Source organism: Ovis canadensis, chromosome 23 (genome assembly GCF_042477335.2).
Source record: "Ovis canadensis isolate MfBH-ARS-UI-01 breed Bighorn chromosome 23, ARS-UI_OviCan_v2, whole genome shotgun sequence".
Taxonomy (NCBI): domain Eukaryota; kingdom Metazoa; phylum Chordata; class Mammalia; order Artiodactyla; family Bovidae; genus Ovis; species Ovis canadensis.
The window spans coordinates 55,787,110-56,363,825 of NC_091267.1; the positions used below are offsets into that span (position 1 = coordinate 55,787,110).

Below are 576,716 nucleotides of genomic sequence, written 5' to 3' on the forward strand. Positions count from 1 at the left end.
TTTCTTCCTGCCAGCTATTTCCAACATGACTCCAAAAATAGAGATGATGTAAGTGTGGAGGTTTTGGAAGCTTGAACCATCTGTCCGGACTTTGAAAACATCCTTGTTCATGGATGGAGAATCATAAACACAATTTCAAAACAGGACTTTTTTTCCCTCTCCCATGTCTCCTTTACCAGTATGTGAGGTAAAGGAGAAAAAGCAAGAGAGTTCCAGAAAAACATCTACTTGTGCTTTATTGACTATGCCAAAGCCTTTGACTGTGTGGATCACAACAAACTGTAGAAAATTCAAGAGGTGGGAATACCAGACCACCTGACCTGCCTCCTGAGAAATCTGTATGCAGGTCAAGAAGCAACAGTTAGAACTGGACAAGGAACAACAGACTAGTTCCAAACTGGGAAAGGAGTACATCAAGACTGTATATTGTCACCCTGCTTATTTAACTTATATGCAGAGTATATCATATGAAATGCTGGGCTGGATGAAGCACAAACTGGAATCAAGATTGCTGGGAGAAATATCAATAACTTCAGATATGCAGATTATACTACCTTATGGCAGAAACTGAAGAAGAACTAAAGAGCCTCTTAAAGAAAATTAAGAGAGTGAAAAAGCTGGCTTAAAACTCAACATTCAGAAAACTAAAATCGTGGCATCTGGTCCCATCTTCATGGCAAATAGATGGGGAAACAATGCAAATAGTGAGAGGCTTTATTTTTGGGGCTCCAAAATCACTGCAGATGGTGACTGCAGCCATGTAATTAAAAGATGCTCACTCCAACCTAGACAGTGTATTAAAAAGCAGAGACATTACTGCCAACATAGGTCTGTCTAGTCAAAGCTATAGTTTTTCCAGTAGTCATGTATGGATGTGAGAGCTGGTCTATAAAGAAAGCTGAGCGCCGAAGAATTGATACTTTTGAACTGTGGTGTTGGAGAAGACTCTTGAGAGTCCCTTGGACTGCAAGGAGATCCAACTAATCCATCCTAAAGGAAATCAGTCCTGAATATTCATTGGAAGGACTGATGCTGAAGCTGAAACTCCAATACTTTGGCCACCTAATGCGAAGAACTGACTCATTGGAAAAGACCCTGATGTTGGGAAAGATTGAAGGCAGGAGAAGAAGGGGATCATCGAGGATGAGATAGCATCACTGACTTGATGAACATGAGTTTGAGTAAGCTCTGGGAGTTAGTGATAGACAGGGAAGCCTGGCATGTTGCAATCTCTGGGGTCACAAAGAATCAGACATGACTGAGTGACTGAACTGAACTGAAGGGAGATGGTGCTAAGAGAGGAAAAAATGAATTAAAACATATATAAAAATCCACCAGAACATTTTAAATGCAGTGTTTGTTTTCTCTCTTCAGCTCCTGTGGAGTCAAAAGGCAAGGCCAGTGGCCGACATTCCAGCCAGGAGCTAGGATCATATGGGGCCCAGTGGTCTGCTTTAGAGTAACCACAGGACAGCTGGGGGTGGGGGAGGGGAGCCAGGGCCAGGGCTGGGGGCCTCCTTCTCTTGGTAGTTGAGGGGGTTTCTGATCTCACCTGCCCAGGGAATGCAAAGTGTTATTGGGTACATGCATGCTAAGTTTCTTCAATTATGCCTTTGTGACCCTATAGACTGTAGCCCATCAGGCTCCTCTGTCCATGGGATTCTCCAGGCAAGAATACTGGAGTAGACAGCCATGCCCTCCTCCAGGGGATCTTCCCCCCCCAGGCATTGAATCTTTGTCTCTTGGATTGTCTCCTGCATTGAAGGCAGATTCTTTACCACAGAGCCTCCAGGGAAGCCTGGAAAGTGTTATTAGATTTGGGCAAACCCCACCAGAAAGTTCTTCTTTTCTGGGCATTGTGCTTCTTCCACTTGCATCCCCTTGGACTGAAATGCCCTCCCATGAGCCTTTGTTTGCAGGAGGGAAGGTCATCCCTGACGGTGAAGACAGTCTCTGATGATGCTCTCATCTTAATGAAACAGAGGAAGCACTTGGGCACCGGCAGTGAAGGTGGGTGGGGGCAGGAAGTAGAGCCAGTCCCTTGGTGTTTCAGGCCAGACTTGGGGGTCTGTCTTCTGGCACCGCCTCTTTAAGCGTCTTGCGCAGGGAAGCTGGTGTCCTCCCCAGCACTCAGGGCTCCATGGCCATGAGCTGGATTTTGTGCGGCTGCCTGAAGGGCTCTGGAGCCAGCAGAGTCCTGAAAGCTCACTGCAGCCTCTTAGGCAGAATCCCGTGACCTTGCATATCGCTCAACAGCCCTCTGCTTCCCCAAAGGCTCCCCAGCCTTCCTTGCAGCCTCGCCGTGGCCAGCAGCTGGTTAAGTCACTTTTCCTCTCCTCCCATCATGATGGCCGATCTAAAGTCTGGGCAGGCTGGGGAAGCAGGGAGCGCCCAGCAGATACGAAATTTCTGCTTCTTCCTGTAGGTTCTCCCACTGTCTACTGCTGCCGACAGCAGCTGCTGCCAAGCCACTCTCTGGCTCCTGCAGAATTTCTGTGGATGTCCACCCCCTCATCCAGGAGGTCCAACCCTGCCTGTGAGACACTGAGGGGTTAGTGGGACGCTGCCATGTCCACGAGATAAAGTGAGCAGGTTACACACGCAAGTTCTACCCACAGTGAGCACTGTGGCAGTGTCTTTGTGAAGAACCTTTGAGGGGAGCGCCTTCTACTAGGAAGCTCGTTCTGGATAACGCCACAGAAAGGCTTACCTCGGTGCACATGCCAAATCCTTCATCAAATAGCGACGTACAGTGGGAGCTGCCAAGACTCACTGGATGAAAGCCAGCATGACTTCTCCCTCCAGGGCTATAAGCAGATGGAATTCAGTGTATTCCACACAGTATGAATGAATGAGGCAGGGAAGAAAGTGCCTCAGAGAATCTGCTGCAAATACCTTAGACGATAAAAAGACTGTTTCTCCGTATTAATATTTTATTGTAGAGGGTCATTGCCAGTTGGCTGGGCTTCCTGCTTGAATGAGCAGAGCTGTCACTCTGACTCCAAATGCTGCTGCTTTTGAGAAACCCCACGCAGGCACGCTGTCAACCAACCACAGACCAGTCCTAACTGGTGCCAAGCAGGCGATGCCTCTAACCTGAAAAAGCCAGGCAAAGTGTCCAAGATCATGCCAGAGGGGAGGGAAAAATGAAAAAAATTGTACCTTCCACGAAAATATTATCTCAGACTGAAAATGCAGATGAAACCTAACCAAACTAAATTTCAAATTAGACTTTTCAAAATTTCTAAATGAAAAAGATCAATGTTGCATGAGATCATTCATTATTTGATCTTTTCCCCTGATAGTTCCATATTTATGAGAAAGTGGTGTGTATGGTTTAGCTTGTGCCCGGTAACATACATTTCTCAATGGGGTTCCTTGTCATGTTGGTTGGGAAGCACAGTTGACCATTTGGAGAGACAACTGGTCTTAACTCTAAACTCCTGAGGCATAGCCTCTAGAGGCCCACAAAGATTCTGAGATTTCTAGCGTTCTGTTGTATAGAGGTAGAGGCTACTGAAGACCAGCATCCACCTATCCTCCCATCTATCCATCCATCCATCTACTCATCCATTTTTCCATCCATCCACTCATTTACCCATCTACTACCCATCTTTCCATCCATCCACCCACCCATCCATTTACCCATCTACCCATCCACCCATCCATCCATCCAATTACTTACTTACTCATCAGGAAAGGGTTTTGCAGAATGTCTTTGACTTTCTGGCCGTAGAAAAGTGAGCTCTACAGGAAGTTAGAAGTGACCCCTTTACTGTCAGGAAGTACAGCGTGACATGTTTATGAAAGAGCTGTACTTCAAGGGATCAGGACAAAGGCTCCCAAACCCAGCAGGAGGGCTCAGCATATGACTCACATGTACAACATTAGAACATAAGCTGACTTGAAGCTGAAAAAGGCCCATGATGTAAAAGCTGCTTGGTCATCAACGGGATGATCACTGTGGGTTTCCTGAGGGGCTGCCATGTGATTATGGAGAAGGAACCAAAGGGGATTGTTCTCCCATCTTCTGTCCTTGTCTGAGAGATGAGGATGCTCCAATGATGGGGAATTTGGCAGCTAGTGAACAGGCTTAATACACCAACTTCTTTGTCAACGCTGATGTATATTGTTTCATGTTAATTAAATAATATCCTGTGCCAAAAGATTTTTATAAGAAATGGTGCACAGAGAAAGAAATACTATCTTATTCAATTTAGTGTTTAATACAAGTAAAACAGGTAGCAAACAAGGTAGATTATTCATAAAATAATGAATTATGGCCTTTCACGTCTGCAGAGTTGGCACGAAGGTCATTCATTCACTCAGCAAATATTTACTTCCAATAGAGCTTTTTCTGTGCTGCTCAGGGTAACTCATGCTCCTTCAGCAAGGCTGATGCCATGTGAAAAACGGCCAGTGGTTTCGGTGTTCACTCTGGGAAGAAACACCAGTTTGTGCCAAACAGAAGAAGCCAATGGCTGCACATTCCCATCCTTATAACCCTCTGAGCAGTTATGCTGAACCCAGCCACCGTGACCTGCATTGCTGAGACGCCCACAGCCAGTGGATTGAAGTCTGCTCATCTCTTGTGCCAAAGTCCCAAACAGGTGATCCTGACCAGTGACCAGCTCTTCTCCAAGCAGTGGTTCAAACTGTAGCTCTTTTCCTTGTACGGTGCTGTCATCCTCATCGCCTGGCTCATCTTCATCTCGTCCATGCAGAAGAAGAGGGGCAGGAAGTCTTAAAGGGCCAGGCCCACTGTCACACATCCACCCCACCCCCTTCCCACTGGTCAGAACTCAGCTCATTCAACCTCCAGGCCTCGGGAGACACTAAGACAGTCTAGCTGTGGGCCAACAGGGAAACTGGTACAAATGCATTTCTGGAAAGTTTACAGGGTGCTGGGCGATGTGCCAGGGTAGCACGTTTCCATGGTGTCCAGGCGTGCACAGGGCTCTGGTCACCTGTTGAGTTCACAGGCAACAGGTTCACGGGCAGGGCTGGGAGTAGGACCAGGGGGCCTGGACCAGCACGCAGCCCACTGTATCCCAACCTCCGACCTCGGCCTTGTCAGAGACCAATGGGAGCTGCTTCGAGCTCACACCCCCAGCACCATGGACTGAAGGAGGACCTGGCCTCGGCAGCCAGCACATGGGGGACACGGGCACAGCCATGTCTTAGCTGAACTTCTCCTAAATTGTGTGGATGTGTCAAGTGACATGTACTGGGAAGAGCTGCAGAAGAGAAAGACACCTCTCTAAAGACCCGCACGAGGCATCACCACCACCTACCATGACGGCATGTTTCTCTGCATCCAGATGTACAATTTCCTCCTTTCCCCTCCTGCCTTGTGCAGGGACCTCGATTCTAGTTTGCTCTTCACTAAGGACAGAGACCAGCTGCTCCTTTTCCAGCTTCTTAGACATGACGTAAGGTTCGCTTAGGTTGAATTTCACCTTTTTACCTCTCCAGGCTGAAGCCATGTTGGTTCCTTGCCTTGTTCCCTGTCCAGGGGCCCCAGGCCAGAGCTGGTAGTGCTTCCTGGTGGTCTCAGAGGACACGGCCACCTTGCCAGGGGAACTGAGGGACACAGAATGCTGGCCGAGGGCCTGGATCCGCCTCTGCCTCTGACTGTGGGCCCTGACTCTGGGACCAAGTCTTCTGAACTTGAGTGCCTTGAAGGACAGGGCCATTTATTTCTAAATTTCTTCAACACCTAAGCTTCTTAGGACTCCTAATAATTCTATTTCTTTTTAAAAAATCTTGACTTAGAGTGCACCAACCCCAAAAGAAAATCTTTGTTAAAAGTGAAGGGACACTAGTTGTATTTCTGGGCTGCGCTTGTCAAGTAAGATTCACCAGTTCTGATACCTGCATTTGATCACCGTGTGTGTGTGTGTGTGTGTGTGTGTGTGTGTGTGTGAACTCAGGACTTTCTTTCAATTAAATTCTTATGGAAGGATCACTATAGGTATGTGATTCAAAAGTATAAAAACTATGTGTGTGCATGTTCTTAGTCGCTCAGTCGTGTCCGACTCTTGGATCCCATAGACTGTAGCCTGCCAGGCTCCTCTGTCCATGGGATTCTCCAAGCAAGAATACTGGAGTGGGTGGCCATTTCCTTCTCCAGTAAAAACTATAATAAAGTGTAAAAAAATCACAGCCTGAGGGTCTGACTCCCACATTTCTCTCCTCCCACTCTATTCTCTATTACCTCTTTTTTTTCCTATTTGCTTCTTGTCTATTATTCCAGTATTTCTTTATGTGAATACTAATAAATACATTCCTGCCCTCTCCCCAGTTCTTATTCTGTCATCTGCTTCTTTGCTTTTTCAAGATTTATTTTAATTTTTGTAGTGAGATAGACTTGACAAATAACATTAGATCAGTTTAGGTGTGCAGCATAATTTGAAATCTGTATCTGTTGTGAAATGATCACCAAAGTGTCTAGTTAACATCACCTCACATAGTTATAATTTATTTTCTTACAATGTGAACTTTTAAAATCTGCTCTCTTAGTAACTTTTAAGTGTGCAGCACAATATTATAACTACAGTCCCCGTGCTGTACATTACAGCCCCAGGACTCCCTACATTATAAGTGAAGTCTGAGCCCCCTGCACCCACTTGCCTCCCCCCGCCACACCTCCCCGTCTCCTTCTGTCTCTGGCTTCTTCCCACACCTCTCTTCAGACCATGTCCCCATCGTTTTTCACAGCCACATAGTATTTCAGTGTGTAGAGCATCATAGTTCATTTACCTCGCCTCATGTGGATGGATACGGGGGGTGTTTCCAGTGTCTCTGGATCACTGCAAATAGTGCTGCAATGACTAGCTTTGTAAACATGCCATTCTGTATGTGTGCAACTTGTTCTGAAGTGTAGATTCCCAGAGACAGAATTGCTGGGTCAAAGAGTGTGTGCACTGGAAATTTTGCCAGTTGTTTCCAAACTGCCCAGCGTGGGGTTGTGTCATCCTTACACTTTCACCTTCAGTATATGAGCATTCCACTTTTTCCCAAATCTTAGGATATTTGCCAAACTGGTGTGGAATGGCAATTCAGGACAGTCTGGGTTTTGTTTTTCTTGTATTAACAATGAGGAGCTAAGGGCCCTTTGAAGGTAGCAAAAGGGTTTGTTAAGAGTGACTGAGCCTCTCCAGGGCAGGAAGTCTGTTTAATTCACCACTTTTCTCTAGAAACCCCTGGTAGTTCAGATGGTAAGGAATCTGCCTGCAATGCAGGAGACCTGGGTTTGATCCCTGGATGGGGAAGATCCCCTGGAGAAGGGAATGGGAACCCACTCCAGTATTCTTGCCTAGAGAATTCCATGGACAGAGAAGCCTGGAGGGCTACAGTTCATGGGGTCGAAAAAGGTTGGACATAACTGAGCAACACCCACTTTCTCTAAACCAGCAGTTCTCAACCAGGCTGCACACAGGAATCATCTGGGCAGATTTTAACAGGTGCAGAGCCTGGGTCGGCCCAGACCATGAAGACAGAACCCTGGGGACATCGCTTCCGCTTGTCGCTCCACACCGAAGTCCTCTAGGTTGTGTGCCAATCTTTTTCCCGTGGTGCCCCTGTGGCTTCTGAGGCCAGTTTCTGTCTTCTGCTTTGCCTTAGCCACATGGGACATTCTAGGTCTTGTTTGCAGTGAGCAGTGCTTCCTGCTTGGGAGCAAAGCTGCAAACAGACTCTCTGTCATGCGACAGGTCACGACAAGCCCCACAAAGCATACTGAAGCCCTGGCCTTGGAGGCGGGCAGCTCCGCCCCCCTGACCAGTGTCTGCAGGCTCTGCGGCCCTACAACAACAAGGTCAGGCTCAAGTTCACGAGCATGCTATTGCCCTCTAAGAATGTGTCCAGCTTTCCTAGGGTAGAACTGCTCTGGCTTTTCGGAGACTAAAGCATGTTCCAACTGCAAATAATCTATACTGAGAGCGTGTACATATTAATAAATGTAAACAGATATTTCAATAGAGTGTAGAAATACGATGGTGAAACTCTTCTGCACCAGTTTCAAAACCGTCTCCTCTCACTGACAACTATAGCTGAAGAATTTGGCAGAGGGATGAAATCTTGGCTGCACCTCTGATTTGTCTTTCAAAAACCACGCAGGCTGCAGGGGAATCACGTGGCGTGAGGGCTGTCAATGGTGGAGTGTTCCCACCACTCTGCTGACACCCCAGAGAGAGAGCGGCTCACTTCTTTCTCTTTCAAGCTAGAAGATTGACTGGCTTGAGTGTGGGAGGTTCTCAAGGGGTCGTGGGGATGGGCTGGGGGTGTGTGCCTTCAGTGTGGGAGGCAGCTGCCCTTGAGGTTAGAGGTGACCACCAGGGGCTTGCAAGGATGCCCTCAGTCAGCCGCAGAGGTGCCTGGAGAGAGAGCGGATGGAGTTTGCAGAGGCCGCTTCCTGACCGCATGGGCCTGACTTGGTCCAGCTGCAGTCACCGGACAGAGCGCCCTTTGATGGTGGGGCCAGTGCTGACCTGCTGGCCTAGTGCGTGGGCAAGTCAAGGAAAAACAGTGCATTTATCAGTGGACTTGAAGAGAGTGAAGGAGAACTAAATTTGCAGACAACTGATCATTTTCTGTTCTTTTTCTAATGTATTAATAATGCCAGCGTTTTGTTTCTGACCATCCGTATGGCTTGGAAAGGTGGTATTAAGAGTTTGAAAATGGGCAGGACTCTCTGTCTTCAAGGTCACAGACATAACTCCTGCTCTTCTTGTTCTCACCTAGAAGGAGTGGTTCCCTCCCTCAGGATGAAACTCGGGGGAGTCCGATAAACGGGGAGCTTAGCAAGTGAGCGGGACTCCTGCTGCTCAGTGGCCATCCTCTCGCCCAGAGCCGAGACCCTGGGCTTCTCCGCCAGCTAGTTTCCTTTCGACCCAAAACACCCATGAATGAAGACCACAGGTTTCAATCGGCCGCACTGTGAATTCAGAAATTTCTTTAAAAACAGGGAATATGGAAAGTTGTATCTGGGCATCATACCAAGAAAAAAAAAGAGAGAGAGAAGTTTTAAAATCAGCATTTTTGAAGTAATGGAGCACAGTTTACTTCCTCCATGAAAGTCCCCCAGAAGATCCTACTGAAGACAATTTCCAACGTGTCTGCACAAGTGTGGAGATAAGACTTTGTTCTCTATGAGGTTTCAGGGGAAAGCATCAGACAAGCTGGCTGTCCAGTATCACAAATTAAAAGCAGTTACACAGCGTGGATTTTAAACGTCTCACCTGGTTGTCTGGGTTCCCACAACGCCCCAAACTAACACTTGTCTGGTTTTCTTTTGGTGACATCTAGGAAAATCGCGGCTTGCTCTTCCTGGCCTCTTTCCCCCAGTGCTACTTATCTGACGGCAAACTTTTCATTCCAGGCAGTGACTTCGTGGCACCAGAAGTCACTGCTCCCCTCACAGCCTTTCTCCCTGTCTCCACGATTCTGAGACTCAGAGGCAAATGGCACTTCTCAGAAAAGACGAGAAAAATAGAATCCAAATACATGTGCCTCGCAGTGGCCCGGGCTGTTTCAGAAAGTCCCACATCCTCTGGGGCTCGCCTCTCCTGGTCTCCAGGGAGTGATCCCACCAGTGCCTTTCCTGCATCTCATCCCAGAGTCATGAAGGTTCTCATTATCTTTCCGATGTGAAACCTCAGCTTTCAGAACCAGTCGTTTCAGGAGGAAAATGAAAAGACGCGGGTGCCTCAGTCAACTGGAATAATTAGAGGAACAGAATTTCAAACTGGATGGTCAACAGTCCTCCCCTACAGAGTGAGGATGGTGCCTGGGTGGGTTGAGAATGCAGAACCTTCACTGGCTCTTGGCAGGCCATGCCCGTCCATCCTCTGCCCAGAAAGAAGCCTCTTTCCTCAGCAGTCCCGCCAGAGAAACCAGAGTCCAGAAACCTCCGCTGGAGACTGGCCAATGCCGATGACACATTTCAAGACCCTGCGTCTCCCTAGCACCCCCAGGAGCAAGCAGGGGGATGGTGCCCTTGAACTTGGTCCAAAGGCTCAGTGCGTCCTACTCTGGGACTCACGCTTACCCAGGTTCTCCCTTGTAGGTCACAAACCACTTGTGGGTCAGGAAGCTCTGAGAGCATGGTGACCAGCATTTACCAAAATAAGTCCCTAGAATAGAGAATAACCACGTGGCTCAGGTGGTCTGGCTGAGTTTTATTTCAGGGAACTTGCATTTCAGTTATGTGTATGAGTGTCTATGTGTGTCCTGGGTGTTGACATAAAGTGTGGTTCATGGTGTGGGTCAAGCTCAAACGAGATTGAAAGTTCATTGGGTTGGCAACAGATTCTTCAGCAGAGGCGGCTGGAGGGGTCTGTAATTGCACAAAGGTCACGAGCACTGGGTTTTAAAAAGATCAGAAAAATGGAATGCTGACCCTGTACTACATTTCTCCAACCGCCTTGAGCAAAATCAAGGAGGAAGACTGGGATGGTCAGAAGTCTGCTGGCCACGGAGACAGAAGCCACTAACAACTGAGAGCGGGGCACGCGGGCAGGTGTCCCCTCCCCCAGGGAAGCCTTCTCTGTGGGGGAAGGGAGGGCACGTCTTTTGATTTCTCGAGGTGGGTACTTCCACTCTTCATCTCAGTCCTCAGTCATCTGCTTCCTGACGTGTCCCTGAACACGGCGCTCCAAATGCTAGACACCCAAACATCCTTCAAACTGTAAACGCAGATGCTCTCTTTGAATGTTAATATTTTCAATAAAATCCTGGAATAAAATAGCTTTCATCCCAGATATCAAGGTCCACCACCCTTTATCCCACATTCAAACAAGCTAATCGTCAAAGTGTGAACATGGTTTAGTGCCAGACCAGATGGGAGTCCCGGGGGCTGGCCTGGCCTTCACCTCTGCACCCCTTGCTGCGTGTCCTCCTGGGTCATCATCCCTCCTGGGACCTCTTGTCCAAGCCACTAAGTGTCTGAACCACTCCAGACCGTTGAAAGGACACTCTGCTGTCTCCAGTCGAGGGAACGCTGCTCTTTGTGGCTGAGGACAGCGTTGCTCGCTTGCATTTCTGCTTGCTGTGTGCTTTAGCTGCCCAGTCATGTCCGACTCTGTGTGACCCCATGGACTGTATTCTGCCAGGCTCCTCTGTCCATGGGATTCTCTAGGCAAGAACACTGGAGTGGGTTGCCATGCCCTCCTCCCATGGACTGTATTCCGCCAGGCTCCTCTGTCCATGGGATTCTCTAGGCAAGAACACTGGAGTGGGCTGCCATGCCCTCCTCCAGGGCATCTTCCTGACCCAGGGATCGAACCCAGATCTCCTGTGTCTCCTGCATGGCAGGCAGATTCTCTACCACCCAGTCACTTGGGAAGCATTTCTGCTTGAGGGGGTTTAAATCACAGCCCTCCTCCTGTCTCTGGGGCAAGATCAGCTGATAGTAGCTGGTGCTAATACATGTCTAATGGGCACAAGTCGGGGCCATATGTACTAATTTAAGGTTGAATAGATGCCAGGATTGATTTAACTGGGTTGTCTGAATGGGAGAGGTCATCTGCATTCACTAATTATTTAGTATTGTTAAAGCCACTTTTCTCCCAGAAACATCAACCATTTTCTGACCAATACTTCCATTGCCTCCTAAATTCACTTAATCTCATTCAGTGTAGACACACCCCAAGGCTTTTGACTCCAAGATATTAAAAGATAAGGATCTAATAAATGCCGTGGAATGTCAGGTCAGTGATCCCCCACACCCAAGCTTGTCTCTGACCCAGGTGAGGCGCAACGTGTGTTGCTTGAGTGTTATAGTTCTAATCTCGCCATTTTCCTATTCTTTTTCATTGGTCTGAAAGGAGTCATGAGCCCAACAGAATCTGCCCTCAAGATCTTCTAATAAGGTCTATTATGCACAAATGCACCTAAATCCATTCTGAATCTATTTACAAGTTCCCCTGACATCCTCAGTATAATTTGCCCCGTATGTTTATAACCTATTGTAGTAAACAATATTTCTTCTATTTGTCACCAGGATGACCTCCCTCAAACTCTAAGGGGTCTGTCCTCCAGCTTAGCGTTCTGAGATTCTGTAACAAAGCCGTGCCCTTCCTAGCTACCTCCATCCTGTGGTCTTGAAGCTTCTTTCCAGGCAGAGGGATCCATCCCCTGGTGGATACAGCTCTCTTTCTGAGACCGGGGACTTTTGAGCACTCATCTCTCTCGGAACTTTTTGTTCAATGTCCTCCTTGATACTTGTGGGCAGAATTATCCACAGAATTCCAGAGACAAGCTGTGGTTTTGTTGAGAGTGACTCTTTCAGAAGAATAATTTCCTGTGACCCAGGGTTATGTCTGGGTTATCAGTGAAAAATTCATCCCAATTATGGTGGTGGTGGTGGTGGTTTAGTTAAGTTGTGTCCAACTCTGCAACCCCATGGACTATTGCCTGCCAGGCTCCTCTGTCCATGGAATTTTCCAGGCAAGAATACTGGAGTGGGTTGCCATTCCCTTCTCCAGGAGGTCTTCCTGACCCAGAGATCAAGCCTGCATCTCCTGCTTTGCAGGTGGATTCTTTGCAACTGAGTCACCTGGGAAGCCCTATCCCAATTATACACAGACCAAAACAGGCCTCCTACAGCACCAGGGGGTGATCCAAGTCCATCCAATCAGCAGAATGACTCATGGAGGATCTACTATAAATCTGCTCTGAGAGGCCCCTGCTTATCACGATCTTACTCTAGTTAGAGGGACGATATACACACATACTCCAGAAAACAGTCGTGAGCAAAACAATACATATCTACACAGTGATATAAGTGTGGGAGAATTGGAAAACTGGGCTGTAATTTTATGAATTCAAAATAATTTGAAAATTTTTTCAGAATTTTTAGAGGAGAAAATGTCATGAGCTTCATGAAGGGGGCAGAGGTTTAACAGGGTCTTAAAAGATGGGGTAGAAAATAAATCAACAATAAGACTCGGATGGTAAAGCGTCTGCCTGCAATGCAGTGCACCCGGGTTCAATCTCTGGGCTGGAAAGATACCCTGGAGAAGGAAATAGCAACCCACTCTAGTATTCTTGCCTGAAAAATCCCATGGACAGAGGAGCTTGGCAGGCTACAGTCCACGTGGTCACAAAGAGTCGGACATGACTGAGTAACTAACACACACACACACACACAAGAGAACAAAGAGTTTGTGAGGTGTTTCCTAGTCTGCATGGGACTTGGACTTGGGAGAGGTCCGTTCCATGGGTCAAGTTGGGAATGCGTCCAAAGCCTGGTCCTGGCCCGGCCTTCTGGCTGGTGTCCCAGGAGCCTGCTGTCCAAGGCCCAACTGTGCAGGGCCTTGCTGTCTAAGACAATGGCACAGAAATCAGTGTGAACCTTCTGCCCTGACCTGCCCCACATGGAGCTACTCTCCTCCTGCCCTGAACTTCCCAGACTTCACCTGCATCTACTCTGGGATAATCTGGATTAAGCATCCTCAGTGAGCCTAGAATTTGGGGATAAAAAAAAGCCCATTTTGGTTTTTATTTTCCTAGGCCATGCCTAGCAACTTCTATTTTTTGTTTTTAGTTCTATTCTTCCCTAATGGGTCTGCCACCATGAGAAGCAAAGTACAAAATTTCTCAAGAAGTACCATACTGCATTAAATTGTTAATAAATCATTGCGTTTTAACTACAGTGGCAGAGTTCTGGGAGTGGAGATAAGGGAAGAAACCATTTTCCTTTATTCAAGCCAAGTTGGCACTTCTGTCAAAGGCCTGGCATGGGAAGTACCATCGAAACAATTTGTTTAAGAGCAGAACCCAGCTGGGGCAGGCCACAGGAAAGTCGGCTCTCACCCCACACCAACCAGGGTCCAAAGCCACCATCCTGCAGAGCCTGAGGAAGAAATGCATATTTTCCTGAACTTTCAGGAAAGTTTCTTGGATAGGGGCAAAGGAAAAGTCACAGTCCACCACTTGGAGTAGCTGAAACTCCCCACTGACATCTCTTTGATCCCAAAGCTTCTCTCCCAACCAGCTGTTTCTCCTCTTACTGGGCCCTGGCCTGGCCCTGAAACCTGCCCCACTCCCCAACATCCTCTGCTTTCTGTCTCAACTTCATCCCTCACTCAACAAAACAAAGTCTTCTGAGTCAGTCCAACATGTGTCGCTGGGGACAAAGGGCTCTCCACCACGTGTGTGCGACTCTATGGACTGTAGCCTGACAGGCTCCTCTGTCCATGGGATTTTCCAGGCAAGAATACTGGAGTGGGTTGCTATGTCCTCCTCCAGGGGACCTTCCCAACCCAGGGACTGACCCCATGTCTCTTAGGTCTCCAGCATACCTGCCGCCCCCAAAACAGATGCTCTCATCGCCCTATTGTGAGGGAGGGCGGGACTTTTGCAGCACAGCCACCACCTGCTTCCTTCTTCCCTTTGGGGACTATCTTGTTGCCACTCATGTGGAGAAGGGGCACCTGTCCCTGGGAGCAGCCACCCTGGGGTCCTCCAAGCCCTAAGGGGGTCTGATTTCTTGACTTGCGCTGGTGGTCCTCCTGCAGCCCCAGAACAGCTCTGACCCCAACCCAGGCCTGGGGGGAGGGAGGCTGGCTGAGCCCATGTCTCCACCCCCGAGTTCCTGGTCCCAGGGCTGTCCCCCAGCAGGTTCCCAGCAATAATCCTCCTTTGCTCCCATTTTGGAGTCCTATTGCCTCCCTGTCTGTCCCTATTATCCTGAGCACCTCATTTTCCTCTGATCCAAACCAAACAGGAGTTTATCAGCCCTGGGAGGAATTTTTCAGGCTCCTGCCTGAGAGATACCAGGGGCTTCCTGTGAGCCCAGCCCAGCGTGGTGGATGGGCTCGGGCAGGTCAGGGTCATGGCTGGGCATCTGAACGGGCCCAGGGGACCCTGTTTTTTCCCTGTCCATGCCACCGGGGTCAGGAGAGCCTCAGACACAAACTCCAAAGCCTGGGGGCCAGACCTTTCCTGGGGGCCCAGGTTGAACTGAGGGAGATGCAGTAAAGAACACAGGAAGCCTGCAGCGGTGGGTCTGGGGGTGCTCTTCCTCCAGAGCTGATGGGATATGGGGATGTCCGCTCCCCCATTTTGGTGCACAGGTGCCTGGGACAGGGGTGGGGTCTCCTCCAGCTCTGCCCTTTGGATGCAGCACCGATGTGGACAGACTCCTTCCACCTCCTGGATGCTGGGGGAGGCTTCCATCCCCCTCCAGGCCCGGGACCTGGTCAGGCTCCCTCCCCACCCATGCATCAGGTTCCCCATCTGTCCATCAGGGAGGCTGGGACTTGGTGTCCAGAACCCCTGTGGACTCACTTGTGGTGACAAACTGGGCAGAAGGCTGGACTCACAGGTCAACGGCAGGTAGCACTGAGTCTTGCCCATGCTGTAGAGGTGAGCTGGGCCCTGGGGACACAGGATGGGTGAGCTGCAGTCTGCCCTGGAGAAGCTTTGGCCCAGAGAGGAGGTGCCGGTCACCCAGGCAGTCATGGTCCTCATGTCGTCACCCTGAGGATGCAGCTCTGGCAGGTGCCATGTTTGAGGGACACACAGGTGACCTGGGTGTCAGGTGTGACCCCAGAGTAAAGCACTGTGCTCACTCCAGCCCTGCCTGGGGATGCATCCCTTGGAGTCAGAGTTGGGGCTCTGAGCACCCCAGGCAGATCCTGGGCTCTGTGTCCACTGGGAGGGTGGCCAGCCTCTGGTGGCTCTTCCAGGCCCAGGGGCAGGACTCTGTCCCCCTTTTCTCAGCCCTTTAAGAACTGAGGCAGGAGCTTCATGCAGGCAGGTTCCACTTCTCTCATAGGCTGGTTCTCCCGACCCCACGCCTGTCTTGCAGGAGGGAGAGCCCTGGAAACTTCTGGGTGGGCACCCCTGGTTCATCTCTTACTGACTGCTCTGAATCTGAGCCTCTCATTCCTGGGACCTAGGGATTCTTCCCTTAGTATTAAACATGTATATAGACCAAACCCGCTATTTTATTACATTTCCCTAGATTCAAGACTGGGGGACCAGAAGGAGGGAAGTGGGTTGGAGTCTGCTTAGGCCTGGACACAGTCCAAGGTCATTGCCAGCCCAAGAGCTGTTGGCATCCCTGCCGAAACGCCCCTTCTCAAAGCTGGCTTAAGTCTCTGGACTTTTCACCTCACAAACTCTGAGCAGGATGGGTAGGATGTGGTCAGGGGAAGGTGGGATGTCGGGGCTGGGGCCACCGCAATAACCCAGGTGAGAGGTGACGAAGTCCTGAGCCGAGGCAGCGGGAATGTGGGTTTTTAGGGAAAACACGAAACTGAAACTTGTATCTGGTCTGCCTCCCACTAGACATTTTCTACATGTTTTCTCATTTACTGTTTGCAACACTCATGAGAAATTTACACTAATTATTATCCCTGTTTTACAGATAAAAGTTTCAGAGAGATTAAGTAAATCGATGCAAGGCTTCCCTGGTAGCTCAGACAGTAAAGAATCTGCCTGTGATGTGGGGGACCCCGGTTAGATCCCTGGGCCAAGAAGATCCCCTGAAGGAGGAAATGACAACCCACTCCAGTATTCTTGCCTGGGCTCTCTCAGGGACAGAGGAGCCTGGTGGGCTATAGTCCATGGGGTCAGCAAAGAGTCGGACCCAACTGAGCGACTAACAGACTAACAGTGGGTGAGCCAACATGTGGGCTGTTCTTTTCCTGACACCATGGAAATTCTAGTGGGAGCCAGTGGTAACTTGTATGTGGAAGATGAAGAAGGGGAGGGGAAGAACAGGAACCTGGAGGACCTTGGCTTGGGCAGCTCTCAGATGGGGATGGTGCTGCTGTACCAAAAGTGGCAGGAGGCCAAGGGGGCCAGGGAGGAAGGAGACTGGGCTGTGTGTGCAGCACCAGGAGGTCGAGGTCGAGCTTCCTAGTGGACGATCGGAAATAGGGCCCAGGGGAGAGGTCAGCTGGAGACCCAGCCTAGTCATGGGCTTGCTGCTCTTTATGGAAACTAAGGGGAACGATGAGTCTTCAGTGAGTTGGTAAAGCGAGAAGAGATGATCCTGAAAACATTAACATCTATGAGGGGCATGGGTGGAGCCAGGCAAGGGGCTGAGAAGGATGGCGAAAAGGTACCCAGCATATCAAAAGGAGAAGGGACTCTCACATAAAGGAGTGATCTTTTCTTTTTTGAATAAAGAGGGAATTTTCAGTACTAACAAACAGAAAAAAGACTGGTAAGAAGACCTGGCTGGTTGGGAAGTCACAGACAAGCTTCACCACGACAGAGTGGAGGAGGACGAACCTTGAGAGGGGCCCAGAGACACAGCAGAGAAAGCTGGACACTTGAGCGGGACCTGGAGTGTGTGGGTTGTGCCCGGCAGAGGGAGGGAAAAGGCATTCGGGCAAAGGGAACAACATGAGGGGAAATCAGTTCCAAACCAAGACACTTGGAATCCAGTTAGAGCTCTTTGGGTTTTCACAGACAACATGAAGTTGGCAACACAAGTGTGTCAGGCCATGTGTTGTTTGCAACATTGTAGAGAATCTTACAATTTTTCTTTTCACTGCAGATGTAAGAACTGAGATTGGGAAAGCGAATTAGTGTTGTCCAAAGGGACATAGAGTTTATTTCTTTATGAAAACAGAGTTGGGGCTTCACTGGTGGTCCAGTGGTTAAGACTCCACATTTCTGCAGGGAGCATGAGTTCAATCCTGATTGGGGAACTAAGATCCCACATGCTACACAGAGTGGCTAAAAGAAAAGAAAAGAAAATAGACTCGAGATCAGACTGTAAGTGGGGAGACTCTCCAGACAGATCTAGAGTTGTCATGATTTAGAAGGGTGACAAGTGTTGGCCACTGTGACGAATAACCCCAAAGATGGTATTAGCACCATCAGATCTCAGTTCTCTCCTAGATCCTGGGGCGAGGGGGGGGGGGTCCAGCAGCCCTCCTCCACAAGGAGACTTGGGGATCTATGTCCCTCATCCCTCAACCTCGTCTTCCTTCACTTCCAGCCACATGGACGGGACAAGAGACCACAGAGAAGTCATACTGGGCACATGAAGAATGAGATCCCGCCTTTGTGACATGTCTAAACCTAGAGAGGATCACACTAAGTGGAGTAAGTCAGACAGAAAAAGCAAACACCACATGCTATCATTCATACGTGGACTCTTAAAAAATAAAAACTGGACTCATACATATGGGAACAGATTGGGGGCAGCAGTCAGAGGTGGGGGGAGGGAGAGGGTGAAATGGGTGATGGGGTCAAAGGGCACAGCTTCCAGTTAGAGGATGAGTGAGTCCTGGGGACTTAATGCACAGTGGGTTGCTACAAGGTAAATCTTACAAGTTTTCATCACAAGAAAAACACTTTCTGTGAATTGTGTGTGGTGATGGATGCTAACTAAATGTACTATGGCGACCAATTCACAGTGAATACAGATATCAAGCCATTATGTCATACAGCTGAAACTAATATAATATTTGTCAATTGTATCTCAGTGAAATAAATAAAAATAAAACAAAGCCCCCAAATTTCTGTTCCTAGAACTCTTCCCTTAGACTGTGAGCACCTTGCCTACAGGGTTAAAGACAACAGGAGAGTGTTGAGAGGTGAGCAGAAGTGAAGCCCAAGTGAAGTGGGTTTTTGGAGTAAACGCAATTCAGGGGATGCCAGGGAAACCATTGCTGTGGCTGATGCTGTGGGGACACCACACGGAGGGACCCTGAGTCAACCCTGGAGCTGAGTGCACAGGGAATTATTTCATGTCACAACAGTGCTGTGTCAAGACCCTATTTTGGCATATTCAACCAAGGACTCCTTATTTTTTTGTAGGAATAATATTATAAACATATTAACAACAATTCTAAGAACAAAAACGATACCTGCACATCATTCTGCTCTAGTTTCCTTATTTCCTTGCAGTTTGTTTTAATCTGTGTGTAAATTCTTCATAGAGTGGCCCATAAGTGGCCTGACTGCCACAGCCAAGGCTTTTCTCAGCTGAATGTCATGCAGACGAGGCCGTAGGAGATTTCTGTTCATTTTGAGGTCATTGGGCTGAGTGGATAGACAGGCGATCAGCTTGCTAATCCTATGATATGGCAGCAGGCAGCCACATAGTAGGGATTCAAATTTGGCTGCTAATATTTTCATTTCCTTGAGTTAATGAAGAGGCTGGGTTGAGAAATTTAAAGTAATTCGAAACAGCTTAAAAATTCTCCTACATGCTCCGACTGATGTTACTGAGTTTCCCAGAAAGAGAGAGAGAGAGAGAAAAAAAAAAATGGAGCTCCACCATCTATTGAAACGTTCAGTAACTTTCTCAGCTGTGACTGTGGCCTCTGGTCAGTCACAGGCCAGGCTGGTTCTCCTCTACCTTCAGGCAACTGACCTTGAATACCGGGGACAGAAACTTGACCCTGGTTCCGCTCCTCTCAGGACCCAGCAGTGAGGCTTGGATGATGCACTTGTGTTTGGGGGAAGGATGGAACCCCCGAAACGGGAGCCTGCTCAAAACTTGAAAGCAGAGCTGGGTTTTCATGTCGCCTTTATGTTTTATGAGTGTTGGGAACATGCTGGCTGTTTACTAATTATCAAAGCGGGTTTTATGACTTCCCTAAAGGAAAACAAAAAAGGAAAGGATCCAAGTGCATATTCTTCTCGGCCTGGGATGAAAGCTTGACCTTTTGTGCCCTTAGGGACGGGGTGGTTTGCAGCCCTGGAAAATAAAACTCGGGATGCATGTTCAGGAAGGCGGGAGCCTTTGAAGTGAGAAGCCAAACAGGAACAGCTGTCTTGATGGCGCTGCCACGCTGGCCTGGCGTGACAGACCGGTCCACGCACCGCTGCTGGCTTCCCACGGAGCTTTGCAGATGTCCCGTGGACACTCAGTGCCGATTAACAAAGGACACATTCAACAAGCCCCAGACCCCAAGGGCATCTCCTTGTCTCTCCCAGAGAAAATAACACGGCCTCATTCTCCCCACAACCAGAACCAGACTTGCATGGAAGCCTCAGAAACAAGGAAAATAGAAGCAGAGAACACGCTGTTACCGCTGAAAATCTCATTATGATGATTTAAGACTCAATCAAGTTTGACTGGAACAAAAACACTTCTGCCTCTTTAAGCTTCTGAGGCCTTGGAACTGGCATAGAGTGGAAAAATATCTTCTGTGAGGAAATTTTTATTTTCTCATTGGGATCTACGTATTAGGTTAAGTGCCATCAATCACCATCGAAAAATTAGCATAAAACATTCTTTTCCCTGGAGAGGATGTGGAAACCCTTGGAGCTCGTCACTTACCATAACCACTGGGCCGCAGTATTTATTTGCATTCTTACTTTGGTCTCTTTTCAATGGACAGGCCCTTTACGGCTTCCTTCCTGTTTCTATCAGCGGAAATTGAACAGTCGAAAAATGGTAAATAACTTAGCTCTCTCGGTTCCCAAGGCTGAGGTCCTTTCTTTTATTTTCTCTTAAAAATTAGTTCGGCTATATGGCTTTCTAAAAATAAAGTTTAGGGTTGCCTTTATTGTTCTAGCTTTGTGTTATCCTGTTTGAAGTCTTTATGACAATATGCTATTTCCAGTGAAAAATACGATCTATGGGAAGTGAGTTCTATAAATGGACTCACAGGAGTCGTGACACATGAAGTTCAAGGTGGCCTCTTATCACTGTGATGGCAGGTAACATGTGGCAGTCCCTCGCCTCTGGCCCCTGCTGCACCTGTATGGAGCCGCTAGTCTCAGGCAGACATGTCACCTCCGTCAGGTCTCCCTGTCTGGGGCTGGAGTTAGAGCCCCTCCTCCTTTCCTCTCCCGCTTCGCTTCACTCTGGGTTACAAGCCTTTCAAATTTGCTTGTGGTTTTCTCAACGTGCCAGATTCCCACCTGCCTCCATGACCCCACACACCACAATCCTCCTCCTGAGAAAAGTCCTTCCCTCGCTGTTTCCTTGCGAACATTCAAGTTCCCAAATCTGTTCTCTCAAAAGTGCTTCTTGCAAAGCGGATGTTTAAGGACATCCTCCCAGTTGGCTGCAGACGTGTGAGTGGCAGTCGTGTAAGTGACGCAGAGAGTTTGGTCTTGGGGTTATCACCAGCTTTAACTCCAGTTGTTTGTGTGGATGCATTGTCCTGAACCGTGAGCTCCTCCAGCGCCAAGACTGTGTCTTAATCACCCCCTCCCAGCTCTGGTGGACACCAGGTAGTCAACAGGTGCCTCGTAAATGTCCAATGAGCAGATGGGTCATGTCCACCAATTATACCTCTTGAGGTTGGTTCCCAGTGGCAGGTTTTGCAGAATCGCACTGGAGCAGACTCTGCATGGACAGCCTCAGGGGATGTTTATTTTAACAAGCACAGTGATCCAGGGATTAGAAGACACCAGATCAGGGAGATAGCCACCTCCTCCCCCCAGGGATTCTGGGCATAGCTGGTACGAAGGAGGCTCAGAACTACACCCTCCTTCCGTGACCACACCCAGGAGGGAACCAGAATTCAAATCATTGGCATTGCCGAGAGAGGTGAGTTCAACCAGCAAAGTGGATGTTTAAGGACATCCTCCCAGCACCTCCCAGTCACCAGCACCTGGGTGACCTGGCTGCAGACGTGTGAGCGGCAGTCGTGTAAGTGACACAGAGGGTTTGGTCTTGGGGTTATCACCTTGCAGAGCAGGGACCAGTGGGGGCGCTGTGCTGTGCTGCTAAGTCACTCAGTCCTGTCTGACTCTTTGAGAGCCCATGGACTCTAGCCTGCCAGGCTCCTCTGTGCATGGGGTTTCCCAGGCAAGGATACTGGAGTGGGTTGCCATGCTCTCCTCCAGTGGATCTTTCTGACCCAGGGATTGAACCCAAGTCTCTTACATTTCCTGCAGGTTATTTACCACTAGTGCCACCTAAGCTGTCAGAAGACAGGATCCTGGAGATTTTTACTTCCCACAAATGATATCGACCCCCCACCCCTCCTAATTCTAACCTTTGCTTTGTTGCTGTTGATAGAAATGATCTGTGGATAAGACTTTGCCATAAAATGGGCTTTCTGCATCCTAAGCTTCTTTGTGCCCAACCCCCAGTCTGGGAGATGGCTGCTCATTGTATCTTTTCTTATTACTTGGTGGAGTCGCCAGAATTAGCCATGGGGAAGGATCCCTTTCTGATTCGTTTTCAATTATCAGAAGATTTGCCAGGCTTTCGGGAGGGGACCTTGCTCATCCCTGACGCCCTGGGAAATCCCCGGAGTGAGCCTCTTTTATCTCTTTCTGGATATCCTGCTTCCCCGCATGCCACACTGCGCTGGCTAAATAAACGGGTAAGTCCAGCTTTTGTGTCCTGCTAATCCTTTTATTTCCTAAATCTTATTTAATCTGAGCAGCTTCCTTTTATCTCTTTAACTGTCCCCAGGGTCACCCTCGCATCTCATCAGCCATCCTTGAAAATGCTGGGTAGAGTTGAAAGGGTTCCTGTAGTGTCCCTGAGTCTCGATGGATTCCAGGCAGGCCAGGCCACACTGGCCAAGGGGCAGAGTGGGGACAGACCCCTCCTGGGCGCCCATGGCCCTGGGTGATGCCCACCGGTGGTGGAACCAGCCACTGAGCTCTAGGCTATGAGAGAAAGAGGCTGTTTCTGACCTCGGAGACATGAGGACGTGGCCAATGACAATATTAAGTTGGGCTCGAAGAAACACAGTAGGGCTAGTTCATGCTAATGAATTTTATTTTTGTCTAACAAAGTTTGGGTTTGAAGGAAATAGAATAGTGATTAATATAATGCCACTGCTTAAAGACACCCAACAAGCAACTCCACATAGATCCAGAATGAACATTTCTGTTCCGGGCCTACTAAATGCTTGTTCGGACGAAGGATGATATAGAATCAGTGAAACACCTGCCCCATTGCGTTTATGATGTTTATCATCACAGTCTTTTTGCTGAACTTTGTTTTGGTTTGACCCTCGGGTACACGGGCCGTCTTCCCGGTTCTGAGCCTCTGCCTCGTGGCCTGTTCCTGGGTTGCTGGATTTATTAGTTCTGCCTTCGGGAGAGTAGCTGGAAATTTCTGAACTAGGAGGTGGAAGTGTTGAGGTTTCACTGAACTTTGACTTGGTCTGTCAGCACCTGTCTGGCTTTAGCTAAGCCTTGGTGACTCCCAGCACTTTTGTAACGTAAACCAGGAAAATTATTTGGCCCTTGCAGGACTGAGTGAGGATTAGAGGGGATGAAAACTGGAGCAGCTGAAGCGAGTGACACACAGGAGGGGAAAACAAATGTCAGTTCCCACTGCCTACAAGGTTCTCTTGAGGGAGGATTCATGAGAGATGTATGTGTAAGAGACCCATACTCCGCACGGACAGTAGGGACACCAGTGGTGTTTGCACATGCCTTGTGTACAAACGGGGTTATAAACTGCGTGAATTTTAAGGATATTGGTGAGGGTGTCCTCGCCTTGCCAAGAACCTGGAAATAATCATACCAATACAAATGTGGAGGAAAGGTGTATCTCCAAGGCTAATGTGATGAGCGGTTGGATTCTAGTTTAATTAACTCATATTGGGGTCAATCAAGAGAGAGACTTTCTTCCCAGATGAGTCAGTGCAGTAGAGAACGTGAGGGAGGTGGAGAGGCAGATTGGCATGGCAGCTGACTCCCCGGGAAGCAAGATGCTCTCTGTGAAGGGCATACGCTCTCTGCCCTGCAGCATCAAGGCTCCATCCTGCTCCACTGTGTCGCCAAGCACCTTTGCTTCCAGAGAGAGAAGGGAGATGCCGCTGGTGGAAATGACACATTTACCCAAATTCTCTGGGTTCTTAAGCTATGGAAACATTCCCCAGGAGAATGGTTCTATTCTGTGAGAAGTTTTCAGAAGTCTACTTTAATCTCAGTGTAAATCCAGAAAAATCACTTGTTTTAGAGAATTTTAAAACATCTGAATTGCCCTATGACAAGGCTTAGTCGGTAAAGAATCTGCCTGCAATGCAGGAGATCTGGGTTCGATCCCTAGGTCAGGAATATCCCCTGGAGGAGGGAATGGCCACCCACTCCAGTCTTTTTGTCTGGAGAATCCCATGGACAGAGGAGCCTGCTGGGCTACAGTCCACGGAGTCACAAAGAGTCGGACATGCCTGAAGTGACTTAGCACACACGCCCGTGGGAAAACACATGACATTGGGCCGAGGTCTGGGGACCTAGTTCCGTGGCAGCATCTGCCAGCCCAGTGCTGGACCAGCCTTTAGAAACGGCCCTGCATTATCCGGGATGGGAACCAGGTATAAGGAGGGCAGGAGTGTGGTCTGGAAAAGGTCTTCCCTTACAGCTGGCCTCCGGGATGGGCCCTTCGTTCCTGACCTGGAACTGAGCCTCTGTCTCCTGCTCAGGTCTTGGGGCGGCAGCCATGTGGGTGCCAGGGAGCCCAGCCCAGCTCCCACCTTCCCATGGGAACGGGAGGAAGAAACAACAAAGAAAATGCCAAGAAAATCAGCCCATCAGCCAGGAAGCCCCGGGGCCTTTGCTCAGCCACACAGGCCACCACGGATGCGTCAGGTGTTCAGAGGACCCAGGAAGGGGAGGCCATTGCTCCACCTGGCGGCCCAGGGGAGGAGGCAGGAGAGGGGGCTGAGAAGTCACTCAGAGGCTGTCCTCAGGTGGAGGTTTACCGGGACCACTTGGTGTGTAGGGCAGGTTCATGGAGGCCCAAACAGCGACCCCCACCCATCTGGGGATGCTGTCTGCAGACCAGGGGGCCCTGGGCATGTGGTCCTCTCCGAGACCGAGGACCACTGTCCACACCTGCCCTGCCACACAGAAAGGACCCTGCCAGCTCTGTGACAACACACAAGTGCCCAGTGACTCTCCACCTGGATGGGGGATGAAGGGGGACAGCCAGACAGTGGACTGTTATGGAGACACCCCGGAGCAGAGGTGCCTGGCAAGGAGCGCTGGTGGTATTGGGCTCCCCTTCCCTCTGTGCGGCACGTCAGGGAGACTGACTACAGAAGAGAACCTGCTCAGCTGGCTCTCAGAAAAGGAAAATGCTGGGATGAGGTGGATGGTGGGGAAGAGACAAAGAGGCTGTCACTCCCGGCTGGGGGTCGGGGGGTGTCCTCCGGGGAGCCGCAGGCCCCTCCTCTTACCCTCATTACCGCTGTGGCCACATCCCCAGCGGGGTGCCCACATCACTGGGGTCTCTCGGGAGCCCAGCCTCCACTCCCCTCTCTGTCTTGCCTTGTGTGCCCGCCTGGCCGGACAAGGGCCTTCAGTGAGGGACTTGGCCACCAGCCCCCTGTGGCAGAGAGTCCGAGAGGGAGGCGGGATCATTTCCAGTAAGAGAAGGAAGTGGTGAAGCAGCTCATGACGGTGCCCGCCCTCTCGGAAGTGTCTGAGGGTGGAGGGCAGCCTGGCCTGGCCGCCTTCAGGTGCCCTTTGGAGATCCCGGTGCAGATGTCTGTGGCGGAGACTCTGAGCAAGACCCGTCCCAGGGCACTGGCTCACGAAATTTCAGGCTGGCTCTGCACCCACACTGTTGGGAATTTGCACCCTGAGTTCAAGGATGCTGAGATGTTAGAAGAAAGTGAATCAAGGATAGAAGGTGCTGGGTCACTTTGGCTGGGCTGCATCCCTCTCGTGGTACATGTCATCAGAGTGGCTGGCAAACTAGTTTTGAAAATGGATCAAACAGGATTAATCCTTCCAATAAACCCTTCTGTGAATGTGAGAACTTATACTCTATGAAGTTTTATCCAAAGTGGTGGGAGCAGCGCCATCCATGGGAACACACAGAATTTCTCCTGGGAATGAACAATCTGGGTTCCAGGTGACCCCATTATGTAGTCTTGGGCTCGAGGCCAGGTTGCCAGAAACAACAGTGAGGTTGGAACTTCAGGGGTGATGCAGGGCTTGCAGCTCCAAAGGGGCCTGCCAGTCGGGGATCCGTCAGCGCCAGCTGTGGGGGGCTGGCCAGGGACCCAATTTCTAGGCACTAGGCTCGTGACTAGACCCTCGTCCATTTCTTCCAGCTCCCTAGGCTGCCAGCACCCAAGAGTGGATTAGAAAGACTAAATCTTGGTGCATTGGATAAGCAACCAGCACCTGAAAGACCCAGGATACCTTGGTCTCCTAGACCTTATGAATTTTAGGATGCTGACAGAACACTCACACACATTCATATATATATGCACAAATATTCACACACACTCTCACCCATGTACTTACACACACCCCACAAAGACACACACGTGACAGCCACAGACACGCAGCTCACTCACATACCCACAGCCTGCCACCAATGCTGCAATCAGAACAAAATGGTCTGCTTGCGGGGAGGGGACAAGGGTGTTTGTGGAGATGGGAGGATGCCAACAGAGCAAAGAGATTCTGAAGCCTCTTTGTTTTCCACATCCCAAGAAGGATAAATCATATCTGCCTGGCAGAAAACTTATTTTCCATGAAAAAAGAGGGAAACCCTGTTGATAATCTAAGTCATTGATGGGTTGTGGAAAGTATGAAAGCAGGAAAGAATCTTTGGAATCACACAGGCATGCACACATGCACAGACACACGCACACACACACACACACACACACACACATATCCCTCACTCATGCATTTGCAATCTGAGACTACCCTCAGATTTCTTTCTCTTGATAAAGAAGCTCTTTTATTTTCTACAGAAACCTAAGAGCAGGGTGGAAGTTAGCAAACTATCTGGTCCAGTTCAAATTATTTTCCCCTTGAACCATAATTTTACAAAAACATCTTCACTTTCCTATATTAAATATAGGGCAGATTGTAAGGAATGTCCAACCCCATACTTCACACTTTTCCAAACAGCTTATGTTTACCTGTGTTCTGTGTTTGCCCCTTTGGAAAGAAATATTTCTCTCCAAGACCAAGCCTGAGATGAGGGAAGGCCTTGAAGCGGGGTTCCTGGTGAGACCTTAAATGTGGGCAGAAAAACCCCAGAGTGACCCCGGTTAGATGCAAGCTGGTGCAGAGGATGGTGGTCCTTGGAAGTGAACCTCAGAGAAAAAGTGGTTCTGGCCTCGGGGTAGCCCTGCCAGGGGCCTGGGCCATGAACAGGAGCATGAATCATACCCTCGATTCACTTTCCTCCATCTCAGCATCCTTGAACTCAGGGAGCAGGTTTGCAGTCTCTTGGTGAGACCACTGGGCTTTTGCACAAAAACGCTGATCATCTACTTTGGGAAAACCCTGTCACTTGGGTCCCCGAATCTTTGGACTTTGAGCTCGTGGTGGCGGGGTCCTGGCCGAGGGACAGGCAGCCTCTCCAGGAACCATTCAGGTTGTAGTGACCAGGCCCACATGTGCCTCTGCCTGAGGAAAGTGGCCGGAGGGGTCCTGTGTCCATCAGACTGTGAGGCCCTTGCTCTCCACTCGACTTCCATTCTGGGGCCCCGAGCTTCTGTGTCTACTCAAGGTACCACGGAGCAGTGGTGGATAAACTCCCCCTCCTCCTGAGGCAAGTGGACAGCAAACTCTGTGTCCATCAGACTGTGAGGCCCTCACTCTCCCTTCAGCTTCCACCCTATAAATCTATTGGATTTCTGAGCTTCTGTGTCCACTCAGAGTACCCAGGGAGCAGTGATGGATAAATTCCCAGACGTGGCCCCTAGAGCTCTGAACCCAGTAAGCCTTGAATTTTTAATAAACACTGTGCACGTTTCTGAAATAGTCTGTCGAGTTCCCAAATCTGACACGTTCCCTTACACATAAGGAGCATCCTGAGGAAGCGAGAAAAGACATAGATTCCAAACTGGTGTGCATTTCCCCTGTTGGCGAATCTGAAAAGGCAAGTGACTGTACCTCACTACGGATTTCAGTTCCTAAGGGTTTTCCTCTCCTGTCCATCTCTAACTAACACATTGGCATTAAATTCATCAGTCTTTGTGTTTTAGCCCATATGTTTATCTTGGGCTTCATTCCAGAGAGAATTTCAAAGCCTCTCACAAACTACATCGTATATAAGCTGAAGTAAAATAGATAATAAAAGACTGGGGGAAATACAGACTAAAAGTCAACACTGCTCAGTTTGAAAAGAGAAGTGTCCATCATTAAGTAGAAATGTCTCTGTCTAATTCTCACACTTCCTTCCCTCAGAAAAACAGGATCCTATGAACCCTTTACAATCATTCATAGCATCATTAATGTGACTTCAATGTTCTAAAAACTTTAAAAATTCAGAAAAACAAATTTTTGATGGAAAACTAACACATTATCAGGAAAATGAAGACTAGCATAAATGATCGAAGACCATCAACTTTAATATTTAGGTGAGCTTCCTTCAGTATGGAGATATATGTGAATATCCATGTAAGAAATTGGATGTATCATAACTGAGGTTATGCCCTTAAACTTTTTCAATTCTGCTTCATATGAAATGTTCAGAATAGGCAAATTTATAGAGAAAGAAAGTAGATTAGCCATTGTCTACAATGGGGAGTTGGGAGGGGAAGTGAGGAGGGAAGACAGGTGACTGCTGATGAGTAAAAGTTTATTAGAATGAAAAAAAATGTTCTAAAATTATTGTGATGGTTGGGCCACCCTATAAATCTATTGAAGATCATTGAATTGTGCACTTTAATTGGGTGAACTTTACAGTGTGTGAATTATATATCAGCAAAGCTGTTTAAAATGTTTCAGTTTCACAAAATAAATTCTATATTTTCTTTGCAATTTTCTTTCACCACCTTATGTTGAAATGAATAACAGTATATGTTAGTTTGTTGCATAAATTGTGAGATTGTAAGGGTGATTACTTTGATATAGTTTGAAAACTTTACAAAATATTTTAATAAAATGATATGTTCTTCCAGAAAAGAAAAGCCATTTCCTGAATGAACATATATAATAATAGATATGGACACATCCATCCATACACCTACCCATCCATCTATTCTCCCACCCACCCATCCATCTATCCTCCCATTCATGCATCCACCCATCCACCCTGCATCCATCCAACTATCCATCCACTCATCTATCCATGCTTCCATCCACATATACATCCATCCATCATTCCTTCCATCCTTCCATCCATCCATCCTTTCATCCATGCATCCACCCATCCACCCACATATCTATTTATCCATCTATCACTCCATCCATTCATCCATCCATCTACCTGTACATCTAACCACCTATCCACCATTTATCCATTGATCCATCCATCGTCTATTCATTCACCCGCCTATTCATCTATCCAACCATCCATTCATCCACCTATCCATCCATCCAGCATTTACCCATCCACCCACCTATCCATCCATCCATCCCTCCATCCATTCATCTATTCATCCATCCATCTATCCATTCAATAGTCATCCCCCGTCTAGCCACCCAGAACCCAGCAGTGAACACAAGGCATGTGGCCTTGCCTTCACCAGATGACGTTCTCAGGGGCCACAGCAAGTGAAGCTGTGAACACCTGTCCCTCCAGTCATTCTACCATTCACTAAACCAATTTGTTAATAAAACATGACAAGTATCTTTGAAAGGAAATGCTTGAGGCAGGTATAGAGTCATAGAATTTCAAAAGGTCCATAGCAATTTCTGTAATTCTATCATTTTATGGACATGAGAATTGACCCAGAGTTGTTCAATGATTTGATCAAGGGAGTAAGTATGAAGCCAAAATGGAAACTTCTAAATTGCACAAACTCGTGTACACGACCCAGTGAACAAGAGTCATTTTTCTCTCTGGAGGCATATTTATAAGGCAGATTTTCTGGGAGAGTCCCAAACTTAGGTACTTTTATTCTTTTCCAAAGGCCATTTAAAATGTATAAGTATATAGATTTATTTCTTTCCTTTGTTAAGACTTATAAAAAATAAATTCCAAAGTCAAGAGTGGTGTTTTTCTACAGCATGGTTTTGATTCCTTCGTCAGGCCGTATTTTTGGTTTATAAAATACAGTCACTATAACCACATTCTTCTCAAAAAGAGTAGGTGGCTGAGGCTTTGGAGTGTCCTGCCAATGTCATTAACTTGCTAAACCTGAACTTCTGCTTTCTCCAAATCTTTAATTACTCCCTGCCTCTCGCAACCCCGTCAATATTACAAGCAATTAAATTGCAGAGGTAACGTCATCTTGTTGTCATCTGGAAGGCATTACCACTTGCCGTTTTCCTCCCAAGCAGACCCCAGGCTGAGGCTGAGCAGGACCCCAACACCAGTGTCTGTGAGGGACGGATGTCCAGCCTTGGGTCTCTGGGTCACTCCAGGACTGAAGATGGTGGTGTCTGGGGAGGTTGTCAACACCGTGGGTCTCCAAGAAATAGCAGGGTGATTCATCAGTGATGGTGGCCAAGACTTCAGGCAGTAAGAAGTACCAGCAACTCACACGGAGCCTGGCCATTATGCTCTAACACAAGATCCAGGCACCAAGGAAGGATTTGTTCAATGAAAGGATGGATAAATAAATGATTCTTTAGTGGTAAACTTTCCAGCATTTTGTTGGGCTGGCCAGGAAGCCACCTAAGGGTAACATCTTGGATGACATTAATAGGGGCACATATGTAGCCTGAGGTTAGACACCCGGTGACGTATGGGGGCCATGAGAGAAACAGGGGTCTTGTGACAGAGTCCCCGGAACTCTCCACTTTCCTCTGGCCTTTATTTGGTACGCTGGCAGCTAAGCCTTGTTGCACATGTGTTTATCAGGTGCCCATAGATCCTGAGCTGAAAACCCATCGTGAAGATGCTGGAGCCTCTAGCTTGCCCCCTGCTTCTGGGATTTCTCCTCTGATGCTCTTCCAATCCTGAGCCTGTCTTCTTCAATGGGAATCACTGTCATTTAGAAGAACCACTTCTTTCTTAAAAAATAAAAAGGGTCAAACTGTGTTGTTCTCAATGCCAATTGTCTTAAACACGAGCCACAGCTGGGAAATAGAAGAGGAGCCCTGTCCAAACCTTTCTGGCATGTTTTCCTTCGAGGACCCACACTTTTCATGGGTCCCATGTGAGACTACATGCACAGACAAGGAAACAGGCTGGCGGACAGCTCGGGGAAAAGCCCACTAAAAATAAACACAGCTCATCCTGCTCTGTATTTTTAAAGACTCCTCCATGTAATTCAAGAACCATCATTTAGACGCAGCCCTGATGGAGGCCACAGAGCAGGAGCACACGGCCGCTCCTCCTCCTGGGTGAGTCAGCCCTAAGAGCAGGTTAGACTAAGGCTGGGTCAGGAGGTGCATTTCTCTCCCAAATCTGTTCTCTTTCGATAATAAGGGGGTGAAGAGTTTAAAGCCACCACTTATGATGTTCTGAAATGTTCTCTTAAAAGAGAAAAGCCCCTTGGAGAAAGTTCCCAGGGCTTCAGAGATGGCAGGGTGGGGCTGGGAGGGCTGGGCAAGAGCCTCCTCTGGGTAATGGGGTTGGGGATCTTCTCCTCGACTTGGGAACCTAACCGAAGAGGAAAAGAAGCAAAGGAAATCTTTGCTTCAGCGTTAGGCATGTGGTTGGCATTCGCCAAGTGTTTGTTAATAATAATGACTGCTTGATGCCAAACCCCCTTTAGAGCAAATTGTCCCAGATCCAAATTCCACAACTAGCCTGAGGATCCACGGCCCTGGCAGGAAGCTCGGAGGGTTTGGAACGGTTCACACATCGCACAGCCGCCCGCCCGGCAGTGCGTCTCCTCCCAACTCCCGGCTCCACTTCCAGCACCTCCAGATCCAGTGGGGTGCCAACTGGAAGCCATCTCCCATCTCCTTAGATAATAAAGGGGTGTCACTTTTCACCCAACTGTACCAGGCTTTCTGCAGCGCCTTCACAAGATAAACCAGGTTCTACTAGGTTCCTCCTCTGGAGAGCATGAATCAAGACAGACTTCATGAAAGCAAAGGACCCCCGGTGAGTGGGAAAGGGTTGGGAGTCTGGGGTTAGCAGATGCAAACTCTTACATATAGGATGAATAAACAACAAGGTCCTACTGTATAGTGCAGTGAACTATATTCAATATGCTATGATAAACCACAATGTAAAGAAATATGGAAAGAATATATATATGTAACTGAGTCACTTTGTTGTATGACAGAAAGTAACACCACACTGTAAATCAACTATATTTCAATAAAACTTCTTTAAAAAAGAAAAGACAGTAAAGGAGTTGGCAGCTGCTCCAGTGACCAGGTGATGGGGTTAAGGCTGGTCACTTCTCCAAGTCCCTTCTCCTCTGCTTCTCTGCAACTAACAGGATACTCTCCTGCTTCCGGCCCTGGTCACCTCAGGAAGTGTCCAGCGCTTGGGATAATGTCATCACCAAACACATTTCCCCCACATTTGCAGGGAGCAAAGAAGTCACACTTTCAAGTCTCTCAAAGACAAGGTCATGAGCCCCTGGCTTAATGAGGCCACAGCATGATCCTGACCACTCAGCCCAGGGAGCCTGCACCCCAGCTGCCCCCAAGCGGCCTCATCCAAGAGGAATGGAATCAGATTCTCATTGTGGCTCAGCTTGCCAGAGTCATGGGGTTTGCCAACTTTGGTGTCTTTTCTGCCAACACACAGAGGTATTCACACCATCCTGACTGCCAGGATGGGAGGGTCCAGGTGGCTCAGCTCACAGGTACAGTGCAGAGAAAGAGGCTGAGTTGTCCGTTATTTGAATTCACTCTCAATAATAGTAATTTTACTGAGCTCTGTTGTGTATTAACATACATGGGAGAAGGAGATTCGTAACAGCAAAGGGGAAAGGGATTTCATGTTTTACAGATGGGGCTCAATTTCTTTCCAATAAGAGCATAGCTCCACTTCCTCCACGGCAGTCAGCAAATGTACTCAGCAAGCTAGGCCCCTCATGTGGGGTGGGCGCTCTGATGGGAACCTAGAAACTCAGAGGAGAGGCGCAAGACACAGTCCTGTCCTCAGGGAGCTTCTGACAGCTTAGAACACAGAACCCCAAGCAAAATATGATGAAAATGAAATTTCAGCGTTGTTTCTTGATTTTGGTGTTGGCTGTATCAATTCAGTTCAGTTCATTTCAGCCGCTCAGTCGTGTCCGACTCTTTGCGACCCCATGAATCGCAGCACACCAGGCCTCCCTGTCCATCACCATCTCCCAGAGTTCACTCAGACTCATGTCCATCGAGTCCGTGATACCATCCAACCATCTCATCCTCGGTCATCCCCTTCTCCTCCTGCCCCCAATCCCTCCCATCATCAGAGTCTTTTCCAATGAGTCAAGTCTTCGCATGAGGTGGCCAAAGTACTGGAGCTTCAGCTTTAGCATCATTCCTTCCAAAGAAATCCCAGGGTTGATCTCCTTCAGAATGGACTGGTTGGATCTCCTTGAACTCCAAGGAACCTTCAAGAGTCTTCTCCAACACCACAGTTCAAAAGCATCAATTCTTCGGCGCTCAGCCTTCTTCACAGTCCAACTCTCACATCCATACATGACCACAGGAAAAACCATAGCCTTGACTAGGCAGACCTTAGTCGGCAAAGTAATGTCTCTGCTTTTGAATATACTGTCTAGGTTGGTCATAACTTTTCTTCCAAGGAGTAAGCGTCTTTTAATTTCATGGCTGCAGTCACCATCTGCAGTGATTTTGAAGCCCCCCAAAATAAAGTCTGACACTGTTTCTACTGTTTCCCCATCTATTTCCCATGAAGTGATGGGACCAGATGCCATGATCTTCGTTTTCTGAATGTTGAGCTTTAAGCCAACTTTTTCGCTCTCCTCTTTCACTTTCATCAAGAGGCTTTTTAGCTCCTCTTCACTTTCTGCCATAAGGGTGGTGTCATCTGCATATCTGAGGTGATTGATATTTCTCCCGGCAATCTTGATTCCAGCTTGTGTTTCTTCCAGTCCAGTGTTTCTCATGATGTACTCTGCATAGAAGTTAAAAAGCAGGGTGACAATATACAGCCTTGACGTACTCCTTTTCCTATTTGGAACCAGTCTGTTGTTCCATGTCCAGTTCTAACTGTTGCTTCCTGACCTGCATACAGATTTCTCAAGAGGCAGGTTAGGTGGTCTGATATTCCCATCTCTTTCAGAATTTTCCACAGTTTATTGTGATCCACACAGTCAAAGGCTTTGGCATAGTCAATAAAGCAGAAATAGATGTTTTTCTGGAACTCTCTTGCTTTTTCCATGATCCAGCAGATGTTGGCAATTTGATCTCTGGTTCCTCTGCCTTGAACATCAGCTTGAACCAGCTTGAACATCAGGGAGTTCACGGTTCACGTATTGCTGAAGGCTGTATAGGTGTGTTCCATTAGTGAAAATTCAATGAATTGTACACTCACCTCTGTGTGTATACCTTGGAGTGTGTACACATATATGTATCATCGGTCTCAGATGGTAAAGAATCCACCTGCAATGCAGGAGACTGGGGTTCAATCCCTGGGTTGGGAAGATCCCTTGGAAAAGGAAATGGCAACCCACTCTTGCCATTCTTGCCTGGAGAATTCCATGGATGGAGGAGCCTGGAAGGCTACAGTCCAAAGGGTTGCAAAGAGTCAGACGCAACTGAGCAACTAACAGTTTAAACAAGCTAAAGACATGTTTGAAATCTAAAGACTGGTTCCAACATGTGATCGTGTGCAAGGGGAATAGACTTTTCCCCCAATTCCGAGGATCTTTCCCCTAAGAGACCCTGTCCTTTGGGGAGGGGGTGTCTGAGCCTAGGCAGAGGTCTGCTCACCAAGGGTTGGAGCATCTCATCTGGTGAGAAGCTGCCCTGGGCAGATGCCCAGGTGAGTCCAAGTGCAGCCCCAGGAGTCCTGCCATGGCTCAGGGCTGGATCGGCCCCTAAGGGTTGGGGTGATGGCCAGATGGTGGTGAGATGTTCGCGGTGGGGCTGGTGGAGAGGGCGCTGCCATGTCATCTACACTCCCCATGCCCGCAGCTCTCACATGGGCGGGGCATCTGCTCGTGTCCCTTTGGTGGTTCTCACTGACTTCCGTAAAGGGGGTGGTGAAGGAGGGGCCGTGACCACCCCAGCTCACTGCCTGCTCAGGTTTCCAGCTGCAGCTCCAGGCAGGACCACGGTGGAGGCCTGATGTCTCTGGAACAGAGCAGACAGAATGAGACAGGCTGGCTGGACTTGATGGAGCAGGATCTTGGGGAGAAAAGAGCTGCATGGACAGAGACCAGCTCCCGGTGCAAGGTCAGCTGGTCAGCTGAGGCTCAGGGCCCTGGGGAATCTGAGAGATGTGGGGGCCTATCCCTCATTTTCCTGTTCAGAGGGGCAAGGAATCTGGAGTATTTACCACCACCACCCCCCTCACTCATCAGCAGGGGTGAAGGCTGTGTCGTAAACATCAGCCCTACAGCATTTCTGACTTACTGTTTTCCCAGGGTAGAAAAAACCCTAGAGGGAGGGTCACAGCTGGGATGAGGGCAAAGCACTGACAATGCCACATTGCTTTTCCATTCCTGCTTTGCACGGAGTTGTTTGTTTTTCCATGAATTGGTAATGAACTTTTGAAAATGTATTTTATACATCTACCTTACGCGATCCTGATTTTTTTCTCTTTTATTCTCCTGACATAGTGAATGACATTGATTCATTTTCAAGTGTGAAACCGACCTTGCTTCCCAGAACAAACCCAGTTGTTTATGATGGCTGGTCATTTTTATACACTGCTGATATTCATCTGTGTACCATAAGCATATATGATTTAAAGTAACCACTAGCACTTTGTTTAAGACTTTTGGATCTTTGCTTATGAAGATGACTGGCCTACAATTTTCTTTCTTTCTAGAGTCCTTGTCACTGGATTTTGTTATAAGTTCTTCTGGGTTCATAAAATGAGCAAGGAAGTAGGCTCTTTTTTATATTTTCTGGAAAAGTTTATGTAAGACTGATGAGAAGAATCTTCCAGTAATCCTCCTGGGTCTGGAGATTTTGGGGAATGTGTTTAATTACAAATTCAAGTTCTTTACTAAAAATAGTACTATTCTGGTTTTCTACTTCTTTTAGAATCTGGTTTTGGCAATTCATATTTTTCAAGTCATATTATCTAAATTGAAAAATAAGTGCAAAGTGAAGATAATTGAATTTAATTATTACTATAAATGTCTGAGTGATCCATTGATAGGCTGGTGATGACTCATGTATTTAATAAGTCATTTATGTCATTTATTGTGTATTTATTTCCTGAAATTTATTTTCTTGCCTTCCTTCCTTCCAATGGAGTTACTAGTTTTGTTTTCGTAATTGAAATTTTTATGTAATTTGTGTTCTGCTGTCATTAATGCTTAATGAAGCAGACTTTCTCGAGTCATTGCAGTTATTACACTGACTTTAATTTCAATTTTGAGAAATTCTTCTGCCAAGAGAACAGCAACTGGAATGTCAACAAAAGTGTTAAAGAAATTTTTAGATTCAGATGAACTGAAAATGTGACATCATAATATATACACAATGGGTTATTTGCGAAAAATTGTCTCTATCACAGAAAATTTTATGAAATATCTTAACTTTATTATATAAATTGTTATCATTTATACGATGACTTTTCACCACTGATATCCACACAGTATGTTAGTTTTTCCTCTTCCAAATTTTAAAATTCTGGGTTACGATGAAGAAAGTTGAAAATAGCAGTTTTAATGCTCAAATTTTCAATTTCTTGAAATCTCTAATTAAGATTACACTGTAACTTGATCTTTAATGGCCAGAATATTGTCTCTATAGAAATTGGGTTTGGCATTCTTTGTATGTGAATCTTTTCAGTCATGTGAACATTTTCATTTTAAAAACTCTCCTATAGTTTATTGGAATGCCACTCATTGCAGATTTCATATACCATTTCTCTTTTTCCCAACACTTTATCATGAATAACTTTAAAGATAGCGAAGTCAAAAGAATTTTCAGTAGGCACTTTGTGCCTACCACCTGTTCTCTGCCTTTGACATTGCTCTATCAATTTCTTCATTCCATATCTACCCATCTCTTCATTTCTTATACGTATAAAAGTATACATTAATACCCTCACAGCTGAGACCATATCTTCTTGATTCAGATTCATGCTGTACATCTTTACTGACACAAGAATCCTTTGGGATTTCTGGTCGGAATTCTGCTGACACCTCTTTCTTTACCATCCTATGGTTATTCACCCTCACAGGCTCTCTGAGAAAGGCTTTTGAATCGCTGCTTAATGTTAAAAGTTACTTTTTCAGCTCCTAAGTCAAACCTGTACTTCCTATAGCAGGTGTGAAAGCAGTGAGCTGCTCACAAATCCCAGCTTCCTTGTTTTCGTTCTGAAGGCAGATCAACAGTATAATAAATATTAGTTGCTCAAAGTGCCTTTCTTATCAAGTATGACCTAGTCGAAGTAAGTAACACTCAATTTTGTCATTGTTATACATTTTTTTTCTTTCACTTTGTTATTGTTGTTATTTAGTCACTAAGTCGTGTCCAACTCTTTGCCACCCCATGGACAGCAGCACGCCAGTCCTCTCTGTCCCTCTCTGTCTCCCAGAGTTTGCTCAAACTCATGTCCATTGAGTCAGTGATGCTATCCAACCATCTCCTCTGTCACCCTTTTCTCCTCCTGCCTTCAGTCTTTCCTAGCATCAGGGTCTTTTCCAGTGAGTCAGCTCTTTACAACAAGTGGCCAAAGTATTGGAGCTTCAGCTTCAGCATCAGTCCTTCCATTCAGGGTTGATCTCCTTTAGGATTCACTGGTTTGATCTCCTTGATCTTTTTCACTTTATCATTCCTCAAACTATTAATCTTATTTTGAATTCTCCCTCCTACAGATCCATCATTTGTTTAATCGTTTTTATCTGTCTTTCATGTTTACCATTCTAGAATCAAATTCTGAACATGTTCCTAAAAATACCTTATTATGGTCTTTACATATTGTGCTGTGAATGCCTTAAAAAGCAATTTAACGCTCAGTTAAATACTGGGCATGTAACTTTCTCAGAATACCACACCAGTGTTCTCTGTTAGTGTTTTCTTGCCATTGTTGAATAGTGTTGTTTACTCCTTAATCAGCTTTATTAAAAATCATACTTGGATGGCATGTACAGGCTTTCCTGGTGGCTCAGATGGTGAAGAATCTTCCTGCAATGTGGGAGACCCAAGTTTGATCCCTGGGTCAGGAAGATCCCCTAGAGAAGGAAATGGCAACTCACTCCAATGTTCTTACCTGGAGAATCCCATGGACAGAGAAGCCTGGCGGGTTACAGTCCATGGGGCTGAAAAAAGGCAGATAACGACTGAAGCGACTGAGCACACCATCTAGCTGCGATTTGGGGGTAAGGGGGTACAGCATTTTGTGCAGGTTTTATAAATCTTATCTGTAGGAGTGCTCAACCAGCCAAATTTCCAGCCATTAACTAGAAGAGAAAGCTAACTTCTAATGTGCCATGTTTACCCAGGCTGTCTAGAATCAAATCTCTTTTTCAATAGAAAAAGAGTCCTTACTGAAAAGAAGGTAAAACTAATGTCTTTTTTTAAGCTTACTGACCTTGAGGCTGTAAGAGAATTGGAGGTCCCATAGACGTCCCTCAGAAAGGGACACAGAGACTGCTAACTTGACCCACATCCTACTGCCGCCCGGACTCTGACCCTGGAATTTGATTTGGCCGCAGGAGAATGAACAGTTAACTGTGGTGAGCATTGCAATCTGCTCAACAAAGACTTCCCTCCTTATTATTTTTCTCCTACTTCTCATAAACCTTCCCTCGAGGACCATTTCAGCAGGAATACGATCAGAGCGTCCTATGAAATGGCTGTACTTTGGTTACTGAAGCACTTAGGAAATATGGTTTCCCAACCACATCTTGGGAACAAAGAGGTCAGATGCAGTTTTCATGTGTGATGTTCTATTGTTTCGTAGGAGAGGAATCCTGAGTTTGCCAATGTTTTCAATGGCTAAAAGAACAAATAAGACCAGTCCACATAAACCCGCCTTACGGGTTTCACAAGCACACAGATGCACCATGGGGTGAGGGCCTGGAGCAGACGTGCCCTGGGAGGAGAGGGTCCCAGTCCAGAGACGTGCCGGGTTTGACTTCCTGCAGTTACTTGTGTGAGGACACAATGCTCTGGGACTCTGCTGAGAGGCTTCTCCCCACCCTGATCTCTTCCGATCACGCAGAATGTAATGAGCCCTCAAAGAGAAAACAACTTCCATTTCGGCCTGTGGAGCGTTTGTTTATAGCTGGGCTTGCAAAGAAGTATCTGGAATTATTTATTGGTAATTTGCACATTACTGAATAACAGATGGTCTGCAGAAGGGAGTCTCTTTTGCAACTTAAAAAATGGTTGGATTTCACATGCCTTCTGTGGAAGGCGACTCGTGTTTCACGAAAAGTCCTTCCAGGGCCGCCGAGGCCAGGCGAGCACCCTGAAGACGGCAGACGTGTTCAGAACCGGGGAGCCTCTGGGTTGGCATGGTCCCGCACTGGTCTGAGTGATCGTTGAGACTCCTAGTGACGCGTGAGGACAATGACGCACCAGAGAGGGTCAGCATGGAGCTTGTGACCACGTTTCCCCAAAACAACTGAGTAATAAAAACAACAACAGTTTCTTGTTATTTCTGAGGATCTGCTGCACTCAGTGTCTTGGCGCAAAAAAGAGAAGAGAAGATGGGAGAGGATGAGATGGGGTGGGGGAGGGGAGGATCAGAATTAGGGGAGGGGAGACTGCAGGACCTAAATCCAGGCAGCTGCCTACACTCCCTGTTGCTGTTACCAACACCAACGTCCTGTGCAGACACATGTGATGTTCGGCGTCCTCTGAGGCCCAGAGACAGCAAGGCCTTGGGAAGCCCCAGCGCTGTGTCCTCCCAGGGTGTCGCTTCCCCCTTAGGAGCAGCTGGGTGAGTCCAGGCCTCAGGCTATGTACCCTGGGCCCTGGAGCCTGGGGCTCTGAAAGGGGGCTGGAAAGGTGACAGGCCGTGCTGGAGGAGGTCCCCAAGCTGGCGGGGATGTGGAGGGGGTGCCAGGACATGCCACTGCCCAAGACGTGGGACCCCTTTGCTCTTGGATGAGGAGCCAGTCCTGCTGCTCACTCTTGGGGCTCCGGGCCTGGCAGGTGGGGGCTGGACTCGGGGGGTGTGGAAGGATGAGGAAGGGCCGGGCCCATTTTCTGTACTCAAACTGAAGATGACAGAGGAGGGTGAGCTGCCTCTCAACCAGGAATGCTTAGGGGCTCAGCAGTGAACCAAGCCGGTTTGTTCTGTTCTCAGAAGGAAGACATGCGATGCTTCCCTGAGAGTGTGAACTACTGACAGCTGGCAAAAGGCCCCTGGGTTCCCCGTCTACACTGAAGCCCTTCAGACCCCAGGAGGGGGAGTGCCTGAGGTGGTCATAAACACACAACACACTTCCGGAGCTTCCACTTTCCAGACGGAATGTGGATGGAATTCGCCCTGTTGAAGTGAGGTGGACTGACTCTAAGGCCCGATCTGACCTTAGTGTGTCCTGCACCCCCAGAAGACCAGTTCTTCAATAATATTGTGACAGCTTCTGTTGGTAGAATATTCATAGTGTCCAAAAGACTTCTCTGTCCTCTGTTTCACTGATTTCTATAAGTAAATTAAAACATTTTTTTCCAGAACACATTTATGAAGTTATTGCCAAATGGAGTGGTGCTAGCAGTAAACCCACCTGCTGATGCAGGATACATGAGATGCGGGTTGGACCCCTGGGTTGCAAAGATCCCCTGGAGAAGGAAATAGTAGCCCGCTCCAGTATTTTTGCCTGAAGTATTCCATGGACAGAGGAGCCTGGTGGGCTAAAGTCCATGGGGTTGCACAAAGCTGGACACGAATGAAATGAATTAGCACGCACACATACCAAATGGAAAAGGGCTAAAAAACACCAGAAGATCAGCAGAGGATGCTGGACTTTCTTTCAGAGGTACATCTAAAATGAGGAATAGGAAAGTGTATAGGAAGGAGGGAAGGGCGGAGGAAAAGACCCTGAGATGAGTTCTTTTCTGTAATCACTTGGGAAGCAAGTCCCTCTGGAGGCATCAGCCCCGTGAGCTGAGGCCAGCCAGAGAAAGTGACAGAGAGGAAAGGGGACTTGCCCGAGAGACCACGTTCCTTGGTGACACAGCCATTGAGAGGGCTCTGCAGCTGCTCAACAGAGGAGACGCCCCAAGGAGGCCTGAGGAAGCAGGAGTTGCCATCTCACTAGGTGGCTCCCCGAGAAACCCTCACTGGCTCTGTGTCTGAAGACTTGAAGAAAGCACCCTCCGTGTGCCTGGATGTGGGGCTTACAGCCTCAGCCCCGCAGCAGATGCCGTGACAGGCCAGTTGGCTTTAGTCTGGGCCGGTGTCATGCCCCTCGGTGCCGTGGGTTTAATTGAGGGGGAGTCCACGAGAGGGAGAGTGAGACCCCAGCCTCATGCCATCTGGCTGCCTATGGCTCACTTCCGCAGCACCCTGCCTTATCTTGTCTCTCTCTCTGGCTGGGTTCAAGGGCTCCTGACTGTGTGGCTCCCTGGCTGGGTTCTCTGTCACCAACTCTCACCCCCTCCCACCAGCATGTCCCTCCATGTCCACCCCAGCACAACCCTCATCCTCTTCTGCTCCTCACCCTGCAGCCGGGGCCCCCTTCTCCAGCCCCTGCAGGCTGTAGCTCTAGATTTGTGCAAATCGGGGGTTCCCCTTCCTTCCCCATTTCCCGTGTGCTCGCACAGGACAGAGTTCATAAGAGGGCCGGTTAATCTTGTCCCTCTTTATCAGCCCCGGTCAACAGAAGGGAGACCTGACTTGGCACAGGGGGGAATTTAAACTGGGAGGGCAGAGGGAGGTTTGGGGATTATCTGTGGATTTCCTTTATTTGTTCTCTTTCCTCCTTTGCGGTGGCTAATCCAAATTTGATGGGAAGTGAGGCATCAGCTGTCTCAGGGGCCTCGCGGGACCCTTTGTGATGTGACTTCTGTCACTTCTCGCCTTTGTGTCCCAAACCTACATTTCTCCCACCCTCCAGCCCCACACATTGTGCTGCTGTGTTTCCTGAAGTTCCAAGTGGTTTTTGACCCAAAGTTGGTGCTGCAGGCCCATCTGCAGGACCTCAGCTGGTCTTTTCAGGCTCAGAGAGCAGGTTGTAGGTGTACCCCTGGCCTCGGGCCGGATGCCTTCTGTGTTTGGGGGTGCTCTGGGGACCAAGCACCTTCATTCTACAGATTCTGTTCCCCGCCTGTTAGCACCCCAGTCCCGCAGGGCCCCTGAGGAGAAAGGGACCCCAGTGCTCACATTCTCCTGGGACTTGGGAGGCTGGGCTGGAGGCCCTTGGGAAGCAAAGCCTCATCCCCCAGCCACCCGGGCGCTGCATCGGGAATGTGCCAGCCCCGCCACCTGCTCTCTCAGGAGTTCCACACCCGCTGCATGAAACAACAACCTGAAGAACGGTGTTTGATCAGAGGCAGAAGGCAAAACCCATTGACGGATTTTTCTTAAACTTTAAAATCCCCAGGGTTGGTCTTTTCTGAGCCTGATTCTGACAATTCTGACAAGGTTTTAATCAGTACCACCATCAACTCATTTACAGCAAACATTTTCCTTTAGGACTGGGTCTTGCGGTCCTCTGGGCCTCCCCTGTTGGCTCAGTGGTAAAGAATCTGCCTGCAATGCAAGAGACGTGGGCTTGATCCCTGGATCAGGAAGATCCCCTGGAGAAGGAAGTGGCAATCTGCTCCAGCGTTCTTGCCTGGAGAATTCCGTGGACAGAGGAGCCTGGTGGGCTATAGTCAATGGAGTCACAAAGAGTCAGACACGACTGAGTGACTAATACTTTATAGTCCTTTAAGCTCTGTGTGAATACTATGATTTACAATATCTGAATTTTTCTTTCAATTATCAGGAAGTCAAAGGCAAGTTTCATTAAAAAAAAAAGACATTTTATTAGAAATTAGGAAGTTGGATTTACATCATTTAAGAATAAAAGCTATATGACCTCACTAATCCCATGGTATATTTGAGGGCCGATTTAATTGAATTAGTCAAGAGAAGACAGAGATAAAAGGAATTATTCCTCTGCTAACAAATGAAAATGAATTGTGGGTAAAACAAACCAGACCATCAGTTAACTTCAGAGTCTGCTAGTTCAAGTTTAGGGGGAGTGAGTCAGCAGGGCCTGTGCCCAAAACGGGTGCAACCCCAGGCAGGAGCAGGAGGGCTCTAGACTCTGAATTAACTGTGTCCTCCCACCCCTGCCTCCCTCCAGGAAATTGGGCTTTCAAATTCTAAGAGTGAAAGTTAAGTTACACAACTGATTTTTGAAACCAACTTTTCTAGAACTTCAAACAAACAAAAAAAAAGTTAAGGAGAGTCATGAGATTTTTTTACTTCTAGTTACAAATTTGTCCTCAAACCTTTTTGACTTACAATTGCATCGATGGATTTAAAGTAATTGCAGCCTGTTTGAGTGTGTCGTAAAAACCTAAGCCGGTCTCCCCAGCTGACCTCTGAAGTAAACAAATGCACTTGGAGAGATCTTTGACCACAGAACTTTTCTTTCGCTTCGGAACAAAATAAAGTGGACTTCTTTGAGAAATAATTTAAGCAGCAGGAAAGAGTCTAGTAGTCAGTGAAGGATTCGCAATAGAAATATCCTCGTAACGCATTACTTATTCCAGCTCACGAAGTTCCAGTCTCCCCAGCACTGGGAATGTCAGCTAACAGTTTTGATTCTCAGGCTGTGTGTGCTTACTTTACCATGTTCGCTAATAACTCCCACTCCTTCCCCAGGGGCCATTCTGAGCGGCACCTTAAAGAAAGAACGTAATGAAGTTTTACATTTTGACCTATTAAGACCCCTCTGTGTGCACACATTTCGGGGATTTGTTCATTCCACACATTACGCCGACTGCCAAGGGCAACTGGATGGGAAGAGCCGCACCTGTTAAAGCTGGGGCCCCACCTCTGACACAAGACTCAAGACCCCCAGGAAGGGCCGGGAACGGTTTCTGTAACTTGGAGAAACATATGAAATCACTACTTCCTCTTTTCCTGTCTTTCTGCCCCCAAATCCAAGGACTTGGGACATCTAGAAGTGGGAGACCCGCGGGTTTGCTGGAGGGACGGGTTATTGAAGCAGCTTTCTCACTGACCTTCTTTTCTCTTTCTCAAACCACCATATACTCCACTGCCTGAGCAATTTTCTGAAATGCAAACAAGTTCACATTAACCCAGTGTGTGAAGCTTTCAGTAACCCTCTGTGGCTTAAAATCGTTTCCAAAGATACAATCTTTCATGATCTGGTTCCATTCCAGCTGACCCACCTGGACACCTAGGATGCTAAGAATGTACCGTCAAGTTCACTCAGTAGACCAAGGCTATTTTATGGTACCTACAGTGCTCTTTTTGCAAAGGTAGTGCTGAATTACAGACGGTGTGTAGCGTGGATAAACCGGGTGGCTGCCAGAAACTTCAGAGAAAGAGGCCGCAAAGAAAGGCTAACTACACATTTCATTATTACTTCATTAGCTGAGTCATATCATGTCTGACTCTTTTCGACCCCATGGACTGCAGTCCACCAGGCTCCTCTGTCCATGGAATTCTCCAGGCAAGAATACTGGAGTGGGTTGCCATTCCCATCTCCAGGGGAATCTTCTCAACCCGGGGATTGAAGCAAGGTCTCCTGCAATGCAGACAGATTCTTTACCATCTGAGCCACTAGGGAAGCCCTCATATCTGTGTTACGACTACTCAAACATTTTTGAAAGACAAAGAGCAGAAATGCATGCCCTCTTAAATCTCATGTGTTGATTGCACATTATATTTTAGGACTCCTTTTGCTTTTGGTTTTCAGTGGATTAGGCAGAGTCAGTGATACTGTGGATGCGGTGAAGAGGTGGCTGCTGAAGTTTTGAGGAAATTTCCTGTGCCACCGTTGGAGGAGTTAGGGGGCAGGAGAGGTAGAAGCAGAGGGACTTCTCGTCAGATGTCCCACTGCAAAGTTCTCTCTTACTCTCTCCACTTCGCTGGCCAGTTCCCTTCACCACGTCTTCAGAGAGGATGAAAATTTCACCCATATGTCCAAACTCAGCCGGAGTTCCACCCAGTGCAGCGAGGGAGCTGTCCCTGTGCTGGCTGCTGGGTCTAGAAGCACGGGACCCGGTCTTTATGTCACAGAGACCAGAATCAATGGTGGCACCAGGTATGCAGACAAGTTACAGGGCTGGGCATGCATGTAAGTCCTGTAAGGATGCAGATGGGGAGGAACTGGGAGGAGATGAAGGAGGCCCCCAAACGCCTCTGGAACCAGCTCTGGCTGTTTCCTTTAGCTAAATTAGCCCAAACATGCACACATTTCTATAAACAGCAGTGTTTCTCTCAGTGATTCTGTGGGATTTCTAAAATGTGCATCTATTTAGTCTAAGATGAAATACTGGTTATAGGATGAAAAAAAAAAAACAAAACTAAACATGCATTCCTCAGGGCCCCGAGCCCCAACCACAGACTGAACTCCCAAAAAGAGTCATTAAATCACAATGTGTGCTTAAAATAACCGATTTGAAAGAAAAAATGTTCCAAGACATTAAACTTCAAAATGATCTCTGACTGTAATCCCTTCTGCTTTTTGGGTCTGGACAGCATTTACCCCCCTCCCCCTGAAACATCAAGGGGGAGACTGGCCGGGCTCCTGGGAGGGGATGCACTTGGCCTGCTGAGTGAGAACACGGCATCTGGGCTCTGGGTGTCCCAGGGGATGCGATGTCCCAAACTAATGGCGTGTGTGTGGACATCAGTTCGGAATCAGCTTCAAAGCCCTTGGTGGTTTAGTTGCTCAGTTGTGTCCGACTCTTTGTGACCCCATGGACTGTAGCCCACCAATCTCCTCTGTCCATGGGATTCTTCAGGCAAGAATACTGGAGTGGTTTGCCATTTCCTTCTCCAGGGGATCTTCCTGATTCAGGGATCGAACCCCAGTCTCCTGCATTGGAGGCAAATTCTTTACCAACTGAGCTACCAGGGAAGCTCATAGATAACTTTTTTCTCCTGAAGATTCTGAGAAAGTGGAGAGGTGGATATAAGCAGGCTCCCTTGGGCTGGTGAGTAGGAAATCCTCTGAGGAATCAGGAGGGAAATCACAGGTGTCTTTCTTCAAGGGGCAGCCTGATCCTTGAGGCAGGGTTCTCAGATATGGGAAGGGACACGAGCTTCCTGTCAAAGTCCCTGGGAGGCTTTGCCTCCATCCCTTGGAGAGATGGGGGCGCCTGACCTTCACCATCTGCTCCCCAAGAACCTCTGCCCCAGAGAAAGGCAAACTGGGGCAGCCACACTAGCCATGCAGGAGCAGAGAGGTGTGGGCACAGAAAGTGTGCCCAACTCCAGAATCCACGTCTCTATCCCACCCGCTGATGGAGCAGACCCAGAAGGTCAGATACGTTTCCACTACCTTACAGTAAAAGCACGATGTTCGAGAACAGTTGCTTTCTGACTTTCATCAGCAGCCGGGTTCTTACAGTCTATCAGAGGAAGTCCACAGCCAGGGTGGGAGCGAGTGTGAACGAGATACCAGGGGAGGGGGCATCGTCCCCTCTGTTCCAGGTCAAGCCCAAGGGCAGGGCGGGACCCTGGATGGGGAAAGAACTAGAAGCCATGTCTTAAAAGGAATGTTTCAAGCACTAAATGTTTACTGGAGACAAAACACAGAGCATAGATGACAGGGTTTCCTCCACTTGTTTGAAGCACCATTGTCTGGAGGAGGAAGGAGCTTTGTTTTGTTTGGCTCCAGAGGATAGAATTAGAACAGATAGGAAGAGGTTGTAAGGATCCAGACTTCGCATCAATAGCAAAGAACATTCCAACAGAGCTGTTTAGACAGAGAGTGGTCGTTCTTGGGGGAGTGAGGGGCTCTGTCTTTGAACCTGTTCAGGAAGGGCTGTGAAAGCACCTGTCAGGGATGCTGGTGGAGGTGCCTCTGATTTGGGAGGGGTGACCGGGCGACTAGGGGGTTCCTTGTAAGAAGGGAGTTCTCCAATGCAGAGCCCTGGCTGCTTTCCCTGCTGGTGCTCCAGGGGAGGACGGGGGCTTGATGCTTCATTGCATCTGCAGGATGAGCTGTTTCTGAGTTGGCAAGTGGGGATACTGTAAACATTCTCCTACTCTGCTCCATGTTTGTACAAACAAATGTGTTTTTGCTGAAACTAATGTAAATACGTGCTAACTAATGAATGTACTCACCCAAGCACTGATGAGCCAACAGACCTCTCTTTTCAACCCAAATAGCTCAGCCCAGTTTTATACATTAACCAATTAAAAAAACAGAGTCCACATTTGTCTTCTTTCTTAGCTACAGAAATTACTGGTAACAAATCTAAAGTCGCAGAAGCTTCCAGGGAAGCAGGGAGGTAGAAGTGGGTGGAAGTGGAAACATGAGGGCACACAGCAGAGATGGAGCCCCAGTGTTTTGTGGGAAACCCCCACAGGGTCCAGCCCCATTGCAGGAACGTGACCGCTGGTCACCCATCCCTCTGAGAAGCACAAGAACAAGCAGAAGGCTGGGTCCTTGTTAAGCTAATGGACACTCTAGTCATTGTGGAGCCAAGAGTGGTTTACCCAATGATACCCCAGTCTACAAAAGAAAACAGAGTAGAAGACTAATACACCAGAAGTATCCACACCTCAGGGCCATCCCACAGGGATTTAAAAATGAGCAGTAATTTAAACTTTGCATCACCAACAGCAGCAGAAGGATACGGGCCGTGGTTTGCGGTCCATGGTGATGGCATAATCCACAGGCTACAAGTGACCATCTCAGTGCAGCCACAGAGACCGCTCAACGAGGGATACACAGTGGCCATGGTGACTCCATCAGAGACCTTGTTGCGTGAGCATTTCAGGATTTCATTCAACAATCACTTCCTACTGAACTGAGTCTCATTCCTGAGTCATTCCTACAGAATGAGACTCCAGAGTCCTAGAGAAAAGCAGAAATTTGAAATGGGAAGTTGTAGCAAAAACAGGCTGATGATCCTGGCAGATCTTTTCTAAAGAGAAGTTCAGTCATTTTCCTCAGACATTTTACAGCAGTTCCTGATGACATGGTCTTGCCAAAACCATCACTGCTCATTGCAAGAGTTTCCCGGTAAATCACATTTCATGCATCCTCTATCACTGCAGGGTGTTTGGGGGCCATGTTTCAGGAGGTGAGTGAGAATGGCATAGTATGATGTTCAGATAGAAATCGACAGAGCAGGCTTGCTTGTGGACTTGGTGTGGGAGAGGGCATGTATTACATACACTGGTTTAGAAAGAACTCTTGCCTGTAAGTCAGTGAACGTGGATGCAAGCTCAGGTTCCCCAATTCACTGGGCAATGGGCACCTAATTAAATTCCCCATCTGTGCACCAGAGGGGAACCCCCGGCTGCCCACACCTGCAGACCAACGTAGACCTATCCAATGTGAACTCGGAAGCACAGGTGAGATTTTGTGGTAGTAGGGAGAGTGTGGACCCACGTAACCTGGGTCGGAATCCTGCCACTCTCCACTTACTCACTCAGGCTTTATTAGTTAAAGTCCCCAAGACTCAATTTTCTCAGTTCAAAAATCCCTAATTTTAGGGCGGGATTCAGCTTTCAATAAAGTTCTGTTTAACTGCTCCCAGGGGAGGGACTTGAGAAGGGGAAGTTCTAAACAACCATCTCTCTTGGCCAACCTTCACGAAGCACTTCGTGCTTTGCAGACACGGTGCTGAGTAACTTTCCGTGTTCTGTCATTTCAGCTTCAGGACAACCTCGTGAGCAGTATTAACCCCACATCCAATAGGGCAGGTGACCATTAAAAGAGCTCCATAACTTGCTGAATGCCACATTTTTTCCATTTTTAAGGAAACACCAGAAATTCATTCACTTTAGTTACTCAAGGAGCTGGCTGGTGTCTGACAGTTTCCCTGGCTCTTTTTTGGGAAATAGCATCACAGCTAGCATATTAACCATCAAAGATAAGAGCGTCTTATGACTGTAGACTTTTTCATCGCTTTTTTTTTTTTCTCAAAATACTATTATCCAGACCGATCACCTACATTTGTTACTAGACCCAGCTCAGAATGATTTTATTTTATACACAGATCTCAACACCATTAACACTTGCCAGTATTTTGGGCCTTTGACAGAACCCGCTTTAGAGTCTGAAGACTTCTCCACATGGAAAGTCTGGCTGATGAAGTCCAGCTGGACGAGCAGAAGGCTTCGCCCTTTGTCCATCCTCTCAGATCCCACGTTGAGTGTTTCCTTTGTGAGATACTCTCAGTGGCTCCTCCCTGGAGGGCATCCTGTCCACGCTTCCGGACCTGTGGCTCTCTGCAAACCTCAAAGTCAGACAGCGAGACGCTCCTGGTCGGGGTGAGGCGGGGCTCACCCTCGCCTGCGTCCCCCGCATGCGTTACATCTCTGGGTGTGTCTCCCTGAGAGTCTGACACAGGCCTCGTGTATCTGTCTTCCTGGTGCATGTTCTCGGCACCAAATGTTGCAGCATTTGTCTCTGTGTGCCATGCCCCTCAGACTACCGTTTATCATCTCATCTCTTTCCTACGGTCGACTTCTCGTCCTTTCCACGTTAAGTGGCATTTTACCATGATTCCAAGTGAGGTTGGATGTCGGCTTCAGAAACACGCATTGCTGAGGGTGAGTATGGTCCCTTCATTTTCCAGCTGGAGACTTGAGTCTCAGAGAGGTTAAGTGATCACTCCGGGTCACACATCTTCTAAATTGCAGAGCCAGAGTAAGCCCTTGTTGGGGAATAAGGAAGACCTGAGCAAGTTGAAACTCACCATCTTGTATCCTGTTCCTTCAGAAGGCTCCCCAAGCTCAAGTGGAGCCTCAACGGATCACCAGTTTTCCTCTGCCTCTGCTTCCCAGACCTGAGGGCTGCCAGCTGCTGGGAAGGGATACGGATTCATCATTAGCTGTGGGGCCGTTCCTACACATTGCTCTACATGTGGGTGGTGGTCCATGTTCTTGGTCTGCCTTCCTTGTTGCACGGAGGGTCTGCTCTCTCTTCTAGCTGCTTGATGAGACCTGTAGCACCTGCCACCTGCCCCCACCCCCCGCCGCATTTCTCTTGTGTGTGTTCATTCTAAGTCACTTCAGTTGCATCCAACTCTTTGAGACCCTGTGGACTGTAGCCTGCCAGGCTCCTCTGTCCATGGAATTCTCCAGACAAGAATACTGGAGTGGGTTGACATTCCCTTCTCCAGGGGATCTTCCCAACCTAAGGATCAAACCCGGGTCTCTTACATCTCTTGTTTTGGCAAGCAGGTTCTTTACCACTAGCACCACCTGGGAAAACCCTTGTTTCTCGAAGGGGGACATATTGTGCTTTGGCTGCTGTAAGAAAAACCACAGGCTGGGCAGCTTAAACAGCAACCAATTACTTCTCAGGGTTTTGAAGGCTGGGAGTCCAAGATCAAGGTGCCAGCAGATTGCGTATCATAGGCAGGAGGGGAAAGCTCCCCTGTCTATTCTCTCAAGGTCACCAGTCCCATCATGAGACCTCCACCCACCAAAATCTAACTACTTCCCAAAGGTAATCACCTCTTAATCACTTTTAATTACCCCCAAAAAACCACCCCATGGGGTCAGAGTTCCAGCGTTTGAATTTGGGAGACACAAGCCCGTGGTCAAAGTGGATCCCAAGGCTGCACAGTGCCCTGGGCAGGGGCAGCTCCAAGCAGGCATGTCTGCTGAGTGCTGGAGGGTTTGAGGTTGGCTGTGATGGAGTATTTAAACAATGGAGACCAGCAATTCCATAAAGCAGGCCTTTCTTCTCTTAGAGAGATGGTCACCAGTAGACCCTTAATTGGGCGACTTAATCATCTTTTCTCCCATGACCTGTTCTGCTACTTTGTCATATATTAAGTTCCCCAAATACAAGGATCTGTGTCTGAGCTCTCTATGCCATTCTGTTGGCCTATTTATGTTCTTATGATGAGTGACATCCAGTTTTTAAAATGTGCCTGTGTAGCATATCTTAATAGCTCATGGAACATAATTCCACTCTTCTTTTTCAGAGTTGACTTAACTTTTCATAGACAATAGACATTAGAATATTATGCCACATATACCTCAGAGCCAGTTCACCAACATCTCTGACATTTGATTGAGATTGTTTCAAAATTGTAGAACAGTGTTGGGAGAATTAATTTGTCAAAAATTTGTCATTCTATCCAAGAACATGATTAATTCTCCATTTACATAAAGTCTATTTTACAAAATTTAATTAAATTGTGACATTTTCTAAGGAGATTTTATTCAAAATTTGTTAGTTTCCGATGCTGCACAGATATTGTTACAATTGTGAATGGCAGCTTATTAATTTTTTTTTTTTCTGTTTTCTAGCTCAAAGAGTGCCGTTGAGTTTTAAAATTTGATTTTTGGTAAACTCACTCTCATTGCTTCTGTTGGATATTTTGAATTTTCTATGATCACAGGGTCTGAAAATAATGATATATTTATCTCTCCCCTTTTAACTGTTACACTGCTTTTCTTTCTCTCTCTTTCTTTCTAATGACTACCACCTATAGTACCAGGTTCAGCTGTAGCAATAATAATAAACAGTTAACAGATCTTGATCTAGAAATGACCTCAATATTGGAACTATCGACGAGATGCTAAATATGTAAAATATTTCAATAAAGACATCAAATGTGTTAAAGAATCCAGTGCAACAGATGGACAACATGCATGAACAGATGGAGAATTTTGGCAGAGAGATAGAAACTATAAAAAGAATCAAATGGCAATGCCAGTAATTAGAAAAAAAAAAACATACTGTCAGAGAAGAACTCCTTCAATGAACTTATCAGCAAACTGGCCACATCAGAATAAAAAAAAATTAGTGAACACAGATAGGTCAATAGAAATTAAACCAACTGAAACTCAAAGAACAAAGAGACCAGATCAACCAAGCAAAACATGTAAGAGCTGTAGGACAATTTGGAATCCATGTGATTGGAGAGGACAGGGAGAGAGGACGGGCAAAGGAAATACGTGAAGAAAATTGTTTTAAATTTGAGAATCAACAAACTACAGATGCAAGACACTCAGGAAAATGGAAATCAGAAAAACAAACAAACCTAGATACATCATGATCAAACCCCTGGAGACCAAAGAGAAAAGAGAAAAATCTTGAAGGCAGCAGCAAAAGAAAACTTACATAGAGGGGAAAAATATTATAGCCAATTTCTCATCAGAAATTTATCAAGCCTGAGGAAAATCAAGAGATGTCTTTAGAGTACTGGAAGAAAAAAATCAATAAACCCAACGTTCTGTGTCCAGGGAAAATATCTTACAGAAATGAAGACAGAACAAAGACTTTTTAACAAAAGCTGAAAGAATTCACTGCCAAGAAATATTGAAGAAAGTTTTTCAGGAAGAAAGAACAGGCTAGCAGATGGAAATGTGGTTGAACACAAAGAAAAGCAGGATGATGGAAATAATAAAAATAATGTTCCATATAATAGGCACTTTTCTTACTTTTAATATCTTTGAAAGATCATTGAATACTCAAAGGAAAAATATTAACAGTGTGGGGCTTATGACATCCACAGAAATAAACTGAATGACAACAATAGCATTACACACACACACACACACACACTTGCTATAATAAAAGACTTAAATAGATCCAGAATCTTCCAACGTAATAACCAAATATCCAAGACATAATTGAAAACTGCTCATCATGCCATGAACGAGGGAAATCTCAACTTGAATGAGAAAAGACAATTTAATGCAGGCTAGCCCTGAGGTGACACAGAGGTTGAAACTATCTAACAAAGATTTCACAGCAGCGATCACAAAAATGCTTCCACAGGCAATTTTGAACATGTTTGAAACAAATGGAAAATATAGTCTCAGCAAAGACATAAAAGAAGTACAAAGAAAGAAGAGGCAAATGGCAATTTTGTTATGCGTGTGTGTGCTCAGTCGTGTCTGACTCTTTGCAGCCCCGTGGACTGTAGTCCACCACGTTCCTCTTGTCCATGGGATTTCCCAGGCAAGAATACTAGAGAGCATTGTCATTTCCCACTCCAGGGGATCGTCCCAACCCAGGAATCAAACCCAAGCCTTCTGCATCTCCTGCACTGGCAGGCAGATTCTTTACCACATGCCATCTGAAAATGTAAAATATATAAACTGGAGGGCCACTCACTGAGTCTGCGATGGTGGTTCTCTGAGGAGGGGCAAGCGAGTTTTAGTTGGGGGTCAGGGTTTAAGTTTGTCATCTTCTACATATTTCATTTTAATAAAACCCAGAAAGAAAAACTAAATACTAACTTTCTTGTCTTTTATAGGGAGCATTTGGATGCTTGTACATGCTTCTGTTTTAAATAAAAAAAGAAGAAAGAATATCTTTAGAATAAAGGCTGGTGAGAACTTATGCCCTGCAGGTGAAAGGTGCCAGGTCCACTGGGAGGACAATCTCAGTGATGCTAAGAACTGAGAAGATGGCCTTTTAGATTCTTACATAAAAATGGTCATAAATCTGTCCTTTGATTGCTCTAAATATTAATAAAACCGTGTACTCTATACAAAAAAAGCTCTGTGCTTACAAAGAATAAAGTATGTGCAAGAAAAATGTTGAGTCTGGATCCTGTCTAGATTAAAAATTTGTACTTACTGGAGTGGGTTACCTACCATCCCCTTCTCCAGGGAATCTTCCTCACCTGGGGATCGAACCCACTTCACCTGCATTGCAGGCAGATCCTCTACCACGGAGCCACCAGGGAGGCCCTAGAGCACTCACCACAGCAAAGGTTGTGTGATTCAGGTAAGAGGCGCTTGTTGCTATGGAAACTTTGAAGACTCAGTAATGACTTTGGGATTATTTTATCATCTGGTTGGTAGGGTTATAGGAGGACCAAGTGATGTATTTGTAGAATCTACTGCATTCTTTTAACTAATATGAGGGTAGGCCACTATTTTCAGTGTACTTACTAAGAGGTAAGAAGTTCGCGGTGATGCAATAGCCACGTCCCTGGTTTTGTTTTCATCTGGTAGTTTTATATCATGGCCTGAAGATAAGTATAAAGCACAGGAAGACTAGTGTCTGTTTGGGGCAGAATATCTGACTAGTTTTTAATCAGTTAGTGGGAGAGCCACTGGCATCTCTGGGCTCCTAAGAAAATGCAATTGGAAGTTGGGATGTAAATGAGACGGGAACCGCTCCACACATCTGCGCCAACTTTTCCTGGTTGAATGGTTTTCTAGAATCACATTAGAGCCTATTCATTATTTGGAGATTGAAGGCCAGCTTCTCACAGACTCCTCCACCCAGGGAGCCCTCACCCTTGAGAGCTCTGAGAGGCTCTCCTGGCAAAACACGGGCTGCTCACCATCTGTCTCTTGGTGTTGAGAGGGGGCAGCCGAGTGGAGACGGGTGTCACCATGGATGGATCTGTGGGCATCAAGCAAGAGTGGGACCACCTCCCCTCCCCCATGCCCTGCCCATGGGAGGTGTTAGGGCCCCTTCTTGGCTTGGGCTACTCCTGCTGAGAAGGGGGCACAAGGCTGAAATCACTCAGAGCAACAGCCGATAGAAAATCAATTTATACTTAGGTTTAAAGTCCTATATATACTAAAGGACACCTGTGCCATTTCTTCCTGTGCAGGCTCTGCACATCTGTGAGGACAGAAGATGCCAACATCGTCTAAGTAAGGATGAGGAGGAGGTGAAAATCTGGAGACTTGAATCCGGAATCGGGGTCTGGTTGAGGGAGGGAGGGGAGTGGGGGAAGGGGTGATCAAGAATTTGCTTTTCTGATAAAAGTTAGGCTGAAAATGCTCTTGGCATAATGAGTTAGATAAATTTATTATCATCTCTTTTTCCTTTTATTTGAACAAAAATGGCCCATTTCTTAGGGCCCTTTTCTTGGAATTGTTTAATCACAGGCATCTGTGATTTGAGAAACCAATGCCCACCCATCCGTTTAGTTCATGGTTTTAGCTACGAGGCCCAGAGAACTGAAGTGAGAACTCTGGGTTCCCAGCCCAGGGACCTCCATTATGGGGGAAGTCACTCAGACCACCAAGTTCTCGGTCCTTTGATGAAAACTGGAGTCAGCCTCCTGGGATGACATTGGATTCCAGCGTAGAGCAGCCGGAGACAGCTGAGGGGAAGGACCTGCATCCTGCGTCACCTCCCCAGCCTCAGGTGTCCTGAGTGGCTGCCTGTCCTGTGCCCTCCTCACCCCTCGGGGCCCCTCAGACCCTCAGGTGCGGCAGGAAGGGGCTCAGGCAGACACAGCTCCACCTGAGTGTGCAGCCCGAGCCTCCTGCTCTTTGTCACGACATCAGCCTTCAGTGGGTCTTCCAGGGCATTGAGGGACAGCAGAGCAAGAGTGCTGACTCTGGGGACATGTCCACAGCAATTCCTGGGGTGGGAGCTCAGAGACATCATCTGAGAACAAAGTCTGTTCTCTGGGGGCGCATCTCAGGGGTCAGTGGGGTACCCAGGTCCGCCTCGCCCTGCTGTTCACAAAGCAGGAGCAGCCACTCCTTGGACTTTAAAACCTAACTTCTAAAGACCCACAAGTTTCTCTCCATGTGGCTAAAACTCAGTCATACCCAGTGATCGTCCTGGAGCCGTCTGGTCCTCACGGGTACAGAGGGGTGCAGCCTTGTATCCTGGTCGCCTAAAGGCACAGCATTAAGCAGGTCAGCTCTAGAACAAGGCTCACTGTCGCTGTCTCCCTTGGGTGAATGTTGGTAAGATTTAACATCTTCCTAACATGCAAAACCATGTTCATCCACACACACAGAAGGGCAAGTGCATGTGCGGTCAGTTGCTCAGTCATATCCGACTCTTTGAGACCCCACGGACTGTCGCCCACCAGGCTTCTCCATCCATGGGATTTCTCAGGCAAGAATACTGGAGTGGGTAGCCATTTCCTCCTCGAGGGCATCTCCTGACCTAGGGATTGGACCCACATCTCCTGGGAAGAACAGAGAGCGCAGGAAGGCCTAAATCCTAGCCAAGCACCCAGCAAGAATTTGCACATCTTGTAGATATATTAAAATAGTTACTGTTCTTCAGGCTGTACTCTGATGGGTTGTCTTCCCCAGGGGATAAGCACCTTGAGATGAAAGAAACAAAACAGGACAGAAGAGGACAGATGAATAAACTGAATGTCCACACATCTCTCGAGTGAGCCAGTGTGTCTGGGGAGGATGGGTGGTCCCCCATGGCCCACCCACATCCTTCCTCCTTCTGAGATGATCCTGCCCCACCTCTCCTGGCATCCCAGGCCAGGGGTGGATGGACTGCAGTGTCCACAACCCCCTGATGATACGACCTACACTCACAGGCTCCTGAGAGGTGCAGTTATGCAGCCGGGGTTCTGAAAAGGCTGGTAAAACATTAGAAGCTTCACAGCAATATTTCCACACTAAGAGAGATTTGCCATCGTGAAAAAAAAGAGGTTTCTTCATGTGGTATGGCGCCCTCCTTGGTGGTGGGGTCACTGAATGCATAAATTTGATTTTCATACTCAAAGGTCCTGATGCCTTTTGTAACTGGCTGGGTAATCCTCGGCCACCCGGCTCCACTGTCCACTCAGACTCCCCATCACTGGAGGGCAAGCCCCTTTCCAGGAGTTCTTAAATTTCCGCAGAGGCTGAAAAAGCTCCCTAGCAACTCGGACAGCTTCACATCCATGCTGGGTGGCGGGGTGTGGGGGGTATTTGCTCGGCCGGTCCCCACCCCCACCCCAGCCCCGGCACACAAAAAGGCTTCTATTTTTTCCAGGGATTACATGCAGGGCAGAGAAAGGAGCAGCGAGGGCACGTGATATGTGTGTGTGTGGGGGGGTGATGGTGTGAATGGCTGGCTGAGCGGGGCTTTGAGCCTGCAGCTAATTTACTGCCTGGGTTTCCTTTCCTGCGGCTTTGAAGGGGCCGTTGTACTCCACCCACCAGAGTCATAATCGCCCTGCCTATCCGCCCAACCGCCCAAGGAACTCCAAAGCACTCTGATTTATTTGCAATAAAATTGAATAAAAGGGGTGCTCGAGAAATCCTTATCCTTAAAGCCCGTTGCTTCAATGCCAAGTTTCTGATAAGGCCTGCAAAAACACCTTATTCCAGCCTGAGAGGGGCTTCTGAGCTCAGCCCCCAGACTGGCCTGGCTCTGCAGGGAGTGTGAGGGCCCAGCCCCAAGTCTCTACCCTCCTATCTTACGCCTGAAAGACCCCCAGTGTCTCTCCTCCAGCCTTTTCTCTGATTGTGGAGTCCGAGCAGGACAAGCCGGGGTTGGTCTTTCTGCCGATCGGTCTGATCAGAGCCAACGCCTTCCTCTGTTCCTGGAGGTTCGGGGCAGCCCAAGAGAATGGGGCCCTAAGAGGATTAAACACCCGTTGAGGAGAGAAGCTGTGAGCAAATGGCAGGAGTGGAAGAGGCGGAAATGGCACAGGGGATCACAGAGTCTGAAAGCCATGAGTACGTGTTCCTTTCATCCCCAATTCTAGTGGCAAATTAGGAGCAATGAAGTTGCTAAGTTTTGACTCTAGTTTTAAATGGTGCAGGGTCACCAGTCTGCCAGTTTCTCTGTGCACTCACAGACCTGATAACTAGAAAAAATGGCTTAAAAACACATCAGGATTCAAATGTGCCTTCAAATATGATTTTAAGAACCATCAATTTTCAAACTGGCGCTTTTATGACTCTGAACAAAGTTAAGCTTCATAACATTGCAGTATGAGAATCAGTTAAACAAAGATTGCGTATACCTGAGATGTGGGGTTCTTCCACACCATCCCTGTCTCAGAAACAAATTTTAAATACAAGACGATTTATCATTTATTAAGGAAAAGTGAATCTGGAAGTTAAAGATGGCTGCATTTGTGTGATGTTAGTGGTATAGAGTAATCAGGCGTGCTCTTTGATTCCATTCTTCTTGTCTGTAATCACTCACCCTATGTCTCAGTTCTATGACTATAATTTGGACCCAAATGGACCATTCAGCCTGATGACAAACGGTGCACAGTGTCATTTATAGCTAGGAGGTTTGAATAAAATTTGGCAACATCATTGTGGACCCTCACAAATGCTCCCGACCCTCCGCCTCATCTCAACCCTGTCCCATGATGTGAAAATGGATTCTGGAAATCAGAGCAGGACCCAGGGCCCTGGTCACGGGGTTGGGGGAGATGAGGGTGGGGTTGCAGGGCCCTCAGCCTTGCATGGTTCCCCTGACAACTGCCTGCATCTGGAGCACATTAAATAATCTCATCCTTTATGTGGGCCCATTATGTTCCATCAAAGTCATTATCAAAGATCAACAGAGGGCAGAAGATGTTTGAAATAAAAATTTAGAGGAAATATTAATACTTAACAACGAAGAAACGGATTTACATGAAACAGTGTGGCCGGTGACAGTGACAAGGAAACAGCTGCTGGGCCTGCTGTGCGTCCCGTAAACTCACTGGTTTGGGCGATACTTTTTGAATCAGGTGAAGATGGGAACTTTAGCTCTCACACATTAGAGAAGAGGCACAGCCCATGTGTAAGCTGGTGTGTATCTTCCACGACCCTCAGAATGTCACAGCCACGAAGCCAAGTTTTTGGCATATTGTTATCGATGAAGGGAAAACGTTCACAAGAACACCTCTCTGAGAAAGAGGCCCCAAAACAGTGTGGATCTAAAGGAAAATCTTTCCCACAGGACCCAGCCCCCCAAAAATCACTGAGAGAGGGGCCACAATGATCCCACCGTTCATAGAGGGCTGCCTGCCAACCTGGGACAGGCTCCACAGGACAGTGACTCCTCTGGGGACCCGCCCCGGGTTTCTGGAAATTAAGCCTTAGACACTGAGGCTCCAAGTGTGTTTCTACCTCAGACAGAGAAGGTAAGGGATAGGTGCTTCTATGCTGCAGGGATGGCCCCTGCCCTGATGTGACTCCCAGACACAGAGGCTGAGTCCATCAAACCATGCTGGCCTCTACCTGCGTGTAGCAGACAGGTGTGCATGTGCTCGCTTGTGGGCACTGGAGTGGGGAAGGGAGCCAGCATGCCCCCTCCTCAGCCGGTCAGGAGGGAAGATGAAGGCACTGCCACCCTTCCTGCCAAAAAATGCAAACTCCGATCACGTGCATGCGTGAGAGAGGACGCTGGGCTCAGGATCCAGGTCTTGCTTCCCGCTAGCACCAGAGCAGAGATGTGGCCAGAAATGCTGGCCTGGAGCGAGCTCCACAGAGGAGAGGCCACCTGGCACCTGTGTAAATGTCTGCCCCAGTGAGAGTGACCCCACCGTCACCTCCACGTGGTTCTAGCTCGAGCTCCCCCTCAACCTGAGCCTGTTTCTTGGCACATCTGCTGGCCTCTACCTGGCTGAGCCCCCTCTTCACTGCAGGAAACTTCCCCTGAGGTGGGGTTACCCCTCACCCAGACATCAAGGGCTCGGCTTGGAAATAGCCCAGCTGGGCGCCTTCTCCAGCCAGGATACTAGCCAGCCCACGTCCATTGTTTGTAGAGTAGACGCAGAGTCCACGGTCAACATCCAGAGGAAAGGAGGGGCTTTCCCAGCAGGCAACTCTGGCAGCTCTCAAACACCCCGGCACCTTCCCATCTGCCCCCACTTTCTCACTTGCCCCCTACCTTTTCACCTACCCCTCACCTTCTCATCTGCCCCCCACTTTCCCACCCTCCCCCTACCTATTCACCTGGCTCCCCCCTTCTCACCCATCTCCTACCTTCCCACCTACTCCTCTCTGTCTCACCTACCCCTCCACCTTCTCACCTGCCCCCCACCTTTCCATGCTTTCCCACCTGTTCACCTGGCCCCCACCTTCTCACACATCCCCCACTTTCCTACCTGCCCCCACCTTCCCACCCTCCCATCTTCCCACCTGCCCTCACCTTCTCACCTGTCCCCCCATCCCCACTCTCCAGCCTCCCCAGCCCCGGGGAGGCAGTGGGTGCTTTTGGCAGGTATGACCAGATGTTGTCATGCCCCCAAACTGATGCAAGAAAGCACTCTCGTTAGGTTGATTGATGAACAAGTGGCGTGAGCACTCACAGAAAGCACACTCGCATGTTATCCCCAAGGCTTTAGCTTTCCTGAAACCCAAGCCCACATCCAGCTCTATGGACCGTATCACAGAACTGACTTAGACATAAGATGGATAAATTATCCATAGATCTTTATAAAGTTCCATAATGTTGTTTAAATAAGTACATGAAGAAATGAACTTGGAAAGTAAACACGTCATCCCACCTGTGGTGCACACTCACAGCATCACCAAGAAGTGTCAGCCCTCCCAAAGGTACCATGATCAGCATCAAAAACGACAAAAACCATCTCTGAGTGACAAAGCCCGGTCCAGGTAGGCCTGTGGGGAGACTGTTCCATTTCCCGTGGCGAGGTGAATTATTTCAGTATTTCTGATGCTGTGCATATTAAGAGTAAGCTCGCTGTTCAGATTTAGCCTTTCCCATTCCAAATCATACCCCCCAGAAATAACCTAAAAAAAAACTTTAATGATTTGTGCAAAACAGGGGGAAATTGAAATAAACTCAAATACCCTCAGAATAATTTGCACGAAAGGGTTGTCTTAGATCTGTCAAAGTCATGAGAGTGTGGGGTTCAAGGTGATGAGAAGGGATTTGGGGGGTCTTTCCAGGTGTAAAAGCCCCTCTGTGTCCTGATTCTCATTTGTAGAAAAAAAGGCTTTTGTCTCCCAGGCCTTCCCCAAATTCCAGAGAGCAGGCTCCAGAAGTTCATGATTAGGATAAGCAAGTCACCTTATGTCTGAGCTCCTCCTGAAGGAATACAGGTTGTTAGACCCTGATGCATACGTAAGATGTTCTGTAGAAACTAAGACCCCCACCCAGGGGGAGGATGGTGACCACTCGCTGACCGCAGCATGCAAAACCCAGACTGATTGGAACATCACCCCATTACCTCACAACAACCCATCAGAAGGTCCACCAGCCACTCGTGCTGCCTTCAACCCTCTCCCCTCACACCATCTTTAAAAACCCTGAAAGCCATCGGGGAGCGTGGGTCTCTGGAGTATGAGCTGCCTGCTCTCCTTGCCTGGCGCCGGCAAATAAACACTTTGCTGTGAACACCCACTGTCAGAGTCTGGCTTTCTGAGCCATGAGTGCTTGCCATGGGGCTGGCTGCACTCTGAGCTCGTCCACACGGGCTCGTTCGCTCCTGAGGAGACATTTCAGAGACAGAGCAGTAGCCGCTGGGGCTGTAGAGTAGGTGGGGGGCCGGCGCTTCAGTGGGGAGCGGGGCAGGAAGGGGCGGGTGTTCCCTGTTCACTGAGCGTTGAGGGCTTCAGATGCCTGTTTTCTCATCCAGTCCTAAAACCTTAGGAGGCAGAGACTCTCACCACCAACATCCGCACATCCAAACCCACACGGCCTCCTTCTGCCCGTCCTCTGCCTCACCTTTCTCTCGAAACTTATCACCACCTGGCGCAGTGGGCGTGTCACCTAGTTCTCCGCTCTTTCGTCCTCCTTAGGGCTTCCCTGGGGGCTCAGATGGGAAAGCATCTGCCTACAATGCAGGAGACCCGAGTTTGATCCCTGGGTCAGGAAGATCCCCTGGAGAAGGAAATGGCAACCCACTCCATTATTCTTGCTTGGAAAATCCCATGGACAGAGGAACCTGGTAGGCTACAGTCCATGGGGTCACAAAGAGTTGGACACAACTAAGCGACTTGACTTTCACTTTCTTTTGTCCTCTCTAGAATGCAAACTGGGGTTTTATTTTTTCCTCTTTTCTCTACTCTCTGGCTGCCCATTCCTAGATCATGGCATGTGATGGGTGCTCAAGAAGAAACGATTGAATCAATTTGGGAAATCAAACAGAGCTGTCATCCTAACTTGCCCAAGGCAGTGGAGCTGGTCCATCATCGCCCTGGAGTTTGAACTCTGGGTGTCCCTACCTGGAACCCATAGAAAACATGCATGGATGCTGAGTGGAACTTTTTTTTGGAACTTTTTTTTTTTTTGCAGTCTCCCCACTTCTCATCCTAGTGACTAATGATTCTCCTCAACTATTGTCAACGTTTGAAATAGTTCTCCTTCCGTCTGCGTGTCCAGTCCTCACAGGAAGCAGCTGCCCCATCTCTCCCCTGAGCCCACCTTAGTTTCTCTTTCTAAAGACGTGATGTTCATCTCCTCACTTGGGTCCTTGGATGTAGAGGGACAGGTTAACAGAAGACCCTGTGGCTGCTCCCCCATCACTGTCCCCACCTTTGCCCTAACCTTTCCCCATCTTGTCAACTGACACAGCAGATTCAAAATCACAAATTTTGTCTGTGTGTCCGTTGCAAAGATGGTGTTATGTGGGCAGAGGGTGAAAAACTGCCTGCAGCCCTGCAGCCCCCTTGGTGAGGCAGGAAGCCTGCCAGGCTGTTTCAGCTCCTCTGGGGCTGGAATCAAGACCCAGCAGGTCTGAGCCAAGGTCCCAGCCTCTCTGTTCAGACTTGGTGATGGCACATTCCTCATGTGCCCTCCCGTCTGAGTGCCCATGGGGCGCTGCTGACCTTGGATGACCCAGCATCTCTTTTCTGGGGATCCCTTTCTGCCCCCAATACAACGTGAAAGGTGCTGATGGAAAGAGAGCATCACAAGCAGGGGATGAAAAGTGCTCACTCACACCCCAGCTCCAGCAAGTTCCACCCCCAAGAGTCTGTCTTTCTCACACATAAGAAAGGCTGAGAAAGCTTCCTGCGCTTTCCTCTTGGGAGGCACCGTTGGAGTTGGCTGGTGATGGGATCCCTTCTTATGACTTGAAAGGAGCAAGTTGCCCACACCCAGCTCCTGAAAGCTGGCGATCCTCCTGGTTCAGAATGCCCTCCCTGCGAGTGTCATCCTGCAGGGCTCCCCCGTCCTGCCGCAAACACCAGCCCCCTACCCCTTCTGTTCCCAGTGACAGCTCTGCAGGGGCATCTCTGTGATGCTGGCTTTCAACTCCGAGCCCTGAGACTGCACACCTTCAGTGAGTTCTGATCCTTGGAGACCTTTCAACTGGAAATCTCTAGAACATTCTGTGCCTGACGGAGTTGTAGCTTGGCAGACATCAATTACCCACTTTTCCAACGGGGATATAGGTTCTTTGAAGTTTAACAGTGTTCAGAAGCGTCTTGGAAATGGCACCAAGGTGATTATTTCGGTACAAACTGCTGCCGTGACCTGGGCGTCACCCAAGCAGGCTGGTTTAAGACATTCAGAGAGGAATCTGAGCCAGCTTGTCTGATACTTTTTCTAGGTTTAAGGGAAGGAACAAGAAATGCCAGGTTTTCCACATACAATCTCGTTGGGTGGTTTGGAAGAGCCGCCAGGCCCCTGGGGGATCAGTGTCACTCCTGACTTAGAAAGTGAGTCCTGAGACATGTGAGAACCTTGCACGCAGTGTATGAAGGGCAAATTAAAACGTCCAAGCAGCTGGGAATCAAAGTCTTCCCAGAGGAAAGTGAGCAGGACAGACAGGCAGCATGAAAACCCTAAACCAAGGAAGGGCTGGAACCCATCTGGACGGCAGTGGCGGCCGGTCCCCCTGGGTCACATGGAGGTGTGCCTTTCTCCTTGGCTCCCCTGGGTCCTCGACAAGCAGCCTTGGTGTTGAGGGACTCCGAGCCTGCTTGCCTGACTTAGAATGCGTGCCCTATCTCCACCCCTGTCTTTCAGCCTGTGAGCAAGTCACTCACATTGGGAGCCTCCCTCCCACGCGGCAGGCCCCGGAGCGCTGCACCTGAGCGGGGGCGGAGGGGCTGCGCGCCAAGACCAGGTGTGGTGGCATCAGCAGGGCTTGCCCCTGGGCTCTGACTCTGAACAGGCAGGAGAACACTTCAGTGGAACCGAGTGTGGGAAGTCCTTGCACGAGGGCTGGGGGAGGAACGGAGGGGAGCCCAGACTGCGGGCAGTCAGCCAATTGAGTGGAGAGCAGGTGGACTTGGAGGAACCCCTTGAGCCATCAGGGCACATCCAAGGCCAGGATGGAAAGGTAGGATGCACTAGAACAGGGCAGAAATGGTAGAATGGGATCAACAGGGCAGCATGGAGCAGGAGAACGTCCCATGGAGCTAGGGTATGGATGGTCCTGTGATGTATGTTGGAGGACCAGGCAATGACGTAACGTGTGGCACCATTTGGAGGGGGTCTTGGTTAAGGGAAATGGGCCGAGGGCTTGTGAAAACTGCCTGGGTTTGCAGTAACCAGCCCTTAACCCATCTTACGCAGCTCCACTTTTTGAGGGCTGAGTAGCAGCCTACACTCAGAGCTCTATGTGCATCCTCAGTCAGCCTTTGGAACAAACTTACTGAAGAGGAACTGCTGATTGCTACATTTTAGAGACAAGAAAACTGAGGGGTAGATGCTAGTTAATTTGCCCTTGACCACATGAGCAGCAACAGGCACAGGCAGGATTCAAAACCAGATCCGTCTCACATCAGAGCTAAGTGGTGATATAGGCTGTCCTTTCTCTGTGGCCTCGCATGTCCTATAACAAGGGGTCACTCTCCTCTTGGGGTCAAGAAGAGGCTTTCAGGGCTTAGAGGGTAAGGGTGTGACTCCTTCTCAAAGATGCTTCAGATAACAATAAACCTCCCCAAATGGGACCCTCAAAACCACTCCAGAGCGCCCTCTGCCCAGCACTCATACAATCTGAGGGACTGCAAAGCTGCCACAGCCCTTGTCTAAGGAATACACACAACCTAACTCTGCAGTAATTTGCTGTGGAATTTTGCCATTAGCCTGTTTCCCCTCTTTTGAAAGTTGAGACGATTTTCTTCCCATCTCCAGCCTGTGACACTTCTCCCTTGTTTTTGTAGGATATTGTCAGTAACGTTACCAGGAGTGATGTCAAAATCCTACCTTCAATTCTTGGGTTTTATGAATCAAGTTGTTGAAATCATGGGGGGAAAGGCTCAAAGGAGGACTTCCTCCCCATTCAGACACTTCAAGCATTTCTAGTAGACTTCAGTAGACTTCCTATCATGTCAATCAACAAAGCAGATGAGCGATACTTATGCACGAACTATTTCTTCTCAGTTAAATATTTTAACATATACTTTACTACAATTTCCACTCAAGAAACATGTTGTAGACCAACTGTAGTTTTGTCACTTTAGTCTTACCAGGACTACCAGCTGCTGGCAGTTACGTGGGGACCGTGGTAAAGGAACCCACAGTTTTCATCTGGGGACAATTGCTCCATCTGCACTGGTTGGCCCCTTCTTATCAACAGCATCAGACAGAGAGGTTGGTATTTGGAGGTTTTGTTAATCCTCAGGAGTCAGGTCTTGTCCACAGTGTGTGGTACAAACGGGACCTCCGAGAACATCTGATGAATCAGCGGGGCCCTGGGCCTGGTGCAGACGATCAGGCTTCCTCTGACGAATGGGAGGGCCAAGAAGCTCTTCTCTGGGACACTGTAGAGGTGGTCCCACGTCAGTCTACGTTTGTCAAAAGCCCATCTGATGTGCAACACAAAGCGTGAACCCTACCGCAAACTGTGGCTTAGTTCAGTAGTAATGTGTGAAGATGGCTCATCAGGTGTAACAAACGGACCACACCAACACAAGATGTCAGTCACAGGGGAGATGTCGGGGGGAGGGGTCCGAGGGTTTACTGGGGCTCTCTGCACTTTTCCCTCAATTTTCTGTAATCCTAAACAACTAAAAAAGTGTTTTACATAAGAACAAAAGCCTCCTCTTAGCCAGTACACAGATCTGCTGCAACAAAATTAAAAACAAAGAGCGGGGGTTAGGAGTGGGGAGAGAGAGAAAGAGAGAAGGAAGGAAAAAGAAGATAAAAAAGAAGGCATTAAATGACAAAGGACACAATTAGGAAGAACACATAACCTAAGAAATGGAAGAAGTTCAAACATAACTTGAGGGAAAGAAGAAATTTCCCAAGTGCTTCACACTATAGGATTTTGAAAATGCAAGTTAATAAATGATCATGGGATGTGGCTGCGATCTAGCCAAGAGAAACGTAAAGTAATGCCATATCCGCCGCAGCAGGAGCAAGGTTAACTAAATGTACCAATATCGCGTCGCAGAGTAAACCGGCAGTAACACAAGCACCCGCAGAATGCCGGTGTCCCGGTCAGGGATTAACACCTACGGGACAGCGCTTCCAGAAGCCGGGCCGTGCGCTCAGGAGGGGCTGACTGTGAAACCAAGCCCCCTCCTACCACCACCTCCAGAAGGGAGGGTGGGTGTGGGTTCTCCACTGCCCTAACCCTGACTGACAGAAAGGTGAGCATGTTTGTCCGGGGCTCGGGGCCACTGCTAGCACTTGGGACACATTAGAAAAAGGCGCCAGCTCCAGTTAGAATATGTTGAAGGATAAAAAGACACCATCTGGCTGGACCAGTCAGAGAAGGTACCACCTCTGGGCAGAGACGCTGTTCAGTGTCCTTCCCTCCCTACCCTGTCTGGGGCCACAGCTCCGCAGACAGCAGGCTGAATGTCACTCCCCTCCCGCCCCAGTGCCTGGTGCAGGGCACAGCCTGCACCCCCGTTTCTGGTTCTTCACTCTGAAGGACTCGCACACTGGAGTGCAAATCCAGTTCCCGAGCCCTGGGTGCCAATCCCCCTTTGATGCAAAAATGCACTGATGCTCTAGGAGTTTTTGTCCAGGAGACCCCAGTCCACCTAAGGAGGCAAAACCATTCCTTCCTGTTCAATATGGAAATGTACAATACACGCATATGTGCTGAGTCACTTCAGTTGTGTCCACCTCTTTGTGACCCGATGGACTATAGTCCACCAGGCTGCTCTGTCCACAGGATTCTCCAGGCAAGACTACTAGAATGGGTTACCTTGTCCTCTTCCAAGGGATGTTCTGGACCCAGGGATCGAATGTGCGTCTTTTATGTCTCCTGCGTTGGCAGGTGGGTTCTTTACCACTAGTGACACATGGAAAGCACCAGCACATGGGCTTCTAAAACTATTAATAAATATAGAGATAGACTAATCAGATTAAACTTATTAGATTAATTACTTGTATTAATTTACATGTACAAACAGAACAATAATATTTGTGGGTTACACCTGAAGTCTTAAAATAAGATGTTAATATTTACCATTTTAATCAGTTGGATATTCATTTGAAGCCGAATAGCTCATAGATCATCTTTTCTGCACATAAAATCACTGCTCTAACATTGGAAAGCACCCCATAAAGCAATAGGCAAAATAAGATTAGAAAAAAAAAATATAGAGGATTATGGAATTGTACAGTTGCAAAAATAAATTGAGCATGGAAATAATACCATCACATGATCAACCAGTAGATTAGAAACAGCAAGAAACACAATAGCTAAGGTCAGAAATCAATGACCAATGTAAAAGGGTGCTTTCATACGATCGCAGTCAAGGTAAAAAAAAAAGACAAGTCGCTGACAACAAAGACAATGTAACACGTAAAAGCTAATGTCCTCAAGAAAAAAGTCAGCCAAAGAAAAACTAACAGTGCTCAAAAATATTCATCATAAAAAGAATTTTCCTTAAGTTCAGAGAGAAGGAAAACTCCGGATCACAAGGCACATTTTCCAGAAAATTGATACCTAAATTATGATTCTGGTTGTTATTTAATTCTCCAGAATAAAATCAGGAATTCTTCAGTTGTCTAAGTTAAGAATCTTTTAGGGAGTATTTGGCCAAAATCAGGCTTGTCCACAGCAACATTTGAAGCCAAGAAACAGTGGAGCAAAGCTGTAAGGGAGAGAACGTGACCCAAAGATGTTACACCCAACCAAGATGCGTTCAAGTACAAACATCCCTAGCTTGAAAGTTCTTGAGAAATACAGCACCTTGGAGTCCTTCCTAAAGAACTACTTGCTGGTGTGACCAAGGAATAAATGGAGAAACTGAAGTGTAATGTTCAATGCCAGAAGATAGTGAAGCAGCTTACAGGGCTCTAAGCAGAATCAGGAGTCTCCCTTTTCAGCATTTGAGAATGAAATCTAGCCAACCAAGCAATAAATCAAAAGAAACAGGGCATAGAATAGCCTCGTGAAAGAACGGGGAGAAAGAAATCGTTCTAAAAGGGAGCTATGCTACAACGTGAAATAGAAATGTTCTAGAACTCTGGCTCACATCACAGGCTCAACTCATGGGTCTCTGTCCCTGAGGAGTGTAGCGATAAGGTTGGAATATGAGGCATGTCCGAGGTGGAATAGCTTGGGTGGGGTTGCCTTGTAACCTGGGAAACCAAGAAGGTTTCCGTCTCCACCAGGAGTGGGCACAGCACAGCCTTGAAGGGGGAGGGTGTGTGGACAGGCAAAGTAGGTAATCAAGCCCCGAAGACCCACCCGCCCATCCTCACCCTGCCCCTGGTCTCCGGCAGCCTTGCAGGACACACCTCTTCTGATGAGCCAGGCAGGAACCCCTGGAGGGATCTGTCCAGGGAGCGAGCGGCTGGTCTCCTCTGGTTGAGGGAAGGGACTATCTCTGTGATGGTCACCCCACACACCACCATTTCAAATACCTTCACCTGTTCCTGAATTTTGAAGCAGTTACCCCTAGAGACTCTGATGCTGGGAAAGACAGAGGGCAGGAGGAGAGGGGGATGACAGAGGATGAGATGGTTGGCTGGCATCACCAACTCAATGGACACGAGCTTGAACAAACTCTGGAAGATAGTGTGAAAGACAGGGAAGCCTGCTGTGCTGCAGTCCAAGGGGTTTGTAAACAGTTGGATGTGACTGAGCGATTGAACAACAACAGCAACCCCTAGAGAAAAGCCAAAAGCCTGATTGGTCCATTTGCAAAGCAGTCGTTCACAAGTGGCACTGAACTCCTGTCCGGCTGACTGACTCACACTGTCCAGTTAGCAGGAACGTCCAGGAGGAGATGCTCAGGCCACCAGGAAACACCCCTGGGTCAGCATCGTTCACAGAGACCATGTTTGGAGGGGCTGATGCTCAGTGGGCCAAAAATGAGAAGGGATTCATTTCAAGCAAAGGATATTCATTTAAAAATTATAATTAGTCCCTGTAGGGTACACCTGAAAACAGGCAGAGGCCAGGAATGTACCCAGCCTCACTGATGTGGAGCCCAGAGCAAAGACCAGAGAAACCGGGCATGCTAGGGCCAGGGCAGGGAAAAGCCACGAGTGAAACAGAGCGGATGGCATTTGCCTCTGACTCAGGCAAGACGCCTCCCTGAAGGAAACCGGGGACCAAAGAGATGCTTGGAGCACAGCTGTTACAAACAGGTTCTCATCAAGGCTGGTCCCCACGGCCCTGCAGAGACCACAACATGCATGCTGCTTCTCACCAGCCAGGAAGAGGTTTAGAACACCATGTTATTGGTGAGTAAGGAGTTAGAAGAGTAGGAATGTAGACTCACAGCCTCTCTGCTGGCTGACCCTCAGGACTCAGCCAGTCATATAAGCTGTCACTGTCTCGGCTCCCTCATCTGTGAGAGGCTGGTCCACTTGTTCAACCCCTCAGGCACACCAGGCATCACCCTGAGCCCTCAACCCTGCGTACTTTAGGGCCAGCAAGCCCAGTGGATTCCACCTCTTAGCATACGAGCATCTTTTCCATCCACGTGTCACACAGCAACCACTTTGCCTTTCTCCCTGAATTCAGCAAGTTCCCCAGGCAGCTCCCTCTTCTTCTAATCTATCATCCACACACCTTCCGGAATGATTGTCCCAACACACAACCTTACTGTGCTTCTCCTCTGCTGAAGCCCCTTTGATGGCTGCTGGCGGCTTCCTAGTCAGAGTCACAGCCTCTTGACCAGATGTGAGCGATGCCCACCTGTCTGGTCACATCCCCAGTGTTTTCCAGGTGAACAACCTTCCAGGTTCCCACAGGACAGTCCTGTTTCAGTCATGCATCCTGGGAAACTTCCAGTCCCTGGCAAACCAGGACAATGGGATGGGTCTCGCTACCCGGCCTCTTCTCTGCAGCCCTCTGCTCACCCAAGGCTCCCTCTGGGCCATCATTCCTCATATTCTGTGGTTTGAGAATGGTCTTCTTATCTCCTTCCATAAAATCCAGCCTACATCTCATCCTCCAGGATGGTGGGTGGGCACCATCTCAAAGGGTCGCCGCCAACCAGAAGCTCCGGAGACCTTTGTGACCTTGTCAGAAATGCATATCTATGGGCCCCACCTTAGACCTACTGACCCAGAAACTCTGAGGTGGCCCCAAGTGCTCTGGGCTTTGGCAAGCCCTCCAGGGATGCTGTTGTACCTGGAGGGTGAGAATCAGTTCCCCAGAAACCTCTCCTGAGCAGGGACCACTCCCCTGCTAGTTCATGAGCCCCCAGCCGTGTCCACATCACCATGAGCCTGGTGGTGTTTCTCCTGTTGATACTTGAGTGCATTTATTGGCTGACAATCCATCTCCTGTCCAGCAAGTTCTCTGAAGACAGCATTGGCACTTTCTGCTGCTCTCCAGATAACATCGGTCTATCTTTATAAATCCTTGGCAGTTTTATTAACTCTTTTATTAACAGAACAGACTTACTAAGTTCTATTTTGTTCCCCAGGTCAAACCATGTTACAGAGAAGTGTGTGATCCCAGGGGAAAGGATGTGGGGAAATGACAAAGGCGCAGGTGTCCACATGTTGCCCGGAAGCATCTGTAAGAGTGAGTTTTGCCCTAATTCTCACTAAAAGCCACAGGTCTTGGTTTCCCTCATTTTGTCATAATGATAGACATTCTTTTCCTGATCAAAGGATCATCACTACTTTTCATAATATGTTACTCTTGAGCTCTAAGGCTATGCACTGAAGTTTTAGACATTAAAAAAAAAAAACCCTCTGGGGAACTAAAATTTGATTTTGAATATTTTACAGCCTCTGAGCCTGCACTGTCTTTGTACACTTTTGGTCTCAATTAAAACCCCCGCCACATGCCTGCTATTAATAATGACAGCAATTTACTTCTGTTGAAATTGAAAGCCTTCAGGTCCCTTTGAAAAACCTAAATGCAATTCACATGGTTTACAGACATGTTTCAAAGCTTTCTTCTCTTTTATAGCTTTTTTCCTTTGTGTTTTTTGAAATAGACTTAATCTTCAAAGTCTGTGATTGCCATTGGGTGCCTGAAGACAGAGATCTGAGCACACACAGCTGCACACGTGTGTGAGTGCATTTACATGGATGCCAGTATGTATATGCTGTGGTCAAATCGTTCTGCCTTCCAGGACAACTTGTTATTGTTCATGTAAATGTGATTTAATTGATTTTTTTTCCCTAGCATTTTTCCTTGACATTTTAAAAGTCAGTGAAACTATGGAAAAAAGAAAAGAAAAAAAAACTTTCAATGAAGAAACATAATTGTTTTCAGCAAGCCACATGTGACATTTCAGATGTCTGTATTATACGATATTGTCTTGAAAGAGTAAGCATTTGGGAAGATTTCTTGAAGTAAATCACTAGAAGGAAACCTAAAACAAATCATTAAGTTTCATCATATACACGAGAAGAAGAGATGGGCTTTGGACCACATCAAATGCCCGAGTTTTCATAGTCTAGTTCCATATCCTGAACACTGAAAAAAAAGATTCTGGTACAAAAAGATTACGCCCCTGTCCAAAAGAAGTGCACATGTTGGTGAGTAGCTGGTGTGGGTGAGGGGAGATGTCTGGAAGCAATTGGGGCAAGACGTTCCCAACACTCAGTAGGAAGCAGACCCTGTACCAGGGCCTTTGGTTTCTGAAGGACTTGGAAAAGTTAGGGTCAAAATTAAATAGAAGGTTTTTAAGTCAACAAGTAAGAAAATGCATTTTTAAATTATCTCCAAGCTATTAATGGCAATGTCTGAGATTTTGCTTGGAATCTGCTTATGTGACCCATCTTCGTTGATTAATTTTGTTGAAATAGCTTATCTGTGCCATTTTGCTGAATAGACACACAAAAAAACCCAAATACAATCATGCAGCTATCTACACTATAATTCATGCAGAAAATGTCTATATTTACAGTGCATCAAATGAGCAATTTCACTTATTTATGTGTTTGTTCATTACTGAAACAGCGGTGAGTTCATTATAGATAGTTGAAATATTTTAGTAATTGTTCAGTAACACTGTAAATTACTGTATTATCTCACATTATGCTCATTTCCTTTTAACTTAACTTTGTGCTTAGGAGTTGAACAGACCAGAAATTTCATGCCTCTCCAATTCAGCTATATTCAGCCGCAATGTGAAGAGTATATTGATATGGGTGGTGACTAATGAAAAACTTGCTGGAGGTGACAATATGTTGATGGATCAAGAGTGAGCAGGTAAATAGACCAAAGACACACACACTGCTGTATCAGAAGCTCCATGCTGCTGCTGCTGCTGCTAAGTCACTTCAGTCATGTCCGACTCTGTGCAATCCCATAGATGGCAGCCCACCAGGTTCCCCCATCCCTGGGATTCTCCAGGCAAGAACACTGGAGTGGGTTGCCATTTCCTTCTCCAATGCATGAAAATGAAAAGTGAAAGTGAAGTCGCTCAGCTGTGTCCGACTCTTAGCGACCCCATGGACTGCAGCCTACCAGGCTCCTGTGTGGAGTGGAGTGGGGTGCCATCGCCTTCTCCCATTAGCTCCACTCTAATTAAAGTCAAGTATGAGGGTTGGGAAGGAGGTTCAAGAGGGAGGGGGCATAGGTATACTTATAGCTGATTCATGTTGTACAACAAAAACCAACACAACATTGTAAAGCAATTATCTTCCACTTAAAAATAGATTTTAAAAGAGAAAATAATTTTAAAGAAAATCTAAAGAAATCACGTAAAACAGTACTCATAGAGCATTAAATTAAATTAACTAGATTTCACTGAACATGCAGAATATGTAAATCTTTGTGATAGAGCTAACGTGGCATAAACATTCCCCACACTTCCATTTTTGTTGTTGTTGTTGCTGTTTAGTTACTAATTCGTGTCCTACTCTTTTGCAACCCCACCAGGCTCCTCTGTCCATGAGATTTCCCAGGCAAGAACACTGGAGTGGGTTGCCATTTCCTTCTCTAGGGATTTTCCCCACCCAGGGATCAAACCTAGGTCTCCTGAATTGACAGACAGATTCTTTACCACTGAGCCACCTAAGAAGCCAAAACTTCCACTTTAGAACATACCAATAAGAATCCTTTTTTTAAAAAAAAGCTCCAATATTCTTTAGTTAACCTTTTTGTTAGAAAGCATCACTATGAACAAAGCTAGTGGAGGTGATGGAATTCCAGTTGAGCTGTTTCAAATCCTGAAAGATGATGCTGTGAAAGTGCTGCACTCAATATGCCAGCAAATTTGGAAAACTCAGCAGTGGCCACAGGACTGGAAAAGGTCAGTTTTCATTCCAATCCCAAAGAAAGGCAATGCCAAAGAATGCTCAAACTACTGCACAATTGCACTCATCTCACATGCTAGTAAAGTGATGCTCAAAATTCTCCAAGCCAGACTTCAGCAATACGTGAACCGTGAACTCCCTGATGTTCAAGCTGGTTTTAGAAAAGGCAGAGGAACCAGAGATCAAATTGCCAACACTCACTGGATCATGGAAAAAGCAAGAGAGTTCCAGAAAAACATCTATTTCTGCTTTATTGACTATGCCAAAGCCTTTGACTGTGTGGATCACAATAAACTGTGGAAAATTCTGAAAGAGATGGGAATACCAGACCACCTGACCTGCCTCTTGAGAAATCTGTATGCAGGTCAGGAAGCAACAGTTAGAACTGGACATGGAACAACAGACTGGTTCCAAATAGGAAAAGGAGTACGTCAAGGCTGTATATTGTCACCCTGCTTTTTAACTTCTATGAGTACATCATGAGAAACGCTGGACTCGAAGAAACACAAGCTGGAATCAAGATTGCCAGGAGAAATATCAATCACCTCAGATATGCAGATGACACCACCCTTATGGCAGAAAGTGAAGAGGAGCTAAAAAGCCTCTTGATGAAAGTGAAAGAGGAGAGCGAAAAAGTTGGCTTAAAGCTCAACATTCAGAAAACGAAGATCATGGCATCTGGTCCCATCACTTCATGGGAAATAGATGGGGAAACAGTAGAAACAGTGTCAGACTTTATTTTGGGGGGCTTCAAAATCACTGCAGATGGTGACTGCAGCCATGAAATTAAAAGACGCTTACTCCTTGGAAGAAAAGTTATGACCAACCTAGACAGTATATTCAAAAGCAGAGACATTACTTTGCCGACTAAGGTCTGCCTAGTCAAGGCTATGGTTTTTCCTGTGGTCATGTATGGATGTGAGAGTTGGACTGTGAAGAAGGCTGAGCGCCAAAGAATTGATGCGTTTGAACTGTGGTGTTGGAGAAGACTCTTGAAGGTTCCCTGGAGCGCAAGGAGATCCAACCAGTCCATTCTGAAGGAGATCAGCCCTGGGATTTCTTTGGAAGGAATGATGCTAAAGCTGAAGCTCCAGTACTTTGGACGCCTCATGCGAAGACTTGACTCATTAGAAAAGACTCTGATGCTGGGAGGGATTGGGGGCAGAAGGAGAAGGGGATGACCCAGGATGAGATGGCTGGATGGCATCACGGACTGGATGGACATGAGTCTGAGTGAACTCTGGGAGATGGTGATGGACAGGGAGGCCTGGTGTGCTGTGATTCATGGGGTCGCAAAGAGTCGGACACGACTGAGCGACTGAACTGAACTGAAACTTTTTGAAAATGTGTCCAAATTAGAAGTTGAAAATGAGTCTTTTAAGAGATACAGAAATTAAATGAAACAGGCTAGAATTCCTTTTACTATATTTAATTGGTCAGCAGTTTTTGCTTTATAATTTTTAATTGACCACTAGCAGCTCTATTTGATCATTACTTTTTCAGGTAATGTTTTTTAAAAATGTAATAGTCAATATGTTTATGAAGAGTTCAACAGGGGAAATTATACACACTTTCTCAGGTTAATACTCTAACCTTTGTCCTTAATATTTTATTTTGAGACCAAATGAGCAGAGTTCAGTAATCCCCTTGAGGTTTTAAATTTAGCTTTATATGGTGTGAAGAAAGCATCCTCTGACCAATGGCGACAAGATCATCTTCCATTTTCCTTGCCTGAAGGAAGGGTTCCAATTTCCTCCAACTTTAAGAAAAATCTAAAGCTGATGGCTCAACATTTTTGATTACATACCCCTGAGTTTTTTTTTTAATCACTCTACTATATCCTTAAAAATAATACACAAAGACTATGATTTCTAAAAGGATAAAAAGAGGATAAACTGAATAGACTCTTGAACACTATTAATGGCATTAAATGATATCTTTTTGCAACACGCTGGACTATGCTTCTTTGAACATCTAACATAAGAATAAAGTAAGCAAAATGCCACTGTTTTCTTTCCATCCCCCGCAGGCATGGGGTGGACATGCGCCCTCTGAATGGCTTTCCCAACCGTGTTTGTGTCCATCTTCCTGTCTCCGATCTCAGGTTTGGGAAGAGGCGTCACCATGAGTTGGGATGTAAAACCCACAGGTGCCAATTATACTTGAGACAGACTTTCCTCTCTGTGTCTTGGGCCTGGGGACAGGAGGGTGCCTGGCCTTGCTAGACCACTCTGGGCTTCAGCAGGAGTACCGGGGGCATGAGGGGCTTCTTCAACCCTCCACAGCCACCAAGGTGGAGGCCCCAGGATGCTGGAGCCATGGGGCTCGGACCACATGCTCTGGGCTGACCTCCCAGTGACCAGACACCCAGCTCCTCTCGGAAGGAAGCCCCCAGGGCTGAGGGTTTCCAGCCAGTTCTTCCGGGGCCTCTGCCCCCCACACTTGGGGGTGTTTTCCCTGTTCAGACTTATGTGGGTTTCTATTCCCAATGCATGTTCCTTCATCTAACCCTCAGCAAGGTGGAGGCCACCCCAGGTAGACTGGCCAGAATATTCAGAGCCCAGCCACCCACAGTCCTCAAACACTCCTGCTCCCTGGGCCCCACCAAGAGACACTCAGTTTGTTCCTGAGTGTCTGATCCACAGCACCTAGCCAGTTCAGCCCAGCCAGGGGCCACCTGATGAAGCACGTCCTTTGTCACCTGCTTGAGGCTGGGCAATGCCACCATGGAGTTGGGACACAGAGGATCAGGACACAGGAAGCTTACTCAGTGCAGACATGAAATCCAACCCTGCCTCCCTGCCCTGGGCTTGTTCAGCACGTGGTTTGGTTTGGTTTCACAGAACCATGTTGTCCAAGCTACTGACACCATCCACCCTTCATGAATTTCATAGGACAAGCTGGTTCTCCCTGATATGGTTTCAATATTTTCCTTCTTTGTATAAATGTGTCAAAATGCTCCCAGGAGATTGTCAACCGGCTGGCAGTGTTCACTTGGCCCAGTTCTGGTTTGTTTTTTCTCCAGTTTATTCATTTTACCATGGGTATCCTGGGAATGTGGGAAGCAGGCACCCCCCACACCCCTGCAAACACACACACACAGACCCACACACACAGGGCGTGGTTGTTTAGCAGCTGCCTGAAAGATGGCTCCATTGTGTAGTAAGAATAATGTTATTTAATACAGCTATTTTTCTTTGTGTGTGTAATTTTAGGCTGGTTTCTAGCCATTTGGTATATTTTATGAGCTGTAAGTAAAACTACACCCCTCAAAAAGCAAAGGAGCTAAACTATTTCATTTTTCCTTTGTAACAACTTCTGTCTCCACTTGAAATGAAATTAACGGAATAACTTGAAGACCATGCATCTTCATATTATGAGAAGTTGTTCTTTGTGCTCAGTTGCTTCAGTCATGTCCGACTCTATGACCCCCATGGACTGTAGCCCGCCAGTCTCCTCTGTCCATGGGGATCCTCCGGGCAAGAATACTGGAGTGGGTTGCCATTTCCTCCTCTAGATCTTCCCAACCCAAGGATGGAACCCAGGTTTCCTGTATTGGCAGATAGATTCTTTATCGTCTGAGTCAAAAGAGTAAACTTCTCAGCAATGAAAGAAGGGATCTTAAGGCATCAATTAGGCTCTGCCCTACTGGTTTGTTTATTTGAGCCAGGTACACTGCTTTTCATAACGAGCTCTAAATAAGTCTGTGATAGCTGACATTTATGTTCAAGTCCCAGGTGTAAAAATAGCCTCTGTTTTCCTTAGGTAGTACGGAACTAGAACAATTTTCTTGAGTCCTGGGACAGCCATACCCTCATGCAGTGTAGTTGACTTGCCAGGTCCATCATGACACAAAGTACCATTGCTGGGTGACATCAGCATTTTCCCATGTCATGAAGCATCCTTGGACAACACAAAGGCCGTGTGTCAGTGTGTTCAGTAACCGAATCACAGTCCAGTTCTTGAAATGCATCAACTGCCCACCTATCATGGGAGGACTTATGGGTGAAGCCACTGACTAACAGAGAAGAGGGACCAGGAGTCCCAGGTCCCTGGCTTGCTGATGATGGAGAAACTGCCACCAGAAAATGGTGATCCGGGGCAAAGCGTAGAATGAAAAGCAGACAGAGCTTTTGGTGACTGTCCTGTCTATCAAGTCTCTTCCCCAGGGGTGGCAACAGGCCAGGGGGAGCCATGGGTGGGAGGGGGGGCCCAAAATGTAGGGAGGAGAGGAGAAGCCACCAACCCACAGACCTAGAGATCTGAGCCACATCTTCCCTGATCTTCCTTTCACGTGGGAACGGGGAGGGTTTTGCAACCTGATTCACAGTTCGGATAATTCAGGTGCTGAGTTTATGTTACATAAGGTGGAAAACAGAACAGAACTAGATAACACTGATGAGTCAGAACAGAACCTGAATACAACGCTCCCAGTGGTATTACCAAATTCTCCACCCCCAGCTAAACATCATAAATAAAACCACCAGAGCCACCACATAAATCAAAGAGAAATCTGGCTTTGCAGAGTTCAAAATAAACACAGTGAAGCCAAGTCCTGCTGCCCCCTCACCCCCACCGCCACAAGAAGCTGGGGCCCCATCCACACAAGCACAGAGGCTCCCAGGTGCCCAGGCTTGGGTGGCTGCTCCAGACCGTGCTGGGGGAGCTATGCTTCCACCGTGCCCTGGAAATCCTGCGTCTCTCACTCACCTCTGGGCTTCCGTATAGTAGAACATCTTGTATCCATGCATCGACTGGGGGTCCATAAAGAGTTACTAACTTGGGCACTGGGCTAAAGCTGATGAGAAAGCTAGACAAAATCTGAGAAAACAAACTAGAGATGCATATAGCTTTCTGAGGTGTATAGGGTTAACTTATTTTCAGCTGAATTCTTGTGCTTTTTGAATGATTGTGTGTGTTTAGAAAAGGTTCCCCCCTGGTGTCTTTGTAAGGAGAGAGGCAGCAAAGGCATCGAAATCTGTATACGAAAATAAAGAGGTGCTAGGTTAGGACGTGATGTGATCTGAGATGAATGAAATACACAACGTCTATGTGCAGAGAGGCACCACCTCAGAGTGCCATGTGTCAGCCAGAGATATTAGCACAGAAACAATAAACCTCTCCAATGTCAGGCTTACGTGTCCAAGTCAGGGCCACCCTGGCTGTCCTCCGGCCCACACAAAACCTCACAAGATCAAGAGGGACCACGCATCTAAAAGCCTTTTGAGGATTATAGCATGTTACACAAGTGTTGAGATTAAGCATGACTGTGGACTTGGCACTGTTCAACTTGGTGGCCCAGAGCACTGTTTTGTTTCGGCTCACCTGCTCTGGAGACCTGAACTTCAGGTTGCTGGAAGGTGGTGTGTGCGGCCAAGCCTGCACAGCTCGTCACTCTGACACGTACACCCGAAGCCATGACAACAAAGACATGCACTCTACAGCTGGAAATTCACAGCCACAGGGCAGCACGGCAGTGGCTATCTGGTCAAACCGCCAGTTTCACTGATTGGAGTGATCTGTTCTAAAAACTAGGCTGTTTGGATATTTTACACATAAAACGAACAAAGCTAGTGGAGGTGATGGAATTCCAGTTGAGCTGTTTCAAATCTTCAAAGGTGATGCTGTGAAAGTGCTGTATTCAATATGCCAACCAATCTGGAAAACTCAGCAGTGGCCACAGGACTGGAAAAGGTCAATTTTCCTTCCAATCCCAAAGAAAGGCAATGCCAAAGAATGCACTTGTTCACATGCTACTGCACAATTGCACTTGTCTCATGCTAGCAGAGTAATGCTCAAAATTCTGCAAGCCAGGCTTCAAGAGTACCTGAACTGTGAACTTCCAGATGTTCAAGCTGGATTTAGAAAAGGCAGAGGAACCAGAGATCAAATTGCCAACATCTGCTGGATCATTAAAAAAGCAAGAGAGTTCCAGAAAAACATCTACTTTTGCTTTATTGACTACAGCAAAGCCTTTGACTGTGGATCACAACAAACTGTGGATAATTCTGAAAGAGATGGGAATACCAGACCACCTGACCTGCCTCCTGAGAAATTTGTATGCAGGTCAAGAAGCAACAGTTAGAACTGGACATGGAACAACAGACTGGTTCCAAATCGGAAAAGGAGTACGTCAAGGCTGTATATTGTCACCCTGCTTATTTAACTTATATGCAGAGTACATCATGTGAAATGCCAGGCTGGATGAAGCACAAGCTGGAATCAAGATTGCCAGGAGAAATATCAATAACCTCAGATATGCAGATGATACCAACCTTATGGCAGAAAGCAAAGAAGAACTAAAGAGTCTCTTGATGAAAATGAAAGAGGAGAGTGAAAAAGCTGGCTTAAAGCTCAACATTCAGAAAACTAAGATCATCGTGTCTGGTCCCATCACTTCATGGTAAACAGATGGGGAAACAATGGAAACAGTGACAGACTTTATTTTCTTGAGGGCTCCAAAATCACTGCAGATGGTGACTACAGCCATGAAATTAAAAGACGTTTGCTCCTTGGAAGAAAAGCTATGACCAACCTAGACAGCATATTAAAAAGCATAGATATTACTTTACCAACAAAGGTCCATCTAGTCAAAGCTATGGTTTTCCCAGTAGTCATGTATGGATGTGAGAGTTGGACTATAAAGAAAGCTGAGCACCGAAGAATTGATGCTTTTGAACTCTGGTGTTGGAGAAGACTCTTGAGAGTCCCTTGGACTGCAACGAGATCCAACCAATCCATCCTAAAGGAAATCAGTCCTGAATATTTATTGGAAAGACTGATGCTGAAGCTGAAACTCCAACACTTTGGCCACCTGATAGGAAGAACCGACTCATTGGAAAAGACCCTGATGCTGGGAAAGGTTGAAGGAAGCAAGAGAAGGGGACAACAGAGGATGAGCTGGTTGGATGGCATCACCAACGGGATGGACATGAGTTTAAGTAGGCTCTGGAAGTTGGTGAAGGACAGGGAAGCCCGGCATGCTGAAGTCCATGGGGTCACAAAGAGTCAGACATGACTGAGGGACTGAACTGACGCATAAAACAGTGAGCTGCAGACCCAAGTACCCAGATATTAACTGCAATAAATGTCCAGATAACCTGTCTAGCAGCCCCTTTGAATTTGAATATCTCGGAACAACAATGGAAATCAATTTTCTACTTCTGAGAGATAAACAACATTTATTTATTTATAGTACAGCCTTAGAGCACTGTTGACCCAGATGGTAAAGAATCTGCCTGCAATACAGGAGACCCGGGTTCCATTCCTGGGTAGGGAAGATCCCCTGGAGAAGGGAATGGCTACCCACACCAGTATTCTTGCCTGGAGACTCCCACGGACAGAGGAGCCTGGAGGGCTACAGTCCATGGGTCGTAAAGAATTGGACATAACTGAGCAACTAACACTTTAGAGCTGAAAACAGGACCTTGCTGGGAGTTAGAAAACCTACTGCTTCTACCCTCCAAAAGTTGTCTGATTCTAGGCAAACTGTTGAATCTCTCTGGCCTTCATTTTCCCCTCTGTAAAAAGAGATTAGTAATAGCTGAAGTATTTAAATCAAAGATAAACAATATTAAATGTGATGTTACGATGATGTAACCAGATGGGAGAAGGCCATCCAGATGTCCGGTTGAAGTGAAACATAATTTGGTTTCATATAATCAAAACGTACCCAGTGAAATAAAGAAGTTACTGTACAAGTTTAGTATATCCTTAATTATAATAGCAGTCATCTTATAGTTTATTCTTTTAACACAGTGTTTCTCAAGTTGCCCCTGAGAACTGCTTTGGAGAAGGCAATGACAACCTACTCTAGTACTCTTGCTTGGAAAACCCCATTGACGGAGGAGCCTGGTAGGCTGCAGTCCATGGGGTTGCTAAGAGTCAGACATGACTGAGCGACTTCATTTTCACTTTTCACTTTCATGCATTGGAGAAGGCAATGGCAACTCACTCCTGTGTTCTTGGCTGGAGAATCCCAGGGATGGGGGAGCCTGGTGGGCTGCCGTCTCTGGGGTCACACAGAGTTGGATACGACTGAAGTGACCTAGCAGCAGCAGCAGGGAACCGCTTTAGACAATTCTTAATTTCTCCCCCATTAAGTTGTAGGTAACGTGGGTACATATTTCACACTTTGGAGGGCCACAAATTATTGCAGTAGCTGCATCTTTTTCACACCCTCCCTCACCAAATGCAATCTGGGATGGGGGGTTGCGGTGCGGTTACACCAGGTGGTCCAGCGGCAGGGCTCAGTGTCAGCAGGTTATTTTTAGGGCATGCTTACAGAGTGCTGGACCATGTGCAGGCCCATAACCTTATTCCTCCCATCTCACAGCTGTGTTAAACAGCTTGCCTGAGGCCCCAGAGCCGAGGGATCTGAGCCTCGTGACTCTGGCCCCCTAAACGGAGCGCCATCCCGCCTCTCATTTGTCAAGCGTGTCTGAGTGTTGCTATGAGCGCACTAACAACCTAGGGCACGCTGAGGTTGACTGCCAGAGCTTCTGTGTTCTCCTCCTGCTTCTGTCGCCTTGTCCTGCGGTGGCCAAGGGTCGTGTCAGCCTCATAAAGACTCTTTCTTGATGCTCTGATCTTATCCAGCCTCATCAACCAGCACAACAAACGCCCATTATGGAAAGTCTTACGAAGGAGCCAGGGGAGGAGATGTAACATAATACCCAATTTTCTTCCTTTCCTCAAAGAGCCAGATGATCGAGTGGAGCAGATAAAGCAATTCGCGGCCAGCCAGCCCTACAGGAAAGCATGTTATAAGAGGATGTGAAAGTACAGACAGAAATGCTACTCAAGTCCTGTATTGCCTCCTGCCCCTGGAGGATCTCTATTTTCTTTCAGTGGGTAGGGCTTTAGTTTGTCAGCAGCTCCCCAAACAAATTTGTGACACAGGGTGAAGAGACTGTTAGACTGAATCAGCCTTATCCACATCTGCCCCTGTTTTCAGATGCACGCATGCCTCGCTTCAGTCATTTTGGACTCCTTGCGGCTGTATGGACTCTAGCCCACCAGGCTCCTCTGTCCATGGGATTCTTCAGGCAAGAACGCTGGAGTTGCTTGCCATTTCCTCCTCCAGGGGAGCTTCCTGACTCAGGGATCTTAACTGCATCCTCTTATGTCTCCTGCATTGGCAGGCGGGTTCTTTATGGCTAGCACCACCACTTGGCAACTGATTAACACATGCTAACGGATGGGTGGGTGCGTGGATGAAGGAACGGTTGCTAAGCTCACAAACATTTGAATGCTTTTTCTGATAACTATGAATGTAAAATGGAAAGTAAACTTTAATTTCTCAAGCTCGGAAGACTGCTGTTCAGAGATGCATCTAAATGGCATGTTATTTTCAAAATAGAGTTTACTCTAATTAACATGACTTAAAGATATAACCCAGAAGGCCATTCCTTTCTAAGGACTCTTCGGAATAATTTTATTAGCTCTGCCTCTGAGGAAGATGTGTAGGATTTTTCAATTTTATTGTCTTTACCAGTGAAGCTCTGCTGTGGGTGAAATACTGGAAACACTGGCTCAGATGATCAAAGGGGTAGGGAGGTGACCCGGCTCCGTTTCTGTCCTCTGGGCTCTTATGTACAGAGGAATCACTGTGGTGTCATGGGCTTGGCATTGATATCTAATAGCAAATTATGAGGGAAGTCTATTCCTGGAGACCTTGCCCGTCCTCTGAGGATGTGGGATGATGCTTTCAACCACATTCACGGTCAAACAGGTTCTGGAATTGCTGCTTTAATTTCTCTGACTTTTCTTTTTGTTAAAAAAAATTTTTTTTCTTATTTGGCTGCAGCAGATCTCAGTTGGGACACGTGGGGTCTTATTGTAGTGCAGGCTCTCTAGTTGTGATGCACAGGCTTAGCTGCCCTCTGGCCTGTGGGATCTTAGCTCCAATGGAACACTGGAGAAGTCCCCCTCTGATCCTTCTTAAAACTGTCATTTTCTTCAAGAACTGAAAGGCCTGGGATCTCTGAAATTCCAAATGATTTGCAGGATCGCATGCCTTTAGATCAATTTCACAGACATTAGGAAACCAAATTGCGGCCAAAGCTTTAAAGGATTTTGGTCCTTCCGTTTCCCAATATAACACAAGTGACACTGAGCTGCTCTGTGCTCCCTGAGATATGAGACACCTTCTGTGAAAATCCAGCCAAGGTGACCATCCAAGCTCTGTGCCCAGCACAGTCCATCCCTGAAAACCTGCTCATGATCCAGGGTTACTGGGGGAGAGCAAAGGACTGGTTTTCAAAGACTGAGCCAGCTACAGAGGCTCCGAGGATCTTCAATGCTCGTGGGAAAAGACCTCTTGGTAAACATGTGAGCGGCCATGTGAGCGGCCTTGTGAGTGGGTGACTGAACAGTCCTGGACTCCAAGTGTGCCTCTGAATTGGAGCAGCCGCTTTGTGTTTCTTCTTCCCCATCAACTTGACAAAAGTTATTTATGAGTAGCTCCAAATAGTCTAACATGCTTGCTTATTGACGCTGCTAAGGGCATCTTGTCTAGCTGTGCTTGCCTGGAACTCTACCAACACACCCCAGGACCTGCTCAAGACTTGGTCCTTACAAATGTCCCAGGGAAGTTCCTTGTGCTGGTTTCAGGGGGCCAGCTTCTGAGGTGCAGCCTATAGTCACCTTATTACCTGCCTGGAAATGCCTCCCTTCCAATTCTGCAACTCTAATCATCTATCCAAAGAATTGATGCTTTTGAACTGTGGTGTTGGAGAAGACTCTTGAGAGTCCCTTGGACTGCAAGGAGATCCAACCAGTCCATTCTAAAGATCCAACCAGCCCTGGGTGTTCTTTGGAAGGAATGATGCTAAAGCTAAAACTCCAGTACTTTGGCCACCTCATGTGAAGAGTTGACTCATTGGAAAAGACTCTGATGCTGGGAGGGATTGAGGGCAGGAGGAGAAGGGGACGACAGAGGAGGAGAAGGGGACGACAGAGGATGAGATGGCTGGATGGCATCACCGACTCGATGGACGTGAGTCTGAGTGAACTCCGGGAGTTGGTGATGGACAGGGAGGCCTGGTGTGCTGCAATTCATGGGGTCACAAAGATTCAGACACGACTGAGTGACTGAGCTGAACTGAATCATCTATCCACATGTAATCACTCTAAGACAAACTTAAACCATTTGTTTGTTTGTTTGTTTATCACTGTTCTCTTCGAGAAGTGAGTACGCTAATATCAACTGCAAAAAATATTATAGAAAATGAGCCCTATACGGAGAACACTCTATCTTTCTAGACCAGCGCAAGGTGGTGAGGGAATTTCTGGGAGCAGCAACTCTGGCTGGATGTTGAGGGTAGAGCATTTTAAGCGATGACATCACATGTGGAAAATAAACTGGCAAAACAGATTTGACTGGTGACATCATTCTGGCTCTGTTTCTACCACACTAGTAAGACCAGTTGGAAAGACAAAAATGGTCTCAATTTGATGGTTATGATGGCTGACCTGTTGGTTTTCTTCTCCTTTTAAATGACAGGATCAAATAATCATTTAAGAAAATTATCACCTAATTGTTTTGCTAACATGCGATGAATGACCTTCACATTTCAATGACCAGTTGCTTGTACATAAACACACCATCCTAACACTCTCTCATGTCATTCGCTTGCTTCAAATATCTCCTGATAGACTAAAAGGCATCCAATGACAAAAGGCATAGAGAAGCTAGACACCTCCCAGTGTGTGTTGTTGGTGACAAGGCTAAGTCCTGTTTAAGCAGTCAAATATGCTGTTTATATCATTCCCAACTGGCCAACATTCACGAAGAAATCAAGTTCCTGCTTTAAACCCGGTTGACCCATGGGCAGCATTCAAATCCCACAGGTCATAATTGACTGCCCAAACCTAGAAACAGACACAAGCAAGGGATGAAGAGTTGGTCCAGAGAGAGATGCTGCAATGCAAGCTCAACTCAGCTATGTTCCAGCTCCGTGGTTTTATGACACAACTGTCCCTTCTTTCACACATGAGAGTCTTTCATCCTCTCGATTTACAAACATAGTCACATAACCCTCACCACGTCCTCGTGAGGTAGGCAGGTGGTGCATATTATGATCCCTCAAACTAAAGATGAAAGGTGATAGTGATGGTGATAAAAATTAAAGTACATCAAACAGTATCAGCACCATCACATCAAAAGACCTGTGGCTTTCTCAGAAAAAAAAAAAAAAAGAAAGAAACCGGCACACATGCCCTCATCTCTTTTACCAAGTTTTACGAAGATGCTAAAGTCCAACTAGTGCTGAGAGTCTATAACACAAACAGTTGAATTATTGATGCTACTTTGTTCAAAGGGGCAGAAAACTCATGGAAATCACTCCTTCTGTTTTAAGTGTTTTATTTATGAAAAACACCACCAGAGTCCAGAATGTCCTCCCGATTCCATGTGGTCCCTGCTTTTCCTCAGCCAGTGTGAGGTGACATTCAGTCTCCTTTACTGACAAACCTCCTCCTGAGCACCCAGAAGCCTTGGAGGAGCTCAGAAGAGAGAACTCCAGGCCCACCAGAATGAGCCCCCAAGTCAGCAAGCAAGGCAGCCGCCTTGACCAAAAGCAGCTCCTGTCTGTCCCTGCCTTTGTATATTCAAAGCCCAGGAAAAAACTGAACAAACTCCCAAGACCCACAGACCTTAAACAGAACCAAGCTTTGGGCTGGGAGGCAGGAGAGATAGGGGGAGACCGACAGGGAGTGTGCCCCTGAAATTTTCCCCAGTCCCCACAGGTCCTCCTCTCCTGGAAGGAGACTGGAAGAGGGGTCTGCATCCCTCGCAGCGCTTGCTCGTGAACCCCCCAGGGGGAGGCTCTCAGCATCCTCACCGGGGTGGGAGGAGCCTTTTCTCCCTTGTGCCACCTCTCCTCTCCTCTCCCTCAGTCGCACAAACACCTCAAGCTTGGAATGCGGACCTCTCTTGGAACCCACTGGAGACCCCGGCCTTGCAGCGCCCCACTCTTTGTCCCCGACTTGCACAAGTGGGGAACCCTTCCCGGTGAAAGGAGGGAAGACACCAGTCCAGAGCTGCCCGGAGTGGGGCGGGCAGGGACGGGGAGGAACATGTGTTCCCCCTTTCGGGAGGGGGTCCCGGGCCTAGAGCTGTGAAACCCTTGCAGGAGAACCTGTCCTAGAGTGGGAGTCGAGGAGGAGGGAAGGGGGACAGGCCTGGGGGAGGAGAGGGGATGAGGTTTGAGAGGAGGAGCGCGGCAGGGCCGCGGGATAAGAGGAGGGAGACGATGAGGGGAGATCCGAAGGGACAGGGGAGGGGAAGGGAGCGAAGGGGCGGCGATGGGGCGGAGCAGGGCCTGCGGAGCCCAGCGCCCTTCTAGTCCCCAAGGGATCGGGAGGCTCCCCGGCCCCCAGGCCCCGCCCATCTCCCCGCCCATCGCCCCGCCCCATTCAGCCCCCGTTCTCGCTCCGCCCTCCAGGACCCGCCCCATCCAGCCCCTTCCAATCGCCCCTCCCCGTTCAGGCCCCGCCCCAGCTCCGTCCCGCCCCTGGCCCTTTCCAGGCCCGCCCCGGCCCCGCCCCGTTCCCGCCCCGCCCCCGCCAGGCCCCGCCTTGCCTCTTCCCGCGGCGGCGCCCTGGAAATATGAAGAGGCAAAGCGGCGGCGGCCAGTGCAGCTCGGAGCGGCGGCGGCGGCGGCCGGGCGGGCGCGGGGCGGCCGGGCGCGCAGGGCCGGTCGCGGGGCGGGAGGCCGGGAGCGGAGGGGCCAGGCCGGGCATGAGGCGCGCGGCGGCCGCCTGAAACGTGCCTGGCCCTGTCCCCGCGCCGCCGGGCCGCGCCGCCCGGGCTGCGGGCGGGTCCCGGGGAGCTGGGTCCCCGGACGGCGGGCGGTGCGGCGCGCGCGGGCGGTCCCGGAGGAGGCCCGGAGATGTCCTGTGTGCGCCGCCTCCTGCTCACATCCCTGTTCCCGGCCCTCCTGCTTCACGGTGAGTCTGGGGTGGGGGTGGGGGGACGGCAGCCGAGCGTGTCCCCGCGGGGACTCCCTAGAATCGAGATGACCCCACGGCCAGGCACAGCCCCATCCTGGGCGCCCTGGAAGAGGCTCGCGTTCCCGGCCGTCGGCCGCGCTCTCTGGGAGGGCGCGCGCTCGGACTTTCCGTCCAGGTCCCACGACACTTGCGACCACTTCGCGGGGCTTCGGACTACAGGCCGTCAAGGACCCGCTGGCTGTGCGCCCTTCACAGAGTGTCAGAGCGCAGGGGGCTCGCGCTGAGCTCCAGGCTTTGGGGGGACCGTACAGAGGACTGTGATCAATTCAGGGGAAAAGCAGCTTGGGTGTTCTTGCGCGCCCCTCGGAGAACGAGTGTCTTAAGGGGCTGAGGAGGGGTCTGTCCCAGGTGGACCGGTAGGTTCTCTGGAGGCACTTTCAGGGAGTGGGGTCCTCGCAGCAACAGAGGGGCAGTAATTAAAACTAGTCCCTTAAGTTCTCCGGAACCTGAGCTTGCTTCTCTCCTGCTCTCGTGGGTTTTGTTTCTGCTTCGTGTGTCACATGTTCTCAGCGGACCCAGTAAACCCCCAGCTAGAGAGCAGCAGGCTTTACAAGTGCTCCAGAAATTGCACTAAAGAAAGTAAGACAGCATTGCTCCTGGCTGGGAAGGCGGACTTGTGGGGCTGGGTGGTGGCAAGCACGTGTGCTGATCCAGATGTCTTGGGTCAGCTTTCCCTACAGGTGAACGCCTGGCCCTTTAGTTGAGTGTCCACCAGGAGCAGAGCTCTCCTGTCTCCACACCCACCATGACCTCTGCACGTCAGATCAGCAGGTCAGCACCCTCGCGGCCTCTAGGTTTCTGATCCAGCTTCAGAAGGCGGTCAGGCAGTGACCCCTCAGACCATCTAGCAGAGGGAGGGGCAGCACCCTGGGAGCCCTAAGCGGCTGTTTTCTCTGTCGTCCTGCTCAGACAGGCGGCGTGGGCAACACAGCTCAAAGGACCCTGTGAACCAGTTGGGCTGGGCCAGACCTGCCAGATGGCCAAGGTGTACCCAGAACCCCAGCAATCCAAGACTTTCAAAGTCAGGTTGGAAGACTCGCAGTTCGAGGGCCAGAGAAAGAGAGGTGTAATTACAGGGTTGCGCTCCTCGGCCCATCTGCTTGGAATTACAGAGCAGTCTTCATCTTTGGCTGAAACATGAAACAAATCAGAGCCCACGGGCAGATCAAACAGCAGCTGCCACCCACACCAGAAACGAGAGGCAGAGAGAGACGATGAAGGGGAGAGTGTCCCCTAAAAAACCTCTTATTGTAGTTGAAGGAAATTGGGCATATGGGTGAATGCCTTTAAAGTGAAAAAAGTACTTGAAGTTGGCATGAACATAATTTTTTTTTTTTTGCACAAGGCCATTTGCCTTTTGGACTACAAAAGCCATCCTCAGAGACACAGCCTAGGCCAACCTGTCGTGAATTTTCCCTCCTTGTTTTGAGGGGTGGAAGTTATAACCATACTTCCTGCACCACAGTGCAAGCTATGATAGTGCCAACGGGTAAAGGGAGCCCAAATGCAGCCTCAGTGTGGCTCGAATCTAGCCCCAGATCTCTGGACTCCTTGGGGTCGGGTTTATCCAGACCCACAGTGTGCCAGGAGGGAGTCAGGAAGGGGGAGTAAGCCAGTGGGGCCAGCCTCTGTGCATGTGTGCACGTGAGTGCATGTGTGTGTGCACGTGTATGTGTAGGCATACATATGATGAAAGGATGTAAGATTAAAAAAACAAGGTTTGCCAAGTTTAAGGGGATGACGAGGATAATCCTACAAAAAGTCGTCCCGTTTCAAAGTGAACCTCATGTGGCAAAATTATGTGCACTGATATTGCCCACAGACCAGCTGTGCTCATGGGGGCTCCAGCACAGAGGAGAAAGTGAGGGAGTGGTCCTTTTGGGTATAAATCTCTGTGATCTGAGAGAGGCTTGCTTGTTACAATGCCTTAGGGTAGTGTAGAGCAAAGAATTGAGTATTCTCCCTTTCCCCTTTTTCTGACCTATTTTTACTTACTTGAAGTACTTTTAACAAAATATGGGCATTAATCCATCTAACCCAAGGGAGTGGCTTCAGAGTGTGTCCTACTCTGTAGTTAGGGGTCTTGCAAGTATTTAAAGATTCTGTAGTAACAGATGGAGCTTGATCGTTTATCTTAAGAGAAGTCATCAGTCTGAAGGAAACTGCCTGCACTCTTTTAGAATGGCTTAATGATTTTTCTCCTGGTATTGGAAAAGATCCTGATGCTGGGAAATATTGAAGGCAAGAGAAGAAGGGGGTGGCAGAGGATGAGATGGTTAAATAGCATCACTGACTCAATGGATATGAGTTTGAGCAAACTCTGGGAGATAGTGGAGGACAGGGAAGCCTGGTGTGCTGCAGTCTGTGGGGTCACAAAGAGCTGGATATGACTGAGTGACTGAATAGCAAAAACAACCTTAGGATGCCATTTGTTTATTTATTAATATGGTAGCAATTAGTAGATTAAAATGTATTTTCTATGGTGATGTATGTACTTGGGGCCAACTTTAATTAATTTAGTTCCTGACATCATTTATAGATTATTTGTTCCACCAAGAAGTCTCATTAGTAAGATTACAGAGTGTACAAGACCTTCAGGAAGATTCCAGGTGAAGACACTGGAGAAACTATTGTGTTTGGCATCTGATCTTTGTTCAGTTTGGGGGTTACTTTTATTTCAACTCAGGCAAGTCATAAATCACCCCTAGATCCTATTGGTGAGTAAATTAGGGTCTGGCAAGACAGGAGCCTTTTGTTTATTTTAGCTTTTTTTTTTAAAAAACTGTATATGTGGTGAGAGACCCAAGTTCAAAATGTGACGATGTGAAAGCATGAGTGTCAGTTTTACTTTCCCCTCCTTCACCTCCTGAGAACAATTGCATTTCTTAGTCCAGATAACGCTGGTTGAATGTCGTGAAGGTCTGCAGCTGAGGGATGTCCCTTGTTGCTGTTTTCTTTGTTTTTATGAAAAGTCACAAAAGTCATCTGGCTCCAGAACACAGATTAACACAAGGTATTTCAGAATAAGTGGTGCTGTCACGGGCCCCGAGTGCTGATTCTCTCTGCTGATGGAAACAAAAGGTTTGGGATAAGTTTTGGAGCCGATGTTGGGGAGATGGTCTTCTCAACACCGTTTACTTTGTAGCATTCGTTGACTTTTCTGAAATGGGAAGACACTTTTGAGCTATTCTTTTTCACTGGAATGTAGTCTCTTAAAGTTAAAACAAAAACAACCAAAACTGTGGATTACCAAAAGATTGTTTAACCAACAGAATGCAAGGAAACATTGCAATAGGGTAAAATAGAATCTTTGAAATATGATTTTTACTGAAGGCAGTTCTTGTGACCAAAAAAACATTGCCTTTCCTGTACCTTTTCCCCCTTAGTCATAAAATATAATCTTGAAAAGAAATAGGACTCAGCTGCTCATAGCAGGGAGCAAGGGTCATAGGCAGATGGTAAATATTCTTTTGTGGAAGAAACCGACCGGCCTCAAACATGTGGCTGAGCTGACTCGTTGTAGCTGTGTTCCTTCTTTTTCTCCCTAAGTGAGTAAAGAGCTCAACACCAGTGGGAGACAGGGCTGTGCAAATGGACATCGTTAAGGGACTGATGACAGCCTGATAGAATCGACTGAAGGGAAGCACAAAACATTTGGGACTAGAAATGTGAAAAGGTACGTTGGTGATTGTGAGCATCTGCTGGAAGCTTGCGTGGCGTGAGTGTCTTTAGGAGCCTCTGCGTGGGGTGGAAGTGATCCCAGGGAAAAGCTCAGGAGAGTCTGTCACCATCCCAGGAGGAGCGCCTGCTGTGTCCTGATGGTGTGTGCACAGGCCGTTTAGTTCTTCTCACTTTGGGAATATTGGAAAGTCGTGTAATCGGAGGAACCTAGGTCAGAGAAAGGATGTGAAGTCACCCTGCAGTGACTGAGGGTCTCCTGTTCTCGAAGGGTTTTCTAGCCTCCTTCCTTCAGCCATTCAGTCACCAGGTCTGTCTACCAGGGCCTCCTGGTGCCTGTGTCCTTGCCAGCTGGAGACAAGGCTGGGAGGAGGGGCAGCCCCTTCCTGAAGATTCCTGAGAACACCTGGGGAAGGGGAGAGCTTATGGAGAGTCCAGAGCCAGGAGGTTGGCGCGCTGCCCTGACTGCAGTGTTTCTCCCTTCTGGGAGTCCCACACTCCACACACTCACACACCATGCACATAGACACACCATCCACACACACACACACCATAACATATACACTCACACCATAACACACACACACACCACATACACACACTATACACATATACGTACACACACCATACATACACCACATATACACACGCCACACACACACCATACACACACACACATCACACATACACATACTATAACATATATACACACACCACATACACAGTAACACACCATACATATAGACACACACACCATGAACACACCATACACATATACATAGCATGTATACACACACCATACACCACACACACACACATACCATACATACACCATGTACACACACACCATACACACATACACCATACACATATATACACGTGCCACAGACACGTTCACACACACACAGACACACACCACGTATACACCATGCACATATACACACACTATACACAAACACATACATACCACACACACACCATACACATAGGTACCACACACATACACCATGTACACACCATGTACATACATACTGTGAAGACCCCACACGCATACACACACAATGCCCAAACACCACACACACACACCATGCACACACATACACACAGACACACACCATATACATAGTCACACACACCTCACACACACACATGACTGTGGCGAGCAGTCTGTGGTGGCAGCCATCAGCTCCAGGCCCAGCAGGCAGGACTGCCATCTGTGGTTCAACCCCAGCGTCTGGCCCGGACACCGAGGCCTTAGAAGAAAACGACTTAGAGAATTACCTCGTTTTCATCTGAAGTTAAATGAAAGCAGGAGTTTGAAATCTTGACTTTATTGTGTTTCTCATAAAGGGAAAATGCTTTCAGATAAGAAAGTTTAAAGACTGGCAAAAGCAACTCTCTCAGCTTTGAACTCCAGAGACATGGAAATAAAAACAAGAGCATGGTGAGTGTAGGTGCCTGTCTGGAGTGAACTCCAGCTTTTGTTCCAAAACATGGCAGCCATGTGGGTGGTGGAGCAGCCTGCCGACCTCACGGCCCACTCACCATCTCGAGGGCCCCCTTCATGGGCTGGGCAATGTCTTGGTGGAGTGATCACTTGCATGTTTCCCGTTGTCCCGTCGTCTCTCCATGGATTTGTCTGCATCACAACACTCCACCCAGAGAGGCATCCTTGCTCTTGTGCAGAGGGATGCAGGTCACATTGCATCCAGGACACAAAGGTGCATGGTGAGCGGGGATGGGCTTTCAGAGACCCGCTGCCCTCCAAAACCATCATTGTGCATGTCTTGATGTTATACTTACTTGGCTGTTTTGATATAATTTTTTTAAGCATTAAAGCACCTTTGCAGTGACTACCCAGGTCAGAGGTGACTTCAGTCCCAAGTGTCCAAGTGTGCCTGGAAGTGTTTCCTTCCCAACTGATTCTCACTTTATTGTGTGGATGGTGGTTTGGAGTGTTGGGTCCTCAGTCTAGATGGGCAGGTGAGAAGCTGCAGAGTATATCGAGGAGACTCAAATGTTTTAAATGTTACTGAGAACTTGGGGACGTGGCCACACACCATATTTCCCCCCATGCTTCTCTTCACATGTCAGTGATAGGGCCAGCCTCGTATAATACAACCTTGCACCCAGTAGGCCTGCAGCCACCTGCTGAGGGGTGAAGGTTGGCTCTGAGTCACTACTCTGTCCCCCACCACGCCCGTCCTTCACCTTCTGTCTGATCCTGTCAGTGGCCTCGCTCACTCTTCAAGAACACCATGGGTTCAGGGATCAGTGTGGGTGATGGAGAAATACTGCATTTGTCCTTGTTGAAGCCAGTGTTCAGGGGTGCTTACTGTGAGCAGAGCCTGGCAACTTGGAGGCTGTAAACAGTCACCTGGCCCCATGGGCCTTGAACTTAGTGCACAGATCCCTGGGTAAATGGTTAATCCTGTGTCTCCTCTCATTTGGAGAAATTCGGTCATCTATTTGCTATCTCTGGTAGGTTTCACTGTCTGAACAGTAGACTGTCAATCATGGTAGAATAAAGGTCATTCTGGAGTCATTTAGGATCTCTGTTGTGAGTGATTTTGCCTGTGGGAATGAGTCGTTCTCACACACACACATGCAGGAACACACATGCACGCACACACCCAGGCATGTGAACACACCCTCCAGAGCCCAAGGAACTCATGTAGTTCTCTGCAAGAGGTCATCTATGAAGTTGTCCCCTGAGCCTTCAGGAATTAATTTGTTTTCAGCAAGAGAACAGTCTCCTTTCAGGGTCCATGTTTTCCTCCCTCCTGTACTTGAAAGAAGCTGCCCCGTTGTCATAACCATTTGATCTGGGCCCAGGCCTGAGACTTTTCTTCCAAGGAGTAAGCATCTTAATTTCATGGCTGCAATCACCATCTGCAGTGATTTTGGAGCCCCCAAAAATAAAGTCTGACACTGTTTCCACTGTTTCCCCATCTATTTCCCATGAAGTGATGGGACTGGATGCCATGATCTTCGTTTTCTGAATGTTGAGCTTTAAGCCAACTTTTTCACTCTCCACTTTCACTTTCATCAAGAGGCTCTTTAGTTCTTCTTCACTTTCTGCCATAAGGGTGGTGTCATCTGCATATCTGAGGTTATTGATATTTCTCCCGGCAATCTTGATTCCAGCTTGTGCTTCTTCCAGCCCAGCATTTCTCATGATGTACTCTGCATATAAGTTAAATAAGCAAGGTGACAATATACAGCCTTGACGTACTCCTTTTCCTATTTGGAACCAGTCTGTTGTTCCATGCCCAGTTCTAACTGTTGCTTCCTGACCTGCATATAGGTTTCTCAAGAGGCAGGTCATTACCATTCCCATTCTTCTAATTTTTAATTTGTGCTGGGGCACAAAGGCACCTGTTCAATGACTGGCCAGAGTCACCTTGAAGCCTAGAAACAGCCCCTTTCTACCTGTGCTGGTGCTGTTTAACCCTTGAGATGCTCTTTTCCTTGTAGTCATTTGCAACAAAACTTAACAAATGAGACCCGATGAGCTAGTCTTCTCAACTGACCAAAACATCTAGACTCCTTAGTTCACCAAAACCTTGATGTTACTTGTGTGTGCATCATACATGTGTGTTTCCTCGCTCATATGGGAAACACAGAGAGGGGGACCCTCTCATGGCCTAAATAGGACTGTCACCTGCTCACCCATGACAGCTACATCCAGAGCACCACCCACAGGCACTGTTGTTCCTGACAGTGACCTCACCGTGCACCGCCTTAAGAACCTGAGAGACCGTCATGTCAACTGCACTCAATGTTCAATGGCAGAATTGTCAACAACCAAACATGGTGATGGGGCTTCCCAGGTGGTGCTAGTGGTAAAGAACCCACCTGCCAATACAGGAGACTTATGAGACTCAGGTTCGAATTGGGTTGGGAAGATCCCCTGGAGGAGGGAATGGAAACCCACTCCCAGCATTCTTGTCTGGGAAATCCCATGGACAGAGGAGCCTGGAGAGCTACAGTCCATAAGGGCCCAAATAGTTGGACACAGTTGAAGCGACTTAGCACAGCACAACACACAGCACAGCAGATGTGGTGATTAGCCAATGCACTTCTGATTATACCGATGATCTAATAAAATGGAGGGTTTTAAAGTTATTATGTATGCTAAGACATTCACTATTATAAATAATTAGTACACTCAGGTAGGAACTGCTATCACAATCACCACCTTGGAGCTGGATGTTGATTTAAGCTGTTGAAGATGGGTGAAAGTGGACCCTTAAGTATTTTGCAAGAGTTTGTTTCCAGACTTAGTGCTGCGTTAGTAACACTCCTGGTTTCCTCTCTCTGTCTTTCCCTCCCTCTTTTCCTTTTTAAATACCTTCTTGGTGAGACCTCTCCCTACCACATGCCAGAGATGGTCTGTGCCTCTCTAGAACCACAGAGAAGGTTTACTGCTTGTTGAAAGCAATTCCCTTCTCTCATCTTACTCACGTATTCAGGCAAAAATGATACACTGAGCCATGGCAGAAGCTTCATAATTGATCCTCCTGCTGCTCATCCCTCCAAAAAAGGGAAAAGCAGTCTTTCCCAAATGGAATCTTTATCCTGTGTTAGTTTGCTTAAAAGCTTTGGGTTCCTCTTCCCTGGGCCAGCCCACTCCATGCTCAAGGTGACATACATACACAGGGCTCCGTCCTTGGCCACACCAGGGTCTCTCCTCCATGAGGCCTCTCCACCCTTCCTCGTTGTGTTGGGCTTGGGCTGCAAACTGCCTGGACCACGTCCACTGTCTTCAGGACACAGCGGCCCCTCCAGGAACCCCCAAGGCTAAACTCAGAGCCTATTCCCCCTCACGAGCCCCTCCATAAGCCCTGGGGTCTGGTTTCTCCCCACAACTGTAAGATGTGCCTACAGAGTGAATGCCTGGCCCTCCGGAGCCTTTCTGATGGTGTGAATGAGTGAGTTGCTAGTTTCAGTCCCAGGTTTGGAGCTGACACAGTCCTGGCAATGCAAGAAAATGGGGGCCTGGGTTGGCCAGAAGTCTAAGACTGGTCTTGGAGGGTACCCCATGGCTGATCCTGGGAAGGGAGTCCTGGGGTATAAGGAGTGGGGAGGGGGGTCCACATGGCCTCCCCTACAGCTGAACTAGGTGCCTCACATGGCCTTTTCACTCCCAGCTGTTGATTGAATATTAGACGGAGCCTGGCTCAGATGCTAAAGAATCCACCTGCAATGCAGGAGACCTGGGTTTGATCCCTGCATTGGGAAGATCCCCTGGAGAAGGAAATGGCTACTCACTTCTGTATTCTTTTTTTTAAATTAAAGGATAATTGCTTTACAGAATTTTGTTGTTTTCTGTCAAACTGCAACATGAATTAGCCATAGGTATACATATATCTCCTCCCTCTTGAACCTCCCTCCCATCTCCCACCCCATTCCGCCCCTCTAGGTTGATACAGAGCCCCTGTTTGAGTTTCCTGAGACATTCAGCAAATTCCCGTTGGCTATTTATTTTACAAGTGGTAATGTAAGTTTCCATGTTACTCTCTTCATACATCTCACCTTCTCCACCCCTCTCCCCATGAGTCAGTTCTCCATGTCTGTTTCTTCATTGTGACACTCCAGTATTCTTGCCTGGAGAATCCCACCAACAGAGGAGCCCAATGGGCTACAGTCCATGGGGTCACAGAGTTGGACACAACTGACTAACACTTTTCACTTTCACATGGGGCAGGTGTCCACGACTCACACCAGGCAAGCTGGGTGAGTGTTGGCAACCCCCATCCAGAGTTGACCCTTAGAGACAGCTTCTCCTGCCTGCTCCCACTTGACCCCTTCGGTTTTGCTTCCTAAGAACCATCAAGGTGATAGGTACTTTGAAGGAAAAAGATAAAAAGAGAATAAATTTCAGTCCCATTTCCCACCCTAAAGATTCATCCCCACCTGGTGAGTAGCCCTGTGTCCCAGGGAGGGGTTGTCTATTGAGTCCTCAATCCTGCTGGCCTCCTGGGCAACACCTCACCTGGCCCCCAGTGTGGCTCGTTGTCCAACAGGAGCAGCAGCAAGATGGAGACTGGTCTCTAGAAGTCCTTTGCCTGCTCTCTAATGATGTGCAATTGGTAGTTTGGGGGTTTTCTTTCTTCATTCCCTGGTTATAAAGCTGCCTGTGGGCACCCTCCCTGGGTGGCCCCTGCCTCCTGCACAACCACACAGTCCTGAGCACCATGCCCTCTTCCCCTGCCTCTGAACCGACCTCCTCCCCAGACCTGGCCACCATCCACACTGGTCCTCGGACGTCCAGCCCAGTGAGACCTTGAGAGTCTCCATGTTGGAAAAACTCAGCTTCATTCTTCTTTGTGCTTCCAGCCCCTATGCTGCACAGACTGGCAGCACGTGGGCACTTGCTATGGTGAGTAGTGCTTGTCACCGGCCTTGGGCCCCCACGCTCCTCTCCATCTGGGTCACCAGTGAGTCGGCTGCTGGGAGCCCAGACCTCTGGGCACTCTGTCCATGCAGAGCTCAGAGCGCACCAGGCTCAGGGGGACTCTCTCCATTATGGTAGCCATTCTGTTAGTTAGGAAGGGCTTTCTCAGGGCCTCTAAGAGCCTGATCATCATTTAAAATAAAAGCATGCATGCATGCTAAGTCGTTTCAGCCTTGTCCGACTCTTGGCAACCCCATGGACTGTAGCCCATCAGCATCCTTGGGATTCTCCAGGCAAGAATACTGCAGTGGGTTACCATGCCCTCCTTCAAGGGATCTTCCTGACCCAGGGATCAAACCCACGTTTCCTGCGGCCCCTGAATTGCAGGTGGATTTTTTACCACTGAGTCACTGGGGAAGCCCTAAAATAATAGCAACTAATATCTAATAAGAACCATGTGCTACAGGAAACGCTCTTGGTGAGTCCTAAGACTGACTCCAGGACCCCACAGTACTGTCACCTCCTCCTTACAGGTGAGCGCACGGGAGCTTGTGGGGTCGAGTGATGGGTTTGTAGTCACGGTGCCGTCGTGTATTTCATCGGTTGTAGGACTGATATCTTTTCATAAATAAGGTCTTTACAGTGGGTGTGCATCTTCCAGTCGCCGTGAGCCTGTGGGTGGCAGTCATGCTGGGGACGTGGGTCTTCACCTGCATGAGCCTAGACCCAGCTGCCTGTACTGTCCTCACCTCACTTCCTCTCTGTGCGCTCTTGTTACTCTCCATCTGTGGCATAGTTGCCAATAGCTGGGTCCTGAAAATAGAGTGAAAGTTTGAGCCAGGTGTTAGAATTCACTTGTAAATTCCACTCTCAGTGCTGAGAACAAAAGTGAAAGTAAGTGAAAGTGAAGTCGCTCAGACTCTTTAAGACCCCATGGACTGTAGCCCACCAGGCTTCTCCAACCATGGAATTTTCCAGCATGAGTACTGGAGGGGGTTGCCATTTCCTTCTCCAGGGGATCTTCCCGACCCAGGGATCGACCCAGGGATTGAACCCAGGTCTCCCGCATTGCAGGCCGACACTTTACCATCTGAGCCACCAGGGAAATCCACTCAGCACTGAGAACAAAACCAGGGTGGAAATCAGGCAGACCAGTAGTGTGGGTCAAGTGTTTATCTCAGAGTGAGGGTGGGAAGTAACTGCCCTTACATGTTTCCTCACTGAGAAACAGTTATGTGGAAGGGAAGATGCCCATGAAAAGACGAGGCTGTGTTTGAGCTTTGTTGTCAAGATCCTTGTAGAGCAGAGCCATCACTGTCCCGAGTGAAGCTTTGCAGCTGAAGGCTGGATCTCTCTGCAGAGATGAAGCCGTCAGAGGCCGTGCTCTGAGGGTGTCTGGGCACTGCTGCTAAGGCCTGTGTCTTCGTTTAAATGCAAGTGCTTTTTGTCACTGGTAATAAAATAATGATGTATCTTAACAATCACTGAAGTCTTGGGTTTGATGAGATCTGTTAAGTGGCTGATTTGGTTTCAAACCCAAGCAGCCCAGCTCCGGCATTTCACCCATATCCACTCCCTTCCAGCTTTCCTTAGCTTTACGGGAACACATTTGCAGAGTGTAAAGGGGTTTATATAAATCAGTTTTAGAACAGAGCTTGGCTTGGTTGATCTGAGAGTATGGCATCTTGACGGAATGCTGAGTGTCACATTTAAAAGAGAATCTTCCCCAGTTTCCAGTGTCTCGTGACTTGAAGACTTGAAGTCTTTTTTTTTAAGCCACGTAACAATTGCTCACACAATTGACTGCTCAACAGATGGCAAGTTATACTGTATTATTTCTTTGTTTCATTCCCACCAGGGGACTCAGGAAGTGCTTCCTATTGTCTGTATGATCACGGCTTTTGGGGCTGGTGGAGGCACCCCCCTCCAGCCTCAAGTTCAGAGCCAACTGAGAGAGGTCCACACAGGTACCAGACAAATGGGGACTAAAACCCTGGAATTGGGATAGATACCCCACCAGAAGACACAGTGCGGGTGGGTGTCCATGTAGGATTGCTAACAGGTCACCCCTGACTTTTCCAGACTTTCCTCCTTCTCAGAGCCACAGCTTACCTATTGAAGGGGCCTAACTGTGGGGCTGGCAGAGGGGCTAATCAAAGTGCATGTGTTTTGAAAACAGGCTGGCTTTGCAAAGAGAAATAGCCAGGTTAACAGGCTTGTGTCCTGCCTGTTTCCTTCTCCTCTCTGGGGAGGGTTGGGAATGGAGTACCCAGGACCATCGCTACAGCAGAAGGGCCTTCACTGGGATGGAGTTCAAGGCCACAGGAAAGGGCTCCTTACTTAACAGCCCTAACCACTGGTGTCTACACCACCTGATGCAGATTTCTGAGTTTTTAGCGTCACCACATTCCCAGGTGGCACTACTGGTAAAGAACCCCCCTGCTGATGCAGGAGACATAAGAGACATGGGTTCGATCCCTGGGTCGGGAAGATCCCCTGGAGGAGGGCATGGCAACCCACTCCAGTATTTTTGCCTGGAGAATCCCATGGATAGAGGAGCCTGGTGGGCTACAGTCCATGGGGTCGCAGAGTTGTGCACAGGTGAGCACACATACATGCACACACTCTAACTCAGGTGTGATTCACATGGTTTGGCCAAACAGAGTTGGTGGTGACATAGCATTTAGCATTTATTATGAAACGATTACCACAATCAGTTTTGTTAACACCCATCTTTTATTATTGTATGTTTGTCTAATAGTGGTTTTTTGGTTTTGTTTTTTGCTAACACAGCGCTAGTGGGTCCACAATAAAGACCCATAAGATCATGAATTACTTCAGGAGTGACTCTCAGAAGGAACAGCAGGCTTTCAGAAAGACAGCTCCATCTGTTTTCATTGCCTTTTCCTGAACACACGGTGGTATGCACATTTTGGCCAACCTGGTCCACCTGTATTAAAGAGACGTTTTGTCCGAGGTCCCCTCTACCCTGGAAAACATTTACAAGTGTTCAGTCTTCTTGCAGTCACTCTTATTTTAAACCATGTAACATATGTTTGTTTGTCACCAACTTTGAGCGGCAGCTTTGGAAAATCACTGGGGGAAGTGTCACCCCTGCCCCCTTGGAGGGCGAGTGGAGGACTAGCATCACCTTTAGAGGGTATCCACTTGGAGACCGATGAGCCCCAGATGCATGAGGTAGCGTGAGCAGAAGGGAGCCCCTATGGCATGGTGTCTCCTGAGCTCCATGGGCCTCTCCCATCATCTCCTTTCACCCTTTTGCTGAGGCCACTGCTGTCTGTGTGTCACTGGCCTGTCCACCTTCCCAACCTCCCTTCCCGCCATCCTTCCAGCCTTGTCTCCAGCCTCGGTGGCCCTGCGGCACGGGCTTCTCTCCCCTGCAGCCCTGCACAGCTGCTCCCAGAGGTATGGCCTTGTTGACTGGTTCAGGAAACTGGCTTTGGGCTCTGGCTTTGCTAGGGACTCTTCAAGTGACATCATGGAAGTCACATTCATTGTCTCCCCAGCTCCCATATTCTCAGCTAGGCAAGGATCTCCTGAGACCCTTTCCTATTGAGGCGTGTGAATTCCAGGAGAGCAAGAACAGCCACAGACCCGGCGTTTCCCACCTGGGGGACATCCCTGCCTCGGGAAGTTCCTCCGCCAGCCTCACATCTCTAGGGCTCCACTGACACCTGCTTCCACGTTTCTGTTTCAGGGCTGGGAGAGGGCTCTGCTCTCCTTCATCTGGACAGCAGGACCCATCCCAGGTCCTTGGAGAAAAGCGCCTGGCGGGCCTTCAAGGAATCCCAGTGTCATCACATGCTCAAACACCTCCACAATGGAGCCAGGATCACCGTGCAGATGCCACCTGCCATCGAGGGCCACTGGGTGTCCACTGGGTAAGCGGCTGGGGGCGAGGGCCCAGCAAGTGCACTTCTTAGGGTTTCTCAGGCTCACAGAGACTTTCTAGAACCCACAGTGATCCTGGGGTTGTCTGAGTTCTCACTCAGAGCCAAGTGACTCTTGGAAGCCTGGGTTGATGAAGAAACAGAGCTCGGTCCTGCAGAAATCTTAGCCTGGGCAGTGGGGATATGGTGCCACTGTGAAGCCACCTGGGAGTGAAAGCGTCCTTGTTTACTGAACCTGAGGACCACTCGTGTATGAAAAGAAACCATTAGCAAGTGAAATTAGCAAGGAGTCTGTTTCACCCACCCTGAAACATGACGTGCAAGCTTCTGATGGTCTAAATAGTCTAGCGGTATTCTGGTAAGTTGATATCCAGCTTCAGAGTCTGAGAATACGTTAAAAGGGATCCACACCGCCTGGACCAGCCAGGGCACAGCTCTTGGCTTCTTTTCCAGGCTGTGGAGCTAAGATTTATCCCGGTTTGAGCTCTGGCTTATCTTCCATTAGAGCATTTAAAAATAGCCCAGAGGCAGACCTGTAGTCTTCACCCTACCCATTAAATTGTTGCAAATTCACATGGCTAACTAGGCTAAGGAATAGTGGGATCTGACGCCTTCTGTGCAGACCCTGCCCAGGTGCCTCAGGGAGGGTTCACAGGCATCCGGAGAAGAGAGAAAAAAACGAATAAGACAAGGAAGACCCAGAGGTTTTTTTTTTCCTCCTAAAAATGGGGTTTCTCAGAATAACCTCCTCATCAGTATTGGCACAATCTTAACGCAGTGTACTTTTAAATAATTTATCATTTTGTTCAACAAATACTTCTGAAGTGCACAAATGTTTACTGCGCCTGAGCACAGTTCTAGATTTTGTGTGTGTAGCAGGGAGCCAAACAGACACGTCTTCAGGAATTTCACAAATAAACACACAAAGAAGTGTTAGGAGGAGGGAAAAAAAACAACAGGTGCTCCAGGAGAATTTCAGGGCCCCTATTTTAGGACAGGCTGGGGTGGGAAGGCCTACCAAGATGAGGACACTTGAGCTGAGATGTCCTTGGCTGTGCAAGACTGGGAACAGCTCTTGCTCTGGGTCAAGCAGAGGCTGGACTGAAGAAGCACCATGGTAGCCCTTGTGCCTGGGGTGAGGGCGGGACAGCCCCCAACAGGCCAAGGAGGAGGCTAAGCTGGCTCCCAGGGCCCCTGCAGGCCAAGTCTCTGTGAGTTTGGCTTTTAATGTAAGAGAACTGGGGATGCCATTGAAGAGATTTCAGCAAGGGCCCTGCTAACAGCCTGATGCAGTATGACTGAAGGATGCTCTGGCTCAAGGGGATGGTGGAGTGACTGGGGATAGTAGGGTTTTCGACCTCCTTAATCAATAGAAATCAATCAGAGACCGGACAAGAAATTCAGGCCAGGCTTTACTAGGGCCCCTGCTGCAGCAGAGGGGAGCAAAAAGAAGTAATAGGTTGCCTTGCTCGCCCAGGTGGCTCAGTGGTAAAGCATCCGCCGGCCAATGCAGGACACTCGGGTTCGATCCCTGGGTTGGGAAGATCCCCTGGAGGAGGAAATGGCAACCCATCCCAGTACTCTTGCCTGGGGCATCCCATGGACATCCCATGGCAGGCTACACCCCATGGAGTCACAAGAGTCAGACACGACTTAGCGGCTAAACAAGGATAACAGCAACCCCCCAAGGGAAGGGCGAGCTTGTTCCTTACTTGGGATGAGGGTAGGGGGTGTGTCCAGGGGTTGGCAGATGGGATGGCTTAGGTGGTCTGCCCACCCCTTAAGTGGTGTTCAGTGCAGGGGGTATACACAGTCCCCTGCTTTTGCTCCCGGCTCTTCAGAAGGCAGTGGGATTTCTGGCCTTTCTGTATCTTGTTGTCCATAATTTGCCCAACTGCACATGCACACAGTTATTTTTAGTCTCATAGTTTCTGTGTATCCATTGCTGGAGGAGAGGTGTGTCCAGGTGCAGGCACAGCAGCCAAGGGTCCTGGGTCCCAGCCCGTCTCAACTTGGGGATGACCAGTTAAAAAGCTGGAACTAGTTCCAGCTGGAGATGGCTGAGGGCTGGGTGAGGGGAGTCAGAGTTGGGGGGCTGATGCAGAAGCAAGTGGATACGAACTCAGAACTGGATCAGCAGATTCTCAAGTGAGATGAGATGTGAGAAGTCAGTGGCTGCTAAGTCGCTTCAGTCATGTCTGACTCTGTGTGACCCCATAGACAGCAGCCCACCAAGCTCCCCCATCCCTGGGATTCTCCAGGCAAGAATACTGGAGTGGGTTGCCATTTCCTTCTCCAAAACATGAAAGTGAAAAGTGAAAGTGAAGTCGCTCAGTCGTGTCTGACGCTCAGCGAGAAGTCAGTGGTGCTCTTGTCTAAACCACGGCAGCAGACATGAATGCCTGCTTACACGGAAGGACTCCTCTCTCCCTGGGGGATGGGGGGAATGTGGGTTTCCTCTCCCTCTGTCACAGAGACAGATGCTCAGAGGACCACTGGGTGCCGTATGTCCACTCAGCACCTGCTGGCAGGTGAAGGTCTCTCCCCAGCGAATGGTACCCGCTTCCAGTAATGCTCAGTTGTGTCTGACTTTTTGTGGACTGCAGCCCCCAGTCGGTGGGATTTTCCAGGCAAGAATACTGGAGTGGGTTGCCATTTCCTCCTCCTCTTCCTGACCCAGGGATCAGTCTCACATCTCCTGCATCTCTTGCACTGCAGGTGGATTCTTTCCAACTGAGCCATGGGGGAAGCCCTGATGCCCACCCACCAGTTTGTAAACAGTTATCTTGAGAACCACTGGCCTTTGGGATGTCGGCTTCACAGCTTGATTTAGCCACACACGGCTCAAACCAGATTTACCATACCTACTAGTTTATATATAAATAATAGACACAAGCAGGTTAAAGGCCAAGACTGGTGAGAGGAATGTCCCAAGGTCACCAAGACTAGGATCTGACTAGAGGTGATGAGTGGACAGATTCTCTGGCCAACCCACTGACTGCCAGCTGTGAGATGTGGGGTTGGACCCCTGTGATGACACCACCCCCACCCCCACCCCCTGCTGTGCTCACAGGATCCCTCCATTTCTCTGTAGCTGTGAGGTGAGGGGTTGGGCCCCTGTGATGCCCCCCTCCTGTGGCTCCGGGCTCACTGGGTCTCTGCCCCACTTTCCTGCAGCTGTGAGGTGCGGTCGGGCCCCGAGTTCATCACCAGGTCCTACCGATTCTACCACAACAACACGTTCAAGGCCTACCAGTTCTACTATGGTGGCAACCGCTGCACCAGCCCCACCTACACGTTGGTGGTCCGCGGCAAGATTCGCCTGCGCCAGGCCTCCTGGATCATCCGCGGCGGCACCGAGGCCGACTACCAGCTGCACCGCGTGCAGGTCGTGTGCCACTCAGAGGCAGTGGCCGAGCGGCTGGGGCAGCTGGTCAACCGCACGTGCCCTGGCTTCGTGCCTGCCGGGGCCGCCTGGGTGCAGGACGTGCCCTACGACCTGTGGCGGGAGGAGGGCGGGCGCGAGTGCACGCGGGCCGTGAACTTCGCCATGCACGAGCTGCAGCTGGTGCGCGTGGAGAAGCAGCACCTGCCGCACAGCCTGGACCGCCTGGTAGAGGAGCTCTTCCTCGGGGACGTGCACACCGACACCACCCAGAGGATGTTCTACCGGCCGTCCAGTTATCAGCCACCGCTGCAGAACGCCAAGGTACTGCGCCGCCGGCTGGATGTGGGGGGCGGAGCTAGGGGTCACAGCAACACCGATGGGCTGGGCGGTTCAGTGATCAGCCGCTGCTGCAAAAGGCCAATCCCTGGATAGGGGATGGAGGGAGGGGAGTGGCGGGCTGCATCATGGAGGGACTGGGGGGGTGCCAGCTACCAGCCGCCCCAGAAGAACACCAAGGAACCCTGACCCTCACTGTGCCCCAGATGTTGGGGGGGCTCTGTCACAGAGGGACCACTGGGGGTGATGGGACAGGAGGGCCGCAGGCCAGGGGACACGAACCTGGGTCAGGGCATCTGGTGATGGGGCCTGGTTTTCCCATCTGATGAGGGTGATTGTCCTGGGTTGGTGGCTCAGAAGGGCCTTGGTGGCCATCCTTGAAAATTTCTAAGTCTTCTTTCTGTCCTGACCCTCTGGGAGCTTCTTCTATGAGTCCGAGAGGAAAGCTTGCAGGAAATGGAGAGGCGTTATGATCTTAGCACCTGGGAAGACAGAGGGGCAGCCAGGTGGGGATCCCCTGGCCCTGGAGGTGGGCGTAGGGGTGGGGGCTGTGGACCCTTAGAGCCTCCTGCTCTGTCTTCACAACCCTGTGAGGCCTCCACGACCACCTTCTTAGCAGAAGAGCAAGCAGCTGAGGTGTGAGGGGTGGTCTCCTGCCCAGGGTCACTGGTTAGTGACTTTCAGAGTCAGAGCTTGAACTCAGATCTTTCCCGAGACTCCACCCTCTCCTGGTTGGACTGAGTGAGACCTAAGTCACTGTGACGCTGGGGAGGATGTGATGGGGACAATGAAAATCTTGATTGCTGACCCCGTAATTACACTTGGATTCACCAGGCACTTCCTTCCCGCAGGCTCAGAGTCTGTGTCTTTAGTAACAGGATGGTTTCTGCCACAGAATCTGGGGAGGCAGGCAAGGGGCCTGGGTTGGAGGGGTGGGGCAGAGAACCCCTCCCCCCCCCCCCCCCCCGGATCAGACCAGCTTTTCTGGAATCCTCTTTAGAACAGCAGCTCTTCAATCTCAGGGCTTGTCTGACTTTTGCTTGGTGGTTTATTTGTTGGATTTTTATTTTTCTGTTTTTTTTTTTTTTTTTTTTAATTAAACTGGGGAAAAATTGGGCTTCCCTGGTGGCTCAGCTGGTAAATAATCCACCTGCAATGTGGGAGACCAGGGTTCAATCCCTGGATTGGGAAGATCCCCTGGAGACGGGAATGGCTACCCACTCCAGTATTCTGGCCTGGAGAATTCCGTAGACTGTATAGTCCACGGGGTTGCAAAGAGTCGGACACGACTGAGTGACTTTCATTTTCTTGCTTTACAGTGTTGTGTTGGTTTCTCATCCGGTTTGTTCTCTACCCTCTGAGGGCGCTTATGCCTGGTGAGGGTACCGCATGGTATTGCCCCCCACCAGACTGCAGTTGTTTGCTTTCTGTGACTGAGAGCTTGTCCCATGAAAGTTGGGAAAGTCACCTTTGTGACGACTGTGGGACATCTGCGAGGAGGCCAGCCTAGAGATGCTGCTTCCTCTGGGTGTGTGTCTTGAGGACATCCCCTCCTTGGGCTCCAAGCAGACCCAGCTCAGGTCCGTGTGCTGTGCCCTGCAAGTTCCTGGGCTATCTGGAGCAAAGATGGGACAGAGTCATGTGGGAGAGGGTGGCCCACCTGCCCCCAGGACCCCAGGCGCCCTCACAGAGAGAGGGCAGGAAGGGGCTCCGCAGCTGATGGAGGGGCCCCAGGCCCGGCTCCTGGGAAATGAAAGGACGTCGTAGGACCTCTGCGGGAGGCTGCCACATCCAGACACTGTGGCTCCTCTCCAGACTCCTGGTGTTGAGACGCTGTGGGAAGGGGGTTTGCAGACGTGCACTTGGCGTCCTCTGAGCCCAGTCGAGCTGACATTCACATTGTCTCTGGGAGTGAGTGTGTCACTGGCGAGGATGGCAGCTCGTCTGGAAACTCAGCAGGAGCCAGAGTCCCGACCCGGCCTGGCTGAGCCTATGAGAGGATCGCCTGGGAGCAGAGCCTTTATTCCTGCTTATGGTCCAGCGAGGATGCTAGTGAGCAGGATGGTTAGGGGCCAGGAAGGAGAGGGAGGCCACAGATAGCCTGGACCTGACCTGGGCTGTGTGTGCACATCGTGGGGTCCAGGCCCTGCTTCCTCACCTGAGGATGCCCATATGGGCTCTTTGATCTCCTGTGCTCTCCTTATACCTGGAAAAGCAGGGAATGCCTGCACCCAGCTCTCTCTTCCCACCTCTGTCTCTGCCGCTTCTCAATGCTCTGTGGCTCCTAGAACAAAGTTAAAGGGTAAATCCTTGCTCCTGAGCTGGTGGCTCCAGAGAGGCACCCCCATTCCTGTGCTCACTGGGCTGACTTCCCTCACCCAGCCCCGCCGTCTGTTGGGAGAGCCAGGCTCATACCCCAGCTCCTGGAGCACACACATCTCGGAAGTGAGTCATGACATGTCAGTGTGGGGACGGAGGGTGGCAGCTATGAGGCTGACCTTCTTAGGATTTTCATAAAAAAGTCGAGGCTTTGTTTTCTGACAATGTTGGACAGACTGCAGAATATGTGGACCTTGGAGATGGAGCCAGTCCCAGGGTCCAGGCCTCCCGGGGTCACCAGCTGTGGGCTTGACAGTGTTTTTCTGACCTCTGGAACTAAATCTTTTCTGTAAAAGAAGCAGAATTGATGGGGTTGACATGCAGAGCACTGTCAGACACTGGGAGAGGCTGCCCACCTGGCCTGCAGCAAGGAGCCCTCGGGGCAGGTGGCTTCTGCAGGGACGGTGGCCAAGGAGGGCCACCAAGCGATGACGAGGCTATAAGGTGACTCCTCCTGTTTTCTCTTCCCTTCTCTGCAGGGAATGTTTCCCCAAATGCTTAAGAAGGTAAGGTGAAGTCGCTCAGTCGTGTCCGACTCTTTGCGATCCCGTGGACTGTAACCTACTAGGCTTCTCCGTCCATGGGAGTCTCCAGGCAAGAATACTGGAGTGGATTTCCATTTCCTTCTCCAGGGGATCTTCCCGACCCAGGGATCGAACCCGGGTCTCCCGCATTGGAGGCAGACGCTTTAACCTCTGAGCCACCAGGGAAGAAAACCCCAGGCTACGATCCCTCTCCTCCTTAAAGAAACGCTAAGGGTGGAGAAAGCCTTGGACCATAGAGATTACCTAGGACACACTGTTTTGTTGTTTGTTTTGTTTCAAAGGAAGGTATTTAACAATGTGAAGAGTGTGATATCGTGTGTAAAACTAGCAACAGAAGAAGAAGGTAGGCTGACCAGGGACCTGGTGTTTCTGCAATGTAGGAGCAAGGAGGAGGGGACAGTATGGCCAGGGACAGACGTGCTGAGATCTTACGCTATCCAAACTCATTACCACACTCAAAACAAATTCTAAAAAGGCAGGACTCCGAGGCTCGGAGGAGCGCGGTGGCCGCAGATGAAGTGGTGGCGGGGCTGGGCGGACGCGGGCCAGTGTCCAGGGCCTGGGCTGTGCTCTCTGCGGAGGCCGGCCCGGCCCCGTGGCTCGGGGAGCTGAAAAGGCCCGTTCTTCTCCCGTTGTCCCTGGCGCGTGCGTCTGGGCCCGCTGCTAGCGAGTGGTCAGGAAGTTTTGCTATCCCTCCCCAGGCGGGCCAGGAGAGCAGGTCAATGGGCTCAGCCTCCAGGGCCTCTCCAGAGCCCTAGGTGCTGCCTGCCCACTGGCTCCCGCAGGCCTGCCCTCCCACTGCCTGGGAAAGGAGGAGCTAGGGGTGCTTCCGGACAGACCACAGGCCCAGCCGCCCCCCATCTGAACCCTTCACCTCCCTTAATCGCCAGTCCTTAGAGACCTGGCTGAAAATTAGCTTAAATGCTAAATTGAGTTTAAAACCACTCGTTTCAGCTCCTCTGGAAACAGGACACCGTGTAAAAATAGAAAATTTAAATCAGCTTGTTTTTCTTAGCTTTATACAACTTTGCTGTGAGGTTCAGAGCCCTCGGCAAATACGCGATGTTTGAAGAGACTCAGGTGAGCCTCCTGGGAGGATTCTTCCGGATGAAGTTGGCTACTTTTCATTAAAAAGAAAAACAGGACCCCCTAAAGTAACCCTGAAAGAAGAGGCTCAGCCTGAGTCGAGTTCAGCTTCAGGGCACGTTCCCCTCTGCCTGGATTCCTGGGCCGCGGAGGGTTAGCCAGGCGCCTTCTTTCCTCGGCAGAATCAAAAGTGATTAGAGCAAAGACTGCTGGGGTCGCTGGAAACACCAGGGCCTCAGGATCAAGCTTGCAAGCAAACGGAATTGGGCTTTTTCCAAAACCCTAGGCCGGTGAGGCCACAGCATCGTAAATCAGAGAGGTGTCTACAAACCAGACCACTCTCCCCAGCCACGTGCCTGAGGTATTTGACCTGGAATGTGATGGCAGGGCTGCCTGGCAAGGAAGAAGCCCAGCAGCATGTTTTGGGGCTGCCTGAGCCCTGGGAGGAAGCAGGAGTTCCCATGTACTTTTTGTCCTGCATTCTCTGAAGACCTCTGGGCTTGAACAGCCATTTGTCTGGAGGGAGCTTATCTTTCCAAGGCTCTTCAGGGCATGTGAGAAATACAGGTTTACTGTGACATCTGTGACATCCCAGGGACCTTGGACCATGTGGCCGTGGACAGCAGGTGTTCTGCCCAGCTCGGGGAGGTGGGTCTGCGGCAGGAAGGGTCTCTCCTTAGGCCTGTGGTTGGTGTGACTCTCGGTGGGGCGTGAGTGGGTGTCACAGGTGCACTGGTAAAAGGATCCAGAAGCTCACAGAGGAATCTGAGTCCCTGCTCTTTTCTGCCAGTGCAGGGAAAGGAGAGGGGTTTGCGGAGGTGATGGGAGTTGGAAGAGGTAGTCGAGGACGGGGCATTCAAGGAGTAAAGACTGAGACAGTGTCAGAAGCCGGCTTACCTTCAGGATGCTGCTGTAAAGAACCGTGACCCTGCCCCTGGGGCTGGGTTCTGCCCAGTGGTGATGGGATCAGCTGATGGGCTCTGGACTCTGGAGGGCTTGCTCAGGTGGACACCCCGGGGCCAAGAAATGCGTTATCACACAACGGCCACGACGCATGGCTGCTGGCCTCCACTGTGTCTGCAGAAACGTGTTTTCTTTTTCTTTTTTTTTCTTGATTCCTGAGTGCAAGATTGCTTTATTCAGGGAGTCAGCAGACCAGCAAGTTGTTGTTGTCAGGGACCATGCACGCAGTAAGCATTTCATCCCTTAAAAGGCCAGGAGGCTGGGAGGACAGCATGAGCTCCCGGGTGCAGGAAGTCAACTGTTGGGAAGTCCGGGGCGAGTCCTGGCATTCAGGGTGTTGGCCAAGCTGCGGGGAGAGGACGGAGCAGGGGTCAGACGTGGGGTCTGCTGCCTTCATGGCAAACTCGACAATGAAGATGAGTCGCCTTCAGCTCTTTAAATGCTCTAGGACACAACCAAGTAAACGTTAATTCAGGGTTCCTTCTGAAACCTCCCCTACAGTCATCTGTATTGAAGAACCAGCCATCTTCTCAAGGATCTCTCTATCTGGCTGTTGGGTCTGGGCGCAGTGTGTCTGCAATGGCAAGCTGGAGGCAGGATTCTCTCTTGTGTGATTTACAGGAAAGGTCCTTGGGAGCTCACTGCTCAGACTCTAAACCTCCTAGAAAATTGTTTCTAGGAAATTCAGTGTTGTTCCCCAGGGGACACACCCAATGCCCCATCCTACCTCCAGGACGCAGTGTTCCCTCGACTCTGCTCCAGAAGCGTCCAGCAGCCACACACAAGACTGAGGAGCAGCCGAGCCTCTCTCGCCATCTCCCATTGTCCTTCCAGCTGGGCACCTCCATGGTGCCTGCATCACGGCTACGGGGTTGCCAGGCAGCATCTTTGTGCGGCTGAGTCCTCTTCCGTCAGCACCCGTGTCAGCTCCTGCCCGGCAGTAACCAGGCTAAGCAGGGTCTGAGCGCTGCTCCGGCCTGGCCAGACAGACTGCCAGCCTCCAGGGGTGGGGAGTGGGGCCTAAGGCTTCAGTTACAGACACCCAACCCATTTCTTGCTGCAGGTCACTCCTCATGTTGAAACGCTCTTCCCCCTTAGTCGTTGTGAAAGCCTGCTATTTAAGAAAAGCATCTGGGGGACTTCCCTGATAGTCCAATAGTTAAGAATCCACCGTGCAATGCAGGAGACACACGTTTGATCCCTGGTTGGGGAACTAAGATCCTACACGGCACAGAGTAGCTAAGCCTGCCTGCCGCAACTAGAGAGTCCTGTGCTGCAAGGAAGGATCCCAAGTGCCGTAACTAAGACCCGACTCAGCCAAATAAATAAATATTTTTTTTAAGAAAGAAAAGCATCTTGGAAAAGAGAAATTTCACACCTGGGGCAGTATCTCAGCCTTAATTTCTGCTTCCCCATGGTTGTTGCAATAGGTCTTTTGAGTTTTATTCAAGTGAAAGTGAAAGTCGCTCAGCCATGTCCAACTCTTTGCAGTCCCATGGACTTCCCACCAGGCTTCTCTTTTCCATGAAATTCTCCAGGCAAGAATACTGGAGTGGGTTGCCACTCCTTTCTTCAGGGGATCTACCTGACCCAGGGATCGAACTTCGAACCTGGATCTCCTGCATTGCAGGCAGATTCTTTACCATCTGAGCCACCAGGGAAGTCCAATATTCAAGCCAAGGATGGTGGTAAAAAAAATTAAGAGCACACTTAACAGTGCAAATCAGAACTTTTTAAAAAATCCTGTCCACAAGACAGAAAGTTGTTCCCCTTATCCAACCATGACTGAAACTGTCCCCTTGTTGACAGTGTCCATCGAGAAGCCAGAAATCCCACACTCATTTGTGACATTTGGTTTCTTAATACCAACTGCAAGAGTTGTTTAAAATAGTGACTAGTCAGCTCAACAACAACAATAATAAAAGAAACCCAATTAAAAAATGAGTAAGGGGAGTTCCCTGGGAGTCCAGTGGTTAGGATTTCAGGCTTCCACTGCCAGGGCCCGGGTTCAGTCCCTGGCTGGGGAGCTGAGGTTCCGCAAGCCATGTGGCACAGCCACAGAAGATGTGCAAACTAGCCCATAAGCGCATGAAAGATGCTCAGCATTTCTAATCCTTAGGGAAATGCAGATCGGAACTGCAGTGGGTTACCACCTTCTCACCTATTAGGATGGCTGTTACCAAGAAAGGAGAAAGTAGCAGTTGGTGAGGATATAGAGAAATGCGGACCTTTGTGAGAAGGTATGATGTGCAGCTGCTGTGGAAAACAGTATGGCAGGTCCTCAAAACGTTAAACACAGAGTTATTGTTGTTGTTCAGTCGCTCAGTCATGTCCGACTCTGCGACCCCATGACTGTAGCCCACCAGACTCCTCTGTCCATGGGATTCTACAGGCAAGGATACTAGGGTGGGTTGCGATGTCCTCCTCCAGAGGATCTTCCCAACCCAGGGATCAAACCGGTGTCTCCTGCATTGGCAGGCAGATTCTTTACCACTGAGTCACCAGGGAAGCCCAAAGACAGAATTACAATCCAGCAATCCCATGTATTGACCCTAAAGAATTGAAAGCAAGGTCTGAGGTATACTGGACAGCCACGTTCACAGCAGAATCGTTCACTGAATAAGGGAAAGCAGTGCAGATGTCCACCAGCGGATGATGGCTCAATCAAATGTGCACACACACAGTGGAGTACGACTCAGCCTTACGAAGGAGATTCTGACACAGGCTGACATGTGAATGAACCTTGAAGACATTGTGTTAAATAAGCCACTTTCGAGAAGGACTATATGATCCCACATATATGAGGGACCTCAAGTTGTCGTACGTATTCTTAGAGACAGACAGTAGGATGCTGGTTGTCAGGGGTTCAAATGAGGGGGGACAGAGTTTCAGTTTGGGAAGATGACGTCTGGAGACAGCTGGTGGTGATGATTGGACCACTATGTGAATGCACTTTGATGGCAAATTTTATGTTATGTATATTTTACTACTACAGGGGCTTCCCAGGTGGCACTAGTGGTAAAGAACCTTCCTTCCAATGGAGACGTAAGAGACATGGGTTTAATCCCTGAATTTGGAAGATCCCCTGGAGGAGGGCATGGCAACCCACTCCAGTATTCTTGCCTGGAGAATCCCATGGACAGAAGAACCTGGCGGGTTACAATCCATAGGGTCGCACAGAGTCAGGCATGACTGAAGCGACTTAGGATGCATGAAGTCAAGTAACTAGTTTACAAATTTGGCAAGATCAATACCCAAGGGCCAGCTTCCTCCCACTCCCTCCCAGCTGATGGATGACCAGCTTCTCCAAAACTACCTAGCCTGCCTTTCTCTGCTGCCAACCAGAAATGGTTCAGTCAGGACCCTCACTCACATGTAGGGACCAGAGTTTAGCCAGGTCCTCATCTCAGAGTTTAGGACTGTCGTCCTTAAAGAAAAACACCGGACACCACTGTGCTGGGCATGGACCAGCCTGGGCCCCACAGTAGTGCCCCCTCCTCTGAGCTGGTTCCTTTTCTGAAGAGCAGTTGATCCCTTGCGTCATCAGAGCAGTGCTTATAAGAATGAAGACCCCTTGTTCCCACCCCATCCGCCCAGTCTAGGAATTCTGGGCACTTCCTGAATGGTATTGGTGTTTGAGGAAACAAACAGATCTTTTCAGGGATTGAGGCTCATGTCTTCCTAGAATGGCAAGAAATGAAGTGGTCACAAGTGATGTTTTTAAATTCCCAGATAGCAAACCAAATGGTGGAAGCAGGAGCAAGCAAGTGGAGGCTGGGTCAGCCTATCGGGACCTGCAGTGCACGTGGGCTGCGTAGGATCTGGCTCTTAGGCAGGAGTGGGGGAGCAGTCAGCAGGCTGCCAGCTGGTGAGCTCCCAGGGGAGTAGCCAAGCGGTCGCTCCCGCGTGTGTTTTGGAAGCAGCCTAGTGTGTGCTCTCAGAGGTTCTCTCTCTTTCCAGGGTGTCTCCTGCACTACTTGGCATGGTTGCTAATAGGCACCAGCATCAGAACATTTATGAAATCTTAGAGACTTGAGTCTGAATACTGGGCTGGTTTCACTCAGATATTGTGGACTGGAGTCGGGGAGCAGGGACAGCAGGTATAGTTTGATCAAGGTGCTGCTCACAATAACGCTTACTAGCCACTAGAGGGCTAACTTCCTGGATGCGGGAGCTCATATGATGTTACAGGCATTATATTAGCTTTCCATCCCAGACTGTGTATCAGAACCCCCTTTGGGGGTTAAAGAAATTTGAAATCTTCACTTCCTAGTAACTTACAAGAAAATACATCGTGGCAAAATTACTGAATTCAGTGATGCTTTCTTTCAACTAAATTTATCTTTTTCATCCTATCATGCATTTGAAAGATCGTAGCACATATAGCAGGAGACATGCTATTTGTTTGGTCTTCCTACCAAGGGCCATGCACGCACACAGCCCCAACTCGCCGAAACTCCTCTATGCAGCCATTCTCAGCGTACAGAGTGGGACCTGCCTTAATCTGTGCTCATTTCCTACAGCATGTATGCAGGTATAACAGTCCTCATTTTATGTGTGGGGATGTTGACATGGAGATTGGTAACTTTCCTACAGTCCCCAGCTGCAGTCGCTGGCCCTTGGATCTCCTGCCATGGTTGGAATCATCATTTTTTGTGCAAAGAAGCCCTCGTGGGCTGTGTGCACGTGTCCTTCCGGTCCGTGTCCTTGTGGTGGCTTGCAGACAGCCCCCTGCTGACCCCGGGCTGTAGGGCACCTTCTTGTGTGTCTCAGAGGTCTGGGCAGGAAACCATACGTGCACACACACGTGGAGCCTGGGACAGAGAAGCCTCTGTGCTGCCTGTTGGATCTCCTCAAGCCCCAAACAAACCTCTTCTCCCGAAAACAATGCCTGGCTCCACTGATGAGCACAAGGACTGCCAGTGGGCATCATGCTGTCCCGGAAGGAGAGTGTGGAGGGGGTGACTGGAATGCCCTGGTCCCCTCCTTTGCCCGCCCGCTCTCAGGGGCAGCCCCTCTCAGAGTCAGTGTGAGGGATGGAAAGGCCTGGAGGTTGGATTTCTGCCCAGAGAACAAGTGCCTGCCTGCCGAGTGACCGACCACCTGTCAGTCCTGCCTGCAGGCTAGGAGCTGTGCCTGGTGGGCCCCAGGTGGGAGCCGGGCCAGGGTCACCCTCCCGCCACAGGGCAGTCACGTGGGCGTGGGCGTCTAGCGTGGCTGGCACCTGGCAGCCCAGGTGGGTTTATAGACCCGTGTGGTGGGAAGAGGGGCAGAGAGGATGCCCATTTTGGGGGGGCAGCCCTGGCCACGGGCCTCCTGTGCCTTGGGTCCTGCAGCCGGCGATGGCCATCTGTCTGGTCACGGAGCTGCCCTCCCAACTCCCAGACCTCAGCTTTTTCTATGAACCCCGAGCCTTGCTCCAGGCAGACAGCATCCACATGGCTGACAGTCTTGGGGCCCCTACTCGGAGGGGGTTTTCTCAGCTGCAGCCCTAGACAGCACTCGTGCAGGATCCATGTTGGTGCCCCAAGGCAGGCCCAGGCAAAGAGGCACTCCCCACAGACAAGTGGCTGCTCTCACACTAATTACATGGCTTAAAGCCATAAAGCAGGAATCACGAAGAGCTGGCACACTGTCCAGACCTCGGGCCAGCGGATACAGGTGGGTACAGGAGTGCCCACAACCTCCCTGGCCTCTGCTCTTGCCTCCTTGAGGCCAAGCCCTCATGCCCTCCTTCTCGGAGACTCCTCCCCTCATGACACAGCACCCTGAGTCACCCACGGCAACTGGAGTGCTTTTTTCCTTTTGTGTGTATGTTCATGCTAAGTCTCTTCAGTCATGTCTGACTCTTTGCAGCCCCATGGATTATAGCCTGCCAGGTTCCTCTGTCCATGGGATTCTCCAGGCAGGAATTCTGGAGTGGGTTGCCATTCCCTTCTTCAGATCTCCCCCACCTAGGGATCGAACCTGCGGTTCTTATGTCTCCTGCATTTACAGGTGGAGTCTTTACCACTAGCGCCACCTCGGAAGCCTTTTTCCTTCTAGTGTCTCATAATTATTTTCAGTGGAAAAATCTAACTGTGGTAAAATAGAGGTAACAAAGTGTACCATCTTAGCCACGTCTAGGCATCCAGTTCCTTGATGTCAAGGACATTCAGGTTGTTGTATGACCTTCCTCTCCATCCATCCAAGCCCCCAGTAACTTCTGTTCTGTTTTTGGTCTCCATGGATTTGTCCACTTGAGGTCCCTCTATGTGGGATCATACGGGGTTTGTCCTCTGTGACCAGCCCATTTCACTTGGTATAATGTCCTCCAGGTTTATCCATGTAAAAACCTGCATGTGTCAGAATCCCCTTCCTTTTTCAAGGCTGCATCCTATTCCTTTGCATGTCTGGACCACATTTTCTTTATTCAGCCACTGATACACAATGTTGCTTCCGCCTTTGGATTATTGTGAATCGTGCTGACATGAATATGGGTGAACAGATTCCTCTTTGAGGTCCTGATTTCAGTTCTTTAGGGTATAAACCAGAAGCAGGGTGCCAGGTCCGAAGTGAATTCTTTTCTGAAGCAACTACATCATTTTACATTCCCACCAGCAGTGCACTGGGGTTCCAGTTTCTCTGCGTCCTCACCAAGGCTCATTTTCCGCTAGTCTTGATAGTGCGTGCTAAATTGCTTCAGCCCTGACCCTATGGACTGTAGCCCAGCATCCTCCTCTGTCCATGGGATTCTCCAGGCAAGAATACTGAGTTGCCATGCCTTCCTCCAGGGGATCTTCCCCACCCAGGAATCGAACCTGGGTCTCTCATGTCTCCTGCATTGCAGGTGGGGTTCTTTACGGCTGAGTCACTGGGGAAGCCGGGTCTTGATAGCACCCATCCTAATTGAGCAAGGTGATGCCAGCCTTTCTTTTTGACATTAAGTGTCCAGGACAGGTGGTATGGAATAAGATGTAAGAGGATTTTCAAAGGGCTTTCATATCACAGCTGAAATATTTAGGCCTGGCTCTACCATCAGCCAACACAAGCGTGCACTGGTGAGAACAGGCGGGCACACACGCCCCCAGGCGCCCTGGGGTACCCTGGTTACAGGGCACGGGGCCCCAGGGGAGGCAAAGGCTGTGCGTTTGCGCTGCCCTCTTGGAGACCGTCTCTTCCCACCCTTTGTCTGGGCTGCAGAACCACGACCACGCCTGCGTCGCCTGCCGCATCATCCACCGCTCGGACGAGCACCGGCCGCCCCTGCTGCCCCCCAAGGCGGACCTAACTGTGGGGCTGCACGGCGAGTGGGTGAGCCAGCGCTGCGAGGTGCGGCCCGAGGTCCTCTTCCTGACGCGCCACTTCATCTTCCACGACAACAACCATAGCTGGGAGGGGCACTACTATCACTACTCGGACCCCGTGTGCAAGCACCCCACCTTCACCCTCTACGCCAGGGGTCGCTACAGCCGCGGCGTGCACTCCGCCAGGGTCCTGGGCGGCACGGAGTTCGTGTTCAAAGGTAGGGCCCGCCCCGCCCCGCCCCGCCCCGCCCCGCCCCGCCCCGCCCCGCCCCGCCCCGCCCCGCCCCTGGTGGTGCCTGCAGGGTGCCTGGGGTGGCCACTGGTCACGTCCATACGTGGCACCCTTTCCATCTGAGGGTCCCTTCTGTGGACCATGGTCTGCGGGGTGGGCTGACAGCAGGGGCCTGTGAGGCGTGGTGCCGCCAGCAGCCGCGTGTCATGCCGTCTTGTCTCCTTGGCAGTGAACCACATGAAGGTCACCCCCATGGACGCAGCCACGGCCTCGCTCCTCAACGTCTTCAGCGGGAATGAGTGTGGGGCCGAGGGCTCCTGGCAGGTGGGCGTCCAGCAGGATGTGACCCACACCAACGGCTGCGTGGCCCTGGGCATCAGGCTGCCTCACACAGAGTATGAGATCTTCAAGATGGAGCGGGACACCCGCGGCCGCTACCTACTGTTCAATGGCCAGAGACCCAGCGACGGCTCCAGCCCAGACCGGCCGGAGAAGAGAGCAACATCCTACCAGATGCCCCTGGTGCAGTGCGCCTCATCGGCGCCCAGGCCTGAGGACTTCTCTGAGGATCCCGGGGGGCACGGGCACCGCAGCCGGGCCCCCGGGAGCAGCCCAGGTCCCCTGCTGCTGGCTGGGCTCACCGGCCTCTGGACTCTGTTACCCTGGCTCGGCCTCGGCTAGCAGTGCTGAGGGTGTGATTTTTTTTTTTTCCCCGCACCAGGATGCCTTACAATTTACAGACTTTCTTTATGAAAAGAAGAGACACTTCTTCCTCAGATGCACTTGAGCAGCTGAGAACGGTGCTCCTACCCGCCTGCCACCCCAGCCCCCAAGCCCGCCCAGCCTGAGTCATGAGCTGTTTGAAGATTCAGCTTTGAACTCCATCCAGTAGGGTCTCGGGCCTGGGTGTCCTCACTATATAATTGCACTTTAAGACCGCAGAGGGTTTCAGGCGAGCATGTTGGCAGAGGCAGCGGGGCAAGGGCTCCACTGTCTTCTCTTCTTCCTTTCCATCGTTGTGCGTTTTGGGGTGGAGCTCCGGCTTCAGCTTTTCCTGCTGCTTCTCTGCGGCTGTTTCCTGCTCCCGTGAACCTGCTTTGCTCTCTGAGTTCCCAGCCAGGGATGCAGAGCAGAATTGGTTGGGACTGTGATCCAGACATTTTTTTTACATAAAGAAGAGAGAGGGGAGCAGGAGAAGACATGGGTGTAAGGGAACAACTGTGCCAGCCTTTCCGAAGAAAGAGAACAAATCCACACTTTCAGATGTTGAAAAGTATCTGTAATTAAAGCTTCAGAGTCATTTAAACAATGGTCATTTTAGCTTGTTGGGAAAGGAGGTGCTGGTCTGTGCTGGTCCCTGGTTGGCTACCGGATGCTCATCACTCTTACCGCCCAGGCATGGGGTGGGGCGGTGTGGATCAGCACCCTTCCCACTGCAGACAGACAGGAGCCACAGTTCAGGGAGGATGACCCGGGTGACACAGTGCCCGTTTGGTCTGGCCTCCTCTCTGGGGGACCCTGTCCTGGCTCACTGGTGCCTGGAGCTTTACTCTGTCATCTCTGCTGCTTCAAAGACCAAGACTCAGAGACCACATGTGGGTGCCATGGCCCTGTCTGTCCAGAGGAGGCAGTGGGGGCGTCCTAGCCGGGTCCCCAGAAACCATTCACCCTGCTCAGGGTTCAGGCTGGGCTGACCCAGCTCTGTCACTGCAGAGAGTCTCAGGGCACTGTTGACAGAGTCTGTGAGGGTGCACGAGTTGCACCCTCGTGCTAAGTTGTGGCTTATTAGGAAATGTGCCCTCTGAACACTGAAGGTGGTGGCCAGGAGAGACCCATGGAGGGAAGCACGAGTCACCGAGAGAAAGCCTGGACATAACTAGAAGCTGGCGTGCAAACCATGATTGAGGTCAAGAGTCCCACCTGCACTTAAGATCTGCCTTATGAGACGCTGTGGTGATGTTATAAGCGGGCATGGGGGACCACAGTGCTGTGTCTTTAGATGATATTTTACATTGTGGTTGAGGGGGGTTATTCCAATGAAAGTACTAACTTAATGTCTGCCCAGTTTAATAAACAGAGATGTCAGAGATACTCCCACAATAGACATTTTACCTGTGGATCTATTTAATTAACACTAATGCTGTCTTTAAAGGATATAATAAAATTATGTAAAAACAACAAACAAAACCAAACTACGTTCACTACAGAATACCTCTGTGATTTACTGTAAAAATGTTGGCTTTCTAGTCACTCAGCTGGACTCAGCTGTTCACACTGTTTAAAAGTACACTCTATGTGTACACACACACCCATATGCACATATACACCAATACACAGGTTTTAATGTGTGTATAGTGTGTGATATGTATGTGTCTTAGGGACGAGATGACATTCATGTGGTCTTGTCACTTTCTGACCCACTACAAATCATGACAGAGAATGACTAGTATAATTTATTCACAAATTGTCATCAGTTGGATTTGTGCCTGTCACTCACTGTCTCACCCACATACTTCACGTCCTAAAACTAAGCTGCCTGGGTAGCCTACGAAGATTGTCTTATTTTAGGAGATTCTCCATCACCCTGAAGAAACACAATGGCCTATCCTTTAACAGTCATTCTGTTTCAAAAACTGGAAATTTTAACTTAAGGCCAAGGTGCTGTTTCTGAGGAAGGAATGGCTGACTTTAGAATATTCCATAAAAGCTGGAAATACTCCATAATCTGCACTCAGGCGCTGGCCAGTCTGCCCGGAAGTTAAAAGCTGGTCATATTTGTAACTCCGAGATTGGGGCAGGCAGGGCATGAACACTGGGTGGCTCTCCTCAGCGTCGCTGGCCTCTGGGAGTGGACATCTCATCCTGGGCAGCAGGCTGGTCACAGGCAGCTCGGAGAGCTGCTTCTTGGACAGCAGTACAATATGAGTGTGACTTGGGCTTCAGACTGTATAAAATCCGAGTTGACCCAGGACTCAAGAAGGAGCTTTTAGGGTCCCAGTGTCCCCAATACAGAGCAAAGGGGGTTCGTTCAGACATGACAAGCACCACTGTCCGTCCCAGAGGCGCAGGGTCCAGCACTGCTGGGATCGTCCACCCTGAATGGTCCATCTCAGGGTTCCCATGCCTAGCCGCCCATCGGGGTGACCCCACGCTTCCCGACACGGAGGAGCTCTGTTCAAAGGGCGGGCAGCCCAGGACCTCTCTGATGGGGCCTCGCACACACACACCAGGTGGAAACAGCCTGAGTGCAGGCCTTGAGGCTCCCGGCTGAAGGAAAATTTTATGGCAGTAGAAGTGTGGTTCTCTAGTTATCAACTCTAAACATCCTGCTGAAAACAGCGATGATGTTCACAGCCATCCACACAAACCCTGTGATGTTCTGTTGTAAATGGTACATCCCACCCCTGTAACAGCGATGATGTTCACAGCCATCCACACAAACCCTGTGATGTTCTGTTGTAAATGGTATGTCCCATCCCTGTAACACATACTAGATCCCTGGTATTTATTTTGGAAAATAGGAAAACCAATCCTTAAATGTATGTGGAAACCATAAGGGACCCCGAGTAGCCAGAGCTATCTTGAGAAAGAGCAAAACTAAAGGAATCACATTTCCTGATTTCAGAGTATATTGCAAAGCCACAGTTCAGCGTGGCACTGACACAAAGCCAGATACACAGAGCAGAGACTGGAGATAAACCCACACTTCTGCAGTCAGCTGATCTTCTGTTAACACGAGGGTGCCAGGAAGATGCAAGAAGAGTCTCTTCAACAAATGACATTGGAAAGACTGAATATTCACACACACTAGACTGAAATTGGACCCTTACACCAGAGACAAAACAAACAAACACCAAGTCAAAATGGATTCAAGGCTTGAACATAAGGCCTAAAACGGTAAAATTCTTAAGAAGGAAATATGGGGGTAATGTATCATGACATTGGCTTTGGCAGTGATTTCATGGATATAATTCCAAAAGCACAGGCAACAAAAGCAAAAATTTAAAAATAGACTACATCAAACCAAAAAGCGTCTACACAACAAAGGGAAAAAAATCAATAGAGGGAAAAAGCAACCCATGGAATGAAAGAACATATAGCAAACCTTTTATCTGATAAGGGGTTAATCTCCAAAAGGAACTCCTACAACCCAACAGCAGCAGGAAAAAAAAAAAAAAGGCAAGAAACTCTCTTTATAAAAATGGTCAAATGGAGACTCCCCTGGTGGTCCAACGGTTAACACTCTGCACTTTCAATGCATGGGTACAGGTTCAATTCCTGACTGGGGAGAAAGATCCCACATTTCTGGGGGCAAAAAAACACCCAAAACATAAAACAGAAGCAATATTCAATAAAGACGTTAAAATGGTCCACATTAAAAAAAATGGGCAAAGGATTTGAATAGACATTTCTCCAAAAAATATTCTATTTTATATTTTCTTTTCTTTGAGTAATTTTGCCATGGAAACAAGTGGATGATGTCAGAAATGGATGGCATAAACATGGAAGGGCAGGCTTCACAAAAGAGCTGGTCAAAGATGAGAAATAGCTCTGATTTCCAAACAAAATTCATTTCGGTAGCCAAGAAAACAGAGTCCCTGGTGCGATAAAGCGCGTTCTCTGAAGAACCCCCTTTGAGTGTGCTCCAGCACGAATGTCTACCCACAGCATTCACAGCAACCTAGCCAACCTCTGCATTTCCTTATTAGCTTGAAACTAAATAGCAGGAAATAGCCAGGGGCACCAATAACACTGCAGAATCTTGTGCCAACTTCCAGCTGGGTAGACGGCCCTGTGGAGCTAGTTTCTTAATACTTTGAAAAATTCCACTGAAATGAGAGATAACAAACTTGAAAGGCAAGTCCTTTGTGCATCAATAAATCAGACATCAAAGTGATGATTGGGCCAGAGATCTGAAGAAGTCGTGTGTCATTTTCAGCATAATAAAGCCGTGAATATGAATTCAGATGAGCGGCCTGGCTGGAAATACAGCAAACCATGTGCTCTATTTCTGGAGTAGCCCTTCTCCCCAGGGGGTGATACAGATTTCGATTCCATGGTATCTTGCACACTTCTTCACTCGTCTCATCACATTTCCAGACCACAGAGAGCCGTAAGTTACCTGTTCCGTTGCAATTCACTCCAAAAGCATTGGAATATTGAAGAAAATGGTGATGATTAAAACAACTAAAAACTCATAGGAGCTCTGTGCAAAATTCTGCCACACAGGCAAACAACTATGAACAAACAAGTTTAAAAACAGTTAATTCATGCTGTCCACCTGAAAGTAACACAACATTGTTAATTAACTATGCTCCAGTATAAAATAAAGAAATGAAATGAAACAGGTATTCAACCTGTTCTTGTTAGGTCCATGAGGTCCCAGCGCCCTCCTCAGGCTGACTGCATACCCAACTGCTCCTCTCTGGGGGTCCTGCCACAGCCCCGGGCAGGGCTATGACTTACATCAGTTACTCTAAGCTTCAGACACTTATTTTGATTATTCTTCACTTATTTTCGCATGACCAACATTAAGTAAACTGATCATTAGACTATGCCCTGCCACCACTTAGGAATAACAGTTATGTTGCTATAAATAGAGGATTTTATACTCAAAGAAAGTTTTGAATCTGTCTCATTCCATCATATACTCAATGTGGTGACCCTTCCCTGCCCCTAGCCAGTGCGGTAACTCATGAGGACATCCGGGGTCAGCCTGAAAGTTTCCAGAGTCATTGCTGAAACTGTCAGGGCATGTCATTCCATTTCTCAACACTTATAATTCTTTAAAGATTCTAACATTGGGATGAATATTAGATACTAGTTCCACCCATGATCCTAAGTCTCTCAGAAGGAATTACTCTTTCTCCACTTGACAGGCTTCCAAACAACTCTTCTCCCCAGGTCTCTTCTTTGGTAGAGTTTTGTTCACATTTTCCTAATATGATTTGGACCCTGTGCTGCAAATCATTGCTTCGTTCTTGCTTATTTAGTTAAGTTTCAGTTTCTATAATTAACAATTCTCTAAAAATACTGAATAAAATATCATAGATACAGATGGACCAATGAGAATAGTCTTAGCACCAGTACTTCCCCTAGTCTAGACCAACTCTGAAAACAGCTGAAAGTGTTAACAGCTCAGTCATGTCTGACTCTTTTGCGACCCCATGGACTGTAGCTCACCAGGCTCCTCTATCCGTGGAATTCTCCAGGCAAGAAAACTGGAGTGGGTTGCCATTCCCTTCTCCAGGGGATCTTCCTGACCAGGGATCAAACTCGGGTCTCCTGCATTGCAGGCAATTCTTTACCATTTGAGCCACCAAGGAACACCAACGCTGGTGGAACCAATATGTTAGTTGTTTTTTTTTTAAGACATTCATTTTTGTCACTGAGATCCTTAAATATTTAGAAGCTGAAACTGTCTCTTTTATGCTGCATGGTGTAGAAATGTCAGGACTCAACAAACCATTTGGAGAAAGAAGTGGCAACCCACTCCGGTACTCTTGCCTGGAACATCCTATGGACGGAGAAGCCTGGTAGGCTATAGTCCGTGGGGTTGTGAAGAGTCAGACACGACTGAGTGACTTCAGTTTTGCTTTTCACTTTCATGCATTGGAGAAGGAAATGCAACCCACTCCAGTATTCTTGCCTGGAGAATCCCAGGGACGGGGGAGCCTGGTGGGCTGCCGTCTATGGGGTCACACAGTCCGACACGACTGAAGCAACTTAGCAGCAGCAGCAAACCATTGCTATAAGAACCTCGACAGAAATCACAAGTTTTTTAAAAAGAAATAATTTGTCTACATATTGGTTGTGTGTGTCTAGAAGCTATTCCAATGTCTGCTTTACCCCCCCTCGCTTCTGGCATCTACGGCCGTCATCAAATGTAACCCACAAAATAACAGATGCTGCATGAAGATACTTGTTAAAATATTTTACCATTGACAGATTCCTTGCTCATCACAAGCTCACAGAAGACACTTAATTGCAAGGCCTGTTTGGGAATCACTGGAGTCACCTCCACTGGATTTCCTTTCCATGTGGAACCAGAAGCTTCAAGAATTTAACATCTTTCTGGGGAAAGATAAAAGAGGGAACATCACCTGGGTCTGATAGCAAGTGATTGTACTTAGCATAGAGGAGTGGTTATAAACTTAGATTTTGCTTATCTTAGTGCTTCGTTGTTTATGCTTTTGAAAATCTGTATTCTTGGCTTTGCTCTTACTGCCTTAGCTTAGATTTTACTGCATTAGGTTAGCACGGTTAAATCGTTTGAGTTCTTTAACTTGCAATCAATGTTTCTTTATTTACTTATTTTTATCCCACTTTATTCCAAAAATGAGTCAAGGCAGTTTACGGAAATACCTACAATTCAAGGGGACCGAATAGAATATAAAAATAGCTGAGTACATCTGGGCAAACAAAATCGAAGGCTACAAAAATAAGAACAATCCAGATGTGACCTGGTTGTTCTCAGGATGTGCTCGCAAATCTTAGCCCCTCACTAGAGGGGAGCTACAGTTAATGTCAGGCTTTCTAGAAGCCAAAGAGGTAATGTGACAAAATTTCATGTGACTCGAACAAATTAATTACTCAGGAAAAAGAACAACCTTTTCTGGAAGCAGAGAAAGAGAGAGAGATTCTCCTCATGACACTTGTTCAATGAAGAAGAACCACACACTCATCCCCCAGTTTATCTAGCACATTATTCTGACTCAGGGCTTAAGAAGCTCCACAATCTTTGCATGCTACCTGCTGAGCTGGGTGCCCCTTTGTGCACTGTTTAGAAGATACTCCAGGTCTGCCCCACATCTAGTCCCAGCATGGAAGTCTCTTAAATTTAAACCCCTGAGTCCATCTGAAATTACCCTCATGGGCCCAGGGATCTTTAGAAAACCTCATTTTCTTATTTGTGTACCTTTGAAGTCTATGGCTTTCATGTTCGATTACTGTGTTAAACACAGGGGTCTTCCTTTCCTGGGCTCTGTGTAGCAAAATTGGACTTTCATCCTTCAGTTAAATCTAAGGAAGAAAAAGGAGTGAAGAAACCTCTCATAAAAGTGAGATGTTATTATGTGCTAATGAAAACCAGACTGTCTCCTGGTAACAAAAAGTCCAGTTTTGCTACACAAGGCTGCGTTCCCATCAAGGACCCCTAATACTCGGTCCTCAGAGGGGACCCATAATCATGGGATCCTGTTACTAGGTGTGTCAATAAATGCCCAAGCATGCAGTCCTCTCTGCTAAGCTTATCCAAGTTCAAATCCCAGTTCTTGAGAGCAAAACCATTTAGTGTGCAACCTCAATGAGAAAGTGTCCCTTTTTTTTTTTTTTAATATCCAAGGATGTTCTTGCTTAAACTGCTGTAGGGGGGGGGGCGATCAGGGGGTCTTCACAGTCCCCACCACAAGGGGGTCTTGATGTGGTCAACCCCAAGGGTCTCCCCTCTCCAGTCCAGTCAGGCACATCCTTCACCCCAGTTCTCACACAAGGTGGTTGGCAGTGGAGAATCTTTTCTTTTTTTTTTTTATCTTCAGGATGCTTCCTGCCCAGACAGTCCCCCCCCTTTCCCGTCAATATATCAACCCTGGGCTTCCCTGGTGGCTCAGATGGTAAAGAACCTGCCTGCCAATGCAGGAGACCTGGGTCTGGAAGATCTCCTGAAGAAAAGAATGACAACCTACTCCAGTATTCGTGCCTGGAGAATTCCATGGAATGTAGCCCACCAGGCTCCCCTACAGGTGGGCTACATTCCATGGGGTCGCAAAGAGTTGGACATAACTGAGAGGCTAACACTCACTGGGTGGTGTTTCTTTCTGAAGAGTCAGCTGACTCTCAGATCAGAAACACCAAAGAGAGAATTTTTAGTTTATGTGGGCACCAGGCACGCCCCTGAGCCACCCTGTCACCGATGGGCCTCCTGGCTCTGACCCGAGGATTCCCCTCTCTCTCCCACTTCTCCCTCTTCCTGCAGCTCTTCCTTGTTTTCTTGCAGAGAGTTTTTTTTAAGTCTTTCAGTGCAAGCCACTTCTTCTCTGGGAAATCCTTGTTCTTCCTAAGAGGTGTGTGTGTGCACGTTTGTGTTTTGCATCTCAAAGTTTTCCCTTTGCCTTACAAGATACTGGCCCAGGCTTTCCTGGGAGGTAAAGTTCCTTCTTGGCTGGATTCCAGCTGATTTCCAGACTGGAGGAGAAGGCAGTGGCCCCTAAATGAGTTCAAAGTGAATTTGAAGGAGCGTCTACATAGCCTCCTCGCACTCTGCTCCCGTGTGAGCTGGGATGGAGGTCATCACTAGCAGCAAGCCCAGGACTGCAGGGTGGGTCTGCTTGTTTTTCTGCAAACTCTGAGAAGCAGTCGGCCCTCCCCGGAACTGGCTACAATCTGCGAGTTAACCCAAATTAGACTGTTTCTCTATTTGCAGCCATCCCCCTTTCTCCATTTCCTTCTCCCAATAAATGTGTTTCCTCGCTGCATCATACTTGCAGAGCCAGTCCCTCTGTGCACACACCGCTCACCCATTGTGCAAACACCGGTCATTCTGAAGAGCAAACTTCACATGGGAAAAACACCAAAGTTACCCAGATGCTTCTTTCCTCCTAATTATGACATTATTATTATTATTTCTCCATCTTTTCCGCTAACTTTGAGGATTCAGACGGAGCCTGCACCATCTTGAAAGCACCACTGCTGAGTGCCCGGGCCACGCCCACACCTGAGCACAGGCGGAGCACACAGCCCTCTGGCTGCTTTGGAGGCTGCCTTACCCATCATTTATCCTTGTCCTTAGGATCTCGTCTCCCTAACACTTTCCTGAGCTGTTTGAGATTACGTCCACGCCCAACCCACCTCCTGGCAAGTTCTGTCTCCCCAGTAAAAGTGAAAGTGTTAGTCACTTGGTCATGTCCATGTCCCACTCTTTGCGATCCCATGGACTCCTTTGTGACCCGCCAGCTCCTCTGTCCATGGGATTCTCCAGGCAAGAATCTGGAGTGGGTAGCCATTCCCTTTTCCAGGGGATCTTCCTGACCCAGGGATCGAACCCAGGTGGCATTGCAGGCAGATTCTTTACAGTCTGAGCCACTAGGCTCAGTAGCACTTTCCATATTTGTCATTTTTTCTAATGTTATTTAACAGCTGTCACTTCTGCTACTGAAGGAGGCCCTTGGCAGAAGGGGCTGGGCTGATTGGCCCACACTGTCCACACCTGGATCCCCAGTATTTTGCAAACATTGCTGGATTAGAGAGTAAACAGTGAATGTGCCGTCTGGTTCCCCCCACCCACCTTAGAGCCTGGTTTGATTCAAAACTGCCCCAGATGGAATTCAAAGTTACAGAATATTACAGAATTTGAACATTGTGTAAACAGATTTCATCATGGCCTTGGCAATCGGCAGAACCCTGGCTTTAGAAAGCTGTCTTTTGTTTGAGTTCAGAATGTTTGGTTCTGTGTAAAACATCCAGACATTATTTCTAAGACAAATGTTACCCTCATTCTCGGTCTAAAGCTATCGTCAGGAGCAAAGACGGTAACTGTAAGTGCCCCTCGGCACAGGGAAACCCAGTGCTAGCCTGAGAAACAGAGGGGACCCCTCACCCAGGAGGCAGAAGGGGGATCTCATCTTGCAACTGTGTACAGATCATCATAGCAACACGGTGAAGATCTGTGTCTTTTCTGGTCAGTGCCTGGACAGCAGGGTGACCAACGCTGGGCCCCGAGGGCCAAGAGCACGGACTCAGTCCCACTTGACCACAAGGCAGTCCTTGTGGGGTGGGGCGGGAGAAGAGGGACAGGGCAGAAAGGGGGCTGTGCTTCCGATGAGGGCTTCTGTCTACAGCCCAAGAGTCTTGGTAAACTGAAAAAGGGAAAGCTTAAGTTGCTATCTCTTTAAAATAAATAAGACATAGAAGATTGTAAGTCAGTAAGAGGGCTGATTTGAGAGTCTATTTGGAATATCAAAGATGCAGCCTGTTGTTTCAACTACACACTGCTGGCTGGTTGATGCTTATCTAAATTATAGGTCCCGTCTTGGACTTAAGATTCAAAACCACAGAATTTCAATTCTACAGCAATAAATGCTACAGCTTCTGAAGACAGGCTCTAGAACTGGAGCGTCAAGGCTGCTCCAAGGGGCCTCTGTGTTCAGGCGGGTCCCTGGGGGCTCTTCACACACCCCCGCCTTGGGCATGGGATCGTGCTGGGTTCACCAAGGGTCAGCACCGACCCCTGGAAACAGGGGAGTCAGAGTCAGTCGATCATTGCTAATGTGAAACTCTTCCTAGAATCATCCACAGACCCACTCAGTTCTCACCAGGGTCACAGCTGACCTGCAGGCTCTGAGCAGGGCCAGCTTACTTGTCCTTCTGTCCCCAGGACGACACCTGGTGGGTGGTAGAAAGCCCACCAAGTCTGTAAGAGGCTGCCCCGGAGCATCCTTCCAGAGGTAACAAGGCCGGGGGAGAGGACCAAGGGGAGCCGGTCCAGAAGCAGGTCAACACGGAGGGCAGGGCTGGGCCTGTGGGGACACTATGGGCATGCTGTGGCCCCCAGGGAGGTGGGGAGCTGGAAACAGGGAAACCAGAATCGTGGAAAGCAAGAAAAGGGTGCAGATGTAGCTGGCAGGAGCCTGCTGTCTGAGTGGTGGCACACCAGCACAGGAACTAAAGCCCAGGTCCTGGCTCTGCAGAGGGTCCTGGAGGCTTGGCTGACAGTCTTTCCCCTCCACCTTTTTGCTTTTTTGCTTTTGTTTTTTCCTCCCTTTTTCCAAGCAGCTGCAAACCACGGGAAAAGCATGTCACTCAAAATTATTTGTCCCAGTTGTGGTGACTTTAACTGCTCTGGAGACTCCAGGTCAGGATCCAGAGGCAGATTGTGAGAAGCTCAAGTCCTCAAGCAAAGACCCTTGCCTGCCCTCCAGGCCTGGCTCCTCTGTTTCTGCTGCCCCTGGGCTGAGCCATCCTCACCTTCATCCCCTTCCTCCTCCCTACATCCCCCTACTGCCCCATGTTCCCCTCTCTGGGTGGCACAGCATCAGCAGAGCAGATGGAGGGGGAGGGAAGGTGGGTACCCAGCCCCTGGAGTTGCTACATTCTCCTCTGCCCACGGGCATGTGCTGGAGCCTGGTAACTGCAGTACTTACAGAGGATTTGCAGCCCCAAAGCCCTTGGCTGCCCACAAGGTTCAGCTGCGAGGAATTTCCATGTCCTATCATTACTTTGCCAACAAAGGTCCATCTAGTCAAAGCTATGGTTTTTCCAGTGGTCATGTATGGATGTGAGAGTTGGACTGTGAAGAAAGCTGAACATCGAAGAATTGATGCTTTTGAACTGTAGTGTTGGAAAAGACTCTTGAGAGTCCCTTGGACTGCAAGGAGATCCAACCAGTCCATTCTAAAGGAGATCAGTCCTAGGTGTTCATTGGAAGGACTGATGCTAAAGCTGAAACTCCAGTACTTTGGCCTCCTCATGTCAAGAGTTGACTTATTGGAAAAGACTCTGATGCTGGGAGGGATTGGGGGCAGGAGGAGAAGGGGACGACAGAGGATGAGATGGCTGGATGGCATCTCCGACTCGATGGACATGGGTTTGGGTGAACTCCGGAAGTTGGTGATGGACAGGGAGGCCTGGCGTGCTGCAATTCATGGAGTCACAAAAAATCGGACACAACTGAGTGACTGAACTGAACTGAAATGATGTGCTCTGGGCGGAGAGTCTCAGCTGATGGTTCTGAAAAGCTGTGCGTGGAAAAAGCATGGGAATGACAGGAATGACAAAGGCTGCTATGGACAGAGCACACAGCGTGTCAGCCCCAAGTCACAAGCTTTGGACCATCAGCTGTAAAACTGACTGTGGCTCACAGGCCAGGCTGTTGGTGGGCTTGTCCACCGCGGCTCAGCAAATGGTCTGGAAGCTCAGGGGCTGAGAACGAAAGGCTATGGATGTCTTTCTCCATGGTGCAGACTGGATCCTGGGTGGGGCACATGGGGGGCCCCCTCTCTCTGCTTCATGACATCTGGGATCTGCCCTGCAGTGACTGCCAATGGGCAGGAAGAGCTCCATGGGCCCCTCACCATGAGCTCAGGCTTAGACTGCCCGGGGCTCCCGGGACCACAGCAGGTGGGTGCTGGAACCGCCCCTCCTCCAAGCTCTACTGTCCACGCAGTCACAGGTGGTCGGGACCACCTGGGGGCAGCCCAGGGACAGACCCCACCTCTCATTGGGACAAGTGTCCAAGATTTGGTTGCTACTTTCAATCCACCACCAGTATTATTCCCATTTTATAGATGAGGAAACAAACGCTCAAGAAGCCAAACGATTTCTGTCTTATAAGAAACAGAGCCAAGGCCGGAAGGGATGATGAACCCCAAGCCTGCTCTTCCCTCATCCTGCAGACCTGATTCAAGATGGGACTTGGTGAGTGGCTGGCAGCTCTCCACAGGGTTTGCAATAAAGCAGAGCAAATCATTCTGCTACGATCCTTTATACTGTGTATTACTCCCCTAAGAAGCCCCTTCTGTCTGATAAACAGCTGCAGAATCTACAATTTCCATTCCGTTTGAGAGGTTGTTCAAGGTAAAAGAGGTGGAAAAAATACCGAGAGGTAAAATCACCAATTTAGATGAGCGCTACCTGGCCCAGGGTAGGTTTCTATCCTCAGAGGAGGGAAATGTATTTACATTTAGGAGAGGAGCCGGGTCCAATGGGAACCTCGTGTTATTATTAGACTTCCTCTTGAGAAGGATTTGTAAATGAAAACGTAACTTGCTATTTTAGTATTTTGTTTTTCAGGGAAGAAAAACCCTTTGCAAAAACAAATTTAAAAGGAAAAACTTATCCATTTAGAGCACTTGTTTATTTTCTTATTTGCCAGGCTAAATCCATCTTCTTTCATCTCTGATTTCACTAGGGACTGGGGAGGATGAGAGCTTTTCTTCCTTTTTTCTGAATCTGAAAGGACTCTTCAAATACTAGCAGGATTGAATCCTTTGGCATCCACGGCCCTTCTGCTTGCCTGGCAGCAAGCAGCGCCGCTCAGCGGGCAGCAGCGCCGCTCAGCGGGCAGACAGGGAAGGGCAGCAGCGCCGCTCAGCGGGCAGACAGGGAAGGGCAGCAGCGCCGCTCAGCGGGCAGACAGGGAAAGGCAGGCCGGGGGGGTTGGGGGACCTGGTGGGGTGGATGTGGCCACGGCCCCTCTGTGAACCTTTTCTCATTTTTTAGTGAGCGCCCTACCGTAGTGCTGCTATTCTATCTCCTTAGCTACCGAAAATCTCGAGAAAACAGGTCTTTCAGCTGCTTTTGCAATCCCAGTGCAACTGTGGGCTTGACATCTCCACCTTTGAGTGAAATCTCCTATGGTACATATTTTATGAGTACTTTCTTAGCTTCTCTGTTAACATGTATTAACTGTTCATCAGGCAAGTAGCTGGAAGTTGTATTTAAGAGAGAGATGTGTTCCTGAAGATTTTCAAACACAGTTCAAACTTTGGCTAGTTGTAGGCAGATCTCAGGAAGTTGTGTGGGCTCACTGGTGCCCTCTGTTCCTGGAAGGGCCAGGCGGCTTCTCCCTCTCCACGGGCTGCCAGCTTCCTAGCTTTACCAGCAGTGCTGCTGGGCCGGACTGACCCTGGCTCAGGTCTTCACTGGGCAGGTCACCTGCCTGAGAAGGTAACCATGCCCACCTGGACAGGTGCGCTTTTCCAGGTCCCTCCTTCTATTCTGTTCCTCCCCCGTGGCCGCTCCGACCACCACCCCCGCTGCATGTAGCGTCCCCTCCACATTGGTTTATTTAGCGTGTCTCTGCTCCCGGATCACACCTGCCCCCTCCCCGGGGGTGGGGTACAACCTGGAGCATCCACTCCACAAAGATTTGTTGAGTGAATGCCTCAAGAGCAAACAGGATAAACCCAAGTGGCATCTGCTTCTTCCCAACACCATCACGTTGAGGGCTTCTGGAGGAATTTTTCACTTGGAAGATGCATGTTATTTTTTTTTTTTAAACTTCATAGAAAAAAGTCGTGTTAATATTTTAAATTATATTATTTCAAATTTCTTAATTGACATTTGCACAAAATATAGCCACATGAATATATTCTCCTTGCAAGAGAGTTAAACTATTATAATTTAAGGCTAAAGTCCTTTTTACAAATACACCTATGGGATGTGGTATTAAAAAGAGACTTTTCACAGGGTGGAACTAGTTCATCTCCAAGCAGTCCAACAAAATACAGAGTAGGACTCCACGAAGCCAAGTCAGTAGGTGGTTTTATTCCCTTTTATTCAAAGGGAACAAGGGACTTCCCTGGTGGTCAGTGGTTAAGACACCGAGCTTCCAGTGCAGGGGGAACAGGTGCAATCTCTGATTAGGGAACTAAGATACTTCATGCCACGCTGTGCAGCAGTTTCTTCTCCGTCTTGAGTGATGCTCATCAAGAGGACTGTGCTGGTTCAAGCACCTGCGAAAGTGGCTTATGTTGGACATCAATACTGTAGATCGTCCCAGCTCTACTGCACTCAGAGCTCTTGGGCAGCACTGCATAACTTACCTACAACATAGTGAGAGCATCGCTTTTATGTGAAAAGTTCAGTAAGAAAGCAAAACCGAATTTGACCCTGTCATCTAATGTCATCATCTCTTTTGTTTGGGTACTTCCAGGTTGTAAAAGCACGTGCACGTAGTGCCACCTGGTGTTCCTAGGCGGAACTGCAGGACACAGAGCCCACAGGCCTCTGACCGCAGAACCTGAGAGAGGGGGGAGAAAGCCACTTGACAGCCCGCTTCAATCAAACCTAGTAAACTCTCAAGCCCAACTTTCAAATTATTAGTGAAATTTCAAAAAAGCCCCATATGCAGTAAAGTTCACTGTGATTTTTTCTTTAAAAACATTTGGAAATCTATAATCCGTCCATGCACCTAAATGGGCGTAATGTGAGTTATTATTAATACAATACACTTGACCCTTAAACAACATGGGATGAATTGTGTGGGTCCACTTATATGCTGGAACCACCGTGAGTCGTGGGTCGGCAGCTGGTTTGCTAGTATTTCTGCGAATCCCTTGCCCCCGACCTTCAACCGCCGCGCACTGATGAGCATCAGCCCGTGGTTACCCAGCAGTGACCCGGACGCACAGTCGAGTTTGCAGATTGACTGACAGACGTTTGGCCCAGATGTAGGATGAATGATCCAGACTGTTCCGGCCGAAGAAGGAAAGGAACAGATCGCAACGCCCACGCGCATTCTTGGGAGAGGGAGGTGAGGTCCATCGGCGTGGGGTCCGGCCTGTTGCACTCCCTGCAGACCTGCCGTGGTTAGAACCGCACCTGATACATAACAGGTGCTCAACACACCTGAGCTCAACCCCGGCAATAGATGCACGAACCTCCTTCTCTACCCACCGCGCCTGCGCAGGAGCCACGCGTGCGACCATTCCGCGCGCTCTGCGCCTGCACAACGTCTGCCTGCATAACGTCTGTCTGCATAGCGCCTACGCGGCTTCCGGGCCGCTTCGCTGCGCTAGGTTTGAGCCCTGTGAGCCCCGGTAGTACGGCGGCGGCGCCGTCCCGGCCTCCTCTTCGGCGTTCCCACGCCCACTCGGCGGGCTCTCGGCCTCCACGTCAGGGCCGCGCCGCGGAGATGGCGGCTCAGAAGATAAACGAGGGGCTGGAACACCTGGCCAAAGCAGAGAAATAGTGAGTGAGGGGCCCAGCGCGGCCTTGGGCGAGCGCCGGGGTCGGCGCCTCCTAGGCCAGTCTGAGTCAGCACCAGGTGGGGGGCTCTGCCGCGGGGGCGGAGCCGGGCGGACGGGGTGGGGGCCGCCGCGCCCCGGAAGCGCTGCCTTCCGCCGCCGGAAGTGGGCGTGCCTTGGGCGGTGGGGGCGCTGCCGGCTCCGAGCGCATCTCTCTGTATCTTCGCGCAGGTGCTCCTGGTTCCTGGCTCTTTGGGCAGTTACCTGGCCCAACTATGTTTTAAAATCTCTAGCTTTTCCCAAGTGTAGCAACAAGATGACTTAACGGATGTGTCTTGTCTTTGGTGGAATTTTAAAAGTTCTGGTAGACAATGGGGCTTCCCAGGTGACTCAGTGGTAAAGAATCCATCTGACAGAGCTGGAGACGCGGTTTCCACCCCTGGGTCAGGAACCCTGGAGAAGGGAATGGCAACCCACTCCGGTATTCTTGCCTGGAGAATCCCAACGACAGAGGAGCCTGGCCGGCTACAGTCCATGGGGTCACAGAGAGTCGGACACGACTGAGTGCGCGCGAGCGCACACACACACACACACACGGTGGAAAATATAATGAGGACTTCGGGGTAGGGATGGGGATTAGAATTTTGCTTTATTGCGATGCTTTCTCAATTTTGTGGATTAGAGTAGACAAGCTGCATTTTAACCGTTTTGTTTTTCTTAGCTTGAGAGTTGTTTACAAATTTGAACCTTACAGTAGAGTTACACAAATATAAACTTTAATTGGCAAATTAAAAGGAACACAAGAAAGGCTGAACGTCTGCAGGCTATAGGGGCTTCCCCCTCTCTCAGTTAAGGTGCCCCCCTGATTCCTTGGCTTTCACTAACTGAATTCAGAATTTAAGATGGTGTTTTATTTAGCAATTCTTATGCACACCCAGTGTTCTTGCCTGGAGAATCCCAGGGACGGGGGAGCCTGGTGGGCTGCCATCTATGGGGTCGCACAGAATCGGACACGACTGAAGTGACTTAGCAGCAGCAGCAGCAGCAGCAGCATGCATACCTAAGTTTGACAGTCACAGGGTTAGTTTAAGCTGTAAGTCTGAAGTTACAGAAAGCATCAACGGAAAGGACACGGAGATGTGGGCTCAGGATCGATTGGCCTGTGGTCCTGGAGAGCAGCTGCTCTTGTTCTCCAGTCCTGCTCTCCTCCCCATGTTGCCCTGCCCTCTGGTTGCCCTTGCTGTCCACTGCAGCTCATTGCAGACTTCCTGCTGCCGCCCTCTGTCCCTCTGAGGGTTTGTCTTTCTGGCCTCGCTCTGCAGTCTCCTTGGAGGATCTTAACTGGGCGCTGGTGTGGCCTGTGTTGATGGCTCAGGTTATCTGTGCCTCTCCTGAGCTGCAGTCTCAGGAATCCAGCTGCTCACTGCGGTACCTCGACTGTCCCAGGCTTTAGTGCACCTCAGGGCTTGTTACACCCTGGATGCTGCTGATGCTACCCTGTTTCCGGTTCAGCAGGGCTGGGGGAGGCTTAACAATTCATACATTTCTAGCGAGCTAGCAGCAAATACTGGCACTGCTCGTCTGGGGACCAGGCAGTGATTACCTCAACTCTCCTTGGATGTTATGTAGACATTTCAGAAGGGGGAGACCATGTCTGTGACAGTGGGAGGGAAAGTGATGAAGTGTGTCCAGGAACTTTGGATGGAGGTAGACTAATGGGGACTTTCCAGTTGATGGTTCCCCTCTCTCCCTATTTACAGACCTACAAAGTCCTTACAAGCAGGGTTCTGACTTAAGAATGTGGTTGATAACTTCTGTTAACTGTATCTTCCTTTCATTTAGCCTGAAAACTGGTTTTTTGAAATGGAAGCCGGATTATGACAGCGCTGCTTCTGAGTATGGAAAAGCAGGTATCTGTGACAGTTGTCCTGCCTCCTGCAGTGTGTTATGTTGGTCTCAGCATAATTCTCACTCTTAGTGCTTCCTGTAGCATCTTAGTTGTTAGAAAAAACAACCAAAGACCTGCCCAGACCCTGTGCTTTTCTAGGTTCTGTTTGCAGGTGTCTTGAGTGCCGAGTTGCAAACCCGGCTGCGTCCCTCTCCCATGAGGGCAGACTGTGGGGTGGGCGCAGCTGTGGGCTTTTAGCATCATTAGCGTGTTCTTGAAGTGCAGTCAGTTCATACTATATACTTCCAGGAGTTGTCATACTTTTCTCCCAGCTGTTTCTGAATAAAGACTTTTTTGGTTCACTTTGTAAAGCGCGTAAGCCTCATTCTCAGCAGTTGTTTGTGCACAGCGCGTGTTAGCCTCTTGTTCTTTACAGCCTTGGTCAGAGATGTGCTGATAGTTTTTCATCCAACGTTAAGTTTATAGGCATATTTTAATATCTTGGTTTGCATATAAGATAAAAGCAGTCTGAAATTTCCAACAGAAAGAGAACTTATTACAAATTCAGCATTTTCAGTTATGGAATGACAGCTTTCAGCGTATCTGTGATGATTTTGGACATAAAGCATAGTATGATTTTGAAATAGGCTGAACACGTTTTATTGTGTGCTTCTGCGGTGGTTGTGATCACATGTGTTAGCCTTGGGTAGAAATCACCTAAGAAATCTGCTTTTAGCAGACTTTAGTTTTAGTATATCACCAGGAATAAAGAAGTCAGAAAAAATTAAAACTAATTGGCACAATGTAGGATATAGTTTCTAGAGAATAATTATTAAAATAATTACAGGTTCACATTTTACATGGGTTTTATGGACGCTTCATACAAGAATGTTTTTGTAACTGGAGAGCATGACATTTTGCAGATCTCCTCCATAAGGGAAATTTAACATGAAACTGTTCTATATGCATCTGAGACCATTTCTGCTTTCAGAAATAAGTACTTCCAAGTCAGATTTTCCTGTTAAAACATTGTTTGTTTTCTTTAAGGGATTATGCAAGATACATTTCATCAGTAAAGTTTTATGACAGCAAAATGTAGAAATTCAGGGATAAAATAGTTTATTGTTTGTTTATTTTCAGCATTTTAAGATAATTTTAAGAGTGTTTTTAGCAAGTAATATTTTCTTAAAGCAGTATACTTTTCACTTATTTGTAAGCAACACTTCATGAACTTTCCAAAGTCTATAAAATAGTAATTAAAGATTGTGCTAAAAAAGATTATAAAAATATTGAGTGTGCTTATTGGACTTCAGTTTCAAAATAATTTAAATAGAATAAACTATAACTGAGTACCGTTTCTGTTGTAAACTGTGAAACTGGTGAGGAAAGGAGCTGTCTTTGTGATGACGCCTGTTTGCATTGTTGCTCGATTGATGTGATCTAAGTTCTTCAAAGTGTACGTGCTGGTGTTAGAAAGAGTTAAAAAAAAAAACTTTTGAAAATACTTGTAGATTATTGATAACCAAAAAAGTTACAAGCAAATGGTGTAGAAAAAAGTAGTATTTATAATTTTATGAAATTTCCTAAGTATTTGATTGTTAAGTTTATTTTCTAATACCTTACATATCATGCAGATTTCAGTAGTGATTCATTTGAGGTTTTTTTTTAAATGATGGAAATAGAAAATCTGTTTTTATTTTCCTCTGTTTCAGCTGTTGCTTTTAAGAATGCCAAACAGTTTGAGCAAGCAAAAGACGCCTGCCTGAAGGAAGCTGTGGCCCATGAGAACAACAGGGCGTATCTTTTCAACCTTTGGAAATGGTTATGAGTTTGCTGCCTGTGGGGTACAGTGCTGTTAGCTTAGAAGCCTCTTAGAACAACTCTGCATGTCTAAACTCTGAAGGTGGTTTATGGAGACTTGATCGTGATCCACACTGCTTTGCAGAGCTGCCTTGGAGAGTTCATTGATTCTGGATTTGCTCGATGATGGTTTTACTTGGGATGAAATGAGGGAGATGCAAGAGACAGGTGCTGAAAAGCGAAGAGGTGGTGCAGGTCGACAGAGAGGCCGCTGTGTAACTATTTTCAGAGGATAGTCTTCCTAAAAAAAAATTTGAAAGAAAGTTTTTAAGTAGTTGAAAACAAATTTTCCTGAGGTATTTTATAATCTTCTTGACTAAAAAATGTTTGCTTTACTTCACGTGCAGATTACGGTTATAGTAATCTTGCATTTTTAGTAAAACATCAGATTAATGCATAATAGGAGTAGCTTAAAGACCTGTGTGGTGTTTTGTCAGTGTTTTTGTCAATTGCGTAGGTTTTAGTAGACATCCTCAGGCATTAAATGATCTCTTTACCTGGTTGACTCTGGGAGATGGTGATGGACAGGGAGGCCTGGCGTGCTGCGATTTATAGGGCCGCAGAGAGTTGGACACGACTGAGCTACTGAACTGACTGAAACTGACTTACCTGGTTTGTGGAGTTTGCCTTTTTGAACAGATTGGGGCAGTGATTTAGTTAGCCTTGCTTTTTAAAATAATGGATCTTTAGAAACTGTTTTTTTTTTTTCCCCTTAATTGTGACTTTATTACATCTATTCAGCCTTTTTCACGCTGCCAAGTAAGTAAATTTCTTTTATGTGTTCATGTATTTGTAGGTTATTATGTTTTAAGTGTTGCTCCGTTCCCTTAGGTCAGTAAATTTTTCCTAGTTATAAGCCCAGAAATAGTGAATTCATGTGTACTGCTGTAAATAAAATAGTGCTTTACATTTGTTTCAGTCTTCACCTGAACCTTAAAAATGAAGTCACTCCTCACTAAGATATTCAGTGTTTAAATCACCATCATATTTTTAGGACCATTTTGTTTACTAACCTGTGAAAAAACAAGTGAGTTAGAAACCCTGTTTTTCCCCTCTTTCTTAATATAGCTACTGGTGCCTGTTCAGAGAAGCAGAAAATTTTCTTTCGCTTCTGAGGAGAAAAAAATATCTGTTTCAAAACTTGGATTTAGGTTTGTCAGGTAGAAAGTCAGTTAGCTTCTGTGAGCTTTACTTAATTTTGCATTGGCAAAGAGAAGTCTCTTTACCTTAGATGCCTGCTGTTTCTAAGGTATTGTTGCCCACATAGATAAATGGAAGAAAAATTTCGTTGTGTTGTAACAAGGGCCTAAAGTAAGTATGTATTGCCTGAGCCAGTTTGAACTGACGCAACTTCTCGTGTCTGGTAGGAGGTTTCTCCTCCCATCAGGATCTCATCTGAGAACTTGTATTCTCTCTGCAGAGCATACGAGCAAGCCGGCATGATGCTGAAGGTCAGTGATGTTGGGGCACATCTGCCCTGTAGGTAAAATGAGTTATGGTTTGTAGTCTTAAGGACGAGACCAGCAAGTGTGATATCCTCAAGGATTTGTCAGCTTAGTCAAAGATGAATGGGCAGGTTTGAAAACAAGCCCTGCAAGGTCAGCATGGAGACGCAGTGCGTCAGCCTAGAGTAGATAACACCTGTAAACTTTACACTTCACTTTTTCATGATTTTTTCCAGTTTTTAAAAAAGGTTTGGATTGGGGATGCTAGATGTATGGCTCACGTGATGCTGAGACTCAGTTTACTAGTAAGATACATAGAGTTACTCTGTTGACGGCACTCAGAGTAAGAGGGTTGCAAGCGCAAGTGCACACAGGGGTATGGCTGAAATGGAGGAGGCAGGCCTGGACGTGGTGGGGGTGGGGAGAAATGCAGCTACCAGGAGTGGGTAGGTCCCCACAGCTGCCACTCTGCCCTGCTCGCCAGTGCCGTGTGGGGGCATGAGCCTGCTGATGCTTTTGGTATTTTAATATATGAAGCCACCAAAAGACCTTCTATGGGCGTGTCTGATTATGAGATGCAGATGGTTAAAGCACAGTGACCTTGGAAATGAGACCCAGCCCTTGGGCTCCTGGTTTGCGGCCTGGTTCGCACAGGCCTTGTGTGTAGCAGTCACTCCTGAGTATTCCAGGAACTGTAGCTGCTCAGGAAACACTGAAGAGCAAGTGGGCTTCTCCTGTTTGTGTAGTTTCTCTGAAACCCCGTGAAGGACTGGGCTCTGCAGGATCAATTGGTGTGTTTCTGGTTTGGCAGAAGGCAGCCTGATGGGGAGAGTGACCTTGCAAAGGCGTTTCATTTTCAGTATGTGTATTGTGTCATGTTTTGGGTCTTTTGCCTTCTCCAGTTTCAGATTGTTAATTCTGTATTTTTTAATTTATGCATTTACTGCTTTGTGCCCTATTGTTTGCCTAAAGGAGATGCAGAAACTCCCAGAGGCTGTTCACCTGATCGAGAAGGCCAGCATGATGTACCTGGAGAACGGCACCCCAGACACGGCCGCCATGGCCCTGGAGCGGGCCGGGAAGTGAGTGTGGACAGGGGCTCCGCCTGGGAGTCTTTTTGTTTTGATGAAAGTCCAGTGAAAACAAGTTTTCTGTTTCGTGTATAAGTCAGGTATTCTTGTTTCATTTAGGCTGATAGAGAATGTAGATCCAGAAAAGGCTGTGCAGTTATATCAGCAGACAGCCAATGTGTTTGAAGTAAGTGAATTTGTTTTCTCTAAGTAGACTTAGACTGTTTAGTTTCGTGAGAAACACAGCGGCTACTTTGAAAGCTCACAAGTGAACTCTTCTTCTGTGAGCAGTGAGATGGGTTCTAGTGGCTTTGGTGTCACTGCCCCCACTTCTCCCAACCCTGTCCCTCCCCCATCCCCTCCCCCCATCCAGTGCGGTTACTTTTTAATCAGATGATTGTTGGGGGAGGAGAAAAATTCCTGCCTTAAAGCCGCCCACGCACTCTTCTCTTGGATCGACAGAATGAAGAGCGCCTGCGGCAGGCTGTCGAACTCCTGGGGAAAGCCTCCCGGCTGCTGGTGCGCGGGCGCAGGTACGTCTCACACCACTGTGCTCCTGTGACCTGTGACCTCAAGGCCATGTTTAGGCAAGGGCTTGTTGATCGTTCGGGTGCAACCCGGGGCGCACCAGGCCCATAATACAGCAGCACCTTGGGTTAAACATGGAAAGGCCTGCTGCTGCTCTAAGACCTGGCTCGGCTGCTCTAGAGACGGCTGTCTGGTCTGTTACCTGGGTTGGGGGGAACGTCGTGATGTCTCTGGGGAACAAGTATCTGTAGCGCTCACCCAGGAACGTGGACGGATTCCCGACAGCCAGACAGTGTCATCACACAGGTTGTTTACCATTTTATCCTTCAGACTTAGTACCCACACACAGCATGAGTAGCTGGATCCCAGATAACTAGGATCCTGTAGAATTTCCTTGTTTTTACTTCACTGCAGTTTAAGCTTAGTAACCTATCTCCATTATTAATAAAGCTATGCAGAGGAGAATGTGTGCGAGTGGACAGGAGAAGGTGACTGTTGACGATCGTGGTGTCGAGGAGGACGTTTGCTCACCGCTCCCTGGCTGCCCACTCTGTTCCCCCTCCCCCATCACTGCTTGTTTTGGGCCCCAGGAGCTGTCAGGGCCTGACGAGGCTGGCGTGGGCGCTTGAGGATGCGGACACGGTGGGGGTCGTTCTTGCAGCAGCCAGTGCTCCTGGGGCATCTGCATGGACTTCCAAGGAAGGAGAGGGCTCTGTGATGGTGGAGTCAGGCCTGGTCTCTCCAGGGCTTCTCACAGCCGCTCGCAGAGCAGTTAGTTGAATCTGATAGATGCTCATTATTGGATGGTCCTTACCAGACCCGACTCCCATATGAAGCAGCCTGTCCTGAAGTCCTCTTGCTCTGTCTGCTGGGGGTCGGGGAGGGCAAGTCAGATGCAGTAGTCACACCGACTTCGTGGAGCTCTCGGAGGGCGCGGGGCGGTGGCTAACAGAGCCCGATGCCACCTTCATTTCTCTAGAACCTGTGACGTCAGACACGTCACACCATGGTCTCTGCTGTGGGGCACTTAGACCTGCCTTGTTCAGCATTTCTTGTTTTGTCTTCAGGTTTGATGAGGCGGCACTCTCTATTCAGAAAGAGAAAAACATTTATAAGGAAATTGAGAATTATCCAACTTGTTATAAGGTATGCTTTCAAAGTGCTTAGTTTTGGCTTTTCTTTGGACCATATTGGTATAACTGTGCCTGAGACCGTGTTCTATGAACATTTGTTAATTTTTTAAAGTAATACCTTCTGGACCTCTGTTTTTGGCTGAGATGGAGTAATCCTGTTGCCTCTCTCCTGCTGGTCAACAGCCAGCACTGCTGGGCAGGGCACAGGAGACAGTGCCCTGAGGACTCTGAGCATTGAGCGGGTGGGAAGACTTCTGACTTCATGTCCCCTCTGCCTCTTAGCTTCGAGAGAGGCACCCCCCATCTTCTAACCAGAGGGTCTGGGGAAGAGGCCCCCGTAGAAACCCTGTCTCTACAGCGGGAGGAGCTAGGAAAAGGGGCCCAGAGAGGAGGGCTGCAGGAGGGGGCTCCCGAGTGTGTGTGCATGTGTGTTTCGGGGGGTCGCCAGGCCCAGAGCAGAGGGGCTGAACTAAGACCAGAGCCACTGCCCAGGAAGCAGACCTAATGTGTGGCCTGAGCCTGGGATGGTGGGCGGGTTGGTGCAGGTGCCACAGGCCAGTGACTGGACAGAGGGAGTCAGGAAGATGTGGCGGTTGTCAGAGAAGAGACCCAGGTGTTGGCTCAGCAGATCTAGACCGTAAAGTGGCTGTGACAGCTGCTCCACGCGACCAAGGGCAGCACTGGTGGAGCTGTAGATAGAGGGACTTTTTTTTTTTTTAATAGAAACTATAAATGAACGAAATGAGAGTTTTAGAGCTGAAACAGCGAGGTCCGAAACCCAGTAGCGGGTGGGCCTCATCTGAAAATGGAGATGAACGTCAGATGCAAACCAAGTCACATTGCAGGTGTCGTGGAATCGGCTTTGGCATGGATGTGAACCTGCCCTAACCCTCCCTTTTGTTTCAGAAAACAATCGCCCAGGTCTTGGTGCACCTGCACAGAAACGACTACGTGGCGGCTGAGCGCTGTGTCCGCGAGAGCTACAGGTGAGGCCCGGCCGTGCGCCCTGCTGCCCAGCTCTGCTGGCGCGGGTGGCCCTGCCCTCAGAGGCGGGGCTTTTGTTTTCCGTGAAGTTCAGCACAGGGCGAGGACATGGCGAGCCTTTCAGCTTTTGCAGCAGGGTTTTTATGAGTTGGGTTCTTTGCTGTTTTTCTCCTGGTGCTTCTGTGGAAGTGAGTGACTTGAGTAATTTTGTGATGTTTGCCATATAAGAAAAGAGAAAGTCCTCAGGTATATGTTTCAGGAAGGTCAGGATAAGGGGTTTTCTCACAGGTGATGTGAGCAGCCTGAGGCTAGGCCCCCCGACACCTGGGCCCCAGGTCCTCTGCTGGTAACCGTCCTGGGCGTGACCTGTGCTCGTATGTGATCAGACCTGTGCGCAGGGGTAGGTGTGTGGGGCCCACACCCATGTGTATGTCCCGGCAGCATCCCCGGCTTCAATGGCAGCGAGGACTGCGCTGCCCTGGAGCAGCTCCTGGAGGGCTATGACCAGCAAGACCAGGACCAGGTGGCCGAGGTGTGCAACTCGCCGCTGTTCAAGTACATGGACAATGATGTGAGTGCCCACCCCGCCCCCTGCCCTGGCCTCCGCCCCCTCCCCTGAGGCCGACACTTAGAAAGGAAGCTCACAGGGAGCACGTGGAGCAGGTATCCTGTGGTGGCACCCCCCGCTCCGTCTGCGGGTCCCTCTCCAGGTCACTGAGTTTCTGTCAGGCTCATGGGGTCTTGGGGCCCCTCAGGCAGTGGCCACACTGGTCAGGGCCCCACCCTGCAGCCCAGCGGTGTTGGGTTTTATGGCGGTGTTTCCCTCCGAGTGGTGTCCAGGTTTTCAGGGGGCAGAGACCAGGCCTTGGCACACAGGTGAGAGCCGTGGTATCGAAGGTCAGGCCCGGATGTCTAGTCTGAGCTGCACTTTGTCATTGACAGTATGCAAAGCTGGGCCTGAGCCTGGTGGTCCCAGGAGGCGGTGTCAAGAAGAAGGCAGCAGCTCCCCCACAGGCCAAGCCCGAAGGCACCGCTGCCCCCGCCGCCGAGGATGAGGAGGACGAGTACGCAGGGGGGCTGTGCTAGGCTCGGCCCTGCCGGCATGACTCACCCCCAGACTCCGCGGAGGGCGGCCGGACTCACGGTGTCCTGGCTCTGATGCTGTAAGACAAGTCTCGTTCCTGGTTCCCGGACCACTGCTCTGCCCCGTGCCTGGAAGCATTTCCTTTCTTTCCCTGACAAGAGCTCTTCTCAGACACCAGCAGGAATTAACAGAGAAACATCCCATCACGTCATACGATAGCTGATTTTAAAATTGGCAAACCCATTTCTCGACAGACTTGTTCTAAACAAAAGGGGTAACACGCATGGGCAGTTTTTTCTCTTGGGCTCGTGTCATTTGTTAGAAAAGTTGTTTGCATTTTATTTCATAATTGCTGCTAAAAGTGAAGTTTACTGGTTAAACAAAGTAATATTGTAAACATTTGTTTTCATAAGGAGATTTATGCCCCGTAATAATTAGAGACATTTAAGTTATTAAACCTTCAGATGGAGTGTGGGCCAGGAGGCTGTTCTGAGCCTTACGACGTTACTTCTCCCAGAACAAGACGCACCTGGAGTGTCGTGTGGGTGCCTGAACATTTTGACGGTGGCCTGTCCCAGGGGCCCTGTGCACATCTGCAGCTCTCCCTGGACCGTGGGCATTCCCTCCTAGAGCTCAGCGACAGGTCTCCTCACCCGCCAGCCTGTTGGCCGGCCTTAGTCCCGCAGACCTGTCCTCCCCCTGAGGGCCTCAGCTCAACGTGGAGGCGCTCTCCGTAAATCTCCCGCATGTGGCTGAGAGCAGGACTGCCTTCACAGGCGGGGTGCTGGTGTGCGGTTCCTTCCTGGCCTCTCCTGATGGGTTGTCTTCAAGGTGTTCTCTGCCTGAGCTCAGCCTTCTCTCCTGGTGGGAAGAAGCCCAGACCCTGCAGTGCAGCTGATGCCATCCACCTGGCCTCCTGGGCTCAGGTCTGCTGGCTTCCCGGGGACACAGAGGCAGTGTCACGGGAGGACAAGGTCACCCTGAGCTCTGGGAGAGTCCACGGAGTGTCCTTGCAGGGCAGGTGGGCAGTAGATGAACTCTTTCTGGAAGGTCCGGGTCAGAACACTAACGAACATCCTCCTCGAGTGCTCCCCTACCCCCCAACCTGGCACCCACGTGGTCTGTGGGCAGTGGCTCCTTCCAGCCCTTGTTTGGGGACGCTGGTCTCAGTAGCATTTGTGCTCGGTGATGTGTTAATAGTGCACACTTGTCCTTGCTGCTGTGCCCTCCACATCCAGCCACCCTCCAGGAGTCACCTTAATGTGCATTTGAGCTCGTTCACAGCCATCTCAGCAGATTCGGCCGCACCTAGAAGATGCTCTCAACTGCATTGTGTAGACTGTTATCCAGTGCAGCCTTGGAAGAAAGGCTTCACTTCTCTTTTCCTTCATATTAATAGAACAAAAATGCGTACTGAGCCGGGGGGTCCTGCAGGGCTTGGGGAGTGGGCCTCCCAGTGCAGGGGGCTGGAACCTGGGCATCCCTGACTACCGCCACCCCACCCCCACGGGTTATGGTACATGCGGGGCAGGTGGCTGTTCCCGACATCAGGGTTTCCTGCCTGGGGTCTGGCGAGAAGTGTCTCCTCTTCCTGCTCACAGGAGCTGTTCTCCTTGGGGGTGCTCAGGAGCAGGGAGTGGTGGTCACAGCAGGGAAAGGTGTCTGAGCTCATGTGGTCCCTTTCCCGGAGAGGGTCCACATGCGCGTTCTCAGAGCCCAGCAGTCCCTGTACTGTCCTGTGTGAGTGAATCAGTCTGCAGAGTCTAATATATTGAACTTAACTGTACATATGCAGAGTGTGGTATTTGTGTATGAAACTGTGCTTTATTCCTGTTTTTTTCCAGCTTTGATGAATAATATTAAATGTTATGGAAATGCTGATTATTGCTTCTATGGGAAGATAATTACAAAAATAAAATCTGAAACCATGCAGGTGTGGTGGTTCTTTTTATTATATTTTATGCTTGACTTGTTTCCTTTTTCCAAAGATACATTGTCAGCTACTGCCAGGCGCCCAGCTGTCCCAGACAGCACATTGCTAGACAGCAGTGTGTGTTCTGGTAAGTCGTGCTCTTGGGGGTCCTGAGGCCCCACCTGGGGGTTACTGTGACCTCGGGGAGCTTTTCAGGGTGCCCGTCACCAGTGACTGTCAGACCGTGCTCTCTGGCCTCAGGGAGGTGGGAGCCTTCAGCACACTTCAGTATATCAGGAGAGTAGTTGTTCCATTAAGTGAGGAGGTAAGGAAGCCAAAGTGACAAGGTTGGCATTTAATACCTGGTGTGCACCCTGGTTACCTGTGGACTCACATGACATCACTCAGATGTTTCCTGAGTGCGACTATGGAAGACCCCTATGTAATGCGCGCCCTGCCCTCCTGAGGGTGGGGGTCGGTGGGAGGATTTGGCCCCAGGACGGAAGTTGGGGCAAGATCCTGCAGGACACCTTGGGGGCGGGGGTAGCCACAGGTGAGTGAGCAGGGCAGGGAAAGTCCAGGGGAGATTGAGAGGTGGGGCCCCTCAGAGCTGAGGCTCCGAGGCCCAATGCCTCCGCCAGGGCCCCATCACACTTCCACTTCGATTACAAAATACGAAGATGAAACTTAAAGAATTCCGGGTGACCCAGGGATGCCCTTCAGAGCATAGGCACCTCTGGACGCTGGCCCTGTGCCGCCACGAAGACCCCACCACGGGGCAGCGCGCACACCTGGGCTCAGGTGTGAACGGTGCCTCCTGCAGCAGCAGTTCTCCTGTTTGGACTTGCGACCTACCCCCGCCCCCTCCGTCCTGGGGCAACTCCCCGGGGGCCTGGGGTCTAGTTCTGGGTTCACGGATGGGGGCCGGAGTTGATCCTTCTGCTCCGACGCCCCGGTGCCAGCCGGCCTCTCGGCTCTGGCCTGCCACTGCCCAGAAAACCGCATTTCTCCTGAGGGTGCTGATCTAGCTTCTCACTGAGCTGGCGGGGTTGGGGGGTGGTCCCCTTGGGGGCGGGGATGGACACAGAGTGGGAGGGGAGCAGAGAGTTGAGAGAAACCAGACTCAGTTAACAGCCGGAAGGCTGCTGCGGTGGGAGGGGCAGTAAGCAAGTGGCCATCGGCCCCTACAGCGCCCCCACCCGTCCCAGACAGTGTGAGCCCTGAGGGGACACGTCGGACGGATGGTCTCTGAGCCCGGGATCTCGAATCTTCCCACACACAAGGAAGCAGAGGTCTGGTCCTCTGGGTGTGTGTGAGTCACTCAGTTGTGTCCAACTCTGCCACCCCATGGACTGTAGCCCACCAGGCTCCTCTGTCCGTGGGGATTTTTCCAGGCAAGAATACTGGAGTGGGTTGCCAGTTCCTTCTCCAGGGAATCTTCCTGACCCAGGGATCGAACCCAGCGACCGAACCCAGGTCTCCTGCTGCTCCCGCACGGCAGGCGGGTCCTTTACCACTGAGCCACCTGGGAAACCCCCTGGTTTTCTTAACAGCAATCATTTGCTGTTCTGACTACCTGGTCTTTGTGGCAAACACCTCCCCAGCCCCAGCTAGCTATAACCTGGCTCCCCCACTCACTCCTCAGAGCAGACCCTCAAAGCTGCCTGAGGAGCTGCCTCTGGACTTGAAGTCCTCAGAAACTCAGCTGAATAAAATGTAATTCTCAGCTTTCAGGTTGTTCTTTTTTTTTTTTTTTTTCAGGGAACAGCCTTTATTTGTGGGCTGTCCCCTCTCTCTTTCCTTTCTGGCTTAATAACTTAGGTTCGTGAATCTGCCTGAAATACCTAGTTTCCTACGAGGACCTTGAGCATTTTTTGTCAGTGTCTTATGAACAGTGTCTTTTAAAATTAAAAAAAATTTAAATCAGTCATAGAGCTGTGCAGGTCATGCAAGATTACAAGTCTAGCAGATCATCACTTTATGATTCCTGCACTTTTCACCTGAATTTGTGTGCTCTTCAGAATACGAGTGTATCGAATTCTTTATCTCATTTACTATATGTCACTTATAGACCTTACAATAATGACTACTTTTCAAATATGTTCTACCCTATTCTTATTTGCACTCTAAAATGAAAATGTGAATAAGCCTTCAGAGAAGTGAAGTAAAGATGCTGATTTTAATAATAATAATGAAGGTTTGTTAAGGAAGGTCTCCGCTCAAGGGCTCAGCACCCGAGTTCCCAGGCCACCAGGTGGCGCTGTGGAGCGGGTTCAGGACCGCCTCACCAGGACCAGCTGCAGGGTCACTGCTGATGGACACAGAACGGACCGCAGGATGGGCGACACTTGTCTAAACAGCTGATTGGACAAACACATGAGTGCACTCACTCACAGACACAGGCTTTATTAACCTTGTTTGTTGTGTCTGTCTGCTCTTATTCTTCCTGCCCCATGTCACACCTGACGCTGACTGGTGGACAAGGACCAGCTGGGCCTCCGGGGTCTCCGCTCAGCTTTGACCTGGCCCACCTGCCACATCTCGGGGGGGATTGGGGAATGTTACTGGCATTGCAGTTCAGCCAGCTGCCTGTACGTGCTGGTAGCGCCCCAGCACTGGGATGAATACGCAATGTCCCCACTAGCGTGGGCACAGAGTGCTGTCCCTTGTCAGGAACCAAGACTGTCCCTCTGCCCCCACCCCCCAGCACCTCATGATGTCAGAGTAGCAGCAGTCCCGCCTCCAAGCCTGCTGCCCCACGGTAGCCACATGGAACTGTTAAAGTGGACACAAAGGAAATAAAATTCATTTATTTCATTCATTATCACACTGTCACGTCTGAGATGCTGGGTGGCCCTGGGTGGCCCTGTGTGTCCCTGGCCACAGAAAGCCCCTTGGACAGCGCTGGTCTGGGTGCCTGGCGGGTGTCGGTGAGTTGGATGGGGTGGGGGAGACTCAGGCAGGAATCATACCCGGAGGACATTTCCACACCAGTTTGGCGGGTACCAGGCGGCAGAGTCCAGGAGGTTCACGAAGAGGCTAGGCTGAGCTTTTAATTCCATGGCTCAGATCCCTCACTTCCAAAAGAAAACAGTGGTGCCTCCAGGAAACAGCAGAGGAGCCGCTGGTGTCATCCAGCCAGTGGCAGGTGGGATGGGAGGCGTGACTGTGTGCACTTCTGGTGTTTCCTCTGGACCGGCTCAGCACCCGGGGCTGAAATGCCCAAATGTCTGCTGCCCACTGGCCCCCAGGTGCCCAGCCTGGCTACAGAGGGTGAGGGCATTTCCACCCTGGATGCAGCTCTGCTTCCCTCCTTGGGGTTTTGTTTCATAGAAATTATGTAATTTTCTGTTTTATGAAAATTATGTAATTTTCAGTGCTAAAAAAAAGCACAGCGAGAAACCCCAAAAGTACAAAGAATAAAATAATTCTCTTCAGTCTCATCTTCAGAAACAAGCATTTCCTCCATGACCATCACTCCAGGCCTCTGGACAAACTGGGAAAGGGACCAGCAGGTACGAATTCACTTCAGGACAGGCTCCTAGTTACTATTTGTAAATAAAAGTGTGACACTTAATCTTCATGGAATTTAGTGAGAGAGAAGGAAGGCTAAAAAAAATTTTGAAATTTAGATGTGTTTCTTAATAAGATATGTATTTCTAAAAGATCTCACATTTAAAATACATTGGATTGTGTATGCTTTCACATGTAACTATTTCAGCTTTTGATATTTTCTGTCAGTTCCTTGCTCTGAAATATGGGAAAATTAGCACCACCCGGACCCTTATTTCTTAATATTTTTCTGATTCTATTATTAATTTTCCATGTTTGAGGTTGTAACATTGACATCTTCTTCTTTAACCACAATCCCTGTTCTTTTTTTTGTCTGAAAAACTTACTCTTAAATTTATATTTAAATGCTTCAGAACTTATCACTACTAATTTTAAACCATCATTTTTCCTTTTTTTAAAAAAAATGATTTTGACTTATCCCTTATTAACTAAATTTCTCTTTTTCCAAGAAAGGCTCATGGATTTCTTGAATTATTGCCTACATAGTGGCATTTGTGTCTTTTTACTTTATGTACAACTTGGCTAAGGCTGACACTTCAGGGTGACCCTTCCCCTGGGTACCTAGTGGATGGACCTGAACTTCTGCTAATGTGATGAATTACCATGACTTTTTCTGATGTTAAGCCCACTTGATCATGAATTTTTTTAGTGCACTGCTGAATTGGATTTGCTAAATTGTGTTAAAGATTTCTGTGTCTGAGCTTGTGAGGGCTGTCTTTCTCCCTTTCTTGAAGCATCTGTGATGATGTTGGAATCAGGGTAACATGGGCCTTGAATTGAGGATTCTTCTCTCCTCTACTTTCTAAGAGACTTTATGTAGGGATTGGCATTTCTTTTTAAATTTTTTGCCACAATCCACAAGTGAATTCATCTTGCCTGGAGTTTTCTCTGGGAGAGTTTTCAATTATGAATTCAATTTATTAATTGGCATAGAACATTTCTGGGGAGGTTTGAAAATTTTATTTGAAGTCAGTTTTTGCAATCCTTATCTTAAAAGGATTTTTCCCATTTTGCGTAAGTTGTAAAATGACCTACATTTGTTCATAATATGTAACCTCTTTATCCTTTCAATGTCTGGAAAAGCTGGACCGATATCCCTTTTTGTGGTTCACTTCCTGGATCATTCTCATCAGGAGCCCACAGAGCAGTGCCAAGCCCACGCACCTTCCCTGTGGCCCTTGTGCCCCACCCCTGCCCCCAGCCTCAGTGTCTCTGCAGAGCCTTCCTGAGCCTGGCGCTCACTCTGGCTGGACCCCAGTGTGGGCAGCAGCCCAGGCAGACTCCCACATGACTGCTGTCTGCAGGGCCCCCCTGCCCCTTCTGCATGGGGGTTTTGTTTTCAGGACACTCGCTGACACCACAGGGTCTCTCCTCATTTTTCTGGCTGTTTGATATTTTCTGATTCTTTGTTTTATTTGGCGGGGGGGGGGGGGGGTAGTTGATATGCTTTCTGGGTTTCTTGCCCCAAGGGCGATACAGGGCAGAGGCTGCTTGTCATCAGTTGCTTCAGACACAGGGTGGTGCTGAGCAATGAACCATCTGCAAGGCTCATTAATATTTCACCGCTTTGCATCAGCCTGGTGCCCCAGCAGCATCGCTCGTGACTGAGTAGAGCTCTGTGTGGCTCCCTGATGCATCCTTAGTGTTTCAGGAAGGCCTGGCCCTGGCTCACTCAGTGTATGTGCTGGCGGCCTCTGAGGGCAGGCTCCGGGCAGCCCCTCCGGGGTGGGGAGGGGCAGGCATGCAGCCTGGCCAAGCCGTCAGCCAGCCAGTCAAAGGCACTGGAATCCAGAGAGTTATCCCAGAACTTTCCACAGCTCAACCCGCCTCTGTTCTCATAAAGTCTTCCTACGCGGAGATGGAACAACATGATGGATGTAGAATTTTCCCTGAAAGAAGCTTGCCGTGATGGAGGTGGTACCAACAATCTAAACAGATGAACACATCAGAGAAAACAGCTAGGAGATGGAAACCAGTTTTATTTGGTGGGATCTTGAGTGTCTACACTTGCACACCTGGAGGTCTGTGTCCTGGGAAGGAGTGAGGGCCTGGGTTCCGCGGGCACATTGGGGCAGGCCCAGCAGTCCAGGCATCGGGTCAGTCCAGGTGTTCCAGGCTCTGTACCAGATGGTGTCTGTCCCTGGTGGCCCAAGCACCCCCCAGGCCCTCCCTTCTCCTCTTGCACCTCCAGATGCCATCCACTCTTCACAGAAGTTCAAGGCAACACACCCCCTCCCTTAGGGCTGCTCCTTTTAGGCTTCTCTCTAATGCAATTGTAGGTTTTTTTTGCAAAATAATTTCCAGTCTAATCCAGTGGGGGTGAGACAGAGGGGGTGTGATTTTGCCTGAGGTCTGAGAACCTCCTTGATGTTACTGAGCCCAGACCAAGTGAGGACTCACTGCCCCCTCTAGGGTAGAGCCCAGGCTGAGGGCCCCCAGCCACACTGCACTTAATATCATTTACTAGTGAGGCTGTGCAGATATTTCCAGTGGTAGGTTATGACTTGGTTCCCAGCCTAGAGACGTCCCTTGTCAGCCATCAATTTTATAAGGCTGCACAAATTCTTCAGTTTTCCCCATAGGCTTGACCTAGTTTTCCCATCAGGCATTTGACCAACACCTGAGAAAGTTAAGTGCTCAGGAAGCTGAGGGATGCGATGCGGGTATGGATCTTCCTTCTCAGGGCTTTCATCTCTCAGTTGCTTTTGACGCCTAGGGACAGGCATCCTGTCGTGGGGGTGGGGAGATGAAACGTTGGATCCAGGGTAGATGCCGGCTCGGCCGGAGGGCCAGCAGGGTTCACATTTACGCAGAATCTTCCGCCTGGAATCAGGACCGCTCAGCTCTGCGGGCATCTCCAGAGCACCTCTAAGGACCAGGATGGGGAGGCTAAGTCCTCCAATCTGGCTGATGTCAGCATCACCCAGGTTTACACTTGATAGATCTTCGTCCGCTGCCCCCGAGTCTGACTTGCGGCATCGTGTGAGGTCCAGAAGTCTGTCTTTTTTAAAGGGAACTGGAGGCAATTCTGAAGATTACTCCACATCCGTGGCTTGGATGCCCTGTCCCCAAGTAGAGCTCCATGACATGAGCTGGGATGCCTCTCCCATCAGGCTGCAGCTCTTCGCTGAGTGAAGGTCACGGTCAGGGGCTGGGACTTTGCTCACCTGGCTGGATGGACAGGCTTCCCAGCCAGTCTGGGACCTGTGTGACTTCTCCAGCTTTACTCGAGCTTCTGCTCTGGGTTTTGGGGACACCCTTCATGCTTCTGAGACATGTGTTAGCTGTGCACAGCCAGACTGGCTGGGACTTGTGTGAAATGCTTTTGAAATTCGATCATTATGGGCACCCCTGTGGGTCTTACTGATTTTTGGACTATTAAAAAAAATGAGGCCCAATCGGAACCTTGGTGTAGAGTGGAATTCACACCTGAAGGAGCAGAAGTTCCTGAGAAGACGCCTTGAGCCGCTTCCCTGAAGTGGCCTCTGTTCCTCCTGGGCAAAGAGTTGGGGACAGGTGAGAACACAGTTCTCTCTGTTACTTAGAAGGTGAGAGGATTTAATCCATGCTCTTTCATTCCTGGACTTTAAATTGATGTACTATTTTAACTTTCGTTTCTCCCTGGAAAAAATTGTGAAAGGAGGCTGGCATTTAAAGCTGGGGTATTTCCATGTTAGTGTTTTGCTTTGATATCTCAATGTTGTCATCTTATTTCTCTGCAGAGCCTCACAGACGTAACACGGGACAAAGTGCTGGGACCACAGTGTGTGATGGAAACAGAATAAGGGCTGGAAGTTTGGACTTAGGTGTGGTGTAGCGTAAAAACCACTGAACTGATGGAGTTTCAGAGCCACTTCAGAGTCTTCTGGGGACAAAGTCTAGACTGACCAGTGGAGTCCCATGGGGATGCTGGTGTTGGAGGATGGGCTCAGGGCAGTTGGGGGTCTCCAGGCTGGCTTCCCCCGATCTAGTGGAACAGACACAGTATGAAATACAGTGAAAGTCGCTCAGTCGTGTCCGACTCTTTGCGACCCCATGGACTATACGGTCCATGGAATTCTCCAGGCCAGAATACTGGAGCGGGCAGCCTTTCCCTTCTCCAGGGGATCTTTCCAACCCAGGGATTGAACCCAGGTCTCCCGCATTGCAGACTCTTTACTAGCTGAGCCACAAGAGGAAGCCACATGCTGGGCTAATCAGGGACTAATGACTGAACTAAGGGGTTTAAAGAAGAAGGACTGGGAGGCTCTTCTCTCCGCTTTCCTGCGTGGGTTTTTCCACAGGGAGGAACAGCATCACCGGAACATTCCAGGTCTCTCTCCACTTTCATATTCATGCCCCTCACTGAGCTTTTATCAACATTACAGGTGCCTTTTTATTGAAATCATTCTATAGAGCAGTTTGGGGTTCATAGCAGAGGTACGAGGAAGATACAGAGATTCCCAATAACCCTTGGCCCCACACATGCCATTACCAACATCCCCCACCAAATGGGACACTTGTTATAAGTGAGGGCCCGACATAGACATCATTGTCACCCAAAGGCCACACGTAGTTCACATTACAGTTCGCTCCCAGCGTGGGACGTTCTATGGGTCTGGACAAATTTCTAACAACAGGTATCCATCTGCCTGGTATCATACAGTATATTCACTCTCCTACAAATCCTCTGTGCTCCGCCTGTTCACCCCTCCCTCCTCCTCAACCCCTGACAACCACCAATTGTCTTACTGTCCCTACAGTTCTGCCTTTTCCAGAACATCATACAGTTGGAAGCACATGGTATGTAGCCTTTTTTAAGACATCATATAGTTGGAAGCCCACAGTGTGTAGCCTTTTCAGATTGTCTTCTTTCACTGAGTAAAATGCGTGTACATTCCCTTCATGTCTTTTCATGTCCCGAGAGCTCATTTCTTTTTAGTGCTGAATAACAATATTCTATCATCTAGGTTCTAACCTAGTGTATTTATCTGATCATCTACCAAAGGGCACCTTGGCTGCTTCTGAGATTTTGGCAATTGTGAATAAAGCATCCAGATGCTGGACCTTCACTGGGCACCAGCTCACCAGCGCCCCCAGGGGCGAGGCCAGCCTCACGGGCTCTCTGCCTAGTTCTCCCTCTTCACTGGCCAGGAGGGCCACCGCCCAGGTCCTTGGGGACACCCCTCTCCAAGATGTCTCCAGAGGACTCATTCTAAGGGACATGCGTCCATCATTCTCCGGGCAGGTCCTGGTGCTTATTTGTGGCTGGTTACAGCCTGCTGACGCCTTCTTGTTATCAGAGAATCTGGCTGAATGGGGTGGTGACAGGCTGGGCTGGGGTCCCAGGCAGCCACCTCCTTCTTTGGGTGAGTCCCCCTCCAACACAGGCAGGACGGGGCCTTCTACATCTCTGTGTCCTTCTGTGTCCTCCCTCCTCCACACCCGAGGCTCTTTCTTGAACAATGGGACTTGTCTTCCATCCTGTTGTTCTTGACCTCTGTGCCTGTGAGAGGGAGTCCCTCTCCCCTCCTCCCTAAATGTGCTGTATGCTCTCTCTCCAGATCCCCCGCCGATGTCTTTAAAAGAAAGAATTCACCAACTGGAACGTGCAGGAAGGCTGCTGAGGTCCCTGAGTGCTTGGCATTTATTGCTATGATGACAAGCATTTACCCTAAGTGGGGGGCTGGGGCGGCAGGTTCCGGGCGTTCACAGCGGAGGTACAGGTCTGCACTGATTCTCTAGAAGACACTGGGCATCATTTGAACTCTGATATGTTTTAAAAGCTCTGTATTCACTGTAATGGTTTCCTCATGGGAAGTTTATTTTTTTACCAGTCGTTTCTGCTTTTATTAATCCCCTTGAGCACCCACATGAGAAAACCGACAATACAACCGACCCACCAGAAGTGGGTTCTTAGCTCTGGGCACACAGCACAGAAAGGTCGCTTCTCCTATTTCATGCAACAAGGCAGAAGGAAGAGTATTCTTAAAGTGTCTTTGCAGGATGTGCTTTATTCTAAGTCAGTCCCAAACCCAAACTACAGAGGGTCAATTATTTGGGACATATTCTAGTCCATTCAATGATTCTTCTCAGAAACTGTCCTTTAATATGGAATGAAAACTACATGTCAATCATCAATTTTTCATGCTACATTGTTATTTCATGAAGACGTTGTATGACCCATAATAATAATTTAAGAAAAGGCCGTTTGTTTATTTCCCCAAGCTCAATATACATATTTCTTTCATAATTATGAACTTAAAAAAACCCGTCTCAGATGTAAAAATGTGAATTGGAATATGTAAACTTGTTGAGAGACCTGAAAAATAGGGAAAAAAATGTCACATACTGGAAAAACCACTGCTGTGAGTCATGGAAACGGGAGGAAGCAAGGGTGAGGGGGGCAGAGGGGAGCTCAGACCTCAGTCAGCAAAGGTGACAGCGTCCAAGGACCCCACTTCCACCGGGTGGCATCTCTGTCTGTCTCCCGGGTCGGGGTTTTACAGGAAGCAGGAACTCTCTGAAACCAGAAGAGCCACGGGGCCTCGGCAACACTGCATCCATGTCTTTATTTTGCTGCTTTTTTTTTTTCCTGAGAAGTCACTGGTGTTGAATGGAAAGATTTCGTATTCAGTTAAGGTAAGGCAGTAAGTGTCACTAAGGTTATCTTTTTGCTTAGAATGAGGCTTATCCTTCCACTGGCGTCACCGTGGGTCACCGGCCCCTCCCTCCTTCCCTCTAGAAACATGTGTAGGGGCTTCAGCCCTGACTCTGCTGCATATTCGGAGTGCAGGCCCCTGGCCCCTCCCCACAGCAGTGTCCCCTTTGCAGCCGAGCACCAGGCGTGGCGTTGCAATGACCTGGTATCTCCAGGAGGGCACCGTCCACCCAGGAGGTCTCTCCTTCCTCCTCCTGCTGTCCTGTGTCTCTAGGATGAGACCTGTCAGCGACTCCTCCACACAGTCAATCAGGACGCGAGACACCATGGACTGACAGGCGAGCAGCCCCGACTTCAGAGGAACGGAATTAACACGAAGGATGTTTCAACAGCGCCTTGGCTCACAGCTCTGGGGGCAAAAGGGAGCCCAGCCCTTCTGCTCCCGTCAGCACAGAGACTGTTTCTGCCGAACTGGAAACGCTTAGCTCGCAGGACAAGATTGTGCTTTTCTTTTTTTCTTTGGAAAATCCCCACGTTAACTCGGCTCGCGGTCTGTGGCCAGGGTGTCAGTTTGTTTTCTCCCTGGTCCATTTGATCATGGTTTCTGGCGACCGGTACAGGAATATTAATTTGGCATAGAGATCCTCCTCGAGCTCCAGCTCTCCGGTCTCCCGGACTAAAAAAATGTCTGTGCACAATTTCAGAATCCGATCCACATTGGGAAGTTCTTCAAACATGATGGAGTGAGAAATCCCGCTGAAGAATTCCCGGACAAACTTCCCAATCACCAGCACCACGGAAGCGTAGAGGCCCATGATACTAGGGAAAAAAAGATGAAGAAAAAGAGGTAGAAATAGTATTTGGCAGTTAAATATGGTTAACAGAAACACACACACACATACACACACACACACATGAGAAAACATAACAACACTTTCCCTCAAATGCCACAGAGGATGTGATAGACTTACCAAAGCTTAAATTATTCCACTTTGGTGAAAACATTGACTTTTTGGCTAATGAAAAAGGTAATGCATGCTCTCTTTCTTTTTTTAAATTACACAGTACAGAACTGTAGGACTTGAAAAATCAAAGTCCTTTGAAATCTCACCTTCTGGAGACAAGCAGTGTTAACAGTTTCATGTATGAACTTCTGGTGGTTTTACTGCATACGTCATATCCATGAGCTATGCAGTGTGCATGCATGCTCAGTTGTATCCAACTCATTGAGACCCCATGGACTACAGCCCTCCAGGCTCCTCTGTCCATGGGATTCCCCAGGCAAGAATACTGGAGAGGGTTGCCATTTCCTCCTCCAGGGGATCTTCCCCACCAAGGGATCGAACCAGTGTCTCTTGGTAGGCAGATTTTTTACCACTGAGCCAGCTGGGGAAGCTACATGATATATGTGGTAGAAATGCAATTGTTATTATACACACTTTCTGTATCGAGAACTTTTCCCTGCCTTTCTCAGAGATTCGTGTTTATAATAAAATTCCGAAGAGACAATGATTTCTTAAGAGGCTCTTTCTAGGAAGTGGAAAACCTCAGTGTCCTGTGGGGGGTGCCTGTTAAGAGGACTGAAGCATCAGAAGGCGGAGAAGTGCATCAGGCACGTCCCAAATTGATTTCTGACTGACTCTCATCTGCTAAGGTCAGAAGGCAACATTAGCAGAAAAGAGAGAACTTGACCCCAATTTCTAGATTAAACCCCAAATTGCACCAAACTGTGTGGTAGCAGGAAGCAATAGTAAAAAAGCTGGAAATACAGCAAATATGGCTTTGGGTCCTGTGTTTGGTGGAAGGACCACCCAAAGCATTTTTTTACTTCTCTGGGACTCTGGTTCCTCATCTTTTAAAACTAAGTTCCCTGTGACAAACCATAATGGAAAAGAATATGAAAAAGAAATGCATATATCTGTATAACAGTCACCTTGCTGTAAAGCAGCTATTAATACAACACTGTAAATTAACTATACTTCAATAAAATTTTAAAAATATAATATGAAGAGCCAAGGATCTGCGAATTCTAATAACACAGCTATAGAATCTGAGAATTCTAGGAAGATAAAAGACTTCTGTCCTCAGCCTGGTGGGGTGCAGAGGGGGCCTCTCATGACCGTCGATTGCAAAACGGCTCCTTACCCGTAGCCGGCCAGGAACCCCAGGCTGGGGGGGCTGACCTTGTCGTTGAAGACCACCAGCTCCAGGGCCTGCGCTTCCTGGTTGTAGATTCTGTTCCCAGTCAAGTTGAGAACCCACCACTCACTGTTCGAGTTAGTCGCATTGTCTCTGGACAAAATGATGGTGATGTTCATGAAATTATTTTCTGGAGAAAGAGAAACATGAAATCTGATTAGCAGGAGAGTTTAAGGATTTAATGCACTTAGCAGTTCCGGGATGGCACAAGCTGGTTGGTACCCATGGCACTGGGTTCCAGGATGAGGGCACAGGGGCATGTCAACTCTGTGAGGAAAAGGAGTGGTGGGCCTGGGTGACAGGGGGTCTCTCTTTCTCTCCAAGAGGCCAGTCCTGCTGCTATAGGGAGAAGGGAACCCCATCACTGGAGGATCTTTGCTGACAAGTCCCAACAACTAACTAGACATTTAAAAACCGCAATAACTGACTTGTGATGGAATCGACGGGCTCCTTCCTGTTAGCCCTGTTTATTGAGCATCTTCCAGGAAGAAGGTGCTGCAGGAGGGGCTCAGGGGTCACCCAATTGCACGCAGCCTGGTCCAGTGGGAAAGGCCACCTCTACAAGCCCAGTTTATGGGCACGTGGCAACCACCACAGCACCTGTACCAACAAGGTCTGTGAGCCTGGGGAGACCGCTTCTGGTCAGCTTCCCAGAGGAGGTGACCTCTGAGCTGAGTTTTGCTGGGTGAGAACTGTAATAGATGGAGCCTGACTACCAGCACTCAGTCACCCTTGGGCTGAATCACATCCATTTCTTGCCCTCCTTTTTTTTGTTGTTTGTTTTTATCATGGGGCCTTTGGCATTAACACTGTAGGAGGCAATTTTCTGCCAAAGATGTGGTTGCTAATAGAAGCAAGTAAATAGGTTCTAATAAATCTGTTAACCTGTCACTCAATATAGATTTCAGTCAATCACGTTCTATACTGATGAAGAAAGGAAGATGACGAACTTGCCCTGGGTGAGTAAGTGATCCCCTCTTGCTGGTGGATATAGCCTGGAGCCCTAGGCTTCTTGTCAACCGTGTCACATGAGAAAGAAACCTGGCAAGGAGCTTGAGAGAGGCTGCAAGGGCAAACTGTAGATGCTGATTGAAAGAAAGAATAAGAACTGTTCCGAAGCGATTCCTTCTCATTCTTACCAGATAAAAGCTGCTTTATGGGTTTGGAGTTAGAGTCACTGGGTGCTTTCACATAGTACGGGTAAATCCTTTCTATGGTCCTGGGAATTAAGAAAAAAAAAGAGGTAATTAAGTTCTAGCTGTTTTGCATACTCAGTTGCTTAGTCGTGTTCGACTCTTTTTGACCCCATGGACCATAATCCACCAGGCTCCTCTGTCCATGGGATTTCCCAGGCAAGAATACTGGAGTGAGTTGCCATTTCCTCCTCCAGGGAATCTTCCCAACCCAGGAATCAAACCTACATCTCCTGAGTCTTCTGCACTGACAGGCAGATTCTTTACCACTGCATCACCATGCAACAATGATTTTTTTTTTTTTGCTACTTTTGACCTAATTTCAAACAAATAATGGTGAAAGTCTTCCTATAATTATGCAGTGTGCAGTCATCATAGTGTATTAAAATACACTATGTATATTTTACATAATGTAAATACACGTAGTGTCCCTTAAAATCGGAAGTCTCCAAAGCTGAATAAATTCACCAGGTTCTAACCAAATGTTCAGGCCACCTCTGTACCAAGCTAATTAATGGCTTAAAGATGGCTATACAGATTTTTCCACACCTGTGACTTTTCTGAAGCAAGGGGCTATCTTTCTTGCTAAGATCTGCCCACGCTTCCAATTTTAATTTTCAGGATTTCAAAATTCTCTCTAGTGGAATGGGCTGCTCCAGCTGATATGAGGATGCGGGTGTAGGGAAGAGAGGACTGGCACCTGAGCCCTCAGCCCATGGCTGCTCCATCTCTTTAGGTTGCTTTCTCATCAGAAAGCGATGGGGAGAGCCTGACGGGTCTCAGGGGGCCCTTGGTGGTGAGTGCCTGACATGGGGTACTTTCAGAACCATGTCTGAGGGTTGCATGGTGCTGGTTCTCACCCTCAGTGCTTTGACCTGGGTTGGGGCAGATGGGGACAGAGCTGGGCACTGGGCAGTTTGGGATTAGCAGCAGTTGTTTGCTCCTGCTGGTTCTCACATGAGACTCTAACATCACAGCTTAGATGTCTGGAGTGCAGTGTCGTGTGGCAGGGAATATATAAGATACAGCTTATATATAAGATCTTAATATAAAAGATACAGATTTCCCTCCTCAAATTTCCATCTGCCCCTTTGCCTTCTCACCCCTCTCCATTAGCCAGGGATTCAGTGCCCCAGAAGCAGGGGTGATGGTAGAAAAGGGTCTCCCAGGGACTCTTCTTGGTTTTTGGTGATTATGCCAGGTGGGAGCAAAGTCTGTCACCTGGAGACGAGTTCAGTCCTCCCCAGACATGCTGGGCGGAGGGAGTGGGTGGAGAACAGGTGGGGCTTTGATGCAGCCCACCTGGGGCTCTAAGCACAGGCTCACTCAAGTCACCCAAGTGAGTAGGTTGAGTTTCTTGCCCACCCATGTTTGTAGAGGAGACTCTGTACCAGATACACACGCCTGCTGTCATTGTGTTAACAACGATAACCAACTCACACGGGCGTCCTGGAACTTTCCGTGTCACCGCCAGCTATCATTTTAGCAATATTCTCTCGTGTCTTGTTTTTAAGAGGGAAAGAAAGCTTATCTGTTGCTATTTCTGCTTTTGCACCCAGACTCATGTTTCTGTGAAAGAAGAAAGAAGAGGCCAAGGTCAGTGGTTATTCACAGATCTGCAGGTGAGATTAAAACTCCTGAAATACTCATCTCACCAAGTTTCACTGGGTCCACGATTGTCAACCCCAACCTCTCTGTCCACCTCACCTGGACGTCCAGCCTCTCAGATATCCAAGGAGGCTGCAAGCACCTTCAACACCGATCACAGGTGAGGAGGAAGAGTGTGGGGACCCAAAGAGACGTGGACCTGAGCATCTAATAGGGCCCTGAGGCACGTTAGGTTAGCCCAGCGATGTTAGTCTCCACGAGGACTCACAGAATCCATATTTTGAACAGAATATTTGCAATAAGATGTCACCTCACATCTCTCAGAATGGCCATGATGGCCATCACTAAAGAGGCAAGAGACAGCAAGTTTCGGTGAGGATGTGGGGAGAGGGGAGCCCTGTGCACTGTTTCACTGGGATGGATTTGGTGAGGATGTGGGGAGAAGGGAGCCCTGTGCACTGTTGGTGGGAATGGAGACTGGTGTAGCCACTGTGGGAAACAGGTTGGTGATTCCTCAAAAAATTAAAAATAGAACTACTATAGGAGCAATCCCACTTTGGGGTATTTTTCTAAAGAAAATGAAAACACTAACTTGAAAACAAATCTGCCCCACCACATTCACGGCAGCATCTGTAATAGCCAAGATACAGAAGCAATGTGTGCACTCAGATACATGAATAAAGAAGGTATAACACATACACACGATGGAATATTATTCAGGAATAAAAAGAAGGAAATCTTACTCTTTGGGCCAACATGGATGAACCTTGATGGCATTAGGCTAAGCGAAATAAGTCAGATAAAGACAAATACTGTATAATCTCATTTGTGTGTGAAATCTAGAAATAAGAACACAAAACCTGAATTCATAGATACAGAGAACGAATTGGTGGTTCCCAGAGGTGGTGGTGGTGGTGGTGGTAAATGAAATGGATTATTTCATTTCAGGAATGAAAGGAAGTTAAAGGGAATGAATTTTCAGTTATAACATAATTAAGTCCTGGTTACATAATGAACAGCATGGTGACTAGTTTTAATAAAACTCCATTGCATACTTGAAAGTTGCTAAGAGTAGATCTTAAAGGTTCTCATCACAGGAGAAAATGGTTGGTAACCACGTGGTGAGTGTTCGCTAGACACTGTGGTGCCCATTTTGAAAAGTACATAAATATCAAATCACCAAGTTGCTCCCTTGCAACTAGAACAATGCCACATGTCCATTATCTCGATTAAAAACAGAATGTTCAATCAAAAATTGGTTTTTAATTTTGCGGGGTGGCTGTTCAAAGGAAGGGCATTTTTGCCAACACTGAATTCCATGTGGGGAGTTTGGGACATTTAAAAGGAGAAAATAAGATTAAAGAAGGAGGTCTTTAAAGTCTCAGCAGCCCTCTCCCTCTCCAAAATCCTTCTTTACTATGTCCCTGTGAATTCAGATTCCAGAAGGCTTTCTTCCTTCCCTATCATGGTTCTCTCTTAATTCCAGCCAAGAAGCTGGTATTGTGCACCCAACAAGCCTACCCCACACCTGCCTGGAATCCTGAGAGAAACAAAGCTCATCAGCCAAGGTGCTGGGTCAGGCCCCCAAACAGCCCCACAGACACGTCGGGCTTTTGGATGCGAGAACTTTTCCCGATAAGCGATGTGGTGGCCACAGGCTGGCCAGAGGCTCATGTTGGGGGTGGGGGGAGGGTAGGAATATCCCTGCTCTCCCCCTCTGGGCCTGCCCAAGGGGCTCCCCCAGCTCAGGCTTGGAGAAAAGAGCCACAGGGGCTGCCCAGTGCTCGGGCCGGCAAGGGAGACTCGGGGTTCCAGGGGCTACAGGTCCTGTGTTATAAGACCAAACCCCAAGCTCAGGGAAATCTCAAGCTTCACCCGACTCAGTTTCATTCTATGAGTCATGACTCTATTTATTTTCTCTCCACCTCTCTCTTTTACTCACTGACCTCACTGTCAGAGGCTTTAGAGCTAAAGTTAGTAGAAAAAGGAAAATTGAGACGTTCTCGCTGGGCCAATAAGTCTCAGGCAAATCATTGTTTAATAACACACAAAAACATTAGCTGTGGCATTGAATGGATATTACTTGAGAACTAACATAAACCCAGATCCACGTTAATCTGAGGTTTCTAAACTCCCATGCCCCCCACCCCCACCCCAAGTTCAGGTTGGGGAAAAGGGGGATATTATGCACGGAAATCCAGTAACTACCTCTGAATACTCCATGAAAAAACAACAGAGAAGCTACTATTGGGGTCCTTGAGTTCGTGTATCATTTTCTGCTTACTGGGAGGGCTGATGGTCCATAAAGAATTTGAGTTTCCTTCCAGTTCTGCGACTGTTATGTCTTCTTTTTCATAATTTTCCAGAAATTGCATAGCACCCTGTGTGCACACAAACACAGCTGCATAAATAGACCACACCCCTGAGGACATGCAAGAAGGTGACTACCCTTCCCTCTCTCTGGCTGTGCAGAGGGATTTTCATCCCAACGCGCTGTCTGGGCTGTTCTGGCGCTAAGAGCTCCAGTCACATCACCAGACCCCAGTGGCGGTGCTGCTACTCCCACGCGCACGGGTGCTGGGTCGAGTCAGTCGTGCCCAGCTCTTTGCGACCCTATGGGCTGTAGCCCGCCAGCCCCTCTGGCCATGGGTTCTCCAGGCAAGAATACTGGAGTGGGTTGCCATGCCCTCCTCCAGGGGACCTTCCTGATCCAGTGATTGAACCCACGTCTCTTACATGTCCTGCACTGTTGTGGCGGGGGCGGGGGAGGGAGGTTCTTTACCACTAGCGCCATCTGGGAAGGCCCCCTCCCCACAAGGCCATGGAATCACTCCAATCAAACAGTACAGAAAAATCAGATGATTTAGTGTCATCTTTTCCTTCCCACTAAAAATAAGAAATGTATCAACTATTGGTGAACATTCCTCTCATAAGAGAGACAAGTTTAATCCACCCTGGACATCTGGGCCCTTCCTCACAGCTGTGTATTCCTCAAGACTAGCGTGGACAGCGGGCATTACAGGCCGATCATTCCACAATGGGGAAAAGCATCTGTTTGCCTAATCACTGTACTTAAATTAAAAGTATCATTTGTAAAGCCGATTTCAACCATGAAGAGTCATGCTGTCATAGTATTAAAAGCATGGAATGCAGAGAGAAGGATGACATCAGCCTCAATTCCACCATCAGAACTTGATTCCCATTCTATACAGTTGAGGATGCATGTCTTAATTTTTAAAATCAATTTTAAAATAATGGCATCCTTTTAAATCTCTTTCATTTTGAGAAATTTTCATGCCATGAAATCACCTTCATAATTATCATCTTATTAGAAAGGAAGTTGCTTGGAAAATCTGCCATAATTGATTCATTCAGTCCTACTTGTTGAATCCCCAAGCTGCCTAGTTCTTATGAATGGGGAGGATGCTGTCACAAGCAGGCACCTGCCTGGGGCTTCTCCCATATTCTGAACGACTTCTTTAGGATAGACTCCTGCAGGAGACCTCCCAGTCAAAGGGATAAATATCTACCACGATTTAAAAACTTTAGAGATTTGAAAAGGATCAGCACCTGTTGTGTTCAACATGAAGATTCTCTTAATCAGAATTATGTTCATTATCACTTATGTCCAATAATACAGACACCACATCTTAGATGATCAAAGTGGCCAGTGGCCAGGAACCTGCAGTGTAACAACTGATCATCCCCGGGAAGTCCTGCCCTCCAGCTCAGGTCGTGGCCAAGTGGTGAGTAAGGTGACGACAGTCAGCTGGCCAAGGTGACAGCTGTTCACAGAGACCAGCTCCACGCATCTACTTACAGTGTCCTTAGAAAAAGCTTTAATGAATTTATTAAACATTGGCTGGTCCATAACTTTCAGCTGGCTTTGCTGGGCACTCATTGTGAAAATAGGCTGGAAAACAAAGACACACGGGGCGGTTAATATTTGAAATTCCTTCTGTGCATCCTGGGTTCTGAGAACAATATTAGACTATGTATTACCCACAGCCAGTGCAGGGCTCTCTCTTCCCTGTCTCCTGTACCTTAACTCACATATTTGCAGAACTGTCAATATTCAGACAGGAGATGCGGATCCACAGAACCTCAGTAAGTCATCCGGTGGTCAGGGAGAGGGCTGCGCTCGACCAGGACCCACAGAGGGGAGGGGGATTGGAGACCCGGAGGCATGGTTACCTGGTACCCGCCCAGGGTGATTGTGACTGAGACGTCCAGGGGTTGGTTGATAACCCCAGCGACGGATTTGACCAGAGACATGAAGAGTAGCGGGAACCAGACGATGCAGATGAGCAGCACGATGATCATGCCCCCCATCCCGTACTTGACCACCTTCTTCTTCTTCTGCCCCCGGGGCTGCGGGTACCTCTGCAACGGGAGGGTGGCACGCTCAGGTGGTGTCCCCAGGAGGGGCAGGCACTATGACCACAAAGTCTGCCCGGGACTGCGTCCTGAATCTGTTCAGAAAGCACCCAGTCCCAGCCCGGGAACAAGGGAGGCAGTAATGCTGGGCTGTGAGGAGCCTGCTCTGTGACCCCCACAGGGTCCACTGGGGCCTGAGTGGTTTTTTCCTTAAAAGGACTCTGTGGGTTTGCTGGGGGCAGACCTGTGGACCAAGGGACCAAAGCGTCTGCTGAATAAACCCCTGGTTTTAAGGGATCAAGTGGGAGAAAGACATTTTACTTTAAATTCCTGAATATTTGAAACTGTGCCTTTCAAGGGGCTCCTCCCCACCTTGGCGGGTGGAAAACATTTTAACTTCTTTTGTGACACATGTTGTCAGGACCACACTGTCCAAGCTGGAATCACCTCCATTTGCTGCATCACACGGGCTCCCCAGCCCGGAGCTCAGCCTGCAGGCGAGTGGAGGGCTCAGCTCCGCCATGTGTCCTGGAGGCTGCTTGGGTCTACACACCTGTTCCATACTTAGATGCTGCTTCTGTGGGACCTGTCTCCTTTCAGGGGTACTCTGGAGGCTGGACTACACATGTACGGTAAACTTTTGAAAAATCCCTTGAATAATCATGTTGTTGTTGTTCAGTCGCTAAGTCATGTCCGATTCTTTGCGACCCCCATGGACTGCAACACACCAGGCTTCCCTGTCCTTCATCATCTCCCAGAGTCTGCCCAAGTTCATGTCCATTGGGTTGATGATGCCATTCAACCATCTCATCCTCTGTTGCCCTCTTCACTTTCTGCCTTCCGTCTTTCCCAGCATCAGGGTCTTTTCCAGTGAGTCAGCTGTTCGCATCAAGTGGCCAAAGTATTGGAGCTTCGGCTTCAGCATCAGTCCTTCCAGTGAATAGTCAGGGTTGATGTCCTTTCGGATTGATGGAATCATAATTCCATCCACATCTAAACCTTAAAATCCAGCCTAGCAGAATGAGCAGATATTTTCACTTTGATTTCCTTTGCACTCCTCTGTCCCTCATCGAAGAGTGACTCAGAGGGTAAACCTGAGTCTCAGACACCTGGACCACTTTCCCTCCAGCACATCTCACCCCCTCCTGCTCCCAGATGAGCCATTTCAGAATGACTGTGTGGTCCAGCACTGTGTCACCTCTTCTCACAACACAATAAGCATCTGCCAGAAGAAGAATCATCTGGAGGCTCTTCTTGCTATGGCAGCGGCAGGTCCAGATTCCTAACTCCAGCAGGATGAAGTCAATGGGGTGTTCATAGGTCCCGGTGGGTTCTGCCTCATTTATTGGGCCACAAAACTTGCAGAAGTTCTTATCAATCTTATAATCGGCCTGTATCTAAAAGACACAAATACGGCTGAGGCACTGCTATTGGCTTACTTTTTCCGACTCCCGCCAACACTTGAGGATGAAGATGTGAGCATAGATGTCCTCCACGCAGATCCAGCTGGACAGGCTCAGGGTCGTGTCTGTCCACACCCAGTCCATCACAGCCCTCAGCTCCGTCAGGAAAGGGACAAGGCGGAACCTGTAGAAACCAAGTCTTGTTAGAAGGACAGCTGTGGGCTGGCCCGATCGCTGGACAATTTTGCAGGCTCATGAAGGTCCTGACTGTCAGCCCTGACAACTCAGAAAAATTCTCAAGGTCACTGTTACTGTAAAAACTCAACATGGAATACAACTGCTTTTCATTATCAGTCAGTCTGTTAAGGAATGGTATTTGCCCTTTCTTTCTTTTTTGGCTGATGGTCTTAAAAAACTGGAATTCCTTTTATAAATACATTTGAAAGTGTCTTCAATTTCTTTCATTAAGTCTTATAGTTTTCTTCGTACAAATCTTACACTTCTTTGGCTAAAGTTATCTTGGAGTATCTTATTATTTTTGATGCTCTTGTGAATGGGAGTGTGCTGTGTGCTCAGCTGCTCAGTCGTGTCTGACTTGTTGCAATCCTATGGACTGAAGCTCGCCAGGTTCCTCTGTCCATGGGATTCTCCAGGTACGAATACTGGAGTGGGTTGCCCTGCACTCCTCCAGGGGATCTTCCCAACCCAGGGATCGAACCCATGTCTCTTACATCTCACACTGGGGGGCGAGTTCTTTACCACTAGTGCCACCTGGGAAGGCTCCCCTCCTGCCACGGCCACAGAATCACTCCCATCCCTGGCGGCTCAGATGGTAAGCAATCTGCCTTCTGCCGCCCCCATACTCCTACTGCCTCCTGGCCCCCCACACTCTGCGCGTGGCCAGGATGGCATCGAGCACCCTCACCCCTGGAACAGGAAGAGGTTGACGTAGTTGTAACTCTTGGTGAGGAAGTTGCCGAGGACCCGAGTTGGGTAGCCGCAGCGGATCTGGTAGGCGGACAGCCCGAAGTACACACACTTGACGAAGTACCACAGCTGCGCGACCAGGTTCTGGCTGAACTTCCTGGGTGAGAAAACAGAAAAGTACAGGGTGGGATGCTCTTCCGGTACAGAAGGACACAAGTTTAGGCTGAGAGAGAAAAGCCTCATCTTCCCTCTGGCTTCTAAAGGCAGGTCCTTATCACAGACGTCTCAGCCGCATTCGGTTGGCAGGAGTCATTCCTAAGCTAATGACATCCTCCACAGCTGGGAGGGCAGTGTGGTCACCCGAAGAATGCCCCCAGACCCCACCCGAAGATGGGCACGTCCTCACCCCCGGAACCTGGGAATGCATCATCTTCCCCGGCCAAGAGGACTTGACAGACATGCTAGGCTTGGGGACCTGGAGGTCGGGAAGAAGTGTAGCTGCCCAGGGGGCCCCACAAACAGGCCTTAGACGGACAACCTCGCTCCACTGTGGGCAGGAGAAGACGCGGCAGGGAAGAGATGCAGGGTTTGGAGAAGGAGGAGGAGACCCTGGGCATCTCTGGAAGCTAGAAGAGGTCAAAAGATGGATTCTCCAGGGACTCTCCAGAAAGGACCGTCACCCCACCCACATCGTAATTTCAGTCCAGTGAGGCCTGGGTCTGCCCCCTGGCCTGCAGAGCTGTAAGACAATGCACTTGCATTGTGTTAAACCCTGACTTTGCAGTGGTACTGATTAACCCCTATCCTCTCCTTCCCTACGGGCTTATCCTTACAAAACATTTCCTTCCCCTATGGGTTGCAGGAAAGTGGCCCCACAGCTCCAGTTCCCAAGGCCTCACCTCTCGGTCACGCCAGGCAGGATGAAGAACATCCAGAAGTGAATCCCAAACACCAGGATGACCTGGAAGATGACCTTTCCCAGGACAGTCTTCCTGAGGTAGAGCGCCCGGTCCACCACCATAGTCCCGAACTGAATGAGCACCATCACCAGGAAGGGCCCTGGCACCTGGTCCTCGGACAGTGAGGACGTGATGTCGGCTGCAGCCGAGTGTTTCTGGGGAGGAGACCGCAGGCTCAGGCCTGGACGCACCCGCAGGACAACATCGCTCATCCCCGCGGTGCGGTGGCCTTAGTTCCCCACCTACCCCGAAGGCCCAGAAGCCGAAGACAATGATGACGAAGTCCACAGTGTCCGCCAGGAACATAAGCACGTACACGTCGGTGACGGCGCTGTAGTCGGGGTGGATGAGGTCGTAGAAGAACTGCCTGATGGGCACGTAGAGCTGCAGGGTCCTATGGGACAGACGCCCAGTGTGGGGTGGGTGGAAATGCAGGACCTGCCAGAGATCCCATCACTGTGCCCTCTGCTGCCCTCCCGCACAGCTCGCCCTCCCCTGCTCTGGTCTCAGGACACTTCGCTGGGGCAGGGCCCCCTGCTCTGACACAGACTCTGTGCAAGTTCAAGGCTTCTCTCCTGAAGCATAACGGAGTGGTAGCCTGGGAAACGAGTGGCTGGTTTGTGCCCTGATTCAGTTACTCTCCACCTGTGAGACTTGGATCCTGTTACTGAGCCCTGTGTGCTTTCATCTCCTCTTCTGCAAAAGGTGTAACGAGACCCGAGGGCCTGGGCTGCGGTGAGAGTGACAGGACCCCCTGGTCCTGCTGGGCCCCGGTAGAAGCTGGGAGCCCAGCTCCTCCCCTTTCCGCCCTCATCCCCGGGGCTAGGCATCATCCTGGGCTCTGGGGCTCAGCTTCCTTCATCCCTGTGCTTCCACTCCGGCTGTGTGCCAAGCCTCTGCCCCTTCTCTTCATGGTTCGCAACTCAAGACCATGTCCAGGTGAGCACAGCCCTTGGTCTCAGAGCTCAGGCTCAGGGCCAGCCTTGAGGCACCGGCCCTGTTTTCACTCCCATCTGCTGCTGGTCTGCCTCCCTGATACCTGGGAGGGGGGCCCTGTGACCTTGGCTGGTGACCTTGGGCTGCATGAAGGACAAACCACTTCTTGAGTGCACCTCAGTTTCCCTCTAGAGGGTGAGCATATCTCCAAGAACCTTCCAATTTGACTTCACTGCCTGTCTGGTTGGACTCATTCGTGTGCCTGGAATTATATACCGTCAGCTAGTGTGTTTAGAAGTGCAATGGATATAAAAACGAATCATCCTGTTGGAAAGTGAATCTTGAAAGCAATATCACAGTGGGGCATTTTGCTCTGCCTGAAGCTGATGACACTTTTGATGGGAGAGGTCACTTCTCAAGCAGGTTGCCTTTGGCTGATGCTGAGGAGGTGCCCCCAGCCCCCAGGTATCCTCACGCACTCACTCACTTCTTTATGGTAAAGGCCTTTGCTTTGATTAAGTGTTCCTGCAGCTTCTCCATGTAAAGTTCCCGTCTGCTCTTCTGCTTGACGCTCACGACGCTGCTTCCTTTCTGGCTGCTGTTCCGGGTGCTCGTGCTGCCTGGAGACAAGAAGGAACTGAGATGCGCCCTGAGTTGTGCGTCAGAAGACTGCCACCTCCACGGCAGAGGGACAGTTGGAGGCTGGTTAGAGGGCAAGATGCACAGATGCCTGTAAGAACAGCGGCGGAGAACTTGGGATCTGTAGCCCCTACTCTGGTTCCACAGCCAAAGGCGTCCGTGGGCTTTCACACCCACCTGGCTCCTTAGGGTGGCTGTGGGACCTCTGTCCCAGGAAGAATTAGACTGGGGAGCAGTTTTTCTCCTGCTCAATGGGGTCCCAGGTTCTGGTTGTGGGTTTTCTAGCCTAGGTCCAGGACCATGCCTTTTTTCAGGACCAAATTTCTCTAACTATAAAACCAATATGAGATGGCCTGCCAGTGTTGGCCAGAAAAAAGATGAATACAGAGGGTCTGGAGAGCTGCAGACAGGAGCACTGTCAATACAACAGCGCAGTTACCCCAAGAGGGGCGACGTAACGCACATGTACTTTCCTGTCACTGGCTATTCAGTAAGAGAGTAGTAACTAACATAGGAAATAACTAGGTGGTTTGGCATAGTTCCTTTGATAGTTCCATCAAAGTTCCTATTGATCAAATAGAAGTGTACTTTCAAAATAAATCGTGATGTACAGCACTCTGGGCACACCCGGCAGAATCTCTGGGTATGACTGCCAACTACCCTGTGTCCGACACTCACTAGGTATGAGGCAGCGTGCTGGTCACTTTTCACCAACATGTGAAATCTCTGTGCTAGGCGGGAGTTGGGGAATTCAGACAGACATCCTAGACAGGGATGTGAGCGCCCCAGGCTATACACACAGCTCAGCCAGAATTTGAACTTGGTCTGGTTACAAAGTACATTCATTTCACATCACAGTATCTGCTGCCTTGACAGCACCCAGCTCCCTTGCCCCTGATCCCTGGCACCAGGGAGTAACTCTACTCAGGGGTCCTTACAGTGACACTGTGCGGCAATACCTCTCTTGGACCTATTCGAGGAAAAGCTGGACTCCTGTGATGTCTGGGAGCCGCTGCTGGAGCGCTTCCTCCGGACGGCAGCCGGCTGCTCTGGGAAGGTCACATGTACCGACTCCACGGATGCAGCCAGGTTGATGGACTTGAGCGAGTCGGAGGAGGCCCTCCTACCATGGCCGAGGGACAGCTCGTCGTCCGAGTCCCCCTTGTCCGAGCCGCTGTCCACGATGTCGTCTTCATCCCAGAGGCCGTGACACTGAGGAGGCAGGAAAGGGACAGCTCAGCCCGCTGTCCAGACAGAGGCTGGGACTCGGCCCCGTGACATCCAGGCCACCAGCATGTCCCTCAGGATAGGAAACCACACGTCAAACAGGGCGACTGCAGCCAATGACACTGCTGGACAGTGGAGACTGCTAGGAGAGCATGACCTAAGTGTTCCCACCAAACACCGACCAACAGGCAGGCGAGGAAGTGGTGGATGTGCCAACGAACCAGACGGGGGTCCTCTCACCATATATACGCTTATCAAATCACCACATATACACTTCTGATACCTTACAATTTCACTGGCCAATTATACATCAACAAAGGATCCTTCAGTTAAAGCTATGGTTTTTCCAGTAGTCATGTATGGATATAAGAAGGCTGAGTGTCAAAGAATTGACACTTTGAAACTGCGTTGCTGGAAAAGATTCTTGAGGGTTCCTTGGACAACAAGGAGATCAAACCAGTCAATCCTAAAGGAAATCAACTCTGAATATTCATCAGAAGGGTTGATGCTGAAGCTGAAACTCCAATACTCTGGCCACCTGATGGGAAGAGCCAATTCATTAGAAAAGACCCTGATGCTGGGAAAGATTGAGGGCAAGAAGAGAAGAAGGTGACAGATGAGATGGTTTGATGGCATCACTGACTCAATGGACATGAATCTGAGCAAACTCCAGGAGATAGTGAAGGACAGGGGAGCCTGGTGTGCTGTAGTCCACGGGGTCACAAAGGGTTGGACATGACTTAGCAACTGAACAACACTACATCAACAATGCTGAAATTTAAAAAAAAGATTAGAAAACCAAAGCAAGGTCAGCTTTCTTAGGAAAGCTTATTATCTACCTATATGTACTTTTGCAAACTCATCACACCCCAATGACTCAGGAAAGACCCCCCTCCCCCAAATGGAGGGTTAGGGACTGGCAGTTTGCAAGGTGACAGAAGGCAGAGGGAAGATCTTGGTCACAGTCCACATAGATAAAAGCCTGTGTGAAACAGCCCAGCAAGTAGGATAGAGGTCAAACACACATGTACATGTATGTGAGTGTGCATGTATGTGTGTGTTGCAGCCTGGCGGAGCAGAGACCAGAACCTGTCCCATGTCTCGAGGGTGCGGCAAACTGTGCCCTCGTGATTGTCCTGGTAAGCATGCTGAATGGACGGTCTTGAGGCGGGACATGCTCTCTGCTCCACTTCACTGCATACCCCTGCATCCATCCCCGTGAAAATAAAGCAAGATGTTCCTGATCAACAGCAGAGCCTTCGCTAATCAAACTCCCCAGTATAGCTATTCCCTAATGATCTCATGTGACTTTTGCCAATAAAAGTGCGGGCTGAAAGAAGCCATTTTGTCTTTCTGTCATGGAGAGCAAGAGGGCCCCCCAACTCCTCGCTTGCCAAATTATATGTGTCTGTCTTTTCATTACACGCTCACCGCTGTTTCAGGTCTTTCTCACCCGCTGTGCTGGGCGTGGCATGTGTGTGCCTTAACTTAGGTCCAGCTTGTTCTGAAAAGGGACTAACGAAGATACTACTTGATAAAATGAATGTAAGATATGTTATATCAGTACAAGGAGACACAGTTAAAACAAGAGAGGGAAAGTGAGATTCTGACCATAGGCACATCAATACATCCAAGGCATGCTGTATGACAATCTCTAACGTGTAGACTTGAGTGGCATATCACAAGTTCAGCTTATATTTCACAGTGTCTGAGACAAGGAACCCCACAGGTGCTCAGCAGGATGACAGGAGGTGCAGATCCCAAGAAGGTTACCCTACAGGCCCGTCTTCCCAGAGCAATGCCGGTATGGCTTTCTCAGAAGCAGCCTCTCTGGGAGCACAGCCTAGGATCCCCAGGCCCATGGATTGGGCAGCCTCTCACTAAACCAGTGGTTTCAGAGCAAAAACTATGAGAAAAGCAATGCTTCTAAAAGGGCATGGGCCAAGGTCAGGCTGGAGAGGAGACCCCCAAATTCTAGCTCCCCAGTGATCTGTCTTCAACTCAGGCAAGACTTGATTTAGTGGTAAGAACCACACATCCTTCAGGCAATTTCCACAAACATGGGATAATCAGGGTGCCTTCATCCCAGGGTGGGCTTCACAGGTGGCGCTATTGGTAAAGAACCTGCCTGCCAATATAGGAGACATAAGAGGTGTGGGTTAGATCCTTGGGTCAGGAAGGAGAGATTGGCAACCTACTGCAGTATTCTTGACTGGAGAATCCCATGGACAGAGAAGCCTGGCGGGTTATAGGCCATAGGGTCGCAGAAGAGTCAGACATGACTAAAGCAACTTAGCATGCACGCATGCATCCCAGAGTAGAAATAGGCGGAAATTTCCCCCGATTGATCACAAACTCCATTATTGAGTACACAGTGTTGAGAAAAGAAATGAAATGAACAAAACTGTTAACAAAGAAAACAAGAGCACACAGACAGACCTCGCCCGTGGCCCCCCAGCCCCTCGTGATCCCAGCGCCGGGTTCTTGGAAACATCCCGGGGTGATGGGCGGGCAGTACCTTTAGGATGGAGCGGTGGAAGAAGAGTGCGAGCAGCTGGATGAGGTCGTAGAGCACGTAGGCGTCCTTCTTCTCCACCCCGATGATGTTGGGTGGGTGGTAAGGCTTGTCCTTGTTCAGTTCCACATTCTTGTTCCAGGGGAAGAACCCAAATTGGAAGAAGTACTTGACCACAATGGCCACCTGCACAGATGTGAGAAATTAGAATAAATGACGCCCTTTAAGAATAGTTCTAGATGAAGAACAGTGATACAAAAATTAAGGGAAAAAGTCTCAGTTTTGGTGCTGGGAATGCACACAGCATGTGGAATAACGAATTCTCCTTCCACAGACACTGACTTCAGGACAAGGCCAGAACCACACCTCCAGGGCCTGTGACTACAGACACATCGGGGCCATGGAGGTTATTCCTGACTTGGCTCAAATGACTTCTGCTATTGTCAGGGAGTGGGCTAGATTCTGGGCTTCCCAGGTGGCACCAGTGATAAAGAACCCACTTGCCAATGCAGGAGAAATAAGAGACGTGGGTTTGATCCCTGGGTCGGGAAGGTCCCCTGGAGAAGGGATTGGCAACCCATTTCAGTATTCTTGCCTGGAGAATTCCATGGACAGAGGAGCCTGGAAGGTTACAGTCTATAACGTCGCAGAGTTAGACATGACTGAAGTGACTTAGCACGCATGCAGGGGCTAGTTGGTGCTGATTCAATTAGATACTTATACAAATATTCAGCTATTAAATGAGGTCATTAGAACAAATGTGAACAGCAGGATCTTTATTCTGCAAGTATGGCTTTAGTTTGTAATCTTTAGGAGAAAACTGCACAGGCATTATAGACAATTTCCACTTTATTCTGCTCTCTTTCCTCTCAGCATTTTATTGCTCACTGTAAGTTCTCCTCAAGAAGAAATAAAAGCAAATGAAACAAAACCTTGCCAGCCCAGGGTATACATGTGGAGATGCTTGTAGAGACTGACGCTGAAACACCCCTCCAACGTCTACATCATCAGGGTTAATTGCATCCAACTGTGTTTCAAGTGCTTACTGAATTGTTTGATCCAATGTCCACTCACTGACCATGCACTGGCCCTGGCACCGTGCTTGTGTCTGCCTTGTACTTACTGTCTTGCTGGTCAATATCACAGGGCAGACACCAGACCTCCAAGGCCTCCCCCACCACTCACCAGCTGGGTAAAGTGAAAGTGAAAGTGTTAGTCACTCAGTTGTGTCTGACTCTTGGCAACCCCATGGGCGGTGGCCCCCCAGTCTCCTCTGTCCATGAGATTCTCCAGGCAGGAATACTGGAGTGGGTAGCCATTTCCTTCTCCAGGCAATCTTCCCAAGCCAGGGATCAAACCTGGGTCTCGTGCATTGCAGGCAGACTCTTGACCGTCTGAGCCATCAGGGAAGCCCACTTTGGGCCAATTATTTAATCTCATAAAGGCTGTTCCTTATCCCTTTTTTAAGGAATGATATCAGCTCCTATGTTGTGTGAGGTATGAGATATGAAAAGACAACTATAGTTCTCAGCACCAACAACTGCCGGTTATAATCACATGCTGACCTAAGATGATCCCTCTAACTGACTATGTATTTATGTGAAGCAGGGGTCAGGCAGGTCCACTGGAGGGACGCCTACCTCCGTGTAGACGATGGCCATCATCCAGAAGCGCCTGCTGGGCCGGGGGACGGACAGCATGGCCCAGAGGAAGATGAGGATGGGCAGCACAAGGGTGATCATGGAGGCGGAGACCATGTGGTTGAGGATGATCACAAAGTAGCACACCATCTCGGAGCGGGCCACCAGCGTGTTGTACAGCGCGTAAAAGAGCAGCAGGAAGCGAGGCTGCCCCACGTAGAACTTCTCTGACTCCTCCAGCTCGTCGTCATGGAACATCCTGCCAGACCACTGGCCTCAGTCCCTCCTGGGCACTGATTCCAGGCGGTGAGACCCTGCCCACCCCTCCCTGCTGCCTGGGTCCCCAGGCGTCCTGTGCTGTCAACCTCCTATCATGTTACAGAGACAGAGGTGAGCACACATGTGGTTCTAAATGTCTGGGGAGACCTTTTCTACATGGTGTCTGCACCCAGCAGCTCAGTGGACACTAAGGGTCACTCCCAGCTCCATTGCTGTGGCCCCAGCTCTTACTTGTTCAGCAGCAGCTCGCTGGCTGTCAGCTCGTGGGTCAGGGGTGGCAGGATGCTGGCCTCCAGCCGATCTGAGCGGCTGTCATCCGGGCTGACTTCCATGTGGGTCTGGCCAGCTGAGTCATCCCGGGAATCGAAGGACAGGCGTTCAAAGCTGACAGCCTTGCTGTAGGACGGCGGGGCCTCCACGTCACCATCCTCCGTGGGGTCCTGTGGGGACTCGGCCTGCCGGGCCCCCTCGGATGTCTCCTCGTCCTGCTCAGCCTCCACTTCCTCGATGGTCTCCGTGGTCCCCTGGCGCGAGTACAGCATCGTGCACTGCGTGGGCTCGCTGTCAGGAGACACGGAGGGCACCGCCTGGCCTCAGCAACCCCTACAGCCTCCCGCGGCACCCATGGCCACGCACCCAGGCATGTGGCGGGGGGGGAATGCCTCCTCATTCCCCACGTTCCATCTGCTTTGCTCCTTCTGGATAATCATGTCTGGGTGCAGAGACAGGGGAAGGGTGCTGGGTGGCAGGCCCCGGGGCACCAAACCCTCTCGTGCGTAGCTTTTCAGTCCCACCGATGGTCCTAGGCAGCAGGCCCACTGTTTATTTCCAGTCAAGACACAGTGAGCCCAGTGCACCCCCCAGAGCACAGATTGTAAAGAAAGGTACCCAGGGAAAGGCGATGTCTCAACTGGCTGGGTCCACAGAGATGCACTCTACTCTCAACAGACCCCAGACCTTAAGGGGAGGCCCGGAATGGTGGACCATTGGCAAGATAGAGCCTGCTTCATTGTTTATGCTGGCTCCTGCCTGCACTTCCATCCTGTGCCTTTTCTCACTGGTGCCTCTGACACCTGACTGGACGCTCACCATCGTCCTTTTCCTGGCTCCCCACCACCTGGCAGTGGAAGCCCCGCCCACCACTTTCTGCCCCAGGGTCTCTCCTGGGGCTGCACCCACCCTCCCCTCTGAATGCCCTCCCACTTTCTCCTCCCACTGGCTTTGCGCTGCCAGCTCCTCTTCCAGCTTCATTTTCCAGGAGCCCCTCTGCCTCTGTTTTCACTCTACTTCTGTGTCATGTCTTCCCTTTTGCATCTCTCCTCTCCTTCTTAACTCTCCCTGAGCTCGTGCAAAAAACACTGGAGACAAAAGTACAGCAGCCATAGCAGCAAGATCAAGGTCTGCCTGCTATGCTGTGTACCTCATACACCCAGCCCTGAAGAGAGGGGGGAAAGTCACCTGAAGATGCCAAGTATACAGGGTGTGCAGTGATCAGCTGTTAGGCTGCTCCCTGAATGGCATCTGTGAGCAGCTGGGGTCATATCACTGAGATGCTCAAAGGTGCAGACTGTACCCATTTCTCTTGTCATGGACACTGGTGCACACACATGAATGAATGAATGCATCTGGCTGAGCCTTGAGACTGAAGAGTCAGAATTGCATGAGCTCTTGATCCTAATTCAGGGGTGTTCAGGGCCCCAGGACTTTGGCCCTATATGTGCCTATAGCACAGTAATTAGGTTCTCAGAATGCCAAGACAATGCTTTTGGCTAAGACTTACCTTGATTAGAAATGACGGTAAAACTGACTGGTCACCCAGTTTTCAGACCACTGGAGCCAGCCCCACACCAGGTTCTAAGTTCCAGAGGGACCGTAACCTATCACAGGCATGCTCTTTATGGTTTTTGATGAGGTCTGACCCCAAAGGGATTCAGGTAAATCCTGGTACATTCAGCAATCAGCAGATTGGAATGGCATAGCATGTGCCCACCAGAGGACAGCTTAAATGGCCATGGCAGTCCCTGAAACGCCGGGTGCCAGCCTCCTGCAGCTCTGAATGTACTTACATGCGTACTCTGAATGTACGTACATAGCTGCTGGAGACAAGGACCTAACACTGGCTGACTTGCCGACTCTGCCCTTAGTTTCGGAGTGGGTTATTTGGGTGGTTGTTTGGTGTCAGGATAAGCACAATACAGCTTGTGCTTCTGTGCTCCTGTTGACTTTTCAAAGAAGAGCTTTTGGATTTTAAGCAAGTGATTTCATTTCTATGCATGATTATAGTTTTTATCGTGAGATTTAATGAGAAAGCCTAAGCCCAAAGTAATCTTTCCCAAACCAAACAAGTTAAGGTCTCCCAAGGTAATATATTCTACTGCATAATAATATTATTTTAAAAACAATGGTTGAATATATTCTAACTTGCATGTCAGTTGGGCATGTAGCATGTGGACAGATTCATTCTGTGTTGACCAAATGTGACTACATACAGGATTTGGGATTAACTCCTACTGTGTGGAACTTTGGACAAAATTATGAGAAAGTTTCCTACTCTTCCTGACCCATTTTTCCCCATGAGGACTGCCTACTGGTACCCTGAACCAAGGAGGAAACATGCTTGCTCCTTTGGAAATAGAAAGTGTGAAATACTTACAAAATGGAGGACAATGTTTATGGTAGGATTTTTAAGAAACTCCTAACAGACAAAAAGCAAAGAGCGGTTAGTTGAACAGAACGCTATCCTGGTAACAACCAGTTATGTCCCAGGAAGGATGCTGGTTACGCTTTCATTAGTCATGCACCTTCTTAAGACAAAAGTGAACGAAAACACACAGGTCACAATAACTCATCTGTGCAATGACACGGGCAGGGGCTGACACGGTCACGGACAAAGCATGCACGGGTGAGCACCTGGAGCCTAAGCTGGTGCTCTCGGCTGACGAGGAGGACACATCCATGCTGAGCATTTTACGGAGCCCGGGCCGAGCGCGCTCACTCGTTTTAGGCACAGTTTCTGGTCCATCTAAATCATCAAGGGTGGACTGCCTTGAGAACAGCATGGTTGCTTCCGTGTAGCAGCTAGCAGCGCAAACAGTTACAGAGACACAGTGTTAAAACAGCGCCGGAAACAGGAGTCACACACGTCAGAGACCCAGACACCGCCATGCAGCAGACCACACGCCACTCCAGCACCACGGACAGCGGCCACCGCAGCGGGGCTCCGGGACAGAGAAGGGAAGATGAGACAGGATAGCACTGGGCTGAGAACAGAACTGCTGATAAAGGATGAAGTGTTGCTCTCTGGGTGGGACAGGGAACTAGAATAATGACAAGTCCTGACCTGTCTCTCACAGAGCAAAATTCATCTTTACAATTGTACAGCTGAGGGTTGGTTTGTTTGTTTTTTCCAAAGACAGAAAATATATTTTATTCAGAGCCCCCCTTCCCCAATCCTGAGTTCAGTTCTTAAGCAGAAATACCTGCTCAAGTAAAATTTATATAAAAATGCCATTTAAAAAACATGGTTTCCAAAAGAAAAGAAGGAAGCTCAGGATTCACTGCAACAAACTGAATTTTCCACCCCATTTTCTGAGTGATATTCAGTCGAGCCAAACTGGATGGCTTGGAGAAGAGATGCTGGTTTGATATGCAACTGGATATAAACCAACATCGAAAAGAAAAGAAAAGAAAAGGTACAAAGGCAACATAGGAAGTCCAGCAGTGGCAGGGCCATTTGGTCTGTTAACTGTTTATTGAGCCTAATGAGTGGTTTTCTCTGTGATCACATTCTAGGTCTCGGCGGATGTCAGCAGGGTGAGATCCCATTGGCTGAACCCTCAGCACCTGTCACTCGACAGTCAGGGAGGAAACTGAGGCAGATTCAGGGCTGAGTTGCTACTGGGTGATCCCAGTAGCAGCCAACAGCTCAGATGGAGGCATGATTGCAGTTCACATGTGGAGTTTAACCCCAGAGAGGAACACCCCCTGAAGCTGTTGACATGGAGGCTCCTGGGGCACTGACTTCCAGCCTGAGAGCGAGTGACTCAGCCTACCCTTTGTGTTACAGACAGCTGATTTTGAACATCAGCCTCTAGTGATTGCACCAGGGGACCTATTGTGTGCCAGCCACACAGTAGGTGCCCTTAATCAGTGACCATGGGGGCAGAAATGGGAACCATTCAAGATGATGGAGTGACCTCTGGGGTCCCCTTTGGGGGTGGGGAATTTGAGGCACTCATGGAACTGTTAAAGGGCTTTCAGGTTCTCAGAGCCATAGCAGCTCCCACCCCCGAGTGCTCTGCGGGAGAACACCCTGACTGCATGTCACAGCCACATGGCCAAGACAGGACCCAGTAATGGGAGAGGGAGGGGACGAGGCGAGCAACCAAATGGTCTCTAATAAGGATTTTAAAGAACAACCCTAACTCCTTTTGATGTCAACTCATCCTGAACAAAAAGAGGAGATGACGGTCAGATGAACTAGAAACACAGTGGACACTGACTACCTGCCGGGCTTTAGATAAATCCCTTCCCCCTCTTCTGGGTCTCAGTCTCATCATTTATGAGATGAGGAACTGGATCTCTGAGCTTCCGTATTGTTTCGTATTTTCAGAGGTGGATCCCCCAGCCTTTGGGGAGTTTGCAGCAGAAAGAGGCTGTGCACCCTGACCTGCCCGATTTTCTGTGCGGAATCAATGCTCTGACCACAAAGTCCTCTTTACCTTGTTAATTCTTGGGTGATTTCTGCGACCACGCAGCCCGCCCTCAGACCCCACATTACTGGGTTATTTGTGGTGGATTAACTTGTTGTCCAAGCCAGGACAGTTTTAAAACTGAAAGGGAAGAGCAGGAGCTTTACAAAAACAGGTGACAAATCTAATTGATGTCCTCGGGTCATTGGAGCCATCCCAGGGGCACACAGCACACACTTCCAATAATAGACACTCTGCATGTATCTAGGAATGTTCCTTGGAATGTCACCAATGTTTCCTGAAGGAACTTGAATTTATTTTCTGGGAAGGTAGAGGATATCTGATTTTACACATCTGGATTTGAAAGACAGAGGATATCTGATTTCATACATCTGGATTTGAAAGAAATCGTGACTGTTTCAATAAGTCAAACGGAACATGAGCACATTTGTTAGGTTCCTACCCCAACCCCCTCTATTGTCAGCTGAAGGGAAAAGTGGGTGAGATGGGGTGGGTAGGACCACTCCTTGCAGGCTGGGTCCTTAAGGGGCTGGGCCACAGAGAGCATGTGGGTCCCTGCATCCCTGTTGGGGGTGATGCTACCTGCCTCAGGGCATAGGCGTGCTGATGGCAAATGTCCACACTGGGGTCCCTCCCAGAGAAGACCACTGCTGCATCAGAAACCAGCGTGGCTTCCTATGGACTCTATTGCAGACACACAATTGTTTGGAGATTTGAAAGTTTTCTAAACAAAAAAAAAAAAAAACAAAAAAAAAAAGGAAGTTTTCCTTGGCCTTTAAGAAGAAGGCAAATATGTTCACTCCCTTACTGAGGGCATAAATGACCAATAGTGTGTCTCCCTTTTCTTCACATTACAAATAATGAGTAAAAGGACATTAAAAATAATTTTAAAGGTGTTGGTTTTCTATTAGTAAATTTATTGATGGTTGACCATTTAAAAATGTTGGAATACTTTGACAGTCTTTGTTAAAATGCAATCAATGAATTTTAATATCTCCCACCTCACAGGTTTTGACTATGGGTGCAGATTTGTCATCTTGGATCAGATTTAAAGGCAGTTATTTGATTTTATTTTAGCCAGTCTTTGTTTTCTTTTTCTTCTTCTCCCTCCTAAAGTTGTGGTTTATAATATTTACTTACTTTCTTAACTGACCATATTATCTGTTGTTACATAGCTGAAAGTTACTAATACAGGAATCATGTATGTTTATTTTATGAACAACTGATTTTCAGTTCACGTTCTAATTTTCTGTTTGATTCACTGGGTTCAGAGTTTGGTTCTGGAGCCACTATTCTTAAGCCAGGCTCATGCATAAAATTCAGGAAGCCTGTGAAACGCCTGAGGTTCTATGGAAAAAAATGTGAAATTATGTGTGATTTTCCCCTTTGCAAACTAGTCTGCAGCCTCACGAACTTTCATAAGAAGTTCATGTCCCTGTCAAATGGGGATGATAACAGTACATCTCAAGGGGTCTGTTAAGGAAAAAGTGAGGAAACCCACACACAGTGCAGCCCCGGGGAAGGGTCAGTGCAGGGGCCCATGTGAAGCAGGGGTGTGACCACAGCTCGGAAGGTGGGGCCCACAGAACCACTTCTCAAATGTTTATGATTCCGAATCATAAAGTAAAATTTCTGAAAGAAGAAGATGGAGAGCAACAGGTGGCAGAAGACTCTAGAACAGAAGATACTTTGTGGAACAGCATTTTAAAGGCATTGAAGATGCAGTTCTTGATACAGTTACTCATTTTGTGTCAGGAGGCTCATCTGACTTAATTCGAGCTTGGAAATCCCAGTCGTGGGCCCGTGGGTCATATGGGCCTTTCTAATACTTCATTACTGATATCTGCTTCTCTCTGCTCGGACCAGGGGCAGCAATGCTCTGCTGGGCCATGCCCATGGAGTCAGCCCAGAGCAGCTGGGCACCCCAAGGTTCTGATTAGCCTGCACCTCTCCCCTCACCTCTCACCTCTGTCATCCCTGCGGGAAGAGCACCGCTGTGGAGCACGTGACATACCTGGAGATGCTGTCGTGGGAATCCAAGCTGTCCATCCTGTGGGCGGCCTGTGCGCCCGCAGCAGCGCCAGCATGGTCGTCGATGGTGTCCAGCCCCGACTCCCTGGACAGGTTCATGATATGGTTCTGGTAGTACATGTGGATGCTCTCCCGGGTTGGGACGTTGCCCTGCGGAGAGGGAGACACTGTCACAGCCCTGCACAGACGTCAGTGCTTCTCAGTATGGACAACCCTCTGCCATCACACACACCTTGAGCAGGATGAAAAGCCAAGTTAGTCAAGCTGAGGATTGACATCAGCTCACTGAATTAATGGTGCCAGATGCTACTGGGTCATGCTGAGCAGGAAACCCTTCCTAGTTTAAGGCTGAAGATGGTCAAATGTACAAACTTGCAGTTATGAAATAAATAAATAAATCATGGGGAGGCAATGGTGACTAGAGTTAACGATACTGTATTGCGTGTTGAAAAGTTATTAAGAGAATAGATCTTCAAAGTCTTCTTCACAATAAAACATTTATAACAGGTGCAGTGATGGAGGTTAACCAGATTTCCTGTGGTTATCATTTTACAATATACATAAATACCGTTATTATACTGCAAGCTTGAAATGAATAAAATGGTATATGCCACCCACACCTCAAAAAATAAAATTAAAAAGAAATCCCTTTTCACATGTTGATAATTTTGCTAAGTGAGAGTAACCTTTCCAGCCATGAACTATTTTTTTTCAAATGTAATCTATAAACCACCTATGGCTATGTTTTGTCTTAGGCACTCAGTCACGTCCAACTCTTCACCACCCCATGGACTGTAGCCTGTCAGGCTCTTCTATCCATGGGATTTCCCAGGCGAGAATATTGGAGTGGGTTGCCATTCCCTTCTCCAGGGGATCTTCCGGACCCAGGGGTTGAACCTGGGTCTCCTGCATTGCAGGCAGGTTCTTTACCTTCTGAGCCTCCACATGTGTATATTCCTAATTTTCCCTATGAGAAGTTTCAGGCCAAACTTCCCAGACTAAAGCACAGGATCCTTTATGAGATACAACAGAACCAGTGCAGCTGGGAATCGTGGTGATGAGAGGTGACAGAATGAACACACTGGCCAAGATCCTAGGACTGTGAGAGTGTGTGTGAGTGTGTGAGTGTGTGTGTGTGTGTGTGTGTAGTGTGTGTATTATCATTCTGAGCATGGAAAAGACTGAAATATGCCAACAAGCAGAGGGGTTATGCAAAGCCTGGGAGGAAGGATTTTGTCTGAGCCCCCGTGGAGGTCTGGAGCCTGGCTCTCAGAACTCTGGTGACTCAGCGAAGCAGGGCCTCCAGCAGGGCTACCTTCTTGATCTCTCTGGTCAGCATGCAGCGCTCGATCCTCAGGACAGTGGAGATGTCGATGTGCTCTCTGGAGATGGAGTTGAGCCACGTTGTGAAACTGTCCACGGTTGCCAGAAACAGGACCCAGGTGAACTTCAAAATATTAAAGATCCTCTTGATGATGTTGTCTAGGAGGAAGAAGAGAACTTGATTTGAAGGGACATTGCACCCCTGGTCGTGGTGCTGTATGTGGAGCAGTGGTGTTTTACCAAAGGCGGCCCTGCCTGGTTTTGTCCTTGCCCCTGACATGGAGAGACAGGGCCGTGGTGGGGGGGTGGGGTGGGCACAGGCATGGATGTGGTGGGCAGGATTTTCCACACCTGCAGCGGCAGCACCCAAACCAAACTTGAATAGAATTGTTAACCTTTGGTCAAAGCTTCAGTCGAAACAGGTCCATACAGAGACACCAGGTTTTATTAGAAGTACAGCCTGCACTCAAGGGTATTTGCTACTGGCCAGAAACAGTCTGAATCTATCCAAGTAATTGGTTCCTTTAATGCTTTTCTTGTTCTGTTGGTTCAGTATGACTGACGTTTCCCACTGCAGCTGAACTGTAGTTGAACACCTTTCAAAGGTATTTCGTACAGAATTCAGTCTGCACACTAAGATTCTATCCAAACCCCTGAATCATCTTCCTCATATGTATTTAATGACACCAAGCTGTGCTTCCTATAAAATTCTGACTGTGTGGTCAGTTCTCTCCAAACCACAGGAGCCCTGAGATGCTCACTGACCCTGGGCCACCTCCCTCCTCTCGGCTGTGACTGGGACCCGCCAGGGGAGCTGCGTGTGACCAGCTCACCTCCGACGCTCATCTCTGCCTCTGAGTGGTCGTGTAGATTTGGGAAACTTGGCTAGTTTTTCTCTGCCTTGGTTTTTTTCTCTGTTAAGTGGGGAAGAGGGCTTTGAGGGAGTTGAACAAGCTAATGTGTGTAAAGCTTATGGCGAAGGAGACAGGCTACTCAAAGCAGGGGCACTGTTACCAGGAAAAGGTTTGCAGGAATAACAGGGTGTTGCCCCACAGACAGAAAGCCAATTGTTTGGACATGGAGGCCCGCTTCGAGGACCGTGCCTCCGAGGGCTTGGAGAGCCTTTGGGAAGTCTCATTTTGTGTCAACAGATGGCATCCATGGATGTATTTGTCTCCAGCACAAAAGAGCCTGAACACCTTGCTTGTGGGTAAGTGGTGCACCCAGGACTGCCAGCCCTGAAGAAGAGGAAGCCATGTGGCTGTGGGGCCAGAGAGGCATGTGGGTTCACTGCGTTCAGAGGCTTTTGTTTCTCTTTTTTTTTTTCCTGATGGAGAAATCTTTCCCCCAGTCTCAGGCTCTGTGAAGCCCACATGGCATCGGTGAGAAGATGTGAGCTCTGTCCCTGACAGTGTGGAGTCCTGAGCAGATACGCTGGGATTCAGGTTTCTTCCCTAAAAGGAGGAGTCAGCCCAAGCCCTGGAGGCTGCTCATTTCCAAGTGTACTTAACTCTCATGCGTGCTCAGTCACTTCAGTTGTGTATGACTCTGTACAGCCTTGTGGACTGTAGCCTGCAGGCTCCTCTGTCCATGGGATTGTCCAGGCAAGAATACTGGAGTGGGTTGCCATTTCCTCCTCCAGGGGATCTTCCCCACCCAGGGACTGAAACTACCTCTCACTTCACTCCTTTTCCATGCCTTCTAAATGCCAATATTTTTTTGTGCCTCTATGCTGATGGTTTCCCTGGGACATTTATAATTTGTTCCCAACGTCCTTTCATAGACATTTGGGTAAAGGACTTTACACACGGACTCTAACCCGACATCTCATCCCACAATGCAAAGGTAGGTCTGATTTTCAGAGTCCCTTTGCAATTTCACTAGAGATGAGATTTCAAGGGATGCTGATGACTGAGTCACAGTCCAGAAACAGGATTTAATTCACTGTTTCCAGGCAGCCTTCCTCACGCACCATCTGGGCAAGAAACATAGTCCCACTCCCACTCCCCGCCCTCACCTTCCCTGCTGATGGGCGTCTTTACTTTGTTACCTGGTCCATCAGACTTCTTTTTGACTGGCTCATCTTCCCGGTCTTCCCACTCCACAGGACCTGCCAAGAGTGTCCAAGAAACATGAGTTAACATCCTTTCAGGGTAAATTAACACTGATGCTACACTTCTGGACTGAGAGGAATTTTATAATGAAATCTGGGACTTTCTGCCTATTTGAAGAGCTCCCAGAGAAGAGTTGTCAGAGTTCTGAGCTTTCAGATTCTCCTCACTTGACCTCAGAATGAGTATTATGGATTTGGGGATGGTAAACAAAATTGTTTGGTCAAATCTTTCCTGCTTCCTGTTTAATGGCCTGTGAGTTGAGAGTGGTTTTTATATTTTCAATAGTTGAAAAAAAGTCTGAAGAAGAAGAATATTTTATGCATATGAAAATTATATAAAATTCAAATTTTGGTGGAACATAGTCATGCCCACTTGGGGACATACCATCCAAATCTGCTCCAAGAAGGCAGGGTGAGTTGCAGCAGGAATTTACAGTGAAAGCTTATCATATTTACTATCCAGCCCTTTATAGAAAAAGTGTGCTGACTGCTGTTATATACAATTTTGAACACCTTGAGGATCAAAATACAGAACCCAGAAACATACCTAAGACTAAATGGGAGATTAACACTGTCAAAAGGAGTATTTAAATTAATAGAAAAAGAAAGATTCATTTATCAAAACAGGCTTCGCATAATAGATCTCTACTTCAAAGAATAATAAAAATTCAAAAGGTAAATAAAATTAAGAGGAAATACAAGAAAACATATGCATAACATCTGGGGGGAAGACTTTCTTAAGCAAGATGAAAATACAGAAATTCCAAAAAGAAACCTATTTGAGAGACCTACTTGACATCAGAAAAAAATCAAACCTTGCTTAGAAAACATACACTGTGAACTAAAAGATAAGCACTGGGCTGGAAAAAAAGATACTTGTAACACATAAAAAAGGATAATATTCCTAACATAAATATCTCCTAGTTTAATAAAGACAATCCAATAGAATATGAAATGTGATAAAAATGTTTAAATCTTGGATTTGAAAGTAAAATTTATTTACTTTTGTATTCAAAATTTTTTCATTTTAATACTTACCAAGAAAATATGAAATAGAATGTTCAACCTTATTAGTTCCATTTGTCCATGGAATTCTCCAGGCAATAATACTGGAGTGGGTTGCCATTTCCTTCTCCAGGGGATCTTCCTGACCCAGGGATCGAACTCAGGTCTCCTGCACTGCAGGCAGATTCTTTACCAACTGAGCCACCAAGGAAGCCATCCCCCACCCCCCCACCCCCCCACCCCCCACCAAAACCAAGAAAATACTAAATAAAAAATATTCAACCTTATTAGTTGGGAAAATGCAAATGAAAATAAAAGCCGTTTGTCATCCTTGAGAAAGACACATGATAAAAAGAGTAGTAACAGCCCATAGGACAAGGCTCCAGGGAAATAGACATTCCTACACCTCATACAGAGGAGTTTAAATTTCTAAAGTCTCTTGGGAAAATATTTATTAAAGTAAAAAAATAAAAGCACACACTTTAACCCAGAAATTCCACATCTGATCATCTATCTTGGGGAAAGTGTGTGTTCCTGCTTTTGCCATGCATTTAAACACACACACACACACACACACATATACACACACACACATGACTACATATGAATTTTTTGTGAGGAAATCCTTGATAGTGTTATTTATTGTGGCAAAAATTTGGAAGAAAACCTTATATCTATTAGTGATGGAGGAGTTGGATAAATTATGCATATCCATATTACAGAATATTTTGCAGCTATTAAAAAAGGATGATATAGTTTTATAAATACTTAATTGGAGAAGTGTTCATGATATATTGCTAATGAACGTACAGGAGAATCTATGCAGCATGGACTCATTTTTGAATCAAAGGAAACAGTACCTGCCCACAGGTATGTATACCCAGGAAAGGGGTTGAAGAAAACAAAACCCCTGCAAAGATTTGGTGCCTTAGGGTAGTTTTTCAGGCCTATACTGCATCCACTTCCTTACTGCTTGACTTGCTACATCCTCAGTGTCTAAATTTTGCCTTTTTAAACCAATCAAGTAAAATAAAATGAAAGCCACAGGAGGTAGCAGGGAGCAGAATGGTCAAAAAAGAGAACAGCTTTGCAATTAGAGCTCCATTAGAAGTTATGTTTTCCTTTTCTTTTCTTGTTTGAATACATTTTTAATTTCACAAAGAATCAATATACACATTTCCTTTGTAAAGAATTAAAATATAACAAGCCTGAAGGTTTCTTTAATCCTACCCTTTACTCTCAGCCTCCCCACCTCTTCTGCCAGAAGTCACCACAGCAATTAACTGGCTAAGTTTTCTTCCCAGTCCTTTCCTTGTGCATTTATACACGATTACATGCATCCATTAAAAACACAAAACATTGTCTGGAGGCACTTTGGTTTCCTTCATTTCGTAAGTGGTTTCATAATGTGCATGCCAGCATGCTTTTCACTTGACAGTATGTCAGGAACTGTTCTCCATGTCGGTTCAAAGTAATTCATTTTGCTTTTTAACTTACTAAATAGTATGCTGTAATATACTGGTCACATAATTTACTTGGTTCTGCTTTACGTGGACATTTAGGATATTTCCAAAGTTTCGTTAGTGATAATAATGGTTGATGAATATTCTTAGACACATGTGCTTGTGAATGTGAAAAAAGTGAAAGTTGCTCAGTTGTGTTCAACTCGTTGTGACCCCACGGACTGTAGCCCACTAGGGTCCTCTGTCCATGGAATTCTCCAGGCAAGAATACTGGAGTGGGTAGCCATTCCCTTCTCCAGGGGCTCTTCCCAACCCAGGGATCAAACCCAGGTGTCCCACATTCCAAATGGATTCTTTACCAGCTGAGCTGCCAGGGAAGCCCACGTTGTGCTTGTGCTTATGTGCAAATATTGACTCATGTGAAGCCACACACCTGGAGGTGGGATGGATCCCCAGTAGGAGACACACACTTAAATTTTCAGATCGACCTCTGCTCTCCAAAGTGGAGGTGCTGTTTACAATACCACAGACACAGACGCCTCCTCTAGTTCCAAACAGAGCTATGTTTACATTCTTGCTAATCCAATCGATTAAAAAGGCAGAATGTCAAAATATTTAGTTTACGTTTCTCATACTGAGATAATTAGTGAAACTGAGCTTCTTTTGGCTGTTTCTATTTTCTGATCTTGAATTACTTTTCATACCCATTCATTCACTGGGCTGAATTTTTCTTTTGCTGACTCTCAGAAGTTCTTAATATAGCCAGAACACTGATCTTTAGTCTGATATATAATGAACACATTTTTCCTGAGCTCCCACTTGCTTTTTAACTTTGTTTTGGTGTGTTTGTTGTCATTTCCTCCCCTTAGAAACATGTTTCTATCGTATGTTTTTGAATGAATTGATAGTGTTGACTACAGCACTGGTAGATATGTTCCATTTTGGGTCCTTGACTGCTCTCTAAGGGTGCTTCCCCTTTTTTTTCTTGATCAAATTTCTAAAGGTTCATCTTTCTTATTTTCCAAGAACAGATTTTCACTTAATGGTCAGGTGGTCTTCTATGTCTTTTCGACGACTTAATTGCCACCTAAAAATTATTATTTTGCTTCTACTTTCTTTAGGGTTATTTTGCTTCTGTCTCTCTTTCCATTTTATAAAATGCATCTCAGCACAAATTCATGTTTTAATTTATTCTAAGACCTGAGAAATTAAGGGCAAGTAAAAGTCTTTGTGCTTTTTAGACATTAAAAATTTCATTCCTCCCAAGCTTATCCTCTGTCCGATGCCTGTCAGCTGCAGCCCTCTTCATCACTCACCCTCCCCAGATTCTTTTCTCCTTCTTTTCTGTTCTTCTCTTGCAGATCTTTTTTTCTCTTTGCGCCTCTGTCGGAGTGCTGTTTTAGGGTCAGTAATCCAGGCTTGATAAACAAACTGAAGGGAGAAAGTTTCATTATTTTCTGAATTTTTAATAAATTGAATTAAAGAAAAAGGGACCAACACCAAGCTTCCTGACTTTCAGAAATATATATATATTTTTCTCTCAACATGAATTAAACCTCCCTTTCTCATACCTCTCAATATACTGAGCTGATCAGTGCTCACTGGCCATGAAGTAAAATGCGAAAATAGATGTTATAGGCATGTATTTTGTTCAGTATCAGACAATCATGAGATTCCCTGGAACCACGAACACCCACTTCTCCCCCATCCCCCCATCCTACTATATCTCTGACACTTAGCTCCTGATTTCCTTGTGTGACACATACTAGACCTAAGCTAGAAGCCTGGCTAAGTGTCATTCATTTTCTCCCGACACATATAAAGTCTGAGTCAAGACCGAAAACACCTTTTGTTCATTTACTTTGGGAAATTACTTTTGCGTGTTTGATATTCTCTCTTGTGAGTAACAACTATTACAACAACTTGAGAAAGAGCTTTGTAGACTGATCAGTATTTGGAGAGGAAAGATAACGTGCTGTGAAGGTTAAGAGGTTATTCCAGAATGGGATGGAAGGAGAACAGGGGAGCTTTAGGTTGCCTTCTGTCATTTTCGTTCAAGAGCTGAAAATAGCAGCATTAATAAATGACAACAAATAACCACAACAGAGCAATTTTGAATGTCCCGCCCACCAACAGTGTCCCAAGTCATGCAGAAGGAACAGAAAGAAAACCCTGAAATGCAAAGTCAGCCATCCACAACCATGAAGCCGGGCAGCATGCTCAACATGCACCCACGAACACAGCTGGTCTCAGGGAAGCTGGGTTTCTATCATGAAGACAAAGGAGGAGGGGCACTTGTATACCCCAACACTTTCCTTTTATTCTATATTACTTTCAGATTTCTGAAATCCTTGAAAAACACAGTGTAAATAAACCACTGGCATCGTAGAAGTAAAGAGGAGTTCAACTTTTCCATCCATGGAAATGTAAAGGTTGTGGGTTACTAGGTCAGAGCATTTCCTCACAGGTAGAAATCTGAATCTTATGGGCAATTCACACACATACAAGATCTGTATAGTTTCTGAATAATAAACCCAGGAGTCAAAAAAGTTATCCTAGTTTATGCCAGAAACATATTTTGAAAAGGAAAAGGGAATTGCAATTTGAAGAAGAAGCACCAGAGAAAGGAATTTATGGTTGATGTTTATTGAGCATGTTAACTGGAGATTCTATTAACAATATCTCTGAGGTTTAGGTCATTAATAGGCAAACTTGCTTCAGCAAAATATTGATTCTTTAAAAGAATCTGAACTGCTAAATGAAAGAAATTTTCAGGCTTAAGAAATACATACTGTAACATTTCCTTAAAATAGTGGTATTACAATATTGTTTTTGGATAATGCAAAAATGCCAAAGTGGAAAATAAGAAAGTGATTCAAGATTTGTGAGTATACTAGGCGCACACTCTTTTGCTCTGAAGGAAAATGAAACTCCTGGGAGATGAGGGGAGGGGAAGAGAGAGCAAGGGAGGGTTCAGGACAGAATTGAGGGTATTTTGTAGAAAGGGCTCTGGCCACACAGATGATGCCTCATTAAAACGGTGTTCCTGGTTCTACACGTGGTCCTTTAGTGATTGATCCTGCTGGTGTTTCCTCGCTGAGATGAGTGTTTGAAGAAAGGAGGGGAAGGGGAGGATCTTAGGACAAGTCCTCATTTGTAGGAAAATGACCTTCATGTCCATGTTTGGAAGTACAAATATTTTACAACTCCAGGAACACTGGACCGAGGATCAGACCACCTATTTCTGGGAAAAGTTGATGATGAAGGAGGAAGAGGAAGCATCCCGATTCTTAGTGAGTTAAGACACTGAATTAAGCTTCTTTCTGAAATGTCTCAATTCTGAAGTCTCAGTGGTACCTACCACCCAGTGTGTCACGGGTATTTCTGGAGAACAGACACATGAAGAACTAATCTTGGGTAGAAAAACACACGAAAATGTGTATAAATGACATCGACTTCTCCATCTGCTGCTGCCACTAGCCTGTACCCAACTTCATCTCAGAGTCCACCCTCAGTGATTTTATCTTAAATGTTAGGGAAATGGGATTCCTTTTTGGGATTCCTTTTACTGAAAACTTCTTACACAAAAAGCATTTACTTTTTGAAACAGGAGAGGACTTTATTGAAGTGGAGATCTGTAACCGAAGTTGGTTAAGTTTTCTAAAATGTTTTTTAATCCAGTTGTGATCCGGAACTTTATGTTGTTGCTAAGAAGATAATTTTTTAAACTAAGATGGGGGATAATCACATTGTAATCTTTCATATAAATTCTTAAATGTGAATGGAAAGATACATAAGGCAGTCATAAAAGGGGAAAAGAAAAGAAACCCAAGGAAGTAGCAACAGAGAATATTAAACTAGAACTCAGAACCCTGGCATTTTAAAAGGGGAAGACTGTGCTATGCGAGGGAGAGCAGCTTTTAGGTTCACCTGAGAGCTTGAGAAAAATCTAGAATTGCAGGTCCCTCTGGACCTGATATAATTTAAATAACCTGCGTTTAAACAAGACCCCCCCAGGTAAAAGGTGAGAAGCCTTGGTCTCCCTTGCTAGCCATACCCTTGTGGAGCATTTTGCTAGTGTAAGTGTATGCGCCAGTTTAAGGCAGAAGAAGCGGCTTTCTATAAAGCACAAGAGTAGTGAGTCACTATTTATGGTTTGCAGTTATGAAATGACCACAGCAGAGGTAGCCAGGTACTTTCTGTTGTGTGTTGGGTGAATTAACAAATCACTGTAGCAGTTCATTCGGCAGAGTCTCTGACGATGCGGACTGTGGAGGCTGGTGGACCGTCCACAGCAGCTCAGGCCAGTGAAGAGAGACACTGAACTCAGGCAGATGATGCCAGAAGAGTCCAATTTAGGAAGATGCAGGCTTAACTGGGAGCCCGAAAGGAGACGGAGCAAAACGAGTCATTTTTTCCTGTCTGTAATTTTACCAGCTTTCTGAGAAAATGGTCATGTTTTGACACATCATACCTGACGCATGCAACCAGACGTGACCCTTTTAACATGAGACGTGACTTAGGCAGAACTACAAGAAGATTTGTATCTGCATTTTCTCCTTCTATTTTTTAATCAGCTCTGATGCTGACTGAAAAACAAGAATCACCACAATAAGGAATTTGGCTTCTTAGAACGATTTTTGGAAAAGTTTGCCCAATATTTTAAATTCTTCTCATTCCTTCATTGTAAGATGTATAGAACAGGGAAAATGCAGATGTGGGGTAGCGGGGGTCTGCCCATCTAAAAGTCCACGGAGCGGAGGGCCACACACCACACATCAGTAAAATGTCAAATACCTTTGCAGCTCTGATTAAATACTGAAGAATAGTTTTGGGAAGTTTAATGATAGACTTTGGCAAGGCTAAAATGGCTGATGCAAACTTCCCAATAGCTCTCTACAAAGAAGGACAAAGCAAGAGTAATTAGTAGAAAAAAAAAACCAAAAACCGATCACTTAATCTAAGACATCAGTATGAGTTTGGCTCTACAATTATACCGACTGGGTTAAAACGTGCTCATCGCTGAATGTGTAATAAAACATGCCCTGCTTGTAGGTTAGGAATAAAGAAAATGATTTATCATTCATGTAATCTGTAAAAATGGTGAAGACGACCCGCTCTCTCCTCTGCTGCCTGATGAGTGAGAATTAGAAGGAAACTCGTTGGAATAAAAATAAACAAGTCATTAGTGTTGAGCAAGCCAGCTGCATACATGCACACGCTGTCATCAAGAAACACACGCGGGCAGCAATGGGGCAAGTGACAGAGCATCATCAGAGCAAAGTGTCCCCGCAAACAACTCAGTGCTTCACTTTCACTAGGAAGACAGGGTGGAGGTAAGCTGCCAGCTTGGGAAGACCTGGCCAGCAAGCCGACACTGGCCTCATGGACACATCATGAGACTGGCCGGATGTCCATCTGTGTGCCTTATAGTCTAACAATGGGGAAAGAACAGCCCTATGTCTGCTCCCTTGTAATGGAAATCTACCGAGTTTTCATCCCATATGTAACTTTACTGACGAGCCCACATCTTTAACAAACACTGATGATACAATAGCTGGATACATGCTACCAGGCTGGTGACCCATGTCACCAAGAACGATATGGCAGTTCTGAAAAAGAGAGGCAGTTAAGCTGAGAAGGTCAAAACTAGGCTGGAGGTTTTTATGATTTTAATACAGTCTAAAATCTTTAGAAGTACCAAGGGAACTGATTTTCAAAATTCAAAATGACTGTTTTCAAAACAAAGCAAGGATTTTATTTTCACGGTCAGCTATTTCACCTATGGAACTGGAAGTCCACTCAAGTGATCCAAAGCTTGAAATGAAGTACACCCAGGGCAGCCTTAATTTTGTTTAGAGCACCAGAAATTTTCTTTATGCAAATGAACAGCTGGCTGGACCAGTGTCCTTGCAGGAATTCTGGCAGTAACAATTGCAATGCTGACAGCAAGCGGCAGGACAGGTCAGTGAGAACCACGCAACTTCAGATGTGAACTAGAACCTCTGGGAGCCACCACGCATGAACACGGCACAGGAAGTTGAGGCCTGTGGTCAAGGTCTGTCAGAAAGAAAACCTCTTCAACCAACCAAGGCTGTGATGTCCTTATCCCCATAGTTACCTGGAAGGCTGACCTCCGGGGGGGCTCTTCGTCTTCCTTTTTTAATTCTTCCTCTTCCTCCTCTTCACTATCCGTTTCAAACAAATAGTAATCTCCACTCCTGACCACTAAGTAAAACAAAATATGTACTTATTTCTTGGAAGAAATATGAGACAGTTTGGGGTGTATTTATGAAATGCCCCCCAAAGACACATAAATTGTCCCTCATAGGCATCGGTGGGGAGGAGGAAACAGGAGATGAGGAGACCTCACTCTGGGCTGAGCTACATGGTCTGCGGAGCACCAGGCCTCGTCCAGGCCATGGAGGGGACCTGGCCGCTGCTGGGTTCATCTGGCATTTTCTTCCTTCTTCACAGGAAATTGTACATGGATGCACCAGATCAAGCCTGCAGCAACCAGTTCTGTTACCAAGATGGCCCAGAAGACTGAAAACTATCGTCATGTCACAGTTCAGCACTTTGGGACCTCAGAGAAGGTCAAAGTGAAGCGGAAGCTTCAGCGTTGCCTGAATGGGTACAAATTGCCATGGCAAAGCTAATCGGGATGATTAGGGACCAGGAGTCACGTGTCACCACCTTCTGCTTCACTTTATGCTGTGCAGACACAGGCCAAAACACAGGCCGCAAGACATTTGCAAAAGAGTTTTTCTTTATATCACACATTATCATGAGGAGGAAATGGGCAAATAACATAAAAAAAAAAAAAAAGAAAGCACAATCACAGAAACACCACCACCATACTCTGGCTCTTTCTACTCGTAGGCTAGGACAGAAGGAGCCAGGTGGACAAGATCCATACAGTTTAGCACTGTTAGGCTTCTGGTCAACAAGGAGCCCCCCAGTTGCTTACTGAAATTTGAGGAGAACTGTACTGACCACAGACACAAAGCACAAACCGTATGGATGGTCCTTGCCTGGCATTTTCCTTGCAAAGACATATTGTGTCTTAAGCACGGAGGCAGTCTAGAGAGCTGAAATATTCAGAGAGCTCAAGAAGTTTGAGAATGGAATCTTTATCAGTTTGATGACTATTTTATCAGAGAAAAGAGACCCAGCATGTGCATCTCTGATGCTACAAAAACTGTACTGTCACTGCAGGAAAACATATGTGTATTTTCAAGTTATATTAGAATTTTTAAATGCTGAGGTGTCTTTTGGATGACATCATGTGATGTCTTTAGGTATCTTCTGGACTTATCCACTGTAAGGTCACAGGAAACCTTGGCTTGTTGAAAATTAGTTATCACTAAACATGATAGTGAGTCATTTTGCCCATGTTTTCAGACATATCTGAAACCTTCATCCATGAAGATGCAGAATGAATGAATTGGGCCTTATATCCTTGAACAGAAGCACTGTAATTTGTTATGTTTATTTTGAAGAAGGAACCAAGCCCAGAGAACTGGGCCCAGGCCTGAGGAAATAAATGCAATTCAACATAAGGTAAGAATAAGCAAGAACGAACCAAAGTCACAGCATTACGTTGGACCGAGATGGAGACCATGAAAGTAATGCTTCAGATAAGCTCAGAGATTTGCTGGAAAGTCACACGGACTTGACGTCACGTGGTCATTTGGTAAACACCGAGATTTCCAGGACTGAACATTTTACCCTCATTATTGGCTCTAAAATCAACAATAGCTTCAACTGTATTCAATCATACCTTCAAGAACTTTTGTTTTCGGGGCCACTGAAGTCAGTTTTCATCGTGAGCAGTCATACATTGATTTTCATTGTTTGAAAGATGCTGCCAATTTGTATGTGACATGTGCCATTAACACATTAAAAAGGGAAGAAAATGTTTTAAAAATCTCCTATTCCTTTATAAATTGTCACTGAAATAAAACTTAGAAATAGATAATATTTCCTGAAGTTCTATCTGCTAACAATAAGTAGAGAAGCTCTTATATTTATGTTAGTGAGTTCTGATAGGGGTCCTGCCTCCAGCCTGGGTCCATGTATGTACCATGGACACTCATGCTGACAGCTGGCTTTTAAAATCCCACCACCTGTAACACCAGGGACTTGGTCTTGTATTTCAGTTATTTGACAACAAAGTGAGGCTTGTCACTGATTCTGCTGTACAGAACTGATGTGGAAACAAGTGCATCTCACCAGCATGGAAGGTATCATTGAACAGCAATGATGCGATGGTCTGTGTGCATATAGACATGGAACTGGGAGGATGTCACCTACAGAACATGTTAAAAGTGCAGATGCTCACCAACAATGTGAATAACACAGCAACATTATTGTATCATCAATAAGTTTGCAAAGGGTATTCCAAAGACACTTATTCTTAACTTGGCACCTCTAAGAAATATTTAAAAGCCCAATGACTCAAGAGATTGGAAAACGGGCTTTCAAAAAAGTGCTTCCAAATCTAAAGATAGGTTTTGGAACTCGTCATTGTCTATAAAATAAGCCACACATCAATTCCTTTCCTTTCCTCCCCAGCTTGTAAAAAGAAGTATCTGATTCCAAACTATGAATGACACATACCCTGGCATCATTGCACTGGAAGTTTTATAACGAGGCACAGGTAGTGTAATCCCAGTCTTTAAGAACTTGATATAATGAGGGTGAAATGACTCAGAAACTCTAAAGTCAACAACATTCAGAGGAAGTTCTTTCAAGGATAACCAACTCATAAGGTGGTGATTGAAGACCATATCCAATTCCTTCCAAAATGCAATGTTTACACGAGCAAAGGAAAGTCTCATGATAACCACAGCGGGCATATACCCCCAGTTAAAGGACAAAACATCAGTATGACACCATTTTGAAATGGATAGGTCTCTCTAAACTGGCAAAGGGCCCTTTAAAAACAGAAAGATTGGCACAGTGTACTTGTGACTTGATAGAAACTGGCACACAATGTCTGCACAGGAGACTGTTGGCATGACTGACACGCCAGCAGACAGTGGGTCACACAGAATTCCAGCTTGAATCTTTGTCTTTTGAGTTGAGCAGCAGATGAAATGAAACTCTTTAGAACTCATGGATTTTTTTCATGCCATAACGCTAAATTTAGTATTTGGGATTACATGTTATTACATTCAGGTATATGCAGCAAAATTTGAATATCGCTTCCTGAAATTGGCTTGCTGATTTTAGGAAATTATTTCTTGGGTGAAAGGCCAAAACCAGATCTAAATGATGGTAAGAATTAGGTGAGAGAAAGGATTCTGACTGATTTCCTACTGATTCTGAACACCATCCTGTTAACGTTACGGACCTTGAGATATTACTTGTCTGATTACATAAACTGCGGTAATCAAGACACAATACAAGACATAAAAGTCTGAAGACATCATGAGTAATCTGCAAGATAATGAATAATTATTCAGTATTCTAACAAATTCAAAGCGGGCCAGACTGAAATGGATCATTCCGTTAGAATGCCATTGCCTAGAGTAAGTGCTACATCCCCTGCTAAGGGGAGCAGGCATAGCCGCTGCATTTCGCAATTACTCACTCTTTTTCTTTTTTTTCTGTGATAGGGGTGAAGCATACCAACTCTGTGTGGCTATCGAGCTCTGCTTTTCCAAAACCATCATCTGACTTTGCTCTGAAGGGTCCTGTCTGAGCTCTGGTGACTCTGAGACCACCCACACACCAGGCATTGGATTTGGAGGGTAGTTTTAGAGCTTTTTTGAAACTGAGGAGGCAGGGTGAGAAAGTAACTGTCTTAAGGTATCCCCATCTTTGTGCTTAATAAATTGCCAAATACCCTTACAAAAATGGAATCAATGCTCTTGGAATGGCAGAGCCGTGGAGGTGAGGGGGGCAGGGGGCGGGGTGGGGTAGGTTGTTCACATTCACACCTAGTGCTAGTGCTTTTCAAAGAGGGTCACGGACATTCCAAATACAGTAATTTTCTTTAAATTCAGAGTTCCAGGAGGAGCTGAAATGCATTTTCAATAAGGGTTTTCAGTCATGGAACAAACACACCTCAGCAGAGCTCTGGACCTCAGAATCTGATAACAAAGCCATCAACCCCTCTTCCCTCTCTGAGCCTGTGGGTGGTGCTCAGGAACACGTGAGCCACATGGGAGTTGGCTGACTGCTCTAGAAGAGTCCATCTGTCAGGCTCAGAGACCCACAGAGATCACAGTGTTTCTCCCCTCTGCCCCTCCTATCAAGTCACAAGCATCAAACCATGCATGGAACACACAGGTCACGGGGACGCCTGAATTCTGGTCAAGGATATAAGGGTTAGAATCGATGAAATCGGAAGAGGATCGAGAAAAACCTACTGGAAGCATGATCAACCCAAGGCCGCCACCACTGCTTTTTTTTGCCCTTGGTTTTCTGTTTGTCTGCTTCTCCTAAAATAAAATATGTCCAAATATTAATTCTCAGGAAGTGAGAAAACAAACTTTGAAAACCACGCTTTAACAACTCAATTGTCAAAATCTAGACATATTGCAAAAGTACACCCAAGGTCAGGAAAAGAAATTCTACTGACTGAACATTTATGTGGTTCAGCAGTCAATTCTACAAGGTAAATATTCAGTATTTGATTAACAGAATGCCACATTTTCACTTTCTTTTTAGTGACTGAAGGCATATAAAAAGTATAAGAAAAGGATTATCTGTCAAAAATGCATCCCACATTGAATTTTCCATAGAATTAACAAAAAGAAGCACCACCCAGATATTACAGAAAAATTTAGTGGCAAATAATTTGCTAAAATACGTACATTCCAATAACCAGAAATGTCTCTTGTGATCATTTTAATGCATGGTTGGAAAATATCAATTTACTGTTGATAAATAGATACTACGCACTGGAAGAATACCATGTATTATTTCTTCATTCCTTTCAAATAGAAAAGCATGCAAGTGTCTTTAAGAACTTTTAAACTTAACTGGATATAACAAATCTATACTTAGATATAATAAATATGTATTTCATCTCAAATTTCATTGGAACAGATCATAATTGAATGTTTTAACTACTGTTATTCAGGGGCCTATGTATTTAATTTTTGTATAAAACTTATAGAAATCAAAGACAACAGTAGACCACATATCTTCCCTAAAGGAACAAATGAAGCCAACTCATCCTATTTTTTTCAGGAGCACATGTCCGTGAAATGGAAGCTAGTTTATATTAAAGCCATCTTGCTAAATATGGTGCTATTCATAAAGTCATGGATTTATTAAATATGTACTTTCCGAAACAAACACATTCCACCCACAATTGGAACATAAAACTAGAATGAATAGCAATTTTATTTCACAGCCCTACCCTAGATCATGTTTTTACTCAACATCAAGGTACTGAGTGAAGAAGGAAATATTTCAACATACTCTCGTCATCCTCTTCAGAAAGTTTTTGGAGATCTTGGCCTTCCCCCGACTCCTGGGTCAAGCTCAGCATCCTCTCCTTACCCTTTTTGTATTTCTGTTGCCTGGCCTTGATGCGGTCCATCCTGAACAACAAAATAGCAGCGGCAATGCCGAGAACACACCCACAGCTACCCACACACTTATGCACACAGCCCACACCCAGCTACCTTTACACTTCTATGCACACAGCCAAAATTGTGGATGGACTGGCAACAGCTGGGACTTGTGGATGGTTGCTTCTTAGCAACAAGTGTCTCTTTGTTTCTTTTATTCTCCCAGGTTTTGCATTTTTCTTTAAAAAAAAAAATACTGCCTACCTCATATAGTTGTGACGATCAAGTGAAAAGATGTATAAATGTAAGAACTGTTTTGTAAATAGCAAGGTGCTACTCAAACATTCTCGAGTGTTCTATCAGACCCCATGACTCTTCTGTGTATCTCATCTAATCTCTTACTGGATCTGGGGAAACGTTGTGTTGTAGCTCTTTGTCTGTTTATTCAGGAAGTCTATTCAGAAACTGCAGTGTTGAGCTTCACCTCCCCCATATGTCCTCTTGAATGACAGCATTTCTTTTATTTTTTTTAATTAAAAAAAATTTTTTTGGCCACGCTGTGCAGCATGTGGGATCTTAATTCCCAGATCAGGAATCAAAACTCTGACCTGCCCCTGCAGGGGAAGTGTGCTGGACCGCCAACGAAGTCCTAAAGCATTTCATTTTTTGGTTTCTTAAAATTCTAAATGTATGGCCCAAGTTTTAAAACTAATTTAAGTGACATTTCTGCTTTGGGCATCTTAAATAATATTTTCCTTATTTGTTTGTCTTTAGAAATGATCATTGCTTTCATTCTTTTTTTTATTCTGACTTCTCATTTAAGGACATGGAAAAATCCAGTGATGTAAATTATACTAAGAGGTCTCACTTATGGGAAATTAGGAACACATATGACATATGGGTTCAAATTTGCTATTTCTCTAGAGCTGATTTAGATAGCTAGAAACAACAATAGCAGTAGCTATACCATACTGTACTTTCATTATATATATTTTATATAACTCATATCTTTGATTATGAAAATAACCACGCCATGGGGTAGTGTGATTCATACTGACAAATATATTTTGCACAGGGAAAGAAGCTGGGAGGTGAGGTCAGGATGGAATGAACTAGTCTTAGAAACACAGGGAACTTTCCTGGTGGGCTGACAGAGTCTCTCCATTTTCCTGGAGAAAGTGGCTAGGTTTTCAATTCTATGGCCATCAGCTCTTAAACCTGGCCCCAAACATGTGAGGCACTAGCCTTCCACAGAAGTTCCACTTACTGCTAGAGATTTCACTCCAAGAAAATAATTATTTTCAGTGGGCTAATTTAAAACAAAAAAGACTTCTCAAATCTACTGGGTGGAGTTAGTCCATTACTTGAGTTCTCCAGGATGGCATGGTGGGACAGGAGGCCGTGAGCCGGACATGGAAATGTGGGTCTATTTTTAGTGCCAGCTCCAGTTAGTGTGGGTTTTAAGTCATCTATGTGCGTCAGCAGCTTCTCCCCAGACTGGGCTATATAATCTCTAAAGATCCTTCTGAAGTAAGAACCCCATTTCATTCGCTTCACCCACAGACACGATGGACTTCTCTCCGAGTTAGAGTCACTGGGAACGACCCAGTCTCATTCACTAGCTTGTTTAATATTTACCAGGATCAGGCAGGACTGAGCCCTAATTTAAAACAGGAAACTAGAATTCAGAGAGTGCAGAAACATGCTGGGGGCTCTGGAAGAAGCATCTAAACTAGGACTGACACTGGTCTTGCCCATGGCAGCTCCTCCCCTTGCTCCCACTCCCCTGCATCCTCCTTCGGACAACGGAGCAAACACCTGGGCAGGTGTGAAGGTCACCACAAATGGCTTCCTCAGGGCTTGGGGCTCCCTGGGAGCCAGGAGCTGGTGGGACAGGATCAGGAGAACCCCAAATGAAAGGGAAGCATCCTTACTGCCTCTTTAGCTGGTCCATGGACTTTTTCTCCTCCTCGATTCTGGCCTTCACAGCCTTCACAATGGTGGCCTGGAAAAGCTCAGCCCCTCTAAAGGAAAGCCAGAAGCAGAATGAATGAGCATTTTTATCAGTACTGGTCACTTTCCCTGGCAATGGTTACTAAGGGAGAGAAAACATTTGCAGGGGGAGCGGGGCGCTGCTGCCTGGAGTCTCTGGGCTGGGGCTGGGGGCCCCAAGTCCCATCTAGAAGCCCCATCCCCATGGACAGACTCACACAGCCTCCAGCCTCCCCTGGGGAAAGGGGCTCCTCCAGCTACACTCTGGAAGGTAACAGATGAGTATGTTTTTCTCTATTTTCAGGAGTGTCTCCTTAAAGTGGAGGTGGCAGAGATTGGGGAAGATGCACTAGACTCTGGACCAACATGGTCTCTGCTTCTGTTCTGACTCAGGAGGTCCTAAGGAACTACTCCAGGACTGAGGTCTGGACTGAGGGACTCAATGTCCAGTCTGTCTTTGAACTTTGAGGGTATCCCAGTCCTGGTAAGGTGTAACTCCCTCCAGAGTCTTCCTCTTTGCTCTTCTGTTCTAGATCTTAAAGCCTTGGATCACTTCTCCTGGAAGGAACATGTCTTAATTTCTTGTGGGTTCTACAAGCAAGCTCAGACAGCTGGTCAGGTACAATGTCACTTCCTGGTAGGTTTCTTAGGAGAAATCCCTTGATTCCACGGCCTGACCCACCTGGATGCCAGGATCTGTGAGGCTTTTATATCTGCCACCACATGCAGGAAATAGTAACTCATGAACACTCTTCTCTGCAGCAGCAGGAAGGCAAAGCATATGCTGTCCCAAATGATTCCTGCCTCCCCACTGGGCAGTTTACAGGAGGAGTCATCATCAGCTGGGGGAGGGGAAAAGAAAAAGAAAAAAATTAAAATGAATACCCATTTTCATTGTTATTTTATAAGCTCCGTGATACGATCACACAGACATACGAGCAAACTTCCGAGGCACTGAGTCCCTGTGAGTGGATTTTTTCGCAGTCCAGTTCATAAGGCTGACCACAAGTGAGCTCTGGATACTCTAGGGCTCAGGAGGAAAAGTCAGGGAGAAATTGCATCTGTATGTCCCAATGCCAGAGGGAATCTTGGCACAAACAAGACATGTTCTGGGAATGGGCCCTTCCCAGGGAAGCTAGCAGAGCAGCCACAGTCTACTGGAAAGAGAGGTGCCAAGACCATGTCTGACCCCAAATCAGAACAAGCTCTAGCACCTTCTTCATCCTCCTACCAGAAGGCAGGGCGGGACAGGGTGAGGATGGGGAAGCGCCAGGTTCCAAGCGCCATGGAGAATAGAGGACAGTGGTGCTGTCCAGGGTTCTGACGCAAGAGGCACAGGGTGGGAATGGGAGTCCCACCTCCAGCAGGGAGGGAGTCTAACTGCAGACACCCTGTTACTCCTCCCAGCTCTCCACCCGGTGGGGTCTCTCTGAGCTTCACGGTGTGGGGTCTGCAGGTAGAGCTCCTCTGATGACCAAGATGCCCACTACAGCAGCCACAGATGTGCGTGGGCATCTGTGACCCTTCCTATCATAAATACAGGAAGTGCAGGGAGTTGCTAAAGACCTGCTTGGGGAGGAGGACGGGACATTTGTCGAAGATCAAAGATTATCTTGAGGGTGGGGTGTTCTGACCACAGATAGCCTGGCAGCATCAGCCCACAGCTCCTTGAAGACACTGAGTTGGATGTCCCTTCATCTTCCTTCAGGGGCTTTGGCCCAGATATTTAAATTAAAACTCTACCTCTGCCCTCCCTTCTGTGTCCCTCCGTTCCCAAATCTGCTTTTCATACTCACGCATTTTGTAGCCCTTGACTGTACAGGCCAGGCTGAATGCTTGGATCAACCAACAACTATTTTGAACCAATTTTTCAATATAGCCACACGCTCCTATCTGAAAAAACAAATGGGAAATGAGTATCCTGAGACTCTGTACCCAGAAAATAAGGTTGATGTCTTGCAATCCCAACATGTACAGGACTTCCCTGTGGCTCAGTGCTCTTATGGCTCCTAAAATCCAGTGCCACTCAATAAAGCACTTCATGCTTCACTTCTAGGAGTTAAACCTGAGCAGCAAGGTGGAGAAGCCTCAGCATTGTGCTCTCTGCACTGGGAAGTGCTTCTCTTTTCAAACAGGATACTTAGAGCATCATAGGAACAAGCCTGACTCTGTGATAGCCAATGGGTGAGCACAGGACTCAGATTTGGGCAGAGACAAACCTAGACAGCATATTAAAAAACAGAGACATCACTTTGCTGACAAAGGTCCATATAGTCAAAGTTATGATTTTTCCAGTAGTCATGTACGGATGTGAGAGCTGGACCATAAAGAAGGCTGAGTCCTGAAGTATTGATGCTTTTGAACTGTGGTGCTGAAGAAGACTCTTGAGAGTCTCTTGGACAATAAGGAGATCAAACCAGTCCATCCTGAAGGAAATCAACCCTGAATATTCATTGGAAGTACAGATGCTGAAGCTGAAGCTCCAATACTTTGACCACCTGATGTGAACAGCCGATTCATTGGAAAAGACCCTGCTGCTGGGAAAGACTGAAGGCGGGAGAAGAAGGGGACAGCAGATGATGAGATGGTTGGATGGCATCACTGACTTAGTGGACATGAGTTTGAGCAAACTCTGGGAGATGGTGAAGGACAGAGAAGCCTGATGTGCTGCTATCCACGGGGTCTCAAAGAGATGGACATGACTGGGCAACTAAACAGCAAAACAGCAAAGTGAAGACCAGGTCTGAAACCCGGGTTTGCAGAATAAATGAATGAACGAGTGGATTCCACAGTCACAACCCTCTCCAGGAACAGCTGTCGGGAGGGATCAGCTCCCAGGTGCCAGTCTCTGCCCATCAGACTGACTTCAGGAGAAAGAGTGACCTCCTGACCTGCCTCACCCCTGCCCGACAACTCTCAACACCACCCCACAGGCAAACACGCACTGCTGGAGTCCAACTGAGGAATAAAAATCACTTTTACTACCAATTAGAAACTTACCATTCTCATGGACTGGAGAAAAAATAAATTCTTCAAATACACACTCATGGTTACATAGACTTGGCTTCACCAGACCTCTAAACACAGCAATGCACATGCCTCCCCAGACCCAAAGTCAAATGCTTTCCAGTAGAATTGCCTGGCGAGTTCATCTTTAAGTGTTAGGAAGGGGAGAGGTAGGCAGCCATTCTGCCTACATCACTACTCTTTTATTTTTATTTTAATTAATTTTTAAATTGGAGGATAATTGCTTTACAATATCGTGTTGGTTTCTGTCGTATATCAACATGAATCAGCCATAGGTAAATGTATATACCCTCCTTCTAGAAACTACTTCTCGCCTCCCATCCCATTCCACCACTGTTCTTCTAACACTCTGTCAGTTACAGCCATGAGGGGCAGGCCCTGGGATTGAGTTTTAATCAGAGCTGGAGGTGGATTAACTCCTTCAGATCCTGAAAGGTCACTGTTTAATTTCTTGACACAATAAATAGCTTGAAAGGTATCTTTGTGGCCTAAAAGATTTCACATGACTCTGGGATGATGCATGGGCAGTTTATCTACCAGGGAAGAGCCACACCGTGGCCTGCAAGGTGGAAATTGAACAGAGAATCAGCCTCGTTCTATGGACAGGAGGTGTTGGTCTCAACCCTGAACTATCTTAGCTGTTTTTAAGTCAAGATACCAGTGCTTAGCACAGCCATGAAGCTCGTGTCCACCCGCGCATCAGGGCACCATAAAACACCTGCACCTTTGGGGGCCTGTCCCTCCCATCTGTACCCTACATGGTGTCAAGGAAAATCTTGACTATTCTATCAATATTTATACTTGCACAGAGTTTTCCCAGTAAGAGAGTCGGTTCCAGCCAACAGGATATAATTTGTGAAGACATCACATGACTGTTTCAACTCATAAAGGGCCACGTGTAGCCTGTCCTGGAGTGATATCCAATCATTCCTCAGAAGGGATCGATTTTAATTGAAAAAATACATTTTAGAGGTTTTTTTTTTCTACAAATACATATCCTCTTGTCCTTGAGAGGGTGGACGTGAGCAAAAAGGATTCTGCTTAAAACAGCAAAACAAAGAGTAATAAACAGTCACTCCAATTCTGAGTTTGCCAGCATCCTATTCGGGGCTTTTAAGAGAGCAGCACGAGGGGCTGAGGGCTTTCAGTAACCACTGAATGGGTTGTTTGCTCTGCGCTGGGACCGCAAATGTGTTACATGGCACGAACCACTTACCGACAGTATGTTTTTCATCGTGATCACGAAGACATTGTAAGCGATCAGCCAGTCCCAGTAGCGCAGGATGCTCTTGATGGGTTTCAGCAGCAAGTCGCCCCCGAAGAGCAGGAAGTAGAAGCAGGCCACCAGGTAGCCCATGCAAAAGATGCTGATGCGAGTCGTCCCGGTGATGAAGATGATAGTGAGCACGAACCAGAAGAGGTAGCTGAAGATGACCACCTTGGACATGTCCAGGTACGACCTGGACAGCAAAACCAAGAGACAACACAGACTGCAGCGCAGACCAAGTCGGGAGAGTCTAGTCGAGGAAGGGAACGTGTTCACACATCCTCCTCCTGACTTGGCCTGGAGGCACAGGCTAGACAGGGCACTCTGATCACCAGCTGGTCCATGTGCAATCCTCATCCAGTTAGTGATGGACAGAACAGTACTTTGTGAAAACGCCACGTGCACTTTTACTAACATCAGACTGGGGTCAAACTTCCCACAAGCAGCAATGTTCTCTGCCTAGTACCTGAAGAGTCAGACACGACTGAGTGACTACCACTTTCACTTTTTTACACATCGACATGGAGCTCACAGGCTCTGTCAGCATTCTCCCTGCACCTTCCTGGGCTGAGCCAAGGTCCCTTCTGTGGGACCACTCCTCACTCTGCAGACAGACAGATGCTCAGGCCCCATCATCCCCCAGCGGTGGAGCTCCGGGAGCTTCCCCAGCTGGGTATCGGCTGACAGACATCGTGCCTACGAGCCGTGACCCATCTGGATTCATTTGCTCAGAGTCTCTAGGCTATGGAGGCTTTGCTTGGTTGTTTTTCTTCCCAAGTTTGGGGAGAAGCACAGAAGCACCAATTGTACATCAGATACTTGATAACTGAGTTGTTATTCTGTGGGAGTTCTTAAGTCATCTCTGATAAAATACATGCAACATTGTTTTCAGTGTGGTTAGGGAGTAAGTGGTCCCCAGAAGAATGCAGGTGATGGACAGGGTGATGGAGTTGGTGATGCACAGGGAACCCTGGTGTGCTGCAGTCCACTAGGGCTTCAAAGAGTCGAACGTGACTGAGCAACTGAACTGATCTGAGAAGAACACTGTCACAGATGTGGACTTTTGGGCTATACTCTTCTTAGACTAAAATACTCAACACTTCTGAAGAGTTCCATGATTTTTCTCTAAACTATGTTTCACTCATCCTTGATGTCACACACACTGGAGAGTGCATAAGATGTGGGTGTTTCTCAGCATTCCACGGTCACACAGGTAGCGTCAGTGATTCAGTCCTGCTGTGGGATCTGAACGCCCACAGTCCTCCCAATGTGTGTGACTTGAAGTTGGCGGAACTAGGTTGCTGGCATGTTTGAGTGTGAGTGTGTGTGTGCTCGTGCACACGTGTTTGTGCATCATGTGCCTTCCATCCATTTCCCTTCCCTGCCTGCAGCTGTGAATCCTCCTGAGGGAGCCCCGGCCTTCACTCTTCAGCCTGACCTGCTTTGGGTTCAGAAATCATAAAACCAAGCCTGTGGGAACAACATGGAAACACCGGGAGGACATCCAGGGCTCCTGGGAGCTCTTGAGGCCCTGGCTGTCCTGGGGTTCAGGGGCATCTGTTCCCCCGAACTGCCCTGAGCATGACCATGGAGGACGGAGGATAACAAGGAGGTTTGGCCTCCAGCCGTCTGGCCCCGGGATTCTTGGCTTCATGGTGTAATCAGCAGGTCAGCGCCCAGGAAAGGTAGGGGAGCTGGAGGCATGGGCTTGGGGGTCGCACCTTCCCAGGGGCTGCCCGTGGGCAGCCACGTTACCTGCAGTGGATGAAGTCGGGCACGGGATTGTGCTGGCTGAATGAGGCCGCATCCAGGTTCATGCAGATCTCCACGTTGTCGCCCGCCACGATCCGTACAGCAGCCTTATTCTCATCCTCAAAGATCTGCCGTTGCAGCGAGGCACACAGGAGTAGCATGAAATCATCTGGCGGAACAGAAGCATCTGTGGTCTGGCCTCGTCCTTCCAGCTACCCTTTCCAGTTTGTAGGTCTATGTCTGAGGTGGCAGCAAGAAGCAACCGCTTTCCCTAGGACCAGGCCCGCCCCCCGCAGCCTCTCTCCTAGAAGGTAGGTGCATACAGGTGTGTGTGGCTGGATAGTGGGGGTGTGTGGCAGAAGATAAAATTACTAAAGTGAAAAAAGTGTTTGGAATGCTAACATGGTATTAACTCTGTAGACAAAACAGAGCCGGCAGGAGCCGCTAGTGGCTGGTGATGGTGATGTGTGGAAGCCAGCCTGTCTGGACTGTATGTGCAGGGGTGTGTTGGGGGGGTTGCAGGAGTGCACCACCATGGGAAAGATGAGCAGGCGGGACCCCAGGTCCCCACTTACACACGAGGAACACAGGGTTGGGTCGAACGATGAAGTCAGGGAAGTACAGCCACTTGACGATGTTGTCATTGAAGCTGGCGCCCTTGAACCTCCAAGGGTAGTCTGCGGGGTGTGAGGTGGGAGGAGCCGGTCAGGGAGTCCCTCATGCTGTTGAGCTCCTGCCTCCCGGTGCCAGTGGTTGGGGGGACTCACCTCGACAGGGGGCAGGGGGGATGCCGATGCAGATGAAATACTGGAAGGTGATGATGCAAGCCAGGAAGCAGCAGTACTTGGGCCAGATCTCGGCGATGGCCTTCCTCCTGCGCCGGTACAGGACGGCAATCAGCCAGCAGGCGTGAATCATGGCGTAGAAGTCCATGCGCTGGCCAATCACATTAACTGACATGAGGAAACAGGTCTGCGTGAGGATGAAAGAGGCAGAAAGTTGGCTTTACAGGGAAGGCGAGTGGCATTGGCGGGCAGCCCCCAGGGGCGGTGGAGACCCGAGTTCCTGGGCCCAGACCCTGGATGAGTTCTTCACCTGCTCTGCCTCTGCAGTGTGTTTTCATCATGAAGAGAGAAGGCTGACCAGGTGGCCATCAATAAGAATCACTCTTCCAAGTACTGAAGGCAGGCCTCCCACACTATTCAGGTCAAAACAGTGTGCTCTGGCTGAGGTCATACATTCAGAAGGCACTAAACAGACACCCAGGCATCTGTAAGACTGGGCGTTCTGAGAAGCCATGTCCACGGCTGCAGAGCAGGGGACAGGCACCGAGTCCTGGAAACTCTCCACCAGGCCAGGGAACCCTGCCATGGAAGCTTGCCCCACCCCCTCGGATCCCAAGGAGATGGAAATCAGGGCATGAGATGTGCCACAGAGCCCTAGTGGCCACCTGGCTGAAAGCAGCTGCTGGAATTTTCAGAGAAAAGAGAATAGGTCAGCAAGGAAACTCACCTCCAGACCAAACTTGTAGAAGAAGTAATTGATGAAATACTTGGCACAGTTAACAAGTCCATCATCCAGCTGGAGTCTTGTGATGTTGTGGAAGATGGTTTTAGACACGGGGGTTGAGAGGTTGTTCCGACCACGGTAGTACTCCTGATGGCGGTAGATGGTGACCTCGAAGGCCAGGATGGCCAGCATCAGCAGGTTGTTCTAGAAAACAAGGAAAATACACATGATGCCACCTGGTCATTTACAGTCTCCTCAAAAAGCCATCTCATTTCACCATGGGTGTCTAAAGGGACAGTGTGTGATCAGATCCCACATCCATGAAACAGTCTTGTCTTTAATGCTCATTTTCCCTGTTTTGTGGTAACAAGGGTGGAGTCATCTCCAGTTTGCAAATCAGGTTAATTTTCATGATAACAGGATTTAGAACATCTACACCAATGACTGGCGATGGTTATGCCAGATCCAGAAAAAGTACCACCGAACCAGACAGCTGGGTCCACTCAGAAGGGTCGTCCAGCCTTCTTTGCAACTAAATGTGAGAAACCCTTATACAGCATCCTGCAGGGACCCCAGGAAACAGAGTGAGCTGCAGACTGGGGCTCAACTTAGCAAGTTTTTGAACACAATATCTCTGAAAGCTGGCTAGAGAGAGCAGTAGAGTAAAAAATATGCTAATCATACTACAAAATAATAATATAAAATAGGTAACATTTATGTGCCAGCCACTATTCTAATCACCCCTTTCAAATATGAGTTGGTTTTATCCTTGTAACAGCTCTTAATGGTAGACATCATTTGTATGTTACAAACAATATTGTTCACATGAGAAAATACCAGGAAGCTACACCAAGAAAAAGGAGATGCTTAGTACACTTTCAGATTCCAGGAGTTGAGTACAAAGGCTTTAATTACATCATCAGCATAATCCATCAAAATAAAATGTTCAAACTATCCATCACAGTAACGTGTGAATAACCTGAACTATATTGCTTTCCTTATGTTTGTTACAACTATTTGCAATCAGAATTCATTTTTCAAAGACACACTCTTTATATGTGGCTACTTCTAAGCATAATAGATGCCATTGATTAAAATCTGTAGAATTTGGACAGCAAACATTTCTTGTCATGCTACACTTCTCAGAAATAATTACCACCATTTGTTGTAATTTACTCAATATTTTTTCTTTGTGCCTACAAGACATCATTCTATGTATCCTGTTTTGAAGTTTGCTTTTTTTTTTTCAACATTACAATGTATTTTGGATATCTTTCAGTGTCTGATAATATTATCAATCTGCCTTTGAGTGGTTTTGTAACATTCAATACTCAGTCGTATGTTTTGGAGGTGACTGCAAACCCCACGTAAGAGGATGAGGCTGTTCTCAAAGGTGAGGTGAGTGGTCTCCAGGGAAGGGGCTGCAGACGTGAACTTGGCAGAGGCAGCGCTAAGGATGAGGAAGCCTTACCCTTAGGTAGACAAGTAGAGGAGACGACTTCCTGAGGCCCACCCATTCTGTGGGGTCAATGGGTGCGCTGTAGAGCAGAGACTTGTTCAGCTGGTGCAGGGGGATGTTCGTCTGGTTTTCATTTGGCTGAAAAGAAAAGAGAAAGGACTAACAGATGGCCCCGCAGTCAGGAGAGTTCAGACTAGTCTCCCTCGAGTTTGAGCAAAGGGACATAGGGATGGGGAGGGAGGACCCACTTCAGGGGGAATCAGCATCAGGAGAGATGGGGCAAGGACACCTCCGACTCACTGAGCCAATGAAGGCCTGACGGCGAGGGCTGGGGGACTTGGGTCCCCCAAGGTGTGCCTCCCTTCCCCGAAGGCCAGGCAAGGAGACCCTCAGTCTCCAAGGCTCACCAACGAACAGTTCACAGAGAAGTTCTCAGGCTTGATGGTCTGCAGCTGGTACAGCATCTTACAGACAATGATCACACATGTCCAGACGGTGCAGACACTGGAGGCCAGACGGCGGAGCTTAGCATACGGCAGAGCAAAAGCCCAGGAAATCAGAAACACGTAGTTGAACAGAGACACCTGAGAACACAAAATTGGAAATGGGGACAAAAATATATCACATGGCACAATATCTAAAAACCTAGATGTTTTTAGGCAACTTGACTGATTCAGTTCCTCTGAGCTGAGCAAAGGCTGGCTGGGCTCCTCATATGTACAAGAAATGGTTGTGGGTGTTCAGATATACAGCTAGTAAGCAGACAGGTGTACAACCAGGTGATGTTAAGTAATGTTGCAGTTGAAACTACAGAGGTGAACAGGCTTCTGGGAGAACACCCAGGGGGTCCTCGGCCCAACCTGGAGCTTCAGGAACCTCTCCTGGGAGAGAACACGCCTGAGCGGTGCCCTCAAGCTGTGCGGAATTCAGACATATCCATACTGGGTGGGCACATGGCGCACAGCCACACCCGTGAGTCAGTGTCCATCTCTGACCCACCCGCGCTCAGCGTGCGGACCTTAAGTCTAAGTGGCCCGAGGCTCCAGCTGGAGCAGACGCCTGGCTGGGTCTGGCCTAAAGACGGAACGGCATCACTTGCCTCCTTCACGGACACCCAGATGATGTAGGAGGACACAATCTTGACGATGTGCAGCTCCAGGATCCACCACAGGAATGTCTGCAGCTGGTGGAAGCCCTCCAGGAATCGCAGCAGCAGCACTGTGAGGCGGTCGATCACCAGGTGCCACTTGTTCCTCAGATCTGCAAGGCAGGGCGTGCGACTGTGAGTGGAGGCCTGGCCTGTACTGATGGGTCCCTTGTCCCTCTGATCTGCAAGGCAGGGCGTGCGACTGTGAGTGGAGGCCTGGCCTGTACTGATGGGTCCCTTGTCCCTCTGATCTGCAAGGCAGGGCGTGCGACTGTGAGTGGAGGCCTGGCCTGTACTGATGGGTCCCTTGTCCCTCTGATCTGCAAGGCAGGGCATGTGTGCAGCTATGAGTGGAGGCCTGGTGTGTACGGCTTGTTCCCCCAGTTTCTAGCTCACTGCCAGGGTCAAGTATATACTTGAGCATATATTGAGTACATATCTTATTATATACTTATATAATGAGTATATGTTTGATTCACTTGGAGCAAGTCAGCGGTTGGTTTCCTCCACCTGTGAGCCAGCATCCGAGCGGCTCCTGGGCGGGCGGCTTACCTGACGTCTCCTCCTCCTCTTCATCCTCCTCGTCCTCATCCTCATCCTCGTCCTCGCTGTCCCTGCCAGGCTCGCCCTTCTTGGCTTTTGCAGGGCATCCCCCTGGCATCTCCTCCCCAGGCCCAGCTAGCTGCTTGACCTCTGCCACCTCCAGGCTGGCAGTCAGCTTCATCATGGCAAGGTCTGGAAGGCTTCCCTCGGGGTGGGCCAGCCTGTCAGCAGAGAGCAGACAAGTCAGGGAGGGAAGGGCATTGGGAGCTGAGAGTGAGGGGCATGTGGAGGAAGATGAACAAAATGGAAGTCACTACACAGCTTGGCATGTGGGCTTGTTAGCATCCGGTTGCTTTTTATTTTTTAAAGCTCTTTCTAAAAAATGAACTGTAAACTCAGGTTTGGTGAGCTCTTCCAATTCAGGTTCTAGTGATGAGTCAGTCATGAGAACTATCAACACCTAAACTTGACATTTTTTCCCGCAGGAGAAAATGGTCAGAGTTTAGGATGGAGAAGCATGAAATGGCATCGTGTAGAGCAAGCATTTCATGGCTTCACAGGGGGACTTACTCATTGTGGTGGATTGGTAATTTTTTCTTGATGCTGCTCAAAGTAATGGAAATAGAAAGGGAAAAAAAAGGAGATGAGAACAGAAGAGTTATAAGGAGAGTCAGAGATCACACATCATGCTATAGTCATCTACTATCGCATTCCTGTATGCCGGGTGCAGAGGCCCTAACGCCATGTGCATTCCAGGATGGCGGCCACAGCGTGCTTTGACTGGGAGCCCTGAGCTGGGCAGCTGATCTGAGAATGGACGGTGCTGCAGTGGTGAAGGGCAGGACGCAGAGACTGCTGAGGCAAGTCAGGTCATGCTTTCTTAGAAACACAGCAAACCATCCCCTAGGAATCAAGTCATTCACAGTTTAAGGAGGGATTTTTTTTTTTTAATTCTTAAATAATGTGTAATGTCAGTCAACTTTTGCATGGACCAATCTCATCCTGTGGCCATTTGAAGCGTATGCAGTGGATGCAAATGCTTCCGGGGGTAAGAAGCCTGTATCACACCCCATCCTCGGGCACCAGGTGAGCTGCGGGACCAGATCTCCTGAGAAGAGTGCGGGAGCCTGGCTGAGGGGGCTGCAGCCTTAGGGAGCTCAGCAGCTCTTGAGGGTCCAGCTTAGTCCACAGCGAATAGTAATGAGTATGATCTTGCTCCTCAGTTTTTAAAGAGTATATCTTTTTATTCATATTCAAATGAATGTTTGAAGGAATGTTTGTGGGCAATAAAGTAGACATTAGGTAATCCTTCTCATTTGCAATAATTTATTCATTTCAGCCTGTCACAAGACAGATACTTAATAATGTTATCATATCTGTAATACTCTGAGTTTTATCTGTAATATTATATCTGTGATATCTGTAATTGACTCTGAGACAATTTCATGTCTCTGGAATTTTACTTTTCTTTTTTTAACAAAATGAAGAAGTTCGGCTAGATAAAAATCTAAGCTTATATGCAACTTGTTGGTTTTGCATTTAAAACACCTGTGATATTGGAGAACTGTGGTCAAGATTATGCATTGCCCTTGGACTTTCAGAGAGGTCCTCCTTCAAAAACAATTCCTTTTAGCGATGTCAAGCAGGTAGATCACAGAATGTCAGAAACGAATTGCTAATTTAGTGAGCAAAGAATGTTCTGAGAAAGTGTGCTGACATGTACTTGCTTATTTTTTTCTTCTCTTTTGGATATATGCGTACATATAGCTGACTCACGTTGCTGCACAGCAGAAAGTAACACAACACTGTAACACAACTATACTTCAAAATATAAATTAATTAATTAAATCGTATGATCGAAAAAAAATTCACCTTTCAGTTTGGCTTTGATAATCCACATTATAGCCAGATTTCCACAACATTATTTTCTACTTGTATGTACTTGCTCATTTTCTTAAGCTAGATAATTCATCTGAGAAAATCTGTGTACGTAAAATGCCTCTGGATGAAAGTATTTTCAATGCATGGTTGGAGTTTCTACTTTAAAAGAAACTATATGAATCCTTTCATCGTGCTTTCGTTTTTCTCATAGCATTTTTCTGGGACAATCCAGAACAATGTTAAAAGCATGCTCTTTGGAATCAAAAAGATTTAGATTCAAGCCTAAACTAGACATCTTACTAACAAGGGGAAGTGGCAAAGCTCCTTACTCTTTTATTTTTTAAAAATTTTATTGAAATATAGTTGATCTACTATGTGTTAATTATAACAATGGGATTCAGTTACACATGTACACAGGATCAGGTGTAATGGCCCTGGTTTGTGTATATGTAGGAGAACTAACTATTGCTCCTGTTAAAATATTCCAAATCAGTCTGTTTACAAATTCAGTTGGAACTTCCTGCAAGTTTTCACACCATCAGAATTTTACCAGTCAGCCACTGTCCTTAACACAGCCCTACCTCACATCTTATAAGGTCAAGCCTAAATTGTGATTGACCCAGAAGTTGGTTATAGGTATGTCCCCTCTTTCATTGGAACTCCCATTTACAAACACAGTATTCTCCTTATTAAACAGCACTGAGCATACAAAAATAAATTTGGGGAGAAAGAAAGCTTATTTACTCAAGAAAAGGTTCACCGTATCATTCTAATCAAGAGAAGTCCCTTCAAAACTGGACACACTTCACATGCAGCCTTTCTGAAGCACACACTGTGCAGGGAGAGAGGGTTTGTTAGGGCAAGTGCTCCCTGGAGCACAGCTCTGACTTTTCTTAAAATGTGGGCATTCAGACAAAAATGAAAGTTCACTGGAAAGAAGACTGAGCTAATGGTGGAATGCTTCAAGTTTTTAATTATTTTAGATGACTGCATCTAGGTCTGAGAACTCCTGAGTCAGTTCAGGGTTGATGGGCATGTTTTTCCTCAAGAGGAATGCAGGGAGCCAACTCTACCATCAGCATCCTTGGCACATTGGTTCTAGGACCCCTATGGACACCAATACCTACGGATGCTCAAGTCCCTTGTATAAGATGCTATAGTATTTGCTTGTAACCTATGCACATCTTCCTGTATATTTTAAATGATCTCTAGATGGCTTGTAATACCTAATACTATTTGAATGCCATGGAAATAGAAACTCGCACACAGCAAATTCAAGTTTGCTTTGGGGAGCTTTCTGGATTTTTATAAAAAAATGTTTTTGGTTGAATCCATGGACGCAGAAACCACGGATATGGAGGGCTGAGTGTATCAGTTGCCACAGCCCAACAAACCACTTCTGCCCCTTGGGCAACCCAGGCACCTCCTCTTAAAGCACATGGTCAAGACTTTATCAGAAACACAGAGGGAGAGAGAGACAGATATAGTGTGGTTCTTTATGTTAGGAGGGATAAGACTGATATGGCTGCTCAAGATTTATGCTTCAAGTCTGGAGCTTACTTCTCTAGCTGGCAGCTAAAAACTTGAGGTTGACATTTCTCTCTCAGGTTGCCCCCAAAACCGGCCCCAAAGGGGGCCCACCCGACCTCGTTCCTCTTCCATAGAGATCTCCACAGAGATGCACTAAGTTTTTACACCTCTTTCTAGATGTTCTGCCTCCTCGGGTCTGCTACTTGGTTATCAGCCTCAGCATTCCTCTTAAGAGGAAAGACAGTGGAGTAGAAAACCTAAAAATCTTTCCAAGAGTTATTTTGTTAAGTGGATTTATTGCAAAATACATGCTTCTACTACCTAAATTACTGACTTGATTACTTAAGATGTGAAGTTATGGGAGTGGATATTTTAATTCTCTCAATAGAGTAAGAAGAGCTTTGGTGAATTAGACCTGAAGACTCTTCTCTTTTGGGCACTTGAGGATAACTCCACACACAGCAGGTGTCAGAGCTCACCCTTTGTTACCTGTGGTTATGAGCATGTGTTATAAGGCACGCTGCCCAACTTGGCTTTTTTTTTTTTTTTTTTTTGCAGAAGGCAAACATATTGTGAAATCTGTCATGTAAAATACCATCCTTCTATATGATGCTCTTTTAAGTAGATATATACTTGAAGAAATTGGTGTTTTAATTTTCTCTTAACCATAGATTGTTGTTGATATTCATTCAGGAATACCCACTAGTGGTTAAACCCCCACAGTAGGTGAGATATTTGCCCTGCGGTGGATTGTACAAGGGACCCAGGGCCTGAGGGGCAGAGGTGGTGGGCAGGGGAGATAAGACAGGCAGGCAGATGGGGCTGAAGGCCAGTGTCAGGAGGCGGCAGCAAAGAGAAAGTGCTCCAGGAACTCAGAGGAAGGGCCGGTACGCTCAGCAGGGACTCGGCAGAGATGGGTGGTTTGTGGAGCAGCTGGTTCTTGAGCTGAGCTCTTGATTACATGTTCAGGAGGGACATGGGCTCGCAGGCAAGCCCAGGACTAATTCTACCAAAGGGTGACCAATGCCGAGTGCCAGCTGAAGACCCTCGTCCACCTCTCAGTCCACTCAGCAGCACCATTCAGTCCAAACACCGAATGGTTGGGTTTGCAAAAGACATCCACAGCATACCTGGAGGCCATGTCCACTGTCTGATGATGTCAGTTTCATTTACAAGCTAATAAAGTGCTTAACACCCCCAGAGACCATTTAAAAAAGGAGCCAAGAGAGAAAACGTTGAAGTACCCACCTATTTATTATCAGATACACACGCCCATTGACCTTGGCATGGCTACGCAGGAAGCACAAGGCGGCAGTGGGGAGACAGTCGGAGACAGAAAGAGGAGAGTGTTAGCCAGAGAGAAGGAGCTGACTGTGTCCTGCAAGCTCTGCATCACCAGGTATGTCAGCAACACCTTTCATGCACCGCAGTGTCCAGACAGCGAGGCTCGGCAGCACCGTGAAGTCAGACAAGAGTCAGGTTTGAAACACTTGACAGCAACAGCCTCTTCCTCCCTCCCTCCCCCAAAGAATCACACATCTGGTCAGAGACCTGTAAAGGTTTAAATGTCCAGAGTGCACTTATCAAATAAAATACCACGTAAAACATTAATTCTTGGTCCTTCTCTAGAATTAGAAAACATAAAATCCTTTGAGTATCTGTATTCAAGATACTGTTTTCTGAGGTTTTTCTAAAGTTAAAATTTTAAAAAGTCATTCTATTTCTGTACGTGTCATAGTACCTTCTAAAACAAATTATTACGACCTAGCAATCCCACTGCTGGTCATACACACCGAGGAAACCAGAACTGAAAGAGACACGTGTACCCCAATGTTCATCGCAGCACTGTTTATAATAGCCAGGACATGGAAGCAACCTAGATGTCCATCAGCAGATGAATGGATAAGAAAGCTGTGGTACATATACACAATGGAGTATTACTCAGCCATTAAAAAAGAATACATTTGAATCAGTTCTAATGAGGTGGATGAAACTGGAGCCTATTATACAGAGTGAAGTAAACCAGAAAGAAAAACACCAATATAGTATACTAACGCATATATATGGAATTTAGAAAGAACAATAACCCTGTATGTGAGACAGCTAAAGAGATACAGATGTATAGAACAGTCTTTTGGACTCTGTGGGAGAGAGGGAGGGTGCGATGATATGGGAGAATGGCATTGAAACATGTATAATATCATATGTGGAAAGGATTGCCAGTCCAGGTTCGATGCGTGATACAGGATGCTTGGGGCTGGTGCACTGGGATGACCCAGAGGGATGGTATGGGGAGGGAGGTGGGTGGGGGGTTCAGGATGGGGAACATGTTTACACCCGTGGCAGATTCATGTTGATGTATGGCAAAACCAATACAATATTGTAAAGTAATTAGCCCCCAATTAAAATAAATAAATTTATATTAAAAAAACAAATTATTGACACATGGCAGTCACAGATATTTAAATAAGGAATGGACATTCAGTATCTTACTATTAAGTGTTTAATTGCATAATAATTATGTTGTAATTATGTTATAGTGTCTATTTTATCAATATATAAGGGAAATGATATTCCTGACAATGTCTACCTAGAAATAATAATAATTTCTCATAAGATTTGTCATAAAATTTTTCATAATGCTAACTATAAATTCTAGAAGGCTCAACATGATGAATTCTGCTTCAGACACAAATGACACTTGCCTACAGGGCAGACACAAACCACACAAACAACAGACAAAACAGGCAAAGGATAGCTGGCTGTTCATAGAAACAACAGGACCAGAATCAATATAAGGGATAAAATGTACTGATCATTCCCAATTTGGGATTTTTTTTTGGGGGGGGAGGGGAAAGAACAGAGAAGGCAAAGCATGACAGTCAATCCAATTCTGAAAAGACCTCTTTCTTCATCATTTTGACTTACTAGGGTCCTAGGGACTAAAAATCACTAGTAAGGAAAACATGATAATGGAAAAGAGTTGTGAAAAAGATGGGATACATGCCCCATGCTCCAGGTAGAAATTTGGGGACTTTTATATGAAACTCCTGCATGAAATCCCTAAACACCAAACTTGGATGAGTCCTTTGAACTCTTCTTTTCACAGAACCAAAAAATGAAATCCCATGACCTGAAGCCATGCATACTGCTGACATTACTCATCCTTGCCTCGCCCTTTCCGTTCTCTTGGAAAAGTAACAGTTCAGGGGGTGCTAGGGGCTGAGCCTTGGCCAGATGAGGGCCAGCCATGGCCTCAGACTGACCAGACCACAGGGCCTCCGTCCTGTCCAGACAGGTGAGGGGGTTACGGGCTGGCTGGATAGTAGAGGAAAACAGAAGGACGCATCTTGATAGGAGGCTGCTATCCTTTCTCAGAAGCCACATAATTAAATCACGTTCACGTACTTAAGGAAACCCTGTTCAACACATTCAGTTTTCCATAATTCCACCAGTCAATCTTAAGGGAAATCAACCTTGAATATTCATTGGAAGGATTGCTGAAGCTCCAAGACTTTGGCCACCTGATGTGAAGAGCTGACTCATTGGAAAAGACCCTGATGCTGGGAAAGATTGAGGGTAGGAGGAGAAGGGGGTGACAGAGGATGAGATGATTGGATGGCATAATTTCAATGGACATGAGTTGAGCAAACTCTGGGAGAAAGTGAAGGAAGGAAGCCTGGCATGCTGCAGTCCATGGGGGCGCAAAGAGTCGGACATGACTGGGCAACTGAAGAACAACCACCCCCTAGCACAGCAGAATGTTCACAGTCTGACATTTCATGAGCTGTGCCTGATAAATTACTGCTTCATCTTCTTTCCGTGGACTCACTGTTTCCCTTGAGAAGGGGATTGGGAATTTTCACCTGTGGTGTCTGTGTTCCTCTGAAGGCAGCACTTTGCTCCCTCATCTACACAACAAGGGTTTTCCAGAAGCTGAATCACAGCCTATTATGTGAAGCAGAGAGGAAAATCTGTATCAAGGCTCATTAAGCAAATGCCTGTAATGTTCCTGAGATGGAGCAGGCCTATGGATGTGTGCTGACCGACTGTGGCTCCACACACATGGCCAGGGTGAGACAGATCCCATCAGCTACTTGGAAACACTTTGTATTAGTATTTATTGATGGAAGACAGCAACAGTGAACTGCTGACAGAAAACACTGCCCTCACTCTTTCCTTAAATGTTACTCTGGTTACTCATAGATGGCAGAACCTTTCAGCTGAGGTCCTTCCTTCCCAAAACAGGAGAATTCTGTACTACGCTTTCACTCATAGAGACTTCCTTACTACCTGTCAGTGCAACAGAAAACTCGCCCTCTGAATTTAGCCAGATTCTGTAAACGTTCTAAAAACACCCCACCACCCCAGATACAAAAGACACATTGCCACTGCAAAGGAACCTCAGTCTGCACAGGTCTTCTGGACCAACTCACATGTCTGTCAAGATCACCCATGAAATGTAATAAATCACCATCCGTGTGCATGCTAAGTTGATCAGTCATGTCCAACTCTTTTGTGACCCCATGGACTGTAGCCTACCAGGCTCCTCTGTCCATGGGATTCTCCAGGCAAGGATACTGTAGTGGGGTCCTACTTCCTACTCCAGGGAATCTTCCTGACCCAGGGATCAGACTTTTGTTTCTTATGTCTCCTGCACTGGCAGGCAGGTTCTTTACCACGAGCACCACCTAGGAAACCCAAAGCACTACCTACTGTTTCATAAAGTGTGATCAAATACTCCACATTTTTTCCCACTCAGAGGCTGACTGTCATGGCAAGCACAGGTCGAGATTCTCAGTGAGAGGATGGGAGGGTCTGGCTGAGCTTGCATGCGCTCACCTATAGACAGCGCTGTCCTCCTTGCTGGGGATGGACTTCAGGTCGGTGAGCTCCAGGAATCGGTCGTGGAAGTAGTGCAGGTGCAGAATGCAGACCAGGAGGAAGGAGGTGGGGATGAAGATGCGCGTGAACAGCTCGGCCACCGTGAACTGCTTCAGGCCAAGGTCCTCCAGCCTGTGAAACGGGGCGGTTTCCCCGGTGGGCTCTTGTACCCAAATGTCCACCGGAATTCGACTATTTCTCGGTGATTTCATACTGAACATTTTCAAGACAGAAGTCTCCATTTCCCCATGTTCCTGAAGCAGCTAAGCTGTTCTCGCCCCCCCCCCCCCCGGGTCTTCCCTGGCACAACCGTCCACCTCGTGCAAAATGCCTAAGTCAGGACATCCCCTCCCCCAACACACTTTCCTGTCTCCACCATCCACATCCCTTCACCCTCATCTCCGGAATCTGTGCTCTTGTTTCCTCTCTAGTGCCTCCTATTCTAGGTGAGGCCGCCATCCTCGATCACAGGACCTCCCCCACCACCACTGCTGGCTGACCACTTGGCTGTGTCTATTCTTGCCCCCACACATCACTGCTTTCTCTGCCAGTCAAGGGTGCTTTAAAGACCTGAGGTTTCACCGAGAATGAGACACAAACCATCATCACCTAGGATCCCTGCACCTCCAGGCGCCTGGCTGACCTCCACCCTCCCTGCAGGTGAGCCTTCCTGCTGTTCAGCACACTCACCAAACCCTGTCCTGCCACAGGCCCTTTGCATTTGCTGTTCTCTTTTCCTGGAATCTTCTTCCACCTCTCAGCTCCCAACCCAGTTTCCTAAAGACAAGCTCCTTCTTATTCTTCAAGAGTTTAAATGACATCTCCTGGGACTTCCCTGGTGGTCCAGTGGTTAAGACTCGGCACTTTTACTGCTGAGGGCATGGGAAATCCGTGCGGGTCAGGGAACTAAGAATCCACATGCCAAGTGGTGCAGCCAAAAAATTAAAAATGACACCTCCTCAGGGAAGTCTGCCTGAACCACTCCATCTCTAGCTACTGTGTCCCCATTGTTCACCACCTCAGCTTGTTTTCGTTTCCTTCACAGATGTGTCAGTTTGTAATTTATTTCACATAAAGTAGGTTTTTTTGATTTGTCTCCTGTACTAGAATGTAAACTCCACTGGACTCAGACTCCCTCTGGCTTCCAGGTGATATTCAGGTGCACAAGAGTGTCTGGCTCAGGCAAGGTGCTCAGCTCTATGTTTCCTCCTCTGGACACTTGGCTCTATGCCCAGTCCTGGTTCGATTTCCAAAGGAATTTAGGAAGTTTAGAGGAGCAGAGTAGAAAAGGCTAGAGTCCTGTCTATTTCATGCATGTGAAAGAGCTCATCACTGCTAGTTTTCCATGCCAACTACTCCTTGAGAGTCCCTTGGACAGCAAGGGGATAAACCAGTCAATACTAAAGGAAATCATCCCTGAATATTCATGGAAAGGACTGATGCTGAAGCTGAAGCTTCAAGTCTTTGGCCACCTGACGGGAAGCCCCAGATCACTGGAAAAGACCTTGAGGCTGGGAAAGATTGAGGGCAGGAGGAGAAGGGGATGAGAGAGGATGAGATGGTTGGATGGCATCACCGATTCAATGGGCATGAGTTTGAGAAAATTCTGGGAGATGGTGAAGGACAGGGAAGCCTGGTGTGCTGCAGTCCAGGAGGGGTTGCAAAGAGTCAGACACAACTGAGCAACTGAACAACAACTCCTTAGAATCTCAGCACTGGCTCCATCAGGGAGGAAGGCTGATGCTCTGTGTTACAAGCCTCTGGTTAGGAAGGGAGACCACATGTCTGTGAGGAGCCAGGCAGGTGAGCTTCATATGAAACACTAGAAAAAGCCATTTCATTAACAAGGGGCTGAGAATTTACTGTCCAGTCAATTCTTACTGAGTACCTATTATGTGTCAGAAGCTCAGGCCTAGGTTATGAGAAGCCCAAAAAACCAAGACCAATGAGTTCTGTTCTGGAGGAACTCACAGCCAGTGATGACGTCAGGTTTTACTAAAACTTCCTTCCTGGCAAGGTGTTTGGAACAACACGCCCTCACGACTTCACCCGGTGGGTCACTTTCCACCCTGCTCTCCAGCACAGTTACTTACTTTTCTTTTTTCAGTCCAGTCATGTTTTGCCACAAGCCTGGGAAGTTTTCAAACTGATATGTGTATATAAAGATAAGCACCAGCATTGTGTAGATAACCACCGACATCCAGAAGTACTTCAGAATCCTCCTCCACCATTCATAGTGCACCTGTGAGTCAGAGGGTGAACAACAAATCAGGAAAAAGCATATTAGTGGAACACTCACAAAAATACCTGCTCCATTCAACAAAAACAGGTGATTCCATTCACACATGTCTGAAAGCAGAGTCAAGTTCATTTTCAGTTTTTGAGGCTGTCTTGCTCATAGAGTTGGGATAATGTAGATTGGAATCTGAGGACTTCCCTTGTGGCTCAGATGGTAAAGAACCCGTCTGCCAATACAGGAGACCTGGGTTCGATCCCTGGATCAGGAAGATCCCCCGGAGAAGGAAATGGCAACCCACTCCAGTATTCTTGCCTGGAGAATCCCACAGAAAGAGGAGCATGGTGGCTACAGTCATTAGGGTCACAGTCATACACAACTGAAGCAACTTGGCATGCACGCACGTTGTGTTAGTTTCAGGTGTATAGCAAAGCGATTCAGCTATAGGTATTATATATATAATATAGACAGATAGATTCTTTTCATTTATAGGTTATTACAAAATCTGGGTATAGCTCCCTATGTTATTCTGTAGGTCTTTGTCTATCTCTTTTATAGACAGTAGTGTGTATACGTTAATCTCAAATTCCAATTTTATCCCTACTCCCACTTTCCCTTTAGGTTAATGATAAGTCTGTTCTCTATGTCTGTAGGTCTGTTTCTGTTTTGGAAATAAGTCAATTTGTGCTGTATTTTAGATCCCACCTGTCAGTGATGTCCTATGGTATTTGTCTGATTTACTTCACCTAGTATGATAATCTCTAGGTCCATCCATGTTGCTGCAAACAGCACTATTTCATTCTTTTTACGGTTATGCAATAGTACATCGTATAAATATACCACATCTTTATCCCTTCATCTGTATAAGACAAGGAAGCCACCCTAACCAATTTTCTTCATCGACCCCTTTACACGGTGTGTTCGTGAGGTCACAGTACTCAGAGCCTCGCCGAAAGAAGCTCAGGCACACCCCTGGACAGATGCAAGGATGGCAACCCGGGGACCACAAGCACCCACCTGATACAGGGCCACACAGAAGAGGAAGAGTACCATGTAGATGATCTTGTACATCACGATTTTACCCTCGAAGCTGACGAAGAAGAACATCCCCCCGCAGACGTAGATCCAGTACTTGATGAACAGGGCCACCACCAGGTTCCCCAGCACCTTCATCACGTCCTGCTCGTCTGCCTCTTCCTCCTCCTCTTCCTCTCTCCGCTCCTGCTGCTCCTCCTTCGGCTCCTCTCCTTCCTCCTTCTCCTGAGCCTCGCTGTCTACCTGTACATCCTGTTCATCATCTTCAAGACAGAAGACCCTGCTGTTACGAGGAGCTGGTCCCTGGACCAGAACCACACGCTCTTACCCATGTGAGGTGGGTGCCACACACTTTAGGCATTACCATATGATTTAAAATAATTTTAGACAGTTCTAATAAACAAGGTAGAATTTATAGAACTAATCATAGTTCACTTTCCTAACCTTCCTGAAACATAAAAGAAACACATTTTGTAATACTTTTATACAAGCTTTTCATAACACCTATTTCACTTGCATTGTCCAATAGCTATAATTACTGTAGGATCAAGAGAAATAACACTCAACAAAACTAACGCTGACAATTTCAGATTCTGACTGTAGTGTGCCTCTAGCAGTCTTTTATTGAATCTGGGTTATTGGCAATAATGTTAACCAGAAAGTATGATTTTATAGAATGAAAAAATTGAGTCAAAACCAAATATAATTTAAATTGGGTTTCAGGACTAATTATAATTTAACTAAATTTAAAATAATTTTATGCATTGGAAGTAAAAGCTTATTTGGTCTTACTTTAAAATATGGTAACATATAGGACTCATCTTTGTGGTCCTAAGGTGACCTATCATTTGAATAACTTATTCAAATGACCAGGAGATCCACAGAGTGAGGGGGAATGCACGTGGGGTGAGAGGTCAGAGTAACTGTTGATCTTAAATGAACTGTTCTTTGCCGGGAGCCAGCGTGAGGAATTCCTCCCGTGACAAGGTCATGCGGCAAGAGCTCTGATGGCAAGGCTAATCAGACCTCAGGTTTTCCCCCTGGAATTTCCTGAGCATCCACCCCCCCCCCCAAAAAAAAATAAGAATCTGCCGGCTTTTGTGCTCTGCTTCTCCACTTTTCTGATATTCTCTGGAAAAAAGTCAATTCAGGGCTTTAGTCTTCTGCATTTGAAAGGGATGTTTCAGTTAACCCCTTCTGATTGCTCTCTAGCTTGCCTAACAGGTTCCCCAGACCTCTTAACGCTTGTGAATTGCTTACAGCCCCCCAACCACGAGAGGCACAAAGCTTGAAAGCATCTCAAAGATACAGAGCCTTTTCTAAAGAGTTAAAAATTATATTGGTGGAGGGTTTTCACTGTTGACTCAATGACTGCTGCCAGGCCTCCATATTCTTTATCTTTTAGGCACCTGGAAGGATGTTACTCAATGTAAGCAGGATGTAGAAAAAGATACATAGTAGTTTTGGTGTTAGCAACACTAGACTTTTGAGTTAGTTGCTTCTCTTTTGCTGTAAATCACTGTACTCCCTCTACTTGTTATAAGTTGCTATATCTTTGCTGTGTAAGAATGTAACTTTATTTAGTGTTTTCTGAGAGTGGCACCAGCCCTTGGGAAGATCAACACAAATAAGTCTTCTGGTTGACAAACCCTTATCAGAAAAAAGGCTGTAAAATGTTAATTGGCCCTTTTGGCTGAAAGATGATGTAAATTACCTAAGACTTGTGTATACAATTAGGTATGCAGAGAGAAAAGCCTGGTTTTGATAAGAGTCTGGACTGCTAACGCTGCATAACTTTGTGTTACCCACTGATCTCCATGTTTTATCAAAGGTATATAAGGCCTTCTAAACAATAGGAGCCGGAGCCAGTCGCTGGACTGGTTTCCCCCGTGTCTCTCTCTCTCTTCTTCTCTCCCTTTCCCTCCCTCTGCTCTTTACTTTCATTTCAGGCTGAATCTCCACCTGGGGCGCGGAGGCCGGCCAAGTCTACTTACTTGCCCTGGCTGTTAAGACCCACGCAAAAGGGAGCCTAAGGCGAGGCACCCTTAGATATTCAAGCGAGCGCCGGTGGCCCAACGTAGATGGTGCAAATTCCTTGTCTGGAATTTTATTGGTCTTCTGCGTAAATCAAGCTATTCAGCCCTCTTCCTCCACTTAATCTTCCTACTACACTATAGTTTCTTAACCTAATCTTATATCAATCAATAAGTAAGTTTTTCTCACGCCAACGCCATCCACCCTTCGAATTCCCTGGATCCACCAGGGCTGGACCCCGGCAGTTCTTTACATAAAGTAACTGGTGAATTTAATCACTGTGTTAACAGACATCCAAACTCAAACAGTCAAGATTCAAACCTTAAAGACTTTTGTTGCTGAAAAACAATGAATGTTTAGGTCTAAATGAGAAACTATAAGAAAAAGATGAGTTGGTTTTCTCCTCCTGACAGGGTTAATCTGAAGGTTACCAGCCCTGCCTCTGAGAACATTTACGGCTTCCTTTTCAGACAATGCTACACGCCTCACTAATGGTCTCCAAGCTGTTCTATGAGCATTAAATTTTATTGTATTTATTGGCACATTCACACAGGTAGGGAGCAAGTGACTCTCATTTGACCCATGGAGTGGGGTCTAAAACTACAGAAGGTGTCATCAAAACATCATCTTCCTTTTTTTTTTTTTTTTTGACTTTGTGGTATATTCGTTTTTGAAAAGGCAAGAGGATTTGAATTTGGGAGATCTGAGTCATTCTCTTGGTACTAACAATCAAGAAGCTGTGACCTTGGAGGACCCAGGGAATGCCCTGCACTGGGGAGCACTTTTGTATGTATCAAATGACCCAGGGTCTTTGCAGCTCCAGTGGATGCTCATGTGGGCAGGAATTCAACCCTGGGACACGGTCATCTATCCGCTCACATCCACGCCTGGCCTCCTTCTGGTCTGGGGCAGAGCCTCCAGGGATGTCCTCTGGGGCCCTTCTTCCGGTCATACTGCACGCACTAATTACCTTTTTCTTCATTTTCCTGACTTCCGATTTTGACCTCAGACAGAAGAGCTTCCTTTTCTTGGAGAGCTTTCTGCTCTGTGAGGTGCTGTCTCAGCAGCAGCCAGAATGTGATGGTGAACAGAATCTGGAAGGAGACAATAGGGATGAGAGCATCACGCCTCTGAAGTGTAAGCATGTTCAACCACAACTATGCTTCCCTGCCCTTCAGAGGGAGCACGCTGCATAAGCCCATCCACTCAAGACCGTCAGGCACCTACTAAATTGCATCTGAAAGTCGCCAGCTTTTAAATCTCCTTTCCTGAGGACGCTGGTGTGCGGTCCAGTGCCGGGGTGCCTTCCTGCCTGGGATGCTCCAGGAAGAGGCACAGGACCACCTGGGCTGGAAACTGACGTGGGCCAGGGGTCTCCTTCCTGCCTGGGACCTCAGCACAAGTAGAAGAGGAAGATGTATTTTTCTATGAGCCCCGTTACGTGTACAGTGTTCCTTATTTTGAAGAAATCCACAGAAATGGGGGGAAAAGAACATTTCATCCCAGCAAACAGAGTCCCTGAATCCTCCCATTCTTTTCTGGAAGCTGAAGGGGTAGTTTTTCTAAGTGCCAACACGTTTATATTAACGTTTTCTTGAGGGTAAGAGAAAAGAAAATAATGATTTCAAGGAGCATTGAATTCTTGGAACCTACTTTTGCACAGTCCTGCTTGGATATGACTGTTTTGATTACCGTTGTTTTGTCTGAATGCCCTGCCCTGTTTACCCCTGCCCACTTACCTTTGAGGCGAGCTCCCCCGGCTCCTTCTTTTCTAAGAAACCCGGGACCTTTTTAATCTCAGGGAGCTCGAAGCTCCATATGTACTGCAGTATGAGCAGCAGGTTTCCGTAAACGACCATGAAGGGGGAGCTGATCATGGCATACTTCCTCCGGTTGCGGATCATCCACAGGGTGCAGGACCAGATGAGCAGCACGAAGGTCAGCCAGCTGTGGTAGGTGATGCTCCAGGCCTCCGGGGGGAAGGGCGAGAAAGCGGGGCAGTCAGTATATGGTACAGTCCCCACTCTGCTGAGTTAGACGTGGTCTACAAGGAAAAGTTCAGTGACATTCACACTAGGGGGCAGGATCATGGTGAAACTGTGGGGAAAACGTCCCAGCTGCATAGGGGACGAAGCAGGCAGCAAGGCTGCCCTGTGAGCCGACACTGCCCTCAACCTCCTGGAGGGAAGAGGGTCAAGCGAGGGTGGGGACGGCTTCACTCTGTGCCCTTTGCCCTTCAGCCCAGATGTCTTTCTTTTCACTGGATTTGCTGGATGAAATGCAACCCTAAGTGCTTCCTCCTCCATTCTTCCAAATCAGCTTGGGATCGGCTATTTTTCCCGGGTGCTGGGTGACTGTGGCCAAGCTGGGCTCAGAAATGGAAGCTGCGGGACCACAGGGTCAGCAGATGAGCTGGCTTCAAGGGTCCCCTTAGCTGACCCACCGATTCCCATCAGGGAATCGCCAGGAGGAAGTGTCAGATGTCTTCACCCCAGTAGTAAAGCCAGGAATAGAGAGCCCAGCCTCAGCTTCTGTCCTGTATGGGGCAGGACATCCTCCAGTCACACCAAACCCTGGCAGACCTAGAACACATCTCAAAGGGCAGCTTCCAGAACATTCTAGAAAGTCAGGCTCATGAATATCATCAACCTCAAGAAATCTATCCTCTTTTACCATAATCTTCAATACCAAATTTCTGTGAAAAGGCCTCTGTGACAATCTAGAAGGGTGGGATGGGGTGGGAGGTGGGTGGGAAGTTCAAAAGGGAGGGAACATATGCATACCTACGGCTGATTTATGTTGATGTATGGCAGAAACCAATACAATGTTGTAAAGCAATTATCCTCCAATTAAAAATACATAAATGTATTTAAAAAAATATTTTCTAGTTGAGGCTGAGTTCAATCATATTCTTAACTATCATGAATTTCAAGGGTTATTGCAAAGTCTGAAATGTTTTATGTCTGTTTTGCTTCTGGAAAGCAGATAAGTATTGAGATAAATAAGATAAATGAATGAAGTCAGCACAGAACAAATACTTCCTCTCAGCAACTTGCAAATGTGTCCTAAATCAAAGCTAGTTTTTTAAAGTACAGAGTTTTTTAAAATTGTTGTTTAAAACGTACAGAAATTTCAAAATGGAAATTAAAACTGCTTTTATTAAAATTAAGTGAGAAACTGAGAGCTATTATTAAGTCATGAATTATTTTCATGAAAAATAGTATTCCTTGGAAATGGTGCTATCAAAGTGGTAGTCGCTCAGTTGCATCTGACTTTTTGTGACCCCAAGAACTGTAGCCCTCCAGTCTCCTCTGTCCATGGAATTTTCCAGGCAAGAATACTAGGGTGGGTAGTCATTCCCTTCTGCAGGGGATCTTCCCAAGCTAGGGATCAAACTCGGGTCCCCTGCATTGCCGGCAGATTTTTACCGCTGAGCCACCAGAGGTCAGTAATAGTTAATACCTTTATCCCAGAACAAAATTCAGATCTGACCTTGCCACTTTTGTGTGGATGACCCAGGAGAGTAATCTGCACAGATATTGTAATTCCAGGATAATTTTTTTTTTCCCTGTACACGATTCCTATTTGGATGAAAAAGGGAGGAAAACAAATTGGGAACGTTTTGTTAAACTTCTCTCATTTTTAAGGCCTCAGTCACACACGACCCTCAGTTGTTGGGGGGTAGAATCTGCTTCACGTTCTTTCTTGTGTGCAGTTCTAGGATCATCTGAAGGTATGGAATATTCGCACTGTGTTTTTGAATAAAGACGCCTATCATCATAACAGACCCAGCTGCTTAGGACTGCCCTAAAAAGAAGAGATCTGCTGTGATTAAAAGTCTGCTGCCGAGGGGAGCTCCCAGGGAAGATGGCCACAACCGGAAAATGCTCTTGGGGACTCAGTGTTTGGTACTCAGGCTGGTAAGCATTTGTTCCAGTTCAAATGTAATAGTCTCACTCAAATCCAAGATGTGACTATAACCCTCATCATCTGAGAGAAATAAAAGTGGTCTTTGTTAACTGTGAACACCTTCAAAGCCACTTAGAAAAACTACCGACATGCCCTTTTAAATCCGAAAAACAGGGGACAGTCTGATTTGATAGGTTAATTTGAGAGACAGGTATTAATATTTAAAATCAGGCTAAGTGGCATAGAGGAGGACATGATTTTGAAATCTATAGTATAAAGATCCTATGAAAAATTAACAGAAGCAGCCATTGTCTGCCAAGACATCAGGAAGATGAAGTCGCGCTGGTGGGAGGAGGCAGTGGGGCTTGGAGCCAGCGGGGCTTGAGCACAGTCCATCCGGGCCAGCGCTAACGTTATCCCAAGGACAGAGCAAGGTGTGGGGTGGAATCTGAGCAGAAGTCGGGACTCCAGCGCATACGCACCATCATGGCGATGAGGGCACAGATGTAGCTCTGTTTCATGATAAACTGGAACACAGACACCATGGCGTGCACTTTGACACTCCTCTTCTCCTCCCGGCTCCGCTCCTCCTCAAACTCTTCTTTCTCATCATTATCTTCCTCCTTCTTTTCTAGAGGGACAGATTATTTTATATAACAATTTATGCACATAGGTGAATTTCATATAAGCATCCCAAGCACAAATTTGTCCTCTCTAGTAACAAGCAGCTCTCTTTCAACAGGATTGTTGCATGCTAAGTCATTCAGTCATGTCTCTTTGTGACCCCATGGGCTGTAGCCCACCAGGTTCTTTTGTCCATGGGATTCTCTCTGCAAGAGTACTGGAGTGGAGTGCCATTTCCTCCTCCAGGGGATCTTCCTGACCCTGGGATCAAACTCACATCTCTTTCATCTCCTGCACTGGCAGGCAGATTCTTTACCACTAGTGCTTCAATAGGATAAACTGAGGGACAAGGGAGAAAGGTCTAGTCAAAGTTTTGGGCCTCTTGGTTTTCTTATTAGACAAAAAGAACTCTTCCAGAAAACATTCATACACTAACCAGGAAAACTATGGACCACGATAGTGGAATCAAATTACAAAAAGACTAAAACACAGATATGCATGTAGGTTTAACACTGCCAACAAGATGACTTGTTTCAAATAATATTTTACCTTCTATTTTTCAAAGTTTATTCCCATTGTGCTCAGTTACTTCAGTCATGTCTGACTCTTTGCGACCGTATGGGCTACAGCCCACCAGGCTTCTCTATCCATGGGATTCTCCAGGCAAGAATCCTGGAGTGGGCTGCCATGCCCTTCTCCAGGAGATCTTCCCAACCTAGGGATCGAACCTGTGTCTCTTAGGTCTCCTGCATTGGCAGGTGGGTTTTTTTTTCTTTTAACCATGAGTGCCACTTGGGAAGCCCTTACCTCCATTAGGTCACTTATTTTGTACCAAGGACAGAATGCACAGGGCAGGATATAGGGGCAAAATCTAGACAGAATCTAAGGAAATGGGCTTCATCAGACTGACTGTGGAAGGAAAACACCTCTTCTAGAGATGAAAAGGAAAGAGAACCACATCCGATGAAGGATAAACCAAAGACAAGAGATGCTGAGCTCTGCAGGCTGCAGTCCCACAGGCTTCTTACCAGGGGAGGCAGTGGCGGGCTCCCAGCGGTACTGTGGTGTGGAGTACAGGTCAGCCTTGGCGGGGCCGTTCTCCAGTGGGAGGCTGGGGTGGATGGTGTGGTAGTCCACGGGGTTGCCATTCACGGTCACCAGCAGGCCCTGCCAGGGGCGTGGGGCAAAGGCAGGTGGGACAGCAGCTCTGGTTTCCCGCACAGACCCCCCTCCTCTGCTCTGCTAGGTGGGCACACTGGACGCTGCAGAGCCGAGGGGAAGCTGGGCATTGTGGACAGTGATGCCTGCCAGCAAGACAGCCCTGCTCGCCGTCCAAACCCAGACCCACAGAGTCACACATAACAAGGCAAACCTGAGCTGGACCACTTCTGCTGCACCCATGCTATGTGCCCTGCTCTCTGTGTGAAGCGTGAAGCCTGGAAAGGCTGCAGAGGGCTCAGGGCCTGCTCTGGTCTCCCTCCAGCCTCAGCTCCCAGCCCGCCTCCAGCTATAGGATCTCCAGACAGACTGGGTTCTGGCCTGGAGCTGCTGCCTGCCCTCCCCCCTCCTCCCACCCCAGCCTGATCCCACCTGTCCCATACCCCACGTGGCCCTCAGGACCAGCAAAGTCTCAGGTTAGCTACAACCCTACGGTCTCTCCCTGACACTGCAGCCTGCAACTTCCATGTTGTAGCATCTCGTACACTAAATACATTCTCCTACTTTTTCCCTCTGGTCTCTTTGGCTTTACGATTTGTTATTTATGCAGATACATATAAACATAGACAGGCACACATACACATGTGTGTCCACAGACATGTGAGACTTTCTACTCAAATCATAGAACAGGCATATCTGCAGAGCAGAACGCCTTTTGAGAAAAAGCCCTCCAACGTGGCTTTTTAAAAGTTTAAATACGTTTTATATGTTTATACTCGAGCTCATGTTATATGAGTCAATGTTTTAACAGCAATAAATCAGATATAATTTCTGCAAAATAGTATTCAAAAACGTATGAAAATTTTATAGAGCATAAAACTACACTCAGAGGAGCTAATTCCATTTATGTGCCCTTTCCATCACTTTCTGCGCGCAGAAATGAGAATTCTAGGGTATACTAACGTCGGAAGGCTTGTAGTCATCCTGAGTCATGGATAAAAGCTGCAAAAGGAATACAGGACAGCATGTTAATATGTGAGCAGAAAGCGATGTGATGTTTACACACAGCTACAAAGTCTCAGCACACATGCACTCGATCCTTCAGCCAGGAGCATGCAAGTGTGTTAACATCACAGTGCAAAACATAAAGGGACAATGATGCAGCTGGAGGCTGCTGTTTATTGTAACCATTTCCAGTTTCTGATGCTGTCTTTCATCACAATAAGCAAGCAGTCACTAACCACATGACTGAAAAAGTTGATGTTGTTTTTCAAGTGTTTTGTTCTCACAGAATTGCTGCTTGGTTTTAGACTTCTAAGACCCTTTGAGATATCTCTCGGATTCTGAAAGCGTTGACTTTTCAAGGAACTGAAGTTTCATAATAAAGAAAATTTGACTTGTAGTACAGATTGGCATTAAGATTTACGTACTGTCCACAACAGAAGAATTATGACATGGCTGTGACTTTCAGCTGTATTAGAGGTGGGGGGTCCAGTTTCCCCAATAACAAGCATCTGCTGAACTAGCAGTTCTTTCACCTTTGGGGTCAGAACTTGCTTACTTTCTTAAAAATCACTGAAGATCCTGAAGACTTTTACTTATGAGAGTCATACCCATCAATATCTATTGTGCTAGAAATTAAAATTGCGGCATTAAAAATATTCATTTGTTCATTCATTAAAAATTGGCTTGTTCACATGAATAATTTTATCTAAATAGTTATCTTTTTAAAAATAGTGAAAAGAATGGTGTTGTCTTATTAAAATATGCTTTTGCATATCTTTAATGTTGTGCTCAAAAGACCACTCCATTTATTTTTCCAGTAATTGTCTGCCAAAAGCTCATGCCTGAACCCCCCAAACTGTCCATCAGCTGTTCTTGCACGTAGACCTGTGGTACATGGATGGCAGCTGGGTCCACTCACCAGCCAAGCACTTCTCCTCCTCGAGGGATCAGGACTTCAGGGGGTCTTCCACTGACGTCACCCAGAATATTAAAAAAGCGTGTGCCCCACGGTTGAGATTTAAGAAAAGCAAAGACTATTTCTGGTTTATCAAGAGTATTCTTGAGTGGAACTGACCTTTCTGTTTTGTTTCCTGTGTACACGTGGCCGTCAGCTTCCTGCTGCTGCCATGGCGGGAGCTCTTGTACCATCAGAGCAAGTGTCAGCAGAGCCGAAAGGCAGATCTCTTAAATGTTGTTACAAAAATTGTTTCTAGCCCGTGGATCCCAGGAAGGGTCTTGGGAGTCCCCAGCCATGGTCCACGGCCCTCACCTTGGAAACTTTCACGCTGTTTCCATGGATATCATGGCTTAGTGACCTGAGCAGGATGGCACGTGTGTGACGGGACAAAAGGGCTCCAGGACACTAGACGTCTCTGGGCACCATGGCTGCTCCTTCAGGCTGCAGTGCCCTGAGAAGTTCATTCACTGTTCCCCCATCTCTCGGCCCTCAACAGGCAGGTGCACAGATAGGACCAAGTGTCTTAGAGAAACTCTGCCACTGAGTCAATCAGAGAATCTCCTGCTTGATTCCTAATATGACCCCACCAGAGAAGTGTGAGCATCTGTGGTCCAAACATTGCAATGGGTCGCTGTAACAAGTCAGTGGCTGGGGCATGGTGAAAATAGTGAACAAATGGTGAAAAGCTTAAGAAGCACCCAGCCGTGCTCTCGGCCCCGGCGCCCACACTGTGAGCCTGACGCAGGGAGGGGCTCCCTCTTCATGTCCACGCGGACTGGCTGGTGTCCCCTGAGTGGCTGTGTGAGCGGTCGTGGTCACCACGGCGGCCAACCCAACATAGAATCACTCTCCACAGCGCATCCCAGCTCCTAGGCTGTCACTGCCCAGGGCCAGGGATCGTTTTGTTTTTTTGTTTTGTTTTGCTTTAAAGGCAAAATTATCTTTAAAAATTAAGACCACTCTCTCTGGGATTGAGAGGCTTCAAGGGGAAGCACTGAACTGTAAAAGGTTGGGTCTGACAGAGCCTGGGATTTCCTTTCCAAGCACTGGGCTCCCATGTCTCTGATCTTAACCTTCACCATCAAACAGCCCCTGTAAACTGAACAACCTGGGTTTGCACGTGGACTCACATGGCCTGTATTCAGCAATATGATAAAAAGCAGAAAATAAACAAGAGACAACCCCTGTCCTGGCGGCTTACTTTTCTCTCGTCGGTGGGGTAGTGGGTCGCGTACCACAGGCTCCGCCTCCTCTCGGCCGTGATGGGCGCGGGGCTGCAGGCCAGGGCTCTGTCCTCCTCCTTGGTCTTCTCTTCCTGCACCTGAGACACAGAATAACCCACAGGACAGCCCTGCTTCCGGAGCAGGTCCCTCAGCAGCCTGGGAGCCCAGACAGGGCTGCTCGTCTCTGCCCCCGCGTGCTGATCTCCTAAAGTAACGTACACCCTACACGGGCTTTCATCCAGACACTTCACAAATGGCCAAAAGCCCACCCTGTAAACGCAGGGACAGCAGACTTCCTTGTGAATTACAGGAACAGGTGCCCATGCTTCCTTACGAGCCTCCATGTATGTTCTGACCTGCAGGAGGAGGGCCGAGCAAAGTCAACAGAGGCCACAACTGCACATGGAACCTGCCAGGGGACTCTTATGAAAGAGACATTCACTAAAGGCAGAACCATCTAGAGCTTACACGCAACATTAAGCAAAAACACAGCTACTGCCTAACACTGCCACTTGCCTAATTGAACCTTGGCCTAAATCAGACAGTCGGTCCAGGAGAGATGGATAGAGAGAGGAAGAATCAGTACGCACTTGGTGGTTGAGGATGGTTTCCAACAAAGATGCCCCATGAAAGGGCGCTTACACGCATTGATTTGCGGGCAGAGGGAGAGCGCTCAGTGTTGCTGCCAATTCCCGGGGTCTGGCATCCACACAGAGCACCAGACCCCAGGGAGCCCGAGTCTTACATTCAGCTCCAGGCACTTGCTCCTCTCTTTCTCAAACTTACATCACAGACTTTTATTGCAGAACTCATGTTTTTCATGAAACCTACCAGGCCACCTGGAACCATGATATTAATACAACCAGGCACCTGCCCTCCATCACTGCCTTGATGACGAAGTCCTGAGTGCCAACCCCATTTAAAACACTGACCCCCCCAAGGGTTGACCTGGTATGAATGAGACCCTGCTCTACACACACCCGCAGATGCTGTAGGGTAGGACCTGCTGTGGCCTGGCATGTGGCCTGTCCTTCCCACTCTCTGCCTTCCCTGGCTCCTGGACAGCCTGGGGCCAAGGAGGTTGAGAGTCTCCAGGGCCTGAGAGGCTGGAACAGCCCAGCAGCTCCTGCCTGAGGCACCAAGGGAAAGCCAGGGGCACCTGGGACTCTTACGAACCTGAAGGCATAAAGGTCATTTCCATCATTGCCTAAGACGTTGTTCAGAGAAGTTCTCACATTTTTACTTCTTTCACACAGTTTTATGTGTGCGTCTACATGTACCCATACCTGTGTGTTTGTGCAGGAAGAAAACGCAGCAACACTGTTAAGGGGTTTACTGGCGCCCTCATATCTTAGAAGAGACTCGGAGGAAAAGGTAACCAAGGTGACTGGGATTCTCTGTGAGCCTAGAATCATCCTGTCACCACTGCTGTCTCGGGGTCCAGGGAAAGTGAGACCTGAGACCCCTGTAAACAGGACGCCTGTACTGTGGGCCAGAGTGAGGGTCCCTACACACAGGGAGGGGCAGACCCCCAGCAAACAAGGACGCCTGTGCCGTCAACTGCTCACATATTTGGGGGCTGCCTTTCTTTTTGTAAAACGTTCAGCCCCTCACCTCCTCTGGGCCGATGTTCTACCTGTGGCCCCAGGCTGGGGTCTGAAATGCTGGCTGGTCCTCAGTACACACTGGTAGCCTGGCTTCTGACCGGGTGCATGGAGCTGGAGGGGAGCAAGTGCCAGCCTGGGATCTCACCTTTGCCCCCATCCTAGCATCCCCTACCCCGCTCGGCATGTGGCCGTGAGGTTTTGCATAGCAGCCCCGTCTATGCCACCTATCTCCCTCACAGCTGAGCTTCTTATAGTCATTTTGGGAGAACGAAAGGGACTGAAGTTGCTGTCACTGAAAAGGAAAAGAAAGGGACCACAAGCTGTCCTCCCTAATGGTGCCCCAACATACCACATTCTATGAATAACCCCACAGGGAACAGCCCAGTCCTCAGCCCTGTCCTTTGACCCTGGGGGTTACTGCACCACCGAGATGGGGACATCCCCATCATATCATCAGAGGTCAGAGGTCTAAGCTTTAGGAAGCTCCAGTCGCCATGACAACAGTCTGGGTGGTCAGTCTCCATCATATCATCAGAGGTCAGAGGTCTAAGCTTTAGGAAACTCCAGTTGCCATGACAACAGTCTGCGTGGTCAGAGACCCTTGCATTGTCAGCAAACATGGGCTTGAATCTGATTTCTACTGTTCATCAAGTGCGTGATTTACCTCTCTACCCTTGGTCTCCTCATGTCTAAGATGGGTACAGCACCTGTATGTAAACAGCCCAGCACCTGGCCTGGCAACTAGCGAGTGCTCAATGAAAACGAGGCTTCACTGCCCTCACCACCAGCCCTCTGAGCAGCCTGGGGGATGCTAACACAGGGAAGCTGGTCTTTGATCTGATAGAATCTGTACTTGCTTAGGGCTCTGTGTGGAAACAAAACACTCTGATAAGAACACTATAGTTATTTCAGGATATACTATAGTCAGCAGTTGATAGGAACGAACCCTTTCCCCGGAGTCTCCTGCTACTTTGCAGACAAGACCATGAAAACTTCTGGTCCTTACAACGGGCTCCTGCAGCCAGATTCGGATCAGAGTGGCCAGCGTGTAGTACATCACCAGCAGGACGATGGGGTTGGCGTGGTGGTACCAGGACAGGTCGGGGTTGGCAATGATCTTCCATGTGCTGGAACAGTCCGTCTGAATGACTGATTTGATACCAAACAACCTGTTTAAAAACAAAAAAGAAATATTAAAAAGATGCAACAAAGATCTGGCTCTGATCCACAGAATACAACCAGCTTGTCTGACACATTCATGAGCTGTGCTGTGCTTAGTTGCTCAGTTGTGTCTGACTCTTTGTGACCCCATGGACTGTAATCCACCAGGCTCCTCTGTCTATGGGATTTTCCATGCAAGAATACTGGAGCGGGTTGCCATGCCCTTATCCAGGGGATCATCCCAATCCAGCGAATGAACTCGGGTCTCCAGCATTGCAGCATTACTGTCTGAGTCACCAGGGATGCCCCATATATAATATATGCATCTTTAAATCATACATTTGTATGTTTGTGTATGTATAAAATTCATACCAACATTACCCAGATGGCCTTTCCTCTGGTTCAAAAATCTAGCTAATACCAAATCTTTGCACACTTATTAGAAATTTATGTCTCAATTGTCAATAAGTGTTTTCTTAATGTAGATTTCTACTATATAATCAGATATAATTATATAATGGGAAGTTGTGTAAATGTGATTCATTAAGAAGTTCATTTTATATGAATTTTTTTCTCAGAAATGACTCTACTAAGTGAATGACTCACTTTACATGTCAAGTGAGTCTCCCTGGAAAGCTTCAATCGTTTGTAGCTTTTACATGTTAACTTCCTTTGACTTTGATGTCCCATTTTTTGCTGCTCTAAGGTTTTCCAAGACTATGAATTCTCCACTTGTAAAACCTCTCAGAGATATTGCAGTTATTATCATGAGGCCAGGGTGATATTAGTGACCATCCCCACCCCCACTCCTATCAGATTCCTACTTCTCTTCCTCCTCCTCCTTGGCAGGGAGCACAACTGTCTCTCCACTCTCCATGGAGCACTTGCTTTGTGATTTTTCTCCTCTTCCAAAGCACTCCCAACATTTGACAGCACATGGTGGTTATGACTTGGCTGGATGTTTGTTTCTCCTTGTACATGTTGGCAGATTTATAAAACCTTCACCTGTTTTCAGGTTCACTCCAGATCACATCTGCTGGTCTCTGGTAATACAGAAACCCAGCCATTTGCAGGAAATACATAATACTGAAAATAACCCCCCACTTTAAAACATTAAATTGTGGTAAAATACAGATAACATATCACGGGTTGGGAAGGTCCCCTGGAGAAGGGAACAGCTACCCACTCTAGTATTCTGGCCTGGAGAATTCCATGGATAGTATAGTCCATGGGTTGCAAAGAGTCGGACACAACTGAGTGACTTTCTCCTTGCAATCTCCTAGATGGATCTCACACATAAAACAGAATCTATCATCTTACATTTTTAAGTGTACAGTATAGGGGTATTAACTGCATTCACACTGTTGAACAACCAATCTCTAAACTTGTCATCTTGCAAAACTAAAACCCTGTCCCCATTAAACACTAAAACCCCACCCCATCTTCCCCCTCCGCTCTTGGTCACCACCATCCTACCTTCTGTCTCCATCAAGATGATTATGCCACGCACCTGGTAGACTCTAAGTGGAATCACACAGTATCTGTTCCTTAGTGACTGTTTATTTCACTCAGCATAATGTTCTCAAGGTTCATTCACTGGTGCAGCAGGTGTCAGAATTTCTTTCCTTTTGAAGGCTGAATAATATACCATTGTATGGATGGATCACATTTTCTTTATCCATTTCTCCAAGGATGGAGACTTACACCTTTTGGCTATTATAAGTTGCCATGAACACAGGTGTACAAATACCTTTTGAAGATCCCACTTTTGATATTTTTGGCCACATACCCAGAAGTAGAACGTTGGAGCATATGGTAGGTCTCTCTTTAATTGTTTGAGGAACTACTGTACTGTGGTTACAGTGGCTACAATCAGTTTATGTTCCCACCAACAGTGCACAGGGCTCCAATTTATGTACATCCCTGCCACGTTTCAAGTTTTTTGATGGAGCCATCTTTGCAAGCGTGACCTTAGACACCACACTTTTAATTTAGCCTTTTCTTTCAAGAGCTCAGAGATCTTTACAATCTGAGCCCTTCATACTGACACCTGGAGGCATATTCTCCAATCAAATACTCCCTCACTAACCAGTTGACACAATATCTTCACAAAACTTCACCGAGAGATAGTCAAGAGACGAATCTTATTTCAGGAGCTTTTTATTTGTAACTCCGAGTTTTTACCAAGAATCACTTTCTTTAGTCTGCAAAACACCCTTTAATATTAAAAAATATATATCCGTGTGTCATGAAGATCTGCTGGTGCCAAACACCCTCAGTTTCACCTGAGAACATCTTTATTTGACCTTTATTATACCAATGGCACCCTACTCCAGTACTCCTGCCTAGAAAATCCCATGGACGGAAGAGCCTGGTGGGCTGCAGTCCATGGGGTCGCTAAGAATCGGACACAACTGAGCGACTTCACTTTCATTTTTCACTTTCATGCATTGGAGAAGGAAATGGCAACCCACTCCAGTGTTCTTGCCTGGAGAATCCCAGGGACGGGAGAGCCTGGTGGGCTGCTGTCTATGGGGTCGCACAGAGTCGGACACGACTGAAGTGACTTAGCAGCAGCATACCTTTAGGTATATCATATATACCTTTAGATATAAAATCACACCTTGATTTTTTTTTTTCCAGGAGAATGTGAAGGATGTTGTCCTCTTGCATTTAGACTGGTATAATTTCTGGTGAGAAGTCTGTGATTCCCTTTCACAAGATGTACTTTCTATTGTGATGCTGTTACTATTTTTCTCTATCATTGTTATTCACAATTTAATTGTACTGTGGCTTGGTGTGTCCAGCATCCTGCATTATGGGGTCACAGGGTGGGGCAGGTGTAGGGGGGACGACCCTTCAGAAAGGGGGGCCACCAGCAGACAGGGACAGAACCTCCTCCTTCTCCAAAACCCCATGGTGCAGTCAGCACAAGTAAAGGCCAAAAATCTAACTGCTGGCAGGTGGGAAACAGAATTAGTTTTACACATGAATAAAAGCAAGGACACGCTGTCAAGAAGGCAAGGCAGGTCAGATGTCCACAGAAAATGAGGTTTGTGCTTCCACTCCCCTGAAGGCACTTCCTCAAAGTTCGACAAATGTCTTTGCTGGAAGGAGACTGAATCTAGCTCTCAGGGGTCCTCCCAACAAGATGCTCCCCTGTCCTTACAGCAGCCCATCTGGGTGAGGACAGACCACTTTTACACACGTGTTCTTGCTGCTCTGGCTTCCAACCACCCTCCCCTCTGTATTGCATCATACGAAAAACACAGCCAATGTTTAACGTCTCTTTTCATTAGTTTCCTACTTATGCTTTAAACACATTTCCATGCCAAACCCATGGACGTTTTTGAGAAACTGGAGTTTGACAGTTTCCGCACAACATTGTTTTCTTAAGCTTGGAAAAACTGCATGGAGTCCCCTGGGCTCTGTATCATGCCTTTGAAGTCCTTTTTGGCACACGTGTGTCTTAACGGTCTGCCAGGTTGTTGTAATTGGGCTTAACCCTACACGCGCGGAACCCTGACTTATTATAAAAGCATTCTGTCCATGGGACAATTTTGCACAGGTAGAAGGTGTGTTGTCTTCAGAAGGGAGACAGCTAACGAACACACTGAGGCCATGTGGAAATTCCTTGCCATTTCACCATTAAAGGCCCACTACCCTACTTGAGATGATGCCACATCTCAAGAACATTTATATGCAGTGTATGTTCTAGATTTATGGCCTATTTTCTGTGTCTAAACACATTTTCACCTCTGAGAGCAGTGCAGAAATGAGTCAGAACCAGGACTCCCAGGACCAGTTGGTCATCCCATACAGCTTCTTATGACAAGACCAAGTTCGGTCCCTAAAACATGCAGCCTTCCGTGTTGGGAGCACAGGATGAGAAATATCAAATGTGGGCATTTCTATTACCCACAAACATAATTTTCCCCAAGTAGCTATAATGTAAGTATGGATTTGAATACCTCATTTTAAAGCCCTACATAGTTAATAACCAATGAACTTACAAAGGCAGAAAGAAGGAGACGCAAGCCAACTCCGCAGTTCCTCTGATAAATCAGGCACTATGTTGAATGTCTGAGGTCAGCTCTGCTGGGGATCTGCTATTGGCTCCATTACACATGTAGATTGAGGCACAAATGAATACAAAGGTTTGTATGTGGTAGGGCTTATGTATCCAGGTCTGCTGGCTTCAAATCACACCACTCCATTTCTCAGGTGCAGTAAGTGGTGAAATAGGAAAACCCCAAGGGTATCAGGAAACCCTCAGGAAAGGGCATTAGTCATAGGAAGATTCCACTACAGGACACATTTAGTAAATTTGTCCTTTCAAGTGCTGAGTCCTGAGTCTATTGAGCATTATAGTTATTGTCGAAGATGTGCAAACAAATAAGATACCATTCCTGTCATCATAGAGAATTCATGATGGTGGGAAACTACTCAAATATGGCGGAATGACTTTAGGAGATGTGCTCTGAGCTGTTCATCCTTTGGAAGGTGGTTATCAAGTTTTCCTTCCATAGAACTGCTTTGCCTGGATGGTGGGTGCAGAGCGGTGATTTGCGCCACCGCTTTGACTTCCCTGGTGGCTCAGATGGTAAAGCGTCTGTCTACAATGCGGGAGACCCAGGCTCAGTCCCTGGGTCGGGAAGATCTGCTGGACAAGGAAATGGCAACCCACTCCAGTACTACTGCCTGGAAAATCCCATGGACAGAGGAGCCTGGTAGGCTACAGTCCATGGGGTCGCAAAGAGTCGGACACGACTGAGCGACTTCACTTCACTTTCTGAGCATGGGAGCAGCAGGCATTACCTCGGAAGGGCACAGGGGCACCTCACTGACCCCATGGGAGGGATCTCACTCCCCAGTGGAGTAGCCAGTTGCTGGCTCTTACATTTTAATTTATCTGAAGGGCACAAAAGAGAAACCTGCAAACTAGTGACCAAGGAGTTTCACTGAGTGTCAGAAAGGTCAGAGATACAGAAGGAAAAAGGTTGGATAATTCATCTATGGGGGCATGCTCAAACAGGGGAAAGCAAGAAATCTTCTGTAGGAAAAGTTGTAGCTTAAGAACCTCCAGGAAGAAGCAAACATCTAGAAAAGGAAACAATTGGCAGAAGTCTAGCTAAAGCCCAGATCTTCTTCTGTAAAGTCCACATAAAATGCTTCTATGTGTTCTAGGATAAAGCCCTAAGTTTCTCAGGTTTACATCATAGGAAACGGCTTTCCATGAAGTGTCCTTGTAATGTGATGCAACAAAAAGTATAAGCTTTTCCCATTCTTGGGAATTTTCTATTTTAGGAAAACATGAATATATTTTAATGGACATGTATCATGGAAATATGGTAACGTTAATCAGTTTCAAACTCAATCATGGAATGGATGGTAAAGCTGGGTGTTTTGTTTGTTTCTTTTTCTTTTTTTTTTTTTTATTCAGGTAATCAGTTATCAGGAAGGTGAGTGCAATTTTCCATCAATATTAATATATAAAGTAAGAATAATAAGAACTTCAGATTTATTGTCAGACACAATACAAGTGAGAAGACAGTGAGGGAACATCTTTAACTTAGCAAAATAAAAGCTATTACCCTAGAATTCTATACCCAGCAAAATTATCTATCACCAGAAGGTGCCCTACAAAAAATGTGAAAAATTATTTTATGCAGAAGAAAAATAATCATGGAAATGTGGATATGTGGACTGAATAGGGAAAAAAGACAGTACAAATTCTCTGAATAAATTAAGTAACTATTCTCTGCAATAAATTAAATAACATCATTACTGATTCTACAAATATTTAAAAGAAAACAAACTCAAAATTATTAGCAACTTTATGCTAATAAATTTGACATCTTACATGCAAAGGAAAATTCCTTGAAAGATACAAATTACTAAAATTCATTTAATAACCTGAGAATCTTATATTTATTAGAGAAATTGAATCTGTGCTTAAATATCTTCCCATGAAGAAAATTTCAGACTCACATAGTTTCATAAGTGAATTCTTCTTAAGGAAAAATTTAAAAATAATGATAAAAAATTCAACACCAACTCTTCCGTCATACAAATTCAATCCCAGCAGGCTTTGCTATAGACATCGACAAACTGATTTAAAATTCATATGGAAAATTAAAGGGCTTAGAATAGCTTAAACAACTTCAAATTAAAAAAAAAGAAGAGAAAAAAGAAAGTCTGACACTGCTTAAATTCAAGAGATTATCAAGCTATAAGTAATCAAGACAGTGACATAAAGATGAAGAGACAAATTGTATAGAATAGTCTATATATAAAATCAACCACATAATCATGGTCATGATTTTCAACAGATGCAAAAGAAAACACAGTCATTTCAATAAATGATTCTGGACTACTTAACACCAAAGGCAAAACAAACTCTGAGAAGAAGATATAGAGGAAATGTTTGTGAATTTGGGCTTGGCAAATAATTCTTAACTACCACACCAGAAGCATGATTCACAAAAGAACAACTATGAAGTATATTTCATCAAAATTAAAACCTCTCCTCCTGCAAAGACACTAGTAAAAGGATGATAACCCATAGACTGAGGAAATATTTCCAGAAACATATACCTGATAAATGATTCGTGTCCTAAACAACTGTCAGAACTCAACTGAAAGAAAACAAAGTCAACATGATTTTTAAAAATGGGTAAAAAGTGAAAGATTTATGCGATCTGAAGAGAGTGTGATGAAGAGAAAGCAGCATCGACGTACAGTCCACAGCACTGCAAAGAGTTGGACATGACTGAAGCGACTTAACATGCACATGTGTGTAAAATAGATAGCTAGTGAGAAGTTCCTATAAAACACAAGGAGTCTGGCCTAGCACTCTGTGATGACCTAGAGGGGTGGAATGTGGGGAGGAGAGGGAGGCTCAAGAGGAAGGTATATATGTGTAATCATGGCTGATTCTCACTGTTGTATGGCAGAAGTCAACACAACATTGTAAAGCAATTTCCCCTCAATTAAAAATAAATTTTAAAAAACAAATAAGAACGGGTAAAATATTTTAACAGACACTTCATTAGAAAGATATATGAATGTAAAATCAGCTCATGAAAAAGATCCTCAGCCTCATTGGTCACTAGGGAAATGCATTAAATTAAAACCACAATGAACTGCCTCTACACAACAATCAGAATGCCCAAATTTAAAAAGATTGACTCTACTAAAACAGAACGAAAAAAAGAAATGAACTCTCACACTGCAAAATGAGACCTACCTCCTGTCCCCACCCAGGATAATCATAATATTAATTATAACAATAATAATAGCAACAGTAATGTTTAAAAGTACATACTACATGATTTTGTTTATAGAAAGTCCTAGAAAATGTACTCTAATCAAGTCAGGGAGAGCCATCAGAGTTTATCTGGGGATGGGATGAAGGAGGATGAAGACAGGAGAGAGATTACAAAGGGGATGATGGAGCTCTTGAGACAGATGGGTATATTCATTCCCTTAATTATGGTGATGGTTTCATGGGTATGATTATGTCAAAACTGATCAAACTGTAAGCTTTAAATTATGCAGTTTATTTCATATCAATTATACATCAAGAAAGCTGTAAGAAAAACAATTATACTATTTCCACCAAAAATGAATAACTAGCAACTTTATGAAAACAATTGTTAAGTTTTCTCAGGAAAAAAAACTTCTTTAGAGAAACTCTGAAGAGAAAAATCAAAGCCTCTCAGCTCCCATTTCCAGAGCTAACCTTTTACTTCCGGGTCAGTTTGTTTAGAACTAAAATGAACACACTGCTATATTTAAAATGGATAACCAACAAAGACCACTGTACAGACATGAACTCTGCTCGATGTTATGTGGCAGCCTGGCCTGGAGGGGGCTGGGAGAATAAAGGATTCATGTATATGTGTGGCTGATTCCCTTAGCTGTTCACCTGAAACTACCACAACATTGTTAATCAGCTGCACTCATACAAAATAAAGAGTTTAAAGTTTGGAAAAAGAAAAAAATGCAGACAACAGCAGCCACAGTTACTGCATAAGTAACATTCTGAACTTCAGAAAGTCAAGCAGTTATGAGGCAACATCCTTCTGTATATCTGTCCTCAAAATACTTTACAAGTTAGCCAAATTGGCTTATCTACAGTCTAAAAAATTAATGAGGTGTTACTGCATTGAATTAAAGTCCAATCCATGAATGAGAATCTTAGCTCTAACAAACAAGATGGTCACACTTTCCAACAAAACGTTTGATAGCAAAATAATTGTTTTGTTCCAAAATGCCCTTTCTTAAAAGATCCCTTTAATTTTTCATCAGCTGTTATTTTAACTTGAAGGATTAGTCCATCTTCCCACCACAAGAACTTTTACCATCATTAATTTGCTATTAATTTTTAAAGTTGAAAGCACTTAAATGTACCATCCAGGCATAGTTTGTAATATGTTCATTAATACTAATCATTTGGAGCAAATGTAGAAAAAAAATAACTGCCAACTCTGCCTAATCTCTATTCCTCTTCATATTTTGAAAGATTAAATGTAGAAGAGTCATCTTTTCACCTGGCAAGCTTCACTGGACTACATTTTATCCTTGAGAGCAGGGACAGCACTTGGGCAGAAAGGTCCTGACTCGCGGTGACCCGTGCAGGTGAGTTGCTCTGTGCAAGCTCCAGAGCTTGACTGCCCTCCAGGTCAGCAAGGAAACCAGGTCACAGGACAGGGTGGGTCCTTCCTGGATACTGGAAGAAGACCCTTCCTGAGAGGCATGCCCAAGAACAAAGGCGAGACACAGCTGGTCGAGGGTGCGCTTCCAGAAGCCCAGGCTGGCAGATGTCCAGTGTGGAGGCTCACCTGCCTGGTCAGGGGCAGTGGCTGCTTTAAACATGATGCCAGGTGTCACTTGGGTGGCAGGGTGACACCCCACCCAGGGACCCCTCTTTCCCAGGGGTCTTGGGTCAACACCACACCTACTCACGGCCCCAGGTGACCATCAGGTTGTGGAGATTCCCCGAATGGACTCGAGGGTCAAGTATTTACATTCTATTGATTTTCCATTTATCTGTGAAAAGTCAATTTGTTTCTCTTGTTCCCAGTTTTTGCCTTTTAGATGAGCACAGATAAAGTGGGTCTGAGTTCAGTCACTTAATCTAAAAAGAAACAAGAGTTTGGTTCCTGCTATATCACTTACCAACCTGGCAAATTAAACCATTGACTCCCTGGTGGGGACACCCTTAACAAAAAGGGGAAGTGTTAACCACAGGTTCATTTACATTCCTCAGCATGAAAATGACCTGCTTGACATTAATTTTCCCCACACTGGACCACTTTCAGATGAGGTTCTCACCAACCTGCCTCCATTATGAACAATTTTGTCTTTCTGTGCTGTTTCCATTAGCTAGGCTAAGACGGCTCTGATGAAAAGGCAGCACCATGGCTGTCCCAGGTAAGGCTGCAAACACACTAGAACAGGCCACATTAGACAAGCACCTGCAAAGCCAACGGCACCAGACACAACACAAGAGTGACTACATTGTGTCACTTTCTAGGAGCCCATTGGCTTCTCCAAACTAGAAGAAAAAGACACAGCATCAGGGCCATTATGACTCCTGACACATTCAGTTCAGTTTAGTCGCTCAGTTGTGTCCGACTCTGCAACCCCATGAATTGCAGCACGTCAGGCCTCCCTGTCCATTATCAACTCCCAGAGTTCACTCAAGCTCATGTCCATCGAGTCGGTGTTGCCATCCAGCCATCTCATCCTCTGTCGTCCCCTTCTCCTCCTGCCCCCAATCCCTCCCAGGATCAGAGTCTTTTCCAATGAGTCAACTCTTCTCATGAGGTGGCCAAAGCACTGGAGTTTCAGCTTTAGCATCATTCCTTCCAAAGAACATCCAGGGCTGATCGCCTTTAGGATGGACTGGTTGGATCTCCTTGCAGTCCAAGGGACTCTCAAGAGTCTTCTCCAACACCACAGTTCAAAAGCATCAATTCTTTGGTGTTCAGCCTTCTTCACAGTCCAACTCTCATATCCATACATGACCACCGGAAAAACCATAGCCTCGACTAGATGGACCTTTGTTGGCAAGGTAATATCTCTGCTTTTCAATATGCTATCTAGGTTGGTCATAACTTTCCTTCCAAAGAGTAAGCATCTTTTTATTTCATGGCTGCAGTCACCATCTGCAGTGATCTTGGAGTCCCAAAAAATAAAGTCTGACACTGTTTCCACTGTTTCCACTGTTTCTCCATCTATTTCCCATGAAGTGATGGGACAAAATGCTATGATCTTAAATTTTCTGAATGTTGAGCTTTAAGCCAACTTTTTCACTCTCCTCTTTCACTTTCATCAAGAGGCTTTTTAGTTCCTCTTCACTTTCTGCCATAAGGGTGGTGTCATCTGCATATATGAGGTTATTGATATTTCTTCCGCCAATCTTGATTCCAGCTTGTGCTTCTTCCAGCCATTACTGACATTTTAATGACTAGCGTAAGAATAGGATAAATATAATAAACAATACTATACTTTTCATGGTTTTTTTTTCCATTTTTCTTATTTGTTACAGAATGGTTAAATATTGCTGAAGTTTGAGGCTTTGGCTTTTCTTTCTTATACTGTTTTAACACTGGAATAAACATGTTTTTCCTCGACTAAACAAAGTGCATTTTCTTATTGTGATTTGTTAAAACAGGACATGGAAAGGGACATGGGACAAGCTGTTGTGTATTTATTTAATAGAGAATGCTGCCTCCAAAGGGAATGGCCTGAATCTCTCCCAATCCTTCCCACAATTCTTGTTCATTTTCAAATTGCAGGATCTAAGGTGAAAAAATAAAGTAGCAAAACAACAAAATGAATTTGAGCAAAGAAGTCCAACCCTTGCAGTATAGAGAAAGTGACTGTGACTGTCGCAGAGAAAATGCAGAGGTTGGAATGACAGCCAGTCAGAGATGATGAGACGTGACTTTGAGGGCCATTCAGTCAGCCCCATATGAGTGCTCACTGTGCACAAATGTTCATGACACTCAGAAGAAGAAAACCTACAGGTTCCATCACTCTCAGTCATGACTACGAAAGCAGTAGACGCTGACTCCCCAGCCAAGCCCTCCACCTGGCCCACGTTGGAATGTTTGCTGTGATTGTCCAGATAATTTTGGTGAGAAAACAAGGACCGCCCCCCACCACCCCCACTTTGCCCAGGACTGTTTTTACATGAGTTCACCTCAGAATTACTTGCAGTGTCATCTTTGCAAGGGAACAGTCAACAGTGAGCTGACACTATTAAAACTGGCTTTTTGTAAAGTCACCAGCAAGGAGATATTTGTTTACAGCATTCAACACATTTCAGCTCACATTCAAGGACACCACAGAGCAAGTCAGGCCCACCTGCCCCGGTCCTGTCCCCCACAATGCACGTCCCACACTTTCCGTGCAGAAAACCCACAGGACACAAGCTGGCTGGGACTGGTGGCTTTAACACAGAGAGGAACCCAGGTGAGGACTCTGAACCCTGACCCTTGCCTCCTGGCCTTCAAAGCGTGAGGTGTTTGCTGTCTACAGAAATTCCCGAGGAAACACAGAACCTTTGGAAAGTCCCATACTTGGGATTAGCTAAGCCAAATTTTGTTTAGTCTGCCATTTTCCTTAGGGAGACCTGCCAGAATACGCTGGAACTGGGCTCTATTCCATTAAACAAACTGTGCTGAGTGGTATGTTATCTGTCTTTTGTAAGTTATGTGGATTAGGTTTAAAGCTTTATTGTGCTGGATCAACTTCACAAGAGGGGGAACTGAATTTTTTATGGTTTATAAGCATGTGAACCATATACTCCAGTGTCTCATATCCTATTCACACTCTGCCTTAACCTTCCCATGTGTTATTTGCACCAGTCACATCCTACTGTTTGTGACCCTATGGACTGTAGCCCACCAGGCTCCTCTGTCCATGGGATTCTCCAGGCAAGAATACTGAAATGGCAAGAATACTAGCCATTTCCTTCTCCAAGGGATCTTCCCAACCTAGGGATTGAACCCTACTCTCCCACATTGCAGACAGATTCTTCACTTTCAGAGCCACCATGGAAGCCCAACCTTCCCATAGGTAAGCTCATAACTATCAGAAAAGAGCCCTGAACTTTGTTTCGGAGAATTTGGACAGTTCTGTGCACAAACAAGTGGGAATCACTAACTTTTCCCCAGGCAGCCCTCCTCCCTGCCCCTTGTCTATGTCCTCCCAGTCTCCCATCTGCCTTGTCCACTTCTGGTCCCTACCCACCTGCTCCACAGGCTTCCTTGGCTAGAACCTTTGAGGAGCTCCACCCAGTTGCGAGTGGAGTTGGAAGGAATCATATGATCTCTTGGGACTCTTGGGTTGAAAGAAGACATTGCCCTAGAGAAACACAAGCCCGCAGAGGTGTGCTCCACACAGGAGCCGGATTTCAGGTCACAACAGCTGCGTGAAGACCTGTGGAGTAACATCGCATGCTCCCAGGACCAGGGAAACCTCCATGCCCTCCCGCAGAGCAGAGCACTAGCCAGCCCGGCAGAGGCCCCCACACAGCTGAGGGACCCTGGGGCTGCTTCTGCTCATTATGAGTTTTTCCTAAATTCATTAGTAACATGGATGCTCAAGAGAGCAAAAATGAAGAATCTAAATCTCCCGGGTCAGAAATCAAGGACTGACTACATTACAGCACAGCTACACAGCCAAACGCAATCAAAAGCTTTGCAGTCCGTGAAAAATCACACTTTAGAGAAACATTTCATGAGATGAAGAGATGCAGAAGTTGCACAGAGCAAGTTACAGAACATCCTGTGAACCATACTGTGCAACAGTCAAGCATCACGATTCAAAGTCTGTTTGTAAAAAGCACATTTATGCACAGGAAAAGCACGGGGGAATACAGACCAAAAATGAACAGTATTTCTGGGAGTTAGGATTATTTTTTTAAGTGTTTTTCCTGATTCTTTTTTACACTTTCCCAAACAATCACCAACAAGCATCCTAATGATAAACAAATCAATTCAATATTTCTAAAAGTATTCTAAATATATTCTAAAAATAAAGCTAACCTTCACCAGAAAGCATATTTGAAAGCTTACAAGAAGACAAAAACGACTTGGATTGTTTTGAGGACGGCCACATCCGAAGCTAGATGCATGGACTGGGGTCTCTGTGGTTATGAAATTTGTGACAAATGCCCACGCAGGATGACTTTTTCTTCCTGCTTATTTGCAGTTTGTTTTCTGCCAGCTCAGTTGGTGGATAGCAATGCGTTGAAATTACGCCTTAAGAAAAAGCTATCATTTAAAATACGCAAATTTCCAAGCTTTCAAAGGCTAAAAGGCAATGTCCTACTTTCACCAAGTTGATGGAGGAAGAAACTACAATAAGGCAGCTTACATGCAAACGTATGTGTATACACACATCTATGTGTATATACGTGTATATATGAATGTGTATATATTGCATTGTTTAGCACAAACTATCTATACTCTGATAAACCACCCAACTTCTAATGACTCTATAAGAGTATAGCGATGAAGCTTTTAAACTTTTTAAAGGTATTATCTTCAAAGTGTCTATAATAACTTACAACCATCATTTTAAGTTTGAGGCAATCCCAATAAAAGATAAAGATGGTAAGTTATAACACTATTAAGACTGCTATTACCCACACACTTGGTTGGCAAGTCTGGTTTACCACCTGTGATAACTCATGAGCTAATAATGGTTTTTACATTTTTAAGTGGTTGGGAAAAATAAAAATAGTATTTCATGAAATGTGAAAATATTTTGAAATCCAAAGTTCAGCGTCCACAAAGTTTTGCTAGAACCTAGCCAAAACCTGAAAATCTCGTACAGGGCTGCTTTTGCACTAAAATGGCTTCTTGAAAAAATTGTCACAGAGACTATAGGCCTGCGAAATCTAAAATATTTACTAAATGATCCTTTACAGAAGAGGTGTTTTCAAGGTGGTTCAGAATAGTCTTTGTATTTCCTATTATCAGTCTCTAGATGGCAGAAAAGAGCCTTAAATTGGGTATGTGGCGTGACATTTCCAATTAAATCATCCCTTAAAAGACCAACAGTGCAAAACTTTTTGCTCTATGTGTTCAATAAAACCAAAAATTAAACTTCTATCAGGACTGAAATATTCATTTAGTCTGGAACTAACGATCTTGCAACAGCAAAATCATTTTTCTCTATGTGTTCAGTAAAGCAAAAATTATATATCTAGAAGAAACTAAAAGACTTACTTAGCCTAGAACTAATGTCTGCACTGAAATTTTGTATCTATCCACTTCTGCTTAAAATAAATATTATGTAAATCCATATCATTAAAGAGACTTCTCAGTGCCCCCCAGCTTTACTGAGGTACAACTGACGTGTGAAATTGTAGTATATTTAAAGTGGACAGCATGATGATTTGATGTAAGCATAGACTGTTAAATGATGCATAGCACCTCAATCAAGTTAATAATCACTTCAAATAGCTACTGTTTTTCTTTTTTTGTGTGTGGCATGAAGGCTTAAGGTCTATTCTCAGCATATGTCAGTACAATGTTATTACAATGCATTGCTACTACTAGAGTGCCCCTGTATATAGATCCTCAGAGTTGCTAATCTCATACCTAAAAATATGTACCTTTTTCCACCTCTGTCTATACTCCCCACCCTCCAGCGCTTAGCAACTGTCACTCCCCTCTCTGTTTCTTTAGGTTGGACTTTCTGTTTAGATTCCACATAAGGGGTGAGGTCATACAGTATTCATCTTTCTCTGACTTATTTCACTCAGCGCAACGCCCTCCAGGTTCACCCAGGTTGTTGCAAATAGCAGGACTTCCTTCTTTTTCATGGCCAAGTAACACTGCCTGTGTGCTATGCTTAGTTGGTCAGTCGTGTCCAACTTTTTGTGACCCCATGGACTGTAGCCCGCCAGGCTCCTCTGTCCGTATGATTTCCCAGGCAAAAATGCTGGAGTGGGTTGCCATTTCCTTCCCCAGAACATTCCTTATATATGTATACTATTCTTTCTTTTGTCATTCGTCCATCAGCAAACACCTAGGTGTTTCCATGTCTTGGCTCTTCTGTTTTTCATGTCCGTGTATCCTAAAGAATTCACCCCGTATCTTCTAAAATAATGACATTTTCCCAGATAACCACATACAACCATGTGCCTAAGAACTAACGGGAAGTCTGTACTATCAGCTAATAACCAGTGAATACTGAAATTTCCCTGTTTAATCTCAAAAGGATTTGTCCTTAAACCGAGATGTGATCCAGAGTTGGGCTTCTCATCTGTCTGCAGGCTTCCTTGCTTCTCCTTTGAAGTAGAACGGTCTCTGCCCACACCTACCACACACACTTCTTTTTCAGAATGCTGGTTTTTGAAGAGACCAGGTCACTTCCCTTACATTCTACAGTCTGGATTTAATGACTGCTTCCCTGTGGAGTCAATTAAACCACATTCCTGCCCCTTATATTTTCTGGAAATTGGAGGTTAGGTCTAAAGCCTTAACAGTTCAATGCCTCATTCCCCATACTACATCCAGACTAGAAGTCTGAAAGGTCAAGGGACTCCATTCTGGTAAAGTTTGGATCAGCTGGTCAAGGTGCTGACTACCCCAGAAGGGGCTTTTCCATTTGCAATTAGCAAATGATCAGCGAGCTTATACTCTGTCATCCTTGCAAACAATCTTCACCCAGGAGCCTCTTTAAGTCATGGTTTTAATTTGTGAATGGATTTAAGTATCTCATGAAGAATTGGTAAATGGTAGTTTTCTAATTCTAGCACTCCTTTTCCTTCATTAGCTAGTGACATCATGTCAGGAGGAGTTTTCCCTCATTAACTGAGAACAGCCTAGAATTCCTTCCAAAAAAATGAAAATAAATGCTGAGTTCTTTACCTTGATTTCTCATTTTCATATAAGACTTTGGGATAATAGTCAGCTTCAACCGAAGCACATAAAATCTCTCTCTCTCTCTCACTCTCCCAAACACACACACACACACACACACACACACACACACACACACCATGGACTCATGCGTTTTTACTTTTACATTTTTGTGGCCACTCAGTTCTTTTTGATCCTCAATTTGTCCTCTGTTTGCCCTCAAGAGCTCCCTCCCACGGATGCTCTGACATGTCCTTCTTATTCTTTACTGTAAAACATTCTCCCTGGTCTCCTTCCTCAACCGAGACCATGTGTCTGCTCTTTGCTGCAGACAGCAGCTTTCCTCCGCTTCACCCCAGCAGCACCCTCACGTGAAGCAACACCTCTTCCCTCCAGACTGTGTGGCCGATACAGTCAAGGCAGAGACCGTGTCCCCATCCCCACCAAAGCCCAGCTGACCCATCAGTGAGCATCAGAAGAAACTTAGCAGATGCTCAGGGCCCAGCAGGGTCCTCCCAAGCGCTCAAGGATTATCTTACAGAATCGTCAAATGTCCAGCAATGCCTCTTACCTGGCATAGTAGTCGTTGGGGGGAACGGCTTCCTGGAAGAACTGGAACTGGTACAGATAGAGTCCGATCAGGTGTCCCGCAGTGAAGATGGCCAGCAGGACGCAGAGACAGCTGAACAGCAAGGGGTCGAAAGTCCGGCACCAGGACCACCAGGTACACAGGCCCAGGAACACGAAGAAGTACACGGATGAGGTCAGAGAGGGCAGCATCATCCCTGAGGAGGTGGGGGGTGGGGCACGTGTGAGAAACGTGGAGAGGAGGAAACCCCGCACAGCTCAGCCTCCGTCACTGTCGGGGATGATGAGGAACGCCTCCTACGCTTGTAGTAAAATTCATCACACTCTCTTGATGATATCAGAATTAGTGCTGTTTGTATTGTGAAAAAAAGTCACATGTAAAGTGAAATTTGTAAACGTGGGGAAATATCAGATGATGAAGAAATCCTACCTGTGGTACTTGAGCCCCGACTACAAACATTCACTTCTCCAACCAGTAGAAATTAGCATGCTTACTTGCCTGTTCCCATCTCTCTATTTCTCCCCCAGTTCTTCAGGAATACTGTATGTCCATTCTAAACTGTCCTCGATAAATTTTTTAAATAATGATTTACTTTTGCTTGTCTGTTGACAAGGGTTCACGAAAATACTGCATTCAGTTCAGTTCAGTCGCTCAGTGGTGTTCGACTCTTTGCGACCCCATGAATCGCAGCACGCCAGGCCTCCCTGTCCATCACCAACTCGTGGCATATAAAACCTCACTAAATCTTTGTCCTGCCCAACAAAATGTGATTTGCTCTATCACTAAAAGTGGAAATGTCAAATGAAATCACTCCTTCATAGGCATTTAAAAACTTGGCAGGGAACATTTTGAAACAACTTCTTATTAAAGTCCTGAGTTACATTTCCTGAGAAATACTCTTCACTTTTCTATCTTTTAACTCTCCTATGGAAAAACAGTTGCTTCATCTTATGAAATTTCACAGAAGCAGGATGGGATAAAGTTCGCAGCAGCTCTGGGGCAATGGGGATGGGGCAAAGATGGAGATAAAGTTTTTATGGAAGGAGCAGCCTGCAGCCAACAGGGAGAGGAAGTGGGCGTGTGTGCTGTGAGATTACCATCTAACCCGGGAAGAAAAACGCTCTATGCTGAAGAGTTAAATTAAGAGACCTAATGACTCAGTGTAAACAGACAAGCTCCTGAAAGCCCATGTGTAGCTCTGGATGGGGACAGAAAAGGGTCCCTTGTCACAGATCACCACCCACAGGCTCTGAGGGAGATGAACAGTGGTCCTGTTGGTCACGTAGAAAACAACGCCACCTGACTGCTAAGGGGAAAGACTGCTTTACAGAGGTTAACAGAAACCATCTGATACATAAAACTTACAGCAAAACGGGAAAAGCTACGTGTGTGCGTGTGTGTGTGGCTTGTACACGTGGCCAGTTTCACAAAAGCTACAGTTATGATTCTGTTGCCGCGGAATAGAACGGTTTCCTTCTTTCATCATTGGCCAGCTCATTCCCTGTGCGCCCCAAGACTCGGAGGTTCTCACCTGATGAACCCAGTAAAATCGTCACAACAACCTTCCCCGCTGTAGTTATCATGTTGCCAATAAACTCCTTCAGCTTGGAGGCCACGGAGGCCAGCCTGCGGAAGAGTTTTAATTTCGTGCTTTCCTCCAAATCGCCTTCAGCACCGTCTCCTTCATCTAAGTCCTCTTCATAGATCAGGGCCTCTTCGGAGTCTATTTTTTCTCCTCCAGCCTAAATAAATGAAAAACAGAAGACACTGCAGTCTCTGCCTATCCACCCAGAATATTATATGGTTTGTAATTTACCGGTAGGTCAGTGAGGTGAATTTCAGAAATGAGGAAAAAATGCAGACTACCACTCAACCACGTAAGCACCCTCAGGTCTCTGGTGGTCCCTGTGTGAAGCCCAAAGAACTTTGATCTTTCTTCAAGGCATAAACAGGAAGCATCGCTAATCATAGGGTCCCCAACGGCAGGTCATCTTACCTACACGAGCTCATTTTATTTTACACACAGAAGCCAAAACTGTTTGAAACACCTATTCATAACTTAGCTTTCAGCAATCTGGGTTTGGTTCCCCAAATTTACTTAGTGTGCCACTAAGGTGATGGGAAGTTTGATGAATGGGCTTAAACGGAAAGGATGGGCCAGATCAGCGCTGAGGAAATCCCTTTTCTTTCTGGAGTTTATCTTTGTTCACTATTTTAGTATTTCCTGCCCGTGGGAGGACGAGTGGTCCCGGCTACTTGGCTAAATAAACAGTCGCTTCCTATCTCATCCTTTTAGAGAATTGTGCATGGGTCCAGTCCCAGGCCACGTAGGACCTCAGGACCATCACTAGAGATCAGAAGGAAACACATGCACAGCACACACACACTTACATGGATTATTTTAAACTGTGTATACCATGAGCTTTTTTGTTCATTTTTAAAGAATACCTAAGAATTTTTTTGGATAATTACAATCTTTCCCTGGAAGGGTTAAGTTTTTTTTAAGGAATTATAAATATAAACCATTCCCTTAAGACAAAAGGTGCCTGTCTCAGATGCAGGACAGGCTTCATCTTGAAAAGACAGCAGCTTCTGCAGAGTCAGACAACTCTGAGGCCCAGATCAGACATCAAGTCCAAGCAGCACCCATTTGCTTCATTTTCCCATTTTAAAGTTTCTTTCTTTTTAAAAATTTTTATTGAATGAAAGATCCTTTAAACCCTATGGTGCGTTACAGTTTCAAAGATTTCACACATATGATTTCATCTAAGCCCATAATAAGTATTTTTCCCCCTGCTGCTGCTAAGTCGCTTCAGTCATGTCCAACTCTGTGTGACCCCATAGATGGCAGCCCACCAGGCTTCCCCGTCCCTGGGATTCTCCAGGCAAGAACACTGGAGTGGGTTGCCATCGCCTTCTCTACCCCACTACTGACTACTAGTTTGTTCTCTACATGAGCATGTCTGCTTCTTTTTTGTTGTATTTTTTATAGTTCACATGTAAGTGATATCAAATAGTACTTATCTTTCTCTGACTTATTTCACGGAGCATAATGCCTTTAAGTTCATCCATGTTGCTGCAAAGGTATTATGTCATTTTGTGGCTGAGCAATATCCCATTGTGTGTGTGTATATGTATATATCAATCACATCTTCTTTATCCATTCTTCTGTAGATGAACGTTTAGGTTGCTTCTGTGTCTTGGTTGCCATAAATAGTGCTGCTGTGAACACTGGGGTACCTATTTCTTTTCTCATTAGGGTCTTTTTTTTCAGATATATATTTATATACACATACATATATATATTTCTTGATATGCTTAATTCAGAATTACATAATATTCACTGCTGGTGTCTGAGCTTCCATCTCACCGGAGGAAGATGGGCATAGGAGGCTGGTGCACAGCTCAGTAAGTGCTGAGTGACCTGAGGGCTCAGACCTGCTGTTTGCCTAGGTGGGTACAGGCCACTTGGGATTTACATTGGCTGTTAATGAAGCCAAGGCTACAGGATGCACTCCCACCCCTGTGCACGTATACACACAAAGACACACACAAACAAAGACACATATGCACACCATACACACACACACGCAATACACACACACACACACACACACACACACACGGATGTAATCCCAGGCTATTCAAGTCCATGTACCCAAATTGGGTTTTGCATTATACTGTATTTCATCACAGCACATTTGTACTTTTTCCAGAAGGAAGAAGAATGTCTCAGGCTTATGCAGGAAGATTTTTCAATCTACTCAGAGCCCAGTATGCCTCAGTGTCACCAGTAAGAGACAGAAGAGCACATATACTAGTAAGAGACACAAACAAGTCAGCAACTAGATATCTCACAGCAACACTTGCTATTCCAAGAATTAAAAGAGAGTGATGTGATTGAGGGAGTCAGGGCAGCTATTTTAGATTCTGAGTTCAGGGAGAGCCTCTCTGAGGAGGTGACATTTCAGCTGAGCTCTGAATGTCACAGAGCAACCAGCCACGAGGAAACTCTAGCCAGAGCCTTCCAGACAGCAGGAAGGGCTGGCCGAGCCTCCATAGCGCATCCCCAGACCCACTTCCTCTTCCACCTGCTCCTCCTCCTCACTGTCAGCTGGCGCCCCTGCATCCCACGTCGTAGAGACTTGGGGGCTGAGCTCCAGTCAGTGCAACACCAGCAGCCCCACCTGTGCACAGGTGCTCGGCCCCCACCTGGGGTGATGGGAGAGCTACAGAGCTGGGGTACCAGGAGGTAAGTCCACCCCCCCCCAGCCCTGTATCACCCACAGAGGGAGTTTCGAAGCAAAACTCTCCAAGAGGTGGCTGGACTCAGAGCAGGACTTGCCCGATGCTTCACTTCTCTAGAACCCAAGCTAAGAGGACTCTGATCACCGACCATTCCACCCAGTGAGGGGAACAACGGGATCTCTTTCCCACAGCGACTCCAGCGGCTGCAGTAGGGGAAGAACAAGGGGGCCCTGCAGCCAGGAGGCTGTGCTGGTGGAAGAAGGGGTGGGGAGTAGAGCTGAAGAGGGTTCACGACTTGGGCGAGCATCTCATAAGTCCAGTCAGCAGACCTCAGTTGGTAAATTTCACATGGTAGGGGGAGGGATAAAGGAGAATCAGAGGGAGTTCTTGTCTTTATGGATGGGATCAGGATGACCAGTCATGGAGAAAGTTGGGAAGCCAGTTCTAAGGTGGAGGTATCATGGGGGCAGCTAGTGAGGAACCTGGAGTGTGGACAGAGGTGAGAACTGGAGAGGTCTACCTGAGGCTCACTGGGTTCTGATGAGGTGACCTGGAGAGAACACAAAGCTGCCTACCTGTTGGAGTTGCCACACCTGGGACCAGTCTCTCTCTCCAACTTTACCCTCATCTCTTGGCCCAGAAACATCACACACAGGGAACCATGCAGAGAACCTGGAATCCACAGGCTCTCTGCCTTGGTATGTGCTGTCCCCACACCAGGGAAGCCCCTCCCCAGTGTTCAAGGCCCCGGCTCTCAGGCCAGCTTTCTTTCAACTTCTCCATCTCCCAAAGCTGAGTTGCTGTGGGGACTAATCCAGGGATGCTGTTGCTATGACACCCACATCACCACACACATGGGAATTTGCTGCTTAATACTCCTTGTAAAGCAGGTGGGCAACATCCTAAAAATGCCTTTAGAAGAAGAAAATTAGCCCAAAATCTTCAGTCTCCATACTTGACCAAGGAGACAGAGAGAGGGAACACAGCTAGGGTTGCCTGGGTCACAGTCAGAAACACACTCCTAACTTTCACAATAAATGACTTATTGCTCAATTATGGAATTGCTACGGATGTAGATTAAATCAGATATAAATCTCTAGTCAAGAACCTTCTCAAGTTTAGATGAATGCATTTCCCCAACCTCTCCTGGGCAGGACAGGGACCCTGTGATTTTTATAAACAGACCAGTGTACTTGAGGTTTTTCAACATTTTTGTACCGGAATCCCTGGGGCTTTCAGTTGAAAGAACTTTCTAAACCTGCCAAACTGAGAGGGAGCCAGAAGTGAGCCCCACCATCCCGGCTGGGGCCAGAAGTGCCATTAGTCACGTCAGGCTGGTCTTCTCCCCGAAATGATCCATCTGGAGCAGCATAAACACCAACACCCTGGAAGCCCCTTGGCTCATTCACCAGCAAGCAGGCTGGGCTGCTGGAGCTGAAATCTGTCCCCACATTGGAACTCAACTGGATCCTGGCCTTGGAGCTAAGAAGGAGTGCATGCTAAGTCGTTTTAGTCCTGTCTGACTCTTTGCAACCCCATGGGGTGTAGCCCGCCAGACTCCTTTGTCCATGGGATTTTCCCGGCAAGAATACTGGAGTGGGTTGCCACGCTCTCCTCCAGGGGATCTTCCTGACCCAGGGATTGAACTCCCATTTCCTACCGTCTCCTGCATTGGCAGGTAGGTTCTTTACCATTAGCGCCACCTGGGAAGGGCTTCCCTGGTGGTTCATCTGGTAAAGAATCTGCCTGCAATGCAGGAGACCTGGGTTCCATCCCTGGGTTGGGGAAAATCTCCTAGAGAAGGGAATGGCAACTGACTTCAGTATTCTTGCCTGGAGAAGCATGCTTAAACTTTGTCTTTCAGTTTCTTCATAAGAAGGAGTAGCTGTAAATAAAGATTTAGTTTTCTAGCTCCTGAGCTATCTTAGAAATGAAAGATACAGCCTTTCTAGTTTAAAAAGCCTAATAAAATATTACATATCAGCATTGTCCAGGTTGAAGTCTATAGCTTATATAAAGAAATGTAAGTGCTTTGACTCATCTTCTTTAAAAGTCCCTGACTTCCAAATGTGCCAGATGTACTCAGGCAGTGTCTCATGTCACGTGAGGACACGCCAAGTGCTATGGAGTCAACTTGGTGCAAGGTCATGGTTCTTTGAGCCTGGACCCAAGCCTCCATGCCTCATCCCATCACTGCATCCAGCCCTGCAGCCTCATCCCTAGCAGTCAAGCATTAGCAGTTACTCCCACTCAATTCTGGACCGGGAAGACACCACCAATTACTTCTACTAGAACCCAGACATTCATTTTTCCTTATCCCCAAGCACTAAATGAGTCTACCTGTCTTGGACTAAATCCAAGGCTCACCTGGGGCTCTTTAAGAGGCCAGATTACCAGGCTCCACCGCACAGTTCCTGAATCAGGAATTCTAGAAGCGAGTCCCAGGAGCTTGTCTGATTAAAGGACTGCATGAGATGCTGTGGAAGGAGCCAGATTAGAATCCACACTCTTCCTGATACCTGCGACCATGGACAAACTCACCCTACCTGGAAACCTTGTGTTTGAGTTGGATGCCAGGCAGACTCCCTTGACTGGAAAACATATTGAGGTGATTTATCTAATGGAATCTCTTTCTGATTTCAGACAAACTTTAGATAAAAGCCCAGAGCTCCTCAGACGGTGGACTCCATCCTCCTCTTCCTTGTGTCTTAAACCATGCTCGAAAAGCTGCTTTGATGGGAGAGCGTCAGAGGCACAGATAATGAGCCAGTAGATCCAGAAGCAAAGGGAGCACTTTCCTAAAATGTTGCAAGTTATTTACTCATTGTTTATTATTGAAAGTTAACAATTTATCTTCATGGAGTGGAGTCATCTCAACAGAAGAGTCCATGGAAGGGAGAGGCAAGTGCTGTGACTCATCACCAAAGACAAACGTCCACCATTCTCCACAGTGTCCCCATGGACAGTGCCCAGAGAACTCCGGAGCCATGCTGGCAGGGGTCACATGCATCACGTAAGCCTATCGTGACTGCATCGTGCAGACGAAGCCAAGATTTTATTCTGTTACTAAGCTTGTTTTAGGAAGAGTACTTTTCCAAATGTATAAGCACAGTTAAATTGTTCCCTGTTCCATTTGGAAGCATGAGTACAGAGGTGTATGCTTTCAACCACCTCCTACAGAGCAATACGAGTTCAATAAAAGAGGTTAAGACAGACCAAGTTAGTGGGCAGCAACCCACTAGGCTATCCAGGACCGCAGGCCTGGGGAGCTTTAATAAAACAATCCTGGTACCACCAAACATTCGTCTGCCTTCCAGAATTCTGACTGAACATATCTGGGATGCAGTCTGCACCTGGACCTTTACAAACTCCCAGGTCAAGGTCAGTTCAAGGTGGTAAGGAAGGAAGAACCTGAACCCACCTCCTCCCATGGACATGACAAATATGTTCATGGGAGGACATAACTACAAATATGCAGCTACACATGGGTCAATTTTCCCCAGAAAGGACCTGAGAACTAGCTGAATATCTGGTCCACAGCAGAGGACTGGAAGGGCCACACCTAGGCAGGTAGGGAAGGCACAAGGTTGAACTTACCCCAAGAGAGGTGAAATGCCCAGAGTGTGACACCTGCTGAGACTGTGTGTAAGGGGCAGTCATTTGCAAATCTAAAGAGGTCTACTGGAGGGTGGGGGAAGGAAGACACTGCCCAGAGACTGAGGCAACACTGTGCTCTCACCTAAGTCAAGTCATTCTCCCCCTGTCTCCACAAAGCAAGGGAGCAAGTCTGGCCCCCACACCCTTTGGCTGAACCCAGCAGGAGCATACACAGTGCATATGGGGACATGCCCTGGTGGCCAGTAGGACTGGAGACCCTGAGCCCCTTGGGACAGTAACAACTGGAGAGAGCGCTCTTATCAGGCCACCACCCCCAGGCACCACAGGCCAGCAGACAAACACAACCCCAAGCTTCCTGTGAAAAAGATCCATCTGTGGACCCTAGAGCCTCAGGTTTCCCTCACACCTGGAGGTGAAGGAGGGGCCCCCAGGGAAATGAGCCATGAGACATCATCCTCAAACCCCTGTGGCCTTGCTGCCGCTTAGCCAGACTCCAGAGGGAGCTTGTATAACCCTTAAGAGTCCCAATTTCTGCAATTGTTGCCCAGAGGACACCTCCAGACCCTACATCTGGAGAGCAGCCGGGATTACAGTCGCAGCTCTGGGACTGTATGTGTCTCCATGCTTTAGAAGCTGCTGCTGTCTGAAGCCCTGGCTTCAACCTGAGTGCTGAAGGAGAATCTCTACCCCATCAAGCACTGACAGGTCCCAACATGCCCTCAACAACAGAACCGCTTCAGAGATAAATTAGGTATATCAGTTCAGTTCAGTTCAGTTGCTCAGTCGTGTCTGACTCTTTGCGACTCCATGAATCACAGCACACCAGGCCTCCCTGTCTATCACCAGCTCCCAGAGTTCACCCAAACTCATGTGCATTGAGTCAGTGATGCCATCCAGCCATCTCATCCTCTGTCGTCCCCTTCTCCTCCTGCCCCCAATCCCTCCCAGCATGAGAGTCTTTTCCAATGAGTCAACTCTTTGCATGAGGTGGCCAAAGTATTGGAGTTTCAGCTTCAGCATCAGTCCTTCCAATGAACCCCCAGGACTGATCTCCTTCAGAATGGACTGGTTGGATCTCCTTGCAGTCCAAGGGGATCTCAAGAGTCTTCTCCAACACCGCAGTTCAAAAGCATCAATTCTTCAGCACTCAGCTTTCTTCACAGTCCAATTCTCACATCCATACATGACCACTGGAAAAACCATAGCCTTGACTAGACGGACCTTTGTTGGCAAAGTAATATCTCTGCTTTTCAATATGCTATCTAGGTTGGTCATAACTTTCCTTCCAAGGAGTAAGTGTCTTTTAATTTCATGGCTGCAATCACCATCTGCAGTGATTTTGGAGCCCCAAAAAATAAAGTCTGACACTGTGTCCATTGTTTCCCCATCTATTTCCCATGAAGTGATGGGACCAGATGCCATGATCTTTGTTTTCTGAATGTTGAGCTTTAAGCCAACTTTTTCACTCTCTTCTTTCACTTTCATCAAGAGGCTTTTTAGTTCCTCTTCACTTTCTGCAATATAGGTGGTGTTATCTGCATATCTGACGTTATTGATATTTCTCCTGGCAATCTTGATTCCAGCTTGTGCTTCTTCCAGCCCAGCGTTTCTCATGATGTATTCTGCATATAAGTTAAATAAGCAGGGTGACAATATACAGCCTTGATGTACTCCTTTTCCTATTTGGAACCAGTCTGTGTATAGAGAACTACAAAGATTTGAGAGCTAGCCGAGCTAAGGTGGCACTAGTGGTAAAAACAAAACAAAACAAAACAAAACAAAAAACCCACCTGCCAATGCAGGAGAGATGAAATGCAGGCTCTATCCCTGGGTTAGAAAGATCCTCTGGAGAAGGAAATGGCAACTCACTCCAGTATTCTTGCCTAGAGAATCCCATGGACAGAGGAGCCTAGTGGGCTACAGTCCATGGGGTCACAGTCAGACAACTGAAGTGACTTAGCACAGACAGATGAGCTAAGTAAGGGTTGAAGAAGAGGGATTATCACCTACACAAGGCCATGCCTTCAAGACTGAGAAGCAGCAGTTTTGCCTACTTCATAGAAACAGAGAGTCAGCAAAATGAGGAAATATGTTTAAAAAAAGACAAAAACCTCAAAAACAAGATAAAACCTCAGAAAAAGAACTTAATGATATAGAGATAAGTAATCTCTTTGATAAAGAATTCAAATGAAGTGAAATTTGCTCAGTAGTATCTGACTCTTTGCGACCCCATGGACTGTAGCCCACCAGGCTCCTCTGTCTATAGAATTCTCCTGGCCAGAATACTGGAGTGGGTAGCTGTTCCCTTCTCCAGAGGATCTTCCCACCCAGGAATAGAACTCAGGTCTCCTGCATTGCAGGCAGATTCCTTACCACCTGAGCCACCAGGGAAGGCCAAAGTATTCAAAGCTATGGTCAAAAGATGCTCCCTGACCTTGGGATAAGGATGAATACGGTGAGAACTTCAACAAAGACTTTGAATATATAAAAAAAGAACCAGTTGGTGCTGAAGAAATTAAGAAAGTAATCATGCTTATAATTGCATCAAAAAGAATAAAATACCTAGGAATAATTTAACCAAAGAGATTAAAGACCTAAACTCTGAAAAGTATAAGACATTGATGAAAGAAAATGAAGATGACACAAATAAATGGAAAGATATACTATGCTCAAGGATTGGTAGAATTAGCATTGCTAAAATGGCCATACCACTCAAAGCAATATAGATTCAATGCAATATCAAATGGTAAAGAATCTGCCTGCAATGCAAGAAACCCAGGTTTGATCCCTGGGTTGGGAAGATCCACTGGAGAAGGGAATGACTACTCCAGTATTCTTGCCTAGTCTTGCCTGGAGAACCCCACGGATACAGGAGCCTAGAGGGTTACACTCCATGGGGTCACAAACAGTCAGACATGACTGAGCAACTAAGCATACACACACACACACACACACACACACACACACACACCAAGTAACAATGGCATTTTTCACGGAACTAGAACAAAAAATTCTAAGAGTTTTCATGGAACCACAAAAACCCCCAAAGAGCCAAAACAATCTTGAGACAGAACAAAAACAAGAGGTATCATACTCTAATTTCAAACTATATTACAAACCTACAGAAATAAAAACAGAATGGTACTGGGACAAAATACATACACAGAGATTAATGGAACACAATAGAAAGCCCAGAAAAAAACACACCTATTTATGGTCAATTAATCTATGACAAAGGAGGCAAGAATGTATTTCAGTGCTATTGTGAAAACTGGACAGCTACCTGCAAAAGAATGAAACTGGACTACTCTCATACCATATGCAGAAATAAATTCAAAATTAATTAAACACTCATTCCACCCTAGAACTGGAATAGTGCTCTGAGCAGAGCACAAGCTCTGTAAAAAGTTCTGACTGGAGGGCAAAACAGATGGATGGACAGTGGGGTGGATGGAAGGATGGGAAAGAAAAGCAGTGGATTCCAGGGCTACCGCACTGCTCAACTTTTTGACATTTTAATAACAAAGACATGCATTTTCTTTGCATCTTAGTTCATCACAAGTAATTATTTGGGTCTTGAACCTTTATGGACACTTTTAAGCAATAGGAGCGGTCTATATGCCCTCAAAACTGTGGCTTTTTGTCATCATTCCCTAAATTCTTCATTTCTAGAGAAGGAACAGCAGTCATAAGAGCTAAATTTAGCTGGTTCTGATCAGAGAAAATGGGCGCTCAGGGTCAGTAATGATGTCTGTAACCGAAGACCAATAGAGAGGGATGACAGAGTCTGAGCTGGAAAACCAGGATCTAGAGGATGTTAAGCAGGTGACTCTGGACTAGATCTCGGGTGGGGACCGAGCAGATGCCTAACGATTAATATAATTAATATAATCAATATATGCTATATTAATTATATTACACTCTTTATTAGTCATTAATAAAGAGATTGATTTCTTCCATTCTTTGTCTCTTGCTCTCAAAAAATTAGCAACTAGAGCTTCAAATCTGAAGCCTGACTCGCAGGCCAGATAGCCACTTTCTGTGCCAAACACCACAGTAGCCTAAAGGATTTTAGGTATTACAAAGGGGTTGCAGCTTTGAGATTCAGAAAGAATGTCTAAATAACGTTAGTGAGATTTAAATGCTGCATCCCTGATTCTTAATGGATGGGCTATATCTGCCATTGAAATATTCTTTATATCATTCATATTGGAATTATTAGACCATATAAAAAGGCCACTTGCAGCAGACTAAGTCAAGACTAAAATTTCTATTTGAATAAACATTTATCATAAATTTGGTTTCATATTAAACTACTCCTTGTTTCAAAAAAAATAATAAAGCCTGAAATCTCATGAAATAGCTAGAAAGAGCTAGAAGTACATAAATACACAGATACTATCAACTTGGTGAAATTGCTGATGTCACTGGTGTTTTATTGCACAGATAACCTTTCTACACAATTTAACTCTCATAACGCAACTCATTCTTTTTAAAGACTCAAGAATCTGAATCTTTCAGCTATGATTTGTCAATCTGCTTCTGAATTAAAAGGAACAAATAAACAAGACCACAAGTATGTCAGTTGGCAAAGAATCTTTCATGGCACTTGGGGAGTTGGTTCTTGACCGAGGTTTGCTTTCCGTAAAATTCAAGAACAGGACAAAGCCTCCTCCCCAACTCCATGCCCACTGGGTTTTTTTGGGGGGAGAATCCTTGGATTTGTGATGCCCTTTAAAACAGTGAACTTAAGCCTCATTATCAAGACCATGGAGATTTGGGAAGAGTCCTGAGCATTCTCCAGGGATTACTTACTACTCTGAAACAAAGCTGGATTTGAAAAGCAATTCTCCCAGGCACCAGAGGGTTGATTAATCTGCCATTTATCCACTGAGATAAATGAGAGAAGAAGCAACGCCAGCAAACACTGTCCTTTCGAAGGATCCTCAAAAACCAAGCAATCTAGAACACAATCGCCAAGATTTACGAGTCACAGGAAGTATGCTAGGGACTTCAAAATAAAATAAATTCTCCTGCTTATTTTGGCTGTGTATTTATATTCTTTTCAGACTCCAGCCAGATGGTTCCCCAGTAAGAAAAATTTCCTCCTGGATTCATCTCTGGACAGTCACTCTAGCTTGCTCCCTTGGGCCACCTGGGGCTGGAATGTACTGAGACTACGGAAACTAGTATCTAAATCAGGCGCAAACAAATTTAACCTAGAGGGAACTCAACTTGATAGTAATGATATTTAGCATTTTCAATATTAAGGGTTTTTCTGGTGAGTGAGACAGTGAAGAATCTGCCTGCAATGCAGGAGACCTGGGTTCAATATCTGGGTTGGGAAGATCCTCTGGAGGAAGGCATGGCAACCCACTCCAGTATTCCTGCCTGGAGAATTCCGTGGACAGAGGAGCCTGGCAGGCTACAGTACATGGAGTTGCAAAGAGATGGACATGACTGAGTGACTAACACTTTCATACTCATTTTCAAAGCTCCCCAAAAATAATGCTTAGAGAATCTACCCCTTTTTATCATTAAATAAGGTAATCAATTAGGGTTAGAACTGCAGATGGTAATTGCAGCCATGAAATTAAAAGATGCTTACTCCTTGGAAGGAAAGCTATGACCAACCTATAAAGCATATTAAAAAGCAGATTACTTTCACAACAAAGGTCCGTCTAGTCAAGGCTATGGTTTTTCCAGTGGTCATGTATAGATGTGAGAATTGGACCGTGAAGAAAGCTGAGCGCCAAAGAATTGATGCTTTTGAACTGTGGTGTTGGAGAAGACTTGAGAGTCCCTTGGACTGCAAGGAGATCCAACCAGTCCATCCTAAAGGAGATCAGTCCTGGGTGTTCATTGGAAGGACAGATGCTGAAGCTGAAACTCCAGTACTTTGGCCACCTCATGTGAAGAGTTGACTCATTGGAAAAGACTCTGATGCTGGGAGGGATTGGGGGCAGGAGGAGAAGGGGATGACAGAGGATGAGATGGCTAGATGGCATCACCGACTCGATGCACATGAGTTTGAGTGAACTCCAGGAATTGGTGATGGACAGGGAGGCCTGGTGTGCTGTGATTCATGGGGTCGCAAAGAGTCAGACACGACTGAGCAACTGAACTGAACTGAATGTAATCAATAATATATAGGGTGCAGATATTTAAACAAATTTCAAATGGGAGAGAGGTATCATGAGCCCATCCTGAAGAAAAGAGGGGAATCAGGAAGGAAACATGATTTTAATATCGGTCAGTGACGTCGTGTCTCTTCTTCAACAGATGGGTGACCTTGACCTAACATTCCTTATCTTCAGTAGTCAGTGCAGGTTTTCCTAGTTTTATGGCAAAACAGTGTTTGAACTGGAGACAGAAGTTCTTTCTGTAGGAAGCTTTGTAATTCTGTCATGGTTGTCCATTACCGATGGCCAGGAAGGAAGTCCTTTACTGAGTGAGTTGGCCTCAAACACACCCTCCAACTTATCTTTCTCTCATTCTAAAAGGCTTTAAATTTTACATTTTTGCGATTGTTCTACTTCCTTTCAAACTGGAGAAGAGCCAAGGGAGGCAAGCACGTGGCCCTTTATTAAGTCTTCAGGACAATCTCCACTTTGCGGAAGAAGAAAGAGGATAAACAATTTTCCCAACGTCACACAGTTTCCAAGTCTGACTTCAGAGTCCACTCAGTTCACAGTAACTAGCCCTTACCCTCCATCTACAATATGAGGAGAACTGAAAACAAATCTTGCCTTATAAAAAATAATAATGAAAAGTCCTAAGTCCGGAGAGCTTGAGTTAATGTATTTATTTTCACTGAATCTGGAAAAAACAGCGTGATTGTTTAAGCCAGATGATTTTTCAAAACTGTAAATACTATAAAAGAAATTTCAAATGTAAAAGCAGAGGTTAAAATGTTAAATTCTGTCTTAACCAGAAGAAAAAGCACCTTCATAGTTCTATTTCTAGGACACTGACAAGTGTTGTACAGTTTGTGAACTTGAATGCAAGAGATAGATAGTTATGACCTTGCTGTAATGATTTTTAACACCATGTACCATTTTTAACATTTACCTTAAAAACAGCAGAACGTGCATATGTCACAGGATTGTATATTTTTACTCACAAGGATTTTAGGCAATAACATCAATTCTAGTCTGCAGAGGTTTATGGAATCATATTCATTCTTTCTTCATTGTTGTATTCTAATAAATATCAAGGGAAAATGCTGTTCATTTGTGAAGCACACACATTATTTGCTATAACTGAGAACTTTCTTTCTTTGATGCCATCGTGGTTACCATTCTCAATATAAGTAATTTCAACTAACTTCAGTTTTATAGGTTTAATTTCTTGCCAAAGCGTATGAATGAAACATTCAGTACTTACAAGTGCCTCAGGTCAAATGTCCAAATACAGTCTTTTAAGGAATTTTTTTCCCTGTAAATTTTATCTTTCAATTACAAGATCAATTACTTTTTAAGTCACTGTTACCTAAACTCATATGACACAGTGCAGTTATTAGAACAAACAGGTCAGTGGCAGAGCGACAGCTGTCTCCCACTTCCATTCACCATGGAGTGAAATCTGACGTGTCCCCTGATCCAGCTAAAAATTCATAAACGTTTTACTCATTCTTACACTCTTCCAAATGCATGTGTTTTTTTCTCCAGAGTACTTTAAAAAATACTTCGATGGAAGCATGCAGATTTAATCACTGACTCAGGATGGCAAGGTGCTCAGACTGGAAGCTTCCTTCAAGGCAGAATTAATTTTTATTTCTCCAACAACTGCCAGGTGTTTCTTCTCTAAGAATGTTGCAGTAACTAAGTATCTAGGGCATGGGCCATGACACAAACTTGAAAGGTTTCCAGTGTGAGTTAAGGGCGGATGGTAATGAAGAGACACCAGGTCAGGCCCAGGCCCTTAGGGTTAATGCATCTCACAGGGCAGCCCTCATGTCCGCGGACTTGTTTCCACGTGGCCAAGTGTGGGTGAGAATGCACATGCGTGAGGACCACACGAGGTGTACAAAGCAACCACCCAGCATAGGAGGACATGAAGCTCTGTGCATACCTCACTGCTCACTGTCACAACCTACAAGGCCCCAGAAATCAAAGCAGGAAGAGTCTCAGACTCAGACTTACCGACTCTTCGTTCTCAAACTCCGGGTTACACTGCGCGGCCTCTTCGGCCACTGGCTTCTGAACAATGTTCCTACAGACCAGCCAGATGGTCAGGCTGGCGATGAACATGCCCACGTCAGGCACAAACACTCGGATCCCATTGCCAGCGTCGGCTCCCTTTAAGCTATGGAGGGAAGAACAGGGAGGAGGAAATTCAGTTGTTTTGACTTTGCAATGGTTAAACCATCACAGAGTGTGTTTAAATCTTCTTAAGACTTAAAGAATGCTCAGTTTCTGCCTGGAAGGTATCAGAAAGCTTTTCTCTGACTCCAGCCTTACATAATCTACTCAGACTCAGGAAGCTTTCAGGGAGTTTCAGAAATAGCATGAAGAACCCGAAACCAACTCTCACTCTTAAAATGTACTGATGAACTAAACTGTTATTAAATAAGCCACGTGTCCAGGACAGAGACAGGTGTTTGCAACCTGGTAGGAGCAGTTAAAGACTGGATGTACATGAGAAGCCCTGGAAGTAAATCCAAGTTTAGAGGGAAAACAGAGGAAACATTCAAGCCATCCTTAAAGAGGAGTCCTTCATTACTTTGAATGCTGAGTCGATTTTGTTTTCCATCCTGTTCCAAGAAACGGCAGGTCATTAACAGAGAGCTCAGAAGATTTGGTCCCAGTGTCAGCAGGACCTGGTGGCTGTGTTTCACTGGGACCTTCCCCTTGTCCTGTGCTACCCCCTGCCCCAAAGAGATAACACTGTTCATCTTCTTTATTGCACAGGACTCAAATGAAAGTGACCCAATGTGTATCAGAGCTAAAACTTGTTTAGGGAAAAGCAGCAGAAGATAGGAAGTTATCTCATGTGAAGATAAGTATTTTTCAAATACACTTTATGTGATGAGATATATAGTCATAATTTACATTGGATATACGACGCATTTGGGTAAAAATATAATAAATAGCAAGACCTCTATCACCATGAAATAATCATGTTGACATTTTAGTGAATTAAAAAATCATATGACTCAGCCATTAAAAAGAATACATTTGAATCGGTTCTAATGAGGTGGGTGAAACTGGAGCCTATTATACAGAGTGAAGTAAGCCAGAAAGAAAAACACCAATATAGTATACTAACACATATATAAGGAATTTAGAAATAGGGTAATGATAACCCTGTATGCGAGACAGCAAAAGAGACACAGATGTACAGAACAGTTTTTGGACTCTGTGGGAGAGGGAGAGGGTGGGATGATTTGGGAGAATGGCATTGAAACATGTATAATATCATATAAGAAACGAATCACCAGTCCAGGTTCGATGCAGGATACAGGATGCTTGGGGCTGGTGCACTGGGATGACCCAGAGAGATGGTACGGGGAGGGAGGTGGGAGGAAGGTGGGATGGGGAACACATGTACACCCGTGGTGGGTTCATGTTGATGTATGACAAAACCAATACAATATTGTAAAGGAAAAAAAATGTGTAATAAATATATAAAATATGGAAGTGAAGTCGCTCAGTCCTATGCGACTCTTTGCGAACCCCCCGGACTGTAGCCCACCAGGCTTCTCCGTCTTTGGGATTCTCCAGGCAAGAATACTGGAGTGGGTTGCCATTTCCTTCTCCAGGGGATCTTCCCGACCCAGGAATCGAACCCAGGTCTACCGTATTGCAGGCAGACACTTTAACCTCTGAACCACCAGGGAAGCCCATACAAAATATATGCTATGTGAATATAGTATATACAAATATCTCTGAATACAAACATTTATGTATTTAAATAAATAAATAAATAATCATATGATCTTGCTTCTAAGTGGAATCTAAAAAAATGACATGAACTATTTACAAAACAGAAATAGACTCACAGACAAAGAAAACGAATTTCTGGTTACCAAAGGAGAAAGGTGAGCAGGGAGGGATAAATTAGGAATTTGGGATGAACATATACACAGCACTGTATATAACAATAAGACCTACTGCATAGCATAGGTAACTCTACTCAATAGTTTGGAAACCATAAGAAACTACTATACATGCAATCTTAGTGTTAACAAAACTAGGCTCATACTTTATCTGTTGTTTTTGAAAGTAATTTGTTCATTTAATACATCACTCACATCTTCACAACTCACTGAAGATTTTTAAACCTTTACCACACTCACAGTCACTAGTTACTTAACTAGGCCACTACTGTTGCACCTTTAGAATATTACCATTTACTTGGTACCATAATATGAATATAAGTCAAGTCTTAAGTAAAGAATCTCCTAATCCAGGATCTTCTAGGAAAAATTCCTCAGACCAGTCTGACTGGCTTTTTATAAAAATGGTCTGGAAAAGGACCTCCCCATTAGAAGGCTGGGTTTTATACATGACTCTAAGTGAGAAATAGATTTAAGGGACTAGATCTGATAGATAGAGTGCCTGATGAACTATGGAATGAGGTTCGTGACATTGTACAGGAGACAGGGATCAAGACCATCTCCCTGGAAAAGAAATGCAAAAAAGCAAAATGGCTGTCTGGGGAGGCCTTACAAATAGCTGTGAAAAGAAGAGAAGCGAAAAGCAAAGGAGAAAAGGAAAGATATAAGCATCTGAATGCAGAGTTCCAAAGAATAGCAAGAAGAGATAAGAAAGCCTTCTTCAGTGATCAATGCAAAGAAATAGAGGAAAACAGCAGAATGGGAAAGACTAGAGATCTCTTCAAGAAAATCAGAGATACCAAGGGAACATTTCATGCAAAGATGGGCTTGATAAAGGACAGAAATGGCATGGACCTAACAGAAGCAGAAGATATTAAGAAGAGGTGGCAAGAATACACAGAAGAACTGTACAAAAAAGATCTTCACAATCAAGATAATCACGATGGTATGATCACTCACCTAGAGCCAGACATGCTGGAATGTGAAGTCAAGTGGACCTTAGAAAGCATCGCTATGAACAAAGCTAGCGGAGGTGATGGAATTCCAGTTGAGCTATTTGAAATCCTGAAAGATGATGCTCTGAAAGTGTTGCACTCAATATGCCAGCAAATTTGGAAAACTCAGCAGTGGCCACAGGACTGGAAAAGGTCAGTTTTCATTCCAATCCCAAGGAAAGGCAATGCCAAAGAATGCTCAAACTGGAAGAAGCACAAGCTGGAATCAAGTTTGCCAGGAGAAATATCAATAACCTCAGATATGCAGATGACACCACCCTTCTGGCAGAAAGTGAAGAGGAACTAAAAAGCCTCTTGATGAAAATGAAAGAGGAGAGTGAAAAAGTTGGCTTAAAGCTCAACATTCAGAAAACAAAGATCATGGCATCTGGTCCCATCACTTCATGGGAAATAGATGGGGAAACAGTGGCAGACTTTATTTTGGGAGGCTCCAACATCACTGCAGATGGTGACTGCAGCCATGAAATTAAAAGATGCTTACTCCTTGGAAGGAAAGTTATGACCAACCTAGATAGCATGTTGAAAAGCAGAGATATTACTTTATCAACAAAGGTCTGTCTAGTCAAGGCTATGGTTTTTCCAGTGGTCATGTATGGATGTGAGAGTTGGACTGTGATGAAGGCTGAGCGCCGAAGAATTAATGCTTTTGAATTGTGGTGTTGGAGAAGACTCTTGAGAGTCCACTGGACTGCAAGGAGATCCAACCAGTCCATTCTGAAGGAGATCAGTCCTGGGTGTTCTTTGTAAAGAATGATGCTAAAGCTGAAACTCCAGTACTTTGGCCACCTCATGTGAAGAGTTGACTCATTGGAAAAGACTCTGATGCTGGGAGGGATTGGGGGCAGGAGGAGAAGAGGATGACAGAGGATGAGATGGCTGGATGGCATCACCAACTCGATAGACGTGAGTCTGAGTGAACTCCAGGAGTTGGTGATGGATAGGGAGGCCTGGCGGGCTGCGATTCATGGAGTCACAAAGAGTGGGACACACCTGAGCAACTGAACTGAACTAACTGAACTGAAACTTCTCTGAACAGAGAAACTTGGATGTGATGAGACATCCCTTTACCTCCATAAATAAAACACACGTGGTTGTGTGAGAGGTTTTAAAAAATAGCAAATTCCTTGCATTTGGGCTAAGAGTAAGAGAAATCAAATACGAAAACTTCATCCAAACGTATAATACTGTGAACACTTCATACAGATTTTATAATTACTTATAAAATTTATAATCCAAATCTATAATAAGGAAATCTGATGATTGATTTCATCATAAGAAAACTGTAGAGGTTTTGCAAGCACACCTAACGCGATCAGGCAGAGCAAAGGAGGATTCACATCATCAGAATGAGAATTCAGAGATCAAGGAGAGAGGCCAGGAGATGAAGGCCAGGCTGGGTGGGGAGGTATTTCCTGGGTGGGGCTGAGGTCTGGGGAGCCGGCAGTCCCTCCTGAGTAGATTTGGGGGATAAATTACTGCAGCTTTTTTGCAGAAAACGAATTGATCATGGCATTTTATGAGAAGCACAAACCAAGCCGACTGGCGGGAAACAGTTCTCTGAGGTATGTACCCAGCATCCCACCCAGCACAGTGGACCCAGGAGCCGCTGTGCCTGCCCCCACCCCTGCCCCCAACCCCAACCTGCACTCTGTACATGGCTCTCAATTTACAAACAGTGGCTTCGAGTCAACAGCCTCAGCTTTGTGCTCCTAGGTCCCCAAGGAGACACTTGATCACCCACAAACATGAAGAGAGCAAATGAACCCCAACTGCAAAGCAATTACTCCTCAGCCATGACAGAACGCAGCTCCCAGAAACAGGACTGGGCTGTGGTCCAGCTCAGAGTGGAATCGTCAGCCATGGAGGTGCCAACCTGTTAGCTGGTGCTGTCACCTGAGCTCACAAAGCAGCACGTTCAGAGCACTGCCAGCACATGGGCTCCAGGAACCTCCAGAAGACAACGGTGTGGGCCGCGGACAATGACCAGGTCAGAGTCCACTTGATACCTCCCATGGGGACCATATTATCACTACAGTCTCCATCTTCACTGTCTAGACCAGAGTCTACTGAAGCACATTCATCAGAGAGCTAGCCCTCAGAAATACTGGGAATTAAAGCAAAACATGACCAAAAAAAAAGAAAATAAAAAACTGCCTCTGGTCAAATAAGTGTTAGAAAATCACAACAGTTATTATTTTAGTAAAGAACTTGAGAAGTTCTGTAGAAAAACAATAAATTGGAGTTTATCTAAACCTCTGGGCTTCCCAGGTGGCTCAGTGGGTAATGAACCCACTCGCAATGCAGGAGACACAGGAATCATGGGTTCGATCCCAGGGTCAGGAAGGTCCCCGGAGAAAGGTACAGCAACCTACTCCAGTATCCTTGCCTGGAGAATCCCATGGACAGAGGAGCCTGCTGGACTACAGTTCATATGGTCGCAAAAGAGTCGGACACAACTGAAGCAACTGAGCTCGCGTGCAAATCTCTGCTTCCCAAATTTATCTGAGCACAAACCATTTCTTAACGTTTTATCTAAAATCTACTACATTGGGCTGAGCTACTGTTCATGGCACAGGTTTTAGAAAATGCTGGAGTCTCCTCATTGGTCTAGATTTTTGATCACAATGAATGGATACTTTGGAAGCTGTACTTAGATGTAACTAATTCTCATATATTTGGTTTTGAATAAGCCCCTAATAACTACAGTGCCAACAACACCTGATTTCTTTCCCTCATCCCCTCTCCCAGCTGTCCACCCCATCTCCCAAGTGTCCACTTGCTCTTGGGACAGACTGGAAGAGACCAGAAAGCGCACGACAACTCACAAAGCTGCTCATTCAGTCCCAGTCCCAGCATGTCCCCAAGACCATCTGAAGACACCCATCTTCCTATGAGATGTCTCTACCCAGTGCCTGACCATTTCTCCACACGTCTCCCTTCACCACCTTGTCTTCTGAATGACTGTCACTTTGCCTCGGGGTGTCCCCTCTGCCAACCAGGCCAAGCTGAACTTTTAGAAGCATAGTTTGGACTTGCTCACTGCACCAGCAATGAGAAAGGCCCATATTCCCAAGCTCACTTACGAGGCCTCTGAATTACAGATGTGTGTGCCTTGTCTCTTGCTAAGACTTCCTCAGACCTCAAATTACAGCCGTGCTGGCTGCACATCCAAGGACAGGCAAGTGTTTGTCCCTCTGAGTCAGAGCACAGCCTTCTCCCTCAGACCACAAACCCCTCCTCACACACACTTCCACGTCATCCTCATCAGTCAAGACTCACCTCCCTCATCTCTACTGCAAAGCCCACCATCTGTTTCCTTTAGACCCCTAACACTTTGTGTTACTCACTTATTTGTAAATCTCTATATCCAAGAGGACTATATATATATGTGTGTATATATATATATGTATATATTATATTTGTATGTGTGCCAATCCCAAAGAAAGGCAATGCCAAGGAATGCTCAAACTACAGCACAATTGCACTCATCTCACACGCTAGTAAAGTAATGTTCAAAATTCTCCAAGCCAGGCTTCAGCAATACATGAACCATGAACTTCCTGATGTTCAAGCTGGTTTTAGAAAAGGCAGAGGAACCAGAGATCAAATTGCCAACATCCGCTGGATCACGGAAAAAGCAAGAGAGTTCCAGAAAAACATCTATTTCTGCTTTAATTGACTATGCCAAAGCCTTTGACTGTATGGATCACAATAAACTGTGGAAAATTCTGAAAGAGATGGGAATATCAGACCACTTGACCTGCCTCTTGAGAAATCTGTATGCAGGTCAGGAAGCAACAGTTAGAACTGGACATGGAACAACAGACTGGTTCCAAATAGGAAAAGGACGTCAAGGCTGTCTATTGTCACCCTGCTTATTTAACTTATATGCAGAGTACATCATGAGAAACGCTGGACTGGAAGAAACACAAGCTGGAATCAAGATTGCCGGCAGAAATATCAATAACCTCAGATATGCAGATGACACCACCCTTATGGCAGAAAGTGAAGAGGAACTAAAAAGCCTCTTGATGAAAGTGAAAAAGGAGAGTGAAAAAGTTGGCTTAAAGCTCAACATTCAGAAAACAAAGATCATGGCATCCAGTCACATCACTTCATGGGAAATAGATGGGGAAACAGTGGAAACAGTGTCAGACTTTATTTTGGGGGGCTCCAAAATCACTGCAGATGGTGACTGCAGCCATGAAATTAAAAGACGCTTACTCCTTGAAGAAAAGTTATGACCAACCTAGATAGTATATTCAAAAGCAGAGACATTACTTTGCCGACTAAGGTCCGTCTAGTCAAGGCTATGGCTTTTCCTGTGGTCATGTATGGATGTGAGAGTTGGACTGTGATGAAGGCTGAGCGCCGAAGAATTGATGCTTTTGAACTGTGGTGTTGGAGAAGACTCTTGAGAGTCCCTTGGACTGCAAGGAGATCCAACCAGTCCATTCTGAAGGAGATCAGCCCTGGGATTTCTTTGGAAGGAATGATGCTGAAGCTGAAACTCCAGTATTTTGGCCACCTCATGCAAAGAGTTGACTCATTGGAAAAGACTCTGATGCTGGGAGGGATTGGGGACAGGAGGAGAAGGGGACGACAGAGGACGAGATGGCTGGATGGCATCACTGACTCGATGGATGTGAGTCTGAGTGAACTCCAGGAGTTGGTGATGGACAGGGAAGCCTGGCATGCTGCGATTCACGGAGTCGCAAAGAGTCGGACATGACTGAGCAACTGAACTGAACTGAATTGAACTGATATGTGTGTATGGGTGTGTGTACATGTGGTACAGTGTGTGCTCTGAATACAGGCTGGCAGAATTAATGTGATCTCCAAATATTTACTCTTTCTTTCCTATGACAATAGTTTGTGCAAAGTCCTGCTTATGAATTAGATCAGGTGTCTGCCACAAGTATTGCCGTAATTCAGTTCAGGGAAGATAAAGTACAAAGGGCAGGACAGTCACTAGTGTCTGTGGAGTGCCTGAGGACCGGAGGTTGATGAGTAACATCTCAGTTCTTTGGATGTGAGTTAATGGTCACAATTGGAAACTATAAACCATTAAAAATATATATGCACTTTTTGCATACACCAGAGAAAATATTTCAAGAACAAGAACAATTAATTGTATCCAATGAACATTAAATGGCTTGATTTGGTCAGATTTTTTATTTATTCCAAAAATATTTACTATGCCTCTATCAAGTGCCAGGCCCTCTCCTTGAGCACTGAATGTTGGTTATGAAAGTGTGTTTTAAACACTGAGATAAATCAGGAAGAGGTGTTGTGGCCAGGTCCTCCTTGTTGGACTTGGGCTCTGGTGAAGCATCTGCAAAACCAGAAGGGCTGAAGGGTTTGGAGCAAAGGACTCTCCACCATCACCATGGAACTGAGCCCACGAAGGAAGTCACAATCTGGTCGCAGGAAGTGGGGCTGGGAGGTGGCCTTCCATGGTGAGGGTGAGGTACGGACATGAGGTACCGACATGAGGTATGGACATGACAGGTCACCCTGGACCCACGTGGGGTTTGTGCCCTAGAGAGGTCTTGGCTGGAGGGACAGAGCGAGAGATTTCTTCTCATGTAGGTTGGCTAAAGTCCATGGAGTAAGTCAGATGGTCCAGGGACTGCACAGAGTATAAATATTTATGGAAGGCTCTGTAAATGAATTGTCAGTGTTCATTTCAGAGCATTTAATAACAATTAAAATGTTTTAATAGTGTAATTTATTTATTTATTTTTGGTTGCACTGGGTCTTTGTTGCTGCACGGGTTTTCTCTAGTTGCAGAGATCAGGGGCTGGTCTCCAGTTGTGGTGCCCGGGCTTCTCATTGCCATGGCTTCTCTTGTTGCAGAGCACAGCCTGTAGGGTGAGTGGGCTTCAGCAGTTTTGGCTCCCAGGCTCTAGAGCACAGGTTCAGTAGTTACGGTGCACAGGCTTAGTTGCTTTGCAGCATGTGGGATCTTCCCAGATCAGGGATTGAAACCATGTCTCCACTGGCAGAATTGGCAGGGGGATTCTTGTCCACTGAGCCATCAGAGAAGTCGAACAAATTAAATTTTATTTCAAGTAAATCCTGCGTTTGAAATCAGACTGACGAGGTTATATGAAGAAGCCCTGTTCTAATAAATTAAGGAGATTGATGTACACATTTCCCCATAAAATGTTATCCTATATCGCGTGACTTTCTGGGCTCAGCTCAATTACATTTTCCGTATAGAAAAGTACAAGCTAAACAACTTAAAACCTCATTTCTCTTCAACAAGCAGACACTTCCTCTCCAAACCAGTTACAGTCACACGATCCTATTTGTGCAGGGTGATTATTCCTCTCTGAAAGGGAGTCTAGGAAGCTGGAAGCTGGGGAAAAAAACTCCTTATCCATCAAGAGGAGAGAAAATGTAGCCATAAAACACTGTGAATCAGTAAGTTAGTGCAGATGTACGTACAACCTGGATCTACACCAATAAACATGGATGCATCTCACAAACATAATATTGAGAGAGAAAAAAAAAAAGAAGTAGCAAGCATACAGAATATTGATCACTTACAGACTCACCCATAAAGAACTCCAAGAAAGCAACAAACATGTTTTTGGACAGAGAGAGGGACACAGTCACCTGTGTTGCAGCACCTAGGTTCTTAACTTTGAAAGCTGGTTGGCATGTACAAAAGTGTATTTTTAATATTTCATATTATTTTTTAAAATCAGAAGTGTCATACTGCTCAGAATTCCTCATGTAGAACATATCATGAAAACACAAAGTCGATTACCTGCCTGGGAAAGAAAATGACCAACTGCTGCAGTCTCAGCCATGATTATATTTGGTCAAACTCAATTACCATCCTCCCATCTAAGTCCAGGGAAGCAGTGAGGTTGGGGTGGATGTTCACGGGCAACCCAATTTGCTTTTGTAAGTCTCAGTTTCTCACCAACAAAATGACTTCTCAGGGTCTTCCCAACTGTCAGGTTTCATTTTGACTCAGAAAATTCAAAATAAAGAGACGGGGAAATTGAGAAGGGACCAGGAAAGAGGAAGAGTGCTGGAATTCCAGGGATGGCTGACAGAAGTGTTGGAATTTCAGGTAGGGCCAAAAAGCAGACTTAGGAACAAACACAAACGCTGTTACCTTCAGAAGCTGGAAAAGTATAACCCCATTCATGCCACTCCTTTGGGAGCCAGCCCTTTGGTTCAGAGTTGGTAGGAAGGTCAACTTCAATTGAATTCCAATAAAACAATTAAAATGCAAATGAGCATTATTTAGATGAATATGAACTACTGAGATGGTTGTACCTGGTCTTCTGGTGGCCTCTGGAGCCCAGGCACTGATGCTTGGCCACCACCCCACAGCAAGGGAGCTGCACAGGGTCAGGGATGCCCCAGGGACCCTCCCTGAGTCTCGCTGGGGCCCCACTTCAGCACCAATGCAGACTGGTTCACCTCCTCTTTCCTCCAGGACCCCTCATTTCCCCGGCAGTGTCAATGATTGTGCACAGTCTAGCTCCTGAAATACAACTTTTGTCTCACACTCACTCCCTCCACCAGCCCACCCCATGGTGATCCTCTGATTGGTTTGCAAGGCCCTGTGAACGACTGAAACACAGGAGGTGAGTACAATCTAGTCTAGTCTCTCTGGAGCTGGGTGATTGACTCCAGGAGTTTAGAGGACACAGTCTCAGGGTTCCTTCTGCTCGACCTGAACTGCAAAGATTTTGAGTCGAACCTGCACATGCATTTCTGTGATAAAGCAGGCCTCATGTGTCACTGTGACAGCCCGCAAATGCCACGACACATAAGTGTCTGTCATCCCTATGGGCCCAGGCACAGCGAGGCGGGCATGGACCTCCAGTCTCCCTCCTGGCTGAGCATCACCCGCAGCTCATGGCTCTCTCAGCTGCAGCCATGACTAACCAGTCTGTAATCAAATAAATGCAGCGGCACCAGCCAGCATTTTCTTTTTCATGAACACAGCAAAGGAAGAGGGGGGTACACTGCATGCAGTAAGAGGAGCTGTTGCTTTGGAAACTGGATGTATTTGCATTGAATTGGGTCTTGGCATAAAGTGTACAAGTGTAGTCACAATGAAAAAAAAAAAAAAGCTTCAGACTCCTGCTCTAGCACAAGTCAGTTCCATCAAACAGATAGGGAGCAGTTGTGCCGAAGACAGATGGAGAAAAAACAGATCCTTCCTCCAAATCTCTCGGAGCTGAGTATATTACAAAGTTCATACTTTTCCAGATGTCAGGAAGGTGCCTCACCAGAATATGTAACCGTGGCAGGAGGCTTGAGGGCAGTGTCCCCTCCCCCAGCACACACACCTCATCCCTTCACACTCAGTGCAATCCTCTCCCCCTGGCTCCCAGGTCAGTTCAGGTCAGGTTTTTGGCACTGAGAAATCAGGCTAAAATACCAAGTGTTCAGAGCATACTAGAATTTGAGATTGTAGGTGAAGGTGGAGGATCCATACTCCAGCACATCATAACAAACTGGAAACACTAAGCTCTGAAACAAACCAAAATTGCTCAGGAATAAAATGTTAATCAAACAAATAAAAAAAGCTGAATTTTCACCTGTCCAAAGACGCACCCTATGCTCAGTAAATCCAAGAAATGAAAATAAAAATTTGTGAAGCAAAAATTATAGCGTCTTGGCCCACACTGTGAACAGAATTACCAAAGCATCTTTCTACATACACTTCTCCGTGCAGCTAAAATGTGATTGAGTTTTCAAGGTTTTTTCAGAAAGCACTTTGAGTAATTTAGGGTTCACTAACTAAAGAGGCTGAAGGCAGAGGACATAATCAAGGGACATAGCACATAAATTTGTCCACAGAAAGATCTGTAGGCAAAGGTTTAGAGCAGCTTCATTCATAATCACCAACAGCTGAAAACATGCCAAACACCTACCAGCTTCTCCCTGGATAATTTGCGGTGATCTATGCAATGGAATACAATTTACAGTGAAAGTAATGATGCTTTCAACTTCTATGGTTGAACCTAAGAAGTATTATGTTAAGTGAAAGAAGCCAGATATGAAAACCACAAACTATGAGTCCATTCACATGACTGGAAAAGGTGAGATCAGAGAAAGAGAACTCTGAGCAGTGATTGCTTGGAGCTGGGGGAGGTAAGGGATGGATGACAAAGGGGCAGAAGACTTTCTGGAAAGGTGAAAATATTATAAATCTTAAAATGGAGGTGATGACATGGCTGGCTAGGTTGTCAAAGTCGTAGAATGACACACCTAAAAAGGGGGGAATTTCCCAGGCTGTAAATTACACCCCAATAAACCTGATGAGGGAGGCACTGGAGAAACGCAGAGTGAGTGGCAAGGGTAACTTGAGAGGAAACCCCAAATCTGAGACAATGTAATCGATGGATAAAGAAGCTTTGGTACATGCACAGAATGGAATATTACTTAGGCATAAAAAGGAATGAATTTGAGTCAATTCTAATGAGGTAGATGAACTTAGAGCCTATTATAGAGTGAAGTAAGTCAGAAAGAGAAAAACAAATATGTATCAGCGCATGTATATGGAATCTAGAAAGATGCTACTGATGAACTTATCTGCAGGGTGGCAGTGGAGACACAGACATAGAGAGCAGACTGATGGACACACTGGGGGATGGAGAGGGTGGGAAAAAATTGAGAGAGTAGCATGGAAACATGTATACACCACCATATGTAAAATAGCTAGCCAATGGAAATTTGCTGTGTAGCACAGGGAGCTTGACCCAATGCTCTGTGACACTCTGGATGGGTAAGATGCGGTGGGAGGTGGGAGGGAGGGGACATACGTATATCTATGGCTGATTCTTGCTGATATATGGCAGAAACCATTACAATATTGTAAAGCAATTATCCTTCAATTAGAAACAAATAATTTTTAAAAAATAAATAGCAGGAAAACCTAATAAGCACTTGATATAAATGTCCTGTATAAACCATATGCATCTATAAATATGTAGCTGTTGAAAATGTACTGAATGGCAGAGAGGGTCCCAGCACATGTCAACATCCAGGAAGGAAGGTGGTCCCCAAGGTCCCTGAATCTCTCTCCTCGGTATTTCCATGGAGCTGCTCCTTGGCCACTTCTCCCAGGGGACTTCCCCACGCAAACAATTTATGGCAGGGATAAAATTAACAACGTGGGTGTGGAGGAGACGGTTTCTTCCTCAAATCCCTGTGCTTGAAATTCTGGGAAATTATGTTTTAACAGTTCAAGGCCTATTACAAAATTGCTGATTTATGAGATTGGAGCTAGGTTATTGGGAGACTTTCTTCTAAACACAGATTCGTTATTTTTATAAATAAGCAAATAAAATAAACACTTCTAGAGTGAGCCGTGGCCACTGAGGTTTGCATGCCTGCAAATCTGAACAGTGCACGTTTCTGTCCTGTTCTCGGGAGGTGGACGAGATTAAGAGCCCCATGGATGCTCAGGAAGTTCCTGCTTCCTCAGGTCCTCGGGTCCCCTCTCAGGACCCTCCCTGTGCAAACACTGACCCCCAGGATCCACCACCATGAAGGCAGCTGCCCACACTGGGTCCCTACGCTCTGGCCCCTGATGCTGATGAACACAAGGCTGTCCCTGTTGACCTTGAGCACTGGGGAGTCCACTGAGAGTGGGTCAGCAGTTCAGGATAGGGCGTTTCTTACCCATCTTTTCCACTCTCTCCATGCCCGCCCCCCACCCAGGTCTGCATGTATAAATGCTCCTTTCTTGACTTACACGAGAAATCATCATTTTTTTATAGTGACTTTTTATAGTTGCACTGAATGTTTCCATAAGGGCTCACGTTTAGGCTGGATTGAAGTTCTCAACCTCCCAGGGCAGCTGAACGAGCCCTTCAGCGAAGTGTCTGCTATACGCTGGGCCCTGCCCGGCCCTGGAGCTTCCTCCAGCACACGGCATGTCACTGTCCCCTGTGTTTGCATTCCACAATCTGGGCCCCTCCTTACCGACAGGAAATTGCCTGAAGGAGAGCTGAGTCTGGCCCCAGCGCCCACCTGGTTCCTCCTCCCCTACCCGAGCCTCAGCCAGCTATTGTTTGTCCAGAGAGAATGTGTGTCCAGAAGCCTGGGGCTCCCCCGGCTTGTCCGGCAGAGAACACCCAAACCTGGCGGGGCAGCTCCATCCTACTCCAGAGCCCCCACAGAACCGGGCTGGGTGGTACTGTGGTTACACAGAGGGCAGCCTCCGGCCTGAGTGGGACTGGGGACGTGGGGCCTGACTCAGGCGGTCAGAGTAGGAAGCACCCCTGGGACCCCATGGTGGGGGCAGCACTTCCTCAGGCCCCGTGCCTGGCAACAAAGGGAGTGGGCTTTGTTTCTGCTTGTCTGCTTTGGTTTTATTTTTTCCCTAAAAGTCACTTAGGCAACATGTGGATAAGGACACACAGCCCTCCAGGGGTGCAGGGGGGCAGTGAGGGGACAGACACTGACCACTAAGCCCCTCAGCCCAGGGACCCCACTGTCAGTGAAAAGTCAACCAGAACAGCATCTCTGCCATCTTCCTTCGGACCTTATGCTCCACTTTCTGGAATGTGCTGGAGTCTACTGCTCTCAGGGCAAAACCAGTGCTGCACCCAGATGCCTGAGGACTGGGCCCCGCTGCCCCACAGCACAGCGCACGTCTAGCAGCGTCCCAAAGGGAGACACCAGCACGTCCCCAGAAGCACGCTCACTCCAGGATGGAAGCAGTGACCTGCCGGGATTCCTCAGTCAGTATATCTCACCGGTCAGAGCAGAGAGTGGACATTTCAAATCTACCCACTGCCCGCGAGGACCGGGTGAGACCACCTTCCCTCGTGTGAGGGTCCCCCAGGCTGCTCCGCCTGTTCCCACCTGGTGACTACAATCCCTGGGCTGCTGGCTTGCTCACTGACCAGCGTTTTCACTTGCTCTCTGGATGACAGGACCCCAGGTCACTTCTCCATCCCCAGGAAGAGTGAGGTGGGCATCAACCTCAGTAGTGACCATAGGAAGGGTGTGGAAAGGGGACTTGGACATCAGAGCCTCTCAGAGGCAGGAGGGAGTCCGTCATGGGTGAGGCAGTGGGTACAGGATGGTCCGGGGAGGGCGGGATAAGGGATTAATACACCGGCCTGGGACGAGTAGGGTCCTGCCTGACGACAGCTTCCCGAACCCCCTTGGCGCCCAGGGACGTGACCAACTGAGGTGACATGAGTGCTCCTGTTTGATAAGACCTTCAGAGGTCCGCAAAGCTTAGGGAGGAGGCACAGGCTTCACAAGCTGAAAGGCTTAATGCCACCTGGTCCTGCATAAAGAAGTCACTTAGTCCTCTGAATCCTCATTTACACATCACTGAGTGAATGAAACCACTAGACTCTGGAAGGTGTGCGACACTGTCACGTTTGCTACTTCCAAGATTTCGTGTACCTTTAGAAGTCTATGTGGCTGTGAGCAAGTAGAGATAAGTCGGGGAAAAAAAAGAAGAGCAAGGAGGAACTGTTTCCACTTTGTTCTTTGTGGGTGATAGGTTTCTGAGGATTCTGACGGAAGACCCACACAGCTCCTCTGAAATCTGCCTCACACAAACTGTCGCTTCATGAAAGCTACGATGCTCGGTCGCGAGCTGAAGTGTTTAACTGGCTGGGCTGAGGGAAATACATTTCACTGCAGTTACAGCTATAAAAGAGCTAATTTCAGGATCTCACGATGCAGAGCAAATGAGAAATCTGAACCAAGGCTTGGGAGTATCTGCTAGCATGATTCCCCAAAACATTCCATTCTACAGACTCAACATCCAGATTTTACCTCCGTATCAAACAGCGTGAACTTCCTAATATTCACGGTGCTGTCTGCACCAAGGTTAGAAAAAGCTTTCAGAGATCTATTACACAGTTCATTTGCTCATGTCATTAATGAAATATAAAACGTTCTGGCTTGGTACCTCACATTTTGTACAGAACAAGGTGCCAACCTTACCACCTGGGAATTTGGGATTTCAGTTCATGAATGCACCATTCTCCATAGGACCTGATCTTTATCACTCATTCATTCAGAGACTGTTTATATTAAGTCCTAGGGACCTGACTTAGTGAAGTTAGAGATTACAAATCAGAAAATCTTTCCCTCCAGACATATTTTGAAGGAAAAAGGAGGAAGGATTACATCTTTTTTTTTTTTCTAGAAGAAAAATAGATCTTGTTCACCAAATACTCACTAAATGATGTCATTGTGCTTGAATTAAAAAAAAGTTCCTTTCCAAGCTGGAAGTCAAAGTCTTAGGTAAAGCTCTCAAAAGCCTAAGAAATGGATATCATCTACTTTTATTATACACACACACACAATACACACACATATATACTCATGCACACACAGATGCACACACAGGTGTGCATATATTAATCATAGCTTTTACTTTCCATTTCGAGTATAACCAAGGTATTTCAGCCAATCAAAGAAAACAGCAAAATTGATGAGCTGCATGAGTAAAGTCCAATGGAATGGATTATATGATATCACAGGATATAAAAGTCTCAAACATAAGATCTAACTTTTCTTCAATTGTATGGGAGTTAGTGACACATGTTATGGACTGAATGTTTTTGTTTTCTCAAAATTCACCTACTGAAATTCTAACCCCCCAATGAGACGTATTAAAATATGAGGGTCTTTGGGAAGTGATCAGCTCATGACTGTGGAGACCCAGTGAATGGGATTAGTGCTCTCATAAAATGCTTGTTTCTGAAACATTTATTAAATGCCTATCACTGGACAACCCTTGGGCTGGCACTAGCATGTGTAAAACAACAAGATGGACATCTCAGCAGCAAGGGTCTAGAATGACACACAGTAAGTCCATGCAAGATCATGAACACACTTGGTGGCTTCATGACAGGAGGTGTTGGAAGACAGAGGAGGGAGCCTGAGGGTGGTGGCTGTGGAGCTGGGGAGGTTTGGGAGGAGGTGGGGTTGTTGGGTACCGGCAGCTGCCATGTCCTGAAGGAACCACAAGCAGGAAAGGGGGAAACCAATGAAACACAGTTTACAGACATCTGCTAAGCTCCCGGATGCTGCTGCCACAGAATCAGATCCTCACGTGTCTCCCTCTATCTGATCTTTTAGTTTGCTCACCAGGACGTATCTCATGGCAATATTACTACAAGGGCAGGCTCATTCCCTAGGTCCCCTCCTTCCTCCCCATCACAGAATGTATAGCAGAGGACAACTTGGCTTTCTTTTTCTTGGAGAAAGCTTTGAGGTTTGGCTGACTCAGTCACTTTTTTTTTTTTTTTTTTTAGACGTGACCACTTTGAAATACTCTGTTAGCAAACAGACTGATGGTCAAACTTCAAAGGACACAGCACTAAAAGGATCAATATTGCTCACAATGGCTCTAAAGGGCCAGACAGCTTCATTTAGGATATAATTGGAATTCCCTTGAAGAGAAAGACAGTGTTAAACTTGAGAAGAAATCAAGCAAGGCCATGTTTAACAGCACTGCATGATACGGTCTTTGCACAATAACCCCATCTATCAATATCTATCCTGTATTTCAAGACACTTGATGCAAGGCAGAGACAACTCCTGCCCTTACAGGAGAAAACATGTGACCACATGAGAAAACAAAGGGTGATGTTTTAAGATAACATCTAAAACTGGGGATGTTCACCAAACTTAGTCTACAGTTCAAAACTACAGCTTTCACTCAATATATCCCTTAATAATATTTTAATGTATACATCTTTTCAGAGGCATACCCATTTAGAGAGGCATTACGAGATGCAAATTTTACTCCCTGACCTTCTTTAAAATATTCATAAAATGAGAATAGTCGATAAGACTTGAGACTAAAGACAATGTTCCCAGAGCTACAGGGATAGGAAATATAAACAACACAAAACCAAAAAAAAGCTATAATTCAAGCATTCAGTGTGGCTGCATGTAGAAAGCCAGGCAGACCTTCTCTTGCATGCAGGTCAATGTGTGTGGCTACAGCTCTCTGGGTAGCTGTTTGGTTTTCTTTAGGTTTCTTTACCTATGAGATGGGGTCACAAAGTCTGGCCAGCAGCCAGTCCTGCCAGCTTCCTGTTTTTTTGAACAAAGTTTTGTTGAAACAAAGCATGCTCATTGCCTTCTGCTACCACAGAAACTGTATGGCCTATGGAACCTGAAATGTGGCCTCTCCCTCTTTAGAAAAAAGTTTGCGAATCCTTGGTCTGTGGGGCTGCTGCACAGACTGAAAATGATGTGACACAGTCCTTGGTACATGGCAATTGTTTTCATTACATCATTATTCAAGTAGGCAAAAGGTTAAGGTCATACAAACTAGAAAGAAAATGTTTCAATTGCCGAATCCTGCAGATCAATGAATCCTTAACTATCTTAGAAGCAGCTCTTGCTCTTAGAGTTCCACTCAGGAGATGGCAAAGAACCTCAGCCTGAGCTCCACTGTATGGAAAAATGACTCAGGATTAATGCAGATTAGAAGGACACCAAGTTACCATTTCTCACCAATCAGGCTGGCAAAAAACCTCGAGTGTGACAGCACGTTATGTTGGTGAGGCTCTGGGGAAATAACTGCCGAAACTGCTGCCAAAATTTTAGGGAAACTTGGCAATGTCCATCAAAATTCCACAAAAATTTACTCTTTGATTGTACTCAGGAATCTATCCCTAGAATACCTGGCAAAAATACAGATGTGCACAAGGTTGTTCATCACAAGAGCCAAAGGCTGGAAAATGCCCAGACGTCCACCCTCAGGACAGATGGTGGATGCCAGGTCCAAAATCCTGGATGGTCTTGGTACTTCCTGCTGTGCTAGAAGGACGGAAATGAGAAAAGACCAGGCAGCCATCGACAAAGGACATGAAGTCACCATGAAGCTGTCCCCAGAGGCCATAGAGGAGCGATCTGAGTTTATGTGAATCAGAGGGTAGACTGACAAGGTAAACAAAGCCACTGACACTCTAGACAAGACAGCGGTGTTGCAAGACAGAGGGGCTGGTTTCCTCAGAAGCTAGTGACAGGAAGAGAAACCCAATGAAGGTAGGAAAGACTTGGGGACACTATCTCAATACAGAGGTGGAGATGCGGCAACAGAACAGAATTGGTGGTGACAGTGGAAACCGGTCACACAGTGGTGACCATTTCACGACATATACAAATATCAAATCAATATATCATGCACCTAAAGCTAATATAATGTTGTATGTAAATTATAACTCAGTAATTTTTTTTTTTACTTTTTAAAGTTGAAAAAAAGTTTAATAGTAAGTGTGGGCTTTAGGAGCATACTAATTCAACCAGTGTCTGTTAGACGACACTTTTGAGATGATCAGGAAGTGTATGCACTGATTGGTATTAGATGGTGCTAAGAACTGGCTGGTGCTTGTATTCGGTACCAGTGTGGCATCATGATTCTGCAAGAGAACATCCATTTTTTCACACACATACACTGACTTAGGTAGGGATGATGACACAGTATCTGAGGTTCTTTTTACAATTTCAGTCCCATCCAACCCTAAAAATGGACAAAGCAACTATAGCAATGTCTTCCTGAAGCCAGGAGAAAAATAACTGATGTTCAATTTGCTATCTTCTCTCCTTTGACTAGACTTTGGGTCTTGAAAGACTTCTGTAAACTTACAATAAACCTTGGTTTAGGGATACAGTGAACAAATAAGCGGGCTTCCCTGGTGGCCCAGTGGTACCCACCTGCCAAAGCAAGAGACATGGGTTCGATCCCTGGTTCAGGAAGATCCCCTGAAGAAGGGAATGGCTACCCACTCCAACATTCTTTCCTGGGAAATCCCATGGACAGAGGATTCTGGCAGGCTATGGTCCATGGGGTCACAAAGAGTCAGACACGACTTAGAGACTAAAACAACAACAGCTTCTTTGGTTATGTTTGACATTTGTCGATACACAAAAGGAGAATCAAGAGAAAGATGCTTTGGGGAAGGTCTCACACACACAAAGCTGCATGTGATTTTCAACCTGAAAGCTGGTCCACCAGATCTGCCCACCCCAAACCATTATCCAATAACCTCAAGGACCAACCACGAGAACTTAATGAGAAATCGATAGTGACAGTGCTGATGGCATGGACGAGCACACAGAGAAATAAACAGACTTTTGAGTCAATCACAAATGGTGCCAGAAATGCCATCACAGTCAGCCTGGTGATGAGGTATCTGTTCTTACTCACTACTGCAGAAATAATGCATTTTAAGCTATTTTATTATTCTTTTCATATGCTGTAGGCACTCCATCAGCTTGACTGATACACATAAAGACACAGTTTGAAAAATGAGTAATACTCTCCTGCTAAATGTAATGAAATAGTAGCACACTGTAAGCTGTACTCTCCAAAATTCAACTCTTAACTTCATGTGGTGTTTGGAAAGCTAGAGGGCCATTGACATTCTAATTGCTGGACACCATGGCTTTACCTCCTCAAGGCACAGGATTTACATTTATTTTTTAAGCTAAACATTTTATTCAGAAGTCTTCTGAATGCAAAAATGCTATTATGCTGAAAAGAATTAGTCAAAATCTTTTACAGTAAAAAAAATTTTTAATTACTTTTCTGTCTCAATAGCTGCTCCAATGCTGCAAGTTCACTATGAGATGTTAAATTGTATGGTGTCATTAGGGCTATACTGAGCCTACCTGCACATTTTCTGATGTTATCATGAGTCAATTTTTTTTCTTTTCAGGACATGCTGGTGCAGAAATGCTTTTAGCTAAGAGTGACATGATCTCAGCCTTTCACTTGGAGCAGATAAGATCAGGTAATTTTAATAATCAGGAAGATATCAATATAAACATAAATTTCGCTGTACTAAACCTATAGAACTGAATATAACATGTGACATCAGGAAGCAATAAGAGAGTCAACTCTCTTCTCTGCAATGCCCTAATTCTACAACTTATCTTTCACACTGGTTCACAGTAGAAGAAGCATTTTCACATAAATTGCCCCATTTAATCATCAGTTTCAATCTGTGTGCAGGCAAGGATGGCATAAATCAAAGCTTTACTTTACAAGGAAACCGAGGCTCAAAAATGACAACTTACTCAAGGGCACAGTCACTGAAGTAGTGGTGGTGAGACCACCAATGGATAATCAGTGAACTGCTGGAATAAAACAGGTCATGAGTAACCGAGCCCAGCTCACCTTTCGAAGCCGATTTGTCGGAAAGTCTTCTCCCAGGTTGAGCCTGCAATGGGAGGAAGGGACACAATTAATGCACATCAAAGACTCAGTTCTGCCCAGGTTTACACAGTCTGATAGAGATTTGCTCGTATTCACACATGTGAGTGGGGTGACTGTCCTCCCTCTCAGCAACCAGTCTGGGTGAGCACCCTTTGCCATGGTCAACACCTACCCCTTCCACTGCTGACATGGCTGTGGAGAACTCTCCCATTAATCATCCTCTCAAAGTCTACATATGTCCTGAGCAGAAAAAGGAGTAATACTCTCCTGTTAAAAATAATGAAATAGTAGCACATTATAAGCTGTACTCCCCAAAATTCAACTTTGACTTCATGTGGCATTTGGAAAGCTGGAGGACACTCTGATGTTCCAATTCACTGGCCATCATGCCTTTATCTCCTCAACACTGAAGCATGGGATTTATGTTTATTTTTAAAGCTAAACATTTTAATCAGAAGTCTCCTGAATGCAAAAGTGCTATTTCCAATGACATGATCTGAAGGGTATTCAAGTCCCCAAAAGAAAAGCTGGGTATAAAAATGATTTTCTGTTATTTTTCCATGTTTCTCCTCACACTATAAGCGTGACTATTTTCTGAGTACTTTGTATAAAGAAAAATGCTCATTTTAATCAAAGATCATGTTAATAAGAAGTCTGCATTTATAAGAGTTCGGCGTTCTGCTAAAGGAAATCAACCCTGAATATACTTTGGAAGGACTGGTACTGATGCTGAAGCTGAATCTCCAGCACTTTGGCCACCTGATGCAAAGAGCCAACTCACTGGAAAATATCTTGATGCTGGGAAAGATTGAGGGCAGAAGGAGAAGGGGATGACAGAGGATGAGATAGTTGGATGGCATCACTGACTCAATGGACATGAGTGTGAGCAAACTCTGGGAGGTGGTAAAGGACAGGGACGCCCGGCGTGTTGCAGTCCACGGGGTCACAAAGAATCAGACACAAATTAGCAGCTGAAAAACAAGGGTTCTGCTCAGCCACACTTTCACATTTTCCCAATGCATTGTCAGGGGCAACAATAACTTGACTTCAGTAACTGTTCAAGTTATCACCTCTGCTCACCTCCCAGACCTAAATCCATGAGCTGTGTCATGTACTAGTTGCTTTAATAATCACAGAAGATAATCACCACCTTTCCATACAATTTGGTCTTGCAGATCGGAAGTGGTATGTTCAGCACTGGGTCTCCAGAGGCAGCTAAGAAGTTACACTGCTTCTTTTCCTCAAGTCAAAATAAACCAAGAGGGCACTTAGGTTTCTTTCCAGAGAACTCTGCCCCCAGCACTTCATTCTCAGGTGTCCACTCAGTGCCTCCCGGGCATTAGACAGGATGGTTTCCAAGCTAGTCTAAGTGGGCATGAATGTGGTATCTCATTAAGGGACTTGAGTTCATACTACTTCGTTACAATAGAGCATTTTCAATAACTGCTATAAATGACGCACGGTAAATTTGGGATCTGAACTATACACACCTGCATCAACACACAAATTTAAAGCAGATTCAGATTTATCTCCTCAGATGAAGTTACTCTTGCCCAACTGAATTCCAACAGACTTTGCTGAGTAGGAGGAAAGCCATGGAATTTTCGTTAAGCAGTCCAGGAATTTCTCATGGCCCCTGGCCTGGGCAAGTGGGCCCCCTAAGAATGTCATGTGTCCTGTGAGTCACATGCTAGACAGTGGAGATTCCCGGCTCAGGAATTCTTGGACGACAGTTATCCTGCCCTTGAGATGCTAGCCATTAAGATGCTGGTCAAAAATTATAACCTGAATCAGAAACCACACTGAATTCCAGGGCACCTGGCAACAGCCCGGCTGAAACTCAGGTGGGAGAGATGAAGAGCCTTGTGCCAAGTGAGAAGCAGACAGTCTGTGCTGGACCCAGTGGGGAGGGTCGCAGTGGGAGTCGGGGTAGGGAGGCGTTTAGATGCTATTCTCCTTGACGTCCCTTGCTCTCATTGAGAAACAAGCCACCTTTTAAATTTTTCCACATTTCCATATTTCCCCCTAGATAGTCTCAGTGCATTCCTATATTGATTTTTTAAAAACAGACTCAATTTATTATCAAAGTAAAATAAAAATAAGTGACTTTGCTCTATTGTACTATCAGGCTTTTAAAACGTGGAAATTTAAGTAAGAAATAAGTTTCATATTTCTGAGAGAAATAAACTTATTCAAAAGGGTAAAAGTTTCGGGGGCAAGACTTCTAGTGCTCCTTAAAATAAACATTATTAACCCACTCAACCAAGCACAGTGGAGATGGAGGAACACACTTTTCTTCATTACTAGAAGTCAACTTAATTAGTAATTTGAGCATCCTACATACTGTAGACACTCATCATTGTCTGCTGCTGATCCCCTACTAAGCACCTTAATATGTTAGGTATGGGACTGAATATATGAAAATATGGTTTCTGCCCTCAAACACCACATACTCCAGAGGTTTGGGCTTTTCTGTCTTTTGTGAGCACTTAGTCACGAGGGAACGAGAAACACACAATAAATGGAACAGACGTGTCCAGATCCTTTGGCACCAAGCATATTTTTGACAGCCCATTATTCAGTTGCTAGGGAATTCTTTTAAAGCCATTCCCCATGTTTTACATGGTAAAGTAATATTATTCTCCTATGCCAGAAAAGTCCAACACGGACAGAAAAGTAGGGAAAACAAAGTCGCTGGCAGACTGCCTTGATTCAACACTTTAAAAAATGAGATTTATAATATGAAGCAGTCTAGAACACGTTACCATCTTCAGGTGAAAGCAAAGGACAGCAAAAACAACAGGAAAGGAAAATACAGCAGAGATATGGATACAGTTCACAAGAGGGGGTGTTTCTATCCAATTTTAGATGAAGTAGTTAGAAATAAAGAATTGCGGTTCTTCACTTGTAAAAACTGGTTACCAAAGGGGAAAGGTGAGGGGGGAGGGATACATTAGGAGTTTGGGATGAACATATACACACTACTGTATGTAGAATAGATAACCAGCAAGAACCTGCTATATAGCACAGGGAACTCTGCTCAATATTCTGTAATAACCTGTAAGAGAAAAGAATCTGAAAGGGTATCTGCGTATGTACCTATAACTGAATCACTTTCCTGTGCACTTGAAATTAACACAACATTGTAAATCAAGTATAACTCAATTTTTAAAAGCCCAACAGGTTACACTCACACCTCATTAGGTGGCGACTTCATACATATTAGTTCATTTAATCCATGAGGTCAGTACTACTATTAACTCCCTGCTTTCAGGTGATCAGCTGAGGGGGGCAGACCCCAGATCCAGCACCGTATTTAACTCCCTCCCTTACTGCTCTGTCCTGCATGGGGTTCTGTCCTGTCTCTCCTTCCTTCTTCCTTTTCTTCTCCTTTTTGTCCTTCCTATCATTTGTCTCTTGCCACAATCTGGCTATAATGTGAGATTCCACATGTTTTATTTTTAGCTCCGTAAAGTTTTGTGTGTCTGGTTATTAACTTGAGAAGCATGAAGTGTCTACAGCAGGCGTTCTGCAGCATCCAGCCCTCCTCCATCAGCGGGACCAGTGAGCTACTCCTGCGGGAATTTTGTTAGACATGCAGCATGCCCCGCAGGAGTTCGGTCCACACAAAAACACTGAGACTCATACCCCAGACACGTGGAGTAGGGCTGCTTGTTCTTTATTTTGTCTGATTTTTCTGCAGTATTGGTTGAAAACTGAAGGACTTTGCCTGCTACTTGAAACCAGACAGCTGAGTTCTCCCAGCCCTGCCTCTGGTCTGTATTTTTTTTTTAAACAAATTACCCTGGGGTCTTTACAACACTAGGAGGTTTTCCACAGCTCCCATTCAGTCTGTCACTTCATTTTTTCATAAATGTTATTCAAAAGTGTAAAAATTTCTATCTTTATGTTTTAGATTAGTTACTCACTTTGTTGTTTCCTCACTGATTACTTTTGTCAATCATTTAAAATCAACTTCTTGCTCAATCTCTAATACAAAAAATGTAACTTGGTTTTTCCTATAAGTTTCAAAATGTAATTTGAAAACTGGTGGTCAAACAAGGCACCAATTTTTTTCCTAATTGAACGGTCCTACACCAAGTATGTCCCAGCCGTTAACAGCCGCTTGAACTTGGACCTGCACCTCTGCTTTTTTCAAAATAATTAGCAGAAAAGGACTAATAATTCATGGAAGTGGTAGATTTTTTGCCAGAATATTCCTATAAAAATGGAAGCATTTTCATATATCATAAGAACTGCCAGACAGCTGAACATGGGACCTGGCACAGAAACTGGTGACAAAACACTCAAATACCAGAAAATTATATCACTATGAGTTTTCTTCATTGACATTATGTTTAACTCTTTAAAGGAAAAGCTTTCCCTATCCAATCAAAGAATCAAGATTCTACCACACATTGAACGCTGGACAGGATGTGAAATTCTAAGAGGAAAATAGAATCTTCTCAGTTGATTAGGAGTGACATTTTACTCTGCAAGTGTGAAGAGGTTCTTGTGTTGAATTGTGTCTGAGCTCCATCAAACCACAGAAATGGATGCTCTGATGGGTGGTGTGTACACACGTGATTCACTTTCCCCAGATAAGGAGCAACTTCAGCTTTTTGGGTGAAATGGTGAGGTTTGCAAAATTTTCTGAGTCCTAATTTCCAGAAGATATTTATCATTAGGGGATTAAAAGTAACTGTAAAAGATAAGGATAAGTAAAAAAAATTATTTACCACTCCTTAATTAACACCTTTTTAAAATATTAAATGACCTATATAGGTATAGTTTTTAAAGTATCATTTTTGCCTTTACCTAATACTCTTGTTTTGTAATGTCCATTACTCCCTGCTCTGACCTTTAGTATCTGTATGACACTGCCTTAGTCACGTAATAATAATGTAACTCTTTCCATGTCAATAAATATGGGCCCATGACCAATTTAATGTACATAGAGTGTTATACAACTTAATAAACTGCAAATTCCTCATTAATTTCTGGTGCTATATAAATTATACCTACATTTTTTCTATTACATATAACAATGTTTTGAACACCTCTTACATATATCTTTGAACATTTATTCAGTTATTTAAGATAAATTTCTCAAAGTAGATCTATTGCACTGTGATGTGTCTATCATATGTAAAACTTTGGTTAATGCTATAAAAATTTTTACCCTCAAATTTTATTCAAATATATATACTTGACTGAATTGTTTTATGGATCTTTTTATCTCTAACAAGACATTTTCTTTGAATTTATATGTTCAGAAATAAAAATGAATTAAACAAACATTCTTGGAGAAGGCAATGGCAACCCACTCCAGTACTCTTGCCTAGAAAATCCCATGGACGGAGGAGCCTGGTAGGCTGCAGTCCATGAGGTCACTAAGAGTCAGACACGACTGAGCGACTTCACTTTCACTTTTCACTTTCCTGCATTGGAGAAGGAAATGGCAACCCACTCCCATGTTCTTGCCTGGAGAATCCCAGGGATGGAGGAGCCTGGTGGGCTGCCGTCTCTGGGGTCACACAGAGTCGGACACGGCTGGAGCGACTTAGCAGCAGCAGCAGCAAACAAACATTCTTAGGTTTGTACAGTGTTAGTATTTCCTTCTGTGAACTTTCCTTTGCTGAGTTCGCTGTGCAGCCTCGGGGATGGGGTCTCTGGCCTGCGCAGTCCAGGGTCACATGCAGGGGAGGGGGGCAGGCTGCACACACAGGTGTCTCATCTGGGCACCCCCATCAGGCCTTACTTCTGCTTCCCAATATTGTTATCTGATCCACCCTTTAACACTCTCAGAAGTCAGGATCTTTTCTTTTCTGCTTTTGGGCTTCCCAGATAGTGCCAGTGGTCAAGAACTCACCTGCCAATGAGGTAGACAGAGACGCAGGATAGATTCCTGGGTGGGGAAGATACCCTGGAGAAGGAAAAGGTAACCCATTCCCATATTCTTGCCTGGAGAATCCCATGGACAGAGGAGCCTGGCGAGCTATGGTCCATAGGGTTGCACAGAGTTGGACACGACTGAAACCACTTAGCCATGCAGTTCTTTAGACAGAGTCTTTTGAAGTGCAAGTTCTTGGCCCCTAAAGACATCCATGGAGGGCACTGTTCTCCACCCAGAACCCTAAGTTTGTTCAGATGAGGAGACTCGGAGTTTCAGGCCTCAGACGGGTTGAGGGTGCGGGGGGTGGGGGAGTCCTCTCTCTCCCCACAGGCTCACAGAGAGGCTGATGTAACAGTCTTGGGATAGCCAAGCGTCTTCTCCAGAATCATGCTCCTTACTGATAAATATTGCTGACATTACAGGCACATATAAGAATGTCTGACTAATCTCCTGGCACAGAGCACAATCCCTGAGCTTGAAATGTGAAGCAGCTGAAAAGCCATCAGTCAGCTTTTAAAGATGCAGCAAGTACCCGCCTTTTAAAAAGTTTCTCCATACTGTACTTTCAAACACGAAGTGTCTGGTGGCACCTGAAGTGAAGGCTGAAGCATTCTTGGACTCACAACAGAAGCCCCCTCTCAGTGCTTTTCCAGGAATCCAGATGGACACTGTTCATGGCAGACAGAAGCTTGTCTGGGGGCTGATAACTCTAGCAGGCGGGCTCCTTCTCTTTATTGTGTCCTCTCTCTGCTTTTGGTCAAAGTGAGACATAAAAACTGCATTTCTAGGGGAATAAAACGTTTATGATGAGGGCGGGCAATCCAAAGAACTCAGACATGGGTAACGTGTATAGTCTGGGGGATTCAGACCTTCAGGAGTCCTTCCTTGATTACCATCCCCTCCCCTCCCGTGGAAGCAGGGTCCCTAACACAGTCCCTTGGAAGTGACCTCCCAGGGGAGGAAGTGAGGCCCCAGGCAGAAGGTTAGGAAAGGAGACAGGATACCCACCGCCACCCACCCAGGCCTTGGGCTTTGAAACAAACACCAGTGTTTCCTTCAACAGACAGGCAGAGGAGGGCTTGGACGGGAAATGGAAAGTCTACGAAGCAGAGGAGGGTGGTGAGCTCTGCTTGGAGGTGCAGGCTGACAAAGGGAAGTCCTGAGCGTGGCCACAGACTGCTCCTGAGCGGAAAAGAAGCAGGCGATGGGCTGCTGGCAGGGCACATGCACTGTTCCTGTCTTGAGGTCTCAGGGACGAGGTACACACTGGGTCCCTGCGTCCCCAGTTCTCTGCCTCACACGTGATCCTCACTCCCCTTCACAGGAGAAGGAGCCAGAGTTTTAGATTTTCAATCCCGCATCCTTACAACACTATAAATAAACAATGAAAGGGCTTCCCTGGTGGCTCAGACAGTAAAGAATCTGCCTGAAATGCAGGAGACCCGGGTTTGATCCCTGGGTTAGAAAGATTCCCCTGGAGAAGGAAATGGCAACCTACTCCAGTGTTCTTGCCTCGAGAATCCCATGGACAGAGGAGCCTGGTGGGCTATAGTCCATGGGGTCATAAACAGTCAGACACGACTGAGCAACTAACAGTTCCACTTCACTTTCAAACAATGAAAAGGGGGTGTTGCAATGAAAAAAATGTGATGAACACGGAGCAGGTGGTTCAGCCAGCACAGCCCCCAATCTGAACTCCGTTACATCCGGGTCCACGGAGCTGGCTTGACAAGAGCCGAGAGATCCTGGTGATTTTTAGCGACCTGAAGAGATCTGGGGCCACCATTCTAGGAACTACCTCACTTCACAGGCCAGTACATCTCTTCCCAGTTGTGGTTCACAGTGCAGGAACATTGGGAAAGAGCTGTGAAACCTTTGAGGGTTTTCCAGGTGGTGCTAGCTGTAAAGAACCAAAGCAGGAGACGTAAGAGATGCGGGTTCAATCCCTGGGTCAGGAAGATCCCCTGGAGAAAGGCATGGCAACCTACAGTATTCTTGCCTGGAGAATCCCATGGACAGAGAAGCCTGGTGGGCTACAATCCATGGGGTTGCAAAGAATCAGACATGACTGAGCAACTTAGCAAGCACATGAAACATTTGGGCATGTCTGGCCCCTTCCTATCTGTGAGAAACTTACAGCACTTCACCTGCATCCCTGCTTAATGATTTAATTCGGATGCATTAACAGAGAGAGGGGGAAAAAAAGAGTCCTGGTTTGTCTTTGTGCTGGCTCAAGATTTACAGAACTTTTGGAGGCTTTGGCTGACTGCAGCCTCCCAGCTGCTGCTGAAAAGGTCTTTGTGTAAACACCCCCGGCAGTAACCACAGCTGCGGCGCACGGCAGAGCCACAGAAAAAAAATCCCTGTTTATGTGAGGAGCTGGAGCGTCTTGCCTCAGCGCCCTGCTGAGATGCGGGCTCCGTAGAAGAAACCAGGTGACAGGGATGCTCCTAAGTGATGCTGATGCCCTGGTCTGTATGATGGGGACCCGTCATTATCCTGGGTTTACTGGAGTCCAGAGTGGTGCAGAATCATCGCAGGGGCAAAGGCATCCTGGATGGTCTTGACAGGATTCCTACACCTTTTCCTGGACCTTCAAAGAAGGCTGGAGAGTCTGAACAAAAGAGCAACAGCTCTTCCTGACTGCTTGCTGTGAACCATAATTTTGCATTTCAGAAGTTTCACATTTGGGAGCCATTTCAAACGAGGCACAAGCAGGAAACTGGGCTCACACACTCGCATCTCACCTTTGAGGGTCTGGGAAGAAGAGGGTCCAAGGTGGGTTGGGAGGGGGAAGGGCTCTCACCCCACTCTTGGCCCCATTTGCAACCAGCCCTCAGAGGAGAGGCTGCCATTCCCGCCTACAGATTATTTTATTTTATTGAAGTATATTTGATTTACAATATCGTGTTAGCTTCAGGTGTAGAGCAGAGTGACTCAGTAATACATATATACATATTCTTTCTCAGATTCTTTTCCCTCATCTTGTTGCTGCTGTTGTTCAGTCGCTAAGTTGTGTCCATGTCCGACTCTTTGCAAACCCATGGACTGCAGCATGCCAGGCTTCTCTGTCCTCCACTATCTCTGGAAGTTTGCTCAAATTTGTGTCCATTGAGTCAGTGTGCTATCTAACCATCTCATCCTCTGCTGCCCCCTTCTCCTTTTGCCTTCAATCTTTCCCAGCATCAGGGTCTTTTCCAGTGAGTCGGCTCTTCACGTCAGGTGGCCAAAGTTGCTTCAGCTTCAGCAACAGTCCTTCCAATGCATATTCAGAGTTGATTTCCTTCAGAATTGACTGCTTTGATCTCCTTGCAGCCCATGTGGCTACCCCTTGGCAAACCCTATGATATCTCCTTAAACAAAGAACTAGCGAGATGATAGACATGTTTATACCTTTTAATATTTACAACTAAAAATGTCTTCCAAAATCCCATTAATTTACAACTTGAAACTTATGAAACTGATATAGTTGACTGCTTTTGCTTATAAAAACCATTTCATAGGATGTGTCCCTGGTGACTCAGACGGTGAAGAATCTGCCAATAATGCAGGAGACCTGGGTTTGATCCATGGGTCAGGAAGATCCCCTGGAGAAGGGCATAGCTACCCATTCCACTATTCTTGCCTGGAGAATCCCATGGACAGAAGAGCCTGGTGGGCTAGCTACAGTCCATGGGGTCACAAAGAGTCAGACAGGACTGAGGACTAAGTACATAGGACTCAACATAACAGAAGCACATTTTTTTAAAGAACCTTACTAACTGCACTTCATTACTTTACTGAGCACGCGAAAAGTGTGGAAGGAGCAGCTACTGCAGCTGAGCACATTTCAGGCCCTGAGTAAAAACCTGGGAGCAGAGCGTCCGTGGTCTGTGCCCACCTGCAGTGTATAGTCGAGGGCTGAAGAGAAGCAACAGGGACAGCAATGTGATTAAAACTTAAAGCAAAGTTTTAAGAAATAAAAGAAAGGAGAAGAATGCTTCGAACTAAGAGGTAGGGGGGCATCACCTGGAGTCACAGTCGACTATCCTTGCAAAGCTCTCAGCCCACGCTAACCTAGGAGCAGATGCCACGTTCCAGGAATCACAACTTTCCTAACACTTTGGAGGATGGGGTTGGTAGTACGTCCTAATGGGAAGTGAGTCACTTAACACAGCATCTTAGAAACCTCTTCTTCCTCACATTAGCCCAGGCTCAGGTCCTTGGAGAGGCCCCAGTCACTCTCTGAGCAGAAGAAGCAGGGTTCTGTGCCGTGACTCAATGCTGGGGGCTGGCACTGGCCCTTCAGCAGCTTCCAGGAGGAGGGAAAAATGATGCTCGCTCTCCTGCAGCAGGAAGATCTCACCTCACTTTCTGTCTGAGCAGTTTCAGGATCAAGCTTCTGCAATTGCAATGTCTCGATTCTCTCTTTTTTTTTAAGAAAGTCATGCAAACTTTATAGCTCATAATCCTTCATTGGATTTATAAAGGTGGAGCTGGCTTTGGAATGTCTCCTGGAGCTTGTTCTCATGAAACTGCTTTTTAACACACTCCTCAAAAGAGAAAGAAAGGATCTTAGAAGGGAGGTTCAGAAGTGTTCAGACTGAAACGCGCTCTCAGTGCAGTGCTGCTCTTGTCAAAATCCTGGCCTTCGTTGTCTCCTCCTTTCTGCTGATGTGAGGGCTGGCTAACTTTCCTGGCCAGGGGAAGTTCAAGGTCTGGCATCAAAACTAACACTTTTGCCAAGACTAAAATACCTGAGGCTCAAATTTCAGCCCCTGAACGTAGGAAGGAAGCTGTCCGATGTCATCACTTCAGGCCAGCGATCAGCAACTTGACCCACAGAACATACCTGTGCTGGAGATAAGAGAAGCCAAACGTTGCAGCCGGGTCTCACCAGGCTCTGCTCAAAGGGTTGTGTGCACACGAGTCAACAGAGCTCCCATCCGTGGGGAACCTGCCCCAGCAGCCCCCTGCCCAGCAAGGCCTCCTCTCTAGCATTGCACCCTACCCCAGCGCTGCCTTGTAAACCCCCCCTCCCCGACCCCGGGGGCTGCCTTTTCCTCTACATCCTGGAGACCTGGGCTGCTTTTAAGCTTGTTTAAAGATCCCTTTTAGCCTACTCTGCTTTCTTTACAATGAGAACTCCTAAAGCAGACTATCCAGCTTACTGTCAGCAAGAGAAGTGGATGTTTAGTTTATGAAAAGCAAACTAGTTGCTAAAAAATGACACGTAACAACTAGGAGATGACACGGAATTAAACACATCTCCTCGAAGTAGCTGAGTGGAGTCACCTATGCCAGGGGCTCTCAGGTGGGTAAACAGAGGGACGCCCCAACGCGTGGAGTACCTGAGGGGTCTTGGGGTTCTTCACTAATGCACACAAGAAGGCATAATGGACTCTTCTCTGGTTTTGAGCTTGGCTTCTGGACGGAGGCATTCTGGCCTTTCAGAAGTGCACTCCCTCACCAGCTGTGCAATGACAGCACCTTCCTGTTCTGATCCTGTGAGCTTTCTGTCAGGAGAAAGGGGCCAGAGCCACCCCACACCAAGGCTGGGAGGGGACAGGTGACCAAGAATTCTAGCAGATTTTGGCTAAAGTGTTTAGTTGCTCAGTTGTGTCTGACTCTGCGACCTCATGGACTGTAGCCCACGAGGCTCCTCTGCCCATGGGAATCTCCAGGCAAGAATACCGGAGTGGGTTGTCATTTCCTTCTCCAGGAGATCTTCCCAACCCAAGGATCAAACCCACATCTCCTGCATTGCAGGCAGATGCTTTACCATCTGAGCCACCAACTTAATCTGAAAAATAGCACTTAAATATCTCATTTTATATTTTTATATTCATCATATTCAATTCCACTTTATAATTGACCAAGACAGGAAGCAGGGCATCACCAGAGTAACAAGAGCAAACCTGGGGTCAGAAGACTCATAGACTATGAAATTGTGAACTTGACCCTTGGCCTCAGCTTTCTCATCTGTAAAATGGGTTTAATAATACCTGCCTCATGTGGTTCTCAGCATTAAATTGAAATAATACTGGGAAGCATGCTTTGCAAAGAGCCCAGTACTACAAAAAGCTAACATATTAGGCATCTAATAGATATTAATAGCAGCGAGGTCTGACCACAGGCAAACACCCATTTTAAGCTCTGACTTGTGCCAAAAATCCAGGGCCAGACGGAGGAAGGAAAGGCCCATAAATCAAACAGTCCCCTTAAGAAGCATCCTTAGGAAGTCAGCAAAGACTTGAACATTTTTAGCTTCCAGTTAAATGAGCACTGAACAACTCCAGAAGAGTGCTAGAAATCAATTATTTAGACTTCACATGTCATGAATAAAATACATTGTTCTAATAGACAATAATGAACTTATTGAAAGAGTCCTCTTAACCTGAAAAGAGGATACTCAGTGCATTTTAAAAGTGAATTAATAAGTGAATTCATTTTATAAGTTAAGGTGATTTTTTAGAAGGAAATTTCCATCAAAAGAGACAGCTAGGTAATGGTTATTCACATTTCAAAAGCAGGCTTACATTATTTTAAAAAAACTTTTTAAATTGAAGTATAGTTAACTTCCAATGTTGTGTTAGTTTCAAGTGTACACCAAAGTTACACACACATGTGTGTACATTCTTTTTCAGATTCTTTTCCATTATATGCTATCACAAGATGTTGAGAAGAGTTCCCTGTGCTCTACAGTAGGTCCTTGTTTAGCTATTTTATATACAGTAGTCTCTGTATGTTAATCCCAACCTTCTAATTTATCCCCCACCCCTTTTCCCCCTGGTAACCATAAATTTGTTTTCTGTGTCTGTAAGTCTATTTTTATTTCATAAATAAGTTCATTTTATCATTTTTTTTAGATTCCACATACAAGTGATATCATATATTTGTCTTTGTCAACATAGTTTCAAGAGAAGACTTGATAAACAGCGAGAGATTTAACAAATATTATAGGCTGCAGCAAAACTTTAATTCCCATGGATGCCTGTGCATTATGGCCTTAGAAAAGCTGAGATGGACAGTGGCAACCCAAGAAGAACGTACATGACACACCACGAAAGCGACAGCCGTCTAACAGGAAGGGTGACCATAGGCAGGACTCTGTTTCGGACACTAAGGGTGCTTCTGCACAGGCCTGGGAGATGTGTGCGTGTCAGCTGACTCCCAGCTGGACCCCAGGCCACAGTTGTCTTCTTCAGAGACACAGCCTCCAGGGGTTGTTGGCCAGCTTCTTCAACACGGAGCACCCCCAGAGGGGGCTACAATACAAACCTATTAACCACCACACTGAACATAGATGATCTCAAGATTGCAAGGAGTACACTTAACACCTTTGAGATACAGGCAGTGTCTTAGCTGTATTGCTAATCTCTGCACTTTTAACATGATTCCAACATACAATAAAAATTAAAATATACATAGAAGTGTTTACAGCATCTCTACAGTATTAAGAATCACTGTAATAATGGTCATGCACGCACAAATGAGCTACTCTGATATTCTGACTGATAACTCTTCATTTATCACAGAGATGAGTTATTATTAATTTTGTTAAATTATAACACCGAGAGATGTATCCTCAAGAAAACCTGTGATGCATGTTTTTTGATTAATGCAATCTTTGAATACCAGCAAATGTCAGATAATCCTAGTAAAAGCTGATCTGGTCCTCCAGTTGTGGTATTGATGATGTTTTGTATCTATTTTTTTTTTTAAATTTTAACTGGAGGCTAATTACTTTACAACATTGTGGTGGTTTTTGCCATACATTCACATGAATCAGCCATGGGTGTACATGTGTTCCCCATCCTGAACCCCCCTCCCACCTCCCTCTCCATTCCATCCCTCAGGGTCATCCCAGTGCACCAGCCCCGAGCACCCTGTCTAATGCATGATATTGATGATGTTTTAAGATTGAAACATTTTTTTGTCTTCTTGATTGGAATGGGTTCCAAGAACGTGTTCATTGGAGAGGGTGAGAAATGGTAGGAGTTAGTATGGTACAGACCAGAAATACTCAGAGTGGGGTGCAGACTGTGTATCTCCCAAAGAGGGAAATAACCCGAATCAGCTATAAGAGACTGGTTGATTCTTTATCCAAACTCTCACGTCATTTCCCAGTAATAATTCACAAGATGTGATCCTCTCTGACAACTTTCACTTATAGAGAACCTGACTCCACATCTTCTTTTATAACATGTACGTGTGTGCACAAGCATGTGTTCACATGTGTGTTACAGAACTACAAAGCACGCAAATACACGAAGTGGTGTGACTTGGAAAGACATGCAGATGTTTGCATCCCTCCATGACGGGATCTGAGGGTGTTACAGCCTGTTTGTAAAAATCAGCTTGTTAGAATCATGTTGATTATATTCCAGCACCTATACCTGCTCCAGAAAACAGACTATCTCCATCTCAACACAAGGCCAAGCAGCCTTTAAGGAAGCTTAAAGGCTGAGTAACGGAACTCTGAGTGTTAACCCAGAGATCATCATTTATTGGTTGACAGGAATGGTAGTTAGATCTATTTTGAGATAAAATTTCCCAGGAAGCAGCAACCTAAGTTTTAATCCGCCTGCCCCCCACCTCCCACTGGCTAATGACTGAGAAATAAGAAACTTTTTTTTCTCATTTCCTCCCACTTTGTAGCCGCCTGAATCGATACTAATGCAGGATATGGGTGAGAGTCCATGTAGCTTTGCCCTTCACATCAGCAAGCCTCCAGAAACAAGAAAAACCAAGCAAATGCCATCAATACCAACCTAAATATGCTGGAAATCATGTTTTAAAAGAGAGGGTGGACAAGAACTTTCTGGAGCTAGAGGTGTCCTTCCTCTAGCACTCTCCCTAAAGGTCAGCCAAGAATTCTCCAGAATCTCATTCCACCCCTTCGTCCACAATCGCAGGGCAGGACAGCTCCAGGAGGACAGGGAGCCATCCGGCTGGGGGCCCTGCAGTGACCTGCCCTCTGCCTTTCTGCTCCACCCGAAGGGGAGGTCTCAAAACAGGGCTGAGCGTGCTCGCGACACCAGCCAGAGCGGCAGAAAAACCGCCACCTCCGAACCACTAACAGGGCCAGCTTGTGCAACACAGCAGGTGAGAAGGCACTTTTCTTCCCAGGACTCAAACAGAACATCGTCACAGACTCAGAACAGGGCAGAAACCATGCAGGTGGGACAGCCACTCGCCGACCCAACACTGTTAGGTCTTCAACTATTTTTTTCAACTAAGGAGCAGGTGGTGTGAGTTACTGGAAATGTGTCTTTACCTATGACTGGTACCCTGATAACACCCTCATCTGTGTTGCCAAGAGAATGTCCTTTCTGAACTATAGATCCATTTATACAATAACCTACTGGGCATTTCCTCTAACAGCTACACAGATGCATGGATCTGGATTTCAAACACCAGACTGACACCCACCCTTCCTCCCTCCCCAAGTCAAATCTGACCTTCCCCATGTGGTCCTTACACTGTTGAAACAGTACCTCCACCCACCCAGTCATCTCTTTCTCCTTCCACCATGCTGAATTAGACAGCATTGTCTTTCTCAAAGCATCTCTTCTAAAATTCCTCTGCAGCCTCCTTAGTTCAGGTTCTTGACACTGGCCCTTCCTCTTCTATCGCCCCACCTGCCATCACTCATATACACACAACCACAAAGGTGTGCACTGTGGCCAAGATGATCTTTCTAAAGCATCACTCAGGGACCTCCCTGGAGGTCCAGTGGTTAACATGTTGCCTTCCAATGCAGGGGATGTGAGTTCAATCCCTGGTTGAGAAGCTAAGATCCCACATGCCTGATGGCCAAAAAACTAAACATAAAACAGAAACAATATTGCAACAAATTCAATAAAGACTTTAAAAATAGTCCACATCAAAAAAAGTCTTTAAAGCATCATTCATTCCTATTTCTGCCATTAAAAAAAAAAAAAAACAAAAACAAAAACACCTCAAGAAGCTCCTGCTTCTGCTAAATTCAGAACTCGTCTAAGTGATATGCAAGACCTAACAATGCCTGGGTCACTATTCATGCCCGGCAGCTGTTGGCGTTCCTCAGGCATTTGGGGGATGACTTTATTCATCAGATCACATGTTACTGCAGGAATGTGTTTGCACGCCTACCCCTCACCTTAGAGGAGGAGCTCCCCAGAGCAGGGGGAGCTACAGCAGTCTTATCTGTGGTTCCCTGGGGCTGACACATGCCCAGAACACAGAAGCCCCATGTGATCAACCAAGACTTGTTGAATAAATGAATGAAACATCAATAAGCTAGGAAGCACTTTCAAAACCATCCTCTCTGATCTGGTCTTCACAACAGCACTTGAGATAAGAAATCACGACCTTTAGGATCTGCAGTGGGACCAGAGTCTACTACTCTGATGCCACCACTCTTCACAGACGCCCTGAAGCAAATAGCAAGGGGAAACTCCGATTTGTCCCCATGATGGTCAGTGGCTTTTAAAAAACATTCTTTGCTGTTGCTGTTTAGTCACTAAGTCATGTCCGACTCTTTTGTGACCCCACAGGCTATAGCCTGCCAGGCTCCTCTGTCCATGGGATTTCCCAGGCAAGAATACTGAAATGAGTCGCCATTTCCTCCTCCAGGGCAAAAAAAAAAAAAAATCTTATTAAGGTATAATTTACATAACTTAAAACTCACTCATTTTTGTATAATTCTTCAAGTTCTGACAAATGCATTCAGTCCTGTAACTACCACATCTGTCAAGATACAGAGAAGCTCCATCAGCCCCAAAGTCTCCCAGCCACTGGTGACTGCTGATCTATTTTCTGTCCTTGGAGTTTGACCTTTTCTTGAACATCATTCATGTCACATATGGGCTGGAGAATCTAAGACTGGCTTCTGTCACTCAGCATCTTTCATTGGAGAGTCAGTGTGTCACTGTGTGGATCAGCACTTTTCACTGCTGACTAATACTCCATCCAGGCCTGCAGTTTGTTGATCCATTTACCAGCTGAAAGACATCTGGGTTTTCCAAAGCTTGGGTCAATTACAAATAGAAGTACTGAGAGCATTTGCTTAGAGATTTTTGTGTGAATATAAATTTTAATTCCACTTCAGTAAATTTCCAAAAGTAGGAGTTCTGGGTTGAACAAGTAGTATGTGGCTGACCATCAGATATACCAGCAACTGGTTTTCAAAGTGGCTGTATGACTGCATTCCTGGCAGCAATATGTTTGAATTCCAGGGGCTCTGCATCTTCATCAGAAGTTGGGGTCCTTCCTTCCTTCCTTTCTCCCATACTAAGAGATACGGAGCAGTAACTTCCTGTTTTTAATGTTCATTTTCCTAATGACTAATAATGTTAAGTGATTTTCATGCATTTACTTGTCATCTGAGTATCTTCTTTGGTGCAGTGCCTGCTCAAAATTTCTGCCCATCATTAAAGTTGAAATGTATGTTTTCTTGGTATTGAGTTTTGAGAGTTCTTCATATAATCTGGATGGAAGTCCTTTACCACATATGTGATTTGCAAATATTGTCTTTCAATTTGTGGCTTCACTTTTTAACATCTTATTGAATTTTGAGAAGAAGTTCTTAATTTTGATGTAAGTTCAGTTTATCCGTTTTTCCCCCTCTTGAATCATTCATTCTTTTGGTGTCATATTTAAGAAATCATTTCTTTGTCCAATCCAGGCATCAAAGATCTTATTTTTTGAAAAGTTTTATGGTTTTACATTTTAATGTCAATGATCCCCTTTGAGTTAATTTTTATAAATGGTACAATGTAAAGTTTAAAGCCCTTATTTTTCATATGAATTTTAAAGTGGAATGGATTTAAATATGGGTTTAAATATGGAGCTCACATTTTTCCAGTAACAATTGTGCTTTATCCACAAAACTGCTTTTGCATCTCTGCTGAAAATTGACCATGTATGTGCAGATTTATTTCTGTACCCTCTTGCTCTCTCACTAATGTGTACATCTGTCTTCTCACCAGCAGCAAAGCGGCTCGACTACAGTGGTTTACAGTATTCTGAGCGCCTCCTATTCATCTGTTGATGAGAGCAGGATCCCTTGCCTCGACAGAATGAGATGGCTGAATGCACAGCACACAACACTAAGCAGATTGGACTGGCAGAGTTTCTCGGCCACAAACACTCCTGACCCTGGGAAGGAGGATGTCATGTGCTCTGAGGGGCCACAGGGGTCGCAGAGTGAGCAGGGCTGTGGGACACATGCTCATAACATCAGGAAGGTAAGGTACCCCCTGCTTATCACATGAAGATGTGACAGACTGTTTGGAATAATTCTTCAATCTATAATGTTTCAGCTCATGAACAACTATCCAGAGTGGGTGCACAGGAAGCAAAGGAGTCCTGAAGCAGAGGCGCTGAGCAGGGGGAGGTGCGGCTGCATTTTCCCACGTGTCCACTTTGCTTCTCTGTGACCTCCCTGCCTGAAACATCACCATGCTGACCTTGATGTTTCATTTCTACTTTCCTGGGTTAATTTTCTTCAGAGCATTATTACAGCTGGAATATTGTAAAGCTTACTTATTTTATACATCGCCCACATGTCAGAATACGAGCTCCATAAGGGTCACAATTTCCATTGTTTTGCTTTTAAGCTGCCGCATCCCCAGCAGCTGGAACAGTGCTCAGCACACATAGACAACTGATAACTGTTTGTTGGATGGATGGATGGACTAGAGCTGTGCTTTGAAGACTCTTGACATCCTCGGAGGTGGGGGAGGGGCTACTCCTCTCTCTGTTGATTGAACTAAAGTGTCCATAATGATTTCATGGAATTCATGTACGAGGTCTTGCGTGACTCGGTGCCTGCGGTGAGTTTTCAATGGAGAAGTCTTATCATGACCCAGTTCCATGATTCCAGACCAATCCCAACATCCTTACAATAATATCCCTTAGTTTTACTCTACTAGAAACAAAAAGCCTACTTTCCCCAGAAGCACATTCAGGGACTTCGGGCAGCCTATAATTTAAAATAAGTTTTAAGCAACATTGTAAATCAACTATATTTCAATAAGACAAAATTCTAACAAATGAATAAATGCTATAGCCATTAAAATGTAGACATATTCTAGGAAATAAATTTGGTCTCTCTGACTTTAAAATATAAATAAAAATACCAACTCTATGAGGATTGTATATTATCGAGTATAAAGTTTACTGGTATAGTTACTAAAACATCATAAATTTTAAAATTACATCATTAAGGAGACTGTTTACTGCTTTGACTCAAAGCCAAGAATAAATAATATTTCCAAGAGTAAAATAAATGCCAGTTACTGTCGACAAGAATGTCTATCTATAACTGAAGCACAGAAAGAAAGCATTGAATATATTTTGTTGACCAAAAAAGGATACACTGATTATTCACCCTTAAGGGTAAAATGTCTGTTGTTTCATTTCACTAGCCTATTGATTCAAAATTTAAAGTATAAATTAGTGGCTTGGCTGTTTTAAATGCAACATATGTTTTCGTTTGTTTTGCTTTCAAAGTCTTCATGGTGAGATGGTGTGCTCACCTGCATCCAAGTCCACGGAAAGGGTAAATGATCTTATAGAGATGTCATCAGAGACTTCACAGCCTGTCTGGATTCTAAGCTTTCAATTATCCAAAGGCCAGCTCTTAAATAATAACTTATGTTTTGGATGACTTAATTGTTTGGATAGAGGGAAGTGTCACATGCCCAAGTTCATTACCAACATGTTGGAAGATCACACGGAGATAACCCAGGGCAGGTATGGCTAAGGTGCTATGTATGGGACACTTCCACCCAGATCTAAAGAATGAAGTCTTCAAATTGATTCTGAAAACTCTCTCAGTTTGTCAACTTCTCGTTAACACCTGTGCTTACCAGTCCTCTCCCCCATTCCCCATGAGATGCCCAACCAGCTCACCTGGTTGGACAAAACAAAAAAGAAAAAACTATCTAACTTTATGATTGATTTTGCTTAATTAGGTTTTTATGGATCAAGAGTGTATCTGTTTTTGTTTCTTTTCATCGTGAAAATTAAGGTGGTTTTTGGAGAAGACGCTGAAGTCTGAAAAACCAAAATACAAGTAGAAAATGTAGGTTTTGGAGGACTTCAAAATGCAGATGCTAACAGCCTGAACTGTCATATATTGACATGTTCAACCACCTTCATTTCAGAGTAAGACATAAACTAAGTGTATGTCTCAATACCAAGCCACAAACTGATAAATAACTTCTGCTAAAGGAAGTTAAAATACCATACATTTTGGAAGCCAGATCACACTTAATTTATAGGTGTTTTTATCCATCCTTCCTCCTCAAATTGTGACAATGTCAAGAAGGACTGCCATCTATTTTGAGGAAACAGAAGATAAATGCAGAAAGAACCTAAATGTTTCCCTTACTGTTCTCTAGTATAATCAGTTAATGAGAAAAACCACCTTTAACATTTTCTGGATGTTATGCACCAAGGCAAGACCTTGCATTAAATTTGATACATATTTGTTGAAATTCTTCAATAGACTCTTGGCAGAGACACAGAAATGTGGCTTTTACTTCACAGAGTCAAAGTTACTGTCTTAAGGGCTGTTAGGAATCTCACAGTAAACAGATTCTTTCCAGGGATTTGTTGTTGTTGTTGAGTCACTAAGTCGTGTCTGACTCTGCAGCACGCCAGGCTTCCCTGTCCTTCACTATCTCCCAGAGCGTGCTCAAATTCCTGTGTGTTGAGTCAGTGATGCCATCCAACCATCTCATCCTCTGCCGCTCCCTTCTCCTTTTTAAAACTGGATAGGAGGAATGTTCTTGAGTATGTGTGTATCCCCAGAGCCAGTTCTAATCTTCAGAGTGCATGAGATGATAGAGGTGGATGAATTTCACGATAGAAGGGCACTTGCATTGTTGTCACGACAAATAGCTACACCTTCGGGTATCTACTTCCACATCACTTCCTCCAGGAAGTCTCCCATCCCAGGCCAGGCTAGGTACCTATTAAGTATACTTCCACTGATCTTTTTACATCCTCAGTATCAGTGCTATATACGACCCTGCTGGTGGTGATCATTCATCTGTCGGCCCCCACCTCACACCAGTGGACTGTAAGGTCTGTGAAGGCAGGACAGTGATGTCCATAGGCTACCATGAATGTACACAGTAGGCATTTAATAAAAAATTATCACATAAATTAATATATGACAAGACTGTGGGATCATAAATAACCTAAAGTATTTAAAATTAATTTTCTTTGAAGTTGTTGTAGAGGCTACTTTATGGAGAAACATTTTCAAAGTTAACAGTGCAAGATATCATAATATCATTGTTACAATTTAAATATGACATTCATTCAGATTTCTCAATTAAGAAAATAAATACAGCTCAGACAGTAAAGAATCTACTTGCCAATGCAGGAGATGCAGGTTTGATTCCTGGGTTGGGAAGATAAACTGGAAAAGGAAATAGCAACCTACTTCATTATTCTTGCCTGGAAAATCCCATGGACAGAGGAGCCTGGAGGGCTACAGTCCATGGGGTCAAAAAGAAGCAAACATGACTTAGAAACTAAACAACAATAATGTTTTTTGAGGAGTAAATACAAAATAAACATGAAGGGAACACGTGTACGCCCATGGTGGATTCATGTTGATGTGTGGCAGAACCAATACAATATTGTAAAGTAATTAGCCTCCAATTAAAATAAATAAATTTAAATTTAAAAAAAGAAAATATTCTCCAAATTCTGCAAAACTAAAAAGAAGGAAATATGTGCACTCACTTCTGATCATGGTGGTTTACATGTCATAAGTCCTTTGATTTGATTATCACCCATTGGCTAGTGGGGAAGAGGAAGAAACCACCACATAAGAACCCTGGGAAACCAGCTGTCCACCCATCTTCCACTGCACTGGTTCTTAAAATGCTTTTGAGGTCTTCGAGAATGATCACCCATTTAAAAATTAGAGATGATAAAGTAAATAACAATGCAAGGTAATGAAAGAAAAGCATTTGAAACCATAATTATCAACATGCAGTATTTATAACATCCATCTACAATATAACATTTTATAGTAATATCAGCTCCAATACTGTGACCACCTGATGTGACAAGCCACAAGTCTTTTCTTCATTGGAAAAGACCCTGATGCTGGGAAAGATTGAGGGCAGGAGGAGAAGGGGATGACAGAGGATGAGATGGCTGGAGGGCATCAGTGACTCAATGGACATGAGTTTGAGCAAACTCTGGGAGACAGCAAAGGGAAGCCTAGCATGCTTCAGTCCATGGAGTCAGAAAGAGTTGGACATAACTTAGCAACTGAATGACAATGAACAATAATAGTAATATCTTTAGTATTTTATTCACTATATACTCATGTCCTACAATGGGGATCTTAGGAAATGTTTAAATGTCTCTAAATATGAACATGAGAGATAAATTATACTAGCAGCTTCTTTGCCAGTCTTCTGTGTCCCTGAAATATATTTTCAATACATGAAATCAAGAGGAATTTTCTGAATCCAAAATTCTGTTTATAGGAAAAATGTTTTTTATTTATGAATCCACATGCCTAGGTCCTACAATACACACCTGTTCAATGAGTCTAAAGAATAACTAAACTATCTTACAGTTACCACTTCCTAGAATGCCATGACTGTTCTTGGCCCAGCTATACTCCCTGATGCCCTTGAACTACCCTTCCATCACACTAGGCATTTGGAAACACACAGTTACAGCTTTATGTTGCCCATCTATAATTCTGAGGTTGAGTTTACTCCCACACCACACAGACTAGCCTTAGAGCTTTTATGGTAAATAATTTACACTAGAAATGCTGCATCATGAAATTGAGGGTAGGGAAATTGTTATTTAAGCAAACACAATCGATCCCAAGTCATCTTGAATTTCCCGGATCTTGCAGCCAGCTTGGAGGGTGCGGGTGGGAGCAGAGGGGCCTGAGGAGACTGGCCGGGGCATCATTCACTGCGGACCTCTCTCCCCACCACCCAGGTATCAATCAGGCTTACCCACCCACCCACCCCTCATCCTCTCCCCCTCTCGCTGCTTTTAGGGCCAGCTCTGTCTTTCATGTTTACACTCCCAATGTCCCCAAATCCAAATGGAAATCTGAGTTTCTGTTTGCACCAGGTGACTTTATTTGATGGATCATTTTTAGAGAGAAATAAAAGCCTTCAAGTGGACATGTCTTTCTCCTACTTCCTCATGAACTGAAAAGAAGGGAGATGGTAACCACTACAGAATAAGATGTACACTGTGTATCCGGGGCAGAGAGTCGGGCTGGGCAGGGAGAGGGCATCCCCGCCCTGGAGCTGCAGTCACAGTCCCAGAAGGTGAGGACCCACCCATGGAAAAGTGGTCCCCAAACAACGAAGTCGTCCGATTTCATCTCTGCCACCTTTCCGCCAGGCTTCACCCATGTGACTGTGTATAATTTGTGTACAATTTGGTTCTGGGTTATTTCTGCCCCTCTGATAATGACAGAAACTTTAACGATAGCAGCAATAGTAGTTTATAGTCACTGACCACTTGCTATGGGGCAGGCGCTGTACTCAGTGCATGGCCCGTGTTTATGGACCTCACAGCCACCTGGCGAGATGGTGACCACATCACCTTCACTTTACAGTCCAGGAAACTCAGACACAAAGAAGAACAACTTCCCCACAGTCCCCTGAGGTCCTAAGTTCACTCATACAGTAGATAGTATAAAAATTCTCATGAAAAATGTTTCTCCAGTAAAATGAGATATTGTCTTGGAAGAAATGCTGATAAATGATAGAAGCAGACAGTGCTCAACAGCCTTCACTGCAAGTGAACCAGGACAGCAAGCAGCCCTGGCCTGCGAGATTCTCACCCTGATCGGTCTCTCTTCCCCACCACCTTCCCCACCCCTATTCTTCCTCCCCCACCACCCCCGCCACCTGGGGCCAGCTCTGGCCATTAAAAACTAATTGTGTCCATCATTCTAGGAGCATGGACTCATCTGTATCAGGTCACCAGAGTTCTCTTTCAGCATGCTCTCCACCAAGGTCTGCCGATCACAGGTCAGGCCCAGACTGAGGGGCCTTTGCCCCGCTGCTGGACGTCAGACTCCTCTCAGTGGGCATGTTTGTCCATGTGCAGTGAGTTGAAAAAGCAATCTGCCTCCATTACCAGGGGCTGCGGGAAATACCACTTAAGGCTAATTTCTCTTATAATACATGCGAGCAGAAAGTGTGCATACAATCCAGAAGCTTTTAAACTACTTCCCTTAAGAGAAAATCAGAGAGTGGTCCTCACCCTGGCACAGAGGGCCAGGAGAAAGCTGACAACCTGGTCCAGGTTTTTACTTTCATTGTTGTATCTTGGGCAGATCCTGCTTTCAGAAGCTGGCAGAGGAGAGGAGTGTGACAGGGCCAAGAAGAAGCTGACACTACCAGACGCCACCCTCCAGAGACCCCCGGTCAGGGCTCACAAGGATGCAGGCAGCAGACAGGGGCCAGAAAACAGCTTTCAGAGGAGGGAGGCCAGTGTCCTTTCGAGTATTTTGTCTCTTGTTTCATAAGCATCAGCTCTTGCTTCCACAGTACCGTGTCCAGTGAAGACATAAAGAGGAACATAAATAAATGGACTTAATTTTAGGAGGATGGACCCGCCAGGTGACTCAGTAAACCTCAGGCTTCACCTCTGACCAGCATGACTTATGAAGCACCAAGTAGGGATGAAGGTTCCAGAGACAAGCCAGCGTGGGCTCTAGGAAGCAGGGCACCCAGGGGATGCTCCTCACTCACTCCGTGCTCACCCCATGTCATCAGGATGGGATGCCCAACTTCCAGACCCACAACTGGCCCTGGGTGTTCCCGTTACCTGCTGAGGTTTCAGATGCTGGGTCACGACATCAGGGCCCTTGTGCTTTGAGGATCGAAGGGCAGCAGGACAAAGTACCTCTGAGGCTTAGAATAACCTCTTGGTCAGTGGCTTCCAAGCTTACGAGATGAGAAAAGTTGGAATCCTAGGTGCCCCTCCCTCCACAGGAGAAGAAAGCAGCTGATTTGAGGGGTCTGACCCTCAGGGTAAAACAGATTGAACAATGAACCCAGCAACTGAATGAAGCAAAGAAAACATGCAACTCATCATGAGGACAAATCTCCAAAGCAGAGAAAAACATGGACTGAACACCAGAAGCTCTTACTTAAACCCTTGGAAATTACACTAATCCAGAGTCTTAGGAAGTGCAATGGGCTTCCCTGGTGGCTCAGACGGTAAAGAATCCGCCTGCCAATGTGGGAGAGCCAGGTTCAATCCCTGGGTTGGCAAGATCCCCTGGAGAAGGGAATGGCAACCCACTCCAGTATTCTTGCCTGGAGAATCCCATGGACAGAAGGGCCTGGCGGACTATAGTCCATGGGGTTGCAAAGAGTCGGACATGACTAAGAGACTAAGCTTGCATGCATGCAGAAAGTGCAGTGGAGAAAATAATCCCAAACTGGTGAAAAACAAGGGGTTCCACAACAAGGAGCAGAGCAATCAGAAAAGATCCTGGTTCACATGGCAGGGGCTCTGGCCATTCACTCGCCCTCTCAGCTGGGCTCCACCTCCATTCTCAAAGCCACCCTCCTCCCCATCTCCTCCACCCCTCCTCACCCCACCTCAGCTGCACGTGCAGACCGGGCGCTACAAGTCCCCAGAGAAGAGAGATCACGGGTGGCCCTGCTCTGCAGAGGCAAGACTTGGCCATCAGACTGGCCTCTGTGCAGGAACAAGCTGGGTCCCCATCTCCAGATGGATCCAGCCTGGAAGTGGGCAGCCACTCACCTCCTGAAACCCAGCCTGCACAGTCAGGTCGACTCTAAATTGAATGGGACCATGTGTATGGTGTGCCCTACGCAAAGGATACCAGAGCCCATTTGTAACAAGGAGAAAGGAGGCATTAATTAGAAGAGGGATGCAATGACAGGAGGGGCTCTATACAGAGTAGCCATCATCACTGCAAATCTTCCCTTCACAGTCCGGACAGCAAACGTTTCTTTCAATCAACAGCCTGCTTCAGCACAGCCCCTGAATCATTCAGACAGGACCTGCATCTCCCCCCAACCCTGGCTTCCCCACCCCGGCAGGTCCCTCACTGAGGCAGACAGACTGCTTCTACAGGCTCTGGCAGGACATGACTGAAACAGTCCAGTTTTGATGGAATGAAAATATTTTAGTAAGCTGCACAACACGTGTCTGAGGAGAATTTACAGAGGTGCCGCCCGCCACCCCCCCCCCGCCCCCACGATTTCCTCACTTACCTGGAAGTGAAGGGGGAGGGGCAGGGCAGCAGGTCCCCCTTCTGCACAATGGCATCTTTAACCAACCCACCAGCCGCCAAGCACTAACTGGGCTGGTCTGAAACAACCATTACTGCTGCCAGTGGCTGTTCACAGGGCTCTTGGGGGAAAGAACTTCCAATAGCTGGATATTTATAAAGGCTACCGTTGTCACCAGACTCATGGCTCAGATTCCTGAGGGATCCTGGGAGCTTTTGCCGTAACGAGGTTGAGGGCATACGAGTGTTAGACAGGGAGAGGAGTCGTTAGGAACACCAAATTAAACACGTATAAATGAGCACTCAGTGGTTTGGAGTCTGAAGACCACTTGAATGAGATGGGGAAGCCGGACGTGTCTGGGTTCCTTCATTTTAATTTGACAAAGTCTGGCACACAGAGGAGGCATTCAGACGGCACAGGCACTCTGTGCCTTTTCATTTGAAGTTTTGCTACTTTACATCTATGGATGCCAAAAGAAGGCAGAACGTCAAATTGGGATATCAAAACAGCGGAGTTTGTGTTTACAGCTCGGATGGTGTAATCGAAGCTGCAAATGCTAGAGAAACAATAACACGAATAAGGTGAAGTCAGCCCCAAATGAAAAGTCAGTGTTTCCATTACCAAGGGGACAGGGTTTTTCAAGAGTTTATATAACTTGATCATTAAAAAATGCTCCAGGCTGAAAACCTGGTCTGTGTCAACCTTGGACTAAACTAGTTTGCAAAGCTCTGAAGTTTGTTTGCTCTCCTCTTTTATCCCTTTTCAAGAATGTATGATTTTTAAACACTGCACATGAAGCTGAACAAAAAAACTCTGTAGACCTGGTGCACCGATGCTTTGCAGCATCGCTGTTTTTTAGGAGACACTGGTGATTTCTTTGTAGACTCACTCTCAAGGTGCTCGTGGGGCTCACATCCCTTCTCTAACTCATTCTTTTGCATCTCCCATCTCTGTGGTAACTTCCTCAAAAATACTGGACCTTCACATTGGAACATCCACTTTTGTGGAAATAAGCTTAAAAGTAGAATTTAACTTGTTCGGAATAAAGTTTATGGTTAGATTTCTATTACATTGACCTGGGTGGAAGAGAATAGAGCTTTTATATGGGATGTCAAAAAGGAAAGAAGGACAGTATGATAGATTTGGGCATGTCTAAGACACATCTCTGTGAAGAATAACAGCAGGAAGCACTGCGCATGAATAGAATGATCCCTAGAATATACGGTGTCTGGAAGCCCACACATTCAGCTATGAGGTTAGGAAAGGCAGGTCGACTCTCCAAGACTGTGCTGCAGGGCATGGCCAGTAAGAGCCATGTCAAGAGGCCAGATCTGACTGGTCTCTACTTTTACCACTGAGCAAGGCAGCCCAGGACACCATCAGGTTCCACCCAAAGGGTCTAAGTAATGTGGACTCTGGCCTGGGAAGACGGAGAAAACATGAAAACACTGTCTGTGTTTCGTGAAAACAAGCGTCTGTGTGTGTGCATATGTGAGGTGTGTGTGACGTGTGGGCTGTGTGTGGTATATGTGTGGTGTATGTGTGTGATGTGTGTGTGATGTGTGTGTGACATGTGTGTGATGTGTATGTGTGGTATGCATGTGAGGTGTGTGATGTGTGTGTATGTGGTACGTATGTGTGTGGTGTGTGTCATGTGTGTGTGTGATCTATGTGTATGCTGTATGTGTGTGATCTGTGTATGTGTGGTGTGTGTGTGTCTGATGTCTGATCTCTATGTGTGTGATCTGTATGTATGTGTGTGATGTATGGTGTGTGTGTGCTTTAAGCCTGTATGTCTTTCTGTCTCTATCTATACCTTATAGGAGAGGCTTCTCCACATATAGTAAATTCATTTGTAAATGTCAAAAATGGAACACAGCCTTAGCATTTCACATTTCATTTTTGTTTTGACCTTTGTAGAACTGTTGCAAATACTATTTTGAATAAAAATAGAAATACCTAGACTTTGGATCAGAGGAAATTATGTGTTCACATCCTAATCTAGACACCCTCCAGCACAGTTCTGTCTACAATATCACTCAACACCAAACAGTATTTGCAGACACAAGCAAGCTATATATTTGTAAACTCAAGTTTGAAAAATCTGATCAGTTGTAGTATATCTTGTGATTAAATACTTTCAGTGATAAAGATAACTTATTATTTATGAAGTACCCTTTTTTAAAGCAAAGAGATTTTATTTTCTACATTGCTATGGTATGAGTTATTACTCAAGAGAAAGCAAATAAAATTTTGATGTCAAAACATTATATATACAGAATATATAACACTATATAATTGGATTATGGAATCTCATCTGGATGCGATGTATCAAATAATTTTTCTATGTTCTTCCTCTCACACCTACCTTTTTTGCTTCAAATTCAGTTTTTATTGTGGGGAAAGTAGCAAGTTGTTCAGAAAATACTTACGGTTAAAAAATCCCTCCTTCTCACTCTGGGAATGCCTGATTAGGACCTACCCAAAGGATTTTTGATTCAGGAACAGTAAAAAATAACACTGGTAACACTTCTACTAAGTTCAAAAAGACCTGAATCTGGCCACGTGTAATAAATGCTTCTTATCATATTAATAATATAACTAAAGTACCATTATTTAAACATTGTATTTTATCAAGTTTTTAATAATGATGTGACTTTCATCAGACATTAAAACCACATTGTAACAATGGAATATTATTCAGCCATGAAAAGGGATGAAGTCCTAATATAGGCTACAACATAGATGAACCCTGAAAACATTACGTTGAGTAAAAGAAGTCAGACACAGACATAATGCAATTCTGTTTGGATGAAAAGCCCAGAGCAGGTAAATCCACCAGAGTCAGAGGTACATTAGTGGTTGCCTAGGAATGCGTGGAGAGGGAAAGAAGGATGTATGGTGTTCAGTGGTGCAGGGTTTCTTCTGGGGGTGATGAGAGGTTTCTGGAATTAGAGAGTAGTAGTGGGTGCACAACCTAAAAACCACTGAGTTGCATTCCTTAAATTGGTGAATTTTATGGTATATGAGTTCTAAGTCTTTTAAAAAAACATATCTTAATTCATAGATCTTAAACCAAGAATCACTTTGATAGGCATTATTATCCAAGGGCCTGGGCACTTAATAAAATGGCCAAAATGAACACTAACTTAGCTCTGTGAAGTTTAGCCCTCTGAAAGTTATGCAGTGAGGGATAATGAATAATCTATAACTCTGGATTTTATTAAAGAGTCTCTCACTACATTTATGCTAATATTCTTTGATCCATGAAGAATTTTAATCTCTTTTTATTTTCCTGGGAAGGGTTGGTTTACTTTTTTTACTTGTGCTTGCACTTATGAAAGATCAGGAAATTTCAAACCCACAAACGAGTTCCTCAGTGAAAAACTGACAACGTAAAACTATTAATTTAGTCTTTTCCAAACATCTCAGGATTTCTTCAGGTTTAACTTAAAACATATGGATTGTCTTCCATCTCTTTGAAATCCTTCTGTTTTTTTTTTTTCAAATGACAAACAAACGTTCTACAAAAACAGGAGTAGAATTTATCTGATAGTAGATTAATTTTAGAAAGATGATACTACCTAGATAAAGCATATATGTGTTGACCTTTTCAGATCAAAACCTTAAAATATAAGGTTTCGTGTGTAAGATATATCATTTTATTATGAATAGCAAAAAGTAATCCCAGTTTGAAAAAGAAACTGTCGTTTACTTTTTCCCCATAAAGATGAGCGAAATCTTACACTATGCTTTAGAAATGGATTGAGGTCACTGTTGTATAATGTTATTCAACTTTTATACTCTTATTTATCCTGGTACATACAGTACCTGTCTCATCTCACTAGCTGTAATGAAAGTTCTAGGGTCTGTATGTAAATCTCGATTTTTTTTTTTAGACTACATCCAGCCATAGTGTGTTACATACAGATTGGAGTCTAGTAGCTAATATGTGTTGAAGATGCATTAATTAAGGCATTCGCATTACCCCATTGTCAAGGCACACGAATTTCTTTGTATATATTTATAATGCCGTCTATGGGGTCGCACAGAGTCGGACACGACTGAAGCGACTTAGCAGCAGCAGCAGCATAATGCATGAGGTTGACAAATGACCAAAAACTGCCACAGTTTTTTTTTTTTTTTAGTGTAATCGTTGCCTAGATTTCTATGAATGTCACAACTCATAGCTTTGTTAGGCATGTTCACAGCATGATAAAAAGGCCCCATCATACTCACAGTTGTAACCAGGTGCGATGCGGTGCTGTGCCTCCAGACTCGCCAACGTGATGTGGAAAATGATGTGCAGCAACAGGAAGGAGAGACTGGTGAAGCACAGAGACTTTAACAACCGTCCCGTGTGTCCTGGGGAGGAGAGCAGGGAGACGTGAGTGAAGCTAGGATGACCACAAGCTCTGACCTTCCCACAAGTTCACACAGGAGATGTGTCTACACAATCTGTTCTATGCTTCCCTGGTGGCTCAGACAGTACAGAATCCGCCTGAAATGTGGGAGACCTGGGTTCGAGCCCTAGGTTGGGAAGATCCCCTGGAGAAGGGCATGGCAACCCACTCCAGTGTTCTTTCCTGGAGAATCCCCATGGACAGAGGAGCCTGACGGGCTGTAGGCCATGGGGTAGCAGAGTCAGACACAACTCAGTGACTAAGCACAGCACAGCAATCTGTTCTACAGAATGACCCAAACGTATATGAAATGTAATAGTGACTCTCTTAATTATTAGTTTAAAGCTAAAAGCAACTTATTACCTTTATAAAATTATATGATTAACACTGATTGAAAATGTGTTTATCACAGGATGCTTGCTTACGTGTTTGTGTGCCCAGGTGTGTCTGACTCTTTGTGACCCCATGGACCAAAGCGTGCTAGGCTTCTCTGTCCGTGGGATTATCCTGGCAAGAATATTGAAGTGGGTTGCCGTTTTCTACTCCAGGGGATCTTCCCGACCCAGGGATTTGAACCTCATCTCCTGCAGCTCTGGCATTAGCAAGGGGATTCTTTATCACTGCGCCCCTGGGAAGCCCTTATCATAGGATATGTTACCACAAAATGGAACCACTAAAAAGCCTCTGGTCCAGAAAGCTTTATAAGGGAGTTCTGCCAACTTTGAAGGAACAGATAATCCCTATCTTATAAAAGTAGTTCGAGAGAGTAGAAAAAGAAGGAAAGCTGCCTAAAACATTTTACAATTTAGAGTAAGTTTAATTTCAAAATTAAATAAGGCTAGAAAAGGGAAGGAAATTAAAAGGCCATTTCACTTATGAATAGAGACACAAATTATTTGAAAACAGTATTTGCTCACCAGCTGAAATAGCAAAGTAAAACACAACGCTAAGTGAACCAAGTCAAAGACAAATATCATATGACATAACTTAATATGTGGAAGCTAAAATTTTAAAAATGATGCAAATGAACTTATTTACAAAACAGAAACAGACTCACAGACTTAGAGAATGAATTTATGGTAACCAGGGAGAAGCGGGGGGTAGGGAGCAAGACAGTTAGGAGTTTGGAATCAGCACGTACAGAGATAACCAAAAAGGGCCTACTGTAAAAAAAGTTTTTAAAAGTAAAGTTCAAGGGAAATATATAGACAGTAAAAGGAATCTGAAGTTAAAAAAATACATCAAAATAAGCTTTGTTGCAGAAAAACAAATGTGGCTTAATAGTAACAAAATCTGTAATGTTAAGTCATACACTGGTAGGCTGATTTGATGATTTTGTTAATAGATACATAGAATAATTTCATTAAGTTCAAAATCTGTTTATGACAATATAATACTCTGAAGACTGGGAATAGAAGGAAATGGCCTTAAGATAATAAAGAATTTATACCATAACTAAAGCAAATATCTTGTTTCTGGTAGAACTGTGGACATAGTTGTATTAATATCAGAGAAATACCAAGGACACCTGAAACCCTCATCATTTATATCACTAGGTATACTGGCCAGTGTTGTAAGATAAGAAAAAGAAAGAAGAGTTGTAATAACTAGAATTATTTGCCAGTAATGTAATCAAATGGAATCATTTGCAGATGACTTTATCATCAATATAGGATGTCAAACTTAATCCACAGACCAATTATTAGAAAAAACACACAAAAATGATTCAGATGCAACATCGTCTTGCAAAAGTAACTATAGCTCCTCTGTGTTGGCAGTAATCAAATAGAAAGCAAGATATGGCATAAATTAGCAAACAAAACTATATTGTAATGGCTTTGTCAAGGTGTCAGTATAATGTAACACTGATCAAATGTTGCTGTGAGTTTAAGATACTGTTGAAGTCTGTAATGAACTGACTTTAACATATTTTTCCTTGATAATCTGGGTGGGCCCCTTCAATCAGTAAGTCCTGAAAAGAACAGATAATTGGCCTTAAAGTTGAAGCTTAAAGGTCTAAACTGTTATAAAATATAACTAAAATGCTTCATTTTGTTTCATTTTTGATTTTCAAGTTTAGTTAAGGGTCTGTCAATTCTGTTGAACTTTTCAAAGAACCAACTTTTGGTTTTGCTGATTCTCACTATGGTTTTTCTAGTCTCTGTTTCACTTAGCTCTGCTCTCATCTTTATATCTTCCTTCCTGTTGCTGGTTTGAGGTTTAATTCCTTTCCACTCCTTAAGGTATAAATCTAGGTTATTGATTTAAGATCATTCTTTTTTTTTTCAATACAGTTGTTTACAGCTATAAATTCCCCCTTGAACACTGCTTTTGTGCATCCAATAAGTTTTAGCATGTTATGTTTTGTTTCCATTTGCCTTTAAAGTATTCTTTTTTATATATATGTATAGATTACTCTCTTCATACCATTTTAAATTTATTTATTTATTTAAGGCTGTGCTGAGTCTTCATTGCTTTGTGTTGGCTTTCTCTAGTTGTGGTGAGTCGGGGGCTACCCTTCACAGTGCGTGGGTTTCTCATTGTGGTGGCTTCCCTTGTTGCGGAGCACAGGCGTGGTTTTCAGCACATGGGCTTGGTATTTGCGGCTCACAGGCTCTAGAGCTCAAGCTCAGTAGCTGTGATGTACAGGCTTAGTTGTTCTGTGGTATGTGGAATCTTCCCTGACCAAGGATCAAACCTGTCCTCTTCATTGGCAGACAGAGTCTTAACCACTGCACCACCAGAGAAATCCTTTAAATAATCTTAAATGTCCCTTGTAGTTATCTCTTGGACTTGCTGGTGTCTAAGAATACATTGTTTAATTTCCATAGACCTATGAATTTTCCAATTTTCCTTCTGTTATTAATTTCTTAGTTTCATTCCATTGTACTTTGAGAAGATACTTTGTATGCTTTCAATCTTTTTAAATTTCCTGAGAATTTTTTCATGATCTAACATATGGTCCACCTGGGAGCATATTTCATATAAACTTGAGAATAATATGTATCCTCCTAGTGTTGAGTGGAAGGTTTCATATTTATCTGTTGGGCCTAGTTGGTTTATACTATTGTTCAAGTCTTCTTTTTCTTCATCATTCCTCTATTTAGGTGTTCTCTCCAGTATTGAAAGTGGGCTATTGAAATAGCCAGTTATTACCAACCAATCCATTCTAAAGGAGATCAGTCCTGGGTGTTCTTTGGATGGAATGATGCTAACGCTGAAGCTCCGATACTTTGGCCACCTCATGCAAAGAGTTGACTCATTGGAAAAGACTCTGATGCTGGGAAGGATTGGGGGCAGGAGGAGGAGGGGAAGACAGAGGGTGAGATGGCTGGATGGCATCACTGACTCGATGCACATGAGTTTGAGTGAACTCCAGGAGTTGGTGATGGACAGGGAGGCCTGGCGTGCTGCAATTCATGGGGTCGCAAAGAGTCGGACACGACTGTGCGATTGAACTGAACTGTATGATTATTTCTCCCTTTAAGTCTGCCAATTTGCTTGATGCATATATTTTTGGGCTCTGCTGTTTGTTGAGTAAATGTTTATAATTGTTACATCTTCTTGAATTGACCTTTTATCAATATAAAATGTCCTTTTGTAAAGATTTTTGACTCAACATATATTTTGTCTAATATTAATGTAGCCACCTCAGTACTTTTTTGGTTATCATTTGTTATACTTTACTTTTTACTTATTACTGCTTTGGTTATTATTAGGACATCTATCCTTTCACTTTCAACCAACTCTTCTTTGGATTTTAAATGAATCTCCTGTAGATAATACATAATTGGATTAAATTTTATTATGCATTCTGCTACCTTTATCTTTCATTGCAGAGTTTAATCCAATTATATTAAAATATTTACTGATAAGGCTAGAGCCTTATCAGGGATAAGGATATATTTAGCTATACTTTTCTATATGTCATAGCTTTTTGTTACTCATTTCCTCTATTACTTCTTCCTTTTTTACTTTTGAAGGATGTTTGCCTATATAAGATTGTCTTTTAAAACACAGAAAATTTAATCAATTAGTTAATTAATTCTTACACTGCATATATTCTTTTTGAGGTTCTTTTATATTGTAAGTTATTACATGATATTGAATACAATTCCATATGCTATAGAGTAGGACTTTGTTGTATCTATCTTGTTCCAACCCTATAACGTCTTCCAAACTAACAATGCTGCTGCTGCTGCTAAGTCGCTTCAGTCATGTCCGACTCTGCGCGACCCCATAGACGGCAGCCCACCAGGCTCCCCCATCCCTGGGATTCTCCAGGCAAGAACACTGGGCTGCCATTTCCTTCTCCAACGCATGAAAGTGCAAAGTGAAAGTGAAGTCACTCAGTCGTGTCTGACTCCCAGCAACCCCATGGACTGCAGCCCACCAGGCTCCTCCGTCCGTGGGATTTGCCAGGCAAGAGTACTGGAGTGGGTTGACTAAATTAATTAACTGGAGTATAAGACCATCAAATATATACTCTTTCAAAACGCTTTTTTTCCCTCCTGATCCTGCCCCAAAGACTCCTGGTTTCAGACTAGATCCTGCCTTGAAGACATCAAGTCTCCCCCACCCCATTCCATCTCTCTGACCAGGGGAACTGGGGAAAGGGGTCTCAAGAGCTGAAGACTAAATGGGAATCCTCTAATTCTGTTATAAACCAGTACAAGTCCTGGTCTCACCCCCAAGCTACACATGTGTGCAATAGACCCAAAGGAGCTTTGAGAACTGAATTACAATATAAAGAACCACATGGGTCCCAGACTGACCCCTGAGGGGTGCATGTGCAGGGAAGGCCCAAATAGAAAAGCAGTTTTGAGAACTAACTGACATTGGAACCACCAGTCACAGAAAGTGAGACAAAGCTTGTGAGCTGAAACCAACCAGACTGATTGCCTGCTGGAAACAGAGAAACAAAGGAGGGGAGGGGGGAAACCAACTTTCTCCAGAGGATTTAAGATGACCCAATGATTCATAACATAATATTCAAAGTGACCAGGATATAAACCCATATTACTTGGCATAGAAAACACCAGGAAAATATGACCAAGTCCCAAGAGAAAAGACAATAAAGTCAATCTTGAAATTATCCAGATGTTTAAATTATTAGAAAATGACTTTAAAACATCCATTACAACCACACTCCATGAGCTCAAGGTAAACAATCTTGAAATTAATGGAAAGATGGAAGCTGTCAGTAGAGAAACAGAAAAAAAAGAGAAATTTAGAATTGAAAAAAAAAAGTATCTGAAATTTAAAATTCACTTGATGGACTCAATGGTAAAGTAGAGATGATAAAGAAATAAGCCAGTAACTTGAAGAGATTAATAGGAATTATCCACTGTGAATATCAGAGAGTAAAAGATTGGAAAAAAATTCATAGGTTCTCAGGCCTCAGATCAAAGGATCAAAGGTCCATGTTTGAGTCATTTCTGTCATTAGGTTTACTGAAGGGGAGGAGAGACTAGTGCAGAAAAAAGATTGGATGAGAGTCAAAAGTTCCCCAAATTTTTTGAAGACATAATCTATACATTCAACAAGCTCAGCAAACCCTAAAAAGGATAAACTTGAAAAAACCATGCCAGACTCAGAATAACCAACCTGCTAGAAACCCAAGGTAAAGAAAAACTCTGAAAGCAGAGAGAAAATGTCACATTACACACAGGGGGACAGCAGTTTGAATTACTATGTGTTTTTCATCATAAATGATGAAGACCAGGATAGCTGGAAAGACATATTTAAAGTTATGAAGGAAAAGAATTACGAACCCAGAATTCTATACCCTATGAAAACATCCTTTAGGAATGAAGGCAAATGAAGACCTTTTCAGATGAAGGAAAACAGAGAGTATTTGTCACCTGGAGATCTGCTCCAAAAGAAGCATGAATGTAGTTTCTTCAGGCTGAAGGGCAATGATATGAAAGGGAAATATGGAACCCCAGTCATGAGTAAGAGCAACAGGAAAGGGTAAAAAGATACTTGTTCTTTTACACACACACATACACACACTCACATACACACACCCCAATTACAGCCATGCTCCAATTAACTCAGGGTATTTCTAGAAATGATCTCTGTTTTTCTGGTTTTTGAAGTATTTTGTGTGCACGGGAATAATTGAGGGTGTTATGTTGCCCATGTGTTTTGAGTACTCACTCTTATTTATACATGAAATATGAATTATCCAAAGCTATGTCACCTAATAAATAATAATTCATAAAGAGAATCATAAGAAAATGGGGCATATATTTAAAAGAAATCATATATATATATATATATATATATATATATATATACACACTAACTTCAAGATGATTTCTCAAAGTAACTCAGATAGAAGATTCACAAAATAGGCAATTCATGGCCAGCATGACATGGCACCAACCTGAATAATTATACACTGTTTTCTCTTGTTATTAAGCAGAAGAAATTCAACATTAATGGAAGGAATAAATAACAAGAAGGAAAAAGAGTTTTTCCAATTAACTTTAACTTGGGTTTTTTTGACTGATTTTGTTTGTTTTTAATATATTTCCTCAAATAGAGCTTTAAAAAAGACAACAGTTACTCCATAGACTCCATCCAAGAACTGGGATTTAAACATAAATCTAGCTCCTCATTTATTATACTCTTGAAAGAATTCAGAGGTTATTGCTATAGTCACCACTTCTGATCAATGGTTTCATGTGATGTTAAAGGTGACTTTTAATATGAAAGATCTATGATTCCCATGGCTGTAAGATAATCTGGAAATTTTCTTATTAAGAAGCAATGCATCCCCCTATTTGAGCAGTTCTTGCAGAAGCGCTCTGAGCCTTGTGCAATCTTCTTCGTGGTGAGAATGAAACAGCAAAAAAATTCACTGATATGGTTTTATGGATAGTGGTTTAGTCACTAAGTCATGTCTGACTCTTGTGACCCCACGGACTGTAGTCTGCCAGGCTCCTCTGTCCATAGGATTTTCCAGGCAAGAATACTGGAGTGGGTTGCCATTTCCTTCTCCAGAGGATCATCCCAACCCAGGAGTTGAACCCAGGTTTCCTGCACTACAGGCAGATTCTTTACCAACTGAGCTGCCAGGGAAGCCCCCAAGTTAATGAACTAAATGCAAATTCTTTATAAATACAGAGTTTGAAAAGGTTCTTTTAAAAAATACTTTTTAAAGTCTCCTTTAGCCTTCCCCAAGATACTTTTATTATCTGACTACAATTTATTTAGAAAGACATAGTAGAAGCACCATGTGGCCTATATACATGGCATTTAGAAAAAAATACTTGGAAAGCAGGTATTTCTATTTTATGAATCGCCCATAACTTTAGGCTCCAGACAGAAGAAATGAAAAGCAAGTTGATACATAAAACTTTTTTCTTTTTCTCTTCAAAATGAGATTGAATATAAATACCTATTAGGCTTCCTGGTGGCTCAGTGGTAAAAGAATCCGCTTGCAATGCAGAAGCCACAGGAGATGCGGGTTCAATCCCTGGGTCAGGAAGATCCCCTGGAGGGAGATCTTCAATAATCTTTCCTGGAGAATCCCATGGACAGAGGAGCCTAAAGGGCTATGGTCCATAGGCTCACAAAGTGAAGTTGCTCAGTCGTGTCTGACTCTTTGCGACCCCATGGACTGCAGCCTATCAGGCTCCTCCGTCCATGGGATTTTCCAGGCAAGAGTGCTGGAGTGGATTGCCATTTCCTTCTCCAGGGGATCTTCCTAACCCAGGAATCGAACCCGGGTCTCCCGCATTGCAGGCAGACGCTTTACCGTCTGAGCCACCACTGAATTGACTTAGCATGAGTTATCTGGAAAGAGAATGCTGCAACTTCAAAACACACTGGACAGTCAGGCTTCAAGGCTAAGTATAAGAAGGTGCTAACACTCAACATCTGACTTACAAGAAGTTTTGTGCCATTTAATTGGCACAAAACTAATACGAATGGAGAGAAGAAATACACACTGACCACATAAGCTGTTTGAAATCTCAGCGAGGCCATCATTCTAGCACTGCTCAGAACCCTTTTCTGCTAAAAAGAATGAGTCAGAGAGGCTTTCTGGGAACACTGCAGAAGCAATGGAAGAATAAACGACGAGCTTATTCGCCCAGAATTCTTCCCGCCTGAACCAGAAGCTTCCACGGCATGTCTCCAAGTGGGACTTGGAATTCCCCCGTGCCCCGCCCCTTAATCCTCCTTTGCAAAAGCTCAGTTCTCTATTTCCAGTTTTGTTGTTGGCAGATTATTGAAGCCAAAACAATATTTTCCCCTCTCCATTCCCATTTGGATCTATCCTTTATTACTCTGGCTTTATGTACTATTACTTAATAAGTTTTAAAGTGTTGTAATCTCTTCTAAAAGTTTCTCCACACCAAAGCTGATATGATCAGAGAGAAAACAGTGCTTGGGGTATGCAGGGTTGGTGGGGAGGTGGCTGAGGGGCCAGGAAAGGGGATGTGAAGCCTTCAGTATCATGTGTCCACTCCTCCCGTGCTTCCAAACTTACCACTTGTGACCAGGTCTCGTTGCTTCTACATCTTTCCTTACCACCTTGAGCACAAGGACCTCCCTCTGACCCCTACATTGCATAATGTCTGTATCTAACACTTGGTATCTTACAGTGTGAGTTGCTGTCCTGGGCTGGTTACCAGGAGACAGCCTCTGAGTTGGGGCTGCTGTGCAGACAGTTACTGGGGGAAGAGCTCTAGGCAAGGACATGAGAGGGGAGTGAGGGGCAGGACTGAGGCAGGGGAGATGCTGGCCTGGAAAGAAGCTCCAGGGGGCCCTCAGCTGGTCCTTGGGAAGCCTGGAGTGGGAATGGCCCTTCGCAGATACCTAGGACTGAGGCAACAGGGCTAAGTGTTTGCACCTCACCCACCCCATTGCTGACCAGAAATTTGATGTGGGCTGTCCCTACAGATGAGTGTTACCTGCAGCTTCCTACAGGTGAAGGCAGTCCCTAGGGAGGAACCAGCTGCAGGCCTACAGTCAGGAATATCCATGGGAGACTGGCACCATGACCACAGTGTGCTGGGCCACTGGGCCTTCTGATTCTAGACACTGAATGGCCTCAGACAGACCATAAGCATCCTAGAAGTAGGGACTTTTCCCAGCACAGGGAAAGCTTCGCAGGAAACTCATGGCTAAATATCTGTGAGGCAAGAAGCAAGTGGGAGGGCATGAGGTTGTGGGGGTCTTCCAATTCCAGAAAATTCCAAGAGCCGGGGGCTTCCAGGTGACAGAGTAATTCATGGTAAGAACTACTTTCTTGGCTCTAAACATGTAGAGATCATAGGTAAACTGTCAAGAGGGTCACCAGAAACACATAACCAGTCAGTCACACAAGATAAATATTTCTAAGGTTAGAAATGGAACAGAAATGAAAAGCTGTGAGCAGGCATCCTTGAGGCAGACACTGGAGACCAAAGTGGGCTTCCTGGGGAGCATTTCATTACAGGCTCAGTGTCAGCAAGGAGGCCACTGTAGGAATCACTGATTAAAACAGGGGTTTGGGTTACAGCTCCCCAGTTTTCAAAATGATGCTGGAAAAGCATCTATGGTTTATAAGGAGATTAGGGAGGACAGAGGTTGTAGGTATGACTAGTGAGAAAGCCTGAATACCCAGCATCATCCAAGGGCACATCTTAACTCTCCATCCCCAGGGGTCCAGGTGGGAAAAACACAAAAGTGTCAGAAGGAGAGATGAGCACAGAGGTGTGGAGGAAGGGCTTGAATAAGAGCAGAGAGAGAGAGAGAAGGAATGAGACAAAGAAGAAGAACTTCTCTTTCAATACGAGGAAACAAAACATAATTCAAAAGCATATAAAGAGGGACTTCCTTGGTGGTCCAGTGATTAAGATTGCACTTCCAATGCAGGGGAGGCAGATTCAATCCCTGGTCAGGGACAAAGGTCCTACATGCCTCTCAGCACGGCCAAAAGATTAAAAAATTTTAAAAAGCATATGAAGAAACATAAAGCCAGAAAAGACTGGGACATGGATTCACCAAAGCAAAAATTAAAAATTGTGAAACATGCTGAAAATGACTTTAAACTAAGTTGTTTGGGATCCTCAAAAAATAAATTAATTAAATCTTGAAATGTAAACAAGAAATTATTTTTTACAAACAGAAATGAAGAAGATAACACCGACAAAAGCAACTATATGTCTTAGGAATTTACAACATAGCCATATAATTAGTGAATTACATCAGTAGATACACTGCTGCTGCTGCTGTTAAGTCGCTTCAGTCGTGTCCGACTCTATGCGACCCCACAGATGGCAGCCCACCAGGCTCCCCCATCCCTGGGATTCTCCAGGCAAGAACACTGGAGTGGGTTGCCATTTCCTTCTCCAGTGCGTGAAAGTGAAAAGTGGAAGTGAAGTCCCTTAGTTGTGTCCGACTCTTAGCGACCCGGTGGACTGCAGCCCACCAGGCTCCTCCATCCATGGGATTTTCCAGGCAAGAGCACTGGAGTGGGGTGCCATTGCCTTCTCCAAATAGATACACTAAGCTGTATCTATTGCTTGGTTGGATACCAAGGCAAAGATAAATTTAGTGAAGTGGATGGCAGTACAGAGTTCACTCAGAACTCAACACAGACTAACAAGGAAGAAATTAAACAGTAGCTGGGAGACCCAACGGGTAGGCTGAGAGAATTCAACTTATGCGTGGTTAGGAATTCCAGAAGAGCAGCATAAACAGGGAAAGAAATATTTTGATGAATTGTCTTCTGTTCATTTGTTAATTTATTCATAAACAAACAAGTGTTTGATGCCTCCTATGTGAGAGTCACCTTGCTGAGACTTCAGCCTTCCAGCACAGAACAAGAACACAGTGAGATCAGACATGCTACCGAAGAGCAGAGGAAGGGCCGGGTGCACCATAAAGATGGTAAAAGTTGGACAGAAATTGGAAGTAACAGCTTTGTTTAGTTGGAAACAATATATGTAAAAATACACTGGGGCATGAAAATAGGTTGGAGGAGCCAAAGATTTCAACTGAATTAAAAATTCTAACAATAAATCCTCCAGCTCCAAGAACCAGACCAGTAAAGATCTTAGATGAGGACACAGTTCTGCCCTCCCTGTGTAAAAGCACACAGACAATATGTGAACAAATCAATAAAGGCCATGCATGATCCAGTAAAACCTAATTTGTGGGCACGGAATCTTGAAGTCAGGTTAACACGCAAATGTCATGATTTATCTCGATTTTTTTCAAGCAGATCATCTTAAAAGCTGATAAGTAGAGGTAGATTGGGCTTCCCTGATAGCTCAGTTGGAAAAGAATCTGCCTGCAATGCCGGAGACCCAGGTTCAATTTCTGGGTCAGGAAGATCTGCTGGAGAAGGGACACGCTACCCACTCCAGTATTCTGGCCTGGAGAATTCCATGGACTGGATAGTCCATGGGGTCGCAAAGAGTCAGACACAACTGAGCAACTTTCACACAGAGGTAGATTTGGCCCTGGGGCTGTAGTTTGTGTGCTTCAGCCCCACAGAAGCTGAAGCAAAACGTTCGCAAGTTAGAAAAGCAAGCTACTGAGTTCTGATATTCGAGAAATTGCCTAGCAGGCATCCCCCTGGTTCCATGATGTCTGAGGGTCAGTCCCATTCACAGGGAACAAACAAAGCAGGTGTTGATTCAGCCTGACCAGGTCGTAAACACTGGCGCCCACCGCTGGCCTTCACATGGCCGCCTTCCCCAGAGAGGACCCACCACACACTTTCACTTTCTCTAATTTCACCAATCCCAAGAAGAAATCGAGCCAACATTCAGAACTCCAGTTGTAAATATACACTGGATTCTTAATGTCATGAGGTAGTTGTCTTGTTGCGATGTTCTATGAGAGGGGGGGAAAAAGAAAGCTATTCAGGTAGAAATGTATTAAAACACACAGGACGTTGTATAAGCACACTGAAAATTTCCTGCTAAAGTCTGAAAGGCTGAACTATGGAAAAGAGGCCAAATTGAATAACTCAAGTTCAAGCACCCAAAGAAAAAGGCTTTCCTAGCACATTCTCACGGCCCTGCGTGGGCGGGTTTGGCGGACAGCAGGCCAATACAAACATCCAACGTGGAGATGAAGAATTCTCTTCATGCAATCAATTGATTAACCAGCCCCACTCAGAGAGAGAAAGGCGTTTCCAAGGGCACAAGCTCTGAGGCCTCTCGTTGAGTGGCCAGTGCCTTTGCATGAAGTCAAGGGCAGACTTCAGCCAACAGATTCAAAGGCAGGGGTCAGGAAGCTGCCCTGCCCTCTGCAGAGCTCCCCACCCTCCCCTGCCATGAGCCTCGTCCTTCCTCCTGGAAGCCATGAGCCTCATCCTTTCTCCTGGAGGCAGGATAAGGCAGGATAAGGCTGAATAAGGCTGGGGGCATCAGGAACGTGTATGATATTTACTCACGCTGAGAAAACTTTTCATGTAAAAGTGAAACCTCTGAGCTAGTGCTTTGGGCCAATTCGGTAAACCACCTATAGGACAAAGAGAAGCGGGTTACCACTATTTTTTGCTGCTTTTACTTTTTCTTTTTTTTTAAACTATGTTACAACTTCTGTCCCTTGGAACCTAAGGGTCCAAGGTTTTTGGATGGTCTCCGTGTTTCTCTTCCCAGGCCTGAGAAGGTGAGGTAGAGCATGGTTCATCCACTGTCACATCGTCTTTCTGCACAGATGCCCTGCCCAGGCCTGGAGCTCTGGGTCTCCACGTGGCACATGGAGAGGGGCTATCAGTGGTCAGTCCCCGGGGTGCCAGCAGTCGGGGACCAACCTTACTGCTCACTGCCTCCCTGTAGGTGGAAACCCTGCCAAGTCCAGAGGAAAACATGCAGAAAGAGGGAGTAATTTAGATATTCACCAGATGTGGCTTCTGACTGGAGATCCTAGCCCTCGTCACCCCTGATTCTGGGGTGTCACATGTTTGTCAGACTACTCAGTGCCCCAACTTCAATCCTCAGGGACTGTACTGCAGCCCAGGTGTAGCAGAGGGCAGCCATTTGAGAATAAATGCTTCAGTCATTTTTAAGATGATTCAAAATATAAGAAGTGTGGTTGGCTGTCCACACGTTTACTTTCAACCAAGCAGCAGCCTTGGGGAGTTGGGTCAGAGAGGATATGGAAGAAAAAAATATAAAATAAATAGTACACACCTAAAATCTGCTCTGCAAAACAAGCTGTCGAAATCCAGAGGGAGCACTTTTTAAAAGCAATTTTGAGGTTCATGGGTCGCATTTCTGAGAACTTCCGTTGTCTTAGTTTATCATTCAGAGGAGGAAAGACCCTTCTACATGTTGCTGCCCAAATTCTCACCACCTTCCAGCAAGGAGGCTTTGTCAGATGAGAGCCCTTGGCAACACGTCACCCTAGGGGACAGATGTGTGACATCCTACATTGACCAAAGGCCTCCAGAAGGCAGGAGTGAAGTATCACAGCCTGGGAACACTCCTGAACATTGGCACAGTGCTTGACACTTCCCATCCAATGTCACCAGAAGGACATGACAAGATGTGAAAACTGTGGGAGAGGAGCTGCTCCCAGAGCAGTGATCCCAGTGCCTGTGGGTGTGCACAGCCGACCAGAAGACCTTGTAGGGCTCGTTGAACCACTAGGCCTGTTTGTGGAATTCTGCACCAAGGGACCTGCAAATGGTAAGGAATGAGGAAACCACCAGGTGACGGAGTCCATTCCCCTGGAGGCCGGCTGATCGCAGGGAGCATTCTTTTGGTTGTTAGCCTCCTGGGTCTTCTGCACCAAGCTCTCCCACAATCACTCATTCTTTCAGCCATTAGCTTCCTGCATGGAGCTCTCCTGCAGTCCCTCTAGGAAAACAATGACTTGGAAACAAGGCTTACCTTCTACCCCATGGGACTCTGCCCTGTCCTTCCCTTCTACCTCTCTTGCCAGGAAGCCCAGTTTGGTTCCACACTGATTGAGCATCAGCCATGAACAGCCACTGCCTCCAGCTTCACATTGATGGAGAGTCAGAGCCTCGGTCTGGGGTGTCTCCACCCTCCAGGGAGTGGTCCAGGTGCAGACTAAAGACCATACACATGCCTCATTGAGCTGTGTTCACATCTGCTCTTGGCGGGAGTAAGATGTCCAGCTTTGCTGGCTGGGAGTCTTCCTGTCCTGCTGACCCAGCAGGAGAGACAGTTTGTATTGTTACCATCTTGTTCCCTTGGGGAACACACACAGGTGACCATGACTAACTGCCTTGTGACCTGGTGTGTTTATCTCCCCAGCCCCGTGCTTCCCTCTCTGGCTGCAGGGCTGCAGGGCAGCCATCAGCCAGCCCTGTTTCTCTTTGTTCTCTGCACTCTTGAGTCCTGGACAGTGAGTCATCCACACAGGGGGCTCCAGGGAGAGGCACAGACTGTCCTCAACTTGCCTCCCCAGAAAGAGCCCAGCCCACTTTGGAAAACCAGCCTTTTTGTTAATTTTTCATTCAATGACTCCCATGGTATTTTTTCACCTACCTAGGAAACTGGCAAGAAGACAATGCAACTTCTGTCTGTAGATGGTACATGCCTGTCTGTCCCTTTGGCTCAGACCCGAGATGTGATGTTTAGGCCTTCATTGGTCATTTAAGCTGTAACAGACACATTCACCTCAGGGACTCCTTGTCACAGGACCCTGCTGTGTGCATTGGTTCCAATCACCTTTATTTCTCTTATCACCTGATTCTCTCTCACATAAACACACGCACACAAGTGCAAGAATCCTATTTGCCCTGCTTGTGATCACTGTGTTCCGGATGCATAAAAGAATGCTTAGCAGGCAGTTAGCACACAAGTATTGGTTGAATGAATGAACAGAAGAAGGAATGTCACAGGTGAACTGAAGAAGTCATATGTTAATTTACAGTCGTTGACACAGGGTGAAGGACTGAGGGGAGCAGAACATTAGTGCACGAAAGTGAAGTGTTTCTGCAGAGTTCAACTCCTTGAGCTCAAAAATTTACCTAGTGTTATCCTACTGGCCTGCATCCACACCCCAACATCTGCCATGAAATAGAGCAGCCAAATTCACAAATCCTCCTTCCCATCACCTTCAAGTTCATTCATCTTTTCCTTCCTCCTTAACTTCCTTTCTCTCTATTTCACACACACACACACACACACACACACACACACACACACACACAGATCTCAAGATGTGTCCCTTTCAGTTTCATAGATTACTTTTCTGTTGAGCACATCTTCTTAGTATGAAGATCCTCCCCTAATGGTTTAGAAAATTACTTTAAAGTATCTTTCTTTTTTATTACATTACCTTTTTTTTTCATTTTAACCAGAACTTATATCATTTAGAAGATAAAAAATGTGCAGAGATTTTTTAAATGTCCTCAGAAATGAAATGGCAAATTGAATCCCCAGACTTAGGTCTAATAGACTCATTTATTAAGGAAAATCAACACATCCAGCTTCCATAGGTTACACTTTTTTTTGCATTAAAGCTCTAAGTCACTTGTCTAGGCTGCATACAGTGAGATGAATAGATGCTAAGAGTAAAGTGCAATGAGTTTTGGCAAATGTTTGCATCAGTGAAACCACCACAACAAGACCCAGAATGTCCTTCATGTCCTTTGCAGTTCTCACCTTTACAGAAATCTAAGAATCTCAAAGAACCCGAAGGGCAATAAAACAAAGACAACTCACCCTGGGATACATCACAACCAGACTACTGAAAGTCTCAGAAAAGACAAAAAGCTTAAAAGAGCTGGAAATAAATAACACATCATGTAAAAGTGGATAATGACAAGATATATGACATCCAAAAACTGTGGAAGCCAGAAGAAGTTGGAATGACATATTCATGGTGTTGAAGCAGAAAAGTTCTTCAATCAAAAATTATATACCCAGTGAAGCTGTCCTTCAAAAATGAGGGCAAGCACAAAAGCCATTTTAAGACAAAAACTGAGTGGATTTGCAACCAACAGATTTTCTGTGTAAGGAATGCAAAAAAGGAGTTCTTCAGGGAGGGAAAATCACACAACAGGCAACTCAGATCTACAGGATCACAAATTGTGCAGAAATAGCAAATGCGGGCATGGATATAACCTCCCCCACCCCACCCCCCAGCAGAGTTCCCCAGCCCCTGACTGCCTTCAGAAGCACAGCTTCCTCCTCACCTGGCAGATATGGGGTGTATTTGACAAGTGGCCAATACCTGCATATACACAGGAACATGTAAACCCAGGTCTCCTGTTACCCACAGCTTTCCCAGCCACCACTGAGTAGGCATCACATGTTCTGAATCTAGAAATGTTCCCTTCAGAAAAGGACTCCTTTCTTCAGCTCAGCTACAGAATTACCAAACTCGCTTTGCCTTCTGAGGCTGCGATGTGTTCCAGACACAGGGATGACCTGTGCTGGTCTCTGAGACGCTGTCCCCACACTGAGATAGGCAGCACACTAGGACGCCTGCATCTATCCAACCAAGAGATGTCACAGCAATTGTCAAACACAGGCCTGGGACTTCCTGGTGGTCCAGTGTTCAAGACCCCAAGCTTCCATTGCAGGGGCACAGGTTCAATCCCTGGTCAGGGAACGAAGATCCCACATGCCTCAAAGTATGGCCAAAAAGTAATAAAAAGAAAACAAACACAGGCCTACCTCTTCAGGAGGTCATTCCACCAGTGACTACTTAATTCTTGTGATGGCACCCCTTCCTGGCTGCCTGCATGTTTCATGTCTAACGATGACCACCCCAGTCCTGGAACTGCCTGCCCATGCACATCTGTCTTTGCATCTCACCCCATCTCTCTCTGGTCCACTGGCTTTTGACCTTCGGTAACTGAAACCTCTGGACCACCAGCTAGCTCTGACTTTTGAGTTTCCACGTTGCTTTCGTGGTTCAGAGCTCCATCATTCACATAGCTCTTAATCATTCACCATCCATCCTAAACCCTTGATGGCTGCACACTTTATGCCAGCAATACATTGGTTGCCATGGTGACAAAGGTAAACAACCCAAGGTCCCTGAACTGCAAGTGTTCCTGTTTCCCAAGGGGTGAGGGGACAGATGATTGATTTACGTATCAGAGAGGGTGACAAAGTGTTCTAGAGGCTTAAGGCTCAAACAAATGTGCAGCTTTTCACCAGTAATTAAAGATTATCAGATAAACTAGAGAAAGACAAATACTATATAGTATCACTTATACGTGGGATCTAAAAAAAATACAACAAACTAGTGAATGTGACAAAAAAAGAAGCAGACTCACAGATACAGAGAACAAACTAGTGGTTACTACTTGGGAGAAGGAGGGATAAAATAGGGATCAGGGAGAATAAAGTTATTATGCAATTAAATGAAACTGTTATCAGACACAAGTCCATGTGCCCAACACACAGTGAGGCCAAACCAAAAAGGCTGAAGTCTGGAGCAGAGAAAGGTATATTGCAGGGCTCTGCAAGGAGGCATAAATGCATGTTAATTCTATTCATTTTGCAGTGTACTTGTATTCATATACATTTAAATATCTCCTTTCCATTGCTACTAAATTCCTTATTACTGCATATATCTGGATAATGTTTATTTTAAATATGCTAGTAATTGTGCTTTAATGCTCATATATTAGAATTAGGATTCTACTTTAAGCAGAACTAAACATTTTGCTATGGGCATTCCTATTTCTTTTCTATCACTTATTTTCTGCTGTTCAGATGCTATAACTGCATAAGGAAGGGGATCCTACCCCAAGGCCTTCGAGGGAGCAGGCCCCTCCCCAGACTGCAGTTAGGTGCTCTTTGACTTGTATCCCCAAGAAAAGTTAAATCCATAATCCTTGATATATCTATGTTCACAAAAAATATATGTAAATATGAATATAACTGAAACAGGTTCATTACCAATGGTTTCATTATTCTTGTTCTTTTGCAAAAGGGAAAAAAGAAGTTCCAGGGGAGATATTAGAGGGCTTTGCTCCATTCTTAAAGGTAAAATATTTTCAAGAGTGTATAAATCTGAATAATTGTTCCTTAGAACTTCAGGACATCCTTTCAGCATCTTCTTCAAATTCCTTAAGGGCTTCATGGTGACATCTAAGTATCAGCTCAAAATGTCCACCCACAGTGTCTACTGATCAGGTTTTCTCAGGTACAACAGGTTCATGAACAAGTGTCCAGGGGTCGTCCGCTTCCTCAGCACAGAGCTCAGCACTGGTAGGTCCCATCTCTCACCTCCAGACATTGTGAAAAGCCTATTACACATCTCTAGAGTCTAACAACTTTCAAGCAAGCTTGATTTCTATTTAATAATTAGACAGATATGAATACTTGTGTGGGCAGTTTAAATATAAATTTCTGATCTTCATGAGACAGTTCAGGATGACAGTCCAGGTGGTGTTTTAGGTTGATGTTTTTATATTCTTCATTATATGACCCTATGGACAGAGGAGCCTGGTGGGCTATAGTCTATGGGGTTGCCAAGAGTGGGGCACAACAGAGCGACTAACACATGTGCACATATGCACATGAAAACATCTTTAAACCAGAAAGTAGACAGCCATCCTTTCCTACTTGTTAGTTTATAAACAAATATAATATTTGTCTTTCCCTTACATTGGTTATCAACACATTCTTTTAAAACATTAGGTTATTCACACATTCTAAAATTTTCTGATCAAGTCTTCTATTTGTTCGTTATCCATTTGAAAAGTTATTTGACATAATAATGGCCCCCAAAGATGTCCACATTCTATAATCTCTATCTAATCCCCAGAAGCTAAGAGCATATTTTCTCATATGGCCAGGCCTCATGCTGGGCAAAATGTCCTCACTTTCCTGCTTGAGACACACATGTGGGCAAGAAATGCTGATTCCTGATTGTCACTGAGATGTGATCGTTCGTTACACAGCAAAAGCTGTCTGATACACTTTCCATCTCAGCATCTTGTTGACTTTCTCCACAGCACTAATCACAATCTGTAATGGAATTACTTCCTTGTTTACTACAATCACTGGAGAGAGAATCTGTGAAGGCAATAGGCCTCTCAATGAGCCTGATGCGAGCCTAAGAAGTGCTGGTGCCACCGATGCAGGAACTCACTTGAGGCCGAGTTGATCTATTCTTCATTTGACCCAACACTGCACTCTTTCTAAAAAAAAAAAAAATGCTTCTCTATGAAACAAGTTAGAAACTTCAGTCCTAGTTTTCAAAGTTTGGGATTTGGGGACTGATTTAAAACCAAACAAAGCAGAAAACAATTCTTCCCTTGGCAAGAAAAGACAACACAGGAAGAGGCCACTTGCTAAAAGATTAGATGTGACTTTTAGTTATATTCTGTGTAATCCCATAGAATTTGTCATCCTTGACCCTTCTCTGCCTGATGGGTCCCATCAGTGTTTCAGCATCACCAACAGACACTAAGGCTCCAGGGAATCTGATGATTCAAATGTCTGCCCCCTGGGGTTTCCTGCAGGAACATTCCTGCTCGGCTGAAACTGAGCTGGCACCGGGAGTACAATAATGTCCCATCGTTTGTTCAAGTCAAAATGCAAAATTAGTTATTTTTGATTCACACGTTTGCAGACTTGCTTTTTTCCTGTCTGGCCTGGCCGTAATGAATTGCTGGAGTTTTCTAGAAAAATAAATTCTCACAGCTCTTAGGGTTGTGGACAAGATCATGGCAGACATGCAGTGTCTGAACTGCTCAATAACTGCAGAGTGGTGTTTTAAAAACATTAAAATCACAGGTGTCTGCCGACCACAAAACAAAAGTTAGCAAAAGAGACAGACAAAATGACAATTGATGCTTCACGAAGTGAGCCCTTTCTTTCTAGACTGGTCTCACTAATCGAATCCTTTCTTGAAGCCCGAGGGCTTGCAGGCAACATTAAGAACACTTGGAATTCATCATTTCAGAAGCAAGTTCTATCCTGCAACTGGGTTCTTTCATCTTACACTTCAGGTTAGTTCTTGTTATCTTTAAAACTGAAAAACAAGCAAACAAACCCAAACAAATCTAACCCAAAAGAAAATCAAAGAAGCCAAGCAGGTAAACAAGTAAGAAAACAGATGGTGTTTTAAGCTGTTTCACCACTGGAAGTGGACATACTCGCTTAGCCAAGATACTCTGACAGCAATTTTGCCTCCAGATGGATGTGCAACACACCCACTGCAGACACAGACTCTATCTTCCTGGAAATAGGTCTTAGAGGGGTTTCTCGGGGTGGGGGGGGCAGTCCACACCAGTGCCAGGTTTTCAGATCCTTTACACAAGGGTGGTGAGAACTCAGGCTCTCTCTGACCAGAGTCCCCATCAGCAACCAAACTATGGTGTCCTTTTCAGTTGAAATTAAAATACATAACACTCTGGAAGGAGTGTCATTTAAGTAGTAAGCTATCTATTAAATATGTATATTTTTTTGTTATTTTTGAGCTTCACAAATATTACAGGAGATAAATAAGGCAGGATCAGCATTTGTTGTTTCAGAGGAAATATTTAGGGTCTGAATGGACTGGCCAGGGATGCAGACAGACCACACTGGGCCTTGCAGACTGCCCTCTACGCCATCTGGAACATCAGTTCAGTTCAGTTCAGTTGCTCAGTCGTGTCCGACTCTTTGCAACCCCATGAATCACAATATGCCAGGCCTCCCTGTCCATCACCAACTCCCATTTACCCAAACTCATGTCCATAGAGTCGGTGATGCCATCCAGCCATCTCTTCCTCTGTTGTCCCCTTCTCCTCCTGTCCCCAATCCCTCCCAGCATCAGGGTCTTTTCCAATGAGTCAACTCTTCACATGAGGTGGCCAAAGTATTGGAGTTTCAGCATCAGCATCAGTCCTTCCAATGAACACCCAGGACTGACCTCCTTTAGGATGGACTGGTTGGATCTCCTTGCAGTCCAAGAGACCCTCAAGAGTCTTCTCCAACACCACAGTTCAAAAGCATCAATTCTTCGGCACTCAGCCTTCTTCACAGTCCAACTCTCACATCTATACATGACCATTGGAAAAACCATAGCCTTGACTAGATGGACCTTTGTTGGCAAAGTAATGTCTCTGCTTTTGAATATACTATCTAGGTTGGTCATAACTTTCCTTCCAAGGAGTAAGCGTCTTTTAATTTCATGGCTGCAGTCACCATCTGCAGTGATTTTGGAGCCCCCAAAAATAAAGTCTGACACTGTTTCCACTGTTTCCCCATCTATTTCCCATGAAGTGATGGGACCAGATGCCATGATCTTCGTTTTCTGAATGTTGAGCTTTAAGCCAACTTTTTCACTCTCCTCTTTCACGTTCAAGAGGCTTTTTAGTTCCTCTTCACTTTCTGCCATAAGGGTGGTGTCATCTGCATATCTGAGGTCATTGATATTTCTCCTGGCAATCTTGATTCCAGCTTGTGCTTCTTCCAGTCTAGTGTTTCTCATGATGTACTCTGCATATAAGTTAAATAAGCAGGGTGACAGTATACAGCCTTGACGTACTCCTTTTCCTATTTGGAACCAGTCTGTTGTTCCATGTCCAGTTCTAACTGTTGTTTCCTGACCTGCATATAGGTTTCTCAAGAGGCAGGTCAGGTGGTCTGGTATTCCCATCTCTTTCAGAATTTTCCACAGTTTATTGTGATCCACACAGTCAAAGACTTTGGCATAGTCAATAAAGCAGAAAGAGATGTTTTTCTGGAACTCTCTTGCTTTTTCAGTGATCCAGCAGATGTTGGCAATTTGATCTCTGGTTCCTCTGCCTTTTCTAAAACCAGCTTGAACATCTGGAACATACTTCCCCTAAATTTCTGGAGGCTCAGATGCCAATTTCTGTTTGTTTCCCCAATACCCTCTCCCAAGCCCTCCCGCTATATTATGTATTATATATTATCTGTTGATGTATCCATCTCCCCCACTAACCCATAAGAGGCTTGGAACACAGACCACACATTCAGCTCCAGACTTTCAGCTCCCAGATAGGATAGGGGGAGAAGCATCAATTAAATGAGTCTGGAGTCTAACCAGCCTCAAGAAAGAGAAACAGGAAAGACCTCTGCCCTGGAAAGAACTGTCAAAAGTGCCTCTGGCAGCCCTCAAGCTGATGGGAGCCCTTTCCAAGTTCTGTCCAGGAATTATGGTCACTAGACTTGACTCTGCCCGAGAGCGCTCCAAGGCCATTCAGTGACATACGACCAACATGCAGGAAAGATTGCAGCACCATCCACTGCCGGGCTGTGTGCAGAGCAGCAGAAGCCCCACCTCACATTGATAATGGAGTCAAGACTCCAAATAACTGAAGCCAGTGCAGAATTCTCAGGGTCAGGGGGATCTGAACAGACCCAGGAGTGTGGGTGAGACTTGGAGAGATGAAGGGAACAGCATTCGGGAGGAGGGAACAGAAGGAGCAGCCGTGCCCCTGAGCTCTGGGCTCCCATTCTAGTGTGAGAGGAACCCACCAGCCATGCAGACCCTGGGGGCCACCAGGCAGTCATGGTCCTGCTGGGAGCTCCAATAACAAGGTTTAAGAGATTTTAAAAAAGGAAAAGGAATCAAATTGACAAAGAGAAGAAAATTTTGCTGTTGTTCAGTTGCTCAGTCGTGTCCAACTCTTTGTGACCCCCATGGACTCCACCACACCAGGCTTTCCTGTCCTTCACCATTTCCCAGAGTTTGCTCAAATTCATGTCCATTGAGTCAGTGATGCCATCCAAGCATCTCATGTCACCCCCTTCTCCTCCTCCCCTCAATCTTTCCCAGCATCAAGGCCTTTTCAGTCCTTCAGTGAATATTCAGTCCTTACAGTGAATATTCAGAGTTGATTTCCTTTAGGATTGACTGGTTTGATCTCCTCGCTGTTCAAGGGACTCTCAAGAGTCTTTTCCAGCACCATAATTTGAAAGCATAAATATAATTTTCACGACAATACAGGCTTTGCATGAGCACCTAAAAGTCATCTGCAATCACCAGCAAGGTCATAGTTATTTGTATGGTTTTCTTCAGAAAGCAGTGTTGGTATCTTTTAAGAAAAACTAGAGCGAATTCAATTTAAACATCTGTCTTAGGTAATTGGTTGATGGATGAATGGGAGTTCAGTGGGGTTTGAGTTCCATGTGAGGTATCCTTTCACAATTACACTGTACAAATAAATGTAAAAATCATTAACATGAACTGAAAATGGCCATTCAGCATAACTCCAAGATGGACAGTGGCCTTGATGTGCCATTTAGAGCTTCAGTTCAATACTGAAATTTCAGTTTATGACTTAGTAAGTGGTTTTTCCATTTGAGAGGGGTAATTTTTTTTTCTCTTTTTAACCCCAGAATAGACTTTAAAATCATTGTTAAGAAGACAGTTTCACTAGTGAGGTCTCTTTTTTAAATAAATTCTTAAAAACAGTGTATGAGAAGGACAGCACAGAACCTCACAGAACCTCTGGTCTCCTCTGGGTCCTCGACGAGGAGCATGCAGGGCTGGTGCTGTCACTTACAGACCCTCGGCGAGACCTCACCCAGGGCTACACACACTCAAGAAAGGATTCCATAAAGATGAGCATCGAGAAAATGGTATTTCAGTAAATAATCGCATTTTTGTTAACTTGGGTTTAGTTCTGGTCACTGAAAAATGCATTGCTACTTAGCAGGATTTGAGGACCCATCTCAAACAGAACTGGGCAACAAAATCTTGCTTTTGTAATGTTTTTTAAACTGGCCCGTCAGGATCTTGAGTAAGCTCGTTTTTTGTCCCCTCCCCAAATTAATTTCATACATCACAATTTTTAAAGATATATTCCATTATTAATTCTTAGCAGAAATAAATGTCAAATACTGCTAAAGATTTTTAAATTGTCCTGTAATTTCTTAAAACATAGCTGAATTTTATGACTCTGGGATCATACTAGTTTAACCTTTTAATAATCTTCACAAAAGTGGTATTTAAGTTGTACTATTTTTATAATTTTTCCAGAAATAATATTCAAGTTATTTAACCAGCAGTCTGACCTACACATGGAGAAGGAAATGGCAACCCACTCCAGTATTCTCACCTGGAGAATCCCATGAACAGAGGAGCCTGGCAGGCTACAGTCCATGGGGTCTCAAGAGTCAGACATGACATAGCGACTAAACCAACCAACCAACCAACTGACGTACACAGCAACTACTCAGAACCAACGCCAGTTGTATCACGGGGGCAGGTTCTGGGGGCAATCAGGTGAGCCAGGTGTAACCAGTTCATCACTGTATCATAATGTCATGGTCTTGGAGGAGGAGCCAGGAGCTGGGACATTGGGGTAGTGGGGCACAGAGGCGAGTGAGTGGGTGGCAAGACCAGGGTGGTGGCTGTTTATTAGCCTATCGGGTGTGTTTTCATACAATTTGTAATCCAATTGGCTGTACAGGTGCATCCCAGCTGAACATCAGCCCGATCCTTTATTCTCATATCACATCTCCCAGATGCAAAGACAACACACTCTCTCTCTCTCTCATACACACACACATGTACACAGATCTTTACAGTCAGCTCTAATGATGATACAATACTAATCACAAGAATTTACACTTTTAGGAATCTGTCTTGTGCCAGGCATACCTGACATTAATTATCTTATTTAATCTGAACAACAACCCAATGAAGTGAAAAACTTCATGAATGGCAGAATTGTAAACCCAAATGAACACAGCGGCTGAGTGCCTTCTGTCCTACTGTGGATCTTCAGGTCTCGGGACAGTCTAAAGGTCAGAGGACCACATTTGAAACAAATGAAGCTCAAGGATCTCTTAACGAGGCCACAGGGATTGCCGCAAAGGAGTAAATGCCACTTACACTGCTACGGCCATTCATTTCCCTGTCTGCAGACAGAGGTAATAGCATCCGCCCATTACATCCTTTATCCCACCTGGGAATAGGACGCGCTGAGCATCAGCCCCAGCTGCCCTGGTGCAGGGAACTATTCTCAGACCGGCCCAGAGCAAGTGTACAGACTTTGGCCACTGGCTGGTCTAAGAACATCAGGGCCAAACACACTGATGCTGCTGGGAGGATGTTGAGATACAAAGATGGGTGTGTGTCCTGGAAAAGGATAGTATGCGCGAAGCCAGAAGGCAAGTGTCTTTCAATTTTATTTTTTTAATATAAATTTATTTATTTTAATTGGAGGTTAATTACTTTACAATATTGTATTGGTTTTGCCATACATCAACATGAATCTGCCACAGGTATACACGTGTTCCCCATCCTGAACCCCCCTCCCTCCTCACCCCCCAATTTTAAAATATTATTGCACATAAGCAAAAGTATATATGTACACACGTGTATGTGTGTGTGTGAAGTGTACATGCCCAAGACCATGAATTGTCTACAGAAAGGCTACTCTTGCAGACCACCCACCCCAGACGCTCTGAAGTCAGACATTCAAGAACCCTCTGGAGCCTGGCCATTTAGTCATTCCCACAGAGCCCACAGGGATCTGAGCAGGACCATCCTGGTGATTCAGACGAGAGAGGAGAAGGAAGACCAGCCATTCTCAGCCAGGATAGCATTCGACTCTCTGTACCCCACAGGTCAAGTACGTGGGGATGGGGCACAAATGACCAGTGCACCTGCCATCCTTCCACCTGGTCAGACAAGAACAGGTAGGCAGGTTATATCAGCTGACAGTCTCTGCCCACCCACTCTGAGCCCAGCTGCCAGTCACTCTCAGCAGCCCCCAGCCGGCACTGTTTCTTACCTGCACAGACAAGAAAACCAAGGTGCGGACATGCCGAGTGGCCACCACATCCTAAGCTGATCAGCAGGGGAGGCAGATCTGATTCCAAGTCCAGGGGCTTCCCAAGTCTGGACACTCAGCCACCGCAGTTTTAGATTTGGGGGCTGACTCTGGCAGGTGGGGGGTCCTGGCTAGTGGAGGATCCCCTCCCTTCCAGCAACTGAACACAGATGTGGCCTGGGGTCTGTGCACAGGTCTCACCTGTCACCACATGTATCCAGTATGATGAGCATCAGAGTCAGCATCGTGTTGTGTCCTCAGTCACTTCAGTTATGGCCCACTCTTTGAGACCCCATGGACTGTAGCCCACCAGGCTCCTCTGTCCATGGATTCTCCAGGCAAGAATACTGGAGTGGGTTCCCATGGCCTCCTCCAAGGGATCTTCCCGATCCAGGGATCGAACTCATGTCTCCTGAATCTCCTGCATTGCAGGTGGATTCTTTAATGCTGAGCCACCAGGGAAACCTGATCAGGAAGTAGAAAGAACAGCAAAGACCTCCAGTATGAACAGGAAGTCATTTTTGTCCCTGAAGGAGGTCCACATAGGCTTTAAAGGTGAGAGAATGATGAGGGATCAGTGTTTCCAAAACTCAGTTCCTGTGTGACACGGGTGCGACACACACCTGTAAATAAGAGAACTCCTAACAAGGCACGCACCAGTGCCCTGACCTAAAAGCCCATGGGGTTTCCCTAGGAGCAGCAGTAACATCTGTGCTCCAGACATCTGTCAGAGGCAGAAACTCAACAGCTGCCCTCCAACCCCCGCGTGTGAGAGAGAAGTCCACGTCCGCAGCTCAGCCTCAGAGCACAGGCGGGGCTCCAGCAAGGCTGGGTGCCGGCAGAAGAGTCAGAAACAGCCCCTGGTGCGGACAGTCAGGGCCACCTGGAGGCCCAGGTACATGGCGTCACGCTGAGCACCTCGGCCTGAAGCAAACGTGTCCTTTTGTTGCCCTGCAGAGTCTGGGTTTTCACCCTGTGGAAGAGATAGGTGAGGAAATAGCTGCGGTTCTTTCATTTGCTGAAGCAACTGTTCGTGCAGGGCTCGCAGCCTCTCTCAGCATCCTCTTCCTGAGGCTGAGTAAGTGGAACCGACACCAAGCTGCACCAGTAAGACTCACTCTGCTTCTGAGAAACCCACTGGTTCTTATCTCACAAGCTCCGAATTCTTCACGTGATGACTTCCCTCTTGGACTTGGCTGCTTCAGTACTTGGGCTTTCCTGTGACTCCACCCCTGCTAAATTCTGCAGAACCTTGGGAATTCACTTTATTCCGGGTGTTTTTTTTTTTTTCCTATGCTCTGTATCATGCTATATGTTATTAGGTGTATAGGTAGACAGTAAGCCATTATAAAGCTTCTGATAACCTTGAAGGCACTGGTTTCACTAGTGTAACCAGTATCGTTCTATTAAGTTTGCCCATGGAATAAGTTGGGAGAAAATAACAATAAAATTAATTTCAAAAATATAAAAACAGCTCATACAGCTAAATATTTTTTAAAAAAAAAACAATCAAAATATGGGCAGATGACCTAAACACACCTTTCTCCAAAGACAGCCAGACAACAGGCACATGAAAAATGCTCGATGTTGCTAATTATTAGAGAAATGCAAATCAAAACTGCAATGAGGTATCACCTCACTCCCACCAGAATGGCCATCATCAAAAAGCCTGCAAATAATAAATGCTGGAGAGAATGTGGAGAGAAGAGAACCCTCCTACACTGTTGGTGGGAATGTAAATTGGTGCAACAACTATGGAGAACAGTATATAGGTTTCTCAAAAATTCAAAATACAGCTATCATATGATCTAACAACCCCACTCCTGGGCATGTGTCTGGAAAAGATGAAAATTAAAATTCAAAAAGACACACGCACAATATTCAAAAAATTACATTAGCCAAGATAGACAATCTAAATGTCCATTGACAGATAATGGATAAAGAAGATGTGATACATATATACAATAGAATATTATCCAGGCATTTTAAAAAAATGAAATAATGCCAGTTGCAGCAACATGGATGGACTTAGAGGTTATCATACTACATGAAGTAAGTCAGAAAGAAAGAGACAAACATCATATGATATCACCTCTACGTGGAATCTAAAAAAAAAATGATACAAATGAACTCATTTATAAAACAAACTCACAGACACAGAAAACAAACTAATGGTTACCAAGGGGGAAAGGGAAGAGGGAATAAATCAGGAATTTGGGATTAACAGATACACACTACTATATATAAAATAGATAAACAAGAACCTACTGTATAGCACAGGGAACTATATTAAATATCCTGTAATAATCTATAATGAAAAATAATCTGAATATATAATATCATATATATATATATCATGATGGGTGGTGGTGGTGGTTTTGATCTCTCAATCATGTCTGACTCTTTGCAACCCTAGGGACTGTAGCCCAGCAGGTTCTTCTGTCCATGGAATTTTCTAGACAAGAATACTGGAGTGGCTTGTCATTCCCTTCTCCAGGGAATCTTCCCAGCCCAGGGATCGAACCCAGGTCTCCCACATTGCAGACAGATTCTTTACTGTCTGAGCCCCAGTAAAGCCCATACATATATATGCCTTTCTGTACACCTAAAATACTGCAAATCAATTAAACTTCAGCTTGAAAAATACATACATAAATAAAACTGGGTGAGAAGTAAAAATACGACAGCATCACACTTGGTTTTCATCAGCTCAAATACGGTAAGAGGTCCTTGGCATCTTAGCTTCTGTATAACTTTCTTCTTCTCCAGATTTACTATAAAGCAGCATAGCCATAAAAACCATACCACTTATTCACATAGAATTCATCATGTTATATTTGGATGATGTAAAGTACTTGCAGAGAAGAACCACAAGCCTTCAAACCGCTGAGCTGGCAATATTATGTCTAAGGTGTATTTTCTTTCCCTGATTTTTAACTCAAACTTATTTAACGACAGGAAATTAAAAGGTAAGTATACCCCTGGCAAGTGTAAGCCAGGGCCCTGATTTCAGACTCTCCATCCATTCCAAAAGTTTAGGCCCAATCCCATTTCGCCGTTTCCTCCACCATTTTCAATACTCATGAGCTCTGGGATGCGGTTCCCTGAATGAAAACCTCCTGCATGAGGACTGGACTGCACCTATGGGGGAGGGGGCATCGCACTGTGGTTACCTAGCAATACGGTAGTTAAGGAAGAGCCCAGAATCAGAAACCAAAACATGGGTGCCTCTGTTGGCTCTGCTACTTCTTATTGGTGGTGCTTTAGATGAACTGTGCAGCTTCAATTTCTTCATTTGTAAAATGCAATACAAAAGAAATGAGCTCCATGCAACCCTTCGGTACAGCTGAGACAGACAAATTAGATCACATATGATGCTTTTAGAAATTATAGACTTCAAAAACTTATGGCTACCAAAAGGGAAAGGTGGGGAGGGGATAGACTGGGAGACTGGGGTTAACAAATGCAAGCTGCTATATACAAAATAGATAGTGAACAAGGACCTCCTGTATAGCACAGGGAACTCTGCTCAATATTCTGTAATAACCTATATAGGGAACAGAATCTGACAAAAAATGGATAAGTGTATATGTATAACTGAATCAATCTGCTGTACACCTGAAACTAACACTGACACTGTGCTCCAATATAAAATAAAAAGTAAATTAAAAAAGAAATTATAAAGGGCAATGATTAATTTTTCAATTTTTTTCCATTTCTTGAAGATAACAGAGAAGACAGTAAGGATCATGACCACCACTGCAGACTTGACCAGAAGTGGATGGATAAGTGAATTCTTACCCAAAATACCAGACCCAGGGGGCACTGCCTATAGCACAACTGATTCACAAAATTAGTCCTCACAAGACTCACACTGTCTACAGGATTTCACAGTGAAGATGAAAAGAATGGAGGAGGGAAGTTAAGAAGAGAAAGAAAGGAAGTGGGAAGGAAATACCCTTGGACAATGAGAGTCATAAAGCACTAGGCACGGTCTGCACACAGGCACAGGGGCTGAGCTGCTGGGCACGGATTAGGTGGCGGGAACACATGCTCTGCGGAACGTAACAGTCGGGCACTGACTGGACTTCTTCCCACAAATGAAGCTTTCTATAGGCAGAAGGGGAAAAAAGGAGTGCCAAGTTCCAGGATAGGGTAGAGACATCATTTTAACAGACTTCTTGAAAACACAGGCTGCTTTGGGGAAGTTTCTGTGATGCCCCACAATCTGGCTTTATGTTACAGTACTTCATTCCTTGCAAACATTCAGGCGAATGTTCTGAGTTCTCCTAACTCATTCTGTCCCTTCTTCTCCTCTCCTGGACATAAATAACCCCTTTCTGACGTTGGATCTATTGAAAATGCACGCTAACACACTCCCACACATGCACACACACACACTTTCTTCTCTACTCCATCACCACCCTCAGGATCAAAACTTAGCAGCTAAGTACTTGATATGTTAAGATCCCCCAAGGATATCTCTTCCTGATGCTTTATTACAAACAGGAAATACAATTGCATTAACCCGCCAAGCCCTGCCCCCAAGACTCACAGACTCAGACCCTTTAACAGAGAGCCTCACAAATCCAACAGCCTCAGATAAACTGCCGCCTGAAGAATCACTCGTTCATCCCACCCAGATGGCATGGCCTTGCTTGCACATTTCAGAAGACATCGCAAAAACACACAGGGTTGTTGGCCAAACACTGTCTGAAACACAGACTACAAATCAATGACACCCAAGTAAAATCAGAGCTTTCAGGAACTGCTCCCCCCATCCTCTTTAGTTACAGAATATATAATATACATTTATATATCATTTATATCATGGTGGCTCAGACAGTTAGGAATCTGCCTACAATGCAGGATACCTGGGTTCAATCACTGGGTCAGGAAGATCCCCTGGAAAAGGGAATGGCTACCCACTCCAGTATTCTCGCCTGTAGAATTCCATGGACAGAAGAGCCTGGTGGGCCACAGTCTGTGGGGTTGCAAAGAGTAGGACACGACTGAGCAACTAACAACTCAAACTCTAGCTACTTATGCTGTTATTCATCATATTTATCATATTATTGACATGATCTCACACTTATCCATCATAATATTCATCATATTATTGACATGATATTACACTTATCCATTGACTCTTAATTTCCAAGTATAATCTCAGGATTAGATGGGAAACTCCTTGAATGTAGAGATGTTGACTTATTTACATTTCTTTGTACCCTGAATCCTAACTTAGAAAATCTCCAGTGAAGACTTCAGAGATGATGGGTATCCTGAGAATACAGTGAGAAGGTAACCATCATTACCACTATTAATGAGATAACCGTGTCTCATGTCTGTGGTGTCATTAAGTTAGTTACCTCCCTGGAAGTTCTGCTGCCATTACTGAGTGAGAGCTTGAGAGGACCTGACCTGGAACATTGAGATGCTCAGGACTGCACCGTTTATATAGAAAATGCATTGTCCGCTGTTACCTATGTGCTTATATAGATTACTTCCTAACTTTATACTTAGGATAGAGTACTTCCCTTTCCGAAATGTTTTCTTCTACCCTCGGAGCTCTACCCCTCAAATGAACCTCATTGTGGAGGTGAAAAGCATGTTTTGGTTTCATCATTAAGTTCTTGCACTTAGGGCTACTTTCCTTTCTAGGATGTTTGATTGGATTCCCTCACTCTCCTTTCTCCAAAATGCTTGTTTTTCATAACTTAAATTCAAATAGTAGTCACAATAAATGGTTACTTAAAATTACTTTTTTTTTTACAGGAAAAACAGTATCAATGAGGCCAAATAAGTGGAGTTAGTGGGAACTGCCTAAAAGGCCCTGAAATGCCACAGTTGTAGCTGTTTTGGACAAAGCGGCTCCGTCTGGTGGAAATAGAACCTTCTCTGGATGGACTGGACCACATCACACAGCCCAGAACCTGGGGTGTCTTCTGAAGATGTGAGAATGGGGGAGTAGGAGTCTGCTGTTGGTATTTGGATGGTCCATGGCAGGTGGGAAAACTGAATCACTGAATGGTTTATCTTCAGTTAAGCTGCTCTAATCACTGACCCCAATCTTCTGGGGTAATTGGCCAGGGGGAACCTGAATGGTGAGGTACAGGCACATATAGGCACTTGAAGATTAGGTACAACTCACATGCTCCTCAAATTTAATTCCGAGGCTCCAAGATGGGGGAGAAAGAACAAGCTGACCAAGTGCAGGAGCTGAGAGGCCCACACAGATTAGAGGAGGGGTGACTGGGCCTCATGGCCCTCGACCCACGGAGGAACAAAGATGTGATTTCAGAGCGAACAGCACACAGAACCCCTCCTGAGACTCAGACACTCACTCTAATTGTTGCTAAAGGTCAGTGAATTTTTTAACTAAATAGTTGGAACTAGAGGAAATCTGATGTTCGTCATTGTTTATTTTACCACATTATTTGCCCGCATCTGTGGTTTTTTTGTGTTTAGATTACATTTGTTCATTTTCCTGCTCCGCGAATTATATGGATCTTCTTAATGTGAGAAACAGTACATATTACTGAATTGTTTTAATACCACTTAAAAACATATAACTATTCTAAAATCTAGAGAACTGAGTAAAACAGCCTATAAGGAACTCATCTACTTGTTACATCTTCATGTAATTCTTGACACAGTGACATCTCAGCACTCAACATCTATATTGACACTTTGTGCAAAATTCAGCCGCATCAAAAATTATAACTTGCCCGTAGCACAGGGAACTCTACCCAGTGCTCTGAGGTCCCCGAAATGGGAAGGAAATTCAAAAAAGAGGGGCTATGTGCATACAGCTGATTCACTTTGCCGTACAATACAAACTAACATAACACTGTAAAGCAACTATACTCCAATAAAAATTAATTTTTAAAAAGTTATGAAACTGAGCAGAAAGAGTGTCTCCTCCTCATTCCAGCCAGGTCCCACTGTCCTGACAGTGGGGCCATATTCTGAGCTCCTGGAAGATGGTGGCTGTTCACACATCTATGTTCTCTCCAGGAGAGATTCGGTCCTTAAGGAGGAAGGCAATGCTGGGCATCCTGTAACCATCGCCCCCAAGAGTCCTAATGTGTGTTCATTCAGCTCAACCCTGAGCCCCACATTCCAGTGCAGAACATATACATTTAACTTTCATCAGGGCTTCCCAAGTGGCACTAGAGGTAAAGAATCCGCTTGCCAGTGGAGGAGATGCAAGAGACACGGGTTCAATCCCTGGGTTGAAAGATCCCCTGGAGTAGAAAATGGCAACACACTCCAGTAATCTTGCCTGGGAAATCCTATGGACAGAGGAGACTGGTGGGCTACAGTCTACGGGGTCGCAAAGAGTTGGACACGACTGTGTGACTGAGCATACACACACACACACACACACACAACTCTTGTTGCTTGCAGCAGTGACACTCAGTGATGATGCCCTGAACACTGAGTGGATAATACTGACCACTGGTCCTTGGGGAAACACAGTAGGATCCTGGAAGCCTCTGGTTACAACATTTTCATCAACCGATCAATATGTAACCTGTTTAGAGACACCTTATTCAATACCTATTGCAGATTCATCAACATTGAACTCACAGCCAACAGTGCTGTGACTCCTGCTTAAATGTAGTCTCTCTGATGAATTTATTTTCCCCACAAGGCACATCTCAGCCTCCTTTTTGTTTCATTTTAAAAAATTGAATTCAGATATGTATCAATATAAATATAAATTTATATATTATATTCAGATTATTTTCTATTATAGGTATCACAAGATATTAAATAGATTTCCCTATGCTATACAGTAGGTCTTTATTGTTCATCTGTTTATATGTAGCAGTTTTTATCTTCTAATCCCAAACTCCTAATTCATCCCTCCCTGATCCCCTTTCCCTGTGGTAACCATAGTTTTTTTTTTTCCATGTCTGTGAGTCTTTTTTTGTTTTATAAGTTCATTTGTATCATTTCTTTCAATTCTACACGTAAGTGATATCATATGATATTTATCTTTGTCTGACTTGCTTCACTTAGTACGGTAATCTCTAGGTCCATCCATGTTGCTAAAAATGGCATCATTTCATTTTTTCTTTTTTATGGCTGAGTAATATTACACTATGTATACACACCACATCGTCTTTATCTATTCATCTGTCAGTGGACATGATGGTTGCTTCCATGTCCTGGCTACTGTAAACAGTGCTGCTATGAACATTGGGGTGCTTGTATCTTTCTGAATAGAGTTTTCTCCAAATATATGTCCAGGAGTGGGATTGCATAATCATATGTCCAACCTTCCTGAGCTCAGGAAGTGCAGTGCACTTGAGGACATTTTAAGCAGCAATATCACCAACACAAAGAACAAAAGCGTGGTATACGTGGCACTAACTACTGTCCTGTTCAGTCTGAGCTGAACCCAAAAGGGGACCTGGTCTTGACCTTCCTCAGCCGCACATGCACGGCTGGTAACTCCACTTTCCTGCCACTCCTCAAGGGTCCAACAGTGACCGTGAAAGCACTGTGAGCATCACTTGGGGGTCACAAATGAATTTTAGCAGGTAGACGAATTAACAAACACAGAACCTGCCAATGATAAGGGATCAACCTATTCTAAAAAATTAAACACCCTTTTGTATTACCACCTGGAGAGTAAATTTCTGGATTGTGGAGCTATGTTTACTTTTGTTCTTGGTGGTACTGCCGGTTCTCAACATGTTATTTATAAAGAGTAAATGCCTCATCAATATTTGTCAGATGACTGAATGAATGAATGAAGGACTGAATCAACACTTCATCTGGCCCCCCACTCAGTGTAGGTCAATCTTCCTGCGACAGGTGGTCCCGAGAATTAACACAGGGGACTTGTTAATTCAGACTCTTGTAGGAGCATTACACACAGAGTCCAAACAACAGCAAAATTCTGGACCACAAATATGTTTAATTCCCCAGGTAACTACCTCCCACCCCGCTCCTTCAATGCAACAAGCCAGTGTCTCATTTCCAAACAAAAATCCAAGCCCAGCCCCCCGTCCAGAAGCCTGGTCTCTGGCTCCCTTTGGCTTGTGCGTGGGCCCACGACAGGCCTTTGTAAACGCCCCGGCTGCTGAATATTTGATGAGCAGTATCTGGCTGAATGACAGAGCAGTCCCTGCCATCTACAGACAGACGCAGCCCTCCAGCCCCCATCACATCGTCAGCTCCTCTGATGGACAAGTGTTTGCTTCACTCTCACCTTCATGAACAAGCAGCCAGCACAGCCAGCATGCACGATCGTGCCTTTCCAATAAGCTGGCCATTGAATGAGCCTGGTGGCAAAGAGATGATTAATCCTCACCTATTGCACAGTCCGAAAGCAAGTAATTGAGAAACAGAGGAAAAACAGAGTGGTACGGCATCTGGGACCGGAAGACCTGGTCCTGCAGCTATGGTGCCCATCGCTCTGCTGTCCAGACCCAGCCTGGCCATTAGCCCTTCCTCCACTTGCCTCTGCGTCTCCACTGAGATGAAGCAGTGATGGATCTCTGTGGCCTCAGGGTGGCCAGGTCTCTCTGGGGAGATGAAGCAGGAACTTACAAGCTAACCACTGCCTGGTGGTCACTCAGGGCTCATCTCAAGGATGCTAGGGGGTCAGGAGGGGAGTTGACGGGATTGTGTTGAGTAAACAAACAGGACTCATCTTCAGGGGCCCATGTGTTGCTGTAAAACATACCTTTTCTGTGCTCTCTCCTTTTCCCTGCAGGACCACTGCTGCCGCCTCCCCCATGGGACCCCTTCCCCCGGGAGCACACGATCCTGTACTGGAGTATTTTTTTTTCTTGGTCAGTGAAACAGGGGTCAGAACTCAGGCTTCACACACTCTCTTGGCCAGGACCCTGTGTCAGAGGCTCTTAGATGACCCACCTTTAGTGACTCTCTCTTAGATGTCTATATATAACATAATCTATGGAATGAGATAAAGAAATGTGAATGGTCTTTTAGTCAAAACATGATAAATGAATAACTTAAGCATTCAGAAAAATATATTCTTGGGATCCTCTTCTCTGCTTAATGCTGAGAAAATATCCTAAATGGTGTTTGCAGTACAATAACCGTCCACTTACATTGTCACAAGGCAGCTGGAGTATATGCAAAAATCTCTTCACTTATTTTCACTCTGTATTAATTTTATAATAAAACCAGTAGAATGTGGGAAATGCCTGGGTTGGTAACTGAATTATTTATTTTAGAAGCTTTCACTTATTGGATCAATTTTTTTAATGTTCATTTCAGGAATTATTCATGAACCTCTGTGTGTTTCTCAGCTTCCTTTTCTGTAAAACATAAATAGTATGGATTCCTATTTCTTGGGGTGTTGGGAAGACTCAACGAGGTGTAGAAAGCTTGAGGGAGCCACCTGGCAGACACAAGCCCTGCATGTGTTACCTAGTGGTTCTTCCGATTAGCAATTAGCACTGCTTGAAACTTAAATGTAAGTCTTCATCTGAAAGGGTTCTTTTGTATGAATCTATGCAAACATACATGGGTCTGTTTAAGAGAAATGGTTATATGCAAAGCAAAGCCTAGACTCTAATAAGTCAATTCATCAAAAATTAGTCTCGTCCAGACTGTGAAGTAAATCAGCTTCAAAACTGAAGCAAATGGACTCCAGATACACAGAGAAGCAAATCAAATCAGCTGAACCCTTTCGAAGGGAAGATACATTTTTCAAGTAAAAGGGATGACCTCCTCCTCTGAGCTCTTTAACCATTTATTCAGCACAAGCACAGGACACGGTATCCATGAACTTGACTCCATGGCAGATGACTTAGTGTTCTGTCCAGGACCAGCATGTGGACTCAACAAGGGGGGAAGGGGGGAAACCAGGACCCTTGGAACTGAAGGAACCTGCTGCCCAGTAATGTGTTGTTAATGCACATCCTGTGCTATTTCTTAGTGTCCAAATGCCCAGGACAGTGCTGGTACAGGGCACCAGTGTGTGTCCATCAAGTGAATAAACAAAAGAGTCATTTCCACCTTGAATTAGCAAACTGACATCCAATTCAGGCCCCTCACCCACTCCTGAACTTGTCTTGATGAACAGCACCTAAATCACGGTGAGGTCACACTACAGATTTGGTTGATCACAGCCAAATAAAATGCAAAGTTCAGGACTTCTGAGAACATCTCCTGACTCATATAATAATATGACCCTGGGTTTCCTGAGATGAGAATTATATGTGTGCCTGCAAGTTCTGTGTCACTGAAAGCTTTTTGCCAAATTCAAAATAACCACTCCCCAAAAAAGAACAGATAAAATAACCTAAAAGTCTTACCATTAATTTATTCAAAAATTCAAGAAGCAAGCATCTCATCATTTTGGTAGCATTCTGTTTGGTTGGGCTGATATTGATAATAAAGCACTTACCCCCAAATAATTTGCTCAATTAAATATTTCCTTGCCTTTTGCTTTACGATGACATAATAAACCACAGTAATAATAAGCTTAATGGTATAAAGAGTAATAGTGTTTTTAACAAAAACCAGATGCCAGCAGTTTAAAATATCTGCTACTATTTCCTCTCTGACGTCTAAACACAGCTTTACAAGCTGCAGACCGCTCTGCCTCTTCACATCGGCAAACGCAGCATCATTTTTCTTTTCACAGGAGCCTTCAGTGACTCTGGTAAAGTGTTTCCTGGGTCAGAACATGAGGGTGAGGCCTTCTGGTGATTACTTCACACACACACACACACACACACACACACACTATCCTATGATGATTACAATTTCCTCTTAAACTAGGACCCTGTTCAGAGCTGAAGAGAATAAAATATTTTTCCTTATTATTTTCGAATAACTTTGTCAACAGTTTACGGAAATGAACCAACCCAACCTGCTAAATTGCTCACCTTTGTCCTCAAAGCACAATGAAGCCTCTCTTTGACCACCCGCCTTCTAACGCTATCCTCCTTCCAAATGTTGAAAGAGAGCCAAATTATGAGAAAAAGACCTTTTTAATGACTTTTGAATCATTGTAAACATAAGCAAACACAGCAGGGAAATTGCTACCTTGCTCAAAAAATATACAGAAAAGTTATGTAGGAAAAAAAAAATTTAGAAACCCACCCCTTCAACAAAAGGAGAAAATCTTTTCCACAAAAACCACATGTTGAAAAATATTTGGAAGGCATATCCTGAAAGTTTGGTCCTTTCGGTTTCCTTTGGCAACCTGAGTGCCTCAGCCAGGCCGGGACCCTTATGTGAGCTTCACCTGCTTCAGAATGACCCGGCTTCCGTGACTGAACAGGGAGACCTAGGAAGACCCACCCAGGTACCCAAAGCCCTTCCCTCCCCTCCACCCCCAGGGCTCTGTTCCCACCTATGAGTCATTCAATCTCACAGAAGGCTTCCGGTGACTGAGGGTCCCTGAACCAAACAACAGCTTTGCAGTTAGAAATAATTACCCACCGTAGACAACCCTTGTCTCTGGTCCTTCAGCATGTTTGTGTGTGTGCACATGTGTGTGTGAGAGAGAGACATAACATGTCACCTGTGAACTGATTAAATGATGATGCTTCTAAGATATCTTCACTGCAGGTCAATGACTAGTATTGCCCAAAAAGTACTGTAGTCTTGACATTTGGAGAACTCCTTCTCAAACAGCCCCCAATAAGTAAATGACTCTCCCCACCACACACACACAAAAAAGAATGGAGACCTTCTTACCCTCCCCAGCCTGCAGACGGGCACAAGAACTAAGACAAGATGCTGGCAGGACTGAGCAAGGAGACAGAAGCAATTCACAGCAAAGTCCACATCCCACACCAGACTGTGGCTCTCACCCCAGACCCCCGACACTCTACTGATAAAGTAAGAGCTTTCCTTGCAGGCAAGGATGTAAATAAAACTCTCTGTTGAAACCAACTGAAAAAGATTTGAGACTCTGAACATCTACAGAACCAAAATCTAAGAAAGCATGATCAGGTGCGTGGAACCAGACGGTGAGTCCCAGCCTTATGGGGGAAGCGCTCCCTGATGGGTGGAAAGGCTGGTGAGGTGGGATGGGAACTGGTCAGGAGTCTAGACTATCCTAAAAGTGACTGAGGCTCACCAACCTCCATGGCAGGAGGACAGTGCAGTCATACCAGCCCCTCACCATGCAGGTTCCTAGCTGGTTAAGTGGATTTATAACCCAGTGGATTTTTTCATTCCAGAGTGGAGGGGGGTTCCTGCCATTTCAATCATTTTCTATCCTCTAATTAAATGAGGTCGTGTGTAGGGAGCACTCACCGCAGCTCCTGACACATAGGAAACTGACCTGCTCTTAGCACCCTCAGTCCCCAGGCCTCTGAAGATGCTGCACCTGACTCTCTGGTCTGGGCCAGATAGGCGCGGCCGGATGGCTGTGGCCAAGACTTCAGGTACATCAAGCTAATCAGTACCTCCTTCAGGATGCTGCCTTCTGGTTCCCCCATCTCACTCTGCCCAGTGTCTTAGTCTCACACATCCATGCATCCACATGAACCCACCAGAGAAAGATGTTCCATTATTTTGTCACTTGGGTGTATCATCCAATAAATCTTTTTTTTTTTCATCCAATAAATCTTAAACCTCCTCAATGATCATGAGGCACAACCATCAGACACTGTTTTACACTCAATACTATGGGTTTTTTTCTTTTTTTCTTTTCTAAAATTGATATAACTAATTCATCTCCATTTTTCCCCCATCAAAGTTGACTCCAAATACTATCACATCAGAGCCACCTTAAAAGAGCAGTGACTTGCCACCGTGGAGCCTGCATGAGTGTGTGCTAAGTCACTTCAGTTGTGTCCACCTCTGTGTCCCTATGGGCTGTAGCCTGCCAGGCTCCTCAGTCTGTGGAATTTCCCAGGCAAGAATACTGGAGAGGGTTGCCATGCTCTCCTCCAGGGGAGCTTCCCAACCCAGGAATTGAACCCATGACTCCTGCAATGGCAGGCAGATTCTTTACTACCTGGGAAGCCCACCATTGAAGCTACTTAAGGCAAACTCCAAAGGAGACTGCAGAGGATTAATCTGAGATTGGCTTAAAACAATGACAGCATCACTGGAACAAGTCCATGGCTTCCAAAGACAGAGCTTCTTTGACAGAGCTACCCTTCAAGGAAACACACAAGAGCCAGAGTGCTTGGGAGACCATGACAGTGAAGAACAATGCTTTCTTCTCATTTTCATTCTCCACAAACCCAAGCACAGTGTTTGGTGAAGGGCAGTCTTTCAATTAACATTTGTTGAAAGAAATAAACAATCACACTCAATAAGATGTATTTTCTACATAATATCCACATGTCATCAATCTGCACTGAAGCAAATTAAAATATCTCCTCTCACAAACCCGTATCATCTCTCCAGACCCTTGTGCCCAGGGCCTGGTAATCTATCAGCCAACAAGTATTTATTCAGTGATTAGGCTTCCCTCTGTGCTTGCAATACTGAGAACAGTGTTCTGTCCTGGGCGCAGGTCAGACAATAGAGGGGTTAAGAGCATGACCACCTACACAGTACCTGTGTGTCCTGGGCTTGTTAACAAGAAAGCCTGGATATCACACAATTCTTAGCTGATATTTAAAGAGCACTAGGAAATATCTTGAGGTTAGGACCAGCTATGAGATTGAGATTTCTAAATCTAGCTCACTCTGATATTCAAAGTAACAACATTATCCTTCAAAACAACGGTCATGTTATCATTAGTCAGTGTGTGCTGACTACACACACTAGACGGACTTTTATATCTCATACATTTTACCACATGTGTTCCATCCAGACAAAATACCAACTGTTCCACCACAATGAGAATACGCATTATGCATAGGCATAGGGAACTTAATATATACACGTCTAGTTAAAGAACTTAATATCTCATCAACTTGGAATATTTGGGCCACCTGAAGTTAACTACATATTAGTTCCTATTTAATGGAGTGACATCTCAATTTAAATGCAAAGCCCACTGCTAAGCAAACAGCAAGCGAAGATTTCCTTGCTTTCCTTCAGTATCTTAGGCTTCAAAAAAATCCCTAACATTGTAAGGAAAGCATACAACATTCTCATTTCTTCAATTATTCATAATCTTCTGATCCCCAGTAAATCTAAAGTAGCAAACTCCCAGGACCTATTACCCCACACCCAAGCTTCTATTTCCAGAGGAGAGACAGGTGTGAGTGATCAACTGTCCTGCGACGTTTGCTCTCTTGGAGGCCAAGGGAAGCAGACGACAAGGGCTGGGTTCCTATACGCCAAGAACTCTAGACTGTTGAACAAAAATGCACTCATTCATTCATTCTGTAAATATAGATGGACGGACGGCTAGACACCAGGCGCTGTCCCCGGTCCTGGAAACACAGTCGTGAACAAAAGAGCAAAACCCTTGCCATCTTCAAGGTGGTCCATAAGGAGAGACTCCATAAATAACTGCACTAAAATGGGCTCTGGCCCAGCCTCTGGGAAGACCTGAGTGGACTGAGGACAAGGAGAATGTCTGAGGAGCCGACAGAGTTGGGAAGATGGAGATTAGCAGCCCGAGGAGAGGGGCTTCGCTGAGACCACCCTGAGCCTGAACTATACTGACATCTGACTCCTGCTGAGAAATCCAAGGAGAAAGAAGGGAGAAGCAATTTGCACTGACTTACTAAGAGATCCCATCCTCTGAGCCCTGACTGTGCATGCCCACCTGTGTGTGTGTATGTGGGGGTGTGTGTGTGCGTGTGTGCATGTGGGGACATGTGCATGTGTGTACATGTGCATGTGTGTGTGCATGCACATGTGTGTGCGCGCACATGTGTGCGTGTGTGTGTGTGTGTGTGCATCTGTGCGGCAGAGGCCCTGAATGGCAGGCAAAGAAGATGCCCTAGAGTTCTCTCCCAGATGACACTGGACCTTCCTACCCGTCTGTGAGAAATGTGTGTGACCCCAAGACTTCTGCAAAGCCACACGGCATCACCCCTCCAGGTCCACCAGATCCACCACTGTCTGTGTGGATGCCACACAGGCATCTTCTTGGACCATGTGACTTGAACCCTGGACCACACCTCCACTAGAAACACCTGGACTGGGTGCCTCCAATCACAGAATTAGAACTACCAGGCTGTGAGTCCTGTGAGTTCATAAAGACCACGTGGGGCCTCCCTCCTTCCAGTCTCTGTGAGACTCCAGACACAGCAAACAGACAAGGTTGCGAGTCTCGGCCATGCCCCTTGGCGCTAAAAGACAGGAAGGACGGGAGGACAGGACGCACAACCCCAAGCCCTGCTCCCAGGTACCAGCTGGAAAGATGCCTGCAGGCTCCCTCTGAGCTGCTGGACCCTCGGCCCCAGGTGAGTAGTGTGGGGGCGAGGAGGCTGACACCTGTGCACACGATGCTGTCTGTGTTCTGACCTGCTACACTCTGGGGATTCAGACATTTATTCCCACACACAGAAACGGCTCTGCGTGTCTGATCTCATCCTTCACCTGTGTGTTTTCTGACCGAGTCACCCTCTCTGTGCTTGGGTAGAGATGATGGGTCACATTACACACACCTACCCCCACAGAGACCGAGGCCCTGGGCAGAGTGGGGCTGGGTCATTTGGGAAGAAGCAAAGCCAGGTATCATCACTGAGTGTGACAAGGAAACCCTGTGACGTGGTTCTAGATAAAACAAGGGGACACCTTGACAGAAAAGCAACAGATCGTTTAATTGAGGACAAACAGGTACTCATCTCTAAAGCACTTAATTCTAAAGGTGAAACCTTCTTTCTTTAATACAGGAGCTCCCAACCATGAGGTAGGAGTTGCCTGTGTGTTACCATCTTGGTTCTGAGGCCAGAAGCTAAGCTGTTTACGTGTCTTTGTTTATGTTGGACTCTAGGAAGGAGGCTTGGTGGGCGGGGTCTCATAAACAACATATTTTTGGTCTGATAAGGATTTGTATAGACTCACATTTCTCTAGCCCTTCTTCACTGTGTGTATTAAGATTTAAGTGAATTAGAAGAGCTATTACTTAAATTCTTCCTAAGGCAAGAAAACCAACAGTACATCTGCAGTCCTAAGCATCAGGATGAACAATCAATTTAACAGTCGGGGGAGAACAGGAAAGACAGAGTCAGGATTTACTGCTCTGTTTACACCAGGACTTTACTGCTTTTCCTGAGAAGTCAGCACTGTGAGCTGGCACCATGGAGCCACGGCCATTCCCATGTCAAGCCTGACTTCCTGTCCTTTGCTATAAACACAGGGCCATCATTCTCACCTAAGATGTGGGGCACAGTCCTGATTTCTTGTAATGGCATCGTTTCAAAAAAACAATTAATTCGATTAACTGAGTGCAGTTTAATTTCTCTCTTTGTGGAAGAACTTCAAATCAGACCCGCTTCCTCATCGGAGCCTCAGGAAAGAGTCACTATTTCTCTCTAGGCCTTCAGGTTCCTGGAGAGCACTGGGGAAGGAGCTACGGGTTTGCAGTCACACGCTTGAAAAACTAGCACTGGAATCTGTGTCTTTCTGTACCTGACTGAGTCACGCATGACAGATTCCAGCTGACGTGTGATGCAGTTGGAACTGCCGGCTTCCTCTCCAGGCCTCCTGCTCATGTCCTAGCTGCACTTCCCACCACCTACTCCCAGCACAGAGAACCTGCAGATCCGCTTCATTTTCATGACCACACGTTGAGTTCCAGAACGTTCCAGACCCTCTGCAAACCTACAAACACAGGCCTGCCAGGGAACATGTGTGGGAAAAACAACTTCGAGCAACAAAAACTCATCACCATCAAGTGCCCCAGCTCCCCACTGGACCAGCATCTCTCCCTTCCGATAATCCCCGCCAGATGCGCCCCGCCCTGGAGCAGAGAGCCAGGGGCTCTTACCTTGCATGGTGGCTTTAGTTGGTTCCGAGAACAGGGGGATGAGCAGGAGGTAGATGAGGTAGACGAAGGAGAGCCCGTTGTACCGGAAGGCACAGGCTGTGGGGAAAGAAGAGGGCGTTAGTGATGGTGATGGTGGCCTCGGGCATCACGGCGACTGGTGGCCACATGACCACAGCGCATCTTCCATTAGGAAGAAAACACAGCTGCACCCATCTGTACCCATCATCACATGGAGTGTGGTGAGAATCGGGGAATGACAGTGCTCCCATCACCTAACCAGGAGGCAGCACCAGCACCCCTGTGACAGGCACGAAACCTGTCACAGATGAAAAGTGCTGCAGAGATGCAGGGCGACGGGCTGTGAGTATGTGAGGTGTTCAGAGGAGGCTGTGGGCAGAAGGAGAGGTGAGACTGAAGGGAAAAACGAGAGAAGAAAGTCTTTGTCAAACACTCTGTAGCCAGGCTCAACCCCAGTTATCTCAGGAACCCTGTGTGACAAGGACGGGCCCCCAGGCTCAGGGACCCACTCACTCGCTGCTCCGGTGAACAGATTCACAGGATGAAGAAGTGTGGGGATGAACATTCGTCAGAGGGAATGTGGAGCTGACATCACTAGTCCCTGACCACGTGGATAAGAAGACATTTCAGGTGGATTACTCTGGAGACACATGCCCGGGACACATGAGTTCATGTCAGTGTCAGCTCACACCAGCATTGCCCCCACATCAAGCCTTACCTGTGCATTACCGCTCACTCTCACCACCCTCCTTGCACAGATCCTGGTTTTATTCTCTCTACACACGACAAAGCAGCAGGAGTAGGAAGCACAGCCGGGCTGAGGTTGGAGCCTGTGAGCTCGTCCTGCTTCTGCATCTCCATCAGGAAGTCTGGCATCCTCACCTATCTGACTCATCCCCAGGAAACCATCAGGGGCTCAGGGGGCCAGAACCTTGCTTCCACAGGATGCTTGTAACTGTTTTGGTTTTATATAACCTTGTTCTGCAAGGTATCAAATCGTTCACACTGGAAATGTGTACACTAAGGACATTCCCAAACACTAACTCTGAAGAGGGAGAAATGAGCCCACTCCTGGGTTCTCAGGGCAGAGCCTTTAGTTCCCATTATTTATCACAAAGTCCAAAACACTTAAGGAGAGGCAGGGATGATCCAAGGAGGGTAGTCAGTTCAACCGCTCAGTCGTGTCCAACTCTTTGAGACCACATGGACTGCAGCACACCAGGCTTTCCTGTCCATCACCAACTTCCGGAGTATGATCAAACTCATGTCCATGGAGTCGGTGATGCCATTCAACCATCTTATCCTCTGTTGTCCCCTTCTCCTCCTGCCTTCAATCTTTCCCAGCATCAGGGTCTTTTCCAGAGACTCAGTTCTTCATATCAGGTAGCCAAAGTACTGGGGCTTCAGTTTCAACATCAGTCCTTCCAATGAATATTCAGGATGAACCTTCTTTAGGATTGATTGGTTTGACCTCCTTGCAGTCCAAGGGACTCTCAAGAGTCTTCTCTAACACCACAGTTCAAAAGCATCAATTCTTTGACGCTTAGCTTTCTTTATGGTCCAACTCTCACATCCATACATATGTGACCCCCTGCTCCCATGAGTAGGCTGAACCTGGGGCTCTGAGAGACCAGAGAAAGTGAAAGTACCAGGATCCCTCTTGGGGGCCTCTATCCTGGGTACCCCTGGTCCCTGAGGGGAGCCAGCCATTGGGCTGCAAGTTGTCCCAAGGAGGGGAGCCAGCCATTGGGCTGCCAGTTGTCCCAAGGAGAGGCCCCAAAGGAAGGAGCCGAGGCCTCCAGCCAGCAGCCAGGCTGCACCAGGAAAGGAGGAGATGGGTAAGCCTGGAAGAGGGCCTCGCAGGCTGCACCCTGACTGACCTTGACTGCCCTGACCAACCTTGACTGCAGCCCGTAGGAGCCTAAGCCAGAGGCGCCTACTGAAACTTCCTGGATTTCCCACTCCCAGAAACTCTGCGGCAGGGTTTGTTGCTTTAAGCTGCTAATGTTTGGGTAATTTGTATGCAGCAACAGATGACTAATACCCAAACTTTCATTTAAAAAAATCAAGTCACTTCTAAAAATCCACCTTCGTTTATTTTTGTCTGAAATTATCCAGTTTGATTGATGACAGTGGCCTAATTGCTGAATTTTCTGCTTTATTTTATGTGTGAAGTTGCCACCCAGGAGTCACCTGAGCTTAGGGGCAAAATATGCCTTTAACTTGCCAGCAAGGCACACTAGAGCTAGAAAAGCCTCAGAAGGTAAATAGCAACACTCTCTTACCCAGTGTGATATTGTCGTGGTCCACGACCTGGAATCACAGAGCACACTCCCTGCCTTTGTAAAAAGCTATCAGATGCCAGTACCCATACCTCTCAGGGCCCACGCAGGCACCTGGAACCCTGTCCTCTGCCTCAGGGATTTACTGTGGACACTACAAGTTTTTACAATACAGATCAGGTTGTTCTAGGGAAAAAAAATTCTTCACTCTAGCTAAGAATGCACTCTCCCACTATTTCTACCTGGTTTCAACTACCCAAAATTATATGGAAAGTTCCCTCAAAGAATGACAACAGGAATTTTCCCCAAAAAAGACCTTGCCAGGCTTAGAGAGCTCACAATTAGAAACTGCACGATAACAAGTTATCAAGTAAAGAGCATTATCAACATTAGTACAGTCATTTGAACTATAGACAACTGGACTGGTCTCATTAACAAATTTCATTTTCTAAAGGTAAAAACAGTTCAGGAAAAACTCTCTAAGTAGGAGAAAACATAGATGTGACTTTGACAACTTAAGAGTTTTATCAGTATAGAAAAGGAGAAAATCTCTTGCAAATGTGAAATTTTCAAGATGGCCACATAACATTTATAAAAACTACTTGTGTTGCAATGCACGTGTACTAGTTTACAACATATTATATGATCACAAAGAGATTTATGTACACTCTAACTTCCACAATAATTGAAGGTAATAATCCTAGACTATGTTACTAAAAATAAGTGCCCTCAGAGCTGAATTTTTAGCAAAAATGTGTCCTCTCTTCCTCCACACCCTTCAGCAAGGCCAAAGAGGCCCCCACCACGAACTGCCTGCAGGATGACTGAGCTTAATGTTTAGAACCTCCATCTCAGCTAAGTACATTCTAAACACTCCTTAACGGCCTCAAAATGCTTTGTTTATTTTAACTTGCCAGACCAGTAGATACACATTATTCAGAATAAGCAACTTCACTACCAAGAGACAAAACAGTGCTGTCAGGCCAGTGATTCTAGAACTTCTTTTTGTGTTTATACTTTCAATAATTTTCCTTCTGCTCTCCGAAGCCATCGATGGCTTTTAAAAGGATGTCCTCTCAAAACCATGGTGATTTTTATAGAAAACAGTAAAGACAAGAGAAACAGCTGCAAAGTATTTACAATGCAGCCGAAAAAAAAGCCCAGCAATTGCAGATTTTTCCTAAGGAAGCAAAACCATCAAAGAAATGAGAGACAGGAAAGACTGCCAAGTCACCTTATTCATTGTCTGTTTGTGTAAAATTCTTTCCCCCAGGACATACTCCTGTGTTTCACATCTGCTGAAACTTATAAATGTCACGAGGTGATGCTTTAGGACAGCTGACAGACAGGACAAGATCACTCTCTTCCCTCTTCCTGTATCTCCGGCCTCCACATCCAGCAGAGGTCTGGTTCCAAGTGCTTCCTTCAGAAAGTTGCAAAAATGAGTTCTTGAAATGGCAACCCACTCCAGTGTTCTTGCCTGGAGAATCCCAGGGATGGGGGGAGCCTGGTGGGCTGCCGTCTATGGGGTCGCACAGAGTCGGACACGACTGAAGCGACTTAGCAGCAGCAGCAGCAGCAAAAGGAGGACACCAGGGAGTCCCTTCCACTGCAGTTCAGAAGGCAGCCATCTGACCACACACTCTTACCACGCAGCGCCTACCCTCTGCTCCCCACACCGCCACCACTGAGTTCATGCGTGCCAGACACAAAGGGGAACAGAAGTATTCATCAAATAAGAAAACACACGTACAGGCAGTCCCTATATTTTAACACTACTTTTTTATCCAGAGATGTATGAAAGCTGACTTTGTTCTCGGAAGTCTACCAGTCAACACTGAATCCATCAGTCATATGTTTCAGATACTGTAAGAAACAGCAATTCCTCATCACATAAAAGAAATGGTCATTATGTGGTGAAGGTGCTAGCTAGCTAACCTGTAGAAGTAATCATTTTGCAATATGTAAATATATCAGATCAATACATAAACTGACACAATGTTATATGTCAACTGTATCTCCATGAAGCTGGGAAAAAGTTAAATACTGGATATTAATTTCATTATAGAAGGTGGTTAGAAGAATGTAATTTTAGAGTAAAGCTTCAAGAAAAACAGGACTATTACAGAGAATAAAACCAAATTGTATTAGCAGAAAATCATAAACACTACTCTGTTTACTAAAAATTTTAAGGGATCTAAGGAAAACTAAGGTGAAAGCATCTTATTTGTAAAGGATAAAAGCTTTTGAACTGAGTTTTCTACTTTTTTCCCATATAGCCTGGGAAATAATCTGTAAAATATGAGTTGAACCAGATAGCCATGAAAATCTTAGTGTGATTTTTTATTTTTTAGCCAAGTGAGTTTAAAATTTTGTTTCCTTTTTCATTTTAAACCAATAGGATCCCTTTTCTATTTTAATTAATTTAATATATACCTGATTGAATATTACTAACAGTATTAAATTTTAACTGAGTTCTCTAAGCTTAACCCCGGTTGTACAGTTTGCAGAAAACAAATTTAAAATAAGAATACACAGTGCTAATTTTTTCCCCCTTTAATAATATCATTTCATATACTGGTCACCAGTTTACAAGTTTATCCATAGAAAGCTGTTGTATTTAAAATGCAAATCCTATGCTCAAGCTTGACCAGGCAACTTGATCCTGAAGTAACAGCATGGATGGTCTCTCGTGACTGCAGTGAGTAAATAAAGCTTTTATACCAATACATAATTCCTTAAGCTTTCTGAACACTCAGAAATAGGTCTGTTTCATTGAGCCTAAAGGGCCCTGCAATTAAATCCACAGTTTCTACAATTCCTCAAAATAGAACCTGTTCTCTTACTATTGTGATGAATAAATTAGGCTGGGTAAGCAAGTGCAGAGAAAAGGTGCAGCATTGAAACTGTTTCTTTGCTCACCCGCCATAATCTCTTGACGAGGAGAGTTAGTGTTGTAAATGGGGTCAGCCAGAGTCACCGAGGTCTGCATCTTGGTATTTACTGATTTCTTTAGAAATCACTAATCATCTTTCACATAACATTCATTCTCGTGTGAGGAAGGTACCCTTTACCTAAGTCAACTCACTTTTAGGTAATGCAACAATTTATAACTAGACCACTATACCTCTCTACTCGGAGAAGGCAATGGCAACCCACTCCAGTACTCTTGCCTGGAAAATCCCATGGACGGAGGAGACAAATAGGCTGCAGTCCATGGGGTCGCTAAGAGTCGGACACGACTGAGCGACTTCACTTTCACTTTTCACTTTCATGCATTGGAGAAGGAAATGGCAACCCACTCCAGTGTTCTTGCCTGGAGAATCCCAGAGCAGGGGAGCCTGGTGGGCAGCCATCTATGGGGTCGCACAGAGTCGGACACGACTGAAGCAACTTAGCAGCAGCAGCAGCAGCAGCAGTCAACTATTAGGAAGTTCATGTCATTCAAACTGAAATAACTCTGGACTGATTACTGGACTCCATTATAAGTGGAGACTAAGTGGCATCTTCACTTTAGAAAGAAGAGAAATCAGCTGGAATTCCATTCTCTGCCCCAGTGTTCAAAGGCCTCCCACATGCTGGCCCGTGAGTGATCTGAGACAGCTATAGAAAAGGAGACATGAGGGCTGAAGAAAATGCGTGTGTGTATGTGTGTGTGCGTGTGTGTGTGTGTGTGTGTGTAGGTTTCATGTAGGCAGCACCATTTTTAATAACAGGATTAATTTACTGCCTGCCACAGTTTCCTTCTTTAAAGAACTCAGTAAAATGAGATTTCTTTTTTTTGCAAGCTTTCACTGTAGGCTTCAGAATATTCTATATTATTCTTGGCAGCATCCTCCCCAGACTGCTGTGTGCATTTGCATGAAAAGAAGTCGGTTCAGCTGCCGACGTGAAGTCCTATTTCTTCCACCCTCAGCACACGATGCTGCCCAGCGTGGTCTCTCCTTTAACAACTAATATGGCTGAAAAATGATTAAAAAGCACTGTTTTTATATTGATAAATTTACTTTGACATTCTGCCTGCTTCTTCCTGGGAACACCCTCTTCCCTGACATATATAGAGCCATTGCTATTGCCTTCAAATATTTCTGGTGCCGGAGAAGTAGACACACCTTTTATGGCATGAATTCAGCCCTCGACTATGTCTGGGCTTTATGCTTCTGATACCACAGTAACGAGGAACAGCACTGACCACAGTGTGAAACGCTTGCTCCCAGAACAATGTCCAACACAGTGAGGAACTGGACTAATGCCTCAAAATCAGCCTCTCCGCCAGATAGCCTGCTTGGGTCTAACTTGGACTCATAGCCTTTGATTTTGCACTCAGTCCTTTCCTCATCACTGCAAATGCCAGTCCCACTCAAAGTCTGCATAACAGAGGATGGGCTGTGCACCACACCCTCCTGGCAAACTACAGGACACGCAGGCCATGACCCCAGCCTCATCCCATCCCCAGCTGCCTCTGCCTTCTGCTCTCTCTCTTGTGCATGCATGCTAAATCCCTTCAGTCGTGTTTGACTCTTTGGACCCCATGGAACGCAGCCAGCCAGGTTCCTCTCTCCATGGGATTTCCCAGACAAGAATACTAGAGCGGGTTGCCATTTCCTCCTCCACAGGATCTTCCTGACCCAGGGATTGAACTGCGTCTCCTGAATCTCCTGCATTGCAGGTGGAGTCTTTACCTACTGAGTCTCCTGGGAAGCCCCTGCTCTCTCTTACTACCCTTCTTTTCAGTACCCACCACATTCTCTTGCCTCATAAAATTAAGGGAGTTTAACATCACTTCATGGGAAATAGATGGGGAAACAGTGGAAACAGTGTCAGACTTTATTTTGGGGGGCTCCAAAATCACTGCAGATGGTGACTACAGCCAAGAAATTAAAAGATGCTTACTCCTTGGAAGGAAAGCTATGATCAACCTAGACAGCATATTCGAAAGCAGAGACATTACTTTGCCAACTAAGGTCCGTCTAGTCAAGGCTATGGTTTTTCCAGTAGTCATGTATGGATGTGAGAGTTGGACTGTGAAGAAGGCTGAGCGCCAAAGAATTGATGCTTTTGAACTGTGGTGTTGGAGAAGACTCTTGAGAGTCCCTTGGACTGCAAGGAGATCCAACCAGTCCATTCTGAAGGAGATCAGCCCTGGGATGTCTTCGGAAGGAATGATGCTAAAGCTGAAACTCCAGTACTTTGGCCACCTCATGCGAAGAGTTGACTCATTGGAAAAGACTTTGATGCTGGGAGGGATTGGGGGCAGGAGGAGAAGGGGACAACAGAGGATGAGATGGCTGGATGGCATCACTGACTCAATGGACATGAATCTGAGTGAACTCCAGGAGTTGGTGATGGACAGGGAGGCCTGGCATGCTGCGATTCATGGGGTCGCAGAGTCAGACACGACTAAGCGACTGAACTAAACTGAACTGAACATCACTGGTGAGATGCTCTATTGGGGAAACTGATCATTACAGGAACATGTTTAAGTTTACAATACAAGCTTTAATCAGCTCATGACCCTGACATGAGAGAGCGTTTGATTTTTGGTCACTAAATGAGCAAGTTTTGAATCTCCTAGATTTCCAAGTGTAGATGACCTTTCCTGACCCGTGGCTATGGATTTGCTAGATGACCCATAATTGTCAGAACTTTCGCCAAAGTCCTCAGAGTGAGACTATTTGGGCATCCCAGTCTAACTCCACAAAGCAGGTCTGAGTCCTGAGCCCACTGAGGCTCAGCTGGACGCTTCCTATCGAGATTCTGTTCAGGCTGGGTTACTTCCACAAATGTCATCAACAGGTCCCTGGGGCCATTTCCACAGGGACGGGCAGTGGCAAAACATTCCACCCTTGGCCTGTGCCCAGGAAGAGCTCACACAACAATGCATGTCCTTAGACATGCCCCCTTCTACCCACCCACCCCCATTAGCCATTCCCCAAATGCACACCACCAGGCCCTCGACCACCTTGGAACACAGACTCCCTCCTGTTCACTATTCTATTTCCAGTTTCTATTCCCATTTCTAAACATAGTAAGCAGTCAGTAAATATTTACTGAAAGAGTAAATAGATCCCTGCCTCTTTCTTTGCAAACCTGTAATGCCCTCTGCACAACCATGGGTCCCAAATTCCGAAGCATACTTCAAACTTACCCAAGAGTCTATCTCCTCCCAGATAACGCCCCCATCACCCAATAAAAAGTAATCTTCCCTGAATAAAAAAGCACACCTTTCTTGCAGTAAGAAAACAATTTGGTAAGACTGCCACACTGGGAACTCGGCACCACAAAGAATGGTTGTTGCTCATAGGAGTTAACACAAAAAGATGTGCACAAAACAATGGGTCAAAACCTGGCTTAGACAACTGTGTACAACATGACAGTCCTATGAGGTTGACATTAATATTTTTAAGGTCCCCCATTTTCAAGAAACTAAGGTTCACAAAGGATATGCAGCTTGCCCAAGGTCAAGGTGAACTGGGATTTAATCCCAGTCAGGCTGAGTCTTACCTCCTCCACTCCCCAGCCCTCTATACATACAGAAAACATCTGGAAGAACATCAGACCATTAACCTCTAGGAGGAAGGGTTGAAGGAGGGAGAATAGTCACCTTTTAAATAATAACATTAATTTTTCTCATAACAGGTATTTGTACATTTTGCATTTTAAAATCAAAGTGTGTGCATGCTAAGTCACTTCAGTCATGTCCAGCTCTTTGTGATCCCATGAACCATAGCTTCCAGGCTCCTCTATCCATGGGATTCTCCAGGCAAGAATACTGGAATGCGTTTCCATGACCTCCTGCAGGGGATCTTCCCAACCCAGGGATTAAACCTGGGTATCTTACATCTCCTGCATTGGCAGGCAGGTTCTTTAACTAAATCTAAGGAAATGTAATTGCTTACATTTCTGAATACCCATCACATTTATGATCTGGCTCCATGTGACCTTGAAGTATTTCACCCTGTAAACTCATCACCCATTTGAATGGACTGTAAGCCCCTTAAGAGCAGGACTGTGTGTCAGCTGTGATTTTGGGAGCCCAGCAGAGTACCTCTCACATGACAATCATGTGACAATGTGCAGAATGAATGAAGGGATGAAATGCTGGACTTCTCTTACCCTTGGAGACAGAGATATCTGAAAAAAGCTGTCGTGTCTGACAAGTGGTGTAAATGTTCAATGGCTTTCACCAAACAGATGACTCTGCAATGCTCAGTCTGGCTCACATAATGACATGGCTACAACGAAGAATATTCAAAAGGGATGAGACAAAGATATCTGTTGGAAAAACAATATCTGGGTAATAATTTCCACTTAGGCATCCAGGAAGAGGCAAGAAACAAGAAAGCTTCTTGAATCATGAATCTTTCTGTCATGATGAAGTTACACTCTAGGGAGCTTCTCTTGGAAGAAAAAGGTATACGAAGTTAAAGTCCAATTCTTAACCATTTCCTTACTACAGATGGATTCAATGCAAATTCTACATCACCGCAAGAGGTTCTATAAGGCTTTGGTCAGCTTTGGGGGTGGAAAGACATTTCTTAACCATACATACCACACAAAGAAAGTGGGGAAATGTGCTTTCAGTGTCCATCTTTAAACATTGACTCTCACAACCGGACTCCTATTTGGTGGCAACTAAGAGGAAGTCAAAATGTGAACCTGAATAGAGCTGCATTGGACAAATCCACCAACATCTAAGCCTCAACTTCCTGTCTCACGGCTGGTTGCTCAGTGATAAAGAATCCACCTGCCAATGCAGGAGATGCAGGTTTGATCCCTGGGTCAGGAAGATCCCCTGGAGGAGGAAATGGCAACCCACTCCGGTATTCTCGCCTGGAGAATTCCATGGACAGAGAAGCCTGGCGGGCTACAGTCCATGGGTCACAAGGAGTCGGATACAACAGAGCAACAACTTCCTGTCCCAGAGAAGAAATATGCCAGGAATAACCTTTTAATGCTTCTAGAGGCCAGTTGAATCAGCAGTACTTAAATAATAGGTAGGATGAGTTGAAAGGACTTTGCAGACCTCCTAAGCTGTCCAGGGGCCACTTCTCTTCTCGGCACAACTCCTAGGGGGGTTTAGCACTAACTGGGCATGATCTAGGGGCAAAGTTCAACTTCCACTTGGGGTTGGAGACAAATAGCTGGGAGCAAAAGGCTTCCAGTTGACTTCTTTAAATAGAATTCACCCTCTGGACTCCAGCGTTTTCTTCCATTTCTTCTTCAGTTAAAAATGGAGATTGCACTCAGTCATGTCCAACTCTCTGCATCCCCATGGACTGTAGGCCACCAGGCTCCTCTGTCCATGGGATTTCCCAGCAAGAATAATGGAGTGGGTTGTCATTCCCTACTTCAGAGGATCTTCCAAATCCAAAGATAAAACTTGCATCTCTTGCATTGGCAGGCAGATTCTTTACCTCTAGTTCCCCTGGGAAGCCCCCAAATGGGGAGGAACCTCTCAAAATCAAACTTCAACTATCTGGCATAAATCACACCATGGCCCACAACTGAATAACATCCCCCTCCCTCATCAGTAAGGATTAAAGTTTCATGTGAACAGGTAACCAGGAGCCAAAGGAAAGGGGATGAAGACTACTGGTAGTGATCACCTTCTACAGAAAAGGGTACCATGCAGAGGTGATTCTGCATTTCTAAGCTGACCCACCCTCCCTTGGCACAAATGAATCCTAAAGAGAAAATAACTCTTCCCCCTCTCCTTCGCAGATAGAGAACTAAAGTTTGCTGCTGTATTTTTTCAGCTTCAGCTGGAACCTGTTAATTTTTGTGTTTTTTTTTTTCTTTTTTTTTCTTTTTTTTTTTTTTAGTTTTTTATTTTTTAAATTTTAAAATCTTTAATTCTTACATGCATTCCCAAACATGAACCCCCCTCCCACCTCCCTCCCCACAACATCTCTCTGGATCATCCCCATGCACCAGCCCCAAGCATGCTGCACCCTGCGTCATACATAGACTGGCGATTCAATTCTTACATGATAGTATACATGTTAGAATTCCCATTCTCCCAAATCATCCCACCCGCTCCCTCTCCCTCTGAGTCCAAAAGTCCATTATACACATCTGTGTCTTTTTTCCTGTCTTGCATACAGGGTCGTCATTGCCATCTTCCTAAATTCCATATATATGTGTTAGTATACTGTATTGGTGTTTTCTTTCTGGCTTACTTCACTCTGTATAATTGGCTCCAGTTTCATCCATCTCATCAGAACTGATTCAAATGAATTCTTTTTAACGGCTGAGTAATACTCCATTGTGTATATGTACCACAGCTTTCTTATCCATTCATCTGCTGATGGACATCTAGGTTGTTTCCATGTCCTGGCTATTATAAACAGTGCTGCGATGAACATTGGGGTACATGTGTCTCTTTCAATTCTGGTTTCCTCGGTGTGTATTCCCAGCAGTGGGATTGCTGGGTCATAAGGTAGTTCTATTTGCAATTTTTAAAGGAATCTCCACACTGTTCTCCATAGTGGCTGTACTAGTTTGCATTCCCACCAACAGTGTAGGAGGGTTCCCTTTTCTCCACACCCTCTCCAGCATTTATTGCTTGCAGATTTTTGGATTGCAGCCATTCTGACTGGTGTGAAGTGGTACCTCATTGTGGTTTTGATTTGCATTTCTCTAATAATGAGTGATGTTGAGCATCTTTTCATATGTTTGTTAGCCATCCGTATGTCTTCTTTGGAGAAATGTCTATTTAGTTCTTTGGCCCATTTTTTGATTGGGTCGTTTATTTTTCTGGAATTGAGCTGCATAAGTTGCTTGTATATTTTTGAGATTAGTTGTTTGTCAGTTGCTTCATTTGCTATTATTTTCTCCCATTCAGAAGGCTGTCTTTTCACCTTGCTTATATTTTCCTTTGTTGTGCAGAAGCTTTTAATTTTAATTAGATCCCATTTGTTTATTTTTGCTTTTATTTCCAGAATTCTGGGAGGTGGATCATAGAGGATCCTGCTGTGATTTATGTCTGAGAGTGTTTTGCCTATGTTCTCCTCTAGGAGTTTTATAGTTTCTGATCTTACATTTAGATCTTTAATCCATTTTGAGTTTATTTTTGTGTGCGGTGTTAGGAAGTGATCTAGTTTCATTCTTTTACAAGTGGTTGACCAGTTTTCCCAGCACCACTTGTTAAAGAGATTGTCTTTACTCCATTGTATATTCTTGCCTCCTTTGTCAAAGATAAGGTGTCCATAGGTGTGTGGATTTATCTCTGGGCTTTCTATTTTGTTCCATTGATCTATATGTCTGTCTTTGTGCCAGTACCATACTGTCTTGATGACTGTGGCTTTGTAGTAGAGCCTGAAGTCAGGCAAGTTGATTCCTCTAGTTCCATTCTTCTTTCTCAAGATTGCTTTGGCTATTCGAGGTTTTTTGTATTTCCATACAAATCTTGAAATTATTTGTTCTAGTTCTGTGAAAAATGTGGCTGGTAGCTTGATAGGGATTGCATTGAATTTGTAAATTGCTTTGGGTAGTATACTCATTTTCACTATATTGATTCTTCCGATCCATGAACATGGTATATTTCTCCATCTATTAGTGTCCTCTTTGATTTCTTTCATCAGTGTTTTATAGTTTTCTATATATAGGTCTTTAGTTTCTTTAGGCAGATATATTCCTAAGTATTTTATTCTTTTCGTTGCAATGGTGAATGGAATTGTTTCCTTAATTTCTTTTTCTACTTTCTCATTATTTGTGTATAGGAATGCAAGGGATTTCTGTGTGTTGATTTTATATCCTGCAACTTTACTATATTCATTGATTAGCTCTAGTAATTTTCTGGTGGAGTCTTTAGGGTTTTCCATGTAGAGGATCATGTCATCTGCAAACAGTGAGAGTTTTACTTCTTCTTTTCCAATTTGGATTCCTTTTATTTCTTTTTCTGCTCTGATTGCTGTGGCCAAAACTTCCAGAACTATGTTGAATAGTAGCAGTGAAAGTGAACACCCTTGTCTTGTTCCTGACTTTAGGGGAAATGCTTTCAATTTTTCACCATTGAGGATAATGTTTGCTGTGGGTTTGTCATATATAGCTTTTATTATGTTGAGGTATGTTCCTTCTATTCCTGCTTTCTGGAGAGTTTTTATCATAAATGGATGTTGAATTTTGTCAAAGGCCTTCTCTGCATCTATTGAGATAATCATATGGTTTTTATTTTTCAATTTGTTAATGTGGTGAATTACATTGATTGATTTGCGGATATTGAAGAATCCTTGCATCCCTGGGATAAAGCCCACTTGGTCATGGTGTATGATCTTTTTAATGTGTTGTTGGATTCTGATTGCTAGAATTTTGTTGAGGATTTTTGCATCTATGTTCATCAGTGATATTGGCCTGTAGTTTTCTTTTTGTGTGACATCTTTGTCAGGTTTTGGTATTAGGGTGATGGTAGCCTCATAGAATGAGTTTGGAAGTTTACCTTCCTCTGCAATTTTCTGGAAGAGTTTGAGGAGGATAGGTGTTAGCTCTTCTCGAAATTTTTGGTAGAATTCAGCTGTGAAGCCGTCTGGACCTGGGCTTTTGTTTGCTGGAAGATTTCTGATTACAGTTTCAATTTCCGTTCTTGTGATGGGTCTGTTAAGATTTTCTATTTCTTCCTGGTTCAGTTTTGGAAAATTGTACTTTTCTAAGAATTTGTCCATTTCTTCCACGTTGTCCATTTTATTGGCATACAACTGCTGATAGTAGTCTCTTATGATCCTTTGTATTTCTGTGTTGTCTGTTGTGATCTCTCCATTTTCATTTCTAATTTTATTGATTTGATTTTTCTCTCTTCGCTTCTTGATGAGTCTGGCTAATGGTTTGTCAATTTTATTTATCCTTTCAAAGAACCAGCTTTTGGCTTTGTTGATTTTTGCTATGGTCTCTTTTCTTTCTTTTGCATTTATTTCTGCCCTAATTTTTAAGATTTCTTTCCTTCTACTAACTCTGGGGTTCTCCAATTCTTCCTTTTCTAGTTGCTTTAGTTGTAGAGTTAGGTTGTTTATTTGACTTTTTTCTTGTTTCTTGAGGTATGCCTGTATTGCTATGAACTTTCCTCTTAGCACTGCTTTTATAGTGTCCCACAGGTTTTGGGTTGTTGTGTTTTCATTTTCATTAGTTTCTATGCATATTTTGATTTCTTTTTTGATTTCTTCTGTGATTTGTTGGTTATTCAGAAGTGTGTTGTTCAACCTCCATATGTTGGAATTTTTAATAGTTTTTCTCCTATAATTGAGATCTAATCTTAATGCATTATGGTCAGAAAAGATGCTTGGAATGATTTCGATTTTTTTGAATTTATCAAGTTTAGATTTATGGCCCAGGATGTGATCTATCCTGGAGAAGTGGAACCTGTTAATTTTTCAAGCAGACTGCCCAGAAATACAACCTAGAAAGGAAAGCAATCTCCAGCCTTCTTCTTCTTACTCTTTTTCTTTCGAAACACATCCTGGGGCCCCCAAAACTCATCTTCTGGAAGCCTCCTCCAGACAGCAATAATTGGGCCATTTCATTGGAAAAAGCACTATTTGGCCTCAGCAAATAACATCAAACACACAGGCCAGGATGAAGGAATGTAAGATACACAGTGGATTGAACCAATCTGTGGCTTGCTAGGAATCAGAGGTGTCAGTGTTTGTCACAGTCACCTTAACAGTTGTCACTGCCTCTGTTCTGTAGACTTCACGGAGGCTCCAGGTAAGCCCAGGTGATCCCAGGACCAACTCCACCTGCCAGACCACACCATTCACAGCCTGAGGGTTCAGCCCACAGTGTGTTAAACACACACACACACACACACACACACACACACATTTTAAAGCAGACTTGAATTGGAATGCTTACTGGCACACAAAAATCCTGCTTTGGAAAGGAAGGAAGAGGAGAGGGGAGGAGGGAAGGTGGGCCTCCCACAGTGAAAACGCTGGTGGTGAGGGTGGTGACCTGAAACCTGTGAGCCACTCAGGACAGAAACTATAAACCATCCCCCTGCACCCCCAGCACCCAGAACGATGTCCTGACACAGCGAAAGATGGATAAACACCTGTTCACTGAGCTGCATTGATGTGACATACAAGAAATAATATTTATTATGATATACACAGGTTCCTGAAAACGGATATGTCAAAGAGGAGGAATATTAAAATTATTACCATAAAAATTGATGTGAAGATGACTTTTAAAAACATCATCTTGCTTCTTCTAGCAATAAGAAAATTCAATGTGGAAGTCTTAATAACAGGTTAGTGAGACTGATAAGAGGAAAAAAGAAATAGGAGGACAAGGAAGTTATTATAAATAATCGAACAAGAAGAATCAATTTGAAAATTTGCCAGTAACTATTCTGAAGGAAGTAACTGATATGAAAACACTATTAAATGGTGAGAATGGAGTCTCCCTCTAACCAAACCGTGTTGCCGTTTTTAAAATGAGGCAAATAAATAATTCAAAGTCTTTTTAACGGGAAAAGGTGAAGGAGCTGAAAATGTCATATTTAACAGAAATAGGATTTTAATTCAAAACTACACGCCAGTCCCCGAAGTATTTATATGGAATAGCATAAGTCTTGTATGTTCTGGATAGAAATGAGTGGCCAGTCCTGCTGTGGTTTGTCGGGAACTTGCCCATGTCCTGCTCAGGGCCACCGTCAGCCCTGATCACTGGCAGAGCCCAGGTGACTGCAACTCCTGGCCACTCTGCTTGCTTGACAGTGTCCTCTCCCAAGTAATACACTTGGTCTTTGTTCCTTTGATTCTAAACGTATTTTTCTGACTCTAGACAATGGAGGTGTTTCTTTTCTCTGCAAATTAATAAGAACTTGGAGCTGGTGCTGGAGGAGCCTATAAACTCAACAGATGGGGAGAAGAGGCCAGGTGGACACCCTGGTTCCTCCTGCAATGGGTGAGGCTGCTGGCCCCTGCTCTGGGCCTCTCTGCATCTCCTAATCACTCCATGCTTCCTCCCTTCCCCCAAAGCCCTTCATCAAGAGCACCTAACTCCCCACAGCAGGCCTTCAGCTCCTGTCCATCCCCTCAGGTGTTCATCTTCCTCCAGTGCTGGACACAGGTGTGGCAATAAGAGGGTTGAGGCCCATGAGGACCACATGCCCTGCTGCTCCTGCCCTTCCACCCGCCACCTCTGCCCACACTCAGAGTCCAGGTGCAGCCACCTGCCAGCAGACCCTCCCACTGCTGCTTCTTTCCCTGTTCTCTCGCCACCTTTGTACCAAAACCCACAGTGTCCTGCGTTTCTGTCTTGACTGGCTCAAGTGCCATCCTCAGGAAGCCATCTCCTGAGTGTCTGATGCTGAAGGGGGTCACCTCCTGGGCTGTGCTCCCAGGGGGCCTGTGCAGACCTCTGCATGTACCCACTATGTCTCGACTGTCCCCCAACATTTTAAGTTCCCAGAGGCATCAGCTCCATCCTAGGTTTTCCTGTATCTTCAGGAGCCCAACAGAAAAGGTCCTGAGATGAACACATAAGACCGGAATTCCCAGTGAGTCCAAATGAGGTGGAACTCCCATTCTGATGCATCTCTGACAGCGGCCTGACCAAGGAAACCTAGATGATATGAAGTATGTCGACATGTCCTCACATGAGAAATCCAGAGAATTCTCCATGGCTGTCTACACTAATCAGCATGCCCTCATCTCTATGGAGCAGAAACAAAGAATGTTCACAGAGAGCCCATAGATGTCTACTTTCCTAGTTCTTTGAGCCCACGCATAATCCATTTAGCAATCATCTTCCTCATCACAGGTGCCATCTCTCAGCCACCAATAAAGAAGACTTTGTCAATCAAGGTCCCAACAGAACACAGGAAACACAGTCAAATCGGGTGATGAAGGCCTACATCCAGGTCTACAGTCTGGGTTCAAAAAAGGTACAAAGGACGGCAGAGCAGCAAGGGGCGATCAACAGAGGAGAGAAACCTGCACCCAACTTCTGTCCAGCCCCACCCTCCTCATCTCTTGCCAGCACCTCTCCATGGCCACCTAACCCAGGAGAACAAGGGCAGAAAAGCACCCTAATGCAGTCCACTCAGACCAGTGAGGGCAGAGCAAAGGATAGCCCATGGGAGCGAGCCAGGTAACTGCACCAGCAGCACTGAGTTTTTTTTAATTATCACAGACACTGTTCCCCTGATGTTCTGTGTATGTCAGTTCCAGCAATTGGCAGTTTGCTCATGTTCATGACATGCCCATATGTGTGTATCCGGGTCAGTGCCCTGACAACTGGTCACACGTAACAACCTCCTGGACCTCTGAATCCAAACTCCAGCACCCTAACAACTGTGGCTTTTCAAAGCTGGTAACCATCCATATAAAGTCTCAGAGCTTAATTCATCTGAATTCTTCTTTCTTTCTCTCTCTCTTTTTTTTTTTTTTTTTTGGTTTATGCTGGGTCTTTGTTGCTACACTCGGGCTTTCTCTAGTTGTGGTAAACAAGAGCTACTCTCTAGTTGCAATGCACAGGCCTCTCATTGCAGTGGCTTCTCTTGCCGGGGAGCACAGGCTCTATAGTGCGAGGGTTTCAGCAGGTGTAGCTTGCAGGCTCCAGAGCACAGGTTCAAGAGTTGTGTGGCATGGGCTTAGATGCTGTATGGCATGTGGGATCTTCCCAGACCAGGCATCAAACTGGTTACCCTTGCAATGCAGAGTGAATTCTTAACCACTGGAACACTAGGGAAGCCCTGAACTCATCCTGACAATAGAATTCTCAACAGAGGGACTGAGGACCTCCATAGTGAGACTTAAAGTCTGTCCTTGGGTTGAACTGGAGAACACAGGTGTGATGGAGCATCTCCAACAGAAGACATGTAACTGAGTTCAAGAAATTATTCTCTCATTGACAGATGAGATTCCAAAGCCTGGGGGCTGATGAGTGTGCACAGATCACCAATGGCCTCTGGGACCTTCTCAAACGACTTCCCATTCCAGGACTCGGAAAACAACAAGGAAAGGATGTACAGTAATCTCATGACCTGAACTCCTGAAATTAGTTTAAAAAGACAAGGATTTCAGGTTGAATGATGGGGGTGGGTAAGGGACATCTCCTCATCCTGGGAATAATGACCACCGTCCAGCATTTTGGAATACCAGCTGTGCATGGGGTGCCAGCCAGTCCCTCGCATGTCCATCACAGAGCTTTCCAGCTGGCTCATTGTGCTGATGGCAAAGCATGTGGACGGGTGGAGGATCCAACCATCTTCTCAGTCCATCTGATCACGAAGGTTTCAACAAGAAGGAGGGGGGCCTCCTTTTTGTCCACAGAGGTGAGGAGGAGGCGAGCAGTGTTTTGAAAGCAATTCTGTCTCCTGTGCTGGCCCTCCAGGGCCACCACAGCTAAGGCTCTGATGAAAGCCCAGAGCATCACAAATCTTACCAAGAAAGCCTTTTGATCTCCTGAGCCTTGATCTCAGAGGGATCATACAACTGTGACAGAAGATGTCAGACACTTCCCTATTCCACCACAGTGAAGAGAACAGCACACAAGTTTAATTGGAAATTCTGAAATGGAGCTCGAGGTATTGACCAGCCAGGCAGAGCCCTTCCAATGGGAGGAGGCAGAGCAGGAAGGTGGCCCCAATGCCCAGACCCTGCTGATCTGTGCCCCAGCTCAGCTCAGTAGCCAGGACTCATCCTCCTATTGATTCCCTATCTCGGAGCCTCTGTCTCAGGGCCCTTTTCCTGGAACAGACGATAGCAGTCCCCTTTGACCTCTGATAAGCTGGCTGCCAAGTCAAGCCTACAGATTAAATGGCCAAGAGACAAAGGAGAGGGAGGGAGAAACACAAACAGCCCCTTAAAATAAAAATGAAAACTAAGTATTTATATTTGGCTTTAAGCTTAAAAAAAAAATGGAAATGAGTGTGAGGCTCCCTCCGTGCAGGACACACAGATCCCAAACGGTCTAAGGGCTTCACAGAGTCCACTAACTGCACTGACGAAACACTGTGGAAACCTATTCTAGACCTGAAGGGGCGGGGTAGTGGGGGAGTGGTCGGGGAGAGGGCAAGGGCAAGGGAAGTCAATCACTTCTGGGCAAACAGCCCAATAAGCTTCAAGTATAAATATAAGCAAAAATAGATACACAAGCATTTTATCTTTCCAATCAGACTTTCCCAACTACACGTCCTGCTTTCTGTGAGAGGCTGCACGAGGCACAGCTGTCTTTCAAACAGGCCCACATGTTTGCACAGGAAGGTCCATTTCTTAAGAAAGACACAAAAAAATGGTACAGATGAACCTATTTACAAAGCAAAGATGGAGACACAGATGTAGAGAACAAATCTATGGGCATCAAGGGAAAGAGGGGGTGGGATGAATTGGGAACTTGGGATTGACACACTTGATGGTGGTTTAGTCACTAAGCCCTGTCTGACTCTCGTGACCCCATGGACTGTAGTCCGGCAGGCTTCTCTGTACATGGGATTTCCCAGGCAAGAATACTGGAGTGGGTTACCATTTCCTTCTCCAATACACTATTGATACTATGTGTAAAATAGATAATTAGTGAGAACCTACTGTATAGCTCAGCAAGCTCAACTCAGTGCTCTGTGGTGACCTGAATGGCAAGGAAATTCAAAAAAAGAGGGGATATGTCCATACATATATAGCTGATTCACTTTGGTATACAGCAGAAACTAACACAACATTGTAAATCCAATCTACTCCACCAGTAAAAATTAATTTATAAAAAGGAAAGCCACAAGCATATAGCTTCACGGATCCCTGTGTTAGTACACATGAAATGTTACCTCTCTACTATCTGTTGTAGAAACATCCCCTAATAAATGTGTTGGTGCAGTGGAGACAAATTACTAGAATGGCAGACCTTGAGCCCTGGCATTAATAGGAGGTGTTATATTGAAAATGTATTTATCCCAAGGCAAGATGATCTAACAACTCATCTGAAGAGAGCTTTCCTGGCTATGTGGTCCCACCGACAGCACAGAGAGGAGATGGGTGCCTATTTTGGGGTGACAGGGAGGTTAACTGAGATGGGAGCATGCCCAGAAGGGGCTGGCCCGTCACGAGCATGACAAAAGGGTCTGCTCTTGTTCATAAAGCAGTTGTTGGAAATCTCCTGGCGGCCGCAGCTCAAGAGCACAGAGTTCCCTGGTCAGAGTCATTCCTCAGACGCACAGATGCCCTTCTTCCACTGTAAAAGCCCCTGAAGCCGGCCTGTCCTGTCACAGTGCAGGGAGGGGGAGATCAGCAGGTTTGCATGCACTTTGGTTAAACACAGCCAGGGGTCCAATACAGGACTCTCTGGAGTGGGCAGCATATGTGCTCCTAGACATGGGGTCAGTTTCACTCAGACTCGCAGCTGAAAGTCAGCTTTCAGAAGGAGGTTACAGGAAGAAATTGAAGATGGAGAGTCACAGAGGATATTAAGAACACATCGTCTCAAGTACTCTAGCAACAAAAGCAAAGAATTGGAAATAACAGTAAGAAATAGTTTAAAATAGGCTTTAAAGTCCATAATATGCAATACCGTTCATCCACTTGAAGCCATGCTGATGACAAATTCTTACCAAGAGATTGCTAAATAATTATAGCAAATTACAAACCATGTCTAAGCATCTGCTTTGATTTTATGAGATGTCACATGAAGTGATAAGAGTTAGGGTAAGGAAACATAAAGATAGTAGGAATAGTCATCGCTCAGGAATGCAATTACAATTGATTTGTATTCTGTATTTACAGATTTCAGTCTCTTTTTATATTTTCTGGAATGGACATAGGTTATTTTCGTAGCCAGGAAAATAAGTTATTGAAGTTGTTTTTAATTATCACAAAAAAACCAAGACACATTTCTTTCCATAACCAAGAATCAACTTCACTGGACAAGGCAAACTGGATTCAACTCTGAATCTTGAATAAATATGAACAAAAAGGGTTTTGTAAAACCAGGAAACAGAGTCACAGATGAGTTCAGTTGGGGCCCATCAGTAATGGAACCTGTGTCATTAGTCAGAACTAAGAAAATGACAGGGCCTGGGCACCCCCTCACCTGCCATTCCCAGCCTTGGACCCACACACCCATCCTCTGTGGAAGGAGCAGGTCTCACATTTTCTCTTGCCTTTCGCTGTCGAAACCTGTTCTCAGAAAAATTGATTTAATATGTGTCCATGGTGATCTTTAAAACCCCAGCATTCTCACAGACTCTAAGGCCTGACAAGCCCTAGAGCCTTCAACACTGACTGTATTTGGGGTCAGGGCCACTTGGTGTCCAGATTTTCAAATCAGAGATGATTTCTGGAAACATTCTAACTTCAGCAGCTTTGCTTCCCCTTGATACATGGCGTAAAAGTAGCCTGGAAGAAACTTTTTCCCTGGGCTAGAAAGTGACTTGCCAGCTCCAGAAACCTGAGTAGCAAGAGTAGAGAGGTGGGGACCATTTGGAGCAACGGCCCAACACCCACCAGGTTGGTTCCCAGCCAACAGGCTTTGTGACCAACAGCTGATAGAAGAGGAAGATCCTAAAACAGGTGTAAAAATCACTTCGCCTTCATGGATACAATTTAAGGAACAAACAATAACTGATCATGGTTTAATTATTTTTTTAATCTTTTTAATACTTCATTTAAGCTCATCAAGATGACAGAAGGCTAGTTCTGATGTTATCAGATGACAGTCAAATCTGGGGCACCAGATAGTGTGTAGTGTGTTAGTCACTCAGTCATGTCCAACTCTTAGCGACCCCATGGACTGTAGCCCACCAGGCTCTTCTGTCCATGGAATTCTCCAGGCAAGAATAGTGGAGTGGGTTGCCATTCCCTTCTCCAGGGGATCTTCCCAGGGATCCCACCTAGGGATCGAACCTGGGTCTCCCACATTGTAGGTAGATTCCTTATTGTCTGAGCCATCAGGGAAGCCCAGGGCACCAGATGTGAAATTAGCTCAGTCGTGTCTAACTCTTTGCAACCCCATGGACTACACAGTCCATGGAATTCTCCAGGCCAGAATACTGGAGTGGGTAACTATTCCCTTCTCCAGGGGATTTTCCCAACCCAGGGATCAAACCAGGGTCTCCTGCACGGCAGGTGGATTCTTTACCAGCTGAGCCACAAGGGAAGCCCAAGAATATTAGAGTGGGTGGCCTATCCCTTTTCCAGGAGATCTTCCTGACCCAGGAATTGAACCGGGGTCCCCTGCATTGCAGGCAGATTCTTTACCAACTGAGCTATTAGGGAAGTTGGGTATCAGGGCACCAGATATTCTTGCACAAAATTCTCCCTTTTCAAATGCTGGGCAGATGCCCCCAAGATGACTTCCTCTTTCATATCAAATCTCTTCCCTCCACATATTAAACTACCTTAAACAAAACTTTAAAAGGTTTACATCTTCAGCACTATAGTGGGCTAAATAAGACGCTTCTCTAACTATAAGTATCCTGAAGGTAAATAATACATCTTTTTTTGTTGTTGTTCAAACCCATAAACTTAGCCCCTGGCATAGAACCTAGTGTACCACAAATACTCAATAAATAGATATTAAGTGACAGAATGTTGCAGGTACAGCAGTTTAAGTCTAGTGAATTCTGTGATTCCAAATTGATGGCTTTCCACTATTTTCCAGTGGCGTCAGTGAGTAAGAGGCGTCCCTGGTGGCTCAGATGGTAAAGAATCTGCCTGCAATGAGGGTGATGTGCATTCGATCCCTGGGTTGGGAAGATCCCATGGAGAAGGAAATAGCAAGTTACTCTAGTATTCTTGCCTGGGAAATCCCATGGATAGGGGAGCCGGGTGGGCTATAGTCCATGGGGTCACAAAAGAATCAGACACGACTGAGTGATTTTCACTCACTGAGTGAGCAAAGCAACTGCCTTCTCTTAAAGACCTAGTGGCAAAATGCAAGAGCCTCACACAGTGGCAGGAGCCAGGAGGTGACAGCACTGTCCCAGAAGCTCTCCGAAATCAGGTGACTTCCCAGAAGCCCTGCCCATCACCGTCTGAAAACAGATGCCACCACCCACAGCCCACGGGCACCCCAACGTTCCTACCAAACTCCGGCTGTATTTTTGCTTCTCCTAACAAAATGAAGACATTCCTTCTCGATTTTTCAGTACAAACTTTAAACAGGAAAGAGAAACAGGAGCTAGATGAGGACCAATCATTCTCTATAAATTATAGAATATCTGTAAATACTCCCTGGAATCATTGTCCAGTTCTCATAAATGCATCTCTCCTTTGTAAACATTTGTCTGCAAATTTAGAAGCACTTAATAAAACATCACATGAAGCACCACAGGGCTGGCTTGAGAGGGAGCCATCTCAGGAGCCCCATCAGCTCTTCCTAGGAACCTAAGAGTCACCCACCGGACAGGGATCCAAGGCCCATCAGTGAACTGGTGCACGTTCAAGGGTGGAAACCAGGAGTCTATGGTCCCTACATACCACTCTTGCTCAGCCCTCCACGGAGAAGACTTCCAGTTCATGCTGGGGGCATGCTCGTCCCCTCTGATGGAGCATCTCTCTGTGGTCATGTTGAAATGGCTGTACAGCAGAGACTCAATGAGGAAGAGCCACAGTCCACTTCCATGTGTGGCTCACAGTGAAAGGATGAACCTACTGAGCCCCAGCAGTCTAGACACTGGCCTCCTTCCCTTTCTCCTGAGGCCCAGTGAGAAAGAAGTAATATTCCCCTTCCTTGCCAAATGGGAGATCCAAGCTACTTACAGAGAGAATGCCCTGGCTCTGTGCTCTGGAATCACTGGTGTTTGAACTACGTGGTTTTCATTTTTAAAATGAGGAAACTGATACCCAGTGAGGCCAAGACACTTGCCCCAGATTGGAGCTAAATTAGAAACTAGAACCCAGGTCAGATCACTCAGCCCCTCCTGACTATCCCACACCCTAGCTCCCCCTGCCATTTCTAAAATTAACTCAATATGTGGTCAAATATATATTTTTGAACAATATGGAATATATTTCTGAACAATATAGAAAACCTAACAAACTCATAAAATGCTGGTGAAAATTATTTCATTCATACCAAGTGAGAATCAAATGGCAGTAGGAAAGAAATGGGCATATCCTGCCATGTGGTTAATAAAAGCTAATAACCTCGACGTGAACCCCTGTTCACAGGATTCCTGGATCCCAAGTTAGGACGTCAACCAGTTTGGAAGATTTGGTCCAAACAGCCCTGAAATCCCCTAGCTGCAGATCAGAGGCGAGATAGGATGAACCGGCCTCCTTTTCCTGCACTGATTTCTCTACGACTTCCAAAAATAATACTCTGGCCCAGCTGTTCAGTAAGGCCCTCAGTTTATTTGTAGTGAGTTGGAATAGGAGACCATAAATTAAACTCAGATGCTGTGAGGGAGAAATGTCAATCCTTCCAAACCCAACACTGAAAAGCCTTTCTTGTTTTCAAGTGGAATGAAAGAACGTCGGGCAATGAAGCTTTGACCCGACACTCCCCCAAGTCTGAAGATGAAGGGCCAGAAGAAAGGACTTGTCCTAAGCCAGCAAGCCATCTCAGTCCCTTGTTCTAATCCCGAGGTACCTGAAGACATATAGAAATTTAGACAAGGGCAAAGCACAGACGTCTTCCGACCTAGGAATATTCATCTGCCAGGAAACAGGATTCCCGAACATCTAATAATATCTAATACCATCTTTCTGAATGGTAAACAGAGATGGTCACACTGTAAGAACAGACTTAACATATTTACATGAAAATTAATGACTGTGTTGTTGCCATAGTTACTATGACATCCCCTCTGCATTCAACAATCTTACACACACATCTAGTTATCTTGCTAGTATTTCTGCAGGTCATCTTTTTGGAAGATAAAGTGGGCATATTTTGAATTTCAATAGTTAATACCATGTGTGTGCTGCATGCTAAGTCCCTTCAGTCGTGTCCCACTCTTTACAATGCTACGGACTGTAGCCAGCCAGGCTCCTCTGTCCATGGGATTTCCCAGGCAAGAATACTGAAGTGGGTTGCCATACCTCCTCCAGGGGATCTTCCTGACCCAGGGATTGAACCCAGGTCTCCTGCATTGCAGGCGTATGTTTTACTGTTTGAGCCACCAGGGCAATCCAGTTAATACCATACTTTCCTCAAGAAAATAAAAGGGAAAGCCCATGCTCCATCTAGGAGCTCCTTGTTAAATGCACCCTCAACACTTCCAAATCGGTCTGTTGTCTTTGCCATTTATGTTTCAACAGGTGAGGTGTGGGGTCTTCTTATCATTTTAATTACATTTTTATCATGAATGGGTTTGGCTTCATTTTCATATGACTAATTGGTAACTTGCACTTCTTTTCTGTAAGTTATTGATAAATATTTTCCATTTTTCTTGGAGGCTCTCTCTTTTATTGCAGCCAAATTATCACATCCTCTAACAAACCATGGAGAGCAAACCTTTGTTCATTATATACATTACAAATGTTTTCTCCCCAGAGATATTTGGCCTTTATATAGCTTTATGAAGTTTTTCATCATAAAAATTCTTTAATTATTTTATATTAAGAAAATTAAGAGTATTTTTAATTGGATCAATATAAAGCTTTTAATTGGTGTTGTTCAGTCACTAAGTCATGTCCGACTCTTTGAGGCCCCATGGACTGCAGCACGCCAGGCTCCTTTGTCCTCCACTATGTCCCACAGTTTACTCAAACCATATCCATCAAGTCAGTGATGCCATCCAACCATCTCATCCTCTGTCACCCCCTTTTCCTCCTGCCCTCAATCTTTCTCAGCATCAGAGTCTTTTCCAATGAGTCAGCTCTTCACATCAGGTGGCCAAAGCATTGGAGCTTCAATTTTAGCATCAGTCCTTCCAATGAATGTTCATGGCTGATTTCCTTTAGGATTGACTGGTTTGATCTCCTTGCTGTCCAAGGGATGCTCAAGAGTCTTCTCCTAGACATAGATAACATGGGAAATTGAAGCCCCAGTACCTGCACCATTTTTCCTCACTGATCTGAACAGGAAATTGCATCTTGCTCAGCAGAGAAGATTAAAGGTTTGGACTCAGAGGAGAGTTTCCATAATTATTCAAAAAGAATGAGGTTTTTAATTGAATACATCCAATGTCCTAAGTCCACAATCATTTGATTGTTTTGTTGAAAAGAAAAGCCTAAGTAAACCAAAAATGCATGCTGGATTTGTGACTTGGAGTCACAGAACTGCTCTGAATTTAATCACTCTGTCACAGAAAATGTTGGGTCCCCCATGCTCTCACCTTCCCTTCTGTGAGAGGAGGCTCTCAGGATCTGTCCTGGAGGAGCCCCAGGAAGAAAATACTAGAATATGCAGACAAGCTCATTGGTGAGTATAAGTTGCCAAAATCACAAGAAACAGACTTCAGGATACCTGGCATGCAGTTCTTTCAGCTTTTCAAAGCACTGGATAAGAATACATGAAGTTTAGTAACTAATTTATTGCCATGGATCTGAGACCCTAACCCCTAGCTTCACTTCCCAACCTCTTGCTGAACCCCTTCCACACACCAGACTCCCCTAGGAAAAGGGAACTTTGGATCATCCAAGATAACATTTCATCTTGGAAGAACTTTAAATGGTAAAGTTTTTCCTTTTACTGAACCAAAATTCTTTGGCCTTCTTCCAACCACCTGCTCCTAACTCTTTCTCACGTTCATGCCTCCAAAGGCAACGTCTGTGGTATCTTGGTTATGAAGCCTTCAGAAGTCTGAAGACAATGCTCACTGTCTTCCCCATGGCAAACTCTCTCTCCTTTCCCAGACGGCTCCTGACCTGCCAAGGTCCCAGAGATATTCCTTTCATGGGAACCACAAGTCTGAAGTCTATTAGCACAGAAATGCCACTTGCCAGCATTTGGAAGAACAGCTTGACTAAGAATGACACCTGTACAGTAGACAGCAGGGTCAGGAAATAGAAAAAGACATGAGATTCGGACCCCAGGGCTTGCCATGATTGAGGAAGTGCCAATAAATCACCCACTTTCTTTAATCAAGATTTGGTTTGTTTCCAGAGCTTGCAACCAAAAAATAAAGCTCTGAGCCAACACACTGCAAATCAAAATAGACTCACATCCCCTGTTGGAGAATCAGTGTCTGGGGAGAAGGAAGCCAGAGATCAGAGTTCCTCCTCGAGCCAGTGGGCCAGACAGACATCAAGCTCTTCAAACTGATAAGATGATGTCCCATCTGTAAAATGCTTCCAGGGACAGATAACAAAGCGTGACTCAGCGGTTCGTTCCAGCTCTTAGCAACTTCATGGTCACACACTCCCACACTTTAGCCACCACTTGGCAAATCTCTCCAGCCCGGTTTATCTCAGTCTCTTCAGCTTCTCAGAAGCCGAGGAAGCCCTAGGGGGTGAGGTTTGAACAAAATGTACATGACTGTCCACACAGGGCTCAGGTCTCCCCCGCAGGATCCCACAGAACTCAGAAGGCAGCCTGCCCAAGCTGGGGAATGGTTCACTGAAGGCCGGTGCTTCCTGGGGTTTGACTATAAAGCTCCCTAACTGCATAAAAACCATGTTATAAGATATGAGCAAAATTATGTTGGACAACAAGGAGCAATGCATTTAGACTGATCCTCCCTCCAGCCTAGACTTGGGGCCTAATGGACCACACGTGATCCCACACCACAGACCCATGGGGCCCTTCTCGAAAGCAGCAAGAGCCGGGTTATGTGAAAAGTTCAGGCCTCATTTTTCAGCACAAGGATGAAAAGTCAGCCACGAATACACTTCTAAAATGCCTTTTGATCATCCTGCCTACGCATCTCTGAAAAATGCTGCTTTAGGCCAAAACTCACATGGCACTGTATTTACCCACAGGCCGTCCCCTGACTGCTCAGCCTCCCCAGCTCTCCCCCTGCAGCCAGCGTACAGACAGGGTACCACAGAGGACAGCGCACAGGCAGGGCTCAGACGCCGTGAGGCTTGGGTCCTCCCCAGCATAGCCTGTGGGTCCTTTGTTTCTCTGAGTCTCTCTGGGGTTTGCACAGAGCTGTTCTGATCATCAGGTTCAGACTTGGACATCAATGTCATGCTTGTTTATTCATTTTGGCTCCTGACCCAGTGCCTGGCAAAACACAGGCACCAAAATTTGCTGATGGAGCTAACACAGCATCCTAGAAATACACTTTGGGTGGCACTGAGCTTCCCCTGAGCCTGTGCTTCTGGAACACAGCCCTCATGAGGGAAGGCCCCCACCCCACCCCTCAGAGAGCACTGAGCCCTGCTCACCCTCTGGATTCAGGGTGTCAGAAACAGATCCAGGTCGCACATGCAGTCAAAATTTCATCCTTTCACAATATATATGGTATACCTATCATGGTAGAATGTCTGTATACAGGACACCTCCCTATATTTGCTTCATTTGAGCTATTCAATCTAAACCAATCCACAGGTGTGCAATGAAAAATGTAAATGCTTAGTTATTTTTCCCAACAGTGCACAAGATAACCTCTGGTGGTAGGATGTCTGCTATTAACAGCTTTGCTCAGTTCCTGGAAGGACGGTTTAATACCCAACTGCTATGGCGCCGGGGCTGAAAGTCACATTTAAACACATATACAAATAGATGTCAAAACTAATGTTATTAAAATAGCAATATCATCAAAATAAAAGAAAGAAGAAAAGAAAGAAAGTTTCCCCGTTTCATCTTCCAGAAACAGCTCAATTCACAAAAGCCGCCTCCCGCTGTCACCGTGAGACTCAGGGTCCCCCTTGTTTACCTTGCACAAGCATGCTCCACCTTCCCATTCTTTGTGGGAAGGTGAACTGATTGTCCCCAGTGACCAATCAAGACGAAATACCTACTGACACGACTTAACCAAACTGTAGTCAGACACTGCCCTCCATGGGGCCCAGGACCTGACACGGGGAGTGGGACAGTCCTCCCCAAGGGGCTCTAGAGAGCAGACTGCCCTCAGGGAAAACCACTGGGCTGTCCTGTTAAGCCCTGCACCCCCGTTCGTTACTTGTTTACCCCTCCCCTCACCCCATGAAAGTGAAGCTCTATCTTCCCAACCTCTGAGATGCTGGTGGGTCTTAGAGCCAGAGCATCCGCCCTTCTCCCATGGTCCTTGGGATAAAGTCTCTCCTTGTTGAAATCCAAACTGGGTTTTGTATTTCACTAAGGAAACTACTCAAATATTAGCCAACAGGTTAGCTCCTTAAGCGTAGTGTGTAGTGGGGCAGGTCCGCCCAGCCACTCACTCCCTCCCGAGGCCCAAGGTGGACAGAACCCAGGTGGTGTCTGGGTGGTGTCCTGCCATCCTTGCCGTTCCCCACTGCCAGGCCCTCAGGCAGAATTTCTCAGCCTCGTTCTCTTTCAGTACATATCACACCACTCCCGGGGCTCCTGTGGAGTATTTGTGTGGTTCAACAACTCCAGCAAAGCCAAGTCCTTGACAATCTTGTGCAGGTACCATGGAGACACCTACATGCATGTCAGAGATGCGCTGAGTAACCAGACACCATCCAGGTTGATAAGCTTCTTCCAAAAGCTTAGGAGTCATCGCACATGTCTGGTTGCATCACAGCCTTAAAATACCACCTGAAGATGTTTGGGTTGAAGGAGATTTATCACTAACATGATGCTTCCCACACACACGAAGTCTAAACCCCTCCACCTGCACTCGAGGTCCCCAAGTCTCTCAATCTACTTTCCAAGTTCATATGCAACCCTAGTTGTGTTACTACAGGTCTCTTTGCAGTTACCCAGAGTCATGTGCCGAGGATCTTCCTAAAGCTATCAGAGAACATGCAATCTTATGAGGGATCACTCAAGCCACAGACACCCAAGTCCAAGGCCAGAAGCCCTTGTGAGAAACACGGATACACGGTTCAGCATCCCTCAGAATGCCACCTATTCCTAAGTGACCTCCCCTCTCTCTGTGCAGGTCACAGTCAGAGATCCTCAAAGAGGGGACAGCTTCAGGTCAGGTGGTACCCGGCCCATCCTTTCAGGAGCATCTCCCCAGCCCCTGCTCTGCTCTGCACACCTCTGTCTCATTCTGTTGCTAGTCTGTGGATCACTCGGGACTGAATCATGATTTTGGTCCTCAGGGGCAAGGAACTGGTTTCATTCAGAAGGAATAGGCAGAAAACAAACCCCAGAGGGTCTTTCCAAGAAGCAACCACGGAGTCAACTCCAGGATGAAGGTCCCTGGGCCTGCCTTCCTTTTCACCCTGAACCCTCCCAGACGCCAAGGGAAGCAAGGCTCCATCTCTGATTTCTCCAGCCCCAGGGCTCCACCCTTGACCTTCAGGTACAGAGCTCCCCAGCTTACCTGATCTTGTCTTTTTATTGTTTGTTTAGATGCGCCTTGCCTTCCTCCCAAAAGGATGCAAAGGAGCCTCTATAAGCACACTTGCAACATTAGAAACAACAAAGGCTAGAAATCAGAAAGAAGATGCTACAAGGTCCAATGTACATAAAGCATTATGCAAAGGGGAGACTGTTGAGAGAAAAAAAAAAAACACATCAAGACAGAAATATGTTGTGATGCTGAAGCCATCTGTAATTGGAAAAACATGCTACAGCAACACTCTGGAAAGAAAAAAGCATTTTAGTAAATCTGCAGTTACCCACGCATGCAATATGAAATGCTATCAAGTTGACTTCATGTGTTGAATGAAGGCTCAGTTTCTGATTAAAGCATTTAATTATTCCTCACAAATTCCAAAAGAAAAAAATGAAATTACTAAATGGCCTATTGATACTGAAAAAACTAAGTTAAATTGGGAGTAAAATGGCTTTATTCTAAAACTCACTATTAAAATGAATTTTCATAGAAGAACTGGAAATATTTAACACATGGTTAAAATGTATTTCAGAAAACTTAATCTTTCTAAATACATGGCACAAAAATATATCAGAACATTGTTTCAAATTAACTAAGACAAGTTTTATTGAATCCTGGTAAGTGACAGACAACTTAAACCTTTTGCTTACAAAACTGAGAAAATAAACTGAACCTCTTGCATCATGGCAACCCCAGCTCTTCAGATTATCCACCACCAAGTTGAAAGCCAAGTCATATTTTAGACCTAAAAACACTCTGCCCAATGAAAAGACATTTTTATGCTGAACTTTTATAGTTGGAGAGGGTAAGTCTATCTAAATTTATGTGGTCTCAGGAGATATATTTTCTCAACAATTTTACAAAGACTTGATTAAATGAGCTCCCTTGGGTGAAATATGCATAATTTATCTAGAAAACCAATAGGCAGTCATTTAATAACAATTAATATGTTATTTTCCAGTTTCTTAAAACAGACCTAATGATGTGTCAATGTAGACCTAGCAACGGCAACATCATACTCCTCAGAGCCAGAGGCTGCTCATGGGGGAGCAGGAAAACGTGGGAAATCTCGCTCAACTCTGCTGTAGATCTAGAACTGCTCTAAGGAAGAAAGTCTACAGAACTGAAAAATAAACAGAATAAATGTTTATTTAATACCCTATAAAAATACAGTCGCTGTCTATAATCATTGCCATCTTCCAACATTTATTATAACAGATTTTAAAAGAATTATGAAAGTGAAAAATGACTAATGCCCAGAGTACGATGATGCCTTCAATATCAGGCCATGTCCTATTTGGTGGTATGTGACTCTAGAAACTTCTAGGGGTGTGAGGGCTCCCATGAGGGCCAAGTTCCTCTGAGCCCCAGAGACACTGGAGGAAGCTCTATAGAAAAACTTCCAGAAGGTGGCTTCCAGAAGGCGTGAAAACACACTTCCATAACACTTGACTGATTTCCTCCTTGGGTGTGAATGAACAAAACTTGCAGACTTCTTTTCCAACCCCGTGGTACTGAGTCAGAAATTATTTTCTGTGTGGAAGCAGAACACAGTACCTAACGTGGAAGGAGATCTGGTCAAATCATAAGGAGATCTTCAGATGGGAAAACCTTCAGAATTCAAGAGGAGACAGATGCTGATCAGCTAAGGGGACCTAAAGGCTCAGCCTGGTTGAACTTAGATGAGTCATGATTGTATTAAGCACTTAAGGAAAAAGCTGGCATTACCATCTAAGGGACCATAAAACATTCCTTCAGTCTACAGGGCTCACAGCACGATCTGTGAAGGCAACACACAGGATTTGTCTGACTGGCTGGTGAGCACACATTTGAGTCCTTGGGAATCCTCCAACAATACAAGTTTTGTTTACAATGCTTTCCCAACATGTCACTCATCACCTACATCGCTAGGTCCTAAAACTGTTTCCAAAGTCTAAGAATCAAGTCTTTCTAGTTGAGACAGAACATTAGCCTTTGAATATTTATTGGTCTATGGGATCCAAACATGGCATCTACTTGAAAGATCCAACTAATGTTTCGAAAAGTTTGGGTGGGAAGAGCTTGTGGGATCAATGGTCTTCTTCTTCAAGTGTTGGTCTTCACAAGGAAGAGCATCACCAGGTCCAAGAGGGACGTGAAGTCAGTGCCTCTGCTTCCAAGAGGCTGAATGCCACCAGGCGAGCCATGCTCAACCCTATACTCCACCGCCAAGGGATACAGAGCCTGCATTCAAAGGCCTTCAGAGAGCAGCTTCTCAGCTTCGCCTCCTTTGACTTAGAGCACTAAGCGTTCTTTTTATTTCCTAGCTGCAAGGCTGAAAGTTTACATTGTCAGCATACATGTAGCAATTTTTATATTTCCTTCAATCCCCATAAACTTCTTGACACATTTCACCCAGCTGACATTTCTTTTTACCTAACCCCGTCCTCTGCTCATTCTACTTGTGTGAATTATTTCTCTGGGCAGTGTGATCACTGCAAATGGGCACACTTGACACAAGGCTTACCCATGTCACCCAGCCACAGGTGACCCCAACCACTCTGGTCCCCAGAGCACAATCTTAACTACTCTCAACCACCCTCTATGGGTTCTGGAGGCAGGCACTGTCCAAGGCTTGTCCTCTTTCACACCTGTTCCCTTTTCATTTGACGGCACAATGGAGGTACCTAAAGTGAGAACCCCAAGATATGGGAGCATCATTCATCTTCAGCTGGCCTCAGATGGGAACAAACTCTTCCAAACAGCATTAGAACATCAGAAAAAAATAGTAAGACTCGATCAATTGCACCCAACCTTTGGAACTCGTTCAAAGGCCATACAATGGTGGAAAGTTTCATAAACGAAATAATGTAAAAAGAAAAAAAAATACCATCAAGAAGCGGATTGAGAGGCATGAAAGATGCCTTCAGTTCAGTTCAGTTCAGTCACTCAGCCGTGTCCGGCTCTTGGCAACCCCACGAATCGCAGCACACCAGGCCTCCCTGTCCATCACCAACTCCCGGAGTTCACTCAGACTCACATCCATCGAGTCCGTGATGCCATCCAGCCATCTCATCCTCTGTCATCCCCTTCTCCTCCTGCCCTCAATCTCTCCCAGCATCAGAGTCTTTTCCAATGAGTCAACTCTTCGCATGAGGTGGCCAAAGTACTGGAGTTTCAGCTTTAGCATCATTCCTTCCAAAGAAATCCCAGGGCTGATCTCCTTCAGAATGGACTGGTTGGATCTCCTTGCAGTTCAAGGGACTCTCAAGAGTCTTCTCCAACACCACAGTTCAAAAGCATCAATTCTTCGGCGCTCACCTTTCTTCAGAGTCCAAATCTCACATCCATACATGACTACTGGAAAAACCATAGCCTTGACTAGACAGACCTTAGTTAGCAAAGTAATGTCTCTGCTTTTGAATATGCTATCTAGGTTGGTCATAACTTTTCTTCCAAGGAGTAAGCGTCTTTTAATTTCATGGCTGCAGTCACCATCTGCAGTGATTTTGGAGCCCAAAAAAATAAAGTCTGACACTGTTTCCACTGTTTCCCCATCTATTTCCCATGAAGTGATGGGACCGGATGCCATGATCTTCGTTTTCTGAATGTTGAGCTTTAAGCCTATTTTTTCACTCTCCTCTTTCACTTTCATCAAGAGGCTTTTGAGTTCCTCTTCACTTTCTGCCATAAGGGTGGTGTCATCTGCATATCTGAGGTGATTGATATTTCTCCCGGCAATCTTGATTCCAGCTTGTGTTTCTTCCAGTCCAGTGTTTCTCATGATGTACTCTGCATATTCCCTTATTTTATTGCAAGATTGTTTCTTAAGGATGAATCACTTACACAGCTTCAGACTGGGTACGCTGTTTCACGTGAGTCTTTAACATAAAGAATGAGTCAGGTGGGGTTAGTTACATGAAGAAGAGACTTAAGCACCCAACTCTTCAGGAAAAATCTGCAGTTCAAGTAAACATCTTAGATATCATTACCGGCGGGGTGGGACCCAGGACAAGAGCCACAAATGCTAGTCTACAGGAGGATGTTTAATTCTTCACCTTGACAACAAACAACGCAAATAAACCTATCCTTGGGGAAGCTGGCATCATGTCACATAGTTATATAACTGCTGTTCTGCCTTGAGAACCTCTAAAGGGAGTGAGGGGGAAGCCTGAACAGTCTGATTTATAACAAACCAGAAAAGATGAAAAGAATAGTTCTTCGGGTGGGTGGGGGAGCAATAGAGCAAATATTAGCATCTGATTACAAACAAAATCAAGTTATTATGACCCACAACTGACAAACCCCTCTTCAAAAGTAATTCAGCAATGTGTAGCAAATAGAATAAAATGTGTATATTCTTTGATCAACTTCTAAACGTCTATCTAAAAAATTATTATGTGGCAGCCTGGATGGGAGGGGAATCTGAGGGAGAATGGATACGTGCATACATATGGCTGAGTCCCTTTGCCATTCACCTGAGACCATCACAACACTGTTAATCAGCTATATCCCAGTACAAAATTTAAAAGTTTTAAAAAAGAAAATCAACCTATCATGGCTTAATTTAAAAATCATCAACTGATAACTGTCTTTGCCTACTTATGTTTTAAAGAACTATGTTTGCAACTTTCTCTGCTAAAAGCTAATTTGGCCTCTGTGGGTTACATTAATGATGAAATATGAAGGTAGCAGAGGCACAAAATGAGCCGAGGACAAGAATGTGGTTCTCGACATCAGCGCAGCATTTAAACCCGAGTATTACTGGACCCAGCTCTCCATCACAGATACACTGAGGCTGCCGCCTGTCCTGCCAGCTCCAGATCACTCTGGGGAGTAAATGGAACAGGTGACTGTGTTAAAACAGCTTTCCTTCCCTTAGCTTAAAAGATATGAAACTATTCATCACTGAGTTTCTAACAGCAAATAAACAACTGTATGAATGTGAAAGCAATGAAAAATCAACCATGACCTGAAATTATTAACAAGTTGATACTTCATAAAGTCATACTGGTTTTGGTAATCAAAATATAGGTTTGGAGGCCAGGTTTGATCCATATTCTTATTTGGAATTGCTGATAGATGACTCTTCAGAGTGCCTTGGACTGACAGAAGATCAACCAGTCAATTCTAAAGGAAATCAACCCTGAATATTCATTGGAAGGACTGATGTTGCAGCTCAAGCTCCAATAACTTGGTCACTTGATTTGAAGAGCTGACTCACTGGAAAAGACCCTGATGCTGGGAAAGATTGAAGGCAAAAGGAGAAGGGGGCGACAGAGGATGAGATGGTTAGATAGCATCACTGACCCAATGGACAGGAGTTTGAGCAAACTGCAGTGATAGTGGGGCTTCCCTAGTGGCTCAGAGGTTAAAGCGTCTGCGGTGATAGCGAAGGATGAGAGAGCCTGGCATGGTGCAGTCCACAGAGTCGCAAAGAGTTGCACATGACTAAGTGACTGAACAACAATTCCAATGTGTTGACTAAAAGGTATGGTTTTCTAGTCATCCTTTCTAATATTGAAAGAAAGTGTGTGTAGAAATATTACTGGAGAATCAGAAAAATATTCCTTAGCCTGGAGCACCTCATTTCTAGAGAGTGTAATTAAGGAAGAGTGTTTCCATGACTTGGCAAAGGCCCATAGCTCCTTATGAACAGGATGGAGACTTGGTCTTTGGACCTTCAGACCAGGCCACTTCCCAAAACACATGCTGTGCAGATCCCCAAGCAGTGTGCTCCCACTGAGATGCCGGAGCGGCACCTGCCTGCAGGTGGGCATTGTCCTGGGGCACCAGGAGGAGACAGGACTTGGGTTAGCTCAGATCTATAACCTGTTCCCAGGGCACTCTGCTTCCAACTTCTCAGCTTGCTAAGGTCCTCCATCCATCCTCCTCTCCTGCACCTGTGGCCAAAATTGCTGACTTGGGGGATTCAACCACAACGGAAAACAGATCAATTCGTGTGGTTCCAGGAGAGCTAAAAACATCTTAAAAAATAATATGCACTTCAAGGATGAGGCTCCGGGCAAGCTCTACCATCTCAAGTGGGTTTTTCTTTCTCTATTCACTGCAAAGCAAGTAAAAGGTATTAATTGTCCTACGGAGGAAATTCACATTTAGGCAAGTTGCAGAGCATTCAGATCAGACCATCATGAATTTTACATTCAAAGATGTAAAAACCCCGAGCTGTAAGATGCTAGACTAAACTTTTTTTTCAGACTTCTGAGATATTCAAAGGAAAAAATTTAACCCGTGAATTCGTTCGTCAATCAATCGGCATTATTTCTTCCGTGTTCACTGTGGGCCACAGCCCTGGCCAGGCAGCTGAAGGGCAATGTTGGGACACATCTTTGCAGTTCAAAAACCTACAAATACCTGTTTACTATCTACTGTGTGTTAGGTAGTAGGTTTAGTTCTGGGGATGGCATGAAAGATCACACAGGATACTGGAACTTGCAGACACTTGGAAGGGAAGAGAGACATCATGTAACTCTACATAAGTCTGTGATTATATAAAGCCAAGTGGCAGGGGAACACAGAGGCGATGGCTCAGCCTGCCTAGGAATAAGGACTAAAGGTGAGCAGATGTCCCCTTGTTTCCAAGGCAAAAACAAGCAATGGCCCAGAGGACCCCCAGCCTATCTGACTTGAGGGGCACCCAGACATTCCTTCAATCAGGCCTTCTTCTGTAGCTTCCTTGGAAGTTGATTGCAACTGCAATTTAAGGAATAGGTCCTCAGACTCGTCTCAGACAATAATAATGCCTAAATTCTGAGCCTACACCTGACAAGGAGACCCACTTTTTATTAGATATTTACCACAGGCTAGGCATTGCACCAAGAGCTTCACAAGTACTGTCAGCAATGCTCTGAGCTAGGTACTATGACTAACAACTTGATTTACAAGGGAAATCACTGAAGAACAGAGAGGTTAAGCATTTTGATCAATGTCACACAGCTAGCATGACAGGCCAAGATTGGTATCTAAAACATTCAGACTTTACAACCTGGGCATTTCCCCTTAGACATCAAACACCATCCACTACAAATAAGAGATGAAGGAAGAGAAAGAACTTCTGTGCTCTTTCCTGTGTAAGGAGCTAGCCCTGTGAAGATGTGTGTCTTTTGGCACCAGAGCTCTTCTTGGTGAACCTCCAAGTGCCCAGGGGCATTCTGGTCCCCTAAAAGTAGCCATGACATCTCACCCAGTGTCCATACCCCACATTGTCCCATTCACCCAAAATGGCCATCCCACTCCAGCTGGGTGACAGGAGTGTAACAAGCTGACTGAACAAATCACATAAACACAAGGATGAGAAACTGTTGTCTTATTTTTCCACAAATATCTACACTTTAGGATGAAGGAAATTTTGGCTCACACAAACGTGGTGGGAAGAGAGCATAAGTACAGGAGCCCCTCCTAGAGGTGGGTGTCTCTGCAGGGAGCAGCTCTCTGAGTTTTCCTGGCGTCCAGAATCCAGAAACACCACTTGGAGGCTCCACAACCAACAGCTGGGCCAGAGCCAGCTCTGTGTTTCCCCCTCCTTAACCCCTCACTCCCAGACACTCCCACACAGGTTCCTCAGGCTCCTGTCTGTATAAACTGGAGAGCTCCGGCCACCCCTTTGGAGGTTAGAGAGTCTCCTCTGGGTCACAGTCTGCCCCTCACATGTGGGAGCTGCTGGAACTCCAGCCTAGAAGCCGAGGGCGAGTTCTGCGAAGATAGAAGGTCTGCAGGCACCTAAGCCACCCTCCCCACAGAAGGCAGAGACCGACATCTGTACATATATTCCCCGTCTCTCCTTCTCACCCCTGCGGCAGAAGCCCCTTCCCCGATCCTCAGCTGAGCTCACACCAGCCCAAACGAAGATGACACTCCCCAGGCTCCCGAGCAGTCAGTGGTGAATGACGTTATCAGGGTCAGGCTACTGGGATGTGAACAGCAGTGAATCACGTGACCTCCAGGCTGTGTCCCGGGAGGGTGGGAAAAGGGTCCCTCCTGTGCGTCCTCCTTCCGTCCTCAAGCTGGACGTGGACGTGTGACCAGTAACTTGAACCCCGGGAAAGGATGCAACTCCTGCTGCAGAGCAGAGCGCGGACCGCTGTCCTGGACCACCTCCCGGAGCACAGAGAGCGTGCGCACTGCATCCCGACAGTTGTGTGAGGCGAAGAAAGTTCATTCATTTCAGCCTCAATACCCTGCTAACCTGCATTGACAAGTGGACGTGTCTTTGCTTAGAATGGACTGAAAGGGCCATCTGTCACCTAAAGAAAGCATCTCCTGGCTTCAAGCCAGGTCTGCGCACCTGCTGGGTCGAGGCCATGCCTGGTGGGGAGGTGGGCGTGGCCATAGGGCTTTGGCTGATTGCTGCACTGAGGTTGGACTGTGATGGACAGGAGGAAAGCTCAAGGTCTCTGGACCAGAGTAGACTGCGGGAGTGGGCGGAAGGCTTCCAACAGTGCAAGGCACGTGGCTCAGCACACAGGAAGGATGGACATAGCCCAAGAGGCCAAGACAGAGACTTGAGGCTCCCTGGCACTGCAGGACACACAGGGTGTGAACACAGGCAATGCTTCTGGAAACTAGGGTGAAAGGGCAAAGACAAACGTAGGTGGACATCTGTGGACGTGATGTGTGATCTGGACAGAACTTCAGTTTTGGGCAGTGGTACCCAGTGTCTCACCAAAAATGTGCAGGGTCAGCAGTGTAGGAAAGCTTGTGCTGAGCACACAGGGGGTGTCTGCAGGGCAAGGACGGGAGGCCTGGCAATGATGGAGTCAAGTCTAAGGGTAGGGAAGGGGCAGTTCAAAGGGGCAGAATCCTCTGAGTTTGGTCACAGAGTGAATAACTCCCTGTGAGAGCAGTGGAGGCTCAGCATAACCTCCACCACCATCCCTAGTCCCCCATGACTGGTGAAATCGCCACAGAAAACCAGGACTAACCACATGGATACACAGCTTTGTTCTTTTTAATGAAAAGTGTGGAAAACGTGAAACTCATATAAAAAGAAGTTGAATATCCCCTCATCCTGTTGGGCTGTATGTAGTCTCTCAGTCTTGTTCAACTCTTTGTGACCCCATGGACTGTAGCCTGCCAGGCTCCTCTGTCCATGGGATTCTCCAGGCAGGAATATTGGAGTGGGTCGTCATGCCCTCCTCCAGGGGATCTTCCCAACCCAAGGATCGAACCCAGGTCTCCCGTATTGCAAGTGGATTTTTTTTTTTTTTTTTTTTTTTTACTGTCTGAGCCACCAGGAATGCCCAAGAATACTGGAGTGGGTAGCCTATCCTTTCTCCAGGGGATCTTCCCAACCCAGGAATCAAACCAGGGTCCCTTGCACTGCAGGCAGATTCTTTGCCACCTGAGCTGGCAAAGGGAAGCCCTATAATATTCTAGTTTAATGCAAAAGTATGACCACCAGCAAACCAGAAAAGAAGAATCCAACAATAGCTTATGAATCAGGAACTAGCACCATCCCACACAATGAAAGAAGGCAGATAAAAATCTGTATATTCTTCAGGAGCCTGGAAAAACATTTTAAAATTGCTAGTATACTTAGTTGTTTTAATCTACCAATAAATAGGAAAATGCATATTTGTATAATTCCTAAATTCCCATTAGATAATTATTGGACAGTTCAAAAATTATGAAATTGCTAAAACTGTATGTCTGATACACTCTTTACACAGACACTTAGCATGTGGTCTTCTCATTTTCTTGATCCTGCCATGTCTGAGTGGGTCTAAAAGGCCATGTGAGGGGCTGGTGAAAATGACAAGCTTCCTCTAGGTTTATCTCTTACAGCCAAATATTTTTTAAGTGTTTTCCAGTTCAACCTTGTGTCTAGCCTCCATTCAATCCGATATTTGCTTTAGTTTGTTGACCTGATTCCTCATCCTCAAAACAACTGTTTATACCTGCAAATCTTACAAAAGTTAGTTTTACATTCTATGCATCATATCATCATATATTTCTTCAATCAAGCACTCATTAAATATCTGGCTACACTTATACTATTCTAAGTTCTCCTGGACATTTATGGAAAAATTATAATGTGATATACATGCTGTTACTATGCAACTTCATAAACAACTAACTTGTAGTAGCACGGGATCTAAAAGGGAAAAGGCCATGTAAACACAAATAAAGGAAAAAAATAAGATCACATTAAAGGCTATGAAAATGATGGTACAGCATCAGGAAGACAAAAGTAAACTGTCAGTACAGTTCTAGGGAGAATCTATTATTTAATCAGAATGTGATGCAGATATACAAACTACTAAACAAACTGGCAGAAAAGTCCTGATTATTAGAAATCCTCCTGCCACACACAAACCAACTTTCAATGGAATAGTCTGGCTCTAGATTTCGGTACCAAACTGTTTTCATACAAATCCTATCTACACAGCCCGGGCTCCTGTGACTCATGTCGCCACCTGCTCGTCTGTTAACTTCTGCCTGGACCTCCCTCACACCTTCCTGCCACTCTCCTCCCAAAGGCAGCCAGGATCCCTCCCTCTAGGAGCACCTGCAGTGTGTCAGGCATTACCCAAGATGTGCAGGGCACACTCTCTCACAACTAACCAAGGAAGGAAGTGCTAACATCTCCAATATGCAGAGAGAAGACAAAAACAAACAGGCCGAACCAGCTCTGTGATCAGAGGTGAGATTAGGGAAATCTGAATGGAGGTCTCTAAACTTGTGAAGTCACCAAACCCTCTCCCCAAAATTATCTCTGATGATGAGCAAGGCACACATGGCCTATAGAGGGACAGACCAGTGACAATCTATGGGGTGGTCACATGGCTCCAGCTTTCACTGCCCGACTAACAAAATCCTCTTGCCTGCCTATGTTTATGAAATATTTTATTTTAGGTTTAAGCTATACATTCCTGATCCTTTTCACTGGCACTCTTGTCCTTGCTGAAAGTAATAAATAGTATCTACCTGTCTAAGCTTCAGAAGGTGTGACAGAAAAAGAAAGCAATTTCAAACTGCCACAGCTCGCTTCATCAGCTGAGACCTCCTCCTCTAAGAGCTACAGTAGAGACAAGGGGGAGACCTTGCTCAGGCTTCACTGGTAATTCTTGGAGTATGTGTAAATGTGGCTGCAAAACGACACATGCTGCAGGGGAAATATATTGTGCAATAGAGAGGAAATTATATTCAGATACGGCCACATGCATGCATATTCCAAAAGTGACTCCATGGTTTTGCTCACTTTAAGCCAAATATCTTTAAAGGGAATTTTGGAGATTCTCGCTGGATTTATGAGATTATTCAAGTGGGACTTGCCCACAGAGTGCTACCTGGTTGGCTGGTTCTTTTTGTAACTAACAGTCTCCCATGCGGCTCTGGTCACTTCCTTTAGGGGCATCATAAGTTCATGGTGCCCTGTGGCTCTGCCCTTCCTGGGCCAATCCGTTCTTTCCAAGCTAGGCTCTCCTCTCCCCCAAAAATAACGTTAAGTCAGCTCTTCCAGGAAAGACAGGAGGAGACTCCAGGCAACAGCAGGCAAGCCGGAACGAGTGGTCAGCAGCATGCCAACCAGCTCCCAGCCCTGGAATGGACTCAACCATAGACTTAGAGTTGAGCGGGATGGTGGAGTCAGGCTAAAAGATAATAAACATAAAAATATTTCTAAAGTGCTCAATGGTGACCAGATATTATTATAATTATTAAAGATTGCATAATATAATGGAAGGGTTTATCTAGGTTCTCCTTTGTGTATAGTTTGAGGAAAAATAATCAGAGTGGCTACTCAAGCAGTCACAGACAGTTTTGGAGATCTTCAAAATGTTCCTTTACTATTGATGCAGGAAAACCTGTCACTGGATGTCTACTTTGGATGCTAAACAACATATTACATCATACTGTATTATATTACATTATGCTACGTTATGGTTTTGTTCTGCTTTAAGCACTCAAGAGCCGCCTAACGCCGGCTTGAAAGAGGACTGACTTCACTTATTGTTTCTCTGTAAATTTCTTTTACAGGACAAGAAAGAACTCTTAAAACATAAGATTAAGCACAATGGTAGTTAATGTTTAGCAACCATCATTAGGGGAAGAGAGGTGGACATCCATCTGCAGAAACATTTCAACATGGATGGTGGAGGGGTGGATAAAAGACAAAGGCCTGAGCTTCTGCAAAGGCTTGGCTTTGAAGACTGCCTCCACCAGTTACAAAAATAGACGACTAAAACGTAAAAATCGATTCTAATGGCAAGCGGATCACTGCACTCTCCATGTCCAGGATATTAGGGAAATCTGAATATTTGATTTAGTAGCACCCTGGGAGCCGGGGAGCCTGAAAACCCTCCAATAACCTTGAAAACATCCACTTCCTGTAGAAGAGAACTGAATGCCTACATCAAGCAACACCCACCGAGCAGCCTCGCGTCCTGCAGTTAAAGTACAAAGACTAGAAGGCGCGCACCAGCCGTTGGAAGTGGGTTGTCTTTCCTCACCAAGCGGTGAGGGGTCAGTGGCGGGAGTCAGTGCTCTGGTCCTCCCCGGAGCTCTGCTCTCATCCAGGCGGTGGGGCGGGTTAGGGGGTGGGGCGGAAGTCTGAGGTCCGAGGTCCCAGTCCTTCCCCTTCCTCCCCGGGGGACCGGGAGCAACGAGAGATAACCTAAGGCCCCACTCAGTGCAAGCAGCCCGCCCCCACACACACAGTCACACTCGCACGCCCCAGGTGCGCAGCCACACACACACACACACACACACACACTCGCACACCCCGGGTTCCCCTCCCTGCACCCGGAAGGCGGAGGGAATCCTGAGGATTGGGCTGGAAAGGGAAGGCGGCGAGGCTAGAGCCAGGATGCTGGACAGCGGGCGGCCGGGTCGTCCTCGGCTCCGGGATGCCGCTCTCCCGCCGGGAAGGTCGGGGACCCGTGGGGCGCACGTGCGAGTCCCCGCACCTATCGAGCGTGGCTGGGCCCCAGTGGGCCCCCGGCGATGACCGCATCGCGGGGCTCAGGGGCGCTGGGAGGAGGCCAGGGGAGGGACGAAGCAGCCTCGAACGATGGCGGGATCCCACCCGCACGACCGTTGTCCCCGCTCTTACAAGCGCCCGGGGGAGCCTATGGTTCTCGCCTCGAGCCTCGGGCTCCAAAGCTGGAAAGTGCGCGGTGCCTGGCCCTCGAGGGCGCAAAGCTAACCCTCCTGCAGAAGGGTTTTGCGGTGTAGACCCCCAAGATGAGTTGGAATGACGCGACCCCACCCCAGAGGCCGCGGACCTCCAGGGGAAGCCGGCGGGCTCTGCAGCTGCCAAGTTCAGCGCGAGGTCGCCGGCCATCAGCGGGTAATCGCTGCTGTCCTATCGCTCCGCTAGGTGTGCGTCGCAGGTAACTACCGGCAGTCCCCAGGAGCTGCCACCCCTCCGAGCCGGGGGAGAGGGGGGGCAGGGAGGTGGGGCCGGAGGGACTCGCAGGATGGGGCAGAGCCACTCCCCACCTCACTGACTACACGAATCGGCCCCACACCGAAAGCCCCCGCTTAAGCCGGGCGCGGTGTCAGGCCCTGCAGAGACACGCGGTCCCTGGACAGGACGCGACCTGCGAAGCAGCCGCACAGTGTCCCTGATCGATTTCCCAAAGGCTCTATCCTTCCTAAATTCAAGTAAACTGGAGGGGACAGACGCCCATAGGAGCTTCGTGGGAGCCGCGCTCCTCGCTGGCAGAGCGATGGTCAAGGACAAAGATGCCGGCAGAAGGGTCCTGCCCGGAAACTCGAGTGGCAAAGAGGCCGCGACCGCCTCCTCACTGGCCCCTCCTCCTGCCCAGGGACCAGGCCTGTCGCCTCCCCGCGAGCCTTCTCGGTTTTCCGCGCAGGTTTCTTGTGTGTCAATACTCGGCCACATAATCCCCCCAGGAGCTGGGGTCAGCCCTCAGGAAATCCATCTAAGCCCCCTTCCGATTACGTCCCTATTTAGCACAGGTGTGACCTTGACCCTCCACCTCTGGCAAAATGGACAAAGGTGGCTTTTTCCGCATGGGTCTGGCTCTCCTTGCAAACGCAATTGCTACTTGCTAAGACATGTCCTCTTTTCTAGCTCCAGTGGGAACAGGTGAGGGCTAGGCGCCCAGAGTCACCTTGGCGGGGTTCAGTGTGGCACTTCTACTAGAGGAGAAATTGGGCCCTTCTCACTCCAAGCTCGCGCCCCGCGGGTGTCTTTAGACCTGAAGGCCGGTGGCTTTTCACGCCCTACCGGCCGCATAAAAACAGTGAGATCCTTGCCTGGGAATCCGGGAGGCTCCCTCTGTCCTCGCTTAAACCTCGGAGTCCCAGCGCAGTTACAGATCCGTCTGGACCGCGCAGGAGCGGAGCTGGGCCTCCGTTTCCGCAGCCTTTGCGTCCAGCAGTTTTGTTGTAGAGGCTTTTGTGTGAGTAAAGCCAGCAACTTCAGGGCACCGCTTCCCCGCGCGACCCGAGTCCTTTCCTTCTTCCCCCCAGGGGCTGGGACACGGGACGGGGCAGAGGTGGCATAGAAACCCTCTGGATGCGCCCGAGCGTCCTGCGTCCAGGGACCGGGAGGGTGCTCTTGTACAAACCTGGGAAGGGGTCTACAACTACCTTTCAGGCGGATTCGCATCCATTGTGCACGGCTCGGCACTCCACAGAAATTTCTGTGTGTTACTAAACTCAGCTCCGTCTCCAGCACTGGCCGAGCTGGCCGCCAGGACTGTGAAGCTAGACGGTTAAGACCCTGATCATGCAGACCCGGTTCGTGCGCCCCAGAGCGAGAATTGAAAGCGCCGGGCTTCCGCACCCAGAGCATGGAGCTGACTCCCCGAACCGGGTCTCGGGCACGCGAGCTAGTGATCTGGGTTTGCTCTGAAGCCCGCCCCCTCCCCAGGCGCCCCCTCCCCTCCCCTGGACCCTCGGAGAGAGGGAAACACTCACCTACTGCCAGGCAGATGGGGAGCAGCAGCCTGAAGACGAGCCCGCACACCACTTCCGAGGCCATCGCGCCGGTCCCGCGAGTCCGAGCAAAGGGTCTCCAGGACTGGGGTGCCAAGCCCATGCCCGCCTAGGGCCTCCTGCGGCCGGCGGCTCGCAGCCGCCCGGGCATCGCCTCGGCTAGAGCCGCGGCGCCGTGCGCCCCGAGGGCGCGCTCTCCGCTTTCCTGGCCGCGCCTCTCCGCTCTCCCGGCCGCCGTTCACCAGGCCCTAGGAAGCCCCCTCGTCGGGCGCCCGACCCCTCACGGCCGGCCCATCCAGTGTGGACTCCCCGATCCGGTGCCGGAGGTTTCTGCAGCGGGTGCCGGAGGCCGGAGCCGGGGACCAGGCACTTCGAGAGGGTCCCGCGAGGCGGCGCGGCGAGAAAAGGGGAGAAGAGGGCGTGCTGTCCTTTTGGCGGCTCCTGGGATGTCCCTCACGGGCAGCGGGGAGCCTTCTCTGTGGAGTCTTCTCAGAATAGAGGTGACGACGCGGCCCTCGTTCGGCCTGAGCTCCCGGAGCGGCCCTGGCCCGGAGCGGCCCCGCGGTGGCTCCCTCAGCAGTCTTCGGTTCAGCCTTTGCGCCCCCGGGCTTCGGGCCGGAGACAGCGGGGCGCGGGCGGCCGGACTCGCGTAACCATTCCCGATTGCTCGGGGCTCCCTAACGGGTCGGCAGCGGGGCGCGCGAGGGGGCAGCCTCCACTCGCTCCTCCTCGGCCTCCACTTAAAGAAATAAAATGAAAAACGAACGCCGCCCGGCGGCCAGCGCGCCCCCGCCCCGCGCGGTGCAGCCTCGCCCTGGCGGCGCAGCCCCGGCTCCGGGCGGGCGCGCACTTCTCCACCTTCAATGAAACTTTCGAAGCCGCGCTCGCGGACGGGCGTGCGCGCCGGCCAATGGGAGGCGGCTCGGGGCGGCGCGGGGTCCCGCCCCTGGACGGCTGGAGGCCGGCGCAGGGCCCGAGTGCGGGGACCCAGGGCAGGGTAGCCCCGCCTGCGAGCGGTGGGCTTGGCGCGCTCGCTCCCCGGACCCTCAGCGTCGCTGGGTCCTGTCCTTTTGCAGACTGAAGGAACCATCCGTTCCCCAGGGCGCGGCCCTGAGCTCACCCCCTACCCGGGGAGTCCTTTAAGGCTCCAGGAATTGTGCACAGGCCACAGAAGAGCAGAAGTTGGCGCGACTGTCACTGTGCTAGGTCCGCACGTGCCCACCTGCACGCACTGGGAGGAAGAGAAGGATTCGTCCAGACCAGTGTGCTTGCGCATTCTGAACGGAGCGAGAAGTTTCAGCTTTGACCGGGCTCTGGGAAATCCTGGGTCTTTCCAAATTCATTAAGTCATTGGGAAATCTGCGAGTGGACATAGGGATCAGATGCGCGCCCACTTAGTAGATTTTGGAGACGTCTTGTTTTCACCTCGGGTTTGTTGCTTGTTGTGGCCCCTAGGAAGAGAGTATACTGTTTCTCTTCTCTACTCATAACCCCTGTTTTCTCTTTCTCTAGGTAAGATCTAGAGACACCTGGTTCTAGCTGGGAGATGCTCTTTTCTCAATTATCCAGCAGTTTTGTCATTGAGGGGACCCTGGAGACCTGAAACAGATGATCTGACATATAGGGAGGACCCTTCAAAACTGGCATTTCCATCAGGAGGGCAGAGAGGCAAGACTTTAACTTCCACCAGCCTTCTGGGCTTGAACTGGTGTTTGATGATGGAAAAGTCTGCTGATGGAAATTTACACAAACCTTAGTTCTCTGTGATAACCAACAAGGTCTCCCTTTAGAGATACAGTAAGCTTGCATTTTGAGCCCAAATAGCTTCACAAATTCCCCGAGAAAGACAAATACACTGTGAACCAACACTTTTTTATGAAGCCTGATGCAGTCAGATCTTGCAAAGACACACCAAAACTTAGACCATCCTTGTATTCTAGCGTCCTCAAGAAGTTTTGCCACCCGAAACTCCGAATGTCAATGTACACTGCACTAGGCCTAGAGAAGACAACAGGAACTTAAGCAAATCATTGTCCTCTCCCAGGAATTGTGTTTTGTAGAAGCCTGAAGACAATCTGCACCTGTTTTCCAAATCTAGCACTGTGATGCTCATAGGTGGTGTCCTCTGGCTCTCCCTCTCTCCATCTCTCTGGTACAACTTGTTTTGGGAACCCAATTAGGAGGTCACAAAGCCCTCCTGAATTTTATGTAACACTGTGTCACCACATGAATTCTGTTTACTCTGAATATTTCGTCGTGTTCTTGGTAGGTGTTCTTGGTAGGTTTCCAACACTGTCTTTTTCTTGTTGCTGTTCAGTCACTAAGTCATGTCCAGCTCTTTGCGACCCCATGAACTGCAGCACACCAGGCTTCACAAACTCATGTCCATTGCGTTGATGATGCCATCCAACCATCTGTCGCCCCCTTCTCCTCCTGCCCTCAATCTTTCCCAGTATCAGTGTCTTTTCCAATGAGTCAGCTCTTCTCAACAGGTGGCCAAAGTATTGGAGCTTCAGCTTCAGCAACTACAGTCCTTCCAATGAATATTCAGGGTTGATTTCCTTTAGAATTGACTGATTTGATCTCCTCACAGTCCAAGGTACTCTCAGGAGTCTTCTCCAATTCAAAAGCATCAGTTCGTCAGTGCTCAGCCTTCTTAATGGTCCAACTCTCACATCCATACATGACTACTGGAAAACCATGGCTTTGACTATGTCCTGTCCAATAGACAGGACCTAGACCTGTCTGCTACTGCTGCTGCTGCTAAGTCACTTCAGTCGTGTCCAACTCTGTGAGACCCCATAGACAGCAGCCCATCAGGCTCCCCCGTCCCTCTAGATGTCCTCCAAATCAATGTCTCAGATACCCAGTTAGGAGAGGCACAGTCTTCCCTAATCCACCTCCTGCTTATCCTGTCCCTCTGTGTACCAAGTTGACCATTTGGTCTTTAGAGATTTTAAGACCTGGATTCTACTTCTTCGTCCACCCGCACATATATTCAAGGAGTTTCAGTTGTCTGCATTTTACTAGAAGCTGTGCTCCCCCTGGCTGCATGCTACAGGCACCTTGGATCTCTCCATTAAACCAAAGCCCTTGATTTTGACTCTGACTTGTTCTCGGCCGCCACACCTGTGTGCTTGGGAAAGCCAGGAGGTGGTGCTCAGGTGTGCAGTTGGAGCAGAGAACCACTGTCCTCATTCACATGCAGAACTCCGGAAACAGACCATGGTTTTCAAAACTTGCCTCTCCCAAGCAACGCCACCTTTCTGGAGCTGTGTTTTCATACTGCAATGATATAGGCCTACACGGCAGTAGTCAGTGGTGTTGTCTTTACAAGGGCTGTTTACCCTAAAATTTCCCCAGTGTGAGGAGCAGTAGCTAATATCTAGACCAGCTGATTTTTAAGGATTTTCTGGCCCACAAAACACGGCTCCACTTGGTCAGGAGCCCTGTTTGGCCAGCCACTTTCATCCTCCATCTGAACATGATCTTGCCTGAAACTTGGCACAAAGTAGAAATGCTTTAAGGAGAAAATCAGCTCCATTGGATACTTATAAATACAGCATTTTGATATCTGATGAGCACTTAAAGCATATGACCCCAACTTTTGCCCACGTGATGAATCAGGCACTGGTCACTCCAGGCATCTCTGCCTCCACATGGGTGGGTCATTACTGACACTTTAATGCCTCAGATTTCTCTTCCATACATTAAGGAAAGCAGTACACACTAGCTCATATGAAGCACTACATAGATGGAGAGAACCCTCAGAGATGCCTGGAGCACAGTCATCATCCAATGAATAGTAGTGGCTAGTATTAGTATTAATGCTATTGCCTTTGCTATTATTGAAAAACAAGAACTCTTCCTGCATTTCTGAGGCTGTTATGCTAAAACACCATAACCTGCTATGATAACTCAGAAAGATGTCCTGGCTTTAGCAACATGTTAAAAACTGCCCCCTGCCACCCACTGAGAGACATTCTCCTGAGTGTTTGAGATTTAGCCACAGAGAATATGTCGCTGTGGCTTCTGTGGGTTTTGTCTCACCTGTGGATTTCTTCTCACCTGTGGGTTTCATCTCACCTGTTAGACTTCATCTTTTCTGAATTTGGTCTGATGCTCCCCCAGTTGACAAAATCACTCAGAAACACTATCCTTGTCCCAAAAGCTAATTTTCTCTACTGTGCTCGAAATGCAAACACGGAGTTAATAACCTTTTTCAGTCTCAAATGGTAACTTCACCAGTGTTTCCCAGAGGAGTATGAAAGTTGTCAACTTGGCATTTTCTTCTCCCAGTGAAATCTGCCAAGATCCATAGGCGCCATTGAGCCTGCAGAGAAAGTGGTGCCTCCAGCCAACTTAAGGCCCTCTTCTCCCATCAGTAATGTGTGTTCTGTCGACATATGTACTCACTTCATATTTTCAGAGATTCGCATTTCTGTGTTTTCATTTGTAAGTCACAGTATTTGTCTAAAAGTGATTTTAGTTAGAAGCCACGTGGTTTTTGGCTCTTAAACTTGAAAAACTTGGAAGCAGAATGAAAGCCTGTCTTCTCTTTGCTAATATATTCTGTGGTTACACTTTTTAAGCTGTCAGTTTGATGTTTACAGCCGAAGTATTTCTAAGGTCTCCAAATTCCAAAAACCTAGACACCTTCTAATAATTTGTGGGAGGCATCATTGTGCTATGCTTCTTCTGAAGAGGTTCTCCCCGAGACGGTCTCCCCCACAGTCATCTACAGCAACAATGAACAAAATCCCTATGTGTATCCCTGCTTCACCATCTGTGGCATCTGGGCCTTACCTGCCATCTTTCTGCGGGAAGTACAGAAGTTTACACCTTGGCCTGAAGTGCAATTTTTGAGTTGTCATGTGGATTCAGAATCTGAAGCCGACTGCTGGTTTTGTGTCTGATGATCAAGAACTTTGAAAATTCAGCCAACTGACATGTCCATGCCTTCGTTTTTCAATCAGATTCTAAGCTTTCAGTTCATGGGTGGAATTCCACCTATAAAGCAAGCTATTAAGCAGGCTATATAGCAAAATATTATCTCCAGATTGTGTTCTGGTTACCTGCTTCCATTACACACACACACACATACACACACACACACACACACAAATATCTATTACAGGGTAAGAAAGATCTCATATGAAAATAGAGGAGCATATACAGTTCTATTTGTTTTTGCAGGACTGACACATAAAGGAAGCAACTATGAATCCGTGGGGAGGGTGCTCTGTGGAGGCCGGTGACTCACCTTGGGCACTGGTGCCCAGATGGCTGACTCTAAAACATGGGAACCACCATGTATTATTCACAGTCGACACCAGGTTTCTGAGCAGATTTTTATCTCAGGATTGTTTAGCTGCTTTCTTTGTCATTTCTCCTGAAGCCTTTGGAGAGGCTGAGGGCTTCATTTCATCCAGAAAGACTAAATTAAACTCTGGAAAGAGTCTAAAGGGAATTTGGGGAGCAATTTAGCAGTAAAACGTAGTCACTCAAAGCAAGTTACGAAACAAAAAATTTGCAAGTTTTTTTTCTTTACTTGGATTCACTGAAACAGGAGAAGTTTCCTTGTCTGTATTCTATAGACATTTATTAGTTAATAAATGCACATTTCAAAATGACTTGGATTCCAGTTGCATTTCCTGGAACTCCATCAGGATTTCTTAAATGGTCTTTGAAATGTGAATATTCTCGGTGAGTCAAAGTGATTTTCATTCTTGGCTCTTAAGAACTTTGGGATGTGTGTTTGTGTGGGGTGTGTACACGTTTGGGGAATGGCCAGTTCTAGTTACTGACATTAGCCTACATTAACTTGCAACTGGGACTGTCTCAGGCCCTTCAGTAAGTCAGCAAGTTCAGAGCTTCCTTCACTTATTCTCCTGCAGCGCCACCTTTTGGCTAAAAGTATAATGAAAAAATACAAGTACCTAAAGGAAGCAATTAGGCACAACCAACAGCACTCTCTTGCAGCCAACAACCGGCTGATGGGCTCAAACACATAGCGGCGCCTTCATGCAGAGACCATCCGGTAAAGACAGACATGAATCAATCACTGTAGATAGTTAAGGAAACCAGGCCCATGCGCAGAGGACTGAGCGGAAGAATCAGGTACCAAGGGAGAGCGTGGTGGTGAACCTCGCTTGTTCTCATTTCTCCAGAAGGTGGTGCTTGCTGCACTTTGAAGGGCGGCTGTGGATTCTGCAGAGTATAAGCTCCGTGAAGGCAAGAACTCTCTTCTGTTCATTCCTGTGTGGCTGGAAGCTGAGACAGGAGGTGGCCCAGAGCAGACCCTGAGTAAATGCTTGTTGAATGAGTGAAGGACTTATCCAGACGGGTGGAGAAGGAGCAGCACCCCAGGCAGGAAGAGCGGCCAACGTCCTAGAGGCAGAGGGAGGACCACGTGGTCGATGACAGCAGGTCGCAGTCTCCACTTTTTGCCAATGGGGACACCTGCAGCTCAACAAGATCACGCAGTTTCCAAGCCGCATCCTCTGTCTTCTCTTTAGTTCAGTTGTAACTGTCACGTTGTTGTTGCTGTTCACTCACTCAGTCGTGTCCAACTCTTTGCGACCCCGTGGACGGCAGCTCACCAGGCTTCCCTGTCCCTCACTATCTCCTGGAGTTTGCTCAAACCCATGTCCATTGAGTCAGTGATGCCATCCAACCATCTCCTCCTCTGTGGCCCCTTTCTCCTCCTGCCCTCAATCTTTCCGAGCATCAGGGTCTTTTCCAATGAGTCAGCTCTTCACATGAGCACCTACTAAACACATGCGGAGTAACAGACACACTCAGGCATATCGTAGGCATGTTACAGGCACACTCAGGCATGTTACAGGCATGTTACAGACACTCAGACATGTTACAGGCATGTCACAGGGGTGAGAACCGCAGCCACTGAAACCTGGGATTCGTGGGTCGACCGACATCCACCCTCTGTGCCTTGTTGCTCATGGCAGCCCCGAGACTCAGCCTGAGGTCAGTGTGGGAGGACACTCAGGAAAGACTCAATCATTGATCACTTCTGGGAGGTCTCAGCCCCTGGGGTGCTGCAGCTCAGGCAACCTCTTGACCTTTCTAGGTTTCCCCACGATGGGGCGTATGTGTGTTTAATCAATTTTCCTTTAATTCCTTCTACAGAAAGAGCATATTCATGTGTTCTCTGGGCTGTGGAGACACTGCAGCCCCTCAAAGCCTGATCTTCAGCCCAGAACTTACCCATGTTTTCCACGACTTTTCAGCAGAGGGATGGCGTCAGCGGCTATGAGCCCACAAGCAAAGCAGACGTCATTGGCTCTGAAAAGCCCAGTCATGTTTCTCGATCGATCAGCGCAAACATCTCTCTGGCTTGTCCAAGGATGCGATAAACATCGTGGGTTTTTCCAAGATTCTTTCAGATCCTTCAAACAAGTGCTTTGCTTGTTTGTTTGGGGATGTGAGGAAATGGTCCCTCTTACAAAAATAAATAAAAGACACTAGGCTCCTTCCCTCCAGACTGAAGAGATTTGCTTCTGGGTCAGAATCCCCTGGTGGAGAGGGGTCTGAACTTCCCTGCCCACAGCTACCCAACGTTCAACTTTCCTTCCCTTCGTAACAGGGGAGGAAATGCCTCTTTTGATATTCTGTTTTAAAAACAACTGAGAAAAGTGGACATTTTAAAAGCGAAACATGCTACAAAATTTAAAAGCAACAAGCCAGGAATGGTATAGGATGTGCTGGAATTCTCGGAACCGAGTTAGATGCCCTTTGACCCAACACCGAGGACGACACCTGGACACACAGCTGGAGAGGAAGGGGATCACATCAAGTTCAGGGCCCTCTAGGGGTGCGGGAGGGGAGAGCTGTGCCTGGTCATGTGGGTCCCCCACAGAGCCCCCCAGGAGGGAGCGGAGTACCTTCCCCACAACCCCATCTGGCCCCTCCTCACCAGCTGTGTGTCCAGGTATCATCTTCGGTGTTGCGTCAGCCTACATCTAACTCAGTTCCAAAAATTTCAACCACTCAGATGATGGAAGCCTGGGAAGCAGACAAGGGCAAGGGGCTGGAAGAAGAAAGATGCGGCCAACGAGGGAGTCGAATACCCTCAATTCTGTGTGTTCATGCGCATTTGAACGAAGCGCAGGTGAAGAGGTTGTGACTGTCTCCCTTTCCTTTGCCTCTAAATTCGGCCTTTCACCCCACTTCTCAGCTCACGTGGCATCTTGGCTGGGCAGGTGGCCCTCTCCAGGTGTCATGGCAAGCATGGAGCAGAGTCAGGATTCATCTTCACCAAGATGGTGGCACTTGTGCCTTCGTGGGCAAGCACAGCGTGCAGGCCTGGGCTTACCCCAGGGCCCTGGAGACGCAGCCCTGCATGGTCTGCTCATCACGGACCCACCCGTGAGTGCTGGGATGCAGGGTTTCAACCATCCTGGAGAATCCGGGGGAAGGAGGAACCCGCATTGTGCAGTGATGTCACCCTGCCCCTGGCCTGAGCTCAGGAAGGCACACCTGCCAGAGTTGGCACTGCCACCTGGCTGCCTGCCCTCCCTTCTCCTCCAGAGTCTCCTTCTTCCTTCCTTCCTGTGGAAGCAGGGAGTTGAGTCCAGGAGACCCTCTCAGCCTCCACAGTAGAAAAACAAGGTGTGTTGGGGGCGTGGAGGGGATTTGAAATTAAACAGACCTACCTTCAAACCCCAGCTGTGCACTTCCAAGCTGCAAGACATGACAGTTGCTTAAAATGGTGTGTTTTTGACTCTGAAACAAACAAAACAAAACAATAATGAAGGTGAAATGTGGCCATTGGGGCACTCAGCTCACCACCTGCGTGAAAAGCAAGGATCTGACCATTTGCGTAAACAGCCCCTGGAAAGAACCAGGGTCCAGCCTCTTTCCCAGAAATGGTGCAGAGTGGGGAGGCGTCACCGAGACCTCGGGCTCAGTTCAGTTCAGTTCAGTCGCTCAGTTGTGTCTGACTCTTTGCGACCCCATGAATTGCAGCATGCCAGGCCTCCCTGTCCATCACCATCTCCCGGAGTTCACTCAGACTCAGGTCCATCGAGTCCGTGATGCCATCCAGCCATCTATCCTGGGTCGTCCCCTTCTCCTCCTGCCCCCAATCCCTCCCAGCATCAGAGTCTTTTCCGATAAGTCAACTCTTCACATGAGGTATCCAAAGTGCTGGAGCTTCAGCTTTAGCATCATTCCTTCCAAAGTAATCCCAGGGTTGATCTCCTTCAGAATGGACTGGTTGGATCTCCTCGCAGTCCAAGGGACCCTCAAGTGTCTTCTCTAACACCACACTTCAAAAGCATCAATTCTTTGGCGCTCAGCCTTCTTCACAGTCCAACTCTAACATCCATACATGACCACAGGAAAAACCATAGCCTTGACTTAGACGGACCTTAGTCGGCAAAGTAATGTCTCTGCTTTTGAATATACTATCTAGGTTGGTCATAACTTTTCTTCCAAGGAGTAAGCGTCTTTTAATTTCATGGCTGCAGTCACCATCTGTAGTGATTTTGGAGCCCAAAAAAATAAAGTCTGACACTGTTTCTACTGTTTCCCCATCTATTTCCCATGAAGTGATGGGACCAGATGCCATGATCTTTGTTTTCTGAATGTTGAGCTTTAAACCAACTTTTTCACTCTCCACTTTCACTTTCATCAAGAGGCTTTTGAGTTCCTCTTCACTTTCTGCCATAAGGGTGGTGTCATCTGCATATCTGAGGTGATTGATATTTCTCCCGGCAATCTTGATTCCAGCTTGCGTTTCTCCCAGTCCAGTGTTTCTCATGATGTACTCTGCATATAAGTTAAATAAGCAGGGTGACAATATACAGCCTTGACATACTCCTTTTCCTATTTGGAACCAGTCTGTTGTTCCATGTCCAGTTCTAACTGTTGCTTCCTGACCTGCATACAGATTTCTCAAGAGGCAAGTTAGGTGGTCTGGTATTCCCATCTCTTTCAGAATTTTCCAGTTTATTGTGATCCATACAGTCAAAGGCTTTGGCATAGTCAATAAAGCAGAAATAGATATTTTTCTGGAACTCTCTTGCTTTTTCCATGATCCAGCGGATGTTGGCAATTTAATCTCTGGTTCCTCTGCCTTTTCTAAAACCAGCTTGAAGATCAGGGAGTTCACGGTTCACGTATTGCTGAAGTCTGGCTTGGAGAATTTTGAGCATTACTTTACTAGCATGTGAGATGAGTGCAATTGTGCGGTAGTTTGAGCATTCTTTTGCATTGCCTTTCTTTGGAATTGGAATGAAAACTGACCTTTTCCAGTCCTGTGGCCACTGCTGAGTTTTCCACACTTGCTGGCACTAATCTAGAGCCAGACATCTTGGAATGTGAAGTCAAGTGGGCCTTAGAAAGCATCACTACGAACAAAGCTAGTAGAGGTGATGGAATTCCAGTTGAGCTGTTTCAAATCCTGAAAGATGATGCTGTGACCTAGGGCTACAGGGATGATACCCGGCACCCTCCGTTCCTTTCCCTTAAAAGCTCAGGGTGCTTCTGAGATGTTACCTCATGAGTTTGCAATTCATTCCTGGGAGTTAGGTTGGAAGGGAGCCAGATAAGTTTCTAACCCAAAGATTTACTCAGAGCCGAAGATTGAAATGCCCTCTCTGCCAGTAGATGCACCTTCTGGACACAGAAACACTGCTATTCAGATCACACACAGGGAAAGTCAATGTGCCCATGAAGGTAACACACACCTTCCACAAGGTACATATTGTAACAAAAGTCTTCCTCCTTGATTTCTTGATGATAACAGTGTCTAGAGGGTTTTGCTCCCAGAAGCACGGTGGGAGATTCATGCCCACCCAGGTACTGAGTTGTCGCAGATGTGAGCTTCCTCCCTGGGCACCAGGCTGTGACGGAGCACAACTGCCTTTTGAGAGCTCACTGTACAACGAACCCCAACGTGACAGAGCCAGAAACCTGCAGTCCCCTCAAATACACAAGATAAGCTGCGGTCAACATGACCCCACTGTCCTGACTGAAGATACTAACACATCTAAACAACGTGCCAGCTAAACAGAACAGACATGGATGGAGGGCGAGGAGCAGTTCATCCTGGTGACCAGATAAACACTGTGCCGTGAAACAGGAGGGGCGATCAATACCCTCAGTAGCTGGTCACATTAGCAAGGCAGTTCCTAGAGGGAATGTTTCCCTGGACGGTAGCTTTTGGCACAAGGATGCGGAGGTAAACATGAAGTCCCCAGGCTCACAGAGTCTGGGCCGGGATGAGTCTGGGCAGAGAGCAGAGCCTGTGGGGAAGAAGACGGCCCGGCTGAACAGAGCCTGGAGGTGGGGACGGGGGTTCCGCTGCAAGAGCTTGGCCAAGGGGTTGGCCCTCCGGAGAAGAGGGGAAGGGGAGCAGCTGGGAAGATGTAAGGAAGGCTGGGGACTCATACACCCCAGCTTACACTTTGAATTTGACATCAACCATTCAGATGAGGAAGAACACTGTGGACTAGCAGGAACAGAATAAGGATGAGTTCTAAGCTGATTCAAAGACTCTCACACATATTGTTAAGTGAAAACCCAAATGACAGAATAGACCTATAGAATGACCGTTCTGTGTATAGACGTGAGCCAAATATTAGCTGAGTCATATTTACAATAAAATAACCCAAATGATTCACAAGGACAAATAAAGGGTGTCTCTAAGTGTAGGCTGCAGTCCATGGGGTCACTAGGAGTTGGACACAACTGAGCAACTTCACTTTCACTTTTTACTTTCATGAATTGAAGAAGGAAATAGCAACCCACTCCAGTGTTCTTGCCCAGAGAATCCAAGGGATGGGGGAGCCTGGTGGCCTGCCGTCTCTGGGGTCACACAGAGTCGGACACGACTGAAGCAACTTAGCAGCAGCAGCAGCTAAGTGTATACAGGTGGGGAGGGAGGAAGAACTGGATAGGAATTCTCAATATACCAGTTTTATGTTGTTTGGATTCTATTGCATAAATAAATTCTACTAAACAAAAGCCATTAAATGTTGTATTTTAAAATTGTATATAAGATAGTATTTTAGTAAATTCTAAAACAATGTAGTTCAGTTTAACAATGGATAAGAGCATACATGGTTAAGTAAAAAACACAAGGTGTAGAACAGTTAATTTAGTGTCCAGTCTTTTGTGAAAGGAAGGAGAGGAAGTGTGTGTGTGTGTTTGCTTATTTATGTAAAAAAAAAAAATACAAGATGGATCATCAGAAACTGAGGGCTTATATGGGAGCAAGACTTCTCTGAGTGTACATTTTAATATAATTTTGATATGTAAATGGACATATGAATATTTTCTATATTCCAAAAAATATTTTAAGTATCTCTTTTCAGTAGTAATTCTAGAACAATAGAAAGAACAATGGTTTTCATCAAAATGAAAATGCTCAATAACGCTTTATTGATTTCAGACTATTCCCTTCTAATGTCGTTGAGTGCAGGTGACAAACTGCTCACGGGATTAGCTTTTGAGACAAGTAAAGCAAAGTTAGTCAGTCAGTCATATCCAACTCTTTGTGACCCCATCGACTGTAGCCCATAAGGCCCCTCTGTCTATGGAATTCTCCAGGTAAGAATACTGGAGTGGGTTGCCATTTCCTTCTCCAGGGGATCTTCCCAAGCTTGAGACAAGTATGTTGCATGAATTTTTGGCCCTCTAAAGGGCTGTGAAAGCAAAATGTCTTTTAATTTTAAAACAGTCTGTGCCTTTTCATGTATGCATATTTTTAAAATGACTGTAAGATTTAGGACTTTTCATGTCTCATAACTAAAGGAAAGCTTGTTCTGACTTTCAAAACTATAAAAAGTTGAAAAGATTAAGATTATCTTAAGGGGTTTGATGAAGTTTGTGAGAACTATGCAGCAATTGTGTGGCAGCGCAGCCTGGAAGGCACCTAGGGTTTGGGTTGGTAATTACAGAGCTATGGTATTTCACATCATATTTGCACAGTTTTGTAATTGTCCTGTGCTCTTCTGCAGCCAAGAAGAAAAGTAGAAAACCGGTTTCCATCCCACTTTTTCCCAAAGAAAAGAGAAACAACACCGCAACAGTGAGACCACTGTTTTAAATTCACATGAATTTGTAAATTCAGTGGATAAAGGTACTCTTCTGAGCTTCGACACTCCCTGGCCACAAAATGTTCACCTACTTCTCCGTCTCACTTTTTCTTTTCCTACCCCCATTCTCCCTTTCCCTTCCTCCCTCATCCCAGTTCACAACTCTCACTATCAAGTTCAAATTCAATCTCCCTGGAGCATCTTCAAAAATGGGAACCGGCGGAACAAAAGTGGCTGAGGCTGTGCCATGAGAAAAGATGACAGCAGGAAAGATTTCTGGGGGAATCAAAGACAAACGGTGCTGCAGAGACACAGGGATCGGCAAGCACGAGCTCGCTGGCCCGCACATCACTGGCCGCATGGACCACTTGCAGTTTGCATGTAAGGGGGCAGCCCTGTGCTGCCCGCTCTCACCTCTCCTTCTGTGCTTCCCCACTCTGTCCCTCCCTCCTCTGTGACCCCACTGCCGCTCTCAGTTCAAGCTGCAGCCGCGTGTGCTGCCTGATACAGCATCGATACTAGAATCTCAGCCCATCCCTTCTCTGGCTCCTTTCACCCCCGAAGGCCCGAGTGTATCATTCAGACGGGAAATGAGTGACCTCAGCCTAAAGAAGAGAGGCGGGAAGAAACCTTCGAAACTGCAGCACCTAGAAAACGTCCTTTGGGTTCTCTATATGCATGGCTACACTCAATCCATTCAAGATACAGACACCAACCTCTAACACACTGACCCTATATTCAACTGATGTTTTATAAGAAAAGCCATGCTTCAGTTGATGGACTGGGATTAATGTGATCTGCAAAGTAAAGGAAACCACACAGTCACCCCTGGTCCTGTTCTTGTGTTTAAGTCACATGGTGACTCTCCACACTGCCCTCCAGGCCTGCGAGCCCCGAGGGAGAGAGGCAGGCTCCCAACCAGCCCCGCCCCACGGCATCGGGCAGCTGACATCTTTAAGTTCAGCTCTTGGAACACAGGCAGTCTTCATAAAGTCTTACACCTGTAATAGTAGCTTGTGATGTGTGACCCAGGCCCCAGGCACGTCCTGGAATGTGCACCCTCTCCAGGAGAGTGGATACTTAGTGTCTCTTGGAAGGTTCGTGTTTCACAGACTGTGCCGCTTGGCACATCCCGGGATGTTCTGGGGGAGTCCACCGCCTCCTCCCTCCGCAGGCCTCTCAGGATTGCCAGCTGAAGAGATTCCCTGTGACTCAGACAGTCCTCCATCCCACACCTCCTGCAAAAACCATTAGGACTCGGCGCGAGGCTGAATAAAACTCCAGAGGATTGTCAGGTGATGATGCCTTTTTCCTTGATCGTCAGTCCTGGAATAACCTTGTCCGCGTCCAGGTCAGGCAGTCCCTGGAAGCGCCAAACAGGAGTTCCAGCCCAAAAAACAGAAACACTGGGCTGCCCCCAAGAAGGAACCCAAAAGCCCTGCCCTAAGAGAGCGACGCCACAAAGCCTCCGACTGCCTGCCCCTGCATCCTGTCCTTCTCCTTCAAGCAGACACTTGGGTAACATGTGGCATGTTCAGAGATGCTCCCTGAGCACCTACTGTGTCTTGAGCAGCCTCCTTCCCTCTCTCCCCACCCTGCAGGTAATCTCACCTGCCCCTGACTCCGTGAGATGCCCTGTGTACCTTCTCACACACCTGTACCTGCCCCACCCCCACACTCAGCCCTAAACTCCTTCAAGGGGGCAGACTGTCTCATGTGATGCAGGTAGTAGGTCCTCAGCCTATAGTGGGCACTCGGGGAAGAGCTACTGAGCAAAGGTCCACTGGACAGGGGCTCATCAGCTCTCTGCTGGAAAAGAAGGTGGGAACAGTCTGCTTTGAGCTCTTCCTGTTATCAGCCGTGTGTTCAGAAATGCATCTAGAGACGACTTTTTCTAGTCCCAGCAACAGCTCTGCAGGACAGAAGCTACCATCCCTGGGCCACAGACAAGGTTGCCTAGGGGAGCAGGGCAGGTAACTGGGATGAAAATCCATCTCTGGTGGCAGAGACACCCCAAGGCTCCACGAAGGAAAGTATGGGTGACCTGCAGCCAGGATGACCCCTCACTCTGACCCCTGCAAGACTGTAGTGGACTCAGGGCTGATGGGACATGAGGGGGAGGGTGACATGTGTCCAGGCTGGGTAGTGAAGTGCTGAGGGAGATGACAGTGGGCATCTGGCGTCAGCGCATCTTCAGGAAGATGCAGAGGAGGCTGGAGGACAAGGCCAGTCCTGTGGTGGACACCAGACAAGCCCTGTGGTGGACGCCAGCTGCCCTGGGCATGCCCTTGGAGGGGGAGGATCCCACGGGGTCACAGACAAACAGGCTCACCCAGCTGTGGGTCAGGAGGATGATCCCAGCAGCAGTGGGGTTGGCCCTGGAGATAGAACGTGAACCAGATTTAGTGAAAACTTGCAAAAAGATGGATGAATGGAGGCTGATAGGCAGAGAGGGAGAGGGCTGGGTGCAGAGGTAGAGAGACCCTTGGCAAGGGACTTGATGAGCTTGACGAGTAAATAAAGCAACATGGTCAGAACTGCTTTAGAATAATGAGTTTGTGTGTACAACCTTCTTTTTAAGATTATGGGTCAGAAGGCAGGCCGGGCGATCACAGGTCCCCCAGCTCACGGCTGCAGGACCCCTGGTGAAACCCCAGCCACTGAGCTTCCTGCTCCCCAACCCCAACTGCCTGTCCCTTGTCAGGTGTCCCTCTGGCTGAATTAACCACGAGAAGCCGTCCGAAGACACGGGAAGAGGCATGGAGCCAGGTTCAGTGAGGACCATGGCCTCTGTCACTGATAGCAAGGCTGAGGCCAAACATGTATTGGTGATGGAGTCTTAAATTTAGGGGGTTTGATAGAATAAGTGTTCATCTGGAGTTTGAGAAGGAGACAAACGGGCTCAACTGGCTCTCAACACAGGAAAGAGAACACAAACCCAGGTCAAGGAGCCTTTTCTGTGTGTCCAGAACCTGGAGGCCTTCCAGAACCTGGAGGCCTTCCAGAACCAAGCCACTGCCCCTACAGGTGGCTGCTCAGGTCAGTGAGTGGTGGGCAATACTGGCTCCAAGCATTGGAAGCCGGGTGATTTGCAAAGCACCACTCAGAGCTCCCATCCAGGATGAGGGTCAGCAGGGGCGCCTGCAGTGGGGTATCAGCTGAGGCCAGAGCCGGGGTTTTGGAGTCAGGCCAGATGCCATGGGGTGGGATTGTCTCCAGCACAGGCTGCCTGCTGGGTGTGGGCATGCGGCTGCTCCAACCCAGGCTGCCATGTAGACAGATCCTGCAGAGTGAGCTTGGAACTCAAGGACACCGGTGGTGCTGGTAGAGGGGGGGCGACGTCCAGACCACCATCTGTGGCACCACCACCCCACCACGCCCCTGATGGCAGAACCTGACAGACACAGGGAGGGCTTCACAGATTTAAAAAAAGACATTCTCTTTTTGTGGGAATTGGGCAATCTGAATTTTTTTTTGGTTTGAAAACCTCACTTCTCTCTTTCTAGGAAATTCTTAAAAGGAAAGAAAGGCTGTGTTACCTGTGGAATAAAATCTTCCTGTCACAACACCTGTGGTTTAAGAACAAATGGGAGAGAGAGAGAAAGACTGTAGAAGCTACCAGGGCATGAGCTGGCCCAGGCTTTGTGAACAAGAAACCCACAGCTAAATACAAGAAGGAATTTCTGGCCCAGCCCCATGAAACATGCAACAAAACCCAACGCTTAAATCCAGGCTGCTGACTCAACAGGGTGCAAAATTGAGTGGGCGCCATGACTGATGGTCCTGTCAAGCTCTCGGCAATTTGGGGGTTTGTTTGGGGCACAGCACCTCAGAGCCCATAAGTCACTGCTACCAAAGGCTGCGGGTGTGGGGAGGGGGTTAAGACCCCTCCAAGCACACAGACCTTCTTTGTTGAGCCCAGCAGATTTCATGGCAGCAGACTCTCAAGCTCTCATTCCTCTTTGAGTTTACTTTAACTTTGACTCAGAAAAGAAAGAAATCAAACATTTCACAGATCATTTTAGGCTCATTTTTCATCCAGACTTTGTTATAGAAAAACAAATTCATTTTCAAGGAACACAGTCAGTCAATTCAGTCACTCAGTTATGTCCCACTCTTTGCGACCTCTTGAACTGCAGAAGGCCAGGCTTCCCTGTCCATCACCAACTCCTGGAGCTTGTTCAAGCTCATGTTCATGTTGATGATGCCATCCAGCCATCTCATCCTCTTTTGCCCCCTTCTCCTCCTGCCTTCAATCTTCCCAGTATCAGGATCTTTTCCAGTGAGTCAGTTCTTTGCATCAGGTAGCTAAAGTATTGGATCTTCAGCTTCAGCATCAGTCCTTCCAATGAATATTCAGGGATAATCTCCTTTAGAATTGACTGGTTTGATCTCCTTGAAGTCCAAGGGACTCTCAAGAGTCTTATCCAACACCACGGTTCAAAAGCATCAATTCTTTGGTTCTCAGCTTTCTTTAGAGTCCAGCTCTCACATCCATACATGACTACTGGAAAAAACCATAACTTTGACTAGACGGACCTTTGTTGGCAAAGTAATGTCTCTGCTTCTTAATATGCCGTCTAGGTTGATCATAGCTTTTCTTCTAAGGAGCAAGTGTCTTTTCAATTTCATGGCTGCAGTCACCATCTGCAGTGATTTTGGAGCCTAAGAAAATAAAGTCTGTCAGTGTTTCCATTGTTTTCCCATCTATTTGCCATGAAGTGATGGGACCAGATGCCATGATCTTAGTTTTCAGAATGTTGAGTTTTAAGCCAACTTTTTCACTTTCCTCTTTCACTTTTATCAAGAGGCTCTTTAGTTCCCCTTCATTTTCTGCCATAAGGGTGGTGTCATCTGCATATCTGAGGTTATTGATGTTTCTCCTGGCAATCTTGATTCCAGCCTTTGCTTCATCCAGCCCGGGATTTCAAGTGATGTGTTCTGCATATAAGTTAAATGAGCAGGGTGACAATATACAGCTTTGTCTTACTCCTTTCCCAATTTGGAACCAGTCCATTTTCCATGTCTGGTTCTAACTGTTGCATCTTGACCTGATACAGATTTCTCAGGAGGCCGGTGAGATGGTTCGGTATTCTCATCTCTTGAAGAATTTTCCAAAGTTTATTGTAATCCACACAAAGGCTTTAGCATAGTCAATGAAGCAGAAGTAGATATTTTTCTGGAATTCTTTTGCTTTTTCTATGATCCAACAGATGTTGGCAATTTGATCTCTGGTTCCTCTGCCTTTTCCAAATCCCAGCTTGAACATCCAGAAGTTCGCAGTTCACATACTGTTGAAGCCTAGCTTGAAGAATTTTGAGCATCACATCAAGGAACACAGTTTTCACCCATTACACTGAAGAATCTGTATCAAACACAGGAATAATTTAATAAGATATTGCTACATGTACAGGCTTTCATAATATATGCTTTGCATTAAAGAGACATAAGGTGACAGAGGTCTTTCATATTCTAAAAGTGCTATCAGAACAATAAATCTATCCATTCGACTAACAGACCAGTTCTATCAGTAATAACGTTCTTCTAGAGAATAATCTACACCAAACATCTAGGAGAAGAATACAAATTAGCAAAACAATGTGTGTTGCAAAAGTTTAATTATATTTTAGTTATTTGTGCTTAAAATCCAAAATAGGAAGAGATAGGTTACAAGTATAACAATAAATAAGCCAATTCATTCATGATACTTTAACCCATTACTGTACAACTAAATTAGAGCACTCAAAAGTCTAACCACCATTTAAAACATTATTTCTAGAACAACCAGCTTTAGGTTCCAATTCAGGCTATTAGGAGAAATGCTGATCCCACACGTCCTCAGCCCCTCACAAGAGAGCTGGAGTGTGGCGTCTGAGGGGCACCGAGCTCCCTCCAGGGTGACTCCCACCCAGGGGTACAGGTTGAGGATTCATTGTTGAGACCAAAGCTCCAGGGTGGGGGGAGGTCCTGGGAAGATGAGGCGGTCTTCTCCTGCAGGAGCCTGAGAAATATTTAGTTGAAAGATTGATTCATAATGCGAAGTGAATGTGCTTTCCTGTCATGCACAAAATCATAGATTATTTATTGTTGTTCATCACATGCCTTCTCTCCCACTAGGCTGCCAGCTCCAGGATGTTGGGGGCCCTGTTGGCCTCACTCTGCAGGGCATCAGCTTGCTCACAGGAAGAGTGGAGTCTGGTAATTTGAAAGGGTATTAGGTACATGTGCCATAATTACTAACATTTCTAAGATCTGTGAGTCTTAGAATTTTGAAAAGAATGAATAAAATGGGACTGTGTAAGAGAAATAAGAAAATACATTAATAAACTGTAACTCAAAATGATACATACATCCCAATAGCAGCACTATTCACAATATCCAAGACATAGAAGCCACATAAGTGTCCATCATAGACATCAATGGATAAAGAAGACGTGGTATATATATACACAATGGAATATCACTCAGCCACAAAAGAATGAAATAATGCCATTTGCCAAAATGTGGATGGACCTGGGGACTGTCATACTAAGTGAAGTAAATCAGACAAAGGCAAATATCAAATGATATCACTTATATGTGAAGTGTAAAAAAATATATATATATATATATATACACACAAATGAACATATCTACAAAACAGAAGCAGACTCACTGACATGGAAAACAAATTTATGGTTACCAATGGGGAAGTGGGGAGGAGGAGGACAAATTATAAGTTTGGGATAAACAGATACAGAACACTATATATGAAATAGATAAACAACAAGGTTCTACCATACAGCACAGGGCACTATATTCAATATCTTGTGATAAACCATAACGTGAAAGAATATGAAAAACACACACATATGTATATATTTTTATAACTGAATACTTTACTACACACCTGAAATTAGCATTGTAAATCAACTATACTTCAATAGAAAAGAAAAGATATTACAATATTTCACTGATGAAACAATGAAATTACTTCTCCTTGTGCACTCTAGAAATCACTGAACATTAAAGCTTGAAGAGATTCTACAGGTTATCCGCTCTTGTCACATTCATTTTCCTTTGAATTGAGGCACGAATATGAGCAGCAAACTCGTCCTCACATCAGTTGCCCTTACAGAACTCCAAACTCCTAAGGGAACACTATGAAATTCTGGAGAGCAAGAATGTTTGAAAATACGTGATGCAAAGCACAGTAGGCCTTTTTAGGGTCAGATCATGTAAAATGACAGCTGAACTAGGCTTATGGAAACACTGTGGACTAGTCTCCTAATCTTCTACTCAAATGTTTAACTCAGCTTCATTTGGTTAATTTTAGCTGAATTTTTGCTAGTATAAAAAGACCATCTTCAAAAGATATAAAATAATGAACTTCAATAGGGAAAACCCCATAATTTTCAAATAGATCTGTGATGGCCCAGAGTGAACCAATGAGCCATAAAGAAAATAATGGAGTCAAAAGCATAAAATCAGTGTTTGTTTTTCTTAACATAATCCATGGTTAAGTGCAGAGGAAATACTGATTCAGAATATAGTTTGAATAATGCTTAATAATCAGTTGAGTGTGCAAAGGTATACACGTTGCCAAAGAGGCTAAAATAAAATAAGAGAAAATTTAAAACTAATATACTGAAGGATTCACTTTGGCTTTTCAGATGAAAAACTTCTACTTACTGTGGAAATTATGACTTTATTTAGAATGACAGATTTAAGGTTAAATGTTTATTGGCTTCCTATGCAAAGAATTAAAGTACAATTTGTCTTTTACTAACTTAATTATTACAATTATAAATTAATAGAGTCTGCCTTCTCCCAAGTCTCTCTCCAGTGTTTAGATTCTGACTCTCAGCATTTGGAAAGTCATTCATTTCTATCACTCGGTCAAAAGACTTTAGGAGCTCAGAGAAGCTGGGTCATCAGTCCGGAATTCAAAGCAAAGTTAACCACAAAATGCAAACTTGCTTTTAAGCACACAGGGCTGTTTAGAGAGGTTACTGTCATACTTACTGCAAATTGAATCACACAGAAGTCAATATGTAAAGACATATTGCCTTTGTTCAATAAGGATGTTTCCTCGGCTGTGCCAACTTTTTACACAGGTCTCTGCACAGTCAGCAAATCAACAAGGAACTGATATCTACAAAGCCTTTAATTCACTTTTGAGGTTAAGGTTGAAGGAAATCATAACCATAATATGACAGTCTAAATGTGCAGTAGTCTAAGAAAACCTTATTTATTCAGCAGAAAGCATAGCAAGGGGTGTATTACAAGAAATCCTATAGGTAGCTGCCTTTTGGTTTTTGCTTGTTTTCTTTTCTAATAAAAACAATCTTATTTATACCATGTTGTGGAAAACATTATTATTTAGTTATTCTTTGAGCCAGAAAAACATGTGTTAATATATGACATTAATGTAATCACATAATTAGCTTTATATTGAGGGGTATACAGGAAATACTGAGTTGAATAATATAAGACAAGAGTTTTATCAAGGGAGAAAAATTTAGTTAAAAATGTAAAAATGAGCAGTTTTGTTTTTAATTTTTTAAATTATGAACGTATGATAACAGATTTACAAGAGGCTTGGAAAATACAGAACAAAGTTACATATAGTTCCACTATAAGTAAAGAAAGAAAGTGAAGTCGCTCAGTCATGTCTGACTTTGCGACCCCATGGACTGTAGCCTACCAGGCTCCTCCATCCATGGAATTTTCCAGGCAAGAGTACTGAAGTGGGTTGCCATTTCCTTCTCCAGGGGATCTTCCCAACCCAGGGATCAAACCCAGGTATCCCACATTTCAGGCAGGTGCTTTACCATCTGAGCCACCAGGGAAGCCCATTGAAGCCCACTATATAGTTCCACTATACGTTACAATTATTTTTTAAGTAGATAAATTAAGATTTTTAGTTAGAATTTCAATATCAAACTCTGAAAAATCAATAGAATATACATAGACAGAAAAGTTGAAGGATATATAGTAGACCTGAAAAGCACTATGAACCAATTCAACATAATTAAAATTTATTTTTAATGTAATAGCAGGAAAACAATTCTATTCAAGTTCCCACAGACTATAAACCAGGTGACCATGGGACATATGTAGGGACATAAAACAAGGTGTAAAAAATTCATGGTCTAATGGTATTGAAATCATATATAGTCTGTTATCTTATCACTGTGGAATTATTTTAGAAATCAATATCAAAAGATAAAATGAGCACATTTAAGTAGATCACATTGTTCTTCCCCCTACTCACTTTCTTCTCATGTTTATTCATCACTCTTGGACACACCTAATACGGTCACTGTTTGCCTTTGGACTGAAACTGCTAGGCTCCACCTAAACTATGCCTAAGCCACTGCTGGTCTTTTAGCTGAAAAAGGCTTGAACATGAGGAGAGGCCTGGGCCTTGGAGCATATGTACATGATGGCATCTTCTAAGATGGTTTTCTTTCTCAAATAACCCATAAGGATATAGCCCAGTGCAGGGACAAGTGAACCAGAGGACCAGAGCTGGACTCACTGGGTTTTCAAATCCCTCAAGGATTGCTCTGTCAAAAGTTCAAGCTGGTGAGCTGCATCTTCTGTTCTCTATCAGGTCCTGGTTTTACTTAGAACCCTGACTTTACATCCATCCATGTGCAGAGGACTCAGTTACCTGTGGGCTATAGTCATTCATCATTGTTCAAAGTCAGTAGTTTGATGTCTGTTAAGGAAATCTTTGGTTTGAAAATAATATTGTGCATAATTGAAAAATCACCTGATTTAGAGTCAGAACACTTGGCCCCAAGGGCCTGGTTCCTAGGCAGAACAATGGTCCCCAGAGACATCCATGTCTTGATCCCCAGAGCCTGGGAATATGTTCAGCTCCAAGGAGAAAGGGAAGGAGAATTTGCCATCAACTGACCTTAAGGTAGGGAGTTGATTCTGGATGATTTTGGTGGGCTCAGTGTAATCACAGTGTCCTTACAAACAGGAAAGAAGCCAAAGAAGAGAGTGAGAGGTGATAACAGGACAGGTAAGGGAAATGCTGAACTGTTCACTTGGACACTGGGGGAGTGACCACCTGCTCCAGGTGCAGGCATCCCTAGGGCTGGAGCATCAGGGAAACGGTCCTCCCCAGAGCCGCCAGAAGGGACAGGCCTGCCCACACCTCGATCTCAGCCCAGGGAGGCCTATGTTGGACCCTGAACAACAGGACTGTGAGATAACACATTCTTGTTATCTTAGACCTCTAAGCTTGTGGTAACTTGTTACAACAGGAATTAAAAACTAGTTAGAAGGGAATTTACTGGCAGTCCAGTGGTTTAGGATTCTGCACTTTTCACTGCTGAGGGCACAAGTTCAATCCCTGGCCTAGGAACTAAGATCCCATCTGCTCTGTGGCATGATCCAAAAAAATTTTTAATGTAAATTTTTTAAAAAAAAGAAGCTAGTAGAAGCAGTGAGGCATGAGTCACAAAATCTCTTTGAGATCTTCTATGTCAAATAAAGAGTTTACATTAGGGCCTTCAAGGCTCTGAAAACAGGAAACATCCTGAACTCTTTAACCCTTTGAGTCGACAGGTCCAAGGGTGTACCAGAAGGGCCCATGAGTCGCTCCACAGAAGGCCAGGGAGTAGGTAGGGCTTCGAATACCCTGCAGAGAATGGCTAGTGACTGCATCATGGGTCCAGCTCAACGCTCATGCTGTGCATCTTTACTGTGCTTACCAAGCACCAGGCCCTGGGCAGGGTCTTCCCGTATATTCCCAACAACCTGGTAAAAGAAAGAAAGTGAAGTTGCTCAGTTATATCCAACTCTTTGTGACCCTATGGACTGTCGCCCACCAAGTTCCTCTATCCACGGGGATTCTCCAGGCAAGAATACTGGAGTGGGTTGCCATTTCCTTCTCCAGGGGATCTTCCTGACCCAGGGATTAAACCCGGGTCCCCCACATTGCAGGCAGACTCTTTATCCTCTGAGGCACCAGGAGAGCCCCACAACCTGGTGAGTTTGGTATAAAAATGATGCCCGCTTTACCTGCATGAAGACTGATTCTCATCCTCATTGGTAGTCTTTGGTCCCAGGCCACACACCTGCCAGGTGGCTGAGGTGTGACCTGAACACCCGCACCTGCATATGGGACCCTCCATGGTTCTGCTTGGCCGATGGCTGTTGCATTCACCAAATATATCACTTATTGAGTCCCCACTATGTGGCAGGCACTATTGCAGATAACAAGGCTATAGCAACAACCAAAAGAAGATAAAGCCGAGCTCTCAGTGACCTTACAATCAGCAGCAATTCACATACTCAACAAATACTCATCAAGCTCTCATGATATGCCAGGCACCATGAAGAGGAGTTTATTGAATTCTGGAGCCTACGAAAGCTAGTGCGGCATCACCAACACAGACCAGGATGCATCTTCAAATCATCTCACCCAAAAGCATTGTCTGATCCGTGGAGTCCTGTCCACAAGGACTGAATTGTTCACCATAGGCAGGAGCTCTGTTCTCACTAAACAAAGAACGGGAAACTGAACAATTGCTCAATTCCATCCAGCCTTAAAGGCTTTCCTAGTACTCAGAAATGAAAAGGAGAATAGTGTCAGAAAGAAAGAGATTTTATGTATATTAGGTACATTGAGTTTACTTTATTTTAATGTTCAAGTTATAACAGAGATGCTGTAGTTAGAATATTTTCAGTTTCTAACTGGAAAGGATATCATTTAGTAGAAGAAAAGCTATGCATCTCATGTCAAATGTTAGAAAAGTAGAATTCACTAACTTTGCTCTTATGCAGATTTAAGAGTGATGACAGAGATTTTGGGCTTCTCAAGTTCCTGCCTTTCATCATCGTTTGCTCATTAAAAAAGCCTTTAAGCTTCCAATGTCACAATACGGTAATATTTATTTATGCCATCTTTTATTCCAAAAATAATTTGTGTCAGGAAAATGTCATAATTTTAAAGATTTAGTAAGTAAATCCACTAAAGGCATAATTTCAGCAGATTATCTGAAAAGGCTTACTCTTTTTTTCCTAAAGCGTCACAAATCTTCACAAGAGATTATCTTTGAAGAATGTCTTTAAAATTTTTTCTCCTCATTCTAAACAGCCATGAATCACATCAGAATACCACAATGAAACTTTGTTTTCACTAGACTTTAAGCTCTTTTTTAAGTCTATTTTGATAAGCTAGTCTTAGAAGAGGGAGGTTGACTCTGGCAAAAGGAACAACACATTCCTACTCAATAAATTACTAAAAATCAAGTGGGCACATATATTGAAAGCTAGGAATGAGGAACTATCACAGCTCTGATTCTTTTTCCCCCAAATGGTGATACCCTAAATCAAGTTCCGTAGAGAATATAAGCTTAAGAATTTTCAATAAGAAAAAATATCTTGGTTATATAGGGGTTTTTTCCCTACCAGCGAATTTTAAGTTTCCCTCAAAAACGAATACTTGAAATTATTCTCTGAGGTTATACCTGATGTTTTCAGTGATATGGACTCTTTCCTTAGGCAACAGAGTTGTTGTTATTGCGGTTCAGTAGCTCAGCCGACTCTTTGCGACCCCATGGACAGCAGCATACCAGGCTTCCCTGTCCTTCACCATCCCCTGAGTTTGCTCCAACTCATGCCCATTGAGTCAGTGATGCCATCCAACCATCTCATCCTCTGTCTTCCCCTTCTTCCCCTGCCTTCAATCTCTCCCAGCATCAGGGTGTTTTCCAGTGAGTCAGCTCTTCCATCAGGTGGTCAAAGTATAGGAGCTTCAGCTTCAGCATCTGTCCTTCCAATGAATATTCAGGGAATTATCTTTCAAAGGGATTATTCCTCCTATGAAAAGAAAAAATATTTTTTGTTAGTTACTTCTCTCCTTTGGAAGTTAACCTACAAAGTAGGTTTTACATATAAATGCACGCTACACACACACCCCACCCCATACACACACACATATGTATGTGTGCACACACACATACACACACACAGAGGCTACGTCACAATTGCTCTACATAGCCCAAAAGTCAAGCAAGAGGGATAAGATAGCAGCTGACTTCAGATTTGCTTTTGGAAGAAAGTGCCATTTGTTAGTTACATAGACCCAAACTGCCAACAAAATTAAGAAAGTAAAGGTATTAACTTTGGTTGAGGGTCCGCATTGCAAATTGTCTCCAGGTTGCTGGGTGGTGGGGGCTGAGGGGTTCTAGGCAGCTAAGACCTCAGTTCAAGAGGAGTGCAAGGCTGGAGAGGGGACCCCAGGGAGGGGCCACTCCCTTACCATAGAAAATATAGGCTCTACTTAAAGTCCTAAGATATCATATTTAGAAAAAATTATCAGATTTGTTTCTTTTGCAGCATTCGCTACCAAGATGTTTGGTTTGAAAAGATAATTACAGAAGAAAACATTGCTTACTTCATCTTCTTTGGGAAGAAAGAATATTACATTATAAGATAAAGAAAAGAAAGACATTTTTAGTGTTGGGACTCTGAAGTTCAACTGTAGTAACTCTAGAAGAAGGGAAAGATTAAAAAAAAAAAATAGAAACTTCGTCAGCAGTGACAAACTCTGCACAGGACGGAAGAAAAAGCAGGCATTCTCCACTGTTTAATGAAGATTTCTTAGCAACTGCAGCCATCCCAAGCCTTGGCAGTACCTGGCTCATCTGAAATGTTTGTCTATAAATTTTTGTAGACTGCTGACCTAAGTGTCATTAAAAGTTCCTGTACCCATTAGGTCTGGAAAGCCAAAGAGAAGGTACATTTTATTGCTAGTTGAATTTTAAGGTCTGTATGATTGATCTGAAGTCCCCACATTGAATGTGTACATGGTAAGCAACTCTACATAGACATTACTTTTAAATATATATCTGTAATTAATGTATAAGTGTATTGAAGACTTTGGGTGGGTAAAAGGATGTTTGGATTTTTAAAATATCATTTTGCCAAAGTCTTTCTAGTCTCAGTTTAGTTTAGTAACAACCCCCTGGACCTGAACACTTCTAATGGGGATTTTATTACTAGTAAGTATGCCTTGCAGGAAGAATAAGAACCCTTGTTGTGGGAAGAGTCCATCATGCCATGGTTAGCCCTCCGCCTCCGCAGGTTCAAGGAAGGGGATGGAAAACTCTACAAGACTCGCAGTTGAGTGAATCCACGAAGGAGGAACCAGAGACTACAGTCTCCGGTATCTGCAGGGGATCCTGGAACTGATCCCCTACAGGTATCGAGGGATGACTGCATTTAATTTAAAAAGTCATCATGATTGCCATTTATAGGAACTTGCTGTATGTAGAGTTCAAGAAGCATCTACACTGACAGATCCCCTCACTGCCCTTGCTCTTTGAGGAACGAAGGCAAAAGGAAGAACACACTCCCACTTGATAAAGTACCGAAAATCTAGTGGGACAGTTAATGAGAGCCAGGGATGAGGGAATATCACAGGTATGACTCCTTTTCCCCTAAATAGTGAGATCCAAACCATCCCAGGACCTAGTCTGGGGTGCCTGAGAGATAAAGGAAAACCCAGAAATCTACCACAATGTGGTTCAATATTTTTGTCTGTTTTTAGCATCAAAGCAATGCTGACCTCATAGGAGTTGGCAAATATCCCCTAACTTTCAATTTTTTGGGAAGAATTGTTTATAATTGCTATTATTTATTTCTTTAGTGCTTAGCAGAATTTGCCAATAGAGACACCTGGGCCTGGAGTTTCCTTGTCAGCTGCATGAGTAAACCTAGTGGAATTCAGTTTCTCATTTTTTTCTGGATCAAGTTTTGTCAGTTTGTCTCATCCAAGGAATTGACTGTTTCATCCACGTTATTGTTTGTCATAAAGCTGTTCATAAGTTTCCCTTATTATTCTTTCATTATTGTGATATCACCTGTCTCATTTCTGATATTTGTCATCAGTGCATGCACTTTTTTCCTTATCAGTCTGAATAGATGATTGTCAGTTTCATTTTCATTAAATTCAAAAGACTTTCTATTCCTTCCCCCATCTCGCTTCCTCCCTCCACCCCTGTCTTTCCGTGGACTATTCGGTATGCCACTTAGTTCCAAATATTTGGGGATTTTCCTGATGTTTTTCTGCTATTGACCTTTAAATTATTTTCATTGTGGGAAAAGGACATACTTTGTATGACTTGGATCCTTTGCGGGGATTTGTTTCATGGCCCAGAATACGGTCGGTCTTGGTACGTGTCCACGTGGAGCTCTGCACACTCTGCCCGATGCCCAGTGAGTTATGAGGTGTCCTCGCTGGCCGCTGGGAGCAGGAAGCGTCCCCACCTGCCTGCAGCTCCAGCTTCATTTCCTCTTTTCCTCTCGGGTGGGTCTTTCCCCAGTGCCTGGTATTTTCCTTACTTCACTCAGTGACTCACAGTCAGATGAAGACTCAGGGCAGAGATCTCCATGGCTCAGGCTCAGGGATCCCTCTCTATGCTGTCTGACTGCACAGCCCTCCCCAGACTCACAATCTCCATTCTTCTCCAGGCAAGGCTCCCCCTCTCCATGGCCCCCTCACCTAGGACAGCCTCCTCACTGACAGAGTGGGTAGGTTCTCTTATCTGCTTCCACAGTCAAAGCGCTGTGACATGCCATTTAGGAGAAAAATCACCCAGCCTCACAGAGATGCACGATGGAAAACACAAGATTATTTTAGAGTTTTCTCAGATTATTATAGGTATTTTTCATGGACAGTACACCCAAATCTGACAAATGGAAATTTCTCATAGTATAATTGCAGCGAAGAATCAGTAATCATATTGATGAAAAGAAACCCACCTACACTGTTGGTGGTAATGTGAATTGGAGCATCCACTGTGGAGAACAGTATGGAGAGTCCTCAGAAAATTAAAAATAGAATTACTATATGATCCAGCAATCCCACTCCTGGGTGTATATCCGGAGAAAACTATAATTCAAAAAGACACATGTACCCCAATGTTCCTAGCAGCACTGTTTTCAATAGCCAGGACACAGAAACAATGATATCCATTGACAGAGGAATGGGTAAAGAAGATGCGGTATGTACATGATGGAATATTACTCAGGCATAAAAAAGAATAAAATAATCTCAGGCATAAAAAAGAATAAAATAATGACATTTACAGCAGCATAAATGGACCTAGAGGTTATCATACTAAAGTGAAGTAAGTCAGACAGAGAAGGGTAAATATCATATAATATCACTTAAATAAGGAATCTAAAAAAAATGATACAAGTGAACTTATTTACAAAACAGAAATAGCCTCACAGACATAGAAAACAAATAATATGGTTACCAAAGAAGAAAGTTAGGGGAGGGATTAATAGGGAGTTTAGAATTAACAGATATACACTAATACATATAAAATAAGTAACCAACATGATCCTACTGTATAGCGCAAGGAACTGGACTCAGTATCTTATAATACTCTATAAGGGAAACAAATCTGAAAAGAATATATTACATGATATATATTATAAATATTAAACATATATAATTGAATCACTGTGCTGTACACCTGACACTAACACAACATTGTGGATCAACTATACTTGAATTTAAAAAAATCATTGTGTTTCAGGTGGAATGGATCATTTTCTATGTAAGATTTTGTTACATCATGTATTCATCAGCTGGCAAACACTGATTCACAGAGTTATGCTGACTTTAGAAATGTTGATACATTTCATTACACAATGTAAAAAATTGACAATTGTTATTTTCATTGCAAATCTCACCTTTCTTTAAAACTGCCAAGTTTTCAGGTTCTCAAGCCATGGAATGGACAGAGAAGCCTAACAGGCTACTGTCTATGGGGTCAAAAAATTCAGACACAACTGAGCACGCGAGCGCGCGCATACAAACACACACACACACACACACACACACACGAGCACAAGAGCACACACGCGTAAGCTAGTTCCAGGTTTTCAAGATTTCTGTTTTTTAATTCAAAACTTTGAGGTTTATCTTTGGCGACAAATACTGCCGGTTGTTTTATTTAAGGTAAGAGGTTTAAATCTTTTGAGGACATTTTTGGCCAAAACCCAGGTCTGGGAAACTGAGGTTTGTCAGGAATATCTCAGAAACAGTCACATTGATTGCATTCGAAGGAACAGAGTGAGAGTCTTGTGCAGGGCTCCCATGCTTTCCACTCAAGCAGACTGAACTTCCCATCTCTCATCCAACACCCAAAAGGTATGCTCAGGGACACAATGTCACAGAGTTAGTAATGTGTGCACTTTCACCCACAATGCTCTCGGGTGGGACATTCGTTTTTACCGTGAGCCTGTGGCCACAATGAGCAGAGGAGTGACTTCTGGTTTGTCCCAAGTCCTGCCCAGAGGCTAATATTTCTTCTCTTCTTTTAAATACCAAAGTCAGCAGAGCTAAAAAGGGCAAATAGCATTTTAGTTTTATTAAGATAATAGTTTTGCCCTCATGAATTTTTTGAAAAATTCAAAGAAACTCCAAGAGTCTACCCTTGGAAATCCAACTCTGAGTGTCTCTGGTTTAGGGAACTTGCCTAGGGTCACACTCTGTGCCAGTTCATGGAATAGGTTTCCTAGGTGGAGCTGACCCCCAGCGCTTTCTGTGATTCCACCTGAGACATCTCCTCAATCTTGTATCGGCTGTTGGGGAGAGTTAAGAATGTGCTGAAGTGAAGGAGATAAATTCGATGTTTCACTGCATCCAAGTCTTACCTCCAACACCTTTTTCTTGTTAGCTTGATGTCATCCTGCCTTCCTCTAGGTCAGAGATACAAGAGCTAAAAGCGTTGCAGTTCTCTGAGTTAGAGACTCGGTGCCAAAAGCCAGCTAAGCTATCTCAGGCTAAGTTTTCTTTCTTTTCATCCCGAGGCAACAGAAACAAAAAAAAAAAAAAGAGGGGTCTAAACAAAAGACATCCAGACCAGGAGGCTTGATGCTGCTGCTGAATTTTAATGTTCAGACACATCATCTTGCCAGAAGTTTCACTTCCAGCTGCTGATAACAGACAGCCCTCGAGCTCTTTTGTATTATGTCACTCATCGTCTGGTTGGGGTGAAAAGAAAAGGATAGCTTTTCAGGAGGAAAGTATGCATTTGCTTTGAAATTATTCAGTTATACTTATTGAATTCCTAGTTAAATTAGGAAAACGCGCATGTGTGCTCAGCTGTGTCTGACTCTTTTTGACCCCATGGTCTGTAACCCACCAGGCTCCTTTGTCCATGGGATTTCTCAGGCAAGAATACCGGAACAGGTTGCCATTTCCTTCTCCAGGGGATCTTCCCAACCCAGGGATCAAACCTGCATCTCCTGTATTGGCAGGTGGATTCTTCACCACTGAACCACCAGGGAAGCCCAGCATTCACCTAAATTTATGTAATAGACCTGCCTATGGAAGTGAAAATAAAATTTACTGCCAGAGAAGAGACCTGAATATGTCCAAATAAAGTTTCTCCAGCTGATTGAAAACAATTTTTTTTTCTATTTCTGGTAAGAATTCAGATTAAAAAGCCTCATATTCAGCTTCATTCGTGGCTCACACCCATGCCCCTATTACTATGGCAACTGAGAGCCCAGGTCTCATGGGATCAGTGTCACCTCTTTCTTCCCAGGTGGTTCTGGCTTCTCGGAGTCAGTTCTGCTCCAATCCCATTCCTGAAGTCAGTTCAGACAAGCCCCGCCGTCTGTATTCCACAGCTAATAAATCCAGCAGACTTCATGGAAATACCATCTACAAAGCGTCTCATCTCTAAAGCTGGGCTGCACATAGTATTTTTGGATTTGCAATTAATTATCTCCAGCCGTTGGAGAGCAAAGAACACTCCAACCTAAAGTATCAAATGAACATCCTCCATGCCCTGGGGTCACAGAGTTCACTGAGCTCGTGTGACCTTGAACTGTACAGAATCCCTTAGCGACATGAAAGGACATTCCATCCAGCACTGCTAGCTTCACGGGAAAATGAGTCCCAGTGGCTGTGAGTTCTGAGCCTAGGGTCACACTCCTGACTAGCTCTTGGTCCAGGGCTTGCTCTCAGGTTTTGTACTGTACATTTTATACGGTATGGTTTTCTTAAATATTGTCCCACTTTTTAAATGAGGAATCCTAGAAGCCACAAACTACCTCAGGTGTACACAGCGTGTGTGTACGTGAGTGAGTGTGTGTGTGTGTGTGTGTGTGCGCGCGCAGGTGAGGGAAGACAGGAAGTGTCAAGAAGCAGCACGTAAATTAGGGAAAATCCTCAAGCGCACCAGTTCCATCAACCCCGTCTTATTAATTGTGGAATACAGTGTTGTTGCCAGGCCGCTGGGCCAGAGACGGTGTCGCCTAGGGAAAACATGGGCGTGTGATTGTGCTCAGGGTGAGCGGTCGTGAGTGATGGCTTCTGTCCATCTCCATGTGGATGCTTGAGATCCTGATGAGAAGCTGGGTCTCAGTCCCTGAAAGGGGCTTGGGAGCTGAAGACTGGTGTTCCCTGGTACCTTACGATTGTGAACAGGACATTCATTACTCATTCTTGACTCTACTAACTAAAAGTTGGGCAACATTTCAATACTCTCCTCCTGCAATTCTGCAGCCAGTGCTCAGTGATTGAGGGGCTGTGCTTTACAGATTCCACTCTCCTCCTCTCTTATTCTCCCATACAAATCCCCTCACCTCTGCCTTTGTCAAGGCACTGATGGCGTCTTCTCCACAGAAGGCTGGCTGGGAGTCAGAGGAAGAGGCAAAACTCAAAGGCCACTTTGTCTTCTTGTTCTTAAATTTTTTTAAGTTTTTAAAAATATATTATTTATTTTTAATTGTACAATAATTGCTTTACAATGTTGTGTTGCTTTCTGCCATACAACAATGAGAATCAGCCAGAGGTATACATATGTCCCTTCCCTCTAAAAGTATGGAAACATTCATGAATTTTCGAGTCATCCTTGCTCAGGGGCCACGCTAATCTTCTCTGTATCGATCCAGTTTTAGTATAAGTGCTGCCAAAGTGAACTCTACTTTGTCTTCTTATCCCTGTGAGCTGAGAACGGAGGGACCATGAGCTCGAGGTCACCGAAATACATGTGGTGACCATGAGGCAACCGTCAGGACCTGCCATCGAGGGGGTGGCTCTTGGAAGAACTCACTCCCCACCCTCTGCTCTTGTTGCTGGTGGAGGTCACTGTGAGCCCCACAGATGACCTGGATATCACACACATGTACACACGCACATGTGCACACACACTCTTCACACTACTGACTGCGGTCACACACGTGCTGACGTGGCTGTGTTCCCAAGCCTCTTCGACCTCAGCTCCCTCCTCACCAGCCCCTGCAATTGCCGCGTCATCCTTCAGAGTTCCCAGCAGAGGCCTCCTCGTCTGCTTAGCCTTCTCTGCTGCCTCCAAGGCTGGATTGGGCACCTCTCCTAAGGGCACCCAGACTCCTGCTGTGAGAGTACCTACACGCACTTAGTTGGCTGTACTGGGTCTTCACTACGTTGTCTTTACCTCAAGAATCTAGCACATGAGTTGTTTTTGTCGTTGTTCAGTCACTAAGCTGTATCCGACTCTGTGACCCTGTGGACTGCAGCATGCCAGACTTCCCTGTTCTTCACCATCTCCTAGAGTTTGCCCAAGTTTATGTCCATTGAATCGGTGATCCTATCCAACCATCTCACTTAAGTTGGTTTCCCGTAACTTAAATAATGATTGAACAGTGAGTGTGTGAACAAGTTTTGCACAAATACGACCCCTTGGGGGAAGGCCTTCTGTACAGCAGAGTGGACTACCTGTAATGGGAAGCTCCCAGAAGAGATTCTCTGAATGGGTCTGGCCAACATCCTGGGCAAACAGTGAGCTTCAGTGAATTCAGCACCTCCATGCTCATCACCACCTGGAACCCTGCACACACACACACACACACACACACACACACACACACCACTTCCTGGGAAACTGTGGTTTTCAGCCAAGCCTCTGCTTTAGGTCACACACCCACATACCACACAACGACTGTTGCTATGAAGTATGGACAGACAGATGGATCTAAATAGCAGATGAACTGGCTTTCCTCTGTTCACGCTCTTTGGGAGCCACTGCTTTTGAGTTCAGATCTGTGGTGTTCTGTCTTTTTTTACACTGTTGACACTTTTCTTCATTCTCACATCTCTTACTCTGCTTGCTTGCCGAGAATTTACTGTTTGTTTGCGGCTTTCTCATTGGAGGCTTTCACTGAGAGTTTTTAAATCCTCCTTTCTTGGAAAATGTGCTCATTTTGCAAATTCCTACTTATCAGGTCCAAGAAGCTCTGAAGCCAAGAATCATACAGTCTCAGCATTTCTGGGCTCTTTTTTGTGAAGCTATCAGAGCAGTCTCCTCCCTTGTATGTTTAACTCTGTTCCCCTCAAACTTCTGCGGGGGAGTTCCTCCCCTGGCAATTTCAAATTAGGGGGTTTTTTCTCATGTAACAAGATTAGGAATATTCTGTTCTTTGCTCTGTGATCTGTTAGTACAAGTGGCAGTCTAAGCAGAAACAGTACAAACTACAACAGCCTCGGCCCTGGGCATTGGCTCCTCCACCTTCAGGTGGGAGTGTCCACCCGCCCCTGGTTGCCAAGAACCTCCTGGGTCTACAATTGGCTTCCAAGGGACTTCCCTGGCAGTCCAGTGGTTAGGACTTCACCTTCCAATGCAGGGGTTGCAGGTTTGATTCCTGTCAGGGAGCTATATCCCACATGCCTGGAGGGTCAAAAAACCAAAACATTTTTTAAAAAAACAGAAGCATATTGTAGCAAATTCAAAAAAAACTTTAAAAAATGGTCTATATAAAAAAATCTTTTAAAAAATAAATAGAATTGGTTTCAAGATCACATTCTTTTCTTTGCTGAAGGATACACAGCAGCTGGGACTCTGGTTTTTCAATGACACAAACTCACCTCAAACTTTAAAAAAGCAAAGCAGCAAACCTCCAGGGATGAACCTGGAGCCTCAGAGACCAGATTAGAGCTAAGCCTCAGGCTTGGGGAGATGAGACCAGCTGATGCCATGCCGTCGCTCCTCTCCCTTTGCCCTGTGCCCTGGCACATCCGGGCCTTCCCTCCTCCTCATGGGCCCCTCTGCTGCTCGGCCGGCCTGGCCACCACCTGTCCCTTCCCTTCGTATCATGGGATAAGGGCACCCAGAAGAGACTGAGACTCTAGATCTCTCCTTCCAAGATTCTTGAAAGAGACATTTGTGTTAACCTGAACTGACATCATTCCCAGGGATAGACAAACACAAGCCGGCTGGCAGGTGGGGTTACCTGATCGATGCAGTGGTTTCCACAACAGTCATGTGGACAGGGGTTGGAGGCAGCAACTTTAAGGGAGGGATTCCTGGGCGAACATTCTTGCTGGTCTCCATTGCAGCTGCTGTTGATGAATCCTGGACAAAATAGTCCACCTCTGTGTCTCCACTATAGGTTATACTGTCAGAGGTATTTTCTCTTCCTTCCTAGGCCTAGCTTATACCAACCCTCATTTCCCTAACACACACACACACACACACACACACACACACACACACACACAATGGGCAGAGTCTATTTCCAAATGCAGGCTAAAGAGCTGGTCTCAGGAAATCACTGCCTGAACCATGAGAGAATGAGTCAGTGTTATCAAGTGAAACTCTTTTTTCCTTAAACATCTAAGCAAAGGAAGTTCATTGGGAAATGCTAGCCCTTGACCTCTAACCAGTTAAATATTTTGTGTAAAACTTCATTAAATTCTTATCTTACCCAATAAGCTGACTTCATGATTTCTTTTGTAAAACATGCCTAACAGCCAATAGAGATAACAGTGTTTGTGATTTCTGGAACAGCTGCTTCTTTTCGCTCATATTTCTCCATTTCCAGAGCCACTTCTAGCCAGTCCTCCCTGGGCACAGTTTGCCCGTCACAGTCAGAGGAAGTGGGCAGCATGTTGTCACCAGGGCAGAACCACGGCTGAGAAACGCCTAATGTTAAGAGTAGGCTTAGACCATGTCTCTCAACTCCTCCGTCTGCCACCATGAATTTCTAAATGGCATGGATGGATTCTGATTCTGTACAAGAGAGACATTTCAAGAATGAAAGTAATCAGTAGCATCCTTGAAATCAAAAAAAGGAAACAAGAAGTGTTCACTAAACAAATGATTTTTAGCTTTTCCTTCACTTCGAAACTTCACGCTCCTCGTCCTGGACAATTGAAACCTCACTCCAGTGATGAAACTGTAACCAAGCAAGACCCTACGGGGCCTTCCCAGGACAGACCACCACTCCATGCCCTTGCCAATCTCTTGTCTATAGAAAAATGTTAGTCTCCTAGGCCTCCCGTGAGATCCAAAGAATACATTTAATCAGGGAAGTGAGAAAATGCAGAAAGAAAGGGAAAGAATCAAGCAAGAGAAAATAATACTAGTTTAACCATTAAACAAACCCAGGACCTTCACTGCCTCTTCAGTGTGTGCGCTCAGTCACTCAGTCCTGTCTGACTCTTTGAGACCCCATGGACTGTACCCCACCAGGCTTCTCTGTCCATGGGACTTTCCAGGCAGTAATACTGGAGCGGAGTGCCATTCCGTCCTCCAGGGGATCTTCCCAATCCAGGGATAGAACCCACATCTGTTGTATCTCCTGCATTGGCCAGCAGCTTCTCTACCACTAACGTCACCTGGGAAGCCCCAGTTCCTCCTCAAGGGCTGTAGAAAATATTCTGAGCCATGCCCTTTGTTATTTCCACGAGATGTCTCTTTAGAGGCAGTGCCATGAGTTCTAAGATGAAGCAAACTGATCACAAATCATGGTCAGGATGAAGGGGTGTGGGAGGGGCCTCCTGGCCAAGAGCCACCCTTTCATTCTGCAGGGGTCATTGGCTGGTGACCAGGGCCAGCCTGAGTCCATCAACCTCTCCTATAAATACCCGCCATCCAGACAGTAAGGATGTTTGTCAGGAAGTGGGTGTGTGCATCAGTATGAGAGCTAGAGGCACTTCTGGGGAGTCAGAGGAAAAAGTGGTTGACGACATACCTGTGGGTTCTAATGCAGAGATTATGAGGGAACTTTCATTTCTTACAGTCAGTAGGACACATCTTACATGAATCATAGATTTTTTCATCCTAATCCTTTACTACACTATAAAAAGACCTTTGGAAATATTGCTTTTCAATAAATTACAGTTTTTTTCTAACCCTTAGTTACAAAATTAAAAGAAGTTTGGACATAGGGAGATTTAAGGCTTTGGAAATTGGTAAGGGCTTTCTTAAAACCTGTGCGTGACTTGCCAACAACCACCTGTCACAGTGACTCACTCCAGTGCCGTGGGTGTGGTCAGCACACAGGAGGGACAGCTCTCAGGGCAGATGTGAACCAGGGCTTCTCTCCTGCAGAACCGACTGTATAATGATCCTCGGGCGTCATTTCCTGGGCAGGGCCCCAGAGAGTGTAAAGGTGAAGACTAGGCAGTGTGTCTCAGCCTCCTCCCCTTCCCATCAGTGCCCCAGCCCCTCCCCAGATGCTGCCTGTCCCTGTTCCCCTGGTCACCTCATGTACCTCCCACCCCATGGAGGCCTTTCCTGCCTGAACCACAATAGAACCTTCCTGCTCCAGTTACCCTGAGTCTGTCTCCCTCCCCTTGGGCAGAGATGCTCTGTCTCTGGGTATCTAGAGCATGTCCGTCTAGCTTCCATTCTTGGGAGACCTGATCAGAGCCTGGGAGACACCAGGGCTTGAGGGTGAGCTGGCAACCCCCTCTCAAGGCCCTGAATCCCAACTCACACACGTGCCTGAAGCCAACCTGGTCAGGCCTCGCCCTGCCCTCCTTTAAAAAAAAATTTATTTTATACTGGAGTAGAGTTGATTAATTACGTTGTGTTAGTTTCGGGTATACAGCAAAGTGATTCAGTTATACATATACACACGTCCATTCTTTTTCAGTCTTTCCCCACGTAAGTTATTATAGAATGTTAACTAGAGTTCCCTGTGCTATACAGCAGGTCCTTGTTGGTTATCTATTTTATACATAGCAGCATGTCTATATGTTAATTCCAAACTCCCAATCTATCCCTCCCTCTCCCCAACCCTTTCCCACAGATAACCATAACTTTGTTCTCTCTGTAAGTCTGTTCCTGTTCTGTGAATAAGATCACATGATCGTTTCATTTACACTCTGCATATAAGTGTTATTGTATCATATTTGTCTCTCGTCCTGCCCTCTCTCCTCCCCTACCTCCTATCCACTCACACTGACGTGCTATTTCCAGCCCCCAGTACTCCTAAACCAATACACAAATACATATGAGTTCCCCTTCCCCTAACACTCTCAGAAGTGAAATAAAAGTAAGTCTAGTTCTCTGCCACGGTGGAAAGTGCTAGACACTTGAGATGCCACAGAACTCAGAAGGACAAATGAACCTGTCCCGACATGATGCTCGTGAGTGTCTGGGAACTGAGGTCTGACAGCAAAGGAGGAACCACCAGGCCTCTCTCCGCAGCCAGAGGGGAGCCTGATCCTACTGAGAAGAGAGAAAGCCAGAAACAGCAGCACAGAAAACCCAAGACAGCTCATTTCCATGCAACAGTCCCTTCCTGGTGCCCACAAGGAGGCCTCATCTAACGAGAAGTTTCCACGGTGATACCCTCAGTGGAGACCCGTCAAAAAGCCAGTTCCCCCTGCCTCCTCCTTAGGCTGTTCCTGGTTACAGTGTCCCCTGCAGAGCACCACCTCCAAGGCCTAACTGCCACCTCTCCAGACACTGCTCGACTCCTCTCCACATTCCTTTTAATATTTCATGGCGCTCTTGAAAAAGGGAGGAGCAGCGTCTGTCTGTGCATGCTCCTTTTAATCGATTTGTTATGGCAATTACAATTTTTTTTACTCCAGAGGATGCTAAGGAGACTGCTACTTCCTGGAAAGGGAGTGTTTTGGAAGAGGGTGAAATGCAACTGTCCAACCCATGGCGCCACTTGTGGGGTCTCCCTGGAGACGCCCCTGCATCTCTGGAAAGCCAGGGTCCTTCCAGCCAAGGAGCTGATGGCTAAGACCTTGTCTGAGATGAGCAGAGGAATTGTCGGGCTCATTCAGTAGTGATTGAAGAGGAATTTAGACAAGAGAGTATTGGGCCACAGGCTTCCCTCTAGAGAAGGTGCAGAGAAAGACCTGTTTCCGTGAATGTGGACTGTGGCTTCTCCCGGTCCCCCAGAATACATGCTAAGCCGTGGACTCCAGCCCCGTCTGCCAACGGCCAGAGAGCTGTTCATCACAGCACATCTGATGTTTTCTTCAAGTTTTTGCTCCCACATGTGGGAACGACTGTTGCAAGTAACATTGATTAGAGCTTCCCTGGTCGCTAAGTGGTAAAGAATCTGCATGCCAATCCAGGAGACTCGAATTCAATCCCTGAGTCAGGAAGATCCCTCAGAGAAGGGAATGGCAACACACTCCAGTATTCTTGACTGGAGAATTCCATGGACAGAGGAAACTGATGGGCTACAGTCCATGGGGTCTCAAAAGAGTCAGACACAACTTAGCAACTACAACAGCAACAACAACATTGATTAATTTTACATTGTTATACTCTGGAAATTTCATAAATTCAACATGGAAATAATATCCAAAATAGAATTGGATATTCAAATATGCAAAAGTTGACTAAAAAGATATCAGGTAGAATTATGCTAAATTAACCTTGTAAACATTTCATCTTTCCCTCCTTCTCTCCTTCCTTCAGAAGGTGACATGATACAACCTGAGTTTTCACACGGTCACTATTGCTGCTCTGAGGTCAAACCCCAGAGACGTTCCCATCACACTTGTAACCACTGTCAATTTTTAAATGTTCAATGCATAACCTGTGTCAAAGCACATAGTGGTGGCTCTGGACAGTATCTGAAATTATATAACATAGAGTCACCCTGAAGGAATTGGTGCATAAAACAAAACTATGACTTTTCTGCAAGAACAAAAGAGCCTCCACCCCAGCTTTTTTTCCAAAGCATAGCAAAGATTTGATTAAGCTGAGGAACGTGCTGCTGCTAAGTCGCTTCAGTCGCGTCCGACTCTGTGCGACCCCATAGATGGCAGACCACCAGGCTTCCCCGTCCCTGGGATTCTCCAGGCAAGAACACTGGAGTGGGTTGCCATTCCCTTCTTCAACGCATGAAAGTGAAAAGTGAAAGTGAAGTCGCTTAGTCGTGTCCAACTCTTCGTGACCCCATGGACTACAGCCTACCAGGCTCCTCCGTCCATGGGATTTTCCAGGCAAGAGTACTGGAGTGGGGTGCCATCGCTGTGAGGAACATGGAGTGCTGATTAATTGAATTTTCTGATGAACTGATGGGTTAATCTGATGGAAAAACAGAGGAAAATGAAAGCCATGCATTTTCCTTTCTTACTAAGAAGATATATAATACGCAATGCAGATCACTTTGATGATAGTATCTTCTTCCTGCTTCAAGTCGTTGTCAGAAATACCTTCAGGGACAGACTGATGGTACACCAGCTGGGCTGATGGACAGATAGGCCTGGGGGCCACGAGGGAAATTCAGGGAAGGAAGGACCTGGAGGACATGAGGGGAAGGCAGGGACACTAGACAGTTCTGCAGAATCAACTCCTTCAGCTGAGTTAGATAAATGAGATTCTGAGCCACCTGGAAATGAGGGGAGAAGTCTCTCAGATAGAAGTCTCCAGAGTCCACGTCCTCAGCCAGGATCGGGGGTGGGGGTCTGGCATCATGGGATGGGGGGTGAGAGGAGTTGGGGGTGGGAGGGTGGGGAGTCAGAGGGACCCTTGCTCTTTCCCTCTCACGGTGGCTCACTCGTCCACCGGTACATCTCACCGTGGTCGACTTGCACCCTGTATCTGCACGACTATCCCTCACAAGATAAACTTGTTCTCAAGAAAAGATCTAGACCACTGGCCCAATCACCCTCAAACACAGGGTGATCTTTCCCAGAGCTCCCGTTCTGTTACTAATTTAACTCTCATCAGACACTGACATCTGACACTGAAAGTATGTGAATGCTTGATTTTTCTCCCGAGTGACGGGTTCTTCTTGCTCCCTGCCGACCCCTAGCAGGAAGGCAGCAGAGCCCTGGGATTCAGAACCTGGAATCACACTCCCAGGCTCTGAGCAGCTGAGCAGGCACCGAGCAGCAGGTCAGCCCTTGGCCCTGGGATGCAGCGGATGTGATGACAGGGCCCGAGGCTTACACTGCTGCTCAGATGGAAGTGACAGAAAGCATCCTGGTGACAATCTATAGATGCATTTACTCTTGGTTTCTTAGTAAGCAGATTCCTCTAGCCATCAGCCTAAGAGATCTGGGCCTTGGAGTTGGGTGGATTGGAACCAACACAGGTTTGGATGTGAGGAAAAACATCAAATGCACTATTCGTGGAGCGTGTCTTTCAGCCCCCTGCTTGTCCACCCTGATGGCCGGGCCAGGCAGGGGTCAGGGTGCCCTATGGGCTTATGCTTCCCAATAACCCCAGGAGGCCTGACCAGAACACTGAGCCTCAAATACATACTCAAGATTATCTTTCCTAATTTTTCCTACTTTGCGGAATTTTTATCTAGAAATCAAGGAAGGGGGACCCTTTGGAGATGCTGCGTTAATAGATTCCATGTCTGACCCACGGAAGAAGCCACTCACAGTCCACACCACTGTCCAGGGTGACTTGGCTGCTCCATCAGCACCTTCATTTCTCCTCTTAAACTTTCCTTGCTTGACTTCTCAGCCGTGTAAACCAATGACAATTTTAGGGCCAAGCAGGGAGGAGGCAATGTTGATGCTGAGAATACACTGGTTCAATGACCAGGGCAGCGGGTATAGCAGGGGGAGGTCATGATATCCTGCCTTTCTGACTACACAGAGAGGTGTTAGAGTTTCACGGGTCACCCAGATTCTAAAACCAAACTCAGCTAACGAGCTGTTAGTGACCTTGTTTGCTACCTCTGTTCTCCAGGTAGAGTGTAAGCACAAAAATGCAAGGATTTTCAGTTTTTATTCCTTGTGCGTGCACAGCCCTGGAAACTGAATTTCAGCCCAGAGCTACAGTGAATATTAGTGGTGAGGGGGCCTCACATGGCAGAAAAGTCATCCTATTTACATCTCATAAAAGCAGATTAATCCACATGCTGGGTGTCTATTTACACAGTAAATAGCAGTGCACGTTTTCACCAATTTTCCGCCATTAAAACACCAAGTGAATAATCTCCTGATTGCGTTGTTCTTCATCCTTGGGAACTATGGTTTACACCCACTGAATTTTCAGGAAATTTAAAGAGTAAAAAGTTGGCCATTTGTCTGAAATGAGAGTGTGTTTAAAAAAAGAGAGAGAGGGAGAGGAGAAAAGGCTCCCCAGAGGCTATTTTAATGCTGTTGAGCATTTAGTAAGAAAACATTCCAAAACAACCAACATCTGTGGAACTGTGGAGCCTACAATGCTGTCACTTAATTTCAAAGGAGAAATTGGCTGAATCCAGGAGACGACACAGCTCAGTGCCGGCCGTGCCTTCCTGGTCAATGTCGACATTAAAAATGCAGACACATCATTGTGAATCGCTTCTGCTGGCAGCGCATTCACTGCAGAGGGTTTGCTCTTAACTGCTTTTCTACTGCCAGCTGGGCGAGATGGCTACGTTTTCCCTGGTGTGTCCATGATGAAACTGGAGGCTCTGCCTGCAAGGGTTCCAACCAGCTAAGATCATGTTTGGGGAGAAGCCAAGTGCAGACACAGCATTCTGTCTCCAAGGTCACTAAAGTGCAGGAAGTTCAGAGAGACGTTCCAGGGAAGGACAGAGTCTCAGGGTCGTCACAGGATGCCCAGGTCGGGCGGCTCAGGTCCCATGAGTGTGGGAAGGCTCCAGAGGCTGGGGAGGCCAGTGGGGCCGGGGAGGAGGCTCCAGTCTCAACTCTCCTCCACTGCTGGCCTCCACGTTCTTTCTTTCGGGAAGCTCTAAGTAAAGATGCGCTAATTTGGTTTTGTCTTCTGACAATATTGCATATTTTTCTTCCAGAAATCCTCATTAAAATAAAATAAAAACTTTTTCCACATTTTTGTCTCACTCTCATAACAACATAGAAATCAATGCAGGGGACTTATCTCCTCCAAGAGGCTCCCCACCAGGCACCCGAAGAACAGAATAGAGCAATTTAATACCCCGACCATGGCCTCAGGACTACACAAGGGGACCCCAGGCCACGGGCACCATCCCCATCACTCTGTTCACACTGCTCAGATGCTAATTTGCATTATTTGGAACTCAGGTTTGAAAACAGAAAGAAACTTGTAAAGCAAAACAGAGTAGACGCAAGCCTAGAAACAGTGGCAAAAAGTCTCAAACACAAACTCTAAAGCCCCTCCACCAAAAGCAAACTTAAAAATTGAGTTATCAATGGTGAGGAGGCATCTTCCCATGTAGAGAAGTGGAGCTCAGGATGGATGCTGGGAGCAGAGATAGTCCACTGGCACTGCTCTGGGAACAGCTCAAGTCGCTGGTGTCTCGGCGAGGGGTTGGCACATTTTCCTGTAAAGATGAGTATTTAGGGGCTCTCTGGCTGTCACAGTGGCATCTTCCCCACTCCAATTGCAGCGAGGGGGCAGCCATTGGAAACACATGGACAAAGGATCCTGACTGCGGCACGTCATGTTTCTTCTCAAGATGAGGCAGACGCCAGATGCAGTGTGTGCCTCATTAAACCTCTTATTCATGCCTTTCATCCTCCAATCAGTGACATCGCCAAGAACAGCTTGAACTGAGTTTGGGAGGATCTTTGCTCAGCTTCATAAGGCCACCACATTGGGTGAAATCTTTATTGGAAGACCAAAAACATTTGTGATTTTTTATTTTTTAAAAGATAATATTGAATGATGATCATTTGTTAGCATATTCATATGCACTTACTAATATTTAGCATGTGGTAGTGGTGGTGGTTTAGCTGCTCAGTCATGTCAGATTCTTGCAACCTCATGGACTGTAGCCTGCCAGGCTTCTCTGTCCATGGGATTCTCCAGGCAAGAATACTGGAGTGGGTTGCCATTTCCTTCTCTATATTTGTGACTTTTTAAATCTTCCACTGAAATCTAACCTTTGTCAGAGAACTCTCTACAGAAGTTGCTTTCACCATGAAGAAGCTGCCCTCCTGGTTGGCTAGGATCAAAGATTTGAACTTACAAGTACTTCTGACTTCAACAGTACATAAACTGTGAACTTCCAGATGTTCAAGCTGGATTTAGAAAAGGCAGAGGAATCAGAGATCAAATTGCGAACATCCACCGGATCACCAAAAAAGCAAGAGAGTTCCAGAAAAACATCTCCTTCTGCTTTATTGACTATACCAAAGCCTTTGACTGTATGGATCGCAACACACTGTGGAAAATTCTGAAAGAGATGGGAATACCAGACCAACTGACCTGCCTCCTGAGAAATCTGTATACAGGTCAAGAAGCAACAGTTAGAACTGGACATGGAACAACAGACTGGTTCCAAATTGGGAAAGGAGTACATCAAGGCTGTATATTGTCACCCTGCTTATTTAACTCATACACAGAGTACATCATGAGAAATGCTGGACTGGATGAAGCACAAGCTGAAATCAAGATTGCTGAGAGAAATATCAGTAACCTCAGATATGCAGATATCACCACCCTTATGGCAGAAAGCGAAGAACTAAAAAGCCTCTTGATGAAAGTGAAAGAGGAAAGTGAAAAAGTTGGCTTAAAATTCAACATTCAGAAAACTAAGATCATGGCATCCGGTCCCATCACTTCATGGCAAATAGATGGGAAAACAATGGAAACAGTGACAGACTTTACTTTCTTAGGCTCCAAAATCACTGCAGATGGTGACTTCAGCCATGAAATGAAAAGAGGCTTGCTCCTTGGAAGAAAAGCTATGACCAACCTAGATAGCATATTAAAAAGCAGATAAACTACTTTGCCAACAGAGCTCTGTCTAGTCAAAGCTATGATTTTTCCAGTAGTCATGTATGGATGTGAGAGCTGGACTCTGAAGAAAGCTGAGCACCAAAGAATTGATGCTTTTGAACTGTGGTGTTGGGGAAGACTCTTGAGAGTCCCTTGGACTGCAAGGTGATCCAACTAGTCCATCCTAAAGGAAATCAGCCCTGAATATTCATTGGAAGGACTTGATGCTGAAGCTGAAACTCCAATACTTTGGCCACCTGAGACAAAGAACAGACTCACTGGAAACGACCCTGATGCCGGGAAAGATTGAAGGCGGGAGGAGAAGGGGATGACAGAGGATGAGATGGTTGGATGGCATCACCAACTCGATGGACATGAGTTTGAGTAAGCTCTGGGAGTTGTCGGTGGACAGGGAAGCCTGGCGTGCTGCAGTCCATGGAATCAGAGTCAGACACGACTGAGTGAGTGAACTGAACTGTGCCTTTGACTTCAGGCAATCTCCTAGAGCTGTAATTTCTACATCTAAAACTGCTGGTTTTAGAACAAGAAACCAAGTTACCTCATGGGTTGATTTCCAAAATATATAAAAATGATTTTCCTAGGGTATTATAAAGGCCTGAGTTTGTTTACCAAGAACTCCTAGGTGAGTGCAACCTTTTCCTATAATTAAGAAGGAACTGACGACCCCTAGTGAACCAGACTTGGGGCTTCTAGTGGTTTGGTTTTTATCTCGTAATTTTTTTTTTCCTACGGATAAGCCATGTTTCAAATGATTGCAGTTGATGCATTTCTATGTTATTTACATCTTAGATTGAGAACAAGTTAAACATTTCTTGCTTAAAAAATTGAATTCAAAATCAAGAACAATCTTGAAAATAAGAATATGATGTTTTAAATAGTTACCTTAATATTGATGCATTCAGTTAAATGCAATTATTCTTAAGAGTTCACATACACAAAACAAAAAATTGTAAAGTATAAAATTAAGTTCTCTAAGTTCTCTGCATTTTACAAATTACCTGGAGTGTTGATTCCCATTGCCTGATTCCATGAAAAACACAAACCTGCCTTCACTACTTTAATCCCTATTTGAGACGCTCCAATTCACTTCATTTTCACTTTTATGAATCTACTTGAATTGACTTCTGGTTAGTACCAAATGTGGCTGTGGAATGTTTCCCAAGGAAGCCTTTTTTTTTTTTTTAGGTGAGACAGTCGATATTAAATACTATAATATCACTAAGTCAGGCAATTTTTCTCCAACAAGTAACAGGATCAATTTAAAACATCCTGAATAATGGCTTCGACCTTTACTTAAACCTTTCAAAAACAGAAAGAAATGTTTATAAGAATATGTCAGTTTTAACAAGATGTATGTCATACCTCCTAATTTGATCTTTCTTAGAGCTCAAACTAGAGACTTTTTCAAGATTTGAAACTTGGGAATAGGCTTTCAGAAGTTTCAGTTGTTAAATAATTTGAAGAGAATCCTAAACTGTGCCTAACCCACCTCTGGAAGCTAATTGAAGCCTATGTGTCTAGATTCCTTGGGGGCAGCACCTCATGATCTGGGAACCAGTGGAATTACTTGTTCGTCAGTTGAGTCCTTCCTGTTTGAACTTCTTTCCTTTCAGGGATATTCCTTTTTGGATGATGGTAGCAGAAGAAAATGATATGCATGACAAAGTGTTTTAACACATAACGGTCCCCACCAACAGGGCCACTGGGCTGGGGGAGAGTGGACAGAGGCTCCCTGGACCCACACACTCCCATCTCAGCCTGGCTCTGCAGCCCCTTCTCACTCAGTAGGGTTCACCATCAAACAGAGAAGGCTGAAAAGTGCTATCAACTGTCTCCTGCTGCTGGAAGATGCAGGTTGAGAAATGAAGTTCCTGGGGACCAAATCGGGAAGAGTGTGGCATCATCCGGCAGCACTCCTAAACCACATGCTCCGCCTTTAAGACTGTGTACAGAATGTGTCCACCACCACGTCCCTGTGAGACACGTCCTCTCAGTCACCAAGTCATTTTCCAGCAAGCGCTCAAGTGAAACTTGGTCTCCACCTTTCATCCACTGAGAGCCTCAACGTCTAAAGGACGCATCATTTTGCAAGTCACAGGTCAAAGGCGCCGTGTGAAGAGGGCTGAGGCCAAGGGTCAAAACTCATGAGCACAACCTCGCTGACTTAGAGCTAGATGTCTTTAGGCAAGTGCCCCGGGGACTGAGTTGTCTGCAAGAAGGGCCACTTCCTATAGTCCCTACGAGAAGTCTTAATTGTAGAAGTTACTAAAGACCTGTGTATTGATTGTCCACCTGATATTTTATAGCCAAACAGACAACACAGCACAAGCTCATGCAAGATTTCAGCCTTTTTAGAGCAGAAAGGCCTGCACCATCCACACCCACTACCCAGTACTGACCTGTCTACAGGGACTGTCTCCACAGCAAGAGGTCATCAGGAAGTGTCCCTGGGCCTGAATGGAGGTAAGAGAAGGCCCTGGTCACGAGAAGAGGAAAAGATATTAATACTTCTGAGTGAGTTTTAATGTTTTGGATTTTAGGATGCAGGCATGTACAATATTTCTTGAACATACCTGTTGTCTCCTTGGCTGAGTGACTCCTCTCCTCCCAGAAGAAGGGTAAGAGGGGTCTGGGAGGAGTGAACCATTGAGCCAGAAATGCTTCATCTAGTTCCTTGAAAATGAAAGACAAGCTATGTCCTCAAGAGGTCCCATCAAAGGAAATAAATATTTTGCAAAGATGATCCTTTTTTGTTTTTAACTCTAGCTCTTATTTTATTTTCTTTAAAGAAGCAAACATGAGCCATATAATCACAGCATACAGAAGTAAATGACGATGACCCCTACGAGGGAAAACGTAGGCACTGCTGTGTGTTTATGGGGGTGTCTGATCCAATGTAGGAGCCCCAGGAAAGCTTCCAGCAGGAATGGCCCCAAACTGAGACCAGAAGGTGAGGTTAATACATGGTGGTGGGGGGGGGCGCGGGGGGGAAGATTGGCAGAGGCTCAGAGCAAACTGAGGAAGGGGATTTGAGACCCAGGTGGGAAGAAGAGGAGAGGGGCCGTGACAGGGAGGGTCACCTGTGGGGCAAGGCCTTGGGAAGCAGTGCCAGATGGGGTCAAACCACCATGAACTTACTCTTGGAGATTTAGAAGCCAGCTCTCCAAAGGTGCTCATGTATTTGAGGGCACAAAATAGAGTGCTGGGGGGAGGTGCCCAAACCTCAGCTGACATCCCCCCCTCACTGTGATCTCCACCTAAAAATAGGAAAGGCTCGGCTCTCTTCCCATGGAACGAGGACAGATACACATCCCATCCACCCCCCAAGTGTGTGTCAGGAGCTGTCACGTGGTGCAGAGGTACAGGCACGTCGGTTTAGCTTCCCATGAGGCATCGGTAGCTGCATATCCCCACAATCTACCAATCTTATCATCTAGATTTAATCGATAAGCCACAGACTGATGACAACTGTCATGATACAAGCTGAAGAAAAATGAGGGACTCATGCTCCTAACAGGAGCCACGTGTACAGGTAAGAATAGTTATCATTTTGTTTTTATGTGGACCTTTACAAATTTCATTTAAAATGTATAGGGCCTAGACAATAGAATGCTCTCAGGCTTACAAGGAAATATACCAATTCACAGAGTGTTTTAAAACATTTTGTCGATAGTGAAGTTTCATTAAAAATGCATGCGGACCTTGATGTAAATGGCCAATCCCTACCTGGGAGCAGGCAGCCCCCCTGGCCTCACTGACCAGCTCTCCCACCCTCCACACCAGGAGCTCTGGCACACATAGGTGACAAGTGTGGCCGCAACAGTCACTGTGGGACAAGGAAGCCAAACAATGCCTGGGGTTACTCACAACGTGACTGTCTGCAGGAATCCCCCTGCTGCCCGGCTCTTCCCATGCAGGCACAACAGCAGGAGGACACCTTCCACACCCTTGGCCATGGTCAGCCGCCGTCCACCCTGGCGCAGGCCTGCTGCTCACCTTCGTTGGAGCTCCACGATGGCTCTGTGATGGCTGCTCCTTGATGTGGCTCCTGGAGCTCTGCAGTCTAAAGTCTTACCTTGTTCTGGATGGAAACCATGTTGATCACAACATGTTGCTTCTATTCTACACCCTGAATTCACTGGCCTCCATCCAAACCAAACCGCAGCCCCAGTTTCCTCAATATCTGGCCCATGTTTAAAGCCTCCCAGCTAGCCTGGCTTGAATCTCAAGTCTCTTTACCCACATGGCACACAGCTCTGCTTTTAAAACCAGCAAGCCCACCATTGACCACTCAAGAATCCAATAGCCTTGCCCAATTCTGTTGTATTTTCAGTACTGTTTGTTTAAAAGAAGAAAAAAAGATTACTTTGTAATTCAAATCACCTAAGCTTACTAGAAGCTGAATGATCTGGGCAATCTTTTGCGAGGCTGTGACAGCTAATCATTGTAGGTTGAGCTGTGTATCCTGACAGACGCATGGAGAATATTAACAGAAATCTTCCCACAAAATTTCTTTTAGAGCTTAATGCTGCAATTTGCTAAAGTTCTCCCTCACTTTCTGTAGAAAAGGTCATGGTTCCTTTTTAAATAAAAATACTCTAGTGCTTTCCACATACTGCTTTTGTAAGAAAAAAATGCATACTTTTTTTCAAAAAAAAAAAAAAGGACAGTGTTTGTATGCAGCAGGGCGTCACGTAGTTTGAATCCCGACATCACAGAGTTAACGCCACCTGTGAAAAATGTTGATTCTGTGAACATGTTTGCACTGTATGTGTGGGAGGAACATACCGTGTGTCTTACACCCTATGAATGTGACACAGGAAGTACACGTGAAAGCTGGCATCTCTCTCCCACCAGGGTCCCCAGACTTGACTTCCTCTCCGGCTGCAGGGCAAGTATGCCTAAGTCCACGTGTTGATTCTCCATCAGTCCTGAGCACACCCTCCCTCAGATACACAAGAGGGAAAGGCTGCAGTTGTTTTCCTTTCCTGATAGTTATCACAGCACCGGGGAGATGTAAGCAGGAGATGCTGGTGGTCCGAGCTCTGGCCAGAGTTAGACCAGGGACAGGAAGGGTGTGGGATGTGGTGGTGGGGCTCTTGTACATGTGCAGGGGCTGGAGGCAGGGCTTTGCCAGCTGCTGGGTTCAGCATGCAGTTTAGAGGTGAGGGGCCGGGATAAACAGTGAAAAACAGCGAGGTGTTGTTTTAGAGATGGAGGCTGCCAGGCCACCTGGCCAGAGAAGTGATGTCTTGAACCACAAGCAAGAAAAACAGAAAAGGAAGAGGCTAGGCACGTCCATGTGTGCTACAACTACAGGCAAACACCGCTTTAAACAGAGACTTGGGAACAGGGGTGGGAGCAGTGCCTGCCTTAGCCTCCCAGGTGGTCCACCTGCACAGGCCCAGCCTCGCTGCCCATGCTCAGCCCCGGCTCACCTCATGGTGCAGGGCATGACTAGACCTCAGCCCGTTCTCCTGGGTGAAGTTCTTGGGGTGCCATTCTAACCAAGGCCTTTGTGGGTTTTGAAACCAAGTTTCACGTTCATAAATCAGGTAGCAAGTCAAAAGGCTGATTTCTAAATTCCCTGAGGGGTCACTGAAGGAGTTCACCTCCTGGAAGGTGAACTGGAACATGTCCTGGTTAATTCACAGGCTCATCTCACTAACTCCATTTATTTATTTAACAAGCGCAGTTCATGAATCTAAGGCACCGTGGATCCCCATGTGCACCCTTATTTCACAGTCCTCTAAGGAAAATACTAGATTGTACTGTCAACAACAGTGAGAGGTATCAGTGGAAAAATGTACACTGATTTACCTTTTTCTTTTATTAAATTTTATTGAAATATAGTTGATTTACAATGTTGTGTTACTTTCAGATGCACATCAAAGTGATTCAATTATATATATAATTGAAAAAATTTCAATCAAAAAAAAGAAAAACATAAATCAGTGTGCATTTTTCAGTTTGTTTTCCTATCCTGATGTTTATCACAGCACCAAGGAGACAGATTTTTTAAAAATCCCCTTCCATTCTAGGTTATTACAAAATACTAAGTAGAGTTCCCCATGCTATACAGCAGGTCCTTGTTGGTTATCTACCGTGTCTATAAGAATGTGGACAAACTTGTGCCGGGTGATATATTAACCCAGGGTGTTTGCAAAAGTCTCTTTAAAAGAAAGGCTGTTTACAAACTGAGTTACTAGATGTTCCCTCTTAGCCATATTCTCAATTCACACCTCAGAGGGGCATGGAGGGACCAGGTTTTCTGAATGGTGAAGACATGTGATGAGGATGTGGATAATAGACCAGAACGTGGAAATGAGGACTGTCCTGAACATTTGAGCTTCCCGACCCCAGAAGCCAGCTTTCAATTGTTGATATGCGAGTACAGTCCCCTAATCTGAATCTGTTAAAAATGCTTAAAATATTGTTTTCAACTCTGCCTTTCTTTCCAGGATGTGGTGACACTAGTGGAACACGTATTACCTTTCTTTTACTTAATCCTGTCTGAGTTTTCTCTATTAGAATATAGTCACAAGACCACCACACCACTCCCCACCCCACCCCCTCGAATCACTACCACTCCCTCTGGTTAGTGGACTGAAAGGTAGGGGCCGGGGTAGAGGGGTCAGGGCAGAGACAGCATGTATGACTCCACACATAAGTGTGAGATAAATTTTTCTATTTAATCATCAGAAATAACATTTTACCAGTTGCTATGCCTCAGAGTGGAGATTCTCTGGTGGCTCAGACGGTAAAGCATCTGCCTGCAATGCAGGAGACCCGGGTTCAATCCCTGGGTTGTGAAGATCCCCTGGAGAAGGAAATGGCTACCCACTCCAGTACTCATGCCTGGAAAATTCCATGGATGGAGAAGCCTGGTGGGCTGCAATCCATGGGGTCACAAAGAGTCAGACATGACTGAGCGACTTCACTTTCTTTCTTTCACTTTCTTATGCCTCAGAGTAGAAATATGCTGACTTGAGTGTATCCTACTTTATACCTGAATTGTAATTTTTATTTTCTATACCTTCCTTTATAAAATTAAAGAAAAGGGAATGTAGGCAGTTTGCATAAGTGCATATCCGTTGTAACAAAATTTAAAATTAAAGTGATGACGAAAGCAATAAAGTAATAGCAAAGAAGCAGCGATAAAGATAAAACCCAACTCGTGGTGTGAGGTGTTTTATTTATATTTATGACTAGTCTAGGTTTTTTTAAAGGCTCTGAGCATTTTGGCCACTGATTAAAAGAAGGAAATAATAGATGACCTGAAATGCCTGAAAGACAATGCTCACCCGCGGTCAAGGGCTAGTTAGAGCAGCTCCTTGTGCACGTGGCAGACACAGAAAGGCCATCATGTGGCACATGCAAGCCTGCTAAGTCACTTCAGTCATGTCCAACTCTCTTTGATCCCATGGACTGTAGCCAGCCAGGCTCCTCTGTCCATGGGCTTTCCCAGGCAAGAATACTGGAACAGGTTGCCATTCCCTTCTCCAGGGCATCTTATTGACTCAGGGATAGAACCCATGTTCCTTACATTAGCAGGCAGATTATTTACCACTGAGCCACCTGGGAAGATCAGAACCCCAGAGGGTCACCTTTAAAAGTTTTTGGTCATCATCCATGCTCTCAAGGTGGCTATGGCAGTTAGATTCTTTATCCCAGTAGAACTATATGTGGATGCCTGACGGCACCAAAATGATTGACATGGCTCCCCCTTTGAGGAGAGTGAGGTCTGCCATCCCTAATGGGGGCCCTGACAACTGAGAGCAAGTCCAGAAAGGCTAACCCACAGCCACCCTCCTGACAAGCCCCAGAAACCCGTTTCTTTAGAGGTGACATAAACAACTGGGAATCTTTAAAATCAAGAACAAACACTCATCTTGTTATTGAAAAAAAAAAATCAATAAAGCTGTCATAGAGTATTTGACACTGAACAGTAAAACTGCCTGATGCTCTCACCAAAATAGAACAGTTACAAAAGTGTGTGTCCAGGCAACTCAGGGAGTCGAACTCAAAGGCAATAAAATGCTAGTCTAATCAAAATGCTGTCTAACATAATTGATATCAGTTCAGTTCAGTTCAGTTCATTTCAGTCGCTCAGTCGTGTCCGACTCTTTGCGACCCTACGAATCACAGCACACCAGGCCTCCCTGTCCATCACCAACTCCCGGAGTTCACTCAGACTTGCATCCATCGAGTCCATGATGCCATCCAGCCATCTCATCCTTGGTCGTCCCCTTCTCCTTCTGCCCCCAATCCCTCCCAGCATCAGAGTCTTTTCCAATGAGTCAACTCTTCGCATGAGGTGGCCAAAGCACTAGAGCTTCAGCTTTAGCATCATTCCTTCCAAAGAAATCCCAGGGTTGATCTCCTTCAGAATGCACTGGTTGGATCTCCTTGCAGTCCAAGGGACTCTCAAGAGTCTTCTCCAACACCACAGTTCAAAAGCATCAATTTTTCGGTGCTCAGCCTTCTTCACAGTCCAACTCTCACATCCATACATGACCACAGGAAAAACCATAGCCTTGACTAGACGGACCTTAGTCAGCAAAGTAATGTCTCTGCTTTTGAATATACTATCCAGGTTGGTCATAACTTTTCTTCCAAGGAGTAAGCATCTTTTAATTTCATGGCTGCAGTCACCATCTGTGGTGATTTTGGAGCCCAAAAAAATAAAGTCTGACACCGTTTCCACTGTTTCCCCATCTACTTCCCGTGAAGTGATGGGACCAGATGCCATGATCTTCGTTTTCTGAATGTTGAGCTTTAAGCCAATGTTTTCACTCTCCTCTTTCACTTTCATCAAGAGGCTTTTGAGTTCCTCTTCACTTTCTGCCATAAGGGTGGTGTCATCTGCATATCTGAGGTTATTGATATTTCTCCCGGCAATCTTGATTCCAGCTTGTGTTTCCTCCAGTCCAGCGTTTCTCATGATGTACAATTGGGTAATATTGTCAACTGACCCTTAAACCTAATTAATGACATAGAAACTCTTTTTAATCTTCATCTGAAAAAATGCCTTTGCTGTTGTTGTCCTCTGTGAATAAGGAAGTCACTCAAAAGAGAGGCCTTTCCTAAGTGAGCTAAAACACATGAAAACCTTAAAGAAGGTAAGATTTGACCATGTTAAGATTTAAAGGCTTTATATGGGCTTCCCTGATGACTAGGTGGTAAAGAATCTGCCTTTAATGCAGGAGACTTGGAGATATGAGTTTGATCCCTGGGTAAGGAAGATACCCTGGAGGAGGAAATGGCAACCCCACTCCAATAATTTTGCCCAGAAAATCATTTCAAAAATTAAAAGACAAATGAAACAGTGGGAACTTAACATTTAAAAAAGAAAAGGTTAATCTTAATTAAATAAATTTAATCTTAATTTAAATAAATTTTAAAAGGCAAACTTATAAAAATGAAAAAAGGCCAAAACCATATAATTTTTGCTATATCACGTGAGCACCGACTCCATCCACTTTCTGCATTTTCCATCCTCTTCTTGCTCCTGTGGAAACTTACTTCCCCCTGTTCTTCTCCTCTTCCTCTTCACTCTTCAAAACCTACTTTGGGAAAGGAGCTAATAAGCTGACCGTGAAGACGCACTGACGAAAGGCTCAGATGTGTACTCAACAGGGGACAAGGGTCCTCATGATAGAAGACCACCTCCCCACCTGCGGCATCCACAACTTTATAGAGAAGAAAGAGGACTTAGTTTTTAGGAAGAGCAAGCTTCCCTGGAGACCCTCTATCCACCAGGTGACCAGTTGCTCTGTCTACATCTAGGGCAGATGCTCTTTCTGAGTGTCATTAACAACCGTAAATCTCTCTTTTGAAGATAAATCCAGAAACTGGCTACATCTCCATCCTTCTCTGACATCTGAGCATTGGCTCAGTCTGAAAGGAATCTTGCCCTGTGGCTCCAACACCAAAATGTCTAAAAGCAAATCTATCAGCCCCTGGAAATAAACACACATATACAGACAAAAATTGCAGAACCAAAACAATTAAAATACTTTTCTTTTGTGGCACCCACTATGCTAATCAAGTCTCATCTAAAGTATTTTATCCAGAACCCCAGGCACAGAGATGGAGTTTGAACACGATCATGATCCAAATCAAAGAGTAAACACAAGGCTGTGACTTCGGCAGAAGGAGGACTTGGGGGCAGGATGTGGCTGCAGGAATATTTCCCCTTCAAGCCACCGGCTTCATGAAGCCTTTGGGAAGAAAAGTCTAAGAGGTCATTTTCATCATAGGGTCTACATGAAAGAATTTTTAACTTAAATAGCCGCCAAAGGTATTAAAACTATAGGAGGCTTTGTTTTGCTAGTTGATATGAGAGTGATGGGCTTCCCAGGTGGAGCTGGTAGTAAAGGATTCACCTGCCGTTGCAGGAGACACAGATTCAATCCCTGGGTCAGGAAGATCCCCTGGAGAAGGGAATGGCTACCCCCTTCAGTATTCTTGCCTGGAGAATCTCATGGACAGAGAAGCCTGGCGGGCTACAGTCCATGGGGTCGCAAAGAGTTGGACACAGCTGAGCACACAGCACACACATATGGTGTGGTAAGTTCAGGCTCATAGATAATCCACCGTCTAATAAAGTCAGCTAATGCTCTAATGCCTGACACCACTGCTTATGACTCTTTGTTATTACCGTAGCAAATAATAATTTAAAAAAAGAAATTAGTCCTCAAGGGTTTCTTTTACTAAGTTTCAGGACAGTAAATAAACAGCATTACAGAATGAAAATTCCCATAAGGAATAAATACCTCGGGTTACAGTTGAAGGATCTGTGTAACTTCCTAAAATCTAAATTTGAGAAGCTTGAGAGAGAGTAGGTCAGGCAACAGCATCGGCAGAGGAAAAGAAAAATCCTGTGTTGAACGTCTTCACTTTCAGCTACCATTTCTTGTTGTTGTTCAGTCACTCAGTCATATCCAACTCTTTGCAACCCCATGAACTGCAACACACCAGGCTTCCCTGTCCTTCACTGTCTCCCAAAGTTTGCTCAAACGCATCTCCATTGAGTCGGTGATGCCATCCAACCATCTCATCCTCTGTGGTCCCCTACTCCTCCTGCCTTCAATCTTTCCCAGCATCAGGGCCTTTTCTAATGGGTCAGTTCTTCGCATCAGGTGTGAAGCTTCAGCTTCAGCATTAGTTCTTCTAATGAATATTCAGAACTGATTTCCTCTAGGATTGAATGATTTGATCTCCTTGCTGTCCAAGGGACTCTCAAGAGTCTTCTCCTGCACCACAGTTCAAAATCATCATTTCTTCAGCGCTCTTCCTTCTTTATGGTCCAAATTTCACATCCATACATGACTACTGGAAAGACCATAGCTTTGACTAGATGCACTTCTGTCAGCAAAGTGATATCGCTGCTTTTTCATAAGCTGTCTAGGTTTGTCATGGCTTTTCTTCCAAGGAGCAAGCATCTAGAAAGCTCAAAAAGAGAGATCAAGCACACAGGGGATTACACAGATTTAGACTGCTGCAGAAATTTGGTCAAGAGGCATAAATAGGAGTGTAGCCTTTTATTTAGAGGCACTTTGATAATGATTGGCTTTTCAGCATTCTTCTGCAATGGGCATATATGCTTAGCCCAGCACCATCCACTGAACCGGCCTCAGTGATGGGAATGTCCACATCAATGCTTCCCCATGTGTCTCCAGGACCTGCTGGCAGCCGTCAGAGCAGTGGGAGTGTGACCCAGGCAAATAAGGTGCTGAATCCTTATAATGCTTCGTTTTTATTCACTTAAACGGTCATCTGTGGCTGTTTATCACACAGTAGCAGAATGGATACATCTGGGACTTTACCCTACACACATGTGGGCATTAGAGACCCTACTTTAAAATCAGGAGCACACACATCCAGACACTCCAATGAGACAGAAAATGGGTCTGACTACTGATACCCATAGACACCACTCCCCCCAAAGTTATAATCACTCAACAACTAACTACTGAACCCCAACTACACGCCCAGCACCGGGATGTACTAGAGGAACACAGGCCCTGATCCTGACGTTACCACTCACCTGACACCTGAGCAGGTGCTTATCTGGGATTAGACGTGACAGAGCATAGGAAACAGTTCAACCTAATGTGGTGAGGGCTCTGGTGGGAGGACAGAGGCTGTGGAAGCCAGGCAAGAGGCCCCACCTCATCCAGGGAGAGCTGGAATCTTTGGATGTGATTCAGGGTGACCACATGCTGGCTGCCAGGATGGTCCTGGGTGATACCTCCTATCAGAGCACAATTTATACCCTGAGCATTTCCACTTATAGACTGTACAGTACACTTTGGGCTATAAATTACGTGGTCAGCCCAGAGAGCCCAAAGGGATGTCTTTCTTCCACTGGAAACGAGCACGCTTCCTTAGGACCTCGAGAAGCTCTTATACTTCCTTACATTCTGAGAAACTGCTGGTGTAGCTTTGGGGACGTAAGAAGTCATAACTATGCAGGCAACTATACAATAATCTACACAGTGCCCCTGTGGGCCAGAAAGTGACATCACGTCACTTCCACACATACATGGAGCATCACCACCTTTCAAAGCTGAAGGTTGGGGGCAGGGAGGTGAAGCACTTGCTCAGATTCAGCCAGGTAGTGCCTGGCCCAGAGGGACCCTGCCTCTCATGATGCCTCTCACTTCAGTCCCTAGAGTCTGCCTCTTTGTCAGACGTTCACCTGCCTGTTGCCACCATAAATCTTGTGATAGAAGAGGGTCAGACTTTCTTAAACTTCTTTGAGATAACAGCTAAGATGAGAGCATAACCCTATGTCTCTTGTTTTTTTAAGTCTCTGGCAAAGGGGAGAATAAAGGCCTCTTATTCAGTCCAGCATCTTTTTTTTCAGTTGTTTTAAGTTGTGGATGATTTAGGGACTGTTTGGTTTTGCCTGCCGCAGTCATGAGCGGAGAGGGAAGAAGATTTCAACAACTACTTGAAACGGCGGCAAACTTCCTCCTGTGTGCAGCCCCGGGCCAGTCCTGAGGAGCTGGTCTGTGAGCCTCTCCAAGCAGGAGGTCATCGGAGCCACGGCGGCCACCAGGGTCCACTTAAAACTATGCAGCCTCAGAGCCCTCGAATGGCTCCGGTTTTCCTGTTCTTTCCCAGCGGAGAAATCCTGAAGGGAGGGGAAAATATCATACTTTCAAGATGAGTCTTTCAAACCCTTTGCCCTGAAAGCTGCAGATGCAGGCACATAATTTTTACAAATATTTGGCCCCATGTTGCCACTCTGTCAAACAGCAGACGGTACCAATATTTTATATTGATTCTATTATTTTTTCCAGGGAAGTGTATCACAGTCAGCCAGGTACACATTCCTAATGGCATAAATTAATCTTGTTGACTATGATATTAAGCTCTGAAGAACTGCTGACTGTTCTTCGGAAAGCCAGGAATGTTTCTCAGAGGAAGGTTTCTAAACTCAAGCCAGATTTTTCATGGTTCACATGTCAGGCAGTTATAGTCAAGGGGCAAGAATCGAACAGCCAGGGATGCCTCCAGGCTGCCCAACAGCATTTGTAACTTTGACACAACTGGGGAGACAGGGGGCCCTTGGCAAGGGAGGCCAAGAGGGATGTGAGCTCCAAAATCCCAACTTCTCCTTTGTCAGTTTCAAAGTGATCAGCTGGCTTGTCCAAGAAATGCAGTTTCTCTCAGAACCACAAGGATTTCAAAGATCCTGTTGATTCGGTGAGTCAGGGCAAAGTAAAGCCCTGCAGCCTTGCTAAAGAAGCGGGACTTTGTGGAACACATGTGATCGGGGAAGGCAGGGAGCGAAGTCCACGTCTAACACTAGAAGTAGAACCATGGATGGCGGTGGGAGGGCCCGAGAGAGCAGAGCCTCCAATGCTTGTAAAGGTCCCTTTCACTCCCCCAGAGGGACTCTAGCCCTCCCTCCTCATGGGGCTGTAGACAGAGGAAAATGGCCAGGTACGAACAGGTACGCTATCCGGTAAACTTAGCCCCAGTTCCTCCTTTACCTGCCTGTCACCTGTCGGGGTGGAGACGTTATTCTTCCATGTACAGTGAGACCAACATCTGACTTTAAAATGTGTCATGCATTTCTTATTCAGCTACTGCAGTTCATGAAGCTGGAGCCCTGGGGTAGGGTAAATGGCCTGTGACAGTGACAAAATGACAAATAGCACAAAGAAAGATCTACTCTCAGCCAAACGAGGAGGGGGCCTGAGCAGCGGAGGATGCTTTGCAGGTTGGACCTAAATTTAACACACTTCAACTTGATAGGTTTTTTTCAACATACTGCCGAGAATGGGTCCAGCCGCTTACCAGCAAGGTTAGAAAAATAGGAATTTGAGGAAACGGACGACATTTGTCAAGATGGATTATCAGCCAGAGCCAGGCCTTTGGTAGCAATCAGAGCACAGATATAGAATCAGTTTCTCTGAGCAGATCTGGTCAGGCATGGTCCAGCCGTGGTCCAAGGTCGATCCTCTGCTGACTCTACTTACTGCTGGGCTATTGCTATTGGAAGGGAGCCTTCAGAGCTGTTACAAGATGAAGGTTTTCCTAGTGCTGGGGAGGGAGACAGCAGTGAGAAGTGAAACCGGAATGTGATGGAGCCCTCATCTCCTAAAGCTGAAAGACAGTCAGAGGGGAGCACCAAGGCCAAGATTTTGTTGTAGGAACAGCAGAGCTGGGACTTCCTTGGCAGTTCAGTGGATAAGACTTCACCTTCCAATGCAGAAGGTGCAGGTTTGATCCCTGATCAGGGAGTTTAGATTCTACATGCCTTGCTGCAAAAAAAAAAAAAAAAAAAGGCATAAAAAAGCAGCAATGTTGTAACAAATGCAATAAAGCCTTCAAAAGTAGGACTTTCTTTAAAAGTAGAAAAGTGTTATGTTTTCTATCTAATCTGCCTCTCTCCCTAAAATAACAAACAGTAATGCATTTTGTAAGAAATTATAACAGATTAGCATGCATGCACGCTAAATTGCTTCAGTCCTGTCCAACTCTTTGTGATCCCATGGACTGCAGCCCACCAGACTCCTTTATCCAAGGGATTCTCTAAGCAAGAACACTGGAGTGGGTTGCTACGCCCTCCTCCAGGGTATGTTCCCGACCCAGGGATTGAACTCACGTCTCCTGAGGCTCCTCCATGGCAGGTGGATTTTTTACCGCTGAGCCACCAGGGAAGCCCATAGCAGGTCAGAACATATAACAAATGCCTTTGGTATTGCTCCCTTTAGAAGTCAGAGAATAAAATTTATGGTAAAGAGTTTTGGAGCACTCTGAAGCAAAATTCCACAAAATAATAGTAAAAATGTTTCTTTCTTCTAAAATATGATCCTGAGTTGCTGAAGGGTACATTCTTTATCTCAAAGCAATAAACAACCTCTTCATCCTTTCAGGACAAGAAGCCAGTATACAGAAGCAAATCACTAACAATTAATATACATATACAAATTTAAAGCTCTTTGAAATATTTCAAACTGTGAAAATATTGATAATGAACAACATTGAAACAAGCCTTAGCCTGCCTGAGATTGGCTCTAATGTCAAAAATTTTTCAATCTCTTTGAAATAGAAGAGCTTTATAGAGGAAACCAAAAAAATATAAGCATATTAATTTGTTTTTGTTTAGTCGTATCCAACTCTTGCACAACACTAATTTTATTCAATCAAAGTGGCATATGTAAACATAGTATTTGGCTAAAAATTAAATTTTCCTTATATTCTGTCTTGAAATTTGGGGAAGGTCAGGATTAAAAAGTCTTCTCCTAACTGCCAGATAAAACTGAAGCAACTTAATCCTTGTCCCTGACAGATTTAATCTATTTGAAAAATAATTGTAGTTCTAAGAAATTTTTCCTCTATTTTTAGCAGACTTTCCATTTTACCATCTCAGTAAAATCCTTTCTAAAGAGCCACACCAGACACATGTGTGAGGTCTGTAAACAACACCAAGAAAAATTAATTAACTGCATACATTTCTATGTGTAAATATTTAAAATATTTCAAGTAGGGAAATTCTGAGTACTCTGAAATTAAAACAAACCTCTTGGCCATGATTAACTTAAGATATTTTTTGTTCTTATATGTTGTTTTTTAAAATGTTAACAGAAAGTTGAGAAAACTTAAAAATACCTTTATTTAGCTGGAGAAGTCTCTTGAGAGTCCCTTGGACAGCAAGGAGATGAAACCAGTCAATCCTAAAGGAAATCAGTTCTACATACTCAGTGGAAGGACTGGTGCTGAAGCTGGAGCTCCAATACTTTCACTACCTGATGCCGTTTCATTGGAAAAGACCCTGATGCTGGGAAAGATTGAGGTTAAGAGAAGAAGGGGATGGCAGAGGATGAGATGGTTGGATGGCATCACCAACTCAACTGACATGAGTGTGAGCAAAGTCTGGAAGATAGCAGAGGACAGGGAACCCTGGCATGCTGCAGTCCCTGGGGTCACAAAGAGTCGGACACGACTTAGTGACTAAACAGCAACAACGTGATATAAAACAGTCCCAACTGAAATTCTAGGTTAAAGAAAATATATACTGCCTGAGATGAAAAATACACAGAATGAGATAAACAGTAGATTAGACACCATGGAAGAAAAGACTTAGAAACAAAAACTGCCCCAAACGATGAAACACCGTGAATAAACAGAGCAGCTGGGAACTGTGGACCAACATCAGGCATTGTAACACATGTGTAATTCCAGCCCCTGGAGAAGACAGCACAGAAAGAAATATTTGAAAAAACAATGTCTCAAAATTTTCCCAACTTCATGAAAACTATAAACCCATAGATCCAAAAGCTCAATGAAATGCCACAAAAGGAATGTGGTGAAAATCAGACCACACATTTGATAATCAAATGGCCAGCAACCCAGTAATTTTATAGAAAAAAAACTTCTTCTGCTTTTTAAAAATTATATTTCTATTACAACCATGCTACATTGGCACTAACATCTCTACTTAAAGACCTTACAAATTTTGTATATGTGAAATCAGTTCAGTCACTTAGTCATGTCTGAATCTTTGTGAACCCAAGGTCTGCAGCAGGCCAGGCTTCCCTGTCCATCAGTTACTCCCAGAGCTTACTCAAAGTCATGCCCATTGAGTCGGTGATGCCATCCAACCATCTCATCCTCTGTTGTCCCCTTCTCCTCCAGCCTTCAATCTTTCCCAACATCAGGGTCTTTTCCAATGAGTCAACTCTTTGCATCAGGTGGCCAAAGTATTGGAATTTCAGCTTCAGCATCAGTCCTTCCAATGAATATTCAGGACTGATCTCCTTTAGGATGGACTGGTTGAATCTCCTTGCTGTCCAAGGGATGCTCAAGAGTCTTCTCCAATATCACAGTTCAAAAGCATCAATTCTTCAGCACTCAGCTTTCTTTATGGTCCAACTCTCACATCCACACATGACTACTGGATAAACCATAGCTTTGACTAGACCAACCTTTGTTGGCAAAGTAATGTCTCTGCTTTTTAATATGTTGTCTAGGCTGGTCATAGCTTTTCTTCTGAGGAGCAAGTGTCCTTTAATTTCATGACTGCAGTCACCATCTGCAGTGATATTGGAGTCTAAGGAAGTAAAGTCTGTCACTGTTTCTATTGTTTCCCCATCTATTTGCCATGAAGTGATGGGACCAGATGCCATGATCTTAGTTTTTTGAATATTGAGTTTTAAGCCAGCTTTTTCGCTCTCCTCTTTCACTCTCATCAAAAGGCTCTTTATTTCCTCTTAGCTTTCTGCCATAAGGGTGTTGTCATCTGCAAATCTGAGGTTATTGGTATTTCTCCCTGCAATATTGATTCCACCTTGTGCTTTATCCAGCCCCACATTTCACATGATGTACTCTGCATATAAGTTAAATAAGCAGAGTAACAAAATACAGCCTTGATGTACATCTGTTAATATCCTTTTGTATAAAAAGTACTAATTTATAAATTTGGGAGTGGGAGAGGCTAAAAAAGAAATATGAACTAGATTATCATCAATTCACCATCAAGCTATTAATTTGGGCCATTTTTATGAAAGTAAGTATTATGGAAATCCTGTAACTTCAAAACCTTCTCTTACTGAAGGGTTCAGAGCCTTGGCTCCAGGCCTACTCAAGTCTGCATCTGACTCTACCACTGTTTTGCTGGTAGTTTTTTGTGGGTTGGGATTTGGGTTTTGCTCATGGTTTGTTGACTTTAAAGAAAAAAAAACAGAGGAGCAATGTGGATGTTTATTTTACACAAATAAAATCAGAAAGAAAAATTGAGAGTGACTGGTGAATTTAGAGAAAAAAAAAAATCCAAGGGATAAAGAGACAGGAATTCACAAGGGAAAGTTCAAAGTGAGGTCTGCCCAGATACTAGCGGATGGTTTTTGATGATACCAATTTACTTATAAATCTGCATGATTATTTCTGACCTTGTGTGGTTAAATAGGAAAAGGAACAGAATGTACTAATATGAAATGCATAAATTCAATGCACCTTGTATGGCAAGGCAAGTCCTATTTATACATTATCATGTGAAATCCTTATTTACAAACATGTCATGGATGAGTTAATGAGTTATTAGTTAACAATCTTGTTACAGAATAAAGACTGAGGTTTTCAGAACTAACCATATAGACTAGGATGTAAGCCACTCAGTGTAGGAAGTAACATCAAATACAAGACACAAAGCAAGGACTATCTTCCCAGTGGAGCCTGGCTCATCTCCATCCCTCAGGACACATCCCTGAAGGTTACGGCCTTCAGAGAGTCTCCCTGATAAGCATATATCTTTGGCTCCTCCCCATCACCCTCCAGAAATTTTTTCAGAATTCTCCATGATTTGAAATTATTTCTGCATATGTTCACTAGCTTATTGTCTAAATTGAGCCTGCTGAGGAAAGAGACGACACTTTCTTTGCTTACCAGGCACCACTGTGTGTGGGTACTGCTCCTGCTAACATGACCGCAGCAGCAATGCTGCAACACTAGACTGAGTACCACATAAGGACTGCGGTACTTACACAGTCCAGAAAAGAGACGGAAAATGGAGCATGAAGTGGAATAAGTCCATTTTTGTCAGTTTGATGAAAGCAGTGATAAAATAAGTCATAATACATTTACTACGATAAGAAGAGCAAGATGTTGTAAATTTAAAACAATTTCAGTCACCAGTCAAGCCTGCGCTTTAGCAGGTTTTCCATTAGAAACAGACTATTTCAGTAGAAATCGCCCCTTGCATTAGAAGTAGCTGTTTTCCGAACTTGTCCACAAAACAGAAACAGACTCAGATACAGAGAACAGACTTGAGCTTGCCAAGGGGGATGGGGTGAATAGGAGTGATGAATTGGGAGTTTGGAATTAGCAGATGCAAACAAGTATACATAGGATGGATAAAAAACAAGGACCTACAACACAGCACAGAGAACTATATTCAACATCCTGTGATAAACTGTAATGAAGAAGAATATGAAAAAGAATATGTATGTTGAGTCACTTTGTTGTACAGCAGAAATTATGCAATGTTGTAAATCAACTATAGGACTTACCTGGTGGCTAAGTGGAAAAAGAATCTGCCTGCTAAGGCAGGAGACATGGGTTCAGTTCAGTTCAGTTCAGTTCAGTCGCTTAGATCCCTGGATCAGGAAGATCTCCTGGAGAAGGAAATGGCAACCCACTCTAGTATTCTTACCTGGGAAATCCCATGAACAGAGTAGCCTGGCGGGCTACAATCCATGGGGTCACAAAAGAGTTGGACATGACTTAGCAACTAAACAACAACAAAAAACCATCAACCATACTTGAATTTTTTTTATAAAGTAGCCATTTATAATACATGGAACTGTTTCTCATCCAGGGAAATCTTATTGGCTAAGCAGTGCTCCATAAGAGATGTAACTAAATAAACCTCCGCTTCATGTTTTCTAAGAAGTCTGCGCAGTGTTTTGAAAGTAATTAAAATTCTTGTGGCTTTTGGGTATTTGATATCATCACACCAGCACACTCACCCTTATTTGCCTAATTCTCCCATTCTGATCATCATTCTGGTCGCCAACTGCCTCACGGTTTCGTCTAATGAAGTGCAGAGCTCTGTGAGTATTTAACATAAAACATATGGAATGCACATGCCCAGAGCAATTAAATCAATGGGAAATTCAGAATGCACTCCACTCCCTACACCTTAGAGCTCCAAAAATGTAAATTTGTCACACCCGTCTAAGACAAAGAGTGCTTGGAGTGGGACTTTTTTAGAAAAACAATCACAGAAGGGTTCCTTTAAAGTAACAGAGTTGTGCAAAGAAAATGAACAACAGTGTAAATAGCTTTTGCCTGTCTAAAGCTCAATTAATTAGGAGTATTAACTCTAGTTTTCCAAAAAAGATGGAATCTGCTCAATAAACTCCTGCAATTCCAAAAGCCATTCTTGCTTCTGTACTTTAACTGATGGCTTCTTAACCCAAAATAATTTTTTTCCTGAACATCTAACTTACTTACTTCAGATAAGATAACATGGAACAGTGAAGAAAATACTGTGATTTTTTTTTTTAATCACCCACGCCTGGTTTGGAATCTTGCTCTCTTGCAAACTTAGGGTGAGTTTCATTTTATAGGCTTTTTAATGAGATTAAAGCAAATTAAAGACCTCTCAGAATTGTGGGATCTTTTCAAGACCCAGGATGGCCATTTATTATACTCTGGGTTACTCTGTTAATATTCTACAGGTCTGTTCCCATCCCACCTGGAATCTCAGCTCAAGCCATCTGAGACATTCCCTTCCCTGGTCATTTGCCACCTCCATCCTTAAACTGAACACCTAGGGAAGGAGTGTCTCCTTGTTCCCCCCGCCTCAAACCAAGTTAATTCCTCCAGCAAAGAAGCTGAGCATCCTCGCTACCTGCCTTTCCCAGTCCTGGACCAACATCCTAGACCCATGGTCTGGAGGGAGGTGAGGATGGGGGGCATGGTGGCAGCCCCCTGGCTAAGATGCCAGATTCCCATTGTTCTTATCAAGGTTCAGTTGTTTTTGAATAAAGTTTCTCAATTTTTGTATGCCTTTGGTCATTTTATAGAGTCCTGCAATTCTTCTCCATTTAATCGTTGCTTTTGTGGGAAAAAGTCTGCCCTGCTCTTCACAACAACACCCTGGAGGTTCATTGTACACCTTTGTAGCTTTCAGCCCCTGAGATTTGGGAATTCTTTGCTACTCAACCCTCTTTTCTCCCCTCCCTCCCTTCCTTTCATTCAAGTAAGTCACAAATATTGAAAACATTCAAAACTTAATTCTCATTTCTAGTTTCACCAACAAGAGCTTGAAGTTTGTCACCCCATTTCACCCCAACAGAAAAAAAGATGAACACACTTAAAATCAATGAATCTCGGTAGATGCATCGTAATAGTGAGGTCAAAGGGCAAACCCCCACCAACATCTGGAGAGACAAGCAAATACAAAAAAAACCACAGCCAAGGTCCGATTACTTAAAGCAGAAGATTCTGAACCAATAGGTGGCACAGAACAATGATGACTTTGTAGTCTTTGCACCACAGGCTTTAATAAGAGCCAGAGTCACAGCATCTTCCTAGTAAACCATTCATCTTCTCTATATACAATTAACCTCATTAACCCTGATCAATTTTTGCCTTAAATTTATTTCTGTTTGTATGTTGTTATTTCCAGGATCAAGCGGAGTGACCCAGGAAGATGGTACTGCTAGCAGATGAGTCATAATCCAGTTTATTTTCCTCTCGTGGACGGCCCTGTGAAAATAGCTATCAGCCTCCTGGGTGAGGAAGGAATTCTGTGGGATGAGAAACAGAGGGTCACTCCTCCGAGGACTTGATGTGGTTCCCGGCCCGGGTCTGGTTGGTGTGCTCTGTTCTCGGTTAGTCTCTTGGGTGTGGCTCAGCGTGCGCAGCCTCCGTGATGTGACCTGGGAGGCAGCCGGTAGCTCTCGGTCCCTGATGCCTTCCCTTCTGTCCTTCTCACCTGTGTTACCTTCAGTCTCGGGAGACTTTTGTGCACGACAAGTTCCCAACATCATCTGTCCCTGGAGGTGGCCTTAAACCTTGTCCTGCTCCCCTGATATGGCTTTGGGAAGGCAAGCTGCTCCTCTGATGGTACTTCTATTTTTAAGGCAGACAGAGTTCACTGAGATCCACCGCCACAAGACTCCCATGAGACTTGGAAAGCCCTGATGTTTGTATCTATTTGAGTGGAATTAGAATGAAAATATAATTGGATGGTGAGCAAAATAGGCCTTGATCATGGGGGTGATGGGAATGATAAAAGCTGCTATGAAATCCTATTATAATCACATCTTTGTTCTCACTCTTAAAGGATAAACTAAGAGGCTGAGTGCGGGCTTCCCAGGTGGCACTGGTGGTAAAGAACCTGCCTGTCAATGCAGGAGATGCAAGAGACGTGGGTTAGATCCCGAGATCAGGAATATCCGCTGGAGAAGGGAATGGCAACCCACTCCAGTATTCTTGCCTGGAGAATCCCATGGACAGAGGAGCCTGGCGGGCCACAGTCCATGGGGGTCACAAAGAGTCGGATATGACTGAGCGACTTAGCACGCACGAGGCTGCACCAAGGCCAGCAATGCCCCCTCCTATTTTATGAGTCACTCTGGTCTACTTTACTTGTCAGATAGTCCAGTGGAATGTGGTTATGGCACTTGCCTTCCCATTTTTCCTTTAGTTTCATAATTTTTAGATTTTGTTTCATTTTTTCAAGACATCTAGGTACATCCTTCGCATATTCTAAATGGTTTTTAGAAACCCTCTTCATCTTTGTATTAAAATTTACATGTGAATCTTATGTTAATACTTACATGCTAATTTTTCAAACTATTAATATTTTCTCTTTTTTTTTTGGTTTTTCCTTTAGTTTCTGTAAAGTCTTTTTGACTTAGAGAAGTTTTATTCTCTTGGAAGTAAATTTATTTACCCTTTTCTAATGGTATCTGGATTTTCTGACTTGCTTGGAAAAGTTTTCATCACCACAATCATCTACTACTACTGACACACACATGTGTACATGATCATAAATACTAAATAACTGTATTTGCTAGTAAAATCTTTTCAATTTTTAAATATACAAATTTTCTACATTTGGAATTCATTTTTACACTAGAGTGAACAACAGACTGGTTCCAAATAGGAAAAGGAGTACGTCAAGGCTATATATTGTTACCCTGCTTATTTAACTTCTATGAAGAGTACATCATGAGAAAGGCTGGAAGAAGCACAAGCTGGAATCAAGATTGCCGGGAGAAATATCAATCACCTCAGATATGCAGATGACACCACCCTTATGGCAGAAAGTGAAGAGGAACTCAAAAGCCTCTTGATGAAAGTGAAAGAGGAGAGTGAAAAAGTTGGCTTAAAACTCAACATTCAGAAAACAAAGATCATGACATATGGTCCCATCACTTCATGGGAAATAGATGGGGAAACAGTAGAAACAGTGTCAGACTTTATTTTTTTGGGCTCCAAAATCACTGCAGATGGTGATTGCAGCCATGAAATTAAAAGACACTTACTCCTTGGAAGAAAAGTAATGACAACCTAGATAGCATATTAAAAAGCAGAGACATTACTTTGCCAACAAAGGCCCATCTAGTCAAGGCTATGGTTTTTCCAGTGGTCATGTACGGATGTAAGAGTTGGATGGTAAAGAAAGCTGAGTGCCAAAGAATTTATGCTTTTGAACTGTGGTGTTGAGGAAGACTCTTGAGAGTCCCTTGGACTGCAAGGAGATCCAACCAGTCCATTCTAAAGGAGATCAGTCCTGGGTATTCACTGGAAGGACTGATGTTGAAGCTGAAACTCCGGTACTCGGGCCACCTCATGTGAAGAGCTGACTCATTGGAAAAGACCCTGATGCTGGGAAGGATTGGGGGCAGGAGGAGAAGGGGACGACAGAGAATGAGATAGCTGGATGGCATCACCAACTCGATGGACATGGGTTTGGGTGGATTCTGGGAGTTGGTGATGGACAGGGAGGCCTGGCATGCTGCGATTCACGGGGTCGTAAAGAGTCGGACACAACTGAGCGACTGAATTGAAATGAGGTAAGAATAGTACCATAAATTTTTCTGTGTTCCTTACCCACATTTATTTACTCTTATTCTCTTACTAGATTTATTCCTAACTATGAACCGTCTTATAATTCTTAATTATTTGTTAGAAACTCACAAGGCTCTGTTAAAATTGTAAGAATAGCACCATAAATTTCTCTGTGTTCCTTGCCTACATTTATTTACTCTTAATCTCTTACTAGATTTGTTCCCCCCTCCCTTGTATACTTTTGGGCTTCCCTTACCACTCAGCTGGTAAAGAATCCACCTGCAATGTGGGAGACCTAGTTTCGATCCCTGGATTGGGAAGATCCCCTGGAGAAGGGAAAGTATTCTGGCCTTGAGAATTTCATTGACTGTATAGCCCATGGCTTGAAAAGAATCGGACATGACTGAGTGACTTTGACTCACTCACTCCCTTGTATGTTTATATTTGCTGTAACATCTGGTAGAAAACTGTAGATGCGATTAACCTATTCTGCTAAATCTGATAGTGTGTAGGTACTAAAAACTAGAACATTCTCCTATATGACTACAGACTCAAGGATCAAATCTAGGAGACTGGCAGCACTGACTATCCTATTATCTAACTCATGGTCTATATTCCAATGTTGCCAGTCATCCCCATCTTGTTCTTTATATATTTTATCCTTCTGATCCAGGATCCAATCAAGCATTAAATTTAGTTATCTCATCTCTTTAGCATTTTTAATGTGGAAACTTTCCTCAGAATTTATTTTTCTTTCATGACACTGAAGTCTTGAACAGCACAGGACAGTAGCTTTATAGGCTGTCTCTCAAACTGAATTTTTCCTGTGTCCTAAAGCTTAGTTTCAGCTTCTATATTTGGGGCAGGAATTCACAGAAATGATGTGTCTTCAGTCATCACAACAGACACCTGGTGTCAGTCAGTCCATCTGTGGTCGGTCACGTGAGTTTGGATAACATACCTGCCAGTTAACATGACCATTTTTTCCTCTGTTGTTGTGTTATTCAGCCACTCAGTTGGAGAAGGCAACAGCACCCCACTCCAGTACTCTTGCCTGGAAAATCCCATGGACGAAGGAGCCTGGTAGGCTGCAGGCCATGGGGTCGTCACTCAGTAGTGTCCAGCTATTCACAACCCCATGGACTGCAGCACGCCAGGCTTCCTTATCCTCTACTATCTCCCAGAGTTTGCTCAAAGTCATGTCCATTCAGTCGGTGATGCTGTCCAACCATCTCATCCTTGGTTGCCCTCTTCTCCTCCTGCCCTCAATCTTTTCACAACATTAGGTCTTTTCCAATGAGTCGGCTCTTCAAATAAGGTGAAGAAAGTATTGGAACTTCAGTCAGGATCAGTCCTTCCAATGAATATTCATAATGTTTCCTTTGCCATTAGTAAGTAATCTGTGGAGGCAGACGGATATCCAGGACTGGTAATAGCTTTTTCCTCATCTATATCTCACCCACAAGTTTTAGAATCCCTTAATGATTTTTTTGTCTGAATCAAATACTTCTATGCTGGCAACAACATGGTCCTTCAAACTCTCCCATTTCTTTTTGTATTTATTGGTTGTCATTTTACTACAGGGAAGAGCTATTCTTCTTCCCAAGTCACTCCATTTCTCCCTCCCTTCCTTCCTCCTTTCCTTGCTTCCATCCTTCCTTCCAGTCTATGGACTCCTGGATTACTTTTCTACCAATGGGCTATAGTCCATTACTATCTTTATTATGTATTCTTTCATTGTTCTGCCAGATTCTACTTCTTAATATTTTATTGATTTATCATCAATATTTATAAGTGATACTGATCTATAGTTTTTATGTTCAGTGCTACCTTCATCTGGTTTTGATATAGCTTTTATATAGGTATTCTAAGAGTAACCAAAAAGCTTTAGAACAGTTAAAAAGATATGAAAATCTATGTTTCTTTTAAGCTTGGAAGAATTTCCTCTTCATTTTTTTAAGAGGTAGATCTTTTAAACATCTCTCCCCCTTCCGCCCTCCCTCTCTCTCCCTCTCTCTCTGTCTCTCTCTCTCTCTCATCAGTTTTGTGTTATTTATACTTTCATTTTATCCTATATTTGATCTTATTTAGGACAGATTTCTATCAAGGACTCATAATGATTTCAAGTTGGTCTAAACTGGTTATTTTCCTATTCTTATTTCTACTGTGGCATTCTTACACTCTTCCCCTTACCAATTCCCTGATTTATTTATTTATTGGGCTTTATCTGGTTAATGTTTATGTATCTATTGAAGGAATAGCCCTTTATATGTACATCAATTCTTTTATTTATCCTTTTTCTGACTTACTTTCACAACTTTAACAATTTTCCCTCCTGCTTTTCCTAGGTTTCCTTTCTATTACTTTTTAACAACCTAAGTTTTATGATAAATTCTGCTTTCCCCTGAGTGTAGGTTTGGCAACAGGTTGTGGATTTTTATTTGGAGTTTTCCCATTATTGTTATTTTCTAAATGTTCTACAATTTCAGGCTTGACTTCCTCTTTGATCCTGAACTTACTTTCCAGATGTTTGTGTAATATCAAAATGGAAGGGGTTTTATTTCATTGTTTTCACGGTTGGCACTTACTCATAATATCATTGCATAGCCAGAAATACACAATGTTTACTCTGTCTATTCACAATTTTATTTCTTTGTAACATAATACTTTGCTAGTTTTTATAAATATTTCATGAACATTTGAATTGAAAATTCAGTGTCAGTTTATGAGGTATACATTCAGTGTATATTAGATTTATTTGGTAAGCCTTATTTTTACACTCAAATATTCTATGTATGTACCGATTAGATACTTTATCATCAAGGACTGAGAAAAGGCTGTTAAACTGACCCACTTGTGTGAGGGGGTTTTTTTTTAGGGGTAATTTTTTTTTAATCAGTGAAAGAAACTGGGTTCTAGAAGCTGAAGTTGTATACAAAGCAAGTCTGTGCATCAGATGCAGTCCAGCCCAGGGCAGCCTCGCCCACATGCTGGCTGGTCCTCAGCGTAATTACCCCTGTTGGCTGCTCCCACTTGCTTACAAGAACCTCATCATAATATGATGAAAGTCTAGTAAAAATACCTGCCTATTCTGTGTTCCGTAATGTCATATACAGAGCGAACATGTTGAAGAAAAATGAAAGTTTTGTCCTGGGTCATTTCTGCTTTAGGTCATGACAGCATCTAAGAAAGGTTTCAGCTCAGGCTGTAATTTATGACTCATACTTGCAGAGATTTTAGAAATCACTCACAGCCAAAAAATCAAAGTTATTCAACCTAGTTTTCCCCCTTTGCACTTATAATGTCAAATATAAAGTGTTAGAAAGACAGACAGACAGAACAATGAAAAAAATAAAATGTTTTCTTCTGTCAGAAGGTAAATACTATGGTATCTAGGCTGCCCTCTCCCAGTCCCCCTTTTTCTGAAGAGATTTTTGCTGAACACATAGGGCTCTTTATTCTTTTTTAACTTGTGACAGGAAGAATAACTTGGGTGACTGTTCTACCCTTACCAGTTGGGTAGCTTTATTTGGTAGAAAAACACAAGCCTTGCATTTGAGAGCAAGGGGCAGAGAGCAAGGGGTGAGTAACACCCTTCAGGGAAACACCGCAACGGCAGGCTCATTACCAAAATTAAGTCCCCCGCACTTTACTCCAGAGGCTCTCTCTTCCTGACACCACAGAGCACATGTGAGGGCTCAGAGAAAATCGGGGAAGGTTCCTAACTGCCTCTTCACCGGATGTGGCTGGCCCACTACTCTGGTCATATATGTGGGAGAGGGACTGTCATCAGAAAGGGAGGGACACTCAGCAAGGGGGGATTCAGGAGTCAAAGGAGCCATGCCTCTGGTTCAGGGAACAGGAGCATCTAACTGATGTGGTGGGAGCAGGGGTGGGGGTCGTGTCAAGTAGGAGAGTGAGCGCTTTTGGTTTACGGTCCTCTTAAACAAAAGCCCATATACCATCTGTATGCATTTGGCACCTGTAAGTGTTTCTTTGAATAAAAGTTTTTCACTGAAAATTCGGAAAACCACTGATACTGGCCTTTTCATTCAAGGGAAGAAAGTACAGTAACTGCCCACAGGGACCTCAGGTATTGAGAGGCAGCTTTCGACAGGTTTCCAGAGCCTCGGTCAGTTTTCTTTCCACTCTGGCAGTGGACAGATGCCACGTGTGTACAGAGACACGTGATGACAATGGGCTAGCCCAGTAAGAGTGAAGCTCCATGTCTTGTAGCAAAGACAGGTCTGACTTGTCTTCTCTTCATGTCCCAGGAAGGCAGGAACCATCAAACCACATATTTTTAAGAAGTGAAAACCATAATTGCTATTTCACTGAATCTCTGAACCAGATTATGTTTATTTGGAATATTTTCTCTTGATATGAAACTGAGAATTTATTTAAGAAATTATACAGTACTGGCTTTTTCAGTAATACAATGGAAGGAGATTTAATTTTCCAAACTGTGTGCATACCTGAGTTTTTTGAACTCTCTTAAATGAGTCAAAGTAATGCATTCCAACAATTACAATACCTGGGTTAACTTAGGATCCTTTATGACAGGAGAAATGCCCTGGTGATGCTATGGGAACTCTTGGCGGGGGAGGAGCAGGAAGTTAACAGCAGCCAAGCTCTGCTCAACACAAACACTCACTCACTTACACACACACAAAACATAGATAAACACATACACATACATGCATATACATGTGTGTACGCGTATACAGGAGCATACATATACATCATGCATACATACATTCACACACATACACACACAACCACACACCAAAGTAAGGTCCTAGACCCCAATGTGTCTGTTTCCTGGTGGGTTTTGGTTTCAGCCACCCGACTCTGTGGTGGGAAGAACCCACGCTGTGCTGCCTTAGCTAATACTCCAGATCCATCGTGTGCAGTCTCTTTTCCTGCATTATCACCATGGCCCCCAGATGCTGAGGAGGGAACTGAAGGGGGAGGAGTTGACCTTTGTGACCTTGAAGCCGGTTCTCAGTCCCATGCGCATCATCGCACTGCTCTAACACGAGGACAATTACTGTCTTCCATGCAGAAGACACTGTCTTCCATGCAGAAGACTCTGTCTAGCCTAATGTGGCCAGCAGGATTGGATGGATCACTTCCTCAGGAGTTCTGCTCACCTTCTTAGAGAGGAATGTGGAAGCAGGTGTCGGTAGAAGCAGCACAGCTGGAAATCAGGAGTGGGGGCGGGATGCCCAGTGAAGGGAGAGGAGAGGGTACCGGGAGGGGGGTTGCCTATGCCCTGAAGCCAGCCTGGAGCATCTGGGTCAGCACAGCTTCAGTGTTTTAACAAAAAAATGTGCCAAATAGTGCATCTGCATAATACACTGTTTTTGTTTATAAATTAGCTGAACCAGGCCTTCACCTGGTGTCTATCAGAGGATGTGGTAGTTTTGGCATCTCGGAAAGGGAATACCTAAGAATGTACCCACCTATGATACTGAATACTAACTTCCCCACAGATGGCCAGACCTCTGCAGAAGCACAACCTTGGCATCACTCGCCATGACCTCCGAGGACAGGCTTGGAGTGACACAACCGAGGCATTTCTGTCAGTCCCAGCAGGAGCCAAGGGCCCCAACAAAGCAGCTTTGGCAGGATCAGTGAGGGGGGATTGACAAGGTTGTGGGGAGAACAGGGAGCCCCAGGGGCCCAGAAGGACTGCAGGACGGACACAAAGGCCTGGGCTAGCAGAGAAGAACAGCAGGGCTGTAGGGGAAGCAGCCCACCAGTGGAGAAGCACAGCTGGCCTGAGCCAGGGAGCATCCCAGGTCCTCTCCCCTCACTGCCCCCTCCACCCCCAAGGGGGTTCTTACAGCCAAGCCCAAAGGGAGTCAGAAGTCAGAGACCCCAGTGCAAACAGGGCCCTCCAGGTGCAGAGGACAAGGGGGTGACAGGCAAGCAGGTGCCAGAGGAGGGAGATCCCCGCTCATCCATCCGGATCCAGAGCCCGCATCTGTCCGTCCACAGGTGGGTCTGCTCCTGGCTCCCCGCAATTGGCTGGGGCTTGGGGCCAAGGGTATAAAAATCCACCCTCCTCGGAGGTGACAAGGCCGCCTCTCGGGGGCTGGAAGGACAGACAAGTCACGTGCTAACCCACCCCAACAAATCCTCAGCCCTGGACTTCAGTGCTCACTGACAACCTGGCCTGGGGAAAACCTGAGACTCCCAGGCCTGGCTGTCCTCTGCTGGCCACACAAAAAGCCCTGGTGGTAGAACCAGGCCCAGGCCACAGACGCAGAGTCACGCAGGCCACTGTGGCCGACCCAGTTCCCAGGCCCTCCTGCCACGTGCACGGGTCCTCTGCCCCCCTCAGATAGGGGTGGCTCATGCCCAGTGCACCGGACAGAAAGACTATCAGGGGTCCCTGTCATCCACTCGTGAAAAAGCCTTACAGCAACATTGCAGCAAGACAACAACTTCCCCTACAGACGGTGAGGCTGCCAGATTATTCCAGAAAAGCCCCTGAACCCTCGTGATGGCTTGGGGAGGGGGGCAGGTTGCTCAGCTCCACTCCAGGAACCAGCACAAGAGCCTCTTTGTCTGTTTTCCAACCTGGAAGCAGAGCAGACTCTGCAGACTAGGCATCATCCCAGCTCACAACACAGCTCAGAGCAGGGCTCAGAACAGGGCTCAGAGCAGGGCTCAGAACAGGGTTCAGAACAGGGCTCACAACAGGGCTCACAACAGGGTTTAGAACAGGACTCAGAACAGGGTTCAGAACAGGACTCAGAACAGGGCTCAGAGCAGGGCTCACAACAGGGTTCAGAACAGGACTCAGAACAGGGCTCACAACAGGGTTCAGAACAGGACTCAAAGCAGGGCTCAGAACAGGGCTCAGAGCAGGGCTCAGAGCAGGGCTTGGAGTGGCATAAATGTTTGATCTGTCAGAAAATTCACTGCATGTTGTTTCAGAGCTGCCGGGTGTCCCATGACATTTCTCTTGATGTGGCTAAACTCTTCGTATTTATGGAAGGTCCGAGTGTCTGACGGGGATCAGGCAGCCACCCCAGGGCTGTTCAAACCATCAAGTTCTTGAATGAAAGAGAAACATTCTCTTCTCTCAGAAACTCTGTCAGTTTCATTAAGTAGATTATTTTTTAATTTAGGAACTATTTCTAGATAGACCTGTCCTCAGAGGAAGAAGGTGGTAGCCCCACTTCTCTGGCATCACATGGCTGAGGAAGGAGGCTCACCCCAGTCCAGGGAGCGACCTGGGGGCACCAGAGGCAGAGCGCCGGGCCCTGAGGACGTGCTGCTCCCCGGGGACTCAGTAGGAGTTGTGCCCACCTGGCTTGGCCAGGCGTGAGGACAGAGGCAGGAGGCATGTGGGCCCTGGCTCAGGGGGGCGCTGCCTAGAACAAATGTTCCCTACAGAAAGAGAAAACTCATCTACAAAGTGAAATCATGAAATCGGAGTTATTGGGGGAAGTTGACTGCAAGTGGAATGAATGTGCAATCCTGCAGAAGAGTCCAAATCCATCCAAAACCACATGCTCCAACCATTCAGCAAAACAGACAAAGCACCCTTTAAAATATCATGGTTCCAAGAACATGCAAATCACAGTAAATATTCTAAGAGCTTCTTTTGGGACAGCATAGCTCCTTGTGGAGCGGTTACTATTCTCAATTAGTTTTCTCATATTTATCACCCATTTGGGGCCAGCTCATTTCTGAGCCATTAACTTGTTTCTTTCATTTCATACAGTTAATTGAAATAAAGAAACATTGCAGTGAGTCAATAAGAGGAAATTGTTCTCAGAACGAAGACATGAAGATTTTGTTGTATTGTTATTTCTATCATTATGGTTAATTATAGCATCTTAGTGGCAATGCAGGACTAATGGGGGAGCAGGATCCTGGGGGCCAGGACACCTCAGTCATCTTCATCTACGAGGGGAGGGAAGACAGAAGGATGGAGGGAGGGAGAGAAGGAAGGGAGGGAGGGAGAGAGGAATGAGAGTCAGAGGGTCTCCTTTCTTGTACAAACAAGCACAGAAGCAAGCGCTGGGCCCATTTGTGTTGCTGGGTTGAGGCAGGCGGATGACGGAGGAGAAGACCTACATCTGTACAGTGCTGTGGACCAGAATGATTCCTCCAGACCAAGACCAGTGACCAGCAGGAGGAGAGGGAAGATGGCCGCAGCTGCGATGTAGCCCTGGCCTCCTGGCTCCCAAGACTGGGTCAGTGTTACCTTGAGGGCTCTTTGAGGACATGGATCAGCCTGGATTGTGACAAGAAGTATAGGTGGCCCCTCCCACCTGTGATGAGGGGAGGGCTCAGTGAAGGCAGGATTTACAGAAGTCCTGGAACTTGTGGGTGGAGGTGGACAGGGCAAGGTTACTACAGGAAACCAGCCACGGGCCAAGGCAGGGAGCTGGGCAGTGAGGAAATGTTAGGCCAACATTTCTCATAAACAGCAAACTGTTGAACTTTCCGTACTTGCTTTTCTCTCAAAAAGATCAGCAATTGAGTACAAAATGATTGGGAAAGATCTACTTTCTAATAGAAAAATGACTTTTCAAGAACTATGATTTTGTGCTTTCCCAGGGAACTTGGAGGCGAAAGCCAGACATGAAGGAAATCTTCTAATTCAGGGAGAAGCCTGGCGGTCAGCCCAACGCATGGGTCTGAGGGCTGCGAAATAACATAGAGTTTCAGACATCGCCCTACGGAGAGAAGGGCGTTCCTCAGCCCCCAGTTGTCTCTGGTGTGAAAGCAGAGAAGAAGCAAATCGTGCCTCTGCTGGACAAGACTGTCTACCAAATGTCCGAATGTTACCAAAGGGAAACAAAAGCCTAGAGGATTGTACAACGGGGGTGGGAGGACCCAAGACTTCCAGAAAATCCCCATCCACTGTGAGTGAGCCATGAAGATTGTGTGGGCTCAACTTCAGTGCATTTGGGAGAAGGGACAAAAACCGCTGTGAAAATGGAACCGAATATCTTGGTTTCTTCTTCCATCTTATAAAATGCTGAGGGTTGAAAGCAAGAGAGTTGAGAGCATTTTTTTTCTTTTAAACAGGATGAAATGAGTTTTTGGATTCAAGGAAATAACTTGAAAATGAACCACCGTGCAGGATTATCATTGGTCACAAAGAGCTCTTTCCTGGATCCATACACAGATTTCTGTCTGGGCAGATCACAATCAAGTTTGTTCTATGTTGGTGTTGCTTTTCTCCAGGGATTTTCATGAGTCAGCTGGGAAGTTGGGCAGGGACTGTATGAGGTTTGGGGTTAGATACTTACTAAATGAGAAGAGAAATATTTATGAAAGCTATCACTGCAAAGAAAAAGACAAAGAATTCAAAGCGAAGGCAGAGACCAGTCTGCCCACTGTTGTTCACAATGCATTAGTCGAAACCATCCCCGTAGTTGGCCTACTTTCCTGAGAAAGCACATTAACAGACTGCATGAAGCTCTCTGATGAGCGTGAGTAATGTCTTCGGTTAACAATGCCAGCGTTGAGTCTCCATTGTCAGGAGTTCTTCCCCTGGCATTCGTCAAGGCACCTCCAAGCATCTCCAAGATAGACCAGAGACTTCCGTGGCTGCAATACAAATATCAATAATTAAAATGACTTAGGTTGTCCCTTCCTTTAACATTTCCTATCCAAAAAGGCCATAAATCATTCCAATAAAAATGCCTCATTTCCATAAGCCTAGGGTCTGTGTTTAGGTTTCCATGCTTCCATCCTATATGTGCATCTGAAGCAGAAAGAATTTAACTGGTGGCCATGTGACAATGTCCTAAACAGACAACCACAGCTCAGGGCTCCAGCCCAGGGGAGGTCACAAAAATCAGATTTCACAGGAGACCACCCACAGCTTCCTCCTTCCACCAGGTTCTATGCTCTGAATCAGATTACTAGCCATAGTCAATTAACTCTAGTTGAGAAATCCTTTTAAGATTAGACAGTGTGGGAGCAAAAATAGCAACAACTGTAGCACTACTAAGTGCCTGTACCCACCATCTTTGTTTTATCAAATACTTAGACATAATTGTGTATGGCTAATTCTATTTTCTCTGTTATACAGTCTTGACAATAATTGTCCAGTCACTAAGTCATGTCCGACTCTTTGCAACCCCATGGACTACAGCATGCCAGGCTTCTCTGACCTTCACTCTCTCCCGGAGTTTGCTCAAATTCATGTCCACTGAGTCACTGATGCTATCTAACAATCGCAACTTCTATCACCCCTTCTCCTCGTGCCTTCAATCTTTCCCAGCATCAAGGTCTCTTTCAATGAGTCAGTTCTCATCAGGTGGCCAAAGTATTGGAGCTTCAGCTTCAGCAGCAGTTATGAAATTAAAGATTTCATGAATAAAATTTTTCTTTTTAAAAAAAGTGAAAGATGACTCCGGTCTAATTATTAGAAAAGGACATAAGATGTCAACTGTCTCAACCATTGTCTTCAAAGCAAGATTCTGACCAGGTATTGAAGCTGATGGGAAAGCATGTTAGAGTTTAACTTCTTTAGGGAAAGTGATTTCTTAAATCGCTTCAGTGTCCAACTATGGATTATTCTATACATGTAAATTCATTCCTGAAATGCTGCTCACTTCTGAGCAGGCTCTTCTGGTTCTACTCAACCAACTCCATCCAGATGGTACCTAGTGATGGCATCAGATAATACACACAAATGTGAGACCATGACATAGCCCATCCATTCCTTCCAGGCAATTTCTCACCCACTGTGTATTGCAACAAGATGGATGTTGAATTAATAATTATATGAATTACAGGCAGCTTGGCAGAACAGAAAAGGACTAGATTTGGGATTCAGAAATAATTGAATTCAAATCGCAGTTTCATTACTTAACTGATTAGCCTCCTTTTATCAAAGAAACTATGGGGCTTCCTTGGTAGTTCAGTAGTAAAGAATCTGCCTGCAAATGCAGAAGACCCAGATCTGATCCCTCAATTAGAGAAGATCCCCTGGCAAAGGAAATGACAACCCACTCCAGTATTCTTGCCTGGAGAATTCCATGGACAGAGGAACCTTGTAGGCTACAGTCCACAGGATCACAAAAGTCGGACACAACTTAGTGACTGAACAATGACAACAATTGGAGCAACTAAAATCGACTTTCAGTGATCAAGAAATGAACCCAAGAAGAGTAGAGAAAAGCTGATCTACACTGCACTGGAAACAGGCTAGGCTAAAACTCATCCATTCTAAAATGGGTAGATAGAAAAAAAAAATCATAGAATCTATGTCGATTAGGAATGGCTTTGGTTATACACTGCAGAACAACACAAAATACTAGTAAGCTAAGCATAAGATACAAGTTTTCTTATTATATAAAATAATTCAGAAAAGATCTGTATGGTTACTCAGTGGGTTAAAAGAGGAAATAAAAACTAATGAAGGACTTCTAGTTCCTATTTTTCTGCTCTTCAATGCTTCCTTACATCTTCAGAGTGAAAAGGATCAGTTAAAGCTCTAGTCATTACCTCTACTTTGCAAACAAATGAGGAGGAAAAAGTAAAGGAAAACCAAAAGCATACTTGCTTCTCTCATCACCTTTGAAAGAGCCTTCTTGATAGTTTTATATAGCACCCGTGCTTGCACCTGATTGGCCAGAAATTGTCACATAACTGTGTTTATCTAAAATGAAGAGTGCCATGAAATGCTGTTCTGGCAGGATACAATGTCTAGGCCTGTGACTCAAAGGACAAAAGGAAGAATAAATACTGAAAACTACTGATGCTATAGTCCTCAGATCCTATGAAAATGACCAGGAACAGCCAAAACAAATTGAAAAAGAACAAGTGTAGAGAAATTACGCTATTACCATAAAATCTAAATAATCGAAAGAGAATGTTATTGACATAAGAATAAACATACACATCAATGGAACAGAACAAAAGTATTCCAAAACAGATGCAAGCATCTACAGCCAATCGATATTTGGCAAAGATTCAAAGGTAAAAGATTCAATGGGAAAAAAAAGTCATCTCGAAGAATGGTTGCTATAATAGCTGGATATCAGTTTAGGAGAAAAATTAACCTCAACCACTGCCTCACAACATACATCAAAATGACACAAAACAGGGCTTTCCTGGTGGTCTGGTGATTAAGAATCCACCTTGCAATGCCAGGGTACACGGGTTCAGCCCTGGTCCAGGAAGATCCCACATGCCTTGAAGCAAATACGTCTCGGAGCAATTAAGCCCATGCACCTGAGTTCTGGAGCCAGAGAGCTGCGACTATTGAACCCATGCGCAGCAGCTACTGAAACCTGTGTACCCTGGAGTTTGCGCTCCCCAACAAGAGACGACACTGCAATCAGAAGCCCACACATCTAGAGAAAGCCCACATGTAGTAATGAAGACCCAACACAGCCAGATAAATAAATTAATTAATTAATTTAATAAAAATTTTATAAAAGGATACAAAACAAAAACCTTCTGTGATACACACACAAAATCACTCAAAATGGATTACAGAACTAGATGTAAAAACCAAACAATACAATTTCTAAAAAAAAAAAAATGGGAAAAATCATTGCATCCTATGTCAGAAGTCTACTTATTGTAGACTTCTTTCTTGAATAGATGAAGAATTCTCAAAACAGAATAATTCTCAAAACAGAATAATTAAAAATGGATGAGTAATTTGAACAAATATTTCGTGTATGAAAATATGCTAGTGGCACATAAGCGTGGGAAAAATGTTCACTATCATTGGCCTTTAGGGAAACACAAATTAAAACCTCAGGAGCTATCCTTGCAAACCCATTAGAATGTCTAGAATGAAAAGGATTGATTACAACCAGTGTTGGGAGGAGATGAAGCAATTCAATCTCGCATAAGGTGCTGGTGGATATTTAAAATGGTACAATCCAGTTGGAAAGTCATCTGACAATTTCTAAAACATTAAACATGTAGCCAGTATATAATTCAGGCCTTCTTCACCTAAGTACTTCCTCAAGAGTAAGGGAAACATATGTTATAATGTAAACAAATGTGGGGATATACTAACATTCATTGCAGCTTTATCTATAAGATAGCAGATCTTAGCAGATGAATGGGTAAATGAATTGCAGCATCTCCTTACCACGGAATACTACTTTCCAGTAACAAAGAGTAAACTATTAAAGCACTCAGTTGTTCTTCAGTCGCTAAGTCATGTCCATCCCATGGACTGCAGCACACCAGGCTTCCCTGTCCTTCACTATCTCCCAGAGTTTACTGATACTCATGTCCATTGAGTCCATGACTCCATCCAACCACCTCATCCTCTGTCATCTACTTCTCCTCCTGCTGTCAATCTTTCCCAGCATCAGGGTCTTTTCCAATGAGTCAGCTCTTCGCATCAGATGGCCAAAGTAGTGGAGCTTCAACATCAGTATCAATCCTTCTAATGAATATTCAGGGTTGATTTTCTTTAGGATTGACTGGTTTGATCTCCTTGCTGTCCAAGAGACTCTCTATCCCTGAAATGCCCAGGAGTTTTCAGGAAAAATCTGGTAACTAGTAGAATCAATAATCAAAATTGGCAAAATTGATAATTATAAATAAAATATAAAATTTTAAAATGTTCAACAATATCAGTGAATAGCTAGAAATATTATGACTAAAACTTCCCTTTTCAAAATGCACAAATCATAATGTATGTATAAATACACACATACCATAGACATGAAGTGTCTAAGGCTTATAAGGAAAAAAAAACTAGAAATGTGTGCTGAACAAGTTAATGGATTAAGTAAATTAATGAATCTAGCTCATCATTGGATGGAAAGACTCAAAATGGAAAAGATTATAAAATTCCCTTCAAATTAATTTATAAATGCTGTGCAATTCCAGTCTAAATTTCAGTGCTATTTTTTTGGAGGAGAGTAGTATTTGAAAACTGTCAATCTGATTTTTAAATGTCTGGAAGGCAAAGTGTGGAAAGATTCTGAAAAAGATGAACAATAAGCTCCACTGATGCCATCAGATATCAAGGTATATTTAATAATTTAAATTAAATGAAAATAAATCAATTGTTTAAACAGTGTGATTATTGCACAGTACAGAAAAATAAGTAGAACAAAATAGAGGACTTAAAGAATTACACTGAAGTATATTCATGGCATTTCAGCTTTATAGTGGAAAATGAATTATTGAATAAATAATGGGAGGGCAAATGACTGGTCATTAGAAACAAACAAAAACAATGTATGCTGACTTGAGCCTTATAATGTGCTCCAAAGGGATTAATTTGGGATATGAAAAAATGACCACGTGAAAAAGTACAACCAGGAAAACAGCTCAGGTGGTTGATGACTTGGGAACAGGAACTTTTTCCTCAGCACATAAATACAGAGACTGTTAGAGAATGAATGATAAATTAGGCTATATCAAACTTTGAATTTCCTTCAAACATTTTGTATCAAAGATGAATGACAAACTGGGAAAATGTTTCCATTTTATAAGCCAGCAAAAGACCTCTAACATTAAAGGTACAAAAAGATCTTACCAACCAAAAGAAACATATCAATAGAAAATTGGATAAGGCATGATAGGCAGTTTGAGAATGGCTAATAAATGTAAGAGAAGGTGACCAATTGTATTGTAAAAAAAAGAAATTCGTAGATAAACATAAAGGTTGTGCCTATGTAGTTAGCAATTTATTAAATATTATGAAGAAGGCTGAGCGCCAAAGAATTGATGCGTTTGAACTGTGGTGTTGGAGAAGACTCTTGAGGGTCCCTTGGACTGCAAGGAGACCCAACCAGTCCATTCTGAAGGAGATCAACCCTGGGATTTCTTTGGGAGGAAAGATGCTAAAGCTGAAGCTCCAGTACTTTGGACACCTCATGCGAAGAGTTGACTCATTGGAAAAGACTCTGATGCTGGGAGAGATTGGGGGCAGGAGGAGAAGGGGACACCGAGGATGAGATGGCTGGATGGCATCACGGACTCGATGGACGTGAGTCTGAGTGAACTCTGGGAGTTGGTGATGGACAGGGAGGCCTTGTGTGCTTTGATTCATGGGGTCGCAAAGAGTCAGACACGACTGAGCGACTGAACTGAACTGACTGACTGACCATATGCATAATTGGCTGTAGATGCTGTAAAAAGGACTTCCCAGGTGGTGCTAGTGGTAAAGAACTTGCCTGCCAGTACATTAGACACAGGAGACGTGGGTTTGATCCTTGAATTGGGAAGATCCCCTGGAAAAGGGAACAGCAACCCACTCCAGTTGGGTTAAGCCTGGCAGGCTACATTCTATAGGGTAACACAGAGTCAGACACAACTGAAGAAACTTAGCAATAGCACTGTAAAAAACACACTTCTGGGCCATTTTGGACATTGTATGCCCAAGCTACTAAAAAGTATAATGTTTATCATAAACATGCTGATATATCCCTAAAAAAGCTGAGAAGGAAAAGCAGCTCATTAAAAAGCCATTAGAATGATTCCTGTTATTGCAACTAGAGATTATCATACTAAGTGAAGTAAGTTGGAAAGAAAAAGACACGTGGAATCTAAAATATGACAGAAATGAGCTGTTCTATGAAACAGAAACAGAATCACAGACACAGAGAACAGACCGGTGTTTGCCAAGGGAGATGGGGTTGGGTTTAGCAGATGCAAACTATTATATATAGGATAGATAAACAATAAGGTCCTACTGTAGAGCACCGGGAACTATATTCAATATCCTGTGATAAACCATAATGGAGAAGAATATTTACAAAGACTGTATATATGTGTATAACTAAATCACTTTGCTGCACAGCAGTAATTAACACAACACTGTAAATCACCTATACTTCAGTGTTAAAAAAAGAATAATTCCTGTTTAAAAAAAAAAAAAAGGAAACACACATTCACTTGCCTATGCAGAAGAAAGTCTGCGGTGTGGTCCTTCATGGGGACCAGGTGTGTGACAAAGAGGTGATGCAGGATTGGGCCAGGATGGACATCCACCCTGGCTGCCACCCTCCTCCCGTCACATCCCCGCTCACAGTGCTCTTTGCTGTGGGCTCCTGAGAGCCAGGACTCTGCAGTCCACATCTCCCACTGTCCACGTCTTCCAGAGGCAAGCACTTTGCTGGAGGGGAACCTGCCGGAGTTCACAGGGCCTCTGCCCCACCCCCCAGGCTCTGTACCTCTCCTGCCCCAGGCTGAGCACAGGGGTACCCCTGACCCTTGACCCCTGGCTCAAAGGAGAAGCAGAGCAAAGAATTAGTGATAAAGGACAACTTGGGTCTTATTAGGGAGGGTAGGAACTAAAAAGCCTCTTGAAAGTGAAAGTGGAGAGTGAAAAAGTTGGCCTAAAGCTCAACATTCAGAAAACGAAGATCATGGTATCCGGTCCCATCACTTAGTGGGAAATAGACAGGGAAACAGTGGAAACAGTGTCAGACTTTATTTTTGGGGGCTCCAAAATCACTGCAGATGGTGACTGCAGCCATGAAATTAAAAAATGCTTACTCCTTGGAAGAAAAGTTATGACCAACCTAGACAGCATATTCAAAAGCAGAGACATTACTTTGCCAACTAAGGTCTGTCTAGTCAAGGCTATGGTTTTTCCTGTGGTTGTGAATGGATGTGGGAGTTGGACTGTGAAGAAGGCAGAGAACCAAAGAATTGATGCTTTTGAACTGTGGTGTTGGAGAAGACTCTTGAGAGTCCCTTGGACTGCAAGGAGATCCAACCAGTGCTTTCTGAAGGAGATCAACCCTGGGATTTCTTTGGAAGGAATGATGCTAAAGCTGAAACTCCAGTACTTCGGCCACCTCATGTGAAGAGTTGACTCATTGGAAAAGACTCTGATGGTGGGAGGGATTGGGGGCAGGAGGAGAAGGGGACGACTGAGGATGAGATGGCTGGATGGCATCACGGACTGGATGGATGTGAGTCTGAGTGAACTCCGGGAGTTGGTGATGGACAGGGAGGCCTGGTGTGCTGTGATTCATGGGGTCGCAAAGAGTCAGACACGACTGAGTGACTGAACTGAACTAAACTGAGAAGATGTCAAGCCCCATATCTTTAAAAACTATTTGTCAGCCAGTAATATTCAGAATAATTTTTCCTGCAATACCTTAAAATGCCTAGAGAAATTCAAGATTTTTCTGAAGCAGAGTGATTTATTTGAAGGGTCCATGATGACCCTGGAGAAGGCAATGGCACCCCACTCCAGTACTCTTGCCTGGAAAATCCCATGGACAGAGGAGCCTGGCAGGCTGCAGTCCATGGGGTCTCGAAGAGTCGGACACAGCTGAGCGACTTCACTTTCACTTTTTACTTTCATGCATTGGAGAAGGAAATGGCAACCCACTCCAGTGTTCTTGCCTGGAGAATCCCGGGGATGGGGGAGCCTGGTGGGCTGCCATCTCTGGGGTCGCACAGAGTTGGACACGACTGAAGCGACTTGGCAGCAGCAGCAGCAGCAGCATGCTGACCCTAAGTCTATTTTGATCCCTTCGCACCCTCTCCTTTCTCTTATCTCATGCCCCCTCCCTCCCCACCTCATCCACTCCTCCCTACCTCACCTGGCACCCCTCCACTCAGCCCCTCACTCCTTCTACCCCCAGCTCACCCTCCACTCTCCCCCCAGTCCCTCCATTTCCCCGTTCTGGGACCCCCTCCCTTCCTTTCCAGAGAATGCCACCCCTCACACCTTTCTCCCCTCCCACATTACTCTATAATTAGCTCCCATATTTTGGTTGAGAAAATGCCTCCCAAATTTCTAACTGATTCAAAAAAATCTTATAAGTAATTTTTTCAAGTTTACAGTAAGCAATATTGATGAAAATGATCAATAAAATGACAAAATTGACACTGGCTGAAACCCCATAATGTGTTCTACTGCTCAGACACCGGCTGGTGAATGACAATAACTTGATGTCACTTTTAGAACTGCAATGGTTAACCTAAAAATATTTGTACTCAAAGAAAATAGTGACTACAAATGGCAATCCAAAATAGAACTGATAATCCAAAATAGAACTGATAATCCAAAATGTTGATGGTAGAAAATATTAGTTAAATGAATCAAATTTGTATATAAATCTGGTAGGGTAGAGGGATAAATTTGAAGGTTGGGATTAACATATACACAATTCGATATATAAAATAGATCATCAACAAGGACCTGCCTTGTTGTGTAGCACAGGGAACTCTACTCAATATTTTGTAATAACCGATATGGGAAACCTATAGGGCTTCCCTGGGAGACCCGGGTTAATCCCTGGGCCGGGAAGATCCCCTGGAGAAGGATATGGTAACCCACTCCAGTATTCTTGCCTGGAGAATCCCATGGACAAAGGAGCCTGGCGGCCTACAGTCCACGGGGTCGCAAAGAGTCAGACATGACTGAGTGACTTCACTTCTATGTGGGAGAAACGGGGCTCCCAGGCGGCACGCTGGTAAAGAATTCCTCTGCCGAGCAGGAGACAGGTGCGATCCATAGGTCAGGAAGATCCCTTGGAGGAGGAAATGGAAGCCCACTGTCTTACCTGGAGAATTCCATGGACAGAGGAGTTTGGTGAGCTATAGTCCGTGGGGCCACAAAGATTCAGACACAGCTTAAAGACTGAGCACAGCACGGTCATATGGGAAAAGAATCTGAAAGAGAATGGATACATGTACATGTGGATCACTTTGCTGTACACCTGAAACTAACACAGCCCTGTAAATCAACTACCCTCCAGTATAAAATAAAAATTTGAAATATATTTAAATAATTATTTCAATCAAAATTATATGGAACTATGGAAATTGTCTGTGCTATTATAAAACATTGATCCAGAGTTTAGTTTGACATAATGGAATCTGTTTCAAAAGCCACATTCTTGACCGAAAAAAAAAAGTATCAATGTTGGCATAATTATGATTTTTGAAAGTTTGTATTTAGAATGCTCCAGGTCAAAATGGGCTGAGACCAGGAATTTCCTGTTGTTACACTGGTCCCACGCATCCACTGGGCCAAGAGTGGCCTTCCCTTTACAATGTAATGGAAGAAGCGGAGGTCTCTGGGTGTTCCTGTTACAGAGTTTCAGGAAGAAATGCAGTCAAGAAAGAAAGCCAAAGAAAATACACATGTAAGTGGAGCTGAAGACCTCTTCCAAATAACATTATCTCCACAATTTATTTTACCAAATGATGCTCAATGCAAACCACAGAGCCTGGCAGGAAGTGTCAGGATCTCAGGTCCATTGCTGCCCTTAAGCAAAGAGGCACCAACCCCCAACCAGATTCAGACAGTACAGTAACAATGAATAATGGTTTTGCACAATAATGTTTGATATTAAAGAGACCAAAACCTAGAGAGAAAGGAAACTGTAAAAAGACTGCATTATTTATAAAGTTAAACCATCTCCTGGAATGTGTCCACAAGGGCAGTTATGGAGTCGGAAGAGCTTAGCCACTAGGATTCCGCCACTGGATTCTGCCCCTCTGCAGACCGGCAGCTGGCCTGGACAGTGCTCTTAGTATGAACAGCAAAGCTACCATAGTGTGCATGGAGGAATTCATGCTTTTTTATCCCTGTCCTTAAAAGAGACCACAGCTGTTACTTGCAAAAACTCGATGTATTTCTAGTGGCATTGTTGCCCAATCATGTGATGAGATTGCTGGATTTCATCATTGTGCACTAGTTTTGCTCAGTAATTACTTTGGAGGATGATGAGCATCTCTATTTTTCTTTTATCCTTGCCTGTCTTAGGTAAACTGCTAACTTGTTTACACTCCTATCTTTTCACATGCTGCTGCTGCTGCTAAGTCACTTCAGTCGTCTCCAACTCTGCGTGATCCCATAGACGGTAGCCCACCAGGCTCCGCCATCCCTGGCATTCTCCAGGCAAGGGTACTTGAGTGGGTTGCCATTGCCTTCTCCCATCTTTTCACATAACCCTTGCTAAAGAAAAAAAAATCATTGTACATTCAGCTGTCTCATCACAGACTCAATGGACATGAATTTGGGCAAATTCCAGGAGGTAGCACAGTGGTAAAGAATCTGCCCACCAATGCAAGAGACACAAGAGATGTGGGTTCGATCCTTGGGTCAAGAAGATCCCCTGGAGGAGTGCATAGCAACCCACTCCAGTATTCTTGCCCGGAGAATCCCCATGGAGAGAGGACTCTAGTCATTTGGTAAATTTTCTTTACTGCCTCTATTTTCTTTACTGCCTTAAATCTTGGGTGCTGAGATTTTTTTTTTAAGTCCCTAACCCTATCTGGCTTCTTTCAATTTCCCATTGCATTACTGAGTTCTCATGCTTTATATATTTTAATTTTTAATGCAACTTGTTTTAGCACAGAGTTTCATGGAATTTATATGGACAAAATGAGAATTTACCATGTTATTTTAAAATTTTTACTTATGTATTACACAGTATTTAAGAAATACAAGGTTATAAAAACAATGCAACAAATATTTGAAAACCAAAACATTAGCAACACAGTTAATTCATCTTCATGATCCCTCCCCTGGGCTGTCTATCTTCCTTCCTCCCCAGCTGAAACCTTTGTACTACTTCTTAAGTTTATATTTCTCATAAATTTTCTCGTACTTTTGTTAGCTATGGGTCCAAAAATAATATACCATGGCAGTATTTTACACAGTGGAATTTCATGAACCAATGAAAATGAATGTTCATAAGACATCTTTCAAGTCATGAAAATATCGAAAATATTTAGGAAAAACAAACAAGTGCAGAAAAATATATGCAGTGTGAAAACCATTGATAACCTGCTATAAAACAAGAATTGTACTTTATCAGTATGAAATATTCCTTTTCTCTTATTTAAGTCTTTTGCCTTGAATTATCTTTAATATTTAATATGCTAATATTTGGGTTGTTTCCATTTTCATGGTTTACAAGAGTCCACATTCGAGCTTTTATTCTTTTTAAGGCAACTTTGTTTTAAATATGTTGCCTTACACTGAACATTTTGTCTTATATCCAGTGTGAAAGACTATCGTTTCATGAGGTAGTTCAACCAACTAGCACATAGAGTTGAAATACTTAGTCATCTTTTTGTGTTGCTCTTTCCTTTTTCGTTTTTGAACTTCATCAACTATTTCCTTTGTTATTTACTCACCAAATAAACTGTATAGCCCTTGCTTTTATCATAACCAGTGTTTTAGTATAGATAAACAAATGACAGATATATATACACACTAACATAAACAATGTATCTTGCCTTCTATTTTAACTACCAGTTACTTTTAAGCTTTTCAAAACCATATTTAACCTATATTTCTTGTTAACATTCTTCTTACACTGTCTTAAGAAAAGACAGTAGATTTTTGAATTATACTGAGCAGAATGCTTTAACACACTTTACTACTCCACTTACTCTCCTCTCTCCCACTCACCACTGACCTCTATTAGCATAATTAAGAAGATATTTTTAATGTTTCTATGGCATTATCATTTTGAATGTATTTTCTCCTTTGACACTTGTATTAAGTTTCTACATCTTATGAAGAAGTGTTTTTCATTTGTTTCTGTTGTTGAACGGGTTTCCTTTTTGCCTTCTCTCTCTGTCCTCTGTCTTCCCCCTTTCTGAGTTTAATATGGACTTTTCAGTGTCCTCTATGACTCATCCTGGAATTGCTGAGTCCAAATACAGATGACAACTAAGATCCCTAGAATCTCCCCATCCAGGATTGCTCCATCCCCAGCTGTTCCCGAAAGGCAGGTCCATGCTGGGACTGAGCATCTCAGATTTGGCCCAGAGCAGACCTGCCCTTCTGGGTGCCGTGGCCCAGGACCGTAGCTCTTTTGGTCCATGGATGCTAGACATCCACATATGCGGGAGGCTTTCTCTCTCTTCCTGTCCCTCCTCCTTTCACGACACTTCAGATGCTTTAATTAATGCACACATAATAAAGGCGTAAGTCCAGATGCTGAATGAATTTAAAATATAAATGATTCTTGAAACAGGTTGTGGGTAACTCCCCAGAAAGGTCAAAGAGAGAGAAAGGAAGTAATGAAACAAATAATTAGTGTCTCTAGTTCATAGTGGAATCCCCTGTGTGCAGTATGTTATTTTTTTAATGTAATCTCTTGGCCTTTCTGGCATAAGTTCTCAGGCATTTACTCTGCAAAATATTTATTTGTTCAAAGCTTCTCATCATAAACAGGAAGGCAGAGATTTGCAGAGGTTTTCTTTATGCTTTATTTTCTTTGTGAGTAATTAACAAGCTTTCTAGATTACCAGACGGATTTTAGAAAGATGACACAGATGGTATTTGTTAGTATTATGCTTTAAGTTTTGATCAGTTAAAGCAGAAAAATGAGGAACTGGGCAACCGGCCTAGCCATCCATATCGTTCACACGAAGTTGATGGATAAGAGAATCAGGCAAGCACTGTGTTTTCCTGGCAAATACAAACAACACACAGAGAAACTCAAAAAACATTAGATGTGTCTCTGAAAGAAGGAAAGAAATCCAGAGAAGGTGGAGTTAGCAGACATCCCTACATGTGCTAGCTATTATAGGGCTGGTGTTCAGCCAAACCCCCGACAGGGATGCAAAATTAAACTTTCAGTCAATTAATTACGACCTAGGTTTTGAGAAAGTCGGTCTTTTTGAACAGAGGAGTTCTCAGGGCACCCCATTTTCTTGGTCCCTGGAGCACAGTGGGCTTTGCAGCAAGAAACAGCTCTCCTCAAGGCCCAGCTTGAGAGAAACCAGTAGAGAAAGACCATGCCAACCCTGTGGCTGCCCCCATTTTCTCTCTGCTCAGTTGGAACCGCACTAAAGCCTTCGTCCTCAGAAGCATCACCCACACATTCTTTGTCACAGAAATAAAGCAGAGTAGAAATGTTGATAAGAAACTTCACACCAACTTTTCGCAGGATGGAGGTGTGACCCGGCAAAGGAGCACTTTTCTCAGCGTAGCCGGCACCCTTCCTCTCAGCCCAAACAGAGTTTCTTTTCCAGCATCTGGAAATGCCACAGTGGTAAACCTCCAAACCCCTCACAGACATGGGGCCTGGGTCTGCCCTCAGGCTGAGAGGAGGCCAGCTGGTATCCACGATGACCTGGAAGCCAAAAGGCTTTCTCTCCCTCCTGTCCCGTTCATCCTGCTAGAAGGCAGCTTCAGACCTAAGTCGCTCTCCCTGCACTTTGCTCTCCTGCTATGGGGGTGACAGACAGCCCCAAACTCAAGGTCAGAGCCTTGCATATCTGGTTAACAAGCTCTGTATGCAAAGAGAGTAAAGAGTGATAGGGTACACGATTCCTGTGACAGGTTATGTGTGTGCTCAAAACGATAGACACTGATTCCCATGGCTCTGGAGGCCAGAAGCCCAAAGTCAAGCTGTGAACTGAGCCCTCCTCCCCGCAGAGTCCCCAGGGGAGGCTCGCTGCGGTCCTGCTCCAGCTGCCAGGTGGCTGCATCAGCCCACCTCTGCCTCCTGGTCACCTAGCCTCTTCCTCTTCATGGGAGTCTGTCTCTCTTACCAGGACACTTGGGATAGGGATAGGGTTTGAGCCCACCCAGACAATCTAGGATAAAATCCTGTGTGTGTGTGTGCTGAGTTGCTTCAGCATCCAGCTCTTTTGTGACCCCATGGATTGTAGCCCGCCAGGGTCCTCTGTCCCTGGGATCTTCCGGGCAAGAATACTGAAGTAAGTTGCCACACCCTCCTCCACAGGATCTTCCCAATGCAGGGATTGAACCTGTGTCTCTTATGTCTCCTGTATTGGCAGGCAGGTTCTTTACCACTCACTCTAAAGTCCCTACCTTTCACTTAATGGAATTAGGAATTAGGACCTGGTGTCTTTGGGTGGCCATTATTCACCCAAAGTGACTACAAAAGGTAAGAAGAGCTTCCTTTGTTTAATTCAGTCTTCTCTTATTACACTGGATGTCTTGGTCTGCTCAGGTTGCCATAACTGGATGGTTTCAGCAACTAAAATTTGTTTACTTTCTCGCAGCTCTGGAGGCTCAGAGGTTAAGCTGAAGGGGCCAGCCTGGGGAAGCCTCTCCTTGAGGCGAACAGATGGCCACCTTCTCCCTGTGCCCTCACATGGCCTCTTTTCACTCGTGTTTGAGTTCGTGCTGGCGTCTCTCTTTATAACGGCACGCATCCCACCATAAGGCCCCATCCTCACGGCCTCATCTGATCCTAATTACCTCCCAGAGACCCATCTTCAAACACCATCACTTTGAGGATTAGCATTTCAACATGTGAATTTTGAAGGGACACAATTCAGTCCCAAACACTGCTTGGAACTAAAAATGCCCAACTACAAACTCCAAGGGCCCAGGTGGCACTAATGGTAAAAAACCTGCCTGCCAATGCAGGAGACATAAGAGACACAGGTTCAATCCCTGGGTCGGGAAGATACCTTGGAGAAGGGCTTGGCAACCCACTCCAGTATTCTCTCCTAGAAAATTCTATGGACAGAGGAGCCTCGTGGGCTACAGTCTATGGTGTCGCAAAGAGTCGAACATGACTAAAGCGATTTAGCTCAGCACTACAAACTCCATGAAGGGAAGCAACCCAGGACTCCATACTCATCACTGAGTCTCTGAGTTCAGCTCTGTTAGGGAATTAACTGTGGGAAGAGAAGCTTTTGTTTTTCTTTCAAGAGGGAAAATGGCACACCACACTTGCTGGCTCTTGGCTGGGGGTGGGATAAACACTTTGCAGAACAAAGCTTATTGTCACTGAAATATTTTCCCCCAAACCTGCTGGGATCTCACTCACAACACACCTATAATGAAAAAGTACAAATATCCTCTAAATTACCCTGTTTTATAACATCTAGGTCATAATAGTTCTTGAGACCCAGAGGTTTCATAACTTGCCTAAGAATCCAGACCATATGTTAAACATTTCTCTCTGCAATTTTGCATTCTGAATATACATCTGGGCCTAATCTGAAAACATCATGTACTCATTCCACAGGGCAATAAATTTTATGACAAACTGAAGAATGCAAAACCATAATCTAACATTAAAGCATATATTTTTCACTTCTAAATAGTTTAGCTGCTTATCCTCAGAGATCAGAAATGCAGCCACAGAAGCCAACTTCCCTCCCTGCTTTCTGAGCAAGGAGATTCAGTGATATCCATCCTTCTTACACTTCTCTGCAGTCTGTGAAAAGTAGCTTGTCATTCAACCGCTGGCTCACTTCCAGCTCTTTGCAACCCCATGGATTACGGCACACCAGGCTTCCCTGTCCTTCACCATCTCCCAAAGTTTGCTCAAACTCATGTCCATTGAGTCGATGATACTATCTAACCATCTCATCCTCTGTTGCACTCCCTCTTCTCTTGCCCTCAATCTTTCCCAGCATCATGGTCTTTTCCAATGAGTTGGCTCTTCGCAGCAGACGAAAATCACACGCATTTTTATCAGGCCTGTACCTGTGAAGATCACTACGGAGCATATGTTAAACTCCCAAATGAGAGAGAGCCAGAGAGAGGAGAGACACACAGAGACGGAGATGGAGTAGAGTATGCTGCAGAGACTTGGGAGGAATCAGGAGGACTGTTCCTGGAGCCAGCTGGCCCTGCAGTGGGACCTTTAAACTGTTTGTGAAATGTGTTTTCTACAATTTATGGAGAAATTTCCCCAAGATGCTGCCCAATTCTTTTCATGATCATTTGGACCATCTTCTGTCTTTAAGGAAATAAAAGCAATGCATCATTTAGAAATAAGTTACAAACAGCAGAGACTAAAATCTCTCAAGCTGTGTACTTGCAAACACACACACCACGTGTTGCTTGAGATAAACACACCATCAACCAGCCTCCATCCCTCCCATGTCCACAGGGGTCTCTTCTTGTTCCTAAATTGATTGCTGATTGCTGAATGCGATAAAGGTGGAAGCTTCTTTTGGGGTGTGTTTTCTTTCTTTCCATAAAGAGCACAGGAGACTGATGAGTATGAAGGGAAAATAATTCATAAAACTAGCATTCATAATCGGCAACTCTTAGACAATTAGCTATTAGGATACACAGAAAGAATCAACTTGTTTTTTAAGAAGAACCCCATGGGATTTCTGAACCATAACCTTAAGTGTTCTTTTACGAGCTTCGCTGGTAGCTATCCTGATCGACATTTGTGAGGAAGCATGCCTGTGATGGCCTTGATGGATAGAAATATGCTGCATTAAGGCCACTCCCAGCTCAAGAACAAGTTGCATTCACATTGCTCCCTCCTAACTTGATTGTTTGGCATCAAGTCTCTTCCCCAGGTAACCACAGGCTGGGGAGTTTCCCTGACCAGCCTGAAGAAACCCTTTTATTCCTGACCAAGCATGGGTCTTCCAGCTGTGGCTTCAGCAAAGAGGCAGCAGCAGAAACGTCTACGCGTGCTGCCTGCTGCTCATAAACCCAGGACCCAGAACTGAGGCCTGGCTCTCCCGGCCGCATCTTTGTTGACACACGTACTCTTCAGGGGCAGAAAGCCCTAAAGTTGTCCCAAACAACAAGATCTCTCAGGACCACAAGGTGGGTAAGATAACATGGTCGCAATAAGGACAGCCTTTTTCTGTTGTTGGAATACCAAAAGAAAGAAAGAAAAATTGGTTTCAATTCATTATATTTTTAAATACATTACTTAAAAATGAAAAAGAATGTGTTATCAAAACAGTTAACTTCATAAGCCGCAGTATGGATGAAGAACACATTCATCTATGGAATATATGGGTTCTCACCATGGAAGTTCAGAGATCTTTATGTGAAAAACTTTTAAAGTGATAAAAATGTGTGCTCTCACCAGTGGAGGATAGACCCATTTTAAAGGCAAACGTTTACCCCTGAATTGGTGGCACCCCACTGTTGTCAGTGACTCCACTGTGGTGTTTCTGCTCACTATTGCCTGTATCATCAATTTCTATTCACTATCGTCCACTCCCGGAGAAGGCAATGGCACCTGACTCCAGCACTCTTGCCTGGAAAATCCCACGGACGGAAGAGCCTGGTGGGCCGCAGTCCATGGGGTCGCTAAGAGTCGGACATGGCTGAGCAACTTCCCTTTCACTTTTCACTTTCATGCATTGGAGAAGGAAATGGCAACCCACTCCAGTCTTCTTGCCTGGAGAATCCCAGGGATGGGGGAGCCTGGTGGGCTGCCGTCTATGGGGTCACACAGAGTCGGACACGACTGAAGCGACTTAGCAGCAGCAGCAGCAGCAGCAGCATCGTCCACTCCTAAGTGGAAACACAGTTTACTGCATAAACCACAAAAGCCTCTTGTTATCCTTCTCAGGCAGGCATTAATAATGCATTCTGCCATCCTGCTCATAAATGTAAGTGCATTTACAAACTTCACATTAACCGTGGAGGCTTCCCAGCACCCGGGGCCCCTGGCACCCATCAGGGGTGGGAGAGGTGGGTCTTGCTCAGTGATCAGTAAGTGTGCATCCCTCTTATTGACTAATTCATGGACCCTGAACATTAGGAAAAAACCTAGAAATCATCTACCCAGCTACCGATTCAAAGCAGAGACTCGCCAGGACCCAGTATCTTCTGGGAAATCTCCAAGAAGGAAGATATTTAATGCTTGGTTTTGTTGTGTTTTTCTAGATAATGAAATGCCTACATGATGAAAAGTAAATCCAAGGTGTTCTGAATAAACAGCGAATAGATATGATAGTGGCAAAGTTTCTCATCATAAGCAAGTTTAAGTTTTAGGAGTAAAACCATCTGCGTTATATAAGAAACGTGTATTTGGCTTTTATTTTACATAGAGTATATTTCAGAGCTAATTCTACTTGATCTGTTCTTCAAGGAGCATGAGTTCCTAGGAAAAAAAGGGATAGATACTGCGGAAATGGATTCAACAAGAGTAAAAACGTCCCAATATTTAAATATAACAATGCAAATGTGTATTTGGGGCTTAGGTTTGAATATTTTAAAACTAGAAGAATCTAAAACTATTTCAGGAAAAAAATCACATCCTCATGTCAGCTGTTCAACATCCTTGTTGCTCTCATCTGACAAACTGCAGGTAGAACAGAGTTTCATATTCACAGGCAGCAATATTATTAATTAGATTTTTCCAGGAAGAGATGTTTCTCTAAATCAGTTAGAAAAGTTCTCTCTTTCCTTGAAGATATGTAGGTGTATTTCCTTGTAAGCCTAACCCAGATACCAACAGATTAGAAAAATGTCCTCAGTTTATTTCAGTCAATGAAGGATAATTTATTCATAGAGTACTCAGAGGGAAAAAAAAAGCATTCATTCACCCATTTGACAAAGTGTCTATTAAGTGTTTTCTATGTGCCAACCACTGTTTTAACTGCTTCAAATTGAATGTGAGCATAAAATTCCCAGAGCTCATGGGGCTCTGACATGGACACTGAAGGGCTAATTCCAGTTGACTCACAGACATGCTGAGGGAACCACGTGGAACTCTTCATACATGGGAACCTTGACCTTCTTGTGGATAAGTGAAGAAGCTCTTGGCTCTAAACCTCCCAAATTCTGTACAAATAGAAAATGCCCAACACAGGTGAAGATGATACAGGAGGTAAGAAACATTTTCTCATTTAAGGAGAGGAATTTCTGCAAACCCACTTCATTCTCTTCCAAACCCGTTCAGACACTATAAAGGTAAATGATCCATGTCCTAAGGATACAGTGTGGACAGATTCTAAACTGGCTTTAAACTCAATAACTTTACATCCTAACCAATGAGTTTATAGATCTGCCATAGAATTTTTTCATGGACACCCTCCCAAAAAAAGCCTAAATGAAATGCAGCATTTATGTCATGAAACTATCCAACTATTCAAACTATTTAAAAGGTTTAAGTCACATCAGCATTACAAAATCAAAATATGCAGTCCTCACTAGAATACAAATTCCACAGGGGCAGGGGTCTGTGTTTGTTCTCTGCAGTCCCTTAATCCTGATGGCTTAAATACCACCTCACATAGTAGGCATAATAATTGTTGATTAAATATTTTTAATGTAGACAGGCTTTATATCTACATGTACTTGGATAAACTGCCAATTGCATGTGTGCTAAGTCACTTCATCAAGTCCAACTCTGTCCATGGGATTCTCCAGGCATGAATCCTGAAGTGGGTTGCCATGCTTTCCTCCAGGGAATCTTCCCAACCCAAGGATCGAACCCACATTTCTTATCTCTCCTGCATTGGCAGGCAGGTTCTTTACCACTATTGCCACCCAAGAAGCCCAAATTGCCAATTAATATAAGGCAATTGGTAACTCCAAATGGCAAATAGATGTGGGAAAAGTGGAAACAGTGGCAGATTTATTTTCTTGGGCTCCAAAATAACTACAGACAGTGACTGCTGCCACAAAATTAAAAGACACTTGCTCCTTGGAAGAAAAGCTATGACAAACCTAAACAGCATTTTAGAAAACAGAGACATCACTTGGCCAACAAAGGTCCATCTAGTCAAAGGTATAGTTTTTCCAGTAGTCATGCTTGGATGTGAGAGTTGGACCATAGAGAAGGCTGAGCACCAAAGAATTAATGCTTTCAAATTGTAGTGTTGGAGAAGACTCTTGACAGTCCCTTGGACTGTAAGAAAATCAAACCAGTTAATCCTAAAGGAACTCAACCCTGAATATCATTGGAAGGATGCTGAAGCTGAAGCTCCAATACTTTGGGCACCTGATGAAAAGAGTCAACTCATTAGAAAAGACCCTGATGCTGGGAAAGATTAAGGGCAGGAGGAGAAGAGGGTTGATAAAGGAGGGTATGGTTGGATGGCATCACTGACTCAAGGGACATGAGTCTGAGCAAACCCCAGGAGATAGTGAAGGAGAGGGAAGCTGGCGTCCTGCAGTCCATGGGATCACAAAGCGTTGGACATGACTGAGCAACTGAATAACAACAATAACCTTCAATTCAAGCTATTTAAGCTAAGTAAGGCTGAAAATCTATTACTTAAGAAAAAAAACAATTTCAACTCCAGAAAGATTCTCTATGTGGTGATACTCCTGGTAACTGCTTCCACAACTGCTCATGTTATAAGAGAAAATGTTATTTTTAAGTGATTAATCACTTAGGGTCTGGATATCAAGTATACTGGTTGCAGTTTGCTTTGACTCTACTTGGAAACATTAACAGGACGTGCAAAGGAAACAGTAACATCTAGTTCCCCCTTCACTGTACTGTTCTTCTCCACTTAGTCCTATAAGCAAGTCACTTCTTTCCACCCATAACTTGGAAAAGACCTGATTTTGTGTATTGGAGAATGGGAGTGACCCATGTCGAACTGACCACACAGGCAGTGGCAAAAAAGTCACCCCACGTGGCCCCTGGGGACATGGAACCCCAGCCCAGAGAGAAGGAGGGTAGCTTCTGGCGGCTCTGGCGGCTCTGGCCCTGAGGGCTGCAGGCAAGCCTGTGGCTGCTGCTGTGGTTGGAAGCAGTAAAAAGGTTTCACGGGTTATTAACTTTCAACAGTTGGGCATTTTTAGCTTGAGAAATTACTGGAAGACTCAGCCTTGCCATGTCTTACCTTGAACCAACACTGGCCATGAAAACAAGACAGGCGGTGTTTCTGCACTGTGGGTTTTACAGTGCAGCAGAGAAGACAGAAAATTAGGCAGATAAAACCATGAAATAGGAGGAGGCTCTGATAGGGGAAACTGGATTGTGCTGAAAACATCTGCCAGGGAGTCTACCTGGTCCCCGATTCAGAGGAGGCCTCCCCGGGAGAAGCTGACAAAGATGAGGGCTAGAAGCTGAGGATGCCAAGCAATGAAAATATGACTCAGGGGCGGCCTCAGCAAATATTCCCACCCTGCACTGAGCTCTCAGGAGCCCAGACCCAGCTCAGGTTTTCTAAGAAGGAAAAGAGGGTGGGTTGGGATAGCAAAGCAGAGAGAGGGTTAACATTTCAGCTTGACAAGGACCATTTCCTTCAGCTTCTACAAAGTTTGCAATTCAGGAATATTGATCTCTCTAAAGTAGATGTTGGCCTTAAGTAAGCAAGAAAAGAAAAGCATAAACAATCTCTTCTCCACCAAACAATTTTGTTTTATTATCTAAGTACTGCTTGCCTTTCGGAAGGCTCCACATTAACCATTCATCAGCGTCTCCAGCAAGAATAGTGAAATTCTTGGTTGGGGGGAGGGGGGAGAAGCAATTAAAAGTGCTTTCAGACACACAGATACAGAGAACAAACTAGTAGCCCAGTAGGGAAAGAGGTAGAGGGTAAAATAGGGGAAGGGGATGAAGAGGAACAAACTGCTGGGTATAAAATCAGATACAAAGGTGTGATGCACAGCACAGGGAATACACATAGCATCTGAAATTATAAGATGATATTGGCTAGTCTATAAAAATACTGAATGCTAAATAAAATACTAGAAAAAAAAAGTGCCTTACTAATGAGGTGTCAAAAAATTGTGATTTTAACTTTAGGATTTCTAGTATGAATGATTCTAATTTTCTTGACTACCTAAATCAGAAAGCTCTAGAGTATGGTGTCTTTAAAAATAGTTTATGATGACATGCTTATAAGCAATTATTTACCTCTTTTCCTCTTTCCCACCTCTACCTGCAGAGAAGAGTGTGTGTGTGTGTGTGTGTGTGTGTGTGCGTGTGTGTGTGTGTGTGCGTGTGTATTTGGGAGAGGAGGCTATTTAGTCACTGAATCTTAAATGAACTATCTCGGTGCATCCAAGCCCCTTTCTAACACACCTAACCACATCCATACTAAAATTTTAAGCACCTAATTCACACTGGTTCTACATCACCTAATGATAGAAATAAGAGACGTTGAAATAGTTTAAATGTTCCTTTAACAGAATCTAGAATTATTTTCATAAGAAATGCTAATAACACTAAGGCAATCAATGAAATAGGTATAAATAAGGGAATATTCCAATATGATCACAAATTACTTGCCATCCAGTCCTATTTTGAGCCGAGTTTTCTCATTTCAATTTAATGTGAAAATCATTAAGTTGTGAGGAGATTCAAAATGCACCAAAAGAGAATAAGTTAGAGAGGAATAGATGATGACTGGTTCTCTTTTATATGTACCAAAAGATTCATAAGCCCGCTTTTAAAATCCCTGCACATGAAGAACCCAATAATAAAGTAAGCTGAATCAGTAAAACCTGTGTTCGGGGATGGTGGGTCAGGGGAGTTGGTCTCTAACAATTATTTTAGTCTCCATTTCTTTCTGTTTTATGATAATCAGACCAGGTATAACTGAATTCCCAAGGAGAAGGCAGTACTTGCCCCAGGAAACCTCATCATTTTTTCCAACTTTCACAGGTAACTTCAGGAGGGAACTTCTTGTAAAGAAAGATTATAATGATTATAATATTTGCAACTGCACCAGCAGGAGAGAATAGTAAGCATGTCAACATATTTGGTTTTCAGTCAAGTACTGTATATTGATGAAAGGTTTCTGGGGGCAATGGTTAAAGCTACTGAATGAATGAATATTTATACATTTATATCGACCACAGGGATAACAACTGATTAAGAACTGAGAGTATTTATAGTGCTATTACACCTAAAACAAACACTTGAAAGTTAAAATGAAGCAGCTATTATCCTCATAAGCTCAAAGATAGGACAGATGGATTAAGAAATATGTAAAAAAAATTTAAAAAGAAGCAAACCAGTTTAAATTTTTATTTAATTTTATAATAAAATTACAAACCATTTATTTAATTTTAAATTACTGAAATGAAAATGTATATTTGAAATTATGATTGGGATATTTTAAAGACATGGAAAAACCAACAAAGAAAAATAAAATTTCACCACATAAAGATGAAAAATTCCCAAGCATCTAACAATAATAGTTGAAAATTTTAAACAAACAAAAGAAAAATATTTGTAAGCAAACATAATGGAGGATCAATATGTAAAAATTTTATAAAAATCAATAAGCATACTAATGCCCCCAAAATATACATGGATAAAGGCAATGGAGAACCATAGGTGAATTTTTAATCTTCAAGAATGTGTTACCATATCTGTTACATTTTTTAAAGTAAACTGAATGTGGAACTATATTCAGTATCCTGTGATCAACCATAATGGAAAAGAACATTAAAGAATGTATATAGGTATAATTCCATCCCTTTGCTGCACAACAGAAGTTAACATAAGATTGTAAATCAACTATGCTTCAATTTTTTAAAAAGTGAACTGAATGACCCAATGTAACCCATCAGTGTGGTTTAGGGCCAAACTGGGGGCAAGCGAAAACCCCTTCCACACAACATCCTTCATCATCTTGCACCCCCTCCAATATTCTAATAGCAAAATACTTCAACGTGACCTCACAACGTTTTGCTAACTTACCCAAGGATACCTCTCCATTTGTCATCTAAAATGTAGACAACTATTACATCACCCTTTTTGCATGGATGAGATTTTTCAACTCATCATGTCCGTTTGAGTCAGATAAACTGCTTTCAATTCATCCACAGAGCACTTCACATGAACATACCTTCCAACTCAATAGAAAAGATATTATATTACCAACTTTATGGACTCTAAATTTATTTGCTCAGTTAGTTAACAAATAAGGGCTCAAATTCTGGTGAAATTTCTCTTGCTTATGCCAATTCACCTGGCTGTTTTAAATCATTGCCACCCAACATTTCCTCTGCTCTTTGGTGATGCCTGACAATTTTTTTTCTCCAGATGGAATGTGCATAAAGTGAAAATGTAGGTACTATCTTTAAAAACAAAACAGAAAGGTAACAAATATTACCATCTGAAATCCATATCATTTTGAAAGAAAAACCTAACATTTCAGGTGTAATCAATTTTCAGTCTCACAAGTTCAAATTTATACATTGTTGGATACATTTTGTCATTTTTTTTTACCAATTACAATTTTTCTACTGAATAATCAATACTATGAAAAGAGAACTTTTGAAAAGTAGATAAATTAAGTATAAAAATGAGGAACTTCTCTGACTCTCTGCATTTCCACTGCACGGGGCACAGATCCAATCCCTGGTCCAAGAAATAAGATGCTCTATGCCACTAGGCCAGTAAGTAAATAAATAGGTAGATTAAAAAAAATTTTTTTAATGAAACCCAAACTCTTTCAAATGGAAATTCATTTTTATTTACAACTAGGAATAAGGTGAGTAGGAGACGATTCCAAATGATTCATTCCCAGTGGACGAGAAACACAAGTTCGCTTTTCCGCTCGAGGTCTGTGGAAATCCCTAGGGACCGAGGAACCTCAATATTCCTGGGCAGAAGTTTCAGGCTCAGTTTCTGCTCCGCTTCTGCCGATGCTGCCCTCCACACAGCCTTACCGACCCACGCTCCTCCTGATTCGTGGACAGTGTCCCCTGGGCCTCCTTTGACCCTGCTTCATCTCTACCAGGGAGGGAAGAGGGTCAGACTTCCCACATGGCCTCCAGGGGTGCTCCAGTGCCCAGCGGGGCTCCTGGGCACCACCACTGTGTGGGGACTGGACTCTTACTGGAGTCTGACAAGGGCTGGAGTCCAGGCTCCTTGTTCAACCTATGCAATGATGGGGGAAGGATTGGAGGGAGAAAGGGGCAGTTTTTTCTGTGACGTTGTCTGCAGTAGAGCAGTTATGATGTAAAAGTTTTCTCTCTAATGAGGCTGCTCCCTTCCTCAGTTTTGACCAGAGACAGGAGGTTTCTGTTATTTTTTTTAATCCATGCCAGTGGGGTTTCCAGGTTGCTGGGTTTTTTCAGCTACAAGCGTGGAATAAATTAGGCAAAGAAAAACCCAGGGAACCCACCACCACCCCACTGACTAGGTCTCCGCATCCCCAGCCAGTCTGCTGTCTATTTCACCTTGCAGAGCCTCTTTATGCTGGTTTCTTATATAACTGGGGGTTTTAGTTGTGCTTACTGAGAGATATAGGGAAAACTACCTCTACCCTATCTTCCCAGAAGTAGAAGTCCCCCAACAATTAACTATTTAGAAAATTTACATGCCATTTATTTTTCTGAAATATTTAAGAAGCTTTTAGATTTGTCAATTCCTCTAATTGATGCAAATGTTTCAGTGAGGCAATCAGTGAAAAGAAAGCGAGCATCCATCCAGCACCAGTCCATTGGGAGGAAAGAAAGTAAACAACAACAAAAACATCCCCGGAGGAGCAAATCGAGATGGAGTTGATGGATAAGAGGCATCTTATCTTAGGTGGACAACATGTCTACTCTGTCCATTGCAAAGTCAACCTGATGAAAAACATCTCCAAGACAGGATGGACTTAACAAACAAAGCATCAGGTCAACAGGGAGGGTTTCAGATATAGCAGGCACACTGTCACTAATAGGATTTGTACTTTTAGCAACTGTATATGGATGCTGTTGAGCCTTGGGTTGGAGGAAGGAGGAATGATTTTGCTCTCTGCCATCTGCAGTATGGAACCTGGTCATAGATGGGGTTGTGCCTTGGCCAGTTAGACCAAAAATGGCCTACCCATAAATACGATGGTGTTTGCACCTCTATGACACATCTTCCTGCTGCTGAGGTCTTTAGGCTCGGTTGTTTCTGGCATCCTTGTCATTCTTTTTCTCTTCTCAGTGCAAGTAATACTTCAGCAAGAAGGAGCTATTCTCCCGAAATTTACCACCTTCCCACCCCAGGAACGTAGAAAGCAGGTGATCTCTAAGAGCAAAACTTTACAACAGTGAGTTAGTGGATCAGAACAGAGTTGTGCCAGTTCACCATCAAGAGACAGCATGGCTCTCAGGCCAGTGGTCCCTGACTAAACAGCAGAGATGCTAGCCTGTCTCTGGAAACAGTGTGCCAAGAGTGGGGTGATGGGTGATGCAGGCAGGGGCAAGGTGGGTGAAAGGAAACCCTGAGACTGTGTCTCCTGCCCTGCACAAGGGAACAGATACCCAGCCTGGCAGCAGGACCTGTTCATGGGACACAGCATCTCATTGACAAGAGTGACAGTATAGGACAAACACACTGACACTTCACCTTGCTAAGAGCCCAAGCTCTGCAAGCAACCTCTGACCCTCATTTGGCTCCCGTGTAGATTCATCTCCAAAGAGAAAATGAACTGGATGGTATACCTCATACCTACACTGCTTCATGTTCTCAGTGTAAAGGAATAAACAGGCATTTTGGGTTTCACTACCATCCATCCCCACAAGTCCTCCAGCCCATTTACTTCTGAGAACATGAGCACTCACATCTGAGGCTCAGGAAGCCCAGGATGAGGGAAGGCTCTCCTGCCTCCTGCCCCCTGGGGAGACCTCTCTCCCCCTGGAATTCCTGCTGGTCTCATTGTTTGTTCCCTCCAAGTCACAGCATATAAGTTTCACCTCCCTTCAGGGCAGACCCTAGTATGCTTTATCCTTACATTAAGGTTCACACCCTGATGCACCATCGGTTTAAAATTCCATATCCAGTCTCCAGGTGAGACTTTTGCTCAATATCTGAGCCTGTGTCTCAGTTCCCAACCTTCCCTATCTAAGTCAGCAACTTCAGTTGCAGGCCCTGGCATCCATCTCAACCCAGGCATGGTTACCTGAACCATCACCATGGCTGTCTGGACCATCACCATTGTTCCCTGGGCCATCACTATGGTTACCTGGATCATCACCATAGTAACCAGAACCATCACCATGGTTACCTGAACTACCACCATGGTTACCTGGACCAGGCCTGGCCACATCTCAAGACACAGCACTGGCCAGGAAGCAACAAGCACCATTATAATAGGTTGAATACTTTTAACTGCATTTACAGCCTCTCCAAACATTACAAATCATTATTAATGCAGACTTTGGGTCTCAGGCCTAGGAGAAAAACTTGAAAATACTCAATACTATCTCAATAGTTAAGTGCATAATGGAACTGCATAGACAAAGGATGTTTCTTTTATCAATATAATTGCAAATACGATCCATGAATCACGTGACACAAGTCATAAATCATGGCCCGCCTGTGAGTCTGGTCAAAGCATCAAAATACAGCTCGAGATAAGAGGGTCTTTCTCCTAAACCTAAATCAACAGAAGCTTATTCACCCATGGATCCAGCCTCCAGAAAGAGAAGTGTGGGAGCACACAGAGACATGGGTGGCCTTTTGTGCAGCTGGAGGTAGGTTCTCATGGTCAGCACTGGAAACACAGAAAAAAATGACCGCCTGACCAAATGAGGTATGCTGGGGTGGGAGCCCATCTTCCAGAATTCAGCATCACCCCCCTTCCTTCTTCCTTGTGAGTAAAGAGCCATGCCCTCAGGCCCTCAGCCCTGTCTGTCCAGATCTCGAGCCTCAGTGCTGAGTGAAGGGAAGAGGACAGGAGCCCGACTTCCTCAGAGCTGCGACCACACGATGCCTCCCTTCACCTTGTTGTTCAGTCACTCAGGCATGCTCGGCTCTTTATGACTGCATGGACTAAAGCACAGCAGGCTTCCCTGTCCTTCACCATCTCCCAGAGTCTGCTCAAACTCATGCCTATTGAGTCGGTGATGCCAATCAACCATCTCATCCTCTCTTGTCCCCTTCTCATCCTCTCTTGTCCCCTTCTCATCCTGCCTTAATCTTTTCCAGCATCAAGGTCTTTTCCAATGAGTCAGCTCTTGGCATCAGGTGGCCAAAGTATTGGAGCTTCAGCATCAGCATCAGTCCTTCCAGTGAATATTCAGGGTTGGTTTCTTTTAGGATTGACTGGTTGGATCTCTTTGCAGTCCAAAGGACTCTCAAGAATCTTCTCCAACACCACAATTCAAAAGCATCAATTCTTTGGCACTCAGCCTTCTTTATGGTCCAACTCTCACATTCATGCATGACTACTGGAAAAACCACAGCTTTGACTACACAGACTTTTGTCGGCACAGCAATGTCTCTGCTTTTTAATACGCTGTCTAGATTTGTCATAGCTTTTCCTCCAAGGAGCAAACATCTTTTAATTTCATGGCTGCAGTCACCGTCCACAGTGATTTTGGAGCCCAAGAAAAAAAAATTTGTCACTGATTCCATTGTTTCCCCATCTATTTCTAGCCCTTCATCTTAGCTGGGTCCAAATAAACTCCAAGATGACTTCTGGTAACAGCACATGTACACAGGCCATTAAGCTAAGAGAAGATGTTACTTTTCACACTCATAGATACAAGGATGTGCTAATACCCACTTTAATGGAGAAAAACATTTCCTAGTCTTTGGCATTGTAGAAAAATCAAACAACTCCCCACACTTTTGTTACTCTTCTTATAAACTTAAACATAATGTACTCAGACCAGCATATCCCAATCTGTGTTTCAGACACTATGAGATACTAGGAAAGGGTCTCATGGCCCAAAAAGTCTGGTAACCCCTACAATGTCTGATGCCTGGAGAATCATGAGGAATGTTTGTGTATTTAGGAACTTAAAGGTCCTGAAGTTCTTGCAATTACAGACAACTAAATATTATTTAACCCAGATTGTTTGACTGATTGAAGTGTGAGGACATAAATATGTACATACATACGCATGAAATATTTCTTTCCAAGAGTTTCATTGAGGAATGATTTGCATACAATAAATAATGTTCTCATTTCATTTAGTTTGGACCACTGTGTACACCCATGTAACCATCACTGCAGTCAAAATACAGAATATTTCCATCACTCAAAAAAGTCCACTGATTATTCTTTACATAAATCCATAACCCAAATCTAATGATGAGAAAAACTTCACACAAATCTAAATTATGGGACATTGCACAAAATAGCAGAAGTCCTCAAAACTATTATGTCATAAAAAACCAGAAGGAATAGCCAGTATCCCAGGAAGTAAGGAAGTACCACAACTAAATGTGAAGTCTTGAGGTTCCATGGCACCAATTAAGGAAAAGAAAGAGCTGATTGAATGGGGGCAACTCCTTTTGAACTGTGGTGTTGGAGAAGACTCTTGAGAGTCCCTTGGACTATAAGGAGATCCAACCAGTCCATTCTAAAGGAAATTAGTCCTGGGTGTTCTTTGGAAGGACCGACACTAAAGCTGAAACTCCAATACTTTGGCTACCTCATGCGAAGAGGTGACTCATTGGAAAAGACTCTGATGCTGGGAGGAATTGGGGGCAGGAGGAGAAGGGGACGACAGAGGATGAGATGGCTGGATGGCATCACCGACTCAATGGACATGAGTTTCGGTGAACTCCAGGAGTTGGTGATGGACAGGGAGGCCTGATGTGCTGCGATTCATGGGGTCACAAAGAGTCAGACACGACTGAGCGACTGAACTGAACTGAACCTCAGGTCAGTGCATGCGCCATGAACACAGCATGTGTGGAAAGAAACCCAGCAGGTGCATCACTGCAGGTTCATCACCTCTCTGCCTCCATTATATGAGGACCATCTGGGCAACTGTGGTGGGACAGAAGCACCAAGAGAAGCCACGGCATGTTCCCAGGGATCCCCCTAGTATCACAGGCAAGAAGCTGGCTCATCTTCAAGGTCTGGGCCACTGCACGCAGAGCATTAGAGCAACATCTCCATATCACCTATGAACCGTGATTGAAATCAAAGAAGGCTAGAATTTTTAACTCAGAGGAATCTTAGCAATTATCATCAGAAAGCATCACTTTTTATAGTGAAACACTGAACCATGTTCGAAAATGGCATGTTCATAGGAAGTTACAATCTACGTTGTACTTTTCATTCATATATGTGTTATTCTAAAACAACTTTTTATTCAACTGTAATCTAATGCTAATTTCTATTTCTAAGACACATTTTGGTTCACACATTTCAGATTACATAATATTTCAGTGTTTGCCCAAATCTGCAGTGGCCAAAACCTTTAAGAGATGATCTAATATTGTTTATGTTTCTGAAATCAGATAGATGATTAGCAAGATAAAGGAATGTTACTCTAAAAGCATAAATCTTATCTGGATCAAATTATTTGCAAGTGCTCCCTCAGGAAGGCAGAGAAACTGCTGACAGCCCAGAGAGGAACAGCCTGAGTGCACATTACCAAGGACCAGCTGGCTTCCTCCCTTCACGTGGATGCTCTTCACAAAACGTAAGGTGGGGAGAGCAACTCAGTTCTTTTCATCTCTTCCCAAAACTTATCAAGAAATCATGTAAATAATGAACTTCCTAACAAAATCCATGCATATACGAGCACCTGCATATCCCCTGCTTGTCCAAGCCGTCCAAATCCAAAAGGATTTTTAAAATAAGGCCCTTTTTAAGGAGTTACTATTCTGGACATAACATGGTTCAAAGTAATTCACACTCCTCTGAAATATGTCTCAAAGAAAGTAAACCCTCAGGGCCCTTGGTGGGAATGTGATCCTCTGGGTCTTCCCAGAAGGAAATTTTAATCATCACCCATCACAAAGGGCAAATTGCCTTTTTGCCACAAGTCAGTTTTGTGAGTATATATTGCTGGCTTTCTTTGGAAGGAATGATGCTAAAGCTGAAACTCCAGTACTTTGGACACCTCATGTGAAGAGTTGACTCATTGGAAAAGACTCTGATGCTGGGAGGGATTGGGGGCAGGAGGAGAAGGGGACGACAGAGGATGAGATGGCTGAATGGCATCACGGACTCGATTGATGTGAGTCTGAGTGAATTCCGGGAGTTGGTGATAGACAGGGAAGCCTGGCATGCTGCAATTCATGGGGTCACAAAGAGTCGGACACGACTAAGCGACTGAACTGAACTGATTGCTGGCTTCTTAGGTCCTGGCCACTCCTCGGATGAATGAACAAATCATGGCCCGAGGCAGGAGCAGTGAGCAGTAATGTCTCAATGGGCTTCCCTGGTGGCTCAGACAGTAAAGAATCTGCCTGCAATGCAGGAGACCCAGGTTTGGTCCCTGGGTCTGGAAGATCCCCTGGAGAAGGAAACGGCAACCCACTCCAGTATTCTTGCTTGGAGAAACCCATGGACAGAGGAGTCTGGTGGACTGCAGTCCATGGCGTTTCAAAGAGTCAGACACTACTGAGCAACTAATACTTGAACACCCCAATGGGCAATAAGACCAACCTAAGACAGGTTCCATGGTGACAATAAATAGTAGAATGAAATAATCTAATTATATCCTTGCCTTTCAATGTTAATTCTTAGTCTGGTCTCCCCAGGGAAATATGAACAAACTGTCAGTGTCCCGCAGACAGGATCCAGACACATCTGTGAGCTTGAAGCATTTTTGCTGCAGCATCAGCACAGGAGTTAGTGATGGGGACCGGGGGCTCCCTGTATCCCTCATGTACGTGGTGCCACTTTGTTGTGCAACTAACTCACCCCCAAGAGCAGAGGTCCTGAAAGTGCGAGCCACAGTCCATGGGGTTCCCCAGTGCCCCTTCATATTTTCATTATTTCATTTGAATCTATTTTCATGACTTGTATAATCTTCACAACAGTTTTATAATACTAACCGGACTTTATTTGCCTTCCTTGCGATGTCACCACATGCAGTGATGGCAGAAAAGAAACAGGAATTAACACAGTGTTGAAGGTCACTTCTACTTCAAAAACAAACTAAATTATTTTAAAAAAGAAAAAGAGAGAGAGAGAGAGACCAGATTTGTGGTTACCAGAGCAGGAACTGGTGGGGGGGGGGGGGCGCGGAAATTGGATGAAGGTAGCCAAAAGATACAAATTTCCAGTTATGAGATATGTATTAGGGATGTAAGGTAATATGTTATATAGAAAAATCATTGAGAATAAATCTTGAGTTCTCATTACAAGGGAAAATTCTTTTCTTTTTCTTATATTTTGTATCTCTATAACATAATGGATGCTTACTAGATATTTAGCTACTTGAGAGGCATTCAATCTTCTAAACACAGAGCCCAAACACCCAAGTGAGTCTGATTCCTTGGAAACTAGCAATTTCTTCGTGGCTCCTCTCCTCCGAAACAGGAAGCTAACATCCTTCCCAGGTGAAAACAAATATCTGTTCTCTTCCTTCTCTGGTTTCCAACTAAATGCCTAAAAGATTTATGGAGATTTTGTTTCAGGAATAGAAAAAGTATCAAGTGCTTCCAAGAAAGTTTCCTATACTTATTTTTTAAATTTCTAGTTGGGTAACTTCAATGGGCTAACACATTTGATTCTGCTCATATTGCTGCTGCTGTTGTTGTTGTTCAGTAGCTAAGTCATGTCCAACTCTTTGAGACCCCATGGACTGCAGCACACCAGACTTCCCTGTCCTTCACTATCTTCTGGAGTTTGCTCAAACTCATGTCCATGGATTCAGTGATGCCATCCAACCATCTCATCCTCTGTCACCCCCTTCTCAATCTTTCCCAGCATCAGGGTCTTTTCCAATGAGTTGGCTTACATTGTCGAATGGAATTTACTTCAAGGCCCACAGTCCCACAGCATCTCCACTGCCCGAAACAACAATCCTGGACCAGGAGAGGGAGGGGGAAGGGAGAACATCCAGACTCTTCAGAAAAGCAACACGGCTGCTTCATGGTCAGCCTCAGCCTCCAGGAGGGTCTCGCCTCCTAAGGAAAAGCAGCTGGAGAAGTTCTGTTGTCCATGCCACCCTCAACACAAATGCACAGGAAACCTTCCACTAAGATAAAGGATTGTCTTCTAAAGTGGACCTTGTAATAGGAAGACTTCAGAGAACAGGTTCAGAGGGAAATCAAAACAAAAGCCAAGCTCAGAGCTTTACTGCTTTTCCTTCCTGTTACTGATGCTGAGCATTGCCACATACCACCCTGAATGCACGAGATCCGTCTGATCTCAGAAGCTAAGCTGGATCAGGCCTGGTTAGTACTTGGATGTGAGAACTGCTGCGGATTCCAGAAGTTGTCCATGAACATAGTGCTTTACCTCTCAATCTGCTTCTCTTGCCAGGTTTAAATTTGTTATAGGCCTTTGTCTGGATTTAGAAAATCCTGATAATAAGGCAAAAAGCTTTTTAAAAAATTAAATTGTATTGTTTTTTAGGGGATTTTTAGTTGAGTTTTCACTTCTCTTTTGTTTTGTTTTTTGGTATTTTGTAACTTCATATATACTAGAGATGGTACTTCAAATTTCTCTTATGATGCATTTTTGGACTACATTGTTGGGAGTAATCGTTTTAAACTTCAGCATCTTTGTTGATGAACTACTGCAGGTGACATTCCTTTCAGGTGACCTTGAAGAACACATCTGATGTGTGCATCCCATAGACCGGCCTGTTGGGTGTCTTCTCTCTAAGACTCACCCACAGATCTACGTAACAATTACAAATTGCCAATCCTGGCAACACATTCAAGAAGGAAATCTTGATACATGTGTGAGTGTCCCTCACCGATCACAAATTGTCACCAAAATCACAGCGTCACAGGACCGTGGAGTTCAGCCCATGGAGAAACTATGGCCTAGTTTTCTTCCGTTGAAAAAGAAAACTGACCTGCATCATATGCAAGTATTCAAAAGAGAGCCAAATAACTCTTTTTCCTAAAACACATAGGAAATTGCTTTAAAATAAATGAACATAGTGTTTCCCACTTAGGTGTGTGTGGTATAATTGCTTACAGTGGATTTCCCAGTATGCTGACACCTAGCACTTATGGGAAATCATGACAGCCTCCAGCCATCCTTCCCTCAGTCTTAGTACAGCTGAGAAGCAGTAGCCTTCTGGAAGCCACCAACGGGGATGATCACAAGGACACCCAGGCCCCCTCAGCTGCCTGCAGAGGCGGGTTTGGAGCTGGAGTGAGAGAGATGGCAAGAAAACTGTCAGGAGAACTAAAGGGGCAAATTTGTCAGATTTCTGCTCAGTGAGTTCACGAAGAGGCATGTGTTTCCCCTCACCCTTCCTGGTTCACATCATTCACTTTTCTCAGGCTACATCAGCAGCTACACACAGAGCTTCTAGTGCCTGTCTGTGATCCATTATTTAAGAAGGCGACGCATAACCCATCCAGACAGGCACCTTCCTGCCCACTTCCTACCGCACAAGCAAGCAGCCCTGAGTGAGGGATTACAGGAAGGGGCAGAAGAAGAAAAAGCAATTCCTCCTCAATAGTGAGAAAGGACTCTGTGTATTGATTAACCTGGGGGTGACCCTGAGCTGCAGAAAAGAGCATCATTTGAAAGGGATCAATTCATAATCCAAGTGTGTGTTTGCAGACAGACTGGGGCTCACCCAGCCTTTGTAAATATGATTTCCCCCCCCACAGGCATCAGTTGCCTCACTGGTCAGGCAGATATTCCATCCTCTCCTGGTCTGGATATCATGAGGGTTCCAGAAAGTCTATGAGAGGACCTGGCCCTGCATGTGATCCACAGCAGGGATGCAGTGAGTGCACAGCCGTGGCAGCCGGAGTCAGAGGAAGAGCAGCGCTTCTCAGACAGTCTTCAGTTCAGTCCAGTCGCTCAGTCGTGTCCGACTCTTGGTGACCCCATGAATCACAGCACGCCAGGCCTCCCTGTCCATCACCAACTCCCGGAGTTCACTCAGACTCATGTCCATCAAGTCAGTGATGCCATCTAGCCATCTCATCCTCTGTCGTCCCTTCTCCTCCTGCCCCCAATCTCTCCCAGCATCAGAGTCTTTTCCAATGAGTCAACTCTTCGCATGAGGTGTCCAAAGTACTGGAGTTCCAGCTTTAGCATCATTCCTTCCAAAGAAATTCCAGGGCTGATCTCCTTCAGAATGGACAGGTTGGATCTCCTTATAGTCCAAGGGACTCTCAAGAGTCTTCTCCAACACCACAGTTCAAAAGCATCAATTCTTCGGTGCTCAGCCTTCTTCACAGTCCAACTCTCACATCCATATATGACTACTGGAAAAACCATAGCCTTGACTAGACAGACCTTAGTCGGCAAAGTAAGGCTGTCTCTGCTTTTCAATATGCTATCTAGGTTGGTCATAACCTTCCTTCCAAGAGTAAGTATCTTTTAATTTCATGGCTGCAATCACAATCTGCAGTGATTGTGGAGCCCAAAAAAATAAAATCTGACACTGTTTCCACTGTTTCCCCATCTATTTCCCATGAAGTGATGGAACCGAATGTCATGATCTTCATTTTCTGAATGTTGAGCTTTAAGGCAACTTTTTCACTCTCCACTTTCACTTTCATCAAGAGGGTTTTTAGTTCCTCTTCACTTTCTGCCATAAGACAGTCTTATAACCACAAAAATGGGTTTTGGACACACTTTTGAACTATACAAACAACTGCTCCTCAAGACAGGGGTTCCCCACAAGTTTTCTGAGTCATCAGTTCCCTCAGAAAGTAACAGCTTCTTAGGAGAAAAGACACAGTCAGGGGCAGTTCACCTGGTCATGTAACTTTTGCATATTGTCAAGTTAACAGTTAATAGTTCCTTTCTAACAATTTCTTTAGGACTTGTTATGCTAATGCATATAAAACTCCCATGATACTTTGTATACCCCAAAAGCTTATGTAGGATTATTTTTGAGGGAGCATCATACGTGACTGATGATTTACAGAAATTTTTTGAAAATTCGTGCTCCCAAGATACAAGTGATCACAACAGATCAATCTGACCATGTCACTGAAGAATAAGACAATAAGTTGTTTGTATGAAATAACTGCAATAGCATTCTTCTTTGGTAATTTTTAAATAACATCATCAACTCTGCACATCTCCTTCTGGCTTTTTATTTGTATAAGATAAGTGAACTCCTAAAAAGTCAAGCATCTGTGGTCCTGAGGGAGCTGCGGAGGAGTGACTCTGTGTCTCAGAGTCCATGCCTGAGGCAGCTCTGGGCCATGTCAGCCTTCAGCAGTCCAGCCACGAGAGCAGGCTCGGAATCCTGGAGAGGCTATTTTGGCAACCAACGCTGTTCTGAGTCCAGGCAGAAATGAATAGAATTCTCCCCAGTTCTGTACAGAAATTATCACCTGAACCCAAACCCAGCAATCTGTGTACCAGAAGCCTTACAAAGTCTCATGAAAACACTGACTTTACTCTCCAACACCTGTCTCCCTGGGAGGGAAAAATGTCAAAGGGACCAAGTAGGGGATGATCGCCAGGCTTCCCAGTTATAGAAACCATGCCATGTCACAGTTCAGGCAAAACCCCAGACAACCCAGGCATACAAGTGTGTCCAGGTGTGTCTCTGGCCCACAATTAACTCTGAATCCCACCTCCTCTTGCTGAATTTGAACAGGAGTCCCTGAGAATGAGACCAGGGAAGTGGCATGGTGCATGCAGAGGCAGGGCAGATGTGATAGCAGCTCCCTGACTATGCTGAAGGGGTCCAAGGGGACACAGATCCAGCAAGACCTCCGCCTTGATGCTTAGGAGCGGCAACCTACTCCAGCATCCTTTAGACTATAAGCACTGAAGCACAAAATGCCACCATTCCCCGGAAAGCTGATTCACCAAACCACCCACATGTCCCACGTCAAGGGAGTTCTCCCCAAGGGTCCACACTGGGTGCTTCTCTGAATCCAGTTAGAGCAGCAAAGGTAATAAGCAGAAATCCTGTCCTGTGGAGTCTGTGTTCTGTCACGATTATGAACCACAAAACATCTCTGATGTCAGGGTTGTCCTTACAGCCCACTTGGAACTACACTGCCATAAGAGTTTGGAATTTGTTTAACCGCATCCAGAAGATGGTAGGCATAGCCCGGAGAGTCTTAACAACTTTGGGGAAGTTGTAGACCCTGGACACTGAACACAAGGTGTGTGCGTGTGTGTCTGTGTGTGTGTCTGTAGTGTGGGGGTGGTGGTGGGGTGAGTGTGTGTGTGTGTGTGTGTGTGTGTTTTGCACCCACGCACTGACCATATCTGAGTAGACATGGAGAGCATTTGGGCTTCCCAGGTGGCACAAGTGGTAAAGAACCCATCTGCCAATGCAGGAGATGTAAGAGACACGAGTTCAATCCCTGGGTCAGGAAGATACCCTGGAGGAGAGCATGGCTACCCACTCTGGTATTCTTGCCTGGAGAATCCCAAGGACAGAGGAGCTTGGCGGGCTATAGTCCACGGTGTCTCACAGAGTCGGACACAACTGAAGCAACTTAGCACACATGGATTCATGCACATATGGATTCATGCACACATGGAAAGCATTCACAGGAAGAACATGGCGGCAGGTCTGCCCACCCCAGGATTCATCCCAAGCCAGACTCCCATCAAGTGGGAAGGAGAAACAAAAATAAACTGGTGCCCACTGAGTGCTCTGCTGAGGCTGCACTGCCATCTCTACCATGAGTCTGATGAGTTTCATTAACTATTTACATAGGCCTTGCTAATTGCACAGGGCACTTGGGGAATTCTAAGAGGGTACTCACTTTTAATGGGTGAAGAGAAGTTCTGAGTCTGACTATCCAATTGTAAAACAACCTGGTGGGGGGGATGTAAAATGCTGCAGTGAATATATTAGGCCCCTTCCGCTGTCTGCCTGGCTCACAGGGCGGTCTTTGAGCTCCCTGTCTTACCCCAGTCCTAGCCACAGACACCTAAACCAGCGACCACACCAGATCTGAGTTTGGGAAATCAGATAGATGGTCCTTCCTGGCAGTCTGCTATTGGAGCTCTGCAATCTGGTTGCATCTGTGCTAGTCTCTCTAATAAAGAACATCTTGTAAATTATCAAGCAAATTGGGAGGGACTATTTTCCCCATTTTAATGACAGGACATCTTGGACCATAGGACAATGTTTCACCCACCCCCATCTGTGGACTGAGAAGCAGAGTCAGGATGCAAAAATGGAGAAAAATGAAATGGGTGGAAAGAAAGAAACCACTTGGGTATTTGACGGTTTTGCAAGTACTGACTTCAGTACCACTGAGGCTGAAGACTGGGTTTTCCAAAGATGACCAAAACCATGTCTCCCCTGCCACGTGGTCTTCTGACTTCTCACATTGATCTCCCCACCAAGACCTTGATGCTGATCCCTCCCTCTTAAGTCAGAGAGGCTTTTGCGACTTTGAACCAACAGTGCAGCACAATTTGTGGCCTGGGTTCCGAGGAAGCACGGCTGTTGCCTCCTAAGCTGGGACACTCTGCTTGGCCGTCCTGAGGCAGTGTGTATGGACCTGACTGCCCAGTGACCGCCACGATGGGAGGAGCCCAGGCCATGGAGAGGGCATGAAGACAGTCCAGCCACGGCCCACACGAGGCTCCACTGACCACCAGCCTCAGCTGGGAGACCCCACAGTAACAACACCTCCAGGAGCCAACCCTTCCCAGAGACTGAATCTTGTAGCCAACACCTCGGGAAGCATGGAGCAGAGACAGGTGCCCCAGCCCGTGTCCTGTGTGGACTCTGCCTGCAGAACCCAAGAGTATATAAGGTGGTGTTTCCTTGCATGAGTGTTGGGGTTGTCAGTTTGACAGCAATGGGACATACAACAGAGGCCCAGCTTTGCTCCTACCCCAGACAGATGATGGAGACATGGCAGAGTTACAAGAGAAGTAAGGACCACTGGGGCAATTTAGGGGGAAGAGCATTTGTCTGGTTTTGATGGCAGACTTATCAGGCCACACAGTGCTTTTTCTCCTGGACCCTCTGCTGTGTTTTTCTTCCTGACTTTTTTGACAGCGAATCTTGAATACCTGCTTTTGGCAAAATGCAGGATCAGATCAGAGCAGAGGTTACTGAGTACCATGTGTGATCGTGTGGCACAAATATGTTACAAGTAACTTTAATTACAATGCAGGACTTGGGTAGAAAATAAGCACTATTTCCTCCCCCCCAAAAAATGGACATTAGAGATTTTTTTAATTTTTAGAGTTCATATCTTGAGTAGTTTACCTTCCTAGATATACGACTATTCTCTGTTAAATAAAAACAACAACAACAACCTTCATCTCTTTCCTGATTTCTCTTTCCTACACTTTACCAGGGCCTGGAGCCACCCCATTACAGCTCTGAGCAGTTTCATCTATTACTGTTTCTTAGCCTCATCGTCCAGGCGTTTGATAAGTCAGTGGAGGACTGAACCTAAATTCTGCCGGAAAGCTGATCTTTAAAAAAGAGTTTTGATGCAGCAGTCATTCTGCAGTCACTGTCCATCATGCTTCCCAGCCACAACTCCTGCCGATCAAGAAAGGGGCTGTTCAGGCTACTCACACGTCTCCTCCTGGCAAAAGATAACGATCGCCTTGTGAAACTGCAAAAGAGGCAAACTCAAGTTATAACTCATCTCTCCACCTTCAACCTCATTAACTATTTTAAACATCACACTAATAGTAATAATAACAGCAGCAATAACTCAGCAACCACCCCAGCTCCCACTTCCTCAATGATTTCGGTCACTGGGATGCACAGGGTCGGACACGACTTAAGCGGCTTAGCAGCAGCATCTTCCAAAGGCTATTTGATGGAACAACAGTTTCCAAACCAACGTCGTTCCTCTGAGGGTCCTGCCCATGCACCCTCTTAAGACAGCAGCATCCACCCTCCCAGCTGCTCCAGGAACTGTCCTCAACTGGAAGACTCACTTCACCCCCAGGTCACGCTCCCTTCCCGGGGGCACCCCCCTCCAACCATGAGGCAGAGTGCGGTGTCCCAAGAGTAGGACCGAGTCTCAAGTCTCAAGAGGAGCCTGGCACCAGGGTTGCAGTCACAGGAGGTTCACGGTCTCCAGCCCATCCCTACACCCCTCAACTGTGACGGTAGTGTGGCTGAGCTTCCATCAAACCTTCTCCTTATAGATCTCAGTCTGTTTCTGAGGGAAACTAAAGTATTGTGTATGTAACAGAGAAGGAAAGGCAGCAAAGGCAGAGTCAGCCTGGGTCTGACATCTGTGTGTCTGCTTCAAAGCTAAATGATGACTTGCTGCTTCAATAAGCCTCAAAATACATCCCCCAAATTTATAACAGTTAAAGCGATTTATTGCTATCATCATGAACGTTTATAAAATTAATCTAATTATCAATGGTTCCTCTTTTTCATTAAAGAAAGACACAAAGCTGATATGGGATTAAGCTACCTATCAAGTTTAATTTCCTATTTAATGAGATAGTTCATTTACTTATAGTGAATTTCTTGACAATGCATGTTCAACCCTTTGAAATTATTTAAAGGATGATGAGTTTCATTAAAAACATTACTTTATCATAGACCTGGAATGGATTAAATAAGCTTATCTCATCCATGTGACCACACAAAACTTTTTTCAGTTAGTGCGGTAAGGTAAGAACAAGGTGGGAATCAAAAGCCTGAGTTTCCACTCCTCCCACATCCCCACCAGCCCTGGGTCCTCTTCCAGCTGCTCCCTTATGCCCTGGCCTGTTTCCTTATCTGTAGGCTTTCTTTAGAAAGCATCTGTGATGTACTTCCAAATCTAACACTCTATAACTGCAGGATCGCATCCAGGCCTTTGATGTAATTGTTTCAAGCTCTTGGTAGTATAAAAAATTACAGCAGAGAGTGGGAAATTTCTAGGAGCACTATTTCTACAGAGGCACCGTGGGAACACTTCCCCAAAAACATTTTAAAACAATCTGCAACGTACAGAATTAGGAAAACACAGCTCTGTGCTACTCGTGTCCACGGCAACAAGCAGCAAGTCTGGCAAATAACAGGCACTCAATAAATTCTAGATAAATGACTAAATTATCATCCTGGTCATCATCTCACAAGAACTCTGCTCATTTAAAGGGAACATGATCAATTTTACCCATCAAAGAAACCCAGGTATCAGATATTTTACCGTCACCTGCCTACCAAGCTACTTGACAAAGATAGTATCCTTCTAGAAAAGACTTCAGTAAAGAAATAGTATCTCAATACCTGCCCGTGATATAAATATTTTAACTAAGCCAACATATAGTTTAAATTATCGAGTTGCTGGGAATCTTTCTACATTGTTTTGGAGACAAAGTGCTTTCAAAATGCTTCCTAAAAAGTGGAGGGCTGCAAATCTAGGGGCTGTGTGCTGCAACCCAGGTCTTGTTCTTGGATTTAGATCAGCACTTTTAAGGGTTTTTGATGTTTGGCACTTCAGTGCTTTTCACATAGGTGCAGCCGGGCATGTCTCTTCCAGCCGGGACCTAGGGTGCATACCTGTCGATACATCACCTCCAGGGTCACCTGCTCTCTCTGACCCTAGGAACAGATGTACGGTGTTGTCAGCCCAGCCTCTGCCATCACACAAGCTTGGCTCTGGGGCCCAGCTCTGCTACTGCTTAGAGATATTTCTCATCTGTAGATTGAAAGGTCATACACATAAAACATTCAGCACAGCACCTCACATATATTAAGCACTTACACGTCAGCACATCTTTTTATGATCATGGTAAAGTAGGTCATTTTGAGTCTTTGGAAATCTTTTTTAATCTTTAAAACAAGTTTAGATGATGATTGAGATGTCTGGTTTTGAGATTTTCTAATTCTGTATTCTTCATTTTCCAAGCTGATACAAGGTCGAATGGATTTTTTAGCCTCAGATGTAATCGTTTCCCTGACTTTCAAATGTCCAGCTGGAAAGATCCTGCAGAGGTTTCACCCCAGTAAGCTGGATGCTCTGAGAGCCAGAAAACACCATGGAGACACATATCTAGGGGTCGAGGCCGACTAAAGAGGCTGACACATCAGCAGAGAAGCCAAGGGTGACGGTTTCGAATGCGGTTCTGTTTCTGTTGCTCCTTGGAAATGAAGCTGTGAAACAAGACATGGAAACGTGGCAGGTAGAGGAGCGTGAGCCCCTTGACAGAGGGCCATGGGGTCAGGGTTACTCACATGTCTCCCTATCTGCACTTGAAGGACCCAACTGGCCCCTCCAAGCAGTTCCACGTTCCATGGAGGCCAAAAATAGCACCATCCAAACCACACACCTGACACAGCGACTCCACCAGGAGGTCAGACCTTGGGGTCAAAGGCCTGCATTACCCCACCAGGCAAGCCACCCAGGCAAGCTGAAGTGCAGGTTGACAGCAGCGAGACCTTGGATGGGCCATAAAGTTGGGGCGGGGGATGATGACATTAACTAGGGTATTAGCTCCCCTGTGGCAGCAGTGGAGACTGTGGCTTGGCATCCAGACCCCTTTGCAGCCTTGGGACAGATGGATACTGACTATCTCCGTTTTCTAGGAAGAGGTGAGGACATCTAGTTCCCTGGCTACTTCATCCATGGAGAGCAAAGACATGCCAGGCTGTTAAATCAGTTCTCCAAACATTGGGGACAGACAACAGCACATTTTCTTATGGGATTGGCTTTCTGGATGACTGTCTTCCTGCACTCAAGTCAGTATGTCACAGATTGAAATATGAATGGGAGATCCATTTTGAGATAACGGGGAACCTACAGGACACTTACCTGTCACCCGAAACTTCTCCTTGGCTTCCAGACTCCTGGGCCGGGGGGAGAGGGGATGGCAGGTACTGTGATTGGAAATTTGATGAGTAAGCCTTAGGCCCTTGGGAAGCTAAATAATCTAAATGGGAAAAGAATCTGAAAAAGAATAGATACAAGTATATGTATAACTGGATCACTGCTGTACACCTGAAACTAACACAACATTGTAAATCCATTCAGTTCAGTTCAGTCTCTCAGTTGTGTCCAACTCTTTGAGACCTCACGGACCGCAGCACGCCAGGCTTCCCTATCCACCACCAACTCCTGGAGCTTACTCAAACTCCTGTCCATGGGGTTGGTGATGCCATCCAACCATGTCATCCTCTGTCATCCCCTTCTCCTCCTGCCTTCAATCTTTCCCAGAATCAGGGTCTTTTCTAGTGTGTCAATTCTTCACATCAGGTGGCCAAAGTACTGGAGCTTCAACTTCAGCATCAGTCCTTACGATGAATATTCAGGATTGATTTCCTTTAGGATTGACTGGTTTGATCTCCTTACTGTCCAAGGGACTCTTAAGAGTCCTCCCCAACACCACAGTTCAAAAGCATCAATTCTTCAGTGCTCAGTTTTCTTTATGGTCCAACTCTCACATCCATACATGACAACTCTAAAAACCATAGCTTTGACTATATGGGCTTTGGCAGGTAAAGCAATGTCTCTGCTTTTTAATATGCTGTCTAGGTTGGTCATAGCTTTTCTTCCAAAGAGCAAGTATCTTTTCATTTCATGGCTGCAGTCACCATCTGCAGTGATTTTAGAGACCCAGAAAATAAAGTCTGTCACTGTTTCCACTGTTTCCCCATCTATTTACTATGAAGTGATGGGACCAGATGCCACGATCTTAGTTTTCTGAATGTTGAGTTTTAAGCCAGGTTTTTCACTCTCCTCTTTCACTTTTATCAAGAGACTCTTTAGTTCTTCTTCACTTTCTGTCATAAAGGTGGTGTCATCTGCATATCTGAGGTTATTGATATTTCTCCCGGCAATCTTGATTTCAGCTTGTGCTTTATCCAGCCTGGTATTTCACATGATGTACTCTGCATATAAGTTAAATAAGCAAGGTGACAATATACAGCCTTGATGTACTCCTTTCCAAATTTGGAACCAGTCCGTTGTTCCATGTGTGGTTCTAACTTGCTGATTTCAGATTTCTGCTCATACAGATTTCTCAGGAGAAAAGTAAAGTGGTCTGGTATTCTGATCTCTTGAAGAATTTTCCACAGTTTGTTGTGATCCACACAGTCAAAGGCTTTAGCTTAGTCAATAAAGCAGATCAACTAAAATCCCCAAAATTAAATCAATTAAATTAAAATTAAATCTAAACTCACATAAAATTAAAGTAAAAAAAAAAGATATAAACAAACATACTATCTTTTTTTAAAAAAGAGAGTACGTATTCCTTTGCTGCAAAGTTAGTTCCCTCCAATGATTTTTTTCCTAATTGAGTCCAAAATACAACAATGGTAGGACTAAGTGGTTTTGACAGACCCACCAAAAGTCATAAACCATGTCATAAACCGTGCAATGACCACCTCCCCCCCCACTGAAGACAACACCATCACTGTGATATTTGCAAACTTCTCTGAAGTGCCCAGTGATCCTCCCATGGAATCTGTTACAAGACATAAAAACCTCTAGCATGGAAGATAATTGAGTTTTACTCCTATCACGAACATTATCTAATGTTTCTCAGAGGTTTTATGAAACCAGGGAATCACCGTCCAATCCCTACTGCATTTATTCCTGAAAATTGGACCTTGGTGTTACAGATAGACCACAATTACACAGAGATGGCCCCACGAGGGTAAATTTGATCTCATCCACCAGCAAGCAATGAAGACAGCTCACAGCTACAAAGAAGTAAGAGGCAAGGAGGGAAAAAGTTGAAAGTTGTGTGATTGTAGAAAAGTGTACAAAGAATTTGCTCATCCAGTGATGAGGATGTTAGAGTAAACTCCTAATCTGCTTAACTGAGCAGACAAAATTAGCTGTTTACCTTGATGAAACTAATTATTACAACTTCAAAATTGCAAATGGCCTTGGGGGAGGGGGGATGTTACCAAACCAGACTTGGGTCTGCTCACCAATTAGTAAAGCCAATCTATTGACACTAGGTCATGGTCAAGGAAAGCACAGTGTTTCTTGCAGGCGTGAAGCAAGAGGTCCAGATAGCTCGTGCTCAAAATATCTGAACTCCCCATTGGCTTTCAGGGTAGGGAATGAGAGTTTTCGGATGTGTGATTACCTCGTCAACTTTCTGCTGATTAGCTGGTGGTGAAGTAATCGGGAGTCAACATCATCACCCTTCTGGTTCCAGGTAGTCTAGGGGGTCTGCATGCTTGTGGTCAGCATACAGACAACTGTTTCCACCTGGTGGGGGTTTCAACCAGCTCAGCCTATCTGCAACCCAGCTCATAGGAAGTGGCTCCGCCCTTGAGGAGGAACAAAAGGTCCATGACTTTGTTCAATGGCTGAATATTATTTTGTCTTACTTGACTGACTCCCTTTCTTTCTGTGTCTTCTCACTTCTCTGATGAAATTTACTCTTTGGAACTTGGGGAAGCCCTAGGAGGCCAAAGTTCCTCTAAAGACAAGAGGCAGGCAGAGGACATGGTGGGGGTGTCGGGGTCTGTCCTGGGAAGGCCCCACAGGATTCCACTTGGCCACAGGTGACCTAGAGCAGCCTCATTTTGAAGTGAAAAAATGGAAACCCAAAGAAGTTGCATCAATCCCCCCCACCTTGGTGTGGAGCCAGAATGGGAGCCAGCAAGGGAGCCAGCAAATACTCTAGGGCTCTGGGAACTCTGTCCTCATCTGCAGCCCCAGACACACAGGAGCTGCAGCAGAGCCTGATGGGTGGACCCACTGCCAACAGCTCCGCCAGAGCTCATGGGCCTGACCTTCCCATCACATCTGTCTCTGCGCTCCGACGTCCACCTTGCTCCCTGCACTGCTGTTTGTCCAGAAAGGTACAACCTTTCTTTCCAAAAACATTCTTTGTGAACTCAGCCAGGCCAGAGGTCAGTCTTTGTGGTCTAAACTTACTGTTTGGTGCTCCAAAGACCTGTTACATTCTGTATTGGGTACGAAGCTCCCTTCACTCAGACTTCCCTCTAGTCTCTGAAGTCCATCCTCCCGAGGTGACCAGGACTCTCCGAGTTGCTCAGTCCAGTGGAATCTGATCCTTCCTCTCCCATCCGACCATCTGGAGCACTTGGCTCCATATGCACAATCCCTCCCTCTTGAAACAACACCTTCTGTTGGTTTCCAGGAAAACTCTATTCTCTTGGTTCCCTCCTGCATTTTCCTCTCCATCCTTGCTGCTGGCTCATCCTCCTCCGCCCAGTCATTAAATTCTGAGGCTTCTCCAAGTTCACTTGCAGTTCACTGTCTCACGCTCGATCCCTGCCTGAGAATTCCTGAACCCCACCTCCACTCTCTTCTGAGATCCTTATATACACAGGCCATTGTCCTCAGAGCCTCTGTAAGGTTTTCAGCAATAGACATTCCAAATTCAACACTGTACACATCAAAATTCATTATTCTTCCCTTGCCCTCCAGAAACTCATTTTCTTCCAGGGGTGTCAAAGCGAGGGACTAAAGCCACGACCCACACATGTGGAGACATGAAGACTTGGGGGACACCGACGCTCAGCCTTCATCTCTCTCATTTCCCCAGACAACCCATCTCCAAGTCAAGGGGACTTGCCCCCCTGGGTCTCCGTCAAGTCTCCATCTTCACGTCCCCTCCTCCTGGAATCCACGCTTGCCTCTGCCCCCACCTCCTAACCCGTCCCACCAGACCTGGCTGGTCCCCTGCATCTGCTCTCTACCTGGTGGATACAAAGTTCTTGACCGAATGCAAGTCTGATCAAATCACCCTCTGCCTAAAACCTGTGGGCAGCTCACCTCAGCCCCTCCCAAGGCCCACAGGCTCTCCATGGTCTGTCCCTCCCTCGGCCATCAGCTTCATCTCTGTCCTGACCCCAGGATCCCATGCCTTTGGTGCTCCCCACCCCCACCACGGGGCCCCGGGGGCACCCTCCTTCACCTGTAAGGCATCCTTGATCTTCAGACAGGTAAATCGTATTTCCCCTTCAGCTCTCAGCCAAAACAGGATTCCTAAGACAGTGGTTCCTAAACCCTCGTCTGGTCAGGACCACTCACAGTGCCTTCCAAGGCCCTCTGCCTTCCTTCGGCTGCCCTGCCTGCCACCACTGTTCTTTTCTGTTTGTGTCTGAGATTATGTGGTTGCAGGTCCCTGGACTCTAAGCTCCAAGGGAGTGAGACCCATGCCTAGTCCTCCAAGTCCTGTACAAATCCACAGGGCCCAGGCCAGAGCCTGGCACAGAGTAGATACTTGATAAACATTTGTTGAATGAGTATCAGTGGGTGTTTTCCCCCTTTTCCTGCAGACTCTGTGATGTGAAGCAAGTCACTCAGGAGTGGAGAATCGGTTCTGGAGTTACCAGCCCAGCAAGTTTCACCTCTTAAGCAACCTGATCTCACCAATGTCACCAAACATCTCCAGCTCCTCTGGCAGAGACAACCTGTCCTTCAGAGATAGACGAGAGGGGCATGAACTCCTCCTGCTTACTGGTAGTACTGGAAGTGTTTTCCTGGGGGAGCTATCGAAACCCCTGAAAAAGTGAGCTTGTGGATTTCATGAGCTCACATCATCCCTAGGCCTCAGGAGAACAGACCAGGGATGGAGATCACAGCCATGCCCCGGGGCTCCCCGCCCGCAAACCCACATGAGTCACCCCGCGGTGCTGGAAAGAACTGCCTTGACACGAGTTCAGATTCTTCAGCCAACTAAGTAATAAAATGATAAAAGGTCACATTGTCATATTTAGCCTCAGCAACAGGCTATAAATTTGTAAGTGTGCTTTGGAATTAAGTTCCTGCTCTAAAATTTAAAAGGATACTTAGTCACCTTAATTTTCTTTTCATTTTAAAAACAAATTATTCTCTTTATCCTCTGCAAAGGGAAAAGTCATGACACCCAACTCCTAGTAAGTTATCTTTGCCAGGACAACAAGCAGGGATCCATGGGCAACATGAACATTTGGGGTAAGGTGGGGGGAAGGGGGACCAGGAGTTACTGGTTGGTCAGAGAGCCTCACTGCAGACAAAGAGGTGATTCCATTACTGTTGGTTATAAGGATGCTTTTGTCTCACCTGGGTGACCTCAAAATGCTTGACCTCAAGTCATCTCTGTCAGGATAAAACTTTAAAAAAGAGAAAAATATTTTAAGGAAAAAGAAATTTTCAGCTGGAAGGGATGCAGATCTTTCAGCCACGGTGAAGTCACACAGAACAGAGTCGTCTCAGAAAGAGGGTCTACAGTGTTTGTTTTCTCTGACTTATTCCCTTAGACCCTCAAAGTTCATCTGTGCCGCTGCTTTGCAGTAATGTAGCGCTGCTTTGTAATAATGCCTTCTTTTTGTGGCTGAATAATATTCCAGTGTATGGTTAGATCCATGTCCTTTATCCATCCCTCTACCGTTGGACACTTAGTTTCCCTGTCTCAACTGTTGTGAATAATGCTGCAAGGAACAGGAAATCCTACCATTTGCAACAGCGTGGAATAAACTCGAGGGCATTATGCTAAGTGAGATAAGTCAAACAGAGAAAAATAAGTACTCTATGAATCTTAAGGGGCTTTCCAGGTGGCGCTAGCGGTAAAGTATCCTCCTGCCAATGCAGGAGTCACAAGAGACGCAGATTCAGTCCCTGGGTGGGCAAGATCTCCTGGAGAAGGAAATGGCAACCCACTCCAGTATTCTTGCCTGGGAAATCCCATGGACTGGAGGGCTACAGTCCATGGGGTCACGAAGAGTCGGACACAACTTAGTGACTAAATAACAACAACAACAGCATATATGCAGAAATTAATCTCTATGTCCTAACATGGAAGAATCATCAAATATAATGTTATCTGAAGACAGAAAAACAGAAATACCAATATTATTTCTCGTTATAATACTTATATACTATAATGGCATATTACCTCTTTTATCAGGTTAATGACTCGTGTGTTCACAGGGATGAAAGTAAACTTGCAGGGACTTGTATAATTTTTACAGGTATTATAACAGCTCCCCTCCCCCATCACACACGTGCATAAACTGATCAGGTCGGTAAAGATGAAGAGCCCAGGAGAGGCATCCTGGTCTCATCCAAAACCAATGCTTGGCCAACAGAGTGAGTCTAGCACGTTCCCCATGGAAGGCCAGAACCTGCCTTACAGGGAGGAAAGGAAAAAGAGAGGAAAAGAAACTTTGGAGAGGGATGACCCACAGGATGGGCAAGGAGATCAGGAGAGCCTCACGCCCTGAGGGGGCCAGAGGCCACAGAGGAGGACCTTCTGGAAGAGGAGGCACACAGTCTCCCAAGATGAGACCCACCGGCCTCCATTGACCTCCCTGCCCCCTTCCTCCCAGGATCACTGGAGCAGCTCTGTAAAACCCCCAGGGGTGCCGCGAGGGAGGGGCCAGACTGAAGGACCCTCAGCGGCTGAGTGGGTGGGACTTCTGGTGGGCGTGGCTCCCTAGAAGGCCCAGGTGCAGGTGCTGCGGGAAAGGTGCTTCGTTGGGACCAGAGGAAGGTGTGGAAGCCAGGACACGAGCATCCTTGAGCATAAGCAAAGGGCAAATTAGAAGCAAAGTGATTTCATGGTGGTGGTTAAGTCATTAAGTCATGCCTGACTCTTGCACCCCCATAGGCTATAGCCGGCCAAGATTCTCTGTCCATGGATTTCCCAGCAAAGAATACTGGAGTGATTTCACGAGGCTCAACCACTTTCAGTGAATTCCATCCATTTGCTCATCTAACTATAGCCTGCTTCTGAAGATGCCAGCAGACTGGACACCAGACTCCCATCCAGGTGGTCCAGGTGCAAGTGACTGTCCCAGCTGGCACCAGCGTGGCAGCCAACCACAGCCCAGCTTTCAAAGGAACCTTGGCTTGCAGGTACTGAGGTTTCAGGCACTCCCAACCACAGGCCCTTCCAGGGCCATGACTGGCCATCCATTTGCCCACAGATGGCCTGAACCCAAGTCCTCTTTCTGCAGAGGCGCCTTTAAGAAGTCTTCCTGGCGCTGTTGCTTTTTTACTTCTGGTAATAGCTCTAGAAGAACAAAGCTCTTTGTTTAAGGGGGGCCCAGGGATCTCCTAATTGCCACAAGGCACATGAGAGGTTCCTAGACTTTCTAAACAGTTTCTCTTTTAACATTAAATATTAAGTTCCTAATGTTTGGCCAAAATGTAGATGCTCCCTCAGGAGGGGGATGTTGTGCGCTCAGGAAGATCACGGAGGCTGGTAAGTGATGCTGCCCCACCCCTCACCTTAGAACCGCAAAGCTCAGCGCACACCCAGGTGGGCACAGGCTGACCTGAGCCCCGAATCCAACAACGCTGTACTGGAAACACAACAGGCTCCCTACTCACGTGGCATCGGGGCTTCTGGCTCTCATTAAATCTGTTCCCACATTGCATCAAACTGTGGTCCACCTGTCCAGCCCAGATTCAATGTATGGGGTCACATTTGTAGGAGTACTTTCAGAATCTGTAGGAGCTCCCATCCACACCACGCCAGGACCACCTTCCCAACCCCTCTTTCTCCCTCAGTGGTTGATACCTCGTTTTTCCCCAGAATTTTCCTTTTGTAACTAACAGCAGTTTCAAGGACACTCGACACTGTAACTGAAATCTCAGAAAAGCCGAAGAGATGAGAATGAAGCCCTTTAACTCGAGGACCCAGACACCCCTTCAACCCCTTCAGGCTTTGGCGTTGCTCATGAGCTTTGTGCAAAAGACGACATCAACATGCCTTTTCCAGACACAAGACCAATTTTCAAGATAATGTGGTGCTTGGGCAGAAAGTCTATACTGTGATAAAAGGTTATCTGGTCACAATTTTATGATACAGACCTCAAATCTTCACACAGAGGGAATATCTGTCCTGGGCTAACCGGTCGTTCTCTGCATGCATGGGAGACCACGTACACACCAAGCCCAGTTCACGATGCTAGGCTTCTGCAGTGTTCAGGAAAACAGAGAGGAAATAACAGAACACCAAAAACCAACAAAATCAAGCTCCTCCACCTGACTCACATTGCCCTAACTAGTTCTGCAGGACTTAAGCAATTCTGTCTTATATTTGCAGAATGGTCTACAGGGAGTATTTAATCTTCAGGTACGAGTCAGGCATTATTAGCACCATTAAACACTGAGGACCCTGGGATGTGACTTCTCTAGCCCCTCTGGTTCATAGCGCTATATGGGAGCCCTTCTCCAAGGAACCTAAAGCGATGAAAGCACAAGTTTCCATGGCAGCCGCAATGGCTGGACAGATACTGAGTGTGGCCAAGCTTATGAGGAGGAAATTATGCTACATTGTCCTTTGAGGACAGGATGATGGACTCACTTCTCTCACCTGCTTACTCACCCTGGAAACAATTAGAAGGAAATCTTCCTCCACAATTTGAGGAGAACTGGGGTTCAGCAAAGTCATTCATTCCTAGAGATCCCTGCACAGGAGCCCCTATTGACTCATTGGACCTGCAGGCGGGGTGGGGGCAGGGAGGCATCTCCACAGGAGGAAACAAGACAAAGGAACAGGCTGGCCGTGTCAACCTCCAGGTTTCCTGAAGAGTCTGGGTTGCCTGGGATGGAGAAGGCATGGCTTAGAGGAACCAGGCCAAGACCCCACCCCTGGGGCTGTGAAAATGAGAGGACAGGACCAGGCCACTCAGGCTCTTAGGAGAAATTAAGCTTATTCCTAAGCATCTGCCTTTACTCGGGCAGAAAAGGAGTGACAGGAAACCAACTCTGTCATTTTATCTCCTTTTAAAAAACACTTTGGGCTTCCCTGATAGCTCAGTTGGTAAAGAATCCACCTGCACTGCAGGAGACCCTATTTCAATTCCTAGGTCAGGAAGATCTGCTGGAGAAGGGATAGGCTACCCAGTCCAGTTTAAATCTGGTATAAGTGAAGGCTTACTTTTGATTGTGTTACTTTTCAATCCAAGACATTTTTATAATAGAACTTTGACTGTACTAATAACCAGCCACAAGCTGCCACAATGATAAGCGGTGCACTCCAAGACACACAGACAGGCCAGCCTGGGCACCTGGGAGGCATCCCCACCCAGGAGCACCTGCCGTCCTGTCCGCCACTTGTCGGGGCTGGAAAAGCTTTGGGACCACTGCAGACTCCAGCTTTAGCTGGGGGTGGTCCACCCGCAAAGCAGGAGGAGGTGAGGACAAAGGAGGTCTTGGCTGTCCCCCTTTCACCTCCTGTTTTGAAGATGACGAAGCTCAGCTCTGAAGGAGCCCAACTTCACATCCCGAGGGGCTGCGGCTGACTCCCACCAGGGCCCTCCTCTTTCCTCTCTCTGCTCCCCTCCCCCACACCGGAGACCCTCGCCCCTTCCTGGTTGAAGAGAGGCAAGTCCAGCGCCAAGAGGAAAGTGAGAGCCCAGGTGATGGGAAGACCTCAGCCGTGTGGCTTTGCCGCCACTTAGACGTGTGTTTGCAGGAGCAGAAGTGTAATGACTGCTGTGGCCCTGTGGCTTCAATGGAAACAAAATATTAATAGGAAAACCATTTTTTCCATCTCACCTTCTGATGTAGTGAATGAGCTTTTGGCAGCTAGCTCTAGTTTGCTTTGCTAATTTTAAAATAAGTCTGCATTCTAGAGCGGGTGCCCGGGAAGCACTGTGAAGGCTACCCTGTGAGGCCACACCACGGCCACCACTAACCCTGTCCCCTCCCAGGGCCACACAGCTGATGCGTCCTTCCTCCATGCTCCTCGCTCTGGGGTAAAGTAACTTGGTCCAGGATCTAAATGTTGGTTATTTGTAATGTGCTTCTCTCAAAACTAACCCACAGATACAACAAAGGGATGATTTAGTAAATTATAGTATACAAGTGTGCTATAGTTTTATGTAACAACTTTTTAACATGAAATAGGTTTATATGAACTGATTTTTAAAAATATATTGTTAAGCAAAAAGAGACTCTGTCAGTGTATACAGTGCAATCCAATATAGTAGAAGCACCATAAAACCATGTATAAGACATACATGTGGTTGGATGGAGGGGCACAGCGGACAGTCTGGTGTGACAGCAAGCTATCAGCCATGGTGATGCCAGGAGACAGCTAGAGGGGAGAGGGGAGTCTCATTGAACTCATACACTTCAGAAGAATGAAGCACTATTTAAAAAAAAAAATTTCTGCTTTTTGCATTTTTGTTTTTTCTAAAACTTTCTGTTATATTTCCATAAAACTCCTTTTTGCTTAACATTTTTAATGAAACCCTGTCTCCCGACCTCCCATCTCCACTCCAATCAGAGAGGCCTGCCTGGCTCAGGCTGCAGCATCAAGGCTCTCAGCAGTTTCTCTGGGCCTTCATATCCCATTGAAACCGCAGAGGAGTGGACAGGCGTGGACCTGGGGCCACAAAAGACTGAGAGCCTGAGGTCATCACAGCCCATCCCCATCAAGGCGAGGGCGTCCAATCCAAACGCACATGTGGCAAATCTGTGACAAACAGCTTATCTTTGTGGGTCTTCCTTACCAAGAAGGAGACCAAGATTGTAAAAACCAGGACATCACATCACCTTACCAGAGCTGGCTTGGAAGCAGTCTCTCCTAACATATTGTCAAGGGCAGAGCATTTCCCAACTCTCATTGTGCTCCAGAGAGCAGTGAAATTGACTTCATTCCACAGAGGGAAGAACAGGCTTCAGAAACAACTAAGGCCAAGCATATCTCATTTTGCCTTTGATTTCACTTAGATGTCCTTCAACAGATGAACAGATAAAGAAGCTGTGATAGGTATAGACAATGGAATATTACTCAGCTATAAAAACGAACACAACTAGGGTGGATGAACCTAGAGCCTATTATGCAGAGTGAAATAAGTCAGAAAGAGAAAGACAAATATCATATATTAATGCATACGTATAGAATCTAAAAAGATGGAACTGATGAACCTATTTGCAGAGCAGCAATGGAGACACAGACATAGATAACAGACCTGTGGACACAGTCTACAATTTGGACACAAATTGCCTGCAATCTCCACTTCTAAAGAAGAGAATAAATTAGGCTTCCTCCCGCCCTCTCTAGACTCTACTTCTCTTAATATCTCAAGACGGCTCCTTTTTCTAATTCATTGGGTCTTTTCAAGGAGAACTAAAAGGATCTTTCAAGCTGCAATAAAACAACTTGTATTATGATGTTTATACGACTGTCCAGGTGGCTCAGTGGGTAAAGAATCTTCCTGCAATGCAGGAGACCCAGTTTGATCCCTGAGTCAAGGAAGATCCCCTGGAGAAGGAAATGGCAACCCACTCCAGTATTCTTGCCCGGAGAATCCCATGGACAGAAGAGCCTGGTAAGCTAAAATCCACTGGATCACAAGGAATCAGACACGACTGAGCAACTGAGTGCAAGTACACAGTCTCATTCTATGATGTTTATTATTTGTGTCTGTGGGTTTGTGCTTACGTATACATTTTACAGTACACAAGAAGCCATGTTATAACAATAAAAGATGAGTGAAACCACAGGGACTCTGATACATCTGATCTTCTACTTCTGGGGAAAGCCTGTTGCCCACTGCTGTAACAGGGCGAGCACACACTCCCTCAACTCCTGCCATGGACTCTGGGGTGTAGATTAGTTGTCACTGTCCTCCAGGAGTGGTCCTGAGCCTGCCCACAGTGCTGCCGTGTATGCTTCATTCCTCTGATCCACCTCATGGGTACAGCACTGTGTATAAACAGGTATGCTTATTGCCTCTGCCTTCCCAGATGTGTTTTCATTTTTTGTCTTCCTCTTCCCCATATCTGCCAGGCACTTTCTACCTGCTTTGATCACCTAATTTACATCCTGAATCCTCCCTTAGTCCTAACACTGAATTTACATCTCAGTGAAGCCTTGTCTGCCAAAAAATATCACTTTATTCAGGGTTTTTTTTGTCTTTATTTTTTTCAATCTGAAATCTTTTTTATTAAATTTATTTTTAAGTGAAACAAAGATGAATATTTTTAATGATAAACAATTCATAAAGAAGATAGACATCATAAACCATTAGACACCTAACTTTGTGTGTTTTTATAAGTTGGAAAATAAAGTGGCTTGGAAAAATAACTCTTTCTTAACATGAGAATTATAAATCCTCCAGCTCCACTGAAGAGGTGAAGGAGACTGGAAAGAGCTCACCTTAAGTGCAGATGGCAAATTAATTTACTATAAATGTGCTGGCTGTCTATCACTTGGCCAAGCTGAACCTCCAGGGCAATTGTTTCCCAGGGACTGAAAGAGTCCCTACAGGGACACGACATCAAGAAAAGTGTCTCAGGAGATGGAGCTTTCAGGGAACGACTGAAAGGGTCCCCAGGGATGTTTGGGGTGATCTATAGTGAGTTCTCAAGCCACATGGGGCCTGGTTATGGGGTGGGCGGGAATGGCCATCCCTGCAACATGCATCGCACCCATGGATTCACTCAGTGGGCTTCAGGTGATCCATGCCTGCTCTGAGACAAGGCTGCCAAGGCCTTTCTTTCCCAATATCATGTCAGTTAAGTAACTTGAGATCTGCTCATGGTGTTTCTTTCAGCACATTTGGAAATGCCTATGTCTGGTGCAGGGTTTGTTCATGCAAATGTTGGATTTTTACAGGCAACCTGGGAAAACCACAACACAGAGGGTACAGTAAAACCCTGTTGGGAGAAGCATCAACAACCTCAGATATGCAGATGATACCACCCTTATGGCAGAAAGTGAAGAGGAACTAAACAGCTTCTTGACGAAAGTGAAAGAAGAGAATGAAAAATTTAAACCTCAACATTCAGAAAACTAAGATCATGGCATCTGGTCCCATCACTTCATGGCAAATAGGTGGGGAAACAGTGGAAACAGTGACTGACTTTATTTGGGGGGGGGGGCCAAAATCACTGCAGATGGTGATTGCAGCCATGAAATTAAAAGACGCTTACTGCTTGGAAGAAAAGTTATGACCAACCTAGATAGCTTATTAAAATGCAGAGACATTACTTTGCCAACAAAGGTCCGTCTAGTCAAGGCTATGGTTTTTCCAGTAGTCATGTATGGATGTGAGAGTTGAACTATAAACAAAGCTGAGTGCCAAAGAATTGATGCTTTTGAACTGTGATGTTGGAGAAGATTCTTGAGAGCCCCTTGGACTGCAAGGAGATCCAACCATTCCATCCTTAAAGGAGATCAGTCCTGAGTGTTCACTGGAAGAACTGATGTTGAAGCTGAAACTCCAATACTTTGGCCACCTGATGCAAAGAGCTGACTCATTGGAAAAGACCCTAATGATGGGAAAGATTGAAAGAAGGAGGAGAAGGGGACAACAGAGGAGATGGTTGGATGGCATCCCCGACTCAATGGACATGAATTTGGGTAAACTCTAGGAGTTGGTAATGGACAGGGAGGCCTGGCGTGCCGCAGTGCATGGAATTGCAAAGAGTCGGACATGATGGAGCAACTGAACTGAACTGAACTGAACTGAATGGTAAAACGACAGCTTCTGTCTCCACCTTCACATCAAATAAATAAACTGAGAGATCAGGGCAAGTAGGCCTAGCCTCTTCTGTTGGGGTGACCATCAGGATTACTCACTGGGTCTGAACAACTTCCAGAGTGGGCCATAGGCCCTCCTCCAAATGAGCTCACAGCAGAAAATGGAGGCAGGTGGATGGGGCAGTGCCTCGGAGGGAGCATCAGAGGAGGTCAGTCCTCAGGGGCTGTGGACTCCGTCAGCACCAAGCAAAGGAGCATCTGCGTGCAAAGTAGGCAACTAGACAGAGTGGCTTCTCCTCTCAGGGCTCCCCCTCCTCCCAAGAGCACCGCCCCTGGAGACCTTAGGGAAGGGAAAGCTGCTTCAGTCCTCCAGGAGGCGCTGGACTAAAGCGTCGAGCAGACGTGATGTCAGAGCAGGGATGACTCCGCCCCTGGGACCCGAGAGGAGCGGACCAACCACAGGACACAGAGGACAGTGGGAATGAGGGTCACCCGGAAGGGACGGCTCATTCTGTGTTGTGCGTGGCGGTCATTGGCCATATTCGCCCCAGCGAGGGGTGGCTGGAGACGGGCACCAGGGAAAGACCAGACGTGAGGTCACAGACATCTGCCTCCTCCTCGATCTCATTGGAACTGGACTAAGGAAATGGGACCAAAGGACAAAAGAAATAAAAATTTGGTGGAAGTGTGGGGGAAAGAGGGATGGAAAGAAATGTTTATTATTTTAATATAAAAGAAATGATGGGTATATTACAAGTTGTTCATAAAAATTAGAATTTGTGGAAAATAAACATTCCTCCAAAAAAGAGAAACAATGATATTGAAATAATTTTCAAAAGAGAGCTTTTGCTAATTTTCTGGGCCATGTAATTTAGAATACAAAGGAAGACTGAAGATGATGGAAATAACATCCACAAGGCAGATTTTGCTTCTTGGAAGAAGACATGTGCCCATAGCAGCGATGGCTCAGGACTTTCAGCAGCCCTGACAGCTCCTCAATGCAGACCTCCGTCCATCTGGGAGGACAAGCCTGGGAGGACTATTTAATGACACACGTGGAAACATTCAGTGGATTCCCAGGGTCCGGCTGTCTGGTCAGTCCCTCTATCTGCTGCCTGTCCTCAGGTTTCCTCCTGGAGCATTCTGTGCTCAGGATCCCATCACCTGATCTGGAGGCCACTCAAGGAGCAAAACCTGGTTCCTTTACATTATTGGACTCGCCGTCTTAATCAGCAAATGACCAAATAGAATCCCTGGTGCCTAACAGAGTCACCTTGGTCCCCAGACCACAGACATCCAGGCCATCCCTGGCTGGCTGGGGGTTGCATAGAAGGACCCTCAGCCCACCTCTGAGCCCAGGACTCCTGGCGCAGTGTCTGATTATCTTCCAAGCTGGACGCCAGCTGGGAGGAAACATGGCCTGGGGCAGGGGGCCACTTGATGAAGTGTTAGTTGGAGAATTTTCCACCGAGCATAAAGCCCAGTGTCTCTCTGCAGATATTCTGTGGGGCAAAGACCCATTGTGTGAGGACAAGTGGCCCACAGGCCCCCACAGTGGACAAGACAAAAGTCTACAAATGAGCATGACCAGGGGACCAGGAGGCTCCCAGTTTGTCCCAGATGCAGGCTTTGCTCGCACGCCCTGGGAGGTGTCTGCAGAGATTTCAGAGGCCCTGAGAGGCAGCTCCAGCGAGGGAGGGTTCAGAGCGGAAAGGAGACACCTGTCCTTTCTTCCTCTCTATCTCGTTGTCAGGCGGCAGCTTCACCAGGTTTCCCTGGGGCCACCTCTGGGGTTCTTAAGCCCACTATGTCCGCAACCTATATTTATGTATTTATAGCTGCACTGGGTCTTCATTGTGGCACACAGTCTTTCTCTAGTTGTGGGAGGGGGCTACTCTCTCTAGTTGTAGTGCACAGGGTTTTCATGGCGGTATCTTCTCTTGTTGCAGAGCATGGGCTCTAGGCACACGGGCTTCAGTAGTCATAGCTCGAGGGCCTTGTTACTCCAAGGCATGTGGGATCTTCCCGGACCAGGAATCGAACCTGTGTCTCCTGCATTGGCAAGGCGATTCTTAACCACTGCACCACCAGGGAAGTCCCACCCCCTATTTTTACCAATAGTTTTATTGGGAACACAAGCTCTCTTCTTCTCTTACTTACTGTCCAAGGTGGCTTTCACCTACAGGACCTGCTGGGGTGGGGGCAGGACCCACGTGGCTGCCAGACTGAAGGTTCTCACACTCTGGCCCTGGACAGAAGAGTCTGCCAGGCCCTGGTTGAGAGGATATTACCAGGTCTGGTCAGCTCCTATTTGATCAACCCCCACCCCGAGCTGCCCCAGGTTCTGCCTCCCCCTCTGCTCTGATGTGGGCTTCCCACATGCATGCAGGCCCAGATGTCCTTACTGCAGGAGAAAGACAGAAGGAAACGTGTCCTCTTTCATCTCATCTGATGGACACTGACGGCGTTGGCGGGGTCAGGTTCATCCCTGGGCACTGGGTGTGTTCTGGGTGGGGACTGGGGAGCCAGTCACTTTAAACAAGAAGTTTGGAGGAGGCGCTGCTCCAGGAAAAGCATCTCAGGGGCCTCAAGCTGCCCCGTGGTCCTGGCATGGGCTCAACCTGACCCTGTCCTTGACAGGAAGGGACTCAGAGGCCTGAAGGAGGTTCCTTGGGGGCTGTTCCACCCCCTCACTGTGCATGACACGACATCTCCCCATTTTTGGTGTTAAAAGGAGTGCCTGGATGTATTCTAACTCTGGATGAAGGGCACTCTGAAATCTGGCGACTTGTTTTTTCTCCAGAGTACGATTTAAATCCCCTAATTAATCATCCACGCCTGCCCGGGAGAGAGGCACTTTCAGCTCACAGGGAGTTCAGCTGGTCCAAGCTCTGAAGCGAATTTTCAAGCCTGGCAGTGTCCTCCTATGCTGAAAGCAAAGGCTTGATTTCCTACCAAAATTATAACTTTCATGGGAACAGAGGGTAACATAAGATTTGCAAAGCTTTTTGTTTTCTTGTTAATAAGAGAATGTATTTAATGTTAAAATTATCACGATTAATAGTGTTTTTCTTGAACTGGTGAAGCTGACCCACTGGACAGGAATGCTGAGTTTATGGCATTGGATATTAAAAACCCTTTTCAATCATTATTGGCCCTAAAATCAAAGCTATAAACACCCTATGTTGGAAAATACATTCTGCTTTCTGTCTGACGTTTAATTCCAATGAGATGGAATGTTGGATAAGAATTTCTTGGTTATTGATGAGCAGAAAATTTTAACTTTCCAGATAGAGAAATTTCTTCTCATCTATAAATTTTTGTATAAATGATTTACTCAAGACATACATAATATGGAATGCTGAAAGATAGAGAAAAGTATTAAAATACTAAAGCCTTTAATCCTGATTTAGCAAACTCTTTAACTATTCTTTTGAGCCAAGATCCTTCACAAATATCCTGACTTAATCATCACAGAATCCTTGTGAAATGGGCACATGAGCCCACTTTACAGATGAGAAAGCATTATCTCATTACCTTTTCCCAAGGTCATATACTACTGAGTAGACATACCATTAAATAACACTGATTCAAAATAGGTTTTATAAAATGCAAACATGATGAAAATCCAAAAACCTAAAGAATTGTTTGTATTTTCTTAACTAATATTTCCGAATTCATACTGTGAAGATCACAAGCACTAATGCAAAGCATCAAAGAAAACAGGACTCGGCCACTGTTGACTGTTAATGTCGCTATCTGAGAGGACTGGTTGGCAGGAAAGAAAGAATGCAGAGATGTCTTTTCTCTTGAGTCTCAACTGTTTCAGGGTCTTCTGTGCAGTCAGGCAGAGGCTGGAGGGTAGTCTGGCTGGTGAGCGCCCTCTGGTGGCACTTTGTGAATGCTCATTGGGTCTTCACGTTTGGCGGCGGGGGGAGGGGGCGGGGGGGGCGGGGCGGGGGGGGGCTTCCCTGATGACTCAGACAGTAAGGAATAGCCCTGCAATGCATGAGACCCAGGTTCCATCTCTGGAAGACAGAATACCCACCCCAGTATTCTTGCCTGGAGAATTCGATAGACAGAGGAGCCTGGCAGGCTACAATCCATAGAGGTCACAAAGAGTCAGACAGGACTGCGTGACTCAACGACTAACATCTGGAGACCCGCAGGAATGCAGTTCTGTCTCACCTGTAACCTCAAGGGTGGTCGAGACAACCCTTTAGGACAGGAACGCTCTCAGTCTGACGAGTGACTTGACTTTTCAGCCCTCACTTCAATGCAACAGTGGCCTAAATTGTGTCAAATTATATAGAAATATGTATCTCACAATATTGTAATTATCATTCAATTTAAAATATAACAGAAAGAAAAAAAAAAAGGTGTCTCACACTGCCACCCAGACTCCCCAGAAGACTGATTTTAATGGTCTAAAATATTTTACCTCCTAATGAGTGTTTTCAACAAGTATCTGTATGAGAAGAGGATGAGAGCCTTTGGGGGTCCCAGCTAAACAATTTAAGCAGACCCGTTACCCCTGCTCCAAACCCCCAGAGTCACATCCAGGGCCACGAAGAACCAGCTGCCATTGCCTTAGCAGGCCACCCCTACCCTCTGGCATCCACCAGGAGTCACAAATTAAACCCGCACTTATGAATGTTTCTAGGAATTTGCTTCCTGGGCTCAAACACTAAGTTTTTAAAACTCTTTTTAACTTATCCAAAAATCAACAGAGGGTTAGTATTTTCTGCTTGCTAGACTGTTAACTTGGCAATTTGTTCTCAGTGCAGGACTGGGTACAAAGAGACCAATTCAAAGCATATATTTATTCATGTCTAAAGCTGGAACATCTATGGAATGTTCACATTTTAGCACTCTGAGGAAGGCAAAAAAAATTATATTTAAATGTCCCTGTGAAAAATAATCTGTTTCTTTATCAGAATGCCCTATGAACTTTAGTGATAGTGTTGATTAATTTCTAAACTAAGAAGTTAAAATAAATGAAAGGATTCAAGGAAAAAAAAAATGGCATTTCCTAGAGGCTCCTTTCCAAAACTAAGTTTGCCTTATTGAAAACTTCAGGAAGAAGTGCAACTGTCTGCGAAAGGTGTGGGCTGGACAGGGTGACCCTCATCACACACACTCTGTGCCCAAGTTCAAGTTTAGCACTAAATTGTGTATTTCACTGTATCAACATCTCTAATTCACAGCCTACCTCTCCCAATTTCAGATATACGTCCAAGTCTCTGTCATTATTTTCACTACTTGCTCTATTAGGAATTTCTCCAAGTATCACCTCTGACAAAGGGAAAAATAAGCTTGCCTTTCCAACAGGTGACCTTGTATTTGCTACGAATCTCAGGTTGAACCAGCTGGTTGACTAGAAGCCTGTGTTTTTTCTGCTGCTGGGAATCCTTCTGGATTTCCTTTCCTCTCTCAAGTAGAGCCATTTCTAACTTAATACAAACAAGAATACTCCAAAACTTCATTTTCCATGGATGACTTAAGACCTCAATCACATTACCCCCATAGAAATGCAATTAGAAATGGTTGTTTTCTGAAGTCAGTCTGTGAACGATGGATGTGATGTGCATTACCATGGAGGCTGAGGGTTCCAGGTCCCCACACAGGAGAGACTTGTGACCACTCTCACCTGCATTTCATTGAAAGTCTCTGAAGGGGTGAACCCAACTCAAATGTGAAAGCAGAGTCTGAGCACAGACAGCAACGCAGACGGCTCCCTGAGTCTCAGTTCCTTAGTATTCTGACCTTGGGGTCATTCAGAAATGTCCACTCAACAGATCCTTAGCCCTGACTGTGGCCATGATGCTACCGTGGCCGGTCCCCTGGTCGTGTCTCCCCCCATCCACAGTCCACACATCAGCCCAGCTGATTGCCAATGGACACACTCCTCCACCATAGAATTTACCAGGTCAGTGCCTGGTATCCAAACTAGAAATCCATTAGCTTCGGTACCTGGTGATGGATATGGAAACATGAATATAAAGTGATTAGACCTGTGAAAACTGCCTGTACTCCTGCTTCAAATAAATGTCACCTACCAACTCACCAGCGATTAGATGGAGAGTGACCTGGAGAGCTGTTATGAGTCAGAGCCTGCATTCAGACTGTCTGCAGCCCAATCTGGGCCACTCCCTGCTGTCTCTGACTTTGAAATTTTTCCTGAAATGTCTCTGGGCCCTGCTTTCTTATCTGCAACATGGAACTAGTAAGAGTGTCCACTAGGATTATTGTGAAGAGTAGATTGTGAATTCAAGTCATTGGTTAAATAGGGCTTCCCTGATGGCTTAGACAGTAAAGAATCTGCTGCAAAGCAGGGGACCTAGGTTCAATCCCTGTGTCAGGAAGATCCTTTCGAGAAGGAAACGGCAAGCCACTCCAGTATTAATGCCTGACATGTGGTATGCATTCAATAAATGTTAGCTATTAGGATTATTATTCATTAGTATTAAAGTGGGGTTTCAAATGTTTAGTACATGCTAATGATGGGTTAAAAAAAGAAGAAGAAAATTAGAAAATAAATAATGATTATGATGTCACCATAACAAAGAACAGAAAAGCCTTATGTGGAAGAAACTTCTGTGGAAGAAAGTGAAGCCAAATATGTCCTTTTCTTTTTTGGGTGTCGTGCGGTTCGTGGGATCTTAACTTCCTGACAGGGGATCAGAGAGGGGCCCTCAACAGTGAAACTACAGAGTCCTAACCACTGAACTGCCAAGGAATTTCCCAGTCAAATATTTTCAATGGTGTGTTGGAGTTAGATGGCACAGTGGTAAAGAATCTGCCTGCCAATGCAGGAGACATAAGTGACGCCATTTCCATCCCTGGGTCAAGAAGATCCCCTGGAGCAGAAAGTGGCAACCCACTCCAGTATTCTTATCTGGAGAATCCCATGGACAGAGGAGCCTGGGGGGCTACATGGGTTTTCAAAAGAATCAGACACAACTGAGCGTGCAGCATGTTGGAGTGGAAAGATGATGGGAAGTTTCTCCCCCCCTCCTTTTCTCTATTGTTGAAAGATAAACTGAGTCGTGTTAAAAGTTTTCAGAGTTTATTTAAGCAAAAATTAATTCAAACCAGGCAGCATCCAGGCCAGCTGATGGAAGGGAGGTCAGAGGAGCCAGCTGTATGAAATGAAAGACTTTTCCAGGCAGAAGGGAGCCAGAGGCAGAAGTTACCCTGGGCAGGAGATTCCCCTAGTGGGGACTATGGGGCAGGTGACTGGTGGGTTCGTTCCTGGGAAAGCTGAACCCATAATTAGGTCATGGTTTGGACGTGGGGCTTAGCATGTTGTTGTCACGTTAGTCACTCAGTTGTGTCCAACTCTTGGTGATCCGCCAGGCTCCTCTGTTGAATTCTCCAGGCAAGGATACTGGAGTGGGTTGCCATGCCCCTCTCCAGGGGATCTTCCAGACCCAGGATTGAACCTAGGTCTCCTGCATTGCAGGCAGATTCTTTACCATTTGTGCCACCAGGGCAGCTCATTAGCTAGCCATGAGCAGCACCATTTGGGGCCTGATGTCTTGTTTTTAACACTATATTCCAAAGGATCTTCCCCACAAAATGAAATTGCTTGTATAATTTTAATGTCCCTTAAGAAAATAAAAACTGTAACTGCTAACCAATAAGTACAATAATAAAGCTGCTGCTGCTGCTGCTAAGTCTCTTCAGTCGTGTCTGACTCTGTGCGACCCCATAGATGGCAGCCCACCAGGCTCCCCCATCCCTGGGATTCAATAATAAAGCTACTTGCCATTACAAGAAAAATTAGTTGTTGAAAGGTGTATACCCTCGGCACTTCAAGCTTCCTTTAAAGCTGATCATGTAGGTCACTTTCTGCTTTGCTCATCGATACAGGGCACCAAGTGCTACAGTATCCAGAGTGAAACCTAAGGACATGTGCCGGGGTCCTGTCCCAGTTGGATCCAGGGTATCCCAAGTGTGACAGCGACGGCGAATGAATGAATGAATGAGAGAGGAAAGAATAGATAGAGGCTGATATTCTTTGGTTTACACAGAAAGCCAATAAAGCCCCAAGACAAGGGACTTGCACCGTTCATGTAGGCCACAGGCGCCTTCCCGGTCTCCCGAGGCAGTGAGGATGCAGAATGCCTTCCCGTTCAGGTCTTAGAAGTCCAGGCAGATAAGTGAACACAGAGGGCCCCTGTGTTCCAAGGGATCATCCTGAAAAAGAGAGGGAGGGAGAGGGAGAAAGAGAGAGAGAGAGAAAGAAAGAATTGACACGGGGAAACCAGGCTTACGTGGGACTGGTCCATCACTTTATTTTTCAGGGAAACTTTTATACCTTGACTTGTACATAGAGGGAAATGAAAGATGCAAAGTCATACAGAGTCAGCCCAAACATTACATCTGTTTTCTTTATCGAAACCAGGATGTTTTTCTGCATACCTTTCCCATAAACAATGTTGTGTACATTATTTTCTGGCCTTGGAGGCCTGTGGACATTTTATGACCCTCTTTTGATAAAGGCTGCTCAACCAAAAAACTTATTTTCCCTTAAAGTGTTTCTTTTTCTTTATATTTCTAATCTATGTCAGCCTCAGTTCAGCTCAGTTCAGTTCAGTTGCTCAGTCGTGTCCGACTCTGCAACCCCATGAATCGCAGCACGCCAGGCCTCCCTGTTCATCACCATGTCAGCCTCAGAAAGTATTAAACAGAGTTACATTCTCACAGAGCAAAGGTGCAGTGAGTTACAACAAAGAAAGAACCAATTAGCTCAAAGGCCTGATATGGTTAATTCCAAGGCTATTGCTTGTTTTTCTTAAATTCCAACTGCATTAACTATTGCACTCCCAGGTACACAGTGGATAAAAGATATAGGAACTTAGCAGCAAGCATTGGCTCAACAATGAAATCCTACACCAGCACTACTCTAATAGCTTTTAACTCTTTGAAAGGCTCTATATTTTTAGAATGTTTTAGGCTTCCCATGCCTCTCAGAGTTGGGAGGCTGTGAATAATCACATGCGTAGCTGCAAGAGTCTGGATAAACCTGTCAGACAAGCTAGAAAGCCATCAGAGGGGTTTGATTTGAAATATTCCTCTCATGCCCAAGAGACTTATCAACTAGCCCTAAGCTGATTTTTTCCAGAGAAAGGTGGTTGGGGATAGCCCTCTGTTAATGTCAGAAGAGTTGGTGAAAGGCATAAAATAGTAAGACAGATTCTGGTTTTGGGGTAGATGCTCGAGCAGGTCCAGTGAGTCCCTTGAATCCTGATCCGCCTTTGTCTGTCAGGTCTTCTCCACATGACCTTTGTTATAGGTGGGATCTCCCATGGTGGCTCCCAGCAGACATGTAACAGTCTAACTTCCTAATGCGAACTTGGTCAATCTCCGATGCCCAGAAGACCATCTGTCTCCCTTTAATGTCTGAGATAACCATCCATATGTTTCAGGTTTACCGCTCCAGCCCTAATGCATCTGCCAAACACATGAATATTTAAATATCTAAAAACACTGCATCAGCAACAACAAAAAAAGAGCGACTTATTTACAGCTGGGGGTGGTTTTCACATTGCCCCACAGAGGGGCTAAGAATGGGCTGGGCCTCAAATCCATTTCCCAGGGAGGGACTGAAGACCCCCAAAGGAAAGAACCTCCATCCTAAAAAGAGCTAAGCGTGCAGAGAACTTGCATTGTCCCAGACCCAGGCTATGTGTCTGACATACATCATCTCATTTCATGCTCAACTGCTCTGTGAGGTATGAGATGTCATTCACTTGTGATACTGTGATTAAATATACACTTGGTCTTCCTCCCGGGTTGGGGTTGCTGGCACAGAGCTCCTAAAACTCCTGGAATTTCCTACCTGATAAAAGACATAAGGTGTCTTTTTTTATTCATCACAAGCCCTATTCCATTACACTAGAGTTTAAAGTAACAGTGGTTTTTGGAAAGTCCCCCAAGGATGGAAGCTGGTTACCAGGGAGACCAGGGGAGTGACTAGAGGGTCGGAACTTTCAGCTCCAGTCCCCTGACCTCTTGAGGGATAGTTCGTCACCAGTGGCTGATGATTCCATCAGTGGTGCCTAAGCAGTGACATCTGCACAGACCCCAAAAGACTGGACTGGAGAGCTTCCAGGTTGGTGACCACGTGGTGGGCATGGAACCTCCATTCTCTGCACACGCCTTGCTCTGGCCATCTCTTCTGGCTGTTCCTAAGTCTTATCCTTTAAAATAAACTGGTAATCTTTTTTGTTATATTCACTAGTGTGTTGTACTTTTTAGATTCCACATACAAATGATATCATATAATGTTTGCCTTTCTCTGTCTGAGTTATTTCACTTCGATAATACCCTCCAAGTATTATGTTTCTAGAAATGGCAAAATTTCATTCTAGGGAGGTCAGGATGGATGGAGGGGTGGAATATAGAGGTAGGGGATTAAGAAGTACAAACAATTATGTATAAAATAAGATACAAAGATATACTGTACAACATGGGGAGCTTAGCCAATACTTTAAAATAACTATGTGCTTAGTTGCTCAAGTCGTGTCCGACTCTGTGTGACCCCATGGAGTATAGCCCACCAGGCTCCTCTGTCCATGGGGATTCTCCAGGCAAGAATGCTGGAGTGTGTTGCCATGCCCTCCTCCAGGGGATCTTCCCAGCCCAGGGATTGAACCCAGGTCTCCCACAAGGTAGGCAGATTCTTTACCATCTGAGCCACCAGGGGAGCCCCAAAATACTGAAGTGGGTAGCTATCCCTTCTCCAGTGGGTCTTCCTGACCCAGGAATTGAACTGGGGTCTCCTGCACTGCACATGGATTCTTTACCACCTGAGCTGAGCTACCAGGGAAGCCCAATAATAACTATACATGGAGTATAACCTTTAAATAGTGTGAATCACTATACTGTACACCTGAAACATATAATATATACATAACTATACTGGCTTCCCCAGTAGCTCAGCAGTAAAACATCTGCCGGCAATGCAGGAGACACAGGTTTGATCCCTGGGTTGGGAAGATCCCCTAGGGAAGAAAATGGCTACCCACTCTAGTATTCTTGATGAGAAAATCCCATGGACAGAGGAGCCTGGCATGCTACAGTCCATGGGGTTGTAAAGAGTCAGACCAACTGAGCACACACTACTTTCCATTCTTCAACTGAAAAATAAAATTTAGGAACTGGTAATCTGGAAAGTGAATTGTTTGAGTTCTATGTGCCTCTGTAGGAAATTAATCAAGCCTGAGGAGGGCGGTTAAGGGACTCGCTTAACTACAGCCAGTCGGTCAGAAGCACATGGATTAGGGGATTGGCTGGCGTCTGAAGTGGGGACCACCTGGTAGAACTGAGCCCTGAACCTTCAGGGTTTGACAGTGACAGCAACCCTAGCCACAAAATGGATCCCTAATTCAACATAAACCACCTGGGGAATTCCACCCAGGGTTTAAATCTCTGGGTTTCCGGACCATGAGTCAGAGCATCCTTCCTAAGGATGTGCTCACTCCTGACGCGGGGAAACACCTTCCAGGCATCAGGTGCCCTGGGATTCTGTTCTGCCCTGCTGGAATCCCACAGGGATTCCTGCATCAAGGCTTTTGAACTCCTAAAGCTTTGGGCTCCACCTGGGCATGGAGTCTCCCTGGCGTTAGCTGAACTGTACCAGTCAGCAGACTTCGGCAGAAGGGTAAATGTGCCCGAGGCCTAGAACCTCAAATGGCGAAGAGAATCTTATGGATGTGACTTAAGAGTCTTGAGAGGGGAGATGGTCTTGACCACCATTCTTGACTAAGGCAATCACAGTGTCTTCATGGGCAGCAAAGAAAGGGTTGATGCAGAAAGAAGAGGCCCTGTGAGGAAGGAGGAGGGCTGGGAGGCATGCAGCCACAAGCTGAGGAGTGCCAGCAGCTGCTTGGAGCTGGACGGGGCGGGTGGACTCTCCACAGAGCCCCCAAAGAAGGCATGGCCCTGCTGACCCCTTGATTTCTGCCCAGGGATGTTGATATTGGACTTCTGGCCTCCAAGACTGTTAAAGATATTTTTAAAGCCACCTCGTTTGTGGTTGTTTATGACAGCAGCCACGGGAACGTAATAAGTTTTCAACTGGAGTTCCCATTGTTTCACACTAACTTGACTTCAGACACGAACTTTGGTATTAAAACCCCCTGAGAAATCTTCTGCAGACACAACTATGCTTGCGCCAAGGACGGCTCTCAGAAAAGCCCAACTTGGGAGAAACATCCATTTTCATTGACGTGAAGGAGCAATTCAGCTTGTTAAATACAGGGAAATGCAATTTTCAATTCCAATTTTAGCAATTAGTGTTCCTTTATATGCAAATAGGATCTGTGTTTCCATGCTAACTAGCCAAAGCTAATAAATAAATTCTGTTTCCAATCTTCCAAATGGGTATAATTAGGCTGTTTATTATTTGTCTGTTCAGACAGGATCAGGCTCATTCAGGGTGGTATGGCCACTGACATCTGCTCAGAGCATCTGTCTGTTCAGACCAAATCCTAATTACAAGTCTGAGAGGAGAGTTTTCAGATAAAACACGTTACCTAAAATGGAATCGATTTCAGAGGACTTAGTTAAAACAAACAACTCCTTAAAAGTGGCTCTTCTCCCTGGTAGCATCTTGAACCTAGACATCTTTTCAATATAATGAAATTTTCAACAAATGGAGCATCCTGTAAACACAGGATTATAAGCACTGTTACTGTGGCTCAGATCATGAACTCCTTATTGCCAAATTCAGACTTAAATTGAAGAAAGTGGGGAAAACCACTAGGTCATTCAGGTATGACCTAAATCAAATCCGTTATGATTATACAGTGGAAGGGACAAATAGATTTAAGGGACTAGATCTGATAGACAGAGTGCCTGATGAACTATGGACGGAGGTTCATGACTTTATACAGGAGACAGGGATCAAGACCATCCCCAAGAAAAAGAAATGCAAAAAAGCAAAATCGCTGTCTGAGGAGGCCTTACAGATAGCTGTGAAAAGAAGAGAAGCAAAAAGCAAAGGAGAGAAGGAAAGATATACTCATTTGAATGTAGAGTTCCAAAGAATAGCAAGGAGAGATTTTAAAAAAGCCTTCCTCAGTGATCAGTGTGAAGAAATAGAGGAAAATAGTAGAATGGGAAAGACTAGAGATCTCTTCAAGAAAATTAGAGATACCAAGGGAACATTTCATGCAAAGATGGGCACAATAAAGGACAGAAATGGTATGGACCTAATAGAAGCAGAAGATATTATGAAGAGGTGGCAAGAATACACAGAAGAACTGTACAAAAAAGATCTTCATGACCCAGATAATCACGATGGTGTGATCATTCACCTAGAGCCAGACATCCTGGAATGTGAAGTCAACTGGGCCTTAGGAAGCATCACTACGAACAAAGCTAGTGGAGGTGATGGAATTCCAGTTGAGATATTTCAAATCCTAAAAGATGATGCTGTGAAAGTGCTGCACTCAATATGCTAGCAAATTTGGAAAACTCAGCATTGGCCACAGGACTGGAAAAGGTCAGTTTTCATTCCAATCCCAAAGAAAGGCAATGCCAAAGAATGCTCAAACTACCGCACAATTGCACTCATCTCACACACTAGTAAAGTAATGCTCAAAATTCTCCAAGCCAGGCTTCAGCAATATGTGAACCGTGAACTTCCTGATGTTCAAGCTGGTTTTAGAAAAGGCAGAGGAACCAGAGATCAAAGTGCCAACATCCACTGGATAGTGGAAAAAGCAAGAGAGTTCCAGAAAAACATCTATTTCTGCTTTCTTGACTATGTCAAAGCCTTTGACTGTGTGAATCACAATAAACTGTGGGAAATTCTTAAAGAGATGGGACTATCAGGCCACCTGGCCTGCCTCTTGAGAAATCTGTATGCAGATCAGGAAGCAACAGTTAGAACTGACATGGAACAACAGACTGGTTCCAAATAAGAAAAGGAGTACGTCAAGGCTGTATGTTGTCACCCTGCTTATTTAACTTATATGCAGAGTACATCATGTGAAACGCTGGGCTGGAGGAAGCACAAGCTGGAATTAAGCTTTCAGGGAGAAATATCAATAACTTCAGATATGCAGATGACACCACCCTTATGACAGAAAGTGAAGAAGAACTAAAGAGCCTCTTGATGAAAGTGAAAGAGGAGAGTGAAAAAGTTGGCTTAAAGCTCAACATTCAGAAAACGAAGATCATGGCATCTGGTCCCATCACTTCATGGGAAATAGATGAGGAAACAGTGGAAACAGTGTCAGACTTTATTTTGGGGGGCTCCCAAATCGCTACAGATGGTGAGTGCAGCCATGAAATTAAAAGACGTATACCACTTGGAAGGAAAGTTATGACCAACCTAGAAAGCATATTCAAAAGCAGAGACATTACTTTGCCAACAAAGGTCCATCTAGTCAAGGCTATGGTTTTTCCAATAGTCATGTGTGAATGTTAGAGTTGGACTATAAAGAAAGCTGAGCGCCGAAGAATTGATGCTTTTGAACTATGGTGTTGGAGAAGACTCAAGAGTCTCTTGGACTGCAAGGAGATCCAACCAGTCCATCCTAAAGGAGATCAGTCCTGGGTGTTCATTGGAAGGACTGATGCTGAAGCTGAAACTCCAATACTTTGGCCACCTGATGTGAATAGCTGACTCATTTGAAAAGACCCTGATGCAAGGAAAGATTGAGGGCAGGCAGAGAAGGCGATGACAGAGGATGAGATGGTTGGATGGTATCACCGACTCGATGGACATGAGTTTGGGTAAACTCCAGGAGTTGGTGATGGACAGGGAGGCCTGGAGTGCTGTGGTCCATGGGGTCACAAAGAGTCGGACCTGACTGAACGACTGAACTGAAATGAACTGAACTGATTTCAGAGAGCCAGCAGCGAGCAGAGGCTTTAAGTGAGGTCTTTGAATTCTCTGCCCAGGAACTAAGAACTAGGTGGATGGTACTCAGTCATGGCGGACTCTTTGCAACTCCATGGACTGTAGCCCACCAGGCTCTTCTGTCCATGGGATTTTCCAGGCAAGAATACTGACATGGGTTGCAATTTTCTCCTCCAGGGGATCTTCCTGACCCAGGGATCAAATCTGCATCTCTTGCATCTCCTGCGTTGGCAGGTAGATTCTTTACCACTGCATCACCTGGGCTTCCTGGACCTGGGGGTGCCTGGATGAAAACTAGAAATCCTAGCTGATAGTCCAACAGGGGCTGGAGGCTAGAAACAAGGTTCTCCTGGCTCTTGGTACCCCCATTTGAAAGAATACTTCAAGGAGGAAAAACTGTAAAAAAAAAAAAAAGGGAAAAAAAAGGTACAAATTTTATTATTGGAGACACAACACATAAGTAGGAGCATACAATAGGGAAACAGTGCTTGAGGGAGGACAGGGAAGCTCTAGAGGGAAGGGATATATGTATAATTAAGACTGATTTGCATTGTTGTATGGCAGAAACCAACAAACACTGTAAAAAAATTTTTTTTATTTTTTTAAAGAGTCAAAAGAAAAGACAGAAGAAAAGCAGAGATGCATACCCAGAGAGAAAGGGTGTAGGTGTTCCCCCAGTGAGGAGGAGCCCAGTAAAGAGGTGGTTAAGTCATTTATAAAGGGCAGTTCTTCCAGGCCTTTCTGTGTGTGTGTGCATGCTCAGTCATGTCCAATCTTTGAGACCCCATGGACTGTAGCCCGCCAGGCTCCTCTGTACATGGGATTCTCAGGGCAAGGACACTGGAGTGCATGGCCATGCCCTTCTCCAGGGGATCTTCCAGACCCAGGGACTGTGTCTCCTGCATTGGCAGGCAGAGGCTTTACCACTGAGCCACCCAGGAAGGGTGCCCAACTTATTTCAAGATGGATTTCCACTCATAGGCCTATGGGGGGATCAGGGAACTTGGTATCACCTCTTCTGGGGTGTCACCCCCTCCTCTTTGACCCCAAGGAGCCTTTCTGCACATGTGCAGTGTTTCCCTTGCCCCAAGGATGGGAAACATGTGACCTCTTGATTTTTGACCCAGACAGGGCTTGGCCCTTCTTGTCCCTGACATAGCTTTTATCTTAAAGTGTCCTCAGGAGATAAAGTCCAGCAACGTACCCTGTTCCTGTTGTTATTTCCATCACAAAGTGTCTGTAAATCTCCAGGAGCCTGTGTCCTGCCAGCCTCCCTCCTGGTTGCTAAACTGAGGCTCCTGTGCGGTGTGTGTTACTCATGTTGGTGACTTCACCACCTCTGACAGCGCTGCTGCCTTACATCCACAGGATCTGCCACCTGGCAACACTGAGGGTCTCTGTGGCTGGTGGTCTCAGAGTGAGACCTCCCCGAGGGCCGTCTGGCATGTGATGGAAGCTCTGGGCCCGCCCAGGAGTGGGCAGCTTTCAGATGCCCACACTCATGGATGACCACGGGCATGTACTGTGACTGGGACCAGCCAGCTCTGCAGAGACCATCCCGGTAATAACGCCTTCTTCCTTCATGTTGACAGATGGAACAGAAATGAGCCCATTTTGCCATGATGTGTAGAAAAAGAGTAACTTCAGGGCATCTGCGGGGAAAGCTTGGTGGGCAGGAGCAAGATGGAGTGGGGACAGGGGGGTAGGCACACGATGCTCACCCTCCTGCAGCCCCACCCTCAACCCATAGGCTGATGTGGGGGACAGCAGGGTGGATGGACCTCTCAGGAAGGGGTCTGAGTCCCAGACCAGCATAGGGAAGGCCGTCCGCCAGCCAGAAACACAGATTTGATCTCTCACTCTTTCCACCTCCCGGTGATTCTCAGGGGCCCTGTTCTGGACCAAGGCCAGAGGCTCTGGGGTCCACCTGGCCCCTCGCTCACAGCCACAGATGACAGGGCACATGGGGGACAGGCTCCCAGGTCTGAGGATGCATTTAGGGAGCACTAGGAAGGCTGAAAAGGTGTGGTTACAGAAAAACCTCCCTTTCTTAGCCCACAGCACCCTCTGCTGCTATAGAATGAGCACGGGGTTTTTGTTGCTCACATGTGTGTAAATTTAGGTTTTCCACTTTGGGTCACACTTCTGTTTTGCTTTGACCTTTAACAGATCCCCATACTTTGACCCCCATGCACAAGGCAGGATGAAGAACAGGAGAGCATAGAGGCCCCAGGAAGAGGCAGCTAAACAAAAACGGGGTCCTGACCACCCTGAAGAAAAGTTATGACCAACCTAGATAGCATATTCAAAAACAGAGACATTACTTTGCCGACTAAGGTCCGTCTAGTCAAGGCTATGGTTTTTCCTGTGGTCATGTATGGATGGGACAGTTGGACTGTGAAGAAGGCTGAGCACCAAAGAATTGATGCTTTTGAACTGTGGTGTTGGAGAAGACTCTTGAGAGTCCCTTGGACTGCAAGGAGATCCAACCAGTCCATTCTGAAGGAGATCAGCCCTGGGATTTCTTTGGAAGGAATGATGCTAAAGCTGAAACTCCAGTACTTTGGCCACCTCATGCGAAGAGTTGACTCATTAGAAAAGACTTTGATGCTGGGAGGGATTGGGGGCAGGAGGAGAAGGGGACAACAGAGGATGAGATGGCTGGATGGCATCACGGACTGGACGGACATGAGTCTGAGTGAACTCCGGGAGATGATGATGAACAGGGAGGCCTGGTGTGCTGCGATTCATGGGGTCGCAAAGAGTTGGACACGACTGAGTGACTGAACTGAACTGACCACCCTGAGCCAGGGGTTGGGGGAGGGGTGTTGTGAGGCAGAGGCATCAGGGAGGACATCACAAACCAGGGACTTCTTGGCTCAGCAGGTCTCTCCACCCGCCTGTCTCAGCTGCCTGGGTGAATTTGGACCCAGACGCGTTTCCTCATGTCCAGGGTGTAACGGGTGAGGATCCTATCAGTATGTCCTTCCCTCCCAAACGTGAGTGCCTAGAGCCCAGGAGGTACACAACATTGGATGAACAGATTTTTTTTTAAACCAACCAGTATTAAATAAATAAATTTTACTGGGATTATCATGCTTATTTGTAGTTGCCTGGTTAATCTCAGGAAAATCACTGAACAGCAAAAGCTTCCAGTGCATGAAAATGGGCCCCATTTATGCAGATGAAACAATTCTTCCAGGGCATAGCCAGAAACTAAGTTTATGCCAGAAGTTCAATCCACTGCATGTTTCTAAATCTTCATTTCTCTCAAACTTCTCAAGTATATTCCTCAAAGATTTTTAAACAAAGGGCTGTTATTATTTCTCCAACTGAAAACCCTGCTGACCAAGGACCTCTGTAGGGCAGGAGAGAACAAGGCCAGACTCTAGGAGCCCCTTCTTCAGCCTCCTGAAGTTCAAGGTCCATCTCACCAGTCCCGAGGGAACCTGGCCACCCACCAGCCCCAAGGACCAGCAAAGGGACGGTGAGTGACCTGAGCCATGGGAAGGACACTAGCAGCCAGAAGTGAGGGATGAGCTAAATGAATAGCACAGATAGGCGCTTGGTGTGTGGACCACAAATTGCCAGGCTAACCGTCCAGCAGCAGCGGACATCCCAGCTGGGCGCCCACCCTCCCCTGGACTGCGGCCATAAGAACTGTGTCTGCCCCAGAGACATTTCTTATCTGTCCATCAGGGAAGCCCAGTATCAGGAAGTTGGGAAGGAACCAAATAACACAAAGAATGTGGGAAAGAACATTTCAGAAGGAAGAAATAGAGTCCAGGAGATTGTGGTGGAGGGTTGAGGCTGACAGAGAAACCTGAGACCATGATGCAGGAAGAAGGGGCGGGAGTGAGTTACAAGCCTGGTGCAAACACATCTCTACGTTAATCTTACGTTTTCACACCTGCTGCTGAGACTCGAGCCAAGCAAATGCCTTTTATCACTGAAGCCGTCTTCCTGTTCTTTTTGTCCATTCTCTCCTGCTCTCTGCTCAAGGGAATTCACATGCACTTGCTTGATGGTAAAGCAAGTGGTTTGTATTTGAATTTTTCGAGGTCTTTCCTGGGTGTCCCCCAACTAACCCTGGCCGTACTCTGTTTCTTCCTGGCTTCTCAGCCTTTTAACCAAAAAATCTTTACTGCATCCATGAACCACATCTTTAAGGAAGGTAGAAGGTCTCCCTTCCTTTCCCCAAACCACTGAAAAGTATAGAGTCACAGAGCAGCAACCCAGGGAGGCTCTGGAGCCCAAACAGCCGACAGGCAGCCAGTGGGTGATGTCCAGTAGGTGACCAACAGGTGTGCTGCCGCCCACTTGCTCTCAGGCCAACGGCCACCCAGGTCTAAGGAGGAACCTTCTTCCCCAATGAGCCTGTACTCGTGAACTCGCAGAGCCTAGTCATCCACCAGAAAAGAACTCGAGAAGTTTAGCTAAAACATGGGATGGTGGAGTCACTTAGGAAGGAAAGGAAGCACCTGAAGCAGATGGGGGAGTGGTCAAGTCATAGCATCTTCATATGATGACCCTGGGCTTCCCAGGTGGCTCATTTGTAAATAATCCGCCTGCAATGTAGGAGCTGCTGCTGTTGCTGCTGCTGCTGCTGCGTCACTTCAGCCGTGTCCGGCTCTGTGCGACCCCAGAGATGGCAGCCCACCAGGCTCCCCCGTCCCTGGGATTCTCAAGGCAAGAACACTGGAGTGGGTTGCCATTTCCTTCTCCAATGTATGAAAGTGAGGAGTGAAAGTAAAGCCGCTCAGTCGTGTCCAACTTTTAGTGACCCCATGGACTGCAGCCTACCAGGCTCCTGCATCCATGGGATTTTCCAGGCAAGAGTACTGGAGGCAATGTAGGAGACCCAGGTTCAATCCCTGGGTCGGGAAGATCCCCTGGAGGAGGAAATGGCTACCCACTCCAGTATTCTTGCCTGGAGAATCCCATGGACAGAGGGGCCTGGTGGAGTACAGTCCATGGGGTCACAAAGAGTAGGACATGACCAGGTGACTCAACCACACAACAAAGTGATGACTCTGCCACATCCCTTGCCCTACAAGCATGTGGATTGTGTGAGCCAGATTTGTTGAATGATGTCATGTGGAATGCTGTTCCCTCACCTGTTGCCAGGCTGAGGAACACACAGAAGGCTTTGGATCCCAGCAGAGAGATCTCATTTTCTCCATGTTGGTCACATGGTTCAACAAGGAAAACTAGACTATACTCAGTTATCTTCCCAGAGGCAGGATGTTTTGGGATGACAGCCTTCCCCATGGCAGTCTGCTAGCTGCCACATTCTCACAGATGCAGCAGAAGGTTGAACACACTAAAGTTTAACCTTCAGGACAGAAAAGAGAAAATCTTCATTTCTGGAAGAAAATGTGTCTGCACAGACCAGCGCTCTGCTGGGGCAGGAGCCGCCATGGCCTGGGAGCCACTGAGCAGATGATGAAGGTGTCTTCATCATCACCATCCTGGGACAGTTTCACTTGCCGGATGGAGTTTTCCATGCTCTGGAAAGAGCCACAGCCCAGGCCAAATTTAGAGGGAGAAGCCTTTGTAGTTCAAGCCAAAATGTTGCTTCAGCTTCTCAACATGGCTGTTTACTCACCTCCACCATCAGGCAACCCCTTCACAAAAGGCTCAAGAGCAGAGGCTCCCTTTATGATTCTGGACAGAGTCTTTTCCTCACCCTTTTACAATTCAGCTGTGACTCACCAGCTAATGTGCAGACAGAGACACTTGAACAGCCAATGCCATGTGATGAGCTATGTTTCAGGGCTTTTGTGTGATGGGTAAGGGAGGTAAACCTTCTTTGTTCTTCACACCAGGAGGCTGACACTTTCTCAAGACCTCAATCACTGCCTGGTAAAGCAGCTGGAAGATGAGCTCTGGAATTTGATGGTTCAGGTGGTCTTGACCCTTCGACTGATCGTGTGAATTTGGGCCCAAGTTTTACTCTCTTATAAACACTAATTCCTTCAAGAAGGTATATGATATGGTGTTTTTAATTTTCTTCATTGGTGGCATCGTCCCAAATACACAGTCTGTTGTTATCAATACTGGAAACTTGGTCCCTATTCCTGAAAGATTGATGGGAGATCCATTGTGCAAACAGAGTATTCTGACCTCTGGAACAGAATGACATTTCCTTGATAAAGATGAGAAGATTCAAAGGCTTTCTACCTCACTTGTGAAGAGCCTAAGCCACTCCATTTTGCCAAAAAAAAAAAAAAAAAGACTCCATTTTAGAGTTCTGAGGAAAGAGTCTTTGGAAATCCCCTGACCTCACCCCACCATCTGCGAGCCAATCAGATCCCAGATCAGGATCTCCTGACTTTACCTTCAGGACTTATGACCTCCCCAGGAAATTCGAATTCAGCCCGGGAAATGAAAACCAATCAGAACCCAACACCTAACCCTTTCACAGAAGGTAACCAATTAGACGTCTCCCAGCCCGGAAACTCCCGTTTTTCGAAGTTTTCACGCGAGAATACCCTATATAAGCAATGTAACCCAGAGTTCGGGGCTCCTCTCCTTAGCTGCTGCGTCGGTAATGGTGGGAGCCCCAGCTCGAGCTTGGTAATAAAAACTCTCTTGCTTTTGCATCAGATATCGGCTCCCTGGTGGTCACTGGGAGATTTCGAGACTTGGGCGTAACACTTGAATTTTTAAGGTCAGCACTTTATGGCACTGACATTAGGTTTCCCATGGGTATTGCAGTCTGGAGCTAAGCTGCCTGGTTCAAATCAAGGCTTTTCCACTTACTAGCTGTATGACTCTGAATGCAATGCTTGCCCTCTCTGAGCGTCCTTTTTCTCATATGTGAAACCAGCATAATGGCAGCTCTTTTCTTAGGTTTTGATGGGTTTTAAATGGGATAATACATGTAAGTGGTTTGGCCCAAAGTCTAACATATAGTAACTTTTCAGTGAACTTACCTACCGGCATTTTAAAAACAATTGAAATAGAGGCATTTTTTGAGAAATTACCATCCTCGGTGTTTTATGAAGGAGGACTTGGATTAGCTGTAAATGTATATTGCAAACTCTAGGGCAATAAATTTTAAAAGTACAAAAAAAAAAAGGATAATTGGTGTGCTAAAGAGAGGAAAGAAAACAAATCAAGAATTCTATAAAATTAAAACCATACCAGGGAGTCAAAGAAAGAAAGACCAAAAGAAACAAGAAGCAAACAAAGAACAAGGACAACAAATATGGTGGATATTAACCCAGGTATTTTATTAATCACTTTAAAGCAACGGTCTAGACAAAGGCATTGTGTGTGTGTGCTCAGTTATGTCCGACTCTGTGAACCCATGAACTGTAGCCCACCAGGCTCCTCTCTCCGTGGAATTCCCCAGGCAAGAATACTGGAGTGGATTGCTATTTCCTATTCCAGGGGATCTTCCTGATCCAGGAATTGAGCCCAAGAATTCTGTGTCTCCTGCACTGCAGGCTGGTTTCTTACCACTGTGCCACCTGGGAGGCCTATTAGACAAAAACCATCAGATTTTTAAAACCAAGATCTGATTATATGTTATCTACCCAAAACCCACTTTCAGCACAAGATAGATTAAAACCAAAGAGAGACAGATACAGCAGGCTAACATTAATTGAAAGAAAACTAGAGCAGCTGAATTAACTTCAAACAAAACCAACTTGAGAGAACACAGGAATTACTGGAGATAATGAGGTGCATCACACAATGATAAAAGGGAGGTTTTATGTTCTCCAGGAGGACATAAAAATCCCTAAAGAGTATGTGCTTAACACAGAGCATGAAAATACAAGTTGCAAAAACCAATAGAACTGTAAGGAAAGAAAAGTGAATCCACTATTGTTCAACACCCCTCTGACAACACACAGCCCAGCAGGAAGATTATCACTGGGGACACAGTTGGACAGGACAGCACCATCAATTAACTGCGTCTGGTGCACATCTAGAGGTGACCTCACCAAACGGGAAGAGAACACACATGCTTCTCATTCTCTAAGATCACATTACGGGACATAAAACACACACAAAACAATGGGATGAAACTCAAATCAATAATTGACAGAAAGCTGGAAGACGCCCAAACACTTGGGGATAAAACAACACACTTCTAAATAACATGAGCTCAACCCACTCCAGTACTCTTGCCTGGAAAATCCCATGGATGCAGGAGCCTGGTAGGCTGCAGTCCATGGGTCGCTAACAGTCAGACATGACTGAGCGACTTCACTTTCCCTTTTCACTTTCATGCATTGGAAAAGGAAATGGCAGCCCACTCCAGTGTTCTTGCCTGGAGAATCCCAGGGACGGCGGAGCCTGGTGGGCTGCCGTCTATGGGATCACACAGAGTCGGACATGACTGAAGTGACTTAGCAGCAGCAGCAGCAAGAAATCTCAAGAGAAATTTTTAAATACTTAGAACTAAATGAAAATAGTTTATCAAAATTTGTTGATGCAGCAAAAGCAGTGCTTGGAGGGAGTTCTATAGCACTGAAAGCATATATTAATAAAAAATCTAAAATCAATAATCTAAGCATCCACCTTAGGAAACTAGAAAAATTAGAGCAGATAAAATCCAGGTAAGCAGAAAGAAATCACTGAAAGTAAAGCAGAAATCAGTAAAATTGGAAATAATAAATCAACAGGAAAAAATGTATGAAACAAAAAGCTGGGCTCATTGAAAAAAAATAAAACTGATGAACTGCTAGCAAACTAAACTAAAAAGAGAGAAAACACAAATTTACAATATCAGAAATGAAACTGATGGCATCACTGCTGACTTCATGGACATTAAAAAGATAATACAGATGTAAAACAGATCACCAACAGGAACCTACTCTATAGCATAAGGAACTATACTCAATATTTTGTAATAACCTATAAGGGAAAAATCTGAAAAAGAATGTGTGTGTGTGTGTGTGTGTGAGAGAGAATCACTTTGCTGTGCAGTTGAAACTAACACAACATTGTAAATCAACTATACTCCAATTTAAAAAAGTAATAATAAAGGATTATGATAACTCTGTGCCCATAAATCTGATAATCTAGATGAAACGGACCAATTCCTTAAAAGACACAATCTAGCAAAAGTCATGGAAAAAAAAAAGACAGATTAATTGAACAGACCTATATCAATTAAGGAAATTGAATTAATAATTAATAACCATCCAAAACAGAAAGCGCCAAGCCCACTGTTGAGTTCTACCAAACACTTAAGGAATTACACCAAGTTCTTTACAATCTCTTCCCCCAAAATGGACGCAGAGAGAATAAATACATTCTAACTCACTTTATACGGCTTCCCTGGTGGCTCAGACAGTAAAGAATCCGCCTGTAATACAGGAGACCCAGGTTCCATCCCTGGGTCAGGAAGATTCCCTGGAGGAGGGAATGACTACCCACTCCAGTATTCTTGCCTGGAGAACTCCATGGACAGAGGAGCCTGGTGGGCTATAGTCCATAGGGTCACAAAGAGCTGAACACAACTGAACTGACTGAGCATGCATGCAAGCAAGCAACTCACTCTGTGGGGCTTCCCTGATGGTTCAGAGAGTAAAGAATCTGCCTGCAATGCAGGAGACCCAGATTTGATCCCTGGTCGAGAAGATCCCCTGGAGAAGAAAATGGCTACCCACTCCAGTATTCTATGAGGCCAGCATTACCCTAATACTAATATCAGCCAAAGGGAGATATTACTTTCTAAGGAAGGGAAACCTTGGATGAATAGCCCTCATGAACATAAGTGCAAAAATCCTCTGCAAAGTATTAGCAGTCAAACAAGCAACCACAATCATGAAACAGCCACAGGAACAACCAACTATAGGCACACAAGAACACAAGAGAGGAAGGGGCAAAGGACCCCTGTCAGTGCCAGACCAGGACAAGATGCAGAAGCCAGTCATGAAGGTAAAAATACCTCTTTCATCACAGGCAGGGAAAACCATCTGAAACATCTCTCACTCATTCAAACAAACTGAGAGAGAAGTAAGGCTGATAATAGTTGTTTATTACCACCAGCTGAATGAGAAACCATCAGAAACAAGAGACCCTATCAGTAGTCACTAGAATAGGAGTGACACTGTACAGGCTGAGACCCAGAGACCTAGAAACATCTCCTGCATTACCAGGTGGGCTGAGAAGAAAGTCAGCCTCATAGAAACCAAATCTTACACCTTCAGGGTACACCAGTGGAGACAGTTGAGATAAAATCAATCAGTTGTGGGGGGAAAAAAATGCACATTAGTATATCAGACCCAGCAATGCATAAAAGCATTATACACTGTGACCAACTGTAATTCCAGTGAGAATGGTGAAAGTGTGCAGCAAATCAAACAATAAAGTCCATGCAAAAAGCACAGAGCCATAAAATTTCAGAACCTTATCCAAAAAAAGAAAAATATAGAAATGTTCTCAATGGAAAGAGTGATCAAGAATAAGAATTTTCCCAACTTCTAAACAATAACAACAACAATTTTAGAAGACAACACAGCAGTGCAAAATTCTGAGGACAGTGTGTTCACAAATTCCAGTTTTACAGCTCTCTCCAAACTGTCAGCCCTAATGAAGGGAGAATATAGTTCCAGGCATGTAGGTGTTCAGACACTTTGCCTGTTATGCATGCATTCTCATGATACTGCTTCCCTGGTTGGAGGACTAAATTCCCATACACCCTGCAGCAGGGCACCATTTGAATTGGAAAGACTTTTAAATTGTTAATTTTTAAAAAAAAAAGACGCTTTATTGCTAAAAAAAACAAAATGCTACTCATCTGAGCTCTTGGCAAGGTACATTCTTTTTGCAATACTAACATCAAAGATCACTGATCACAGATCACCACAACAAATGTAACAAAATAATAACAAATGTAATAAATATAATAACAATATACAAAATCACTGGTGATTGCAGCCATGAAATTAAAAGCCACCTACTCCTTGGAAGAAAAGTTATGACCAACCTAGATAGCATGTTGAAAAGCAGAAACATTACTTTGCCAACAAAGGTCCATCTAGTCAAGGCTATGGTTTTTCCAGTGGTCATGTATGGATGCAAGAGTTGGACTGTGAAGAAAGCTGAGTGCCAAAGAATTGATGCTTTTGAACTGTGGTGTTGGAGAAGACTCTTGAGAGTCCCTTGGACTGCAAGGAGATCCAACCAGTCCATCCTAAAGGAGATCAGCCCTGGGTGTTCTTTGGAAGGAATGATGCTAAAGCTGAAACTCCAGCACTGTGGCCATCTCATGCAAAGAGTTGACTCATTGGAAAAGACTCTAATGCTGGAAGGGATTGGGGGCAAGAGGAAAAGGAGACGACAAAGGATGAGATGGCTGGATGGCATCACCGACTTGATGGACATGAGTCTGGGTGAACTCCGGGAGTTGGTGATGGACAGGGAGGCCTGGCATGCTGTGATTCATGGGGTCACAAAGAGTCGGACATGACTGAGCGACTGAACTGAACTGAATATAACAAATATAATAACAATGATAAGGTCCAAAGTACTGAGAATTACCAAAATGTGCCACAGAGACAGAAGTGAGCAAGTGCTCTTTAAGAAATGGTGCCAGTGCACTTGCTAGAGGCAAAATTACCACGAAACTTCCATTTGTGAAAAACACAATAAAGCAAAATACAACACAACAAGGTCTGCTGTAAAGATTTAGATGATAGGAGACGCCTTGGCAGAAACTATGTAAGCCAGAATACAGTAGACCAACATCCTCAGAGCACTGAAAGGACAAAAATTATCAACCTAGTACTCTACTTCAAAGAGAACCTCTTTCAAAAGCAAAGGCAAAATTTAAGATCATTTTTTTTCAGACACACAAAAGCACAGACACATTCATCATCACCAGAACAACATTACAGGAAAAAGTAAAGAAAGCCCCCCAGGCAGAAGGGAAATGATACCAGATGGAAATCTGAATTTACAGAGAGAATGCAGACCATACTAAACTGTAAACATATGGGCAAGTATGACAGTGTCGCTGATGCTTCAAAATTTCTATAAGAAACAACTGAACGCTTATAGCAAAAATTAATAATAGTGTACTGCACAGTTTATAACCTATCTAGAAGGAAAATGGGTACAACAGCACAAAGACTAGGAGAAGAAAAAACGAAGGTGTGCAATTGTAAGGTTATGTCTTAGTCGATTTCCCTGCCATAACAAAGTACTACAGACTGAGGGCTTAAACAGCAGAAAGTCACGTGCTCACAGTTCTAGAGTCTGGAAGTCGGAGATCAGGGCCCTGGTCTTCGGGGTCAGAAGACCAGCCTTCTGGTGAAGGCTGTCTTTCCAGCGTGAAGGCCACCCTCTTGCTACATCCTGGAATGACCTTACTCGGTGTGCGCAGGTGGAGAGAGAGAGCACACACAGGCTCCCTCGGGTCTCTTCTCCCAAGGGCACTAACCATGATGGACCCACTCACATAACCTCATCTGACCCTGGTCACCTCCCATCACACTGGGGGTTAGAGCTTCAATACGTGACTTTTGGGGGAACACAAGCATTCTATCATCCATATGAAAAACAAACTTTTTATGCTATTTAAAGTGGACCGCTAAGGGATGTATACCATAAACCCTAAGCAAACATTATATAGAGGATCATTAGTAAAACTAATAAAACTGAAAAGAAGCCAAACCCTGTGGTCCTTGCCCTCCCTCCACATCGTCTGCCCGCCTTTGGTCTATGGAAAATTTCAGCCAAAGTATAAGTTCAGTCAGAGAAGTGAGAAATGTAGAAACAGATATATAAAATTGACTTCATCAGAACTCAAATGTTTTGAGCTTCCAACTATTAAGAAAATGAAAAGACAACCCAACGACTAGGAGAAAATGTTTCCAAAACACGTATCCTACAAAGAACTCGTATCTGGAATATATAAGGAGTCCTAACAGCTCGATGACAAGACAAACAGCTTACTGTTTGTTTTTTTTTTTCAATTGACAAAATATTTTTCAGTATTTACTTATTTGGCTGCGCCAGGTCTTGGTTGCATCTTCATTGCAGCATGGGAACTCTTAGCTTCAGTACATGGGATCTAGTTCCACAACCAGGGATTAAACCCAGACCCCTTGCCCTGGGAGCATGGTGTCTTAGCCACTGGACCCTCAGGGAAGTGCTTAATTAGCAAAATATTTTAAGACATTTCCACACAGCATGGATAGTATGAACAACAAATGAAAAGACTGAACATTATTAGTGTTTGAGGAAATATAAACTAAATAAGACATCCATACACACCAAGAAAAGGCAAAACTAAAAGACTACACGTTGGCAGAAATGTGGGGGGCAACTGGAACTTGCTTACACTGCTGGTGGAAATGTAAAAAGGTAAAACCAACCTGGAAAACAGTTTGACAGTTTCTTTAAAAGCTGAATATGCATGTGTGTGTGTGTGTGTGTGTGTGTGTGTGTGTGTGTGCGCTAAGCCGCTTCAGTCATTTCCAACTCTGTGAGACCCTATGGACTGTAGCCCACCAGGCTCCTCTGTTCACAGGACTCCTAGGCAAAATACTGCAGTGGGTTGCCATGGGAATCTCCCCAACCCAGGGATTGAACCCAAGTCTCTTTTGTGTCCTGCATTAGCAGGCGGGTTCTTTACCACCCTCGCCACCTGGGAAGCCCCAAAAGTTGAACATACAACTTCCCTATGACCCAGCTACTCTATTGCTAAGTATTTAACCAAGAAATGAAATCATATGTTCAAACAAAGACTGGGACATCAGTGTTTATGGCAGCTTTATCTTTAGTTGCCAAAATCTGGAAGATAACCAATGTCCAATACCAGGCGAATTAGTAAATCATGGTATACCCATAAGATGGAATACTACTCAGCAATAAAAAAGGAACAAACTATTGACATCCACTTATGTAAAACTGGACAATACTGAAGCTAAGGATCCAATACTTTGGCCAACTGATGAGAAGAACCAATTCATTGGAAAAGATCCTGATGCTGTGAAAGATTGAGGCAGGAGAAGGGGGACTACAGAGGATGAGATGGTTGGATGGCATCACCAACTTAATGGACATGAGTCTGAGCAAACTCTGGGAGACAGTGAAAGACAGGGAAGCCTGGTGTGCTGCAGTCCATGGGATCTCCAAGAATCGGACGCAACTTAGCGACTCAACAACAGCTATGGTGACTGAAAACAGATCAGTGACTACCTGAGAATGGATTACAAAGAGCCATCAGGAAACACTGGGTGATGAATATGCTCATTTTTTTGACTGTGGCAATGGTGCCATGGGTAAATACATATGTTAAAACTCAAATTATATACTTAAAGCAGGTGCAGTTTATTTTATAAAATTACACCTCAATAAAACTGGGGTAAATGAGCAGAAAGGATTTGGACTGCTCTACTGTATAACTCATCCAGGTGGGTGGTCCCCTGTAATTTACTGATATTTCCTTCATCGCATCAGGTCACCTGGTGAAATACAGGTGTTCCCTTGGGAAGATTGCTCCCTGTTCCAATCCATCCTCTATGATTTTCAATACAATTACTATTGAGCCTCAGGGGTAACAACAAAACCCCAAAAGACAGACTCTCTTCTCTGAGAGAAGGTTCTCTTCTCTGTCTGAAAGGACCCTCCTCTGTGCTGGGTTTGAGATCCCTGGCGAGTCTGGGAACTCAGGACTCGCAAGTCCTCCCTGGCCAAGGCAAGAGCCCCAAGACACTGAGGCAAGCCATGGATCTGGTGAAAAGATGTGGGACTTCTGATGCCCACAATCAGAGAGGAAGTGGATCCTTGCAGAGAGTAGAGCTGAAAAATGGAAGCTACCAGATAGAGCAGGAGAACATTCTGCTGAAGACACTGACCAGGGCAGAGAGCTGAGCCAGGTGCCCCACCCTGCCCCACCATCAGCCACACACAGGGTCAGCACCACCCATCAGGCTCCCAGGGGACCAGACCTGCCAGTTAGCGGAGGAGACCAGAGCAGGAAGGGCTGCCTGCAGCAAGTTCTAGGCTGTTGCCTGCTGTTCAGGGAGAGCAAGGTTGTCTGCCTCGGGGGCGTGTGGCTCCCTCCAGGCATGGATTCTGCAGTAACCCTCTTTCGACTTTCACAGAACAGGGAGGTGGAAAGTCCCAACGGCCCTGTGGAGAAGTGACATTCGCTCAGTTCACCGAGGCTGACCCCGGCCATGTCTTCAGAGGAAGCATCGCCCGAGAAAGCCATTCCCATCCCTACAACACTTGCCCCCCGCCCTGGGCACCGACGATGCACCAGGAGCGTCAAATTCAGGAAACACACCCTTGATCAGACAGGCCTCCAAGAGCTTGGGCTCTGACCTGGCCTCGAGAACCACATTCTGCTGCTTCTGCAGGTGCGGAGCGTGAGAGCAGTGGCAGCCACTTGAGCACCCTGAGGAGGCCCCGTGGAGTGCAGTAGACACTGCGCAGAAGGTGGACGGGACAGACAGACCAGGCTCTAAGATCATGGGCAACATCACTGAGTCATCGAATTTGAACATCAGTTGTCTGAGGTAACCACGTGAGTATGGACTGGGGGTGGGGCCAGGGAGAGAGAAGCGACGCTATAGGAAAGCAAAGCAAAGGACCAACTGACACCAAAAAAAAAGAAACAAGAACAACCAGCCCCCAAAATACAGGAAAGATGACCCCAAAACCCCCAAAATCAGAAACAAAAGAAAACCATCTTAAGCAGTGGTGACAGTATAAA

The 576,716-nt window shown here is 45.7% G+C and overlaps 3 protein-coding genes, 2 long non-coding RNA genes and 1 other non-coding gene across 9 annotated transcripts; 2 read left to right on the top strand and 4 right to left on the bottom strand.

The window, feature by feature from the left end:
- Positions 1 to 86,761: 86,761 nt before the first annotated feature.
- On the top strand, positions 86,762 to 119,573 carry APCDD1 (APC down-regulated 1). The gene is made up of 5 exons (XM_069569303.1): positions 86,762 to 87,119; positions 100,979 to 101,162; positions 104,349 to 104,880; positions 117,051 to 117,372; positions 117,616 to 119,573. Exons 1-5 carry the CDS (start codon positions 87,062 to 87,064, stop codon positions 118,065 to 118,067), a joined length of 1,548 nt encoding a protein of 515 aa, XP_069425404.1. The 5' UTR covers positions 86,762 to 87,061; the 3' UTR covers positions 118,068 to 119,573.
- Positions 119,574 to 132,626: 13,053 nt separating this feature from the next.
- On the bottom strand, positions 132,627 to 133,895 carry LOC138428503 (uncharacterized). The gene is made up of 2 exons (XR_011252473.1): positions 133,512 to 133,895; positions 132,627 to 132,925 (listed from the first exon to the last, which is right to left on the bottom strand). It is a non-coding gene; the product is annotated as an uncharacterized lncRNA (long non-coding RNA).
- Positions 133,896 to 133,991: 96 nt separating this feature from the next.
- Positions 133,992 to 145,990, top strand: NAPG (NSF attachment protein gamma). Its single transcript, XM_069569292.1, has 12 exons — positions 133,992 to 134,072; positions 135,911 to 135,978; positions 137,669 to 137,753; positions 138,558 to 138,575; positions 139,237 to 139,267; positions 140,234 to 140,343; positions 140,452 to 140,518; positions 140,794 to 140,864; positions 141,927 to 142,005; positions 142,899 to 142,978; positions 143,418 to 143,547; positions 143,919 to 145,990. The coding sequence occupies exons 1-12, from the start codon at positions 134,017 to 134,019 to the stop codon at positions 144,060 to 144,062; spliced, it is 939 nt and encodes a 312-aa protein (XP_069425393.1). The 5' UTR covers positions 133,992 to 134,016; the 3' UTR covers positions 144,063 to 145,990.
- Positions 145,991 to 155,518: 9,528 nt separating this feature from the next.
- PIEZO2 (piezo type mechanosensitive ion channel component 2) lies at positions 155,519 to 412,283 on the bottom strand. 4 transcript variants are annotated; one of them, XM_069568659.1, is made up of 53 exons: positions 411,399 to 412,283; positions 365,937 to 366,032; positions 322,217 to 322,342; positions 291,788 to 291,830; positions 270,699 to 270,861; positions 256,220 to 256,430; positions 254,671 to 254,884; positions 238,052 to 238,214; positions 235,417 to 235,536; positions 233,216 to 233,254; positions 232,123 to 232,261; positions 230,953 to 231,101; positions 228,301 to 228,531; positions 227,532 to 227,655; positions 224,510 to 224,790; positions 223,350 to 223,498; positions 221,215 to 221,388; positions 212,971 to 213,182; positions 212,371 to 212,531; positions 211,679 to 211,855; positions 211,284 to 211,409; positions 209,816 to 210,016; positions 209,071 to 209,275; positions 208,879 to 208,980; positions 208,307 to 208,472; positions 206,501 to 206,744; positions 204,054 to 204,150; positions 202,940 to 203,099; positions 202,200 to 202,289; positions 200,174 to 200,295; positions 199,114 to 199,185; positions 194,856 to 194,962; positions 190,051 to 190,165; positions 186,204 to 186,263; positions 184,146 to 184,312; positions 182,814 to 182,980; positions 178,998 to 179,165; positions 176,319 to 176,648; positions 175,809 to 176,067; positions 174,172 to 174,354; positions 171,386 to 171,638; positions 170,275 to 170,407; positions 169,098 to 169,245; positions 168,792 to 169,006; positions 167,891 to 168,049; positions 167,002 to 167,149; positions 165,380 to 165,568; positions 165,006 to 165,098; positions 163,394 to 163,566; positions 161,018 to 161,146; positions 159,524 to 159,603; positions 158,331 to 158,514; positions 155,519 to 157,004 (listed from the first exon to the last, which is right to left on the bottom strand). In XM_069568659.1, exons 1-53 carry the CDS (start codon positions 411,517 to 411,519, stop codon positions 156,752 to 156,754), a joined length of 8,391 nt encoding a protein of 2,796 aa, XP_069424760.1. In that variant the 5' UTR covers positions 411,520 to 412,283; the 3' UTR covers positions 155,519 to 156,751. The 4 variants fall into 4 exon arrangements, 3 of the variants coding, with proteins under 3 accessions (XP_069424760.1, XP_069424759.1, XP_069424758.1); XR_011252350.1 differs by lacking the exon at positions 178,998 to 179,165 and having other exon boundaries at positions 163,470 to 163,566; positions 237,992 to 238,214; XM_069568658.1 differs by lacking the exon at positions 178,998 to 179,165.
- Positions 412,284 to 428,487: 16,204 nt separating this feature from the next.
- LOC138428227 (uncharacterized) lies at positions 428,488 to 447,072 on the bottom strand. The gene is made up of 4 exons (XR_011252352.1): positions 446,726 to 447,072; positions 436,954 to 437,305; positions 435,193 to 435,238; positions 428,488 to 429,845 (listed from the first exon to the last, which is right to left on the bottom strand). It is a non-coding gene; the product is annotated as an uncharacterized lncRNA (long non-coding RNA).
- Positions 444,333 to 444,437, bottom strand: LOC138428558 (U6 spliceosomal RNA). Its single transcript, XR_011252498.1, has one exon. It is a non-coding gene; the product is annotated as a U6 spliceosomal RNA (small nuclear RNA).
- Positions 447,073 to 576,716: the final 129,644 nt, after the last annotated feature.

What these genes read in the sequence shown, in the direction of transcription:
- PIEZO2 (XM_069568659.1), bottom strand. Translation starts at nt 411,519, where the DNA reads ATGGGCTTGGCACCCCAGTCCTGGAGACCCTTTGCTCGGACTCGCGGG. An exon ending in GTGCCCTCATCGCCATGATG is followed by an intron (nt 228,532 to 230,952) that starts GTGCGTATGCGC and finishes TTCCCCCCGGAG; the next exon opens with GCCTGGAGCATCACCTACCA. An exon ending in TCCCACGACAGCATCTCCAG is followed by an intron (nt 179,166 to 182,813) that starts GTATGTCACGTG and finishes TTGCGCTGCTAG; the next exon opens with CTGCTACACGGAAGCAACCA.
- APCDD1 (XM_069569303.1), top strand. Translation starts at nt 87,062, where the DNA reads ATGTCCTGTGTGCGCCGCCTCCTGCTCACATCCCTGTTCCCGGCCCTC. An exon ending in GGCCACTGGGTGTCCACTGG is followed by an intron (nt 101,163 to 104,348) that starts GTAAGCGGCTGG and finishes ACTTTCCTGCAG; the next exon opens with CTGTGAGGTGCGGTCGGGCC. An exon ending in CACCGCTGCAGAACGCCAAG is followed by an intron (nt 104,881 to 117,050) that starts GTACTGCGCCGC and finishes TCTGGGCTGCAG; the next exon opens with AACCACGACCACGCCTGCGT.
- NAPG (XM_069569292.1), top strand. Translation starts at nt 134,017, where the DNA reads ATGGCGGCTCAGAAGATAAACGAGGGGCTGGAACACCTGGCCAAAGCA. An exon ending in GCCCTGGAGCGGGCCGGGAA is followed by an intron (nt 140,344 to 140,451) that starts GTGAGTGTGGAC and finishes TGTTTCATTTAG; the next exon opens with GCTGATAGAGAATGTAGATC. An exon ending in TGTGTCCGCGAGAGCTACAG is followed by an intron (nt 142,979 to 143,417) that starts GTGAGGCCCGGC and finishes ATGTCCCGGCAG; the next exon opens with CATCCCCGGCTTCAATGGCA.